Below are 487,677 nucleotides of genomic sequence, written 5' to 3'. Positions count from 1 at the left end.
CAGTTCTTCCCAAAGTTCAAAAACCTGACTCAGTAATATTTCCTGTTTTATTCTCCCTCCACTGCTTTCCTTTTAAATACCTCCTATAAGACAGATTCTTCAGGAACCTCTTCTGGTCAGAGCTTCTTCTTCTTCTCTCATGTTTTTATGTGTTTCATGTTCTGTAAAGGTTAGTAAAACTAGTCACACCTGACACAGTTGTTCAACTAAGAACTGTGATGGATTCCCTGTATGATCCAAAGCAGAATAAACGTCTTATGCAAGATATTCTTGTGTATCAGTGTATGTGTGTGTAATGACTCAGGGGCTGCACCGTGAGGTGAGACGTGTCAGTATGGAGGATGACTGATTACAGTAGACAGTAATCCTGCAGATGGATTAACAGGTGGAATTAGGAGAAGTGGGGGTGTAGCACACTGCCACCTTTGAACTGTAACAATATGGAGCAGCAGCTCACAGGGCCTGGCCTCCGTCTGCATCACCCACAGCCACACATGTACAGAGCGGGGTAACCAACAGCGACAGAGGGGCCCCCAAAGATGGTATGCGGGTTCTGATGATGACATCACCCCAGGCCTCTACTGCTAGAAGGTGAGGTCGGACGAGTCAGCCTAACAAGTTCCCGAGCAGAGATGAGACAAAACGTGTCCAAAGGGGAGAACTGTCCTAAAGTTTCTGTTTCTTTGGTGTTTCTTTATTTAAATAAACTGCTTTTTCACTTCCTCGTGCGTTTAGAATTCAGTTCAATTCGAAAATACTTTACTGATCAGCCTGTGAAAACGTCAACTCATCTTTCATTGAGCCTGAGAAAAACATCTGTTCTTAAAGCAACCCCAGAGCAAGGAGCTGCCACCCAGAACAGCTGTCAGGATCTGGAAACATTGAGACCTTAGTCCAGAAAAGAAATAACTCCACTTTCAAATTGTAATTTTTTTTTTTAACTGGGCAGTTTGTGTTGTAAGGAACCTGGGTACAGGATGAAAAACTAACTACTGTTTGTTTGTTGTATACTGGCTTTAAACATTCTCTCTGATGAAATCTTATGTTCAGTCAAAGTTCTTCACTCCTGAGCTTTTATGTTTGCCTCATGAAAAATATTAATACATTTTTTTAACAGTCATTTGCATCTACCTATATTTCTATATGCTACATATAAATAAATAAGATGGTGATCATGACAAGGCTTGTATTAGGTTGATAAATACAGTATAATAAACGATATTTCATGTTGTAGTGGTGCTTCCATTAACAAATAAATATAGGTGAAAAGTTTAGACACTTTGTTCACTCTAAACATGTAAATATGTCCCCCCCCTCCCCCATCAGCGAAATAAACATGTTTTTAATCCGACCTTGTTTTCTTTCTTAATTCTGAAGGTGAACAGCGACATTCACCTTCTTCTCTGGTAAATTAAACTTTATTAGGTCACTGATGACCTCTAGTGGACAAGCGTCAAATGACAGGATTCTAAGCAATAAAATGTGATTTAATCAGGAAACCCATTTATATTATTTCATATATTAGGAACAGCTTTGACAGATAATCAGTTTCTAATAAAATTAAAAAATAATAAATGCTCATAATAGCGTTTATCAACCAAATGGTTTCTGTCTCCCTGAAACTAACTAAGTTTCATTCTTGCATAACAAAAGCCATGTTGGTCTTTAGCAATTAAAATTTAGCAATGGATCATTTGAGATTTTTTGACAGCAAGATTTTCTTGAGATAATTTTTAAAATATTGTTGAAATGTAATCCATTCAACTATCTGGTGATGTGCTTGCTGATTTACAAATCTCAGTATTCAGCATAACATGCATTGCAAAATAAGTGGACTATTTTTAAATAAAAATTTAAGTTAAGAAGCATTTTAGTATAACCTGTGAGTCAGTATTTGAGGTAGTGGCGATCCACCCACAAACAAAAAATAAACAAATAAATGAAACAATTAAAGGTGATACTTTAATGATGGATTCAGAGGATAGACTCAAAGATCAATGAAAATGAGAGCTTAAATGCAAAGGAGATGTGATTATTGATATGGAAGCCATGGTAAGTCAAATCAGGAGAATGTTGAGCAGATGAGAGACAAAGGAAGCCGAACCAAAGCACAGATTTAAAATAAGAGAAAAACTAAAACGCACAACAGAACCCAAGAAATAAGAAAAAATCTAAATATAAAGTAATTCATTAATGATAAGACATAAACAACAATGATGAATACAGAGAATAGCACTATATGTGGAATGGCATAAACAACAACTTAAACCCCAAAATGATTAGGACACAAATGCAAACCAAAAACCCAGACACTGAATGGACCATGACAATATGTAAATATACTGTGCAGGAGCTGGTCTCATATTAGTTATTATTGGAAAATGTATCCATACTTCAACTGACCTTTTACACCTTAATTTCTGTAATGATAAAAAAGGAGATGGCACAAAAACAATGTTGGTGTGTCTGCTATCTAAAAAATATCCGTACCACCGATATGACAAGATGGTAAGAAATCATAATTCCATTAGATTTTCACTTTTATGTGACCATATGCATGTTTCTTCTTACATCTATACACACTGCTGTCAAAGCATTAGGATGCTTTGACAGCAGCGTGTATAGATGCAACGGCGCCCTCTAGAGTAAGAATTTGGTGTAACATCTGCAGCAAATGATGCGTTTAAGGAACGAGTTAGACATAATGTCACTTCTGAATATTTCTAAAAGTCATCACTTGAATGCATCCAACATATCGTAGCACATGGAAAATGATCACATATCGACACTTGACGCTAATTTTCCGTGACTAACATCAGTTAAGCCATTCAGAAAAAAAGCTTCTTTTCAGTTACATATTTTATCATAATAAAACAAAAACATTTGGTTGAAAAGTTAACAAAACAATTTCCTCGATAGATGATTCCTGCACCTAAACTACAGCAAAATAACTCACGTAAAAAATAGCTAGGGGCAAAATATAAAGGTGCAAAAATAATACTGAAATAAAACTACGCGTTTTCTGTTCAACTATCTGTTGATAGTTTTCTCACCGACAACATGTGAATTCAGCTTTGAAAAAAAAGAAAAAAAAAGTTATTTAAATGCGCTTCACTCGGCGTTATACATAAAAGTTCTTCAAAATAAAAAACAGTTTCTCAGAAAAAAAACAGCGAGACCCAAACAGGAAGTGCAGCATGTCACAAAACACACGAATAAGAAACTTTAATTCAAAATAAAAGCATACCTTGACCACTAAGTGTCACTATTGGACCAACGAAAAAGCAGGAAAATTCTAACCACCATTCAACTCTTAGCCATTTACAGTATCACGTTCCCTAATGTCAATTTGGTAACATAATTTGTTTGATCACTCAATTTAAAACAGCTACAGTAGCCTAGGCTAGCTACGCTGACAACATGCTAACCAACGCCAAAACAACGAGTTAATGGTGGGTAACTATGGCAACCAGTGACGATTTAAAAGCCCACTGACTCTTTCTTCAGTCAGGTTGCGCGCGCATCCGTCGTGTTAATAACAAATCCATCAGACAAGCCCGCTCTGAAAATCAAACGAAACTGTGGCATCACAACATAACTCCAAAAGCATTATTCTGACATCACCAGCAGTATATAAGCTCGTCACATCGATCTACTTTCATCACAGCCTTTAGCAGCCGTTGTTAGTACATTTCTCTTGAGAACATATTGAGCAGTTTTCAGTAGGATTTTCAACTGTGTTTGGTGAAACACAACTCACTGAGCATCAGGAAAGGCAGACCCAGCTAATGAAGAGATCTACAGGTAAGAACAGGAGAGAGTCAACAATGAAAGCTGCCTCCGAACTGGAGGCCCTCAGTAATGAAAAGGTATCTGGAGCAAACAGTGAACAAGTAGACATTTCAGTACCAGAAGTAATTGGGGATGAGACAGCGACCATCAAAAATGAGAATCACGCTAATGAAACCGTCATCAGTAAACCAGAGCAGGCGATTGAAGAAGAAACAGTCTCCACAACACAACAAAATGGAGAACATAAAGATGAGAAAAAGCCATCAAAGAAATTTAAACGTAGGATGAAGAGAAAGGCAGCAATGAGAGCTGCCTCTGAGCTGGAGACACTCAAAAATGATAAAGTATCTGAAGAAAGAAGTGAACAACTAGAAGTTTCTAGAGAAAGCAGTGATCAACTAGACGTTTCTGTACCAGAAATAGTTCGGGACCAGACAGCTATCATCAAACATGAGATTTACACAAATGCAACAATTGTCGGCAAACGTCAGCAGAAGATCGAAGACGAAACAGTCTACACAACACAACAAAATCATCACGTAAAAAGACCATCAAAGAAATCTAAACGAAAGAACAAGAGAAAAGGAGCAATGAGAGCTGACTCTGATCTGGAGACCCTCAACAAAGAAAACATTTCTGGAGAAAACATTGAAGAAAAAGTAGTTGCTGTACCACAAACAGTTGGGAATCAGATAGCTAACATCAACAATGACATTCATATGATTAAAACAGTCCTGGGTGTACTTCAGCAGAAGATCAAAGAAGAAACGGTCTCCTCAACACAACATCATGGAGACCATAAAGATGGAAAAAAGCCTTCAAAGAAATCTAAACGGAAGAACAAGAGAAAGGCAGCAATGAGAGCTGATTCTGAGCTGAAGACCCTCAATAAAGAAAACATTTCTGGAGAAAACCTTGAAGAAAAAGTAGTTGCTGTACCACAAACAATTGGGGATCAGATAGCTAACATCAACAATGACATTCATATGATTGAAACAGTCCTGGGTGTACTTCAGCAGAAGATCGAAGGAGAAACGGTCTCCTCAACAGAACAACATGGAGACCATAAAGATTAAAAAAAAAACATCAAAGAAATCTAAACGGAAGAACAAGAGAAAGGCAGCAATGAGAGCTGATTCTGAGCTGAAGACCCTCAATAAAGAAAACATTTCTGGAGAAAACATTGAACTAGAAGAAGTTTCTTTACCAGAAACAGTCAGGGATCAGACAGCCTCCATTATAACTGATATTCATAAAAATGAAACAGTGACTGGTAAACCACAGCAGGCGACTGAAGACGAAACAGTCACTGAAACACAACATAATGGGGATAAGCCAGATGAAAAAAGGCCAAAGACTAAATCTAAATGGATGAAAAAGAAAAAGAAGGCAAGGAAAGCTGAACTGGTTGTAAACCCAATAGAGATTGATCAAAATTTGATCCAAATCACTGAGACACCAAGAGCAGATTTTGAGAAAGTACCAGAGATCCACCAGTCAGCTTTTGAGCAAACAAAGACAAAACCTTCCAAAGTTTCAGTAGAGGTAACAGCTAAGGTTCCAGTAGTTTCCATAGAAGGGGAGAGTGCTCTAATGGAAAAACAGAGAACATCCCATCCACTGATAAACGTTACATCAAACGATGATGTAGTCGAAACAACAGCTCAGGAATCAGAGACTCAAGCAGCTGAAGAGTCGGATGAGCAGAACGATATCTCTGAGCAAGAACAGAGCCCCAAGAAAAAGATGTCACTGTGGAAGCGTATCAAAAAGGCTTTGACTCCAACATGTCTGCGCAAGTTAAAAAACACGTAAAGTCCATCCAGCGTAGACATCAATTTTGTCTCCAGTATATTAGATTTAAAAGGGGGTGGGGCCACTTGTTGGTTGGGTGATTGGCGGTCATTGGAAAAAGAGCTGCTGTTGTTGTTAATTGGACACTTTAATATTAAAAAGCCAGGACTGCACGGTGGGAAACGTCTCCCCGTGTAGGTGTGGGTTCAGTCCGGGTGCTCCGGCTTCCCCCACGTTCAACAACATCAGTACTCATGTTCATCCATTGAAAGATTTTTATTTTGTAATTCTAAACAGAAAATAAGACAACCAAATTTATTAATTAAAGGGAGATTTGGAAAAAGAAAATGTAAACAACATGGAACAAAAAGAACATTTTAGAACTCTAAACCTATGCAAATTGGGAAACATTTTGAAAACTATTTATCTTTCTGGATAATATATAAATTTCTATATCTAAATTTATCTAAATAAAGACATAGATAGACATTAAGCTATGTCTAAATCTATCTATCTATAAATATACATATATAAATCTATATATATCTACATATCAGTATCAATTTATATATACATCTATATGTATATATAGAGATATAGATAGACAGATGTAGATGTATATAGATCTCTCTCTATATATAGAGATCTATATCTCTCTCTCTATATATATATATAGATATATCCATCTATATATATATAGATAGATCTATCTATATATATATAGATATATATATATCTATATAGATCTATATATCTCATATATAGATATATATGAGATATATATGTATATCTCATATATATCTATATATAGAGAGAGGGAGAGATATAGATATGTCTATATATCTATATAGATATGTAGATATGTATACATATAAATAGACATAGTGACATAGACGTATACATATAAGTAGACATATAAATAAAAATTCCCTTCTCACCCTTCTTCTCTCTCTCTTCCTCTGAGCTCGGGTCCTCTACCAGAGGCCTGGGAGCTTGAGGGTTCTGCGCAGTATCTTGGCTGTGCTTAGGACTGCACATTTCTGGCATGAGATGTCTTATGTTGTTCCTGGGATCTGTTGTAGCCACTACCCCAGTTTGGGGGTGACTGCCCCGAGGACCCCGATGACCACAGGCACCACTGTGGTCTTCACCTTCCTGGCCTTCTCCAGTTCCTCCCTTAGGCCCTGGTATTTTTCCAGTTTCTCATGCTTCTTTTTTCTGATGTTGCAGATATGTATATCTTAGCCGCTATGATGCCTGACATGAGCTTCCAGGTTGTGGAGAGACAGGTTATTGGTCGGTAGTTGGATGGGACTGAACCCTTTGATGGATCCTTTTGGATCAGGATTGTGCGGCCTTTAGTTAACCATTCAGGGTGAGTCCCATTCTGTAGCAGCTGGTTCATTTGGGCTGCCAGTCGCTTGTGAAGGGCAGTGAGTTTCTTTAGCCAGTAGACATGGCTCATGTCAGGCCCTGGTGCTGTCCAGTTTTTCATACCTGAGAGTCTTTCTTGGACATCCGCCAAAGTGATGGTTACCGGAGCTTGATCGGGGAGGTTGCTATGGTCATCTCATAGAGAGATTAGCCACTGTGCATTGCTGTTGTGTGACGCCTCCCTTTCCCATATGCCTTTCCAGTATTGTTCAGCCTCCAGCCTTGGTGGGTCTTCAGCCTTGTTATTACCCTGTCATTGAGAGTACACTTTAGCTGGTTGGGTGGAGAAGAGCCTGTTAATCCTTCTGGCTTCATTCTCCCTTGTGTATCTCTTTAGGCGGCTGGCCAAGGCTTGGATCCTCTGTTTGGCAGTTTCGAGTGCTTCAGGTATGGGCATCTGGCTGTACTTCTTGGGTACTGGTCTTCTCATTGCAACCCTATGGAGCTCGGATAGTTGGCTCACTTCCCTCCTTGTTGCCTTGATTTTGGTCTCTAACCGTCTTTTCCATGGTGGGTATTAGATCTCATGGTTACTCTTATAGCCAAGCAGCTCAAGGATCACTGATGCTGAGTTGTAAATCAGCTCATTGGTTTCTGTAACCCATGTTAAAGTCTGACATAAATAGGAATAAATAGTTGGTTAAAAGTCTGTAGACAGAAAATAACGTCGCTGTTCCTTTAAGGAACCAGCGTTACAGGCGCGGCGCCTGGGTGACGCTCCAGTACACAGACCTGAGGGAGAGAGCAGTGATTAATTAACAGGAAAAGTTAATATTATAGTAAAACAAAAACATAATTTACCTGGACGGGAACTGACAGGGATTTTATGAGAACTAAGTTACATCGGTTTTGGTGAATTTTGTGTTTATTTTTCTGCATTTTTATCGTGTTGTACTTTTTCTTTTGGCGGAGAGCTAACGCTAAAAACGTAGCTGGTTACGAAGAAATGCTCCGTCATAAACTGTTATCCGGTTAATATATTGGGTTTATGAAGAAGAATTTATTTGTATAATTTGAGGATTTAAAAAGAGTTTTATTGTGTTTGTGGCCTGTTACACAGGTCAGGTTTTTTTGTTCGGTTGGAAGCTCGGTCGGAGCGAGGATTGGTCTGCCTTGAGCGGTGTGCATATTCACAGACGGGATTCAAGATGGCGAGCCAGACCTAGACCTTCAATTTCTCTTCTCCATTGCATCAGGGAGGGACTCTCCCGCGTGTGGTAGGAATATCAGAAACTAGTTCGAACTGAATTGAACAGAACTGAGAACTGATTGAGTTATTATCTTTTTGGACTGAATCACACTGAGACTTTTCATTGAACTGAGTACCTGGATTTATATTTGGACCTGAACTTGAATTTAAAGTGCCATGCTTTGATTTTCATATGTTTATGTCTCTGAATGTGATTTGAGTAATTGTGGTCCACTTTGATTTTATTGTGTTTGAAGGTGTTTCCCTATCTGTAAAAGAAAGGAAAATGAGTTAAGTCAAGAAAAAATATAAATCTTTAAATAGGTACAACCTAGGAAAAAGAGACTGGTCTAATTAACTCAAATTAATCTAATTAAAATAACCTAGGTGAACTAAAGAGCAAAAAGAAAGAGTGATATATTCTCTTTTTTTCCTTCCCCTTTCCCTCCCCATTTATATTTACCTCATTATTAAGAATCTGCAGAGTATTTTTGGTTTCATGTCTTGTATTTTATTTGTGTGTTTTGCATTCAGTAAATTGCCGGCCTTTTTCACTTAAAGCAGCGGTCTCTGGTGTTATTATTCTTGCTCCCCACTCCTTAGAGCCTAGAACTGGTCCAGTGGCGCAGTTAGTGGTGCTACATTTCCGTTATGATGTTGGTAGGGATCGTTCTTAATGCTGCATTCACATTTTCAATTAGGCTATCTGATGGTATTTCACTCTTTGCCGTAGCATTTGTGTTGTACCTCGTCAATCTCAAGCTGTGACAGCAGTTGCCGTTTGCGGATGTTGGAACACTGAGCTACTAGTTGTTTAGCTGGGGATGTCGAAGTAACCATTTCTTCCACATATATATATATATATATATATATATATATATATATATATATATATATATATATATATATATATATATATATATATATATATATATATATATATATATATATAACAGCTTCCTTTATACCGGTCCCGTCATACAGACTCGCGTGGACAGTGGGTTGGATTGTAAGTGGTTTAATTTACAACCTGTAATGAGTGGTTGACATAAACATCCTGTTAGCCTCCCTTACTGGTCCACCTGTCCTCACATAAGAGCGCAAAACAGTCTGTGTCACAAATAATTATTACAATGAAGTTTAACAATATATTTTTTCTCTAACATGTGATCATATAGTGGTTATAATTAATAATACATCTTTAATATAATTTTTATACAATTTCATCTTTCTTTTATAAATAAAACAATCTAGAAAAATAAATACAGATAGCAATCAAAATTAATTATTAAATTACTAAATAGCACCCTCTAGTGCTTCACAGAAAACAACGGCCATGTTGTCATGGAAACAGCTAATAAACAAACTAACGAATTGGCAAACATAACTGACAAACAGGCTAATATAACAGACAAACTGACAAACATAACTGACAAACTGACAAACATAACTGACACATTAAATTATTGACACTTTTACCTGTAATGAGTGGTTGATAAAAACATCCTGTTAGCCTCCCTTACTGGTCCACCTGTCCTCTGTGTATCGCAACAACACTCCAATTTAGTCCCCGAACAAAACCAGACCTGTGTGGAATTTCCGGTTTCCCCTCTTATTTATAGGCAACCAGTAGGGGGCACCAAACACCACTCATCACAAGGCAGTTATGAAATATATACAAAGATGTTTACCAAACATATTTTAGCAAGAATTTCACCTGTATATCTAATATCCGTTACATATATATATGCGTGTGTGGGTGCGCCCGCCTGTGTGTATATATTTATTTGCCACTAGATGGCAGCAAAGTAAAGCTTAATTCCGGCGTACTGAAGGTTTTCTGTACTGATTGAACACCTGGACATGTTTAGAAAATAGCGAGTATGACAATTTATGAAAGTATAACTCTCCAAGATAGAACAAAAATTAGGCAACGCCTTGGTGTACTTTGGTGTGGTCCATTACTTTTAGCTGTAAGTATGACGATTACTGATTATAAAATCAATATTCAGGATGCGCAAGAAAAAGACTCATCTCCATAATATTATTTGTGCAAACCACCACTCTTAGAACTGCTAAACAGTATTTGGTGGGATATTTAAAAAATAACTTTTTTAAATGCTAGGTATTTAACAATTCTCTTATTACATCAACTAATATTATGCCTTTGTGGTTTTCTGTTGAGATATTTTCTGGTATCTCTGTTTGGTAAGCAAACATCCGTGATACATTTCATTTTTACAGCTTAACTGCAGGAGCAAACTACCGGAAGCCCAAGTTTTCACATAGCCTTTGTTAATCCATGCCAAAAAAAATGCTAGTTCAAGAAATGTAAACCTAATTTATAGACAGTGAATTGTTTTGATGCACTGATATGTCATACATATTTTATATCACTAATGCCTGCAGTGCGGTGCTCATACAAATTTTATAAACTTATGAAATGAAGCACTTACGGTACATCTGAATCATTTGTCGCTTCTAGATTTGATTCTCTGGATGGAAGCAAACCAAACTCACACTGTGACGTTAAAAATTAAGCAGATTCTGAACTGTAATTTCTTTTTTTTTTTTTTGCCCTGAAACCTCTAATCACTCCACAATTATTGGCTTTACACTATATTAATCTCACTCTTCACCACACCCCGAAGGAGCTCTATTGGAATGAGATGACCATGGAGACCATTGGAGCATAAAGCGTACCACGAAAATATCCCACATCATTATACCACCACTACCAGCAGCAGCAGCAGCGAAGTGGCTGGTGATTTTGCATCAAGAATCAAACCTTTTTTATTGTCATTCTGCTGGTCAGGAAGTAGTTTAATACAGCATTTATGCCACAACCTTGGAAGACACCAGTATTGTTGTAGAAATAGGAGGCCTTTCTTATTTATTTCCATATTTTCTCCTTTTGTTTGACTTGAATCAACCGGCTAAAGAAGCTAATAATGTTTTTCTCTCTTGTGGATGGTTTATTTTTAAAGGAAAAGTGTGTCAGGTGGGCGCAGAACCTTCTGTGCATTGACGTCACATGTTCAGTGAATCAGTGGGAAACACCTTTTTTTTAAATTCAAATTGGCCAGTTTCTAAAATTACCTCTCTGTTTCAAAACATTTTGAAGTCCAGGAAATCATTGCAGCTATAAACATAGCAGGAAGGATTAGACATCTCATAAACTCAGTCAGACTGGCTGTTATGTGATCCTGAGTGAGCCAAACTCTCTGCACGAAGCAGACATCGTTATATTTTTTCCGCATGAAACATTGCAAGAGGAGCTTAGGGATTTTATCCACAGCATAAAGAACTTTAAATAAGGCAGCAGTGTTTTTATTTTTTAGTATCAGTGTGTGCTGCAGCCTTGGATTAAGGTGTGTGATGCTGCACATTTTGGATGTCAAGTAAAAACAGGACCAGTATTCCAGTCAATACTAATACCAATTATTTAAGAATGATATAATCAAACCTCTGACTTTTAAGCATTTTTGTGGGTTTTCCTTTGAAATATTTGATAAATATTTGAAAAATTTAAATAAAGTTTGTAGGTGTCAACAAAATACCTTCGAAACATAATAACACAATAATATAAGCACAGAATGAATTTGTGTACTAATTAAAAAAAAACAAACAAAACCAAACAGGTGCAAAAATATTAGCATTTGAGAGCAAATCAAAACAAAATCTTCTCTTGCGTTAGAGTTGACAAAGGAAGAAAATGAAATAAAATGTCAAGAGGGAATTTGAAATTTGAAACGTAAACGTCAGTCTTACCACACTGGTATCTTATGCTAATGTTGACTTTGTATTAATATTATGAACATTATGAATCGATCCACCCACCTTCAGTGTTGGAAACTTTCAACCCCAAATATCTTACTAGTCTGCATTTTGGTGTACAGATGTGCATGCATTCACAGATCAGAGGGGTCAGTCTGACTAGAGTAGCACAATAAAAATACAGTCCATTTACCAGTGACGTTTGTGTGGTGCAAAATGTTCATTAGTGCACTGTCTAATGGTGGGGGGGGGGGTGAAGGAGGCTTGAGCCCCTGCCCTTTTTATCCTTGTTGCCCATAGGGCCCTTTTTGAGTTATTTATTTATTTTTAATCTGTATGTCAGAAGGCCTGTTTGTGCCCCTCAGCAATAATATTTCTCTGTCGTCTATCAAATTATGGGCAACAATATTTTTTTATACACTGGTTTGTGAATAAAAATGCAGGGCTGATGTTGACATTAGAAAAACTTTCTATTTATATTTTCATAATCATCATTGCAATAGTGGGGCAAAACCCACCTCACCCCTAAACACAGAAATGCTTCAACTGTAGAGAAAACTACTGATTTTAACTTAATCATTCTGCCCGGTTCGCTACAGGCAGTCTGAGTCGGTCCCACCGACAGATATAAAGAATGTTTGTCTTTATATCAGACATCCTGATATAAGACACAGTACCGACTGTCACCGCGAGTCGCAATGCAGCACAAATACCTGGTGGTGGTCCCACCCACCTGGTGGTGGTCCCACCCACCTGGTGGTGGTCCCACCCACCTGGTGGTGGTCCCACCCACCTGGTGGTGGTCCCACCCACCTGGTGGTGGTCCCACCCACCTGGTGGTGGTCCCACCTGCCTTTCTTTGCCTTGATATTCCAATCTTATAATTCTAGGTCTCAGAGGTTTAACATCAAACTATAAGGAAAACATAAGATTTCCTCTGCTCTTTTGAAACACTACATATCTTATATTACTTAAAAATCGTCACTTTGGTAAATTTTGGAGAAAAGTGAAAATGTTTTTTTGCCATTAATGGTACACAGACATTGAACACAAAAGTAAAAATCTGATTTAAACTTCATGGCAGTTTAAAAAGAAAAAAAACCCACTCATCTCAACACCAAATTAATACTGTATTAATCTTATGTTTTTTGAACAATAACAATATTTGTTGTTAAGCAGTTGCTAAGAGATGACAGCATTTTCTGGTAACCAAGGGCCACAATGTAAACATTAGATATTTTAGTTTTTCAAAGTTGGAGAAAAGTGAAAATGTTTTTTTTTTGCCATTAATGCCATGAAGTTTACTGAGGAGCAGTATTTCAAAAGAACTTATATTTTATAAACAATGATATACCTCATTAATTTGGTGTTAAAAGATGAGCGTTTTTTTCTTTTTTTGGTAACAAACTGCCACGAAGTATAAATCAAGTTTTTACTTTTGTGTTCAATGTCTGTGTACCATTAATGGCAAAATTTTTTTCGCTTTTCTCCAAAATTCACCAACTTGGCAATTCCTAAGTAGAATAAGATGAGTAGTGTTTTAAAAGAGCAGAGAAAATATTATGTTTTTTGAACAATAACAATATTTGTTAAGCTGTTGCTAAGAGATGACAGCGTTTTCTGGTAACCAAGGGCCACAATGTAAACATTACATAATTTAGTTTTTCAAAGGTTACCAACTCTAAATTTGTTGTGTCCAAACTGAGGAGCAGTATTTCAAAAGAACTTATATTTTATAAACAATAATATACCTCATTAATTTGGTGTTAAAAGATGAGAGTTTTTAATTTTTTTTTGGTAACAAACTGCCACGAAGTATAAATCAGATTTTTACTTTTGTGTTCAATGTCTGTGTACCATTAATGGCAAACAAACCCCCAACATTTACACTTCTCTCCAAAATTCACCAACTTGACAATTCTTAAGTAGAATAATATGAGTAGTGTTTTAAAAGAGCAGAGAAAATCTTATGTTTTTTGAACAATAACAATATTTGTTGTTAAGTCGTTGCTAAGAGATGACAGCGTTTTTCTGGTAACCAAGGCCACAATGTAAACGTTACATATTTTAGTTTTTCAAAGTTTACCAACTCTAGATTTGTTGTCTAAGCATATAAGCAGTATTTCAAATGAACTTATATTTTATGTACAATAATATTACTTATCAATTTGGTGCTAAGAAATGAGCGTTTTTTTTTCTTTTTCTGGTAATAAACTGTCACGAAGCATAAGTCAGATTTTTTCTTTTGTGTTGAATGTCTGTTTTATAGTATATCTACTATCCATGATAAATAAAAAACAAAATAACTTTTCTGTAAAATTCACCAAAGTGACGATTTTTAAGTATTATAAGATGAGTAGTGTTTTAAAAGAGCAGAGGAAATCTTATGTTCTTTGAACAATAACAATTCTTGTTAAGTCGTTGCTAAGAGATGACAGCGTTTTCTGGTAACCAAGGCCACAATGTAAACATTACATATTGTAGTTTTTCAAAGTTTACCAACTCTAGATTTGTTGTCTAAGCATATAAGCAGTATTTCAAATGAACTTATGTTTTATAAACAATAATATTACTTATTAATCTGGTGTTAAGAGATGAGCGTTTTTTCTTTTTCTGGTAACAAACTGCCACGAAGTATAAAAAATATTTTTACTTTTGTGTTCAATGTCTGTGTACCATTAATGGCAATAAAAACACTTTTTACTTTTCTCCAAACTTCACCAACTTCCTAAGTAGAACAAAATGAGTAGTGTTTTAAAAGAGCAGAGGAAATCTTATGTTTTTTGAACAATAACAATTCTTGTTGTTAAGCAGTTGCTAAGAGATGACAGCATTTTCTGGTAACCAAGGCCACAATGTAAACATTACATACTTTAGTTTTTCAAAGTTTACCAACTCTAGATTTGTTGTCTAAGCATATAAGTAGTATTTCAACAGAACTTATGTTTTATAAACAATAATACACCTCATTAATTTGGTGTTAAAAGATGAGCGTTTTTTCTTTTTCTGGTAATAACCTGACACGAAGCATAAATCAGATTTATACTTTTATGTTAAATTTCTATTTTATAGTATATCTACCATCAATGATTAAAAAAAACAAACGAACGTTTCTGTAAAATTCACCAAAGTGACGATTTTTAAGTATTATAAGATGAGTAGTGTTTTAAAAGAGCAGAGGAAATCTTATGTTCTTTGAACAATAACAATATTTGTTGTTAAGCCGTTGCTAAGAGATGACAGCATTTTCTGGTAACCAAGGGCCACAATGGAAACATTTCATATTTTAGTTTTGCAAAGTTTACCAACTCTAAATTTGTTGTGTAAGCATATAAGGAGTATTTCAAAAGAACTTATGTTTTATAAACAATATTACTCATTAATTTGGTGCTAAGAGATGAGCGTTTTTTCTTTTTCTGGTAACAAACTGCCACGAAGTATAAAAAATATTTTTACTTTTGTGTTCAATGTCTGTGTACCATTAATGGCAATAAAAACACTTTTTACTTTTTTCCAAACTTCACCAACTTCCTAAGTAGAACAAAATGAGTAGTGTTTTAAAAGAGCAGAGGAAATCTTATGTTTTTTGAACAATAACAATTCTTGTTGTTAAGCAGTTGCTAAGAGATGACAGCATTTTCTGGTAACCAAGGGCCACAATGTAAACATTTCATATTTTAGTTTTGCAAAGTTTACCAACTCTAGATTTGTTGTCTAAGCATATAAGGAGTATTTCAAAAGAACTTATGTTTTATAAACAATAATATTACTCATTAATTTGTTGCTAAGAGATGAGCGTTTTTTCTTTTTCTGGTAACAAACTGTCACGAAGTATAAATCAGATTTTTACTTTTGTGTTCAATGTCTGTGTACCATTGTTACATGCAGTGGTGGCTGCATGTGGGAGTTCCCCCCCAATTAGGTTGCTGCTGAGCTCCAGCGGGTTAAGCAGGCCCAGCTGGTTTCACTCTGCCTCTTGATTAGCAGAGTATAAGGCTAGCTGGGGAACTGAGGTTCAGGGCTAGCAGTAATGGGGTATCTTTCATTGTTCCAGAATTCAGAGTTAAAAAATGTAAAAGAATTACTGATGGATTATCAGTTTATACCGGAGAGATGATGGGAATTATTTTAGCTTTAGGATGGATTGAGGAAGTTCGTCCATTAAGAAGCATAGTATGCTTCTTCATTATATTCATTGAAAAATAATCACGCTATTAGTAGACCGGATCTTTTATTAGAAATTCAGTTAATAACTTATAGAATTCAACCAATGTGTTTATTAGTTATATTTACATGGATACCGTCACATATAGGAATAAGAGGGAATGTTTTGGCTGATAAATATGCAAAACAAGCTTCAAAATATAGTGATATTGATATATTAGCTCCATTTAGTAAAGAAGAAATCAAATCTATTATTAAACAAAAGGTTAAGGAAAGATGGCAGAGACAGTGGGAGGAAGATAGAACTGGTAGATGGCTGTACAGTATTCAAAGAAAAGTTGGTGAAATGAGGAGAACGGGACGAAATAGAAAAGAGGAAACAGTTATATCTAGGTTGCGTTTTGGACATACAAGGTTAAACAGTAATTTATTTAAAATAGGAAAACATTGAACTGGAAGTTGGGATTTTTGTGGTCAAGAAGAGACGGTAAAACATGTTTTGTTGTTCTGCACAAAATATTCTGTTGAGAGAAGGAAATTAGTTAGTCGGTTACAAGAAAATAAATTACAAGATATTTTGGGAAAAATTTCTACTTCTGAAGATATAAGTTATTTAATTAATTACCTTAAGAAAACAAAATTGATAGAAAAGATATAAGTTGTTTTTTTTTGTTTTGAGGGGGGTGTATATAGTTAGCGTTCCGATCCACACTCCATTCCAGTAGATGGCGGTAATGCACATCTAAAAATTGCTTGCCAACCGCCATAAAAAAAAAAAGAAGAAGAAGGTTCAGGGCCTCTTCGCCAATTGGGAAGCATGTGTGCTGCAGCTTCGTGATGCCTGTGTTGGAGGATTTTTCTGCTGGAAACCCTGGTTTTGTTGTTATTCTCCCTCTTCTTTCCTTTTAGGGTCTCATTTTTTCACCTTTGAGATGTCTTCCCATCCCACTTAAACAATAAACCTTTAACCTTACCCTCCTGGTTTTGTCTCCTCATTTTTTTTTCCTGGGTTTATCTATTGTTACAACTCCCCTCCCAAGACCCCTAGACTGCCCTGGGGATGTAACAACCATTAATGGCAATAAAAACACTTTTTACTTTTCTCCAAACTTCACCAACTTGACAATTCCTAAGTAGAACAAGATGAGTAGTGTTTTAAAAGAACAGAGGAAATCTTATGTTTTTTGAACAATAACAATTCTTGTTGTTAAGCTGTTGCTAAGAAATGGCAGCGTTTTCTGGTAACCAAGGACACAATGTAAACATTACATATTTTAGTTTTTCAAAGTTTACCAACTCTAGATTTGTTGTCTAAGCATATAAGCAGTATTTCAAAAGAACTTATCTTTTATAAACAAGAATACACCTCATTAATTTGGTGCTAAGAGATGAGCGTTTTTTCTTTTTCTGGTAACAAACTGTCACGAAGCATTTGTTGTTAAGTCGTTGCTAAGAGATGACAGCGTTTTCTGGTAACCAAAGCCACAATGTAAACATTACATATTTTAGTTTTTCAAAGTTTACCAACTCTAGATTTGTTGTCTAAGCATATAAGCAGTATTTCAAAAGAACTTATATTTTATGAACAATAATATTAATTATCAATTTGGTGCTAAGAGATGAGCGTTTTTTTCTTTTTCTGGTAACAAACTGTCACGAAGCATAAATCAGATTTTTACTTTTGTGTTCAATGTTTGTGTACCATTAGTGGCAAAAAAAAAAAAAACATCTTCACTTCTCTCCAAAATTCACCAACTTGACAATTCTTAAGTAGAATAATATGAGTAGTGTTTTAAAAGAGCAGAGGAAATCTTATGTTTTTTGAACAATAACAATATTTGTTGTTAAGCAGTTGCTAAGAGATGACAGCATTTTCTGGTAACCAAGGGCCACAATGTAAACATTACATATTTTAGTTTTTCAAAGTTTACCAACTCTAGATTTGTTGTCTAAGCATATAAGCAGTATTTCAAAAGAACTTATATTTTATGAACAATAATATTAATTATCAATTTGGTGCTAAGAAATGAGCGTTTTTTTCTTTTTCTGGTAAACTGTCATGAAGCATAAATCAGATTTTTTCTTTTGTGTTGAATTTTTGTTTCATAGTATATCTACTATCCATGATAAAAAAATAAACGAACTTTTCTGTAAAATTCAACAAAGTGGGGCCAAAAAATTAGCCGTAACAAAATACTATAACAAAAGTGTCAATAAAGTCATAGCAATCCCCGTGCATAAGCGCAAAAATTTGTCTTGGAAATGTCTGCCATAGGGCAAACATTCAAACACAGTCAGGGATCACCGCATTTTTCAGCTTTTTCTCAACAAAGTCCATGGCGAGCGACGGATCTTCAAACCCCTGGACTTGGCCATTTGGAAGAGTAATCCGCAATATTGCCGGGTAGAAAAGACCAAATTTGACACCTGGACAGCAGTGCAGCTCCTTCTTAACTTTAGTAAAGGCAGTCCGTTTTTTGGCCACAGCAGCAGTGAAATCCGGGAAAACAGAAATCCTCCTCCCATTATAAATCAGAGGAGATGCTTCACTAGCCTTACGCAGTATTTCGTTACGTTGTTGAAACATATTCACTCTGGCGACGAAGGGACGTGGGGGTTCCCCGTCCTTAGGTTTAGCACGGAGGGTCCGGTGAGCCCTGTCCAGCGCGGGTTTGTAGGATAAACCGAGTAAATCCTGAAGTAAAGTAGCCACAAAATCCGTTGAGCGGCTTCCCTCAGATCCTTCAGGCACACCGACCACCCGTACATTATTCAGTCTCGACCGTCCTTCCAAGTCCTCGCATTTCTTTGATATGGATTCCACCATATCCTTTAGCGAAGCAACAGTTGCTCCAAGGGTTGTTAGCTTGTCATCGTGGTCAGTAGCCGAGCGCTCAAGGTCTGCAATAGCTTGTTCGTGTGAAGTAACTTTAGCTTCCAGCGGAGCAAGAGCAGTCGTAATCTCCCTTCTCACAGCCCCGGACACAATTTCGTCAAATTTACTCACAAGATCTGAGCGCACACCCTCCAGCATCTCCTCCATACGCTTTAGCAGATGCTCGTTAGCATCGAGTACTGGAGCAGCCTCGGGCTCAGGCGACAGGCGTGGTTTGCTACGGCCTACCTTCTAGGTGTCGGATTTACCCCGGTTTGCCATGGTTTAATAAAATTACCAAAACAGGTTGAGCATAAATGTCGTGTAGATTACGCAATGAACTAAAGCTGTAAAAGAAACTTCAATATATCGTGCTAAAAAAGGTTTAAATAGTCACATTCCTGCGGAGCTCCGGCAGACACGTCCTACATGCTTGACGCTCCCCCGGAAGTCCCAACAAAGTGACAATTCTTAAGTAGAATAATATGAGTAGTGTTTCAAAAGAGCAGAGGAAATCTTATGTTTTTTGAACAATAACAATATTTGTTGTTAAGCAGTTGCTAAGAGATGACAGCATTTTCTGGTAACCAAGGGCCACAATGTAAACATTAGATATTTTAGTTTTTCAAAGTTTTCCAACTCTAAATTTGCTGTGTCCAAACTGAGGAGTAGTATTTCAAAAGAACTTATATTTTATGAACATTAATACACCTCATTAATTTGGTGTTAAAAGATGAGAGTTTTTTCTTTTTCCGGTAACAAACTGCCACGAAGTTTAAATAAAATTTTTACTTTTGTGTTCAATGTCTGTGTACCATTAATGGCAAAAAAAACATTTCCACTTTTCTCCAAAATTCACCAACTTGACAATTCTTAAGTAGAATCAGATGAGTAGTGTTTTAAAAGAGCAGAGAAAATCTTATGTTTTTTGAACAATAACAATATTTGTTGTTAAGCTGTTGCTAAGAGATGACAGCATTTTCTGGTAACCAAGGCCACAATGTAAACATTAGATATTTTAGTTTTTCAAAGTTTACCAACTCTAGATTTGTTGTGTAAGCATATAAGCAGTATTTCTAAAGAACTTATATTTTATAAACAATAATATAACTCATTAATTTGGTGCTAAGAAATGAGCGTTTTTTTCTTTTTCTGGTAATAAACTGCCATGAAGCATAAATCAGATTTTTACTTTTATGTTCAATTTCTATTTTATAGTATATCTGCCATCAATGATAAAAAAACAAACTAACTTTTCTGTAAAATTCACCAAAGTGATGATTCTTAAGTATTATAAGATACGTAGTGTTTCAAAAGAGCAGAGGAAATCTTATGTTTTTTGAACAATAACAATATTTGTTGTTAAGCTGTTGCTAAGAGATGACAGCATTTTCTGGTAACCAAGGGCCACAATGTAAACATTAGATATTTTAGTTTTGTAAAGTTTACCAACTCTAAATTTATTGTGTCCAAACTGAGGAGTAGCATTTAAAAGAAGTTATGTTTTATAAACAACAATATTACTTATTAATCTTGTGTTAAGAGATGAGTGTTTTTTTCTTTTTCTGGTAAGAAACTGCCACGAAGTATAAATCAGATTTTTACTTTTGTGTTCAATGTCTGTGTACCATTAATGGCAATAAAAACATTTTTACTTTTCTCCAATCTTCACCAACTTGACAATTCTTAAGTAGAATAATATGAGTAGTGTTTTAAAAGAGCAGAGGAAATCTTATGTTTTTTGAACAATAACAATATTTGTTGTTAAGCAGTTGCTAAGAGATGACAGCATTTTCTGGTAACCAAGGGCCACAATGTAAACATTACATATTTTAGTTTTTCAAAGTTTTCCAACTCTAAATTTGCTGTGTAAGCATATAAGCAGTATTTCTAAAGAACTTATATTTTATAAACAATAATATAACTCATTAATTTGGTGCTAAGAAATGAGCGTTTTTTTCTTTTTCTGGTAATAAACTGCCATGAAGCATAAATCAGATTTTTACTTTTATGTTCAATTTCTATTTTATAGTATATCTGCCATCAATGATAAAAAAACAAACTAACTTTTCTGTAAAATTCACCAAAGTGATGATTCTTAAGTATTATAAGATACGTAGTGTTTCAAAAGAGCAGAGGAAATCTTATGTTTTTTGAACAATAACAATATTTGTTGTTAAGCTGTTGCTAAGAGATGACAGCATTTTCTGGTAACCAAGGGCCACAATGTAAACATTAGATATTTTAGTTTTGCAAAGTTTACCAACTGTAAATTTGTTGTGTAAGCATATAAGTAGCATTTAAAAGAAGTTATGTTTTATAAACAACAATATTACTTATTAATCTTGTGTTAAGAGATGAGTGTTTTTTTCTTTTTCTGGTAAGAAACTGCCACGAAGTATAAATCAGATTTTTACTTTTGTGTTCAATGTCTGTGTACCATTAATGGCAATAAAAACATTTTTACTTTTCTCCAATCTTCACCAACTTGACAATTCTTAAGTAGAATAATATGAGTAGTGTTTTAAAAGAGCAGAGGAAATCTTATGTTTTTTGAACAATAACAATATTTGTTGTTAAGCAGTTGCTAAGAGATGACAGCATTTTCTGGTAACCAAGGGCCACAATGTAAACATTACATATTTTAGTTTTTCAAAGTTTTCCAACTCTAAATTTGCTGTGTCCAAACTGAGGAGTAGTATTTCAAAAGAACTTATATTTTATGAACATTAATACACCTCATTAATTTGGTGTTAAAAGATGAGAGTTTTTTCTTTTTCCGGTAATAAACTGCCACGAAGTTTAAATAAAATTTTTACTTTTGTGTTCAATGTCTGTGTACCATTAATGGCAAAAAAAAAAACATTTCCACTTTTCTCCAAAATTCACCAACTTGACAATTCTTAAGTAGAATCAGATGAGTAGTGTTTTAAAAGAGCAGAGAAAATCTTATGTTTTTTGAACAATAACAATATTTGTTGTTAAGCTGTTGCTAAGAGATGACAGCATTTTCTGGTAACCAAGGGCCACAATGTAAACATTACATATTTTAGTTTTTCAAAGTTTACCAACTCTAAATTTTTTATCTAAGCATATAAGCAGTATCTCAAAAAAACTTATATTTTATAAACAATAATATAACTTATTAATTTGGTGCTAAGAAATGAGCGTTTTTTTCTATTTCTGGTAACAAACTGCCACGAAGTTTAAATCAGATTTTTACTTTTGTGTTCAATGTTTGTGTACCATTAATGGCAAAAAAAACATTTTCACTTTTCTCCAAAATTCACCTGTGACGATTTTTAAGTATTATAAAATACGTAGTGTTTCAAAAGAGCAGAGGAAATCTTATGTTTTTTGAACAATAACAATATTTGTTGTTAAGCTGTTGCTAAGAGATGACAGCGTTTTCTGGTAACCAAGGCCACAATGTAAACATTAGATATTTTAATTTTTTTAAGTTTACCAACTCTAAATTTGTTTTGTAAGCATAGAAGCAGTATTTAAAAAGAACTTATGTTTTATAAACAATAATATAACTTACTGTATCTATAAATCTTTTTATAAATATATATATATATATATATATATATATATATATATATATATATATATATATATATATATATATATATATATCTGCATATAATATCAATCTATCTCTATATATACATCTATATATATAGAGATGTAGATATGCAGATGTAGACATATGTAGGTATCTATATATATATAAATCTCTCTCTGTATATATAATATATATATATATATATATATATATATATATATATATATAGATAGATAGATAGATAGATAGATAGATAGATAGATAGATAGATAGATAGATAGATAGATAGATAGATAGATAGAGAGAGAGAGGATGTAGGTTGTTGTATGGTGTGTTTGTTCGTTGTGCCCCTTTTTTAAATTTGAGCCCCTGCCCCTCCAATGGTCTATGCACGGCCCTGAGTCCTTTTATTGTCAACTCAGTCCCAACACATTGTCCATTTCAAAGTCAATTCATCCTAATTTAATCCTTGCTATTGAGCAATTAGTAAAACACTTTCAAAAGCAACTCGACTGATTGCATCAGGTCACTGTCGTGGATACCATCAGCAGCGGCCAGCTGACTGCACTTGAGTTAGTGTGGGAGGCCATCTGCTGCCAGACATAGCAGAAACAAAAAACAGTGATCTAGTTGAATTTATAAGCTTTAAGCCAGAAGTACAATCTCAAGGATTTTAATCAGCACACAAAGTTAGTTCAACTGTTACACCTGAGCTGGGAGAGAGACAGAAACGAGTGTTTCATCAATAGGACGAGAACATGAGTTCAGTGGTAGCTGTGAGACAGAAATGAGTCACAAAACTTTGTTGATAACCTTTTAATGTAGAAAAAACCTCACACTTTTGCAATTGTGATGTTTCCATTAAATAAGGAATGAAATTAAAATCACACACGAATAAATTTGTTCACCCGATAAGTCACTAAAACACATGCAGCTCCGATGACCTCCCACCACTTTCTGTAGTTGTCGTCGTCTTTTCCGCCAGGAGTAACAGCTGGTTGTTGGTCACATGACTCGTGTGATGATAAAGAAGCATTTCCGTTGATATTTTGCTAAATATCCAAATTTTGACATGACTTTAAAAATCACCTCGTCCAAGCACAAAAACCTTTTATCATAAAAATGTATGCTTTTTTTTGAAGTAGTTGTGTTTCCATTAAACAGATTTATTTTGTAATTCCAATTTGTGCACATTTATGCTTAATGGAAACGCAGCTGCTGTTTAACAGAAAGACCAGAACAGATATAGCTTCTGGGTAAAGAAACAAAACAAAAACAAAAACAGAAGATAAACTTAACAGCTTAATTCTCCAACTGCAAATCGTGCCAGTTGGAGAGCAGTAGGAGAATGTAGTAAACTGATGGAAAGTGGTCATTATGTCCTCCAGCATCAAAACTATCAAGACGCCTCAGGATAACCTAAGTCATTAACTATAAGCTTCATCAAAAATGAAAATGTTAAGCCTTAAAAGCAGACAGGGTGTCTGCCTCCTGGACTCAAACTGGGAGCTGATAACTAACGAACCAGCACTGAACCTGCAGTCTGGTGCTGAAGTACTGTCAGGTACATATGGACCAATCAGATCTCTGATGTGTGATGGAGCTTTACTGTAAAGTGTTTTATGGGAGAAAGAATCTTCTTTCATTATTCCTTTTATAATTCTCCAGTGTATTTGAATAATGACTCCTGCTATCGTATTTAGTTGTTTATTAATAAGAGACTTGCATATAAAAAAGGTCTTCACAACCCTGGGAAATTAAAGGTATTAAAGTCATCTTGAGCGCAGGAGATTTCTCAGTTTGCAATTTCTTCATCGTCGCCGTCTCATCGCGTGCTTTTCAGAATACACAACAAAGGAAGAGCCGGTCCCTCTAAATGCCAGGTGATGGAAAAACAATATGCTGCTAACGTTGTTTCCCTCAAGTGCGTCGCTCCCCCCACCCCACCCCACCTTTTCTCCGTTCATGAAAATGAGGGATAGACTGAAGCAGGGAGGAGGCAGGAACAAAGAGAGGAGGAGAGAAAGCATGGAAGCAGGGAGGGAGGGAGAGATGGTTGGGTTGGGTTTGGGGTGGGGGGAGCTGATGTCATCAGAGGCCCAGCAGTGCGCAGGCTCTGTTGGAGCGGTGCTGGCTGCCTATTGATTGGAAAACAGCGCGCAGTGGGAGGACGGATCAAGGCGGCTGTGGGCTAACGGGTGAGGGAAGGAGCACAGATCCAGCCTCTCCACGCCGCTGTCGTTTGTCTCTGAGGGGTGTTTTTTGTTTTTCCCACACTGGAATGAATGTAACTGCTGCTTCTCATCATCGGGTTTTCGTTTTGTCAGAACAACAGATCTTCCTGGCCTCAGAGGATCTCACACACACACAAAGCCAGAAGAATCGCCGGCTCATCTGACTGCAGGTAATCAGTGTTTTCACTCTATTACGTCCCACCACCCTGCCGTCCGTCCGTCCAGCCCTGACCTCTGTGTGCATCCTTTCTGCCGTCATCATTATCTTGTAACCATGGTTTCCTCCATCTCCCCCTCCTCTCCTCTCCTCACTGTTCCTCTTTCCCTCCCCCACTGCCTCATCTTCTCCTGCCTCCGATTAGCTAAACCCATGCTTCTCTGTAATTTCTGCCTCCGTCCTGAGAATGATAACCTCAACAGAAATAACAGCGTTTAGACCAATAAGAGAGACAACTCGCTGGTATTAAATATGAACGGGAAGTTCATATTATGCTCTTTTAAAAGGTCAGTTCTGTCATTCTCTCTGCTCTTCATTGAAATCACAGCGTTTAGATTAAATCTCATGTCCAGATAAAACTGTGAAGTGAAACCAGACGCCCTGGTCTCCACACCTGCAGGCTTGTGAGGCAGGAAGACACACCTGAGAGCTTCACACACTCCAAAAGGCTCCTTCCAAGAAAAGGGTGACACGAAAACCTCTGGAACTGCTCCCTTTAAAAAAATACAATGGTGGTGATGTAATGTTGGTGGGTTTTAATGTCTGACCGAGCAAGGCCTGAAAAGGCTTTTGACAAGTGATTTTTATTTTATTTTATCCATACGACATTTTGAAAAGGCCTTTGTATCTCCTATAATGGGTCTCTCGGACATAAAAAGAACCAACTACCAATTTTCAAGTTTGTTTTCCTTATTTAGCTAAACACAGTTTCCTAATTGGTTCTACTGACAGGCAGTAAACAAATCAGGCCTGATTTAATTCAATTCCAGTCGGTTTATTTATATAGTGCCAATTCATAAAACATCATCTCAAGACACTTTACAAACAAGAGTCATTTCAGTCCAATGATAGACACATTCCAACTGATCCTAGCTATCAGTGTGTTAAGCTCAGTTTGTTAATCAAATTGGTTTGAAAAGTTTTCATCAAGGCAAACCCAGTAGACTGCATCGAGAAAACCTAAGAGTTGAAATAACAACAAATAACGTAAACCGGAGAATAGTAGAAGAAGAAATGAGCAAAAGTGTTCAGTTTGTCCTCCAGCAGCGTAGGCCCACAGTAGCATAACTACGGAGACATCTCAGGGCAACCTCACAGCTGAACTGTCTGAGCTGAAATTTTTGAAACACCAGATGTGAAAGACATTTTTTAAACAAACACGAACAAGCCAGCCGGACGGCATGGAGACAGAGACAGACAGACAGTGAAAGACGATCTCCGGCTGCAGACGGAGCAGCACTTTGCTGAGTGGGATGATGAGGAAGAAGAGGCTTGCACAAGCTTGTTTTTAAATGGACTGGCCTGTGTTCACACATTTAGACCAGGCCACGGTCCAGCAAAGCACAAAAGACGAAATTTAGGCCTGTGCACTGTAATGGCGCTGCGTCAAAGAGCCGGACCGATGCACAAAGTTCGACTGCACTTCAGATGGACTGAAAAGGTTTAAAATGTTCTTGTTTTTTGAGGGCCTCAGCTGTCACTCCCTAATCGTTTTATTTATTTAGGATTGGATGCTCACTTATAAAAATAATGTTTTCCTCCAGTAAAGCTAGAAAAAAAAAGTCTAAATCTTGTTTTAAAACTACCTAATAATCACTGTATTATCGATAACAATTAGGGCAGCACAATGAGAGCCTGGCTGTAATTTATGGTGAACTTCTCCATTTAATTTCACGCCCCAGAATCTTTGACACCTCATCAGCTCAGTCCCAGTAGGGGTTCGTAATTAGCTGTTCACCAGTAAAGCCAACTGGTTGGGTTCCCTGTGGGACCTGGTCCCCTTCTGGCACACCTACCTTCATCCATCCTTTGTCTAGACATCATGGTGCCAGTCCAGATGAGGTGGAGCAGACATGATTTAGAAGACGGTATAGGGCCAACAAATATCCCGAGAGACTGCTAAGCTCTGATTGATCTTCTCTTTGTGCTAAAGACTCCTTAAAGGCACAGTACTATGTAAAGTTGACTTTTTTGAGCTATACATCATGTTCTTATTGTGATTCTCAAACGCATGCCTGGAGTGTTGCCTTTATTCGTTCATGCTTGTGTGAGAAACCCTTTTCTCTAACAATCTCCCATGGCAACCATTCAGCCTGGCTGGACCCAAGCGCTGCCTTCAGACACAGTTCCTCCTTGGCGCTGCTCTTTCCCAGCTTCCAAGTGGGATGGGTGCAGCCATCTTACCCCCACCCAGCTCCTTCAGACTAGCTATCAGTAAATAGCAAACACCTGGTGGAGCTGCTCCTCTGCTGAGCTCTTTCTACGAGCTACTTCTCAGTGCAACACAGATAAAAAAACATTATTAAAGGGTCAATAAAGGAGTCATGTTGTGATGACTTCCTGTAGGTGGAGTTTCAGAAAGAACAGGAGTTTTTAAAGAGACAGAGACCCAATTGCAAGTCGTTAAATTAGGTAGTTAAATTTCTCATAAGTCATATATGATAGATACATGATTTTTGTAACAACTGAATGCAGTTAGTTGATTATGCTATAAAGGGACCCTATATATTATGTGCAAGGCATAACATTTCCCCTTTAATGATTGAAACTCAAAATTCAGGTGTCTGTTTTTTCAAACCAAAATGGACCGAGTCAAACTCAGTCCATTAAATTTGATTTTACTTCTGTTTGTTGTAAGGACAAGACCTCAACCTGCCAGGGGACACCATGGAAGCCCCTCTTGTGTGCTTGGATGAGGAGTTCGAGGACCTGCGGCCCTGCCGCATGGACGAGCAGGACCACTCTTCCTACTCCAGCATCACCACAACCACCACCGTCCCTCTGGCCTCCATCACCCGCGAGGACTTCTCTGAGCTGGAGAACTTCTCTGAGATGATGAGCTTCAAGTCGATGGAGGACCTGGTCAACGAGTTTGATGAGAAACTCAACGTCTGCTTCCACAACTACAACACCAAAACCGAAGGCCTGGCACCGATTCGGAACCAGACCCACAGCCAGGAGGATGAGGAACGGCTGCAGGATGAAGAGTGAGTTACCGCCATGAAACCTCTGGCTGATGGAGCACTTTCTGGCATTTCTCCAGGGCTTTTAGTGTTGGTCTGTTATTGCATAATAAGGGATTACCAGTGTTCACACAGCAATTACAGAAAGTCTTACCAAATGTTTCGTGTCCAATTACCAGTGCAAACAACTTAGTACACGTGAAATTTGACAAAACTAACTCCTAAGTAACTTTTTAGCAAAATATATGTTTAAGTCACTATTTTTCGTTTGAAGATAGATAAAAACTAGTAGTTCCTCGAAGACATTTTGCACAGTAATGAGTGAAAAAAATCTGCCAGTGGAACAAATATTTTTTCTAATCAATATTCAAGAATTATTGACCTAATTTAAACGTTCATATCTTGCTGTAAAAGCTGTCAAACCCGGTGGAGAAGGGTGTCGTCAGTGTTTCCGAGTTCAGACTTTGGTTTCAAACAATAAGGACAGTTTGGAATCTCTGGTTTGTTTTTGTTCACTTCCTTTCAGATTCAGATCACCTGTGAACCTGGTAAGCACCAAATCATTTATAGTGTCTCCAGAGACACTGCCTTCAACTGTAAATGGTCCTTCTCAAGTCCAGAATCAAACTGTCTATGGGACATATGTCTATGTCTACTGGGCACTCCAGATCTTCCACCTTGTTGTCTTGAGAGCATCTCTGTGTAGCTTCAACTGCGGACACTTGGGGTCGTTGTCCTGATGGAAAGTAAATGTTTTCTGAAGCTGAATTGTTCTCTGCCAGATGGAAACAAATTGTCCTCCAGCATGTCTATATATTTTGCTGCATTTATTTTTACCTTCTACCATATTTATCCGTCAAACATGGTGGTAAAACAAAAACAAAAAAATCTCCATTTTGGTCTCACCAGACCAAAGAACTTCCTTCCTCTTAGCCACGTGTCTCCCACATGCCTTTTGACAAACTCCAGTAGAGACTTCATATGGATTTTCTCCATATGAAGAGAAAATCCAGACTCCGGTCTTCTTCTTTCTCGGTCTCAGGTTGTGAGGGCGGTCACGTTCCTTCTTGATGACGATTTAACTGAACTCCAAATGATGTTCAGTACATTAGAGGTTTTTGTGTCCATCTCCTGACCTATACTTTTCATTAACATCCCCTCTGATTTACTTGGAGTCTTCATGCTGGTACAGGAGCCAGGAATCCTGGTTAACCAGTGAACGGTCCCAGCAAATGCAGGTGTCTTTATAGTACAATCACTGGAGACACACTCACAGCACTCAGGTGATTTACATCTTTGTGCGAGCACCAAACGGCCGGATCTCTGTTGAATTAAAGGGGTTGAACTTTAAACTTTAAAGGGGTTGGATATTTATACAATAACTTATTTTATGTTTCATATTTTTGTTTGTCATTATTTTGTAGAACTCAGTTTTCCCTTTAACACAAAGTTGTTGTTTGTTTTTTTTTTTTTAATTTTTTTGTCACTTCTGTTTGGCCAAATCAACACAATTTTATTGATAACTGATTTGTAAAAGCAATAAAAATCATAAAACATCCAACGGGGTGAATTAGCAAACATTTTGTAACAGGGATCCGTTTGGATCCCTGTAGCCATCTGACTTTTGAAAACAGCTCACCACCACAGTGCAGATAGAGCAGATCAAGCTTCCTGAAGGCAACAGCTTAGCTGGAGATTAACAGTACATTTGGAAATGTTTCATTTGGAAACAGATTATAAGATGTAGAGTCAGAGTAAAGCAGAAATAAATATCAAATCAGACAGAATGTATGAAACATTGAGTAACTGTATGGCAAAATGTTTCCATGGAGATTCAAAGTCACACAAAGATGACCAGTGTTCTCTGTTGAAGTTCAAATTTGAGTATGATAAGAAACTCCCTGCTTCAAAACACGTCACCTAATATATACCCACATCGACTGTATTGTTAGTTTATGCTTTGTACGGAAGAACAAAAATGGTAGAAATGTTCTCTGTTGACTGATAAATCTATTTAGATTTTTGATATAACATTTGGGTAAAACTCTAACAATAATATACAATTTGGTTCTCTGCTGTTCCAAAATAACAGATTTTATGTGATGTTGAAAAATGCTTGAAATACACTGATGGCTAGTCTGACTGAACATACTCAAGTATGTGAAAACATTACTGACTTCATGTATTTGATATACTTTTATCAGTTTTCTTTATCATTAAAGGGGAAAAGGCTTCAATCTACACATTCTTATAGTTGTCAGTGTAATTGGTTTTAAATGAAGACATATTTGCTATTTTTATAATTAACAGTATTATAATTAATATGTATAGATTGCAACACATCTAATCTCACAATACAGGGAAATCTGTAAGGGGCCAAATTGGAACCAACTATTACTAACTAACAACTAACAAGTGCACCCCAAAAAAACACAAAATCTTACCAAGTATTCTGGTTCTACTTTCTAGTGAAAATATCTTAGTGCATTTCAAATAAGGCAAAGCGAACTTGAAACATTTAAGCAAAATATAGGGACTTGTATGTTAATAATTCCTTAATATTTATGAAGAAGCACTAGATCCACTGACAGATGTAGATCTGTCAGTGGATCTGGTTCTTATCTTGGTTTTACGTAACTTATAAGACATTTTTCCCACATTTGTTTAATCTTATTGTTTTTGCAGCATATCAGAATTTGTTCTACAGCCAAATACACTCATTTACTAAAAAAATGAGCTTTAAGCAAATACTGAAAAACATACTGATATACTAAAACATTACAAAAAAAACCTCCTTGAGGTGACAGCACTCATACAGAGGACGTCCATTCATTTCCTTTTCTGCTTAGCAACACAAGCATTTTGTAACCATTCACTTCGGACCACTCAGTGGTACTGAGACCAAAATAGTGTCTCTGCACCAAAACCGGAACAAAAGATCAAAGGATTCCTCGCGAAGGCCACAATGTACCAAAACAGTCCGTCAGTCAGAACCCGATTCTCTCCGCCACCTTGTTGAGCTGCATGTATTATTCAGTGTGAATTTGCCTGCGCCTCAGTTAACTTTGGCTCTGCTTCAGTTGTGGCCTCTCCACCAGCTGACTGCCAGACCCTCCTGCTTTGAGTGAGCGAGCTCTGAGGCGTGGACGCAGACGCCGCTGCTCTTCGTGGAGCCTGATTGTTCTAAATATAACCCGATTTTGATGTGAGAAGTGTTACGACTGGCTCAAAGTCGCAACAAAACGGAAGACCATGCAGTGGTTAAGGTGCATAAAAAGGAATGTTTATTAACAAAAACAACAATGGATTGCGGATGTCAGTATCTGTGGTATAATGCAAATGCTTGGACGTGTTTTGAGAGTGCATATGGAAGTACTGAAGTGCAAAAACAAAGACAAACTCAAATGTGCAAAACGAGGGGAGCTGAGGCCTGGCATCAGAGCACCACAAGCGTCAAGAGCAGAGAGGACGCCGAAGGCGACCCAGAAGGTGGAGACAGCCAGGTTCAAATACTCTGTGCTCCAAATCAATGGATCAGAAGCACCTGCCAATGGGGAGGAGCACACAGAAAGACAAAAGCAACACCTGCAGTCCAGCCCCGAAGGCCCAGGGCTGTAATAGGAGAGTTTAAAGAAAGAAAAGCACGATTCCAAGCAATGTTCAACTAAAGAGGTCCGTGTGTGAAAACCTGGCATATACCGCATCAGATGTGGTGGCCAGACAAATGAACAAACTCCTGATTTTATGCTTTTCATGGCATCTAGAGTAAATCATGGCATCAAGTATTCCCCATCACCTGTTATTTAGTCCCATCAGTGCTACTTATACACAACCTACAAGCATTTATTAATAGAAAGTGAGGCAGTATTGATGTTCCGAACGCTGACAGGATCGTATGACATAGGAGAAACATTTCCACTTCGTCTGATTCAACAGAAACCCGGCAAGTACACAAACCAGCAGAGGTCCTGTACATTAATCTGCAGTTTGGCTCAGGACCCATTCTGGTATTTTCTGACTTAATTCCCGTAGTCGCTACCTGGTACGAGTTATAGCAAACCAACAAGCTGATGGAGAGCGGAGGGTTAAACCAAATGGTTGCTGTTGAGTGGCAACTAGCCCACAAACACAGCAGCACAGCTTTGTAACATGGAGCTATAATCCTGCCGTCATCCAACCTCTCACAGCAGCATTTAGGACAAACTGGAGGCTTTCTGTCTGACATTTAAGGTCCCAACAAGATCTGTCTGTCTGTAAACCACTGAATGCCTAAGCACCAAAATATATCGTTGCATTAACCTTCCACGCCACTCATGCCTTCTGGTTCAAGAGCCTCCCCAAGATTGCTCCTCTAATCTGGAACAAACCTCCAGAAAAGTGCAGAAGTGAAGTCAAAGTTTGACTATGCAGCATATTTACAACCTCAGCTGACCAAAATGGCCCACGACAACCACAACATCACAGGTACATGAATAATAAAAAAAACAAAAAACAAACAGAGAATGTTGTTGAATGTTGAACGTTTGAGTTGCAGCCTGCAGCCTCGGCAGGAGGGCATGAGCGGTGAGGTAATGTGCCGAGCTGAAAGGACTCCTCTGTGCTCCGTGTGCCAGTGGGAGCAGGGCAGCAGGGCCGCACCACCGTCTGTAAGCAGAGCAGGAAAAAAACAAAAAAACACTGAAAAGTCCAAGACTCTCTCAGTGCTATTGTTCGCCTCCTCTGTCAGTCGCCGCGCCGCACAATGATGTGAGAAACTTTATTTCAATCTCAGCTAAGGACACATCTCAACCAAATAATAATCGAGTGTTTGTGTGTCTCTCATCGCAGTGTGTGGGACGCTCTAACCGACAACTACATCTCCACCTGGGACGGCCCCAACGCCGAGGGACTCAACGGCAACCTGTCTGACCACGAGGTACAGCGTTCTCTGAAAAACTCTGCCTTTTACTTGAGTCTTTATTCATGTTTCTTTCTTTCATTTCTTGACTTTAGGTCGATTTAACTTACAGTATAGATCTGGTCAGATATTGCAAAAGTTCTGGGGGAAAAAAAGCACCAGTATTTTAATCAATTTCCTAAAGAGTCGATACGAGCCCAAAATAAACAAATTTATTTCCATCTATACATATATATACAAAACAAGACAACATATGTCTTGTTTTGTCCTGTCAGTATGCAGCATTCCAACCTCTTCTTGAGTTTTACTTGTGAACGTGTTTTTAATTTTACTGGTCAGTGGCAGTACAGTGGGAATGCATTGAGCCCATGTTATGTGTTAACATCTCTCATAGTCTCATTCTGTTTTGCAGACATTAAGACACATTTTGGACTCAACCGTTATCCTTATTGGTGAACAATAAATGCATAAATTAATGAATGCAAGGATTTCCATGACACATCACTATTCTGCCCGGTCTTAAAAGTCTTAAAGACGGGTTGACTACCTGACTGATATTAGGATCATGAAGTCATGAAGCCATTTAATATTTTTGAAAAGATTTTTTCTCCTGATCTTCAGATCCATGAAAAAGAGGAGGAGGAAATGAATGAGAAGAACGAGAACGCCAACTGCCTGAACGAAGAGCCTCTGATTACAGCAGATCAGGTTTGTGTATGACATGAAGAAAACGAGGAGGCTGCCACTTTAAAATGTGATGTAGCCATTCCTCCTAAGAACTTGTTTTATTTGAGCTTTTTCCTGAATTTGCTTGTTGTTTATGCAAACTAATGCGGTCAGAGCGAAGATGCAGAAATGACGTTAGGTTAAAATGAGCAAAAATCCTGTGAATTTATCAGATGTTCTCAACTGCAGCGGCGTTCCGGGCTCGTGAACTCGCATAGACTGTTTTGATTCTCTTGGAGCCTGAACTGTGAAACCATCGGTTTGCTGAAGGAGCTGCTGTGTCAAGCAGAAATCCAGCACTGATCAAAAGCACACTGCACCTCCGATCAGCTACTTCTGTAGGAAAATGGAAAAGTTATTAGTGCACGGACAGAGAGGAAGCCAGGGTGGGTGTTAGAAATCTACTGAAAGTAGATTAAATCACGATAAAATCGATTCACAAATAAATATTGTCATATATCTTATCCAGGAAGCAAGAGTGCAAATTGGTTGACCAATAAACTCCTCTGCGACAAACTCTTCATCATCTCCAGTGAAAATAGCGTTGAGTGTTTTGGCGAATCTCTCTCTCTCTCTCTCTCTCTGTCTCAGGTCATTGAGGAGATCGTGGAGATGATGGAGAACTCTCCAGACCCTGGTGAAACCGAGGAGGAGGATGAGGAAGAGAGCAGCCTGTGCTCCTCCAGGACCAACCCCTCCCTGCTGGAGGAGATCAGGCAGCTGTCCCAGGCCTCCAACAACAACTGCTCCTATGAAGGTAGAGGAGAAAAAGAGTTCCTGATTGTGAATTTGGGCGACGTCGATTTAAAGATTTATTAGGTTTTCTTACACTTTGGGCTTCCTCATGTTGTCAGAGTGACGGACTTCCCTCATGGTGAAAGGTTTTAGTCTGTAGGCAATATGGTCTTTATCACATTATATAAAATCAAATGTACAAAGTCACCCATTATATATTTGTTATTTATTTAATAAAGATGAGACAAAAATGGAAAAGTCTAAAACCCAACATGTACGCATAACACATGTTTAACCCTATCCCTAACTAACAGATTACATAAAATTATAAACACGGTTATTCTTGTAGCTGCACAAATAAGAAAATGGATCTTTGTATTAAAAGAAGTTTCTTTTTTAGGACTGTTTATATTCTAATAGCATTATCTGTTGCCTTAAAGTGAAGCATTTTAACTCATAGCCATGTTTATAGTCATATAACACAGTAATACATTGTTCCATCTAAAGTGGACATTTCTCAGATCCAAGTCAGATAGAAAATATTTAAAATACTCAAAGTGTAGCTCTTTTATTGAAGACAACAAAACCCCAATATGGCTGCCATGAATTTGCAATGGTCATAAATAAATGGAAATAAACAGTTTATTGCTCCAGACTTTCATTAAGCCCGTGTTCAACATCTACACTGTTACACATTCTGTTTATTTGCTAAGTTTATTTGATGGCGTTGAAGTACGAGACTGGGAAACCCAGGTTGTGTAGATGCTTTGCAGCAGGAGAGACTGGTGTGTTTTGCAGAAGTGGAGACCTGTGCTGTCTTCAGTTTGGATTACAGGAGGATTTTTGTAACTTGTTTTGAAGACTAAGCATGGTGAAGATGTTGTGTTTTTTTCAATTCTTGTAAAATCTAGCTCTGACTTTTTTCCTCTTGGTGTTTCATCTACTGGATTACTTTATGCAAATAATAACCCCTCCCAGCAAATTTAGGACAGTTTTTTTTTTTTTTTAACAGCTTCAGCATTTTCTGTGTTGCCCGAAGAGTTTGGTTGTGGTCGTGTTATTGCTTTTCTCCTGGCACGCTCTCACCGCCTCGTTTCCCGTCCTGCAGGCCTCAGCTGCATGCCCAGCTCAGCGCTGATCGAGCTGCTGCACAGGGTGGAGGCCGCCATCCGGGAGTACTCAGAGGAACTGGTCAACCAGCTGGCCCGGCGGGACGAGCTGGAGTTCGAGAAGGAGGTGAAGAACACGTTCATCACAGCTCTGATGGAGGTGCAGAACAGGCAGAAGGAGCAGCGGGACAGCAGCAAGCGCAAACGGCGGGACAAGGCGCTCAGCCTGCAGGGGGGCGGGGCGGTGCCCTCCAATGGGGGCAACACCGCCTCATCTGGCCAGAAGACCGGCACCATGCCGGTCAAGGTGAGTACACGGAATTATTTCCACTAGTCTGTTAGGATCTATATGTTCCAGACCCATTAAAAAAACAAAAAAACAAATGGGTCCGTACTTGTTCATGTTCATTTATGAGTGAAACTCATTATATAGATTCATTTCATACAAACTGATGTTGTCAAGCCTTTGCTTCTGCTAATTAGGATGATTTTCAGGTCACTGTGAATGAAAACAAATGAGATGTGGACTTAGAGGTACAGTATGCAACTTTTATAAAAGAAAATATGATTTTAACATTTTTGCTAAAGCTGTCACCATGTCATGACAGTATGAGACAGAGAGTTTGTGGAAGATCCACCTTCTTTCTGAGCTACTATGGTAGCCTGAAGAAATGCACCACTCCGCCCAAAATCAACCAATCAGAGCCAGGAGGAAAGTCTTAGCAATCGTCAATCAGTCTCATGTACTCGCTGCTAAATGTGCTAATGGCGGACAAACAACTTACAGTTTATCCGTAGTCATCTGTTGCTATGCTAACTAACCGGAGCCTTCATGTCAAGGGATGGGAGAGGATGAGCTGTGCCACATGAAAGGTGATTGACAGCACTAAGACCCTCCTCCTGGCTCTGATTGGTTCCTGCCATGCTTTCAAACCACAGTAACAGTTTAAAAAATATGTTAAAAATATATAGGGCGTGCTGTGGTGGCGTAGGGGATAGCACGATCCACATTTGGAGGCCTTGAGTCCTCGACGCGGCCGTCGCAGGTTCGATTCCCGGACCCGGCAGACATTTTCCGCATGTCTTCCCCCCTGTCCTTGCCCCTTTCCTGTCAGCCCACTGTCATATAAGGGACACTAGAGCCCACAAAAAGACCCCCTGGAGGGGGAAAAAAAAAAATATATATATATATATATATATATATATATATATATATATATATATATATATATATATTTTATTTATTTATTTATTTTTATTTTTTTATAAATGTTATTAAAACTGTTATGATTATGCCTTTAAGGTAATTACAGAAAATGACATCTTGGAATCTGGTTGATCTTCCTCTTTCTTTCTCCGGCTCTTCCACTAATGGATGTCAGATCCATTACACACTATAAATGATCTTACAGGAACATCTATGTCAGGAAGAACCCCGTTCAGCTCGCTCTGCTCCTGCTCAATAACACGGGCCTAATGGATTTTCCCTACATGCAAAGCACAAATGGTGGTTTTATCTGAGAGAGCAGATACCTGAATCTGTGCTAATGTTGAGCAAATAAATGAAAACTGTGTCCGTAGTTCCACTTTGAGCTACTTAATACTGTATATGTGCTGTTTATAAGAAATAAAGAGAACTTATAGTAATGATATACAGATATCAGCAGTTTGGCAAAGAAAACATACTTTTGACAGTCCCTCATTGTGTGTGTGTGTGTGTGTGTGTGTGGTTGGTTGTGACCCGTAGCGCTTCAGCATGGAGGGCCTCTCCAACATCCTGCAGACGGGCATCAGGCAGACATTTGGAAGCACAGGAAATGAGAAGCAGGTAATGTGCTGACTCATCGTGTTAGCTCTCTTAACTAATGATAATTGAATTTTTTACATTGTTTAGCTGAATAGAAAGTTTAGCTGAAAGTTTAGCCGGCACCAGTTGTCTATGTGGAAAACTTGTGCCGTGCAACATTCTTCGTTTGGTTTTCTGGTGATACTTTTTTTTTTCTACTTGTATTTTTTTGTGATAGATGTAATAGAAGTTAACCGCCCGAGGCTTAAAAGGTACCTAAATAAGTTCTGCTACTGTTGTAGATCTGCTACAGTGTTTTGCAAGACTGACTGCTACTGGAGATCCTTCCTGTCCACAACATCATCATCCACCAACACTCTATCTGAATCCTCCTCAGTTTTTCACAAGCTTTGAGTGTATCAGTTCTGTTCCTCCTCATTACTGTGAAAACACAATGTAATAGTTGTTAATATTTTATCTTGGCTAAATTCAGAGCACAGTTTGAACTTAAAATACGACACGGTGAAATGTGATATTTTGACTGTAGCTGTTTTAAGGTGGCAGACTTTAAGGGGTGGTGGCTTTTGCAGCTATTAAAGTGGTTCCAAATGGCTGACGCCTAACAAACAGCTGTTAAGTTCATCCTCCACGAAAATCAACTCTGTATTCATCAGAAATGATACACTAAAGCTTCGTCACGCAGCAAACAAATGCAATATGAAGAATCTCTTGTTCTGCGTGTTTGAATTCAGAGGTACACGTCGGTGACAGCAAGCTACTTTCGTCACTTCTCTTTCTTGGTAAACACTCTGTAGCTTTTCTTTGTTTCAGTATCTGAACACTGTGATTCCATACGAGAAGAGAACCACCCCTCCATCTGTTGACGACCTGCAGATGCTCACAAAAAGTAAGAATCCGCATGAGACCCAACGTGAGGATTCAGTCGCAAGGTTCGACATGTGAAATTAGTGTGAACCTTTTCTCCAAACAGTCCTCTATGCCATGAAGGAAGACAGTGAGAAGGTGCCTACACTGCTGACTGACTACATATTAAAAGGTAAAATAATTATAAAAGTATCAATAAATTGAATTAAAAGTTATTTGTATATATTTTCCAGCTCAATTGAAATTTGTCCCAAGTTTTTGTCAACACTGTCAGATTTAAAAGGAATGTAAAAAAATAAAAAAATAAAAAATTCAGGCATTATTGGAGGGCATCAGAACTTCTGAGGACCCCATGACCTCTTCCTTCCTCTTCCTTTGCTTAGAAAGCTAAGCAACTCTGGTTAGCTTATGTTATTCTTTAGTTTTTTCTTCTGTTTTATTCCTAAGCTGTTCGTCACAACCATGATGTGTCAACACCATAACTGACAATTTACAAAACTTTGATGACATTTTGCGAGATCAAAGCTTAATTTCAGTAAACTGTAAAGATTTCATGGACCTGATGAGCTACAACATGACCTCCTTCAGAATAACACCATAGAAATTGAGGTAGCTTGAGTTTTTAACTGACAGTTACTCTTTCTGTGATAGTGTTGACAAATCTCACTTAAATGTGCAGTTAATTCACTTTTATGTATTTTACATAAATGGTAATACTTCACATGTATCAAGTATTTCTTTTCACTCACTAGTTTGTCACCTTCAGTTCTGTGTCAACTCGTTCAGATGGACTTTATGTTGTTTTTTGTTTTAAATAATATTTCCTTTTGTTTCTTGAGAAGCATTTTTCTGTAAAACTGAGTAGAAATATCACTAATAGGGTCATTAAAAAATAATTTCACATTTATTTTTGTCAGATGGTGTTGAGAGAGTTCTGGGTCAGGTCCATTAAAAATTTAATTTTCAAAAAAAATGTTGCACCTGGGAGCCTGCACCTTAGCATCTTTACATTTCCAAAACATTATTTGTCATATTTGTATATATTAACTTGAGGAATAATTTAAAAAAAAATGTGAAAAATTTAAGCCCATTTTGTCCCACTTCTCAAGATCACTGAGCGTTTTAATTCGATTTATCTTCCCTTTCAGTTCTCTGTCCCACCTAAAGAACCGTCATGGCAGGAGTGAAGTGTGACAGAAACCAACCCTCCTCCCCCAGGACTTTCCTAACCTTCCTTACCTCTGGCCTGTCTGCATGAGCTCCCCTCGTTTTCCATTACCAACCATGGATCGACACCATCCACATTATCTCATCCATCTAATTGACGACTACTGCCTCCTGCTGAGCTCACCCCGTCCTTTCCTGCACACCCATCTCAGGCCAGACACCAAAATGGCCGCCGCCTGAAAAAGCGACCGGGACGGTCCAGTCCCACTTTTACAGGACTTCACTAATGGAGCATGATAAGCTGGTTAACGATCACAAGAGATCACTTCGGTACAGGGATCCAGTTTCAGATATCACTTCTCTCTTGTCTTGTTTCGTTGTCATGCTTTTGCTCTGACAGACACGGTTTTGTTAAGTTTCGACTGAATTTATTTACAAAGGCGTTAATCACGGAATGATTGCTCTTGTCAACACATATATACAGTCATCCATAAAAAGTGGATTGTATGGGGAAACGTGATTCATAAGAATACAAAAGCCATGCACCTTTTTCTGCCAACTCAGTACTGTAGTTCCTTTAGAGAGAGAAGAAACACACTACTATTACGGGTGCAGTGCGTTACTAAGCTTCTTTCACAATGAATATCAAGTTCTCTTTAAAAACCTTTTTTTTGTATTATTTATTTTGAAATATTAATTAATATATATATATTATGTTGTACATTATTTTTTACATTTATTTACTGTAACTGTTATTCCACTCTGCGCAGCCACCTAGAGGTGTAAATCAGTTTTTTTTTTATTTCAGTGACTGAAAAAATAATAATTTCAATAACTGTGTATGTATTTGCATATTAGCATATTTTCTTTCTTTTGCCCCATGTAGATGAATGTTACATTGCTTAATTGCTCATTCAAATAAACTTCTACCCTCAGTGTTGTTGCTTCCTTTTATGCATCCACTGCATCAGTGTTCAAAAATCCACCAACTCACAGCCTAGAGCCTCTAGTCCACAGAGCCTCTAGGCCAGGGGTGTCAAAGTCAAATGGACGGAGGGCCAAATAAAAAATGTAGCTACAAGCCGAGGGCCGGACTTGACGCATATAGTCTAGTGCAGTGGTCTACAATACGGTGCCAGTGGTTCTGACAACGGATCGAGAAGTGCGTGCGAGGAGGATCGAACAAGGATGATTTTTCAGTTCAGTTTTTTTTTTTAATAAATCATCATGCCGGTTCAGGGTTCTAATAAAAATCATCATCCCAGGGCCTTGACTCTGGGCTCTGACTTGACATATGTGCTCTAGGCTCTGTGGACTAGAGGCTCTGTCCACAGAGCCTCTAGATTCATAGACGTGAATCTATGAGGACCGTGTATAAGAGATGCTTAACCATCTGTGAAAGTATTTCATTGCTTTTACAAATCAATCATGACCAACGAAATCTGACGAAAAGGAAAAAAAAATACATTTAATGTCAAACTGAAAAGTGATTTCTAACAAAGCAATGACTATTAAATACATGCATTTAACATGGAATAAGTGATCACGTAAATTACAGTATTTAGTAGTATTCTATGTGGATCGGTCTGAGTCAGGCTGGACTTCTGGCCGCTGCAGATTTACAGCAAACTTTATACCCATGTTATTGCAGCTAAGCAAAAAAAAAAAAAAAAAAGAACCCCTAAAGAATAAAAAAAATCTGATTTTATATGGAAATTGAGGATTTCTCACTCTTCTTCACTTCAGCAACAGAGCTGATTTGCTGCCACCTGGTGGTTCAACACCGGAAATGACTTACACTTACACGAAAGTTTAGAAGAGAGAAAGCGTTTCAAGTGTTTTTTATTTTTTTTTTCAGCTGATTTTGTCGTCTTTCTGAATCAATATCCTGAACGAATAAATGCAACAGCTGTAGCATTATGACATTTAAACCATTTTTAAAGAAAAGAAAAAAAACAACAAAACAAACGCAAGAGTTTGTCTATATTTATTTGAAAATATCAGGCATTTTCTTTTCCATGAACATAAATATGGAGTATACAAGTGGACAATGCACACCGATGTCTGGACTTTAAGCCTTCTGTATAAATAAGATGCTTCACGGCCTGTTTGTCCACAGAGCCTCTAGAATGCTTCCTGCTGGGATGGAGAGCATTTATTTAGTTCATAAAGTTACATAGTAAAAAGGAACGCTGTTCTCATGTTTGCTGTAGAAAAATAAAGGCTTGACTTTAACTATACATTATAATCATCAACATACACATTGAAATGACTCAGTCACACTCTAAAACATGGAGTCTGATAACCGTAAGACATGAAACATTTTCCAGTTTGCTTAAGCGTCGTCGACATTCAACAGAAATGCTCCACAGCTAAGAAACATTTCAGATAATTCGTTTCAGGATAGGTGGTTCTGGAATGTTTTCACTTTCTGTGTTCGTGTTGAAAGCCAGACAGCTCGTAAAAGTCTCCACAGTACAACAGGAGAAAGTATGACAAACATTTTTTAAAAAGCGGACAAGAAATCCAAATCTAAAAAAAAAAAAAAAAAAAAAAAAAAAGTCTTTAATAAGGAAACTTATATATGTGAAGAAGAGAATTTATTTGTTCATAGTCAGCATGAGATCTCTGTTGAAATTCTTGCAAGTGGAGAAGCTTCTCTCTGTAAACCAACAAACAGTTGATACATTTTTACTCCTCATTGGATTCCTCCGACCATTTCTGACACAATTTTTAGTTTGTAACTCTTCCTACGAAATATTTCAGAATGTGCCAATTTATCAGGAATAGTTTAGTGGCTATAAACTAATAATGAAAAAAATAAAAATAAAAAATGCCAAAAAAGAAAAGTCACCGGTTCACAGTTAATCCCTACAGCAGAAACACGATTCATAGAAAAAGCCAAACTTTATCTGATTGGGTTTTTTGATACCGTTGTCACGGTTCAGCTTAAAGTTTTCTGTTTGTTTGTTTTAAACATGGGGTCGTTTTGGCAGCGCTTCATAGTTCAACACAGTTTTTACCCTGTAAAATATTCAGGAAGTTTTAAGCTCTGTGTGAAAGTGACCTGAAGTAAAACTGCTGCTATAAAAAGGTGTAACATGTCAGGAACAAAGACGATTTTGTCTCTGGTTCAGCATCCAGTGTTTCAGATAAATATTCCATCTAAGTTTGATATCATCCTCCATACAGATTAGACATTAAAAAAAAAAAAAACAGGAAACAAATGTCTGGAACACATATAAAACTAATAAATATATTTAGATATTTCTTCGTCTTACTGGAAACTTGACATATTATAATGCAAGGATGAAAATATGCAGAGTTACAACAAGCCAGTTCTGATTCAGAATCATAAGCAGTTTTCAAGACTAGAGACTAGAGGATGTTTCAGGCAGAACTCCGTCCACCAAACCAACCCCTCGTTTCTTCAAGCTGGATCTAATTCAGGATCTCCAAGATCCTTCTAACATTAAATGGATCACAGCAAATCTAAACTACTTGGTTTTCATAGACCCATCTCTATCACAACACCTCAGGCTGCCTCCTCACAATGTGCAGAATCTCCCTCTGAAGCAGTGCTTCTCAGTTCCAGTCCTCAGGCCCCCCTGCTCTGCATGTTTTAGATGTACCTTTACTCCAGAGCAGCTGATTCTAATGATTGCATGACCATCAAGTGCTGCAGAAGCCTGTTCATCACCCACATATTCAATCCAGGTGTGTGGCAGAAGGGAAACACCTAAAACATGCAGGGCAGAGGGGCCTGAGGAGAGGAATTGAGAAACACTGCTCTAAGGGAAGTTTCTGCACCTTCACCATCAAGTCATCACTGCGGAGGAGAAAACCAAAACTGTATTTTCATCAGCTATTAGCAGGTTTCTGTGCGGATGCATCCCCCAGCTCAAAGACTGACGTTTAGTTTGAGCAGACTGAATGAATTATGCACTCCAAATGCTTTTTTCCTCTCGTCGCTTAGCTGATCAAAGTGAGACTTTCAACCCTTGGAGTTGCTTTTTAAGAATCGAGCTGCGGGGAAATGTGAAATTGGGATTCAAGCCTCGTAGTTTTTCCCTCCTCGTCCGTCTCCCTTCTCTGTGCCGAAGACGATGCTGGAGCATCATGACTAAAAAAACCTGCGACTGAAGAGCTCACTGAGGTTTGAGTGCTTTGCTGGGAGCCTTGCTTCCATGTGCTGCAAAGTGTTTGCAGAGATCAAACATATTCTGGCCTTTTCTTTAAACGTTGCAGTGGGAAACAACGACTTATCCTTCAGGTAGTTGTTGTAAGAAAGGGTGGCTGAGAGATTTACGTCCCGCCTATTTTCTGTAACATCTTTGCTAAAACTTGGGAATAATAAACCCTCTAAAAAACCCCCAAAACAATCCGGTTGCCGGGTGAACAAAAGGAGAACAGCATGGCAATAAAAAAGTAGAAAAGAGAATTTTATCTATACGTCATTTGTGAGAACAGTTTATAAAGAGTGAATACAAAGCAAGTAAAAAGCATGTCTTGAATGGTTGCCATGGCAGCTTGCTGATTTGAAAGCGTGCAACAGTAAATGACTTCTTGCTCTCGTCCTGTTTGCTAAAAAAAAAAAAAGTAAAAATATGGAATGTTTCCTGCAGAGACCCGGCTGAGCCTCCGGTCAGTCTAACCGCGTGGCACGGCACATCCGTTAGACCAGAGAACCTGCTTGGTTTTGCGCAGGCACCATGATGGGCACCCCTCCCATGCGGTGGATGTTGGAGGCAGTGATGGTGGAGGTGGGCAGCGGTGGCGGGGACGGGGCGGGCTGGAACTGCCCCTGCAGCTGGGTGTAGGTCTGAGGCAGCTGCTGGGCCTGGGGCAGGTGGCCATAGCGCTCCTGGACCGCCTGCGAACTGCCGTTGGCGGCCTGGTTTGAGGCGGGCTGTCCGTGGGGCAGCGTGCTGTTGTTGTTGTAGCTGTAATGAGTGGGAGTGGAGGCCCCCTGGTGGCGGGGCGGTCTGTAGCCGGCGGCGCTGCCTGTGGCTGTGATGATGGAAGCGGTGTCCGAGGCAGGATGCTGGGGATACTGCTGCAGGTGGTGGTGGTGGTGGTGGTGGTTGTCTTTGTGGCGCGGGCTGGAGGCGATGGAGGACAGCGTGCCGTTCTTCGAGATGACATCAGAGCCCATCCCGCTCTTCGCCCAGGAGACGCGCTTCGGAGCCTGAGCGTCTTCCCTGCGGGTCAGAGGGGTTAACGAAACCATCCACTTTTTTCACTGCTGAGACCGATTCAAATATGGCAGATTAAAAAGTCCTGACATCATAAAACGCAAATTTTTTTTGTTTTTATAAATTCAACACATTTTCAGGCCTTAATTTGAGATGCATGCATTTCGAGGATGCATGGACACCTGGTGAAGGTGAAGAGCAGTGCATGCTCAGGGAAACTGAAATACATTCGCCTTTGCGAGTTTCCCGTTTCACCCCCTAATTCTGGTAAACGCCCAATTCACTCTTACAGATCTGATAAAGAAAATGCACATCCTCTTTCAGTTTCACTGCTTTGTATAGCAAAAGCTAACAAAAATAACCTGGTCTTTACAAGGTTAAATTGATTTAGATTCCACGCAGTATTGTACACATTTTTGATTTCATCCTGTCATCGTATTAGAAATGAAGCCAATATGGAAAAGACGTGAGTAACTAAGTATATCTGATGATTCAGTAGCTTGTACAGTAATAACTTGAAGAAGTTTTATCAATTATAGCTCGTAACAGAGACTTTTACTTCCTGGAGGTTTGTGGCCATTTGTCAGACTGTGAGGAATTTTTTTCCTTGTACTTTTATGCAAAGTGTGTGATATACGGATGATGTATGTAACACAATTGCTTTACCCCATCAGCATTGAAATATTGGTAAAATGAGCTTTTCTGCCATCAGTTTTGATTCGGATAAATGTTACCAGATGTACTCACTTGATTTCATTGGCCATGTCGTCCTCGTTGTCTCTTCTTCTCTTGAAAATAAACAGAAACCCGACGCAGACACAGAGGAGGAAGATGAAGCCGAGGACCGATCCAACTGTTGCGCCAACAATCATTCCAACCTTGTTGGCTGAAATTGTGAAAAAGCAAAAAAAACGAAAACGGAGTTTGCTTCACAGTTTCAGAAGTTTAAGTACAGTTTGTGATATGTCTGGTGTCACGTACTGTTGATGATGTCCAGGGTGATGGAGCAGGTTTCACTTCCTGCTGAGTTGCTGGCTGTGCACACGTACATCCCGGACATGTTGCTGCTCATGTTGCTCAACTTCAGATCCCCAGTGTTCTCATCTGCAGCAGCAGGGTGACCACAGACACGCGTCCAACCATTAGAAACGACCTTCTGTGCATTTAGGAGGTGTGAACTCTGCACAAACTTTATGTGGCAGGGAGTCATGGCGACACATTCCAACAAACCACTTCATGCATTTGGCTCAGTACAAGTTTTTTTGCTTCATCAATAAACAGAAAAACAAAAACAATCAAAGGAACAAGAATAACACATTTTCTGAACTGTACTGAACTGTCGAACCACCAAGTCATATGTTATTAATTTTATTAACCTTTACATTAATAAAGGTTGATGGGTAGAGTAGTTGTCTTGTGATTGGAAGGTTGTAGGTTTGATTCCAGTTTCCTCCTGCCACATGTCGATGTGCCCCTGGGCAAGGCACTTAACCCTGCCTTTGGTATAAATGTGTGAGTGTTTGTGATAGCAAATGGGTGAATGTGACTGTAGTGTAAAGCACTTTGAGTGGTCAAAATGACTGGAAAAGCGCTGTATCAGTCCAGTCCATTTGTTCCAGTCTTGTTTGCAGTATGCCTATAATCAGACTGGACACACAAGTAGTTCACAAAGATACGTGAAATGATCCCAGCTATGTTTTCATCCAATTGTCAAATTTTGAGCAAATTTTTTAAATGTTCCAAAAAAGCAAAACAAACAAACAAACACCAAAAAAAAACAAAAAAACAAAACAGCCTATGTAATTCTGCCATTTTCATCAACTTTTTGAAATGCAATACTTCAGAAAGCGCATAAAAAAATGACGGAAACACAGATAATGTCTGACTTTCAGGAAGAATAACAGGAAGGGTGAATGGAGTAGCTACAGCAGATTTACTCTTTTCATGTTTTGCTCTGTTTTATCCTTTAAACTTTCAAATTCTATCTCCGGTATCTAAACTTTACACATGGAGACCACTGGCTATGCTAACTAACTGCTAACATAAGATGCCAAAGAAAGTACTCTGTAATATTTTTGCCTTAATAAAACAGTAACACTCTGACACCTTGTCTCTCCTTATATAAATAACAGTACCAAGTCGTCAGGTTTACCTTCAAGGTATTCACAGAAGTTGTCCCAAAAAAATAATCATGATACTACACAGTTCTTTGACAACAATAAAGTAAAAAAAAGGTTGTTCAGAGTTTTCTGCCTGTCATACAGTATTAGGTAAAGAATAAGCTAATCATAAATTCTGGTTTGCCTATTGAGGGGATATTCTGCTTCCTCATCTGAACACATTTAGCCCTTAACTGACTAACAATGGTCAACCGTAATTTTACTGTCTGCACTGGGGACTAAAAGATGCAAATGAGTGAATGTTATGGTCCATTCATTAGAACCACTGCAGCTGATGGCAGGCGGAAACTCAAGAACACTGAATGCTGGAGTTTAATGGAAGTCATTTGAGGGTGTCCACACTTATACAACAAGGGTTTTACAGTTTGGATTTCTATTACATTGTCCACTTGTTAACAAATACAAGATAAATGTGACCTTAGAGGTGGAAAAAGTAATACATGTATTTCTCTCTCATTAGTTTGCATGACAAAAACTTTCCTTTTGACCTCATCGTGCCTACAGACTTTGATGAAATCAAAGCTGCAGTTTTACTCACTGAGCATCGGTGAAAAAAAGACCTCAGAGGCGGGACTGGTTCTCCTCCACCTGTACAGCGGGACAGGCTTCCCAGCACTAGACTTGCACGTCAGAGTCACGTTTCCTTTCAGCACTGGCTTCCCGGACACAGAGCACTTGGGAACAGCAGGAGGGACTGAGGAGAAACACGGAAGTTGTCAGAGGTTTTGGGTGTGCTGCCATTTCTTCATTCAGACTTTGAAATTCAGACGTTTAGAACTTTTTCTCACCCTTCACATCAAGAACGACCTCAACGGGATCACCAGTAACATTAGGAATGATGATCTGACACACATAACGGCCGGAGTCAGACTCCCTGGTGTTGTTGATGTACAGAGAAACATCTCTCGAAGGCATGGCCTTCAGGAACCCCACGCGGCCCCTGAACTGGGGGCTGCCCTCGTTGATGGTGCCTTTGATGTAGCTGATGACCTGTACAGGAGGACACAGGGACGCACAACAACAACTTCTTATTCTCTTTAGCACAAGAGCTGCACATACAGGTAAAAACAGGTCTGAGTACATCTGTCCAAGACAGAGAGAGCAGTTTGACTAACATGCTTACTCATTTAGGGTCAGAGGTCTCAGGGATGTTCATAATCCCGACATCTCTGGCTCGGAAAATTGGAAATGCTTGTCATTTTTCAAAAATCGTGTTACAGTTACAAAAACTTAATTTGGACTCAAAAGCCTTCCTTCATCATCAGGCATGGAGTCATTTCTATTATCAATAGTATGACAAGCTTTTGACTCTTGGGTGAGGTTGAATTTTTACACACACCCACGCCCACAAAAACAAGACAAAGAAACAAAAAAAACTAAAAAAACAACAATATTTTTCAAATTAGTTCAAAGATTTCAGTTCTAGTGGTATGTCCTATGAACATCAGTATCTTAACGAGTTCAGGTCTGGAAGAACAGAGAAATAGACATTCTCTGTATCAGGGTTGCAAAAAACGTTTTTCTTATGGTCCCAGTTTCAAAGTTCTTACAGATTGTTCTTTATCATCGTCTGAGCAGAACCTTTTTCTTGTATGGGTTCTGAATTCAAGAAAACTGCTGCCACACTGATGAAGGCAGCAGTGGGAAGGCCCTATAAAGACTTCTGATCAATAAGTGCTTGTTTGTTGTTAAGTTCATTCAGAGAACATTGCTCTTTTCAGGCGGTTTACAGCGTACACCAAACAGTCACAGCCTCAAGACAACAGACAGCTGTAGAAGAGCTGCGATGTTTCCCTAACAAAGATGGAGTCCTGATGTTCATGTCTGAGTAACTTGGGCTTTTTCCACCCACAGGAACATTGGAGCAGATCAAACAAACCAGTCAGCAAAACGTCCTGACTGCCATCTTTCCTACCAGGAGGATAGCAGTCTTCCTACTGCCAGGAATAACAGTAGGATAACAGACTTATTGAAGTCTGTTATTGAACAGACTTCAATAACCCACAGGACCCCAACAAACTGATGCCAAGGTTTCGGTATCAGACGCCACACACTCCCTCAGAGGCACTGAGTTGTTTGCTCAACAGACTAAAGCCGTTCCTCTGGTTGTTCCCTGTATTCAGATTTACCAACTTATTCACATCTCTTTAACAAAAAATCTGTAAGCTGTAACAAGTTTGCTATACCCGACTTTGGGGGAACAGCTGCTCCACTTTCTCAGTGGTTCATGAGTCGTATGACCCTCTTTATGAAGGACGCCATGCAAACTTGCCTCACTTTCCAGAAAGTTCCACTTTCTGTTCACAAAAATTACTTTCCAAAAGTCTTGGGGTTCACAATGGTGTTTTTTGGGAAATGTGAAAAGATTCTTTGTGTTGTTCTATTGGTGTAGTGGTGACTATAAAACACTTCTATGGAGGTTTTTTTTTTTTTTTTTTTTGTCCAGTCTGTGAAGACCTGCATTAACCACAAAGGAGCAGAGGCAGAACCAGGAAATGCTCACAGGTGTGTCCAGGACAGTTGTTCACTCAGGGGTGGCCAACAACAGATCACCAGATGCCCCTTTGGAGCACAACACCCATATTTTCAAAATAATTCAATGACAGACATTCAGAGCTGGACCAAATCCATTTCCAAGTCACCAGATACGTATAAAAATCAGCTGAGATTTATGGAGGTTTATGGTTAGAATCATGCGCCTGCCTGACCCAGGCAAAAAGTGTTTTTGGCTCTGATGCAGTTCAAGTCTGGATCATCCATCCATCCATTTTCTAACACTCTTGTCCCTAGTGGGGTCGGGAGGTGCTGGTGCTTTTCTCCAGCGAACGTTTTGGGCGAGAGGCGGAGTTCACCCTGGACACGTCGCCAGGCTGTCGCAAAAGTCTGAATCAAATCAGCCAGAAATATTAAGTAAGAACTCCACAAATGTCACATGTGGGCTGAAAACAGTACTTCTACAGCACACGTGGCCCAGATCACCTCTGGCCCAGATCCATTCCAGATAGTGGTGCGCTGAGCTTTGTGTGCAAAGGTTTTTTGTTTTCCCACATGAGCCCCAGGTTTGTGTATCTGATGCACCTACTCTAACCAAAGCTCTCTCTGCCAACAAAATGACACAATTTTCATCAACCGATTTTGGCACTTCAGCTGAATTGTCGGGGCCTTCACACAAAGCAAGAATTAGCCAGCATGATGATAGTCTACTTCATATTTATTGGGTAACAGTTTCTTCTAAGGGACTAAAGTGCCTGTTGTATTTCTGTATTAAAAGTCCCATGTGCCTGGTTGTGCTGCTGACTTATGGCTGCTTTTTACTACGGCATTCTTGAAAGTGTCTCAGCTCAGGTGAAGCTTCAGAGCTGTCGCACTTCATTCTTATCATCTGTGTTTTTGGCTCCAAATAAGAGCAGATCAGGACTCTGGATGACTGTTCAAAAACACTGAAAACACTTTGAATAAATCTGCCCAGATCCCACTCCTCCATCTGCACAGCTCATTAATCCACGCTCAGCAGACCCCAAAAACCCAGACACTGTTCTAAACTGGACCGGGATGAAGCAGCCCTTTTTGGAGGGCAGGTTCTCCCAGGTTTAGAGCCACGGGAACAGAAACACATTCTTTCTGAAGTAAAGTTTTACAGCTGGGCAGAAATGAGACGTTATCAGACTGCTTCCTCACCTGCTGGGTGCTGTCCGTCACAAAGTTCCAGATGATGGTGCTGGTGGTCATGTCAGTGTCTGGTTTTCCGACGAACGAGGCTATTAGCTGCACCAGATTACCTTTGACCACTTCCATGCTGGTTTGAGGCATTTGGATGTTGGCCCATACGCCTAGGCAAAGGAAACAAAGATTTTCCTCATTAGGTCTTATGATATTTATGTCATAAACAGCTGATAAACGCAGTGGAAACACATGTTAATTTGACCATTTCTAGATCTAATGATACATCGGTTAAAGTTAAACAAAACATGAAGAAAAGGTTCCTGATGGGCTGAACTGTAGTGTACATTTATAGCCAGACAGGGGCAGCAGAGAGCCAAGACTCACCAAAACATTAAAGTCCATGTCTACACAGAAGCTCTCTCCATGTCCATAACCATTTAAAAACCACAGATTCAGAAAGAGAATAACTGATGGAGCTGCAGACAGAAACTGCTGCTGACTCTGGTGTCTGTTTACTGTAATTAAAAGTTTTCTCTTCATTTAGTATGAGAAATAATGGAGTTCAAACTGTGTTATTTGGTCTCTTTCACTTCACTGCCTCTTCCTGCAGCCATGACTGAGACAAGACACAAGAGAGCAAACAGGAGGAGTATTTAAATACACTGGAGTACTTTATTATTATTATTATTATTCTTTTTTTTTAGCATCACATTTTTCAGCGTTCCCACCTCCAGAGGTGAAAGTCTCTGCCCTCCTGAACCTGAGCTATTCTGGCATATTCAAGCCGCTGACATTTCTCCGAGTGTGGAAACGTGACAGCTGGACACTCATAAAAACTAACGATAGGGTCCCAGCATAATGGTAAAACGGCCAAAACCATCAGCTGTCATTAACAAAACTTCCTCTATGTGGAAGAAGTGATGAAATCAAATGTAACTATAACGTTCAGTTCAAAAGTGTTTCCCTGTGAGAGCCTGAGCTGAAGCTTTTTACTACGTCTCCACAGACTAGACACTACAAAGGACATGAGGGGTCCACTAATGTCGCGGCATATGATTTGTGGGTGTTGCAGATTCCAGTATTAGGACGGTTGCCTTCTGGAGGTCACAGACTTACATTATTATCAAGAGGGTTTGTTAAAAAATTAGACCCAGAAGATGTCAAACCTTTGTCTCTTCAACCAAATAAAACTGGGTCGACGTTTGAGTTTTAAATCATACAATAGATAAACCGATCTATTGAATGTTGGTCTCCGTCATCCTGGATATTTGGTGCAAGGAATAAAAGATCTGACAAAAAATCCAAATACACCAAACATGGTGCTTGATGGCGCTCTTAAAATAATCTTTCACCAGAACTGTGGTAGCGGCATGTGAACTTATTTACTTACTCTGTACCTAAGTTTAAATCATATAAAGTTTATTCATAGAGCATAATTAAAAACAATTTGCCATCCAGCAACGTGTGATGCAAGGAGAAATGTCTAAAACTATAATAATATAGAAGCAATGAAAGTAGATCAGTACAAATTAAAAAAGCTAGAATTAATAGATGCGCTGCTTAACCTCAGATCAACTGGAACATATATATTTTTTTAGTGTGCTACAAAACTACATATTTATCTGCATTCCTAAACAACCGTTATCAATATCACAAAGCAAGATGGAAATGTTGTTTTTTTTCTAGCTTGAATATCGAAGCAGTTATTTTGTTTTATCAAAGTTTTTATTCCAATGTTTGGAATAAAAACTTTTTTGGACACAGATGTTCCAAGTTAGAGCCTCTTGAACGTCCAATGTGACCAGATCTGTTCTCAGAGGAGTATAGGTATCAATTTCTTTGTTGCTGTAGCAACACGAGATAAGTGACACTGATGAAAGGGAAAGTGTGTAGGCATCTCTTCCTCTGGAGTATAGGATCAATTGCATATAATTAAGCCACAGAAGACAAAGTAAAACAGGAAGTTGACTCTTAGAAGAGGACAACGAGTGATGGAACAGGTGGGAGGAGAAATGGAGGAGGAAGGTAGCAAAAACATAAATAAGGAGAAATCTTTCTGTCCAAAACTATTCAGGGCCTGAGGAGATATGCAGAAGCAACAGGAGACTCCGTTCCTGCAGGGATGGACAGTAATATCTGAGATGATGCAATAATTCTTATTGTAATATGAAGGGACCCTGAAATAGAAGCCTGATGATTGGTTGAAGCAAGACCTTTATAGTCAAGGATAAATATTTGATGATCTGGGTCATGTTAAAAGGACACGTTTGCTCAAAGTTGGACTCTGAGCTTTGCTTTCTCTGAACCACACCCCAACGCAACAGTTGCGTTGCTCATGATGCATCAGCATTAACAACATACAGCAAACTTTAACAGGAACACCTTTCTTGTATAACATTCAGCCCCCTACATCCTGCAGAACTGCCTTAATACTTCCTGACATAGAGTCAAAAAGACTTTTGTCCATATTGACGTGCACCATCACGCTGCTGCCGCAAATCCACCATGCAAATCCCACGCTCCACCACATCCCAAATGTGTTCCAAGAGATTGAGATTTGGCAGCTGGAGTTCGAGACGGTTTGGGATGAGTGACATGGAGCATTACATCGCTGGAAGACTTTCAGAAGACGGACATGCTGTTGTCATGAGGGACAGAGTGGGTCAGCAATAATACTCAGGCAGCCTCCGGGGCTTCAGCAAACTGGTTCCACAGGGCACATTAAGGTGTGCCAAGAAAATACTGCTCACACCATAACTTCAGCACCACTAGCCTGAACCAAACAGGTTAGTTTGGTTCAGGTTAGTCTACTACCCATGAACAGACCCATGGGACCAGGCAATATTTTTATAATCTGTTATTGTCCAGTTTGTAGCCTTGGTTTTCTTCTCTTAGCTGATAAAAGTAGGTCTTTGTGTCTGCTTCAAAGTTTCACCTGTAATGTATTCAGAAATGGTTGGTTGTAGCAAAGGGCCACTCCGGACTGTCATCTGTCTTCTGACTCAGAATTTTAAATGTTGTTAATGGTCTAAAAGGCATAAAATGGTTGGTAAATAAAGTTGCTTATCAGACGTAAACCATGTTGACTCCTCTGGTCCCAGAACCAGAACTAAAGTCCAGTTAACACAAAGCTGGTTTTCTGTTAAACCGTAACAATTTTGTTGCGATCCACTTGCTTGTTCCCACCAGAAATCCCAGTTTCTGAAACAGGCACTTTTTGAAACCAGGTCTCACAGTTTAAGTTTTTGGGAACATCATCACCCACAGTGGTTTGAATTACTCCGCAGGTGTGAAAACACACATGTGTACAATTCATGGACTAAGGGTCAACGTTTTGACGACATACTAAAACCACAGCACCACACAGTGGCCCGGCATGACAACTACAACTCGTCTAAACAGTGACACAGTGACGTCTAAAGTGGAACTTTACCTGAATCAACATCTGTCTCCAGACAACAGTGTTGTGTGAACAAAGCTTAAATGAAGGAAGGCTCCTCAAATTCCTTTGAAGAACTAAAAACATCATTCATAATATAGCTTTATATTTTCTAACACTATACTATACACATTTTTATGTGTATAGTATTTGTTTCTCTTAGTTGGAACAACAAAAATGTGTAAGAATGCTGATTTACAAATAAACTTTCTAGAGCTACATTTTACACCCCCTGCTCACACTGAGAAATATAAACTGAAGCACTGAGGACTTCCCCAGAGTCAGCACACAGGCAGCAACATTTAATCGGGGGTTAAGAGCTCCACAGCCTCAGCGTCTCATCAGGGTGGATGACTCTGTGATTTAGACTGATCGTCTTGTCGTATGTTTCCTACAAAGATCTTGCCAAGTTCTGCTTTAAGAAGATTTCTTGTCAGAAATCCTCTCTGATGCCAGTGGAAGCGTGCAGCACCCCCCACCCCGTCAAGCCGCCCTCCAGAGGAAAAAACGGTGAATGAATAAACGGTGAGATGATAAACGGAGGGAGAAGTAGAGAAATCAACAAGGCCACCAAGATCACGTTCATAACATTCACACTCGGTTCTTAATTTGGCGAGTGGAGCTTAATCTTGTCCACTGTGGCAGGTCTGAGATCTGCTGGGCAGCCTGTGCAGTGATTGGCCTTAAATATTCCAGGATGATTGATGGCAGGACAGATGGGAGCACGCTCAGTGTGGACAGTAATGAGGTCAGGAGGAGTCTCGTCTGAGATAATGGGGAAAGTTTTTAAATTAGATCTAACAAAATGTGTCATGGACAGCTGGACAAGGTTTCTTTGGACAAACTGTGGCCCCGAGGAACATCTGGCAAGAGGCAATTTCAGATGTGGGAGAGATGTATGTGTGCCTCTTTAAAATGTGCATGTGTGCTGCTGTTTAGACACCTTTTTGATTCACACCATGTAGAACGTTAATCAAACAAAGTTTGATAAAGCAGACTAAACAGGTGTGAATGCTCCCTTAGTACTTTTCATAGCATGCAGGCTGAGATTGTAGGGAAATGCAATCTCTTATGTTTTTGCTAAGTATTGTACACGTGGCTAAAATCTTTAAAACTACTACAAAAAAAATCTAAAACAATCATTTTTGACTGTAAAATATTTTCTACTGTAAAATATGGACAATGGGTAGATGATCCGATTACTTAGATGTCACCATGTTGCATCGGTCAGGTCATCTTGGGTGACGACAAGGTCAAAGGTCAAAGGTCATGCTTGTTTTAATGCAGACAGTTCGGTATTTGTGACTTTCTTCATGCGGTTATCTCATAATAACAGGAAACACTCAATTTGGCAGATTTTCATTTGCTGTCGGTTACTGTTGTCTTTCATGCTGCAGTGAAGGGTGGAGTCGGTCTGCTGCTTCCTGTGGCTTATCAGCAGGTTGGAGTAAACTACCGCATCAAAGGAGCAACTAAAAAACAAAACAAAAAAAAAAGAAACATGGGATAGGAGACATGCTTTACTTGTCAAGAGGTACGATTCTTTTTAAGCTGGACTGTGAGATGGTCTACTTTCGACATATAGATATATTTAACAAAAATAACAATCCAACACCTTGGAGCACAAGCAAAAAGAGCAAGGAGATGAGAAGGTGGGGATACGATGGGAACAGAAAGAGGACAGATGATAGAATCTGGATGATGAGTGCAGAGGGACTGGGTGGGAAACCAGTGCTGTGCTCTTCTGCAGATAACCTACTGCAACGCCTCCTGGGACAATTTATGTCTGTTAAACCAGTGTCAGGGCGTAGATTGCTGGGAACAAAATAAAATAAGAAATCCGCACCAGTCCTGAGAATCACAAACGACTCGTTACTGTGTTTTTCCCGTTTACAGGTTGAAGGGCTAATGTTGAAGCTTTTTATGCTTTTCGAGCTATGAGACCTGCCTCGGCTTGTACAACAGCATCCAGTTCTGTGGAACATCAGGGGAATTTTTTTGCGTTGGACGGGAAGAAGGAAGCAGAACTGTCAGTACGGTGTAACAGCCATAATTGTGTAGTGTCTCTTTTAGTTTGTTTAGCATCAGTAATGATGTCACCACTATGCGCCACTGCTTCTCTGTAGAGAGCGTGGGAGAAGCGTGCTAGACGGACATGTTAGCTCCCTAACTTCTTTAGTAACGTTACGGGTTGTTTGGACTCTGCTCATTTCCACGTCTGATAATGTAGCAGCCGTTCAACCGGGCTTTGCAAGGTCAGTGAAGAGTGTGTTTATTAGAAGACAACACTGTGGAATTCCCAGCACCAGTGTGGTTGTGAGTTTTTTTGATCGTCCTGACGAGTCTGCCGCCTCCTCTCCTCCCTTGAACACAACCCAAGCGTTACAACGGTCATGCATGTCAGCTCTCAGGGTCTCTGGCTTGTTGCTATGCACTGGTATCACCGGGGACGACGTGCCGCTCAGACTCTGTTTTCGTTTTAAAATCTCTGTCTGTTTGTACAGAGATTGCATTCGGAATATTTTTTGGGTGGACTAGGATTATGTTTTTATTTTATTAGAGAACACAGAATATTAAAGTTTGAGAGGAGATGCTTTAGTGAGCAAAATGAAACAGTGAAGGACACAAAAGGTAACAAAAATGGAAAACCTCTGACAGTCACATAACACTCATTAGATTTCACACACCATTTGTGATTTGCCTCTTGTCTCCAACCGTGATCGCATGTCCCCCTGTGGAATATAATGGCTCAGGAAACCTCATGTTTAATCTCTGTGATATACTTTGATTTCACCTTTTGACATTTAAATGTAACTACATGGGCTGCACAGTGGCCCAGTTGGTAGAGCTGTTGCCTTGCAGCAAGAAGGTCCTGGGTTCGATTCCCGGCCGGGGATCTTTCTGCATGGAGTTTGCATGTTCTCCCTGTGCATGGTGGGTTCTCTCCGGGTTCTCTGGCTTCCTCCCACAGTCCAAAAACACGGTCTCTAATTGGTCTCTCTAAATTCTCCCTAGGTGTGAGTGTGTGTGTGAATGGTTGTGTGTCCTGTATGTCTCTGTGTTGCCCTGCGACAGACTGGTGACCTGTCCAGGGTGAACCCGCCTCTCGCCCAGAATGTAGCTGGAGATAGAAACCAGCAACCCTCCTGACCCCATTAGGGACAAGGGGTGAATAGATTGATGGCTGTAACTACATTCTAGAATTAATTAAATCTGAATTCACATCTACAAAAACACAAGGGTTCTGAGACAGAGATGAAGTCAAAATGGAAGAGTTGTGTGTGAAACTGATTCCTCTTTGGGGCTTTTACCGGATTTAAAAGGGGGAAATAGCAGCCAGGAGTTTATTGAACTGATCATCAGGCAGTCTGACCGTCAGACGTTTAGGTAGCTGCTCTGAAGTGTGTGTTTTGCGTGTGTCGCTGCCCGTCAATCTCTGAAGATTTACGAGTAGAGTTTTAAATTCGTTGAAGTTCATCATTTTGTAGTGAGACAGATTACTCACAAGAGGAAGAGATTTACATCTTGCTAGAAGGAGATATAACAGCAATTTCAGCCTAATGTCAGTCAAAAGAGAGAAACACTTCCCAGTCTCTACAGGCTCCACGAAGCAATTTAAATGTTTGATTCAGGAACAGCATCTGTTGGACGGATGAGATCTGAGTAGGGATGTCTGGTCGTTATGGCTGCAAAGAATGACGCTATTAATTCAAAGTGCAAATTGTGACACTTTAAATGCAAAATTAACACTTTAAATTCATTTAAAGAGTCAATATTAATGGAATGACACTTCATAGCAACAGTCATAAGCATTCATAAAGACTCCTTTCTGTTCATAGCAGTTGTTGTGTCATGTCAGCCTTATGTACATCACTTAAAAGAAAATAAAGTGTTACCAGAGAAACAATGTCTTTCAATGGTCTAATCAAAGTCTTGAGCTTAGCCTTACAGAAATGTTGTGACCCTAAGAGAGCTGTGCAAAAAAAAAAAAAGCATTAATAAATGGAAGCTGTGCTATTGAGAGTTGAACCTCAATAACAAAATGACAGCCTGATATAAAGTAAGCCAACATAAACTGTTGTCGTTATACTGTGAGAATGTGAGATTTAACAATTAGCATTTAATAATTAAAGGACAAAGTGACTTATAAATTATTAAAAGCTTGAATGGCTACCATTCATAATATCAACGGTACATAATATCTCCTTTCATTTCTGTCACATGCAGTTCTGAATTATTTAGTCCCACAACTTTACAGCTCTTACACGAGTAAAGGTTTTCATATATGAATATTTGATAGCTTACATTTAGAACAAATAGCTACAGAAAGCAGGCTGCCGTCACACATTACCATAAGATGAGATGAGAAATGAGTGACATGCATGGCCGTGTTTATGATCCCAGTTTGGGAAAATAAGGGTCTACAATGCACCTCATAAAGTTAGTAAAGTTTTGTTTTGCTCAGATCTGCAGCTATTAGTAAGGCCCAACATTAGCAGCACATTTACACACACAACAAACCAAAGAGCGTCATGAATAATAAATGAGAGAAAAGTGGGAGGAGAGGAAGAAAAGGCAGGCACAGCGGCTCAGGTTGGTAATCTGCTTTAAAGTTGCTCAACACTGTATGGAAATTAAAAGACACATACAGTCAGACCTGGCTCAAGAGAAAATGTTCCAAATTATAATTTCCAAGTATTACTAGATACTCACACTAGGAGCCTATAAGGAAAAATAAAACTATCTTCCCCATCATTCTGCAACTTGACATCCATCCTTCTCCTTTTGTTCCACCCAAACAAATCAACCGGTTTAGGAGTTATTGAGGGCGTTTTTCTGAATCCAACATTAAATACATCTGGTCCTTACAAAGGCAGAGGAAACGCATGTCCATGGTTTCCTATACACGTAGAGCAGTCAGGGCCAGGGACCGAGGCAGAGCTTGATTTCTGACAGGTGTGTGTGTGTGCCGTCCTGTGCAGGATGATTAAAGCAGAGGCACAGCAGTGGGGCTGCAGACGAGCGAACGTGTCATGCATGTCCTGGAGCTGCTAAACTACCAGCCGCTCATCAGATGGATACACCGAGCCAGATAGGCAGAGAGGAAGAGGGAAGCAGCTGCTTAATTGGCAAAGCAGCGATAGTATGAAGCTAGGAGGGTCACAGGTTTGCGTGTGTGTGTGTATGTGTGTCTTCACATATTTGAATATGCCTTCAAACCTACCTACGATACGCATCTTTAATACCGGACTCTTACCATCTCCCTTGACAGCAAATGTGTTTTTGGATGCATCCTGAATACTTAATCCCGTTCTGTACTCTGACTGCTTGTTGTACAGTGAACTGTAGCTACGCAGACTTCAGTTGTGTGACACTACAGCGCGTTTCCATTAAAAAATGTGCGTACATTTTTGTCCGTAGTCCTCTGATGTCAAAAATACACAATTTTGCTATTGCTGTGTGTGATTAAGTTTAAATAAGGAATTTGCTTAAAATCCAGTGGATCAAGTTTGTTAACATCAAAACTCATGGCAGCAACAGTTGCATGAAATTCATCCATGGCGCTCATCATCTATCAGCCATCAGGCGTCAGACTCCTGAGCAACAAGACCCTCATACTGGGTAAACTGGTTTGAAGTTTATTTCTTAAAAACTGGTTTTCACTTTCAAAAGGGAATTTAGTCTATCACAAATTTAATTTAGACCGCAACAGATAGCTTTGAATTTGTTTTATTTATATATATTGTGTGCTGTGCATAAACTGCAACATGAGGTCATAAATCAAAAATAAAAGTGAAGCATCTAAGGTGTGGGCATGAATATAATTGAGTTTGAGTTGAGCCATTTAACCATTATTTCTAAGTTTGTCGGCGTAGCACCGATTCTTACGATGGAAGAAAACCAATTTATATTCAGTCATAATAAAATGTATCTTCAAATCAACCTGGTTCACATCAATACAACTGATTCATGTAGACAATGAATCAATGTCACGAGTAATTGAGTTCCTCCTCAGCAAGCATGTGGACACAGCCGAAATAAATAACTAATGTTTAACAGGAAGGAACTTCCTGCAGAGCCAGAACCAGGCTCACTATGAACCAATTCAGCATGATCCAATATGACAACGGTGTTCAGGTTCAGATCCCATTCCCAACAGGGAGCTCCTACTAAATTTGAGTTTTAACACAGACCACAGATGTAACATTTTTAGATTCTTTTAAAGTAAAAATGAAAACAGCAGGAAGTTTGATTTGACAGCCGAGATAAACTAAAAGATGTTGTTTAAAAATTACACCATGTGTTTAAGTAATATGTTTAAAAACATATTTAGATGTATTAAAATGTAAAAAACATTGTAAATTTTTTGTAAAATGTTAAGTTTGAGATAAAAAGGGATGGGCAGGTTCACTTTGAAAACATGCAGAGAAGAATCTTCAAAGTGTTTGTTACAGACTGATGCTACAGGGTGAATATTTTCTTTGTGTTGGCGCTCAGTTTGATACATCCCAGCAAATAATGACCAATTAATATTGAATGCTTTGAATGTCAGCCACGCCAAATCTGTACCAAAACACTGTAATTGGTGACAGAATGAGGGGCCTCAGGTCAAACAAAGCAGGATGCTGGCCCTCGAGTCCTGGCTTTACACACCCCTGCTATAGGACAAAATGTCATTCCTTCTTCTAATTCTTAGAGCAGCAAAAGCTTCATTCTTAGTTGCAGAAAGGACAAGTTTTTGAAGACACGATCATAATCATCATCCTTTTTCCTCACGGTCTCATACAGCCACTGTGATTCAGTCGGTTCTGATAGCGGCAGAACCTTCAGCGCGAACAGAGGCAGATTACGTTAATTGGTGCTGCCGCCTATCTAACAGTGACCTGATGGGAACAGTAGCGAAGCAGAAACGAGTGAAAATCTGCCACTTGGATGAGCTTGAAGTTCCTATTAAGTGCACAGAGCAGCTCAAACTCTGGCCTTATCGATGCCATGCGATCGCTCTTCCAGGATAATTACAGCAACGTCACCATTAGCTCTTCTGCTCCCACTGCCTCAAAGTAGAAATAGTACATGCAATCCCATAAAGCCTCCAGACGCTGTTAGTTAGTTAGTATATTGTAATGTGTGACGGAAGATGCTGAATATTTGGCTTTTCAATGTTGCATCTACCTTCTGAATCAAAGAGAAATATTTTCATGAAAGCCACAAAAATGTTCATCCATCTTTCATTCTTGAAAAACTTACTCACCTTCTTTTGTACCAATAATTCTCAAAGAGATTGATTTAAAATCATACAAGGAATTTAGGGGGATGCAGAGTGGTTTTTGAAAACATTGTTCTCTTTGGTATCAGTAGTACTTACAGTTATATGCATGATTTTTATCACTCAAGCAACATGTTAGCTGGTATCGGCACATCTCTGCTGTTGTTGCACAATTTTTATTGTTACGTGCTGTAAATGTTGTTGTTTTTTAAAACATCAGCATCTAATTTTAATAAAACTTATCTTTCTTCATATTTGTTGAAGTTGTCACTATGTCATGACAGCAACAAATAATCTGTGAGAAAAAAAGAGCACCTCTGCCTTCTCCCGGTGCTATTTAGAAGCAACCAATCAGAACCAGGAGGCGGGTCTTTGCGCTGTCAATCACTACTCCATGTGGCATTGCTCTTCTGATATTTTAAGTTTTTAACTGGTAGGTTTTTTTCCCCGTACAGTCCAGCACTACCGGTCGTTTGAGGATATTCGTGATCTTGATTTGGCCCAAGATGAAAACGAGTTTGACGCCTCTGGCTTGGACTGATGAACCAACTAGATTCTCTTCTTACATCTCGCAGGAGAAACATTGTTGTGTGTTTTCTTCCCTTGAGACCTTGTTGCTGCTTTGAAGCAAACGTAGGGAACAAGCTGACAGCTACAAAGTCTACTGGTTGATACACATTCTGCTGCTTGCGTGGGATATCACGTCGCTACTGATTGTGATAATTCATGCATTTCTAGTTTTGAGAAAAAGAAAGAAGCATCCCCGAACATTTTCAAAAATGCATACAGCATTGGTTTAGTTCTACGAAATCATCCAAGTAGACAATCACAGATGTGTGTTACTATGGATATCATCTTCTTGTCCATTGGTTTTCACACAGCCCACATGAAAACACACAAATATATACAACCTCCCCCCCACTCATTTCCTCTGCATTGTGTGGATGATGACAGGCAGGAAAAAGCTGGGCGTCCTGATAGCGCTTTATTCCAAGATTAGCCTGTTTGTGCTGGGAGACAGCGCTACAGTAAAGCCCAGCAGTCCGGCTCAGACAGGAAGTGACATCTGACACACACTCAGCCGGCTGACTGCTCCCACATTTAACTGCTGCCTTTAGTAAGGGGTCATAGCGCTTTGAGCTACGACTTCACAAAGAATAGAAATCCCTAAGAGCTTCATTGTAGCTACAATTAGTTCATTCTTTTCTGACACACACACAAAAAAAAAAGTGCATGGAACTGAACTGAAACTAATTCAACATTGATTATACAACATTATTATGCAAGGTCATTGCAGTGGTTAGCTAATCCTGTTCTGCTGCTGATTAGAGTGGAGTTGAATAAAAGTTTGACTACATTCTATTGTTACCGGTAGAAAAGTTCACATTCTCAGAAAGACGGTCAAATTCTCTAGGGATCGCTTTGTTTGAGTGCTGGCAGAATCTGAGCTAATGTGTCACACACAGTTAGCAGACAAAGACTGACTAATAGATATATATATAGTTACCAAAATAACACAAGGAAACTCCCAATCGTAGATTATATAGACGGAAACAAGCAGCCAGCAGTTCTCTGCCTCAGCTGCAGACTTGCTCGTTCAAAGTAACAAGTCCTGCCTGGACTATCCTTCGTTAATTTAAGAAGGGTAGTCCTCAACATGGAGAGGTAAACTGCAAACGTTTTATGTACGTCTTTAAAAGAAATACTCTTCTTCTTGCTACTCTTCCATAACAGATTTGAGGAGTCCACCACTAAGGCTACATTCACACAGCAGATCTTCATGCTCAAGTCCAATATTTTGCAAAAATCTGATTTTTGTTTTTTGTTTTTTTTTGTGGTCCTTCGTACTACTACTTAAATGTGATCGGAATCGCACTTTTTTATGAATGGTTTCCGACCTTGAAGTGACCACCACATGCACAGGAGACCAACGTAGGAGTCATACAGCAGCACACAAGTAAAAACGGATCAATTTTAAAGTTATTCGTCAATGGCAGCCGACAGCGTCGCCACCGGATCAAAAGGTGATAAAGAGAAGTCTGTTTGGGTGTGGAGTTGGAACCAGGAGCAGAGGGATTCTGTCATAATTTCATAATTGCAATTTTCAGCCATTTTTTTTTTGTGGCTGCATTCAACAAGTCTTGCTTCTTATGTTGCAAAATATGGACGTACACCTCACATCAACAACGTAAAATTCGGACAAAATACAACAGTCTGCAAAAGCCGTGAAAACAATCGGATGCATATTTGTTTTGGTTCCACGTACGGAAGTGGCAGAACTTGGAGTTATTTTTTTGTGTGTGAAAAGATTGGAATAGGGCCGTTCAGACTGCTGAAAAGTTGGATATCGGTTGCATATTTACACAATAGGAAGAGGGCACAGAATTGAAGTGAAAACTGATATTTTGTGATTAGCTATATTAACAGTAGAAAAATAAAAAATAGAGGAACAACTAGTACTTGTGATAAAGACCCGAAATCTGTCTGTGTTAGCCGACAAGATGGATCTGAAGCATTCAGAGACGACAGATGAGAGCCGCTCTGGACACTACTGGGTCAGAGTGAAATAAGCCCAGGGTTACTGCACACTTATTACAGAAAACAACCCGGCATGAATGAATGTGAGTGCGTGAAACAGACAGAGAAAACGAGCACGATGTCATTTGGACCCACAAATCCAATCAATCCAGGAAACGCTCATCGTCCCCGGCAGAATTCTGGCTGTTTAACCAAACGCCAAATGAAAAACATCCCACTAGCCTATGAGCACAAAAGATGCTTTGTCACTGGTATCTGACGGTATGCCTGTCTCAAAGGCTGCTGTTGAAGGACGTGGCTGTCCACCGGCAGGGCTGAACCTCACACTCTACCGTGTCAGATGCTAACGGTTGTGACAGCGCAAATGGATGAATAGGTATGGCTCTTCTGTCTGAAAACAACATGGCAGCACAGCACACAGGACTCTGGTGAAAACTAAACCTAAGACTTACTGTGAGGCACAGGAGTGGAGGGCTCATGATTTGTAACGGTCAAAAGCCAGAAGTACAGCGCCAAAACGATACAGGATGTGAGGAATTTGATGGAACAAACAGCAGTGATAAACGTCATCATAGTGGGGCATCTGCTTTTACTATTTAGAAAGACTGCATAACTTTCTTATCTTATATGTCTGTGTTGGAGGAATAATGTATCAATTAATTCTTATACAACTTCCTAAATACTTTGGATATATGTCATTCTAAGCTTTCTAACATACCTATAACCTCATGTGGATTATAGGTTAATTATATAGAGTTAGTTTTGCCTTCCCCATGTTGTGAGAGCTGCTATTTTAACAGCTTTCTTTAATTATCTAAATAATCTGTCTGATCACTGCTTATTGGTGTTTTAGTCAGCACTTCCAACCTTTCTGATGCCTGTTGTTGAACTTAGATTCAGGTTTTTGGGAAATCGCCACATCTGAAATTAAGCATGCCCTGGTTTTTATTCATGTAGTAATTTTGGGATATCTCCTGCCAGTATTATAATTGTCTTACTCTTTTTTTTTTTTTTTACCAAACTTAACTTCCAATCTACCTGAGACGTTGTGAAGCACATTGGTCAGCTGAGGTTGTTGTAAATGTGCTTTATAAACTTGCTCTGCAAATTAACTTTGACTTTTATATTTGTGCAAATAGTTTAGCTGGAAATTTGTTCCATTTGGCATACTGGACATAGTTAACAGTTCTACCATCAAAATCACTTCTAGTAATTGTGAAACTTGCTAGTTTATATATATATATATATATATATATATATATATATATATATATATATATATATATATATATATATATATATATATATATATAAATATAAAAAAAGAAAAAGTCAGCAAAGCTTCTTTCCCAAGCTAAGGTCAAATGATTTAGCTACATTCATCATTTCGATTTTAACCCCGAGATACTTGTTAGGATTGAAACAAGCCTTTGGGTAACAGTGGGTAGAGGAGCAGCATCTCTGAACCGACATGCGGAAGAGGGATTTTATTTGGGAGATGAAAGCAGCGTCTCTGGCTCTGCAGCAGCAGACCCGGTCCATAATGATGCCGTTTGGTGCAACGCTCACCACGTCCACAGACCGCCTCCTCTCTCAGAACCAGCCGCAAGCAGATGTTAATGTTTGCATACTTAGCTGAACAGTATCCGTATATATACATTCACACACCTGTTTTATTAAACACCCAGCAGCCAGGAACAGGAACACTTTCATTCCTATGACCTTGATTGCGCTGAGTTTCTGACAGTTGCCTCTTATTGGGATTTATGGCCTCCGTCTTATGTTGAGAGCTTTATTATGTCTGACACTTCTTTCGAGAACCAACTCTCTGGTGTTGAACATGGTATTGTGTGTAATTAAAAGCCCGGTCTTGTACACCCTTGGAAAGGTGAAGGAGGACAGCGTGATGCTTCTCAGAATCAAAGATAAGGGCTGGGTGTTGAGTTAGGTGGAGGAGGCATTCATCTTGGTTTGACACAAAGGCTGATAATGCGGAGAGTTGTACGGAGACGTCGTACAGGGACTGGAATGAGGCTGTATGCTGTGCCAGGATGCTAACCGGAGATGTCAGACAACTCAACATGGTAATCTGATCTGAAACGCCAACAAGGAGATAAACAAGTGTGAACTTCTTGCCATTTCTGTGTTTTCTCCCCCTCCCTGCAACAGTTGAAACAATAAATGAGGGTATGTTCTGCAATACATCATAATCGCCGAACTATAAAAAAGACGCCAGAGAGCTGATGATGACAAGCTGTAAACTGAGATCTGCCCACACGCAGAGGACTGAGAAAGGCCCACATGAGGATTACATGACATTCTCTGAAAGTGAAGTGGCTTTCCCTGAACACAACTATCACTGCCACACTAAGCTCAGAAAGCTAAGTCCAGCCCCATACGGGCTGGGAAACGTCATCTTTTTTTAATACCACAAACAAAGTGGATAATTTAAAACACAATCCAACTGACAAAACCTGTGCTTAGTTGCAAGTTAAATTATGTTGTTATCTAATTTGTGAACACTCCCCAAAAAAGGAAAAGACATTAATCTGACAGTTGTGACCCGAATTAACTTTTTATTGCCTATCGCCGTCTCCTGTCTGATAGAGAGTGTACACCTAGTTGTGAGTAAGTATGATGAGAAACAATGACTGTGAAACTACTAACACTGAAGTTGGTATCTGATTGGAGAAATCTCACACTAATTATTATTATAAAATCTTTACTCAAGTCCTGAAAACACAAAATGGGCATTTTCCATCCCTTTTTGGCATCCGGCAAGGCATAGAGTCTGACCTGTTAGCTGCTGAAGTCCGGTCTGGTCTGACCCAGCTGGTTGTGTTTCTCTAAACTACTAATCCCACATATTCCTCCTCTCTTAAACTGACACTTGGAAAAGTACCCATACTCTTCTATAGGTAACTCGGCCCCCACTTCTGAAAGATACATTTCCTAACTTGACAAGCATAAACAGTTGCCTTTAGACAAGACCAGAGCCCTTAAGTATACACACAATGCAGAATTGGGTTAATGGTCATTTTCATGCTTGTTTTAGAAAGGACCAATTTGTGTAAAAGTTGATCTATCTAACCATGATGGCACACAAAGATGCCCCAGGCGTCCTTTGATAATGTTCTGCCTGTCCATTTTACAGATTACTGCACGTCCTAATTAGCACGTTTAAAATCTCTGAGAAAACATCAGGGGTTGGGGCCATTAAAGTAAACAGAAGAGCAGGAAGTGACAGGAAAAGTTCAGTGTCCCCAGAGGAAGTGCGTTTCTACTGTTTGCTCTTTGATACACCCTCAGTTTATAGTTCTCTAAACTAGCAGAACAACTAAATACAGAGTTATTACATGAGTGGTTTGGATATTTTCAAAGCACAGATTTAAAACAGAGAAAGAAGCCATAGACAGGTCAGACAGTCCCTTGCGGATTCATGACAAGCTGTTCAGATGCACATCACAATGACACATCTAAATACCGGATCTGAAACAAGAAGGAATGCTTACAGGAAAAGACCAGTTTGGTCTAGAGTGTCAACTCTCTTTTGGCAGAAGCCCAGACATAATTAACAAAGAGAAAAATGGAGAAAAGGCTGAGGATGGAGAAAGCTACTCTAAGGAGCCAATATTGGATGGAGGTTGACGGGTTTATAAAGTAGTCCGTTAAGGTTAAGTTCATTTCTGAGAAACTGAACGTCTCATGCTCTGCTCAAATTTTATTGTGATTGTGACTTTGTGTGCGACAGTTTGGAGGTAGGAAGGAGCCCTTTCTCAAAATTTTATGCAATTCTCCTTTCACTATACAGTCATATGTATTAAATTAGAATATATGTTTACACGAGGCTTAGTCGTGCCATTTGAAGATAAGATTTAAACAATATTAAACATGCATTTCATCAAGCCCACATGTATGTATTACGATAATCTTTCACTGGTCCAAAAAAAAAAAAGAAACCAATATGGAACTTGGTCTTTGGTGTATACAAGTAAAAACAAATATTCTAATATGACTAGAGTGTCATATTTAGCATATTCTAATCTAAAGATTAGCAGAAAATCAGCATAATTAACAGAAATAAAAGCTTGAAAGCATCAGTCTGTGTGTAATTAATCTATAATGTGTCTTACTAAGTGATTTGAGTAACAGAAAGGTAAAGACTTCTCAATAATATGCTAATTTATTAAACATGATTGTATTCTGAGCTTGTGTAAGACATGACATGTAGCTACATAAATCACTGAAATCCTCACACACAACCACACAACTGCTGTCTAAAGTTGTCTTGACATGAGTGAGCTGGGAATTTCAATAAATGTCGCACTTTCATTTAGCTTGGTTCACCTCAACACTGCATCTCTGAAAGTGAACAGAACCTCTAGGACAACAAAAGCTGCTTATTTACCTGAAATACCTCACTTCCTTTCTACTGCGCCAGATGGTGCATTTGCTTTCCACTATAAGGAAACCGCAGCAGGGCTCCCTTGCAAGCAGACAGGTTTTCAGGGGGAGTGGCGTTTGCTTGTTTAGTTCACACCAGAATTCACGTGCCAGTCTGAGTGAGACGCTGCACAAATCCAGCGGATGCTTCCCAAGCCACCAAGCTGCCGCCACAACATCTCCCAGATCCCTCTGAAATCTACCCGTTCATAAAAACAGTTCAAGTAAGGGGCACAGAAAATTAGTTTACTATAAAACAATTTGAATGTTGTTCTTCTGACTGTGTTTTGCGTGGCTTGATGCTTAAACGTCTTGAGGGCTCTCTCAATTTTCCTGAATCACTTTCTTTCCTTTCCTGTCTACTAACTTTTGCTTAGTTAGTTCATACTTCTACTATAAGTAAAGTATTAGTTTAACATTTAACCTAAAATACTTATACTTTGCTTAAGGTGTTCTAACTGCAGCATTTTCATAAATTTCTATATTTTGGGCAGCAAAGTTGTTGTCCAACAGTCAGACACACAAATATATATGGGGGGGAATATTAATATAAATGTTTTCATGCTCAAAAAGTCAAAGAAACACAAACTAGCAGTTTTCTTCTATCCAAGCAGTTGCTTTTATCACTGTGGCCAGTTGATTTAGTCACAAACAATTATTGTTATTAGGTATAAAATAACTGTCTGGTCTGAATGGTGTTTTAAGTCAAAGACTGAAAATGACGTTTGTCCTAAGTTCAGGAATGTAGCATAGAAATATTGCAGGAATATTATAGAGTAATAATAGCAGTTGTGACATATAATTATGTGGTGTCATAGAACTGGTCTGGTCTTTACAGGGCTGGCTTTGGTTTGGCTACAGTTAGCATTTTTGAATACATTGCAGAAAGAAATCCCAGGAGAGAAGAGCCTATATTTATCTTGTAATTATTGTTGTTGCAGGAAAGATTGCAATTATCTCTCGACGGGTGCCACAATACGGCTCATGTAAAGTCTGACAGCTCCAAGCCAGTTCCGCAACAACAGTGACACTAACGGCACGGTAAAATCTCGTCTTTTAACTTTGGGACAGGGTGGCAGGCGCAGCAGATGACATCATATTCCTCTCTGTAACCTGCTTCAGCTGGGTATTCGCTGCCCAGCGAATCTTCAGTTTGCCCGCGTTTTACGTGTGTGAATGGGCCGAAGTAGCTTCTCTCACTTCTCCCGTCCTCTGTGATAGACAGCGAGGCAGCAAAGATTCTGCAAAAACCTCAACGCTCCTGATCATCGCAGTGTTCAAAGGCGTAGTTAAAGATAAGGCTCCCTACAGAGACGTGCACATCTGGTGCCGGGGTGGAGGTCTGGAAGAAACAGACGGACTGGGAGTTTCTGCACATACAGCCACGCACATCTGCACACTGACATCCACCTGCTAAAACATGCGAGACGGGGAACTGTTACATTGATAGGTAGCAGTAAATGATGGCAAAAATGGCGTCGGTGTAAATCAAACAGTGTGAAAGATATTTGGAGCATACTTCCTGCAAAAGTCTGTCATCCAAAAAAAAGGAGAAAAAAGTGGCAGGAAAATGTGAATTAAATAAGCAGAACAAGAATGTTTTCGTGATTAGTATAAAATCTTTACTGCGAGTGAGAAGATTTTGTCACTTTTTCTTCACTCGCAAAGTAAATTAAGATTTTCTTCACAATTTTCTGACATGTCACTCATAAAACGTTTTGCAAACAGAAAATAAAATCAGATCTTTTAGGTGTAGATTCTCAGCCACCGAACACATGAGAAGTGAAGGGGTTTAAGAAGAAAGCATGCACTGTCCTGCGTGTTTTTAGGGGTTTTCCTGCTTATAATGACCGGGTGATAAACAGGCTTCTGCAGCAGTGGATGCCATGCTGAGGAGCAAATGCAATCTTTTGGATCAGGTGTGCTGGAGCTGAGACACACCCAAAACATGCAGGCCTGTGGGCCCTGAGGACCAGGGTGGAGGAAATCGGATTGTGAACACAGAATCTCAAGCCCTGCAGGGCCGCCGTCCTGCAACTTTAGATGCGTCTTTGTGTCTGTGCCAGTGAGGTCAGTAGTAGGACTCTGCAGAACCTGAGAAGACGAGGAAGTAATTCAGTCAGGCGAGCCAGGTGTGTTGTACTTTGGACATCCTACTTTGCAGGATACAACTTGGGGATGTGCTCATCAGTACTGGAGGTTGACACCTCTGACCTAGAACAATCTCAGTGATGGAGATATATATCTCTCCATATATATATATATATATATATATATATATATATATATATATATATATATATGGAGATATATATCTCTCCATATATATATATATATATATATATATATATATATATATATATATATATATATATATATATATATATATATATATATATCTCTCCATATATATATATATATATATCCACAAGTGATTCACTATGATCATATCATATCACTATGATTGTATTGAATCACTTATAAACAAAAAAAAAAAGTTTACTCATACGCACAAAGTTGAGTTATGATCAATTTGGTAGTCAGACTATTGAGAACTGCACCACCCCCTCACCCCCATTGACTCGTTCCGTTTGATAACTTCAGTCGTCTAAATTGGAAACTGCTGTCCCTTCTTTCTTATGCATGGAATCTCTTAAGGAAATAACAATTATAGAAACGTTTGTGCCGCTGCTGTATTCTGTGCTGAAATGCATATTTCTCTTGTGTAATAATGGGACACTTCTAACAATGTTATTTTTTCCCCCCAATATGGCCGCGTTTAGCTATTCTGTATGACAGAGGAAGCTCGTGACACTGAAACAGCCACAGAGCGACATGGGGAATGCACTTCACCAGTGACGTTCAAACATCCTGATGGTTACTTTGAGAGCTCACTGGCAGAAGTTTGAACTTGTCTGTTGTCAGATTAATGCCTAATAATTATGCTATCCTAATATTCCTATCACACTGCTGGATATCTGACTTGTGTTTCAATGACCTAGGGAGATGTGAAGCTTAAGTAAAAAATGCTCCAACATCGCCTTCCTACACATCTTATATGACAGCATGTACAATTAGATCTCCAGCTAAACCAGGCAACCCAAGACTTATTACAGATGCTGAAAGGTTGTGTGGCACGAACCCTGAGACAACACATGAGCTCTTTGAGATTTCAACTGGAGAAAGGGCTTTCTAAATAAAATGGGTTATTATTATTAAAGTTACGATTATTTTAATTATTATTTTGTGTAACCTATGGGCCACTGCTCCAGAATAAAAGCAACCATCACTCAACAGTAACAGCAACCACCTGGCATAATGTTGTTCACATTACACAGACGCTCAGGATGCTCTGAAAAAGTTTCACTCACCTCTGTATGCTGAATGCTTGAAGTAGCTCATCTATATTCAATCTGGCCTACTGTCTAATTAATCCACTTCTGACCACCTGGAGGTATTTAGACTGTGTATGTTGCCCTGAACCATCATCTACGGATCATACAGTACAGAGCCTATGAAAACTATTCATACGTTTGAATGTTTTCTCTTTTTGTTACTCTTACAAATCAGTCATGATCAACAAAATTAGGCTTTTTTTCACAAAAAGTTCTCTTAGAAGCCCTTTAATATCAAAGTGTAAACTGACTTTCTTTTGACAAATTAATGAACATACAAAACAAAAAATAAGTTCTTCCCTTCAAGTTCGCCCCCCATTGATCCTTTTAGTAGACGCACCTGAAGCTGTGAGACAAGCACCAATTGCTGAGTTAGGTCAGTCACAGTTTTTAAGTAGTTACTCATTTTATGACAGATATTTGTATTTCATTATGTAGAAACATGTTTTTTAGGGGAAAAAAATGTTCATGATTGATTTGGAAAAGCAAAAGGGTGAGACATCCAATAGAGTGAATGCTTTTTTTATAGGAAGGGTATGCAGAAAAAGCCAAAAACAAGCTGGGCAGCCTTGAAGCAGTAGAGCACTGAGAATATTACGACCTCCAACACAATAAAACAGAAGTAATACAAAAAACGGAATATGATAAAAGCTCAGAATATGGCTGATTTCTTCACATTTAGCCCAAGACAGTTGGTGTTGCGTATACCAGCATTCATGGAAAGCTGAGAAATCGTGTGACAGCAGCTTCGAGAGTCACAGAACAAAGTCAGCGCAGAGATCTCCACATTTTCACACTCTGGGCCAACAAGCATTCACCCTCTGCCCTCATCAGGGATCTCATAGCAATAAGGATGGGCGTGGTTCCAGCTTCATGCTGGATACATGAACAATCACTGCTCCGTTGACTCAGGTTTCATATACAAGCTTCACCACATCCATCATCACAAAAGTTATACTGATCTGTGTCTGCTGAGAAGCTGAGCTCTCTTCAGTGTCACGCTCACTTATCTGCATGCCCTTCATCAACAAAACCCAAAGGATTTGGTGTTTCTTTTCTCCACAAAAAGAAAAAAAAAACCTGAAATAGAAGCTGTTTCCATCACAAAGTGTTGCGTCTCTGTATTGAGATGTTAGGGAAGAGGGAACTTATTTATTTTGGTTGCTAACGGTTATCAGTTTATTGATCGCAGTGGGCTGGAATTGGTGCCGGATGGAGTAGGGAGCGTCAACAGGAAGGTGAAATGTACTGGAAGGCCTTATCTAGGAGCGCCAGGCTGCTGTGACGGGAAGTGGAATGTCAGGGGGGGAAAAGAGGAAGTAGGACAGGAAGCGATGTGCAAACACACACATGGAGAAATACACACAACTGCAGACAAACACAATGCATTTCCTGACTAATCTGTAATGCAAGTGTAACATCTTTCCCTGCGCTGTGATTTTTCAGTCCTAACTTCATCAATCTTACAATTCTCTCTGTTTCCTCCTACTCTTCCAGAGGTCTATCCGTTTTACTTGGAAGGTTTTAAGCTGGTAGAAAGAACAGGAAGACAGCACCGCAATGGTGCTTAGAGCGCCAGAGGAGTTATTCATGGACAGAACTGGATAAATCTGTGAGCACAGTGCATGCATGCATTATGGCATTTATTACACCACCAGGGTGAAGACAGTAAACATTTTAATAAGCTTAACAACTAATGGCCTTTACCTCCTAATTCATTTTGTGGGTTTGCAAAATTCTACTTGCTTTCAGTAAAGTTGAAAACATCAAAATCTACATGAAGCCAGAAACAAGAAGGGCGGAAAAAGGGTTTAATCAATAGGAACATTCAGTCGGGGTTTCTCGCCCAATCAAGGAGGCTCCCCACATCTTCAGGATTTTCTTTTGCATCCCTTCATACTTTCAAGAGAAACCCTGCGACTGTAAGCCAGACAAGGGTTGAATGAGGAGAGCAGCAGAGTTCGCAAGAAGAAGTGCTGTATTTGGATGGCATGTGTGCTAAATGTTTGAAACACCTTTGATTTCAACCATCCCACAGAAGAGCTTAGCAATACCCAAACATTATGGCTTATACAGTACAGACCAAAAGTTTGGACACACCTTCTCAATGAATTCAATTAGAAAGTGCGTCCAAACTTTTGGTCTGTACTGTATATTACATTGATTATAGAATCACATGGATGTTCACCCTCCGTTTGGGTCCAGACATGATGCTTATCTGACCTTTAACAGCAATTAATGAATAGCAAAAGCAGAAGAACTTTTCAGTCCATCTGTTGTGAGTCTATCTCTCTTTATCAAGTGAGAGAACAAATATAAATGATGTCCACCACTGATACTTCCAAGAGACCAAGAAACAGATCTATGTAGTTTAATGCTTATAATCTCTAAATGTTCTTGGAGTTCTAAAGTACCTGGTGTCTTACTTTTTCCTCCTTCAAAGGAAACTATTTGTAGCTTGTACGTGCATCAGATGTTTAAGGCGGAAAGAGAGAAAGTATTCCAAAAAGTGTAACCTAAAAATTATCTGGACTAAAATAAGTAAATGCACTTTATACATTGAGAGAGTAGTGGAAATTTTAGGGGAGCTCATTTGATAAAAAAAACAACAATATTTGAAGGACTGAGTGCCATAAGCTGGATGCAAGCATGTCCCATAATTTGATTTATACAGTACTTTGCCTGCACATTACCAAACAAAGGTGAGCAAACAGAGGGAGGGTGAGGTCAATCATCCCCCGCAGTAGAAGATTATTTGAATAATCAACATGTTGAAATACAATGTTAATGTTGTTCAGTTCCCAAAACTGCAGTCTAAACAACTGCAACATGATACAGGCGACTGCTATCTGCCCACAGCCTGGGAAGTACCTTTATTTATTATTTACTCTCTGAGATGTGACATTGGGGTTTTATGCAGCCTCATTAACTTAAATGTTTTCTACAAACAAACTGTTGTTCACAGATTTGCTGCCCTTCCAGTGAGATGGCTGGTTACAGTAGAGAGAGTCCTCTTTATCCCATCATACTGTATGTCATTCTGCTGGGGAATGAGGTAGATAGATTTTCACCTTTGCTCTCAAATGCAGAAATATTTGCTCTAGTGCTATTGCAATAAGTCTGAATCTGAGAATCACTGAGAATTTAGAAATGGGACAGATGACCTAATTATAAAATCTTTCATAATAACCAACTACTAGCCAGCTATGCACGTACGTACATACATACATACATACACACATACATACACACATACATACGTACATACACACATACATACATACATACAAACAATGTGTCTGTCAAGAAAAGAAGTCATTCTCATTTCTAGTTTCCAGCTTTCTGTTAACTAAGAAGCTTATACTTCGACTGTCTGTCTTTCACGTGACCATGACCTCTGTGGACAAAGACATCCTTTTTAAATCCATTATTTTTTGAAAGCATGTTTCGTGTGTGTGTGCGTGTGTGTGCGTATGTCTCCACAGGCTTAAACAACACACATATACACAGCAGTCGGCTATGAACTCGCACTGCACAGATTAAATGTGAAGACGAGGATACCCTAAGCTCAACCCTGCTTCTAAGTAACTGGTCTTGAGTTTTCTGTTGATTTAAAGCCGATGAAATAAGATGTTTCAAAATGTGCCGAAAACCACGAACTTACTCCAAATCTAACTCAAGAGATTTTTTTTAAAAGTGAAATTTACAGCAGAAATGTACTAAAAGATCAACTGGTGACTGGATATATATACTGACAATATAAAAAGATGTGAGTGATTGAGGAAAATATGGAACAACAATGATATTACTGAAACTGGATGCTTCTCTCATATTGATAAAAAAAATAGACACTTGGTCCTTTACATTTCCTCTCTATGCCAGTTTACTGTACTGTCTGATCAACAAACTTAAACTGCTATGAACCAAGTCAGCTACACTGCAAAAATACAAAATCTCACCAAGTATTTTTGATCGAGTGTCTAGTGCAAATATCTTAGTACACTTGAAATAAGACAAAACTAACGCACAAGTAACTTTGTGAGTCAGTGAGCAAGATACAGCGGCTTGTTTTAAGCATATTATTTCTTAATAGCAATAAAAGTGTAATAGTCCCACTGGGGGATTATTTCACTTATGACGCGGGAAACATATCTTGGTATGGACAGTATTCTTTTATCAATATTAAGGAATTATTGACTTAAAACAAGATCCTATATCTTGCTGAAAAGTTACGTGGAAGCTAGTTTTGTCTTATGTCAAGTGTGTACTACCATATTTGCATTAGAACATAGACCAAAAACACTTTGTGAGATGTTGTGTTTTTGCAGTGTAGAATTAATTTCATTGTTTAAGTTTCAATTTGTTCATCCATCTGCAGTCAGGGATCTGTTATTGTTTATTTGTGCAGGTGAAAAGGGTTCCACGATGTTCAGCCACCTCTACTGTACAGAAAGATGTAGGATCAGTATTAAGTTGAAAAGGCCTAATTTTTGTATAGTACAGACACACACACACGCACACACACACACACGCACACACACGCACACACACACACACACACACACACACACACACACACACACACACACACACACACACACACGCACACACACACACACACACACACACACACACACACTCCACACACTCGCCTCTCGCTGACAATCTGCTGCTTGTGCCCGTCTGATCGGCTGTCACTTGCAGCGTGAAATAATGCATGTGTTCAAGCGCTTCACCCACTCACTGCCTCTTACTCTCCGGAGTGGCCCGACAGTGAGGCCCACCTTAGTGACAAACATAAAAGAAAACACGCGTCCACACCACTCAGGAGACAGGGCCGGTTAATGGAACCCGCTGGGACCACCGAATCCATTTCCATGTCCCGGCAGCATCGAAGCACGGCGAGGACAAAACAGGAAGCGTGGAAGTGGGAGCGGGTTAAAGCGGACGACGCGGCAGCAGTCTGTGAACAGGCGCGGATTTCTGCAGACCAAGCACAAACGACAATGACGCCTGGCAGCAGCATGTGATGAAAATAACAACCACCATGCATAATGCAGGACACTCTACCTTCCACTGAACCAGCCGCTCTGGACTCTCCAGGACAGCATTGTACACCCCACCAACTCAATCCACTCCACCTCACACACACCTCCAGGAGCATTCATCTGTGAGGAAGACCTGGAACCTGGCCTCTGCAGTCAGGAGAAAATCTTTGGTCTCGAAGCACGCGCTGATTAACGCTCTTCCATTCATGATACTAACGTGACATAAAGGCACATTAGTATGAGTTTTCTTCATGTGACTGGTAAAATACCAGGTTTCTCTGATGTAAAGAATAATCACCAAAATAAAACATTTCAGAACTATTTACCTATTTATTAAAAAAAGGAGTAAATTTCCACCACAGACAGAAATTTGCAACTGACCTTGCTGTAAGTAGGTTGCCTACACTTTAAGTCACATACATTGTGTTTCCATCAGGTAGGAGAATGTTACAGTAGACTGTGCTGGTCTTTCACTCATGTACTGCTGAGGTTTGGAGCCCAAAGCAAAAACAAACAAACAAACAAACAAACAAACACCTGACTTGACATTGTTCTGGTGGTTTCCTCAGTTTGCTGCTCACTGTGAGGAGCAATAAAATATGTCTGACAGTAAACTAGTGGCAGTTGTTGTGCAAACGCAGCCAAAAACAAGTCCTCTGATTTAGAGTATGAGACATAAAGCTTGCCTATGAAGCCACAACACGTCGCAGCCTGTAAATAAGCTCCCATCAGGAGCTTCGGTGCTGTTTCTAAAGAGTGTGGACAGCTTTTGCTGAGGTTAGTGCGGTGACTTTTTCCCCGGTAACACAGTCCGATTAAAGCCGCTGTGGTCATGCATGTGAATCAAGTCAAAGCTGGTTGCAGCCTGTTTAAAGGACTCCTTCACTGGGCTGGTTCTGCCGTCATGAGTGGCTGACCTACCTGCTCTGATCAGGTTTCATCAGGGCTGCGCTGCTCATGGAACTGAAAGCGTTTGCTGCAGTTCAGGGCCTGCATGCCTGCCTGCATGGTCACTTCAACACCCAGCACGCATTTACAGCTCAGAGGTACAAAGAAAAGTCCGCAAAATTGAATCAAAGCGGGTACAGCACAGACTTTACCTTCTTTCAAATGTTTTATGCAATTTGTCGACATTTCAGTGCCACCACAACACTTCAGATAGTATTTTTAGTCCATTATTCTGTCTGCAAATACTTTAATAATTTTTTTGAAAGCCTGTTTGAGACTTCTATAAAAATACATAAACTTTGTGTCCCTGTTTTTCACCTAACTGTATATTTTCATCATGAATGCAATGACCTCAATACTTGAACATTACATACACACATCCTGCTTTCTGGCCAAGTATTTTGGCTTCGGCTCCCTCACAGATTAAAGCTACCAGGCTAATTTGCTGCTGTGTCACAATTCCTACATAATCCAGTTCTAATCCTCACCGACTTGATTAAACAGCCAAATCTCCAGCAGAGTATCTGCCCTATCTCTCAGAGTCACTGTTTGTACCCTCCCTTGGCCTCTGCCCCCCTTCCCTCCACCTCTGGGTTCAACAAAGCCTTCTGTTATCTTGCTCAGCCTGAGTTTTGGCCTCGTCCATCTAACTCATCCCTTTTCATCAAATAAGAAACATTGTAAGGTTTTCTGTGTATAAAACTGGGACACATTTACACCTATCTGGGCCTGCATTGGTGAGCCAGCGATAACTGGGACTGTATTAGCTGGCACATCCCCTTCACTGTCCTCTACTGTCAGCTGATTTTAGCCTAAAACCACAGCACTGGCTCCGTTGGACCTCAGCACAGCATTTAACACTGTTGACCATGACATATTATTTAAGTGAGAGGAGAGCCTGGTTTGAATCTTACCTAAGGAGCCCCGACTTCTTGGATCAAAACTTCTTGTCAGAGTGGACAGAAGTCGCATGTGGGGTACCCCAAGATTCCCTCCATATTCATTATCTACATGCTAGCTGCAGATAACAAAATTAGTCACCATTACTATGCAGATGATACACATCTGAATGTTACAATGTACCATAACTTTCTTCAGCTCACCAGAATCAAAACTGGAGTTAGGATTTTTGGATCCAAACAGAAACGATCAAGAGTCGGCACAGAGGTTCACCTGCTACTGCTAGAAACTAGAGCCTGTGTTTTGCTGATGACCCACAAATCCAAACTACAAGGTATGGATTTTTTATTTTTTTTTGGGACTTGATGAACCAACAGAGATTTACAAACATAGATGGTGATAACTGGATTTCCATCCACTGGTTTGTGCCTTCATAGAGGCACAAAACCCAGAAAAATGTCAAGGTCCAAACATCCAGCATGGAGTGGAGGACTGTGAGCCCGGAGTGGCTGGCAAGAGGCCCACTGTGCTGGGATGGGAGTGGTGGAGCGCCATTTTATCCACAGTTTTCACTCCACAACCACTGTTTATTTTTAAGGAATCATGAGGCACAGTGGCAAAACCTTAAACTGTTTGCTGCGCAAGTTGTTCAACAAGTTCTTGCTAGGCAACCAAAGAGGAAATTAGTTAGTTGATGCCACCATTCTCTCTTAGCTCGCCTTGACTAGAGCCTTTCCTATGTCTACATCACCCAGAATGCTTTGTGGTTCTGGGTCAGAGTTCAGTGAAATTCTATCATAAATATCATCCATTTATATTGATCACGTCTCTACTGCAATGGTATTTTTTTTTAAAAGGGGCCGATGATCAAAATTACTGTAACTTTGTGAATAATAAAATTAAGGTATAGATGATTTCAGCTAAAATTATTTAACTGCAGTCAAATGGGTCAAATCTACCGATATCATCTTGTTCTGCTTTCCTTCCATATCAGCTTGACTGACATAAAAAGAAACGGAAAAGCTGTTCTATATTGACAAGCCATGCCTCGTTCTGTTGAGTGGTCCATAATGATGAGGGAAATTGGTGTAGCCAGAGAATTATGAAAAGCTGAGCAGAACCAGTGAGAGAGAGGGAAGTACTAGGGAAACTAGACAGCCTGAGTCTATTTTTACCGCGGTGCTGAGGTAAAAGACAGATGAGCGACAAGTTTCTGTGGTTAAGGGGAGTTCTGATCGCTTCTCCCGCGCCTCGCCGTGTGATGTCTTGCTCACTGACAGGTTGTGTCAGGAGGCGGGAGATGAGACAGAAAGCAGCATTCCTGAGTGGATTCCTCATGCGCGCCAGTGCCGTTATTAAACAGAACCTGTAGAGATATTTTCACGATGATTGAGGTAGCAGAGGTGGTGTGTGGCTAGGGGGAAGAGTCGAGAAGGAGTGGAAGACTGAAGAGAGCGATTACAGATCAGACGTGGCTTGCCTTTCTTTTCGTCCTCCCCAAGGATGCGCGCCAAGGCGGGGGTGGGGGCAGCGGTGGGGAGCAAGAGGGGATGTGTGTATAAGTGTGAGTGTGTATATATGGATCTGCCATCACGATGAAAGTGTTTCCATCCAGAGAAGTGGCGGGAGTGCTGCGGAAAGCCGTGTGGGGATGTGCAACATCACTAAGGGGGAATGCTGTGTGCAGAACAGGGTCAAAAAAGCACGTTGCCTCTAAATGAGGATTTTCATTTACTATGACAGTATGATGAAGACAACTAATAAGGCCTTTGTGTGTACACATGGCGTATACAGTGTGGTCTACATCTTGTGACAGAATGGCTCCGATCAAAAGCACAGATAATGTGATTTATTTTCATGACTCAACGCTCCATATGAGAATTTAACTTTCTTGGAGAAGAAGAAATTGAGCACCAAGAGGTCAACTGGCCCCTTAATGATCATGAAAATTACAAACTGCTAGTGGGGTGTCGCACGTATATCTGCATAAACAGCTCTCTGTGTGAAAATATCAGCACATAAAGTGAGCGCTTTGCCTAATTACTCCTAATGCTGCTGGTTAATGGGCTCTCACGGCTGGCTGGCCTCAGGAAATCGGTGAACATAATGACCAGTCACTAATGAAGGCTACAAACATCAATGATGATACTCGGCTGAAAAGCTTTCTGTCTGTTTGCGCTCCGTAAAACACGGGAAAAAAAGAAAAGAAATCACCGCGGCCTCGGCACTTTGTGACGTTGGAGGAATGTGTCGCCTTGTGTGACTCACGTGGCGAGCATTTTTTTAAATCCCAGTTGTGAAACACAGTCAGCAATAAGCTAGACTGCCTCAAACTCAGAACTAATCCTGATAGATCCTGTTTAGCATTCCGCCGAGAGATTTCCACCTCTTCAAACACATAAGCAGGGGAGATTACGAGGACTCTCTGCACCGCTGCTGTTCTGTACTTCACAGCCCATGTACAGTACATAGCTGCAACCGACGGATACAAGAGAAGAAACATGAGTTACTGAGAAGCAGAGACGGTTTTCTATGTTCTCTAACTCAAGGGAACTCAGCAGCAACAATGAAATTCAACCATGCCGCACAATGTATGGCATACCTTCACAGTTTGCATTTCCTGTGCACTTTCCTGTTTGCTGGTAACACAGCAGCTAGGATGCTATTGTTCCTGACTGGACAGTCAGAAATTGGACCTTACGTCAGACATTCACAGCAAGGGAGCCAAAGGTCCTCAGTGGTTCTGATGATTAACAATGCTTGTATTGAGACAGTTGGACATATGCAGCTTGTATCAGTGACTTCACTGAGGGGATTTATTATGAACACAAAGCATTGTGATGAAAGATATTTGTGCCAAAAAAAAACAAAAAAAAACCCAGCTCTCATCACAGTTCCAGCAGTAACTCCTCAACATGTGTGAAACAATAATTTGTGAAATTTTCAACATGATGCCTGGGTGTGTAACCAGTCCTTGTTCCAACCAAACCTATGAGTTTTCTCTCAACCTAAATGTTCACAACATCTCATCAAATCCTGTATGCCTGCTTAGATTGGAGAACTTGTTACCCTCATAGGTACCTGTCAGAGAGAAGGTGATCAATTATTTAACTAGTCCAGCTGTCTCACGTTTCCCTCACAGTGTGCGCAGAAGCCTGATGGACTTCAGACCATAAATCTCTGAGTTTGTGCTGTAGAGACAACAATGTACACTAAGGCTTATGCAGCTTCTCTGACACGGTCTGACAGGTCTCAGTTCATCCATGACTTTATAGCTATGTTTACAGCTGTCCTTTTCGAAGACTTCACTCCACTTTCTCCTTAAGAGAAGGACGTCCGGTGCAATGATTGGCACATCAACATTTCACTACTCTTTACAGCTATGTCTTCTAAAGGCAAAGCTTCGGCCAAACTCGCTGAATTCAGCGATATCCAAATCTAGATATGACAAGTACAGACTTGTAAGTTGTAGAGTTTTTGAGGACCTTTCAAAAATCTGGCTCCTCTCAATACAAGCTCCAAATTTATTCATGAGGCACCTTTTATACTTTTTGTGACACTTTAAAGTGATCAGACAGGAAACTGGCAGAAAGCTCACACTCAAACTATTAGGATTTAAGGGCTCGACACATAAAAGCCTAAGTCTCCATCACGTCGAATGACGATGAGGTGACAATCGTTTGCGCTCCTCCAGCTAAGCGACTGGCAAAATTGCTTGTGAAATTTTGAGCTCATACATGCAGACGTGGACATGCAGGCCAGCATCGCGACACAAGAAAGTTGAAAAATGTTCTACTTTTGTCAGCGTTGTGTCCTATGTGTTGGGTTCATCCAGAGTGGTGGAACACTTTCACCTTTCACTGTTAAATTTCACAATCAAATTTCGTTTTAGTCATATTTAATCTATGTATCATTTTTATAACCACTGAAGGAAAGATACTTTCTTGATTGTGCTGTAAAATGCCTGGAAAATACATAACACTTCGCCTTTAACACTTTCTTTCACCTGACATTCAAGTCAAGGTCAGGGGAATATAAACCTGTCTCCAATCATGTACTCTGAGAAACATATTTCTGTTTGAAATAACAGGAAAATAGTCTAAAATTGGCTTTGTTTAGCATCTTCCCCTTAGCACAGTACTAAACTCGAGATGATTTTTTTTAAGCTGACATCATGGCGTTTATGTCAGAAAAGCAAACTTCTTGCAGTCACAGATTGTGTAACAGAGTGCTAAAAGCACATTTACACTTAATTTTAATGACAGGAAACATGTTGACTCTAAGGGTTGCTGTCACAAATCTAATTATAACAGCATTAGCAGGGATTTTTCCATACTAGCAGAATATTAAAACATTATGGTTATCTGTAAGAGGAGCTGCAGTGCAGGGGAGAGGAGCGATGCAGGAGATGCTTTCAATAAATGCCAATTAGACGTTAGAATGTGGCGAGGGATGAGGAGACAGTGTGGTGTGGCTTCACATCTGAGCCATTAGATAATGACACCAAGACAGTATTCTCCGGGGTGTAGAATTGTGTGACAGGAAAATAAATAAGAGCTTATAATTACATATATGTCAACCAGGGAGGGGAGGAGCTGGGAAGGTAGGAGGGAGTTAGACAAAGAGAAGGAGGAAGATGAACTGAGAGGAAGAAGAGCAAATATGAAAAAGAAAAACCCAACAGATACATAAGCTAGCATGACAAAGCCCCCATCCCCGGCATGCCTCTGGCTGACCCCAGACGCTGATGCTGATGAGATGTTAGAGCTGAAAGCCTCAGGAGACGAAGAAGATGAAGGAGACGGGGAGAACTGGGCAATAAGATGAAAAAGGGGAAAGGGCGAGGAGGAAGAGGAGGGTGCAGGGGGTGGGATTCGAGGGGAGATGTAGATGTAATCCCACTGATAAAAGGGTGCTTTAATGTCACCAGAGGCCTGTGTGCCGATGAAAAGCCAAAGAATGTTTGCAGAAGTAAAAGGTGAGATGACACAAGGTCGTGCCCTATGGGACATCGCTGAGATAATAAAGCCCACAGAGTAGATTCTGGTTTCCTGAGGCACTGCTGGCCTCCAGACTGAGAGGGCTGAGGACACCAGCAGCTTTCTTTACACACAATTCAGCTGTTTTTTTGGAATCAAAGGAACAACACTGGGTTGGATTAAGTCATATTTATTGGACAAAATTTACATTGTTCAAGTTGCTAATTACTTGTTCTTCTAAACCAGAGGCAGCCATTGACTGAACACGTTGCTGGTTTACATGTTTACAAAGATGTTTCAGGTATCAGACACCCACTTTTCACCCAGTCTGTTTTTTAAACAGGCTTTCCACTTTCCTTTGTTGTATAGTTAGCTGTTATTGAAGTTGGCTCAGATTCCCTGAGGTCTATATACATATTACAACATGACGTCACATGCACAACATCCTGCCTTCGAGCTCCCTGCTGAAGGGCAAAAAACTAGCAACATAACACGCTAAATCTTAATTGTACATGTGATGTATAAAAGAGAAATGGACACAGTGCTTTGCTACTAATCGTCAGTACTACAACAACTAGATAACAACACCAGGAAAAGGTTTTAATTAAAACCATAGCACTTAAGTAGGCCACTTATGCTAGCTTGACTTTGACAAACTAAGTTATAGATGTGCTGAGGAATTTGATGCGTGTCGGATCAGTTTAAAAAAAGAGAGAAAAAGAAGCTAACCCACATGCCAACTCTGACAGACCGTCAGAAGAGCAAGTGTTTAACCGCCTTGCCAATCACCGCTGTGAATTGTTTTGAGTTATTCTTCAATGGTTTTTCTCTTTGCTGTGGGAGACCGCACTTTATTAATAATACCTCCGGGTTTCAATTTGCTAAAGAAACTGTTCTATCGCCGCAGCACAGCTATGGATGGGGCCCTGAAAAGCTGGAAATGGCCGTGTTTTTCAACCCACATTTGGGTTTATAATGGTACATGACAAGGCCTGAGGTTGACAGATGGCTGTCAGGGACATAAAAAGATAAAAAAGGGAGATAAAAAGATCTGAAAGTCAGGTAAGAATTTATTTTAGCAAAAAAATAAATAAATCTTCAGCAGAGGACAGAACATCCTGCTGCGACTGAATGATGCTTAGTAGTTCAACATATGTAAAACAGAATTAGTTTCCTGCTCATTGTCGATCACCCCTCTGTCTCCTACAGTATTTCTCACAGCGCCTCTTCACCCGTTCTGCCTCGGTGAGGACAACAGAACAGCTTCTGATGCCCCGAAGGCCTCGGCTTAATGCTCCACTGTAATGACTTTTTCCACACAGCTGCCTACTGCCACAGTCATCTCTTACTCCATTACTCTGGCTGGCTTCTACACACCCACAGGAGTTCTGCTTCTGATAATACCGGATACCAAAATGCCACACAGGTGTCAGCGGCCCATTAGTGTCAATAGAAAAGTTCTTCTGTGAGTTTGTGAAGCGGCTGCGTCGTGGAGACGTTCTGTTTGTGCCAACGATGAGGGAGCTTTTTTTTTTTTTTTGGGTCTATGAAGACCGAACAACATTTTTAGGAAATCAGTTCCTTCCGGATTTTGAGATTATTTTTCTGATTCTTTTTGTTGTCAAAATAACTGATTTGTGGTGCTGCTTTTTTTGAAATACTAGCAAGGAAGTTAGCAATATTTTTTTCCTTATTAAACCGCTTTGAAAATGTACATATAGACGAAAACATGAGGGGAAGAAAAAATAACAATAATTCACATTTAATGCACCATAAAAGTCACACACTGACAGAAAGTGGAGATAGGAACTATCAGGACTTTTTAACATTTATTGTAATGTAATTATTGTATTGTAAATTTTGATATCGTGTGATGATGCGCTTCAGCGGAACAGTTCTCCTTCATAACTACATTATTATGAGTTTTTTTCACGTCTGGTTTACGTCTGGTCCGGCTTCTTCTGGTACAGGATTATGACACAGGTTTCAAGTCTTAAATGCAACATGACCTTTCAGATGCAGAAACTTTATCTGATTTAGTTCCACATATTCCAGTGACTCATATCGGATATTTTCGGGGTGAAAAGATCAGAATTAGGTCGTTCAGAATGTCTGTGTTTCTGAGTGAAACTATTGTAAAACAGCCTGACATTTTCATTTTTCTTCTGGAAAAAAACTTACTTACAGCGTAACATGTTGATGAGGATGAGCACTACTACTTGCTACACATGGACAGAGGTCAGAGGTCACTCAGACCGTCTCTTTGGCATTGCAGGCAGTGGAATTAAACTCACAGGAATGCTACGATAACCAAGTTTCAAACTGCTTAAACCGGCCAAAGTCCAGAGGGGTTTCAAGCCAAGGCAACAAACAAAAGCAAAATTTTGACCTACACCTGAACTACACATGAAACAAGACCGTGTAAAAAATGAACGTCACAGAAATGAGAATGAATCGTGTCTACGACTGAAGATAGTATGAGCCTGTGGACATCCAGGAAAGAGAAGAAGGTCTCAGAGAAACAAAAAAGTTTCTCCTATTTGCAAAACAAACATACTCAGAGTGCAAAACAGGGAGAGGATGGCTTGAGGAATAAAGTGAAGATTATGTCAGTGTCCTGAAGTTGCATTTGCATCACGCACCAGCCCCTCCCCCACCGCCACAGTCCTTTCTCCTCATAAGAATAATTTAACACTGCCTATCTTGTCTAAATCCATGCCCTTAATTCCCATCTGTCTAAAGCTTTATTAACCTCTCTTATCATTTTTTTTTCCTTTTTGAAGGATAGGTCTGAAGGATATGTGGCTGCTGACTTCTGGCAGCAACATCTGTCAGTGGCACAGCAAGCAGGCTCACGGGAGACGAGGCTTCTGGCCAATCGGAGCTCTCAGAAACTTGTGTCTTTGGTGACTGTGCTCCCCGTGTGGGTTAAGGGAAATTTGACAAACTTTGGCCTCAGGAAATCCTTTGAAGACCCATTAGATAACTGTTGTGACAACATACAGCATAAGAAGCCAGAGCTGTTTTCCTTTTTCCTTTCTTTTGTTCGGGAAACAGAAAATATTCTGCCTTCTTCCTGCTCTCCAGAGGCTCGGGGAGGTTAGCTTTGAAATCAAGCACGCAGAGCCTCAGCTTCAGCGGCATAATGAAGACAATTTACACTGAGACATCTGTGAAATAAAAATGAGCCCACAATGAGTCATAACAGCGTCTCAATGAGTCTGATGGTCTTTTTGTTCAAAGGCAAACTGTAGCCTTTTTCAGAATCTTATGAAACAAGAAAAATACATCAACGGTGAAAGGTTACAAGTTACACCAAGAACTATTTTATTTATCAGCCCTCAGTTTCTCAGGCTCTCTGCGTTTGTCATACTGGTCACGGTTAATAACAGTCACACTAAAACCATAACGGTTTGATAGCGCAGCCATTCGTTCATGCATATAAAATGTCAAAGATAGTTTGTTTACAGCTGACACATGATGACGGCTTTAGGGAAATGTTTGTCAGTACACAGACGGTTGTGGGGCATTAATATTGCTCGATACTTTACAGAATCACTACTATTATTAAACCAAAAGTAAAATCCAAACTGCCTAACATACAGTGTGCAGTGAATTCAGATCTTCAGAATGCTGCATGTTAAATATAAGCGTACCGCAGCAGCAGGTTGCAGGGCGGAAATGAAACGAGGCTTGAATTGGGACTAAAAAGTGCCCCACTAGAAGTACGCACATTTGAATTCTGACTCCAATTCATTGTGTTAGTTAGGAAAACAATACTCAATTTAATGAAAAGCAACATCTGAGTTTTCATTTTGTACATACAATGTTCTAAGAGAAAGATTAGAGGTGACAGCATGCTCCATTGCCTATCTATAGTGAGCCTGTATTACCAGGCCTGAACTCATTCAGGAGCTCCCTGAATGGAAACAACAAAAATAGCAGAGAAATAACTTGGCATAATTAATAAGTTTTGATGTTTAGGGCATGGAACGTTAGTTAAGCTTAAAGTAACGAAGAAGACACAATAAAACTGCTTAAAGCAAAGAAAGAGGCAAAAAAGGTTCCACAGACAAAGACAGGTATGTAATAGTCTGAAGTTAATGCCAATATGACAACTACTGCACCAAAATACTAAAAGAAATTCAACATACAAGAACAAAAAGGCTAATGTCTCTTTCTTTATGGATTACAATAGAGTCTTCAACTCTATAGTTTAACACAAAGTCTGCTAAATCAGTCAAACTGGTCTCTAGAAGCACCTGACAGGCTCCCCGTAGGTGGTTTTGCTGTAAACAGTCATTAGCCAGTGTGCAGCCACAGTCTGATTACCGTAGTGAAGCCCGAATTAGGAGGAGGCTGACTCTGCAGTCTGCATTGTTTATGCTTCAGCAGCACGTCACTATTACAACTTGATACAAGCCCAACAGAAACCAAGAGAGGATCTCTATAAATAAACTATACCGCTTCTGTTTATTTATGTACATAGTCGCTCGGTGACGCTCGGTGTCTGGAAAGTGCCAAAAGCAAATATTAGCTTTGAATAACTTTGTTTAACCCATATACAGAACAATATTTAGAAAGACTTTTGTTCACAGAAGATCTGAATCATGATTTACAGGCAACCTGAAAAATGTCAACACCTACAAACAGTCTTTCCGTACTTCTTCTCCTTGAGGCAGGATGAAGGAGAAGGAGGCAGATAAAAGAAATGAAGAAAAAAAATAAATAAAAATAAAACAAAGATGAAGCAACTAAGTTTGTGTGTCTGTCCCTTTAAGAGTCTTGAGGCCAGAGATGGAAGTTGGGAAAGTCGCCCAGTGCTTTTCTCATGACCCCTGAGAGGATGCCTTCTCCTTTCTGAGGATGGAAACCAGAGGTCACAGAAGACCACAAAATGGACATCTCCCATTCGGTACACACCGCTGTGGCCACCACACCGCTCTGTGTGGTCACCTGCATAAAATTATCAGAATGCTGTTTTTGCTCTTCATGGCCAAGTTCAATCTTCCGTGCAAGTGTCAGCTTTGCATCAGTGCAAAAAGCTTGTCAAATGTCAAACAGAACTTTCCCACAGTTTATCCCATCCCCTGCTGGGCCTAAAAATATCAATGTTTGTATACTTAAATATAGAAGCAAGTCAGAGAATGTGGGGCAACGCGTCAAACCTCAGATGAAGGGCCTGAACTTTAGAAGTCAAAACAGTCTTTAAAGAGAGCACTTAACAGGGCTCTACATCATTTAATCACTGCATTAATCATCTAATGGGACTTTAATTAAGGTGATTTAATTAGATCAAGATGCTGTTATGGACCTCAGGTTTAACTATTGTAGCTATAGAAAATAAATAAGTTTTAGAAATCCATGAATCAATAACTATTGTGGTTAACAAACACCCAAAAGAGCAATACATAAACATAAGAGATGCACCAAGAAACTGACTGGTGACTAGAATCGACTGATTTTTAGTTTGATCAGCTCTGATCTGCTGGTTGGAAATTTAAAAAATCGGAACATTTGCGAATCAGTGAACATGTCATGCTGAGACTCTTCTGTGTGGATGCTGCTGCAGAGTGAGGAAGAACTTAAAATTTGCGATCTTCAGTAAGATTGAGGCGTTTATCGGATTCAAAAAGACGCTTAGTACCTGAAGGGCAATCACTCTGTAGCTTACCCAGACTCAGGCTTTGAATACTAAGACACTTTAAAAAAGGATGGCAAAGCATGAGGTCAACAAGGCGCACAGTTCTTGAGAGCACAACCATCATAAGGGAATATTAAACAAAGAGCAAATAACAGAGCGAAGGTGACAAATGTGGAGCTAAAATCAACTTCAGCATTTGATGAGTCTAGTTTTCTTCCAAAGGAAAGCAGCAACCAAAGGGCAAAAACTTAAGATGCCAGGATGTGATTGCGATTTCTTGAAACAACTAATAAACATAATATGACTTTCAAAAAAGGAGTTCAACCTTCTTAGCAAGTGGATTCTGCGTTGTCCCTATTTTACAGTGGACTCTGTATTGGTATTAATCGCAGCCGAAGATTAAGGATTGTCCAGATATATGTATAAGGCGGCTCTATTGTTAAGACATCATGTCTGAGGTTCGCTGCTGCTGCGAGACAGTGAGGCAGGGTGAGAATTTAGTAGATAAGGCTGAACAGAGTCCAGCACAGCTGCTCTATTTTACCCTTCTGAGCTTTCAACCTATCTGTTCCCAAATCTGCTGAGTTTGGAAATGTTGGTAGACTTCTGGTAACTTCACAGTTATGGCAAGAGTCAATATTCTCTAAGAAGGATTGGGGGTTGGTTTTATAATCCCCACCAACTACTACTAATACAAGACTGTCTAAAATATCAAATCCAGTCTGATCACCACATCCTGATTAGGGTACTTTCTTACTTCATATTCCAGTAGTCGCGGTTCGTTTGGGGACCAAAAATCCAACATTTGTTACATTTTCAGCTGTGGTTCACTTTCAGATTGCACCGTGTCAAGCGAACCAACCCTTTGAGCAACTTGTTTACCCCCTCAACTGAGGGGGTGCTGCACCAAGAACTACTGAAGGAAAGGACACATAAACCTCTTAAGAAGATATGAGTGCAAATTCCTTTCTCATGAAATACAAACTGAAATGGAGTGGCATCAGATTTTAGGGGTTGTGGGATTTCTCTTCGGCAAAATACCACGAGGCATTTCTCCCACTAGCAGTAGAGTGGCACGTTTGTTCTGGGTGTATTTATTTACCCAGAATGCCCTGAACTATCATCCGCTTCCTACTTTTTGGAGCAGTCATATGCACATATGCATACGAACTGCACCAGAGTTCACTTCAACCAAACAAAGACCTAGATTGTTAGGCAGATTTGAGTTCTCTTTATTGGTCCGGATTAGACTTTGATGCCCATCCATGCCTCCCCAAACAAACTGGACTTTCTAGGCAACCAAACTAGAGTTTGAATAAAACCAACTAAACAGTTGGTTTTATTTATAATGCACCCTAAGGCAAAGACCTCAAGAACGCCATAAAATGTAAAGAAAAGATGGCAGGAGTAGAGAGGGGATTTATGAACGGGACACAACTCTCTGTTTTTACCATCAGATTGAAACTGAGCTGGAAATAATCTTCCTTCAAATTCTCAATAGGTTTAAATATACACGGCTATAAGAGAGGAATTGACAAAAATGCACAGAGTGGGTGGCAAACAGCCTGTCTGAATAGGAAAAGTGCATGCTTGTATGTTTTTGGTATTCTGCACTGATAAGTCTCTGAATCGTGCTACTGAAGTCAGAATTGTAACATTAGCTAGTGACACAAACTGCACTGCCCTCAAAGAGCTGTAATCCAAGCTCAAAGTGGAGAGGGGCTTTGCTGCACATCCAGTTGGTATTATTCTATGGGAAAGGCAATTAAAGATAAGGCCAATACTATTGGTCCAAACTGTCTCCTAAAAGGAGGAGATTGAAGATACATGCGTTCTGGTATCAAGGGATATAACTGTAACAATAGTTAGTGAAAAAAGGAAACACGCCGCTGCACTTAGTTGCCATACACAAAGATACAGAGTCCAAAGCTTCATTATTATGTTATCTAACTGTGGGGAGAGGGATAACTGTCCAAAGTGGCTCTCGGAAAATAATATGCTACTAAAAATAAGTCTAGCAAAACTCTCACTCTCGACGATAAATCTCTGACAGTCACCACAGACAGTGCAACCAGCTGACCTCACAGTGGAGCCTTTTGAAGCCTGTACAGATTGACCTCGTTAAATAATTAAAGCTCATCGTGAGACCCACCTGGAAAACAAATGAAGACGTCCGTTTACCAGATGGCGTGTCCCAAATGCAAGACTAACTGTGCAGCGGTCAGTGGGGGGATGGACCATGGCTGCCATGAACAACTGGACTGAGATAAGGGAAGGCTAACTTCCAGATTAGCTTTTAGGCTCATTTAAAAGTCCCTCGAAGACACAGTACCAATCTTCCAGCTTCTGTTTGTAAAGGGGTTTATCTCACTGAAGGTTGCACTGAAGAATTATATGGAGTGTATTAAAAAAGGGCGTGTAGTTTTACTGACCCTCTGAAGCGCTCCCTCACTCATACACCCATAATCAGAACAGCTGGTAATATGGGATAGATGATCTAAGTTCCCCTTTCCTTTCTTTTTCACCTGTGCTTCCATCACCCTATGACCTTTAGCAACTTAGGCAATGACATTTGTGTGCAGTGTGATCATCTGCACTGCTCCTGCACACACTAATATTGCGATGACGTTTATACAGTCCTAATTTGTGATTAATTGCCTTACCCAAGGCACATCGACACATGGTGGAGAGAGCTGGGAGCAAACTCACAACCTTCCGATTGCCAGATTACTCTTCCCACTTTGCCAAAGCTATCCAGTATAGTGCGACAGATAAGGTTATCTGTCGGGTTCTTTATCCGACAGATAAGGTAAAGAACGAAGGAACATGCCCTCAAATAAGTCCAACATATTCACATTCTAAGGAGGAACATCACACTGTAAAGCCAATGAATCTGACATGCAGGAGCAATGTAGTCATGTCTCCACCTTCACAAAGACAATCGTTTTTTTTTTTGTTGTTGATGTTAAAGCGTTTCACTGCTGAGAGCCTAGAAAACACAGTTACTGTAAACTCAGCAAAAGCCCCTGTAATCTCACTGCTTAGACAATAGCCTCTTTCACCGAACATACAACAAAGTTCTGAGATGGAGTTTTTTCTACATCCCAATCAGCTGCACAGACATTTGTAGTCGCCCTACTGCTGTTGAACGTCTACGTATAATGTTTATGAATGTGCTTAATTTTGTGAACCGGATCTTTGTTATGCGGTTTCAACATCCAATCCGAACTGCTCTGGGAGGACAGCAAGGAAGAAAGAGAAACAAACTGTCAAACTGTGTAACAGCTGTCAGATCACGGATTTCTTGCAGAGAACTGCATAGACTGATGTCACCCTCCATCACCTAACAAGATGACAGTAGCTCTGTTTCCACTGACCATAAAATTCCCCAAAGTGGGATTACAAAACTTAATTTGCTTAATGGAAATGTGCCAAAAAGGTTTTTGCGCTAGGATGAGGTGGTTTCTCCACTTGATCAGAATTAGTGTGTTTCGCAAAACTGCAACAGAAATGCTTTTTTCACATCATAAAAATCATGTGAACAACAGCCTGATGTTACTACTGGTGAAAAGAACGGAGACAACAAGAAATAGTTGGATGATGATGGCCTGTTATGCTGCCTTATAGTGTGAACGCAGTTAATCACACGTGATTTCAATTCACACAGATATAACCTTAATGGAACAGTGCTTCGAATCAAACCATTTCCTGGAGAAAAAAAACAAACAGAAGTTCTGTGTGTCAGAGACCAACATGTGAAAAGAGATGCTCAGCTCAGATGAGACCAATATTGAATTTGTGGCTTAAAAACAAAACACTGTGCGACAGAAAAATTGTGCATCAATCTGGACAAATCATCAACAGAGTGAAACCTGGTGGTGGCAGCATTATGCTGTAGAAATGCATTTCTTCATTTAGATGAGAGGTTAAAGTTGATGAGGAGATTGATGAAGCTAAACACAGGGCAATCACAACAGAGAAGCTGTTAGAGGTCTGATTGTTGATGAATCTATTTGGAGTAAAAAGTGGTTGAATGTCTGTGGATTATCTTAAGTGACTGAATAAAAAGAGTAAAGAAAGATAAACACTGTGCGCTGTTTTCCATCTTTACTGGATCCATTTGTTAGAGGACCAAATTTGTACCATTCTTCAATGACGGTAAAGGGCCACACAGATTATTTCATGGACTACAAAGATGCAGCCAAAACTACAATGGAAGAGTTAGAATTAAAGCATATTCATGAGTCAAAATCCATATCTAAATTTAATTGAGAATCTGTGATAAAAAAAATATTAACAAAGGATTTCTATCTGCTCTGAAGCTTGATAGTTATGAAAGAACATCAGCCTGTAGATATGTGACGCTGCTAGAGACAAGCCTGGAGGAGCTGACCTGAGGCCAGCGTATTTAAGCAGTTAGAATAAGGAGTATAATTAGGCCCAGTGCTTGTTGAACCAATGATATTGTAATCAAATTAGCTGACCCTGAACATAACTTCACAGAGATAATCCTAATGGGTTTGTGAGACTGAGAATCTTGTGTTCAGCTTTCGACTGAAAACATTCATTTGAAAAGGTGAACCCACTGAGAGTTAATGACAGAGTTAATCATGGAAAAGAACAATGACTTTATCAAAAGGCTGTAGTGAAGCTCAGAGCTGGACCACAGCAGTTAACCTGATATGATCAAATACGTTCACAAGTGTCACCTCCTCATACTTGGCCATCTGAATGTGGGGTGATATTAGCTGTGTTTCCATCATTCGAATTTTAAGGGAACTTTTAAAATGTTCCAAAAAAATAAACAGATGAGGTGAATTAGGAATGTTACCCTCAGCTGGTTTGAAGCTACGCAAAGCGTAATATCATCAGAGGTCGACTCTGCACATCGCTGAAATAAACAGGAAGTAGACGTTGCTAGCATGAAGCGCACAAGTTTGCCACTGTACTTTTGCAACTATGCAATTTTTTCTTGCTAATTTTAGCACCTCAAAATAAAACAAATAGATCAGACTGAGGGATGTAGACAGCTGTAGAGTCAGCGAAAAACTTTTGCAGCTGAATGCGCTAAATTTCCTGCTCAGTATAAATATTTGTTTGCTTTTTTTCTCCCAACATAATGGGACAGGTCTGTTAATAAACCACTTTCTCTGTTAGTACAGCTGAAGTTCTAAAGTCGTACTATTCAATTTGAGCAAACAGAGAGCAATGCTATGTTAGATCAGTGTACATTACAAAAGAATTCACACCCTTTATTTGAAACTGCAAATAAAACATGACATAGGAATCCTGTTCTGTGTGAAGACTTGAAATGTTCTATTCCCAGATCTTCTCCATCCCAATCGGACTGAGCCTCAGCTATTTTAGAAAGAGAAGTAGACAAAAAAAATAAAAATAAAAATAAAAAATCAATTTCAAAAGTATTGCTTCAGGGGTATGAGCATAAGTGCACACCACACTTATCAGATTTTTCGTTTTCTAAATGCAAAACGTTTAGAAAACTACTTCTAATTGTTCTTTGGCTTAATAGTTTTGCACAGATATGTTTTTCTAGATAGATTTTCTTTTTTACTGTAAAAGAGTCAAAATGTGACAGAAGAGTGTGAAAACTTTGCCACTTTCTCCTCACATCCAGTAGAATCAGCTTAAATCAGGAATGTATATTTGTCTGAAAAGAAACGGACAGCAGGTTTACTGTTGCATTCAAGTGCAATCTGTAAACTTGGGAATAGATACACACAAACACAAAAATAAAAAAAAAATGTAAAAAAGTTGGTTATCACTTTTTCTTTTTCCTTCAAGTTTCTACTGAACCTGGCTTCTTCTCAAACTGAACCCCTAACCAGGACCACTTCTTGCTAGCGGGAGGATATTCGTTCACGTCCTGCTCCAGGTTCGGCCCCATCAGGGACTCGAGGAGCCTGGTGTTTTCCCCTCACCACTGCCTTCTATTCATGACGGTTTCCTGCCTCCATTCAGACTGCCCAGTATTTTTCAGGACACACCTGCAGGCCCTCCGATGGCGAGCGCCGAACTTTTATTGTCCCATTGTCTGCCGGCACTGAATCACGGCCTGGAATTAAAACAGCAGAACCAGAGAACTGCCCTAAACCACAGACTCGCACTGGGTCTGGGTGCGCAAATGGAACTGTTTGTCATGTTTTAATCCCCTGCGCCCCAACCAGGGAGGAACAAGCGGGCCTGAGGTTGCCCCTGTCAGCTCTTGGGATTGTTTTGGCAACACCGCTGAGAATCAAACTCCGGCTCCGAGCAGGAGAGAGCCTGCGTACATGCATCACACACACAGGGTGTGTGAAAATCACCAGCCTGCCTCTTGGCACACACATATACTCACCTGAAGAGACTCTGGCTGAAGGAGATACACCACACAGGTAGCCGGACACCTTGGATAGAAAGTTTCAAATATCCCTGCTGTCTCTGTTGGAGACAAATCTAAAACATTTATTTATTCGCTTCCCAGGTTCCTTTTTGGAAAACCATCTGAGTGATTCACACTAATCTCCTGCAGAAAAACAGAAACTGCTAAATTTTCTCCACTAGAACCTTTCTTAAGGTGGGGTCAGAGCCTCCATTACAAATGTGCACAAATTTTTGTCACAATTCATGTTCTGCTGGTTGATGTTTAAAATTTTTTTAATAAAAAACACAGTTTCAAAACTGCATTGTTTCCATTAAATAAGAAATTAAATTAAAATTGCACTGGGAATAAACTTGTTCAGGCAACAAGTCATTAAACAATCATGGCAGCAAAGGATGTGAACAGTTACATGAGATATATTCATATTTTAGCCATGGCGCTAGCGCTCATCATCGATCAGCCAGCAGAGAAAACATGGGCATCTTAATATGGCGTTGGAGCAGGGTATGCAGCGATTTTGGAAAATTGTAGTTGGTGATTTTACAGAAGAGCTCTGGATTGTACACTTTCGAAAGACGCACAACTTTTTTTGAACCGTTAGATACTGTGAGAGTTCTGGTAGAACCAACTACACATTTCCCCCCTGCACCCTCAAAAAACAAAAAAACAAACAAAAAAACAACAAAACATCACTTTCCTACTACTTCCTGTCGTGGTCTTCTTCACCGTTTTTCGCCAGTAGTAACGTCCGGCTCCTGATCACGTGACTCGTGTCGTGTGACACGAAAGAAGTGTTTCCGTTAAATTTATTGTCGTAATTTGAATTTGCGCAATTTTATGGTTAGTGGAAAGCAGCTAGTGAATGGTTTTCCTCCGATTTGTCCCGATTTCTGCTCTCAAGGACTAAAAGCAGGACGCATGTTCGGCACAGCCATCAGGGAAAGTATAGGAGTTGAATGCAACGCTGGAGCGAGAGGGACGGTGAGCCAAAGTTGGAGCAGATATAAGGGGATTATTCTCCCCTGGGAGACATAATCATGTGTAACACACTTGTTTTAAATCCAGTGGAAAACAAACAGGTGTTTGAGCCTTAAATCCCAGCCCGCTCCTGGCTCACACAGAGCTCCAGAAACACCGAGCTGCTTGCTTGTTCACATCTGCTCACACCAGAACCGCAGCCTGTGTGTGAGCGGAAGGGGAGCTCAGAGCAAACTGAGCTTTCTGCTCAGAAACACACTAACTGCTCATTCATCGGATAGAAACAAAATCTGATTTAGTTGTCAAAACTCACTCTGAGCGCTCTACGAAAGTCACCTTAGAAGAAATCAACACAACATTCCCGCTCTTGATCCATAATTTGAATTATTTTAAGGAATGTTCCACTTTTTTTATTTGAGAAATATAATAATAATAATAATAATAATAATAATAATAATAATAATAATAATAATAATAATAATAGCATGAAGCAAACAAACAACAACAAAAAAAAAACACTTACCTGAGAGCCCCAGGAGAAAGGAGAGCAAAGTAAGTTTCCTTGACGTAGAGTAGATCTCCATGATTCTCTGTCCTGGTGTCCCTCAGCTGGTCTTAGAGGATCTCTGTTTCAACTCAGGCTCCGCGGCTCTGCCAGTCCTCGCGCAGACACGTAAGGGACACTTGGGAAGCCGTCGGATGGCTCCACAGAGGGGATTCTAAAGGAGGGATGGACCGGAGAAAGTCAAGTCAATCCTGGACCCACACCTCGAACACTGACTGTCCTTCGCGACTCTTGTTCTCCCTCCTCTTTACGCACTCTTCCCGGTGAATCCCTCCTTCCGGCTGCTCGAGCAAGAGCAACTCTGCAAGTTGTCGTTCAGTCCCTTCCTGAGAGGGAGGGCAGGGGGTGAGGTCGGGGTGGGGAGCGGGAGAGACCCGGTCCGGAGGAAAAGAGCCACTATACCTTTGCGAGTCAGTCGTACTGCTAGCCTGAGTGTCCAAAACACCTTCCAGAATAGCCCTTCAAAAATAAAACTGCTCTATTATAGAGCGTCACTACAAACCCATGATTAAATCAGAGGCTTTTATTTTGTCAGCAAAAATGACCAACATCCGTCCTTCGGGTCCAAACACAGCTAAAATTGACGAGTCGCACCTGTTCTGTGGTTCAGCGCCAAGAACAGGTGTAACAGATACCGTTTAGCGTCAGCCACAGGCGGACAGAGCAGCCAAAGGACGCGCTCAAGTAAGCAGGGCCGTGCAGAGACTTTTGGAGGGGCAGAGGCTCAAAGATTAAAGAAAAGGGCACATTGAACAAGATCTTTAAACACCATACAACAACATAGCAACAACCCATATTAATCAAGAATTTAATTGGATCCTACTGTATCATTGCCATCATGTGGGGACAATGAAAAGCAAATATAGTTTATACTTTCTCCAACAAGTATAAAGTTTTTGTTTCTGCTGCTGACAGTCCTGGAGGTCTGAGTTGATCTGAGACTGTAGCTGTTAAACAGACCAGAGGAGAGAAGGTCTCTGGTTATGAAGCTATGAAATAAGCAAAATTGCTGCAATTTTACTAATTTAGCCCTAATAGTATCTATTTAACTTCTACAACCACTTGGCTGCAGACTGATTTATACATCAAAAAGCTCAAAGGGGTTACCGTAAATCTATATAGTGCTTTGATGTTAGTACCTCTGAGATCTAGAATTATAAGACTGGAATATCAAGGCAAAGAAAACTTAGTAGCTGCTAGTAAGGCCTCCAGACATTCAGGGGCCTCCAGACATTCAAGGGCCTCCAGATATTCAGGGGCCTCCAGATATTCAGGGGCCCCTAGAAATGGTTTAATTGTAACACAGACCATATATCTAAACCTGTAGCATTATTTATAGAGAATGGCAACGTCATTAAATTGTATTTAATGCATTTAGCTGAGAAAAAAAATTTACATTTAGTATTTAATTAGACAGTTTAACCCGCCTAGTAGAAACCGACTCAGACTGCCTGTAGCGAACCGGGCATTTAGCAGAATGATTGAGTTAAAATCAGTAGTTTTGTCTGCAGCTGAAGCATTTCTGTGTTTAGGGGTGAGGCGGGTTTTGTCTCACTATTGCAAGGATGATTATGAAAATATAAATAGAAACAGTTTTTCTAATGTCAACATCAGACATACATTTTTATTCACAAACCAGAGTATGAAAAAATATTCTTGCCCATACTTTGATAGTCAGACGACACAGATCCGCTCCCCTCCTCCTCACCATGGACCCGGTGTTTGAACAACATGGAGGCTCTGAGAGTCATTATTAGACTTTACTAAATTATTATATTTAGCTAAATATTATTGCTGAGGGGCATAAACAGGCCTTCTGACATACAGATTAAAAATAAATAAATAAATCAAAAAGTGGACTAGGGCTCAAGCCCCCTTTGCTCCCTCCTCCCCTCTGCATGTGCCTGCATGTAAGAGTAGTACTTTTTTATTCAAGTAAAAGGAAGGTGGAGCCATAAAAAAGGTATTTGTTAAGTAAACTTAAGTTCTGAAAAACTGATTTAATTAGCCATGGGACTTGAATACAATTTTTAATTGAGTTAATTATATGGTCCTTGATTAAATGCAATAAATCACCATATGTCGACAAAACAGGCAACATTTTCATTCAAAAACCCTGATTGCTGCTAAATTGTTGAATCAATATGAGCTCAACAACAAAGATAGTTATTGTTTTCAATCTATTATTGGGGTTATTCAACAGTCTGAGTAGTGCAAAGTGTTCCCTACATATTTTTAGATACAAAGGCTCCAACAAAAGTGTTTGTATGTGAACAAAAACAAAGGAATGCAGTTAAATTGGGTTAATTTTTTGAGACGGTAAAATTTACGTAATTTGCTAATTGAATTTACTGCGTTTAAGTGCTGACTGCAGATTTAATATTTTAAAATATCGCCAGACAAAAACGTAAAGATATGTGCAAATTCAGGCATCTGAAAGACTTCATTTTTAAGAATAATGAGAATTTCAAACAAATAATTACATAATAATTTCAGGCAAAAAAAAAACACACCTTTCCAAATCACATGTTTTCAACATGAAACTTATTGAACTAAAACTTACAGTTAAGTGAGAAAATGTCAGAATAAACCGAATACACAGTGTTTGATTTTGATGGATCCTCAGACAGAAGATAATCTCAGAACAACAAAGCTTGTCTTCTTTGTTGTAAACAAAGTAAACAAGTGTGAATTTAACAAATTTAAGTTAAAGTCAGACTTTAACTTAAATTGTAGGCTTATGTTTGAGTTTGATTCATTTTTGGTTAAAACGTGTTTGTTTTAACCAAAATTCGGTGAAGTGACTCGCAGGTCGTTGGGTAGCCAGATAGTTTACTCAAGAGTATCGGTGTAAAAAACAGTGTATAAAACTACTCCTAAAAGTGCGTTTTCAAGTTACTGAAATAATTGTAACTGAATAAAGCAGTTACCCAGCTCTGGTGATAAGTGGGCTGGTTTAAACAAAAACCATCAAATCCTACTTTAATAGATTCTACATTGTAAACTATTTCATTTCAGTCTATTTTTTTTTCTTTTGTTTTAAAGTGCATAGTGATTAAAAAATATATAGAAAAATATCAAGTTTAATTGATTTACATTACATTACATTTATTTGTGATGAAGTAAATTGAATGTTTGCTCAACTTTATTGACACTGAAGAAAATTTAGGTACAAAGTAAATAACACAGGAATATAAACACTGGCAGAGCTAGATATAGCTACCCGTACTTCTGTTGACTTGCAACTTGTTAAATCAGTTACTATGCTGCAGAGAATTCCAGCACTCACATATATTTTTACAGTGAAGAAAATATATTTTAAAATAAATGCTAAAAGGTCACATTATCATGAGAAAATGTTTGTGCCATGTCAACCAAAAAAGCTAAATCTACTACAGATATGACATTTTATTTCCCTGCTGACATGCTTCAACCCAAACTGGTGACTGAAAAGAAGAAGAACTTGCTCGTACTGAAATTCTAGACAGGCATACTTACATGCTACTCATCTAGTTTAAATACCATGTCACAAGCCTTTTAAACTCCAAGCCTGTTTTCCAAAACCTCACAACTAAATCCTGACCCTCTCCTCTCATCTCTCCTTGAAAATCTTCAGTTCCTTTTTCCGCCATGTGTGAAGAGGTTCAGGCTTAAAAGCAAAGCAAACAGACTGGACTCAGCTTGACGTGAATTCCCAAGGTGAGCTCACCATCCTGATAGAAAAATATGGACTGACCTGTGCTCGGCCAAGTGGTCAGTCTTCCCTATTTCATTTTCTGGGGTTACTCTGTTGCCTCAGCAGCAATGCTGAGGCTAACACAGGTGGACTGCTCATTTATGTGAGGTCAGCAAGGGTTATACTGTGATTAAATCCAAAGTAGCAGAGTGCGGTTCATGTGGGAATGAGATTCGGTTGTATTGTTGCCAACAGCCTCTGTGCTTCTTTCTAAATTGGAAGTTTTCAAGCAGAAGCCGGAAGAACGTGCCTGTTGATTCGAGGAGGCATTTTTCAACTAGAGATGCAACATTAATATATATAACAGGCCAGATATTGAAAAAAATTCTAGATCGGGTATTGGTGACGATGTGTCCGATTTATAAGGGAAGATCCATCCAGTCTAGTTCTATGCTTTGTGCTCTGAGCATCGTCAGGCTTTATTATGTGTTTTGCATCATATTTAGAATTTCTAGTTGCACTTTCTCAACCATCTGGAAGAAGATTTGTTGAAGTTTATTTTTCTTGTTTGACCAAGGTAGTCAACCTGTTGTTTTTGTCAGCTTCAATTCTTTTATTATTTGCTTTACATTGGCCGTTGTTCTCCAATTGCACGGACTGAACAAATTAAAGACAGTTTTGTTTTTACATGTTTTATCAAGCTTGTGACGCTATTGGTGTAATTAAGAGCCAAAAGATGCAGAGTTATCAAATAAATTTGTTATTCAGTACATTTAAGTCTGTTTTTTTTTTTTAAAAAGAAACATTTTGGATCGGCATAAGCCTATACGAAACTTCAGATATCTGTATCGGTATCGGAAGTAAAAAAGAATGGTTCTGTGCATCCCTGGTTTCAACAGGACCTGATAATGGAATAAACATACAAATGGAATAACAAATTTTTGACTCAGAACCCCTCTAGGCCTCAGAAAGGTGGTCTGCATAAGAAATAGAGGAACAACGCCATGGAGTTCCAATTTTTTGACTAAACTACTACAATCTACATAGCTTGGAATGAGGGCCAGCACTTTATGGGGCTCCAAGCAGGATTTTATTTGGGTACTTCCAGCTAAGCTCACTAAATGTGAATAACATTTTGTGAGTTGGAATAACATAACTTTCAAAATATGCTTGTACTTTTATTCTAAGGGCAGCAGGTGGGTTTTAACTACTGCAAAGTTTCTTCTTACTTTGATTCTAAAAGCACTGGATCGGTAAATGGCTGAGCAGCTGAGAAAGGCGGCTGAGATTTTCAAGGTTCCAGGATTTTACTTTTGTTCTTCAATCCTTTAAAATAGAATAGAATAGAATAGAATAGACTTTATTGACCCCAAAGGGAAATTGCTTATTTGTTGAAAGCTACTTCATCTTAGGCGATAAATATATATATATATATATATATATATATATATATATATATATATATATATATATATATATATATATATATCAGAAGGTGCTCCTGTATACGGCCAGTAAGTTACGGAGTGGATGAAACTCATTGTAAGTTATTTAGTTTAGTTACTTACTTTAGTTATTTTCTTTTCTTTAGTTATTCTCTAAGTGTTTAATGGCAAACACAAAAGGTATCATCAGTTAAATGAGTAGGCACACCTAATACTGTCCCATAAAGTTTTCTATTCTGGGCAGTAGAGGGAAACCTTTTGGACTGGATTCACCATTAGTCTTGATGCCTCTTAATGGATCAGTCTTGATGTTAATACGTGCAGTTGTGCGCTCCTCTTTCACTTCTTGATGTTAATGCATGCTTTTGGTCTCACCAGTTCCTACAACATAAGTATCAGACTACTGTAGGGAACCATTTGCACGTTCTGTTGGGCTTTTATATTGCTATTAAACAGTCTGGACCAAACAACTTCTGCAACAGCTACACAGGGCCATCTCCTGGCCAAAAGGAGGAATGACATCTTGAGTTTTACCTTTCCATCAATGTGAATTTAACAATTGTGAAAACCGTAAGTCATTTTCCTTCACATAAATAGTTATACACTACTTTGTATCACACAAAGTCTCAATGAATCACAGTTAAGCATTTAGTAGTGTTTTAACTAACATGGGAGCCTCCTCTCGTGTTGTCACAATGTAGTGCTGGAGACAGGGAGCCCTGTGTATTCGCAGCCTTTTGTTGAGAAGTCAACTGATTCCAGTTCAGATTGTTGAATGTGCTGGTTCACATTTTAGGTCACACATCAGATTCATTTGGATCCTTGTTAAATACCTGAGGCTGCGGCAATTAATCACATGATAAAATGAACTTGATCATTTCCATTCTGATGAATGTAATTTTGTCTAGATTGATTTCATCATTAATTTTCTTTACGGTTTTGGTTGTGTCTGTCTCTGTGTTCCTCCCCCGTTGTATTTGTTGTTTTAGATTGTTGTTTCATTTTGAATATTTAAAACACCTTCCAGTTCCAGTGTCAAACTTTAATTTTGTGAAGAACATTTATTGTACTATGAGAAGGTGAACTTGAACAATTATGCCACTATCAGTACATTTTTTTGCAAATAATCCCCAAAACAAAATTTCTGTTAATCACAATAACTTATTGTCCAGCCAATAAATAACACACCGGTTACTTTTAGTATGTGGCTAACCACAGAGCGTTCCCCATTTATTGTTCTTCAAACATGTAAACAGACAACATGGTGACTTAGAAACAAGCACATACAGTACATGGCATTAAATCAATGAGGTAAAAATATCATTTTTTTAAATATGTTTGATGTCCCAAACAAATACATTTCACAAAAGCTGGAATGCTCAAGAACACCGATGTTCTCAAATATATATTATATAAGCTATATGGTATTTCACATTACATAGATTCATATGGACACGCCACGTTTTGTTGTGTGCCGCAGTCGCTTCCTGGCACATTCATTGCACGTAACCTGCAGATCCTCTTCAAGGGTTCAGCTTTATTATGGGCCCTGAATGAGCCGCAGCGATGTCGGGTCGGCTTCTGAACAACGCAAACGTTTCCTGTTGAAATATTACATCGTTACATCACCAACCAGCCAGCGGCTGCAGCAGCAAGGGATGCTCCAAACGACTGGCAGGTATTTCCAAACCAGAACCAGAACCGGGATTTTTTTTTTTTTTTTTTTTTTTCTGATGGGTCTGAGTTGCTGCAAACTAATCTGTGAACAAATCCCAGCAGGTTCATGTGCATCAGAGCAACAAGAAACGATGCAGGAGAGGATTTTACTGTTTCCGAACAGATGTGACCCACCAGCGCCTCCACGTGGGCAGGCTTTGTTTTGGATTTAAATGTTCTTTTAATTTTTGCCCACTTCTTCAAGAGATCAATCTGAACTATTTGAACAAGTTTAACCATTTAGTGTCTGTATTATATGGTTCCAGTGATCACTATTATGTTAATCTACTATAAAGTAAATACAATCCCAGGATTTTGCAATTTAATCGATCAAAATAGATAAAACAATTTCAATATATATATTTTTTTCCTGGTGAATGTGCTCATGTTTAATTGGTTTATTAGGAATGTTGGAAACATCTCAACCAGCTTCATCCACACTTTCAAATCGCTGCTGCACAGTTTTGGTCTTTTTGTGTTTTAATATACGGTGTGCACCGATTGCATTTTCTGGCCGAGCTCTGATATTTAAAATGCCTGACCGCCAATTCGGGCAATTTTTTTGCATGAACTCACTAAATGCAGGTCATTTTTCTTGGTGCACCTCTATTTAATACTCCCTTTGACAACTTATATTAATTGTTAATGATTGATTTGGGCTCTAATGTACAAAAGCTGTGGGGAGGGATTCAAAACTCAATCAATAGATCTACGGGTGCACCGATAGATCCTCCCTGATTTCCTTCATTTTGGGAGATCACTGATTGGCTGATACTTATACGTGAAGCTGATTTTGTCTAAAAGTCTAAAACTCAACTACTGTCCTCTGTTGCTCTGGCGTGTACGTTCGCAGTTAACAACAGTGACCCCATTGTTGCCAACTCAGGTACCTTCTTGCTATAATTTAGACAAAAAATATTGGCTTTGGCCTAAAGACCAATAAAAAGTCTTTTCGAACAGGTAAGACTTTTTAAAAGATTGGTGATCGGCCAGAAAACCGTGGAGTACATTCCTAAATGGAACGATTGTGAAACACAAAACATCAAATAAAAAAATTTAAATGTGACATTTAACTGTTTAAACTGGTCATTTTGTGATTCAGATGTTTGCAGAAGACGATTCTAGGCTGCATAACTATCCGCCAGAGACACTTCATTAGGAAGTTGTTTCTGGTCGGTTTTCTTCTTATTGTTTTTTTATTATTATTAATATTATTATTTATTCTCTCTCAGGGAACAGATTGGTCATTGGAATCCTGGCCTGTAACAAGGTATCAGTTATCGTCGTAAACATTGACGATCTTAATCTGAGCTTGGTGTTATCTCGAAAAGCAATGAATCCTGCTTCCTCGTCCGGACCTACACTCGTTTCCGTTGACGCCGGCTTACGCCATCTGGCCGTGGAGTAAAAGGTTCTGTAGTTTGTGTGGAAGCATCTCTTGCTGCTAAACCCGCCACATGTGCAAAACATAAGGCATGACTCCGCCTCTACCCATAGATGCTCTGTGGACTCAAACCAACAGTCCAAGTGAAGGCAGTTTCTGAATACATCCAGCTGTGGTCCCTCACTGCTTGGTTTGCTGCGTCCTACTGAGGTAGTCAGATGCATACTGCAGCGTAACGCCCACCCACACATGCACACACACACGCAGCCACACACATACCCACCTCCAGCCCTGCTCTCCCTGATCAGACATGTCACATAAAACCTAACAAGCAGCTGGAGAATCCTAGTGCACAATATTCAATAATAAGCGCCGTTGTCAGTGCTGCAGATCATACTGAGGCAGAAACTGTTGTTCATTTAGAAACTCCGTCAGATTGAACACTTGAACTCCGATGAAACTCTGCATCGAAACTGAAGGATTTAGTATTCTGAATAACTTCATGAGCTTATTATGGAGGGCAGCTTTTAACTGGCGACGCGTACATAAATACACCTCTCAGCGACAAATGAACGTTACACGTCAACGCTTGTTTCCATGACAGCCAGAGACAAAAAAAAAAAAAATAATAATAATTTCTTTACTTTTTTTTTTAAGCTGCTTAACCAGAAGAGCATCCCGCAGCATGACGCTGCCTCCACCAGAGCTGTAGAGTCGTCTGTAAACCGACGGGGTGGTGGTTACGATGTGTCCTTGTTGTTGAACCTTAAGGAATAACCGACGGCCGTTTCCAGGCATTCCACCAGGGAGCCCGCCGAGAGGAAGTCCAGCTCCACCTCAATGAATTTCACGTAAACGGCGCAGCGCTGCAGCGAGTCTCCGCCATGCTGATCCGTCCTGGAGCCGCCGCCGTTCTCCTGCAGGAAGCGCGTCACGCCGGACGGCTCCCCATAGACGCAGTGCTTCCCGGGTCCCTGAAAGTGCTGGGAGAGGCACTGCTGGATGGTCCTGTCCTCGGCGACGCCCAGGTAGCAGTAAGTGATGGCGGGCCCAGTCCTGATGCCGTGCTCCGACCCGTTCTCTGCCTCCCGCCGGGGCGAGCTACTGTCGTCCTCCTCCTCGTCGTTGGCCGGAGGAGGCGGCGTGCAAGCGGCGTCGCAGGCTGGCGGTGCCTCGCAGCCGATGGCGTACAGGCCGTGCGTCTTGGGGACGAAACAGGGCAGGAGGTAGTGGGACGAGCCTTTGCTGCTCGCCAGCGGCGGCCGTGACACAGGGATCCAGTCCACCTCCATGTGGAGCTCCAGGCAGCGCGCCTCGCTGATGGTGATGTCCAGGAACTTGTAGTAGACGTTCTTCCAGTTCATCTTCTGGACCTTGGTCATGATGACCCGGCCCTCCGGCTTCTCCGGGTTGAAGTACTCCCTGAGCCGCTTGCCCAGCGGCACCTGCGAGCTGATCTCAGCGTAGTGGTAGCGTACGTCGTCGCGCCAGCGCGTGTTGTAGCCCACGCCAAAGATGGCCAGCTTGTTGGACAGGTGCAGCCGGGAGAACTCGGTCCACGTCTGGAAATGCTCCCAGTTCAGCTGCACCGACTCCAGGATGCGGACCACGGTCTGCATCGCCTCCCTTTTCCTGCACACAGTCACAGAACCAGTAGTAACTGCCTGATGTAGAAATATGTGATTATAATGAGAGGAAATTCCCCACGGCTAAACTTTATTACCCAATTAGGGTAATAAAGGCTTTGTTAAAAAAAAAAACAAAAAAAAAAAACTTACTGGGTTAATTCAGACAATTCTGCTTGAATCTGTAGAGCTCTGCTTTTAGGCACCTGTAGTTCTTCTACAGCAAAGGAAAAACATGGGATACAAAAACAATGGATTAATTTTTAATGTCATCCATCCAATTTTGTCACAATTACTTTTTCATAAACGGATCTCACCGGTGTCCATGTCTCCCTCCTGGAAGGCCGAGTCCAGCACCTGGTTGCACCAGTCCTCCTGCGAGAAGTCCTCCAGCGTGCTGCTGTCAGACTCCATCTCCTGGTACAACCCGCTGCTGTTGATCAGCACCGGGGCACAGCTCTGAGAGTCCCAGCCTCCCTGACCGAACACCTTCTCCAGCTGCTCCAAGGTGTAGCTGCTCTTCCTCTTCCCGATCCCATGCTCCTTCACACGGCTGTAGCAGCGCCTAAGTGTCTGTTTGGGACGGAGGAACAGCGAGGACTTTAGTTTTCAAAGGACACATCACTCACCCAGCTGACTGGGGATCGATCTATGCAGCTGTAGCATCTTATTTCTACTACCTAAATGAACAGGTGAATGAAGGCATAAAATAGTAAGAATCTTCTTAGTAACAAAGCTTGGACCAAACTATAGAAAAACTCACTATTTAGCAAACATTATGTGTCTGACGATGCTCTGATGGCTCATCTGGGCCTAAATACCTAAAGATTTATTTATATATCTTAGATAAAGCAACACTTTATATTTCCCAGTTCATGATACATTACCAGAAATAAGAACAGATTTTAAGGAGGTGTTCTGTGATGAAAGATGTCTCCAGTGTGACACGGCTCTAAGCAGTCAGCCGACTCAGTTTGGAGGTAACAGGTTGGAGTCGTGACAGTGACATCTTGCTGTCATGGTTCCTTACCTTCATCCTCTCCCTGCACTGGGAAGGTGTTCTCTCATACCCCAGGTCCGACAGCGCTCTGGACACTCGCTCGTACATGGCAGGACCGGGCGGCTTCCCGGAGAACACGGTGCCCGCGACCTCCAGCTGCTGCATCCGCGCCTCCGTGAGCCTCTCGTTGCCCCACACCGCGATGAGGGCGTTTGTCTCGGACGGCGTCCATGACATCCCCCGGCAGGCGGTGAAGCTGTTAGAGGAGGATGAGGCCGCCGTCCGGCCCGCGGTTCCAGAACCCACGTTCAGAGGCGAGAAGCGGTTCGGTGTCGAAGGATTGGAGTGGTATTGGATGCTGTCGCTCAAATCCTCGGACTCGGGAGATGGCACCTCGGTTTTCGGAATCTTTAATGGTGTCGTTATCTCCGGAGAGGGCTCCGCGTTACTGGACGCCGCCATGTTGCTTCTGTTGCTAAGGGGAGGGGGCGGGAAGAAGATGCTACGTTAGAGGGGCTCGGAGAAAATGATGAGGATGTGAACAAGGACACATTGTCGGTCAAAATCTTCATATTTTCAAAATTATTAATTTAAAACATAAATTCAATAGGGGATCTAAAAAGCTCAATAAAACACCCAGTTGAAAGCAGATATTTAAAGAGCATAAAAAGACACAAATAATGCTTCTTGTGATCTGACATTTAAATCATACAAACAGGGCCGGCCCAAGGCGTAAGCAAACTAAGCAGCCGCTTAGGGCCCCAAGGTCACTACGGCTCCCCTCAGTGAAGCTGATTATTTGTTTTTTTTTTTTGTAATAATTTCTAGGTCATTATAATATCAAAAACATACAAATTTATTATGAAGTGGTTTGGTTTTACTATAATATATATTTGATAATGTATGTATGTTTATTAAAAATAAATAAATAAATAAATAAATAAATAAATAAATAAATAAATAAATAAATAAATAAATAAAATTGCTCTCGGAGCCCCCTGGTGGCCGCGGTAGGTACTGCACACTTCGCCGGTAACGAGCTGCATCCATACAAAGCTCCGGTCAGGAGTTAAGTAAGCAAAACAATGTCTCAAAAAAGGACTTATCCTTCAGAGAAGAAGAAAAAAAAGAGGAAGAATATAGAAAAAAAAATTGCCAAGATAAAGGTTTGTTTTAATGCGTCTTGGTAATGTAATGTAAAAGATTTGTAAAGCTGCCAGCTTGATTGTGACCTGGACCGGTCCACTTCAACAGCCAAACATTTATGCTAGGGTCTTTGTGTGAAGCTGAGTTTAAACTTTAAATTAGTTGATTCTCATCTCTGTATATTTCTGATGTATTTTTGGCTTCAAAATGTTGTGTTTGATTATGTTTGTTAACAATAATTAAAGTTTCTCAGTGTTTGACATTATCTAGTAAAATGTTTTTACGTCGGGCTACATACCTGCTACATCGGTGAACTACTCTATGCTGTAGTTGTGGATATGTTGTTTGCTGCTGAGCATAATCATTTTGTGGCTAAAACAAACATTATTTTTTTTACATAAACTTCTACGTTATGTGAAACTTTTGTTAAAATCATTTGAAGGCTCAGAATCAGTCCAGTACCGATCCATATTCTCAGGGGAGAAAGACTCACCTGGTATAAATTATATTTTTAGCTATTGGAGAACTAGAGGGCCCCAAGACCAAATTTTGCATAGGGCCCCATGGAGGCTTGGGCCGGCTCTGCATACAAACTTCTATTTGATTTTTGTCAGTTAGGATGATAAGATTATTAATGTATATCTAAGGACATTTATTTGCCAAATACATTTCCGGAATAATGACAGAGTAAATGCAATAATATTACTATGCCTTTAAGACTCATGGGAAAGAATATTGTCTTATGGCTTTTTAAGGGCATTCATTTATAATATTTGAGTTCATTGCTGGCATTCCTATCTGTTTAATACAACTGCTGTTTTGTTCCACTTCGATAAATGTATCAAGATATCAGAAACAGCAGGGTACTGTATAATTTTCAGATGCATGCAGGTGCTACATTTATCTGTTTTGTTATTATTCACCATGGAAATGCCCACCCATAACAAATGCTTCCTTGTGATTATCCTGCAAGCTGGTGAGACAGTGTCCATATCAGCAGTGAAATGAGTCCTGTACCAACAATGAGCTTAAATGCTTCTCCTCTATAGAGGAGAAATAAAAGCAAAATAAAAAGCCAGATTACAGTTTGCAAATGCACTCAGAGACAAAGGGCTAATTATTTACAGACCTGTGGTCTGATGACACATGTATCTTCCAAATGTAGTAAATGTTATGGACACATGAATGACATTCAGTGCTCTGTCACTCGAACAGCTTGAAGTCTTTCAGTCATGAACTTCAGTCAGTGACAAAAATACATTATGATCGCCAAAACAATTTCATCCTTTGCAAACCTAGCCTGGTAAAAACCAAACTAATATTTCTTACTCTTTTCTTTGTTCAGAGGGTCTGGGCCCTCGGCTACTGAGAGACAATTTCTTGCTGGAGGTGAGGACTCTGTTGACATTTTAAATTTAAGTCAGGCACTAACATTTGGTTGTTTTATGCTATGAGGTTTATGGGAAATTCCATGAGCTGCAAACAACCATCTCCCATAAAAAGCGAGAAGTGCTGGGCCAAACTAGGTGGCTGTTACTGTTGATTCAATATTTGGATGCACAGCCAACACCAACTGAGTGGATTCTCTCATTTCCACCGCTACCTTTGATAAAACTACAACCATGGGAGACTACTATTCTACAACAGCGCAGAAAAATTATATCATCTTTCACAACTTCTCCTTCTGTTCGCTGATTGATCCGGAGGCTATTCAATCGGTGAAATCTAGCTCAATGGGAGAAATCCCAGATGGAGCACTGAAGGGAGATGAGAATTTAGTGGAATTGCATAGGAAGACATTGGCCAGGTTACTGTAAACCTACAATGGCTTGATGAAATAAGAGAAGAGTAAAAATGTTCAATGTCCAGCTGTATATTTTTGAACATGTTTCCTCATCCAGAGGTTATGTGCATGTTGGTGTGTGTGTGTGTTTCTGCAGTGTTTCCATTACTTTCTCCTTTGCAGGGTGTGACTGGCAGGTTTGATATCCAGCTGTTCCTCATCAGAAGCAATCAGGAGGAATTTAAAGGAGGTGTGGGTTTCTGAGGCAGCAGCCTCAGCCTGGCTGCGCTGCCCATCCACTCCCTACCAACCACTTCCACTGAGGCCGAACTCCCCATTCCCTGGATCGGTATCTTGGTCAGCAACAGAAGCCATCCTCTCCACCTAAACAACTAACTGTTAACCAACATCAACCCCCCAAAAACAAAACCAAACTTATATTGTCTCTTAGTGTGCACCTGAACCTGAACACTGGCTATTTCCATCACCTTGTTTCAGTAAATCTTCTCTTTGTTCTTAATCTCTGCCTGCTTAAAAGTCTCAAACCTGTCATTATGACAGAATTTATATTGTACTACACTGAAAAACAACTAGAAGACACTGAAGACAACTGAACACCTACTTCTACTATTACCTACCATGTTACATGAGGTGACCCGGTTAGAAGTAGAGTAAGTTTGGTGGTTATTTATGGGTCTTTGTGTCTTTTTGTGTCTGTGAGCATATTCCTGCTGCAAAAAAAGATTGCAATTAGATTTCAGTTCAGTATGTCTAAACAAGTGACCTTTTGTCATCTTTCAATTTATTCAGAGGTTAAGTTATGAATACGGGCCCAGTGTTGTGAATTTATTTGACATTTAAAAATACTGATTCAGAAATGATCAAAATACAATCAGTATGCATAGAGCATTTGTCTTCATGCAATACTGCATTCATCACTTATTGCACCATTTAATATTACGTTTTACAAAAACACACACACACATACACCCCTGCACACACATAGGTGTGAATTATTCTTCTGCTTCTTGGGAAGAACTTTTTAAAGTATTTTTTTTTTTAGAATTTCAATATGGAAAAAAATGTTATAACTTGAATAGTTCTCCAAAGCATTATAACTGTGTATGTCAACTACCTAAAAGACACATTTTAGCTTAAACCAGCGGATGTAAAAAAATCCATATTGTTGGGAGGTTCACTCTCCACTTTCTCAGATGAGTGAAGCCCTTTGTCAGCACTGTGCAGGGATGTGCAGGGAGCAAGACCTTTCATTGGATTTTGGTGTATAATTGGTCATTTGATGGTCCGATCAATAAACTTTGCCATTGTTTTCTTCAACTGACTGTATTTGATAAGCTTCCATCAGGGAGTGTGAGTCATTCAGGCCTGCACTGCCATCTGCTCCTCGTTTGACTCGGTGTGTGTCTCTGGGCAGTAAGGTCCTGACCTGGCCAGAGGAACAGTAAGATTCACTCTTATGCACTTGCTGTCCAATAAAGGTCAGAGACAGGAGGCAGTGGACGATCTAACCTCTTCATGTCAAAACTGCAGCTGACAGATGACACATCCTTCATATGTTTTCTATCTGGAAGGGATGAAATGAACCAGAAACATGGTGTCCCAAAGGCAGCTGGATGTTTGTGTGGACTTAATCAACTTTTAACCAAAGGATCCCAAAAATTCTTTGTTTCCTTTCTATCTCATGTCTAATGTTGCAAATTGACATAGTGGAACAAAATGTTTCAAGTACTGGATGGCAGACTGAATTGGGTGCATCAAACTAGATCCGACAACAGTTAATCTAAGGACCTCAAGGAGCAGGCAGTCATGGAAGCTGCAACTATGTCTGAGGAAAATGTGCTTTGAAACGTTTATATCAAACCAATATAATCTGGATAATGCAATCATGACCAAATGCTTTTACTGTGAAGCAAATGGTGTGTTTTGTAGCGTCAGCTTATTCTTTTCTACATGGTTCTATTGTACACTAAAGCTATAGTTACACTGATTCCCATCTATTCATAAAATGAAAAATAACTTATTGTCAAACATCAACTCCTCTCATTTATAATGCTCCCCTGTTTTGTATTGTTCTTGCACATAAGCAAGCCGCTTTTCTCTTTGTGTCAACGTATTGTTTTTATTTCATAATTGCCTCATCATCTCAAAATGAAGGTTCTACGCTCACCATATAATCAGTTGGTCGTATCCATATTAGCTGACACAATCAAAAAATGAGCTGGACTGTGAACACTCAGCGCAAAAACTGGTTTCAAAGTTTACAAATCAGTGCCAAAACATACAGTTATGACCATTAGAAAGTAGGACATCAGCGCTGCAAAATGTTCTGACAACACAACAAAACAGTGAGAACATCAGGAAGTGCATTATGCTGCTGGCTGCGGACAACTATTGTGTCATGATGACTTTATTGGCTATTGTTGTGTTATGTTAACAGAAATGAAGCAGCGCATCCAGAAAGTGTTCACATCACTTCACCGTTTCCACATTTTGCCTTGTTGCAGGTATTTTCTGAATAACTTCATTTCTAAATTCTCCTCAAATTTCAAAATTACAAAGTAAAAAAAATTTTTTTTGAAAATCTTTGCAATTATCTGAGAAAAAAGTCTGTGTATTGGTATTTACAGCCTTTGGCAATCATAGCGTGATGACGTTTTGTTGACCTTGTGCTTTATGTTCGATCATTCCTGAATTTAGTCATTCTTGGGTTGAGTTATGCTTAGTTGTAAGTTTCAACTGGCCCCAGTAGAAGCCTGTGAATTTCCTCAACTTAACATCTATGGAAAGACCTAAAAATATCTCCCCTCCCAACCTGACTGAAGACCTGCAGAGAAAAATGAGAGCAAATTCCCCAAAGCAGTTGTGCTAAGCTTATGAGAGATTCCAAAGAAGACCTTCACGTTCTTCAACAAAGTTATTAGCAGAGGCTGTGGATAATTGTTCACACGTGATTTATTTTGTTTTGTTTAGCATTTTTAATACATTTTTAAAAATGTTAGCCCTTGCCACTTTGTCATTATAGAGGCATTGAGTTTAAAGTCTTGAGGGGCAAAAAAGGGAGAAATGATTCCACTTTAGATTAAGACTGTCATGTAACAAAACATGGTAAAAAGTGAATTGTTGTGAATACTTTGTGGATGCACTGTACACCAGCGACACATTCAGCAGGGAGAAAGGTCAAATCCTCCATGGCCTCCTTTGTACTCACATTCCTTAGAGCACATTGAGAGAGAATAGCAAGGGTCCTTGTTGATCTATGTACCATCAAGGAAAGGCCATTATATTCTGTGGACATGTGCAGACATAACTTAAAGTTAATGAGATGGTATTTGCACACGTTCAGGACACAGACGTCACCTTTCGGAGCCGCTTTGCTGATGCCTCATGAATTTGAAGGTTGACTTTAGGTTTTGTGCCAATTAGAGAATGACTGTGAACATAATCCCAGGCTTATTATTGGAGGGATGATTGTTTTTGCTGGCTGTAAGCAATAGCTACCATTTCACTTTTGGCATAGAAGAAGGGAGGGGACTGGTGGGAAGGTTTGTGTTGGCTGCTGATATTTGCTACTGGTTAGGTAGACAAGGAGTGTATGCTCTTAGTGCTGTTCAAAGAGTTTGAAAAGGTTTGTTTCAAATCTTCTCCAATTGGGAATTTGGAAACTTTCTTAATCACTGCAGTGCCATTGATCTGAGAAAAACTAAACAATGACTAAATAGTAATGTAAAACAAACAAAAACACAATCTTTCTTTGTCGGAGAGGTCTACCAATCAGCTTTTTTATTGCTCCAGGCTAATAGGCAAATCCGCCCTGTCACCCAGGTGATGGATTTATTTTTGTCTTTGTGCTCATCTTTGATCGAGACACATCTGTTCCCCATGATCCTCAGTATTAATGACAGTGCCAGGAATTGCCTCAAGTGCTTTCGGTTATGCGTGTCTGAATGCAGTCTGGGTCTCAGACCCATTACGCTACACGTGTGATGTGGCATGATGATGATAAAGTCCAAGTGCGGCCTGTCGACTTTTATTTGATGTTTTCAGCCATTAGAGGCCTGCGTATGCATCCGCCTGCAGGTCTCCTCCAATGAAGTTTAAAGTTATTTGACTGGCATATAAAAACAGCCCATCCTCCGTGCTCTGCACTCCTAACTAGAAGGATTTTCACACTCCAAATTACCAAAGGAAAATCCTACCATGAGCTCAAACTCATTTTAACCCATTGCAAAGAACATTTGGAGCTAAGCTATCTGTAAGGTGGTGTATGTAGCTGAAATAGATATGCCCAGCAATGACATCCTCTCTAGAGGATGTTGTAGTAAGTCAATCAATCAAAAAAGATCTTTCTTTCTGATATGCTGCTTTATCACTTCCTCTTATCAGACAGTTTAATGGATACCATGGGCAGGTCAATCAGCAGCTGGTGTAGGGATCAGACCTGGCCTCCTAAACTAAATAAATTCCAGTGTTCCTTGTTAGTCCTTCAACATGAAAGTCTGTCCTTGATGTTGATCCGATTGTTCTTTCACACGTTCTGTCAAGTTTCTGTTGACATGTCTTTTTACAGTGATTCTTCAATTCATGCTGGTCTGTGCCCAGTTTGCCAACAATATGTCCCCTCCCACCACAGAAGAGCTGAGCCGTCCGTGCGCTGGCTGTGTTTGAGATTGAGTGCAGCCTTTACATAAATAAATCTTAAGTTCCTCCAGGATTTTGCAAATGTTTTTTGTAACTGTTTTTTGTTTTATTTTGCAATCATAATTGTTAATTTTGGGGTTCTACTTTTTAAATATTTGCAATCAATTCAGCCAATTTCTCATTATTACCCCTTCAAAAATCTAAATACAGAAGAAAAAAGACTTTACGACAGGAACTTGAATGGCAAAATGTTTTGTTAAATTGTGGGAAATGGGCTATACTACTGGCAGCCAGTAAGAAAGCCATCACCAGGAAATGGCTAAAACCAGACCCACCCACTATCGATGAATGGATTGAAATTGTTTACCAGATTTATGTTATGGAAAAGATTTATTTTTCCCTCCAAGTTGAAAAAGGAAAGTTTTATAAGATCTGGACCAAATGGACTGGGTATGTAAAACCAATTAGATCTGAATTCATTTGATTGTTCTTGAGAACTATGTGCCCTGCCCTTGTGTGTTCTTGTGTTGTTGTTTTTTTTTAATTGCTCGAGATGGTGCAATCCCCATTATTGTTTAATTCTGTTCATTTTTGTTATTGTTTACAACAAAAATTAGTAATGGTCTGTAAAAAATTCTAGAAAGGCAGTATGGACAAATTCACTTGGACTTTCCGGTAATATAGTCATGTACAATCTTAAATGGGTAAAGCTGTAATCATCGAATGTGATGGAAATCTGTCTTTCTAAATAAAAAAATAATTCATAAAAATAAATAAATAAATAAATAAATTGTGGGAAATGAAGTTATTTGTCAGGAGAAATGTGTTCCATCGATACACTCGACTATGAAATCTCAACCGTCCATGGACAACTTGCACGGCTCACAAAATGAGCACAGCAGACCTGAGGATGGAGCCTTAATGGATGGCAGTGGATCCAGTGGTTGAGCTGGGACCATGGTGATCTACAGAGTCTGGTCTGGTGAAGAAGCCTGAGTTAAGTGAGAACAAGGATGCCTCAGTGCACAGTGCTTTTTATATAACCTGATGGGCTTATGGTTTGGCTCACCCCCTCACAGTCAAGACCCCTTTTTTTTTTGTTACATTTCAGTAGTAGTTGTTGGCAATGAGATAAATTTCTTCATTGTATTGGTCACACCCTTTTTGCTCTTAGTCACTCTCTACTAACATTTGGTTAGGAATGCCCTCTGGTGTTGCATTTTGATCCTCAGGAAGTCGATGTACTGCTGCATCCTGCCAGTTACACCCAATCTAAAAACACATGACCTCACCTCTCATGTTGAACTGAGGAGAGGTTTTCTTAGGTCACACATAGGTTACACTGAGAGATTTAGAACGCTGATGAAGTGTCTGACCTCACGAGTTCACATGACACACTGCTCATCCAGTGACAAGCTTCAAATCACTGCACTGATACAGTCCTCTCTTCACATTCCACTACAGACCGTCTGCAGTGACTGGCTGTATCACTTCTCATAAGTCTGCTGCATGTAAGAATGAAGTGAATACTCCCACTGTGGTGTTTCTGTTTTGCATTTCTATCAGCGGGTTGACTCCTGATCAAGAGATGACGAGAGACCTTGACGGACACCACTTTGAAGCATTGTGTTAGAAATGGCTCATTAAAAAGTCACTTACTCTTAAAAATCTCTCTTGCATTTTTGCATTCTGGATTCCAGCAAGGATTCGGTCACTTCCGCTTTTCCCAACAAACTAAAGCAGTATGAAATATTGAGCAGGGTTGATTCATTGGTTGAAGGTCCCCAGTTGACAGGAAGATACTGAATTTACTCATTCAGAATCATCATTTTATTCTTCTACATTTCCTTAAATGACGAGCACTTTGAATTCATTATTAGAAGTAAAAGCTATTCAATTATGAGTAAAGGGAATAAATTGTGCAGGTTAAATTATTGATGAGCCAATCAACTCAAACACTCAACTAAAGTAACACGAGTTTCATCTGTTCAGCGTCCCAGCTTTGAAGCCCACTGTGTGTTTGTACCACCGCATTAAAAATGTAGTCCACCTCAAAATGGTGGACTACAAATCCACTCTGACTATTTTAAATTATATCACTTCTTTCCACATATCTGATTCCAATTGTATGAGTTTTTCGGCTTATTCATTTCAAGTTAAAAAAAAGCAGTGATTCTGGAAATCCTGTCTCAGCTGTAAGGTAACACTTGAGTAAAATCACAATGCGAATGAGGCTGTGCTGTCATGCAAAAAATGATAGCAGTCAATACATGTGTAGAGACATTCCCAATTGAACCGATATCCTATTGAAAGTATAAATGTTTTGCTTGTAATGTGACAAAATACAAAGAAGAAAATACAATGTGCCTGAACACAATACTTTGTTTGTTTGAGTCCCAATTTTTTATTTTTTTTTCAATCAGATTATCAAAATGACAATACGGACACCAAACTTAATCGTGTAGCATGTAGAAGTTTATTTTTTTTCTACATTTGTTTAATTTTAAATTTATTCCAGTCAGGTGTTGAAAGCAGTCCTGACCAGTACAGAAGTTTGAGTTTTACCGCTAAACCTTTATGGATAATTTACTTTGGTTCTGGTATTCTCCACAGCACTGCTATGTTGGATTCTCACACATGTCCTCAAACAAAAGAACCCTCATGAGTCCCCCACTGACTCTCCCGATGCCAAAATTCAAACGCCTCTCTCATCCCAGCCACGCCAATCAGGGTGTAGCTCTTTGACTTCATCCAGCTGGGCACAGCTTCACCCTCCTCCCCCGCCTCCCACCTCAACAATCCCAATGGATTCCCCTTCCCTCAGCTAACCTCCTCCAAGCTACTAGGGGGCCCAGGTGCCGTCAGCGAACGAGACGTCAAGGTAATTTGGCTTGACGAGCTTTAACACACACAGACCAGGGGTGGGGAGGGTCTCTGGACATTAAACACTGTCTCATTATGTTTGCTTGGATGAGACAGCAGACGTAATGAGAGGTGCTGTATGACCAAAAACATCTGATCTCCACCCGCTCCAAACTAAACAACCAGGTAGAGCCTTGGGCCACGGCCAAAGCCATGTCAAGCTTGGCTGCCTCTGGAAAAAGTGTGTGTACGGGTGTGTGTGTGGGGGGTGGGATGTGGGGGTCAGGGGGCTGGAAGTCAGGGAATCCAAGTTCTGAACAAATCTTAAATACAATAGTAAAGCACAATGAGGCACGAGTGAAGGATTGTTCTTTGTTCGCTTGATGTTTTAAGGCTCACTCTTAAAATGTGGTGCTGTTCCATTTGGTTTAGATTAGAAACTAATTTTAACAAATATAATAAACCTCCCTGCAACACATTCTGAAAAATAGTTTTTGCTCTGCTTTTTTTTATATTGTGTTCCCATGAAGTAAGACAAATAAAAGACAAACTAAAGTTGTACTGAGATCCAGATTAAGCAGCAGCTGGTACCAATACCTAATTAAACCTAAATATCACGGGCAGCTTTGGAAATGATGGGCCTTCTTCGACGCATTAACATCTCATGAATGTTGAATCAAGATGCAAATAATCATTTGGTGATGATATAATTTGCAAAGTCATCACAAAGGAGAACCATGAATCATAATTTGAGCAATGAGCTGCTTTGTTTCTGCTGGTGAAGGTTGACTTGGATTATAGGACAGTCTGGGATATTTATGTGGTATGAAATCTCTTTTCCAAAACATTTTTTGCTAGCTTGTCATGTTGGGTGAGGGAGGGGAGACTCCAGCAGTTTTATTTACAATATGAAAAGTAATGAGTTGTTTTGCATCTTCCAGAAGGCTAAATATTAAAATAATCACAAAGAAAATGGGTAAATATCAATAACTGAAGGACTGCAGATTGTAACTTCTGATCCAAAGGCCTGCCGTTTAAATTAGTCTCCATGGTTAGAAGTAATTGAGGACTCAATAGATGAGTTAATGATGAATGAATGTACTTCTTGGTGGTAAAGTGAAGCTCCCCCTCCCAGCCCTCACCGCCTCATCTCTAGAAGACCTCAGGTGCAAAGCAGCTGAAGCAGCCAGGCCTCTTGACCCTTGGCCCGTCCACAACTCAATACAGCATTAGCCTCTGTGGCTGACCTGATCACTGCGCTCTGGTCTGTTCACTCTGGGCAACATTGGAGATAACACCTTATCAGTGGCAAACATGGTGATGAGTTAACAGCAAACTTAATTTCTTAAGCCTGTAACCCCTCTCCCCTCACCTCACCCCCTGCTAAAAAAAAAATAAATAAAATTTACACAAACAGAATGCCACAACAGTTCTGTGAAATTTTTAAGTGTTTAAAACTCGGCAGAATTCATTACCACAGGGTGGTTAAAAGGCATAGTCCTCCTTTTTTCAGTTTTTGCTCAAATTGTACTTTTCAAATGCACACATTTACTAAGCGAAGAATGTGGCATATAGATATGTTGGCACTGTGGAGTCTAGATTATTTGGAGACTGAAACACAAACTTTAACTTCTTTGCGTCACTCAGTCAAGTTACCTTTCTGTGCGATGTTTGGTGTCAGAAGTGGGATTTATTGCACCCGTGAAGATGGAAGATGACAGACCAAATGAGAATGTGGACATATATGATGAATGAACAGTTGATCCTGATCCATCATCTGAAGGAGCCATGGCTGCCTGAAGATGATCATGAATAGAGCCAAACCGGCTAAAGCTGGTTTGGCGAAGAACTTTCCGAATCTTATATCTTTGATGACATGAGAAAGTTTATGTGATGCATATACTTACTGAACATATTAAACAGATGAGCAGTAATATGCCAAAGGGGATATAAGAAGCATCGTGAACTTCATAAGTCTCCTGTAAACAGTGACCTTCTTCCTGCAACTTCCCAAAGTCAGAATATGTCATCAGTGGAAGCGCCAAACTGGGCCTATTTATTGCACTCAACATTTGCCAGTTCTGCATCAAAACTGTGTTGCAAATGATGCTTCATTGACATAAATTGAAATGACCCATGCACGTGAATATTTGACTTCACGGAAGAAGCTAACGGTTTAACTCTAGTAACCTAATGAACCAATAAAACTGCAGTAGCATCCAACTTTAATGTGACAGAGAACAACAGACAAGAAGAAGAGAGTAAGATCAGACTATATTATCAGCATGCCATCTTTAAAATCCACCTTGCTTTTCTTCAAGTTAACCTCAACCTGTCCCACCACCTTGTACCTGCAAGTTTTGGTTTGACTGACAAAACGATACTAGAACAGAAAACAGAAAAGCTAAATCCTTTTTATATAAAAGACTTAGTGATAATCATTTTTTATGTTCCAGATTCTATGCCAACCTTGAATAATACTAATGTCATTCCTATGATTACACAGATTACTGAATAACCAGGTATTTTCAACCTTCCAATTTTCAGCTGATTTGTCAAATCCTCCCTTAATGTGACTGGAATCTAAAGAGTCCATCATTATAACCTTCATGGAGTAAAGACCTCACACACACAAACACACGCGCACGCACACACACAGCCTTCAGAGTGAAATGAAGGAAGAGCATTTGGAATGTAAAATCACAGCCCTGACATTAACCCAACAGAAGAATACTCACTCAAACTTGCTTTCATTCACTTTTGTAAGGATTTGTTTTTGTGGTTTGTTTTGGTTTCTGTGTTCTGTAGTCTCTGTGTTGTCCCGTTTACCCCTTGATGAGTTACACCTGTTCCTTGTTTCCCCTGATTGTCTTCCCTGTGTATTTAAACCCTCCTGTGTTCCTTGTTCTTTGTCGGGTCGTCTTGTCGCGTCAAGTCTATTGCCAGCTGTCCATTAAGCGTCTGCATGGAGTTTTCATGTTCTCCCCATGCATGAACTGGTTCTCTCCAAGTGCTCCTCTCCTTCCACAGCTCAAAGAAAGACTGGAAGAATAATTGCTCTCTCTTAACAGTTATTAGGTCTGACTGTGCTGATACATAGTTGTTTGCACTCTGTGTCTCTGTTATGGACAGATGACCTTTAACCTTTTACAACCTATCCGCAATCATACATATGATACATAATAATCACATGTATGATAATGATTGTTATAAAATTGCATAATGAAGAACCCATAGTGATTTATTCCTCACTGAAAGAGGCAGTATTATGTGAAATGACTTTTGAGCTTCAGATTGTGTTATAATGTTTTCATCACATCAAAAAAAAAAATAATAAAAAAAAAAATGCCCGGAGTGTTGTCTGAATTATTTCACTGATGTTTGAGAAGTACTTAAATCTCCCATGGCAACCATTCAGCTGTGCAAACCACTTGGGGGGACCGAGTACCGCCTACAATGAAGCTCCTCCTCTGAGCTGCAGTTTCCAAGCTTCCACCCCACAGAGCACCCTACTCAGTTCCTCTAGACTAGCCAGTAGCAATTGGCAAACAACTAGTGGAACTATATGTCTGCCGAGCTCATTATACAAGCTACTTCTGAGTAACCCTGGTAAAAAAAAAAGATTGTTAAAGGTTTAATAGAGGAGCGATGTTGTGATGACTTCCTGAAGGTGGAGTGTTGGGAAGAGAGAGATCATTTTATATGTGTGAAATTTCTTTAAGTGACATTTGATTTATACAGCATTTTTATAACAACTGAAAGCAACATAGTTGTGCTATTAATTGACTTATGTGGCTTGAATTCATATCATACTGCCTGTTTGACAGAAACTTCTCCTTTGTGTACTCGGTGGAAATGGTAGATCAGCAGTGAGGTTGAGTACATAATAACAAATCATAACTTAATTTTCTGTCAAGAGAAAGATGCTTTTTAGTTTGGCTGTTTTGATTTTGTTGGTGAGTTAAAATATCTGAAAAGTTTATGAAAATAGTTGTTTATACTTATTAAAATGTCAGCTGCTTTATTTCAAGTTTCAAGCACAAAGATTCAGAGGTAAATGTAAAACCCGCAGATTTGTTTCAGTCTCTGAATGATCACAGGAACTCTGATGGTTTTTACCACACAGCATCTTATTGGTGAGTGATTCGCCCCTAATTTATTCACGAGACAGTTTCAATAAAATCTATTTTCTTTCCATCTTTACATTTAAAAAAAACCTTACACAGAGACAATATTTAAAGTTCTGGGTATACCGCAGCACCTCTGTTGTCTTCTCCAAATCAGTGGGACAAAGTACTTTTATTGGCACAAACTAAATGACTTATTTAGAGAAACTAATGAAGCAGAAGAAAGATATGCAACTGTCAAGCTCATGTGTGTGTATTCATGCACCTCTGGGTGAGTGATGAGTGTTGTGTGTGTGTGCTGGTGCCGTGCTCCTGCTGTGAGGCTAATTAAAAGGCACTGGGTGCAGAGGGGACTGCTTTGGCACCCAACCGAGTCCCTTTATACCCCTGCTTTCCTCACACTATATCCTGTGCCTTTGATGACCATGGAGCACTAATGCCCCTCAAACTGAGCTGCACATGTGGCCCCTTTGTGGTTGGAAAAAAAAAAAAAGGAAGTGAAAGAAAAAGCCTTTCTTTGGCTTTATGGAGTCAGCTTAGAACAGGGCTGGCTAATATCAAGAGGAATCAAGAGGTGACAACCAACCAACGCTACGTTCATGCTAGCTTTTGAGTTAGGAGGCGAAGCAAGTTCCTACTGAGTTGTCACTAAAGGATATTGCTGATGAAAACAATGACAGAACTTTGAACTGTATATTTGAATTTGGATTTTATCAACAAATATGTAGAAATTCGGATTTAGTTAGGAATTTCTTTAAATTTTCAATTCCTCCTTTATTAGCAATTTAGACATTGATTAGTTTTAATAGAAAATAATAGTTTCTATAAATTTATTTATTTATTTTTTTAACAAGATTTTAATTTAACTTTTTGCTGCACTGTGATGCGTACGAAAGGCTGCTTTGATTGCGTTTACCTTTTAGCGTAGTGCATCCTTCTACTCCTTCCTGTATTTTCCTTTTGCCGTTTTTGCCAGTCGTAAAATGCGATTGTTGCTCGCGTGACTCACGTAATGCAAAAGAAGTGCTTCCATTGCAGTTTAATGGAATACATGTATTTCGATGTGGCCGTAAAGGTCACCTCATCCTGCAGCAAAAGCTTTTTATCGAAAAACGGGAGCCTTTTTGAGATTGCTGCGTTTCCGTTGAGCAAATGTCTTTTCCTAATTTTAATTTTCACAATTCTATCATTAATGGAAACGCAGCAAGTGAATGCACTTCCATAGCCGTAATGATGTACCTTTCTGTGGACATCCTCAGAAAGGTACATTTGAGAATCATCTGCAGAGTGAAGGATGACAGAGTATGTGGGGGCCGTAAGGGTGAGTTTGTTCAAACTATCACAAATTACACACATGTGCAGGTGCTTTGTCGATAAATCTGTAGGGTGTAAATAAGTAAACAGGCTTGTCTTAAGAAAATATACACACATCCTGAAAAGCAAAGGTAATTACTCAAGGGAGAGTGGTGTTTTTAATCAGTGAACCAAAGGTTAAATGTAACAACGTGTTGTTTAATTGAATTGAATAATTGAATCTCTGACCTCTGCGTAAAATAAAATAGGCTAAGCTTCGATGGCAAGATTCAGCAAGTCTAACTAGTCTTACATATTGACTTTAATACACAGAACTAAATTTTTTGACATGAAACCACACCAGTTTTGATCAATTCTTTCATGTCTCCCACTGAGACCATCTAAAATGAGATATTGCTGTTGTTTGTAGTGTCGCATTTGCTCTTCTTGCGGTTTTAACAACGATAGTAGATGTGACTGAAGGATGAGGCTAATATCTTCAGGGGGATCAGCTGCCAGATAGAATCCCTTCCTCTTCTACATGCCTGAAAAACCGACACTTAAACACACACTGTGGCCAATTAGAGTTGAAATAAGGGATGCAACACCCCGCTGTAATTGCATTCAGGAGTCTCAATACCTCAGTGAATCCACTTCAGAGGCAAAAGTTGCTTCTCGTGTATTTTCAAGGTCGACACTTGACAACATATGTCTCATCATTCCTTAATCTCTGTTCCTGAAACGGGGATAAAGAAAGCACAAGCTTGGAGGTTTGTAATTACCCAGACTTTCTGATGCTTCGCTTTGTTTGATATCGCTTCAAATGAGCAGCTGAGTCAAAGAAAAGAAAAGAAGCCGTTGAAAACTGACAACCACAAGTAGATGTTGAGTGAAATGTGTTCTTTTCTTGCTATTCATTTGAATGAAAACAGCTTTTAAAAACTCTTTGGGTGTGATTGGGTCTGTCCTTGGTTGGAATTAGAGTCAGTGATTTGATGGATTTTACCATCTATAGTTTAAAAAAGAGGTGACTTTGCCATGACAATACGACGTTCAGTCTGTCAACACGTCTTGTTAGTAGTTTTACCTTTAAACAGGTCATTGTGGATTTTTGCCTCATGGGCTTAAAGCTGACAACTCACCAAAATTCACCCTTAATGGTTTTCTTTAATCATTTCTCATAGAAATAAAAAAAACCTAATGTTCTTCTCGCTCGCTACTTTATTTCCTCACCTCCCTGTTTCTGTTTATGCTTTCACCATGTTCTCTCAACTCCTATGGATGCCCTTTTGTTAAAGGTATGTAGAGGGATGGGGGGGGGGGGGGTTCGGGGGCTGCAGATGAGCCCAAGCCCAGCTCGTCCATCACCTCTGGCGCTTGTCCACCATATTCCCTCAACTGCTTCACATGCCACATACATATTCACAGGAGCGGGTGTCCCATCTGAAAACCCCAAATTACCCCACCTTCTGTATCTCTTTTTTAGTAAATATTAAAATGGGCTAATAAAGAGGGGCGAGATTCCCCTGTGGTAATGACACCCCAGGGAGCCCCGACTAATTAAAGGCCTGCCCCTTCCAATGAACAGTAATCACTCACAGCTTTGGGTAGACAAACACAAGAGCTTTGTAAAGATGAACAAACGGGAGACGGAGCTTCACTTTGTTCCGACTTTAAAGAGATATCGCCTGGGATGTAAAATGCACCGACGGAGTCCAAGTTGGAAAACATGAAGTGATTTTTACATATTCAGAGCACTGTGATCAAAGGAAATAACATGTGAATAAAGAGAGAGAAGAGCCTCGTTTGGTTTGGTACCCAGAGGGTGATTGAATGCGCTGCAATTTTCTAGATGGAGAGAGGATGATTTAAAGGAAATCTGGTTTTGTTTTTAAGGAACTTGAAACTGAAATGTACAAATTTCATTAGCATGTCACTGTCAATAATTGATTTTCTTTTCTTGTAATATAAATGCTAATCCTACTCCCTCGCCCCCCACATATATTAAAGATAAAAATACACCTCTCTCATTGAAAGCAAATTAAGACAGTCCTCTAATAGTTCAGCAAGCAGGAAAAAAAAGTTTTACAGCAGTAAACTGACCAAAGGTTACACTGAAACATCAAGTTATTAGTAATTGGAAAAAATAGAATGAATAAAAAACAACAAAAGCAAGTCATAAAAAAAATACCTCAAGTTGTTGAGTAGAAGGTCTCTGATGGCTGCACTGATGGAGCAGCAAATTTTAACAAGATCCTCCTAATGACCTCGGTGAAACGCTCGTTGACTTAATTAAATGATGCACTGTACAATCTGCTTACCAGAATTGGGAGGTGAAGCCTATATGTTCCTACATAAATGTTATGAGTTGCAGTGAGTTGTTGGAGTCCCTTCAACATGAGATAACATAAATCTCAGCTCATTTTCTGTTCACTCTTGTCCCTAATGGGAGGGTTGCTGATTTCTATCTCCAGCTACGTTTCGGGCGAGAGGCGGGTTCACCCTGGACAGGTCGCCAGTCTGTCGCAGGGCAACACAGAAACATACAAGACAAACAACCATGCACACACACACTCACACCTAGGGAGAATTTAGAGAGACCAATTAACCTGACAGTCATGTTTTTGGACTGTGGGAGGAAGCCGGAGAACCCGGAGAGAACCCACCATGCACAGGGAGAACATGCAAACTCCATGCTGAAAGACCCCGGGCCGGGAATCGAACCCAGGACCTTCTTGCTGCAACTCCGCCACTCTGCAGCCCATGTTTAATCCATTGACAGATAATATAAGACCAAAGCAAAAAGTATGGTATTTTGGTTTTAAAAAACTATTTTAAAATCAAGTAGATCTGAGGGAGCTGGAGAGAGTAAACCAGAACATGTATGAAGGTTCAGCTGCTGTCAGCTGTTTTTGCTGAGGGGTTGGAGTCGAAGACGCCACCATAAACCTTCTTCAACGAACTCACTGTCATCTGGACGAAGCAGGCAGCACTGCGAGGATCAAATTCTTTGAAATCTCCAGTACATTTAACACAGTTCAACCTAATTTACTTTGTCAGAAACTCCAGAAGACACAAGCGGAGGTCATCATGCAATCATCATGCAATCATCATTAGCTCATAGTAAGACGACTGGTGGTTTGAATCTTGGCTCTTGCTGTCTTTGCATAGAATATTCTATGCAGATCATTACTACATTGAAAGTACTACATTGTTTAATTTTTTGTAAAATTCAGAATGTATTGGTTGGGTAATAATTTGGCTTGTGCTATTTCAATTTTAAATCCAGGGTAGTATTTAAATGTGCATTGTTCTCATGACTATAGGAGGAAATCTGTGCAGCTCTTGTTCTCCATGAAGATATATGAGACGATTCTTTGATATTTTCAGTTAAGTTCTTTTGCTCAGCCTTTCCTTCCAGAAAACAAATGCTACACTGGCTCACCACATCCTTCATCTTCTGCGCTGCTGTCACTAGCACATGGTTACAATAGCAGATAGTGGAAAATCTCTGTCCTTTTCATTGTGACGTAGGTCCACTGAAAACCTGACAGAAACATTTCCACTCAAAATTGAGTTATTTCAATTGTTTAGGCCGGCATTAAATATGTTTAAGAACCTCAAACATTTTCTTACGCCATCTGAAACTTTTTCAGCTAAGAAGTATGTGTAGTCTGAACACCTCAGGCCAATGTAAAAGCAACTTTCTCAGATCTCTCTCTTACTCCGGGTTACCATCAGAGACACTGTCATTTCCTGAGAGGCCACCTATAAGTCCTTGCCAGCGGGCCACCTTTGCTAATGGCTTCTGTGTGAAGGATATGAGAGCTTTGGTACTTGTGAAACTGGAAGATCAGTGGGTGCCTGGAAAGGAGCCCCTCTGCTCCCTAATTGCCATGAAAGCTCTGACCAGTTTGGTTTATGGAGTGGCAGGAGGGACCGGTACCCTCTGAGAGATTTTGCGAGGCTGGATCGGGCCTTTCTTGTTCCCGATCATCCCCAAGGGCTTGTGGAGTCGGGATGCAAATAGACACCAGATGCAAGTAGAGTAACGGTGTTTCAGGAAAGAAAGGGGGGGCAAGACAGGGATGAGTAATTTGACTCATTTTTATTGTCGTTTTGGAAATTACAAAATTTTACGTTCCCATGACCACATAAAAGGTTCCAACATTTTGTTCCCATTCAAACATAAAGGAAAAAAATTATTACAGCCCATAATTGTCAGGAATATTCAATCTATATATAACTTATAAATGAAATAAAATTTAAGAGAAAACATAACTTAACATTTTGGCTCATAACATGCATCAGTTCTGTTACCATAAAACTATCCAAAGAGTCCACAGTTAACCAAGCAAGGCCTGTGCCTTTACATCCCAGACAGCCGTGAAAAATAAATGGATGGAGACTAAATTAAGAGGGAAAGGTTGACAATGAGTCGGCCTTGTTGTGCTGTTTGTTAATCATTCTCCACCCCCTCTGGCCTCAATAAAGCAGAATAAAAGAACAATTTAGATAGCCCCAGCTGTGAATAACCGACCCATCACGCAACACAATAGACCTGCACTCACTATAATTCAGCTTGTGATCGCAGACACGCCCCTCTCTCTTGCCACGTCTTTGTTAAAGTCATCCGTCAGGCGTATCATCTCCTCTCCTCTCCCCTCTCTGCGCAGCCAGATGGTTAAAATCCATACTCCACTGCCAGAACGGGACGAAGATCGGCAAAGCCCAATTCCACATGCCTTCATTGCTCATTACTGACCAGAAGTCGCCCACCACCCATTAAGCTCAGCTTTGACGAGATGGGGTGCAATAGTTTAGCAATCCATGAGGATGTTCTTGCACCTGGGGAACCTACCTGTTACAGACCCTGACCCATCGGTCTCACATAGAGGTGGGAGCCCAGCTGGGGTGGTATTCATTGGGCCACGGTACAGTTATTTTAGCTGCCTTCAGGGATCTATTGCAAGATCCACCTCATTGGGTATAAATGCCAAATGTATAGACTTTCTTTTTTACTTTAGGGCACATTTATTTAAAGTATATTCTTCCTGAAAAAAAAGCACTGAAAACCAAAGCAAGGTCACTTTATTCATCCCTGATTGACAATCTGCTGCAATTATGGCTTGAGAGAGTTGGATTTCTGTTCGTTGACGATTAACAAGCTCCTTAAACATGCAGTATTCCAGGTTTTGTCAGCTGTGCACAGAGTATAACTTAAATTTAAGTTAGATTATGTGCTCATGATTGTATTTTTATTAGAGCTGTGCGATACTGCACATTGGCAACAATCTGATGCCAAGTAAATGCAGGGCCAGAATCACAGATGGTGATAAGGATACTGGTCATTTTTATTTTTTTAACCTAAATATATTATAAAAACTTTTGATCTTCAGATGTTTCTTGGTTTTTATTTTGTTAATACAGAATTTGGACAAAACTTATAGATGCCCATGTACTTCACCTACCATATTAACACGATAAACAGAAACAAAGAGGAAAAAATAATACTAAACATTCAAGAGCAAATCAAAGCAAAATCTTTTTGGAGATACAGTTGAGAGTGCGATGCTAAAAATAAAATTTCAAGAGGGAATCTGAAATTAAATTATTGATCTAGACGCACTAGTATGAATCCGATTCTGGTGCCAAATTTGTATCAATCAATTTTCCCACCTCTAACTAGCAGCATGACAAATCAGATTTAAAAAGACTAAGTTTGACTCTTTATTCTTTTTTTTTTAAAAGTAATAATCGAGGTTCTCCAACAATCTGAGTAGTGAATGTTATGTAGGGAGGTTCTGGATGAGCGCTTATTAAACTAACCATTGATTTTCCCTGTGAATGCTTACCCTCTTTGAAGTTGGCTGTCTGCTGGGCTTGGCACTGTGGGAAAGCAATCAAGCTAAAAAATAAAAAATAAAATGTTCCCTCCTACCTTAAATTCTGAGGCTCACAAATAATCGCAAATCTCTTTTCTTCTCTCCAATCAATATGACAGAGGCCTCTCAGCCTAGGTGTGGTAAAGATTCTCTCTGAGTCTGTGATTGGAGTGAGCTCCAATGTCCAATCTCACTTGATTGTGAGAATTTCAGTCAACCTCATGAAATTCTGAAAGATCTTTACCAGGCAGGTCTCATCAGCCTGGTGAAGGAGTTTCCAGGAAGCTCTTGTAAATGGCAGCAGCTAGTAGAAGCACTAGTAAGGAGCTTTGAGGGAGCAGCCAGGTCCTGGACATACCAAAATTACCACCCTCAGTGTGGAGAGCTAGGGCCCACTTATAATACTAATGCATATTTAAATGAGTATTTTGCATTGATCTGCATTAATCTGAGAATAAAAAGAATATGAAAATTGGGCAGAATGAAAATGTGTATATGAAGGTGTTGATGGAAATTCATGAGATGCAAATACAGGCTAAATGACGGGTCCCTCTTTTCATTCTAAATATCCACGAGGTTGTGGCTAATTGGGCTTTTGTTGTGCAATTATCCAGAGTTTGTTGAGGGTTTAGCTCTTCCTAGTGTGAGGTGCAGCCAGTGCTTTGTTTAACTTCCTCCTCTCGTGGCCCTGCATGTAACTTCAAACCTCTGGAGATCAGATAATCCCCAGGCTGAAGCATATTGCTTCTGTCAGTCCCAGTTATGCAGTTTGCTATCTGACTGTTGATGAGCTGAACCAGGTTCAGATGGAGACAAAAAGATTTCACTTGGTGTTAAAGGCTTGTCTGGATATAAGCTATTGTGGCTGATACCTTGCAGGCAGTCCAAATGCTTTGAAGTTGACTTTGAAGTTATGAGGCAATTGGAGGAAATAAGGAAATAATCAGCAGGGCTCCTGGACAGCCTGCTTTAGAGAGACATGATTGGACACAGCTCCCTACAGGGAAATGATGGCCATTTCACTCTGGGGGCCTCTCCTTATGGCCAACCAGCTAAATGTATGGTACAGAGACACCAATTATGGCACTTTGGCACATGGGCAGCTGTGTGCTCCCAGCTCTAATGATGGACTCTGCCAGTCCGGGTCAGCAGCTCTTTGCTGCCAACAAAGAATCTGCTATTACTCCCTTTCAGATGTCAGTTGAGAACAAGGGGGTGGGGCCAATGCACACCTGCAGCCGGTTGGGACTTGGGATCTGGTTCCCTGCCTACCTTTCAGGATCCAGTGGGGAGAGAGGGGCTTGGGAGGCATCCAGCTGTCTCGGCCCGAGCCCAGAGTTTCCCAAAGGGGACAAACTGCAGCAGATGACCCCAAAGGGCACAACGCCAGACCTGGGCACAGATGTTCAGCCTTGGTAGCATGGGGTGTGGTGACACATTGCTACCTTTCTGATGTCTCTCTGACTGTAAGTGTTGGCAGCGATTATGCATCACTGCTCAGGATATGTCAGATAATAATCCAACTTCATCTCACACACAGAGATAATAGAAGCAGTAAAAATATGACAGGAAAGTACGCATGAGGATAAACATTTATGTGAGTTATGTAAAATTATTATTGAATGCATAATGCTCAAAGACTTTTCTGGGTTACATCATTATTCACTACTCTTATCTGTATCTTGATTTACATTCCAAGAAAAAAGGTCAAATGGTGAAGTCTTGTGGGAACCAATAACCATCCTCCAGTTTCAGTAAACTGAGGCTTGATACTTTTAGTACAGCTCTGTTATGTTTACCATCCATTGTGGCCAAAGTTGTCAGTTGTCAATGTCAAAAGGTAAGTTTTGTTCTGTATTTGCATAACCCTAAGTTTACAAAAATCCATAATATTTTTGTAAGTTGTTTAGTAGACGTTTAGTCCTACTAAACTCAACATTTAGTAGGACACTCTACTCGTCATGATAAACAACTATTAATAAGCGACACTGACACATTTGCGCTTGTGCATTTCATGGTATGATGGAATCTTTTAAGGTTTGCCATAGGCATAGTGCTACAACAGGAAGACATTAACTTGACATTAATGACCCATCTGCATCCATCTCAGCATTCACATGCAGATGTAAAGCAGAACACTGAGTGTGCCACCACTCGCCACTCTGTGTGATGGATTTGCATTAAATTTGGTTTCACACTTCTGACAGATGTCGTCTTGATAAAGCAAAAGGTCACTGCATGAATGCCTTTGAAATCGAATACAACCCTTCCTGCTTGTTAAAAGAAGTAGTATTTCACAAACCTTTTCTTATTTTTTTCTCTTTTGTTTTTTCAGAAACATTGCATCCTTACAGAGAAAGTGTAAAATTGTTGGTTGTGTATGTTGAATTAGGTCAATACGGAAGAGGATTAGGGCAACCGAAAAAAAAAATAATAATAATTCTGACTTTGAAGTCAGGATTTATTTTTTTTCAGCAAGGCTTTCTATTTCTATTATTTCCCAAATACAGAAAAAAAGTGGCTATGAAGAAACTGATTTAAAATAACAGAGACAAAATTAGCTAAAGTACTCCGTTCAAATAAACTGAAAACATTTCAGTTCAGTTTAATTTAATTTTGATTCAATGTATCTCAGTTGAATCAAAATTCAACTGCCCAGTTTAGTTCTCTTACAGTAAGTTCATTTATTTTCAGCTAAATTCAGTACAATTCTCATATATACATTCTGGTCAAGTTGCCCTTTTATCACGGGTCAAAGTGAAAATGACTTAATTCGGCAACAGTGCTGATCTGTCTACTGGGGAAAAGTGGAACAGGTAACTCCATAGTTTTTGTTTCCTGAACTTGATCGGAAGATAAAGATTTTCCATTGGCTGGAATAATTGTCATTACATCCAGAATGTTCTTTACCTTCTTTGTTTTGTTTCTGGATGGCCTGGCGAGGCTAACTGACAGATCCAACTTCAGCAGATTTTAAGGATTCTTGAATACATTAAAACATGTTTATGTGACAACACAAACCCGCTGGCCAGATGACTTCACTCTCACCAAACTATGATCACAATCCAACTTGTCAGGGGCTATCGATCTCCGGTTCGGCACACCCTCCTCCATGTTATTCCCATGTTGTATCCCCATTAGCGCCATATGTGTTTGTGTAGCTGGCACGGATACCCCATGAATGGAAAACCCCTCCAAAATGAGAAAGGGGAAGGAAAAGATTCCAGAAAGAGGCTACGGGACAGGGGTCGTCACGGCAGCTTTGTCGTCGGGGAAACTCCCATTGACACAGTGATGGAGCTGGAGGACAAGGCCCTGATGGGGGACGGGTATGGTTAATAGGAGTCACACTGAAGCTGTCAGCGGGACGTCTCAGTGCCACATGCGACCGTACTTCCATGTTCATACGTGCATGTCAATGATGATATGTGGGCAATGCATTAAGGCTTTATGAGCTTGAGCATGATTGAAGGCACATGATGGAGGCATGCAATCTGTTTACTACAAGACTGCCAAAAACGCTGAAGTATATTTCACTGCAGGAGGTTTTCTAATGTGATGTATGCTCTCAGTTTTTCATTTCAAAACTGAACTAAGACAAAAAAAAAAAAGATTGAGCCAGTCTTATAGAAAATTCACAGTATGTGAAAATATTAGTGCTGGCAAATATTCACGTCATTTAAACTTCCCCACATTTGGTGGGATTCTATATGGCAGAGTAAAACAAGGCAGAGAAAATAACTGAAAAGTGGATGAGAAACATAAAAAAATATTTTAATAATTTTAAATCAGTAAAAATCTGATATGTGTGATTTGAATGTATGTGCATTCAGCTCCCCTGAGGCAGTGCCTTATAGAACCGCCTGGTGTACTCTACCAGGTTTGCACATCTACTGACTTCAAGCTTAGTCAGACTAGGTGGAGAGTGTCTGTTGGCATCAGTTTTCAAGTTTCAATTGAATGTCGCTTCACCCGAACAGAGACCTAAGTTTTTAGGCAGACCTTTTCTGGTACACCTCAGAGTTTATTTGCACAATCACACCTCCCCAAACAAACCAGACTTTGAAGACCAAACGCACTACAGTTTGATTGAAGTGGACTAAAAATGACTGGTATTAATGTGCCCTGATGCTGCTAATCTGTGCAGCTCCTCCAGAGGTACCATGGATCTCTTGGCTGCTTATGTGATGGAAACTCAGTCTGTTGGTTTATGTTTACGGTGACATCTTGGTACCTTTGTGGTTCCGTCATCCTCTCTCTATGTTCAGATGGTGAGTTGGAACAGACAATCTGTGAGGTGGCATATTGCATACATCCTAGAGAAGTAGGACAAGCTTGGGATATTGTTCGTCTTCTTCTTCTTCTTCTTCTTCTTCTTCACAACTTTCTCCCTAACTGGTCTGCTGTATTTCTTGGTCTTCATGATGCTGTTTGTTCTCTAACAAACCTCTGAGGCCTACATAAAAGACCTGGATTTATATTGAGATTACATTATGCACTCAGAAATGTCGAAATCTTACATCAAATGTACTATTTTTCCATCCACTTCATAGTAATGTGTTACATCTTGCTGGACTATTAAGTTTATGGTTGCAATGTGACAAAATATGGAAAGTCAACATAAAAGCATATGAAATGCTTTAATTGAATGCTTTCTTTTGTCTCTTTGTAACCTCACATCATATTTAGCTACTAATAGCCATTGGTTCACCATTTAGTATTTCAGATAGACTTTCTAAAAGAACATACTTTGAATAAATTATTTTAGACTTCTAACATAGCAGCTTCCTTTTTTGGACTGAGAAAAAAATTACAAAGTTTATTTATATTCACAACCACAAACAACAAGAAAGAAAAGACATCCAGAGAAAAGAAAGACATCCAATAAATATACTGAATTATATAACCAATTCAATCTAGTCATGAGAATTCTTTCACAGTTAATTCCAATTGGGTTATTGCAGTGAAGTTTGGTTTGTTATGTCACCTGGTAAAAAGTTTTGTCACTGAGGAAACCCAGCTGACTGCGTCAAATTTATCCAGTGGAACTTGGATCCATGTTTAGCTCCTGTCAGGAGGTGCGTTTGTTTTGGGAAATATGATAGATTCGACGCACACAGCAGGAGTCTGGCTCGTCCCATATTTGCCTTCCCTTGAAACATCGTGTAAGTGAGCGCTTCTGCGTGTCGTATGACATTTCTGAATGCACATCGTTTATGGCTGAGACAGTGACTGTAAGCCTTTTCAAGCCCCTTTACTCAGCCACCCTGATTCACAGCCTCCTGGGATGATTATGAATCTAATAATTAAACATTTATTGCCAACAACACCTGCTCTCTATCTCCCCTCTGGAGCCCCCTCCAGTCCTATACGTCCCCCCAGGGACCCCATCGCTGAGAGAGGGAGGAGAGGAAGGAGACAGGGAGAGAGGGAGGGACACAGGAGGAGCTAGAGGGAGGGGTTGTGGAGTGGAGAACAATCCGAAGGGGTCATCATCACATCGCTGGATTCTTTTACAGCGGCAAGAGGCTGTTGTTCAGTGTGACGGCAGACAGCATGTGAAGTTATTTTATAGCAGAACAATAGAAACAAAGAGGACAGCCCCGATCCGAGGCTCAGAGGGACCCCCAGCTGGACCACCCATTCCCCCACTTCCGACTGACAACTAATTACGACCAACTTGATTTCTCTTTTTTGACACACTTTTACACTTTTCTGTTGTATCTTCTCCAGCGCATGGAAACATCTTAGCAGAGAGCTGGGAGAGGAGAGTCAGCTGGAGAGACATTCACTTTCAGGACAAGCTGAGAGGGAGCAGCACAAGCAAGAGGGGGCTGCGGGTCCCTCTGGGGGGCACGATGCTGCGCTACCTGATCAAGACCCTGCTGCAGATGAATTTGTTCACCGACACCATCCGAAACCCATCCAACGGCACCGACGTGTTCTTCAATGAGTCTCTGGCTTCCTTTAACAGCTCGCTGCTTGACTGGGGAAACTTCACAGGCTCCAACGGTGAGTCCATTCAGATGCTTTTCACATCTTCACCTGCTGTGACAGCAGCGCTTGTTTAAAGCAAACCTTGTTGTGTTCGGACTGGGGAACTGTGCTGGAGATTCTGTCAAGAGAAAAAAAGTTAATGAGAGTTTGTTCACATGAGGTGAATGGATATAACTGGATTTTGATACAGAATTCAATATCAATATGCCCACAGAGAATCAGTAATAATTATGTCTCTTCACTTCACATTGATAATGAGAATAAACCTCAACATTTCCTTCCTGATTCCCCTGTTCACTGGGCTGGTGGCATTCTCACTGAGAAATTTGACATTTGACAAAGCTCCACTCCATGTCTTTTACTTCTCTTACCTCTTTGTCCTGTTGAAAATTTCTGTTAGCAGAGGAAACAAATTCCAACCTCAAGAGATCTGGGCTGTGAGTGAAACGTGATGGGGAGATCGCTGTACCTAGTAACAAAGTGTAGACTGCAGAAGGATGAACGGCAGCCAGTTTGCTCTGTTAAATGAAGCTGTCTGCTTTCAGGTCAGCTGTCGCTTCTTCTTAAGTTTTGCCATTGGGCTTTTCCTTCCCTCAGTCTCAGTGGCTCAGTGGGTTCCTGTTCTGGTGGAACTCCCAAGTGCTTGTTTTTTATTGGTATCAAGGTGTGCATACCTTGGAGGGCTAATGACCTCATGTGGTGTATCCATGCTGTGTGCTACTGTGCTATTTTTGACTGCAGATATGCATTGGGACAATGGTGGTAGGAGTTCATCCCGTAATCGGCGAGTTGCTGGATTGGCCGCCTCTCCATCTGCCTCTGCTGTCTCAAGCAGTACACACTGGTGGTGGTCAGAGGGCATGGCAGTGTGTCACACTGTGGCGGCCATCCATATTGCCACTGCTTTGGAGTCTCTGGAATTGATAACACACTATACATGGCTATTTACCATTCACATTTGTATGAAGGGTTGAGTTAAGTCAACAGATCACCTTGACATGCTAGCTGTAATGAACACACTGGCTTAGATTCCATGTCAATGAATACCAATGAAGCGCACACACACCCACACATATGTGTTTCTTCATCTTTGGAGGGACTTTGCTCTGACTACCATTCATTTCTATATTCTAGCTCTCACCCTTACTCTACACCTAACTATTACCAGTACATACCTAGCCCGAAAGTCCATTCACACCTTGGTCCTAAACATAACCCCTTGCAGGAAACAGGCTTTGGTCCCCAAGGAGCTGTTGGTCCCCACAACATGGTGATAGACAAATGGTCCTTACAATGTTTCAAATACAAGAACACACACACACACACACACACACACGCACACACACGCATGCACACCTACACCCACACATGCACACACACACCCACACCATTGCCAGGTGAGTATAATATGTATTGGACATACTATTTGCCATAAAGGTAACAATTTCATTCAACCTTTTTTTTCCCTGTGGGTTGGTTTTAGAAACTGCTGGTTCCTAGTTTGTGTCCTTTAACTGAACCAGTAGCATTGCTTTTTGCGCACCACTTTTGTGGCTGTGTTTTGTTACAGATGGGAGTAACGTTTGCCCTTTGACAGGTGCCCCAGCTACTCGTCTTTGTAACCAACTTCAAGAAGTGCTGATCTTGCCTCATCGTACAGCTTCTCTTGTAATGCCCTCACATCTTTTTTTATTTTTTGTCCTTTCCATCCTCACGCTATAATGGAGTACAGATTGGGCATGGGGCTGGTTCCCTTAGATCTATAGAGAAAGAAAGCACAAGAGACTATGAGGGACAATGAATCCATTGAGGGAAATCTATCTGAGGCAGATCAGCTCCGACTGGCGGGCTGATAGGCAGCCGTGCTCCGTGTGGATCCCGACTCATATTGCTCAGAGCTCAGAGAGGCAGAGTCCTCCTCTAGTGATGGCATCAATAAATCCGAGCAGTTGAAATGAGGAGTGAGGCAGGAGAAGTAGTTCTGCTAATCAGTGAGATGAAGAATAAAAGGCTTTTCTATTACAAGAAAGGACGCAGACTGGCCACATGAAAACACCCAGACTGACAGGCAAACATTTAAATCAAAATTTCTGCAAACAAAAACCAAAAAATATGGATATAGCAGCTGTTTTTGTTATTTCACATCTTTGTCTTGATTCTCCACATGGGTGTTTAAAAGAATAATAATAAACCCTAATTGAGATGTATCTCCCTGCCCATTATGTGCCGATTCATCTGAGGGAGGAGGGGCTCTGGCGGCCGGTGGTCAAACCGTGGGTATTCAAGCGAAGAGCTCGATAGCAGGACAGTCGGCAGACAGCATGAGTCGGTTGACCTGCAGCTCAGAGGGAGGCTCGATGAGAAAATCAATGAGGCCCAATAACCAATTTGGGAAATAATAGACAATGCACTCAAACATGGAATCACAACACTACAGCAGTCTGCGGGGTCTGGCTCTTCTATCTATCACTTCTTTTAACACTCTTCCTTACTGCAGGGTCTCTGGTTTTTTTTTTTCTCTGTTTTTTTTTTTTCAACCACTAAACAGGAATATTCCTGATGAGATCTGACAGCCGCTAAATGGCCTTCACTTTCTTTGTAGGGTTGCTGAGGTGGTGACATTGATAAAGAGGAAGAGAGTTTCCCATTTAAAGAACTGCATTTATACAAATTAAAGATAAGCACTTTTTCATTTTCTTATTACAGTCATGTATTCAGCCACGTTTTATACCTACACTATAAAATAAGTGTTGAAAGATGAATAAATATATTAGGTTTTAAAGTTATAGAATGTTCTCAAGTATTATATTTTTTCCTAATGTAATGTTTAATTAATGTTTACATTTCAACATTATTAATTTTGTGACATTGGTAACAAAGCTGACCTTAATATCTAAAGAGTCAAAGTGAAGTTTCTGGTCCAGGTTTTTTTAAATTCAATTTTTATTTCCTTTATTTAACCAGGTAAACTCCTGATGTGTCTGTATGCCTATTACAAGTTGATATATTAACTAATTTCTGTGTTGGATCAAGAGTTGACGTTTCCATCCAGGTCTTCTTAGTTCAGTCACAGTTCAAATGCTTCAGACAAGCTTCCTAGATTAGACTAATTTTGCTCTATTTTAAAGTTTTAGGCATTATGCTTGAATTAATACTGATTTAGTTTTCTTTTAAGTACAAAGAAAAATCAGTTGACCTAAAATACCTTTATAACTAGTTGAATAGTATTTATTTAGCGGAGCACATTTCAGAAATAGTTTGAAATGAAACAGGTACATTTAAGTTTGCTGTTGCTGCTCTCTTCACAAATATTGATTCAAATCTAAAAAAAAATAAAAAAAACAACCTCACAAATTAACACACAATTTTGTTTTTGTTCAATTTTAACAGCATAGAACTTGCAAACAATGAATGCTTCAGCAGTGGAGGAGCAGCTGTTTACTTTTGGGTGGTGTTTCAGAGATTATCTGTGTGTAGTCAGTGTCTTAGCCGCAGTAGATCATGATCACAATAGATTATAAAAGCACTGACAGACAGAATCCCTGAAAATGTAAACTGCATTTTAGCAGCTCAGTCACATATTTTAATGGTTTTATCGACAGACAAGAAAAAATGAAGTTTTGACCAAAACAACCAATTTCGACTACGTTTGAACCTGTGGTCACTCGAGTCTAAACCAACTTGTTACCATGAAGTTGCTTTAAAATTCAGCTCAGTTCAGTTTATTTATAGCACCAATTCACAACATATGTTTCCTAGAGGCATTTGAGAAAAAGTAAATTCAGTAATACATACATTTCAATCAATCCTAGTTACCAAACAGTGCATTAGGCTCTGTTTATGAGGGAAATTACTTGAAAAGGTTTTCTTTCTAAGGAACCCCAGCAGATTGCATTGAGCTATTGACTTGCCGCATCCACTGCTGTGATATTTAACTGTCATTGCTCATTGAAACAACCCACAGTAACTCTGAATATCTGCCAAATACTGAAAGACAAGGGTTGAGTTCTGGAGCAAACAGTGCACTTGTCGTCTGTCTTGTCCTTGCATTCATTTGTGTCCTAAATTAATCTTATTTTTTTATGTGGACCCATTGATACACTTTTCAGTGTGTAGTTATGTGTGTATGTATTAGAGATGGTGACTGTGTGACCTTTGAACTTTCTTCTGCTGTTTAAATGGTTTTATAATTCACGGGTCAGAAATGACCCATAAGGCAATCCTTGTACCCTAGTGGTGTACAGCCCACATGGAAACATCAACAAAAACAAAGCATCGCTTTTTCTAATGATGAGGTCAATTTAGGAAAAGTCATAAAATTTCAAGTTGGAAAAAGATAGTTTAAGGTATTTTTTCTAAGGCTAAACATACTAGTGGGTCACTTTTGACCCGCAAGACAACACAAAGGTTAACAAACAATCGTTTGCATTCAGAATCAATAAGGGAAAGGAGTAAAGGTGTTCAGACAGGCGTTCTCCAAGGAGCAGGCGTCAGAAAGAAATCTCCGGGGAGGATATTTGTGCTTGTGAATCAATATGCAAAACACAATGAACTCACAGAAGAAAAAGTGACTTGCCTCTTTTAACTTCAAACTGTTAAAGTTTAATCAATGAAACTCAGCCTGGGCCTTTAATACTACTTCCTGTCGGTGGGACGTATGAAAGCAGAAGCAGTGAGGAGCCGATCTTTGCGGCTGCGTGGAACAGGGACATCTGGGAACGCTGAGCTACATCGTTTAGTGACAAACCAGTGGTTAACAAGAGTCGCCACATGAGCAGGGGTTTCTGGGCAGCTGGGGAAGGCGCCGCCTGCTGCTCTGCTGTGTAATTATATGTTTGTGTGCATATGTAGAGTAATTCACAGACACTAATGTGGCCATTTGTCCTTTCCTGGAGGTCAAGTAGATTCACCTCTGCTCTTCTCTCTTTAGAACTGTCAGGGGCTAGGCAGCTCTTTGCATGCATATATTCAAGGCAATTATGCTATTTCCATATGCAAATCCCTCAAAAAGTACTTCACGACCGACTTTTATTTGTGCAAAAACCAAAGTGCCAGCAGGGTGTTTTTCGGTGCAAATCAGAGCTTCACGTCGTCAAGCCTGTTCACTTTGTGAGAAAACATATTTTCTGGGAGAACAAAACTGAGGGACGACTAGCAGCTCGGTGCCCACCGGGATAAGGTTAAGCTTCCTTTTGCAGGAAGCCCTCAGGTGAATGTAAAACTGAGGGATGTTTGGTGCTAATGCTGATGTCAGTGCATGCACTGCAGTCGGCTCCAGCAGAGGAACGGGAGCACAAAACAAACAGCTCAAGAAACGGAAAAGATAGCTTGCATCACTCCCCGCTGTAGTTGTGGTTCCCTTGAATTTTCTTGGAACGGCTGACTGGTAGAGATACATTATTAATAGATTTCTGGGGAGCTATTTGTGAGGACAAACATCTTTATTCATGGTGTGAGCCAACCTCCAGGAACCAGCAGTTGTCCCCCTGTAATACCTTCCTCTGCTCAACTCTGCCATTCTAGATACCCAGCCATTACCGTCGCTCTCGGTCACCCTCCTCACATGAACCTCAGATGCAGATACACAAATGCACAGAGATGCATGTTAATTCAAAGTCAGCGGGAGGCGCAGACCACAGACACCGTTTCCCCCCGCGGACGCCACACTTCCTGTGAAAGCGGCTTCCAGCGCCAGCACGATGCCGGGATCATTAAATGTGACCTTTCTCGCTGAGCTTGTGTTGACGCTTTGTAGACGGGTAGAAAGAGAATGCCTGATGACCAGGGAGGTTTCCATGGTGGAGGGCCAGACTAACCGGAGGAGAACAGTAGGTGGAGGGATTTGGACCTCACATTCAGATGGCACGAAGCCTAGCTGACCCATCACTCACCGTAGGGTCAGGCTTCTCACAAACAGCCAGTGCACTCTCTGATCCGTCTCAGCAGACCACATTACTGTTGCAACCTGGTCATAAATCAGATTTGATGAGCATAATTTTTGCTGCCCATGTAGGAGTCGTATAATGTTGTGAAACATTTGGAATAAATGTCTTGAACTGTATTTATATAAAAAAATTACATAATTCAGTGATTTTGGATGCAAAAAATTACAAAACAAACATGAAATCCTGGAGGAACTCACCTTGTAGCATTGTGTCTTGTCACTTCTGTGAGTAATATAGACTGTGTTCCGGGATGAACAGAATAAAATCTGCGCTCCTGACCATGACGTCAAAATCTTGTTGTCAATGAAAGCTAAATGTTCTAAACACCAAGTGGCCCCACGAGGTCGGATGAGGTCAGATTTACTAAATTAATTGGAAAGTAATAAAAATGAAAAGGAAAGCAGGCCAGGCTGGTGTTAGTTGGAGCTGCTCCAGGAATTTTGAATGGCAGGGTGATTAAGTGCATAACAGAATCTAAGCAATTTAACAAGGTACTCTATACCTTTACATTTGGAAAGTACTATTAATCTTACCACTTTTAAAAACACAAGAATTCAGCCAAGACACCAGGGAGAAAATATTGGACTTCCACATTTCTGGTTCATCATTAGATACATATTTTTGATTCCCAAACAATTCTGTATGTACAGTGATGTACATACTGTATTTGCCGGAGCATTATCACAGGGAGCATGTCTTCCTACAACATTAATAACTAAGGCATTGTGATGGGGATAGAAGCTCCTCGTCTTCATTACAGACAGGAGCTTTTACAAGCAAATGTAAAAGCTCCTGTCTGGAGTTTATATAAGTTTATTCTGTCTTACTACATGGAAAATCTACAAAGATATTTAAAAATGTTCATTTATTCGCCACCAGATTTACCTGATCATACAGACACTGTAGCAGAGCATTCTGAGCTTCCCTGCTGGATTTGATATGATATGCAGAAATATTTACATAGCTGAGCACGGAATGGAAATTAGGCAGCGTCTGAAGGAAAGATGAACGGAGATGTAGAAAGTGAAGAGAGAGAAGGATAAAACAGGAGACTACGCTGCATGTCCTAATAATGACTGAGGCAGCTAGGTTGGTAACAGTTAGGGTTTTTCCTGGTGATTTCGTGGTGATGTCAATAGATTATGTGATATGAGGTTCATCGGATTAGCAGACAAAGAGAAAGGACAAGGAAAATGTGGAGATGATTGGAATTCCAAATGTCAGTGTGGCTCAATTCTTTTCCTGGAGTGTTTTAGGAGGAAGGCTGCCTTAAGCCACAGTGATGAGTATGATAATGCAGTTTGGCTCCTGTGGTTGACTGAGTTATAGGAATGAATGGAAATGATGTCCTCTCCAATACAGAGAATGGCACCACTCAGTTTCAGATGGAAGCAGGCTGGATGCCATTTGCAATTCTCTTTCCTTTTATCCCATTCAAAAAAAAGAAAAAGAAAACGACAAAAAAGCACCTTCTTCACCCCATCATCTAGAGCTAAAGTCACCACTGCTGTGCTGTATTACTCTGCCTTTATATTTGGTCATTGTTATTCTTCTCATCGCTTTGCAAATCAGGAGGGTGAGTTTGAGTTTCACTCTGCTACGCAACAGAAATTTCTAATTGGCATAACGAAATATAATGAGTCATTTCCTTAAAGACACCTTTTTTCTCTATGTTTGGCGTATTGTTTTTACACTCAGACTCACTGAAAAGTCTCAGCTGCCTATTCAGAAGGTGTGTTTGTGGCATTTCATTGAGGATAGAAACTAACAGCATTAAGCTCACTTTGTAAGAGCATCATTTTGATCTCGTTCATTCTGATGGAGGTAGCACGCAGCCACAAGCCTACAGTGGTGCAGTCCTGACCTCAATCTTGAGAGACAGTTGAGATGTTCAATAGTAGTTAACTGCAAACAAATCAATTCTAATGAAGAAATTCGGTAGCTTAGCAATCCTCATTTTTTTTCTAAGAGTGGGCTAAGACAAAAAGAGAGTCACTATTTGTTGCACAAAGTAACAAAATAGATAATAAAATTTCCAGTAATGCTGTATATAGCAAACATAACTTAAAAAAAATTAGCAATTTGACACCTTGAAATTGACCTCTGCCTCCTGATCTTTCTGACACTCTGCCTTCAGCACATGATTACAACAATGCTCCTCCATTATGCTGTTTTTAGCGGTTTGTACTAGCTTTGGCCTGATAAGTTGTTCGCATGATGAGTTCAGCTACAGTTCCACCAGGGGTTTGTTTATTGCTGCTGCTGCTGCTAGTCTGAAGGAGCCGAGCAGGGGAGGGAGAGAGCGGGGTTCTCTGAGGCAGAAACTCAGCTGATGACTGCAGCTCCGAGGACGAGCTTTGAGGAAATGGGCAGCATCCTTGAAAGGAAGCGGTTCGCTGCCTCCAAATGGTTGCCATGGGAGATTAAAGGATTTCTCAAACATGCAACGCTCCAGGTACGTTTTTGATGATTAATAACATCATAAGTTCAAAAGAGTTCAAAGTTCAAAACAAAAAAAAAAGGCAGTGTGTGAAGTTGTGCTATTTCGTACTACAAGATAAGCCATTCTTCTCCTGAAAAGGGAGCAATACCAGCCAGCAGTAGAAAAAGGGTTGGAGGTAAAGAAACCCTGACTGTTCTATTTGAACCTCCAACATTCCTAATCATGTTGTTGATTTCAAAGGTAAATCTGGAGAAGATTTTTAAGTATAAGCAATGCATCTTACCTATGCTTCCGGAAATGAAAAAGATTTTCCAAACTCTCTTACTAATGCCTGAATCAATTAAATCAATAAATCATACAGCCCTACTTCAGTTTGCATTGCAAAAGAGCCAAAAAGTCATTTTCCCCAGTGGAGGAGTACATCAATTATTCCCACACTCCCCTCCTCTCAACAACTTCCACTGCAGTGTGTTAACAGCGATGGCATCGTCAGTCATCTGGGAGCTCCGGGATGAGAAGTCGATCACAATGAAGGGGTTAAGTGTGTTGATTACTCAGGGGTCGGCAGGAAAATAGTGACCTTTAACCCGTCTACAAACACCCCCAACCCTCACAACAGCAGAACTGACCCAGCTTCGGCGCTCATAAAGTGTGACGGAGGATCTTTTGTCGTTCCATCTGCCCCACAACCAAACTTATGCCTCTCAGTGGGATTAGTTCGGAGTGCTTTAACACTTTCCTTTCCGTTTCATGTTGCTTTTGTTACATTTATGTACCTCAGTCAAAGATTCGGCGTGAAATGATAATGAATACTAAAATAAAATCCATATCACGGCTCAAATATTACTTGACTAAAGTCAGATGTTGCATCATGACAAATTGAAAATCTGTATGCGTTGCATTTTCCTCTCTCACGTCATTGCATGTTGGACAAGTAGAGTTCATGAAACAGCAGAGTAAAGTGAGCTGTGAGAAGATTTGAGGTGTGTCACTTCATTTCACCTCATCTATATTTTTCACTTCATCTTTTTGTATTACTCTATATTCTCCCCCCAAAAAATACAAAAATGTAGCCAAGAACACAGCAACCATCCCAAAAAAAGCTACCGAGAAACACGTCCATTCGACATCACATCCTGCTTGTAAATGATCCAGTGAATCCGTCGGATGGAAAAGAACGGTGCAGTGACACGACTGGTCACGCATGCTTCTGAATACCAACTCATAGAAACCGGGCTGAGAGGATTCAGATTGTGTTAGGGCTGTGTAGCATACCGTGATCTGTTTCCCTGCTCAGGTAAACATAGTCATAAGAACACCGGCTCTGGTGTGAAGTTATTTTTTTTTTAAGTTATGGTGAGGAGATTCAATTTATATAGCACTTTTCTTGTCATACCAAGCACTCAAAATGCTTTGCACTAGAGCCACATTCGCCCAATTTCACTCAATATAGACGATTCTGTTTCTATTTTGGGGTTGAGGTGTCTTTTTCCGTCAACCCAATCAACTCTACCCTATTGGCTGCCATTCCCCAAGCTTCTTTCTACAAATAATCAACTTTTTCACACTCACAACCAATATTTTTCTCATATATAAGTTGAACTTTGGGGTCTCTTTACATTTTACACATTTAGTTTCAATAAATTAAACTTTGTTGTTGGTTGATGTCACTTGATGAAGCATAGAGTCTGTTTTGTGAATGCTGGTATAACCCAAGTTTGACAACTGAACTCCGTAGAATTGAGCCCTGTATGTAACAACCAGTTTTAGCGGAGCACTGAGCAGCCCCCTGCCCCTGCAGCCCCCTGCCATGTGCAGCAGTAAGACCCTAATTAGTGCTAATGAAGAGCTGCAGGAAGTGTTGGTGCACTAGGGGGTTAACATGGATTAGGGTTGTAGTTGTATGTTAAGCTGTTACAGTCACACTAACTGAATGTTAAATATGTGTAGCATTAGCAAACGGGGACTGTGGAGTTTAGTGAATCACTTCCTAGTTAACTATCATAAACCTACGTGACACATTCAACTAAATATTACTGTGATAATTCCCAACAGTGCACACAGAAGACGTGACACTCCTGTCTGACCTTTGGCCCAATGTACGATACACTATCCTCCACCTGTAAAAGGATGTCCACTATTCCAAATCACTCCTCAATATCCCACTTTGTTTCCATGGTGACATGCCCTTAACCTCCTACCAGCTTTCCCCCACGGAGCCGACCCCCTCTGCTTCTTTCTGCTGTGTCTACTTTTCCCAGGCTGGAAAATCAGCCTAATAAATAGCTTTATGGTAATAAGGTCTGTGAACGCAAAGTCAAGCTGTCAATCTTAATTCACTTCTGGAAGTGACTGAAAATATCTTTCTCTTGATGGCCTGAAGCACTAATCCAGACCCTTCAGTTCTCGCTGCGTCCCAGTGTCTGCCCCCTTCTTGCCTTCTCACATTAATTTCAGCGCTTTATTAAAACAATGTGACTTAATCTAAAATAACAGATACCTTATCTTTCTCTTGATGCATAGAAACATTACATAGAGAGTTCTGTCATGGCTCTGGAACACGCAACACATCCTGGCACAGCTTGTGTCTTGGATTTAAGGTGCTTGAATGTGTGTTTTGGGGTGAATTCACTGAGTTGCATTAGCTAATGCAACGCTGTGCCATCCCTGTCTCTTTTCATATTGTATTTTTCCATATTTAAGTATTAATGTACCTTCCAGGATATAAAGATCAAACCTCTACGAGTGTCCCAAAGATTTTTTTTTTACTGAGGTGGGTGAATCTCCATCTAAACAGACAGAGTGTCTGCATAGCATAAGGTGTGATCAGTAATAATATCAACTGTCAGGAACTTGGGTTTTTGTCCCCGTTTTCTGTGGGCTCTGTTTTTTGTTCCACTTTTTTGTGACTCACCTTCCGTCCACTAGATGGCGCCTGACCCACCTTTTCCCGGAAAGGTGTGTCACCGCCTTCCACACCGGCAGTCTATCAGCTCATCTGTGTTGGAGTACAAGAGGGCCGCACCACCTATACTTCAACGCTGGAGTGTTAGCCTTCCATGCGTCTCCAGTTTTTCCTCCGGCAGGCAGTCGTTCTTCTGGTCTGTCCTCCTGCACGTCCGAACCTACCTGTCCGCTCTCCACCGATCCTCCATATCGTCTCCCGGATTATCCTCTGTCTAAACACCGGACCATCTGGAACCACAAAGAAGATCCCAGACTATTTTTCCCACCCCACAATGTGCTGCTTGTTTCCTGAGCCTATACCCCCCGGAACAGGACCGTTCCATCCATCCTTTGTTTACAAATAAACTGCCTTCACTGATTTTTCGTCTCCTCTGTTTAGTGTTCTGCATGTGGGCAAAACAAATTGAACCAAACATGACAGAACACTCCAGCCAACAAAGCAGCCCAGCGGACGCTATCAGGAGATCGCTATCCGAGCAGCACACTATCCTTCAATCCCACGAAGCCGCCTTGCGAGAGCTAAGTACCCGCCAAACCGAAACCAATCGACGGCTAGCGGAGCTCACTAATTTCCTGCAAAACTCTGTTCCTCCCTCCCCGTCTCCGGAGCCTGTATCAGCCCCAGATCCGGTCCAGTCAGCTCAGCCGGTGTTTGGTGAGATCCGACCCCCAGACTAATGGTCAGGTCGAAAGAATGAACCAGGAGCTTGAATCCACCCTCCGCTGTTTTACCTCAGCCAATCCATCTGACTGGTGTCAGTTCCTCACTTGGGTTGAGTATGCCCACAATAGTCATGTTTCTGCCGCTACTGGTTTGTCCCCGTTCGAAACCTCTCTTGGTTATCAACCACCTCTACTCCCTTCCGAGGAAGACAATATTGCCGTAACCTCTGTCCGTCATCACGTCCGCCGCTGCCAAAGGGTCTGGAGAATGACCATCCACAATCTCGGTAACACAGCCAATCAAAACAAACGCCTCGCTGATCGTAAACGGGTTCCAGCTCCCACCTACGCCCCGGGTCAGAAAGTATGGTTGTCGTCCCGGGACATCCCACTTAAGGCTATGTCAAGAAAACTCTCCCCGAGATTTATTGGCCCCTTTGAAGTCGAATCCATCATAAGCCCGTCTGCAGTTCGTCTCCGCCTCCCTGCTTCTTTTCGCATTCACTCCACTTTTCATGTTTCCCAGATAAAGCCTGTCCACACTAGTACTCTTTGCCCTCCTGCCGAACCCCCTCCTCCCGCCCGGGAGATCGATGGTCACCCTGCATACACTGTCCGCCGGATCGTGGACTCCCGTCGGCGAGGTCGGGGCTGGCAATACCTGGTTGATTGGGAGGGCTACGGTCCGGAGGATCGCTCCTGGGTTCCCGGCTCTTTTATTTTAGATCCTTCCCTTGTTAGGGACTATCGTTCCTCACTTACCTCTTCTTCTTTCCGGCCGCCAGGTGGCGACCATTGAGGGGGGGGTACTGTCAGGAACTTGGGTTTTTGTCCCCGTTTTCTGTGGGCTCTGTTTTTTGTTCCACTTTTTTGTGACTCACCTTCCGTCCACTAGATGGCGCCTGACCCACCTTTTCCCGGAAAGGTGTGTCACCGCCTTCCACACCGGCAGTCTATCAGCTCATCTGTGTTGGAGTACAAGAGGGCCGCACCACCTATACTTCAACGCTGGAGTGTTAGCCTTCCATGCGTCTCCAGTTTTTCCTCCGGCAGGCAGTCGTTCTTCTGGTCTGTCCTCCTGCACGTCCGAACCTACCTGTCCGCTCTCCACCGATCCTCCATATCGTCTCCCGGATTATCCTCTGTCTAAACACCGGACCATCTGGAACCACAAAGAAGATCCCAGACTATTTTTCCCACCCCACAATGTGCTGCTTGTTTCCTGAGCCTATACCCCCCGGAACAGGACCGTTCCATCCATCCTTTGTTTACAAATAAACTGCCTTCACTGATTTTTCGTCTCCTCTGTTTAGTGTTCTGCATGTGGGCAAAACAAATTGAACCAAACATGACATCAACAGGTCATTAATGCTGGATTTGACTAGGATTTTTTGGGTCCATTGTGTACATTAGGCCTGTATATGGTGTCTCTGACTTGTAATGGTCATGTTGTAGATATTTATGAATAATGCATAAATATCTACATCTTTATGTATTGTTATGTATTAAACAGCCCAGGGTTTAGGTTGTTCCATAGGTACTGGAAAGTGAAAATATATATATATATATATTTTTTTATCCTTATCACATATGAGGCAAGTATAAGACATTGTCTTGAGGTACAGAAAAAAAGCACAAGAATCATCCTGCTATCAACAGGAAATTAATTACTGAACTAACAGTCATAGTAACAAAAGCACATTGTGTCGAAGTCAACATTAGAGGCCTAAATATGAAAGTATGAATTTTGGACACACGGGAGATGTGGGAACATCACAGATTTTGGTCACTGGCTTTGTACAGGAGAGATTGCAGTTTGCCCTTCTTGACAGAACTGGTTAAGTGGCTTTAATGCACAATCTAATATCAGATCGCTGTGGCTCCCCTTATCTGCCCTCACATGGTGTGTTTCACAGCATGCGTGTGTATTTACTGACCTTCTCTAAAAATCAAACCAGACATGGATGGGCAGCAGAATTCAAAACAGTTGTTTTCCTCATAGTTTGTCTTTCATCTTTCTTTTCTTTGCCTTCTGGCTTCTCACCTTCGACACTCTAAAGTTCTCACACTCAGAAGCAATTTCTTTGACATTTCTTCCACCTTTAACTATTGATCCTTTGAAATAGTTTTCAACACATTGATGCGTCTCATCAGGTACCCTGTCTGTCACCTAGCCTTTTCACCCTTATAGGTTTCCTCTGGTCTGGTCTATAATTATAATAGTTTTTTATAGATTTAAATGATTTTCCAGGTTTGTGTTGTAATGATCTGTCCCCTCGACTGTCACTCCCATAACACCTAATCTTTAGTTAATGGGTCCATGAGAACACTAGTGTCCTCCTGACAGTTAAATTACTTATTGTCTCTATTGTTTTAATAAAAAAGACGATGAGGAACCTGTTAGTTTTCATGCATTGTATAATCAACTACTGTTCTCCAGAGTCAATAAAAACAAAAAAAAAAATCAATTTCCAAAACCAGCTCTGAAGTTATTACAGATAAATTCCTTTATTATGTTTTAATTTGAGTCTTTTGATCAACTTTTCCAAATGTTCAACAGGTTTTGTTAAAGACGTATCAATATTTTAACCCCTTAAAAGCCAGATTAAATCCATGATGGTGATACTTTTTTCAAACTGATTTATCTCATCAATATAAAACTCTTATAAAGGTCCAGGATTAGACAGAACTTTGACTTTAATGCATTATTGGTTTTTGTTTAGGATTCAATTAAAAAACCACATCACCACCTTAATTTAAAGACAAAAGTGTCCCACCAAGTCCCCTCCAAAAACAAAAAAGCTATTTGTTTTTCAAAATATAGTGATGCATTATAAGATATTGGGTTTTAATATTTGAGAAAAATAATAATAAAAAAAGTTTTTTCTTCAGTTCACCACTAAAAGCAGTCTTTTCCCATCATTTTAGGCTTTTTTTCCATTAAATTGCTCATTGTTTCATTGATATTATATTTATGATAATGTGCCTTCCTGTTGAAAGTACCGGTAAATGAAGTCATTAAGAGGAGCTCATGCCTGGGAATTAAAACTGTTACAGAAGAAACTCCTGTTGCATACTGAACATCAGACTTCCTGTCTTGGCAGCAGATGAACGACCTCTGACCCCTAAGCTAATTTTAAACTCTGCGAGTAGTAAACTTCATCCAACATCCTGCATAAGAATGAGTTTGTTCTGCTATATGCTGACTGATAGGAATATGAATAGCTTTTGTCTAATTAAGGGCTTCTTTTAGACTAAAATACTAAATGTGACTGCATCCTATTCTAGCAGCATTTTAATAAATGTCAAAATTTGAATATTCTGCATTCCACTTAAATGTGGGTAATTAAAATTAATCCCTGCATCCAATATTACAAGAGAGAGACAGAACAATTCTACTTGTCTGTCTGTTTATGCAGGGATTTCCATGTGGCCATATATCCTGGCTGAATCTATTGATTAATTGGTAATTAAGCACTAATTGCTGAGTGTCATAGAGAACCACCATGCACCCACATGAATGTTCACCTTTTTCATCCTGAGCTGATGAATCTGTGTGCAGCATGACAGACACACTGAGCTATAAATTAAATCATGCATCAAATATTAATGAACAAATCGTGGCACGGAGGAGTTATTTCTCTGGCATACTGAATATCATTTCTGTATTCATCTAGAGCCAACAGTCTATTTATAGATTCATTTAATAATGAAACAACCATTCTTCTTCTGGTTTCAAATTTGATGTATTCTGGGTATTCACTTTGAAAGGACTGGTCTCATTTCCATGCAAGAACACGCAAACTCTGTACTAAACGAGACCAGGTTGCAATGTTAACCCCAGAGCTTCTTGACGCAACTTAACAATGCAACTAGCCTGGAAATTATGCAGCCCAATGTATAAACACTTCTTTATATAAGGTAAGTTGTATTGCGTTTAGTTCTTGCAAATGCAGTTTCTGATGCCAACAAGCGTTTCTCCATCTCTCACCTGTTTGGCTCTGCAAATGGGAATGAAACACTCCTTTAAACACCAGCTGGTGATATTAAATGACCAAACTGTTTAGGCAACAGTTAAACTGATTAAGCAACAGTTGAAGGGTCAGTTTAATATACAGTTAACTTTACCGGATGTTATAATGTTATCCCCTCTTGAAAAACATACATGGAGTGACAAGAAATCCTTTCATCTCCCACCGTAACACTGTGCTGCTGTGCAAAACGTCTGGGTGGACTTATAGCCGCCCTAAAGGATGAAGCTCCTCCTCTGAGCTGCAAATTCCAATCTTTTGACCTTCCACCTTACAGAGAAACCCTCCCCCACGACTTCCCCTCTCTGCTCCTTCAGCCTAGCCAGACTAGTAACTGCGCATCTACTGAGCTCATTATACGAGCTACTTTTTAGCGCAATGCTTGCAAAAGCATCATTAAAGGGTTAATAGAGGAGTGATGTTGTGACGACTTCCTGAAGGTGGAGCTTCAGGAAGAGCAGGACCAATTTCAAGGCATTAAATTACAATGTAAAATGTATTTTAGGCCATATTTGATATATGTAGCATGTTTTAACAAGTTACTCAATTGTGCTATAAACGTTAGGCACAGCATTAGAGTGTGATTATGTTTTTTAATTGATTGACAGCACTATTTTAAACCGCTCCTTGTGCTCTCCAATTTGCTTACATGCAAGTATGTCAGTTGTGATTCATGCAAAGCATCATGGGTCATAGGAATAAGGTGGACATTCAAAAACATAAATAAATAAATAAATAAGACTCGGGCAGTCTAGTCCAGCAGCTTTTTAATGTTAAGTTGACCTCATTGGTGTTGGATGTATATGTTTAAGTCCTGATGGGTGATGTCACATCCTGATGATGTCACCTAACCTTGTAGTGCAAGTTGTGTTCACCTTCTGACAAGGGACATCAAGACCGAGGTTGGAACAGCAAACTGATTTGAGTCAGAGCTGTGATGTCACCTCCTGTTGACCTATAAATCACCTTTATGAAGAACTAAATGTGTTGTTGTGTATTCTTCCAGGGAATGTTGCAAACAGAGTGTAAAAGATTCCCACTTTGACTCAACAAGCAGTCTGGAACTAAAGTTTCTGACATCAGGATATATTTACTTTTATTGAGTAATAATGTATATCACTGGGGATTTCTTTAAATGCTGTAAATCAAAGTGTGATTGGCCTCCCTGAAAACAGTTCCACCCAGGGATAAAGCTGCTCTTTGTTACTGTCAGCTGTAATCCAGTCAGTGGGCAGAGGATTAAGCTGCATGATATTATAATATGCAGAAATGAGTGGCTGAATAACCAACATGAAACAGAATTGTAAATGAACAAAACACAAAAAGCGAAGCAAGTGCTTTGATCCTGGAGAGAGGAGTTAATCCACTTTATGATAAAAAGTTGCTTCAATAACTTGAATAAATAAATCATGGCTTTTTAATTGTTGCTTTTTGAATTCCTTTGATCATCTACTGTATATGGGAAAACAAGTAAAGGGACCAAATAAGCATCAGGGTTTGCATATAATCGATCATCATCGTCATCATCAAACTGACTTGTGAAGACGTTGTTTCTACGGAAACCCACCGGCAACTTCTTTGTTACCTTAAAGCCTGATGACTTGAAACAGACGTTTTATTACACAAAGTTTGAATGAATTATTTTTTTTTTTCAGCTGTTTGTCCTGAATCGAAATGATGAGCTAAGTTCATCGGCATATCATCAACACTGGAAGAGTGTGGCTAAATTACCCAAACTGGTTTCTGTGAAAGAACCTTTTTATGTTCATTTGCAGTGAAAAATATTTACAGAAAGCCAATATGGTTGAACAATCACCTCCTGAACAGCACACCACCAGTGCAGAGCTTGCTCGACAATGGCAGCACCAATGCCTAAAGGTGGTGAAGACTTACACAACAGTAATGTGACAAGACGACTCCTGAACCTAAAATCAATCAATCAATCAATCAATCAATCAATCAATCAATCAATCAATCAATCAATCAATCAATCAATCAATCAATCAATCAATCAATCAATCAATCAATCAATCAATTGTTGTGATTGATTGATTGTGGAAAAAAACAGAATATAAAGTCAGTCTGAGATAACCTCCTACCACATGTAAATGAGACAGAAAGAAAAGTCAGACAATTAAGAAAGATTAAAAAAGAAAAAAGATCCGTCGGTGTTGACTGAGGCAACTGGAATTCATTATTAAGAGCGTAATATTTATATAATATTTCCTGGTGCTCTGAGTCCAAAACCTGACACGAATTTTATCTTTATTTGTCTGCAAGCAACAAATGTGACGCAAACAACAACAACAGCAAAAAAGATCTCCAGTTGACTCTGTAGCAAATCTGATCCAACATGAATGAAGCTGAACAGCTGCATCAATATCAACCAGTCGCTTGACAAAATATCCTAGTTATATCATACATGTAGAAGACTATACATGTATTTAAACGTTTTCCTGTGCATCAACTTCCTCTGAAGTCTAATGAAAGCAGATTCAGTGCTGTGCGGAACCACAGCAGATGAGAATAAAGGAGAGGAGCGGGTCACGCTGCTGCGTCTCCGGAGCGCCTCGGCCAGACGACACATCTTAAGAACATGTGGCCCGGCATTGTTTCTTTCAATTAGCATCTACCGTCCAGCTGCGTAGGCTTTCAGGAGGAAGAGCGCCTCGTCCTCCGTCCTCTTGACTTTTTAAAAGGTTCCTGAAAGATGAAAAAAAAATGAATAAAATAAATATATGATAGATGAAAGGAAATGTCGGAGGCAACGTGCACCTCTGACGGCTTTCCATGACAGGCAAGAAGCCCTTAAATCGGCTGAGAGGCATCACTTCAGTTGTAAAGCTGGATTGTTGTTTACTGATCAGTTTGATCTGGGAACGCCATGGACCACAGCAAGGGAGTCCTCTAGTGGAGAGGTCTCCCTTATTTCTCACTGTATTTCTTTATACTGTTCAGTATAAAGTCGAATTTACTTCATAAACCAGTGGCTCCCACAGATTTTCTGGGCCCGTCTGTGGATTACAATAAAATCTCCCTGGGCACACATCGTTCAACCAGAGATAAACCTGTACACTTATTCAAACTCCACTGAAGTTGCAACAAAACACACCACAAACCATCTTTACAGTGAAACACTTTTTTTTCTCAATCGTCCATACCGCTGCATTAGCACTGCGCCCCCCCCCCCCCCCCCAACCCCCCCTTAGAGGAGGGAGGAGGGGCGAGGTGGTTCCCACACTTTGGGAACCACAGTCATAAACAGTGGAGCACAATAAATAGAACTGATGTAAATACTAAAAAATATATGGTGCATAATCTCGTTTATTGCAGCAAGAGAAATTGAGCACATCTTTGGTTCCATCTAGTGGCCCAAACTGTGAAGTTCATTCTGTTCAGAATGAACTTCACACTCAAGGTGTTTTTATTTTTCTTATTTATTTTTTGGCTTAGATTTATTTTTATTGGACACTTTTTGACTAACTGTTTCTGATGTCTGCCCTTAAACCTTTGACTTCTTCCACATCTTTAACAGCGGCTGACTTCATCTATCATCCGAGAGAGAAGACGAGTTCATTAGTAATTCCCATGGGAATTTCATTCCTTCAGGCAAAGCAGTCCCAGTGATACCAGAACCGACCACAAGATGTCAGCAAGACAAAACAGGATTTCAATGCAAATCAATGCTACGCTTCCATTTCTAAACCCGTAGACAACTTATTATTAGTACATTAATTAATAAAGTATAATTAGAGAACATCAACATTCAACTTGATTCAGTGCATATCAAAAGCTCAGAAATGTAATTTATGACTTGTAAATTGAATATAACAGAGGTATGAGGTAGTATTTTCTTTAAGCCACCAGGTGGCAGCAGAGGTCCGTGAAGAGATGAGTTTTGTTGGTCATCAGCTCGAGCACATAATTTTCTACAGCGGTCTAATCGAAAAAAAAAAAAAAAAAAACTCTGACTTCGGAATAAAAACCCCTCTGACTTGTGAGACGTTGTTGTTCAAGAACACGTCCGAGTCACGGCAGCTCCAGGGTTCCGAATACCAACAGAAAGCCTCGTCTGTCCCACTTCAGACCACAGCTTCCTCCTGACATTTGCTGAGGATCCGACGGCTTTCGTTGGCAGAAGTGGCAGGTGACGGGGCGTTGCCTTTATCACACTCGTTCGCCTTTTGACCTGCTCCGCCTTCAGACATACCTTCATCCATCACTCTCCATGGCACCACAAACACGCCTCCCACTCCTGTAGATGTGTGTGTTTGTGTGGGTGGGCCCTCTCTCCTGTCCGTATGGAGATGAGAAAGCAGAAATGTTTATGGATGTGCTCCTAATGCTGCCTCCATTAATGTTCCCTGCAAAGTCTACATTAAGTGAAGGACAAGGCACAATAGCCGAAATTTGAATGGGGAAACTAATTACCACTCAGCCTTGAGCCTTATTTTCACACTTTATTCTGAACATCTTTCATCACGCCCAGCGCTTGAAGGTGCAGCTGAAGTGCATTCTTTGTAAATATTCATTGTGGAGAAGTAATTTAAAAAGGTCAGCTTAATATTTCACCCAAAAAAAGGAATCTGAAAAAATGCATTGAGCTTTTGAACTCAGGTCAGCCTTTTTCTGATCATAGAGAGGAGAAAAATGTTTTACTTGTCATTGCTTGTGGAGCTCGGTACTGAGAATAGTCTTTTTAATTAACCGTTTGCAGGTAGATGCACTAAGCATAACATTATGACCACTGGCGAGTGAATCGGAAACAACTGGATGTTGAAGGGAACAAGTGTGCATTGTGCCATCGATGACCAAGTTTTGTCAATGTATACAACAGAGTGGAGAGTGGTCCATGTAGTTTAATCCAAAATCAAGTAATTCAAGCTCAAATTGCAGAAGTTTGTTGCAGCAGACCAAACAGGGTGGCTGGAAGAATGGGACCAAAAATGGCTTGAGGAGCACCACAAGTTTGGGCCTTCAAACTTCCCAGATCTCAGTCCAAATAAGTCTGTGGGATGTGTTAGACAGAGAAATCTGAACAATGGAGGTCTCACATTGCAATGTTCATGGATTAAAAGATGTGTTGCTTCCAGATACCTTAGCACCCATGTGGGAATCCTCTTGTCAAGGCTTCTTTTGACAGCAAACGATGGAGTAACTCACTACCAGGCAGCACTCATAATGTTATGTCTGACCAGTGTAGAATATTTTGGTAAGTAAGGGGTATTATATTCGAAAGAACATCCATCCATCCATCCATCCATCCATCCATCCATCCATCCATCCATCCATCCATCCATCCATCCATCCATCCATTTTCTAACACCCTAGTCCGAAAGAACAACTGAAATCAAAATTCTGAGTGAAAACGGAGAGATCACATATCCACATGCCAGAGGTTACACCTTCAAAAAGCTCCAGAATTTGGATTCACATGAACTTTCTCAGTGGATTTCAGTTGATTTACAGTCTCTCTCTCATCGCTTCACACCAACATTTTCTGTCTCTGCAAAGCTGTTTTCCTGCAGCCCTTTCAGATTGACAGCACATGCAGGAGGCAGACATGGCAGTGAGGTGAAGTAGCTCCATTCAGATTCAGCATTCTTTCTCTTTTCTCGACAATTCTTACAGGAGCGTTGCCCTACGAAAACAAGACTTTTTTCACCCTGGTCGGATGTTGGTCATCAGTTGCTGTGGGCGCTTCTACCTGTAAATCCCCTAACATCTGACATGGTGAGCAGCAATCACATCTGGAGACTTGTTGCCATGAGAGACAATCTTCTGGTCCTGAGACTCCTTCACCATTTAAGTAAGGGACAAAGTGGGTGGAAGAGTTGGCGAAGGATCCTTAGCTGACTGAGCAAAGCCAAAATTTCTGCCAAAAAAGAAAGCTCAATTCTCTGATATGGTGCTGAGCAGACTTCTCACATGTAAGGGAGGAGTGGAACACAGAAAAAGGGGGAGGAGAAAATGAATCAGACTGGAGCGCTGACAGGACCACAGCGGGAGTTTTGGGCCTGCAGAATTCACCAAGACAGAGTTACAGGAATATTTCAGACTGCAACACATCTCTATTCAGCGTTCAGACTAAACTGTCAGGCAAAGACAGACAGCTCTGCCTCTTAGGAACTGAAGCATTACGTCTTTTACAGTAGAAATGACTTCACTACATGTTCTCGCGTTTATTCTAAAACCTTCTATTCTGAGAAAATTTTTTTGTTGGATGATTTCTTAGGGCTGCATGGGGATGAAGATTGTTGCACTGTTGCCTTGCAGAAAATAAATCCTCAGTTCAAATCACAGCCAGGGGTGTTTCCGTGTGGACTTTGCATGTTCCCTCTAGGTAGTCTGTCTTCCTCCCACGCATCCAACATCAATGTTAGCTTAATTAATTGTAATTTGCCCTTAGGTGTGTGTTTCTATGATGGACAGACAACTTGTCCAGGTTGTGCAAGTCTTGCAGGAATGTCCAGCTCAGCTTAACAAAAACGGTTGAGCTTGTTGGCTTGGAGTAGACCATGTAAACAGTCTGATCATATGTGCAGGTGTCTGAGTGAGGTAAGCCTCCAGGAACTGGAACCCTGGGGAGGTTGGATGTTATCTACTTGCTCCCCCCAGCCCCCTTATCAATTAGCTGAACAGAACTGCTCCTGTAGCCTTTCTGCCTTCTCATTTTCTTACCGCTGTCTTCTCCACAGCCGTCCCACTTGCAAGTCTTTTACCTTTCTAAATATATCTTCGCCCTGAGCATTTTGGCTTTGCCCACCCCCACCATCCATTGATTCTCCTCCAGCATTGATCTAAAATCCGCTATCTGTGTGTGATTGCGGGCATAAGCACAGGAGTGTACGTGTGCCTCCTCGGTTGTGTGGAGGCGCGTATGTACACACTCGGCGCATATGTGTGCTTTTCTTGCTAAGTAAATAGATTTTTCTGCTGAACCCTGAGAGACTCTGACAGTGCTCTCTCTCAATGGTTCGTTTTAGAAGGACTCGTCTTAAAATCAATGTCTGAGCTTTAAATGTGAGACCTCAAAAATCCCAACGGCTGCCGTGCTTGGTACATGAAAAGACCCAGTGGAGCCAAACAGCCTTTTTTTATCTGACAGTCATATCTCCTCTTTTAATGAGAATATTTGTCGTTTGAAGCATATGCACAGTCTATATCCTCCTAAGCTTGTCAGGGCATGAAATTATTCCACACTGTTGTTCATATGGGCAAACAAAAATGATGTGTGATGTGTATATATATATATATATATCTATATATATATATATATATATATATATATATATATATATATATATCTATATATATATATATATATCTGCTGGTTTGCTTTTTTTTTGCCACACTTAAAATTTACTTGATGATCTGAAAGATTTAACAAAGACAGTCTGAGTTGAAATTTCCAAATGATGATTTCATTTGGAAAGAAAAAAATAAATATACAAAATAACCCAGCCCAATGTAAAATACTCCCTGAACCTAACGGTTCCATCGTTGGAAGCACCAGCTGCCATCAAATGATAACTTTATCTTTTTGAGCTGTGGACATCCCTGTTCTTCTCCCAAGAAACATTTTTGAGCTTTTGAGCACAATGTCAAGTTGTCCTCATCCTGAAACATCAAATTAGCCACAGACCATCAAACCACCTCCACCATCTTTGTGTGTCTGGATGATATTCTTTTTTTTCTAACACACACCTTCTAAAACAAATGTCCACTTTTATCTTATCAGCCCACAGAATCTGTTCCCAAAAATATTTTGCATCCTCTTTGGTCAGCAGCAGTTCTGACATCTGAACTCTCCCTTGGAGGGCATTTTTGTGCACTCACTCTTTTATAATTAAGTCATGAACACTGGCCTTAAATGAGGCAGTTATCTGGCTGTTGCTATGGGCTTTTTTGTGACATCCTAGATGACAGCTGCCACTAACCACTGTTCCATGATTTGTTTGCTTGTGAATAATTGCTCTCATTGTAGTTCACTAGAGTCCCAAAGCCTTAGGAATGACTTATAGTAGTCTTTTTATAGACCAATATATGTGAGTGATTTAGTTTATGTTCTTTTTGGACCCGGATGTGATATGTTGCTCTACAAAAGCTACAAAATATGAAGATTCTGTAGCTTCATATTCTCAGAAAGTTTTTTCTGTCATTATTTCTTGGTGTAGATAATAAATTGTATGCTGGGACTCTAATTAACTCGATTAATATGTTTAGTTGAGTTAATTGGAGTTTGTGTATGAATCACAATTAATTGCATTTTAATCAAAAACCGCATCTTGACAAAATAAGCAACATCTTTATTTCAATTGGGGTTTGCTTTTCGAAGGTGAACTAAGTTTGATTATCTAAATTATTTACCTGCGGGGAAAGAAGCTAAGCAATAGAAGTTTGTAAGGGGGGAATTCGTTTTCACTGGACTGTAATGTTACGTGGATCAAGTCTGCCTCTAGTAAAGGCTTCAGTAATGAAAAAGTAAGACAGCTTGTGACTCAGACCACCTTTCATTACCACAGCCACTTGAACCACAACTTGCACCAGAGTATTATTGTTCTTTAGTGCAAAAAAGAAAAAGGGGGAAAAAAAAAAAAAAGCATCTCGTCCTTGAGGGTTTACAGCCAGTCGGCTTCTGATGGATTAAGGAAGACATAAGTCGAGAACAGAAGGTATTTCTCTCCTCGCCGCTTGGCTAGTTAGTTATATCGAAACAAAACGCCAAAGGCAGAATTTCATTTTTCCCCTTACCACAGTCCCCATCACTGGCCTGTCTGAGGCCCGATCGATGTCCAGGTAATAAAGTTCTGATATATGTTGCTGCCAATGGGGTATGATTAATGTCTGCTGTACTTGGACGTGCTGTGTGCACTTCTGCCAAATTCCCTCACAAGGGGACGGCTGTTTAGGGAAATCAGAGGAAATATGCAGGGTTTCCTCTGGTGTTGCTTTATTTAACAAAAAAATTCCAGACCAGAGTCAGAACTTAGCTTCAGGGTTGTAGATCACCAGAGCGGTGCATAGTAAACACACTGCAGATGTTGATCAATGGCTGAACTCCCTGCTTTCGAATCTGTTTTTAAATGTTTCTGTGAAACCAACAACTTTTCACTTTTAGCTGAAACGCAGCAGAATAGTTGCAACGTTTATGTTGATCCTGGGCCAGTTCAAATAAAAGTATCACTTGTTGCATAGGACATGTAATTTACGTCCAGTGGTACTGTACAGGACTATTGCCTCGTAGTAAGAAGCCCTTTTTTGAAGACTCTGCATGTTCTCCCAATGCATGTGGAAATTTCTCCTGCAGTTCAGTAACACTGAAATTAGATGGACTGCCTGGTTGTCGGTCTTGTGTGTCTCTGTGTTGCCCTGTGATAGACTGGACCAGTCCACAACGCCCTTTAACCCCGATGCTTTACTCAAAGATTAAGTAGGCATTGAAAATGGATGATAGATGGAAATACATTCTCTACACAGGACTCAGTAACAGGGTGATCGTTTTGTAATTGAAGGCTCAAGGCCTTTGGATCACATTCATGTAATGAGTCCTTGAGAAAACCTATATCGGAGTATGTCAACCCTTTTTGACGGTATTGTATGACCTGCATAAGGTCAGCCACTTGATATACACATGCTGACCCTTTATCATTGACCACTTAACCCCGTCCACCCTCCAAATATTACAAAACTTCAAACCAGAAAACTTTCCTAACTAGTTGCTCTGTGCAAGACCTATTGTACCAATACACACAGTGTACATGCATGGAAATCTTGTTCATGTCTAATTCAGGTCAGAACATCTCTGACATTATTTAGCCGACAGAAGGAGTTTGAAAGGAAACAGCTAGTCACCAATGGTCTTCTGAACAAAAACCTTGAGTTGGTTAGCCTGTCACGTCCAGATTCCACCCTAACAATCCTGACAACGTCTCATCAGGACTGAGATTTCAGAAGGCTTCTTCGTGGAGGAGTTCCCACCTTTCCAGTCAAAATCATCTTTTTGTGTCTGTCAATAACATTTAGTTTGGACAATAATGTGAAACAAGCTGGGTAGAAATAGAAATCCAGAGCTGCTCAAGTCATTTAGATTACATTACCATCAACAGCTGAGGCCTGAATGTTAGCCATACATCAGCACCATGTCTCTCAAACTATAGATTACAGAGAAATGATTGAGCTCTAATAAATAACAGCTCATATGTTCTACCGTCTCAAACCAGCAGGTCAGTAGGTGGGATTATTTGTAATCACATAACCAAATGTTTATCAGTCCTCCCTTTGAGGGTTCTGGATGAGAGTGGATGCAGTTGGGTCCGGCAGTGGCTCAGGGGATAAAGCATGCATGGCCGTCACGGGTTCAAGTCCCAACCTGTTGACCTTTGTATCTCCGCTCTCTCTCTTGCACAACCCACTTTCCTATCAATTCACTATCAAATAAAAGCCACCAGAGGAAATTAAAAAATACTTAGATATGGACAAGAAAGTGGACATTTTGGTGTTCTGTGAGGAACATTTGGTGGGGTTTGAATTGGGCCAATAAATGTAAGATGTGTTTTTTTCCCCTGCTTTTGTGTTTCTTTGCTCCCTTCTGCATACGCTGTTAAATTAAAGAGTACATCTGAAATGTTTTCTGGTTCCAACTTGGGTCTAAGTGAAAGCAAAAAGTTGAGTTAAAAACAGATTAAACTCATTATAAAGGGCTGATAATAACCAGAAAAAAATAACTTTTTAAAAGCCTTTTTTAGATATTCATGTGATTATGTAAAATTAACTATAAGTATACATATTTTAACTTCTGCCTGTTAATTATATGCATCAAAACTTTAAATGAATGACATTTATTTAACACAGAGGGTGTTAAATAAACACAGAAATGTCTAGGTCTTTCTGTGTTTGCATTCTAGTCTATAATTTTTTCACTTTTTTTTCTGGCCTCTTGACCTTTAAAAAAAAAAGAAAAGAAAAATGAAAAGTCTACCACTGTGTGTAATTGCCCGTCTGATCATTGAAAGGCCTTTGTGATAAAACACTCTCACACTGGCCTGCAGTTAGGAATGACTCAGGAACGGCTGCCAGTTAAATAAAGCGACTCAGTCAGAGTCTGAAGCTTTCTCTCTGCGCAGCGGGTCGGAGAACGTGCCGAAAAATGTTCCGCGGAATGATCACCTTGATTTCTTATTCCATTAACAAGACGGCGCTGGAGTCCTTCCAATCAACGTCCATGTGCAGTCGCTTTCACATGGTCCGTGTTCTCATTGTGAATTTCTTATTTGCTGAAATTTGCCCACAAAAGGTACAGTTGGTTGACTAGAGTATTTAACTGCAGCACTCAGTTGCAGGATCTATTGTAATCCAGTTTACAGGGACTGTAATTTACTGTGTAATTATCATGTTCAGCCGCTGTGTTTGCAGCCGACGAGAGGAAAGCAGAACTGTGTACAGTACTTTCACAGCTGAATTGTCCTAATTGCAAAGCGGTTTATAGGGCTCTTCAGACTGCTGTTCAAGCGACCTCACGTCTCTGAAAGTTTAATTATTGTTTTTGGAAATAATTGTGCTTTTCTTTGGCATCATAAATCCACTCCAGCTGAGCTGAAATGTGCCTGTTACTGGATTAAAAGTATGGAAAGATTTTTTTTTATTATTATTATTATTTTTTCTTATGTGGCCCTCTTTAGAACAGTGCGACTAAGTTTGTAGATTGTAAATCCTCAAAGAGTGTCAGGTCGGGAGGCACTCTGCAGCTCCGTCTCCACTCGGTGTTATTGAAGAGCTCTGCATTTACTGCAAACGTGGAGATATAAATTAGCACCCAAAGGGTGTGGACACAGTGATCTGCGCACTCGGCTCGAGTCCCTCTCAGGCTCCCTTACAAAGCATTTAACTAAATCAAGGGCGGGTGGGAGGGAGTCCAGAGGACAAAGGTCTTTACTTTGAAGTGTCAAATCAGCGTTTATGCTGATAAATAGGCTATTTAGGGTTCTACCTTTGTGTTTTTGTAATTTTAACATTTTCTTGTAAATGTATTTAGCTCTCCAATGTTGTTCTTAAGTCATTCGATGCCGAAGCTGTTGAATTTTCCTGTTGGTTTACAGCTGTACGGCTCGGTAAAACTTCATCACAGCCACGCGTTCGTGCATAAAACCGCCTCACTCAGACTCACCGTCAGGAGTTACTGACAGCATCACTCAGGTCCTGAGTGACGCACATTGATTTATTTGCAATGTGGATACCGAGCAGAAGGAGTTTCTTCTGCCCTCACTATTTGCGACGATTTGTTTTTAGAAAAAGTTGCTAGTTTTATCGCAAATGATGTTTTTGATAAAAGCAAGTTGCTATGAGGATAAAAACTGGTGCATAAGTTGACACCAGTGTTTCCTCTGTCCTGATCACAACCCTGCTTACCCCGACCTTTGTATGAGTGTGTGCATGCATGGTTATTCGTTCTGTGATGGATTGGTGACCTGACCAGGGTACATCTTTCCTGGAGAAAGAAGCTAATCCATCCCACTAGGAGGCGTAGAGTATGAGCTAAAAGTGTTAATTAATTTTCAGTTCATGTCCAGTTATATATATATTTAAAAAATGGTGTTCAATTTTAATTATCCCAATAAAATTCAGATTCAGGACAGTCGGTTTAAGATTTCCCAGAAGTGCAGTTAAACTCACGACTCCTGCTGGATTTTAAGGTCGAGGTATGTCAGATCCCTTTTCCTGATCCCATGGAAGTGATTATTTTTTCTGTCTTGGAGTTAGGCAGTCGATTTGAAACACACACACTGCGTCCGTGTCTGGTGTTGAGACCCTGACACTCCTATTCCTTACACCGCTAACGCTCTGCAGCAGCTCCCTGCTCTCTATCTAACCCAACTATCTGGTTTCCTTATTTTATTTTATTTTTTTAAGTTGATTGAACCACAACGTCCAGGCTTAGAATGCAGTTAGGTTTAGTCTTTTTAAAAATGGGACTGCCTCTCCTGTTTACTAGACATTTCTTGTTCTTTTGTTGCAATTCTCTGTTTTAGTCAGCCTAATCATTCCTGAGGTATAGACAGCAGAAGAGCTCATTTTACGTCACCTGTTAAGCAGGTTTTCCCCCAAACAACCGGTGCACATTATTTTTGGAGCTAGATGTTAATATAAAATTAATATTCAAGCTTCCACTCTGAAACCTTCTGTCTGAATTGTTCTGCTGAGCTTTTTCCTTCTCGCACAGACTTTTTGTGATTGCGAGGAAGATCGCGGTAGCCCTCATAACCTGAGCAGGTGTGAAGGATAGGATGCAGGATGCAGGATGCAGGAAGGACAGCAGGCTTCCTCCTTCCCAGCAGGGCATTCATACATCCCACATCCGGATTCGGTCTCTGTCCTCCTCTCTCACCAAACCAGGAAGTCCCTTGTTCCAGACGCCGTGTGTCCGCAGCACTTCTATATATAGCCAGAAACGAGGCAGTGTTCACCATCGGGGCCTCCTGCCTGATGAGACACTTCCTGTTTGCTGAATTTAACTCCGGATAATTGACACCACTGTTTCTGACTCTTGCTCAGATTGGGAGCACAACAAGCGCCAACCAATGTTTTCTGGAAATGAAAAGAAGAAGAAGAAAAGAACAGATAAAATGAGCTACAAGAGAGGTATTAAACTCCATAATAGATTGTCTTCCCACAGCAGAGGTGGGTAGAGGGAATGCTCAAATAAATCAATACAACAAAGTGGGCTGTGCGAGGAGGACGGACACTTGGCTGAAATATTAACCAAGCACCAGAGTAACACAAGCCCAGCTCTATGAAATAGGGAATCCATTATGGACAAGGCTGGGGTTGTCTCTGGAATTGGATTCAGAAGCAGGCGGGTGTGTGTGTGGGGGGGCGTAATGCCCCTTCACCGGTTTTATTGAGAACTCATTGCACAGCAAAATTGAGAAGCCATTGGTATTGATCAGGAGTGCAGGCTTCCAAATGGGGCTCTGAGCCCTCAAGGTATTTTTCTCAGCTCCTCTAAGGCTCTGGATGGAAAATGTTTCTCCTCGCCGACTTTATTGTATTTGTTACTATTTTTCTGTTTTTAGTCCAACATGTTTATTTAGCCACATGTTGAATTGGTCATCTTTTATTCAACTCAGCCTGCATGTCAACTTGACTGTGTGTACGTTTCATTAGGTTGGATGAAAATCTCAGCTGAAGTATGGCTGAAAATGTCCTCTAACAATCAAATTTACGTGAAATGCTAGCACCTCCGGCCAGTGCACGGCTATGACAAACGTCGATGGAAAGCCACAACAAAGTCACTTCGGAACCGCTTCGGTTGTTCCCACTGGGATCGCATAAAAAAATGGATTGATTCATCAAAGTTTCTGACTGAAAAATAAAAATCTGAAGTGGGCCAGATCTGAGCGCTCACACTTATTCTAAAAAGTCTGACCTGGTAACTTGACCTCCCTGAAAAAATCTGATTTGTGCCACTTTTGCCTGCAGTGAACAGGGTCTTAGATTTACTGTCTTTCTGGTTTGCTGTATAGTTTAGGTGAACCGGGCGAGCGTGTGGAGTGATATCCTTTCACATCAGCGCAAAGGAGCCGGACTATCTGAAGAAACAAGCAAGAAAGTGGAGCCTCCACTCAGGTGTGGAAGTCGCAGACACCTTGGTGTCAGCTTGCCTCAACCAGAGAGTTTCTGATGGGGGATTGAAGAAGCTTGTGGTTTGAAGCCGGGGTAGCGGAAGATTAAATTATCATTATTTAAACCATCTCCAACCTAAAATGTACTGAAAGCTGCGTTTACTCACAGCTTCAGGGTTGGTTTGTATTTTCTTGCCACGTTTTGCGTTCTACAGCACAAACCAGTCAACGTAAACCTCCAACATTTTCGATTTAAACGGCCTAAACAGATTTTGAATCTTGCAAATCCTTTACGACACATGAATAAACAGCGCATCGCATTAGGATATTCCTTTTAATGCTTGAATATACATGTCAGATAACTAATGCAAGCTGTTCTGCCTACATATCCACCACACCAGTTCTCATTTCTCCTGCTGTGTGACTTCCATCGTCATATCTCTCCACCCCCTCCACCTCGTCTCGTCTCGTCTCTCTCCCACTCTGTTCCTCCTCAGCTACTTAGACCCTGCCTTGATAATAACTTTGGAAATCCCCATCCAGCAGCGGTGCCGACACAGGCCTCATGAGAACAGGAGATAGTCTAGTAACGTTAGATTGAATGCAGAGATGGAGGGAAAGCAGAATGAGTCAGAGATGAAACAAGAAGGCGGCTGCCTGTACTGCAGAGCAGGATCTATAAAACTCCTCCTGTCTGTGCTTTAAAGACAACTACTGACAGCTTTCATCCTAGTAGTAACCGACCATTAATTCTCATTTTCCCTCATCCAAAAGAATCACTCAGTTACAAGTAAATAATTGATTACTTTTAGATCTTAATAACTTTTCCTACAGACATCATTTACAGTTTTTTGCTGCCTGATAACTAATTCCTACATTTTCGTTTCCTTGCATACATTAAAGGCTGACATCTTGAAACTGGCACAGCCAGTCGACTGGTCCAGCTAAAGTCAAGTTTGGAAAGTCTCTCGTCTTTTTTTTTCCGTCTTGCCATCCATGATGGATAATTAAAATATATTTTTCATGGGTCTAAATATAAAGAAATGAAGGCGAAATTGAGCCAGGCCTGGCCTCTCTAATAGATATGTGTAGCTTTTGAGGTGCTCTCGTTATGAATGATACGCTTTCCAAGTTTTTTTTTATATATTTAAACATTGACCAATTTTTTAGTAATTCAGTCACAATTCTCCATAAGTTCTCATAAGTGTTCAGATCATTCTTATTCAAAAGTATGGCAAGTGGTCAGTTTCATTTTCAGTTATCTAGCTACAATTTTTAGTATTTTGTTCTAGTAAATAGTGAGCTAAGAATTTTATCTTATTACATGCATATATAATTTATGTGTGTGTTTAAAAAAAATTGTACTTGTAAAAAACAATCACAAAAGTTACAATTTGTTTTTTTAGGGTATTTTTACATACAAAGCACAAAACCTACATCTAAAACTAAACACTTTGCTTGCTTACATGTGAGTTTCAATCATGTATGAATTTAGATCAGGGCTTTCTCCCTTTTAGATGATTAGTCAATATCATGCCAATCACAAATCTAACAATCCAATCAGATTACCCAGGAGTCTGGCTGTCGATTGGTTGAACGTCTGACTCCCTCAAACCGTTTTGATTGGATAATCCTTCTGCTTGGTTTTATTCCTACAGTGGAGTTAGTTTTAAGTTAGAAACGTGACAGACATTTTCTCCGTGATTCACAAACATGCAGTGGTTGTTTTTTCCCCTGCTGAGTCTGCATGTGTGCATGTACAAGTAGCACCAATCACTGGAGGAATGTTTCAGAATGTCAGCCTGGCTTAGCTGGTGTTTACATTATTTACAGCCTGATTAGATAGGCGAGAGCAGTCATATTGAAAAAATGAGAATATGTGTCCACTGAAGCCCATTGATCATGTCAAAAGTAAGTTTTTAAAATAACCTTTAAGAAGGTAATAAACATACTTTTTATTAAGCGTATTTGTAATTGGCTTGATACAATATTTTAATCTCGTACATGTTTTCTTCAGCCATAAACAGAAATTGTCTTAATGATCTGGAAAACAAGACTTGAAAACATCCGGCTCTGTATATATATATACAGTATAACACTAACACTAACACTTTTTACTTTTCTCCAAACTTCACCGACTTGACAATTCTTAAGTAGAATAAGATGAACAATAGATGAACAATAATATAACTTATTAATTTGGTGGTAAGAAATGAGCGTTTTCTTTCTTTTTCTGGTAATAAACTGCCACGAAGCATAAATCAGATTTTAACTTTTATGTTCAATTTCTATTTTATAGTATATCTACCATCAATAATAAAAAAACAAACTTTTCTGTAAAATTCACCAAAGTGACAATTCTTAAGTAGAATCAGATGACTAGTGTTTTAAAAGAGCAGAGGAAATCTTATGTTTTTTGAACAATAACAATATTTGTTGTTAAGCAGTTGCTAAGAGATGACAGCGTTTTCTGGTAACTAAGGGCCACAATGTAAACATTAGATATTTTAATTTTGCAAAGGTTACCAACTCTATATTTGTTGTCTAAGCATATAAGCAGTATTTAAAAAGAACTTATATTGTATAAACAATAACATTACTTGTTAATTTGGTGCTAAGAAATTAGAGTTTTTTTTCTTTTTCTGGTAATAAAATGTCACGAAGCATAAATCAGATTTTTACTTTTACGTTCAATTTCTATTTTATAGTATATCTACCATCTATGATAAAAAAAACAAACTAACTTTTCTGTAAAATACATCAAAGTGACGATTTTTAAGTATTATAAGATACGTAGTATTTCAAAAGAACAGAGGAAATCTTATGTTTTTTGAACAATAACAATATTTGTTAAGCTGTTGCTAAGAGATCACAGCGTTTTCTGGTAACCAAGGCCACAATGTAAACATTAGATATTTTAGTTTTTCAAAGCTTATCAACTCTAAATTTTTTGTCTAAGCATATAGACAAAAAATTGTCTATATGCTTAGACAAGCAGTATTTAAAAGAACTTATATTGTATAAACAATAAAATTACTTGTTAATATAGTGCTAAGAAATGAGCGTTTTTTTTTCTTTTTCTGGTAATAAACTGCCACGAAGCATAAATTTACTTTGATGTTCAATTTCTGTTTTATAGTATATCTACCATCAATGATAAAAAACAAACAAAATAACTTTTCTGTAAAATTCACCAAAGTGACAATTCTTAAGTAGAATCAGATGACTAGTATTTTAAAAGAGCAGAGGAAATCTTATGTTTTTTGAATAATAACTATATTTGTTGTTAAGCTGTTGCTAAGAGATGACAGCGTTTTCTGGTAACCAAAGCCACAATGTAAACATTAGATATTTTAGTTTTTCAAAGTTTACCAACTCTATATTTGTTGTCTAAGCATATAAGCAGTATCTCAAAAGAACTTATGTTTTGGAAACAATAATATTACTTATTAATTTGGCGTTAAAAGATGAGCATTTTTTCTTTTTCTGGTAACAAACTGCCACGAAGTATAAATCAGATTTTTACTTTTGTGTTCAATGTCTGTGTACCATTAATGACAATAAAAACATTTTTACTTTTCTCCAAAATTCACCAACTTGACAATTCTTAAGCAGAATCAGATGAGTAGTATTTTAAAAGAGCAGAGGAAATTTTATATTTTTTGAACAATAACAATATTTGTTGCTAAGCTGTTGCTAAGAGATGACAGCATTTTCTGGTAACCAAGGGCCACAATGTATACATTAGATATTTTAATTTTGCAAAGTTTACCAACTCTAGATTTGTTGTCTAAGCATATAAGCAGTATTTAAAAAGAACTTATATTGTATAAACAATAACATTACTTATTAATATAGTGCTAAGAAATGAGCGTTTTTTTTTTCTTTTTCTGGTAATAAACTGCCACGAAGCATAAATCAGATTTTTACTTTTATGTTCAATTTCTGTTGTATAGTATATCGACCATCAATGATAAAAAAACAAACTAACTTTTCTGTAAAATTCACCAAAGTGACGATTTTTAAGTATTATAAGATACGTAGTGTTTCAAAAGAGCAGAGGAAATCTTATGTTTTTTGAACAATAACAATATTTGTTGTTAAGCTGTTAAGTTGTTAAGTTTATCCACTCTAAATCTGTTGTCTGAGCATATAAGCAGTATTTCAAAAGAACCTATGTTTTATAAACAATAATATAACTTATTAATTTGGCGTTAAAAGATGAGCATTTTTTTCTGGTAACAAACTGCCATGAAGTTTAAATCAGATTTTTACTTTTGTGTTCAATGTCTGTGTACCATTAATGGCAATAAAAACATTTTTACTTTTATGCAAAATTCACCAACTTGACAATTCTTAAATAAAATCAGATGAGTAGTGTTTTAAAAGAGCAGAGGAAATCTTATGTTTTTTGAACAATAACAATATTTGTTGCTAAGCTGTTGCTAAGAGATCACAGCGTTTCTGGTAACCAAGGGCCACAATGTAAACATTAGATATTTTAATTTTGCAAAGTTTACCAACTCAAGATTTGTTGTGTAAGCATATAAGCAGTATTTCAAAAGACCTTATATTTTATAAACAATAATATAACTTACAGTATATATATATATATAGTAATGTGATTCACTTAGTGAATTGAATTACTGAAATAAAATTCAGTAATTTTACTGAATTACTGAATTTCCTCTTATTGATAATATTCAAGTTTATTGAATATGACTCTGTACTACAGTGTCCTATCCACAGTAAAGGGATTGTTTTTCTATTGCATAAATTCTTTTTATCAAATAAAGTTAAAAGCAATACTATCCTGCCGTTTGGCAATCACATGTAATAGTAACAAAATGTTGTAATTTTCAGGAAAAAAACCAAAAAACCCAATTCAAACAAACCAAACAGAACTACTAGTATTCAATTTAAATGCTACCAATCTGAACAAAGAATTACTGTAGCCTTTTCAGGTCAACCAAATCTACAATTTCAAAGATAAAAACATTGATGTGGTTATTCATCCACCCATTGTCCATTAATCCATCTTAACACCGTCTTCCTGTCATGTGAAACTGAATTTTCCCCAGAGGAAAACCCAGACTGTCGCTCTCTAAACTGACCCTCTCCATCTTCCAACGTGAGATCTCAAGGTGTGTGCAGACCAGACGGGATCTCTATTCCCCCTGGTGAGTTCAGGGTCTCCCTGGGATCTCCTCCAATGGCTGCATATAAACAATTAGTTACTGATAAATGCGACGGCCACAAACGAACGTCATTAACATGCCACGCCCCCGTTCATCCACGGTTTTTGTGGCCCCAGCCAGAGAATTTGTGACAAGAAGGGAAGATGGAGAAGAAAATCAATTCTCAGAATTCTGAAGTTTAGATCCTAAAACATGATTCCTCACACACACAAAATAAAGTCTCTATCCTGCTTGAAGTCTTCTTATTTTGATAGCATATCCAACAAAGCAAATTGACAGTCTCCCAGATCTCCATCAATTCACCATGCTGCAAAGCAGCAAACTAAAGCCGACTGTCAAGCACAACATTGTGTGAAATAAAATATCCCAATTTTTCAGACATGTAAACGAGTTGTTTCATCTGATTCGAGGCAGACCGTAGTATCCCTCTAGTGGCGCCCCAGCACAATCTGTATCTGACAGAACGTCATTAATAGCGCAAAAAGGACCGGTTTTAAAATGAGAAAGTCTTTCTCATTTATTTCAAGTTAGAATTTCAGATCCATTAAAGACAAAAATGTATCTAGAAGGTCCAGAGAAAACAAAGCCTAGTGTCTGCACAAGCCGTGCATCCGCATCAGGGTTCAATTAGAAAAATAAAAATAACATGAGCAAAATCAAATGCAAGCCACAGGCTCCCAAAATCCTGGGACGGATCACAAAGCAGACATCGCAGACGGAGACATCACAAACACAGTGAGAGTGTGAAACACTCTGTCCAGTCGACAGATTAGACGGTATTTCTCCCTGCAGCTTCACATTGATTCATGTCAGGGCCACTTGAGTGAAGCACTTGCCGTTCTTCCGAACTAAAACAAAGCCAGATCTAAATTAAAGTCGTAAAAAGAAAGATCCCACTGTTTCATTGCAGGATTTTAAAGTCGCAGAACACTATAAAAGCAGTGAGCTTTTCCCAGGTTCCACAAATATTCATAAAAGCAGGCGTTCTTGTTGTTTGCCTGTTTGAGTCAAATTCCCCCCTGCCCCAAGGTCAGACCCTTTAATGCTCTGAGAAAAAAAAAAAAAAAGAACAAATCCCCTTTCACAGTACAGTTCAAGCAGGTACCCACCGGGGGCCTCTGGGCATTCATAAATCACCCATCAAACTGACCATGGCCTTGTCAGACTTTATTAATAAAACTAGCTTCACAGAAACACAAAAGGTGCCTGGTGGAACTGAAATGGGTCATCATTGAGCAGAGATGCTCTGATCCAGGGTTCTTCTGTTCCGAACCAGTTCCGATTAAGGAATGTCACATATAAATCAGAAAACCTCCACCTAAATATTTAGTGCTAATTGTTATTGCTGTTGGTTGCATCAGTTGCCGCCAACACGTCCTAATTTGGTAAATCTGTAGCTTCAGAGGCTGATACAGTCAACGCTGTAGCATTGCTGATGTGGAAATGTTGATTATTGGATGAAAACACAATAAAAACACATCCAGCAGCAAAGTCCCTTCATTGCTAGATTTCTACTTATTTTTTTTATTTTTTGTGTGTACTATTATTAATTATTTATGAACAGAACCATAACCATGTCTGCCTCGAGAGACTCAAAAATCATACCAAATAGCTTGTGGCTTTCTGTTTAATTCAAGGGACGAGGAGGAGCAAACTCTTCGCTCATGCTGGTGAAATTATAGCCACCACGCAGGTTGATAGTGGTAAAGAGTTACAATAAAGAATAATAATTCACTCTTTGCATTTTAGTTGGATTTCTTGTTGTCTGCTGAAGCTTCTTGTTGCTCAAAACCATTTGTTTTGTGTGGAAACTTCTCCCAAGAAGGGATGCATGTATGTGTTTCCAACAGCTGGCTGGTCTCATTACTACATCCGACCCGAGAGCTCCAGAGCTGCCATACCGCTAAACACGGCACTGTCCTTTTGCTAAAGTCAAAGGTGTTATCGTCAAACTTTGACTTCAACCTCCTCAGCACCTTGATTCCTTAGGAAATCACACAGAGACAGCAGGAGGATCTCTAAGTCCTGGGTCAAATTTCTTTAGGATAAAGGATTCATCGGTCATTGGAAGAGTTGCCAGGACTGCAGGAAGGACATTTGTCTTTCAAAAGAAAATAGCTGCACAAATTTGGTTTGGAAAACCGTAGAACCTCAGGAACAGTGTCGTTTGGACAGACAAGACCTAAGGAAGGAGCTTTTGTAGTAATGTGCAGCAGAGTAATTTTCTGTGAGCGATTGAACGACCGAGTGGACCATGAACTGTAGATATGTATTCTAGAGCCAAATGAGAGGGCATCTGTCCAGAAACTGAAGGTGGGATAAAACTGGCACATTAACAGGACAATGACCCCAATCAGCAAATCCATTAGAAAATGGATGAAAAAGTAAAAACGTTGCAATGGCCAAGCCAAGGTCTGGACCTCCTGATTGAAATGCATCAGCAAGACTTTAAGAAAGATGTGCATTAATGAACATCCAAAAACCCTCAGTGCACTGAAAGAGTGTGGGGCTAAATTCTTCACTAAGTGAGACACTGATGAAGTCGTGACCAGATCATCTGCTACTATGTCCTGATTCATAAAATGACGGAACTGAGAGAGAGTATTCATCCTTTTGCCACGGCTACGGGAATTTGTAGAAATAACCATAAAATCATCACCGCATTCTATGGGTCTTACAATAATTTGTCACTTTTAATTGCGTACCGTCATGGAAGTAAAGTACACCGACATCAAATTCCAGCTCTTTACACATTTCTACATATCTGCAGTTGTTGTCCCAGCTCCTGTTGGAGTGTGTTGCGGCGGACAGTGGCAGCATGAGCTCTCCCTGCTAATGGCAGACATCATTAGCTCGGTGAGAGCATCATCAGCTCCTGTCTTTTTTTTTTGTCATCGTTTGAACTGACCCCATAGCATTGTGGTACTCAGCTCATTAATGCTCAGAATCTCAAACCGGAGAAAACATCCCAGCTATGAAACGGGCCAATTATCCGCCAGTGTTTCCTATCTGGACAGATGAAGCAACGCCGACCTGCCAACAGCTCATTAGGAAATGACTGGCTTAGTCTCTCAAGCTGTCCTCTGTTTTGATATCCAAAACAAGGCTGCGTCAGCAAACTCAAAAGTAGCGCGGGACATCTCAAGACGGCAAAGATTTAATTTCTCTATCCGGTGACAACTGATGAGGGCACTAGAAATTAGAACTGAGGAGAGGAACAAGTACTGGAGACCCTGTCAATACCAGCGGCAGAGAGACAGGTCAATGTGAAGATCATTCCCTAAATTCTAGAGCACAAAATGATTTCAGGGAGCAGAAAACACTAAAGCTCACGGACTTCCTTTACCATAACTGGATTTATAGCTGACAGCAGCTCGATTTTCCAAACAGGCTGTCAACACTGTTTGTGCGACTGTAGATAATATTGAAGAAAAAAAACAACAACAACTTGCAGATATTTGCTTGCCAAATGATGATACTCCATCCCATAATGACACATACAATTTATTTCACGAACAAAGCAATAGAGTGTCATCGTTATCTGGCTCTGTGTTTATTGGCTCTCAGAGCTGAGTGGAGCGGAGCCTGTACTGGTGCTTAAGCCGCATCAGCCGTGTTTCCTGCAAGGACACCTCACACATTTAACCGCAAGCCAAGAAATCTTCTTCAATCTAATTCTGAGAGCAGAGGAGTGCCGATGATGCATGGAGATAAAAATTTCTGACGTCTTTAGGGAGGGAAGGAGCAGCACCGAGGGAGTGTGAAGGGAGTTAGGGACTGTGATCGTACTGCGGAGGAAAAAAGAAGCTGTTCTACAACATCGATCGAGCTTCAGAGGGAATTAAGGAGGGATGGAAAGGGATGTAGATATGTGTTTATGTTTGGGAGGAAGTTCAGACAGCTAACATCGGCATGAGAACTGGTTTCAGAGTCTAAATCATCAATCAGACTCGTTGATGATAATACCGGGTTAGGCAGCCTGAGGGAAAGGTCTGAATGGAACAGAATCACGCTGACATGCAGATGAGTGTTGGGTTTAATGACATGCAGCAATGGGGCTTAGTGATGTAGAATACATAGATGTCGCAGCGGTCTGGGGCCAGGATGGATCTCCTTGTTGTTGTCATTAATATGCAGAAGTTTCTTTTTTGATAATCAGGATGGTTAATAATTTCCTTCAGTTTTATGAAGACTCTGTCTTTTTCCAGTCATCTACAGAGGTTACAGAGCAGAACCAGGCTTCTTTATCAGCTTGTTGCGCATTTTGTAAGTCCCTGACCTGACTCTGCTGCTGATACCCCAACAGATGATGGCAGAAGGGATTACACTCTCCACAGCAGACTTATAGAAGATATGAGACAGTTTGATGCAGACATTGAGGGACCTAACCGTCCTTAAGACGTAAAGTCTGCTCTTTTCATTACTGTTGCTTCTCCAACCTGTTACGAAGGTGAACACCAAGGCTTTTCTACTTCTCCATGTTGGGTGGCTCTATTTGTCAGTCACCTTCGTCTCTGTTGACTCTACAAGTTCTACCATTGAAAATGTCCTTTTTTTTTGCTTTCTTTTTAGTCTCCAGCTTTTTGATGCGCCCTCTCAAAGCTGATTAAGAATCTCAAAAATCATTTTGTCATTTCCTTTTGAAACCATTTCCACTTTACTACTTTACTCTTTTTTATTAGTTGAGTGCTTTCACTGCACAACCTAAGCACAATCCATAATTAAAAAGAATAGTTCTGGAGTGTCTGACCCATTGACAGAAGCACCAGGAAAGAAGCTGAGCAAACCAACTACTTTTAAGGTTGCAGTATGTAACTTTTATGTTTTTTTAAAAAACGTGTTCTTTTTTTACATGTTTGTTAAAAGTCGTGACAGTATGTTATGAGACAGATCATAATGTGAAAAGATTAAGTTCCTTTACCTTCTCTCAGTGCTACTAAGGCTTGATTTTTCCACCTCATACTGTAATGTCACAACAGTTGACATTTTCAGCAAATGTGTAAAAAAATCTATTTTATTAAAGTTACATACTGAAGCTTTAACTGGTCACAAGGCAGAGAACGATGCATATCATCAATACTCTGCCTGAACTTATTACTACCAACCAAATTTAATTACAGCATAAAGCAATTATGCTATTAAACTATTGCTGGCCTCAACTATTGTGATCCATGAGGCCTACTGGTTCCGTTTTCACCCAGCAGCCTTAAATTTAACAGCTTTGTAAAAATGTCTAAATTTAAATGAGTGAATACAAGTTGTTAAGAAATCCCACCCTGAAATGTAGTTTACAATGCCATTACTGCGCATAAACATCCTGTTGCTGGCAGGGTATTTATACACACTGGAAAAATGGGTTATGTGATTAAAAAGTCAGAAATTGCTTCTGTTTGGTCAATGAGAAGAATATTTGATTTAAAAGGAGGACATGCACTGTGAACTCAAATAAAAAAAAACAGAGAGAGAGAGAGAGAGAGAGAGAGAGAGAGAGAGAGAGAGAGAGAGAGAGAGAAAAGGAAAACATGAAAGTCAAAGGAAGGAAAAAAGGACAAGAAATGGAGAAAAGACATGCACTGACTGTGTTCTACACGGACCATAAAGAGGGACGGACAATGATGGAAAAATCAGAAGCGGAAATGGAAGGCGACACCAACAAGACGGATCAGAGATCTGCTCGCCTGTGCAGAGTTGGATACATCCATAAAGAAACAGAGAGGCAGCCGGTAAGGCAGAGACTGTTTTAAGTGAAATGTTGAAGCATCTCGTCAGGTCAACTAGGTTTGGGCTTAACAGCATCTTCCAAATGAAAAGTGACCCTAAAAACACCCCAACTTTATGGACAACTAGTTAATGTTCTGGAGTTAGTATTATGAAGGTCTGATCTCAGTTCAATATCATGGATCGTCAACCAAGCCATGCTGTGATTTGGTTGACCTCTGACCTGGACAGTGTAGAAAAACATATTTTGCATACTGAGTAAATCTGTTGATGAATTACATAAAGCCTGAAATGCTAAGAGTTTTCTAATAAAAAAAAAAAAAAATCTGGTTATTTTGGTATTTTTTTCTTCTTGATGCGTCCCGGATGAATCACCTTTGTAGAATGTTTTTAATTTTTTTTATAAAATCCAAAAATAAAGAGAGAAAACAAGCAGTCCTCTCACTGACCAAACTTCCCTTCTAAGCGCCTCAGACAAATGGAAACTTTAACTGATTAACTATAAATAACCAAACAGTTCACAGTGAGTGTAAAAGCATTACAGGCCTAATTTCCCCAGTGTTCCCAGAACTGGTTCGAACACGAATTGGATCTAATAAAATGTCTAAATTAAATGCGTTGCCGTATTCATTCATTGCTATTGATTGAGGGCACATAGCCAATGGTAAGGCCTTGTGCCGGATTCAATACAGACATCAGCACATGCGACCATCAAGCCAATGAAACGGGCACACGATTTACACCCCGCCACGCAAATAAACAAAGATGCAAAGCTGACGGACGGACGGGATCCATTGCAGTCTTCGTGACCCGTCACGCTGTGCATCTAATCCACCTTCAACTCATCCAGATCAATTCTGCTACCTGCTGCCCCCCCCCACCATCCGCTTCACCTTCTCTACCCCTCCGTCGTCTGCAGTGCTGTGCTTAACTGGGAAGGAGCGGGCTGCCGGGCCTCGCTGCTCTCAGCCCAATTAAATGAGGCTCATAAATAACATGAACAATGGTGTATTCCCCTCTGGCGCTGTTGTAATCAGCCTAAAGACACCGGGGCGCAGAGGTAACAGTACACACACACACGCACACACACGTAGGCGGAGTACACCAGTGGCTCCGGGTAAATACTGATTATACTTGCTATTATTTTAGCTACCATGGGTGTTCAAATGCTGAGATAATCACTGGATTACATGATAAGGAAACATGTCTTAATGTTTTATTAATTGCTGTGCCGCATGTGGTCTGAGGAGGCAAGCTCACCTAGCACGACAGGATACACACAGGTCTCCTCTGAAGATTCGGTGTTTGGAAACTAAATATACGTCCCAGCCTCTTCACTAATTGAGGAGGCTAAATTTATTCCTACCCCTGGAGTAGCTAATGAGTCGTTTGGGACTGCAGCACTCTGGAGTCTGTGGCTAGTCTCTCTGCATCCTTGTTTATCTGCTACCCGGCTCTGGCGGGTCGCGTCCCGAGTACCTTCAGCAGACTTCCAGGATAAATTGGAGACTGCTTGTGTTTACCGACATGTTGTTGCTTTAATTGGTTGTTTTTTATTGTTTTGTTTTGGGGGGTTTTTTCCCCCCGCCGCATCATGAAGACTTTCTATGAAAACAGGCAGCGGGAGCCTCACGCGACGCACCGCATTCTTTGAGGAGCACCAGAGGGACGAGGTCTGTTGCCACGGCACCGACTGTAACTGTCAAACGTAGGATCCCAGACGGCCCTGCGTGGCCCCGGGCTCCCTGCTTTCACATCAGTGAAATGCATTGGCATCATTCTCTCCTCACTCATTAGAACAGAGGTTCCCTTTTATGGGTTTTCCTTTTTATTTTCCCATGTCGGTTTAATTCCTCACGCTGCTCCCTTTAAAATTTGTGCATGACCATGATTAAATTTTAATGTTGTGCCTCTGCTGTGACCTGGGGGGCAGAATCTGTCCCTCATCAGCTGTAAACCGGGAAATTCGCAAAAGTGTATTGTTAATTATGGATACAGAGAGAGTGGGAAGCTTTGTTTATGGAAACGAGATTATTTAAAGCAACGTGAAACCCAGAGGTATGGAAACTGTTAAACTGGCTGTATTTGTAGAAATCCTGCAACTTTGAATCCTCACATTTTGACTTTATGGCTGCATGCTGTCATCTCTCAGCCTGTAGTGCACTCATAACATCATCATTACTAAACAATAACAGATAAAATGGCAACCAAACTACTAGATTGTGAAAAGATTTCATGAAATAAGTAAATAAATACAAAAACTACAATCCGTTATCGCTGCTGTCCTGCATCTTTTGGATGCATCCCTGCTCCAACGCGTCTGAATCAAATAAATGGATCGTGACCAGGCTTATGCAAAACTTGCTGACATGCCAAGGAGGTAATTCAACTTCCTGTTTGAGCAGCGGGCAGCCAGAATGGACTGTTGCACTGTGGAGATGGACATCCTTGCTTTTAAAAAGAAACTGTGTCCAGTAGAACACAATGCTTTTATTTTATATTGATTTTATGCAGGCACAAAAAAGACAGAGTGCATAATTTTAACATTAAGAAACCCAATTTGATCTTTTTGGCCGGGAGGAGAAGTAACATTTCACATTAGTCTGTGAACATGCCATCTCCATGGTGACCCTGTGATAACGGCGGCGTCATGCTCTTCAGCAGGCACAGGGAGTTGATTCCTGTGAAGCTTAAACGTGGCTAATCCTTAGAAAACAAAAATGGAGGTGTGAAAGATTTGAGACAGAGACCAATTTTCACAACAACAACCCAAAACACGGGAGCCAAATCTAAGATGGAATGGTTTCATCAAAGCATAGAACGGTTTGTGCTTGTTGTACAAAGCTGGTATGTACCACAAAAGACTTGCAGCTACACCTGCAGAGAAATGGACTTCTGCAAAGCACTGTCAACTTACAGTGGCTGAATACAAATCCCTTCAAAGTGTTTCAGAATTTTATCTGTGAAAGCACATTGAGAAAATATGTCATTTTGATTGCATTTTCAGCTGCCAGCTGCTTTTATTTTTTTATTTCCCCTATCCTACAAAACAAAACTTACTCAAAACAGTCAAGATTTACATATGGAGCTTAAAGAGGCTTTGAGCAAGTAAGAGGGGAACATTAGAAGACGACAATGTCAGTTGAAGAGAAAGTGGCAATTTGGCTTGTCCTCTTAAAGACTCGCATGCCGATTAAACAACACGTGTAAGGAGAACGGAGAGAGACGGCCATGAAAAACACGAGCAGGAAAACAGAGAACTCGTGGAAATGGTAGAAAACAAACGCGGAAACTAATTGCAGTTGCTCGAGTTGGACAGATATGAGAGGAAACTAAGGCTGAGGGTGATTTGATTCCAATCATCCCTTGAGCGTTTCACCACTCCAGGGATTTCATTAAAATGTGCCATTATTGTTTTCTCAGCACCTCCACTTAACTTTTGTTTCCCCCTTGAAAGGCTATTTCCACCAGTTATTTCCAAAAGCAACTTTCAGCTGCAGATTGCTGCTCCCCCCCGACATCTGTCATTCACAAAGTAGGACAAATGCATCCCCTGTAGACGGATGCACAGACGCACTATGTCCTGCACTCGCATGATGCATGATGGTCTTCTCCTGTTGCGTTGTTCAGTTCTACTAAAATGCATGTTAAAGTAGGGTTGCCAAAGTAGACACTGCAAAGCTTCAGGTCTAAAACCAGATGACAGCAGTCATTAGACACATTTGGTTTCTAATTTAAACTACATCACCTGAATAATGCAGCAAACACTATAGAGGAGAAATAGAAAGGACATGGATGGTTCTACCACGTTCTTTCTTAATTGGAAAAAGAGACAGAATTGACCGACTCATTTGGTGTTTAATGATGATTTTGGTGACTCGTCAAAACGTAACGTTTGTATTTTTGTTTTTATGACGTAACACAGTTTGAACTGCTTTGTTGCTGAAATGTGGTATGTAAATAAACTTGATTGATTGATTGATTGATTGATTGATTGAGCAGGTTGCACAAATCAACCATGCCAAAGACATTTTCTGCTCATCAAAATGAAGTGCAAAATTCAAAAAGGCACCTGGACTCTTAACATGATGAAACACATTCTGGGAGAGACTTGGAGCAAATTGGAATTTGTTTGGAATTTATTAATGTGACAAGTTTGAGCAATCCCGGCCAAAAGCTAGAGGAGCAATTCTAGGATTTGTAAAGCTAGGAGAAAAACTGAAGAGATACATTATGACCAGAAGAGGCCCCCAGATTAAACTTTGTGGAGCACCAGTGGTTTCAAAAAGAAAGAAAAAAAGCAATCTGTACAAACTGCTTGCAATAAGAGGGGTTTAACTGAGTGTTGTTACAGATCTGTGACATGCAATGTGTCTGAGCCAATCAGAGACGAGTCTGTATCCTTCATTTAACCAGGAAACATGACTCATTGAAATCTTCTTGTCCGAAACTGACCTGGCCAAGACAGCAGCAGCGTAAAACATACAAGAAATCAAAAATACCAGACCAAATATACAAAACAAAGAGAAATCACATAATTACATGTGAGGGTGGTTACAGCAGCCGAGTGATCAGATCTGTCTGTACTTCAGAATCGATTTAAAATGTCCCAAGGCAAGAAGAGATGATAACTTTAAATCCTTCTGCAAATTCTTCCAGGTGGCAGAGGAGGTCATTTTGAAGCTGTTTTTACCCGGTTCAGTTCTGACCTTTGGGACCTGCATCGAAATGACATCCTGAGAGCGCAGACTATATCGGCGGAAAGTTCTGGACAAAAGTGAGCATAAATATGTAGAGAGGCAGCCAAGGATGCGTTGATAGATAAAACCAGCAATGAGAAAGTCCTGTCAGTCAAAGAGGGACATTGTTCTGTAGCATAAAAAGTGTGGTGATTGTAAGCGTTACACAGCACAAGCTGAGCAATCAGTGGCAAAAAGATAGATCTGTGACAGAGACTTTACATATGGGTATAGATATCGACGTATATTTTTTTTAATATTCAATTTATTTTGCTTGTTGCGAGGACTTTTAAACACGCTTTGTCCCACAGCACCTCCTTAGCTTTTGGAAAACTGGTTTCTCTACATGTGAGAAGTTGGTCAACTTTGCAGCTGCGTAAAGCTTTAATTTAGTTGGATTAGCATTTCGGGAGGGCAACAGTTGCAATTTTCCTCACTTTAACTGAGCCTTGGAACCATATCATTGAAATTCTGTTCAAATTGGCAGGGCTGTCTTTTTGCTCTTCGTCCAGTGATTCCCCCGGAGGCTTCAAATCGAATGTGAAGCACGACGTTTTTCTAACCGAGGTCTATATGTCCCCACTGTGCATACACTCAAATTTTAGAAGCATACAGAAAAGTCAGATGCCCTCAGGCACAGTCAGTCAGTTTACAGTGAAATAGATTCTGTTACCACGAAGAACAAGCAGCAAAAGATAAATAAATAAATAAAAAATTCATTTCAATTTGTGTCACAAACCAGACATACTCAGGTTTCCAACAAAACTACTCAAAACGTAAGCAGGGACAGAATTCCCGTAATTTGGAGGATGTAATATAATAAACGTTCAACAAAAGCTGGTTTTGGACATTCCAGGACATGCTGGTGCGGAGCTTGTTCAGGGAGATGGCAGCGGCTCAGAGCTCATCAAATGGCCCATTTTCACATAGTCTGTACACGCCAGCAAAATCTAATATAGCCCCGCTAAACGCCGCGCTTCGGCATCAGAGCGCTGTCTGAAAAAGCTCTTTCCCTCACCGCCTCCGCTCATGTCTGCCTAAAATTGCTCGGGCACATTGCCTGAAATGGTTCTCGGTTCTTGAAGGCTGGTGCAGTGAAAATGTGTTAATTACGTGGGAGTCAAAGTGAGTTTCTCGGTATCATTTCGTCAGGACATATGATGGCATTAAGAGCATAAAGGAGGCAGGAGGAGAACAGTCCTGATTGGGAGCTTGAAATAGCCTCCTGTCCTTGTTGTCATCTTATCTGATGTTCGGAGTTCGTTTTGCTCGAGTGTTTGTCTTTAAACGATTCAATTTGCCGCAGCTAACTCAAATGTGCTGTTCCATTTCTGCATGCACAGACAGGACGGCTGAAGGCCAGACGACTGTGTGAGTGAAAAAAAAAAAGACACTTGAAGCATGATTGATTTTTTCTTTATTATTATTATTCTGATTTATTTAGCAGTACACAGTTTTTTTACACTGATAAAATTCTTTTTTATCTGTTGATCTGAAGAAATGTTCCAGTAAACATTGGCAGTTGAAGGCAACTGGTGAATAATACTGATGAACAAAGGTGCATGCATACACTCTATGAGGATTATCTGCATATTTCCTCAATGTTGTTCATAACCATTTTAAATGCAGACAAATGATCCAACCTCTATATGTGTTGATGATATGCATATGGTCAGAAAAAATAAAATAGATCAGTTTAGTTACCCAATGGGGCAAAACAAATCTCATTCATTAAATACTGTAAATTATGGAGTTTCTGAAAACTATCATTTACAGTGAGTACCATAAGGTGATTAACTTTAATGTTTGGGAACTAAGCCCACTTTCTTCAGACTTAAGATGCAAAGGCATTTGGCTGCATTGAGACCAAGAGTCAAAACATTTCATAGCAATGATAGTTGACCAGCATGCAGCAACATGCATTCAGTTAATTGAAATTATTCAAGTATCCAGGTTGGATACTTGATGAAGGTGGCAGCGTGTTTGAATGCAGCTGGGACACAACCAGACATCTGGGAGATGTTCATGGGATTAACAATAAAGGGCCTGACCGGGTTAAAAGCGTCCTCCAAAAGACCTGATGGAAAATCATCAACGGGGCCAAAAGGAGGGTTGCAAGTGCTATCGCGCTGCTGAAAACAAAAGAAACTTTATATTGTATAACAGAAGACTGCTGACAAGAATCCTTCAGAGTGTAGAGTACTACAGAAAAGGAAGACTGTATTTGCAAAAAATAATTATTTGGGTGAAGACCAGGGAATCAGTGGATAGCATTCTGTGCTTGTGTCAGACGTTATTTTGCTGTTATGGTTCTATAGTTGTGTGGGAGAAAGATGAAGAAGAACTGTTTGTGGTACGATGCCAGACTGCGTCTCGAGGCATTCTCCTGGAAATGTGCTGCTGCTGCTGCTGCTGTGAATCCTGGGATATGCAGTCCGTTTTATGTGGTTTCTGGGTTTGTTTACTGCAGCTGGTAAGGAAGAAAAAAAGAAAAGAGGGGGGGGGGCAACCTCAGCAACTGTCTACCATCCAGCCTTCATGCAACATTGATTGCTTCTATTGATCGCGCCTGTCCTTCAACAAGATGGAGACTGCTCACATAAAACACTCAGATCGCCACAAACACTCCCAAAGACTGACACGCGTTCCTCACTGCGGCTGTGCTGGAAGCATTAAGAGCTAAATAAATGAAGAAAAAGCTCTCCTCAGCCTCCCTCCTTGTGCTCCCCCCACCTCTTTCTCCATCCTCGCAGGTAACAATGTGAACCGAGGTCACGCAACAAAGAGTCATGGCTTCCCGGGTTTAATTTGAGTGAGGACAAGCTGGAAATCTCCTCAGTTTCAATTGCCTCTGCTGTCAGGCTGCTTTCCAACAATGAAACAGGAACAGATGACCTTGTAAGGCCAGTGACCAACAGAGAAAGCATTAATATTTCACTCTGCTGTGGCCTGTTGTTCTCTGTGTCTCGGGTGAATGTTTCTCTGAGGTCCACAGCGTACCTCCGGCTGGCGAAGCCGCCCTTTCTACGGAGAATAATTTTACATTTTAATAGCTTCAGACGGAAGAGAAAGGACACCCGTGTCTACAGCTGTTGTTTGCATCATGAAACGTGCTGTATTTACATCTGAAGAAGAATATTTGTGTTCTATTTGAAAAATTAGGTCAACACCATACAGTAGCTTCCAAAGGTATTTGCATTCCTTGAACGTATTACATTTTTTAGTTTACAGCCACAAAGTTCCATATATTTCATTAGAATTTCAAGTGATTGTTTATTTATTTATTTATTTTTATATATATTTTTTTTTGGGGGGGATAAGTACAAAAATACAGCATAATGTCAAAACTTTTGTTTTGCATACTCAAGGGAGCAAGTGAAAGTGTAAACATACCAACACTCCCACTCCTTATCCACTTATTTCACATTTATTATGAAATAATGTGTGTAGTCTAGTTACATGCATAAAACATACATTTTGCAAATAAACTTGCATTTCAAAGTCAACCCAGGAACATGTTTACTTTTAATTCCACTGAATGAACTACTGTTGTTTCTTTAAATTTCACCAAAAACAAAACTAACATAAGAAAAATGGCAACGTATACCAACTCCGTTTATCGCCATTTTTGAATGTTCAAACACTTCACTTTAGTGAAATCCAAGATGTTGTTATTGTTGAAACTTTCATTGTGACAAAGTCTATCGACGTTTGATTGCCTCCATTCTGCCAGATGTCACTGGGTTTTTTTTTCATACCCGTACTGCTTATCCTTTTTTAAAGAAACATATTAGACCGTTTAAAAATATCAAAAGCAGTTTCCTCTAAAGTGCTGCACGAGCCGAGAAATCTGTCAGTCTCTTCACAAATGGCACTTCGACAAAGAGAACCCTGAAGAGGAAAAGAAAATTATATAAAATTCCCAAAACATTTTATAGAAGTGAAAATCTGAAAAGTGTACGTTGCAAATGTATTCAGTCCCTTTTTAAAGGCACAGTAACATGAAAACACAACTCTTTGGAGCTTTACTTCATGCTATATTTGTCCTCATCGATAACATACCTGAAGTGTTGCTTTGACTCTTTTATGCATGTTTGAGAAATCCTCGCATCTCCCATGTCAACCTTTCAGCTGTGCAAAACAAAAACGAGTGCCATCTTCGAGAACGACGCTCCTCCTAAGAGCTACTACTTCACAGTGCAACAGTGATAAAAAGGTTGTTAAAGGGTTAACAGAGGAGTAGGTTTGCGATGACATCCTGAAGGTGGAGTTGAAGTTTTTAAAGAGACAGATGCCCAATTTCAAAATATTAAATTAGGAGGTGAAATTTCTTTAAAGATATATTTGATATATATAGCGTTTTCAGGTAATCAATAATTACTTGATTGTGCTATGAAATGGCACTATATGCTTGTAAAATACATAATACTCACCCTTTAATCTAGGTCCTTCCACTTCGATCCTAACAACTGGGCTACGAAGTCGCCGCCCGCATGCAAATTAGCTCATGAAAATGTTCCCTCCCAGACGCATATAAACTGCCACACGTCAGGCCAAGCTCAGATTTACACAGAGCTGCAATTCCTGTCCTTCAATTATCAAAAACAGGTTACACTTGTATTTAATTGAAATTTGGCCAATAAAAATGAAACGCTCCGCCAAATTGCACATCCGCAAGGGGCTGCCGCCGAAGTCCATCGTCACACGCAGCACACTTGTCAAAAAATTACCCTTGGGAGGGAATTAGATTGAGCAGCATGCCAGTCAGGAATTAGCATATCCAGATGCAGCTAGCTTAATTTGATTCCTCCACTTTAATTGGATTTTATCTGCTGCACGGCCATAAAACTAGAGGCCTGCGCGCGGATCGCCGTCACCGTTCTTGGCTGGTACCAAACCAATATGAGTTAGGTGTGCTAATGAAGACAACAGTGTCACACAAAGCCCATCTGTCCGCCTGCCAATTATAAAGCTACATGACAAGTGTGCTGATGCTAGAATTGCAATCCCTTTATTTAGACACTGGATTGCTATGAGACCTAAAGTGTTCACTCGCTTTGTTTTGTTCTTTCTCTCGGTTTTGTGTTTCTACATCCCATGGGCTTTTTTTCTTTTTACAGGTTTTTAGGTATTGGAAGTAAACAAATGAAATAGAAAGTACATGCATACCCTTCCTTGCTTATTGCTGTCAGTTAACCTCTGCCATGTGGGGAGTGTTTGTTTGAGGAAGAAAATTAGGTGCAGCATAACCGTGCATGAGTAAGAAACTGCTGCCTCTCATCTCCAAGGATTTGTGAAAAATGTTGAACTTAGAGCAGATACACAGTTCAAGCCACGTATTTACATACATTGTTTTCATTTCTTAAATGCCAGAGAAATTAAAACATCTATTTTCTTCTAGAAGTCTTGAATGAATAACACAGCAACATTGCCTCACAGCTAAAGTTGGCCATCTTTTTGCAGTATCAAAGGTTTTTTGTTTTTTTTCTTTTTTGTAAAACTAAATGTTCTGCTGTGTGCACTAACCCACTGAGGTGGGACTATGTTCTTTTAGCTGGAGCCAAAGAGCTCACCACGGAGTCAGACATGCACCGCTCTTCGCTTCCAGGCACAGCAGGTGGCGTTCCATTTATTTCCCTCTGACAGGTAGCTAAAGACCAACGGTCAGCTACCTGTGGAGCTTCTCGCCAGTCATTTTCATGCCCAGAATAGCAAAATATGTCTTTATGGAAAGAAGAAGAAGAAGAAAGAGAAGATGGGGTATTGCCCTCAAGCAGGGACATGCCGTCGTTTTTCATTCCAGATGATTGTCTCGAAGTTTTGCCATGCACTGATAGAGATAGCAACCCCTGCTAGCCTCATTAGCCCTCTCCAGCTGCTTTGGTGACATTTTGCACTTCATCCCTACCTCCAGCTACTTTCCAAACTGCGGCCCCTGGCAGGACACTTCAAACACACAAACAGTAATTTAGTCCAATCCAAGCGCTGTCTGAAGCTATAATGGAGGCTTCCAACCCCTCCGACACACACATCAATAAAACTGTAACACGCGCTTCTGTGTGTATATGTGAAATTGTTGTCCGGACTGTTTTATTCCTCCCACGCATTGCCATCACCGTCACCTACTCCAACCAAAATGGTCGCTGCGAACAAAGAGATGGTCTTCCATTTGCGTAAATGGCCAATTTATCTGCTGCTGAGGGGGCCTTTGTATAAGTGGCTTTCATGAATAACAAATTAGCCGTTACCTGGTGACTGCGGGTCCAACAAGTGGGTCCATCTAATGTGGAAAACACCGGCTCCCAGAACATTCATTTAAGCATAAACTTATGCTTAAATGTAAGCAAGCTCGGCCACTAACTTCATCTAAAAGCCCCAAAATAAGTGGCAGTTTTTTCAGTGGGCGTCAAGTATTTATTACAACCATTCCATAATCGTGGTAGACTTTGACATCCATGTTAGCTACCTCCAAGATGGAGGCGCAAAATCATGCAGTTGTCTCCATTGGTTTGACTCAACGTGTTAAAGTCACAGACAAATGCTGGAATTGATTCTGGTGGAGATTGAATTGTGTGCTCTGATACCAGAAGCATGGAAGAGTATACAAGACTAGTGTTTATTTCCTTACACAATGATATCTTAGATACACCTTAGTGTAAAAGCAAGCCGCTGTTTTTAATTTTTACTTCTTCGTATTGCTTAACCTGTTTTTGCTACTGGTCAAGGCGCAGAGCTTGTAGGATATGAGTGTTTCACTCTGAACATAATAGCCAGTGCTCATTCACAAAATGACAATAGTCTGAGAAAGTCCTAATAGTCCATAATTGAAAGGGGAAGCAGCATGAACACATGGTAGTGTGCTTAGTGAGCTCTTTGAATTCTTTATTAGTGTGTGCACAAAGAACCTGCTGACGAGTTGCTATCAACAGCAAATTACCTTTCCTCGCCTCTTTTTTTGGTCAACACGTGTGAATGGTGTTAACCCCCTCAGACCAGTTTAACAAGCCAACAATCAGAGGATGCAGACGGTCCTCGGTCACTGTTTCTAAGGGAAGTGGTTCCTTTCGATTCAGTGCAGCACCGATAAGTTGCCTGTGATTGCTTCACAGCTGCCATTTGCCACCAATTTTCTCCAAACCGCCTTTCAGACAGGTAGATTAAAATGTCTCACTGCATTGATTCCATAGCCTGATTTGGACAAAAGAACTTTGAAAAATAGAATTGAATATGTCAAATCCTTCTTAAAAAAAAAAAAATAATAATAATAATCTCTGAACCACAGATTTAGTGGGCTGTTCAGGCTGAATTGCAGCCGTTTCCAACCAGCCTGCTTTTGGTTCTTATGTTAGCCATTGTAGTTGTCTTTCTGTTATGTTTATGTTATTTTGAAGCTTATTTTCTGTGTTGTATTTGTCTTCTTGGCCAGGAGTCTCTTGAAAAAGAGATTTTTAATCTCAACTTTTTCTTTTATGCCTGGTAAAATGAAGGTGAAATAAAAACTACATAAAAAATGGTTATTTCTTCAGTCTGAAGCAAATGTCTTGGGATTTGACTTAGAAAATTATTTAACACAGATTTCTTTGCAGACACAAATGCTCATATGCACCCTCATGTGATATTAGATATTTTATTTGCCACCATATTTGCTACTTATATGTTAGAATTCAAGAAATGCCACTGGTGAGACAAATGTTGAGTGTTTAATAATCTACTGAGTTTGAATATTTTTCAGCTACACGTGCTTCTAGTAGGCAGTATTTCTTTTGTATTATGGTGCCAGCAGAAACTTAGGACTCATTCAGACCACAGACTCTTCGATCCCTCTTGAATGAGCAGAACCTGCCCAGAATTCACTTTAATGTGACTCGATTACGGTTTCTCTCAAGCCACCTTCAGAGGTGCTTTTGTTCTTCAGTTAGCCATCTGCATTAATAGAGCAATCTGATTGGAATCAGTTCTGAGGCATATTTCTATGCACCTTCACTTCACTCATATGCATTCTGTTTCATAATGTTTGTAGACGAAATGATTTCAGGAAGTTCAAAGCAGGTCAATCTGAACAGTACGGTGGCCCCGAAGTGCAAAACACTTCAACAAATCACTGAAACAACTACAAATACACCAATGACCGATCTGTTGTTGTGTTTACATAATTTGTAGTTGTGCTCAGTTAATGTGATTGTGCTTTTAAATGTGTTGTGTTTTTCAAGTTCAGGGATTTATTGACGTGGTTTGCGCTTCAGGGCCACAGCAGAACAGCGTCAATACATGAACACCAGGGTGGTGATTGAATCGCTTGGTGATTTTCATAAAAAACAAAAAACAAATCAGCAGTACTGCTGATGGTGTCAATGCCCGCCCACATGGCTGCATGAAAAGCAAAACACTGGGATATGATCTCAGAGGCCTACTTTCAGTCGCAGGTGTGAACCACTTGTATGTGTAATACACATGCTGCATGTTAATGCCTGGTCCTAAAAGGCCCTTGGGTATTTAACTAGTATCTATCTTCACCTGAAGGTGAGGAGGAGGGTTGTGTCTCCGATGTGTCTGCAGAGATAATCTCAGCAACTGAGTATAAACTATGTATGAGTGCTGTATTTTCCCGACTACAGGTCACACTTCCTTTCATAGTTTGGCTGATCGTGCCACTTATATATGTTTTTTGTTTTCTCTTCATGACACTTTTTTTTTGACTGATGAGTTAAATATTATTTCATGCTGGCGGACATGAACCCAGGAGTAAATATTACCGCCAGTACCCACAGTTGGGTACACAAAGAAATTCTGTCAATCGGCGCTACCTTGAAAGATTTTCCTACTGCAGCGCGTCTAGATAGCTATGTCTATCTGTTGGTTCTACCTTTCAATTTAATTCAATTCAGCTCAAGTCAAGGCAATAATACTTTTTGATCTCAAAGGGAACTTAAATGTTGTAACTCAGGTTCTTCAAATATGTATTGTGGAAAGTGATGGATGTTGGCAGGAAAGGTTTTTCCAAACTGTTAGAACAGAGGCTGAGGCTGTTCTAGCAGGTACATCTCAACACACTGGTAGTTGCCAAGGAAATGAATATGAATGACTTTTCTTGGTGCTGCCGCTTCATGTAACGCAACCGCCTCTCTCTCCGCCCAGATTTACACTGCATGCGTCTCTGCCTCGGAGCGCGCTTCGCCAGCAGAGCCAGGTCGTTTCTGACCACCCTGATTCAGAGAACAGAAACTCCAGCAGGCTTCCACACCAAAAACAACAGTTTCCATAAGTTTACTGAAGATCAACTGGAAAACAAAGTGTCACCAGAACATAAGGTCTTCCTTTTGTAAATAAATGTGACTCATACTCCTTTGTTTTTTTTTTTCCCTCTTCGTGTCATATTTTTTCACATGAAGTGTAAAGCACCAACTATACGCAGTAGGTCCTCAGGAGGTTTGCGAGAGAATATAATCAAGTGAACAAAAGTTATATAAACCACATTTTCGATGGTAGAAAATATTATGCTGGTTGTTAGTATTAAAGGAAATATTACTGTTCTTTGTCCTATCCACATGCCCATCAGAAGGTCCTTAGCAGCACTATTTCCAGAGTAAACAATCTGCAGTTTGTGAAAATTATGGCCAAATGCAAACCATGAGAATGGTTCAAATATCCTCAAAATTATATTTTGAGGATATTGTATGTATGCGTTATTGCATACATACAATATGTATGTATTGTATGTATGTTTTTGAGGTTATCTGTTTTAAGATTGTATAAATCTACTTTGGTATGGACCCTTAACAAACTCGCCATTCAACCAACTAATCTGGATTAATACTGGATGTTATAAGAGTTATCCTCTATGAGTAACATCCACGAGATCCCAAAAGAACCAAACTTTAAAAATCCTAAATAATTCACTGTGCAATGTATAGAACTTAGCTGGATTGTTCCCAATTGAGTTTAACTTTTCCAGTCAATGCATCGAAAGCTGTCGCTTCTTGCTGTCTTATTTCACAGCCTCTCTTTATGAGAGGTCTCTGGGAGCGCTTTTCCAAATGTAGCTTCATCATTGTTGTGTTTTTTGTTGTTGTTGTTTTCTGTTCTCACATTGGTCACACCTGACAGGCCTAACTCAAGGCTGAGATCTCTGATGTCACACACGTTGCCTCTACTAGCTCGGTTGTTTACGCTACGAGTGCATTTTGCAGTGTCACATGTGTAGACTACACCATCGATATAGAATCACTTCTGTGGAGTTGTTTTTGTGAAACAACCTGATAAAACATCTTTTCACGCGATCTGCACGCTGACGATTTGCATACTTGTTTAGTCCAAGTGAAATGGCATCATTGTTTTGTCTGTGTCCAATCATGCTTGATTTCTGAACTGAATGATTTTGTACCAAGCATAAATGAATGTGATTTCACACCCGTGGCCAATTTTTCAGCTGATTTGTGGAAAACACAGAGCTGGTCAGACATGAATTGACTTGTTAAGATGGATATGTGTTGCAGTGCGGCCCTGTGGAATTACAATTCATTTCCTGACATGAATAGAAATGAAAGTGAAGTGACCTCTGTCCAGCCATAACTGGGGCCCAGACAGCAATGAAGAAAAGAGATGTCTGACAAAAAGAGTGCTTCAGAGTGGGGAGGGGTCCGGAGGGTATCCCCTATTGGCCCCTGTGAGACGAGGCCTATGATTTTATTTATAGAAGTCAAAGCGAGGTGCTGTTTGGCTGTGGGTCCTTGGCAGATGGACCAACACATGGCCTTAGTATTGTTATTCAGATACAGCGTGTGCCTCTTCATAACGTACAAATGCATTAATTTCAGAAACCTGAAACAGCAGCTTGGAAATTCGTTTTATTCGTCACCTAAGAGACCTGATATTAGAAGAACGTATCTTTGAACTGAATCTGTTTGACAAGCAGATATTGTTTCTACGATGTAAAAGTTATTGAGGGGAATTGAAAACAAATCAAACTTACATTGTTTAAACAAATGTTGGATGAATCACAGATCACATGTGTCTTAACAGCGTCTGCAAGCAGTGAAGAATAATAACGTCTAAGTTTGACTTGTCCATTTATTACATTTTCTATCCATCCATCCAACCATATGTTGGAATCTCCAAGGCAGATTTCAACACCAGCCTCATTAGCAGCTAACAGTTAATATGAATCAATACAGGAAGGGGTTTTCTCCACGTTTCTTCGTTGTCTTAAAAACACCATGATCTTGTCTAGAGTTTGTACAAATATTTAAGTGGATATTTATTCTGAAACAGCAGTGACTGGATGCGATATTTAGGATCTGAACTGATTAGAGGGAAAAACAGTGTTAGCAAAAAGTCTCAATATCTTCTCCAGATAAGCATGTGCAAAACATGAAACATCAACAAGTCATTTTAAATTGTTTTCTACATTTTCTTTGACATATACCTTGTATATTTCAATGGGAAAAAAAACATATTCAGTTGAAATATATATTGCCCTGGTGCAATCATCTGCATCAGGGCAAATTGCTATGAATGGTGAGTTAGAGGGTAGACCGTAGTTCTGAAAAGATCTAAGAAGGATCATGTTGAAAAAAAATCTCTTTACTGTATTTACAATGATGTAAGGAACACACCGAGAGCCAGGGCACAAGAGCAGAAGAACAAAACTGAAACAGGGAACCATGGAGTAAATGGAAGAGTCCAACAAGCGTAAAAGGAGAGAGAAAAGCTTAAATACTGAGGGTACAGTGGAAATGACAAAAGGAACCAGAAGAGCTAATTACCGGAAGAGTGGAGGCAGCTGGGAAAGGGAGCAGGTAGAGGCAAACAAGGAAATAATCCCATCTGAAAAGGGGATTAGAATGGCAGGCTGAGGGTAAAATAAAGACAAAATGGAAACTGATATGAGCTGTAAACAAGAAGAAAAACAACCAAAGGATAGCCGGTGATAATAAAATGGCAAAGTACATGAAAATAAACAATAATTAATTTATCTAAATAGCTAAATCAAATAGCTCCAAGCTAATACAAACTTTAATTTATTTTCAGCATTCAGTGTTTTTTGAATCGCCACCTGCCATCAAAATATTGAGTCAGATTAATGTAAACTAAAGTTAAGCTCTTGTAGCAGGAAATTCTGGACTTTTGCATCCTTTAGCTGAAGCCACAGTTTTTGTATTTTTACCTCCCTTTCGAAAGATTAATTTGATATTTCAGTTGAGTACTGCAAGATATTTATCACATTTTCAGTGGAAAAAAAATGTTGTAATGATTTATTGTGGTCCTCTTTGTTCTCCTCAGACTTAGTCAATACAGTTGCAGAAAACACATCCATGAATTACAGAATAAAACCCTTCTTTTAGTTTAGGTTACGTTACAGTCACTCTTGAAATCCAGCTTTAACATCCATTAAAACTTTAACACATTATTAGGCCTTTCCTTATTGAAAGAGAACATTTTGGTTTTCACTGTCCTGATTAGGCTTCAGTTCAAAACACAGCTCAGTCTCTACAGATCAGCTCTGCTTTCATAATCTTTATGATGTCTTCAAAAAGAAGGAGCAATTAATAATATTTCATATGCAAGAATATAAATAAATGCTGTGAAATCTGTTGACTAATATTATATTATATTTAATTGCACTTCCACCCAAATGCGTAGTCTAGATGTCTTATCACTTCTAAAAATAAATAGGAAAAATAGTCACAATGTCTTTGTTGACATGAACACAATTGCAAAGAAACCAATGGTTTGTTTGTATTTACCTGAAAGACCTTCCCGTGTTATTCTTGTCTGAGGTCTTTCAGAAATCCACTTTTCGTTTAAGTTGCAACTATTGCTGCAACATTTAGCTGAATAAATCTGTGTTTCTATGTGGTACCACTGATCCCTGTGGCTGTATTTTGAGCACTCAATCCTTCTGATCTACTGAAGCTCTATATCTGTTTCAGACATGAAGAAGGCAGGCAGGGAAAAGGGCGCATATTGCAGATATAATGAATTTGAGATGAGAGCTTTGCTATTCTTGGCACATGCGTAAAGGCTTTTTTCTCTTGGTTGGTATGGAAGCTGTGAAAACACACGAGGAAAACAAAAAAAATAAAAAAGTCTTGGCAATCATTTCCACTCAGTCTGCATTAAGTACAGGGGCTTGCAATCAGCAAATGTAATAATTTTAATGAGATTTTTTAGGTGAAAATATTCATCAAAACAAATCCAAAGCCTTAATAGACAGGCAGCTACTGAACCAGATCAGGAACCAGAATAACCATGAAATGGCTTCATTCTATTGTTCTGACTGGCCACGCAAACTTTAAAACCGTATTTTTCTTTATTTAGACGTCCGTCAATTCTACATCCTAAATGTCAAAACGCCAAAGAATTGTCATCATTCTAATGGCAGTTGGAGATAACAGACAAGAAAAAACATGGAGAAAATTAAGTGTATGATCATGATATGCAGTTTGTGATGCTTAACTTAAGAAGATTGTTCAAATCAAAAGATCTCTACCAATACAGTCACGAGTCCTTTTCAAGTCAATTTCATCTTTTAAGGCATATCATGATAGTGTTATACCAAATCTACAACCTTGTTTTCCTTTAAATCTACAATGATTGCCTTTGCTTTGTTCACATTCAAGATGAGATAACTGTTTCCACACCGTGCTCCAAAGCTCTCTGTACTCTGCTTTTTAACTATCATTGAAAGACTCGATGACTGCAGAATCATCCGAGTATTTCTGTAGATAACAGGAGTCTGACATGTGCTGGAAGTCTGAGGTGTGCAGAGTGAAAAGTAATGGTGAGAGTACAGTTCCCTGTGGTACTCCCGTGCTGCTCACACACAAGTCCTTCAGTCTCGCAAACTGCAGTCTGTTTGTCAGGTAGTCATGGATCCAGGCAATTGCTGAGGCCTCCACCTGCATCTTTTCTGACTAAGCTGAAATGTGTTGGAGAAATCAAAGAACATGACCCTCTTAGTGCTGCCTGGTTTGTGGGTTTGTGGGTTTGATTTTAGCTCTAATTCCATGACAATAAGCAAACAACAAAGTGTTTGCTTACTCAAGTGGGCCAACGGGAGTCTCTATCCAGGACCGTTGTGATGTGGGTTGTTAGGGCAACCGCACATTGATGATTGATGAGTGAGTTTTCTTTCAGACCGAAACCAGGCAGGAGGACTTCCACAACAATATGACCTTCTCTTGTGTCAGGCTACAGTATGTGATATTTTTGCCCAGGTTTTTCACTGATAAATGATTCAGCGTAGTCCCAGCTGCCAGAAGGAGTACAAATCTCACATCTTGTTCATGTCCACAGATAAACACATCTACAGACAAAAATGATTTGCTAATCAATATCAGCAATATCTCGAACTGTAGGTTTCTCCAGGACTCTGAGCTACTAGTGATACACTTACTCTTAATGCATAAACAACACTGACTACACTCTTCTGCCTGCTAAAAATACATGAAGCAATAGTCATAAACTGTCTCATCTGTCCTAGTTTTATGTGCGAGGGTCAGTTTTTTATAGTAACCTTCCACTGTTAGATTCGTATTTAATGCTAGAGAGAAAACAAGATCTATTAGGATTTGTCCTATTCAGGAGGAGATCATCAGAAGAAGCTAAAATACACTGGAGAGATATTTGTGTTTCTCTGCACCCACACAGCTTGGCCTCTGTGCAGCTGACGCTTTCATGACTCGTTTGTTGTTCAGCTTACCATTTATTCTCCCTCTTGTTACAGCGTGAAGTGAGAACGTTAAACACATGAGCTACAGCTGACACACACGTTCAGCATCCAAAAACCTCTCGGTACTTATCTACATTTATCCCCTTGTTGGTCACTCCACTGACTTACACTGACCTCACCCAGAGTGGAGGCACGTCAGAGGCCTCTTTCCCTCCCATTAATGTCTAACAAATAGCGCTCACTTGTCCAGTTATGTTTTTGGGTTTGGTGTGTAAAATTGGCTCACTGTGAAAAGAAATAACATTCAAAGCCCCTTTATGAAATAGAAACTGGCATAAATGGCATGTATAGTATAGATAAGGCTTTCCAATGAGCATTAAAAGTACCCTTTGAAATGGTTCTTAAAGGTAGTTAATACTACCCTAACAGCCTTAAAGTAGGTGTTAAATATATTTTTTTAATTATGTGCACATTTCTGTAATAGAAATTTACTTTATTGTTCTGGTTTTAAATATAGTGTTTTCATTAGCTATGAGCAGGAAATCATTATGATTACCTAAAGTCAAGTCTATGGATTAGTAATCTACATAATGTGTTTCACTTTGTCAGTTGAGTTACTGAAATAAAAAAATAAATCAACTTTTAAAAAATGCATTTGTCTGAATATGACTGTAAATATGAATGCCATTATCAGCTTGAGTCCACGTCAAATCATGATGAATGTTCCAAGTTTTTAAACACATAAAGAACTTTTTTTTCTACAAATGAAAGTTTCATTCCCTATATTTTCATCAACACCATAAATGTTTATTGGAAGGGCAAAACACAATCATTCTCATCAACTTTTCCTTTTTTTTTAACCATTGACTGAATGCAGTTTTATATCAAATAATCATCAAAAGTTGAATGCAACAAAGGTTACAAAAAGGATTTCAGCATGGGGTAATGATAAAAGTTAGCAAAAAAAACAAAACAAAACAATCAAATCCTGGTAATGGTTTAGTCAAAACTGCATTTGTGAATGCTAGTTAATGGCACAAAGCTTGCCAAAGGGACACAGGTAGTTTAGTTTTCTTTAAAAGACATGTAAAGGAGAAAAACTACCAAATTAAACTTCATCACAGAACACACAATCTAATCACATAATCTACAATGTACATCAGCATAAAGTCATGAAAACATGTCATTTAAAACACACACTAAAAATCAACGATCCCAGGAACCCTACCAGGGAAAACATTCCATGCATTCATTGTTATGTAAGAGTTCAAGTCGAGTTCTGAAGTCACGGTAAACCTTTATATCTCACGTGATCTAATTGTTTCCATAAAAAACATTCCTTATCAGGCCACGGTTTTCAGGATGTGCACCTGAATGAAGCAAGTTTTAGTTGGACGATTTTCAACAAAATGCTCATCTGACCACGCGTCCATCTTTCTTTTCATTCTTTTGCAACATTTCTCTTTTCCTCTGGTCTATGCAAAAATGTTGCAGAGTCTCTTTTCTCTTATAGAAAATCTTTGATGGGAATGGACCCTAACTGAAGTCTGCAGCAGTGGTAAATCCTGCCTAAGCTGGACATGCTGGGCGAGGATTCTCTGATATATGCTGTAGTTCCTCATGTCCACAGGACTGAGGAAGAGGTAATGGAGTGCATATAACATGCAAAAACAGTTGTTTGAACAGCTGTACGCTTGATTGATATCAGTTGCTGTATTTAACTTCCGACCCTCCAGCCAACAGCCCCGGTGAAGCTCTTCCTCCAGGCTCTGGGTGGCCTTCGCTCTTTGGCCCGTCCACCTGCTCTAAAGCTCGGTCAAACAGGTGTTCAAGCCGCTTTCTGCTTCAACAGCTCTGTTTACGCAGGCCATTTACCACTACAAACCGGTCATTGCCTGTGTTTTCTGGCACCAGTCTCTGTGCTGTTGTTCAATGCGAGTCTTCCCATATGAGGACAGTTTCTCAGAGGAAGAGGAATCCACCAGAGATTAAAAATCTATACCCGGTGTGAAAATAGATGATGTCACTGACTAGCTGCTTACAGGGCCGTGGGGCCCAGAAAATCTATTGAAATGCATTAATATTTCAATAGATTTTGAACCAGAACCAGAATGCATGCTGTGAGTCGGCCACCAGCTAGATTTGGAAGAATTCCTATAGTGATGCAACTAATTCTGGGAAACCTTGGAGAAAACGTGCCTTTTACTGGAAAACTGACCAGCTTCTCCAATTTCATAAAGATTTTCCACACAGACTTTATTGTGTCCAGGACTGCAGGGGGTCCGGGAAGCAACCACCTTGTTCACACAGAAATCAACACGGTGGGTCCATTGACGTGGACTCATTTAAAACTAAAATGGATATTTTTCATTATCAGGGGAAACTGGAGGACCCAGAAAAAAAAAAAAACATCCATCCATAATGAGAACTCCACAAAGAAACCCACCACCCCTAAGTTGAATTTACTTAGCTATACGTTAATATGCATTAACACATACAATAGAAACTGTCTTAGCAACACCCAGGAGCGAGTATTCTCTGCCTTCCTTATTTCCACTCTTGGGGGTAAAGCTAATTACCAAGGCTAAAGTTACTTACACTTACTTGAGCTTACTGAATGGATTAGTTGGTTCTGTCAGGTGTTTCCACGTTTGTGGGCGACTGTCTGAATCTGCTACTGATCTCCTAACACAGGCAGAACCATCTAATTTCACTAGTGACCAAAGCAGATGTCTCAAGTACTCAGAATAATGCTGAATCAGCTTACAGCTGACCAAGGCACACTTACTATGGAACTGCATCTACTTGTCGTAATTCAGAGGGAAATCAGGACTTCCGTAACTCACAATCCATCGTCAGTGGCTGCTGTCAGTAACGCATTACCTGCTAGCAGAGGGGAGCATTGATGTTTTCATTTCTCTGCCCTTCAAATTGTCTGCTTCAACAACAAAACCAAACATGTGACATTGCTCCCTGAGGGACGCTGTCAGATGATACTGGCAACACTCAACTGTCACGCTTAAAGCGTTAGACCTCCTACTCTCCCCTTTACTCTCCATCATAACCATCATTCACCCCATGTGCTCCATGGTGGCGCGCAGTGCTGCGATAGCTCTTATTCACCCAAGCTTCACCCCATCTGACTCCCTCACAGCGATGAGCAGAGCAGCTATTGTCTTGTGATCCATCAGAGACCCACAAAAACACGAAAGGTCTGGCTTTGGAAGAGGTTGTCAGTGGGGTATTGTGGGTTAGCTTTGCCCCCGGGGTCATGGCGTGTTCCTGGTCATGCTGGAGGTGTCATAAATAAAGACAGACAGTGGGAGAGAAAGGGAACAATGAATCCCCCGAGTTCCCTGCCTCAAGCTACATCTCGCCTCGCCATTGGTCAGCAGGGACGTTGTAAATCAGAAGACGGGAACGGGGGAGAAACCAGAGCCGTGAGCAAGACAGTAGGCAAGCAGACATTAAAGTGAAAACCTTGTTCTCTGAAAACCTGGACACTCCTGTCATCATTAGGGCGTGTGGGAGACAAAAGCAAGGAAAGATGATGATGAAAAACCAGATGAGGGACAGCAGCCTTCACCCTCTCACAGAGACATACTGCAAATGTGCTACGTGCTTACTGCGTCACTTGTGCAAGTCATAAATCTAGCTCGGGGAGATTTTCTTCTGACAGTGCTGTTGTACAGGGACAAAAGTAATCCAGCTATAATTTTAACTGAACAAGGGATTTTGATTCTTTCTCCGTCAAGGAGGAAGAAAGCCACAGCCGTCTCCAAAGGGTCTTCTTTTGATGCAGCTCTCCTAAGCCTACAGTCAAGCAACGTCCTTGCATTTGCAGGAATAAAGCCGTCTCTTACAATGACAGAAGAAAGAACTGCTGTTGACGAGACAGACAGGAGGCTGAAATGAGGCGGGACTGAAAGACTGTGATTATGAGTGTGTGTATGGGAGTGTGTATGCGTTCATAGGTGGCTAAATAGTTGCACCTTTGTGGTTTTTGTCAGCACTGGCTCCAATCATCATTCTACAAAGAATGAAGAAGAAATTTCTCAAACTCTATCACGCTGACCTTTATTTTTATTTTTATTTATTTATTTATTTTTTTTTAAAAAAAGGTCAAAATCCAAATATCCCATTGAAAGTCACAGTTACACATCTGTCTGACACAGACGGCTTCTCGTGTCGCCTCTGTGTTGATGCAAGCTGTCACGGCAGGTTTACTCTGTCCTCCTTCCCTCGTTCTGACATTGATCACCGTCCCTGTGGGCACAGGTTTCTCTCAGTCCCTCAGAGGTAACCAAACCATGTGGAATATTTCACGGCCCGTTCCCTGACCTCAGCATCTCATATTTTCCCCTTGAGGTAGTGAGGCTTAACCCTGTCAGTCGCTGAAGAGAGTTGTGAGGGAGGAGCAAAGCCACTTCTCACTGAAGTCTTTGCTTCTGCACAACAGACAGGCTAAGGGCGTTGTGAAGGAAAGAGCAGAGAGGCTTGGAATCTTGAGCTGTGTGAAAAGAGAAAGCTCCTGAAGGGGCCTTTGGGCTTATTCAAACTGGAGCCAGAGGAGATTCCCTGTGGCTTATTGGAACACACTGAGCAAAGCTCAGATTTTCATCAGTGGAGGTTTATTTTGAAATGTATGCATTTACTGTATTATAAGGCTTGAGGTTTTACAGGTTTGAGATTATCCAGTAATGTGTTGTCACGCAACTTCCAACTGTGTGCTTGATTCAGCTGAAGCAGAATAAAATGCATTTAAGAAAGATAATTCATTTTATTAACAAAAACCCCCAACAACTTTACATTCTTGTAGGTGTTTGCAGATCTTGCCTGATTTTTATTTTATTTTTTTCCTGCAGAGATTCTATATCTCATCCTGGACATCATGTTGTAGCTTGAGGAATATTATTTCTCATCTTTCCACCTAAAGAAATTGCACATTGTAAATTGCCAGAAGGGAAAAATGAATAATCGATGACCCGACTAAAGCCCATGACTGAATGCCAGGAGTTTTTCCTTTAAAGAGTTGTGACAGAACAAGAAATAGGTCTGATAAAAAAAATTTCCCTTGAGAACTTTTCTTAACACTATTCTGTACATGTCATGTTTTTAAGTACTAATTTAAGAATACACTGTAAACCATAGTGCGCTCTTTGGGTCGGTGAATGAGGTCTTGTAGGGTGTGTTCACACCAGTCCTATTTAGTTCGCTGTAATCAAGTTCAAGTCCGTTTGCCTAAAAGTCCAGTTCATTTGGGGAGGGCTTCAATGCATCATTAAACTCTGACGCAGACCAAAAGAGCAAACTCTGGTCCACCTAAATACTTGTCTCTGTTTGTTGACCTCTTGTGCTGTTTGAGTGCATTTGTGAATATAAAAGGAACCGGAAACTGCTCCAAAAGTAGGAAGTGCACGAGAGTACACACACACACACACACACACACAAAACGCAACATCAGAAACTAACACCTACATACCTTCTCCACTACAACTTCCTCCATGAATTTGTCTGGTAGTTTATCCAAATAAAATTTACATCAAGTTCTGAGGTGGTTATGATGGCTGTAAGACTGTTTTTTGTTTTTTTTTGTTTTTTGACATGACATTTTTTTCTGCTTCATTTCCCGGTGTGGTTCCCGAGTTTTTGGCTTTTACCCATAAAGGAATTCAGTTAGGAGAAAAAAGAACATTCTTGTTAAGGAAGGCTCACAAAATATTGTTACAGGTGTCACGTTTTACTGAAAGTAAGTCTCTGTACTGTAACGACCTCCGTACAACATGACAGCCTGCCGACACATGGTCCGTCTGCGAGGCTGTTTTGTCAGAAGACTGTTTAGGAAATGAGGACAGGCGTGCCTAATTAACTTTCTTTCGAAAGCAAATTAAGGTCTTCTCCAAAACCTTTTGCTCACCCAGCACAAGCAGTTGTAAGTCTCCGAAAAGTATCTGATTCCAACGTAGCCTAGACACCATGACCTTCCTTCCAGACTGTGACTTTGCTCTCATTACCTTCACTCCTACTGTCACATTTAATCTCTGCTTGAAAGCTTTATTGTTTTTGCCACTGGAGCATTTCAGCAAGCAGCTGCTGCATCGCATGTGGTCAGTGTCGGACCATTTTCTGCTGCCTCTCCCATTAAAACCAGAACGTCTCTGCTGCGTTATTTTTTGCTTTATTAGATCAATTTTCAGTCCAGACAAACGAGCTAGCTGTATACATTCATTGTGTAATTACTTTCCTTTTCCAATTTGCCAGAGCCAATAGCTCTGTCCTGGAAATATAATGGGCTATTTTGCATCAAACACAGCTAAAGTAATAACAGAATATTGGCTTACCTCTCAGCTGGAGGCCGGTGAGATGGGGGTCAAACTCAATGCAGGAGACAAAGCTCCGAGCGTTTTCCCGACTGCAGTCGGTGTGTTTGTGAAACGACATAGTCTGAGACGTGAATGTGTGTGATGATTGTCTCCAGATGATTCTGATTTGTTAAATCAGAATCATTCATAAGAAATTGGATAAGATCTGCAGATTTCATTTCCAATGTCTGACAAAAGTACTATCGCTATAAGAAAACTAAAAAATTCAAGATTCCTTTTTCTTTTTGGGGCAGCATGGAACAGATATATATATATATATATATATATATATATATATATATATATATATATATATATATATATATATATATATATATATATATATATATATATATATATATATATATATATATATATATATATATATATATATATATATATATATATCAAATTCAGCCCAGTGTAGAGAATATCTGAATCTGAATTCTATTTTCCACATGTAACAAGAGCCGAAGCTTCACTGTTCTGCTCTAAGAAACAGAATAGTTTTTGGAGCAGCTTGGGGATCGTCGGGTGACACCTGCAGCGGTTGCGATGTTGTCCTGCATTCTTCTGTGACCTCATCAGTGCAGGTCGGCCTCTCTCCTGAAAAGGTTTACTGCTGTTCCATGCGCGTTAGAAATAGCTTAGTAAAGCACCTCTTTTACTTGAAATGTTTAACTACTCACTGGAGCGGGGAACCTTGCCACAGACTCTTACAGAAGCTAACATCATACTCTTACTAAAACATGGTAAAAATCCAACAGACTGCGCTTCATACAGGCCCATATCACTTCTAAATGGTGACGTTAAAATCTTAGCTAAACTTTTGGCTATGAGACTGGACGCAGCCATGGCTGACATAATCTCCTCAGATCAAACTGGGTTTATGAGGGGTCGTCACTCTTTCTCTAATATACGTAGGCTTATTGGTGTTATCCATTCTCCTGAAGCGGGGGAGTCTCCTGAGGTTGTGGTCTCCCTCGATGCGGAGAAGGCATTCGACCGGGTTGAGTGGCCTTACCTATTTGCAGTACTAGCTAGGTTTGGGTTTGGGCCCAAATTTACATCATGGGTACAACTGTTGTATACTTCACCCAAAGCGAGTATAATCACTAACAAAACAAGGTCTGGGCCCTTTTCTTTATCCAGGGGTACCCGGCAGGGTTGTCCCCTCAGCCCACTCCTCTTCGTTTTAGCTATTGAGCCACTCTCAATTATGCTCAAGACTTCACAGAGTTTTAAGGGAATTTGTAGAAAACAGCTGGAACATCGGCTGTCCCTGTATGCGGACGACTTATTACTCTACATCTCGGACCCAGTATCATCTATCTCCAACATTGTGAGTTTGCTAAACCGTTTTGGTAAATTCTCAGGATACAAGTTGAACTTCTCAAAGAGTGAATGTTTTCCAATTAATAATTCTGCGCTCCAAATTACAGAAACTGATCTGCCCTTCCCTCTTGCTAGAGCAGGATTCAAATATTTGGGAATTAACGTGACACGTTCTTTTTCTGATCTGTTTGAAAAAAATCTCTCCCCTCTGCTTAATAATCTCAAACGTGACCTCCAGAAATGGAGTGTCCTAAATTTATCTTTAGCGGGTAAAGTAGCATGTATTAAAATGAACGTCTTGCCAAGATTTATGTATTTGTTTCAGAGTATCCCAGTTTTTCTCCCAAAATCATTCTTCAGACTTATCGATAAACAGCTATCCTCATTCATGTGGGGTAATAAACATCCTAGAATCAGCAGGCGCTTCCTTCAGAGACATAAGGATGAGGGGGGTATGGCTCTACCTAACCTGTTGTATTATTACTGGGCAGCAAACCTACAAAAAATAGTCTGTTTACTCCATCAACCAGATGTTGACTGGTGTCAATTAGAACTGAATGCATGTAAGCCATCATCATTCCCTGCATTAGTTACCTCAAAGCTTCCTCTGTCTCCGAGGCAGCATTCGTCATGCCCAGTTGTAATCTCAACCCTAAAAATATGGTCACAATTTAGACAACACTTCAATATGATAAACTTCTCTATCTACAGTCCCATATGTGAAAACCATGCTTTCCCGCCATCCTTATTAGATCCTGTCTTTGCCCATTGGCGGAGAGCAGGCTTAAATAAATTTAGTGATTTATATATAGATGGAATTTTCGCTACCTTTGATGCTATTTCCTCTAAATTTAGCTTACAGCGTTCCTCCCTATTTCGATACCTCCAGATCCGTGACTTTGTTCGTAACAATAGTCCCTGCTTTCCTAATTTACCCCCAAAGGGAGGTATAGACATAATCTTGCAAACTCCAACACAAGATAGGGGCTTAATCTCCAAAATTTATAATAGCATCTCATCATTCAATACTGTGAAGCTCAATGAGATCAGAGCAGAATGGTCAGAGGAAATTGGAATACACATCTCTGATGAAACTTGGAACCAAGCATTATGTAGAGTAAATGGGTCAACATCATGCGCTCGACTTGGACTAATTCAGTTCAAGGTCCTTCATAGGATCCATTACAGTAGAGCCAGACTCTCAAGGATTTATTCTACAGTGAGTGAAACCTGTGCTCGGTGCCACATAGCTAAAGCAAATCTAACTCACATGTTCTGGACCTGTAACAAACTATGTAACTTCTGGTCCACAATTTTTCAGATCCTTTCTGAAGCTTTCGAAATAGGTATCCAACCCACTGCTGAATTGGCAATATTTGGAACTCCAGGGGAGGGGATATCATTAACACATGATTTTAAAAATGTACTAGCTTTTTCAACTCTCCTCGCCCGAAGAAGAATATTATTAGCGTGGAAATCAGAACACCCACCCAAGGCTTCTCTTTGGTTGAAAGATCTGTCCATGTTCCTTAAGTTAGAGAAGATCAAATTTTGTCTTAGAGGTTCGATCCAAAAATTTTATAAAACTTGGGCCCCTCTATTATCTTATTTTGAAAGACTGGATACCCTCCCTCGAGCCTGAAAATCGCATAGGAGCCAGCTCTGCTGTAGTTGCCTGTCCTCCCGGCCCGGCGGCTCCTTGTGAATCTGGCTATCGATAGTGATTGTCAACCTGTGCGGTTTTAAATATCCATGTTCTGTCTTGATCTGTGTACCTACGCTTGCGCGGACGCCTGTTTTACATCCTGTCCATGTTTCTGTACTCTGTCTTAGTCTCCTGGGTTTTTCATGATTGTGATTCCTCAGCTGTATAATTATTATTATTATTATTTTTTTTTATTTATTTATTTTTTTATTATTATTATTATTTTTTTTATTACTTTATTTTGCTGTTTCTTTTGTTTGCAGCCGGGTACGGATGGATGGGGAGGGGTAGGGGACAGAATAAACAGAAGGTAAAGGAAGAGACCACAGGATGGGGAGTGGGAAGGAGGGGAGAAGGGGAAAAAAAAAAATGTCATGTTTACTTTGTCCCTGTGTTCAATGTACTGTTGTGGATAGTTGACTAAATAAAATAAAAAAAAAAAAAAAAAAAAAAAAAAGAAATAGCTTAGTAAGCCTCTTCAGACTGATAGATCTCTCATCTGCTATTGAGGTTTTGTTTTTTTCAGAGTACAGAATCGTGTTGCTTTTTTAAATCTTTAGCTCTTTACCTCTCTGGCAACAGAAAATAATTTCTTGAGTCAAAGTTCTGGCAGTAATTAGACTGTGGCCATTGAAACGTGTTTTCTTACAGCTACAATTGTTGATATTTTCAAGTTTAGATGTTTAGGTATGACAAAAAAAAAAAAAAAAGAGTAAAGCAAAACAATTCTTTCCATGACACTGTATATAAAATTAAAATATTTATAGTTTCTTCATGGAAAAATCTAAATCCAATGCAAATTGGTGAATCAGTGCAATTTCACCCCATTTGCTGCCGCATTCCACTTCGTCTGCCTAAAACGAAGGCACCTCCAGTGAGGCCGCTAACTGCTGGGCTTGAATGGCTCCCGTCACACAGCATAATGACATACAGAAAAGGCAAAGGCTGCCTGTTAACACCAGGTGAGGAGCAAGCAGAGTGGAGCCGAAGGAGCTTTTCTGTGGAGCAGTAAAAAAAATAAAAAATTGTTCAGGCTCTCTTGTAGCTTTGTAAGAGTGTGTGTTGGAAAGAGGAGAAAGACTAGGGGTGGAGGTGTGTGTGTGGGGGTGGGGGTGGGGGGTGGGGGTGGGGGGGTTCTCCATAATTGCTGCCGCTACTTCATCTCCCCCACTCCCTCCCGTTCTGCTGCAGACAGGGAGAATTGGAAGAGTCATTTCATCTCGCAGGAAACGAACGGATGGGAGCTCTGTGGGGCGGGGAAGCAGAGGAGGCTAAATTACAGGGCAGCGCAGTGTGGCAGCCGGCTGCACGCTCTGACCCTCTGTCCTGACACCACTTGGAGCCTGCCAGGAAGATTATTTTGAGCAAGCAGGACTTCTTCTGCCAAAAACTGCTGGGAGAGAAAGAGAGAGAGAGAGAAAAAAAATGACATGACATGCTACTCCATCTAACACAGCAGAACCTCAATAGTGAATTTGTGAAAGTATTTTGTCCCGGAAGCAACACAGAATAGTTTTTTTTTTCCTAATCCAAGTGTATTATTTAAGTAACTAACATTTTAGTTTGAAAATAAGGTTCCTTTGTAATTTTACATAAAAATATTTCCTTATTCGCTCTGTCAGATGAATACCTGCTGATGCCTGATGAAACAAGGCCAGTGACGCTCTAATTACCTTGTTATCACGTCTTGCATAGTGAGTTATGGTCAGGAAATAACGTTGCTACATTCAGACAAATGAGACGATCCAAATGAGCAAAGCAGAATGAACAGCGTCTGGTTGATGGAGCAAAAGAAAGAGGTTACACGATGAAGGCTGACGCATTTCTTGGTGACTTTAGTTGATTTCGTGGCAACAAAACATTTTCTGACAATTTTGCAGATCTATTCACTCTATTCTGTGTTTTTCATCTTCTTTTAGGTCCGTTAGAACCACCAAAGTTTTTTGCTGTTTGATAAATACCACAATAATGATAGAAAGACAGTGTCAGAAATGTATTTATTAATATCTTCAAAATCACAAGTTTGCACACAGGACGAACACTGTTTCTTTAAATTGTAAGGAAAAGTCCAGATTGTGATGGAAACTCTGACACATTTGAGTGAATCGGAGGCACATCTGTGGATGTACAGTACCTGAAGGCCACACCTGAACACACTGCTTTCTTGTTTGACACAAAGGGAAAGCTAAAAGAAATCAGCCCAGATATCAGGAAGAGACGTACACAGCTGCACAAGTCTGGTTCATCCTTGGGAACAATTTACCAGCTCGTCAAGGTCCCACATTCATCTTTCAACCAATTATATGGACGTGTAGACATGATGGAAATGTCCAGCCATCACACCACTTAGACAGGAATGGGTTCTGTGTGTCCTAGAGATGGATGTGTTTTGGTGTGAAATGTGCAGGACGACCCCAGAACAAAAACCCTATGGAGAAGATGCTGAAGCTGCTGAGGCAGAGTCATTATCCAAAGTGAAACGTGTCCTGTACTGATGTACGATAATCATAAGCATCCAGCTAAAGTGGCTACAAAGGACAACAAAGTCAGGGTTTTGGAGACGCTCTGACCTGAATCTTGTAGAAAGGTTGTGGGCAGATCTGGAAAGGTGTGTGAAAGTGGGGCGGCCTCCAAACCCGACTCTGTTCCACCATGTTTTATCAGCAGGAATGGGCCGAATTAAAACTATGGTGAAAGGTTTGTGGAAGGAAGGAAACCCAGAATGTTTGACCCAAGTCATACAGTTCCAAGGCAACACTGCTAAATACGGAGGAAATGTGTGCAAACCTTTGATTTCCAAGACATCAGTAAATAAATCTCTTGACATATTCGTTCTCTCACTGTTGTGACAATTCGCAGATTTTGCTTTTACTGACCTAAAACAAAAGAAATCTGGTCTGATGCAACTGCAAAGAAGTGTTTTGTTTTTTGTTTGTTTTGTTTTTTCAACTCCAACTTTGCTATTCTGAATATGTTGAATTGCATTACTGTAACTTCTTCTACAACAGGGATTTCACAATTTCTGCACTTTCTGCTGTGTGTAAACATTTAGAACATTTGTAAAAGCAATCTCACAGTCTCTGGTGAGAGTGGGCTGTAAGCGAATGGAAACCACCGTTAGAACTTTGTCAGCTTGCGTGCAATCTGCTGCTTTTGTGAAACGAAAAAGAAAGCTGTGGCTCTGCCATCGATTCTTACAGTCGCAAATAGCCAAGAATAAAACCTCTTCTGACAGAACCTTCTTGAATTACATTTCTCAAATGGCTTCCCCTTTCGTATCAGTTGTCAGTTCCTGTAAAAATAAAAAAAAAACATGGCTAACAGTATCTTTCTTTCAGTCAGTTCAGTCTCAGGGTAAAGCTTTTTTATTTCTTCCCCTAAATCTTTCCAAAAGGAAAATACAAAGAAAAGTTAAAAGTACAATCTTGAGGAAAAACTAGATGAAGTCAATTTTTTGTGACGTATCGTACCTTCTGGTGATCTTGGATTTTCATGCAATTATAGTCACAAAAAATAGAAATGCAGAAGCTTCAAATTATGGAAATTGTATAGAGACTTTGAAGTAGCTTCTTCCTAGATTAAACTTGCACCTGGGCTCCTCACACGTCTGCTTTCATTCTGACGCTGAATGCACACCACAGTGTGACTAGACATTCCTCATTTCACCGATATCAAGAGCACAGACACATTACTGCAATTTTCTCAAGCATTTCTTTTTTTTTTTCTTTCTCCTTCATTATAGGTCCATACTGGTAGCTCTTGGCTTATGTGAAAGAATTAAAACATCTCATAAAAATGCAGGCTTTTTCTTCTCTTGCTTAAAAATAGACTTCCGTGAGTTTTTTTCCCTTCTTTTTTCTTTCCTTTTTTTTGCTTATAGTTTCCATTCTGCATTCATCAGCTTGCTTTAATCGCCCCCGCCCCACATTTTCTACAGTTTTCACTTGTTTATGATTCATAATGGAGCTTGGAGTTCAAATCCAGTTTTCTCACATATTGCTGTCAGTTGTGTGTTAGGGATGGACTGGTACATCTGCATAGTGGTTTCGTACGCTCCTCGGTTTTATGGTTCGGCGGGTTAACTTTTGACTTTTGTACAATATGTCAAACAAAATGTTTGATCGGGTTAAAATGAGGCATAACTCCTGTTTGTTTTTATTATACTGACTTCTCTATTCATGGCGGGGATGATTCTTGTCTCCATCAGTCTTCGGGCCAGAGGCAGCGTACACTCCGGACAGATCACTGGTCCGTGGATTGACTTCTCGTACAAAGTAAATAAAATATTAAACATTCACCCACTCACTCAGTGTCACACTGTGAGGTGACGTTCATTTACTGCCTGTTAATTGCAGTGATTTGATACCAAAAAGCAAAAAACTTGAAATACTTACTTGCTCGGTTGTTCATAATCTCTCTTCTCTGCTCCTGTGATGTTTCCACTAATGGTTGAAAAAAACTAAAAAAGTAAGCTCACTAATTTCTAGCTATCCTTTCCAGCAATTATTTACATATTATTGTAATTTCTGTACCTCTTCTATAGCAATTAAACATGCAAGCACTTACAGGAAGGACATCTTATGGAGCTGTGACTGATCATAAGTCCTAAAACTGGCACCACGATGGTTTTGGTATTCTACTTCAGAGTAAGTGCTTTCAAGGTAAATGCAACTGTGGTGTCTAGTCTGGGTAATGACTCACTGGCTGAACCTGCTTCCTTCGCAAATCGGAAATCCATCAGGATTTTCACACCAAACAAGCAAGCTCAAATCGGCAATATATGTAAATTGATGTCATTGCAATATGCAATTATTTTCACATACATTAAAGGAACATGATCTGTAGTTGGACTTTATGAAAAGGAACTTAATGGAATGAGACAAAGAGTGTCAAATATACAGCCGAATGGGGCCAGTGTTATACGCAACCTCATTCACTGAACTGGGAACTTCGCCGTTGGAGGTTTAAAGAAAATGTTTCACCTCAGTGTGTCAAGAGCAAAAGAGATTCCTCCCTCTGAGCAAAGACATCTAAACGACATGTAGAGGTTTTTGAAAACCAAATGGTGACTCGTGTCTAAATAGAGATAAAGAGTTCTCCAAGTTGATGGGCTGCCCAAGCCTGATTCTCAGCAACTTTAAATATGCACAGGATATGGTGGCCAACCAGACCTTTTGAATATATCTTTAAGTAAGGATTAGGGTTATGTACGTAGTCTGTCGAATTGAAATGATGAATTTATTTTAACATTCAACCAAGAGAAAAAACTAAAGTACATGTAAATGCAGCGCTGTCTTACCTACCACACATACATTACATGACATGCAAATACACCACTTATTTGTTGACCGTCTGAAAAGGTTTGAAGAAGTTGAACTTATTTAATTTCACCTCTTTTTCATCCTGCAGACAGTGGCATAAATAATCTCCCCATTTCCTGTTTCACTTCTGAATTAAGAAAAGCTTCTAAGCCAAATGGAAACAATACATACACACCTACAAAATACGTACAATAAACATGGACACATTAATATAAATACACGCACACACACAGAAACCTATACACACACATGCACAGTCCGTCCACATCCACAGTGCTTCCAGTCCAAATGCATCACCAGTGGTGATTAAAAAAAGAAAAATCGCCATTTTGAGGCTTTTCTTAAATTTAATAAAGTGTTTTCATTTAACCAGGAAGTTTGTTTATTGTAGGAAGTGAGATTGGTTCCTTTCAACAACCGATAATAATGTAAAATTGTTTTAAAGAGAAAAAAGTCAGCACTATTCATATTTTCATTTTAAAATTGCATTTCAGTATTATTTATACATTTCTCAATGACCAATCAGACCCTTGTTCTAAGTGCTGCTCAGCTTTCTGTTGATCCCTGTCGGTATTTTGATGAATTATTGTTGGTGATGAATTTCAAGTCCTCCGTGTAATCACCCTAATCTTCAGATCCGTCTATTAGTTCTCTCTCAAATTCAAGCCAGGACTCTGGTTGGGTCTTCTCTAAAACATGAAAATGAAATTCAGTCAAAAGAAACGCATTGGTGAAATAATAATAATGGAAAAAAAATAATAATAATCACTCAGTAAGGAATGGGTGAGTATTGTTGAAAACTCCTGTGATCATAAATTAACTTCATAAACAGAAGTCATGAATGGTTTGTTTTTTTCTTATTACACACTCTACAGATTCCAAATCTGCCCCCTTCCATTCATAACCAAATCCAATCATTTTATGAAACCAGTTGAATGGCTGAGCCCCACCAGATAGACCTGATGTCGCCTTTGACACTCCAATCTGCCCTGCTCATTATGATGTGTGGTGGCAAACAGACGGGGACACCCCTGCCCACTCTATCTTCATCCACCCATATCACTTCGTTTTGGATGCGAGGGGGATGCAGAAGGGTGTTGGGGGAAACCGGTCGACAGAGGGCACGTTTCGCTTCACAGCCCCAAAATTAATAGGGGGGCCTCTCATTATGTGGAAATGGGAAAGACAAAGAGGTCTTGAGACATAAAAGAGAGGCTGGATAGGTGGATCTGAGTATAATGAGACGAGAGAAAGCCTACAGAGGAAAACGGTGAGGAGTGAGATAATAAATGTGAAAAATCACTTCAGTCGGCATATGTGCATTAGTCCACTGCTCATAATTTTCACTCGCACTGAGGAACTGAATCCAGGCAACAAAGGAAACAGGAAATTAGTTGCTCCTGTAATGGAGGCGACGCTTTACCGTCTCCTCCTCTTCTTACTTTCCATCTCTTTTTTTTGTTCTCCCTCTCCCACAGGGAGGTTGGGTAACAGCCAATCTCATTGAAAGGCAGATCAATAAAGAGATATATTGTCATCTCGCAGCTCCACCCTCTTAATCAATTAATCTATAATAGAATGTATTTGCTGGAGCTTCTTAGAGGGTCGGTGCTCCTATTAGCGGTGATGGGTCACCAAAGGTGGAGACATATGGGGTTCCCATTGAGAGTAATGGAGGAGAGAGATGGGACGGTTTCATATGAATGGCTGTAGATACAGGTGATATGAATTTAATAGTAATATATGGAAACCTGCTTCTCCGCCTCGCTGATTCCCAACAATCAACAATAAGGAATTATCATCCACGGCGCAATGCACCATCAGATCAATCAACACCTGCTTTCGCCTACATGTGAGTGACTGTATGGTGTGCTGCTGTTTCTGTCTTAACACACTGTTGCTTTCTGCCTTAAGCGCTGGCAGCAGCACAGCTGCATTCCAGCCTCACATTCCTATTAAATATTCCACCGCGGTTGGCCATGCGGGGAGTGTTTGGCTGCTGCGGGAACGTTCACAGGTGAAAAATCAGTGATTGAAGCCCGAATCCCAACCCAAGGTTAGAGCAAATATGAAAAAAAAAAAAAAAAAAAGCTCTTTCAACGATGTTTAGTGTTTGACAATGTGTTAAGCAATGGCATTTAAAAAATGCTAATGTTTGACTTTAACAGACATCAGTCCACAAATCTGCGTGGGATGCTTTCTGTCCTTTACCAGCTCTAAATGTAAGCACAAAAAAATAAATTTACCTCTTGAAATTTCTCAACAACATCAGACCTTCCATCACTGCTGTCCATAAAACGGATTCATAGCCAGGAAAGAATGTTCTGGAAAAGGTAACAGAGTCTCCGGGCTTCCGCCGGTCAAAAGAAATGTCTGCTGCTTTGTTTTAGAGCAATAATAATACATGAACAAGCAATGCATATTTATGAGAACACTGTTATAGTCTGAAAGACACCAGTTTCGATTTACCGTTAACATAGATGATAAATCAACGACTAACTAAGCAGCAATTCAGTGAATTTAGAAACGGTGAAGACAATAGAAACTGTCCTTCAATCATTCTTTTCAAAATTAAATCTTCAAGGCCAAACCTCTTGCCTCCTGTGGGGTAGTTTAGTGAAAATGCCAAGGAAGATGATTAACAGACATCATCAGCAGTCGGTTCAAGTTTCTTCTTGGTGGAGTGTATATAGTTTTCCCTGCCCTTTTAAGTTCTCAATTTATAAAATCGTACTGGTTTTATACAGATTTGAAACACAACTGCACCTCACTAGTCTCCACCATTAGAAAATCGGGCAAACCAAACAACAAAGTCTCTGCAAAACTTTGTTGAGATTCAATTATGAATCCAATTTGCAACTCAGAGGGTTGCTTTAAAGAGAATAAACAATTCCATACAAAAAAGAAAACTCTCCATTTGGTTGGACCCCAGCGGTGCAATCAGTGACATCATGGACAAAATTAAACAGGAAGTGTTGGGCCAACCCCTCCCACATGACTGCTGTGGCTGCAGGATCTGAACAAACAAACCAACTAACAGAAGTAATTTGCCAGAAATTTGCCTTTCGAGAAAAGAGAAACTCAGAAGTCCCTTTTGGATTATGTGGTGGTAGCTTTACAAACCTTTGCATGGAATAAACTGCAGCATAATGTGTAGCAAAGTTGTAACAGCAATGTTTAAACTATATCCAACAGTCATTGTTGCAAACTGTTATCTAATATAGTAGAACACAATGCTTCACAACAATGTTTAAAATGAAATCATGGACCATAAAAATGATCAAATTTGAAGCAATCTTCCTGACAGAGCATCTTACACAACGCTGCAAACTGATACAAATTTTTACCAGTTAGCACAATCACTGAGTGGTCTGGAAAACAGCCGGCTGGGATTTGCATCATGTGAGCAGGAATGGCTCCACTGAAGGCGGTGGGGAATGGGAGTAATCGGTTGAAAAAAGTACACACATTTGACTAATCAAGGAATTATTCGGGAGAGTGCTAAAGTACTAAAACTTAAACTGCAAAAGGAAAGTTAAATGTGGAAGCTGTGTTTCAGAAGCAGGTGATCTACTGGGATTTTCACACTCAGTCGTTTCTCTGGTTTACAGAGTGGTTTGATGGAAAGAAAATATCCAGTGAGAATCGGTTCTCTGGGAAACAAAAAAAAAAAAAAAAAAGCCATCCTGTTGATGACACCCGTCAGAGGCAATGGGCAGACTGACAGAGGATAACAGAAAGGCACCAGGAGCTCAAACAACTACTTGTTACAGCCAATGTACGAGGATACATCATCTAGAAAGACGCAGGACACTAAACCTTGAGGAAGCAGCAGATTCCACGACAAGTATCCCGCCTGTCAGCTAAGATTTGCTGCTTATTATAATATTTATAATGCTATGGAGATGTATTTAGGTCATTTTCAATCTTTCCATACACAATTAAAAAAAAAAATTTAAAAAACACAATGCTGAAAAAAGAAAATTAAATAGCTTACTACACCATCATGTTTTTGTACATCAAAACAAAAACATAAATCAAACCAGCAGAATTTTTCTTGTGTATTTTTCTAAAACTTATCTCCAAGAAATTCCAAATCTGTAGACAAACTCGTCAAATTAAGATAAAAATTAAACAAACATAATCGGGCCTTATTTAAGTCACACAGCCTTACCAATCTGAAAAATAAAAAAGTAAAATAAAAATTCTTTCACCGCTCTTAAATCCAGACACAACATTCAGGTTACGGAGAAACAATTTGGCTTAAACAGCATAAAAGTATGAAGATGGTGGTGGGACAGTGTTGTCACGCCATGTGCCATTTAGTACCAAGTGAGCTTTGTTTAACAACCACAGCCTACCTACTTATTGCTGCTTGCCGAGTCAGTTCCTCTGTCACAACAGAGTGGCCATCTTCTGACGGCTACATGCAGCAGGATAATGCACCATGTCACAAAACTCAAATGACCAGAAAATGGTTTCTTGAATCTGACAATGAGTTCACTGTACTTGAATGGTTTCCACTGTCACTGGATCTCAATTCAATAATACTAAAGAAAATTTAAAAAAAATTACCACCAAATCCCTTAGGAAAGGGTTTGGTGGCCCTCAAATCCATCCTTTTAGATGTGGTGGAAAGAAAGATTCATATTATGGATGTGTAGCTGACAAATCTACAGCACTATCAGCCAAAATCTCTGGAGAATATTCTGTCACCTTGTTGAATCTGTCCCACGATCAATTAAGACGTACATTTATGACTGTTGTTGTGATTTATTTTTTTTGCCAATCAAGATTATTATTTTTGTTGAGCTAATTCAGAAATATTAGCAAATGTTCTTTACAACGTTTCCACTTATGATGAAAAATTTGACTTTTGTCACTCGACAAATCGACTACAACTTGACTTCGGGTCAGGCAGTGTAGTAGGAGTAGAAAACAGTGCCACCTACAGGCGGGAGTTGGCAGTCAAGTAAACCCAATGGTTTTGACAACGTTTGAGGGCAATCTGCAATAATCTCACTATTTTATTAGCACAAAGAAATGTGAGGACGTGTTGATTTTGTGTGAATTTCCAAAATCGCAAAAAAATGGAGGGACTGACTAATAAGGTGTACCCAATAAATTGGCTAGGGAATTCAAGATGCCATCTGCTTTGTACTTCAGAGTAAGTGTGAGAACTCAGATCAGATTTTTTGAGTCAAATTTTATCATATATGATCCTGAATCCAACTCGTATCCAATCCTACTGAATCCAGAGGGAAAAACCAATGTTGTGACTTTGACATCACTTTTCAAAGCCATTTGTCATAGCTGTGTATTGGCAGCAAGTATTAGTATTTAGGAAGATGGATGACAGCAGCAACAGTAATCTGCCCCCTTTGCAATCCGACACAACCCACCACTCATACGGCTTCTTCGCGGAGATTACTCCTGTTTTAGGCGTCGAGAGCAGAGTTCCTGTCACCCTAAAAGTACTGATTGTTGTTCACATCCATGTTCCATCATTCCTGGCTCCAAAACTTCACAAAATACCAGAATGCAGGATTTTTCTTTTGTTATTTCTGCATTTCCTCCTCAGCGTTTGCTGACACAGAAACTAAATACACCTATTTATGTCATGTTTCCTGGAACAAAGCATCCTGTGTGTGTGTGTGTGTGTGTGCGTGTGTGTGTGTGTGTGATGTCATTGTTATTGTTCTTTTGTACACTTGGGTCAGCTTTGGAACCGCAAACAGCTCACACTGGAGTCAGACGTAGGTAATATTCTAAAGAGTAATGTGAACAACCACGCAAAGAAAAATAAAAAAACAAGCCTAAGTTTGTTTTTTTAGTTCGGTGTACTTCAATTTCACAAGATCCATGCCGAATTGTTTTTCTTAGTCTATATTGGAGAATATCGTCTGCTGTGTTGGGGTTTTCTGAGGGGGTATTATCACCCCAACAACAGGATCAATAAAGTCAATCACAAAGCTGGAATCCTCATTAGACACAGCCTTAGAGATTTTTAGCCTCGCAGAGACAGCAGGTCACTGACTGAATCATGGGCAGTCGATCCCTTCGTAACCTGCAGCAAGTCTAATTTTTAACAGATTCTTTGAATGTTACGAGAAATCCTCGCTACATTTCACCAGTACTCTGTGCTGCTCCCTGCCTTTGTCCGGCACGTTGAATGATCCGTGGAGCTTTACATGGGTTGCAGGATTTTCTATGAGGATGTTATTTTTCTTTTCACCTCCAGAAGATGGTAAAAAGTCAAAGCAACCATATGTAACTATAAAAATGAAAATATAAAGGGAGTTCTGCTGGGAAGTGCTTGACTCAGTCATCCACCCATCCATCTGATGACTTGTGCCCATGGAAAAATGTGCAACAGAACTCGAACCCTCCAACAACCTGCAGGTGTATGTGAAGAGGACTCTCACTTGCTGCTTGATTACCTTGGAGCTCAAAACGATGTGTGTAATATACCCGAGTGGCATTTTGATTTCCTCATTAGACTTCATTCACCACCAATGCTGGATTTTCCCAGGAAATAAAAGTGGGTGCTTGATATTTCTGCTTATTAATTACTCATTCAATCAGGCCTACAGTCCTGAATAACCACACTGCCTATAGTAGCTGCTCAGCCATAGGAGGGAGAATTAGCAATCAGACACAGGGGTTGAAATTTGAAGCAGCTTTTTAATCTTTATTTTATTTTTGGGAGAAAAAAAAAACTCCACAGAACTAAAACCTGGGTCAAAATCAAGTATAAAACAAAAACCTTAAATAATACAAATTTAATTGATTAAATGATATGAACTGTGGAGCTTTTTATGGTTCTGATCCTGAAGTTTTCTGGATGGATGAATACCTTTTGGTGCTTTCTGTAAAAATCTTTACTATAGATTTAAAGAGGCAGTATCTATGTAAATTTGACCTTTTGGAGCTGTATATTTTGTTATAATGTTACTCCGTTACTTAAAACACACCAGGTTGATTCTTTCATGCATGTTTGAGAAATCCCTGAATCGCCCATGGCAACCATTCAGCTGTGCAAAACGCCTGGTTGGACCTAGCGCCGCCTTTGAGGCACAGCTCCTCCTCAGCCCTGCAGGTTCCAATCTTACGAGCTTCCGCCTCACAGAGCAGCCCGTCCCTGCAACTCCCCTAATCAACTCCTTCAGACTAGCCAGCAGCAATTAGCAAATACCTGGTGGAGCCGAGAGTCTGCTGAGAGAAACTTCTTAGTGCAATGCTGGTAAAAACTTTGCTAAAAGCTTGTGATGACTTCTTGAAGGCAGAGTTTCAGAAAGAGCAGGAGTTTTTAAAGAGACAGAGGCCCAATTTCAAGGAATTACATTACAAAGTAAAATTGCTTTTAAGTCGTATAACATCTTTTAACAAGTGAAATTAAAATAGTCACTGGCTGTAAAATGATACGATGTGCCTGGAAAACACGATGCTGCCCCTTTAACTGAATGGCAATATTCTAAAACGCCCTCTTTGTTTATGCAGAGTGGGAGTGATTGTATGATGTATGGCTCAGCTGTGAGTATGCTGCATAGCACCAATTCATGCTGATGGGCTGTCATTGTAATTCAGCACCTAATGTGGATAATTAGTCTAAATTCATGGAGTACTTGATTCCGCTGACAGCCACGGCAAATGTTTGACGAAGGCAGCAAAGTGGGAGCATCAGTCACAGACGAGCGGAAACGCGTTTAGCGGAGGGCCTCATCATGTTTTATTCAATCACAGAGCGATGCTCAATTAATCAGTTTCTGCAATTAAATTAAACATGTACATGCATAAAACATGAAAGAAATATCAGGGGCGTTTAAAATGTTGTTAACCCATGAGGAGAGAATCTATTCTCAGTCCCCCTGACCTCGGTGAAGGGGAGCTGTTTCTGTTGCACACAATGCACTGAAGCAGTCTGAGGCAGAATGTGCTGAAGCGCATCTTAGTATGCAGCGCCAGATGCATACCACCATCCAAAGCATTTCTGTAAATGTCAAGAGCCGTGTGTTTACTACGTCTGCCTGACCCCTAATATTTATTCAGCTCAACAGCCCTCCACCCAATCATTGCTTATTGCTCCATTGCAGAGCTGAGGCTCTTGCGGTGTCAAGTTTCATTGGCTGCAGCTTGCCCTATCTTCAAGCGCATGTGATATTACTTTTCGCTTTCCATCAACTTCTAGGGGAGCCGGTGTGCAGATAAATAGTGACATTCTGAAGTGAAGTTTGGGTTTGTTTGTACAGGCTCGTGCCTGTTTATGTTAATGCCTGATTTGTAAATGCAGCCCAGTTGGAAAGATTGAATGTATTTTACATGTGAGGCAAATTTGCATTTGGATTCACACTTTTGTCTGCATCCCTTCTGTGTTTCCAGTCGGATACCAGCTTTGAGAGCCTGCTGTCATCGGCCACATATTTGATATTGTGACTTCAAAAAGAAAAGGCTAGTTCTAGATATATTGAGGTAGAGTCTTAACTGCACTGTTATCAATATTAATGAAGGAAAACGTACGGAGTGGAGCAAGAGCCTTTGAAGAATCAATCAGCCGCAGCTGACATGAAAAAAGATTAACATGGAAGCGAGTAAAGCTTGCTTTCCTTTGACACATGTACATTCTGCGCCGAACCCGGCCAGCATCCATGAATGGTGTGGTGGTGGTAGTATTATCTTTACGGGACCAAATCAGTGGCACGTCTGTCTTCATGGACCTCCGCAGGACGAGCTCTTGGTTGTCCGTCATGGGTTTTCTTGGGGACTTGTCTGAGTAGTTATTAGATTAGTTTTAATTTTATTGTATCTTTGTTTAATTTTTAGCCTGTCTAATCTATTTTATGTATATTTTATGTTTAGCTCTATTTTTAAACTTTTAATGCCACGTTGTTTGCGTTGAAAAATTCTTTCCCCGGCCACATGGCATGAGGGAGCATGTGTTGCTTTCAAAAGGGCGTGTTTTGTACTGTTACTGTTCGCACGCGCAGCTGGATATCATTGGATAATTTCTTGCGCACAACCCGGAGGGCATGGCTGCTGAGACGACGTGATTTGACCGTGTGGTGGCGCCATGTCAAGTAGATATATACCTAAACATCTTTACACCGGAACTACTTGCTTATTGACGCCAGAAATAACTGAAACATGATGTGTGAGTGTTTACTCTTATTGTTATTATTTTCACTTGTGATGGGTAAATGAGGTGTCATGAAGAGTTTCGACCCATAGCAAAACTTTGCCAATACTGTGTCACTGAATACTGACACCTGCTGGACATTAAAATTTCTACAGGCAACGTAGTAGACAGACTGATTTGATAACCTAGTCCAGTGTTTCCCAACCCTGGTCCTCCAGGCACACTGTTGTTTTAGGTATTTCCTCTCTTCTGTCCAGCTGATTTCAATTGATGACTGATTAACAAACGTTTGTTGAACTGCAATCATTTGAATCAGGCACATTAAAGCAGGGAAACCTTGAACATGCAGGGCAGTTTGCCGTGAGGACTAGAATTGGGAAACACTGTCCTAGACTACACAATAAGATTTAAGTCATTGTATTTTATTGTTTATTATATCTTGTATTATGTCATATCTTCAGTTAAATTCAAACTATATTTGATATTCTTAGATACAGTCAATAAATACTGTGAACATGTACCATAAAGTGAAAATTTAAGTGAATGTGTTTGGAATGAGGGGTTCACAAATTTTCCTTCAAAAAAATAAGCTTTTCCAACATTTTGAAATTTAGTCTGTTACGCTTTTTTGACACAATGTCTCCTGCTGTAGAAAAAAATTAAGTAAACAATACATTTATATGAAATAATTTATAAAAAGCAACTGAGTAATTTGTAGAATGGCTGTATACCTGAGTTTATCCTAGGTGTATCTGGGACTTCATTCTGATGCCTGGCCTCTGATGCCTCAGCACTGAGGAGGTGGATTTATTTAAATAAGACAGTTCTGTCAAACATATGCAACGCTTAACCTGCAGAATATAATATGAAAGTAAACTTAGAGTCAGTTTCAGCTGGATTTGGATTCAGATAGAGTAGAAACTGAAAAGAATCGGATGAAACAACAAGGAAGTGATAACCAATACCTTATTTTCTGATGTAAGATCAAAATGGTCCCAAACTACGAAACCTTTCATTTGCCTGGAGGCCGCTCCATAGTTGACGCTGTACCGTAACAGATCAAGAATTCTCTTGGCAAATGTATCCCATTCACAGATTTGCTTCCTTATAAACACAGTTTGGCGCACCAGTGTCATTTCGAAACCATTCCTGTATTGGTCACATGACTTGCTGAAAGCAATACGTGCACCGACACGGGGTTTTGTCTTTGGGCTTGACGCATGCGCTGACGCATCGGTGTTGCCGGACCCATTACTCATTTTCACAAGCGGTGACTATGATATTTATTACACGTACAATTCCAACTTGCAACTAAAAGCTTTATCTTGATAACTGGATGAAAAAAACAACAACAAATAAACATCTAGAAACGGTGGAAGGCATTTTAAAACTGACATTCATAAACACTATCCATCAAATGTAACTGAGCTACTGTCAGGAAGACAGCTGACAGGCATGTTTCTCTGCCTTTGCTTTTTTTCTGTGCAAAAATAAAAACATTGGATAACTTTAAACTTTTAATGAGCACAAAACCAACGTAGATATTTTTGAACTCAGTTCCACCAGCGGCGCCTTTCATGTGATGTGGTGTAGCCTTAAACCTTACCGGGTGACAATTTGAAATTACAGAAACGGATAAACGCAGAGGTGCCTCTGTTGAAAGTCTGTTGTCCAAGGTAGCTTATTTTTTATTCTTTTTATCCCTTTGAAGGGTGAACACACACTTTGATCATATGTCTGTTGGATAGATGTAAGGCTGTGTGTGTTGGAGTTAGCCAGGTTGCCCTCTAATGGCTGCAGTTGGTCCTGAATGCCACATGAAGTCACTAAAATGGCTCCCTGTCTTTCTTTCAGTTCAGTTTAGGTCTCACTTTAGGACTGATCCCTTAGATTTCAGAACTGACCTAATGTATCATTGTGACCTTGGTCATTCAGATCTCATAATTGCTTGCTGATGCTGTATTTGGAGTGATTTTCATTTCACACTTTTGCTTCTAATTCTAAGACCACAGAACTGTTTCTAAGAGGTTGGGTGTACAAAGTATTCCTGTGGGGGATGACCGGAATAGACCATAGACATGGTTAATCAGAATGAACCGCAGCATATAGCTATTTATCAGTTTCATTTCTTTTAAATCTATTTTACCTTCACAGCAATGCTAGAACATGGGGGAGGATCTGATATCTACCCATGTAGATTTTGGTATCATTTGTCCTTTTGTATGTCAAAAAACAAGCAAACAAAAAGTAGCAGGAAGTCAAAATAATTCAGTTGGAATATGTTAAAAACACAAAAATGATTCTAATTTGATATATTGCGATGTTTGATTCTTGTGGGAAGAAAAACATACATTTTGGCATACTTACTTCACTTGCAGTCTAACTGCAAGTGTTTGAAGATTTCTGTGACTAAAGTCTGGGATTTCACCCATTTTGTAAGCACATTAGCAATACAGTTGCCCTTTTAAACACATTTTAAAAGGGCAAAGTATACATTGTTTTCACTGCATTTGATATATTCTTTTCTTCCATAGCAAGCAAACAAAACAAAAAAAAGATGATTTTGCTGCAGGATATATGCAGGCATATAAAGTAGGAGTCAGTGAGAATAATCATGTGTCCGCTTTCTGAGGATGGTCCCATTTCTCAGGAGGATGAGTACCGTAAAAGAAGGGGTGACCCTAGAAAATGAGATCCGGTCTGGTCCAGAGAGTGGGATTCATAGCACTGCAGGTGAACTACCATTCCCTCACGTCATCATGCAAGGCTTGAGAAGTAACTTTTATTCCACTGAAGTCTAATTTTGAGTGTGCTGGCCCTATAACGAGGCTCTGGGTTGTAAAGCTAAACATTATGAGGCGGCAGTAAACAAAGGAAAGAGTAGCAGGAGGTAAAACTGTCCAACTGTTCGCGCACACGATAAAAAATATGACTCACAACTTAAACATAAACTTTATGATATATTTGCAGTATCATAAATATCGAATATTTATTTTCATCAATAAACAAAAGCAAACTAATTAATCAATAGGCCATGTTGTCCAAACGCACAATAGAACATGTTAGTTTGGACATTATTATGAACACGGTTGTAGCTGCTGCTCTGTGCGTCACCAAAACATGTACTTTATGTTTGTAATGTATGTAGTGACTGATGAAAGCTCTGTGATTCTTTCTGTAGGCCGACCGTCATGTTAATTCCGTTTTCTTGCTGTATAGTTTTATTTTTGAAAGTCCCACCGGAAGTTGTCTGAGTATCAGCGGCAGCTTAGTGACTGTGCGCTCTGCTCCGGGACCGCGCGACGCTTTGTGATGAGGCTGTAGTTCAGTCAGTCCTTGCAGCGGAGCTGAGCACAGAGGAGCGGGATGGAGCTGTGTGTCTAACCGGGGCTCTCTTTCTTCTCTCCGCCATGACTTTATCTCCCCTCCGAGCTGTTTGTCTCACAGCGGAGGAATTTCCCTCTCAATATTTCTCCTAAATAACGGGTCGCGGAGGCTAGTTGCCGCTTCTCCTCTCACCACCTGCGCGTTGCTTTTTTAGTGCGGACCGAATCGGAGACTTTAGTCCGGGAGAAAAGTTACCCGTGTGGGATGTTTGAACTTTGGCTTTCGCCCTGCAGCGTCTAGGATGCTGCCTGGGGAGTTTGATGCTGCTGGTTGCGCAGATTTCTCCCCATAGATTGGAGATCGTTCGGACTCCTTTTGGATATAGGGTCGCTGCTGCTGAACAGCCACACTGTACATCCCACAGTGTGCATGCTCTGAGGACTGTCGGCAGCCTGGTCTACCTATGAAGAATCTCAGCACATGATGGAGAGCAGCCTGCTTTTGGTTCCTGTGCTGATTTTTTTTGCTCTGGAAACTTTGGCGTCTGGTAAGCTGGAGCTGAGCCTCTATTCTGTGTTGAACTTTAAACTTTTTATTTTATGGCACTGTCACGTTGAAAAATACAGGCTTGAATAGATTTTGTCGGAGTTTTATGACATCACAAAGTGCTTTGATTGTCAAATGTGTCACCCTGTTCAGTGGTCCTGCAGCTTTGGGTAACAGTTGCACTTGATTTTTATTTTTTATTTTTTTGAGGTATGGGATGAAAGGGAGTTGAATATAAATATGTGCCACACTTTTCAGATCTCTATTTGTAAAAAGTTAAAAAGCAGACAAATGTCAGTCAGTGGGTCAGTCACTTGGTTTATGTCAGCAGATATAATCCTTCTTGGTGATGTCATTTAAAGACCACTTAAACCGGCAGACATTAGAGCGGCCCAAATGCAGCTTTACCCCGCGTCCTGCCCAGGGGACGCCGGCTTCACACCAACATCTGCTCCCCACAGAAATACACATTTATCACTATTATCAGGCCCATTAGGTGAAGAGATTGGCCTATCATAGCTACAATGGAGCATTGAGACAAAAACGTTACATCCAGCCCTGCTGGCCAGTGTGGCAACATTAGGATTGTCGTTGATGGTTTAAAGGTTTGATTTGACTGTGGAGCAAGTTTGGATATTTGGATCCTGACTGCCTGGCCTGGGCCTGAGTGAATCCCTTGTGGCATGACTTCAATAGAAAGTATTGATTCATGTTGGTTAATGGGTCTTTTTTTTATTGACCATCATTAAAAACAGGCATACATTAATTTTAATTTGAGCTTTTAGGAGTACAAGCTTCTGTTGTCTGTTTACTAGAGTGTGAAAGCCTTATGATGATGGTGATGCTTTCATCCCTCACCGGCCTACATGATGGGTTTTATGGCCTAAACCAATTGTCCCTGTCATTGTCCTTATTTTGTTATACATACATACATATATATATAAACATTAGAACTAAAATTAGATTAGTTTTGTTTAGCTAATCTGACATGTTCAGTATATTTAACATGGATTAGATCTGAATGTAAAAATATTTAGGGAAAGATTACGTGGCAGTTTTCATCCAATCCATCAACAATGAATGAAAGTTTCTTCCCCAGTTCATAATGTTTCATGGCAACATTCAACCAACTGAACTTGGCCCCTGATCAGTATTTATAAAACATTTTTCTAAAACAAAAAGTGATTCACACAAGAATAAAATATACAGTCTTGCAGGCAGCAAAAAGCTTCCATAATAATTATTTTTTATATATTTGACCTCTCAATGGCTAATTTAAACTGGTTTCTGCCTAAATTAGAATATTACTGAAATATTCATTTATTTCAGGAACTTTGCATGTAAGACACATTATACAGTTTAATTTCTCACAGATTGATATTTAAGAGCATTTATTTATGTTAATTCTGAGAATTTTCCACTTACAGGTAATAAAAACAAGACATTTAAGTTAAAATATTACATCAGACCAATAAAAAAATAAATAAAATTAAAACAGAAATGTGGGGTTAATGACAACTCCTTATTACCTGCACAAAAGGTCGTTATTTTCTGAAGGTACTTTTAATCTGACAAACAAGACTCATTGGGACGTATATTCTAAAATACAGTTTTCTGACTTATCGCCAAAACTCGCAATAAGCAATTAATTAGTTTATCGCATGATAAATTAAAACAAACTCAATAATTTCCATATCCATGACTTATTGTTTTTCCTCTTTTTTTCATTCTTCTCTACCAAAAACCGGATGACAAAAGTCTTCAGTCTGGTGCATTGGTCTCAACTAGGACATTTTTTTATTTTATTTTTTTACACAAACTACATGATTCATTTTGTTTATTTAATTTGTTTATTTAAAATGTCTTCCACTTCCAGTGTTAAATGTTCATTAAGATCTAAAAGTTTATTAACCGTCGAGAATGTATCCCTGCATTATTATGCCATTACTATTATATTACTTGAAAATGGTCTGAAAAAAAAATCCACATTATTCTTTATCACAATAACTTCTGGGAAAATTTTATAATCCTGCAAAAATTTGTTATTGTGACAGGCCTACTGATCACCGACCTTTAAAAATCCTGACCTGCTGATTGTGCACCTCTTTGAGGTTTGACTGAAACATGTGGCAGCAATACTACTTCTTCATTATTCCATCTACATTGCATAACCAGAGAGCATGAGTCTACCACACCATGTTTAACAGTTGGGAGATTATCCTTCAGACCACCTCTAGCGTAGTTGAACTCTTCCAAACACATGACTTCTAACAAACAATTTGATGTTTCTTTTGATTTATGCTAAATGATCTCTGCAGAAGGTAAGTGGCTTGTCCATGTGGGCAGCTGCAAATGTCCGTTGGGCTTAGAGGTAGTTTTTGAAGCCGGAGCATCATTATTGGTTGGCAGGAATGTAAAACTCTCTTTGCTATTCCAGCAGCTTCCAGTTTCTAATTGCCCTGAGCCTCGGTGGTTTCTGGGAGGTTCTTGAGTGTTTTTACTAGGGTCCTTTAATCTGATGCTGATCGTGTGAGGGGACACTTCTGATTGGCCTGTGCTTATGTGCAGCTGTTTGGGCTGATCCCTAAATTTCCCTCAGGTATGAGTTTGTGGATCATTGTTTGTCCTGTGTGCGCCCTTCCCCCGCCACCCTGCATGGATCAGTGGGTATAGATAGTGGCTATAGATGAATGGATGGGCTTTAAAAGACATTGCGATTATAGGTAAATCCCGTGAGTGCTGCCATACAAGAGGTGAGAATTTGCTATACAAATCTTCATCAAGCCAATTGGCAAGACAACAGAAGTGTCATGATGGAAGTATTTCATATCAGTTGATATTGATAATTATTTGCTAGTGTTTTTGTTTTAAATATCCAAAATACTTCAGAGCTAGTGACTAGAACTTTCCTCTCTTACCCACAATTCTTTGAACGTGTCCCGCGGATGTTCGCTTTGAGTCTGCACTGAGTATGCGCAAACCTCCAAGGTGTGAAGTACACTCAAGTACGTTAAAGGCAACATAAAACTGCTACTGTGTATATTACTCAACAAGTTGTTACTAGGTAACCAAGAAGTTGGTACCACCTACCTTTCTTATCTTGCCTGGAGGAAGTTGAGCGGCTAAAGGCGTCGTACGGTGCTTGCCTGAAATGATCGACACAGCAACAGAGGCAGAGTCGAATTGGCAACCCACTGATTTAGTGACGTACTCCTACTACTGTTGCCAACATTGTCCCTCATTGACCATGAGTCTGTTGCGATAAATACCGTTATAATTCTTATTACACAGCCCTAATTCATGCCTATAAACCGTGTATATAAACTTCGGACAGGACTGAACGTGTTCATCAGATCGTGGTCGACTATGATGCTGCATAGAAGAGACGTGACAGAGCCAGTGACGATGCATTTTCATCTGGTGGCGCTCCACTGCTGAGGCTTCCTTTTACAAGGCTGTAAACACAGGCAGTGAAACCAGTGCAGATGAACTCAGCACCTGTGGAAAAAGCTCCTCCAGTGACTTCACATGCTCCTCGGGGACTACATAGACAGGAATAAAGCTCCTCAGGTTCACCTTCACAACGCTCACACTGCCTTTAAAAACAAGTGCATACTCCTTTTACCGACAAGCTTTCTTAAGATGCTAACATCTGTACTTTTTAAAGCGTCTTATTCACATGTGCTTTAACAGGCTTCTGGAATGAACAGAATTTCCCTGGGATAAACCTTAAGAGTCAGCCTTCCTGCTCATCTTCTGCTTCCTGTTGATATCTGATGGAGCTGTTCCTGTGGGGGCAGAGTCACATTTCAGTCTTCTGCTCATTAGACTGTTTGGTCAGTAAGGTGACACTGCTGTCTGCCTGTCATCTCTGTCTCCATCAGTCAACACAGCACTCTCCGTCCCCGCTGACCATCAAGGGACCATGTGTTTGCCAGGCACTTCAGCGAAGGGACTTCCTGGCTGGGGTTTGCAACGACCCCCTTGCTGCCTCATGTGCGTCCGCAAACACAGCAGCAACCAGATCAAACAGGGTGCACCAAACCATGGCACCCGCGCTGTAATTACGGTTTTGATTCTGCAACCCCCTTTCCATTAGGGACGGAAGTGCTGTGGGGCGGAATGTGCCTGAAACCGCACAGTTACCGAGTTCACTTACAGACTTCTTTCTTCATTATTGGTGGTCAGGAATTTGGACATGAGTCAGTTCAGTCAGAAAGTGAAAACTTAGCTGGCATGATGTTGTTCCCTGGTAGCTGGTAAGAGTTGTTCAGTTGTTATTCATTTAAATGGTTACAGTAACTTTAAGCATACCATTTATTTTATTTTTTATTTTAGCACTTCAACGCTGCAGCAGGTAACTTTTATAAAAAATCTATTTCTTTATACATTTGTTGAAATTGTAACTATGTCATGTATGTCAGTATGGTACGACAGATAATCAGTGAAAAAAATTGAGCACCCATACTTTCTCCCAGTCCTCCCAGTGCTAACTAGGATCAACCAATCAGAGCGAAGAGGCGGGTCTTAGTGCTCTCTATCACAATCTTGTGTGGCTCTGCTCATCCTTCCTCCCACTTTCCTGCTTTCTCTTTGCTACACTGTAGCTAGCAGAGCCTGTTGTGAATGCTGGTTAGTCTGGCCACCAATGACAGCAGATAAACGTTTTTTCTGGAATGGTAAGTTGCTTCTTTCTCACTTGGAGTGAGCAAGTACATGATGTTGATTGACATCGCTAAGACCCTCCTACTGGCTGTGATTGGTTGTTTTTACTATGGAGTGGTGCACTTTTCAGATGGCAACAGAATCAATCAATCAATCAATCAAACTTTATTTGTATAGCACATTTCAGCAGCAAGGCATTTCAAAGTGCTTTACATCAAATCAAACACAAAAACACAATGCAACATAGAATCAACAATCAAAACACAACATTAAGTCAGATTCCGTCAATAAATTTGCAATTGATTACGTTTTGAATACAACTCTAAACAAGTGGGTTTTTAGTTGAGATTTAAAGGAAGTCAGTGTTTCAGCTGTTTTACAGTTTTCTGGAAGTTTGTTCCAGATTTTTGGTGCATAGATGCTAAATGCCGCTTCTCCTCGTTTGGTTCTGGTTCTGGGGATGCAGAGCAGAACCAGAACCAGAAGACCTGAGAGTTCTGGAAGGTTGATACAACAGCAGCAGATCTTTAATGTATTGTGGTGCTAAACCATTCAGTGATTTATAAACTAACAACAGTATTTTAAAGTCTATTCTTTAAGCTACAGGGAGGAGTGGAGAGACTTTTAAACTGGTGTTATGTGCTCTATCTTCCTGGTTTTAGTGAGAACACGAGCAGAAGCTCATGGAGGAGGTGGAGCAGCTCCATCTTTTCACTGATTGTCTGACTCATATTGTACTGTCATTACACAGTGACAGTTTTAACAAATATGTAAAAAACATATTGTTTATAAAAGTTACATACTGTGGCTTTAATAGTAGTTTTGAGGTGCTTGTTTTGCGGAATACTACATGTTTGAAAAAATTATCTAGGTTAATTTACAAGGTTCAATTTAGGTTCACTAAAATAGACTCAACACTACACATTTTTTCAGTTTTTCTTTTTCATAAAAAAAGCAGATAAAATAATCAGGTATCTAGCCTGGAGTTAGCTGTTTAACAGATGTGCTGCTTGGAGTTTGCCCAGTGTAACTTTAACAGAGCAATACTTATTTTCCACTTCATTTTGGGATTGGAATATCTTCGAAAGAGGAGCATGTCTTTCTGATAAGCAAGGGAAAACTGTAGTCACTTTACAGGATAAACATCTACTGAATAGAAGAAGCAAGGATCCTGATGATCCCTAAGGCTCATTATATAGTGGCTGCTGTCTATCTGGCAGAAATCAGTTGAAAGTCAAATGAAAGGGATGAACACAGTGTGTATGTAAAAGGGAATATATCTGATTTAAATGGAGCAGCCATAAGCTAAAAAGAACTGCTAGCATAACATAACAGCATGTAGGCTATCATTAGCAGTTAGATCTAAGGTAGCATTTCTTATGCAAAACCCCATGTAAAAGTTTAAATTAGCTAAAAAGCTAAAGCTAGCTAAAATACTACCCTACATTCACAACCCAGGTCACCTTGAGACCTTTTAAAAGACAACCAGAACCAATAGATTCCAAATGGCTACATTTGAATTCAGTCACATACTCTTCAGTTTGGACCTGTCCAGGGTGTTCCCCGCCTCTCGCCCGGCACGTAGCTGGAGAGGAACCAGCAACCCTCCCGACCACACTAAGGGACAAGGGTGAACAAAAAATGGATGGATGGATACTCTTCAGTTTGATTCTGTTTACAACACGACAATGTAGGAACTGCTGCTTTTCGATTGGCACATTAAGGATTTCTGTTTGTAGGAGAGAAAATAGAGACATAGGAGAAACCGCTGTAGTGGTTCTGGAGAACAAACGCTGAGCGTAACGTCCGCCTCCCCCACCTGCCAGCCCATCTGTTCTTCACAGATCAATTAGTCTGTCAATAGCTGCGCTATATCCACAGGAGTAACTGCAGAGTATTCAAGGAAAAAAAATTTAATTAGTGCTTTCTGACAAGTCCAAGCTAAGACATAAACATCCATTTCCTGTCATCACAGCATCAACTTTTGATGCTTAGCTTTATGTTTCCAGTCACAGTACTAAATTTGGAAATCTGAAATAAGGTAAAAACACTGGGGTTAGATATGCTGAGACATGTCGCTGGGATGCCTGTCACTGAACAGTCCACTGGTTAGGTAGACCTCTAAAAATAGCACTTCCAGGTTCCAACGTTCCAAATATCCATTACGCAACGGTCTGACAATCTTTATGATGCAACCAGGACACATTTTTGGAGTTTTCGATTGTGAAAGAATAAAACAAGAAACAATGTCGGCTACGATCTGTCACTTTCTGTAAGCCTATAGATGCTCGTCTCCTCTGATATTAATGCTCTCTGCAACGCAGAGGCGCACATTAAAGACACGATGGGGTGCTAGAGTCTGCACGGCTGGGCACTGATCAAAAGTCACCATAATGAGCTGGACCTCCTTTTAACAGTCGCTGCTGACAGCACAAGTCAGCTCTCTCTTCTCCTCAAAGGTCTAAAGGGCAAACGCCTGAGGGGGGTAGTGGAGGCTGACACAGTCCCTCCTGAGCCTCCCTCCTCAGGCTACAGACAGATGGATGGCCCCCACCATTATCTTTCTATTGCGGCTCATTTTGTGAAATAGACATGGAGTACAGCAAACCACCAGTGACTGTCATCCCACTGCAGCAGGAGGCAGCTTAGTCCTATGCTTGTCTGTCCTTCATTGTAGCGAGAAATGAACATTCTGAGGAGTCACATTGTATAACTGCTCACCTGTGTCAGAACAGGACTTATTTTCACCCCAGCAGTTTAATTTAATTAAATTAAACTCAAAAATAAATACACAGACTTATACCCTCTTTAGTCTCGTATCACAAAAAAAGAAACATTATCTAGTACATGGCAAATATTATCTACTCGTAAAATCAGATTTATTTTCACAGTTGTGTAAATGAATGAATATTCTCACTGCATTTTTAATCTTTCAGTAGAGGTTTTTTTTTTTTTTTTCACACCTCCCCTAATTTGCGTCACCTGCGCCTACAATAAAAAAACCTCTGACATTTAAACAACACTTACAGTATACGGTTTAACTAATTTATATAATTCTCATTTCAAAATAAAGCCTTCGTTTAAATTTTTTTCCCCCTATTAGTTTTGTGCTAATTAACCAAACATAATATGTAATTATAAACATTTTGGCATAATAAGCAGTTATAGTGGAGCTGAAGAGATTCTGTGTTTAAACACACACTGTAGTGCATTATCTGGCTTGAGCTTTCTACAGGGACACTGAATTTACCTTTGATCACTTTCTATTCAATTAATTCAAAAATACTTTATTTTATTTGCTGCATTCATGACTTGTTAACAACTTAATATCCAGGCAAGTTGGCTAGCACTCCCAACCCATCTGATTTGATGTTGACGCTCTTCTAAACTAGGCAGAGATGTTGGAGTAGGGGATTTGATCCTTGCCAATAATGATGGATGGAAGAGATGGTTTGAACTTCCTCCTTCTCTCTCTGCTCTTTCTGTCCTGCTCTGCATAAAATCTCATGTCAACTCCTCTTGGTTTTGGGTCCAAAGTTCAGGTAGTGCGCAATAGATATGCTAATCAGCAGCTCCTACTAGTGAAAACATCCCCACCTTGTTGCCGTAGTTACACATCATGAAGCTGTTTGGAAGTAAAAGAGCAAGAGAAAAATCATTCCAACTTCTCAGCATCCAAAACCAGAGGGAATAGTTGTCGGAGAAAGCTACGCGTTGACCAAAAAAATATGAAGAGAAGACTGCAAATGAAACACATTTGAATTAACGCAGCAGAGCTACTCCAATAGGCTGCCACCGTGAACGGCGCAATTCTAGAGTTTATTACTTTACGTTACTTTCTACTAGTTCTGCTTCTTGACAGCACATTAAATGTTTTATGTTTTACAATTTTATCCCTTTTTCAAATGTCAGAGGTGATGTTGCATCGTGTGGGAGAGCAGTCAGTAGTACACACCTGTGCAGTTATAATGGATTTTTACTAGCCTTTTTGAATAACAATATAATTAGTACAGAGTTGGTATTTCACATTTTTATAATCACGGTAGGTGGAATTGGCAATAATAATAATAGCAGTCTTTGTGTGTAGCCTCTAGAGTTTGTACTCACTTAACTTAACAGAGATTTAAAATTGACTACTTCCTGATCCAGCATGTTTAATGAGACTCTTCCAAAGGATAAAACAGAACAATTTCACTGTAATACTTCAGCTTTTGTTTTCTTTATTGCAGCCTTCTGAATAAAAAGCCAACATGTCTAAATACCTTTGTAGAGACGCCATACAGCTTCTGTTCTTCCTCCTGACATTTTAAAAATGACTAGGTTTAGAGTCTTCTTCACCACGGCAACAACTTCCACACCAAACACCATTGTTGTCAGTGTTATGTGGTTGTGCTTCGTTAGGGGTGTTTACTGATCAGGATTTTTTTCTTTCTTCGAATTAACAGCTCAGTTCTCATTGCATCTCTAGCACAGAGTTTGCCCAGGTATTGATTTGTTTGTCAAAACCTTGTCTGTCCTGGTAAGGTTAAAATGGGATTGTCTGAACTATGACTGAACAAAAGCAGCTCCTCCCTGGGCATGTCTCCTTTATCTAACTGAGACCTAAAGCATGCTGCTCTTTGTAAAACTTTAAATGTCACCCTTAAAATGCTTACAAGTAAGTCAATGGGGCCATGAGGACACCATGACATAACATCATGACAGCTAAAGGATTTTTAATACGCCTTTAGAAAGTTTTAGAAGAACTTTTTGTCAAACTCACTCAACAGTGTGAGGCAATGAATGAGGCAACGTGGGAAATCATTTCAACTCTGTTGGAAACGACATGAAAACAGCTCTATAGAACTATGTAATTCATGACAGTGGAGAGGTAATAATATACCTCGATGTGGCAGGTGCCATACGTTTTACCAGATGGGTTCTCACACAGCTGTTATTGTACAGTATAAACACAATTAAAAGTCATTACCATCTTTCAAATAGTTAGAAAAAGACTTCACGGCTTCTGCAGCTATTTATGTTTCATATGTTTTCTGAATGCTGCGTCTTTATGCAAATCGGATCAAGTAGCAAGATACTTGATACGTGACAAAAGAAACATTCTGTTTTATATTCTTTTACAGTTGTGTTCAGAAATTATTCATCAGTACTTAGTATTTATCCTAGGGCCTAACTGTGAACACTTTCAATTACTATAAGCTGTGATCTTATTGGGGGCCGGTGGCGTTGGCGGGGCGGGTCTCTGCCACAGAAACCTATTTCACATTAAGTAAATTAAAATCTTGCTACATTTAGTGCTCTTCACAATTCCAAGACTTTCACTGTCGTTTAAATCTGGATAACACTTTGGGGTTTATCACATGGTGTGTAGTTTTGTTTGTGTATAAGTCATTAGCAATATTCCTAGTAGGGGTGCATTGATAAATTAATCAGTTGATTAATGAACTACTACTTCCTGTTTAGGAGTATGTACATACGCTAAAGATGAGTATGTAACATTTAAAGGCCCAGACTTTCGTAATGTTAACCAAAAGCTCCTTCCAGTCAGGCAAATCTTCAAGCCTCCCAGGTTTCCTGCACTGCCAGCCCCAGAGGAGTCCACTGTGAAGCTGTGAGAAAACTGCAAACTCGTGGGTCGAGCTGCTGCTGTTTCCATGACTGTGTCAGTAGGTGGGGAATATTTGTGTTAGTCTGACACTTAGAAGCTCGGTGTGAGATCAAGTCAGCTGATAATGGAGCGCTCTCAGGCGCGGCACATCAGGGTGATTCTGTAGCTGACGGGTTTTGACAGCAGCTGTCTATGACTGACTCCAGAGCTGACAGGGACAGCTCCTTATGTGAAAAGGGATTGTTACTGGTACCGCTGTTATTGTGTTATGTTGTTGATGTACAAGCAGTGACTGGAGGGTTAGCAGGCACTTGAGATGCTTTCCTGTGTTCTTTGTGGCGTCTCAGCTTGATGATTGATTGTTGATTAGATAATTACAGCAGCCCTACTCATTCATATTGCGTTAATTGTATTTGCTGATGTAAAAAAGACGTCCTTTTCACATCAGATCATCCACTTTATCAATAGCGTACATGTTTGAATTGCAACTCCTGGAGTTGTCTTGAACAATTTTTGGTAATTCAATACATGTAATTTAAAATCTAAGTGGCAAATTAGCGTTTTTAAATATTTCTTCATACTTGATTCAAGCTCATTGGCATCTTCCAAAGCAGTTCTACGTGAAATGATATGATTTAGGCTCCCTCATTTATTATGCCACATTGTCAGATGGCTGAAATGTTTTCAGTCAAAAATGAAGCTGGCATTGATCGATGTGCAGCCTTTTGCTGGAAATAAATGCCAGAACACAATATTTTGTTGACTTCAAATACAAATACTGTCTCTGTCCTGTGAGAAAACTCACTGATGGTGAAAAGCTACCTATTTTCTGTGTTTTATGAAAGAGGAATAGTTGTTTTAGTTCTTAATTGACTGCATGGTGCCTTTCATGACTTTGTATTTTGTGTTTTTATGATGCAAAGCACTTTGAACTACCTTGTTGCTGAAATGTGGTATGCAAATAAACTTGATTGATTGAGAAATAGAGGAAAGAAAATATGGCATACATGCTTTAAAGGGATCCATGATTAGTTATGTCAATATACTCTATTTGAGAAGCACGTGCTTATGACGTAAAAACAACAGTACAAGAAAACTGTTGGCTGTTTAGTTTTCTAAATGAAAATAAAATATTGTCGCACCGACCTCACCACGTTGTTTATGCTGCAGTTCCTTCCGGGTGGACGACGTGTGCGAGGTGCTAAGGTCCCAGCTCTCTTGAACAAGAACAGTATTTTCTGCGCAATAAGAAATGTTCAGCTTTCTCAGTTTGAACTGGAACACGTTGAAATAGATGACGAAATGACAAGAGGAAGTAAAATTGAGGATAAGAAGGACAGAGACAGCTAAAAAAGCTGGTGTTTGTGCAGTTGCTGCTTAGAAATGCCAACCAGAAAGGAGTTGTAAGAGCTCCAGTTTCTAACTTGATCAAAACATTTTCTGAAATATGCTAGCATGGTGTGTTACAAGGAGTTAAAGATGCATCGATGTCAGTGTAAACATCCATCCATTATCTTTCAAATTGTTTCCTACTAATTGTATTAGCTCCTGCTAAGGGTGTTAGTTGTGAGCTCTTTCTAATGTAGAACAGATTCGATCACAAGCCAATCACAACATCTTGTTTCAACATATATCTCCTGTATAATGGTATATAAAAACAGTTTGGCCCAATCCAGACATTTAGTGGGCTGAACCTTGTCAGCCTCCATAACCTTGACTTTATGTGTTTTGCTCATAGACTCAAGTCCACTATTATCAATCCTCACCATCAGCCCACATTGCACACATAAAAATATGGTAACCTCTGTAGGTGAAAAATCTACAATTTCAATAAAATATTTGAATTATTTCTGAGTTTTTATGCATCACAAACATTAACTTTTGCTTTAATAGATGGTTACCAACATTCAGGCCAACATGTTCAACTCTCGGATCACTTTTAGCCTTTGTTTAGACATTGCTTTACCTTCTGGCCTTGGTGTGTTTAATCATCCTATCAGTCCATCAGAATACCACAACATAGTAAAGCTTCTGATTGGTTCTGGATGGAGGATAACCAGACACTTACCAGGACCTCTAATGATCCGACATTTGTTGGAGGAGTTTAAAATTTCCTGATCACCAAAAAGTTTTTGATTGTTCAAGTATAAAAATAGTTGACATAATCACCTACAAAGTCTATACTCACCCCTCCTAAAAAAAAACCCCAAAAAACAAACAAACAGAACAGCAGACTTATCAGCTCCCTGATGACCTTGTTTTACATCAGAATGCACTGTATTAGATAAGCAAAGCAATCTGCTTTTGCCTGGTCAGCTTGACACAGCATTCAGCTAAACTTTGCTTCAGTTGCCCTGGCAGTCGGGTCGGCCATTTTGGAAGGTGCAGGAAGCGGAGGTGTTTTGAACTCGCATTTGGATTCCCACTTCTTTAAGGAACGAATTAAATAATAGGCTCCTAGAGAGACGTGGTAAATACCCTTAGCTTTCTTTTCCACCGCAAGACTCAACTCATTTAGATGCTTCGTATCAACTCAATTAAAGAAGCGCTGGGGGTGCCTCGATGGGAATCCAACGTATTGTCATGCAAGTTACTGTTGTGCCCGGTTGGTTGCAGAGTGGGAGGGAGTGTAGAAGGAAGCTCTGTAGCCCACCTCACACGACTGTTGCACATTCAACTGTAAATGCAGATTTTGCAAATGCATTCCTGTGGATTCTGTGAAAATCGATAGGAGGAGTAGGAGGAGGCGAGAGAGCAGTAAAACAACACACTCTGTAAAAGGGAAGCCATGGTGAAAAGAATGAGCATGGAATAGGAAGATTGTTGCAATGTCTTTGATTTTCCTCCTTCCTCCTCCTCCGTTCCTCTTCACCAAGAGCAGCTCTTACTTTTACCCTATTGCAGGAATTCAGTTTAAAGTGAATACTTAACGGCTGTGTCTGTAGAGTAAAGGACTGGATATGTTAGGTACACCATGTGCGTGAGCTCAGCTTAGTCCTGGTTTTATTTGCTTAGAGAAATGGGGAGTAGACATCAAAATGGAAGGCGTGTTTTACCCCATCTGGACTGGAAGGATAAGAGCTTGAAAAGCCTCCATTTTAGATTTGTTCTAGAGCTAAGCGCTGATATTCTGACACCTATCCTGGATTATTCTTATTAGACTACTTTAAGGATGGATGGATGGATGGATGGATGATGACAAACGATCCTTCCTGGTGTAATTTGGAGTCAGAACAGCGTCTCAGTTGGTAAGCGGCTGTAATGGAAAGATACGGTGTTGGAAACATTTCAGAGCTGCAGATGTGCAGAAAAAGCATTTAACAGCCTGTCACCCCAAACAAATAGCTTGTCAAGTGAAATTATGTTGAAGTGAACTTTCCACAGAGCTCTTTTCTCCGCTTTGTGTCTGTGCCACTTGATTTCCTCCTTCCTTTCCCTAACAGCCTGGATTTATGTGGCTTTCTTTTTGTTCAAGTCTTGTTTTGAGGATTCCTGTCAAGATCTGTATCGTCTGTCAGCGACACGACGAGCGTGTCTCCAATCGCAAGCTGACCCCCCACTCATCTGACCTGTCACTTGATAGCAGAGGATTTTTTTCTGAATAAAGTATTTTTGTGCCATAGTATGTGCCACGCGTTTTGTCAGTGTGATGTTTGGCTATTTTGGGACATTTTAAGGTTCATATTCCTTGGCGTCAGCTGGATCCAGTGACGGATAGCAACGCATAAATACTTTAAGCATCATTTGTTCGTCAGTGCTGTGACTTAATGAGCTTGTGGATTAAATCCGTTCGAAGATGAAAGGCCGCTGCTGTAAATGGTGAAATAAGTTGGCTGGCTGAGGACTGCATCTCAGCTGCACACGCCAGGACCGGTCCTCTTGCTGAAACATTTGTATCTCCGCTGAAAGAGAAAAATTCATGCCAACTCCTGCGACTGAAAGGACACTGCGGCGGGAGTCTGTCCTGCTCTCGGCTGTTTTGTTTTGAATTCTTCTCGTTCGTTTCTGAGCTACATAAAGGTTCCCTGTCACCTTTTTAGATTTCTTTCTCTCCTTCACCTTATCTCAGCGGCTGCAGAAGACTTTGAAGTTGTTTGACAGTAATTTATTCTGTTTATGCATTCCTCCTGATGGTTCAATATAGTATAAATACAGAGTGCTGCTCTTTGTGATGAAGTCTTTTTGATGTTCAGTCTGCCAGTTCAGCCTCAGTGGGTAGGAGGGGCAAGTTGAGGCCGCAGAGCTGCTGAAGTGGAATTAACTGAAATAAACTGGACGCTTCTTTACCTTGATGGAAACATGGCTTTGTGAGTGCTGGCTTTTATTCTTTGCACCTTTAAGGGTTTTAAAGTGAATAAGCCAACAGTGTGGGGCTCAAGCGTTTAAACTTTTCTATATTTGGTCGGTTGAAAATAAAGTCGAAAACCCAGATGAAAATTTCAGCTGGAGAATGTTTGAAATTATTGTGAAACTGCAGCTCTGTCACTTTATTGCAAACATCACAGTGAAATAGAGATTCAATAACAATATACATCGTGATAGACATGTGATCAATATCAATAGATAATAGATCTGTCAAAATATTCAATATTTTTTATATTCGCTGAAGGTTGGCGGCATCACTAAGTCACTTACTGTACTGTTAAAGAAGCAGATGTCGGCTTATATCAGTGTAAGTTTATAAAGCTTCACACATGTAACATTTGTCTCTTCTCAGTGAGCAAATGCTAATTACTTTCATAAACAAAACGGAGTAGAGGTGGGCTGTACTTTGTGGTGCTATTGTGATAATGATAAAAGTGGCAATAAGACCAATTTATTATTATTATTTTATTCTGGTAACTTTATGGCTCTGACTGCATGGCGCAAACACACAAATACTGCTCTTTAAAAACCTACCGATTTATAATACGCTTATTTAGGACACCAGTCACCTAAAGAAGTGTGACTTGCATCACTTAACTGCACATATTTTCAGATTTTCAAGTTTATTGGTACTTTCATTGAAGAGACAGTGGAGAAAATAGTAGGACTAAACATCCCAACAGGACAGACAGTTTTGGGGGAATTTTGAACATCATTAATTGGAATTTATTTTGATAACAATAAATCAAAGTTCTTATCACAATAAAGAATTTATCACAATAAATTATAATTGATGCAATAAATGCCCACCCATAAAATAGAGCTTTGTCGATGGGAAGCACAAGTCCCTGCGTGCCCACTTCTGCATTGGACACATATTTGTCTGGAAATGAATCAGAGATTAACCAGAAAGTTGCTACATGACGAAGACTGATATTGGACAGCTGGTTCCTGATCTGCAGCCAGATCTCTCTGAAATCAGACGTTTTCTCCTTTTTGGCTATTTTGGCAGTAATTCATCTCTCCTTCTCACAGCTCTCTCGTCAAACTACCAGGCTTTCTGCCTGGGTTCCTGCTGCATCCCTGTGGCTTCATTAGCTCATGTATTTCTAAAAGTTGCTGCCATCCTGCTGTAGAGCACCGTGCACAGCAGCTAATAGGTCCTTAGAGGGATCACGGTGTTCATACCAGAAACTCTTCTCAACATCAGCAGGCAGACTCCAGCTGTCTCCTTAACCAGATCTGAGTTCCTCTTTTCCAGCCCTGTCCCTATCCGTTGTGCATGTTTTCACTCACTTTGAGCTGGGGAGCTGGGGAATACTGCTCATCTTAGAAATTCAAATATCCTTGAGATGTGTGTCAGCGCAGTCAGTCTCTATCATGCAGATCAGTAGCGTTTTACAGTCAGTTTAATCTGCAGCCTGCAGCAGCACAAAGGGATCCTATGGAGAGGTCCGGGGTCAAAGAACGTCTTTTGGAGTTGTAATGGAAGCAATGACAATTTCCTCCACTTCCCGGACTGATCCGGACATGTGTGTGACAGCCCATGTACAGATGGCAGAGCATTTCAGTTTGGGATTGAGTGATCTTTTCATGAAGCCTCCGTTTCCTCTTATGCCATGCGTGTCATCCATAAGTTCAGTGGTTTCCTCTTGGATCTTTGTTGATACTTAGCTCTGCCTCCCACAGTCGTCTGGTCCTCTTTAAAAAACGCTTCTTTCGATTTCCACGCATTGTGCTTTACCGCTGCTCACGCTGTAAAATTTATGAGTTCGCTCTTAAATGGGCTCTTCTGCTGAGTTCTTAACCACTGTGGTTTATTTCTACCCTGATAAATAAACAATACACTACATCTTGGTGAACAGCCCAGATAAAACTCACAAAAATGTCGGCGGAGAAGCACAGGGAAAAAAAAAAACATGATTTATACACAGAAAGCAATACTTATAGTGAGTATCTATATGTATTGTTATCTAATCTATAAGTGTTTGATGTGTATCATGATCAGTAGTGCCGCATGTTACATTTACATGTTGAGATGGATAACTCAGTTTTCTATTACTTAGCTGTACAGTTTTATCCTTTGTATTTATAACACTTATTTAGAGTCCGTGTTTTAAAGAAAGACTATATAAAAAGTGTTTAAATAATTGTACATTTAAAGATCAGAATGTGAGATTTAAATATTATGTAAGGTGGAAATAATTTGTGTCTTTCTGGTGTTTCGACATTTAATTGATTAGAAGTTCATGAGTATGAAAGGAGCAGGACATTATAAGATTATGTAACTTCTACCCGCTCCTTCTCGAACAGATAATATAAAATTGCATGTCACTTGGCATGATAATTTGTTTTAACTTTTTTATTTTTTCCTCTTTCTTGATTTTACTTTCATCTGTTCGAAATAAAATAAATAAATAAGAATAAAAATGATTCAGTTCAGTTTCAGTGTTATCAAGTTTTTGTATTTTTTACTAATCAGAAAAACTATTAATTTTTTTTAAATCTCATTACTAAGTTTAAAAAGTCATTTAGTGTCATTGGGAAGCTTCAAAGCAGATGACTTCTGTAACCTTGCTAGCGGCTAATGGCAGTTGGCTAACAGCTAATATCTATCCAATCTATTTTTTCTCCCACTTCTAGCAAAGTTCCACTTTTATCAAGTACCTAAAATGCTACAAAAAATGGGGAAGCTTATTAAATGTCTAGATAACCCCCATTGCAGCCTATTCTGGCTCTTTTCCACTAGCGCCCGCTCAGTGCGACTCGACTCGGCCGTTATAAGAGTTCCCCACTAGTAACTGTGACGTGGTACCAGCCCCTTTGTCAGAACCTACTTTGCTGTCAGGTTGAAAGCAGGGAAGGGCAGCAGGGCTACAGCTGCTGGCACAAATTTGTTTTTGGCGCTCAATACGAACACACGTGTGTTTGATTTTATGTTCACCATAGACAAAGTACAACTTCCATGTTTTGCTTAAGGATATTTATTAACACACGTCACTACTTTTACTCTGAATAAAGCCTGGTGTATGTCATGATCAGACTAATTAATGTTATGCTAATATAAAGAATACATTCTGATTAATCTGAATACATTTAAATCCCATCAGGGAATTTTGCGCATATAAACATAGCTAGCATGACGTTATGTTGTGTTGTGTTCAGGGCACATTGTGCTACTTTTCAGACTGTGGGAACTCATAACTTATATAATGATGTACACACCTACTATGGTTCTTTTCCATTACAATTGAGTAAAAGCCTTAACCTTGTAGAGTTGAGCCACACTGTTAGGTACTTGGAAAAAAATTATTTTTGTGGCCAGACTGTCAACACCACAGAGCAACTCATGAACTACTTCCTTTCCTACTTAAAAATAAAAGTGGCAACCATAGACTGAACAGCATGTTGAGCTTAAACCACTAAAAAACAGTTTCTGTAAAACATGTGGGACTGATAATTGTGACTTGAATTTAGTTCATGAGACAAAGTGCCATTCTGACAGCAACTGAATAGTGCTGAGTCAGACTTTACTTTGGTGAGAAATATTGTGCCATTTTAATATAGTGATATCTGATGGACTGAGATCTTGTCACAGTGAATGCAGCAGGATTTTTTAAAATAAATATGTATGGAAGTGAAGCTGGAATGATGGGATACATGTAAGCTTAGATATGGTGTGTGTGCGTGTGTGTGTGTGTGTGTGGGCGTGCTCATGCGTGTGTTTGTGGGCGTGAACAGCTTACTGAATGACATTTTTCTAGATCAGGACAGAGCTGTGATTCCCTCAATTTCTTTGTTGGTATTTTCAAAAAGATGACATTTTTTCCCATTATATAATCCTTTTAACAAGCCAGAGAAGATCTGGCTTATAAATGAAATCTTGTTCATTTCTGGCAAATTACAGTTCAGCTGTTTCTTATGTTTTCAGTTAACTAAAACACTTGCTAATACTACAACCCATTTGTAGAGTATGAAAACCAATCAGCATTCTTCCTCTCAGTCAGTTTGGTTAGCAACATACTGATCACAATCAAAACCTATTGGTGATCTGATCTATTGAAATAGTTTTCATAGGTATGTGGCAGAAAAGTAAAAATAATTCCAACTCTTCTGTTTTCTAGCTCAACAAATTATACAGTGAAATTTTAAGGTAAGAAAAAAATAGATGCTTTGTAGTGCATGATGTAAATGTGGAAATACAGTGCATTTCAGACAATTCCAGACTGGAGCCCAGCTGTTCTCTTTATTTGATCTCTAAGCAAGTGCAGTTCCTCTGGACCATTTCCTTTTGTTACAACATCCCATTTCCCCATCTTTGTGAGGGTAATTGGATTGAAAAAAAGCATCATCACATTATTCTCTATATCCCCATCTCCAAGAAGCATGTTAGAGGACTTCTTAATCCTCCTAAACCTTAGAAAAGATTTGCTGGTTGGAGGAATTCTGACTGCTTTTCTTATCAGATAGTGTCAGCATAGTGTCATCTGGTCCTTGAACGCATCGCCAAACGGGCAAGAGATTTATCCAAAGTCAAAAGTAAGAGTAATTCTCTTACAATTTATAATTTCATATGTTGACTAAGGCATAAATGTACACAGTTTGTAGTTATGGGAGAAAAAGTATTTTTCCTCCTACAGATATGTCACACTTAAAAATCAAATATCTGAAAATGATAACCCGAGCAAACATCGTTTGATAAGAGTTATCAAACGATGATTTAATTTATAAAGGGAGGATGACAATTCAAATCATGGCCCTGGGAGAAGTAAATGCCTCATCTAGGAAGTCACAAAAGAAGCCAGAACAGCATCTAAAGCTGTACAGGCTTCACTCGCCTTAGTTAAGGTTAGCGTTTCAACAACACCACCCAAGGGCAGAGATGGTCTCCATTACGGAAACTTTCTAGGAAACACTAACTCAACCTTAAAGAAAACAGAGATCATCTGTGGAGTCATCAAACAACTGTGTGCATTACTTCAGGGAGCAGTGAAGCATTGGAGCCAAGTGCTGGTCAAAATAAGCAAAGCAAAATGTCATTTGTATTGGTGTACTTTTTTTTTTTCCCCACTAATGTTACACAGCAGGCCACTTGGGTGTGGTTCATAATAGACCAAAACTGTTATTGGCCAGAACAGGATTCAGCAGCTCGGGCTTTATATAAATACAATTGTTGACAGGCCGAAAATCAAATCAAAAGCTGATTATCACTGTAGCTACCATCAGTATAACAATAGGAACAATGTTGGATTTTCAACCTAAAGGTCACCAAACAGCAAAGGGTCATTTCCGCTCTTCACCATCACCTTCTTTTGCAGAATCTTCTTTTGAAGTCTAAGCTCTGTAATAAATACTCCAAAAACATGAAGATTTGTAACAATTTACAGCAGTGCAAGACATTGATATGGTGACAAAGAAATAGAATGGTGTGTTAGAAAAAAGAGGAAACATCCAATTTGCACTCAAGCATCCAGTATCCAAAAAAAACAAAGATAAAAGTGACACAGTCTTCTGTTGGTATTCCTTCATTTACCCGGCATTTCTTACACCTCAGGATGCTTAAGTTGCTGTTATTGCTTTCCACATAGCTGTGCTTTTTTCATCTGAGTTAAAAAAGTAAAGGGAACGTGGAACAATTAACCTAAATTACACCAGCTCCACCTGCATCTACCTTCCAATCTGTTGAGAAAATAAGATTCATAACTGGTGATTTGCAGCTTGCAAGATTTCAGCCTCACAAAGCTGTACAAAGTTTTAATCTGCCTTCGTTTTTTGCCTTGATGTGGGAGCATAAACGGATCTGTCTGAACTAGTTATGTGTGTAAATTTAGATGTTTTTGAAGCAAGACATATGAGCGTGCCATTTATGCTCATTGATAGATGCCACATTATGCATCAATTTTTATAATGATCTACAGGGTTCCATATTATTCATAAAAATGCAAAAGCCTTTATTTACAAGTAATTTTTCCACTAGGTTTTCTAGATGTCTGTACTATATCAGTCACTAATTATTTTCACACTTTCTAAAATAATAATCCATGATTATCCATAGTAAGAATAAGGCCAACTTTAACTCTGTGTTCCTTTCTGCTCCTTCAGGATCTCGCCCCAGGTTGGAGGATGCTGCGCCGCGGATCATCGAGCATCCGTCCGATTTGATTGTGTCCAAGGGAGAACCGGCGACCCTCAACTGCAAGGCCGAGGGGCGGCCCACACCCACCGTGGAGTGGTACAAAGATGGCGAGCGGGTGGAGACGGATCGAGAGGACCCTCGCTCCCACCGCATGCTGCTGCCCAGCGGCTCGCTCTTCTTCCTGCGAATCGTCCACGGGCGGCGAAGCAAACCGGACGAAGGTGTCTACGTCTGCGTGGCGCGCAACTACCTGGGCGAGGCCGTCAGCCGGAACGCGTCGCTGGAGGTGGCGAGTGAGTGATGTCAGAGCTCAACTGCTATGTAGGGGAAAGAAAGAAAGTCACAAAACTGGCGTGAAGGATGATTATCAAGTATTGCAACTGAAAATCAAACATATGGAGGCGTGTCACGCTTTAACGGCTTCCCTGAAATGCAGAACTGTAGAGAGAATCAGTCAGAGTAAGGATGGAGAGTGAAGTGTGAAAGGAGGCTTGTGTGAAGGTGAGATAAGGTGTTGGAGGCCTTAAAGTGCCTGTTTGTATAACAGGTGTCAAATATCCGGAGGCTCCTGTTATGAGACAGGATTTAAATCCCAGATAGAGTTCACTGGTAATAATATTAGCCACGCTGGGAGAGTCAGGAAGAGCAGACGTCGCTTCAAAGGACTCCACGCTTTCTTATCATGAGCCTCACTCGGCTCAGTTAACTTGAAACACAGACGTCGACCTTGATGTCAGATCTCCTGGCAGCTTCCACCCTGAACCCCCCGCACTCCCTTCTGACACTGCGTCCTATCTTTACCCGCTCCACAGAGCCCAGCCTGCTGTCACGCCGGGCCGGGCCTCTGCGCCCGGTCCTGTTAATGTGGACGGATGACAGCCAGTTCAAGAGACAGAGATAGTGGTTGTCGCCGCTGGACAGGAAGGCTGGGAAACTGTCTTGCAGGGAGAGGATGAGGGGCAGCTGGCAGCTTCCCACCACCAGATCCCATTTTCTTAAAATACAACAAACTCCTGTCAGATTGGACTCTGTGTGACTCCTCGGCTTTCTTTCTCCAGAGCCAGGCTGCTCGTGAACATTTCTAATTAAAAGGGGGTATTATGTATTTTCAGTTGTAGTCACGTAACTACAGCGTTTTTTGCTGAAGTCAGATTTTGTTTGGGAGCTGACAGGATTGATCATAACAAGACGGTGAAGCTGAGGAAAAGAAAGCACAAGTAATAGAAAGGATCTTTTTTGGAGCACTGACTCCAACTTCTGTAGAGACGTCTGTTTGGATAGGTAGTCGGATCCAGGAGTGGTGGGATTGTGATTTGAGGTATTTTAGAGTTTACACCAGAATTATGGGCCAAAATGATTTGCTTGATGGGCGTGTTGGGTTTCTGTGGCGCGTTTAATGACCCTACTGTTCATACAGCACTGAGAAAATCAAACCAGAATGCACAGCATACAGTTGTGTTAGAGGAGGAGGAAATAGAGAAGGAGCAAGTTTACCTTGTTGAAGAAGGGAAGAAAGTAAGATGCAGAGATTAATTAGACTCTGACAAGTACAGTGCATTGTGCAATAAATGTGCAAACGTGGCCCCACCCTGCTCTGCTCCTATCAATCACACAACTCAGATGATTTACACCTGACCAATCCTGCAGTTACAACAAGCGGCGAAACAGAGCTGGAGGCTGCTAAACAAAAGCTAAAACAAGAGAAGTTACACTTCTAACTCAAATTATGGTCGAGAAACGAAAGCAGTAAAATCTCAATTACACTAATATTAATATGTTAATATGATATGCAATATATTGTGAGGCACACTTCTTTTTCAATTTTTCATAAGTCCATATTTATAATTTACAAACTTGCAACCTGTCCAGGGTGACCCCACCTCTCGCCCGAAACTTTTGCTGGAGATAGACACCAGCACCCCTCCTGACCCCATTAGGGACAAGGATGTACAGAAAATGGATGGATTTTTGGATGGACGTTTGGGTGGGGGTGAAAAGATCAGAATTGGGCAGTTAAGACCACAAAAAGCCAGATTTTGGGTTGTATTTCCCTGCTGTGTGAACCCAGCTTATGTTACCTTCAGTAGGTAAAATTTTTCTATATATCAAAAGTAACTTAGCAAAAATTTGACTGCACTTCATAGTCATATCTAAGGCCTTGAAATTGTCCTCTGTCTCTTTAGGATCCTCCTTCCCTTTCCTACACCAGCAAGTCAACACAACAATGCTTCTTCTCCTTTAAGCCGGTTAAAAATGATCTTAGGAGCATTGAACTGAGAAGTAGTTTGAATGATGAGCCCTCAGGCCCGCTCTGGTTTACCGCTCTCCTCCATGTATTGGCAGTAAAATCAGAGAAACCTCAAACTGCTGCCAATGATTTTATGACAAGGCATCCATTTTCCTGAAAGGATTCAACCCTGCTGTTGTACTACCCAAACCCAACTCTACCTGCCTTCGAAGAAAAACAGTCGATGAATCATTCCTCATCTTCCAAAAATATCGTGGATGTGTGAAGCGTGTCCATCACCTACACCTCCCCTTCTAACTGCACGAAGACGTACTTTTCACTTCACGCTTCCTCTGTTTCTGTAGAAGCATCACCTGTGGTGGAGTAGGTGGAGGTGTTGAGAGTCACTTTTCATAATGAGTGACAGATATCTCTCATTCTGTGGAAACTCCTGAAAAGATGAAAAAATCTTTTGGGTTCCAGATTTTTGACAATGTAGCATACATATGATTTCTTTGAGTACACGTTCTGTTTTTCCTTCAGTGGCAAATATTGTGCGTTGTTGCCTCACAGCCTTTCACCGACATTCACAGAATCTCTAAAGGTTTCTGAGTGTCAAACGTTTGTTCTTAATGATCCAGCTACGGCATTCTGTTACACAGGTTGACACACAAAACAGTTTCTCCCACAGATGTGTGTGTAGCATTTATGGTACAGCGTACAAGTACACAGTCTGCACAAACCTAAAATTGGATATCAGGCGGCGAAACGCCTGATATGCTGCTCAGATCCAGCAAGGCAACTGCTATGCTCAGCCAGAGGACTGATGAAAGTCTATCAGGGTTGTTTTAATGACTAAAAGTAATAAATAAAGTCAGCAAATCTATGTATTATGAGAAAGTCATTAATAATGTTTTTACTTAGTCGTGTTCTACATTTATCTGAGCAATATTTGCTGGCTTAGTAAACCTTGGTTGTACTGACAGATTCTCTTTTACCTCCTAAAAAGTGAATCCCCACATTTAGAAAGTTTATTCTATCTTTCAATTCAGCTGAGAAGTTGGAATGTCAATATTTTTGGTCAAAAGATCGACTGGGATAGCCCCAAAAGTTTGAGTAAGTGTGTAGTTATACTGGTAGAAACAAATCAAACAAATTAGTAAGAAGTACTCCACCTCATTTGCTTTTGCTACTCCTCTTTAAGCAAATTTCTTTCTAGCCATATGGTTAAAGAGACGCTGGAGTTGGGGTAATGACCCTTTGCCCATTATAATCAATGGAAAAGATGGTTTGAACCTATTTTCTCTTTTGTTCTGTCGTCTTGATCTGCATCCATAAAGCCTCATTTTCAACTCCTCTGGGATTTGAGGTTGAAGGTCAGGTATTATCTGAGCCTTTCAGATGCTAATCAGCTGCTCCCTGTTGTTAAAAAGATACCTGGTTGCTAGGCATCATAACAACATTGCGAAATTTAGAAAGTAAGAGGACAATTTCTTCTAGCTGCGCAGCATCCAAAGGAAATAATTATCCAAACATGCAATGCCTCAGCCAAAAAAAAAAAAGGTGAACAAAGAAATCAGAGCTAACATAACAGAGCTACTCCAATATGCTGCCATCATGACGGTGCAATTCTAATCCTAAAACCTTACAGTAGTCTTTGTCTTTTGGCTAATATCTTTGTCATCATCTTTAAGCTTGAATATGTGTTCCATAAAGTCTGTCTATAGTAGAGGCCAACTTGTTTCACACTCACAAAGAGAGTACAGTACGGTAGATGTAATAGCCTGCAGTGCCCTGCCTGCACCAGGATGTGACATTTAGAGTGGCATGCCTCACTTCCTGCTAGCTTGTTTTTTAACGTCTTCTTTCTCCGACGGTTTCATGTCATAGGCTACTCGAGCTCCAGACTTTATGGCTCATAAATATTCATCCAGATATGTGAGGAGAAAAGGAGATTTCACTGTGCGAGTGCCGGGGGGGATTCAAGCATTTTCAATTTAACTGAGTGGAATAACCTTTAAGGGCTGGTCACCCAGAAATCCAGCACACCTCCAGGGTTCTTTACAGGGTTTTTGCGGGGAGGAGGTGAGAAACAGGAGCAATCAGGCCCTGAGGGTCAGAATCGCAGCTGTTTGCAAGAATTTCAGACATTAACAGGTGAAGGTGGGTGCATGCCGAGTCCAGTCCAACTTTCTCTCCCACAGTAATCCTGAAGACCAGAGTGAAGGAAGCAGCTGAACATCACTGTCACCAGCTAGAGCCTCCTGTCTCATCACGCTGCCCTCTCTCTCTCAAATACTTACATGTACACACACATACAAACACACCACACGATGGCTGAAATCCTCGCAGTAAAAACTGATTTCAGGGTTGATGGATTTGAGTTTGAGTGAAGGACTTAGGGAGTTGGAAAGAATTTATGGTGGAAGGAGAGCAGGTTGGGTGCATCTGATCAAATGGATAAGGTGACCACAGACACACTCATACACTCACATTTACGTGAGTCCTCCCCCCTCCATACTCCTCTCTGTGTGCTGTCCTGGAGCTGCCCTCTGTCCCTGTTATTAAGCGTAGCGTTGTGTAGACATATGGGCTGTGATGGGAACTCTGTGGGGCATGCTGTCCTACACAGCCAGATGCAGCTGCACTGCTCTGTGCCCTTCCAGCTAAATAGCTACTCACCTGCAATCAGTCTCTGTTTACACCGACATCGTCGCAGTACAAGTAAGGTCAGCGTGGCTGTATAACTAGCAGACAGAAAATGACTTCAAGTTGTCACAATGAATGGGTGTCTTAATGCCCTGCCGTGGAATAAACATTTACTGTAAGGGCAGTAACAGCTCTGCTTGTGAGAAGAGGGCCATAAACTGAGAGAAACATTTGCATAAAGGAATTAGCTCTTAAGTCAGAGTCTCTAGGGTTCCTCTTGGTTGGGCAGAATTGTTGAAATCCGTTGTCATTGTCATAGTTTTGTGACGAAAATTGCGTCACCTTGTTCTCAATACATAGAAATAGTTATTGGACTCTACCATGATTGCTGTGTTCACTGCGCTGTCGTAAATCTTACATATGAAAAAACACAATGAAGTATACTGCAGCAGGAGGGATTTCACAGGACCTCTGCTCCGTGTGTCTTGTGGACCTTGGAGGTTGTGTGCAGAAGTACACAATGTCTCTCCACAACAACTTGACTTCGACAGTTCAACTTTGTTCTGACCATGTTGGGCCCTTAACGCCGTTAAAACTGTTACGAGGCTTTTCATCAGTTGGGCTATTGTCAGACATCCAGTTGGTATCGCTTTGCTCTATAACTCATTGGAGATGTTTTTTTAAAGTTTGATTATATAAAGCCTCATTTCCTCTGAGCGATAGTGCAGTCAGTGCAGTTTGTGACTCAATTTTGTCTGTTACCATTGTAAAAACATCCCATATAACCAACCCGTACCACACCATTCCTGGGCCCCCTTCAGTGTAGCTCCATAGGACTATACAGTTAGGGTGGAGCTCCTGGTGTCACACAACATAGTCCATTAACTGGAGGGACAGAAAAACATCACTGAGACACACCAAACGTCATACTATTTGTTGTAGTACGATGCCATGTTAGGCTTTTGAGTTTTAAAATAACGTGACCTACCGCTCAGTGGAAACGAAGCATTCCTACCTGCGAGACGTCATCATCCACGGTAGACAGTTTGGAGACTGGTGAGGGATTTATAACAGACCAGACATTTCAACCCAGTGGGTGTCCAGCTTTCCTGGTCTTGACCTCTTTTTTTGGTAGCAAAGTTTTGCTGGCACAAGACCTGACTCAGTCTCTGCTCTAATTTATCCCTACTGGGTTCTGTTGCGCTGTGGCTCAGGGCACTCTGGTTCCTCCATATTAAACTTGCTTCTTCCCGTTTTAATGGCCCTTAGCTTGTGTGCTGGTGTGCAGTCATGTAGAAACGGGGTCATCCACAAACTGTTCCTCACAGGACTCCCCAAAGCATAACGCCTCCACTGCCATGTATCAGTGGGGTGACACTTTTGTCAGGGTCCTGTACAGTGTTAATTTTTCTCCACATGTAGCATATTACATGAGACCCACAAAATTCAATATTTGTTCTGAGTGAGCAGAGAATCATCTTCCACCTTTACAATGTCACCTTCAGGGCTTGTGGCCAACTAGACAGATCATTTTAGGACTTTCTGTTTTTAAACACTCTCCTATAAAAGCCAGATTTATGGAAATGTCTGACAAAATTCAACAGATTTTGTCTGCTTTTCTTATTCGTGATATTCCTCTCTCGCCCGTTGGTTTAGGTGGATCTCCACATTTTTGTAGGTCTGCATTGCAGTGATATAGTAGGTCATGCTCTTTCCATTTTGGGATGATGGATTGTATAGGTTTGAACATAACCCTGCTCCAAATTTCTCCACAACTTCCTCCCTGACTTCTGCTGTGCTCCTTTATCTTCCAAAAGCTGTTTGGTCTTTAAGTTCTTTATCAACTCTCGGAGGCTTTCACCAAACAGCTGAAAGTCAGAATGTCATACTTCATTATTCTTCCACTTCACTATTACTGACCCTTTTCAACTATGCCACCTAATCATTTTGATATAAAGAGAGAGACAAGAATATTGAACAGAGCAACTGTCATTGTTTTTCCAAGTTATTTTTGCCAGTATAGCCATGGCTTTACTTGTTCAAGTAGAGCTAATTTATCTATGGAAGTAGAAGGCCTAGTTGGGGTTCATAGACAGCAGTATTTACAAAAGTTGGAGACAGCTAGCTTAGAAAACAACCTATACATTCTCCCTCATGACGTGTTTGTTGATTTGATCAAATCGCTGACTTTGTTTGAATTCACTCCACATTATTTATATCACTATGTTGTAATTGGCTTTTCCCTTAAATTGGAGCAGATTTAAATGCTTAAAAAAATCTAAATGCTTGCCAGTTTTTTTCTACGTTAGGCTACATGATGGTGGGGCATTTTCTTCATGGATGCTAATGATTAGATGATTAGCTTTTCCATAATGCAATATTTGATCGAATGTTACTAAGCTTACTTATCTGTAAAATACATGAACGTTAGTCTTACCTTGTAGAAAGTGAAAATTCACAAATACACCCTATGACCGTTGTTACAGTGAAATCCACTAAATAAAAGCGAGATTAGGTGAGATTAGGTTTGTTTTTAATCAAGATTTATAGGAGTTAACACATACATGAGTTGTTTTGATGTTTGTTATGCCGGTGTGGGCTACTTTCTGAAGAACGTGACGTCACATGACGATGCTGTGTGTTGGTCTATCACTCAATGTAGCTGAATGAGAGAAACAGCGCACCAATTCTTAAGACAATATTTCTCTCCACTGTTGAATACAGTGTCGGGACTGTTGTAGCAAATATTTTAAAATAACTTAGAAAGGATCTGATGCGTGTTCATGCTTCACTAATGGGATTGCAGGTCCAGGCAAAGAGCGAACTGGTGGTCATTTGGAAAGGGGGGGATCAGATGGCCGGATGGCTTATTCCCCTCTGTATGATCCGGCTGTCTGCTGGTCATCAAGCCAGATACACTGGCCAACCTTCCTCCAGAGGATATCCATGAATTAATTAGACCATACAAAAGGCAAGTGTTACTGGTAACCACCATGTGTTTGTGTGCGAGCATGGATGTGTGTGTTGATCTCATAAAGAGTTTTGTGAGACAAAAGCTGTGGGATGGTTGGGCGAAGGGGTTACAGTTTTGGAAGGGAGAGAGGTTAACAACAGGTGGTGTGAGGAATAGCATGAATGTTCTCCCCCCTTTAATGACAGTGTAGAACAGGGGCCACGGGGCCATCGAGAGAACAATGAAGGGCCCTTGGTCCAACTGTCGTGTCCAATCAGGCTCCATTATCGCCCTGTGTGGTTGATCGCAGCACGGCCATGCACACAACACCCTCTAATATTTAGCTCTGAGCTGTATTGGGATTTGCTTAGACTTATGTTCACAGTCGGTTTTGTTTAAAGAATTTAAAGAATAAAAACAATGAATGTCCAATCTACATTAGACTCATGTTAAATAAAGAGTATTATTATTGAAAAGTTCATTTATTCTAGTAATTCAGTTCACTGAATTAAACACACAGATTCAATCTCACACAGACTGATGTTTTCACTCCTTTATTTCTGTTTATTTATTATGCTTTTCTGCTTATAGTTAATTTAAACATTTAGATAAGAAAATTACATTAGACCAATAAAAAAATGACAGGAATGTGGGTTTAATGAAAAATATGCTTAAAGGTTGTTATTTTCAAAAGTATTTGAAATGTGCAGAGAAACACAGATTGAAATTTACTGAACATAGCCGTAGTTACCAATGGATACTTAAAGATGTAGTATAGTATATAGTATGAAGTATACTATAGTTAACCCAATACTTTAGTTTTCAGGTACAGATGGATAAAGTAAAAAAAATTAAATTTTGATATTTAATCTAGACAGACGTGTCCAAAGGAAACATGGACCACACACAGAGCAACAGGAGCAATACTTTGTCCCATTCTGTTAATGGTTCACAGAGCCTGTGTTTGGGTCTCCGTTACCCCCTCGACCCACACAGACGGCCTGTTGCAAACATTTTTAGAGGAAGAGTTGATGTGGAAGAGATTAAATCTATGAGTTAAGTTTAACAGAAAGTAGGAGCTACAAGACTATTTTAAACTGATCAGAGGTTTCTCTTAAACATTGAGAGTGGTGGTACACCAGGCGATTCTCAGTTCAGTATTCACAGATTTTGATGTGGAGCATAAGTATTTCACTTCAGTTATTAATGGAAAATTCACTCATTCACTGATTTTTTTTCCCTTAAATTTATTTGAAGTAAAATTCAGCTTGGGAGGCTGACATGCCATTGGCTGGCATCAGTCAGCACAAAGTCATGTTTTTTCATCCTGATTGACTCCCAAATAGCGGAGATAAGGAAGAGTGTGGATTTTAGGTTGTGCTGTAGTGCCAAGAAGGTTTCTGCTGTGCATAAATGCATTTTTACCCTTCCATAGTCTTAGCTCGATGCTCAGGAGGAGCGCAGCAGATGTCACAGTCAGAAGTGAGAGTTCATCCTGTCAGAATGTCAGTACCCAAAACCACACAAAACAAAAACCTTGTTTAAGCGTCCAATAGACCCCATCTCTTAAGAGGGTTATGGTATATTGGTATGTGAACTATTAAAGTAGACATTAACTAGCATTTTTAGTGGAAGTTTCAAGTATCCATGGATTTTAGCTATTCATGGGGATCTGTGGTCTCTAACCCATACAGGTATGATGGGTCCGCTGGTCATAACATGATGAATTATTGAACACTCACAGCAGGAAGGCGAAAAAGTAATATTCTGAAAGCTATTCTTATATCTTCCTATATTAATTGGAGGGTCCACTGTAATCTGTTTCAATGAGTTTTGGATGTCACTGGGCCTGGCCGATAAAACAATAACAATATATATCGTGATTCAGATGTGATCGATGTCAGTAGAAAATACGTTCAATAGAGTTTTGACAATTTTACTGAACTCCTATTCAGAACTGCATAGCATTCTGGGAGATGTAGATGCACAGCAGCATTTTCGCGTTGCCCCAACGTACTTGGACATATTCCACTCCTCAGAGATCTGCGTGTACTCGAGGCGGAATCAGTGTGAGCTCAAATCGAATGTCCGCCAGACACTTCTGAATTAGGGTTGATTTTTTTACAACTGTGCACACATGTGTACACTCTTGTATGCAAAACCGAGCAGGTAGTGTTGAGAGTCAGTGACGTTGGTCATAAGGATGCACAACTTGTCTGCTGCTCTCGGTGCAGCCCGGACAGGCAGGTTGGGCGCTTAGCCACGTTACTTTTCCACCCTGTTGAAAAAGAACCGCAGCTCAGCGTCCAACATCAAGCTTGCTAGTATCCTTTTGGATTGTGGAAGCTGAAGGAATTTATCAGAAGAAATGTAGGCAATTGGACTATGAAATCTCAATTGCCTGCCTTCAGTGTGCTGAATACACACAGTAAGCTTGAGTAGTTTCACATTTTGTCACCGTGCCCCATAACTGCTGAAAAATAGTAAAAAAAGATTAGGGGGAAAATAACTATAAAAGGATAAAGTGAGTACAACAGCTCAGGAGTCAATTTTGGATAAAAGAGTAAAGGTCATGTCAGTAGTTTGGCAGTATTCTGGATATTTAAAACAAAAAAACTAATCAATAATTATCTTTGTTGACTGATATACAATGCTTATACCATGATACGCTTTCTAGCCCTAGATCTGGCACAGCAGAATTGAGAGTAGATTGAAAGAAATATGGCTGTACTGAGATGAGAAGGCACCACATGTACCTCTTCGGTACGGAGGTTACAGTAATAAACCAATCCATTATTTCATCACCTATAACACGAACCAGGATCCATCTGGGGAGTTTCATGTCATCCATGACAGACAGCAAGCCTAAGAGGCCAGCGCAATCAATAACTGGCTCATGGAAATCAATTGGAGGCAATCTGAGTATTATTACAACACGGGGGAAAACCGAAGGTGTGGGTTTCCGGGGGGAGCAACTGGTTCCAGTATGTTGTTAAAATGCAGGAAGGTCAGTGTACAAATGAATGTCAAGTCTTAACAATCAGAATCAGTGTGTCAAGCTGTTTGGGCTGCATATTGAATTGTAATTGGAGCAAATTATTCTTCCCAATAAGCTGCCTATGGTGATTATTATTTAAATGTCAGCTGTGTGTGGAATAGCTGTAGGCTTTTATTTCTCCAAACCTTTTATTTTATTTCTGGTTTTATCCAAACCAGACGGCTTTGTTTTTACCACTGCTGGCTAAATGCAGGGCATCCATGCTACTAGCTTCAGTTCTAATTTAAAATCCTTCACCAGGTGATGGGAAGGCATTACTAGATCCATTTTAAATCTTATTTATATCACTGGACAGTTTCCACTTCCTGTCTGGATGAGTCATAAAGTGGTGGGACTCTGGACGCGACAGTCTGTTTTTTTTTTAACTGCTTATGAATCTTACATACGAGGAAAATTTCAATAAAGGATAATAAAAATGAAACTAAATTTGCATTTCAATGCCATTTCAGCTCTTGCATAATGGACTTGTTTTTTTTTATTTAAAAAAGGGTTCAATATATTGTTTTTTTCTTTTATTAAATCATAAAATGTTTGTTTCGTTGACGTCCCAGCGGCCGAGGGGCAAATTAGCATTGACTTGACGGACACAGTGTGTCTCCGCTCCGCATATCAATAAGGAGCTTATGTTCATCCTTTCTATACTGAGAGGTGTTTGCTGTTGGCTTGTGAGCGGCGTCTTTCCAAACAGCGAGATTCACTGAGCCCGGCGTCAGCCTTGTCTTTAAAATCTACACAGAAGAGCATCTTTCATGGCGCCACGGATCTTCCCTCCTTGGAGCATTGTTAGGAGGAACTAATTACTTCTGACAGAAAACACCCCATCATACAGCCAGCAGCAGTTCTTTTTTTAGAGAGTCTTTGCTCAGCAATCCACCACCACTATTGACATGCTGTCTAAAATACCCAGCGTTGTGTTTGGAGTTCTTGTTCCATGATCATTCAAATTGATTTTCTTTATCTGTACATGCATTAGAAATACACCAGCTAGAATTTTGTCTTTGTAGAGCTTTAAGTGCAAATACTGATTGATAGCCCATTCTGTGTTCTGCAAAATAGGAAGATATAAGAATAGCTTTCGGAATATTACTTCTTTTAGTCTTCCTGCTGAGAGTGTTCGGTACCGCGTTATGTTATGAGCAGAGGAGAAATTGTACCTGTGTGAAGGAGCAAAACAACAAAACAGATGCAAAATTATTACAAAGTTGATGTTTTCAGCTGTCTTTAGCATCTCATGTTAGTGATTAGCACATTATTACAGCTAGCGTGACTAAAATAGGAGTCTTAGTGTGTATTCCTTAGAGAACTTAGATTCTTACATGAACTCAGAAATGTCCGAATGATCATCAACATTTTTAAATCCAGAATGGTTCATAATGGACAAACTTTAAAGCTAGTGGTGCGACTTGATGTTTCATCCATTTAATTAAATTAATTAATCGCAAAATGAGCAACATTTTGAATTCAAAAACACTTTTTTTCAGATAGATTATTGATTTAATAGACATATGAGTTCCACATCAAACACATTTATTGTTTTGAATCTGTTAGTTTATTCAACCATCAGATTGGTGTCATTATACACATTTAGCTTTCAAGTGTTTCATCGAATGTCTTTGAACAAATTCGTCTTTAGAAATGTGAACTGTGGATGCTGACATTAGGATTGGGGATATCAGTGCTGCTGCAACATGTTTAGCATCGAGATGCTATTTTAGAATTGAATAGCTTCACTGATAGGCCAACGATAAAAGTCTTTCCCAGTTTCCCCTTCTGATTGTTTTTTTGAAACAAAGTCACCACAGTGGGCCAAGAGAAGCAGTTTTTTCACCCTCTGCTGTTATTTCCGGTTGTTGCTTTTTCATCACATTCACAGGCGTAGAAGAAGCAAAGTACAAAGTTTCTGGCTCATTATACTTCGGACGCAGAATAGCTTGTGTCCGAAAGAATCTGACTGGCTGATTGATAAACAGGCAGCTCTAGGTCAGGCTCTGAACATGTTTGTTCACTTTTCTCTGAGTTTGTCAGCTCTCAGCTTCCCCCAAATGCCTGAATGGTAACAGCTGCAAGACTTTTCCAAAGGCAGTTTCTGACTATATATTATGTAAAGCATTCACCTGTGAGTATTTGGTGTGGTTCAGTTGTATTATCCAGCTATTTTTTGTGTGCTAAAAGAGGCATTTCAGGAGGATTTTGCCACATTTGACCTGCCTCCAAATTGTAGTTAGGAGGGTGAACAACTGTGTGAAATCATTATTGATTTCTGCTCCCATGTATTTGCACAAGATTCATTTCTTGTAAAGATGTGCTCCCACTTTTGAATTAGAAAACGTCCGCAACGGGGGCTTAAGTCATTCGTGTGGAGCTAAATGGATTTCTGCTCCAGGATCCATCTGTTTTTGAAGTTTGTTGATCGGGGTGGAAAATTGGAAATGTTGCTCTTCTCTCTCTCTCTCTCTCTCTCTAGCTTCACTGTTTCTCTCCTTCACCGAATGCAGCTGTTTCACCCTTTAACGTGATTCTTAAATTTCACTATTTAACACAGTCATTGATTTAATTTTTTTTTGCCTCTTTCCCTCTCCCCCCACTCCCTAAGCAAAAGCACTCCCATGTTTTCATTTTACCTTCGGCTTATCTGCAGTTTTCTGATCAGGCATCTCACACTTGACCAAAACAAAGTGAAAAGTGTTTTGGCTCCTCGCTTCACCGTCTGCCTCCAATATGATAACAAATTTGGAGTCTTTTTTTGCACATGACCACCTGCCTTGTCGGTCATAACTTGTTGTAGCGGACAGAGACAGCTGACAGGAGGTCAGCTGACGCAGAGAAACTGGCTTGTCTCCACACAAAAGACGCTGATGTCGGAGGGACGCTTCACCTTCTTCACCTCCGCCAGCAGTGCCACACTGCAGGAAAAGTGGACAAGGTCAGAAAGTGAGCAGTGAAAGTGCTGCTAATGCATAAAAATAACAGGACTCCATGTGAGTGGGAACTTCACGGAGCCGGTGGAGGCGATTCTGTGGCATTCATCGGTGCAGGTCAAAAGGACGGCGGTGTAATTCAGAGAGAATGGTTTGGAATGGAGGCAGGGGTCTCGCTGGTTTCAGACTTGATCCGTCACAAGCCAAACCTACAACTGTTACAAGTTTTGAAAAAGGAAAAGAAGCAACACTCCTCTGACCATTTCTCTTCAATAGATACAGCAGATTCAGACTTGGACTGCATGACGTCCAATAGAACTGACTACAAATTGGTCTATACATATACATATACATATATGTATAGTTTTAAATTTACAAAGTCATACGCACATTCAGCATCATACTACATGACATGCACAAGTAATGTGGGTTTTCCCACCTCCTTTAGTAGCCTATACCAGAGATGTTCTCAAGTCAGTTTTTCCAAGTCAAGTCTCAGACTTCAAACAACTAAAACAAACATTTCTTTATAAACAAAAAATCATGCCATCTAGTCTGCCTGCAGTTCTGCATTGCTGGAATCTTGTGCCAGTTGTCCTCCAGCCCGGCTCACCAAACAATCAACTTGTGTCTTTCGAAACTCTTAAGAGCTGAAAAGTAGAGCTTAGTTTCTGTTTCAAAGAATGTCGCATTTATAACACCTGTTAGTCTCTCTACTCATTTTTTTCCTGGTTTGGAAGCTTTTTTTGTCCTAACTGTAAAACATTCAGAGACTCCTTCTGACTGAGTGTGAGATGCTTTGTAGAGAAAAATGCAAAACAGCAGAAACACTGAGTTCCCTTAAATCAAGGATTAAAACCTTGATTAAGTCTTTAATCAAGGTTTTAAGCCCTTGATTTAGAGTTGCTCTTGATTAGTAGTAAGTGAAACATCGATCAACATATTTGATGTTTATTTGCTTGATAATCTTGATGATAGTTGGCAAAATATAATATTCATTGCTTCAGTGTTGACTGTGTGACGTTTTTATGACGTAAAGCACTGTGAACTGCCTCGTTCCTGAAATTTGCTGTCCAAATAAACTTGACTTGACTTGACAAAGTGTCGCAGGAGGTGGACAGTTTAAAGACCAGAACCTGTAGAAGTGTAAACCTTTTTGTAAACCAGATATAGTTTGCAGTATGGAACTGAAAACCAGGTTACAACAACAGCAATAGGTCTTTTGTTCATAGTTGATTTCTATTGAACACTAGAGTTTCTTATCCAGGCCTTATTTTTTGTGCAATGACAGCAATTTAGCTTGCTTTCCTTTTGGCTTCTGTGATGATGTTGTTCCCAAGCCAACAGAAATCCCCCTGGTAGTATTTCACTTGAATTGCCTTATTGTTAAAGTGGAATTCTTGGAGGTGGTCGCTGCCACCGTCCTAGTATAGCGGTCAATCATTAAAGCCCACTCTGTGGGGGGCAGGCGCCCATTGTTAAGAGACACCGCCGTCCATCCCGTCCGTTCCCCCTGAGGTCGAGTTTAAAAAGTCTTCTTGCTTTTCCAGTTGGGTGAACTACAGTAGGCCCGATTTGGGTGGAGGGTCGGCTGAGGGCAACAAGGGGCCAGCGAGTAGGGGGTGATAGGCCAGGGTGCTGGGGGTGAGGGCTTTATTTGTCTTACAATGGGCTTCTCAGCAATGCTAAGTGACCCTGTTACCATGCTGCTAAAGGCTGCATGACATCAGCCATTACTAGATTAAAGTAATCCTCTTTTCGGGGGCCAGACAATTGCTTTATTAGCTGACCACACACAGAAGCTTCGGCCATCTCTGTAATGGTATTGTTGTGGGGGACCCTCGGGGTCTCATGGTGGTGCAGAGGACGGTGAAAGGCTGTTGCATGACTTACCTTTACTTCCTCGCCATGTGCTTGTCTGCCTATGTCCCTTATAGGGGTCGGCATTCATCGTATCGTTCACATTTATCATTTGTCGTGATAAAATTCTTACCGCGGGAAGAATTTGGATTTGATTTCATAATAAAATAAATATTGTCAGAATTGCTTTTTTTTATGTTTAGTCCACAATTTGTTTTCCCAATAGGAATATCAATATATTTGAAAATATGATTAAATGCAGTTAATATGTGCAGTTTAGTGTTGGAAATCACACTGGTGCTCTAAAAGTTTGCTAATTCCCAAAGAGGTGTGTTTTTCAAGAGCAATATCTCTGTTTGTGGGCCTAGGATGACTGTGCCCATGTTAAAGGAATAATAAAAAGCTTTTTAACGTCACTTTTATTATTATCACAACCGTACCACAGGATATTGTGATGAAGCTTTAAGTTCACATCGCCCACCCCTAGTTCCTTATCACATGTAAGTTAACATGTTGCTTTCTTTTCTGTCAAATTACGTGTTAAAATCCCGCCCTTTTTTGTTTGAGCTTTTGTTCTTTTCCAGCTCGTTTTTACAAATAACTGTCATTATAACACAGCTCCCCTGTTCTTTGTTTCTTAAAGCATCATTTATGTACATCTAAAATTCAAAAATACACCCTACATTACTTACTGGAGCCTTTTTGCTGACATGTCTCTATTGTTCAAAAGGACATGAGCTGTTTTCCTTTGCCGCCTTGTCGATCAAGCCTAAGTAGCGTCAGCTTATCATTTATTCATCTTTTTGAGAAATGGGAACCCACTCGAGCAGAATGAAATACTGTCAAATATGTTTAAACTTTCATGAGGAGCTTGGGTAATATGAGATTACGAGGCACGTTTTTTAGTTTTGCTGTTTGCGACATATAGTCCGCTTGAAAGAAAGTCGTGTTTTTGGGAAGAGCTTCAAGAGATGCAGCGCCACATTCTCAAGAGATAAATGCTTGTTTACGTTTCAGAAGGAGGGCAAAAATAAAATATACGACAGGAGACAAAACAGGCGATGTAGAATCATCTCTTCCCTCCTCTTTCATCATCAAAGAAACGTGTTTGGACCAAATCCATGAAGAAATAGAGAGGTACCATCATTAAGCTGATAGATCTGACAGAATTCACCTTGGCTGGCGCGCTTTCTAACATATCATTCTTCCTTGGCGGTCACAGGCCTGCACTCTGTATCATCTATTCAGATTAAGAAACCGAGGGCAAAGAAATAAATCACATCTAGCGCTTTTTGATAATGCGATTTTATTGATCTATGTTCAGAAAATGTTTTTTTTCTTCTTTTTATTGTTTCTCTTCACTGGTTCCAGGGGTTTAGATGTCAAGGTCAGCCAGTGGTACACTTGCATCAGAAACAAATCATAATTTCGCTCAAGAACGTCTTAACAGTCTGGACGTTTTGTGGCTCTAATCCTGCTGCTGTTTTGAAGGACATGTCTCCCTTTACTCCAGTCTGTCCCACGGGTTCTTTAAACTTCCGTCAAGCTGAGAGTCGCACTGTCGTCCCTCTTGCAGACCAGCGAATAGCAAAACCCTGCAGAGTTTGATATGCAAGTTATGGAGAGTTGGGTGGCTTATGCATGCCCCACTAGGAATTACAGTATTAAAACATGTTCATAAACGCTTTGCAGCAATTGGCCCCAAATCGGAAATTGGACTCTGGACTAAGTCACAAAGCGGCCCAAGAGCTGGATTTTTTAATCTCCTTTTCTTTATCACTGCAGGTCAGTGATGTTAAACTCTTCTTCTGCAACTTTGAGATGTTTCGCTACTTCAGCACACCTGGCTAAAATATTAGCTTATTAGCAGAACACCGTAGAGCTCGACTGCATGATACACTGTGTTTCCATTGACCATATAACTGCATCTCAAAAATAAATTTCTTGAATGGAAACAGGATAATTTCAAAGCAACTAAAACAATGAACTAGGTTTTTTTTTTTTTTTTTAGCCGTTATCGAAATTGGTTTATTTCGCAGAACTGCAATGGAAACACCTATTTCTTGTCACACCAGTCACATGATCAACAACCAGATGTCGCCACTGGTACAAACCACGAAGAAGACATCAGGAAGTAGTTGGAGGATCATTGCGCAGCATGTTTTTAAATGACTTGTTGCATGAACAAACTTATTCACATGTGTAATTTCTTTTGCATTTCCTTTTCAATGAAAAGCACCACATTTGCAAAATTCTGTTTTCTCACAGACTTTTTTTAGACAATTATAATGGAAATGCAGAAGTAGAGAGGCAGTTTCACAATTTAATTCAAGTATGTAGGACAAGGGACACGTCTAAAAGTTGCAGGACCATGGCCCTCAAGGAATGCAGTTTGAGACCCCTGCTGTAGGGTGATTGCATGTCAGTGATTTCATGATGCACACCCCATAGAAACTGTAGAAGCTCTTTCAGAAATCTTACCTGATTTCTCAGTCAGACATGGCAGAAGCGCTGTCCAATCCGAAAAATGAGGAAAGTTTTGTTTACATGCTGCTTCATTTACTTTTAATGACTTAGAGCTGACTGTCTTGGCCTTCTGTAGATGTCTGTGAGGGTCAGACCCCTCACGTTTTGACAGTGTGCAAAACAGCGCAGAAAATCAACACCATGGTTCACAACTCCTTCGTCTGTTCACTGATTGACCAGGATGAAACCGAGCTCAATGAAAGAAAGCACTGAACGAAGATGAGAAGAGCAGACTTGTGTAAGAAGGCGATGACCCGGATATAGAGACAAGTTTACAGTTCACCGTCTTTAAAACTTTAATCTGAGCAGCTTCAGAGTTGCAGTTTTGTATAGTGGCTACAAAAGACTGTATAACCTTGATTAACAGCGTGGTTGCCAACAGGATCATGTTTGGAGGACTGCAGAACACCGGCCATTTGTCTCATGGAGACAGTAGCTTACCACCCAGGTAGTCCGATCATCCTCACTGTTTCTGCTTTAGCATGCTTATTGTCTGCGGGCTTCATTATAACTGGTATGGATGCTCAGGCACGCATGAAGCACAGAGGATACCTCCTCAGGAAAACAGGCTTACCTCTCTGCTGTTGGTGAGCCTCATGTGATGTCCCACTGAAACATGTGGAGCAAACCCACAGTTAGACTCCAGTTTTCATCTCTACCAAGTGTTACCCCCACCCACCACCGCCCTGTGCTCACTGCACCTCATTAATCCTAACCATGCTGCTCGTTCTACCTCGCTGTGTGACAGGACGGTGTGCAGAGGTCAGACCTTATTAATGAGTGTTTAGGAACGCTTGGAAACCTTCACCTTCACAGACATGATTTCTTTCAGCTTGGTAGTTTCTCGCTCTTTTGAAGGGGACAGTATTATGTGTCTTCCAGGCACATGATGCCATTTTACAGCCCAATTAAGTAACTATGTTCATTTCAGTTATTAGAAAAATGTCACACATGTGTTTCCTCTCAGAATGTTGAATATGACTGGTAACGTAGCTGGTAACGCTGGCAACGTTTTTACCAGCATTGCACTGAGAGGTAGCTCGTATAACAAGCTCAGCAGATGCCCAGTTCAACCTGGTGTTTGCTAATCCCTACTGGCTAGTCTGTAGGAGCTGAGTGGGGGCGCCGCGGGGCAGGGCTGCTCAGTCAGGAGGAAGCTAGGAAACTGCTGCTCAGAGGAGGAGCTGTGACTCAGAGGCGGGGCTAGGTCCACCCAGGCGTTTTTCACTGCTGAATGAAAAATCCTTTAATCTCCCATGGCAACCAAATATGCATGAAAGAATCAGAGCAACACTCCATGTATGTTTTTGATTAAGGATTAATATTACAATATGATGTATAGCTCAAAAATGTTGATTTTACATAACACTGCCTCTTTAGCTTAATTTAAATTTTGTGCGATTGTTTACGGAAAGTGGAAACGCCAAGATTTTATCGGGTTACTGGAAACAAATGTTTTGGTTAAAAATTAGTTTGCTGGTTGTCCCAGTCAAGCCAGAAGCTTCTGGAAGAAACTTCCTTGTGGCGATTTAAGGCCTGATTCCATTAAATTTGACTCAGTAAAAATTGGACCTGGTGTTTGTCTAAGGTATTGAATTTTAATCTGAAATTGACTGCCTGATTTGATCACCCTGGTATTTGTTAGATTGGTTTGAATAGATTTGAATTGGATTTAGATATGCATATTAATTTATACGACCTCTTTGTCCTGTTGAGATTGTATTTGTTGTGTTTTTGTGTTCTTGCCCTCATGCTCAACAATTCTGGAGTGAAATAGCTCATCGGTTTAATATAATCTGCATCTGAGAAGAAGGACTCGCTTGTTGGGCCTGAGTGAGGAGCTTCCTGTCGACCTTCAGAACAGCAGCCTTTTACATAATCCACTTCCCTCTGCTCAGAAATGCATCCTGGTCATATTGGATCTCTGATAAAGCTCCCAGCCAGTAAAAGCAGACTGTGTCTGGTATCATTCCATTTGAGGCTTTCTCTACAGCTTTTTGAAAAGCCCTTTTTATGTTACGGAACTTGAGAGCCATTCTTTACCTACAAAGATGCCTCTGCATCCCACAGGATGAGGTCAAGGCTCATGGATCTGGTCTGAGAAAACATGCAAAGTTATAGATTGATTTTAAGATGATCTCAAACTTCAGTATGTATGATGTTGTCATTTCTGAGTATCATTTCTTAAATAACTATTAGTGGTGGGACTCATTTTTAACCAAGTTGATTGCTAGTTCTGTAATTCATATTCACCAAAATAGACAGGCTTTATTCAAAAACCTGTTTTGCTGCTAAATTATTGAATAAATAGACCATTGAGTTAAACAACAAAAAACATTTATTGTTTTTAATCTTATTTAGTAATCTTATTTGTTGTGAGCTGGTGCTATATAAATAAACTGAGCTGTTAATTTATAAACTTTTTATGAAGCACTATTTTGACTTTGAACATCTTTGCATGTCTTAAAAACCCAAACAATGTTAATTTGCATCGAGTATCTTCTCATTGGAAACTTATAACACACTTTGATACATTTGTTGGGGTATATTTACACCACCGCCATGCTGTTTGCAGATACTGCAATCTGTGGATATGTTCTTTAATGACTTACCGTGTGAACAAAACTATTTTGTGTGATTTTAATTGCTTTTCTCATTTAATGGAAAGACAATTGCGAAATTGTGTTTGAAAAGTGACAGCATTCTGTGCAAATTCGCAACATACGATTCAGTCATTTCAAAGATCAGACTAGTTAAAGCCAAACATTTCCACTGTTTTAGTTCTAGCTGAGCAACACTGGCAGGAGTTACGCAACTTCATATTTCTTTTCAAGTCAAGGTCGACACTCAGAAAGTCGAGTCGACGTCGACTAGTCATAGAAATGCAGGAAAGAAGAATATTGGTGATATTCACAGCAAACACTGACAAACGACAGTTTAGACAGAAGTCCATTATGCACGGTGAAAAGAACAACAACAAAAAAAAGAACATTCTCCTGGACGTCAGCAGCAGCAGTGCTGAGCTGCAGTCTTTTGTCACTGTGGACTGCAAAAAGACAGTTGAGTCTTTTTACAGAACACCGGCTGGTGCTGATGATCTGGGCTATGCTCACCTTGCACAGTTGGACCTAGGAGTCAAATTATTACGTTGACCACTTTTTGTGCATCTTGGAACATTATAAACTCAACTCATCACCTCTGATTACAGTTAAATCGGTCGCACCCCTTCCAGTGCTGCAGGCGGCTCCTCCTCGATGCGCAGCAGGCGTCTCCGGTGATGAACCGACATGCTGCAGACGACGGCACAGACACACTGTCTCAGGTCCTCACAATGCAACCTGAACTATGCTTTCAGATTTTGGAAGCCAGCAGTGTTTTTATGTGAACGTAAAGTTGCCAGGTTGGAAGGGGTGATGCTGATCACGTGGGTGGATGAAGAAGGGCCCGTCATCATGTCAAGTGGCGTTTGCAGAACCCGTTTGGTAAATTACTGACACATTGTTTATGCAATTCAAATCATCTGCCATTCCCCCACCCAGTTCCCCATCTTTCACCTTCTTGGAACAATCAGTTTTGCCACGTGTTTACGACTTGCCGACATGAAACGCAACAAAGATATTGCAGAGAATCGACTAAAAGTCAACAAGCTGCTTCATCCCTTACTGATTTTTCTGCTTTTATAGCCAGTAAACCCAGACAGGGAGAAAGAAAACAGCATGTTCTTCCCAAACTCCTGGGACTCTTTTTTTTTTTTCTCTGGGTTGTATGGAAATCATTTCTTACGTTGTTGTCTGCATCGTTAATGGGACCAGCTGCTTTCGGATTGTGAGCCAGGTTTGGTGTTGGCGGGAAGGTGGGGGTCCGAAGACTTGCCGAGCGGGAACGGGGCGATACGGGCTGCTAAATGGACTCAGCTGACAAGACTAAGCACAGCAGCAGCGGTGGCCTAAATGGCCCTGCCAGGGGACTAGCTAAGGGACAAAAGAAGATGGAGGGGACAGATTTGGTTGGGGGGGAGAGGAGGGCGAGCTCCGGACGTTGATGAACAGGTTATGTGGGTGTGTGTGCGTGTGTGTGTGTGTGCAGTTGTAAGGAAGTGAGCAGTGCTTGGACAGAGAAGGTCACCCTACTGGGCTTGTGAATGGGGTAATTAAAATGTCCTCTCACTGTGATTTACTTTCATTTACTGTTATCTTTGATTCACTTTTATGATTGGTCATATAATCATTTCCAGAGAGCCAGACCATCTCCTGACATTTAGCATGGCTGTAAAATACTTTGTGGGGGAATCAATAGGCCAAAATAAATATGGAAGAAAGGCTTTCTCCTGAGTGTGTGTGTGCTGATGCACTGCGGGGGGATTGCAGTCAGCCTGTATGTTGCACAGAGAGGCTCATATTGAATGCAGACTCTGTTTTGCTGTATTTGCCACCACAGCTGCCACACAGCACATCCACCAGAGTGTCTGTGTTTGCATTGGTGGGGGGGCTAGTGCTTAGCGGCGGCACGGACATCTGTCTCCAACTGTGAACCCCCCCGCCTCCCCTCCACACGCCGCACACACTTCCACAAAGCCTCCCATCACCGCCGAGAACACACACACACTCACTCCCGCTGCACACGCCAATATCCTGTGTGGGCTGTTGTTGGGGTGTAAGGGCTGATAGGGATCAGAGGGGGGTCCTCTCTGGATAATGAGAGTGGCTGATGGAAGGTGGCTTCTGATGAGGGCCCCTGTAGGGTCCAGTGGGCCTGGGCAGATATTGCTGTGGGGAGCCCGCTCCACTTTTAGAGGGAACACAGTAGATGGGGCTGGTTGTGTCTCTGCAGGCTGAGAAAGATGTTTGGACTTGGGGAAAAAGAACAAAAAAAACATCAGAGTGCTTCTGGGTGTGCGTTCACACCAAAGCAGATTGCTTCATGTCAGGACAAGATGTCTGATGACAGAATGACAGATGCCCAGTTCAATCCCCCTCAGCGACGCCTGAACCGCTTTACATCCGTCTCCCCCTCCTCTTACCTCCATAATCTCTGCAGACCAAGGGACCATCGCTCCCTCTCTGCAGTCACTTTTTATTCTTGGCAGAATCCACAGATACTTGCAGTGCTTTGGTTCATTTAATTTATAAAAGCATTCACTAATCAAGATGTCTTTGGAGAGTTTCACTTAATAGGGTCTCTGCAAATTTCAACAGTATTTCCAACTGTGGAGCAGCTAAAATCCTGATCTTCTTCCATTAGTCAATGCCCTCTTAGGCCCAAAACACACTGCATGCGTCCAACTTTTCACCCTCTGAGCAGATTTTTTTACCTGACACAGGCTTTGACGGACTCAGTGGTCCATCAATGTACCACCAGACTCCAGAGAACTCTTAAACTGCACTGTGCTTTTGCAATTCAAATAATTCACTTTGCCACCATGGCTCACTTCCTGTCTTACGTGTGATAGTTTTGTCAAATTACTTTGTAGCTCCAAACAAAATAAAACCCCACGTCTATCATGGTCCGACATTCAGAACGTGCTCTAACTGCTGTATACACTAACCGACCTGATCTTAGGACTTCCCGTCGGATCAGATGCCAAAGCGGATGTGTTTTGGGTTTTATGGCTAATAGTCATCAGTGTGGAAGCCGTCGCTGAGTAAAACGGACTCTGTTATTTTGAGTATCACAGAGGTGTTTAAAGTTGGAGTCAGAAGAAGCACAGAGGGTGTGAAGGAGATCCTGAAAAGAACACAGCGTTTCCTACAGAGGCTGTCAAGCTTGTACATTTTCAGTTTGAGATATGCACAAAAAGAATATGAAAAAAGATACAAAGTTAATATCTGTGTGGCAGAGGAGATATATAGTTGAGTCTAATTCCTGTTAGTTGGGTTTCGTTTACAGACGCCTCTGTCTCATAACCAGGATGACATTTTTTTAAACTCTGGGTTGTGTTTAAGAACATCATAGTTTTCTTTCGAATAGATTTGTGGAAGCAGTTACATTTTTATTGGATGACAAAAGTATTGTGTTGCTCTTTATATTTCTTAAAGAGAAATCAGACGTCAGCAACTCTCTGCTGGTCCTCCTTATCTTATACCTTGTGGGTCCTACTTGGAGCCTGCGCTTTGATTAAAGAACACAGTTCAGCCCCAGTGGTGCAGATTACTCTGGCTTTGTTGAAGGGGTTTAAAGAAAAGGTCAAAGTGCACCCACTTAATATGGGCCCCAAAGGGCCTCATGGGTAATTGTGAGTATCTAATAAACTTTTCGAGTCCTTTTTCTTGCTCAGATCTGGGGAACGCTGGGGGCCTGAGTGAAAACGATCAGACTCCCCCGGAGCCACGATTTCAGAATATTGTGTGACAGGTCATGACAGCAGTCCTTTAACCTCACCGCATGCTAATTTAAGCCTGGGGGGGTGGTTTCCCTCAGCTGTCCCATTTCCACCCTCACGCCGCGTGATGGGACACAATCCTGGACAATTTAGTTCGATTCTGCTTAATCTATGTGAATTGTGACTGAGCAAAATGTCAGTAATAGGTATGAAAAAGGTCAGGGGTGTGGTTCTGCATATCATTCTGAGATTGTGGGGGGCCAGTGGGATTCAGTGTGCACCAAATGCTCTGTGCAAAGTAATTGGCCGTCACTGTATGGGTCTGACTAAAGCCACAATCAGCCATTTTGTTCCTCATAGACACAAAGGTACAAAATGCACAATGGCAGAGTGGTTCAGGGGCCAACAGAGACTTGGAAGGACAGACATTTTAACAGGGCAGCGCAAGCAGTCTATTTGATTATGGGAGCTTTATTTTCTCTTTCATGCATTAATATGTCCTTCTTTGATTCCAAACAGAATATGTTGTTTTACCCCATCACACACACACACACACACACGCACGCACGCGCGCACACACACGCAAACACACAATACCTCCAACAAAGCGGTGTAATCTTGAATACAGAAAAAATAGTTCTTCTAGCTTTTTAAGGAATGTATGTACCTTAAATAGCTAGATGTGTCAAAGAGCAATATATCCTCACATGGATGGATGGATGGATGGATGATGGATGGATGGATGGATGGATGGATGGATGGATGATCCTCTACAACATCGTTACATTACAGCAACATGTTTGCATCCTGAAGCCTACACATTGTTCACATTTTATGACCCATCAGCTTTCATAGCAGTTTGGATCCTGTTAGCATTTACGCCCTGTAAAATAAATCACACAAATACTCAGACTAATGACCAGACTCTGATTAGCGCTATAAATAAACTATGTTATGTGTTTATGTGACTTGAATCTAGGATGTTACTTTAACATTAATTTCAGTGAAGTTATGATATGTGGCTGATTTCAGATCTTCAGCTTTGTGAAACGTTGACCTGCCGATGTTGATGGAGTCCAGATGTGTTTTCTAGACTCCTCATCGATTAATGGTCATTTTTATTTATATTTGCACCACTTCCTGAGAGAGCAGCTGCTGTAAAAGAAGGCTGTACCACTTGAAGACAAAATTATTGTGAAGGTTACATTTCAGATGCACGGTTTCATCACCTAAACCACAATTTCTCCATGGAGAATGTTCTTAACTTAACTTTGAAATTTCCAAAAAAGCCACCAACCATAAAATCTGAAACAATAACATTTACATTAGTTGTGTTCTGTTGAGCCTTTCTATTATCTCTGAAAAAAATCTTGCTCTTTGTTACTTTCTCACTCCAACAAAAGAATGTTAGTAGCAAGGCCTGGTATTGGTTATTTCTGTGTATAAATGTGTGCTGAAAAATATCAGATCTAAAGTTTCTGACAGACCCAACACCCGTCAGAGCTGAAAATGTTCCGGCTGCCACACGATTTCTCTGTTTACCTTCCATGTAAAGCAAATCACTCACCTTTCCTCTTTCTTTATGTATTTGTCAGTAAATAAAATTGCTGAACTTCAACTTAAGCAGCAAGACAAACTCAGAAAATAATCTTTCCAGCTACTTTTGTAGTGTAATTCCAAGTTGCAAATGAAATACTGCACATAAGCCATGCATTTCTTTTTCAGGAGTTAAGGAATCTTTTTTTTTTTGTTGTTGTTGTCCTTGAATCAGTTTGAAAAGAGAAAAAGTAAGCAAGAACTGCTGGCCACATTTATACTAGATAAAGGAGTTTTTCCTTTGATACGCACACTTGCGAGTTTCTTTTCATAAAACTTTCAACAGGCTTCTGCCAGACAGACAACAGGTGCTGTTACACAGGAAGTCAGAGAGCCTTGTGGCTGATCGGGATCCTTGTTTCTTATAAAGCAGATTTCAGGAAATAGAATCAAAATTATTGCCCACAACAAAACATGAGATAATTATTTATTTTCCAGAATCTGCTAATAATGTCTGATTAGGGAAACCTTTCCCTTTGTCAGTCTTCAACAGCCTAATCAAACTCTTGGCAGCATCGATGGCAGTAGGTATGAAACATAATTTCTACAGATCAGATAATAAAGATTTCACTCATGTGCCACTTTCTGGCACCAAAGTATGCCAAGATTTAAAAAAATATATTTTCCATTGTTCAAATTAAAGTTCTTTAATAATATCCTTGGGAGAAAGCAAGAAGTAATCTAGTTGGATGCACTTTTGGACACTTTTATTAATGATGGGACCATGTTGTTCTTACTGCTGAATTTGTTTTTATATATTCATTTGTGGAATTTCAGCTCCACAACTTTAAACACAGTAAGAATAGACATTAAGCATTAGGCAGGCTTCGTACTAATCTTTCATGGCATTGAATGCGCAAAGGACATTGCAAAGAACATGTTGTCTGAGCCTAAAAGACAAGAAATAATTCAACTACAAAATGAGCAGTTACTGGAAACTTTAACTTATGAAGTTCTTCTTCTGCAAAGCAAATCTATCAGGTTTTACAGCCAGACCTTTTATGTAACAGGAATAAATTGCTTTAATTCTGTTACTTTTAGCTGTCAGACTTGCATGCAGTGCTTTAAAGAGTACTTTCCCAGAGATCTGATGCACTTGACAGCTTATTTAGCTGGAATATGGAGAAGACTGTGAGCAGCTGTCGGTAAAAATAAAGCTGCTAATTTATGATGTAGCTTAAAGCTTTTAAGGTAAACAAGCCGGTAATATGTAGGTCAGCCTCAAGATTCATCAACAATGAGGACGTCCACGGGTAAAACTCATTATTTGTCACTTTATTTTCAAAATTAAAAGAATTTTATAATAATCATCATGACGTAGCTGGGTGACGTTCTTTAAAGGAGAGACTGTGACTGCATATGAACACATCGTTACTGAAAAGCTGGTTATGACGAGAAAAAATACATTGATGGATTTTGGTTAAAATGCAAACTAATGCTGCATATATTAGTTGAGATGAAATGATGGATGCCTTCTGCAATGTCAGAAAAGTCCAAATAAAGAGGAGACCTACGGTGTCCAAACATTCTCAACAATGTTTAGTCTAGAATTGAACTTACCAACCCCAATTAATGAGGCTTTTGTGTTGCATGAAAACTAGTGGTGCAGTAACATCTTGTGCTACAATCTCTTACAAACAAAAATACTTTAAAAGTCTCATGAAGAGTAAGCTATGTAGTGTTGCCGTGTAGCTTTGTTTAATCAATCATTTAATCATGCTTCCTTAATAGCTGCTGGATCTGTGTTTGTTACTCTTATTTTGAAGTAAGGATCGTCTGCAATCTGCAATCCCCTTAAAATATGAAGAGCAAGACTCACATTGTTGACTAAAGAGTTATTTAAAAAAGCAACTCTGTGGTCTAAAAAAATGTTCACATTATATAAACATGCACCCTGAAAGCATACAAGCTGAAATTCTGCATTCTAAGTAAATTACAGTGGCTGATGAAATTGATTTACTCAATTTGCTTGTTTAGATTATGACTGTGTGCGTGTGTGTGTGAGGGCGTGGGCATGTCTGTGCGAGTGTGTTTGGGTCAGACTGAATAATTCAGGGCATTGTGTGCCTCTGCTACTGGAGCCTTCATTATTGATGTACTGGGATCCCACACACTCATGATATGAAGGCAATGAAGACCTCAGGGATACATGCACACCATGTTTCAATTCAGTCCTGTCAAGTACTGTCTGAACAACAATGGCTCATCATGATTTGTGCTTTTCAGCTTCTTGACAGGAGTGCTAGTGAGCGAAGACGTAACAGACTCCTGTATATATTGAGTATGTTGAAAAGCCATACTTTTCATACATAAATATGCAGGATTTTAGTGAGACCCCCACGTCACAAGGGACAAAAGACTGGTGGTGTCATCGACATAGAAGCTCCTTCTAACTGTGCATCTGGACCTCTTTTTCTGCCTCCAGTTCTGAGAGATGACTTCCGTCAGACACCCAGTGATGTGGTGGTTGCTGCAGGCGAGCCCGCTGTCATGGAGTGCATCCCACCCAGAGGCCATCCTGAACCCACCATCTCCTGGAAGAGAAACAACATCCGAGTCAACGATCGCGATGAAAGGATCACTGTAAGCAGACTTCAGCTATACTCCAACAAAACCAAAAACACTTAATAATGTTATTTTATGAGGCTGATAAACACATCTTACATATCATGACCTAATTAAAAAGTTCTCAAGTCTTGCCCAGGTCCAATAACGGAGTGAATACAAACTAATGCCTAACTTATTCAGCAAGACTTTTATGCCGATTTTCCTCTTCCGACAATTTTATGGACTCCATTAAGATAATCTTAAGAGATCCTTCCTTTTGTGATGTGTTCAGAGTGACCCGGTCCGCTTGGAAGGACGTCAGGACTGCTCCGATCCAAAATCGGGTCTATTCAACTCGTTTTATTGTTTTGGACCAACATCGCAACATTGTGTGGTGTTCCCCAAGGACAAAGAAGAACCCAGCCTGTTGATTGTGAGGAATAGCCGATCAGACAGGGAGCGGAGTTTTAAATAAAGAAGACAGAACAAATGCCATGGTGCTCCAGAAAGTCTGGTGGACGTTGTAGATGTCTTTGTATTTAATCTTATTTTATCTTTGTGTGTGTTTTGAATATAGTCCACAAAACATCGGCCATGTTTATTTACTCTGAACTCCCGTTTGGCATCAAGAGATTTTGCGAGATTTCTTAGCTGACATCTGCATGTTGGGGAGTGAAATCAGGTTGCGTGTGTTGTGTTGCTCCCAACGCCTGGAGTGACACCACACACTGTACAGCCAAACCAGTTATAGCAATAATATTTTGTTGAGATGTGTAGGGTCTCTCAGGTTTTGAAAAGCAGCTGACAATTATAAAATCCTACCGTGTGAACCAGGCATTAGTCACAATGTAATTATTCTTATGTATGGCTGTGTTGAAACCAAGACTAGCTCATCATTCAACAGCAAGAGGAGCGTTAGCCTCTTCAAACTGATATTTGCAGGCAGAAATTTCTTTAGGTCTTATTGTGATGAGGCCTTTGGAAAGACTTTTGACCTCCAGTCAAAGTCCAGATTCAATTTTGGACTTTTGGCAACACTTGGAGATGTTTTTACCTCCTGCTGTAAACGTACACCTGGGCTCAAGTTAACCCTCATGTTGCGTGGGCCGGCTGTTTGACGACATCTTTCACTGTAGAATATTTTATTATACAGAGAAGTTCATAGATGACCAGTTGACTGCAAAACAATCCCAAGTCATAAGTCTTCTACCACCACGGTTGAAAGTTGTAATTTGGCCCATATCTGTTGGATGCAAAAAACCCTAAAGGGGTCAAACACTTGAGCTCTCAGGGTCAGTACTGGAACAATTTTAGATGCCCATCAACCATCAATACACCAGACATTGATTTGGAATCTTGTGCATAAGTACAGCCCACCATAAAAACAAAGTATTTCCATGGTGATCAGCTTAGAGGTAGAATCATTGTCGAATCATGGGAGCCATCTGTCACACATCACACACTGAACGTGACTGAGTGGCTTCGCTCTTGACCAACACGTCTTAATATCCCGTTTCCATGTTTTCTCCATTCGTCTTCTCTTCCACCCTTCCTCCCAAAACTTCTCCCTTCATCCTCTTGTTACCTCCTCATGTATTATCTTCCATTCTTCTCTTCCACCACCTCCCTCCTTCACTTCCGTCGCTTTCAGATCCGTGGTGGAAAGCTGATGATTTCAAACACCAGAAAGAGTGACGCTGGCATGTACGTGTGCGTGGGAACAAACATGGTTGGTGAGAAAGACAGCGATCCAGCTGAACTCGTCGTATTTGGTGAGTTATTTTCAAATTGATCGTATCACAGCACTCTGAATTCAGTTCTTTTTTTTTTTGTCACATTAGTTTGTTGAGGATCTTCTCTTGGAGTCCCTGTGGAGGTTTTGTTTTATACCTCCTTCCTTTCCTTGCCAGCTGTTGGAGTAGAACATCGATCTTTCCCTCCCAGTTGCCCTTTTGACCCCTCTTCTTTTCCCCCTGTCTGACTTTCGGCTCAGTGGGACTGTAGCATTCTTACAATGTGTATCGATTGTGGAGAACACATAACCAGCCATTGTTCTTCTTTGTCACTTTATTGCAGCAGTAGCACTTCAGTGTTTTCCAGGCTGTCACAATTTTTTTCACAGCAGTCATAATCTTTATGAGAGCTTGCAGGGAGTACATGTCTCATTAGGTGTATTTAATATGAACCTAATGGATTCAAGAGTCTAACGCAGATCATAGAATCTTGACTTGTCATTGTTTATGTCTGTTGCTGTACAATACATTGAACACATTATGATAATCCGTGTGTTCATTGATATCATAATGGTGAAAAAACATACATTATTTGGTAAACTATTATATTTAGAGCAACATAGAAACTCCTCCACTCAGGAATTCTACAAGTCTAGCATCGCTGGCATCAGGAATAGGGGCAGCTAACATGTGTGCAGACCCCACACATTCTGGACACAAACTTTTTAAACTGCTCCCTTCATGTCAGTCCTACCGAGCGCTTTTGCATGAACCAGCAGCCACAAATTCAACCTTATCTTCCACTTGTATAAGGAAAAAAACCCCAGAAAAACACTGGATGTTTACAAGATAGAAAAAAAAGATATAATTTTTTTTGTTTGTTTGTTTTATATGCATGTTTATTTTAAATGTCATCATTGACAGTAAAGCTGAACTGAGGTCAAATTAATTCTCGGTGTTCATAAACCTGAAGAGTAAAACTGATTAAAACCTGATCAGGTTGTATTTTGACTTCCCAGACTCTTCTTCTACTGAGCTGTACTCACACAGCATAGGTTATTATGGGCTGTGCAGTGGATTGTGATAAATAATTCCATCTGTGTACAAAATGTCAGCAGGGAACTGTTTGTATGAACCTGCTTGCTTCCCACCACAATTCCCACTTTAGTTCTTATCCCCTGAAATGCTCTTACACGTCCCACGTCTGAGTCCAACCAGGCATTCAGGGGTTTAAATGCCTGCTGGCTTCACTTCTCGTCTCTACAAATACTCAGATGAGGGTTTTTTTTTTTCAGATATTAAACTTCGTTTTCCATATAAAATCTTTGGTTAATTGCATGAATCTTTTTTCTTTACATGTGTAGTCACTGCAGGGTCACAGGGGAGCTGTTGCTTCTCCTCACCAGTCAGTACGCCCTGGACAGGAAGAAACCTATTACAGTCTGCTGAGAACAACAACCTTTAATTTATAATGACATTCACAAGTTTTGCTCTGGAGCCAATGACTAAGCACAGGAGCCATTTTAGATGTTTTGTTACCTCGAGTGTTATTGAGTATTTGAGATTCTCTCATCCAGATGACTCAATAAAAAAACATACTAACTTACCACCTGGTCAGCAGAGACTATATTCCTGCTAAAACCGAACACTAACCCTGCAGAATAAGTTTTCATTGAAGCGTTTGGGTTTATTACCACCAAATCCAGGTGCAGCAGATCTAAGTAGCTGTGTGATTTCAGAGAGGCCCGTCTTCACCAAACAACCGGTGAACCAGGTGGTGTTGGCTGACGATACGGTGGAGTTCTTCTGCGAGGTACATGGAGATCCCACTCCGACTGTCCGCTGGCGGAGGGAAGAGGGAGAGTTGCCCCGGGGCAGGTACAAAGAAAAACAACACTAGTACTTCAAAAATTCATCTCACATTCAGATATTCTGTATGAATGCATGAAGGGAAGCTCCCGCTTGCAAACAACTTCTGCGGGTTCCCACTTCTTCTCAGATTTCTTGGGCAGAGTCATCCCGGTGTTGATGTGTTTGCAGGTTTGAGATCCGCAGCGACAACAGTCTCCGTCTGAGCCAGGTGCGAGCTGAGGACGAGGGCACCTACACCTGTGTGTCAGAGAACAGCGTGGGCAAAGCGGAGGCCTCTGGAACCCTCCACGTACACGGTAAAGGCGCATGTTCACACTGCTGGATTTCTTTGAAATATACAAAAAAGATACCAGCTTATAAGATAACAGAAAGTTCTAAATGAAAGTTTATATTCAGTCCTTATGGGCTTGAATGTCCGCATAATGTGGGGCTTTTAAAAAAAACCTATGTGCATGGCTCTTTTTCCCAGGTAAGAAATTTACCATCATGCAGCTTCAATGGTTTCTATAATATAGAGCTGAGAGCACAAGTTTGAGCATTAATGTGGATTTTAGCCAGTACAATCTACTCCAAAATCAGTCAAAATTCTTCTTTCAGGCTCCAATATATAGATATGCTACAGTTACACACATTTTTTGTAAATGTCCCTTAGCAAGTTGCACCACAAACGCATTTTTTTTTCAGACATCAGCAAAAAACACTCTGAATATTTGAGTGTTCTTCTTGGCAGAATTTGAAAAGTTGAAAGACATGACTGGTCTCTTTAAGTTGTTATTAAGTGTGTGTGTGTGCGTGTGTGTGTGTAAATGATTGTTTGCTATGTGTCTCTGTGTTGCCCCATGCTTGGCAGATTGGCTTCTGTTCATTTGGAGGTCACATCTTTACACACACTCTTTGTTATTGTGACCAAATAGCTCAATCTGTTGGAAGCGATCGCTCCTTCTTCATTATTCTACTGACTTTGTATAATGAGTGTACACATGCACATTTCCATTTAGCTTGAATGGACTTCATGGCAATAACAAAACCAGCTTTACTTTTGAAAGTGAGATGGGTATTCCACCAGTTTCTAGTTCATGGTACTTATCTTTCATAAAAAAAAAAAAAAATTAATTATTGCAGTTGTTAGTTGGAAAATCTTCTCAAGCAGCTGGCCAATCGGATATTGGATTGGAATTAAACTCTGATTGTTTCTTCAACTGTTTTGATCATTGTGTGTTTCAGTCTGTTAAGTTAAAAACATGTTCAAAGTTAAGTTAATAGCAAGTTGCCAGTCAAAACATTCTACATTATTTCACTGGTTACGCACTGTTAAGTTCAACTGAAAGAGAGATAAAGAGAAAGAAAAAAAAAGGATTTTAAGGTTCTTTCAAGCCTCGACTCGACATCCCTGTGGAGAAACAACTAAGATCAAAAAGCAGCGAAATTGCCTGAGAATAAAGGCGGTCCCTTGAAGAGAAGCGAGCGGATGAGGAATCTGTCATTTGCTATGATAAAAGGGAATATTTAGTGTTTTTTTACTTGGTACAGACACCAGCCTCTACCCACAGAACGGACTGATAGACATGTCAATAGACTCCATTATGATAACTTCAAGAAGGCTTTGACAATCAGAGCAGTGCAGAAACACACACTGGTGCAGAAGTGAACATTTAACTAGCAGAAGTTTGTCTCTGAGTGACGGAGGGATTCCCAGCAGCTGCTTTTAGGCAAATGGAAATTGATTGTGGGTTGATTGTTATAGCTGGGAGCATTGGGTATAATAGGAAACTCTCTCACACACACCCCCCCCCACACACACACACATACAGAATGTAAATGAACACACACAGAGTGAAACCACCGATCAGAATGTCTCCTCTTATTTTCACCTGTGTCTTGATTTGGATCATTGTGATTATGATGCAGCATATAGATCCACATCTAGAAGATGTAAGATGTAATGACAGGTAGCAGCTGACATGTCATACAAATGACGGGACACAGAAACGTTGCTGTGCTATGTTTAGCCTTCCTGGTATCTGCTGTAATTCTCACTCTCTTGCAAAAACAAATCAAATCTATCATAGAAACCTATTTGTTCTACTTTTGTAGAAAAGTTTCTTTCAAACTGCTTGAATTATGTCTCCATTTACTTATGCTAAAAATAACTAACTTTCAATCTTCTTCCCTCTGTAGCAACTTCCTCACTGAAGAGGGTTGCAGTTAATGGAATCTGGTAGCACTTAGATATTGGTGTGTTCACTGATTAGAAAACATATTGAATTTTTGAGTTTCGGACGAGCTGGGCTCGAGTCAGGAGCGATCAGTGTGAAAGTTCTCGACGCGTCTCTCATTTCATTCAATGTTTCGAGTCATTACCAGCTCATCATCTCATTTGTCTCATTTTCTTCTCTCCCTCCCCGCCTCCACCCCATCGCCTCCTCTAACATCACTCCATCGCAGTTGGCCACTCATGTAAGTATTCCATTTCATTCCATCGCTTGTATATTTGCGTGTGTTTGTGCGTGAGCGATCCTCTCAGGTTGCCATGTTTCAGACAGCAGATGCTCGTCTGTCTAAAAGCGTAAAAGGGTAATCAATTAGCAGTGAAGCACTTCTATCATCAGGAAGGAAGGCTTTTTATTTCCACCACTCTCGTGCTGCGTCATCTAACGATTGAACCTTGGGAAGGAAGAAGCAGGGCTTCCATTAATACCAGGGATCTTTAATTTAGAATCCAAACCTTCAGCCTTTGTCAAATGAATTAAAAGGAGGCGATGCGGCTGCAGTTTAATTCCGATTAATCCAACGTACCCGAAGAATTCAATTTGCTCTCTGGACTGAAATGCATCTACATGGAAGAGATCAATGTGTGCTATTGCCAGTCGTGTCTGTGAACGAGATGTCCGTCGGGGACACAGAAGCGGGATTCTGTACCGTAGCCTCTAGTTTTAACTCTCAAATGTTCTGGTGTGTGGAGCTTCCTGTTTGCACTCCTTGAAGACAAACATGTAATTGAGGTCAAGAGCTTAAACTGAGGCAGAGGCTTTCAGTCGGCTGCTGTTCAGACTATATAAACAGTGGAGTCGTGCTGTTTTTCAGGAAAGGTTTATATAGCCATTCTTATAGCGGTTATGCTTTCTACCCAACATTAATGTTCCTTTAAAGGGGGAAAAAAATAACATTTCATCTAAAACCCATTTTGCCTGTCAGAAGAGATCAGGTGAAATAAAGATTTTCCACTATTAACACATTTAAAGACTTGAGTAAGTAATGCTGGAGTGATGCAATTTAGTGTGAACCTTGTGTAGAAAATCTCATTGAACTGAACTAGAAGTCACTGCAGAAGGTTGAAAGTAACAGTTTGTGGGCATGATGTTCGATGGTCGAGTCTCGTTGTCATCTGTCAAACATATCTTTTTAGATTGTGGCCAAACAGTTCAAGATTGGTTTGATCGGAACATAACATGTTCTCCTGTAAGCCTACTACTGATATTACTGTTTTTTGTTTGTTTGTTTTATTTTTGAGACAAGCGGAGGTTAATGTTTGAAAGGTTTTGGGAGATTTTCGGCAGGCCAGATGTATGGAGAATACAGGAGAATGGTGTAACAACCACAGCAGCCATGTTTTACCGTTTTATCTTCTCTCAGCTTTTGAAAGGTCACTTTTGTCCCATATTGCCACCACTTGTTGATTTGTAATCTTCACTGCACCATAACTAATATTAATTATAGTATGCTGTCTGATATCTGACTGAGAAGATTCCCTCCAACTTCTCTGCCAATTTGGCTTCAAGGAGCAGATTGCAGGAAAATGCTAGAATAACAGCCAAATGCTAAAATTTTAGGATTTAGTTTTCCCCACCCCTCATCTTCTATCTGACAGATAGATTTTCAAGTTAAACTCTACAACATATACGTTGCATTAGAGGTGGAAAACCTTTTCAACTTTATGGTGCAGAAGAAGCTGCTCCTTCAGGATCGTAAACAACACGTGAAACAATGCACTGACTGTGAACACACGCATGTCCAGACAACACAGAAGCGTCGGTTTATCCGTGATCCACATGAATCCGCCGATTCTACACTTGATTGAAACCGTGTGCTTCCAGAGAGGTCCTAATGCTCACAGAGCGAGAAAGAAAACTAGACGGACTCCATTGTAACCTTAGGTTTGAACTTGCATATGTTTGTATTTGATCGGTACATCTTTCAGAGTTCTTACTCATTTAAAGCTGAAAATGAAATTTTATGGGCAAACGAGATCGCATAGCAAACAAAATATATCTTTGCACTAAATTTGAAGACCAGCGAGGTTTTGAAATGTTCTCTTTTTCCCCTGCAGTATTACCCCAAGGTGCTGCGACTACAGAAAATAATCAAAGTCCTGCTTCTGTAGCTTTTTCTTGGGCTATTTAAAGCATCATCATTCTCCAAGTTCCTTTATTGATGTTGGAAAAAGAAGTTGGAGCTCAGGGCAAAAAAAAAAAGAAAAAAAAGGCTAACTTCCAATTAAATGTAAGCTCTGATGAATTATAGCCTGACTGCAATGCATAACTCCATGGAAATAATCAAGTACTCAGTCTTCATTTGGGAGTGAAAACAGTCTGAGGGAAGAAATAATGTTTAAATGTAAGAGCAGGGGTGTGTTATGAGGAAGTAGGAGTGTTTGTTGGAGGCAACATGTGTGAAACAGCGTCTGGGACTCTGACAGCTGCCTGTCGCATCTTAGCCCCCAAAGGAGCTCCTACTGGAAGTGTGTGTGTGTGCGGGTGTGTGCGTGTGTGTTAAGCCATGTGTCTCGTGTGTCTGCAAATGATATGTGAGACATGCATGCAAAGGAGAAAGGGGGGCCGGGAGAGATGGAGCTAACATCCTTTGCTTGTGATCACTTTGTGTGTCTTTGCTGTGTGATTGAACAACACGGCGAGTTCATGCAGCAGCGGTGGAACAAACTCCCACTCTGATCTCTGAGTGGCGCTCAGTAGGTGGCGAACAGCTGAGCCCAAGCGCTTCCCTGCCTCAGTTTGTTTACAACGGGCTTGTGTTGATCAAACCGGTAGCTGAGCTGAAGGTTCAGCTGGTCCCGACATCTACTTCGTTCTGCAAAAGCTTACAAAAGTATTGTGATATTTCAGAATCTGTTGCGTGGCTCAGATTAGGGAAGATTACACTCCCAATGATTGTAGATTTTAGGATTAATAATGTCTAACCAGTTAACAACTTACAGTGAACAGTCTGCAGACAGGACCATCTGGTGAGTCTTTATTCTTGCTTCGCTCTGTGTTTCCAGACGGTACAGGACAGTCCTTCAGTTCACTGGTAACTGTATTCTTATTTTAGTCTCAAAAAGTAAAAATAATATGAAAACCTTTTGACTTCCAGAGTTTTTTAAAACGTTGCTTATAATATTTTTCATTTAAGTAGGATTCTATGAAGTTAACCCCGTAAAGCTACAGTATGTAACATTTATGAAAAGTTTTTACATGTTTGTCAAAACTAACGTGATGTTGTGACAGTGTAATATTAGATATATGATCTGTGAAAAAAATTGATCTCCTCTGCCTTCTCCGTATGGATCTGCAGTCATATAGAAATAAACCAATAGGTCAGAAACAACCAGTCAGGAGTCAGGATTAGATTCTTAGTGCTGCAGTCATTCTTGTGTATGTGCTGCTCACACCCTCTCTCTTGCTCTATGTGGTTCCCCACAACAGAGACTGCCACAAATACCAAAGCTAGTTACCGTGGTCACTGATGACTTAGATAAACAGTTTTCCTGGAGAAGTAAGTTGCTTCTTTGCCATTAGCACATTGATCACAGCAATGCGAGGATTAGTGTCTTAATAGACGCACTTTGGCCTTCCACTGACACAGCTAAAACTGGTTGTGCATTTCTGCATAACTTTCACCAAAAAGGTGAAACTTATGCAGGTGAACACACATAAGCACCTACAGGGTACCTACATAGCGTATTTCTGCTGTTGCTGGATCCTCCAAGGTGCGTTCAGACCAGGCCTCTTTAGTCCAGCTCTAGTTAATTTTTCTAGAAAGTCAGGTTCGTTTGGGTAGGTGTGAATGTGTAATCAAACAAAAAAGCGAACTCTGGTCCAGCCTCTCTGTTCAGCTAAAGCGAACTTTGGTGCAGTTCCAAAGCACGTGTGAACACCAAGCGGACCGCCCCAAAACAAGGAAGTGAACTATAGTGCAGGGCGTTTTGGGTAAATATAATCTAAACAAATGCTTGGGACCTGCGCTAGCAGGAGAAATGGCTCGTTGTATTTTGCCAAAGATAAAAGAGAAATCTTACAACCACTAAAATATGATACCATTCCACTTTTCTTAACATTTTGTGAAGGACAAAGTTGCACTTCAGAGGTTTTCATGTCGTTTCCTTCAGTGGTTCTTGGTGCAGACCAACACACTCGAGGAGGGGAACAGGTTTTTGAATAAGGTTTGACTCATTTGACATCTTGCAGTGTGAAAGCGAGCTACACCAGCTGAAAATATAATAAATGTTCCAGTTTTGGTCACCACTCAAACCAAGTCTACACCCTAAGTCTGCTTCTGCTCTAAGGACTAGGTTACCTTCGGATAGAACATGTAGACTTTCTTTTTTTTGCAGAAACAGCAGCTCCAACATCATGATCAGTCAACTCACCCTGTAGCTGTTTAGTATTGAAAAAGCTTCTCAGATAAACATGAAGCTGATGTCTCTTGTTCCTCAAATCTAGTCCTAACCAAGTATTTAAACTTGAGCATTTGATAACAGGTTGTTCTTTTGTTTTTGTTTTTTGAAAGAAAAAACAACATAATTACAGCAGCTATTTTCGGAATTGTTCTCAATTTAGACTGAAATTTGGTGCCTATCTGACTGAAACACAGACATTTCAAAGTAACCAAGAGATTCCCGCTCCAACCAGATTTCCGTCCTTTAATCTGACAGTTCTTGTCTGGAATGCTGTGGAAATCCAACATGCAACCCATGTCTATTTTTGCCTCACTCTTGGCGTGTCAGCCCCTCCATATGTTCGACAAGTCTGGCAGCGGGGCTTTTCTTAAACATGCCTCCCGACTCAATCAGACGCTTTTCTTTGTCTTTCCTTTGGCATTTAACACTCGGCAATTGACATCCCCAACTTGCCGTTGCTTGGCTCACACGGGGCTGATATTTCATGTGTTATTTTGCATAACAGTAATTTGCCGTTCCTGATAGGAGCCTGTTAAAGAGGAGACACTGGTGCACCAAAGAGCCTGCAGGCCTGACTCTTAAATAACTCCACAAGTGACACGCAGACATTGTTTGCTGATTCCTGTCATGTATATTTCAGCGACTCTGTTGCGATCTATATTCTCCCCCCTTTTCAGTCCCAAGTGCTGATGCTAATGTTCCTCGCTGCCCTAAATCTGAGGCTCAGTGTCGTGCCGAGTGCACCCATTATTGCTAATTATTTATTGCAGCCTCAGGCGACGCACCAGCTTGCCTCCTCCAATCAAACATTGTCATTCTGCAGACAGGCACTATGTGGTGCAACCAATGCAGCGTGTTAGTTCTGCACGTTCTGTAAATGTTTGAAAAAGTTTTGTTTTGTAAGAAGGAGAAGGAAATGCTTATTTTTATTTTATTTTATTTATTTGTTTATTTTTTTGTAGGTTGTCTTTCCCTAAAATGGCCTTCAAAGCCCAGTGCTTTAATGTTGGGCATGTTCTTCTGTTGCTTCTTCATACACATGTACGTATATGCGTGTGTGTGTGTGTGTGTGCGCGTGTGAAGTTGCCTGGAGATGATTTACATAAGGAATGGGTATTACTCTGCATTTCTTTAATATTTCAGGGCTTTGCATCAGGCTGTACAGGAAGCTGGTCGCTGAATTAGCGAGGGAGCGAAGGCGAGATCACTTTCTCATGCCCACATGAAGCACACGGGGGGGTGAATGCGTGGACGTTGACCTTAAGGGCCAACAGGGAGCCGCCCTTTTGACCCCAGGACATGACCCTCACCAGCTCAGCCAAGCAACGCCCCCCCTGCTGAGCTGGGATTTATGCCCCTGTTGACACATAGGTCCCCTCCTGTAGCCTCCAGGTTGGGTCCTAAAATTTGTGTCTGGGGTGTGCCTGAGAGTAATCTAGGAGAATAAGCAATTCGGGGATAGAAAATCTTATTTTTTTACATCACTTGCCGATTTCCTGGCTCCCCCCCCCCCCCCCCCATTTATTGTTCTTATGAAAAGCTAGATTTTGACTATTTTGGTGGTCCAAACTGTGACCCCCCTCCATCTCTCTGAAAAGTGCAGATGGGAAATGAAAGACCGGCCATATTGGACTTACCTCTCATCAGTCCGATTTTGCACATAGTTTGAACACACTGAAGGAGCAATCAAAGGCAAAAGCCCAACTTTTGTGAGTCAGTGATGTGTTCTGCTCATGTTTTTGGTTTTCTCCTCTTTGAACATCAATCGTTGGACTGGAGCGTTTGAAGAAAACAGCGTTTCATGTTTGCTTTATCTGCAACGTTTGGGATGCGAGTTTCGGTTCCACAATTAAGAGTTTTTCTGTTTTTCCCAAATTAGGCGTCCAAATAAGAAACTAGCAGAAGGATCGTGTTTGTTCTCTCCCCTGACTGTGACTGCTGAATGGCTCTCCTCCTTCCAATTGCCCCGTCTTTCTGTGCGCTTCTATGCTAATCGGGGGTGCGAATGAAAGAGAAGCAGGAGATCAGGTGGGAAGATGAGAAATCAATTAGGACTGTTGGAGGGCATCATTATGCATTCACACCCCCTCTGCGGAGGAAGGCCTGTCACTTTGCTACAGAATCAATACAAATCAAAGAGCTGTGTGTGTGTGTCTTTGTCCATATGAGCGCACACACCTTTACATGCAGCGGCAGAAAGAAAGCGAGAAAGCCTGCCGTTTATCTGCAGCCCCCTTTCTCCTCCTGCCTGACACCAGTTCAAAGACATCTGATTAGCCTCATCACAGAGGTGACCCACAAACCTGGATTCAGACGCAAGGATGTCTCAGCTCGTCTTTTCCCTTTTCCGCAACAGAGGCTAAATCGTGGCTCGTAGCCGGACACCGTGAGTATGTACAGCGGTGTGCCACGCCGCTGACCGGAGCCGAACCAGCCAAGGTTAAGTGGGGGCCTTCGTATCGTTCCCTGTTGGTGGACAGTATCCAGTTAGTCATTTCAGCATTTCATTTCATGCTTAGCATCGAATAGACTTTACAGCACAAACGGATCCAATTCAGATTGAAATACATAGCAATATGTGAGTTAACGAGTTTGGTTCATCACAATACAATCTTGTCTTTAAATCTGTCTGTGTGATTAAACCGTACAGACAGATTCAATCACATTCGGTCTGATTTAATCATATCCGTAATGCGGCGCAGTCAACACTGTACCAAACAATAGGCTTAGGGGTAAACTTTTAACCAGACTCGGTTAAAAGTTTTCCAAAGATCCCGGCTGATTGCGTTCAGGGTTTGTCCTTGCTGAAGTTCTCTTCAATTGAAGACAAAAACAGTCGGTCTCTGAAATAACCTGCTAATCACTTTTCAAGAAAACTGTAATGGATTTAGTTGCAATAAGACAGAATAACCGTGGCAGAGGCTCGTGTGCGTTTCAACCGAATGCAAAAATATATAAAGTTAATGTATGAGCTTTTTAAAATTTTGATTTCACTTAACTTAACTGCATCATCCAGGATGACTTGAATCAGTCAGTTAATTTTTTTATTTTTTTTATTTCGAAGTGTTTCATGAACTGTAGCAGAAGAACGACTGTCAAGAAAGCTTGACAGTCCAGCTTTTGAATGCAGCCTCCTGAAAGTGGAAACCAAGCACGGTTTTGGGTTCTGGGTGGCAGTTTTGTTCCACTTGTGTTGACTCTGACAGTCTGTCCTCCTCCTGTGTCTAACTCTATATTTGTGTTTTAAAGACAAGAAGAAGTCTGACAGACTTGTCAGTTAGTTGTCAGCAGCTCATTCACTCAGCCTCACTACTGGGATATAATATGACCTGCAGATTGTTGATATGACACCATGGGAAGATTTCCACTTAGAAATTTGCCCTTTTGTCTGTGTTTCTTTCATGCAGTTCCTCCTCAGATCGTCGTCCGGCCACGGGACCAGATCACAGCTCCGGGTCGGACCGTAACCTTCCTCTGTGGCACCAAGGGAAACCCTCCGCCTGCAGTCTTCTGGCAGAAAGAAGGCAGCCAGGTGAGAACGTGCCTGTCAGATGCGTGGCGGTAAACACTAAAACACCTTCTGTTCTGAATAAATCTGCCCTCTGAGGCATTTGGCAGGATCTCTCTGGCACAATGAGTCTGACTGGAGCTGCATGGAGGCTGAGTCTGAGCAGCAGAGAGGCGGGCGGCCGTTAACGGAGCTCAGATCGTTGATTGTAGACACGGTCCACATTGCAGGAAAGTAGCTTCTGTGTTAAATGGATTTCATGCTGATTGCCGTCCTTGCACAGGCTGACCTGTAAATGCAGTTAGTCAACCTTCAGAGGTCAAGCAACAGGTATTCAGAGACGCTCGGGATAAAAATGAAACTGTTGTGAATGCAGATGATCTGGATCATGAAACATGTCGCAGCAGAAGCCGTGTCCCATCAATTCTGCCTCGTCGTTTTCCTTCTTTCATTGGAGGTAATAATGAGACATGTTTTGTCTGGTTGTCTTTGGTTTTACTTCCTGATGTTCTCCAGACATATTTTCTGCATTTCAGAACTGTGTCAGAATTGTAAAACCAACTGGTTTGTAATGTTACCCTGTGTTGTCAACTTTCTGGCATTAGAAAAACTTACGTCCAGGGTACTTTTACACCAAAGCGGTCTTAGTGCTAGATCAGGGCTCTATGAAAACACAACACAGAACCAGTAGTGAATTGAGGAACAACTCTGGAGATGGCTTGTATTTACGCTGTTTTAAGAACGACTTTCATTCGGGGCGTGACAATCCTCAGCGGAAGACTAAAGCTAGAAAAAAACTGAACTTTTAATCCATCAACGGCTGCATTGCAGCAGCAACGACCTGTTTTCAAACCCCAGTCAAGACATCTTGGATGAATATTAATATTACATGTACACAGTTTTAACAGATTAAAAACAGTGATTGAGCTCATATGTCTACTTTTGTCAGTGATCTGGCATTAATGAGGACATTTGAACTGAAAATGTTGCTTGTTTTGTTGATATACACCTTTTAGTGCTCTTCATGCTGCCAAACAGGTTCTATTTAAGTGAGTTCTTGGTTCTGAAGGTCTGGCAGCGTAGACTTTTTCCACATAGAACCAGAGTTGTTTTTGGGCACCTAAGTAGATATTACCGTCATTTGAAAGCTGCGATTTTCTTATCCTGAACTTACATTTGTCTGACATTAAAATTATTTGATGATTTCAAACATTGAAGTGACTAAAACAAAGAAAAACGGATAAAACAAACAAAAAAAAAAGTCATTGAGGTGGACGTGCATTTAGCGACACTCCTTTTGTAGGAAGTTTTTTTCAGAAACCCACACCTCTTGACACACTTCGGCTCTTCGCTGCCTCTCGTCGTCTGGAGCTACCTGCTGCAGATTAGAGCCACTCTAACTCACACACAGCATACACACTTCACCTTCTCATCATCCGCCCGGTGCATTATTCCCCAAAGCGGGAGTCTGCACAGGCCTGCATGTCTTCAGAAGGCATGCGTGTGTGTTTGAATGGGTGAGAGCGTGATAAGCATTACAGCCTGTTGGAGTGCTCAGAGACGATGAGAGCGAGAGTGCGTGGGAGCCTGCAGCGTGGCTTCCAGGTATAGATTATAGGGGAGGGCGGACGAGATTGGAGGAGGCCTGAAAAAATGTGTGTGGGAGAGAAGGTGTGGAGGACAGAGATAAAGAGGAGAAAGCATAAGGAGGAAAGAACGAGGAGGAGAGAGAGAGTCTGTGGGAAGCATGTTGGGAACGAGATTGGAGAGGGTTTCGGAGTCTGGAGTGGCGTTGACACGTCGTGTTGGAGCGACCTGCGGCGGCTCAGCCTGCTCACCTCAGACGCTACGGACCAGGAAACATAATGTTTTACTGTGATCTACACGGAGCGCAGCACATCTGAAAAACATCTGGTTGGATAGGAAATTATACTTAACTATATGAATTGCTTTAACAATGTGCATTGTTAAAGCAATTCAATTTTCAGTTTCGTTTTAGTCTTCTGGAGCTTCCACTTGCAATCGATTAAACTGAATTTAATTCAAGAAAAGTTTGGTTGTTCTAGAAAAACTTTTTTATCTGATATATATATATATATATATATATATATATATATATATATATTTTTTTTTTTTTTTTTTTTTTTTTTTTTTTTACTTTCCAGCCTTTAGCTTACGTCATATTTTGCAGAAATGTTGAAAATGTGTCTGTCAGGGGTAGAGTACCAAAAACATCCTCACTGTTTTATCATGGCACAGTAAAGATACCCAGGAATAACTGCTGTGAATACATGACATGCTTTTCCATAAAAAATGAAATATTCCAACGGTGTTGAAAAAGCACAATTTGACTCTTATGATGTCTCTATTAAATAAGAAACACAATTGAAATCACACGTGGACATGCTTGTTCATGCGATAAGTCATTAAAAAAAACATTCTGCCGCAGCGTCCTCCTACCACTTCCTGTTGTTTTCTTTGTCTTTTTCGCCAGTAGTAACATCCGGTTGTTGATCACATGACCTGTATGCTGCAAAAAACATGTTTCCACTGCAGTTTTGCTTGCAAAAACTTTTAATCATAAAATGAGTTTTATGATGTGGCGACTTTAATTTCTTATTTCCAATTTGCCAATTTTTAGGTCAACGGTAATGTAGCTGGTGACATTTCTAAAACTGGATATTTCCTCGGTTGTCTGACAGAAACTGGAATTTCACTCTGGTCCAAAGGGTCTTTTAGTCATAAAGACGGTACGAGGAAAAATAGTTGTGGTTTCCAAAGCATAGGTTTGCAGAATTTTGCTGTACTTGTTAACCAGTAGCCGGCCTCATGTGCAGCGTAGTGTGTGTGTGCGTGTGTGTGTGTGTGTGTGTGTGTGTTGTGCATTGGGATAAATCTAAACTGTACAGACAGCTGAAAGGTGGCCAGATTGATATTTTCCTGTGTAAATATGATTTTAAGATGAGGCTTTCTAATAGAACGAGAGGAGAAACACTGTTGTTATTTGAATGCCAGACCAGAATTCATAGTCTGACATCATTCTGTTAGTCCACAGGCACCAATCACAGATTCTATTTGTAAATGGCGACCGTTTGACACGAGGACGACAGCGCTTGTTTTTCTGCTCTAGATCCTGCTGTTCCCCATCCAGGAACCTTCTCAGTCAAGTCGTTTCTCTGTGTCTCTGAGCGGCGAGCTCACCATCGCTGACGTGCAAGTGGAAGACTCTGGCTACTACATCTGCCAGGCCATCAGTGTGGCTGGCAGCATCCTGACTAAAGCCCTGCTGGAGGTGGAAAGTGGTGAGTCTAAGCACAGAGTGACTTGTGTTGACCAGGAGCGATGTTAAGATTTGGAAGTTTGCTACATTTTTATGAAGTTTGGCTCTTATGTTTGGACTTGTGCCTTTTCTGCTCATGTTTTTTTCTGCACTTTCACAGCAGGCTTGTGCTCTGCTTTTTAAAAAAATTCACAGCTTACACACGCTACGACATTAAAATTAGCTTCCTGTGTACTACACAAGAATCCTGAAAAACACTCTCATATCCATCTCCACTGAAAATATCCTCCTTCTCCAATCTCTTCTCTAATCTGATGTAATCAGAGGGGACAACCGCTGATAGTTTTATGCAAATAACTCGAATGCAACATATGCTTCCTTCTCTGCGTCGCTCCCAATCAGCTGGGATTTTGTTCAGCTCCATCTGCATTAACCCCCCCTCCTCCATCCCCCATCAACCCCTCTGTTGACTTTTCACATTTTCAGTTTAACTCCAGTTAGCTGATGATATCGGATCTCAAATCAGCATAGAATGCTAATGATGTTATGGCCCATGTCTTTAAGCAAATGTTAAATGCAGTGTGAAGTAGGTGCTCTAATTCTGCACAGTGACTGCGTGTCAATGGCTATGAAAGCATGACTTACCTCCATGCAAAACACATTAGACACAGTCTTTAACTCGCCCTGCAACATTTGGGGAATTTATGCTACTGAGTTAGTCTAGTGTGGCTCTGCTTTTTCATTCCACTTCTGCTTCAGTTTTCATGTTTGACAAAAAGGATTTTAGGTGGAAACTGCAGTCAGTCAGGTGAATGAGTCCCGCTTTTTATCCCAGAACTTATTCAAGCGTCCAACCAGCTTCCTCTTTAGCAAATCTATTTATAATCTTCATATGTAGTAGCTGCAGTTTTACATTAGAAAGACATGTGCATCACCTACAGTACAACTGTCCAAAAAAAAGAAAAAAAAATTCGATTATATTCTTAAGCAATAGGTGGGACTCTGGAAGACAAATATATAGAAAGAACTATGAACTGTTTTTTGTTGTTTGTTGTTTATTTTGCAGGTACAGTTTTTTAAAATCCTCTGGCATCCCTCTGAAATGCAAAATGACTGCAAAATGTTTTGCTCTATGCCTCAACTTTGTATCGTATCATTGAAAACACAATCTAGTTTTCTTTGATGTCAAGCAGAACTGTTCATCGATGACAAAATTAAACATATTGTGCCAAACAGTAGGAGGCATATTTTTTTAAAGACTGATCATAATTTAGAGATTGAAGAAATCGATTTTTACATGCATTCAGCACAGGTTAAATGCAGTAGGGATTGCGCATCCTGACTTCTGTTTGTTCACCCACTGAAATCCGAATTTCAAAGTTCCACAGATGAACTCATAACATTAATTGTTCTGTATTGCGCAGAGGGGTCTGTTGCTCTCATAGGAGGTAAAGTAACATCGTCCTGCCTGATTTAAAAAAAACAAAAACAAAACAAAACTATTTCATAGATTTGCATTTTAAAAATGGACCAAAACACCTGAGAGGTTGGACCTGAGAGCCTTCGAGAGTAGTAGTTTTTCAGTTTGAACATTTTACGTGTCACTTGGCAGAACACACATGCACATGTGGAAGCCAAAGAGGAAAGGTTTAATTTTAGTTTTTGGACAGTAATGAGTGGAGAGTCACTGATAAAAACTGATTTCAGATCTCTTTTTCTGTAGGGCTTTCAGCAAAACCAGATACAAATTTCAGCTGACTCTAATTTCTGTTTCAGGACTTCATTTTAATAATTCTTGAGTATAGCACCGAAAATTTGTTTTGCCACCCTTCAAGCTGTGAGTCATCATGACTTATTTGTAGTAGAAGACCACTGCAGTCTGTTAAACAGGATTTGCTATTTTAAAATAAGGACGAAATGATGGTGGAGTTGGTGGTTTTACCTGGCTCACCTTGTATTATTGTGAGCAGCATTACAAAAGTAGCAGTTTGTGTTAATAATTTTAAGTTATTATACTCTTATAAGAATATAAGAGAAAGCCTGACAACAATTTCCAAATTCAACATGTTGCTTGATAGACAGAGACTAAAAGAATCTAAAAGGATAGAAAAAGGAAACTTGACTGTTTTCAATTCAGCCATCTTTCTTTCTGTTGAAGGTTTTGCTTTCTCTCACTCTCCTGCAGCCCAATTGAGAAATAAAAGGTACATCCTCCTTATAAATAGCTTCTTACTGCTCTTTAAAGGCATTAAAAAAATGTAATGCAAAGTTAAATATTAATACAAAAGTTCGGGCCGGAACCTTTGTATTTGTTCGTTTCTTGTACGCCAGTTAATCTGACGCACAAGTGACATCGACAAACAATCTGGATGGACGACAAAGCTGCTTCTCTTGGCTGGCGTTGAGTTATTAATTTATGCTTCAGAAGACAATCTGATTGGAAGCTGGAATAGACTTCTGTTGTGTTCAAGTTACGCTAAAAGAAGCTAGCTCATCGGCAATTATTCAAGTCTAAAATAGCATCTTGATGCTAAACATGCTACAACAGCACAGACATCCCTAATGCTAATGTCAGCGTCCACAGTCGACGTTTCCGAAGACAAATTTTTTTCAATTAAGTTCCATGATTGATCAGGGATTCCTGAAACTCTTGAAAATTGAATGGGTATAATAGCACTATGCACCACTCTGATGGTTGAACAACATAAGTAACATTTAAATAACAATAAATATTTGTTGTTCAGCTCTTATGTCTAATTGTTCAAATATTTACCAATAATAGGGTTCCTGATTTGAAATATTGCTTATGTTTGCCGTTAACTCAAAGTTCCACAGTTGTTCTTCTAACATATTCATTGTTCTGTGTTGCGCAGTCCAGTCCCACCTAATATCTCACTGATACTGAAAATAGCTAACTTTGAGTCTAACTCTGCCTTTTCTAAAAGTAATGTGATCTGTGTAACTTTGTCTATCAGAACCTCGCATTCGCTCATCAGAAAAAGTTTGACTTTCATTTTTTGTTATTTTTGACCAACCAGTTGCCGATCAGGGCAGGTCAAGCTTAAAATCGATCGATTCTGAGCACCAGCAGATTTTTCGGTGCATTCAAAGAACTGGCAAAGGGAGTTGAGAGATATTGTCCAATCAAACTCTAGACTTTGTGATAACCAAACTGGAAAAGATGCTAGCGAGGGAGGGATACGATGCCAACCTATAATTTAAACAGATGCTAATAATCCAGTAAGAAAAACAAGATATTAGCATTTTATCTCTAACTCTTAAATCGTTTTGCTGTTTCCTGTCCCTTCAGCACCCTCAGACAGGGTCCCTCCCATCATCCGACAGGGGCCAGGCAATCACACTCTTGCTCCCGGTTCAACCGCTCAGCTGCACTGCCACGTCATGGGCAACCCCATCCCCAGCATTCAATGGGAGAAGGATGGCCAGAGGATTCTGGGAAACGACGGACGAGTCAGCCTGATGGAAAATGGCACCTTTCAAATCACCCGCCTCCAGGTGAGACAGTAACACTCCCACTTAGCCGCCCAGTTCCAACTTTTATCTTATCCTGTTACGCCCCAAACCTAATAACCCGTGTCCACAGTCTGTATTATGTACTTAATGCACTTTATACAACATGAACATAATTTATCTGGTGGAGTCAGAGACTGTGACCTATATGGCGTTATGGTTGGTTTACGTGGTGTGTGTTTAAAAGTAGAACGGAGGTGGAGAACGGCGGCGTGCGATCACCATGATAATGAGCGTGCAAGGCCATTAACGGTCGTTAACACCATCTGACTCCCTGCTAATTAAATCCATTCTGACCAGAATTCCCTCCTGGGTGCAACGCAGCACCTGAGGTCACTGCAGCCTTGACGAGCTTGGAAGAGGCTCGTGCATTAATTGATTGTGGGTTCTCAATGAGTAACGATCTCTGAGACTTGTAATTAAATCCTCAATGCATCAGTGCAAGTGAGGAGTGACTGAGTGAGCTGGGGAGAGACGGAGGTACAGGAGCAGGCAGGAGGCCGACTGAAAAGGAGAGGACCGAAGCAGAAATAGCTGGGAGTTTGAAGCTTTTTTTTTTAGCCTCACTCGTCATGTAGAGAGAAGAGGTACTGGAAGTGCTCCATTTCCAGAATCCTTTCGGAATGACGCTCAGCTGTCGAATTTGATTCAATGTGATCAGGAAGATAAAAAAAGAAAAGCTTTAGTCTCAGATAAAAGAACAAAATGCCTACTTTTGAGTCCACTCCAGACACTGATCCTGTTATTTGAGTCCAAACAGAAAGTCATGTCCTGCAGTCATACTGACTGTGTCCAGTGTAGGTCAGCTGGATTTCTCATTAATCATGTTGACCTAGAGGATACACAACCTACACAAGCAAACATGAAATATGTCAAAGGAGGAACGATCGAGCAAAGTTTGTCTAGAACCAAGTATTTACTCTAGAGGGCCAAACAGGCAGACAACATTCATTCTTTTATATTTTTCACCCCAGTGAATTTCATATTTCGATGCTCAACTATTGCAGAGTCCTTTGATAAACTATTCCTTCCTCCTGAACTTTTTCTGTTTTTCTCACATTTTAACAACATGCACCAATGTGTTTTATTGAGATTTGGTATGATAGACACACAAAGCATAATTATGATGTGGAAAATTACAAAGGGCTTACAATAGCTGGAAACAATAATAATTCTAAAAAACTAAAACATGTTCTGTGCATTTTTCATTGGCACTTTGTAGAATCTCAGTTCCAGCTGAGAGTCTTCGGGACTTTACAGAACAAGTCTTCCCCTGATCCGTTATTAGCTGATTTAAAAACACTACAGGTGTCCAATATGAAAGTTTGAGCTGAGATCATTGTCTGATATTACTATTGCTTTGACGAGGCAATATTTACTGATATTACACTACATATCATCATATTCGGAAGGAAGCTCTAGCGAGGAGATTTTAGATCTTCAAACCAACCAGAGTTTGACTAAAGCGGACTAAACAGGGCTGGTGTGAACACACTCCAAGTCTGATGGCTGATGACAACAAACAAATTTAAGCACGCCTGTTTTTTGTACATATTAGATATCTGCGCATTAGCTGGAATTCAATATGAACGTACCTTATTTGGACCAAATATGCCTATGATGCCTGTAGGAACAGTCAGAAGAGAGCGACAGAAGCATATGATACAAACCTAAAGACAGCCATGAAATCAACCGAACATTTACCCCTTCAATAGTGGGTATAAATAAGTTGATTGAATCGTGGCCCCTGCAGTGGGACAGATGGTGCGTTTGCTCCTTGTACCCTGGCAAAGACTAGATGCCATTACCCTGGGACTTCTGCCAGACACACACTTCTGCTCTCCCTCACACTGGTGCCAAGGTAGACTGGGAGTGTTTGTGTGCAGACGTGTGTGCGTGTGTGTGTGTGTGTGTGTGTGTGTGTGTTTGTTGTTGTTAAATGGTTAATGCTGGCATGGGGTACAGGATGGGGATAGATAATGCAAGGTGTGGAAGACAAACAAAGCCTGGGGAGAACCAGAAGCTCTACATGGGGGACGAGTAAACAGATTAAGATGGGGAGTGATTGGGTTACAGTAGGAAATCGTGTTCACAAGTTGTCTTTAAATCCCACTTCACGTATGTTACTGACCGTAATCAGGTTTTCCTTCTGCACCCAACAAAAGATGAGCTGACATCATGACCAGCCCTCTGTGAGCCGCAGAACAGAGGGTTAGCAGCCGGACAGTGAAGGTAGAAGACCTAAAAGACCACCCCAAAAAATGTGAATAAAGTCATAAATACAAACCTTTTCGCATGCTCACTTCTCAAGTGTGGGGCTGTTCAGCTCTCCTCCCTCCTTTTCTGTCTTCCTGTTGCTCCTTCCCATTTTCCTACAATCTGTTTCATTCAGCTCCAGTGGCTGCCAGCCTTCATTCACAGTCAGGTGTCTTGGCAGCTTACCGCACCAACCCACCACCGATCAAACGCTACCATCTGGGGATCTGCTTTTTCCCCTTTCGGGGAACCGAGCACCATCAGCTGCCTCCCAGGTCAACTCAAGATCAGCTCCTCCAGAGGAGGAAAAGGGCGAGGGATCTTGCCATGTAGATGGGGTGTGGGAGTGGGAATAACCTGTCCCCCGTTCTGCAGGACAGCCTGACAAGCCACTTAGGCCTGAGTAATTCCTCTGTCACTGTTAGTGATGAGCTGGCCCACAGATCCAGGAGAAGATAGGGCTGTGATCACTGACTCATTAGTCATGATGGGCTGTGCTGGGCACATATTCTGCATAATGTATAAGGTTTGCAGTGGGAGGAAAATGGCCTGCGAGTCCGTTAGTGAAAGCTGATGGTGTTTGTGGGTCTGCTTTGTAGAATGATGAACAAACAGGACTGTAACAGCTAATAGCAAAACCCAAGGAGACCCATTTAAACACAAAGCACTCTGGACAGCTGCAGGGCCAACAAACCACTACTTAATAATACATCCAAAACACCTCCTCCCTCCACATGAGCTGGTGTGTTATGGTGGGAGATCTCAATATCAAGGACATGCTTTAACTCCGATGTCTCACTGAACCATGTCAGAAATGTGGTCCATAACTAGAAAATACACTAATTGCTCGTTGTTGCTTATCGAATGGAACGTCCTGCTTGAAAATCCAGGCCAGACTCTTTCCGAGTCAAGTGTTTGTTTTCTCCTTGTGCATGTGTGGTTTTCCCCTTGGTCCTCCAGTGTCCTCCATCAGCCCAAAAACATTCACATTAAGTTTATTACCCCTATGACGTTGGTGCATCTTCTAAGTCCTGCTTGTCTGGTTTATTGACATCCTGACCTGTTTCACCTCCAGCTGTTTCTGGTTTACCGCTGGGTTAGGCCCCAATCCCTACAGTTTTGAAAGGGACTGCAGGAAATGGATGGATTTTCTTCCTAAAGCAACAACAGTGCCTATCTATAGTTTGTTGTATGCACTGTTTTCCATTCACATTCATTTGCCCAATTTGTTAAATTCAACCTGTAACACTTCTTCCTATATTGCCATACATGTCAGTGTACCAAAAAAAGTGTTACATCTATCTCTGTACCTGTTTGTTTAGCTATTTGTCTGTCTATCCATCATGCCTTTCCAGGCACCTTGCAGTCATACTGACTACTCAATGTTTTGTTTTTACACTAAAGCCACATTCAGAATTTTTAATCTAAATCAGTTCATTTGCGCTGGAAACTGATTAGCTGGAAATACTCCAACCATTTAGCATGCTGAGGTGGATGAATCTTCATCGGTACAGACAAAGTGTCTGCACACTATAGTACAAAATGTCTGCACACTATAGTACAAAACTAGTCTGCGAGTTTTGTGGTATCAGAATAATCCAATACTGTTGAAAAAGCCCCTGTGGAAAGTCCATGTCACTAGTGCACATGAGTGCTGTTTTAGAGTTGTGACACATCTTTAGTCTCCCGGCTTAGTTGGTCGACAAATTCTGTAGGGTAACACACGAATAGCAATTTATTAGTGTGAGGGATATTACTTGCTTCTTTATTCACATCCTGTTGACACTCCAGTAAATTTAGTTTACCTTACCTTATTCCTTATGTGCTTTTTCATCCAAATGATTGTGAAAGTCATTCAAAAATCTCTTCAGTGACGCCACATTGGATTGGATTGTGTTGAGTTTAGGTTTCTGTTATCTCCTCTCTCTGTTATTTCTTCAGAACATTCGCCAGTTTGCCGTTATTTGGCTGGATTTTAAATTCCAAGCTGCAGATGAATAGTTGATATGGGGGGATAAATGAACAAGACCCCTGAAGCAACACAATGAAACTTCAGAAAGCCGGTCAGAGGTGCTGCACATTGTGAGTCATTGCTTACCTCTCTGTCCCACTAAGAGTTTTCCTCCAACATTCCCTGCGTTGCAAGTAATTTCACAGACCGTCTAGCTTTTGGCTCGCCCCCCAAAAATTTAATAGCCAGCATTCACACATACACACACACACACGTAGACCCAGCACATTTATCACACACCTCTTAATTACGTCTGCCCTGTCCAGAATACTAAGTAGCTGTTGAGCAGAAAAAGACTGGAGCCTCAGAAATCTCAAGACCTCTCCCTGGTCATTAAAATTCAGTCCTTTGATCCTTCCTGCAGCTCTCCGCCTCTGGTGTGAAGGAATCAGACGAGGAACATAAAAGCCACAAGCTTGACTTCAGCTTTGACTTCAAATAGGGCCGCTGAGAATATTTCAATTACGGCAACATTGAAATAACTACAATTGACAAAATCTCCAAATTTGAATCAATTAATTGAAACAGCTTGTTTATTTAGGTGTGCCCAGTGGGAAATCTTCAAATGTGGTTAGGAGTAATTGATTATAAGGAGAAGTGTTTGTTTTATTTGTTTGTTTAAAAAAAATGTGCAAAAAAAACCCTCTCAAGTCTTTCTCCAAATATACAAATAAAATATTTAAAGAACATTTGAGCATTCCAATCTTTTTTTCCCCCCCACAGAGATAATATAACAGTTTGTAAGTTTTACTCGCAAGATGTCTTCACTTCAATCATCTACTGTCTAAACAGTAATAATACCTGTTTGGTTTTTGTTTTAGGTGTAGTTTATTGGGATTTTATGTGAAAGGGTCCGATTACAAATCTACTTCTCACTGAATCCACTTCTCTCTTTTCAGATTTAAAAAATAAGGGCGTTTTGGTGTGTCAGTGATGTTGTATTGGTTATTGTCATATATGCATATGTTGTTTGTTGCTGTGGTTTCTCAGTTTTGTTTTTTTTCTCTCTTACTGAAGCTGTAGAAGCAGATTTCCAGGGTGTTTTCTCGTATTCTTTTTCTTTCTCTCCTCTGTTCTTATTATTCTTTCTCTTTAAACCTTTCCCCCTCTTTTCTTTTCTCCTTTCTGTTCCGTCTCCATGTTAATTACATTTGAAATAAATCCATTTTTTTTCTTTTTTTTTTATAAAGTCTCATATCATCGCTATGTGTTTTTGTGCTTATTTTTGATTCAAAATGGGTGACCCAACCTTTGTGTCTCACACCTGCACAACTGAGCTAATTCTATCAAATAAAACCAGAACTGAAACATGGGAATGACTCTTGAAGTCCAATTTCAGGTGTACTTATGAAACGTGTTGGGATTAATGGGAGCCAGACAGCTTTGGAAAATAATATTAAAAAGGTTTTTTTTTTTTTTTATTTTAACTGAGCTGTGAAAGGGATCCAGAGGTGAAGTTATTATCAGCTCTTTGTTGTGTTGGCTTTTCATCCCAGCCAACTTCCTGCTGCTCAGTATTCTGAGCACAAACATTCTGGTTTGAGAGATATGACATTTAGTCCCAATCACTTGTAATGGATGCATTAACACACCATCACTCTCTCTCTCACACACACACAAGCGCACTAAACTAATGATGCACAATTTGGTGGTTGCCAGGAAACGGATTCTGGAGTTTACACCTGCCTGGCTTCCAGCTCCAGTGGAGAGACGAGTTGGAGTGGCGTGCTCACAGTCAAAGGTAAATTGTCTCTGTGTGATTTAATTACATGCAAATGACAGCTTCCCCCGAAGCAGTATCCAAACACAGAAATATTGTACCACCGTAAATGGAACAAAAAAAAAAAAAAAAAGAAAGTTGGAATGATAATAAAAAAAATGCACACAAAATGAGTTTTTTTTTCACATGGACTTTGAATTTCGGTTTAATGAAACATCGTTCCAAGTCATTTAAAGACTTTCTTTTCCTAATATTTTCCGACAAACAGGACATCCATTGCCCATTTTTTTTTTCTTTTCGGAGATGCAGGCCCAGATCACCTCACATGTTCCGTTACATATTGCATCTTATATCGTTGCTGTCCCAGCATCTCATTAACAAAGTGAGCAATACTAAAGGAAAAAATTGCATAAACACAACCATCATCGTTACAATTTGAACCTTTACAATCTACTTATGAGCTTCTGCTACAAACGTACTACAAGATATTTTCATAGAACAGTTTCATGAGATGAACTGTGACGCTACTGACCTAAGTTTTTACAGGCAACGCTGCAAGCAGTTTTTTTTTCTTCTATTCCTTATCTTGCATTGAAATTGCAACTGAATTTCATGTAACAATAACTGTTCAATGCCAAATACGTGGCCCAAACTGCACGGTTCTTTGAGAATTACACCCTTCTGTCTGGCTTTTAACTTCAACAGCTTTTCAAAAACACTCATTCATGGTTCTGTTTAAATGACACTAGAGTGCATAGAAAAGCGTTTGCCTGAAAACACCAGTTTGGCACAAATTTTCCTTTACAAAGACTATGTGAAACAGACAGATGTGCAAACTTTTTCACAGATCTTTGAGATCTGATTCCTCCAGTGGAATTTCAAACAGGCCAATCAGCGAACAGAAGGAGAAGTTGTGAATAGTGTAGATTTTCTGCGCTGTTGTAGAAATGTGGTCCGCCTGTAGTTTTAGTAATGGCAGCAGAGGAAGTGAGCGAAGCGGTTCGGCCTGTGTTGCCCACCTCCAAATACTGAATGAATATAAACTGCTGCCTCCTTCAGCTTCTCTATCCACAGAGGAGGATTGTTGTTTAGAGTGCAGGTCACTTCTGGTCAGCTTCATAACGTCACACTGCTACGTTGCATATGTCATGGCCAAACTTTAATGACTGGGTAAAATTTCAATCAATAACCGAGGGCCCAGATGCTGTGGACGAAACGAAGCGTACAACCAAAAGCCTGTTTTTACCAGTGTAATATTCCAATTTTAAATGTCATGTTTTCATTAGCTGTACATGGAAAAATCATCATAATTAACAAGAATGGGGACTTTGAACCACTCATCTGAGCGTAGTTATTCTGTCTAATGTTTTCCCTAATGGTAAAGTTCCTAAAATAAATGAGCTGTTAAGTAATATTCTAATTTATGGAATGGATTTTTATATGTAAAATTAACAATGTATTCTACTGAATCTTCCACTGTCTCTGGTCCTGGATTGTCTGAATTTAAAAGAAAAAAATTCTCCATAATGACAACTCCTTCTGAAGAGGTGAACGTTCAGTGATTTGGTCGGCTGTAGCATGTGTGCTGTTGGTTTAAGAAAAAGAAATGTTGAATTGAGCAAATGTCTGTTTAAGTAAATCATTAACCTATGCAGCCTTGGGGACATTTTCCAGCAGTCTGTGTGTAAATGTGCTGCAATGTGAAGAATAACGCTGATAGGATTCTAATGCAACCAGGCTGGAAACATGCTAATGGCTACGCTGGTGAGGCAGTTAGCAGCTATGGTTTCAGCTAAGTGAACATAGTCAGCTGGCTTTCTATGTAGCCCTTTAGGACATGCAATATTTCTGGTTGATAAAACTTCACAACTGGCGCAGGAAGAGAGAGAAACAACATAGTAATATCCTGCAACGCTTAAGGTTAAGCTGAAGTTTCTTGTTAGGCAATTGCTTCTGAGTCTTAGACTAATGGTAAAAACTGTAAGAGCGAAGCTCTTCTTCCTGGAGCCACATAACGTAAATGTCCCAAAGCCGGTCGCTCTGACGGCAAACACCGTAACCTCTTCCTTCGCCGCGCAGAGAGCGCCGACACGTCGGCCGCTCAGGCCACCGAGCCCTTCCAGCTGCCGGGCCCGCCCCACAAGCCCATCGTCACAGATGTGTCCAAGAACAGCGTCTCTCTGACCTGGCAACCCAACGCTCACGAGGGCGGAGCTGCTGTCACCTCCTACATCATTGAGGCATTCAGGTGAGTTTTTTTTTTCTTTTTTTGTGCATTTCCTGTTCAATTCAGGAAGCTGCTTTGGGTCTTTGGGTTCCAGTACTTTGAGAGACATTGCTCAAGTCGAAATTGAAAGGGTGTTTTTTTTTTTCTGACGGATCCTTAAACTCCTTTACATCAACAGTTAATGGTAAGGGAATAAGTGAATGTCATCTTTTTCTATCTAGTCCAAGGAACTCGATACCAGAGGAGTGATTCTTTGATTTAAGGAAAGGCTGTATTAAAAACTTTAGCTCACTCACATGAGAATATGTACACTAATCATCTTCAGCCACAAAGCAATGACTAAGCCAATCAGACAAAAAAACAGTTTCCCCAATTAAAAATGTTGATGTCAGGTTATCCTGTTACACCAGTCGATGGGTTAATTTGTTTTTTTTTTGGAGTGCTGAGCACTCAGGATCACCTGAGATGTTGTCCACCCTGGAAACTCAGTGAGGTGGGGGGCGACTACCACACAGGGAGGCGCTTCAAGAGAAAATAAATCCTTTCAACTCGATGCAGAGGGAACTCTGGCTGAGATTAATCGGATGCAGATGTCCTCCGTGGCAGGGAATGATGCAAGCTGATTCTTTAGAAAACCTATTGAGGGAAGCAATGAGGGGGGTTGCAGTAAATTTTCATTCCCTCAGGTGCCGAGGTGAGCTGCTTAAATTTTGATCTTCGAGATTATATTTTATGCTTTTTTTTTTTTTTTCCTCCTGTTGAGACTCTATTTCTTCTCCGACCTCGTGTGAGTTTTACAAAATCTAGTTGAAAGGGCCTCCTGCGGGTGTAACGTGTTCTCATGACTCATTTTCCTGCTTGGTGTTCAGTAGTTGTTAGACTTCACCTCAAAGCCTAGTTGGAATAAATTCACAGGATACAGGAGAAAGGAAGCTTGGTGTGTAATCCATTGGGGGAGGGGCCATATAATCCAGCACAAGTCCTCATTTCCCATTGACATCCTTACATTACTACAAGCAAAGGTCCAGTACTCACTGACACAGGAAGTTGCATCAGGTCAAATTTGGGTCACACGTATTGTTTATCTGAGAAGGAAGATCCAAAAAGGCCCCTTAACCGCCCTGAAATATTTTGATTAGTTATTATTACTGTAAAGAGAACACCACTCCTGAACGCAATATGAAGGGCTGCGCATTTTGTACTTCTAATTCACAACTACAAACGTCAGTCAGAAGCAGATGGGCGTTGAAAATGAGCCTAGAAGCTCCGTTTGGAGACACAACGGAAGAATTTTAAAACAAAAGAACTTGGTTTGTCTTATTAAAAACGCTACATTTTTCAACAATAAACATAAACTGCTATGCGTGTAGTTCTGACTGGCCTCTTAAGGAGGGGGGTGTGGGTGGGATTTGAAGACATTTAAAGCAGGGTTAGGTTTCCAAGTTATGAACATCAGGAGAGGATGGCCCAACCTCAACCCTACATGGCAGTCGTCCACCTATCCTGATTGGCCGGACAAATAGAGCATTAATCAGAGCAGCAACATAAAGGACCATGGTTATTCTGGGGAGCAGCAGAAATCCACAGCTCAGGCGGTTTAATCTGTTGGCAAGAAAAGATTCATTGCTGAAGAGAAGCCATGAAATGTTGAGGCTCGTAGAGGAATCAGCAAACACGTGGAAGAAGCTTAAGTTGTGATCAGATTAGCAAAGATGGTTGGAGTTGATGGGAAAAGATGGAGCTAGATACAGACCTGGGCAAGACCTGGAAGAACCCTCGATGGTACATGAACAACAATAGCATGGATCAAATCATATTGATGACTGACAATGGCCCAGTTAAAGTCCAGACTTAAACTTCTTTAAGGATGTGTGGCAAGACTTGAGAACTCCTGTTCACACACTCCCTCCATCCTGAAGTGAAAATAATACTTTTCAGTTTTATTTTCCCAACGTGGTACTGCTTTGTTTTGCTCCATCACATAAAACCCCCTTTGTTTTTATGTATATTACATTTAGTACTTAAATGCCAGTGGGCGTTACTCTGTAATTCATGGATTTTATTGCCCCAGGGAATCTAAGTGATGCTTCCCTCATAAAGTAAGCCTTTCTAACTTCCCTTTAATCCCCACACAGTCAATCAGCAGGCAGCACATGGCAGACTGTAGCAGACATGGTGAAGATGGAAACACACACCATCACAGGCCTTCTTCCCAACACCGTCTACCTGTTCATCGTCCGAGCGGTCAACGCCTACGGCCTGAGCGACCCCAGCCCCATCTCTGAGCCGGTCAGGACGCAGGACGTGAGTCCCACGGGTCAAGGGGTGGACCACCGGCAGGTGCAGAGGGAGCTGGGAGAGGTGGCTGTCCAGCTGCAGGACCCCGCCATGCTCACTACGACCTCCATCCGAGTGTCCTGGATGGTGAGTGACTCCACGCCGTTCCCTTCTTCTTCACTTCCATTCTTTGTTTCCTTTGGCTGACCCAGCTGTGGTTGGTGTTTAGGTGGACCGCCAGTCTCCATACGTCCAGGGCTACCGCCTGTTCTACCGCCCCAGCGGGGGAACTTGGCTCCTCCAGGACATCAACTCACCCTCAGAGCGCAGCACCGTCCTCACCGGCATGCTCAAAGGAACTGAGTACGAGATAAAGATCCGTCCGTACTTCGACGAATTCCAGGGCAAGGACAGCCGAACGCTGCTGATCCGAACTCGAGAAGAAGGTAATTGTTGCTTTCACCAATCAGTTCAGTGGACTCTGTGAGGCTGTGTTTCAGATCTCTACGTTATCTTATTCTGCAGTTTAAGTTTGTTTATATTGATCCGTAGTTTCATTAAATTCTTCCCCCATTCACTGATCTATGCAGCCCGGGGCTTTTTATTGGTTGGTGCCAAATTCAGCAGACTCTGGATTGACCTGCCTGAGTCCTAAGTCTGCCAAAACAAACTTGGAGCTTGATGTATTTTTCTACATGACTTTACATTTTGTAAAGTCATGTTGGACAAAGTCCATTCTTTTTGACTAAACGATAAAACATCAGCCTCCTCTCACAGTCCCCAGTGCGCCGCCCAGAGGAGTTACAGTGGCAACAGTGAAGCTCAGCAACAGTTCCAGCATCAGCGTCACCTGGGAGCCTCCACCCAGCGACATGCAGAACGGCATCATCCAGGAGTACCGGGTAAACACGTCCCACCCGGGTCCAGTCCGAACAAGTTCCAGAGTAAAATCTCCTCCATTTTGGAAAAAAAACAGCGAAAAAAGCTTCTCTAAATCAGTCAGCAGTTGTTTCAGTATGAGCATATAAAGCAGTGTGTCCCAACAGGTTTGGTGCGTGGGCAGCGGCGGTGAAAACCAGACGCGCTACTACGTCAACCGGACAGTGGACGGGACCGTGCAGTCCACAGTGCTGAAGGGCCTCATTCCCGGCGTGCTCTACCAGGTGGAGGTGGCGGCGGTGACGGGCGCTGGCGTTGGCACTCGCAGTCATCCGGTGTCTGTTCTCATCAGTGAGTTTCTTCAACACTTTCCGCAGGAGGAAAGTTAGCTTGAGGAGGGACTGCAAAGGAAGACAATTTTGTGTTTTGTGGCTTGCCCCTAGTTCACATGGCAAGATTGTTATTTCGTTTTTTTATCCCGATTTCCCGCTTCCGACAATCGTAAGGACTCCATGATTATCGGGACGGCTCTTAAGAGTGTTCAGAGTGATCTGGTCCACTCGGAAGGAAATCGGGACCGCTCCAATCTAAATTCGGGGATAGTCAACATGTTGGATCCTCCTGACAAACAAGAACATGGCCTCTTGACTGAGGCATGTAACCAATCAGAAATCCAGGTGACGAAAACCTGGTGAGAAATCCAAGATACATGGCAACTGCCCTTGTGGACCAGAAAGTCCGGTGGACATTGTAAACGTCTTTGTATTGATTGACTCTGTTGGACATTGTCCAAACCATGCCACTGCATTGCCGCTGCTTCTTTCCAGTCGGCCACGTTTGTTTACTCTGAACTCTCCTCTGGTTTGAAGAGGTGTTGCAATACCATTTTATTTTAAGCACATCTGTTGCTTTTTTTTTGTCACAGACAGTGCTTGAATCAGATGAATGAGTGATTTTAGCTGGTTATGTGATCATACGTTAGTGATGTACCAAAAGCTTGGCCTGTCCCTTGAAGTGAGACCATAAGGAATGTAAGGTAAAACTATTTCAGCCCGTTTAAATCTTCCTGCCTGGTTCATAAGGCTTTTATTGACCTGCTATTTAAAGCTGCAGTTCATACAATATGTTATTCAGCCATTGTCACATTTGTGTTTGTTCCCACAGAGCTGCCAGCTGAAGAGCCGACTGCGTCAGGCGGCGGCAGCGGTGGGAGCGGCGAAGAGGGCAGCGTGAGCCTGGCCGAGCAGATCACTGACGTGGTCAAGCAGCCGGCGTTCATCGCGGGCATCGGCGGCGCCTGCTGGGTCATCCTCATGGGCTTCAGCCTGTGGATCTACTGCCGCCGCAAGAAGAGGAAGGAGCTGAGCCACTACACGGCGTCCTTCGCCTACACACCGGCAGGTCAGGATGGTCGGGGACGTGTGGGAGTCTGCTGCCTGACTGTCTGATGTCTGAGCGGGCGCTTTATGAAAGAAGCCACAGGAAGTACCTGTGGAAGAGGATTTCATATTGCTGCCAGAGGCGTAAGGAAATGGAATTAGGTTTTGAGGAGTCAGAGTGATATTTATCTGAGGTAAAAAGTGGACTTTGTGATAATCTGGGTGAATTTTACAGATAGGTTATGGAAAATAAAAGAAAACAATGGATCAATAATACTTCTGTTTCTAGATTTTATATTGTTCATTCCTTCCTTTCAGTCATTCCTTCCTTCCTTCCTTCCTTTTTTTCCTTCTTTCCATTCTTCCTCTCTGCCTCCCTTCCTTCCTTCAATTCTTCCTTCCTAGTCAACATGGAGGAGAATGTGTGGAATATTCTATGTTGTGTTCAGAGGAGAGTGTGTGGTGCATCGGTCACCCCTCTCCCCCTAAACCTTATTTTCTCTCTGTCTTGTTGCAGTGGGGTTCCCTCATGCTGAGGCATCAGGACTCACCGGAAGGTAACTCAAACTGTTTCTTTTTAAAGAATCTCATTTGATCAGCTCTCCTCATGTCTGAGAACTTTCTTTCAGAATAGTTGTGTCTCTGTTAGCCTGTTCATCCTGTTGCTAGTGAACCCATAATGTCTCTGCAGGCCTGGCGTGTTGGGGGGCAACATGGGCAACTACCCGTGGCTGGCAGACTCCTGGCCCACCACCAACCTGGTCCACAGCAGCAAGGAGGCCGTGAACTGCTGCACGGCCAATCACGACCCGGCTGAGAGATACTACAACGGTAGGGGAGCCGTCGCCTAGCGCTTAAAGGGAAGCAACCAACCTCTGCTGAGAACAAACTCCGCCCTCATACAGAAGCCGGGATCTCCAACTATCTGAATCAGACGGAAAAGTACAGCGTGGGGGGTTCCACGGAGGGTCCCATCTACAGCACCATCGACGCCACCAGCGAGGACCTGCACAGCTTCACCTACGGCCAGAACGTCTCCACCACCCCTTACGCCACCACCTCCATCATGCCCTTCTCCAGTCAGCCACAGGGGGCAGCGTTTAGCGGGGAGCAGCAGGACGAAGGGCACTGGCTCGCCCAGCCTGGCCCGTCCCAACCTGCTCAGTACGCACAGCCGGATCGCTGCCCTGGTAAGACGAGAGCAGGCTTACGTTTGCTTTTGTCTTAGTGTTCTGGAGGAAATAGAAATGTAAAAGGAAAAACCCAAATAAAATGCATTTCTGCTACGAAAGGAAGATATAATTACAGATGTACTACTGGAAATATCCTGTTGTATGTTCTAACATATTACTTTTCCAAAACGTTTGAAATATATTACATGGTGTAAATACACTGAATACATGTAAATACATTTATGATGAATCGATTATTGAAATAATTGTTAACCAGTTGAGGAATCTGTTATTTGTTAGAACAGCCCCAGAGCAGCATTTAAGCCAAAGCTATAGAAATATATGTACAAAAAAATATATAAAATATGTACATTTTGCATTTATATTCTATTCATTTTATTGCATTTTCAGCAATAAAATGTTTATTTTCTTATCGAAAAAAAAAAGGAATTAAATTACTTGTTTATTTGTATATCTTTGTATATTATTTTATTTAAAAAGTCTTTAGGGGTGAAATGAAAAATCTGCAGAATGTGGCAAATTTTATTTTACCCAGAATAATTGTTTGAGTAATCGATTACTAAAGTAATCATCAGTTGTGGCCCTGATGTGAACTAAAATGACTACCTATATTTATATCCTGGAGGTGGGTTGCTATAGGAATATCTGCCCATGGTGGGCTGACTCATTTTCTCAGAGCTTTGTTTTAGAAAGGTTTTCTTTTCTGTCTTTGACGTGAAGGTAAGCCCAAGCAGAAGGCGATGGGGAAGGCGGTGAAGACCCCGTCTCTGACGTGGATGGAGGCTTTGCCCCCGCCTCCACCAGTTGGAGAGCTGGACCAATGTGAGCAAGACGGCCAACTCCAGCATGACGACTTGGACATGGGGTGAGGCAAGACTTCTGATTTTCTCAGACAAACAGGTTACCAATTACCCAGCTGGACCATCGCTTAGATTCAGCCTCAGCTCTGCCAGGCACACAGAGTATTGAACCCAGCATTGTTTTTTTGCCTCTGGCCTCAACAACCCGATTATCTCAGCCTCGGCCAATTGCCTAAGTCATTTAGCTGTTTTTCTCCTTAGCACAGGCTCTCTTGAACCTCAAAGCAAAGCATCTTTCTTATCATTCGCTGAGCAGCAGTGCCACCCTAGACGAAGCTTAGCCCCCTGCAGTTTTGCCAATGGCTAACTCGAGTCGAGCCCGAAAGAACATCATTAATCTTTAAGTAGCCTCATGGCTCGCTGAATTTTGAAGGAACCAAAGAGCAAACAAGCGGCTCTGTATCAATGTATTCCAACAACATATGAGCCGAGCTGCAACATGCTGTACGAAGCGTTTGTTTTACCCGTAGGTCGGACGAGGAGTGGTGTCCGCCCCTTCCTGAGAGGACGTACCTGATGGAAGGCTGTGAGGACGGCCCCGCTCCCCCTCAGAGGAACATCACATCCTCGCCAGCCACCTCCTACAGCCACCAGTCCACCGCTACTCTGACTCCTTCACCCCACGAGGAAGCCAGAACCCCCGCTGACCAGCAGCTGGCGCGGTACGCGAACCAGACTTAATATTTCAGAGAAAAGTCGTAATGTGTTTTTGAATGGGAACACCCCCCACACATAGCTCAATTCTTTTTCTTTTGTTTTACCTTTATATCACGTTGTAAGACTATTCCACCATCAAAAACACAACATGGAGAGTTGCTTCGACTCATGCATGTTTGAAGAATATTTGAATCTCCCATGGCAACCCTTCAGAGGTGCCTAAGCACTAACCCATCCACTATTTACCTTAAACTCCACCTTGGAGCTGAAGTCCCCAGATGATTTTGATAGCTACAGCATTTTCATAACAACTGAAGGTAATGAGGTCACTTGACTGTGCTATAAAATGTCACCATGTGCCTGGAAGATACACAATATATCCCATTTAATAAAGTACAGCAACGCATCATAGCAAGACGTTAATTGCATTTAGATTCCCACTCGTCTCAAAGTTCCTGAGTAGTGTAAATTTAGTTTTTATTTATTGTCTTAAATTTTGGTAACTTTTGATTACTTGAGTGTTAAAACTCAACATCAATAGAGAGAATCAAAATCGCCCAAGCACTGCGCGATAGATGTTCCACAATGTTGAGCTGTATGCTAACTTGATGTTAGATCAATTTGCAGCAATGCATTACGTGCATCACTGAGATATGAAACTCATCTCAATGTCTGACTCACAAAGTAAATATCAATAATTCTAAGCCAGAGCAAACATGCTGCTTAGCTGCAACAGCTGTGAGCAGTTGGATTTTTTATTTTTTATTTACTTTTTATTTTTTGCTTGAAGTTTGTCACAGTTTTCCTCAGCTCAAAACGTAAACCATGACTTTCTACCACAAATCCAATGGGTGCCTAGAGGACAGAAAAGGAACATTTTTACCTCACAGCAAGATACATATTTGAAAACTGCAAATTCCAGCGTTGTGCAAAAAGAGCCAATTTTTTAAGAGGCATTTTATTGCATCTGGTGCATAGACAGTTTTGTCTGAATATTCTACATTTTTGATTGAAATATTTTAGGGGGTTACAGAAACTACTTTCGACAATATTTTGGTACTTGTTATAACTGATGGCATCCAGGCCCTTTTTAGGTCAATTCAGCAGGTCAAGTGAAGGTAAATACATGTTTGATGCTTTCTCTGCCTTGAATGAGGACGACTTTGAACAAACTAAAAGAAATGACAGTTTTATTTCTCATAGCGACGCTGTTACTGGATGCACTACAAGATTATGTTGTTTGTGTGTGTCTGCTTGGATTTCAGTGAGAATTTTCTGAACAAAATCTATCTCAGTTTATACCAGGGGGATTTTCATGTAGTGTTGACTATTCTGCTCAGGGGAAAGTTGCCAAATTCATGACGAAACAGTGGAAGCGCTGATAAGGAAGTGGATTTATCTTGGGAAAATAGAAACGAATGTTAAGTCTTCAGCTTTGGTGTTTTCACATTACCTCGGGTCTTTGAAGTAAAACATAAACAAAGTGAAGAAAAAAACCAAAGCAGAAAGCCATTCTGTAAAGAGTTGGGGAAAGTTGGAACAGTGTGAGAAATTGTAAACAAAAATTTAAGTGTACTTTAAGAAAGACAAATATTTAATCGTAGATGGTGTAAAGCCCGTAAAGTTATTTCAAGTTTGATGTATGCAGTATTTGTCAACATCAGGGTACTCAAAATAATCAACATTTCAATGCAGTCGATACATGAAAATTGCTAAATTGATCTGCCTTATTTGGGACATTTCTTCCAGAAGCTGAAATCTTGAGACCTTGAGAATCTCAGTAGTTTTAACATCAAATATACCTTAATATGCATTGATACGCAGTGACGACTACTTCAGTGCTGACACAAAAGCTAACGTCCATGGTGCTCCTTATTTTTGCACGGGGGGAACAGCCAATCAGTGCCAAGGAAAGTGAATATTGCTGAGCTGCTTTGCCAGCCAATAGCAGGTCAAGCGTCTATATTGTTTTTCCAAGCAGGGAAGTGACACTTTTAAGATACATTATTACATTTCTTAAACTATTGTGTATGTAGGGCAGCGCTTCTCAATTCAAGTCCTCGGGGGGCCCCCCATCCTCTGCATGTTTTAGATGTGCCTCTACACCAGAACAGCTGATTCAAATGATTGCATGACGTCTTCTGCAGCCACCAAGTACTGCAGGAGCCTGTTAATCGCCCAAAGATTCAATCCAGGTGTGTGGCAGAAGGGAAAGACCTAAAACATGCAGGGCAGGGGGGCCCCGATGACTGGAATTGAGAAACACTGATGTAGGACAAGGTTATAGTCATTATGGGAGAAATCAGACAATGCTACAGATTTTAAACTATGCACATTCTTTTATTACAAACCCCACTTCCTCACAGCTCAGCCTCAGTCAGTGACATGTTGCCCTTCTTTCCCATAGCAGAAGGTTACCCTGCGGTCCAGTTCCAGTTCCCCAGGCACCAAGCCCGCCGCTCACCCAGTCCAACCCCAGCCTCTGCGGCCAACAGCTTCTCGGCTCAACAGAGGCTGGCACGCTGCAGTTCCAAAGTCCCGCCCACTGCTGCCTTCACGGCCAGGCGCCGGCAGCGAATGAAGACGGCGCAACTACGCCTGGTAAAGCCGCCGCCGTGTTCACGTACTGCAGGCCCATAACTCTGCTGTCTATGCGCAAACATTCAGCAGTTTCTGTTTGCGACTTCCGTAAAACACGTGGATTGTCTGAACGTCGTCTTTCTGCCACAGTGCACAGCCGCTCCTCTCCAGCAGAAACCTGCACTCCTCCCAACCAAAGGTCCAGAGTGAAGAAAAAGGCGTCCAAGACCTCAGCGTACAGAAGAGATATTCAAGGAGGTGAAACACCTTCAGAAACCCGTCGTTCTGTATTCACATGTTCTCACATTCAGGAAGTGTTTGTAAAGGAAACACTTCCTTTTTTATTTTTATTTTTACTGAAAACCACAGTAGACTGCAGAGCGGGAGGTCGGAGCTCCTACTTATACATTTCACACGTCTGGAGTCTATGTGTTGATCTCTGTGTAATACGCAAACATCTCTGGCGTTTGCGTATTTCAGAGCTCAGAAATGATGCGAGAACTGGCAGAGGACTGAGTGGCCATATTCTGAACCGTAAACATGCGCTTGGCTCCCTGTGAGTCACAATCAGAACTCTTTGTTTTAACAAGCAGAATGTTTTTGCCCCTTTAAATTCACTCATTTTCTAAATGAGAACCGAGCCGTAAGCGGTCTGCCTTGTTCTTGCTCTCTAAATGTGAGGCAATTAAATGAACTGTAGCCAAGTATTCTTCTGAACGCAAATACAGCTGTTACATAACAGACACTATAATTAGCCTAGCAGCCTTTGTAAACTAGAAGGAAATTATTTATTACCGCTTAAGTGTTTTTTATTTTATATTCATCATTTTGTGTCGTACAGACCTACCCCCACCTCCGGAGCCCCCCCCAGAGGACGACAGGCTTCAGGGCCCCCAGGGGTGTGTGGAGACCAGCAGCTTGGCAAACAGCGCCCTGTCCTCCCTGGAGAGGAGCGAATACAGCGGCAACAGCCACCAGCGGAAAGGCTCGGGACAGAAACATGCAGACAGTAAGAAGAAGTGTTTGCTGCTCCTCACGTCACGTACGGTTAGAACCGGTCAGAACCAGTCTCCAGTTGGTAAACAAGGTCCATAGCAGGTAGCGCTGCGTCATGCTCTGCTACTGCACTGCAGTGTTTCTCCTCCACGTGGGAGTAAAGTGAGAGCAACTTTGTTGTGTCATTCTTTCTGAATGACTCTTCAGCGGTTATATTGCAAGATGTTGGCTGTAAATAATGACGTTAAAAACTTGTTCAGTGATCCATAAATTGCTGCTGCAGTATTAGCATTGAGTATCTGAAATAGGTAGGTGTTCAGTCATTGGCTAGGTTGAGCTAGCTGGTAAAGTAGGAGCTAGTCGGATATCATTATGCTTAAAATGTGTTACTGAAACACAGAAGTGGGTACCACTAGCTAAAAAGTTAGCTGTGCTAATCATTAAACTCTAATCATAAACATTAGCTATGCTAGCTCTAAAGAGCTACACCTATAAACTATTTAGTGGACGCTAAAGCACCAACTTCAACCATATTGATACTCCACATGTGTCAATGACACAAAATGTGTTCCAACATAATAAGTTCCCCTCAGCAGGAGGAAATGTGTTGCTGTGTGGTTTTGTTGTATGACTGTGTTCTTTTGAACACACCTTTCACGTCACAGGTGAAGAACACAAAGGAAGGAAACGGAGCTGCTGCATAAACCGTCTTCACCCATTTCAAAATAACTGCCTAAATATAAATATCAAACTACTTGACAAATTCATAGCAGTCAATATCCAAAACTTTAACACAGATGTCAAACTTTATTCATCTGAAGGCTTACGAAACAGCAAAGAATTTTTCCGGAAAAATGAACTGAGGGGAAGCTAAGCATGCTAACATGTTAGCAAAAGACACGAGATGAAAAACTAGCTCTGCTGTTAGCGCTTTAGCGGAACTGTGCTCACCACTGCTGAAACAGTTAAACGACGTCAAAATAAATTACATTTTCTGCTTTTTTTTTTTTTAATAAGCATCTTTCACTAGAAGCCTTCATTCTGTTTCTGTGTCTTCTCTTTGTTTTGCCCCACCAGATGAGGAAGTGGTGGTGTACAGCGGTAGGAGCGGCTACCTCTCCAGGAGTCAGTTGTCGGGTAACTGCTCGACCACGGGGAGCTCCTCTTCCAGAGGCTCCACCGGCTCTCGGGGGCTCAGCTCAGCCAGGAAACACAACGAGGTAGAAAACAGTTTGGTCTTTGAGCTTCGCCGCATCAGATCTCTGCTCGACCTGTAAACAACACGCTCAGAAATAAAAACTGTTCCCGCCACAGTTCACTCGTCTTACACTCGCGCGCACACGGTTCGCGGATCTAGCATTACTTTCTACTCACTAAGCTTTACAGTAGGAAACGATTAAGTGTACACGCCCACCACTCCATTTGGAGTGCTCTTCAGAGGGCACACTTCTCCGTGGGAGCGCTCCTTCAAATGCACCCCCTGCAGGCTCTCCGGTGACGAGACGGTGTCTTTTATGGCAGAGGAAGCTGCGCCAGTGGAATGGAAAGCTCCGCAGGGACTCTGAGCTGCACAGACAACACTTACAATGTCTGACATGACAAGCTGGTCTGACTACAGCTTAATCCACAATATTACAACGCTGAATCATCTCTGAAATCCAATTTCTGCGTCTTCGGTTAAGAATAGGAACAAACAGAAAAAAATACTCCTTTGTTATTCATTATTATTTTCTAATGTGTTAGGCAGAAATGCAAATAAAAACAAATTAACAGTTACTATTTTTTGCTGCCATTTTAAATATAAAAATGGTGTGTCCTAGAATTTGTAACATAGCTATAGTTTCATTTTTCTGGCAGTCCCTTTTCCTCGCTGCGTCATTGTACTTTATTTGTTCTTTTTAAAGCTGTGACCCGGGGTGTCACAGTACGGTTTCGTGTGGGAGGAAAGACCTGACCCCTGACCCCTGACCGTGTAGTCTGTCAGGGGTCAGGTGAACAGACTAAACTGACCTGTAAAAGTGGCAACCATGGCCACACATACAGAGCTATCCTGTATCTTATTCTACCCATCTATAGAGCAGCAGGGACCACCCCCACCAAACCCCCCAGATGCTCCGGGATGACCCTCTCTGGGCTTGAAAGCATGTCCCTGCCCCGCTGCAAAGTTTGAGATGTTTGTGCAGGAAGTCTGGGCTAGGCTCCTTCTTCCTTGTGAGGAGGTCTCTGACTGCTTTCTTATGCCCTTTGACCCCTAAGGTCGGTTTAGGACCGACATACCCGGGGTAGATGGAACATCCATCCATCCATCCATTTTCTAATCACCCCTTGTCCCTAATGGGGTCAGGAGGGTTGCTGGTTTCTATACCCAGCTAACGTTCCGGGTGAGAGGCGGGGTTCACCCTGGACAGGTCGCCAGTCTGTCGCAGGGCAACACAGAAAACAGACAGGACACACAACCATTCACACACACACTCACACCTAGGGAGAATTTAGAGAGCCCAATTAACCTGACAGTCATGTTTTTGGACTGTGGGAGGAAGCCGGAGAACCCAGAGAGAACCCACCATGCACAGGGAGAACATGCAAACTCCATGTAGAAAGACCCCGGGCCGGGAATCGAACCCAGGACCTTCTTGCTGCAAGGCAACAGCTCCGCCTACTGCGCCACTGTGCAGCCCGTAGATGGAACATTTTCCAGTAAAATGTTCAAAGAAATAATGTGGTATTTTCACCAGTTCCTGACTTCCCGTTTCACAGAACCCATTTTTTAACATCATAAATGCCGATAATTATTTCAAAGCACACGTTACGAAGAAAATTCACGGAAAGAGACAATCTTAAAAAAATTCAAAAAAACACATATTTTCCACTAGAATATGCTTGAGAGTGCAGCGATGGAAACCCTTTGTTTCAAAATAATTGATTTTAGAATTTTTGACAGATTACTTTAGGAAATATACTAACATTAGCATGCTAACTAAAATTAGCTGACCATAAGAGGTGAATAAACGCTAACTTCTAGACAGCAAAATTAATCACGACAGGCTTTTTCAAAGTTTTTAAAATAGGAATTTTGACGTTTCTGATACAGACCTTGTTGTGTGACATGTAACACAACAGAGCTCAACAAACTATATTGTTGTAGATCTCTGTAACAGAAAACAAAGAAAGGAACATATTTAGGATACCGCATCAGCATTTAGACGACCGGTGGGTTCAGATTGGGATGGTGCCGGTCTGTTAGGTCTCCAAGAGTCACAAGTCTGAAATCTGGTTCTAATCATCCATTAGACGCCCTTCTGATAACTGTTTATGTTAATTTGGTGAAGTACTAAGATGTATCCAATTTTAAGATACTTTTTTTTATATATATATAAAAATAAAACCACAAAAAAAAACATTCTTAGCAATACATATAATGTATATTTATTTAAAGCGAATGACCTTTTAAGATAGACAGGAAGAAACCACCAAGACCTCAAATTTTACTTGAAACATAGATTTTTTTAAATTTATTATATATTTTTTTTCTTCATTTAAATGTTAGGGAGCATTTTTAAAATATCCCCACCAAATCTTTGCACGAAGTGAAAGCAAACAGAAATGAAGAGCCCGTTCCCTGGCTCTTAAGTGCCTCTGTGGAGCGCTCAGCAGCGTACCTGGTAACTGCCGCCTTTCAGAGTCCGAGTCAGATTGGTTCACCTGCTGTGAGAGCCTACCCTGGCTAAAAACCCTGTCAATGCTAATGCATTCTAAAGAAAAATGGATTTACATACTGGATTATGAGCAATTTGGTGACGACTCAACACTTCATGGGCTGAATTGAATGAGTCTGCAATCCAAATAAAGCTTTGGGGTTTTCCAGGTTGTGAGCCTCCTTTATAAGTAACAAAAAGTCCAAAGTTGTGACTCCCTGTTAAATATTCCATTTTACACGCCAGTAATTCTGCTTTTAAATTTAAATTAGCTTTTCTTTGTTTTTTCGTAAACTCTTTTTTTTAAATGTATTTTGAAGTTTTAATTCAAACACTTTAAAAGTCATTTCACTGTCAATGGGGCCTGATTACAAAAATAGTAAAAAAAAATAATAATAAATAAATAAATTAAGTAGGAGTAGATTTCAGTTACTTTTTGCAGAGAATATCATACATTTTTGCTACTCAAAAGTGGCAAGTGGGCTGAAAATAATTTTCAAACTGTGAAATTTTTCTTTATCATTATCAATCAAAGCCTTCTTGTAGCCAACTGATTGGCAGTATGAGTCAAAACAATGCTGGGACATAAAGTTATTGTTTTTAATAATTATGCCATCAGATGTTGACCTGCCGTTTTAGGTATTTTCTGGCTAATCAAGATGAAGTGATGTAGCTTTACATTGCCCGTAAAAATAATAATAATAATAAAAAAACATTTTATTTTTGATTACTTCTAGGAAATGAGATAAGGAGCTCAGTGAAGCTGTCAGGATACCTGCGATGCCTCCATCAGCCCTCCCCATCTTTTCAACACCGACACACCGGACTAAAGACGAGGAGAAGCTACCAGTTCTCATCAAGCTACACTTATTGCTGTGAAATAAGTAAAAATCGGACTTTTGGTATTACTATAATTATTTATGAGTTTGAGTTCACTCATTTTCCTTACTTTGTAAATACTTGTCTGTAATGTTCTTTTGTGAGCTCCGGATACAGGAAGAGATACGTATATTGTATTTATGATGATCAAACAAAACAAAACAAAATCAAAGAATTAAAAAAAAAAAAGTCTGTTATTATGGAAAACGTCTTCTTGAATGTGCCAACTTTTTTTTGTCAATATGTAAACCTTTAGGGAAAAGCATTAACTACTGTTGCACTCTTGTTGTCATGGCAAAACAACAGAAAATAAGAAGCACAAAGTGTGTTTGCTGGTCGAGGAGAGAAGTTGGAGAAGCCAAAAACAACCCGGAGGGACGCCTGTTGCCCCGAGCGCCTCCCTGTCGGGATCCCTGCATCCTAGGTGTCCGTTACGAATGTCATACTTCTCTATGATTCCTTTGGTTTTTCTGCAGCACTGTGCTGGCTGACTGACAGGCTTTATGAAAGTTTGATTGTACTCCCTCTTGTACGCCCGCCAACTCAACCCTTCCCCTTTTTACATCCGAGAGACCGTTTGCTGCAGTTCTGAAATTAAATTTTCTTATTCTCCTTCTGAAACAAAAAAATGTCTGTGGGCTGACTTTTTGTACTCTTGTTGTTTTGTAAATGTACAATAAAAATACATTTGCTGATCAAGATTTGGACCCACGTTCTTCTTTTTTGCTGCACATACCTTGAATCCGGGAAAGAGTTCAGCTAAATATCATCAAGAAGAGACGTTCAGCAGCGACAAAAAAGACTTAAGAGGTCTAGAAGGTCCAACAATCCCAGGACTGTCTCCTACTGAGGACAGACCGCTGGGTGGGTGTGAGGACATTTGCACTGTGAAGTGAAGACATCTGGACAACACTTGGAGAACCAGATGGTGTCACCTCTGTCTAAGAACATCCATCAAAGAAGGAATGAAATTCAGCAGGAACCATGGACGGACAGTACAAGCAATGCTATTCTCTCAGATGCATCCTCCATCGAGCTGTCTGATTGTTTTCCTACCCAATTCTCATCAGTTCCCCATCTAGGATTTCTCCCATTGAGCTCAATTTCTCTGGTTGAATTTCCTCCAGACCAGAGAACAGACGGAGGAGTTATGAATGATAACGTCAATTTTCCGTGCCGTTTTACAATTGCAGTCGTAGAGTTTGGAAGTGAACGAAGCCATTCAGTCTGCCACCAAATCTCAATGTCTAAGACGGTTTATTGCTGACAAAGATGTGGCCGCACTCGTTATCAGTCATCCCCACATCTGTTCACAGTGGGAGTCAGTTGACATCAGTGCAAGCAATTTTTGTTAAGCTTCATAGAGTCAAACTGGCTCATTGCATACATCTCAGCCAAACATTAGCAATTGGGTAAAATCATATCCATCCCGTCATTTAAGACTTCAACAGAATCCATGCCACCAGTAAGCAATCAGTTCTCAATAGCCGAGGGTCCGCACCCTCTGGACGAAGCAAAGCGTAGAACGACGGGGTGGTTTTTACCAGGCTAGCTATTTGAGACAGCTAGAAAAGCATTGTAGTATAGCAGAAAAAACATAAACTACTATATGTGCCAACAATGAAGCATTCTCGCTTGCTTCTTATCTATGGCAGTGGGCTTCCTCTCAAAACACAGTGGGACCAAAATGTACACCAAATCCTTAACCAAAACAGGCCGTTTAGTGTGAATACACAAAATCTTAAAGAAAGATGAAACATTTATGTTAGTGAGAAAACATGGCCATAACTGTATGTTCACGTTTTCTGACCCCTTTTTTGTCTTTGGACTTCCTCTAGATACCCTGGCAACTGTGTTGTAGAGGACTAAAATATCTGAGTCAGTGGTGACAGTCAGGTGGGAAACCAAAGATATTTTATAAATAAACAGCTATTGTTCATGGTCTTGGGACGATTCAGTGTTTGTTTTTTTTCTTTTTCTCTTCTCCCCCTCACTTCCTGAGCTGCTTATTCGCCACAACAGCAGGGATGCTGCTCACTCGACTTCCTCATCAAATCACAGTTAAAATGATCAAGCCGGACCCTTGAGTGCTGCCAGATTGTTAATCTTGTTTGTGGTAATTTAGTCCTCTGAGATTAATGTTCCAACTAATTTCCTAACTTCATTGTCTCTTTGTGTCCTTGGACAACCAACCAGTCGTACTCACAATTTGAGTTTACAGGTTTAAAAGCCATCCAACTGCTGAAATTGGGCTGCATTCAGCATTCAGTTTGTTGAATTGAAGTTGAGCTTGGTGGAAAGTCTTGTTCCTTTAGCTAGCAACCAAACCCTGGTAAGCCTCAAAACATCTGTCTCATCCTTCAGGTGAACTGGTGGACCGCAACACAGGACCAGAGGGACGGGCTGTGACCGGATTAGTAACGGGCAAAGAGCTTCTCTTATTCAGGTGAGAGAGCAGGAAGATGGACGAGGGTAACTGGTGTGGGCTAGCGTTTTTAAAAGTTAGCTAGTTATGCTGCTGCAGGCTAAAGATAAACTCAAACCAAGCTCTCAGTTTCTAGATTTACATTAAATTCATTAAGAAAAATCAAATCAGCGATCTAAAAGACTTACAATTTTGACACAGTTAATCAATTTATTTATGTATTTTCCATACAAAGGTAGAAAATCTTAGTTTTGCATGCTTCGGGAATAAATCCAACGCACAAGCAACATGTGTAAACAGCGACGGACGACAAAAGCTGCTTCTCTCGGCCAACTGGGGGTTAAATTTCGCTTCGAACAAAATCATGTAGTGGGACGCTGGAAAAGACTGTTCAAGTTGTCCTAAAAGGAGTTAGTTTATCTGCGAAGCTATTCAAGCCTAAAAATTATGGAGCTAAAACTGTCTCATAATTCAACAAATGCACAGATTAAGATTCACAAATGCAAAAGATTCACAAATGTACAGGACAAGAGATTAAAGGATTCCTCACACATGATTGAAAGACTCAAGGCAACGCTCCGGGTATGTTTTTGACGAGGCAATATCATTATAACATAATCTCAAGCTCAAAAAAGTAAATTTTACATAATAGCCTACTGCCACTTTAGATGATCTCAATCCAGCAGAACTACAGAAAGTAATCCAACCTGATCAGTGAGGGAGGAAGGCCGAATGCTTCTGCCTGTTCTTCTGCTCACTGCTAAGCAGCAGCTTAACGCTGCTTCATCAGCTCCATTTACAAACTAAGTGCTAACAGCTTCCAGCAGCAGCAAGATTTATGGGACGAATCTAAAAAAGACAACCAAACTGTCCCTATGTTGTGTTACTGCTTGCTCATTACACGCTCACACACTGCCTCAATCTGACTCTGCGCTGCATTGCATGAGGATGAGAGCTGCACACACTGAGGAGCATGAAATTGGTGGAACGTTCTGCTCTGAGGGGATACCGCGTACTCCCTTCACCTCCAACGAGGCATGGAGTTCCCCCATGGGTAGTCTGTGATGCTCAACATGCTCACGATCAATAGCGAACGCACACACTCAGCTACACACACACACAAACAACCACTGGTCTGGCTGTTTGGTTAGAGCTCTGTGATCGAGCGATCAACAGTGTCTTGTAAAACCCCTGCACAGTGTGAAGGCTGAAGCTGAGCCGATGAGGGATAAATGTCTGAAAAGTGCGGCGCGCATTTGCTTCGTCAGTCCCTCTGAGTCTGTGTTTTGTGGATACATTAACCAGTGTGTATAATAATTACAGAGCGCTGCTGTAATTTGACAAAATTAAGAACTTTAACAATGCATTACAAGAATGTTATTGTAATTTTATGTGATAGACCTGTATAGATTAGCACATAATTGTAAAAAATCTAAAAAGTGTGGCATGCATTTGTATTCAGCCCACCTGAGTCAGTGCTTCATAGAATCACCTTTTACTGGCAGCTTCTCCTACCATCTTCTATAGACTTACATTCCTGCCCAAAATAGTTAAACTCAGTCACATTGGATGGGGGGATTCTGTGAAAATAAATTAAAATTGTTTTTCACAGATTCTCAGTTGGATTAAGGTCTGAACGTTGACTATTTTATTCTAACCAAGTACATGCTTTGATCTAACCAATTGTAGTGTATTTCTAGTTAAATTCTGCCCAAAGTGAAGTGTACCAAACCCCTCAAGTTTATTTTTGTATTTAAAATATAAAGTTGCATTTCTTGCATGCTGTAACTGGGATTTCTTATGGTTTTCTTTTATTGATGGTTTTCTTCTTGATATCCCTGTTTGAAGACCAGACCTGTGATGTCTATGACTAATTGTTGTCATGCCAGCACACTCAAAACAACTTGTTAAATATTTATTTCTGTGTATTTTCTCTCTGTACGTGACTCGTATTCACTCTTCTTGAACTTTTACATATTTTGTCACATTACAACCACAGACAAAAATACAGTATCCTCAACCTTAGCTACTATTATTGTAATCATTTTAAAACTTATTACAATGATTTTATCATGATCTTATTGCACTTATTACACTACTACACCAGAAAATGCATTATTTATAACCATTTCTCAGCTGAAACGTTTTACAGTGTTAAGAGTGTCGATGGTGGACACTGTGGATGTGGTTAACCACGGAAGAAGGATCACTGGGTGGTGAAAAGCATCTGACTGACCTCAATGGGATAAATTCCATCCAGCAAACACTCATTGTGGAGCCCTCACTAGGGCCGCTGTGGGTTTTCTGTTGGAAGTTGAGTCTGGAATGGGAAACCCACAACAAACCCACAGAATTTCTCACAGACAAAATTCAGAGAGTAAGACAAGCAGCATGACGCTCGTGTCCGCCAGATGTATCAACAATAATCTGCTGCAGAACCATATCCGGTCTACCATTTCTATCATGTCAAGGCTCAAATGTTATTGAAAAAAAAAGAAGCATTTTCTGAACACATTTACCTTGTTTATGATTTTAAAAAAATGTATATATTCTCTGCTTTTTAGTTCAATTGTAGACCTCCTAACAATATTGAGACAATATTGGTAGAAGTTCTGAACAACATACATCATATTTCTGATGGGTCTAGAACTTCTGTCTTGGCATTACCAAAATGTCAGAGCTGCGTTTCATACAACTGATCATAACATACAGATTACTGGGTGGGGGGAAAAATGGCTGTATTGTCTGGTACTGGGACTACATATAACAAACAAAACAAAATAAATGAATTGTGGAGTTCATCAAGGGTCCATTCTCGAGCCACGGTTGTTCAATTTTGATAAGATCCCCATAGCTCAGATCGCAGGGTACTACAACATCCTCCATCATATTGGCACACAATTCTACTGGCTGTGGTCATGTGGTGACAAACCTTGTTGTCAACCTCTTAAAGGTAAAGGGTTTCCTGTCAAAAGAGGGGATTTTATTTCCTGTTGCTTAGACCACTGTAGTTGGGTCTTTACAGTTTCTGTGAAAGATCAATCTGGTTGCTGCATCCAAAGTCTTGATAGGATCTTGACCAACACCAGCAAAATGGATCATATCAGAACCGGTTCTTAAGTCACTGAACTTGTTTTCTGTTTGTCAAGTAATCCATCCATCCAACGTTCATACCATCTCTGTAGGGTCATGGGTGAGCTGGTGCCCATCTCCAGTTGTTAGTTAGGGTACACCCAGGACAGGTTTGTCACTGGGCAGGAGTCCAATATCCTGGTATTGGTCAACGAATAACTAGATGTGGCTGAAATACTTTTCTGAGTTGCTGGACAACCAGCCACATCCTCTCAGGTCATCAGAAAATTGGTGACTCGGTGTCCAACGGACACTTGGAAGGCTTGAGGTATGAAGAAACTGTTGTTTCCTTTGTCCAGGTTTCAATCAACGATGGACTGTTCACTAATGTGTGAATGAAGAGTGAGACTGAAGACCAACATGACCTTTTTTTGCACAAATTTCTTTTCATACAGTGCTTTCCAAAGCTTAGCATGGGCAACACTGTTTGACCTGCAGGGAGCCCACAGTCACAATCTTTTCCCCCAGCTACGTTCAACTCTTTCACTAAGATGATGGGGTTCAGAAGTCAAAAATGTTGTTTTAGTAAAAAATGCATTTGCATGCGGCAAGTAAAATGCTTCACACAAAAGAGCAAATGTGTTAAAATCATACCAGTTCACACAATCAGTAGCATCACTACTAACGTGAAAATCTACTTTAGGTCTTTCACACAGTTTGGCGATGACAAGATTTACGTTGCTGACCTTCAGCAGCCAGGACGTTTTATCCTTCCCATGTCCCTCTATCCTCCGGTCCTCTCTTCATTCCTCCCTTAAGCCATTAATCACCTCACTCATTCACTGGGCAGGTGTCATGGCTGGAACGCCCACCGGGTTGGGAGGAAAAGGGGCCCCAGGCCCCCGAGAGCGAGCAGAGTAAGGGGTGAAAAGAAGGTGTTTAAATCTCTGCTTCCCTTATCCCAGAATGCAAAGCAGCAATTTCCATGTTAATTTGGAGGGTGACAGGAGAGATGGATGTTTGGGAGGTTTTTTGGCTGATGTCACGCATCCATTGAGGAGCTAAAACAGCGTGGAGGCGAGGTCGCTGAACGTAGGAAGCAAGATTACCGCGTGGGCTGGCGCGACACATTTAGCATTTAGGTCACGATCCTGTCCAACATGAACGAGTTGGTAAAACTTAAACTCGTCTCGCAGACAAACTTCGGCTGGGATGTTTCGTCTGCGGTCGTGGCGGGAGTTTGACAGCAAACGTTCAGTCAGCAGAGAGTGTGTAGTCAGAGAGGTGTGGGAGCGACAGAGCAATCCTGAAACTCCTCATCCATAAGGCTGTTATTGATTTGCAGTTAATTGAATGATTACAATGTTAGCAGCTCAGCTGAGCGCTGCTGTCAGTCAGCATGGCAGTGTATGTGTGTGTATGTGTGTGTGTGTGTGTGTGTGTGTGTGTGAGCCACCTGATGGGCTGTTGTCCTGCCTGACAGAGGGAGTACGTCCCCACTATTAGCAGCTCCAGCTTTAGATGCAGACCTACTCGGTTTGTTGCTTGTGTTCCACGTTCTACTTTAGATTGTGTTGCTCTTGCTTGACTCTGGACTGACATGGAAGATGTATTCATAAGCAAACTGCTTCACCAATATCACCACTGCAGCTATTTTCCTCATTAGGTTTCTGTTCCCGGTGTTCTGTTTCCCCCTCACAGCCTCTAATATCCTTTACCGACGGCAGCTCGCGAAACCAGCCTAATTTCCTTCACGGATCAATGGAGCTCTGCCGTGTTTTCTAAATACAGATGCGAGCGTAATGACTGGATCAAAACGAACGCCCGGAGCTGTTGGTATGACAAACTGAGGATGTAAATCCAACCTGTGTGACTGATGTATTCCTGTTCTCACCTCCCTCTGAGCACAAACCTGAATCGGAAAGATCCAAAAAGAGTTAAAACTGTCCAGTTAACCTCCAACAGGCAGTGGAAGGATCCTGCACAGATAAATGTGTGAATCGAGGAGGACTGGAGCAGAAGGAAAGGCAAAACAGAGTCTAGAACCCTGGAACTGATGCTACACATCCTTTGTTCACTGATGTTGCAATGTCCAAGTTCAAAGTTGGAGTAATTTACCTGAACTCTAAATTACTGCTGAAAGGTTAGGGATGTGTCCTCGACCTAAAAACCCAATATGGCTGCCACAAGAATGCGATGTAGTTAATGTTAACGTAGACAAAGCTGGACTAGGCTGTTTTAAAATACAGAAAGCCATAACGCTCTGCCTGTGAAAGCAAATCTGTTGAGCCTCATCATGTCAGTCCGACAACAATTCTGAGAGCCACATTGAAGGACAGGACATGTTAAAAAAAAAGAAAAAGAACCGTCCAACCAAAGTCCAGAGCTACATCCAAATGAGATTACGTGGCAAGACTTAACAATGAATCTTAGCAGATCCTCCTCATCCAGTTTGACTGAGCTTGAGCTCTTTTGCAAAGATTGTCCAAGAAATTCCATCTCTTCTTGTGAAGCATTAAAATAAAAACATAAATCTGAGTAAAATACTCCCACGTTTGTGGTTACAACGTGACAAAAAATGTAAGGAAGTTCAAATGGTCTTTTGCAAACCGATGTAAATATCAAGTAGCTGTCAGGCCGAGAATCATTGATTTGCTAAGACAAGCTGACTGCTAGAAAGCCTCGCTGTAAAGCTACATATCAGTGTGTGTAAAGTGTGCAGATGGTTTCAGGCTGCATCTGACACGCCTCACTGCTCTGTAGACATGCTATATATATATATAAAGCTGGTACTTTGGCATAGACCGAAATCTGTGATGCAAAAATCCCAACGGCGATGTTCCTTGTTCATGTGTGTGTGTGAGCACTAATAAGACAAGCAGACACACAGTTTTTCACTGCGGGGTTGTGTGTGCTGTGCAGAAGAGCTCAGGGCTTCATGTACAAACATATGGTCTTCACTGAAGAAGGGCTGATCCCTGTGGCAGGATGCTGCACAAATAAAACACACACACACACGCACGCCAACAATCCGCTCAGATGCGGGTTCAGGGGCAGAGCTGTGTGTGTTCGCATGTCCTTTTTCATGTTCTCGGGATGTTTTGACCAGCAGGTCAGCTTCGCTTAATCTGACCACAACAGCAGCCGCGCGGCCTGGTTAAGACGTGAAGAAGTTTATCTCTGCTTTTCAGCTCTGTTATTTCCAAACTGGTTTTTGGTTTTTTACATATAAATCACGAGCCCTGAGCAGGAGCTGCCCTGCAGTTCCTAAATGAAACAGATGGTAAAGCTCTCCCTCCTCTCCACATTCTTGGTCTTGTCTGACTCAAGCAACCCAATCGGGCACGGATTAGGGGGGAGAAAAAGGAAAAAAAAAGAAGAAAAAAAAAGAGTGTTGTGCTTTGCTGGGGCACGACAGGCTGCTGTCGAGGAAATCATTAATCAGACTTAGTGGAGGAGTCGTGGCTGACCTCCCGCCTCCTCTACTGGAACGACATCCAGACGACTCTGCAAGAGCTCTCACCGATTCATCAGCGCGCAATCTGCTCGGAACAGGAAGCATCAGGTAAGAGCGTGAGAAAGTCACAAATAACGCGCTTCCTGTTTAGCTGCGAATGCAAACAGATGAAAGTGTAATTATTCCCCTCAGCGCGTTTGCAATTAGAAGCCTTTTGTCAGGTGCAGCAGCATTGTTTGCCTCGGTTAATCGAGTCAGACGGACGAGCTCCAACCGGCACCTTCCCGCTCTGCGCAGGCCGTAAAGAGCTGCCGGGGATGGGGGTCAATTAAATCAGGTCTCACAGGGATCATCTGGAATGATAAGATATTATACATCCGTTAATATGGCTGGCCTAGCATGTCGGTGTGGAAAAACCGGACTGCTCTGCTTCATCTGCTCCTGTGGCTCCCACGTCTCCCAGCAGGAGAAAACAGCACAGGGAGCCAGTGGGTATCCTCTCTCTCTCTGCCTTGATTTGAACAAGACGTCCCAGAAGATGTGCTAGAAGACTACAAGACTTCCCTTAGGGGGAAAAACCCCCAAAGCTGAGCTGAAAGTTTTAAGGCAGACTCCCTGATGTTTCGTGCATTAATAGTGGCTCCCTCAGTGCCCCTGATGAGCTTTTTCCTGCTTTTGCTTAAAGGTTTCACAAATCAAAATGGTATGGAGCCCCCTGCTGGATTGGCACCCTGGGCGGTGAGCCACATTAATCATTTCCAAGAGCTGTTTATGAGAACATACTGGACTACTGGAGAAGCTTTCATTCTTTAGTATGTAAAGTCTTCTGCTCTGAAAGTTCAAAGTTCTATTCAGCTCTTCGCTGGAGTAACTATGGCTAAAGTTACAGGAAGACTTGCTGATCTGGTTCTCATTAAAGAAGACTGATGCTTAAACTGCCCAACAAAATGGATTTCACGGCACGCTCTGCCTCCAAGCGACCGGCCAAAAGGGTTTGGTGATTCTATTGTGTAACTGTGAACAGTTAGTATCTGACCTGCAGTAAAATATTCTGGCTTTTACAGTTTGTGACGTCTGGCTCAGTGAGGTTAAGTTTCTAACTCATAAAGCAACTCAGTAGTATGACAGCTCCAGCAAATGATGACTATGTAGATAACTTAGAGGCTGATGGTTATTTACACTTTAGACTTTCAGGTTATGTAGCACCAGTTGTCTCGAGTTATTTTACAAACATGTCATTGTTTCAATTCAGTGACTGTGGTTCCGATGCCTATTTGTGACAATTGTTCTCAAAAAGAAAAATGAGCTTAACCCAAAATATCTTACATGATGCAATCAAGATGTCTATGTAATGTGTTGAAAAGTCTTCTATTTAACTTTTCAAGAACAGTACAGATTGGCATAAGATCAAGAGACCAAAACTTATTATGTAAGTACTTAATACTTATGTATTAAGTACTTACTTATTACATAAGTATTAAGTACTTGCTTATTAAGTAAGTACTTAATACATAATCAGTATTAAGTAAGTACTTACTTAATACTGTTACTTAATACATAAGTACTTAATACTTATGTATTAAGTACTTACTTAATACATAAGTACTTAATACTTATGTATTAAGTACTTACTTAATACATAAGTATTAATACTTATGTATTAAGTACTTACTTAATACATAAGTATTAATACTTATGTATTAAGTTGTTACTTAATACATAAGTACTTAATACTTATGTATTAAGTAGTTACTTAATACATAAGTACTTAATACTTATGTATTAAGTAGTTACTTAATACATAAGTACTTAATACTTATGTATTAAGTAGTTACTTAATACATAAGTACTTAATACTTATGTATTAAGTAGTTACTTAATACATAAGTAGTTAATACTTATGTATTAAGTAGTTACTTAATACATAAGTACTTAATTAAGTACATAATTAAGTATGTACTTAATTACATACTGTATTAAGTATGTAAATAAAGAGGCCAAATGAAAAAAATATTAGTTAATACTTTCTTTCAGTCCTTTGTTTCGTTACAGAACAACGTAAGTGTAATCAAGTGAACAAACTTCATCTCAGAATAAAATATGCTTTTTCTTTTTATTTCATATTATAAATCACATTTTATTTGAAGGTGTACAAAATACAAAGCAGATTTTCTTTCTTAAATGCTAACGTTTGCTACTATTAGTAAAGACACATCTGTCTGGGTGCAAAGACTGAGCTTCACATAGATCTGCTTCTAAATACACAAAACACTCCCAATTGCAGTTATTTAAAGTTAAATTCTTTATTACACTTTAAATGCTTATATCTCTAATAAGGCAAATGTGCACTTTAGAATAATGTAAACTTTATAAAATCTTTTTTCTTCTTTTTTTTAAATGTGTATTTACCAGAAGAGACTTCACAATTCACTCCTGGCATCTAGATCACAGCTTTTTGTTTGTGGAGTGTTTGACAAAAACCTTGGCTCCTGATACCTGCTGTTGGTCTACAGTGTGTGAACATGTCAGACACAACTCCAGACAGACCCTGGACTCCATTTATGTTTTACAATCACAGCTTATTTTCTTTTAGAGGGCTTGCAAAACTGTAAGACAGTTTCCACCTCATTCTTTTGTTGAATAAATCAGAATGTTCTACTTAGAATCTAAGCCCTTTCCACTTTTTACTCTGACATTCAGAGGGTGTGTAATAGAGAGGCTGAAGTGGCCTGTTGGAGGCTTCCTATATGTGTGTGTGTGTGTGTGTGTCATGTGATTTAACTCTGCTCGCTGTGCTCAGACTCAGGTTGTAGCACAGGGAGCTGCTCTTACCGCATCTTAAATATGTGTCACTGGATTTTATGGAGCAGAACGGCTTTTTCTGTACATTCTTTCGACACACACAATGAGCTGGACCAGCAATCCAAGTTATCAATGAGTTGTATCAAAACAAAGAGTACGCCCGCTAACGTTAGCCTAGCATTGCAGAAAAAGTGGTCCTGGCTGGATGGGTCGAAACAAAAAAAGAAGTTCAGGAACAAATGTCAGAACTGCATGTTTTAAGCTACACAGTCTGATTAAAATAGTAGCTTTATTACCAGTTAGCCTGTGTTGGAGCAGTACGCTGTTGGGATCAGACAGAGTAAATGACTGAGGAGAAACAAAGAGGTGAGTGACAGCCTCCAGATTGTCAATAGGTATTAAATATCAGGGATTCTGATCACATTTATGTTGTTTTTTTTTTCTTTCTGATCAAACTTTCAAACATATACATAGCATTTATTTTGATAACTTTAATGAGGCTGTTCAGTATGACTGGGTGTCTGTGCAATCAGGACATTCCAAGTTATCAGCATACAGAGAAGTGCCAAAGACAATAGAAAGGACAACGGTTAGGAACACGTTCAAAATTCTTTAAATAACCTTTTCATGAATACGTTGCATTTCATTTAACCACAACAAAACCATGATGCTATAATGGATTCGAACCACAGTCTTAATGAAATCCTGCAAAGAGCAACATGAAAACAAGAAGCACATTTTTCTAAGACTGTCTCTCTCCACTGTCTCCGCTGCATCTCTCTGGACGTTTGAGAACACACGGGGTGAGAACCCCCCCAGGGAAATGTCTCATTATGCTCCTTTTCAGGAAAACAATTCGAATAAAAAAAAAACTAAAAAAAACTTCCACAGCGCCATGAAAGTCATTTCAGAGATTCAAAGTAGTAGCTAAAGTGCCCTGAGGTAAAAAAAAAAAAAAAAAAAAGACAGAAAGAAAAAAAGGAAAACAATTACAAACAGCATGAGGCTTGCATCTCCAGTGGAAGTGTCAGCGAAATGCTTCTAATGAAGCTTCAGAGCCCGGTTGGTGAAACGCTCCACCTGCAGCATCGGGTCAATCTGCTCTGCGTTGTTGTGGAGGAAAGAGAGTTTCCCTCTGTCCTCACTGACACGGTCACAGCAGAACTTCTAGGTGTTGAAGGGTTTCGTGTTTCTGCTGGGATAGCGAGCTCCGTACTGCGCGTCCATCTCCTCCACCCAGGCCATGCTCCAGTCCCACGCGGGGGTGGGCTCCAGCTCCCTGAAGGCATCGCCGTCTGAACAGAACGACGGGTACAAGGCGCTGAGGGGGGAGGCCGGCGGCGAGAAGTCTGGACGCAGAACAAGACAACAATCGTTGCTGAGGACGTTCATCCGATTCAAAGATTCATGACGACAAAATGAAAGAGAGCAGTGGCTGTTGAGCCACGTGTCAGCAGAAGTTAAGGTGGTTTTAGTCACAGCAGAAAAGAGGCGAAAGTGAGAGTTTGACAGGTGGAATGAATCCTGTGGGGAACGGGCAGAGTGATGGATGAGGTGACAAAGAGGGGCAGAAATCTGAGACTTCAGTTTGATGAAAGATTTTAAATAAGTGGTACCAGGAATCGGAATGAATTCATCTCTCTTCAAGCAGCAGGCATGTGCACAACTAAATATATACAAACTAGTTACGGTTGTTTAAATAATCAGCTGCGTCAACTATTGTTCTTCCTTATGCTGATTCTAGAGTGGAAAGGAGAAATTGCATAGAAACGTGAAAACCTCTTCAGGCAGGTGGACTGAAGTGCTGCTGTGTGCTACAAGTAAGGAATCACGGCTGAATGGCGCCATCTAGAGGAGAAACGTATAAATCACATCTTGGACTGCAAACTGATATCTTTGGTTTTATCTTCTTCAGTCAGGTAAAGAAGAAGAAGAACCATGCAGCATACATATAGCTGCACATGCTGCATTCGGGTACAGCTGGGACACTCGGTTGTTGAAATGTCGAGAGGTTTTTAAGTAGTTTTAGTAGTTGTGTAATATAAAGTAGAAATGTCTGCTTCTGCTTTACTTATGGGAAAAAAATTCCAGCCGAACTTCCAGTCAGTTCTTACTTTCTACTTTTTTTTTTAGGTTTGAGAACCAAATAAAATCAAATAGATTTCAAAAGATTTGTTGTTTGCTGCTGATTAAAGCTCACAGAATAAACACTGAAATCGTGTACCGTTATACGTCTGATATGCATTTATGTGTGTGTGTGGGTGTGTGTGTATAGCGCTCCACTAACTGCTGCCATATAAGACCCTCCCCTTCCCCTCCTACCCGTCAGCGAGGCTGCACTCATGGTCTCTGCGGCCGCGGCCAGCAGGCGAGCGAACGTAGCGCTGTCGTTGGTGTAGCAGCTGTCCACCGAGCTGATGAGGCTGGTCCGGTTGCTGTCCATGTTGCTGTCCATGGCCGAGCTCCAGGTGTTCCACAGGGAGCTGTCCCAGTCACTGTAGCAGGAGGACGGCGAGCTGTGAAGGCCGGAACGACGCAGCGCCGCCGGCAACGGCTGGGCTCCGGCGGCCGCGCCATCCTCCGACTCGGCCGAGCCGACCGGCCCACAGATGCTCCCCAGGGTGGAGGTGAAGCTGTGGGGCAGGGAGGGACGCTGCTCTGGCAGGACGCTGCTGAAGCAGAGGCAGACCATCAGGACACGCATCTGGAACATCTGGAGAGAATGAGGTGTAAGCCATCCCTACCTGTATCTCTCAGGGTTTGGACTGAGCTCCAGGTACTCAGTAGCTTCCTGCGCCGTCAGGGAAGGACTTTGATCAGCCTCCATTAACGTGGAGTAGGATGAAGCAGACAGATGGCTGTAGGGGGCGCCGCTGTGCTTGTTGGGTCCTGCTTGTCCATGGTAACCTGATGGAGGACTAATTGATGGGATGGAGCCCAGGTCCTCTGTCAGCTTTGTGGAATGACTGGAACTGAACACAGTTAAAATAAACAAAAACAAACAAACTCAGTTCTCATAAAGGAGGAAGAAATCTTTAAGAGTGAATAGTTTACATGTCTTTCAGCTAAGCACTCTATTAATTAAGTTCTGTCAGGTAATTTTAGTTCGTTTTGTGAACTCTCATTACAGTCGGCTCCCCATATTTTTGAAAAGCCTTTTTTTTTTTACTTTTATTTCAGTTAAAGCTGCAATATGTAACTTATTCAACAACATATTTTCTTCATATTTGTTCAAACTGTCACAAGATGACAGCATACATGTATGAGATAATCTGTAGAAAGATGGAGTTCCTTCATTTCCTCCCGGTGCTGCTGATCCCATTCAAAAAGAACAAATCAGAGTTAGGAGGAGGGTATTGGCGCTGTCAATCAAACACGTGTACACCCTGCTAAATGTGCGATTGGTGGAGAAACAACTTATCATCAGTGGCCATGCTTAGAATTTGTCACAGACTATGTTGTGGTAAACCAGGTGTAGTGCAGCAGGGAGCACTAAGACCCTCCTCCTGGCTGCAGCTTTACTGCAATATATTTTTCCTTCTAGTTTTCATTATTACGTTAATGTTAATAAAATAACGCGTCTGTTTATGCTAAGGTTTTGTAAGCAATGTAAATGAAAACAGGTCATAATTTTTTTTAAAGAAAAAAAACAAACCAGAAGTTGTATTTTGGAGAAATTTTATGACTATTCATCCATAAAGACAGTGTTGTGTCATTTTTATCTGAAGCATGCTGACGTCTCTTACCCCTCGTCTGAGGACAGGGTGTTTCTGTCTGCGGCCATCAGCGGTGGGGGGGGCAGCAGGTCCACTAAGTGCAGAGAGGCAGAGTAATGCAGCAAGCGAGAACCAGCAGCTCCTTCGCCGCCCTGCGAAGCTCCACCTGAACACAGATCAGGAAGTCATGATGATGCTCCAACACTCCAACACTGTCCTGTTGGAGTGTTGGAGTGTGTGACAGAAGCACAACATCTACGTACCGTGGCGTCCTGCTGGTACATGGCTGAGTCTCTGCTTGCAGGCTCTGGAGGGACCGGCCTGGGTTCTGGATGACAGGACTGGTACGCTGTTCACTGCATGCAGCTCTGCAGAGAGACGGGTCAGAATGAACTGGCACAAAAAATCACATTATAAACCCCAGAAACAAAATGCTAGCTCTATACACCACCTGATTTCCCGTGGGGTTTCTTCTCCCATGATTCCCTCAGCACGCCCATCTTTGGCTGAGGACGTATGGCCTGTTTCCAGGGCAGAGCCTCCTGGCTGCTGAGGGACGACGACTTGGAGTCAGGCTGGGTGAAGATCTGGATCGTCTCCGCCCCCTGCTGGTGAGGCAAGGCGTGAGCCGCTTTAGGGCGGCGTTGGGGACTGCTGAAGGTCTTCAGGCTGCTGCCCTTCAGGTCCACATAAAACGTTCCGTAGACTCCACAGCTGTCGGTCACCATGGGAACAGCTGAGTCCACCATCCTGCCGTCCTGCTTGGACGAGACTGGAAGACCTGGACGAACAGAAATTATATTATACTATATATTTTTAATTATATAATATTATACTCTATTAGAATATTTTAGATTATATTGCTTTACATTATATCATATTACAGTTTATTTTCTGTTCTTTTTGTTTTGTATTTTCTCTGCACGCTGCGACAGGTGCAGGAAACTTGAGTTTAGTCATTTAAAACAATCCTAATGCTAGATTGATGAGAAATGTTATCCATGAGACAACCCAAAGGCTAAACAACAAAGAATCCCATCTCTTGTTTAATTTAAGCTTCAGTAACATTAGGAAGAAAATTCAATTCAATATCAAAGTTAAATATTGTTATGACAACATTAGTGGTGATAAAAAAAACAAAAAAAAATTTCTCACTCTTCTCAATTTTTATGTAATCATTCTGTCTGAATGCAATGACGATCACATTGTAAAGTACTGAACCCCTTTAAATATCAGCTACAGGGACAGTTCAAATGAAACAGACACACACACACCACAGCTGTGTGCGTGTGTGTGTGTGTGGGTGCGTGTGTGCGCGTGTGTGTGTGTGTGTGTGTGTGTGTGTGTGTGTGTGTCGCTTACTGGTGCTCCTGATCCCAGGATGTCTGTGACCTTGGGCCCACAAGTCCTGGTATTTCTGGTTGAAGGGCGGTCTCCAGCCACCGGACATCCACGGAGAATCTGGAGCGGCCATCCTGCACAACAGAAAGGAAGAGTCGGTCGAAGAAAAAAATACATCAATAGGGACTTTAAAACAAGTCTTTGATGTGACTTTTATGTATAGTTATAATAGTTAGAAGTATTTTCTCATAACATCACATCAGAAGAAGCAATAAGGACTTCATGCAAATGAAGGAAAATAGAAACTATGTTAGCAAGAGTTAGACTTGCTTTATTGTCACTGCACAAAGACATTGAATTTGGCAAAAAACGTTGTTGGATGGCTATAGAGAAAAAATACTGAAAAACTGTAAGTGTTTATAAATACATATAGATATGTGCAAGTGTAACTGTGTAATTTATTGCTAAATACATAAAACAGGCACCAATACAAACAATACCAGTAAAGACATTGGACTTAGCATTTTCAGGCAGGCTCCTTAAAGGTGATGCCAACAAATGATTATTGTAACTGGTTAAAAAAATAAGTATAATGTAAGAACCTGACGGCCGTGGAACAAAGGTTGTGACGATATATTGTGGACCCTGCAGCTGAATCAGCATCTTACATGGTTACCAAAGTTTTTAAAAAGTACAACTTCTATTCACAGGAAACAGCCTTTGGCAACTCTTAAGCATATGGATCCTTCACGAGAATTTTATTAAGTTATAGATGGGTTTTTTTATGAGAACCGTTCAGCTGCAAGTGCCATTTCAGGTTTATGTATGTGTGTAATGTATTTAGCATCACAGTACCCACCTGAACCTGAGACATCAATAGTAATGGTATATTCTGCAAGCCTTCATATTTTATCTAGTGTAAGTGTAAAATGGAAGAAATGTGGAAATTTGATTAATTTCTGCCAATTCATAAAGCAAACAGTGGTTTCAAGGTTTTGCCTGATTTAGTTAAAATGTTTTATTTTAAACATATTCTGTTGAAAGTCCAAGTGGGAGGCTGATTTTTGCTCATGTCTTATTACACGTGTAATCTACATGATGCTGTTGAACTTTTACCTGTGTTTGATGATGAGATCTTCACTGGCCAATCTGCGCAGACCTGTGGGGGAAAAAAAACAACAACAAAAAAACCCCAGCAAATAAATAAATACACAATTTATTTTGTTTTAGAAAGATTGACCTCCAGCAGGGATCACACAGTCAATATTTTTTGAAAAGTCACCTTTAGCCTTGCTGTGCTGAGGTGACAGTTGACCCGCGCTGTTGTGGCGTCTGAACAGGAAAACAGCTGCAATCATCAGAAGACACCACAAGAGGGCGCCAACGCTGCCAATCAGCACTGGGTCCTGTAGGAGGGCCAGCAGGGGAAACGCATCCTGTTTGTGGCTGTCTGGGTCTGAGGCGCCCCCTGGCTGTGGCTCTGAGTAAAAACAGACATTCTGGACGGTCAGACACTGAGAGAACATGACGGAGAAATCAGTTGGAAAAGCTGTTGGTCTCACTGATGACAAATCCATGAGGATCGCTGAGCGTTCCCACTCCAGCACCGTTCACCGCTGCCATGGTTACCCAGTACTGCTTCCCTGGTTCCAGTGTGGAGATATCCAGGCTGTGTTGGCCGCTGTCCACTGTCCAGTTCTGGTACTGTTGCTCGTCAGACTCCACACACCAAACCTAAAGGAGCAGTTCACACATTTATGAGAGGAAGCTCATGGTCTCGAAAACACTGCTGATATCATCATGACACTCAGGTAAAACAGCAGAGTAGAATGTTTTCTAACAAACCCGTTTGGATTGGGATCAGCAGTAAACTCTGGAAAAAGCTCACTCCTGGAAAAAGAAGGGGGAAAAAAGAAAAGAAGAAAGCAAGGAGGGTAAAAGGACAGAAGGAAACGAAGAAGAAAGTAACTACAGAGAGAAGAATGAAAGGAAGGAAGGATAATTCAAAGGAACTAATGAAGAAAAGAAGAAAGGAATATTAAGAGGAAGTAGGTAGGGCAGTGAGGAAGAAAGAAATGACGAGTAATGGTAAAAAAGAAGAACAGTCCTCAGCTGATAACCCGATCGTTGATGGATGAAGAGGAGCCAGACAGGGAGCGGTCACCTGGTAGCCCTGGACGACGCCGTTGTGGCTGTCGGGAGGAGGAGGCTCCCAACTCAGATGGACGGTGTTGTTCTGCTCGTGGCTCACCGTTATGGACACGGCCAGAGGGGGCGAACTGGGTGCTGCATGAAAAGCGGCGATATATTCCCCCTGAGTTAGTTTGATTGGTGGCTTACAGCAGAGGAGAAGATGCAGGTCAGGGCTTCTGAAGCCAGCCTTCCCTCACCTCTCTCAGGGACTCGGAGATGCCGCGTGTTGCTCTCCCTTCCATATAGGCTGCTCCCATAAGGACGAACCTTGAACTCATACTTGAAGCCCCTCTTCAGGGGGCCGACCTGAGCCTGGAAGCCCGGCAGCGAGACCCTCAGTGCTGCCCAGTCTGAGCTGACAGGCAGCAGGGGGCGATAGAGAACCTCAAAGCCGTCGAGGTAGTGCGGCTGAGCTGGAAGGGACTGAAGCTGGTCACAGGAAACACCAAACACAGATCAAACACTCAAGCACTCCACCCACAAAGCTCGAAAACAGGATTCTCATACCTTCCACTGGACGAGGGAAACGTTGGACTCCGAGGCGATGATGGTGACATTCTCCAGGGTCACTCGTAAGGCTGAAAGCTCTCTGTGGAAGTCTTTCTGTTCAGTGCTGGGAGCCTCTGCAACAGCAAATGTTTCATATTAACATTTATTAGAAAGCATCAAGTCGTCTACAGTGGAAACACGACAGTTAGCTTTAACGGACGAAGCAGAAGTCGCAACGTAGCCCATCGTTTGGGCTGTAGAAGGTCATTTCTACCAAGCCATGAGGCTTGGCTTAAAAGTGGACTAAATCCGATAGATCTCACTGAAACTTTTGTTCCAGGGAAGCCATTTTTCATGAGCTAGATGGAAATAAATAACTAATCATGTCGAAAGATTAGTCTTACTATAGCAAAAGAAAATGTACTGCTGCGTAGTCAAACAGCAGCTGCCTGCCTCTCGCCTTATGACTGCAGCCAGTGCACTTACAGCCTGTAAAATAAACAAGTAAATGGATTATAGTGTATGATTACATGCCAGGTTGTTAAATATGTTTTATCGCAGTGAAATTAAAACAAGAAATAATTGAAATGGTAAATAATAAATAAAAAGCCTCATAAATACTGTAAATCTATAGATTTTATGTGTACTATGTCTCCCTTCCTCACGATCACATTAGTTTTTGTACTGCAGTTTGTTAAGAAAATGGGACGGGTGTTTGTGTGTTTGTGAGTGTGTGTATTAGTTGTTGAGTTTTTATGTGGCTTGACAGAACATCAACCGTTAGCTTGAAGAAACAGACATAGAGCTGGAATGGCGCCGTGTCAGCTTGAAAGGATCACGTTCCGAAATGTGCAGTATGCAGATTGGTCTACAGGAGGCGCTGTTCTGCGCAAATGAACTGTGAACTTGTGAACAGATAATTTAACTATGCTGATCCTAGATATTCACTCAAATGAACAGTTGTTCCCATCACTATTATATGATAATCTGGTTTATTGTGTTGCGTTGTATGTCCTGCAGGGTAATTCATCTTTATCTGCACTGCAGAATACAAGTTAGCTTTCAAAGCGCCAGCTCTCTGTTAGCATGCACCATGTCTGCTGTGAATTTATTATTATGAAGTAATAACAACCGCTTCTGGGAAGTTTGTCTGTTTTTGCGGATATTTTCCGACATAGAGCAGTTGCAAAATAAACGTAAAAAGAGAATGAAAACTCACCTTCAACTTGAAGTTGTGCAACCGCAGTGACGACGCCGACAGGATTCGCAGCGGTGCAGGTGTAGCTCCCAGCATCCTGCACCGTCACATAATGGAGCTGCAGTGTCTGGTCCGGGTTTATGAGATACCTGGAAACAAACAAACCCAGCAGCGGGAAGAATCGACGGTCTCATGATACTAGCAAAGCTTGGTTCAAAACCTAAACAAGGCACATCAAGCTGAAATGTTCCTCAGAAACAATTCACAGTTCACCTATCTGAGGATGTCTCTGTTCCAAACGTACAAAGCATCAGCTGATAGTTTTCATTTCTGTGGAAACTGCAAAAATCATAAAGTAATTGAAGAACTCTGAACCAGTTGTGATTCATACTTTTCACCTTCAGACCATCAAGTCTGAGGAGACTTGTGACCCCAGCTATCAGCAGACTATTCAGTGGACCCCACCCTGTTCAGAGCTTAGTATTCAAACTAAATATGTCTTTGCTCTCCGAAAAAATCAAAAATATTTGAAGGAAATTGCACCTTGGGAAGCCGAGATACCAAGGCGGACAAGCATTTTTAGAGGGGTCTCAATTATTTGCAGATGTTAGCTATTCATCCCTGTGAATACCACAGGGCCCAGGGTACAAGATTTAAAGCCAATTTAACAGCAGAAGAACGACAACATAAACTGCAAATATATATTTTAACTGTTTTCTATCCCTCCTAAAAAACTTTTTGCCATAAATATACCTTTGTGATTACTTTTTTGGTTTATTTCTTAGTAGCATCCCTAATTGATTTGAGACCCTAAGGCACATATGTCAGAGTCAAGGCCCGCGAGAAGATTTTCTACGGCCCCTGGGATGATCTTGATTTATTATTAGAACCGGCCCGCAGCAAGCCGGCACCCCGTCTGAAAAAATGCGAGATGCACTTCCCCGTTCGATCCTCCTCACAACGCTCGCACACCCCGTTCGATCCTCACAACGCGCGCACCCCGTTCGATCCTCAACGCACGATCAGTCCGGCCCTCGGCTTGTAGCTAAATTTTTTATTTGGCCCTCCGTCCATTTGACTTTGACACCCCTGCCCTAAGGGGTTCCTGGGTTTAGGATCTGTTGCTCTCTAAACTGAAAAAGTTTGGAACATAATAAAACTCCATGTAAGGATCTGCACATTTTATATTCCCCAAATGATAACTTGGAAGCAATGAATGTCACAAATATAGCAAGTCATCTATTATTAAGGTAAATTATTCAAATTTATCCAACTTATAAGAAAGGTAAATAAACTGGACCGCAACATTACGGAGCGTAGATGCTCTCTTCCTTCATTCCTTCATTTCCTACAAACTGGGTTAAAGGTCACATGTGGATCTGGCTGTATCCCAACAGTCAACAGGTGAGACGAAGGGCAGACACTGGACAGAGTCCAACACCGGACCAGCACACAGTGTTCTGGCCATGTCATTGATGAACGAAGGGAGATGGGGGGGGGCGGTCTACCTGCCGTTGGGAAGCGGCCCCCGCTCTCGGCTCCAGGCCACCGTAGGAGGAGGGTCCCCTCTAGCCTGGCAGTAGAAATGGGCAGACTCTCCCGTCCTTACCGACACGTTTTCTGGCTTCAGCACCAACACAGGCTTACCTGCGGTAGATAAAAGAAGAAACTCAGTGAATTGCTTTAAGTGCTACAGCAAAAACCCCAGTCAGTGTAAATATGTCACAAGTTTGTTTGGAAAGAGAGAGGTATTGTTCTTCCCCATTGGTGGGTTAAAAAGAAAAGGTAGTGCTTAACAACATACTTCATCCAAAGTGCCGAAATCATCTCTCATTTCACACGGATGAAAACTGTGTCATTTGGTTTGCAGAGAGGCAGCCGCCTGCCGAACGCGACACGAGGCTTCAACAGAGCTCTATGCAAAGTGTTGTGTGATCGGTCAGAAGTTTGTTCCAGTGTTTTAATGCGGAAATGCGCTCAGACGGCAGTGTTGGTATAAAAGGTCCTATGAAAATAAGACTGGGAAATAGTGAATAACCCCTGGATGGATCAGTGTCATGGCTCACTGCGGAAACCTGTGGCGTGAGCTCCATGACCGTTTGGTAAAAGCAAAACGCGGGACGTGGGGTGACGCATACCGAAGCGGGGAGGTGTCCCCCAGTGGTCTGCCCTGTTGTATGAAAAGGTGTGCGCCAATACGTGAGCCGTTCCGCTTCAGATGAAGCATGTCGGGGCCTTCAGTCTACTTGTTCTCGTCTGGTCTCACCCAGCACAGAGAGCCGAGCCGCCCTGCTCTGCCTCTCTCCCATGATGTTCCGGGCCACACACACGTAGGAGCCGGAGTGGCTCTTCTCTGCAGGCGCGACGATCAGCTTCCCGCTCAGCTTCTGCAGAGCAAAGCAAGCAGCACAGATCGACTAGCCGCAGCATCTGTGGAATATTTTATTTCAACCATCAAGCATGGAGTACACGGATGCAGGGACTGCTTTCACAGTTTCTAATCGATTTGCTTTTTCTGTGCGACGATTAGTCAAATCATCGATTACGACTCTGCCCTGGAATCATGAACCTCAGGATGAAAACATATCCACGTTTCCATAATCAAAGCAGCTGCTTACAGTGTAGTGGTGGTCCGTGTTGCTGATGGGAACACCGTCCTTCTTCCAGATGATGTTAGGTTCCGGATGTCCCAGCGGCGGACCACAGTTTAAGACAGCCACCTCCCCCTCTGCCACCTCGGCGTCGCTGGGCTGGACGCTGAACTCCTCCTTCAGAACTGCAGGCACACAGAGACCCATTTACACTGAGCTGGATCAGAACAACGGGCTTCGCTCTGATCCTGAAACTCTGTCGGGGAACTAACAGTTTGATGGACATCACATGGTTTGGGGAAAAATAACATTTGCGGTAGACTTCCAGTGGAAAAGTCGGTGATTAATGAGATGAAGATTCTGGTGTGTATAAGTATCATGAATGACTGAAAGTTGATTATTGTCATTTTCACACTCTCCGGGAGTTGGTGAGTGACGAACTGACTGGGTTTAGTTTAGTAAAGTTAGGCTGAATCATTTATTTGACTGGTTTATCCACAGCACAGTTGCACATTGAATTAGTGTGGCCATTTAAGATGAAGCTTACTGAAAATGTCTAAATAAAAGCCTCAATATCACCCTCAAGTTAGTGCACTGCTGCAGGTGGTGCAATGATAGTATTCTGCATTATTTTAGCTCGTGCGCTAATTCTGACAGGCTGGATGGCGCGAGTCGTTCTCGCGATTCTCCTCATGTCGTCAATCGCGCTGCGGCTTTCTGTGGTGTCGACGTTGACTTTCGGCGTCGGAACGCCGGGTCCAGAACGCCGGGTCCCGTTTAAATTTCTTCAGAAATTGTCCAGTTGTTATAAAAGCCCAGTAAAAAACATAAACATGTCATGATTTACTTAAATCCAAAGATGTCTCATACCTTTTTGTTCTGTACACTAGTGCATTCCAGTTAATACACCATTTAGTTGTGACTTATGTGAAGCTTTGGACTCACAGTAACTGCGTTCCATCTGCGAATGCCTTCATTATACCCACCTGCCCTAAAAAACTATCTTTAAAGCACTGAGTTGATTCTGAAACACACATACCTGATAAATGTAATCTTCTAAAAATTGTCCTTTTCAAAATGTTAGATTTTAAGGCCCATTTTAGACACATACGGGAAAATATTTAACGTAATTTGGGTTGATTGTCACATTATTTCAATGTCGATGTACCACACTGAGACAGTAAAATCCTGAGCTCAATCGGTATTTCAACATAAGGAGTCAAACTCATTTGGTAAACGATCGATATTCTTGTTATCTAAAGAGATGATTAAACATTTTCATTAAACATTTATAGATTACAGTTTTATTATCTCAGGCTAGATATTGCTGCACTGACATCCTTGTTATCGCATTAGATTAATTTGTAAGATCTTGAACTCATTATGTTGCCAAAACTTTGTTATATCATCATAACATCACAAAAAAACAACATGTAGCTTGTTTTTCTATTAAGACAGTTTATTGTTATATTGTCTTGAGATGATAAGACTTTGAGATTCTGTTGTGATGTTTAACCATTTCCTTTTGTCAGAAACTTCAGAGCTCAAATTCTAGAGTTGTTTACGATGTTTGTCACTACAGGCTGAAAGTCGTGATGGGAGCAGCCAACCATGAAACCATTGTCAAGTGGAGTTATTTTTTCTAGCTAACAAAATATTTAATTAACGCAGAAAATGAAAACAGCATTTTTTTTTTCTAATCCAAAACATAAATTCCATCCCACAAATGATTTTAAATAGATAAAATAACAGCCAACTGTGGATGGTATATATATAAAAAAGAAAAACGGAATAAAAAAGCTTAAAAAAATATATCATGCCATATGATGTAACACATAACTGTTTTGAAATATTATTGGGTAAAACTTCTTTCAGTTTATTGGCGGTCTACCGCTGCAGCTAAGGCCCCTCTAAATCCCCTCGCCATCTCACCTGCAATATACAGCGAGGCATTGCGGCTGGTTGCCTTGCCGGCGCTGTTAGTGGCGACGCAGGCGTAGACGCCCTCGTGGGTCTGGCCACGTCTGCCCCCTCCCACATTTAGAAAGAACAGGCTCCCCTCTGACAGAACCATGGGGACGGCCCGGACGTCCCCCTTGTCGGTCCCCAGGGGCTGACCGTTCCGCAGCCACTCGATGGTCGGCTTGGGGCTGCCGTCCACGCGGCAGGACAGAGTGGCAGGGCTGCCCAGCTTCGCCACCACATCAGAGGGGTGGTGGACTATTCGTGGTGCTGTCTCCTCGGTCCGGACTCTGCTACCTGCAGGGGGACACAGAGGTGATGCAGAGGTGGGACCAGACGATTGTGAAAGTCTTATTCATTTCAACAAGTAAAAATATACTTTATTTATATGTGAAACCTGCATGAGAAGCAACTTGAGCACAAAGAGATCTGTAAAACGGAAACACTTTGTTGCTTTAATCAGCATTCATTCACTTGGAAAAGTATTTTCCTTGAGTTGTTGATATTTAATACAGACATGAAAGGTTATATAAGTAGGTTTTATATATGTTTACATTAAAAATGCGTTTACTTTATGAAAATTTGAATATCAAATAAAATAAAATAAAAATCCAACAAAATCTACAAGCCCACAGGTGCCAGCATCATGCTGTGCGTTTACTGCTGCCTGTGGTACAGATGAAAACAAACATACCCTAAAACTAGCTTGGGGAGAAATAAAATATTATATGAAGCTCACCAAAAGCCCCAACACAAATGTACGTATTACCGTAATTAAATCAGAGCTGTCCAAAGTCCATTTGTGGCTGATGGAGTGGGTTTGTGCAGCCCCCCGATTGAAATTCGAGAAAGTTACTAATTTGGCACGCCGGCTACAGGAGGGTGATGGAGATGGGGGGGCTTTTTATTTTTAATTATATTTAAATTATTACTGACTAATTACATCTCCTTAGGTGCATCACAAAGCATTCATCTTTTGAATCTGCAAACTGGACGCCAATTCAATTTACAATGACTGCTTTATTCACATAATTAACATTATGCATGTTTAGTTTGTTGTTAAGCAGGTAAAAAGCAAACCAAAAGAAAAGGTGGATTTAAAAAAAAAAATAATAATAATAATAATAAGTTATGACCTGCGAGGACTTTCTGCTTGATGATTTTGGTTCACCTGACAAAAAGTTTGGACAGCATTGAGTCAAAAGCTGAATCCATGCCAAGGAACCTTGAAATGAGCTCCACCAGGTCTGCATCATATATTAACCAGAGTTAGTTTGTCACGCCCAGTCATCAAAACTGCCCATCTCTGAGCTCATGGTTCACAATAAGAAAATATCTCCGGCTAACACATTCAAACCCCCGCTACTCCCAAACAATGGCTATTTGCAGCCAGCGCCGGTGGAATGCCATTGTCGGGACTTCCCATGAAGTCGGATGACCACACTGGAGGAAACAGGAAGATTGTGATAGGCTTCCTGACATGAGAGGAAACCGGGAACCAGCAGGTCTCAGGAACATCGAGTCAAACAAAACGCACCGCAGAACTCTGAAGAAAACAAAGAATATTTCGGATCCGTTTTCACGAGACTCGTACAGTTTTTTCATCTCTATGCATCCGATACAGTAGAAGGATTTCCACTTCCTTTACGATATACAACATGAACGAGAAATGAGTGTAAATTCCAGAACAGCTGCATATTTGATAAGTAGAACTCTGAAGATAGAGTGAATTTAATCTACCCTAAAGAGTCTTTAAACGGGAAGCGACTGTGTCAACCAAATGGACAGCTCTCATTATTTTAGCATAGCGCAAAAATAAATTAAAATATGAATATTTCATCATTTGTCAGTGGAAGAAAATTGGAACCAGCAGGATACATCTTATTTTAAAAAATAATTTCACAACACTACAATATCTATCTACTACAAACAGGGGAATTATCACTGACTTTAAACTTAAAAAAATAAATAAAAACAGACCATTCTTTCAACAGATGGTTCCTTAACCTAGTGCTGATTAGGGCCCCATAAAATTTAGGAACAGCTCTGGAAAACCTGAGAGAATCTGAGGGAAGCAAATTGAGTCAATGAAGTATGATGCTGAGTTACCGTTTCATCAAAAATACATCTGAATAATTCACCCAACTGGTGGAATCATTGTTCATATATATGAAATATTGTTGTGAACTTACCGGAGAGCAGGGACCCAAACAGCGCAACTACTAGACATGTTCTAACACTCTGACTCATCTTTAGGGGAGTTAACAGTAGTAATATAATCGCTGAGGTCTGACTGGAATTTAACTTGTCGGTCTGTCAATTGTCTTTTTTAAAATTTACGGACAAACTCTCCCTCTAGCTTGCTGCTCCTTGAGAGAAATGACGGTCAAAGTAAACAGTCTGTTAGACACGCTGACAACACGCAGTTAACAACTTCCTGTTTGTCTCCGTTTCAAAATAAAAGAAACCGGTCACCGTAGTTTACAGCAAGAAATAGTAAATTGCTTTAAACGTATAACTTTTGTGTGGTTATATCACACGGAACTGTCAACAAGTTGAGATAATTAAGCCCGTTTGTCTTTTTATTGTCCCAAATACATTACATTTATTTTGAAAACAGCTAAATAAACGTACAAGTTCCGGTAGGATGAATGTTAGATTTACAGCCCATAATGTATTTCTTTCTGCTTTGATCGTGTATATAGTTTTATAACTTCCCAAGATTGAAATTAAATTGTCAAAATATTCAAACTAGCCAGGACAAATTCTCGGAGATGTTACAGAGATCATTCTGAAGGGACAAGCATTAAGTTAAACAAGCTGAGTTTGAGCTCCTTCGTATTGCTCTTACAGTAACAGTTTGTTTTCTTGTCTGATATTATATTTACTGGATCACAGCAGAAATAATAAATTCATCAAAGTCCACAAAGGCTTTTGGTTTTTGGTCTGATTTTTAACTGTAAAATCACAACAGAACGCTGTGAACGCTCTGCTGAAGTTTGGTTTGTTTTTGTAGGAGCAGCTCTGTCACCATCACTGTATGAGGCAGGACGTTCTTGGCCTGTTTGTTTTCCAACAATAGAAGGAAACGGTACATCTCTCAGCCGGCTGTCTGTCAGCCACGAGGCACTTTATGTCGGAGTTCATTTGAACTGTTTGCATTTCACGTTTTTACTTCCACATACCACAATGTGTTTTAAGGCTTTTAAGTTTTAAACCAGCTTTTCTGAAACTATTATGTGCAAATGTGTGTGTTTTAATGATTTTGTGTGCTGTTTGAATTTGAAGAGCTGCAGAGTAAGGACATGACATGAAAAATGGGACAAACATCTAAAAGAAAACAATAGAAATAACAATATGACTTGGTTTACATACAGTTACATATACCTTAGTGTATTTTATTTGGATTTAATCCAACACAGTAGTGCCTTGCTTTGGAGTCGCCCTGGCTCTGCCTCTACTGCCTCATTATGTGGGTTAGGTTATCCTAACCCACACTGTAGTAACGCTGCTATAGATTTAGGCTGCTGGAGGACAAACTGAACACTTTTCCTCACTTTCTTCTTCTGCTATTTTCCAATTGACATTATTTGTTGTTATTTCAACTGTTAACATCATGTTTTCTCTCAGTTGTTTTTCTCTCCACCTGGTCTATTTTTTTCTGTGTAGCTGCGGCTCCTTCCTCAAAGAGAGCATCGGCTGAGACGACGCTGCCGACAATTAAACCTTCTCCATCTCCTGCTACGAACATTTTATTTTTCATTAGCATAGAAATGAATCTTGAATCAGTTCCACATTTTCTTTTTTGTGCCTCTGCTCTGCCTTCTCAAACCCCTAGTCGGTCGTGGCAGACGGCCGCTCGTACCGAGCCGGGTTCTGGTTCTGCTGGACGTTTCTTCCTGTAAATGGGGAGTTTTCCCTCTCCTCTGTCACTACTGCTTAGATGTAAACCTTTTAAGCTAAGTTTTATAATGAACAGAGCTTAGTGCATTGTTTGATAATTAGCAACAATTGGAGTGCATCTGTGATTGGACTGAAATGACTTTTTTTGTAAGGTGCCATGAGACTACATTGGTTGTGAGGTGGAGCTATCTAACTAAGCTGAATTGAATTGAGGAGAAGGAAAATAATACAATGGAGGATGAGCATATAAAAACTTGAAAGGTTTGATGTGCATGTTATAGACCTGAATGTTAGAACTTTGTAGGACCACTGTTTGTTGACGCTGCAGGTATTCTGAGATATGTCTCTGTGTAATATGTCAGTTTTGATCTGAGCCAATCCAAAAATGGAAATTCTTGTTGCTTTCTTTCAACAATGGTAGTTGATTGACCAATTATTTATCGTTTTTTTTTTTTTTGTCATGGTAGCAGAATATATATACACATAAAAGCAACGCTTCTTGACTTTTTCATATGAAACATTTAAAGCTGTATCAATTCCCTTTCACTTCACAATTATGTCCAACTTTACGTTGGTTTGCCACCTACCTCTAATAAAACTCAAATTACAAACACAAGATAATGGTAATGCTAACAATGCAAAAAAAAGGATTGAGGAGTCTAGATACAATTGTAGCGCATGAGGCACAAAAGTAAGACTCCCCCCGATAAATAAAATCTTCTAGGATGACCCAGGAATAAGTGAACTACCACTAGTTCATTCCCTCGAATGGCTCACACAAACAAAGCATTGTGTAGTGAACTGTTCATTGTGAGGCTCAGAAAGGACCAAGGCTAAGTGATGGATGTTTATATTGATCCAACAACGTGGGCTTGATGGTCTCGGCATCAGCCAGCTTTCAGTCGACAACAAAAGCTTTAGAGAGGATGAGGGATGGATCCCGCCTTCCAAAACACAACCCATGGGAATGTTGTGAGGCCGAGATTTGCTGAAGGAAGGGCTCTTTTCTAAGCTGTTGACCAAGAGGTCAGGGGAAGTATAGCAAATGAGCGAAAGACGGGGAATTGGGGTACGAAAAAGAAAGAATGTGTCAGCTGTAGTGAAGAGTGTGATAAACAGTGACTTCACAGTGAATTCTTAATGGAAGTCCATTGAGATCGGTAAAGAATTCAACAAAACGAATGCTGTTTTAAGCAAGTCAACACAAACATGTGCAGTGCTTTAACTTTTGTGAATTGAAGAAGATAAAACCTGAGCATGAAAACAAAAAAGAGGCTCCTAAAAGACATTGAATGTCTTTCTGGGATAGTTCTAGTGGATATTTCAACAACCTTCACTGTAAAATACATACTGCAATATGTTGTTTTAACGCCACGCTTAATTACTGCCTGACCTAGAATGAAGAAATTACTTTAATAGCATCTGTCTGACATCATGGCAAAAGATCTACAGAGAAAGGGCATTCGTTGTGACCTTAAATCTAAAATCTAAAGAAGTTTAAGGAAGTCGTGGGCATTTATCAGCCTAAAAAGGGCAACAAAGACACTTCCTTTGGACTCCAGCTAATCGCAGTGAGACCCATTATCCACAAATGGAGGAATCATGGAACTGGGTGAACCTTCCCTACAGTGGCTGGCCAACAAAGAGTACTCCAAGAGTGCATTAACAACTCATCCAGGAGGCAACAAAAGATCCCAAAGCAACATATAAAGCACTGTAGGCCTCACTTGCCTCAATCCTGGGCTGCTTTGCGCCTTTAGGATCTTGATGACATCCATGAATTTTGCCTCTTACTGAAATTCTGAAGGAAAATGTCCGACCATAACTTTGTAACCTTAAGCCCGAATATACTGTGGTTACAAAGTCTGGATTTGAGTCCAATTGAGATGCTGTGGCATGACCTTAAACAGACCATTTATGATGAAAAACCCTCCAATGGGGCTAAATAAAGACAATTCTGCATAAAAGAATAAGACTAAATCCTCTGCAGCGATGGGAGGATTCTTTGCCAAAATTTCATTGCCTCTTGGTGGCAGATGTTACTGGAACAGGATGGCCCAACCAGTTCTCAGGTTCAGGCAGTAGTTACTTTTTCACACATGGTCGTGTAATTTACTTCCCTTAATAAGTTAGATCTTGTTTAAATCTAGTAATTTCCCAAGTTATTGTTGTCTGTAATGAAAATTTGTTTGATGACATTTGAAAAATTTCAATGCGATAAAAAACGAAAGAAAGTGGAGGAAGACTGTTGAAGACTAATGCCTTTTACAATTCTGTTCATATTACGATTACTAAAGATAACTTTTCATAAAAATTGAGATTCCAGAGGAAACCGAACTGTAACTGATGAAGAAACTGTTTTTTTTGTAAATATGACAATGTCAGAAATATTCCCCAATGAATTCTCAGTCTTATCTAGTGACACATTTGTTCTTTGATCCCTTTACTTCTTGATTAATAGAAACATTCAAAATATTATGTATCTCAGAACAAATCAAACCAGAGTCAAATCACTGTTAATCTCCTGCTGACTAATTCACCAGGCGTATTTCCTGAGCCTTACCTTTTCTTCGGTGTGCCCTGTTTCTGTGAGGTGTGTCCCGTTCTCCCATGCTGTGACGAATATGCTCTTTGATCTGGTTCTTTAAGCTCCCGTCCAGCAGTTCTGGTTCCAGTGGACATACGCTGTGGAACTTGCACTGCTGTGAGTACCCGGCACAGGTGTGAAAGCAGAATACGCAAAGAAGCCACCCACGGACGAGCATCTTCACCGCAAAAGTCAACCTCACACTGATCGTTTAACCCTCAACCTCTCCCTGAAAGCTGAACGTGCAGACGGCAGATCCCGCTCCTCATTTCCCTCAGCTCCTCTTCCTCCTCATGTTAGTCTAGATGTTCCATTCATCCCAGTCTCACTCCTCTGTGGGATTTTTTTTTTCTCAAGGGAAGAGCAAAGTTAAAGGGAGGAGGGCAGAATAGTGATCAAACACAAGTTTCAGACCTCATGCTGAGAGAGAGGCGAGGGGGAGCACCATTCATCTGGTCAGATGAGACTTCTAGTTTGATTGATTTAAGGGAAAGAGAGAGGAGGATATATCTCTGAAAACCAGATCAGCAGGAGAAATGCTTTGAAGCAAAATAGATGTTTAGATTAGCTCATTTTAAAAATAGTAATAAAAAAAATTATCTCGAAAGCCCAACGAAAATGCAGAATTTTTGGATGCACATTTTTGAACATCTTTGAGAAATGAGCCTTGAAAAAGACAAAATGTGTACAACAGTTTCTTTGCTTTCTTTTGACTGCTAACCCCACCATCACCCCCCACCAGCCCAGCCTCCCACCAGTCAACTAGCCAGGCAAATTTGTAGCTGCCTGTCTGCACAGTATGAGTCTCATACATCATCTTGGCTCGCCTGCAACAATCAAACAAAAGTACCAAGTCAGCCATGTCTGGATGGTCTTTCTTCAATTCAAATGCGATCAGTTTGCGTGCTTTGAGCGGCCGCCTGGGAGGAAGCAGATTCCGCTTCCGATTGGTTGTACATCGCATCCACCTGCAAACAATAATAGATGGATGTAAAATGAAGGTGGTGTAGAAAAGTCGAAGCTGCGGTGAATTTTCTCTGCACATAAATCAACTTGCAAATATCTGTCTCCTGTCAGACTGTGGATCGAAGAAAGTTGCTCTGTGCCTAACATACTGAATTGTTTTTCTCAATGACTGAATTTGACAAAGACTTAAAAAATAAAAGCTGTCTTTACAACATTGAAATTAAAATGTAAGGACATTTTTTAATAAGATGTTGCTGAAAACCAATTCCAAGCAGACTAGACAGCTGCACCTAAAGTAACACCAGTGCTTTAATAATAAACCTAAACCTGAGCCGCAGTAATCTCTGTCTGAGAGTGACATAGGACTGCATCGGCAGTCTTGGATTATTTTCTGCCATTGAATTATGTAATTTTTTTTTTTGACTGAAACAATAAAAGACCTGAATTTTCAGAGATTACTTTACCACTTAAAGCATGCCCTGTCTTCACTGGTTATTTTGCTCAAATTTGTAATCTTACCCTTTATTTTCTTCATATGATGTTTAATTTGTTTTTATTTGCTCTTTCCACGTATTTCTTGTTTTAACGTGAGTCTTTGTTCCTTCATTTTCACATGAAGCACTTTGGCGTCACGTGTTGCTCAGAGTGGCGATTCGTGATCATCTGACTATCCAAGTGGTAAAGGGCGGATGATTCGCCATCTTCGTCCATTACTCTGGTCCAGTTTTACTCGTTGTTGGTCATGTGGTCAACAGATAAAGGTCAGCATGAGAACCCTGACTGGTCTGGTGCCAGGCAGCTTCATACTCAGCAAAATGTGATGAACTGCCTTTTCTGACACATTACGTCACCTCAACAACTGTCGCTCTTTTGTCAGCCCCTACGATTCAGTGAGGGTTTGGGTTAACACAGTATGCTGTTCGTTTAAAACATAAATTATTTTCAAAGTTAATGGAATTTAAAATAATTCATTCTAAATGCCATTCTGCTTATGGACAATTAAACTAATTTCCAATTAACAAGGAAACCATTAATTTACCAATCACGTCTCATTCATCAAAACGCACAGCGAATCGAGACAGCATTTTCTATTGTAATCCTTAATTAGAACGTTAATCTCTAATGCCATGGCCTTTGAGGTGTGTATCTATTGCCTTTCTAATCCTGGTGTATATTGAGTCATACACTGTCTCAGCACTGTCATATAAAAACCCTTAGAGGGTCATTCTTTGGCCCTCAATGGGAGATGTGTCTGAGCAGCAGTGGGGCCATTAGAGGGCAACCTCACCCCCCTCTGAGCCTTCATCTTGTCCCACAGAGACCCGTTAGAGTTTTTTTTTTTTTTTCTCCTGAGAGAAAACAACACCAAGAGCTCAAGCGCTCTAAAAATAGCTTCCTTCATTGCACATAAAAACCCTGAGAAAAACAAAGAAATCCGTTGCCACGGCATAAAGCTTTAGTTCATCATGATGTTCTCTTTCTCACTCTGCCTCTCAGTGTGGAGGGACTAAGGTAGCTGATCCTTAGTAGATTCATGAAATCATAAAATCATATTTCATGTTACGTTCCTATTTTTACAGCGACCGCACGGAGCGCCAATCAGATTTTATTTACCAAACTCTGTGAAAGGATTGCAAACATTGCCGTCTGCTTGATTTAGCACCAACGGAATGACATTCTCCAGGGATACGAGTGAACATTTTGTCTGAAATTCACTAATGGATTTTCTGGGGTTTGGAATCTCGTGGGGCGGTGACAGTAGCCACATCCCAAACAGAGGGCAAGAGGCCTGAAGATGTGAACCGCGAGCCAGGAGTTCTGCTTGAGTGCGTCTGAATGGCGGCTCTGGCCCGGTGGGAATGCAACCCGTCCCCTCTGTGGTCCCAACATTAAGCACCCGGAGCTTGTTGCTCACACCTCTTTGGCTTTGCGTCGTTTTCTCTTTCACCATCACCCCCACAGCCACCACCACCCTCCCCCGTCTCTTTCTATGTCCAGCTGGCTGCGCCACAAAGACTGCATCTTCCAGTTCCAAATGATTCTCGAACCCCCACATGCTTTGTTCTGCTCATTTTCCCACTCCTGGGAGACACTTATTCTCGCTAAGATTAAAATAAAGGAATGACAGAGGGAGAGAGGAAAGGATCGGAAAAATGAGGCCGAGATCGGGTTTGGGAAGAAGGGAGGGAGTGGAGAAATACTCCGAGACATGGCTTGAAAAAGATAAAAGTTGCAAATGCTGTTTTTGATTGTTGTTTTTTTGGGGGGGAAATTGGATAGTTTTCAATTAGAGACGAGTTTTTACGTTAAGAGTTTTAACTCCAAATTGCATTTGGGATTGAACTATCCTGACAAAATCTCCAGCAGCAGCTACAGGTGGAACTCGTTGTTTTATAAAACGGCAAAAAGCTGTGATGGGATGAGTCAAAAGCCAGTCGGCTTCCTTCAGAGCTGAAGCAAGAAGATTGGCCGCCTGCGTTGAGCCTCTTCCGGTGTCTCTCGCTGTGACTGCTTAGATTGTGTTTAGTGATACTCATGTGGTCAATTAGAGATAACAAATCCCTCCATCGCTGAATAGTTTCAGATCCACTATCCCACCTTGGTGGAGTCCAACCCCGCCGACCCCTCCAGTTCCCAAGCTTGTGTGAAATCAGTCAGTCGGATTCTTCCACAAAAAAAAAAAAAAAAAGAAAAGAAAAAAAGAAGAGGAACACAGTATGGAGTTGTGGGCCGGAACTAACAGGATTGGTTTTGATTCATTAGATTCTCTTTCATCATCGTGGTTGGAATTCTGCTCCACCATCTCCTCCAGCTTCGCGCTACAAAATTTAATTTGGGAAGGGAAGGAGGGACTTGTATAATTGGGGCCGCTTACTGAAAAAACCGTGTTACTCACTGGAGTCACCTGTTTAGTCGAACCGCCAGGCTGAAACAGAAGTCGTTAGCAGGTCAAACGCGGCGCCAACATGTAGAACAGCTGCGCGAATCAGCAAAACACAATAACGCCCCAAGAGGTTCTTAAATCCACTTTTGCTTGAGTCGCCTCACTTTGTGAAGACGTATAAGGGTAAGGAAACGTTTTGATGCAAACCTGCTCAGTCCTCACATCAATGACTGGGGGCGTCGCTCGACTCAAGGAGTTTATCTTTGACGTCCAGAAATTTTCCATCTGGGACGGAATCGAAGTGATCTTTCTGGACTGAACATGCGCCGCTTATGCACAACAAAACGGCGCACACCGTTTTACCTTAAAGGTTCCAGATGTGTTTTCAGCAACAAGTGTGCTACATTAATACTGAAGAAAGAGTTGAAAATGTCTGAAGGTTACTCCAGGTACTAAGAAAACTAAGGCTGATGTGATTTATCTATTCTATTCAACAGTTTGCATAAAAAACTTTTAAATAACTCGGTAAATACATCTCAAAGCAAAAGTTAGATTATTTTTTATCCATGTTAAATGAGTTCATTTTTATCATAACACATCGGATATCAACACTGAACTGAAATGTGTCGTTTTCCAATTTGAAACACAATACACTGCCTGCACTGGATTTTATTCAGAGGTAGATAAGTAACTATTTATTTTCCTTCCACTTCACAAGGATTCACTTCTTTTTGCTGGTCTATCAAAAAAATCCTAATAAAATTACATAGTAACTGTGGAAAGCTTCAATACTTTTACAAGGCTCTGAAACACTTTCTGCTTAGCAGCTGTTTCAGATGGCTGATCATTGTCGTGAAGCGTGAAGTACCGACCTCTAAAATGTCAGTACCCATAGATATAGATTTCAATGTGTCAAACTGAAATGCTCATGAAATAGCTTTCAGATCAAACTGATGTGATCTGGGAGATGTAATTATTGCAACATGCCAGACAGATGTTAAGCCTGGGCCCAGCATTGACAAGTCACTCCCTGGAAAACTAATCTGTTTCATCAAAGCACAGAAACTCTGAGCATTCAGGCCGCAGTACTCAACTAGCCCTTAGCATGCGCAACAAGAAAATTAAAATCACTTGTCCTCTTCTGTGAAACTAGCCTGATAAAAAAACAGCAGCCCTTTGTTCTACGCTTTTCTTCGTACAGAGTTTGGACCCTCGGCTATTGAGAATCGATTGCTGGAGGTGTGGGCTCTGTTGGTCAACACATGACGAAGTGGCTTCATTCACTGCCTCCACTGCTGTTGCTACAAACGACAACCTTCTGTAGGCAGGCTACAATTCTAATGCAGCACAGAACATTTACCTCATTGTTCACAACTCCTTCTTGTTCCCTGATTGGTCCAGCTGGAATTCAACCAGAGAGTTCTAGCTCAATGGGAGAAATCCCAGACAGAGCACAGAGGGGAGATGAGAATCGAGCAGAATTGCACAGGAACACAATGGCCAGGCTACTTTGAAACTTTGTGAAATTTTATGACATATTTTTACTTAGCTGTCATTAATTTGTGGAAATCAGGTTTTACTTTGACACTGGAGATGTTTTTGTAAACTTTCTTGTCAGAAAGGTCACATTTTATTTATCATTGTAAAAGAAATAAAAGGCTAAATATTAAAGAGGGTGAATACTTTTAAACAGGCGCTGTACTTCAAGACCTAATGTTCCACAAAATGCGATTCACATCTTTCTGTTACTATTTTGTTTGTTTGATAAAACAACAGTCATGGCAAAAAAAGAACCAGTGTGACAGGGAAGGACTTCACCCATCTACACCGAGAAGAAACAGGACATAAACACTCAGCACCTCTTAGTTTATCTAGAGATGAAAACTGACTCTAGAAGTTAAGAGAAAGAAAAACGATTCAAAAGTTACATTTGTGACAAGCACTGCTACTTACAAGCTTAAAAAAACAAAAAAAAACAAGAGATGTAAGAAGTTTCAGAAGTTCATTGAGAGACTGCTGGCTCTCCTCATTCATTTTCAGAGCAGTCTCAGTCTCTAGTTCTGTCCTTCACAACAGGGAGAGATTCTTTTTCTTGCCCCTCAGCCCTGTTTTCCCTGGGTTTTGTATCTTGGGGGATGTGACCCTGCTGCCACCAATGACGCTGGCCTCCTAGTATGTCCTTAAAGCCTTAGCATGCACCGGCTCCAGGAAGTGCAAGGGCAGTAGCATGAAGAACGCCACCAGGAAGACTGTCCCCACCACAGCCAGGAGAACGTAGCGGCCAATGAAGAAGGTGTCGACTATCTGCAGTGAAAAGAAAGAATGAATGGATTTGGAGTCATACAGGATTGCTACACATTTTTCAAGACATTCTTGAACCAGGAACATGACAGTTCTTTTTTTTTTTCCCACCCCAGTATTTCCTCAATTAACCACTAGGTGTCATGAAAGGACTTTGGACAGATGGATGCCGAGGCTTTGTGCCTGGATGTTTTCCTTATTGTCTCTTTGTTGTGGGGAACCTGCAGCAATTAAAGCGTTGACTGCTGAAGGGGGCGGGGCTTCGTACGGGCCAACCTCCAACAGGACTGTGGCTCACTGTAGTGAGGTCTGCTGCTATAAGAGATACAGGCTGAGTCAGTATTTAGCCATGTTTGAGAAGAAAGAGACACCTTGGCTGCAGAGACTAATTAAGATTAAATTCGATAGAAATGATCTACTTCGATGTACAGTATCTGTTATCCAACCCCACCTTAGAAAAATTATGAATTTCTTCAGAGAGAAGAAATTCCTGGTTCGCTTAAAACTCGAATGCTATTCTATTCGAGGGCAACATAGGTCCGTGCAGCAGCTACTGCAAAGGAAGAACAGGGGACATATACCGGGATAGGCATGATTGCACTCTGGATCTGGAGAATGTGCTGAGAATACTGAACCAATAAGTCACCGTGATGTGTGTGTGCACAGGAAGAACCAGACAAAAGCCCTCATGAAACCATCTGGTGTTTGATGTCCTAAATGTCAGTGTCTTTAAAGTATCCAGGGAAGGAAAGACATCATTCCAGAACAGAACATATCCTACTTTTCCTGCTTCCTTCTGCAATTAAACAGCAAAAATCCAGGTTTGACTTTCTTTTTTTTTCTTTTTATATTAACCAAAGCAAACGGTCAACAAGCCTTTTCTCCTCAGTGGGCTGTAAAGTTAGACTAAAGGATTCATGCAATAATGTATGTAACAATTTGACTAATTCTGTTTTCACCAGTTCTCTTTTGACCAGGTGAAAAGGTCATGAAAGAGACCAAATGTGTTCTGCATTTAATACTCTGAGGTTGTCTGCAAACCGGATGCCCATATCTAACACGCTGCAGCCAGATAATGCATACTGTTCCACAGAGTAACATTGCTGAATGGGGCGAGGCTTCAGCAGTGTCCTAATGTCTCCAAGAGAATACTGGAGACATTAGGACATCAAAACAGACTGAAGAAATGTGCAGCGCTGTCTGCTTCCCCTGTATTGATAGCAGAGGTGACTTGAAGTCTTGCCTTAAGGTTCACCATCCCATAATAACAGGAGAAACTGGTCAACCTCTCCTCAACATTGACTAAATTGTTGACTTTTTACCAACTGGGATTATTCGACCAACTGATTCGGATTTCATTTTAAACATAGTTAGAATCAAACTGCACTCCATGTACTGTAACTGGATGTGAATGTGAGTACGTGACTGTGCCGTATTGTTGTGAACTGAGGTAAACTGAATTTGGACCAAATTTTATGCAACTCTCACATGAAGTTAGAGCCGTTTGTAAAGTGCTGTGAGGTGACATATCTGTGAATCTAGCTTATCTCCGTATTTTTGATGTTTAGCAAAACATCCTAGTTCAATAGTAGTAGAAGCATTGTAAAAGTGAGCCGTACAACGAGGAAGAAGGTAAAATCTGGCATCTTAAAGCGCAAAGTGCCTCTTTATGTTTATCTCCTGCTGTTTGTAGCGTCGCTCCTAAATGAACTCAATGAAGAGAATGCAGAGCAAATCAGTGGCACTTTGCAAAAACTAACGACCTTCAGGTCCAACGTCGCAGCTCCCCAGGATGGAAAGGTTGCCATGGAGTGACTGGATCTATGCTTCACTGATAACTCTGGGTCTGTGTTAATATTTCAGTCATGAGCCACCCATGATGATGAGAATGCAAACTGAGAAAACACCCTTAAGCCAGTATGATTGAAGACGAGCAGGAGCCCAACTGCTGCCGAAAGAGAGATTTCATAAGGACTGCTGTGGAATGTGAGTAACGCGCGCATGTGTGTGTGTGTGTGTATGTGCGTGTCTGGGAGAGCTGCTGATGATGTATTCCGTCTCTTATGAATGCATTTAACACATCTCACTTTTTAATTTGCCAATTACGCAGCAAGCAGGAGCCCAAAGTGTGTGGGCCATGTTTTATTAATGCGCCACTGGGTAGGAGCAGGTGGGGGGTGGGGTGGTGTATGAGCCACCCCCACCTCCAGTCTAACACTGGCCTAATTGGTACTGTGATATTTCACTGTTGTTTAACAGCAAGAGGTTAAACATGTCTCTCTCTGCTGCCTGGTCCTGTTCAGCCCATCCTTGCTGAATATTAATCCACACAGAAACACGAGGCACAAACAGGAAATGACAAGTTTAGGTACCGATTCTGACAAAAGGCGACGAGTTCACTGAGCACAGGCTACGCTAAAACATTTAGACTCGTTCTAGTTTATTACTCGTATTTCGGCGAGAAGCAACATTTGTGCTGAAGGATTCTGGGAACTCAATTCCAACCAGGTCCTAAAGTGAGTTTGGTCTGAATTTACTTGGAATAGTCAGCGGAAATTCCCATTTTGCAGTTGTTCTCTCGGCATCGCTGTTCTCCTATCAGCACTGTACAGAGAATACAAAGCACGAGCTGGCCGGGACAGGGCTCTGCTTTGCTATTTTGATGGGGTGGCAGCTTGCTTGGCAAATCCGGACAGCTTACTGGCACGACCCGAAGGCAACATGGGGAGTGTTTGTTCTGTGTTGCTGTTGGATTCAGATAAAGCAGAACAGGCCTTTACAACGAGCACATGCACAGAGACGCACACGCTGGCTTTATTTACAGGCCTGCAGTTCTGAGGAAGCAGGCTTACAGAAGAGCTGAATTAAGGTTTCTTTTGGGGTAGGTGTTTATCTTGAGCAGCCTTACTCTTAACCAGAGCTCATATCCTCAGTCAGTGGAAATAACAACAACAACAAAAAGGGAACAGGACTCACAATCCATCAATCATTTGTGGAGAAATACTCCTCATCTCAACTTGTTCGTTTTAATAAAATCTCTTCACCATCGCGGACAAGACCCAAGAGCTTTCAGAGGACATAAGGGACAAAATAGTACGTCTGTCAAAACCTGGAATTGGCAACCAGATCATCACCTTATTTTTATTCCGATATGGAGTAAATATGAAATGACCATCAAATGCTCTAGAGCTGCAGCTCCAGCCAAGATCGCACCTCGTGTTTTTCAGCCAGAGAACAGCACGGTAAGTTTTGAGGAGAAATTGTCCAAAGCCGCGAGGAAGTATGTACTGTTGGACCAAAACAATGAACTCCTGCTGCTCGCTTCTGGTCCGATGCAATGGGCAAACGTCTCACCGACGGCCTCTGCCTTTTTTTTTGTTTTACTTCTGTTAACACGAAAAATAAAATGAGCTGTTATGGCTTAACAATCATTATTTTCTCCTCCACCGAACTTGTAATAGTTGCTGTTCTATGCCGAGGTCGTTGTGTTTACTACGTTGCTGTAAGCCACACATTTTTCAAAACACTATGGCGCATAATACAGCAGGAGGGGTTTCACAGGAAGTTGGCTCGCTGTGTCTTGAGGATCTTGAAGGACGTTTATGTAAAAACAAACGCACTGAAATTATGTGGCCGCTCGTCGACATTTTAACTTCAGTCCCACCACAACAACCTCCTAAGCCCCAACACCACTGTTAGGTCTCAGTGTGAAACTTTCGTACTGCTTCCTGAATGGTTTCATTTGTTATCTGTTGTGGTCCACCGCCGTAATATGAATGAAGTTGCATTTGTAGTTCTGCGAAAGTTATGTACTGGAAAAAGGCCTGCAGCCATGTACTTGTCTGGCCATATCTTGAGCCACAACTTTTCTACTTTTTCCAAACCACTGAGGGTGAGTCACAGATGGGTCATCCAGCATGTATAACAATAACCTCATAAGCTCTACCAAGGGAACAAAGGAGGAAAGAAGAAGCCCATTGAAGTGATGTTCTGAACCAGAGTGTGAGTCCTCATGAGCCATTATCCTACAACTTTTAGATGCATCCACGCTGAAACGCACCATTTCCTGACAGCATAAAAGAAAATGTGCTCACTTTTTATCCCGCTCTGGTTGACTTTTTAATATGAATTTTTCCAGGCTTTGGGGAGCCCTGGCTGACAACTGGGACCATTGTTTAGGATTAGCAGGTGTGACTTTCTGGATATTGTAGTTTTGCTCAAGTTGTTTGACTCTCTGTGCTTCCATCAAACTTAAAACATGAACAACTGCTTTGCTTTGCCACTTCCAGGATAACTAATATTAACCCGTTCACATTCTTATGGTGACATCCATGTACTGTGTGCTTGAGTTCACTGCCATTTTGTTTGCATGAATCTGATATTTTTGGGGGGTTATTTTGTTCATGGCCTTTAATCTTTATTTCTCAGTGAAGATTCTCAAATACATATTAATAACACATTGCAAATACTTCCAAAGATCACTGGAGACAGTTGCTTTAGCTTTCTAATGAGCTACATTTTGTAAATGCTTCTTGCTGCAAATCTGGCTGTATTTGAACAGTCTCTAATCCTAATTTGAGAAGTCTCTGTTTACCTTGCTGACAGTGGAGACATTTATAAAGAGAGAACCTAGTAGTACTTGTGAGTATTTCCACCACAGTGTTTGATCAGCTGGTGCTTTACCTCTATCTCTTTGAAAGGAAAAGGCATCTCTGGGCTCCGAGGGAAGAACACCAGCACCAGAGTGATGGTGAGAGCCAGGAGAGTAGTGGGGATGACTCCTAACCTGCGGGACACACGCATTAAAAAACAGTTTGTGTTTCTTAATAACTGTAAATGACAGTGTCCTGAGCATTATGCCATAATAAAACTATTCCCCAAAGACAGTGTTTGAGTGTTTGTCATCATGCTTGGTTTTCTGTCAAATAGCACTATGCCAGCCTACAGCGTAACACCATTATTCCTCTGAATCCCTATTCGTTTAAAGCAGTGGTGCCCAAAGTTGCAGGATGCTGGAGGTCCAGCATCCTGCAAGTTCAACTTCTCTCCCTGGTGGTAGCAACTACCTTCTCAGCATGTCAGTGTTCTTCTTAGGCCTTCTAATGACCTGTCATTGGATCCAGGCGTGTTACACCAGGGAGAGAACTAAAACATGCAGGACCGACTGATTTAAAGAAATCGAGCTAAAACAGTTTGTTTATGTCAGTGCAAATTCATTTCTGTAGATGTAATAGTTGGAAGGACGGACAGACTGACAGTTTTATGCGTCTCCGTAGAAAATTGGTTCCCAGGATTGTCTGCAGGCAGTACACAACACAGTACACGGTCCACGTCTTTGCTGACGTTAACAGCAAAGAAGTTTGAATTTCCCAGTAACTGATTTGACCTTTTTAACTGTTTGCTTCCAATATGAAAGAAGTTGTTGTTCTGTTTCTGCACAATAAAGGAATTGAGTACTCTTGTCTTGAAGGAAGCAGTTTAAATAAAGATCTTAGGGTTTGTGTGTTGTCTGCTGTAACCTTGTTTTCCTTCCTCATTACTGTGTCCATGTATTTTCCAGGTCATCATGCAACTTCAAGATTTCTTCTGCTCCTCTGCAGAATTTCCAAACCAACATGTGTTGTAAAAGGTTGAAATTAGGGCTGTTGTAAACGAATATTTTAGTAATCAAGTAATCTATCAATTATTCTTACGATTAATCGAGTAATCGGATAAAAAAAAATTACAAAATAAAATATTGCTAAATCTGGCATTGGATATCAATATCAGTCCAATTTTTTATTTTTGAGCAGTTACTTTTTTTGTAGTTTAGAAAACTAACCTGTAACAATAATAGCTCACTTTCTAGGTTAACCTGAAGTAATACACAAATCTGAAATTAAATTCAATTTAATAATAAAGAGGCAGGTTCACAAATACGTTAAAAAAAATGTCTATGCTCCAGCTATAGTTCATGTGTTCATCTCCAGTCTGTCAAGCTTTGGGTTTGAGAATAAAACCCAAAGCTTTGGAGTGGGAGGGGGAAAGGTGAGGAGTTGGGGGCAGAACGAACGTAAGATGGGGGTGGAGGGCAGGAAATAGACCAGGGGACGAAAGTAAGAACGGGGGGGCACTTTTGTTCGTCACATTCAGAAACTCATATACCAGCCATGTACCACCACCCGTTTGTTCAGACCGGGATGATATAAAATTTGTTGTGTGGTTCGTCCGTAAAACTACACTTACACTATAAGAATCAGCTACTCAGCTGCCTGCCGTGTTTCAATCTATCCGCTCACCTGCATAAATATTCCCGCAGCGCTCTTCCCGTTGTTCGCTTTCAACCAGCAGCTCCTGGAGGAGAAAGGCTGCCGTCCTACAGGCATCGCGCCAGTCATTTTAAGGATTCTTACTGATCCCCAAAATTCAATGAAAACCCAGGCATTATAATCCATCCATAAAATCCTCGCGGCCGAACTTGAAAATTGGACATTATGCCACTAATGCTTAGCTTTCGTGAACAACTCAGAGGCGGAAGTCAGAGCTCCGCGCAACGCAAATAATGTTTCTGCCGGAACACGGTGCGCTAAAGCACAAAACGTAAGCTTCAAGGCAGGTAAATTTTCCTCTAGGAATTTTAATAATAGAGGTACTCGAATCATTCGAGGAATCGTTTCAGCCCTAGTTAAAATACTTTCAATAAAATGACAATAAGCCTTAGAATAGGCACATTCCTTCATAGCCTTCCAATCAGACCAGATGCTGTCTGTTTTTAATTGTTCTAATGTTGGTAATAATTCCACACAAAAAATATGGCTGCATAGGTTTAGATATGAGCTACAAATGACCAAAACTTCTCCCTTTAGACAGTGATGAAAAACATATATTAAACTAATTTGACTAGTATCACCTATGGGCTATTTACCAGTTTAGATTTGGTGTTTTCTTATAGTAAATAAATAGGAATGCAGTGTAATGAGTCAGGTCTTGATGTTCATTTTAAGAGCCTATGAATTTCACAGTAAATCTTTATGTTACAGGAGTCATTTGCTCATTCTGTTGCTACGGTTCTTCCCATCACCCAGTTTGTGTCCTCGCTAGCAAGGACGCTGATGAATCCAGAAGAAATCATCAAGATCTCTCTCTCTTTTTTTTTTTTTGCTTAACATTAAAATGAAATGAATTAAACTTCAAGTCAGTATTTTACTACTGACTTGTTTTATTTAAAACAACATTTCTACTGCTGCTAAAACAACACAGAATATTGATTATTATGGATGTCCTGCTGCAAAGCGTTTACAGGTAAATGTAAAGCTGTAGTATTTTAGCCAGCTCACCTTGTAGCAAAAGGTTAGGCAGGAGAAATGTATTGGTTTATTATCTAAGCTCAACTCAAGATGCCACCTTCATTAAAATCGGAATCTTCCATCCCTATCGCATGTTGATAGAACAGCATACCCATGATGCCCCTCCTTTTGGACTTGGTGTTCTACTTTCTTTTGTCATTCAGTTTATTTTATAGATGTAAAATTCTAAAACTCTAGGACTTTGGCTTCCTTTGGACTTCTTCTACACAATGAAACTTTCCTCCAACTACAACAAACTGCAATCATAAACTGCTAACATGTGAGGAGGTTATTTTACTTCGTGCCACGGTTATTTTGTAGCCCGTCAGTATACCACAGATTAAAATTTTTAAATGTCGTAAGTCATATGTTCCAACATTGTGGCTGCAGAACCGTTACAGAAACAGCATAAATCCTAATAAACTAATGTTTATACTTCATTTCACGGCGTGTGAGCGGAGTGTGTGAAGCTGCTTCTTCAACTCACTTTGCCGATCCATCAGCTCTCAGCAGAATGGTCCCTGCCACAAGAGCTGCGATCCAAACGATCACAATAACAACAACACCGGTACCGACTTGCAACACATTGTTAGTCATATCGATCATCTGCGAAAAGTCGTTCTGTCCGTGGGACGACAAAGTTAATAACCAGAAGGCATCGTCGCTGTTCTTGTTTAACTTGCGTTAGCAGCACAAGCTAGCTGGGCAAATCCTGCCGTCACATTTAAACGTGCTGGTTGTTGTGGACTGTGCTGAGAACGCCGTTGTTCTGGCAGCAGGAGCAACTTGTGTGAGCGCGATAACAGAATCCTGTTTCTGTAAAGGTTACGATAGAAAAATTGCAATTTACGGTTAGAAAGAGTTGGGAAGAGTCTCTTTCTGGCGTCATGCACTTCCTGGTAACCACAAGCTCGAGTGTAATTGGATGGTCACATATGAGAGAGCTGTCCAATTAAATGCGTCGTTCCTAGAACACGACGAAGTTGGAAAGTGTGGGTACGCCCCATTTTTCACCCGCGGGGACAGGACAGTGCGCCGGTAGGCGGGGTTTGCATATCTGTCCCTCACGTCTGTCGGAGCTTACCTCCGAGAGCGACGGACACCCAGTTCGAACCGTTTGACTTAAAAAATAAATGCATAAAAATTGTGTTGTATATTAACAATAAAATGTCGTTTTTTATCAAATTGATTAATCCGAATATACTAAATTCCAAGCAGCAAATCGATTTTGTAGCTTATATTTCATGATTTCGCATTTACATCGTCGTCAGTGGTTAATAACGCAATAAACTCAAATCATCCATACAGGTTGTGTCTGATCTACTCCACTCAGCGCTTTGATCTCTGTTTAAGATAAGCTTCTCCGCAGCGCCTCATCATCACTTCTGGCTGGGATTTTCCCGGCTGACTGCTAAGGAATGAACCCTTTAAAACGCGCTAATGGCTTTATTTAGTATGTACATGGATTTCAGCGTGAATCATCGTTGCAAAGTAAAAAACTAAAGTAAAGTAGCAAATGAGAAAACAGGGAGAATCCACGGCACACGTTTAGAGGAGAAAAATAAATATTTGAGACAACTAACAGCAAGATCCAAAGCAATATTTAATTACATTTGGTTTTACTAGTATATCTCTGACGGCCAGCCGGGTACCTCGCGCTGGCAAACCGGATGGTCACATCCACGAATCAAATGTGTAGGTTGCCGCGTGCGTGTGCGCACACGCGCCAGTAAACAGCGCTTCCTGGAAGACAACGTGCTGCCTTTAGGTGACACTCGTAACATCCATGCATCAGTGTTTATATAGGGGAGACAGGCTAGAACCCCGTGGCCATTGAATGCTGCAAGCATATTAGCTAAATAGTCTCCAAGATTGAAAATGGAGAAAGATGCCTTTTTCTTTGTAGATTATCTCGATTTAACTGGACAATATTTCTATTTCAGTGCTGAAATAGAAATATTTCAGTGCTGAAATATTTCTATTTACTTTTATCAGTAAAAGTAAAGTTATCTGTTTGCGAAAATAGAAAAGCTGAATAGATTTAAGGAGTAGAAGCAGGATAATGGTTATTTGCTTTCATTGAAAGGCAGCATTATTTTAAGGCTACACGCTACATATCGGACATTTTTCACTTTGGTTTTGCAATGTTGCAATTCAATTTAATTTAATCTACTTCAGTTCAATCCACTCCCATTCAGATAATTTTAGATATGCAGGAAGTGCATTTATCACACTAACATTTAGATTAAAATAAGTCAAAATACAGTGCAATTTAATTCCAGCACAGTCACATTAAATAGATTATAAAGGTAAGTAAACAACAAAACTGATAGCACAGGGTGACAGTGGAGAGGAGCCACAGGAAGAAACCACTAGCAGAATCAAGCAAATTGTTGCTCTACTCAACCCAACTGATAATTTACTGAGACTTTCATTGGAAAATGTTGAATATTTGCTAAAAAAGGAAAGAGCCTGAGATCTCTCCTTAATAACTTGCCTTAGCTCTGCTGCAATGCAACATAATCATATTATTCAAACTATATAGAATAAAGCTCACTTATCACCTTTTAACCTCATCTAAGCTCTGAAGAATTTATACATTTCTCATTCACTCTTATTAAACAGTCTTTCTAATATACATACGCATTCTCTGCAATTGTATTTAAAAATGTGGAGCATTATTGAAAAGTTCATTTATTTCTGTAATTCGGTTCACTAAGGGAAACACATTATGTTTTCGAGCCTTTATCTGTGTAAGTTTTGACGAATTTCAAATTACAGCAAATGGAAACACTTTTCAGAGAAGAATGTTACATCAGACCAAAAGAAAAATAAAATTTTAATAGAGAAATATGGGCCTACTACAAGTCCAGTAAGCCCATAGATAACGCAAACATTTCTTTTCAAAAGGTACTTTCTTCTGAGAAATGAGTCTCATTCATTCATTTCATATGACTGCATATCCCAAACTGTTTATTATGAGTACAATAATGCTATGTGCTTTGCTTAGTGCTTTACATTATGAGCCCTATTGCAGTGCAGCTGTGCCACACGTTCTGCTCCTTCCTTTGCTTTGAGTAAAGCCGGATTTACAAAATTCTCTAAGGGAAGAAGATTTAACACTGTTTTGGAAAAAAAATAAAATGCAATTACAAAAACAGATGCACAAGGGCATGTATATAGACACACACACACGCACACACACGCACCCAAACACATGGGGTACCACCCATGGCATCTTGTAGATCTTTCCCTCTCAAATCATCACCTATTTCGTCCTGTGGCCTCTGGGAGGCGCTAACGGCCCCTAAAATCAAATATAGAAGTACAGTTGATTTTTGGGCCATCGTAGTATTTAACTATAAATGATAAAGAAGGCATGGATAAACCATCTAAAATTATTGTGTGCAATTATGCTTCAATACTTTAGTTTTATATATATATAATTTGAAATGCTTTCTCCCTATTATATTGCAAATTTTCTTGGTTTTTAATGCTTCCCTTTGAGACATTGAATTTGCTGACGGTATGTTGTTAAAGTGTGTTGAAGACCTTGCAATATGGGGGCCTACATACAAGTTTCAGTTGTACCGAATATTGTGTTTGACTTGCCCTGGAAATCAAAGCTTTGATCTGAGAATAGCATCACGCCCCACAGAGAGACTGCAACCAGTTTTGCCCAGAAGATGGAACTCAGATACAGGAATCACAGTAAACTGACTATTGTTCCAGTCACAAGTGGGGAAAAGCTGTTTGATTTCCTAGCTGCTATGGTCTGTCGCCACGTTAATTATAGCTACAACTAGAAATTTAAGCCAGCATCCACAAATTTTACATTTTATGCAATCCAACAATAAAGGAGTGTGTTCGTAGACTGGTGTACAATGGAACTAATTTAATGGGATCTGAAGTGCAAATAAACAGTTAATTGCTGCTATTTATGCTCTAGTTTATATGTGCGGCAGCCATATTGGATTTAGAAATCGGGTTCACCGAGGAAGATTCGTCCTAGATGAGGCTAAGACAGAGACAGAGTTCACTGTTCTGGCTTTAAATGTAGAAATTCCATCTTCAATGTAAATGAACCGCAGAACTTGGTGTCCAGTTCACATTGATAAACTGCAATGCCCCCTGAAATAAGTCAGAAGTCTGAGGTTTTGCATCAACCATCAAAATCCAGCATTTGGCATCACAGTTTTCAAAATTTTACAAATAAAATTCATAATCACGCTTCATACAGTTTCTGTTCTAATCAGTCACTCACTGATGTATTTTGTGAACATGCATTAGTGTCTGAGTAAATGTAGCAAATTACGTAATTAACTACATGTATTGCTAATTGTCACCCTGATTCCACAAGTAGGACTTTTATTTTTCCGGCTCAGTGATTTATTGAGGCAACTTTTTAGATTCCAAACACCTGAATTCTGAGGTAAGTTGAACACATATTAAATATGTTTTAAAAAATTTACAATAAAAAGGTAGCAGCGTTTGCATGTGGAAGTGTTATTCCTGTCATTCGTCTGTTAGCATTTTGTGTATGCTAGCAACATTTTGTGTATCCTCTCCACCAGAAAAACCAATAAACACTTTAGAACTTCATCTCCAGACAGCATTGATGTTGGCAAACAGCAGAGACATGCTGTTCTGATCAGAAACGATTCATATCAGAATTCAGAAGCAGAAGACCTTTTTGTCTTTTTCTTCTTCTTTTGTGGTTCTGTCCTGCAAGCAGTGACGCACGCGCAGCCTTTTCCCCTCGGAAACCTTTTCCCGTGATCGCCGTTTTTCCCACGAACCCTGGAAGGCAGCAGCAGCAGCAACGAGAGAGGGTAGGGGGGTGTTGGTGGTGTTAGGGGGGCGGGGGGGACGTAGATGCAGACGGAGGGGGAGGTGGGAGGGGCCTGCTGCGGCTGACGTCAGCGGCTGTGTGGAGGAGTATAGGCTGTGCTGTCAGCCCAGTGTCAGTCTGATGAAGATTGGCATGCAGGTAAGCTGTCATTCATTTTCAGTGTCAGTGTATGGGAGCAGAGCTGCTGCACTTCAGCGTCCTTCTTTCTCCTCCTCCCCCCCTCCCCCCCTTTTCTCCCCCTCACCCACCCCTCCCCCTTCAAACCACCACCCCTCCACCCCACCCCACCCCACTCCATCACGGGAGCCAGGACATTATTCACCCAGTCAGACAGCCAGGCCAGAGTGGGGGGCTGGCATGGGGGTTGGGGAGAGAGAGGGGGGTAGGAGGGGAGAGAAACAGAAAGTGAGAGAGGGAGAGAGCGCGAAACAGAGAGAGAGAGAGAGAGAGAGGGAGGAACGGAGGGAGGGGGGAGAGAGAGCGACAGAGAGAGAGAAGGAGAAGAGGAGATGCGGTCTGTGTTGGACTGAATGAGCTATTTTCCTGCGCTTCTGCGTCCGGATGTTTTGTTGTTATCATTATTTTTTAATAATAATAGTAATATTATTGTGAATGTAAAGGCAGATCTGATCGGGGTTTGGTGTCTGTGAGGCAGATGGGGAGGATGCGTGCTGAAGCTTCAGCTAGAAACCAGAGTAAAGTGAGCGTCTTTCCGCGGGAAGTGGCCCCGTCTCTCCGGGTTCTGCTCTGTAAACATTTTTTTTTTTTGGAAAAGAAGGACGGTTTTAGTTCCGCAGCGGCTCTTGTCTTGTCTTCTCTTCTGTTGTCTGACTGTCTGAGCGGATGCTTTCAGTCTGACCGGGACGCGTTTTACCGTTGAGAGAGCGCGTGAAGAAGACCCGCGAGCCTCAGACTAAACAGAGCTTAAATTGATTTCCATTTCTTATCTTTGAAAGAGTAAATACATCTGCCTGAATGTGTGTATAAAAAATAGTCGATATATTTATTTTTTTGTTATACCTGCTTCTTCCTTTCTTGTGATTTTCTGTAATTGCGTAACCTGAATAAGACTTTTCTCTTTAAGTAGAAATTGTTTTCAATTGTTTTTTTTTTTTTAATTCTTATTATTATTTGTTCTGTTGAGTGTAATTTCTCAATATTAAACATTAGGGATTAGGATTCTGTCTGATGTTGTTTCTGAATTCTTCATTGAGCTCTCATGTTTGCTCTCAGGCCTGAGGGGGAAAAAAAAAAACCTCTCTAAACTGAACACTGACCTTCTTTGTGCGCCACCCAGCAGCAGATTTCCTTCCCCTCCATACGTTCAGTCCCAAACTTCTTGGGTTTGGCTGCCCTGTTAATGTTTTTGACAGAGCGAACTGTCAGGGAACGGGCCTCTTTCTGATTTGATTTGATTTGAAGAAAAAAAAAAAAGGGCAGAGTGGCGTTTTTGGAGTGCCTCAGGGTTCCTGTGAGTCGACTCGGCTTTGATCTGTGGCCCTCCGGTCCGGCGTCACCAGCGGGTTCAGCATTTCTTTGGTCATTTTACTGAGCAGATTTACCTTCGCCTGTGGCGATGGCATGAAAAATACCACAACCGTGTTCGGCTAGAAGCATATCTGAGTTTAAAGGAGGAGTCTGGCTTAGTTAATGTAAACCTGAAGTATTTGGTGTCCAAACACCTGGTTGCCCGAGACTCAGACGACTTCAGCTGCCCTCACTGTCGCCAGGTAGAAACCCTCAGAGGAACTAACTCCTGAGTTTTAACTGAAGCTTTGTTGAGACTCTTGTAGCAGTCGAAACAGTCCCTCTTCCTCACACACACGCACACACACACATGGTTGCCCTCGGAGATGTTTGTTCTTTGTTGTCATGTACCCCATGCAGATGTACGTATCTTCAGAAGAGGGATCATGTCAATTTAGCAGATCTAGCAAACCCTGCTGGGATCTTAATTGATGATTTGTGTCATTGGACAAGCAGCCCGGGGGGCTGCAGAAAGCTCCATCCCCATTTGCATTTTCACATCTCTGCTATACGGGATAAAACGGCACGATGAGGCGGAGATGCTGTGCATTCCTGCAGCTTCTTTAGGGAAGGGGGCTGGAGATAGAGGGGCAATGGGGTAATCACTAATAAAGTGATTCAGGCGTATTAAATGAAGAAGTAAAAAGTGAAGGAGATCAGACGTCCCAAACCAACTGTTTTGGTTCTGTACGACCAAAACAGTTGGGGAAACTAAACTATGGAGGGAAAAGTTCTGATTTCTCTCAGCCTTTCTACTGACGCATAACAGACATGGTCCCGTTTAAGGTTCTCACCGCTAAAAAATAAAATAACACGGTTCCACTACATTTACCACGCAGCTTCTCAATCAATGCATTTATAATAATTCTATCAGTCTTGTTATTTCTAATTTTCATGTTTACAATAAAGATCCAAACATGAATGAAAGTTAGTTGTAGGTTTTCAGCACACTTGAACCAATCTGGTTTTTGCTAAACCAATAAGTTGGAAAAATTGATATTGGCTGGTTAAACAGGGCTGGTCATTGTGTCCAAGCAGAAGAAAATGTCTTGATTGTTTCCTGCGCTGAAGCCAGCTGACCAGCAGTACACAGCATTGCGTGGGGAAGGAGGAGACCTGAGAAAACTGATCACTCAGGCACTTTCTGCTCCTCTTCCTTTGGATAAACAGAATTTATATAACTAGGTTACACCATTTCTGCATTTCAGCTGGCACCATATATTGACATGAAGTAAATGTTTGGAAGTCTGTCACAATAAGCAACATGTGGATTAATCGCATGATGAATTAACGAGAGCTTGATCATTTCCATCCACATGATTGATTAATTTCCTCAAGTCTTTCTTAAAAAAAAAAAAAAAAACAGACAGGGTGACAAAAGGTTTCACTCCAGCACGTCAGTCTTGACACTTCTTCTGCTTTGAACTCTGAAGTCAGTAACTCGCCAGAGAAACGCTAGCTGAGTTATTTAGAGGAGTGTTTTTGTTGCCAGCTTGCACCTTTTTGTTTCCAAAAGTTTGAGTTTTGCCTGCTTTCATTGACTTTTGATGATCGGTAGTTTTACGAACAGCAATTTTGTTTAAAGACACTTCATAATCTGTTTTATTTACGCCTCTGGTTGTTTTGTTTCTTTATTTTTTGGGATGTTTAATTGCTATCCGGTTTCAGCGTTCCATGTTTTCAAGAAATGACCCGTGCTTGCATTATTTTGCCGTCATCATTTTATCACTTGAAAATAGGTCCCAAAACGACAATATTATCATTTATCGCCATAATTTCTTAGACAACTTACCGGAACGTTATCGTCTCAGGCTCACGTGTTTGTGAGAAAACGATCGCCAAAGACTTTTTGGATACCATGTTAATGAATATTTCAACTTCCATGCCCTGCATGCCAATAATAGACTTGCCCAGCTGGATGGTCTCCAATGTCTCTTTGAAGTACACTTTACTTGTGTGTGTATATTTTTAGTAGCTGGCATGCCAATGGATATTTTAATGATTATAAAACAACAGCAAACTAAAATCATAGCCTTCAGTACAAGGCCAGCGCTTAATCCAGCAGTGACCAGTGGAGGAACATCGTGTTTGGATGTTCTAAAACTTGCTGTCGTCACTTTGCATGTTTTCTCCCCTGCCCTCCAGCGATCAGATTGTGTTTCTGTTCAAATCTAACCAGTCTAAATCCGGTTGGAGAAAGCAAGAGTGGCCTGTTTAGAATTATTCATAAGGATTTAGCACACGGGCCGGGGCATATCCTCAGCGGACTACATCCAGGTCCTGCTCCGGCCCGTCAGCAGCGTGATGCCGGCTCGTTTCGCCTCGTTCAATAGTGCAGCAACCATCCTCCCAGCCCCTGAAGACAGTTGTGTAGCGTTGCATGTTTTCCACGCTGTCTGCGGCCTCGCAGGTCATGCCCGCTAAGCCCGCTTGATCCCTATTGCTCTCCAGAGGAGGAGCACTGCGGGCCCGTTTCTGGCTTAAGGACAGCCGGTGCATGCCTGGCCGATGCTGCGTTGGCACAGCTCTAACTGAGCCACCGGGGAGCGCGGGTCGGAGAGAGATGGATCGGCTTGATTTATGCTTCAAGAACAACAGCAGGGAGATTCAATGATTTTCAATACACTGTCAACATCAGGGAGCTCTGTTTCTGAAAGGACATGAGGTGGAAACACAGATACACCAAATACATGGTTAATCAAGCTCTGGTTTCGTCTAAAAACTCCCAACCAGGATCTCATGTTGTTGTTGTTGTTGTTACGAATTTCTTCATGGCTGAAGCCGGTTTAGAACTTGCACAGCGAAGTACTTTATCTGTTGGGTTGGCTTTATTTACATCATGATCATCATCTGTAAAAAAAAAAGAAAAGGAGTTTTACATCATGCTCATGTGTAGGAGCCAATGCTGGCAAAAAAATTGCAACAAAGTCGAAAAGATAAAAAAAACCCAACCAAACAGTAAATGTTGAATATTTTAATATCATAAAAGTAAAACAGAAAAAGCATCACAAAGACAAATCTATGCCTAGTAAGTAGACATAGATTGATATAAAATTCTCACAGCGAAATAACTTTTTGGAGAAAATGCCACAGCTTTTTACAATTTTCAATAAAACTAACCAAAAAACTGATCACAATTTTACAGTATTACTCCACCTATGCAAACTTCACACTTATATATATATATATATATATATATATATATATATATATATATATATATATATATATATATATATATATATATATATATACAATACATGGACTAAAAACAGAACGAATATGGAATCAATTGAATATTTTTTTAAGCACTTTGTCATTCTTATCATGTAGAGACCCCATGCTATCTGTTGAGGTGGCTTTTCTTTCTTTCTTTCTTTCTTTCTATGACATTGTATGCTAAATGCCTGTTTTGTATTTATCTGATAGTATTTGTGGCCCTGTCTTTTTGGTATGTGCTTCTGCGGCGAGACCCCTTGCAGGTCAGAGCTTTCTTGTTACCGCGGCAGCAAAGGCAGCTGTTTAACGGACAGAGGTGTGTGGTACTTCCGCTCTCTCTAATCACAGCAACACTGTTCAGCTTGCAGACGTGTCTGCTCAGTGAAGCATGCTTCTGCAGGGCTGCTGGTCGATATATAAATAAGGGGGAATACTTATTCCCCCTGGTTAATAAGGCTGCCTACCTCTAGTCATTAAAGACTGCGAGAGAGGACTGTGTTTTTCAGTTTTTTTATAAGTCATGGGCTGCTATGAGATTCTCATTATACATTTAGCAAAATACCACATTTCCCAATTTTATAGTTTTCATTTTAACAAAGATATGGTTCAACCACTTTTATTTTGCAACATAAAGCAAATTCTACAGTGCCCAAAAAATTCAAAATTTATTAATAATATTCCAACTTGCTGCTGCAACAACAACAACAAGTTCATATTAGCTGGTTAATTAGGAAGTCAGGGGCCTAACAAACATGCTGACTGTGGCTTACCACCAGTAGTTTTAAAACAGCACACCCCCAAAAAAGAGTGATGGGTGGCACTCTTTTGGTTTCCACAGCAATGCTATTAATATTTTGCAGTTTGAAATCACTCCAAACAACTTAATTTGTACATGCTGTGAGAATATGAATAATGTAGCAGTCTTCTATCAGTCAGCTGACTGGCAGTGTGGGGCAGCAGGTAAGGAAGTGGCAGCTAGCGCATAACTCTGCGCTTGGTGTAACTGGTCAAAACTGGGAAAAGGACTTTAAACCATAGGAAGAGTATGATGGGAAATGCAGTTGGTTTTAAAATTCAAAATATTTGATACCTCTTTCTAGCATACACTCTGTGAATATGGAGACTGCGCTTGAGGCGGCACCAAACTGAAGGCAGAAAAATGATTTCTTGTCAGCATTTTGTGTGTACAATTGATCCCAAGACGGCAGCATCCATTATTACTAAATAACACTGCAGTGTGGCGTCTATGCTCTTCTTCCATGCATGTGACTCACTATGGGTTTGTAAACCATTCAGAAGTGTGATTGAAGTCGCATCATTCAGTAGCATGAACCATTTCGCCAAAAGACAGAAGAAAATGGATCTAGGGGCAAAAAAAATCAGATTTGAGCATGAAGAACTGTTGTGTGAATGTAAAATGTGTCACAGATTTAGAAAAACTACAAACCACAAAAATGCAGAAAAAAATAATTTACTACATCTTTCTCAACTGTTAGCATTACATTACTTTTTTATTCTTTAGACAAAAGAAATCAAAGACTGTTTATAAGTCAGTATCAAAGTGTATGCTATTTTTTTGTGTGTGTTTGTATGCTTTGATACTGGAACTAGCCCGGAAATGACGAACACACCCCATTACTATTAAGTGTTTCTAAATGACTTTTGTGAACTTTCGACAAGACTGCTTCAGATTTACTTCCCTGAGTTAGAAGAGCCCGATATTGACCAAAAGCTCTTAGTACATTTGAGTCAACTGCTCCGCAGACAGACCTCTGACAAAGTTTCAGAGATGCTGTCATCATCAGAGTAATTCCAAATGTGTGCTTGAACAGTGACTGCCACAGCATGAAAGGAGTCCTACAAAGCCTTGAGTCATTAGGTAATGATTTCAGGATCGGTACTCTAATTGTACTCGTCTTTTCAGAGGAAATAAAAACCCAGCAGGACACATTCCCTAACCTGAGAAAAAGTCACACAGCAGAGAGGAAAAAGTCAGTCATAGGTTTTCCTATGAACCTAAAAGGAACACACACAGATCCATTGTGCGCGCATCTTTAAATTATATCAGTTATCCGCAGAGCCCGTGAAAAGGTTTTGTCATATTCTTTACGGTGAACACAAAGAAAAACATTATTGTCAGATATCATTGATCTTTATTCAAACATGGGCCACACAATCAAAAGAAGATCTTCTCAAATATTGCGCCTGCGAAACCCTCGACGTAGACGCGGTTCTGATCTCTGGTGGAATGTGGATAATCCCAATAAATGAGCAGAGCTTCACGCAGAGAAATATGAAGCCTGTAACTAAATCCTGAATTTATTATATATGGGAGTCGTGGAAACAGCTCAGCTGAGCGAGGCTCAAGTTATTTGATTTGAATAGAACAGCAGATGATTGAAGGAAGAAGGGGCAAAAAAACGCCACCAAGCACTTGTGGTGCTCTATGTTTTTACTTTTCATCCAAAAGGAATAAATGCACAGGCCGCAATGTTGTTGCTGCTCTTAAAACTTCCCACAGAGTTATGCTCTGAAAAATCGCTGAAGTGTCATCAGGGGTGCTTTTTTTCTGCTAATAGCACCAACTTTACGCCGCACAGCAAAACATTCGAACAACAAGAAGCTCTGACAGCGGCTTCTCCTCGCAAAATGCACTTTTGTTTTTCATTCCACGACCACTTCAGACTTCCAGGGCATTCAGGTACAACTTTTCATCTCTGCAGTGTTTTTACCGCAGCAGGGAAGTCTTTTTTCTCCTCCTTTATCTGCCTGAAAACATCAGGATTATTTATTGCAGCTTTATTTAAATGCTTTGAAAATGGGTTGATTTTCAGAGGCCAACACCAATCACTCCACTTCCCTGAAGCATATTACTGTCAATATTATTTTATTAGTGGTTATTGTTGTTATTATTATTATTATTATCATTATTATTATTATTATTAGCAGTAGTAGTACTAGTAGCAGTACTTTTATGATCCCAAGAAATTGGTATCGTCATAAATCAGAATCAGCGGGTCAGGCTTTTTAAAAGATTGGTGATTGGCTTGAGAACTGCAGTTGGTGAACTCCTATAAATGACTTCTAGATTTGTAAAATTAGCATTTTTAAGGAAATGGCAGTAATTTCAAAGCAAAATAGAACCATCACCAGAGAGCTCTGTGCAGAAAATGAGCATTTGACTGTCGGTGAAAAGACAAGAAGTCCAACCACTGAACTGATTGTAACAGCCTAATCTTGAGCTCACTTTGTTGATCATGGCGAACTCAGTGTGGGGTTTTTAATGTTTTTTACAAGTAGCCAATAAAGAAGTTGACAAAAAATAAAGTTACATTTCTTAAATCTTTGTTAGGAAATGATTACCAGTTTCAGCTGGGACGTGCAATCATACAGTTGAGTTTGTAGAACCTGACACGTTTAAAAGAGCTCTAAAGCGTGATATTTGAAGTTTGTGTTCCACTTTAAGACTCTTATTTTGAAAGTTTGAAGGTAGGTGCGTCTCATTTCACCTGCTGTGTGAAACAATTATTTTGGCAGTTTCTACAAATGTCAAATTTTCAGCAAGTAAAGCTAGAAAATCTGATTATTCTGAAGGCAAACCTTGAAATATTTTGTATTAGTTGTGAATGTCCCGAACAAAACTGTACTACACCACACTAATAGTTCTGGTGACTAAAACAAATCCCTGCTGTACTTCCACTGTGTGCTGGATGCTGTGTATATTGAACAACCTTGAATTTATTAGTGCCAAAAATGAATACGGTTCAAATGGTAAGTAATTTTAAAACAATAATACTTTCATTAAAACCTGTAATCACATCATTCCTTTATCTATGTTCTATAAGTCGGTGTTCTGAAATGCTGTTGTTACTCCAGCAACTTCCTCCTAAAAGGGAATTTCTAGCAGGAAGGAGCAAAAGTTTCTCTCCTGCAAAACTTCTAGTGAAGGAAAAGACCTTTTGCATTTTGAATAGAAAAAGCCGCATCACAGAAGTTTTTCATATTGCTCTTCCTGCAACCTTTGCCTCCTTGAAGAATGACAGCCGACCTCACTTTAGGAAAGCATTTAAGTGAAGGACAACACTCTCAGTCTGTCTGCAGCCCGCCCTTCTCTCTGACTGGAACAAAAGTGACTCTGTATTCAGATCCATTTGTTTACCTTGCTGTTGATCTTCAAGTGCTCTTTGAGGACGTCTGGTGAAACACTTGCTGGTGAAACAGCGGTTTATATCAAAGCATTGTGCAGAGCATGGGCAAGGACACAAGCATTTACTCTGATGGTTTTTTTTTATTTTTTACTGAAACCACTTATAATAAGAGCAAATGGTTTGTGTGCAGCGATTTTATGAGAGCGAAGGCCTCAGTCAAACCCTGTTCCTTGGTAAGGTTATAAGTGCCACTGTCTCCTGTCTTGTCAGTCTTAAAATATTCAAAGAGAAATACTGTTCTATTCCCGAATCACATTCCATGAAGGCCTCTGGTATGTCCTTGATGCCTCGGTGCCGCAGGTTTTCGATTCTAATAAAAGTTTCATCTTGTAGTTAGCGTGGCTCTTAACTGTGTAGCCAGTGTATTTTACCTTGAGCTTACAGAAATCCTGCTTTCCACTTTACCCCGACCATTTACTGACACAGTCTAGTGTTAAAAGAAGTATTCTGGAAATAGGAGTGTGATGGTAAAAGATTCAAACATTAAAATAAACCTGACCAAAGCAGGCTAATGGACCGCTAATGTTTTAACTATAATCTTGAAATGAAAAAGCGAATTAAGTTGCTGCTTTAATTTGAAAACCAAACTGCAACTGTGACAGATGATTCTAAGATAAAGTAATATTTTGCATTCATTTATTATATTTATTAGTATCACAGCTCTACGATAGTTCTAGTTATGTTGATTTTGACATGCAAACACAAACTTATGGGTGGAAAAACTAAACTCTCATATTAAAATAAGAACTGCCTTTTTCATTTGCCCCAGAATCTGATTATTTAATTGCTTTTCAAATATTTCTGTGAATCAGTGTTGAACGTTTTGTGCTTCATTTTAGTAAATGTGAATCAATATCATTTGAAACGCCAGAGTGCTATCATATGTTCAGGGTGAATGAGAAGAATCACCCTCTTTAGGTTCTGATGTTAGCTAGGTAACTTTATTTGCCAAAGCAGTGAACCTGCAGTGGACTGTTTAATTAACCAACAGACACTGTAACTCCTGTAGTTCACCACATACAAGAATATACTTACTGTTAGCAGAAATGATAACTTTTTCAGTGAATTGTGGGGGAGAGACACATGACTGGAGAAAACCCTTAATCCTACCAGCCTATTACATTTACGGCATTAGGCGGAACAGTAGAGTGTAGGGATTGGCATTGATATTGTTTATCAATTATTGTGAAAAATCACTCATCATGATGAGAATTTTGATCAATTGTCGCCTTGATAAATTCCATTTAATAATGTTTACAAAAAAGAACTTAAGATTATAAATAAAAGTGCTAGACTTCCTGTTCACTACTATTTACATTGTTTGTTCCATGTGGTCACCAGCAAATGTCATAAAACTCAATAGTACGATTAAATGCAGTTTGTGCGTGTGGTTTCTTGATTAAATAACTGGCAGAAGAAGCCTGTTTTAAGTTGGAATGTTTTTCAGGAGCATCATTTGTTTTTGTGGCACTGTACAGTGACAGCCGTCCAGTTGCTTAAAAAAAATTTAATAAATAGTTCATCATCATTTGTATCATCATTATCACAAAATATTGTGATTAAGTCCATATTGCCCACCCCCATTGTGATATAAGACATTTAAATATGGAGTAAAAAATAAACATGAAATAAGATTATCTTTTACATACATGATGATTGATCTGTTATGTTTTGCTAAAGGAGCATCCACTGACTCAGCACATTGTCTCACCAGAATGTTCAGCTACATACATATATCCCATGCTTTTGCATTGTTATTCAGCCCAGATGATTTTCATCTGCAGCTGATGGAGCAGTAAAAGCGTTTGCAGCAGACGTTTTAATGTAGTTCTGGGTTTTGGTCGGTTTTATTGAAAATAGATTTTATTTACATTGCATTACTAGGTTCCCGACCCCACTAGGGACAAGGGTGTACAGAAAATGGATGGATGGAATATTTCCTCTGAGAATTGTGAATGATCAAACTTTAAGTTAACCTTTATAATCATTTAAGTCAGTTTAGCAAAACTGAAACACTTTTTCTTGTTCCATCAAACGAGAAAATAAAGTAACGGTCTTGACACAGCTTAACATCCAAAAAGCATCCCTGTGTGTGTGTGTACCAGGTTTTCATATCCTTATGGGAACCTATCTACAATGTGGGGTTATGGGGACCACTGCTCCTTGTGGGGACATTTTCTTGGTCCCTATGAGTGAAATTGTTGTTTTTGGGTTAGTAGTTAGGTCTGTAATGGTTAGGTTTAGGCAGGGGCACCACATAGAGGGAAAAAGTAATGACAATTTTACGGGCCCCGGACCGACAGGGGGCGCTCCACAATTTATTTATTCATTCTTTGTTCATAGAAATAAAAATAAAAAATGGGGCCCTGTCAATTGCAAAATTAATCATATTGTGTTTTCAAATATTGATTTTAGCAGTAAAAATTTAATGTTACCCCTGCCAGACCAAAAAGCAGACATCTATATTTGCCCTGAACAATCCCCCTGGATCTGCATGAAATGGTTCGTTCCTGCTTGCAGTGTTTCACAGTGACAGTGTTCAGCAGCACTCAGTGCCTGTTTAGCAAGAATGACTGTGGCAGATACTATGCTGCTAAGAAAATGTATAAAATCAGGTTTTCAAAAAAAAGAGGGAGAGAAAAAGGTTAGGGTGTCAATTTGTAACCCAGTTTTTCTCAGAGAGGTGTGTAGACCGTGTGAGATTATCAACCATTTAGCATAATTTGCTTAGCTACAGACTACTGTTTGCCTCCTTTTCACTAGTGTTTCATGAATTAAGGAAAACAAATTACCAACATATTTATATATTTAACCTGTCTCTTGTACCTTTTACCACACTTAACAACAGATGAGTCAGTCAGCAGCAGCTCCAACCCAAGTTCCTCCTGACCCGTCCTGTCCTAAGTAAAATTAAAGCTGCAGTATGTCACTTTTATAAAAATATTTTTTTACACATATTTGCTAAAACTGTCATTATGTTGTGACAGTATGGTATGAGAAATAATCTGTGAAAAATCTATTTTCTCTGCTTTCTCCCAGTGCTATCTAGAAACAACCAGTCAGTGGCAGGAGAGTGCTGTCAATCACAATCTCATGTGGTGCTGCTCATCCTCCCTCCCTCTCGCTCTGTGCTATGCTGCAGCTAGCATAGCCTGTTATGAATGCTCAGTTTAGTTAGCATAGCTACCAATGACGCAGATAAAAGGTTTCCTGTAATGATAAGTTGTTTCTCCACCATTAGCACATTTAGCAGTGAGTGAATGAGGTTGATTGACAGCACTAAGACCCTCCTCCTGGTTCTGATTGGTTGTTTTGGCCAGAATGTTGCATTACTTTAACCAGTAAGAGTTCAGGGAGGAGAGGAAGGAGATTGATTGTTTTCACAGATTATCTGTCTCGTAACAAACTGTCACGACATGGTGACAGCTTATTTAACAAATATGGAGAAAACATATTTTTTATTAAAGTTATGTACTGCAGCTTGAATAAAATGTAACTACATAGCATGTTTTGAGAATTTTGGGTTGCTTTATGTGTATTTTGCATGTTGCTTTTGACTGTTGCTCGTGGGGAGAGACATTTCAGTAAACTAAAACTAATCGAAAAAATTTAAGCAACCCACTTGCATATTTTATGCGAACTGTTGGATGTAAAATTCACGAGCAGTAAATATTGTACTAGTATCAGTATTGAACCAAAGAAAGCAAGTTGCAAACCTTTAAAATTGTGACGCTTTTCAAGGGTCAATTACTCCAAATATTGTAACAGCAGCTGCGCAGGGGGGGCCAATCTAATTTTTGTCAGGGGGCCCAAGATTTCTGGCAGCGCCCCTGGGTTTAGGGTAAAGATTAAGGTAAGGGTTAGGTATATGATGGTTAGGATTAGGATTATTAGCCTGTAGAAATTAATGGAAGTCAATGTGAAGTTCCCACAAGTGATGAAAACACGACTGTGTGTGTATGTGTGAATGTGAAGAAGTAATTTCTGTGGAAATCTGCAGTGGCTCAATTATTCCCAGCATCAACTGTCCATATGAAACGCATGGTGTGCTATCATCGCTGCCTCGGCTGTCTGTATCCGTCGCCCTTGCTTTCTCCTCTCTTCACTTCATTAGATTTACAACATTATGCCTTCGCTGGGAGTGTCAGGAAACATGAGCCGTGCTGACGTTAACCTGCAGAGAACAGAGAGAGCTGATTGTCAGTCCCTTTGTTAGCTCCCATGTTTTGTTTTCTTTTATTTCCTCTTCTCCGGTGAGAGCGGATCAACACCTAGGTGGAAACATTTCATCTGGGAAATGTCATTTCCACGTCTTTGAGGATCCGAAAGGCAGAAAAGTCTGTTAAGATTTGTGTTGCAGTTTGTGGTGACGTGTGTTTTCTGAACCCTTCTGGTGCTCGGTTAACTGCTATCATGCTGGAGTAAAAGATTTGGCCTGAGGCTCGGACTGTGCAAATAGTCGAGCTAACATAAGCCGAACAAGGGGGACTTTGAGTGGAAGCGAATAAAAGGATATTTTCGGATGAGTGTGACGCATGTTCTCATAAGCCACCTGAATGTGGTGTCTGTCCAACTCACAGACGACTCACAACAATGTCTGGTTATGTGTACAAAGAAGAGATTTTTTTTCTTTTCTTGCTTATTTCGGAAAGCTCTGACCTGCCAATAACAATTTTGGCTGATTCCTCTGAATAGGATTATTTACACATAGGTGTAAACGATTCTTAGTCTAAGTAAAAAAAAAATAAAGAAAATGTAATGTCTTCAAAAATGTATATTAAATAATAATGAGAGAGAGGGACACAATACAGAGCTATCTCTCTGATGCAGATCAGTGATGGTACTGATATTTAAATCAACTCCGTTGCTACTTTACAAGACAGAGTAATCCTCACTATCATTTTTCTTTTTTTTTTGTATTTTAACACAATTGACATGTTTAAGACCAATCCAAATGATAATTTAACCATTCATTGTAACTTTGTTAAAAAGCCCTTTATGTGTTTGATTATGAATTATTTGTTAAGGCCAGAGACAAATTGTGCGACAGAGAGCAGTCAATATAACACAGGTCTGCAGTTAATGTAGATTTCACTGGCATTTTAAACAAAAACTATTAACATGTTTTCTATGATGATTGGACTGAACTTATAAAGTTCGTTACTAGTCATTCTGATCAAAACCGTATTGGAAGCACATTCACAAATGTGCACACATACGCTGATATTTAAGTGCCTTGCCCAGGGGCACATTGATAAGTGGCAGGAGGGAGGTGGAATCAAACCATTTTCAAATTGCAAGATCACTATTCCCCAATAGATGTGAGCACAGTTAGCATCTGTTTATTCTCTACATCTTAAGCAGTACATATAATTTTTTATTTATTTTTTTCATTTTAAGCAGTTTTGGTACGAAAACATGAAACTGCTCCCACACACTGAGGCCTGTGTGAACCGCGTACCATCCAGGTTGAGATTTCATAGTCGAGCGTACCGACTGCCTACTTTCCTTAATTTTTCACAATCCAACTGGATACTAGCAAGTTTGAGGAACTAATTTCCCACAATCCAAATGGGGGAATTCAAATGAAAATCCAAAAAGTTTGATAAGCTAGTTAAGTGGCTAGGTTATCAAACGTCTTTTCCACATTTGAGTCCACCTAGCGCATGTGTGGACCTGAGAGGAGTTAAGGACTGCTGAGCGTGTTGGGGCAACGTGAAACGGCATGTCACACGGCAGGTTGTTGCTAGCTAACTAAAAAGTGAGTGAATTTGTTGATGCCACCGACCTTTCTTGGCCAGGACAGGTTGAGCAACTAAAGCTTTTCCTCTGCTTTCATTCCCCAGAATGCAGAACTATTCTGGGTCTGAGTTCAAAATTCTATCAAATGTATATTGATCAGAGGTCTATTGTGATGGATATCCTTAATGCTCTTTATTGCCCTGCACTAGATTGAACAACCATCTTCCTACAGAAGAGTGTCCGTCTCTGTTAGAGGTTAGTAGCAACCTGAACCTTTCAGTAGAAAATACAGCGTCCGTTTTAACACATTCTAAGCATCTCATTGAGACTGACCACACCAAAGGGGGCTTTTGTTATAACGACCTGTTAAGAGTTTAGGTATGGGATATTCACTAACCAGAATAAAGACTGGATTTTACATTCAATTCTAGAAGCTAATTTCTCAAAAATTTCTTAAAAAAGATATTAAATGTGAATATTCAACCTCCATCTTAGGTCCGTATTATTATTTTGTCTTTGCATTTGACTGTGCTGTCTGTAGCAGCAAACTCAAACCAGTTTAGTTCCTACATAACACCCAGAATCCCTCTAAGACATTTCTTCCCTGAGACATGAGCAAAAATATTTGCCAGCACATTAAGCCTTGTTAAGCTCTGTTTCCAGGATGCTGCACTCCATCAGACAAAAGTTTATTTTACACAGAAAATTCCAGCCAAAGCACTGACTGAGAAACTCTGTCAGTGCTCTGCTTCCCGTGATTTGTGGCGGCAGACTCGCAATTTGTCAAAGAAATCTGCTCTGTATTAAATCAGTTTGTACAGCGGTGCAGGCTAACCGCACGCCAGCTCCGATTTTTTTTTCTTTTTTTCTAGAAGTGGTGATATTTAACAACTCGACTCTGAGCACCACTCCTTCCTCTCCGTGTCCTTTCTGATTTGCCGCCGCCGTCGAGATCCGAGGCTTCCGAGTCGTGTTGCCTTTCAAGCTGAAATGTAAACATGTCAGATTTTCTGAAGCGTATGAAGAGACTCGGGGAGCGAGAGCGCTTTAATTATCATAACAGACGCATGGCTGTAAATCAGCGCGTGCAGAAAGAGGTTTCTCGCTGACTTTCCTCTTCTTTAAATGCCGAAAACAACAATCTGAGTGTGCTCAATCAAGAAAATATTGCTCAAATACTATCAGGGAGCGCAGACGCGAGGCCTAGCGCTAATTGCAACACAGAACTGGAAGGGAAGAGGAAAACAGGCTGAGCCCCCTTCCTTCTGAACCCCGACTTCACCGCACTGCAAAGAATAATTACTTTTCCCCCAACTCCCTCTCCATAATTAGTTACCACTCTTTTATCTTATCTAAGTGCGCATAATTATCACAGTCATCATATTATATTATTTCATGCATAATAAATGAACTCAAACTGTGTGTGGGGTAATTAGCATGTTCGGATATGAGCCCCCGATAAGACGTCTCTCAGAGATTATTCTGCTGAAGACATTCCTTGAAAAAAAAAAAGAAGAAAAAGAGAGATGGATCTAAAATATACAACCAGGATCCATCAGAGTCACTGCATCAGGAAGTCATCCTCTTTCATTTTCTACCTGCCTGAAGTCGTCTGTCTCCTTGAAGGTGTTTGCATTGGATTCATGGCCAACACAGCAGAGCGGACCAGACTGAGTCTCTGTGTGGATTCACATTCTGAAAGGCGATTTGTGGGTCATTTTCAACGTTTTTCAATGCTGATTTTCAATGGGGTTTTTTTTCAACGCTGATGGTTCTATTTCTTGTCAATCAACCAGCTAGGATTATGTGCAGGCATTTATTTTAGAAATTAAGCACACAGGCTGCATTTTTCATTCGAAATAAAAAGTTCAATTTGAACAATTGGGTGATTTATAAAATGTTTCCCTTGCTGGATTTGGATAAAAACGTTCAACACAAACTGCAGCTACGTCATCAGCTTCCTTTGATTATTTAAAAAAAAAAAAATTAAGCCAAAATGTTAAACTGAAAATAACAATAATAATACAAAAAATATCTTGAATCTTTTCAGCAACAAAGTTAAACAATAAAACTTGAATCTTTGAAAGACGGCGATTGAAGATTGGAAGGACGTGTTTTGTACTTTTAATATTCTTGAAGCATTTAAAGTTTGGGTCGAAATGAACAAAAACATTAATTATTTTGTTTTTGACGAGAACTAACAACAGGCAATATTAAGATTAGTTTAAAAAGTTGACATTTAGGACCAGTACAAGTAGCAGCAGCTTTTCAATTCACATAACCTTTTTCAGCTTAAGGCTGCACCGTTTGGTGGGTTTTATTGTCGGAGACCAATGATCACTATCACCCCTCGTGTTGCCTTGCCCAGAGTAACCTCCTAGCATAATGTGAAACAGGAAAATCTGCTAATTTTATCAGTTACAGCCATTTTAGAGCATTTTATTTAAACAGCATGTAGATAAATGGCATGCCTTTAAAAATGATTTATCGCTCTCAGCATGCGGCGTGAACGCAATGTTATTTCAGCAAACATTCTGCCATTCAGTCTGGTATACACATTACCCATTTAGAGGCACAAAAAGCGTGTTAAAAAAAAGTACAGCCTTGCTCATTTGAGAGGAATCTCTCCTCAATTTGGAGAGTCTGAAGTTGCAAGTTCTCCACAACAGGAACGTCTTTCACACCAAATGTTTCACTTCCTTTTTTAAAAAAATTTTTTTTCTCCTATTTGGCCATGGAGCAGTTCTGGCAAGTCACACCTTTCACTAACCTGAGCCAAAAGTCTGCAAAACACAAATATAATGAGCTTCTTCATCGGGGAACTATTTCCAGATCCAGATAGCCATTAATGAAAAAATAAATAAATAAATAAAAAAGACAAAGGGAGGGGCGTCAGAGCTTATACAATTAAATGTGATTCCTGCTATTATCAGGAAATCACACCTTTCATAGCGGTTCCGTATAAGTGATTTAGGATTGTGTGTGTGCGTGTGTGTGTTCTTGACAGCTGCTGAGTTGGCGGGAAAGTAAATACAGCAGTCGATCAGTACAGCTCTGGTGTCAGCATGGCAAATACGATATTGCGATAGTGCTGATCAGATTTGTTTGTTTGGCTTAAAAAGAGAAGGAAGTTTGCGTGCGTGCATGTGGCGGAGGCTGGGGGTTTGGGTTGGGGTGGTTAGTTGGCCAGGTTTTATGTAAAATCACCAGCTCCCTACGCGTGATTAGATCCCCAGATGTGACCTCTCACCCTTTCTGTGCAGTGGCCTGTACTAAGAAGGCCAGGTGCTCTCCCAAAACTCCAGTGACAGAGATTGATAGCTACTGATAGTTTTTCAATCCGCTTAAACACATTTCCTGTTTCTTTGGTCACAACTTTAATAAAACAAACATATATATAAAACACACATATTTTGCATGTATTCGTCCCAAATTCCAGCTTGTACAGGCAATCTCGGAGACCTATTAGCTGAATTTGTTTAGTCGTAAGTATTTTTTCTATGTTACAAAGCGTACAGCTAAGGGTATGATATACATTGCTTTTAAAAAAATGGAAATTCTCATGTTACTAAACAGGGGGTCTGCGTTCTTGAGTTAACCTGGCAGTGTTCACTGTAAACTACGGCACGGTGTTCAGTCGGTAGTTAATTTGCTGTTGATTTTTGTCCAAAAAAAGACAGACGAATTTGCTACCAAGCCAACAGTATAGTTTCTAGTTTTCTAAAGGATATTTGTAGGCCTGTCACGATAACAAATATTGCTGGACGACAAATTGTGCCAATATTTGTTGTTTTGAGAGCCTTTTCAGTAGTAATAGTATAATAGCAACAATGGCATAAAAATGCAAGAACACATCCTCAACGAGCAATAAAATTTAAATTCTAATGAACATTTAAACACTGGAACCGGAAGACATTTGGTATACCCAAAGTAAAGAAAGAAAGCAACAAACAAAATAAATTGCAACGTCTCTGTAAACAAAATTATTTTTTCAAAAAAGCGGCAGTTGAGACCAAAACACCAGACTGAAGACTTTTATCATTCAGTTTCTGGTAAAAAAAAAAAAAAAAGAGAGAAAAAAAGAGGAAAACGATAAATCAATACATCGTCTGATTAATTGATTTATAGTCTTTTGTGACAGGGCTAGATATTTACTATATAATTTCTGTAAAACAAAAAAAACAACAACTAAAAAACATTCGGTGAACTAGCATAGACCCTCTTTAAATGCCCACAGTTGGTGGGATTTGTTAGCTGCTCGACAAATTTAATACAGATGGTGAGGCATCTAAAAGTTTAAAGACACAATTCTCTGTCTTGGGAAATGGACAGAAGGTACTTTACTTTTAACTACCTGGATATTGAGCTGAGGGGACTGTTAAATAAGTGGAGCATCTCTAATGTGAGGAAATGCATTATAAAGAACACCTGACTGTCAGGATATTCTGCAGGCTTAGTCCAGGTGGATGCAATGCTTTGTTGGAAGGAGCTGCACACCATAAACAAACAAACAAACAAAAAAAGCAACATTTAGCACAATCAGAAAGATTTGGAAAGAGTTAACCTTCTTTTCTTGGACTCTCACCAGGAGGGATGAGTCAGGAAGGAAAAAAAAAGCCCAGCAAGGTTAGTTTACTTGTGACGCTTGCGGGGAATTCCTCGCTGTGTTTTCTGCCTCGGCCGTGTCTGCCAAGTCCACAGTGCTTCTGCTTTCCATTCCTGCCCTAACTGTTTCATGCTCTGACTATAAAACTGGTCTAAATCCGCTTGAGAAACATCGGCTTTTTAAAAATAATGGGGCCTGCTGGGAATGATGAAGAGACGCGGACTGTTTCAAACAAAGTCAGATGAAGAGTTCTTTATGTTTCCTGAAGAAGACATTGTGTCTGAGCTTTACTGGCGCTCTGCCGCATCAGGAAGCAACAGCAACACCGATGGCGTCATGAATCATTTTAAGGCGTCATGTAGCATTGCTACCCAAATTGTTTTGGGTATCAATGCTAAGTTGGTTTAATTTTTGCTGTTTCTCGCAGTAAAAGCGAGGACTACTTTATCTTACACCAACTTTTAGTCAGCCCCAGCTGGAGAATGTGCTGAAAAATTGAAAGACTCCAATTGCTACTGTATTCATCTATTCCCATTCTGTCATGGTAAAGAACAGAGCTAAAAGAGCTGATTAGGTTTTTTCTCTCTCTTTCTCACAGAACATCAAAAAGGAAGTTGAGCAAAATTCAAGGTTTTTGTGCATTTATTGAAGATTCTCCTCGTTGACAGGATAATTAATGCCCAGTGGACGTTATATGTAAATAACAGAGCTGAGTGGATAATACGAGCTTAGATGTCTTCTTTTAAACAAACCTCATTTAGACCTGGAATGTTTCAGAGAATCAGAACAAGACGACTCTGGGGATTTTTAAGGCAGTTTCTTTTAAAGTGCAGTGCGGAGAATCTGGACGCCTTGTCTTTTTCAGATTCTAATCTTCGTACTCGCGTATTGTTCGTCAGCTGTAGTTGGTTTTCTCTGTCATTTGTTTAAAGTTAGTTTTTTTTTCTTCAAAACGTGTTGTTAGACAGTTTGGTCATTCGACAATATCAGATTGTCAAAAGTCCTTTGCAGAATGTTCATTATTGATTAAAACACAGACAGTTACACGAATAAACAGATAAATTGGAATTCAAGTCAAATGCAGACTGATATAATTTCGGTTATTTGGTGGATGTCACCTGTAGAAACTTGGGCTCTAAGAGGGTTTGCGTCTCCTCTTTAGACGACCAACGCAGTGCAAAACACTATTAATAAATGCAGTGCTCAAACCAAAGCTTGTTATGAAACAGGAGAATAACTCTTTTTTTTAAGTTTCTGTTCACAAATAATTAACTAGAACCACAAGAAAATCAGTTATGAGCCAAACTATCAGTCATCTCAAAGCAGAGAGGAAAAGCAAGCTAGCTCTAGCTTTTCCACTGAGGACTTTATGACTGCAGGCAGTGGGATCTTCTTTTGCAAGTAAATAAGAAAATATCCATTTTCAGTGAATGTTTGTCACAACATTGTACCAATTAGGTTTCTATCTGAAGGGCTTGCATTTCACTAAAGAGACTTCTTCCTCACTTTATTCTAAAACATTTGCTACTTATTCATGAATAACTGACAGACTTTTACAAGCTTTGCAAACAGTGATGAATTGTTAAGGGCGCGAGGGACATTGTGTAACGTCATGGATCTTTTGACGCATGTTTGAGGAATCCTCCAATCTCCCGTGGCAACCATTCACGGTCGCCTAAATGTTCACCCTGAATGGTTTCTAGAAAGCTCTTCCTCTGACCGGCAGTCTCGAGTCAGACTTCCCTCCCCTGTGCCTCTGCCATTCAGCTCCTCCAGAATAGCCAGGCGGCAATTAGCAAACTGGAAGTGTGACTCTGCTGAGCTTACAATAAGAACTACTTCTCTAAACGCTTCTGAAAACGGCTGCAAACAGCATAATGAGAAGCACTGCTGTGACGATGTGCTGATGGCGGCGTGTCAGAAAGAGCAGAAGCTTCTTAAAGAAACAGAGGCCCAAATTTCAAAGCATCAAATTACAAACTCAGATTCCTTCAAAGGTATATTTGATGTAAACAACATAAGAAAAAAAAAAGATGGTAACATAAGGGGCTAATGCGCTAGAGGAGCTTTAACCGTTTCTGTTCTAGTCCGGTCCAGCCAGATTTATCTGGGACAGACTTTTCTCCGTCTTGCATTCTCACTTCAGAGGTGGCACAAGTTGCATGAAGCTGCATCTTGAGCAGGTGCGATGTGATTGACAGCAGACTGCATTCGTTGATTGGCTCCTGATTTATGTCACTGTAAATATTCTTCACATAGACCAGCAGTGGACCAGTGGACGTGCTGGCTGCTATCAGAAAGAGCTGCAAAGTGTGGAGGAGCATAATTACAAAATGAAACACGGGCAGCGCTAGGATTACAGGAGTCAGATTTATTGAAATAGAAAATTGCAACCTTCCAAAAATAATGACCTAAATAATTTTTTTGCCAAAAGTGATTATGACCGAAAAAATTAATAAATCACCCCCTTTTTTGCCAAACATTGATTTAGGCACAAAACAAAAACGGCTTTTGGCAGAAAAGGACTTGACCATTATTTTAGGAAGGTGACAAAATATGAATTTTGGGAAAATTGCTAACAAAATCTTCCTTGTTTTCATTTTTGCTTTAAAATAACTTATGTAACAAGAATGTACTTCCCTGTTGGTTTTTAAGTTTGCAGTTTTTTTAACCTTAGCTAAATAAGTCTCAATTATTTGTGCTTGACACTTCTATATTCAAGATACTTTTCTCAAAGTAAAAGAAAAAAAAAATGTGACGAAATGATTTTTGTGGTGTGGACGAGAGTAATTGTAACACATTGCACAGAGGGAATGTGCCTCACCTGTTAGAGTTAGGTAGTTAAAATATTCTATCAGACATGAGACGACTGTTCAAGAAACGCAATCACAACGAATAGCCACTCTACTCATTTATATCAAAAGGCTTTTCCCACAAAGAAAACTGGCTAGACTCCTACATGCTGTTTCTTTTCTCCTATTTTTGGAGAAAGAAAGGGTTATTTACCTCCAGACTAAAAAGAGTTGCTCAGAATTATTAACAGATTGTTATTATTACATTAACAGAAAGAACATAAAATAAGAGCCCAGATTAGCAGTTCCAACATAGCCCTAGCATACTGCACACTTTCTGCCCAGGCGCGTGCTTATAACAGTACTAAGGGTCTTTTCTGATTGAGAAAGTGCTAAAACGTTTTTGACTGCACTGATTTATTTCATGTCAAAAATGGGAAGAACAAGAAATGCTCAAATTATTCTTCTGGTGGATTTCACTTAAATTCAGCTGGAGAACCTCTTGCCTAACTTTGTAAGAATTGTTCTAGAGAACGAGAGAGCAATAGTGTTGAAGTGCATGTTCACATAATTATTTCTCCACATAAAATCTTATGACTTACATTTCTTTTATTACATTGGGGAAGTTGGGTTGAAATCCAATAACACCGGCAGACATTGATAAATGTGTAATTCTGAAAATCCCTGCTGAGGTTTTTTTGCGCTGCGGAAAGAAATGGATGTTGGGGTGAGCAAACAGGATTACACTGACCTTAATATCTGTCATATAAGGAAAGCCTTAAGCTTGTGTTTTTTTTAGACAAACTTTCAGTTCAAACTGACTAAATAAACTAATAAATAGTACTGTGGGCGAAATAACAACTATAGAACAAATACAAGAACATGTTTGTTGCAGCGGACCTCGTGTTTCAGTAGCTCGTGGTAGTTTCATCAGTTTGTACTCTCAGAAAGTCTGTTTAAACTGGCAAACTTACAACCATAAGGCTTACAGCCCAACATTCTTTGTAGTGAGTTATGGTTGTAACTTTTCAGCTTCATTGGTCGATTACAAGGACAACTTGAAGTTTTTCACTTGAGTATACCGGCATGTTTAGCTGCTTTGTCTACTTCACTGTTATGGATGATGAAGGAAAGTTTAATCTAACTTTGATCTGGCTTATTTTTACTATGATTGTAAGTCTCTACGCTTCCAGAGATGTAAAGACCAGACCTGCGATATTTAATTATTACAATGATAATGCAAGAGTACGTTAGTAAATCAATCTACTTTTGATAATCAGTCTTTGTATTATTTTTAGCTCGGTACGGTGTAGGGTGTTTTTTCCTTCGTCTTCAATGAAAAATCCTACTTCTAAAACTAAATCCTTTCAGAATCACATAGTAGCTTTCTCTGGATGTTGGTCACAGCCAAACTACAAATTGTAGTTTTTGTTTTACCAATTGAAAGGAGCAATCATGCAATGTACTCAATCGTTGCCACACATTTTGATGCTGCTGATCACAAGACTCATCCCATTTCACTTTGGGTCCATGTTTAACACCAATTGAAGCCAGAAATGTAGTAGCTTCGTTATGTAGCGATGAAGCAGCAGGGCAACAATGAAGTGTCAAAGTTTTGCGGGGACGAGGCAATAGGAGTGTAACTATCGGGAAAAAGCAAAAAGCAAAACAATGCCTTTCACAAAACTGCAAATAAGTTATTTAAAAAAAGACAGCTTCCTGCGTACAATTAGCTCGCACCGCTTTACTGTAGCTCTCACTGAAGCGTGTCACAATAAGCAATCAATCAGTTAATTGGTTATCATAATTGCATGTTCAATTAAAATGAGCTCGATAACTTTCGTTGTGGTGATTCATATTTTTCGAGGGGCAGTTTTGTTTACAGGAACATCATAAACCATTTTATTTATGGTTTCCATTGTGTGTGTTTTTCATTTCCATTTTATGTAATGGTTTTGGTTGTTGTGGGTGTATTTTTTTGTTGTTTTTATATCGGGATATTTAAAATATCTTCCAGTTCCAGTGTAAAATGTTCTTCACAAAATTAAAGCTTATTGGTCTTTGAGAGGAAAAACTTGTATTATTGTGCCATTTTCAAGATATTATTTAAAAATCGTCTCTAAACAGCGATATTATTGTTTATCGCAGTAATTACCGGGGCATTTTATCATCCAGTAGAATTTATTATCATGGAAGGCTCACAGTTTTACCAAAAGCTGAAAATATAATCAGTTCTTTAGTAACTGATTATAGCCTAATAGCCTTCTATTGTTAGGAAGAAGGCTAACAAAAAGAAAACTGAAGTGGCCTCGAACTTGTAGATGTTGTCTACACTCCACAGATGACTGTGATAATCGCCAGAAAGCAAACCATGCCGACCACCACCTAACATGTCCTTACAAAGCACTTCAAGAGTTCTTGTAGCCTATAAATCTTCTTTACATCATTACCCTCCGTTTGGGTAATCTGTTTTGGAACCCAGTGCCCCGTATGTTGTTTTTGTTCTTTCCCCCCCCCCCTAATGCAGTCAGATTCATTAAGGAATCCATCTGTGCCAACGAGGACTGGAAGTTCCTTTCCGAAGCCGTCACCCAAAGCCCAGACAGGAGGAAATTAACAGGTCTCTTTGTGTTTGCTCAGTCTGTATTGAGTCATCACGGTGGGGGTATTTTTAGCTGTAGATTCCTGCCTGCCCCCCTTCCATCCTACAGACAGCCCCCTTCATTGTTCATTAGAGAATATCATGTTCTGTGAGAACGGGAGAAATAATCAATGTCAAGTATCAGGCAAGGATCAGAGGCACGAAGTTCGGGAACCTCCTGTGCTGCTGGTCGCTGTGTGTGGCAGCGGTGCAGCATGCTTCCTTTGGATGGGGAGGTTTTCATGGTGTTTTGTCTGCCACAGCTGCCTGGATCAACCATGTGCTCATTAAATGTTGAGCTTACACCCACACTGATACTGTGGCGGCTCAGGTTACTCCTGTGGGAGTACCTGCATTCCCATCCCAGGTCCCAAATAATTGCCCGGAATTAGCTGGAAACCGGTCAACCAGACAAAAACAGCAACAAACTAATAATTTTTAGAATGGAAATGTGCCTGGATCGTAACCTGTGCATCTAAAGCAGTCAGTTTGGGTCCTGCGTCCCTCCCACGAAGCCGCTCTGGAACTGCTACAGTGGCCAAGTGACCCAGTATCCTGTTTGCGAGGCGAGCAGAAATATTTCTGATTGTTGTACATCCTGTCGGCCAGTGATCTGTAGCACATGCAGCTGCCGGGCATTAAGACCCATTTAGCATGTATTGTTTGAACCTAGAAAGGATTTCTGTCACCACTGAGGTCATTTTCAATGCATGTTTGGAGTTGTTTGGTGGAATGAGTGTTAGAATGAGTGCGAGATTATTGCGATTTGCAGTTCACGGTTTACGTTCTCCGTGTGTCTCTTTATTTGCACCATTACTCACTTCCATTGTTTAACTGGAATGAAGTTGTCGCTTAATGTCACTTTTCCTATTAGCACGAAGAGTCTGTGCATGCCAATTGATCCTGCAGTTGTCATAGCAACATGAGCCACTAAACCTCTGCGCAGCTGTTGTTATGGAAGCCCTTAAACAGCTGGGGGGCTATTGAAGCGGAGAAATTGTGGGGGAACAGGTCCTTTGGTCCTCCCTTGACACCTTGACCCCAAATCTCCTCCAACCGAACCAAGATGGATTGAAGGCGTCTGTCTGGAGGTTACCTGTTCCCTTACCAAACCTACATGTAACATTTAGGCAGGAGGTTGTGAATATTCCGGTATTCCTGTTGGTTTTGGGTGTGCAGAGAAACTGAACTGATCAAGTGAGCTTGCCTTACTCTCCTGAGCTTTTCATACAAATGACACGAGCAACTGCATTCCAACCTGCAGCAGGAAGAGGAACATTCAGCAAGACACACATTTCATCTATAAAGCAGCTCCCGTCTTGTGGTTTCTTTAGATTTATTTAACTTCACCTGAAAATATGCAATTAGAATTTCAACTGCAAGTGAAGACAAAATGCCTCACATTTTGTCTTCTTGGAGCCAAGGATTTCAAAGCATTTTATATGGAGTTTATGTGACGGACCAAGATCAAGTGGCTTTCCTAATTTTTTTACTAATTAAATTCAGAAAATTGGATTCGGTCGCCCTGGATCCGATACCCCTAAATAATATGTGGAACAATCAGCTCCGTTCACAAGTCGCCTAATTAAAAAATTCAGTCTGGTTCAGCTGTTTTTAGAGCATATTGGTGGACAAACAGACAGGTTTGTGGCCGTCCACCTGAGCCAGAAATCTGCAATCTTTGCAATTCAAAGAGCTGTTTTTCTTTATCTCCGCTAAATAAAACTAACAAAAAAGTAACAAAAAAGACAACTTGTGTTTTATTTTAAATTTCTACTATAGGGATTTTGTTGTCGTTCCTGATGAACCACCATTTTGTTTGTATTTATGGATTTTAAAATGAAGGAAAACACAAAGCATTTGCAATAATAGGAGGTATATATATATATATATATATATATATATATATATATATATATATATATATATATATATATATATATATAAGAGCACTAATAGTTCTAAAAAACAGTCGTGGTACTTTTAGTTATATTCGGTTATGGATATTCTTTTCAGCTCTGTCATAAAAAATGGAAAAGCTTCTAAAACTTGCATTTGTTATTATATCTATGTTTAAAAGTTCTTTATCATTTCAGTCAAAGCTGGTAAGAGTCCAAAGAGTCTCTGTGGGAATAAATACAAAATACTCCTCACCAGTTCTCAGATTTTAAAATAAGGAGAAATTATTTTTAAAAGATCCAAATATCTTGTATCATCTACCTTCCACTTCACTTTTCGAGACTACTTTCTGTTGGTTGGTCACTTTTATGTACAATGAAGTTTGGGGTTGTAATGTGACGAAATGTGGAAAAAAAAGAAGTCACTGTAGCATAAGTAACCCTAAATAACTCAACAGGGACAAAACAATCCTGGTTGTGACATCTCTAATTGCAAGCAATTAGCATCCAGGCTGCTTATTGGATTGATAGCGATTTCAGTTGGACTTTCACGCCTTCACCTGCTGATGATTTTAATGGATTTAAGCCAACGTGTCGTTTTGTGCCAGAGTGGAAAAAGCAGGACAAAAAAAAAAAAGTACATCCAAATGTCTTTACAATAAACTAACATGCATCTGATTGCTGGCAACAAAAAATTCAGTTGCTCATTTCTGTGAGTTTATGTTGGAGCAGAAAAATGATTCATATAAATAGATATTTAACCCTCGGTGTATGCAGAAGCAACGTTATCCACCCATTTCTAGGCTAAACAACCCCTGAAGGAGAAAAGAAGCAACTTCAGCATCACTCTCCAGACCTTGATCACTTATTTTCACTTGAGAGAGAGAGAGAAAAAAAAACACACATTAATGTTTATTCATCTTGAGTTGCTTTCTCTAGCCCAAATATTCAGCTTGTTTTTCCCCCACACTTTTCCTTCTTTTATATGTTTGATTCATATGCTGCTGAACTCATAGAGACAGCATATCACACACGTTCACGCTGAAAGAATTTTCAGCTCAACTGACATGAATGTGTGTGAGAGGAAGCTGAGCAGCCCACGAGGCCGAGGGAGAACGCACACACACACACACACGCACACGCACGCACACCCATACACACAAACTGAAAGCTGAGCAATTGAGCTTTCCCACAATGTGACCCAGAAATAAACAAACAGAAAAAAAAATCAATATAATCTTAATCAATATAATGTTTAATACATATCCTTTTATCATAAAGTCTTCCAGCAGACAGCTGTCTCCTCCTTGGTAAATGAAATATTAGGCAATTAGGCAAAAGCAGAATGTATTCTAGTATTTTGTTTGTCGCCAAGATATTTTCCTTGATATATGTTTTGCCAAAATAAAAAGATTAAACAAACAACAGTAGTATTATCCCACAAGCCAAATGGCAAAAACCTGATGAATTAGGTTAATGATGAGGTTTGAGAGATTTTTTTTATATATTTTTACTATTTTTATTTGTATTTTTGCTTAGCAAAAATGGAGATGATTCTAGTGACGGCGAACCCTTACATGACCTCGCTGTCGCCATGTGTGTTACATTTATCTGGGTTGCTGAATTGTTCTGGGTTTTGGTGTGTTTGGGATCTTTCATTTGTTAAAAACCCTGGGTTATCCAAGTTGGGATTATGTAGTTGCTTTTGTGAGAGAAATTTAAAAACTCTGAATGTGTCCTTCTTCATTTTACATCCACTTTGTGCTATTTTCCAGAAAAACAAAGCCTCAGCATAATGCTACTTCCATCATGTTTGACAATTAGTGGTGTTCTTCGGTTGAAAGGCTCACTTTGAATCTTTCAGACATTCTTGATCTCATTGGACCATAAACCTTTTTTTCCCCAGGGCATTTGACTTGTCCACATGGGTGTTCCAACAGGAAAACAAACACCAAACTGCTTTTGCGGTGGATGAAGTGGGCAAGCATAAAGTTTCTGTAAAGCTCTGACCTGAGCCTGATTGTAAATTTATGGATAATGCCTAAAGGCAAGTCTGTATCAAGAAAGCTGCTCATCTAAATGAAGCATTTATGTGAAGAAAATATAAAATATCCAGACAGCGAGAGTTTCCCCAAAACTTTTCCCGTGGCTTCAAAAAGTGGTTTCACTACAACTGTAGAACATTTAGCCACGCATTTGTTGGGGTATGTTAGCCAGCATGTATACTTTTGTGCCTGCGTGGATTAAAGAACATACATCATAAACTCAAACATGTTTCTACAAACTCAGTGTGGCATTCATCCCCCACAATGCGTGGATGAAAACCTCAGACCAGCACTGTGTGTCCCCAGGTCCACTTGTGCGGAGGCAGTGCGAGCGACGCAAAGCAGATTCAGGAATGCAAATGTTTCCTCTGCGACTTCTGTTAGGAACACGATGATTAGACCTCCAGCCCCCTGGGGGGAGCCCCTCGGTGCCCTGGCTCCTGCTCTGATTTATTCTGATGTGGACAGGAAGGTCGGCTCTGTCCCTAAAGGGTCATGGATAAGGACAGTTGAAGATTTTGGTGTGCGTGTGTGTATGTGGTAGGTTTCAATAGACGGAGGCGCTTCAGTAGGATCTCAGGCAGGGGTCGGAGGGATGACAGAGGGAGGAAGGGGCTTAGGGAGGACTATGGAAAGGATTATGGAGAGACTAAAATGTTTTCTTTGTGGCTGAAAGAAACCTTAGAAATTCTTCTGCACAGCCCTGCTCACATTTGAGTGTCCTTTTTCCAAAGAAACCACATTGGGGACTTTTCTTTTCCCCTAAACTTTGACTACTGAATCTTAAACCCTAGAAAAATTAGGAATGAGACAAATAGAAATCCCAAAGTTTCTATTTGTATATACACAGTTCTCCTTGATAGTAACTATTCAACTTAAGGAGGTATGTCGTCCCTTACAAAAAATCCCAATTTCCCAAAAATTTTTTACAAAAAAAAAAAAAGTTATTTTCTTCATGTTTTGTAATAAACATGAGCATGTCCAGTTTCTGACATATTTTATTTAAATTTGAGGCAGTTCCACTTACTTTCTCACATTATTTTAGTTAAAAATCCATAAGAATGTCCTAGTTTGAAAACCAATATGAAAATTACCTAAAAATATGTATTTTTACCCCCCAAACTCCCCTCCACAACTTCCCAATACCCTCTTGAGATAATCCAAACTCAAAAATGTTGGAACTGTTTTCTTATAATCTCCACCGCCTCTATTTTAGTCTCCCCTCCTCATCAGCGTGGGGCCTCTGGTAATACCCAGCCACTGCACACACAGAGCAGTCCCCACTGAGATGTGCAGGAACTGGTTAAATACCAACCCTTCAGCGGCTCCGTGCTAGCAGATTGCAGGAGGTGGCAGCGTGCTGTGAGGCCCGACCACACTCCCACTGTTCAAGTGGAGCTCTAAGCGAAAGATCAGGTGTCCGGCCCTGAATGCTCAATTGAACTTAAATCTTTTACATGTGCGCCACGACTTGCTCACCATGTGGCTCAAACGTGGCCAGCCTGGCAACCGCTCAGCCGAGCCTAAGTCTGACTGACCTTCATGTTTCCACAAATTTCATGTGAAAGTTATGGAAATATTTTGGCTTTGATCATTTGATTTACTTTGTTTAAATAAAAATCCACAAACATTTTGAGAACTAAGTCACATGATCCTTTGTTTTATGGGGATAAAGTTCTATCTGTCCGAAGGAATTTTTTTTTTTCTCCTTAAGCCAGAGATGGAAAAATTAAAATTCTGTGGCTTATTTTCGATCTGTGGAAAGCGTTGAATTGCCGTCATTGATCATCACTGTTTTAGATTTCTATACATAATCCATATTAGAAGAAGATAAAAGAAGAGTATTGAAAGCATTTTTCCTGATCTTTCTGCCATAAGTGATCAATTATTTAGTTTATGAGCTGAGGCGATGTAACATGTTGTGTGTGTGGATATGTGATTATGTGTAAGAGAGAAGTTGCTTTAAAACTGGCTGGATTGTGTTTGTAGAACAAAGACAAAATGATTTGGCAGCTGACATTTGAAACTGCGTCTAATATTAGCTATTAGCATAGCTAGCATTACAAAAACATCAGCCTCTGTATCGAAAAAGACTCTCGTGAAGATTTAATTAGGACTGTTGAATATATCGATACCTTTCACAATTACTTGCTCTCTGTGAACCCAATAGCAGTATGTTTAATTGCATTGTTACGTACTTGTACAGATCTGCAAGCCTTGATTCTCGCAGTAAGTCAAAATAAAAGATGTAATTATAACTTATAAACAGGTGAACCTTTGCATCTTTTCACAGGCTGTGACTGGAGATTCGGATGTTTGATGCGGGCCAGCTAAATGTAAGTTATCTGTTACCTTTTTCTTGAGCAATCTTTGATTCTACACTTTACTAACAACATTGTAGTTCGTTCAGTGGCCATTAAATTTACTTTGGACCGCCACTTTTTTTGAAAAGAGCCATTATCTGTAAAAGCTCAATGGCTTACATATGTACAGAATTAAAGATTGTCCTGCTGGAACTCAGTTAAATCAAATTATCATCTCAATCGACGCTGCTGATTTCGTGGTTAATTGGCTCCCTTTGGACTGGCACTTCAGTTTTTTTTTTGTTTTAGCTTTTTTTTTTTATATGATTCAGTCAGCAGCAAACAACACAATATCTACTTTAGCATGAGGGCGGGTGTGATCTCTTTCTCTTAAAGCTGCTACCACTGTTTATTGTCACGTCTTCAAAGTACCTGTGTCATATTTGACGAGCTTAATAGCTGGTGAGTGTCGGTATCGGAATCAAGGGCTTGGACTTTTGCTCTGTCCGGACTGCAGGTATTTCACCTGGTGTTACTTCATGGTCTTGTTTTATTTTTCCTGTCTCTACTGACCATGTGTGAATAAGATGTTAATGCTTTATGAGTAAAGTAATATATACCAACGGAGAACTCCTTCTGTCGCTAAAATCTGATTCGGCTACATTTTTGTTTACATTTTGTGAAGCAGGAAGTTGCGCTGGTCTTCTTCAGAGGTTTAGTGGCGATTCCTTTGGTAGTTCTTGGTGCAGCGCCACCACAGGAGAGGTGAGGAACAGGTTTTTCAGTTGGAGTGGCTCCTTTAACACAGTGCAGTGTGAATGCGAACGGGACGAGCTGAAAATATAACAAATGTTGCAATGTTGGTCCCCAACCGAATCGAGTCGACTATCGGGTGTGAAAAGTTTTTGAGAATATCTATAATATTGCACACCACATTTTAGTCAAAGAAAAATAAAATACTTTTTCTTCTTTTCCTGTTCTGTGACTCAAATAAATAAATAAATAAATAAATAAATAATATCAAAGAAACAATATTTCTTTGATTCAGAAAGGGGGCAAACTTTTAGAATTTTTACTCCCTTATTTTCAGCATATCAATACACCAATGCTTCAACGATTTGGTCTGTTTTAACCAAATCACAAACAGATTTGGTTAAATCAAATCTGTTTGTGATTATTTCTCAGGCAGTAATTGAGTGATTCCTATTTCATTTTTCTAAAGCTATCGTATCATGTAGTTTTCAAATATGTTTGTACATAATAGCTTTAATCAGCATATCCTTCAAGAGAATGTCTCCTCCTTTAGTATTTTATTGTGAGCTGTTTTCCACCTCTGCTCTATTCGGCCAATAAGCAGTCTGTTGAAAAAGTGGTAAATTGTTTTCTTGGAGGATTTGAATATTAATGGCCGTCCCTGTGGTTCAGACTGAATTAAGCCTTCAAATTTAAATGTCTTCTGGTCCCTCATGTTGGCACCTAATTGCAAATTGAAGGACTGAAAGCACACAATTTAAGCTCTGGCTAAATGAGAAGTCATCTCAAAAGAAAATCAGGGATGGGCTTTTTGAGATCCCACAACCTTGTGAGCAAAAATAAAATCAGAAAGCATTTTCATTTTTATTTTTTTTATAATTGTGTACCCCATAAACTTTTGTAGAAAATAAAAAGTGAAAGTAATAATTTTTTTTAACAATGGGGAAGTGTTTATTTGTAATTATTTATAACTGTATGTTTCAGTCATGAGCAAGCTGGATTGATCTATCTGCTTGCCTAAGCATTCATGGTGGTGATGCGGTTGTTGTGCAGGGACTGCTAACATATATACATTTGGTACTTGGAAATAAAAGCTGTCTACCTATATAAAGTCTGGTGATTGTCTTGAATCTGGAAACCCTCCAGTGCTCTCAACACATGGCTCTTTTTTCAACAGAACACAAGTAAACCTCAGAACAAGTGAACCCAGGAGTCCATTCTGTAATCTTAAGTGTCCAACATACTCAGGCGTACTTCCCTTCGCGGAGGTCCACACGTGCTCGATGAGGACTCAAAGTGGACGTCCGCCGAACACGTCTGAACATAGGTCAATTTTTACGGCCGCATACCCAGTGTCCCACAATGAACTGCTTGGCGGGAGAAAGTGTTCGCTTTGGCTGTTTTGTATGTGACACTGAGCTGATAAGGTTGAGAGTCGAGCTCAAGGACGTGCTGCGTGACTGCCACCCTCTGTGCCACACTGACAGGTGCGTGGTGGCCAAGCCTGCAAATACCCCTTTTGGATTGTGGAAAAAGAAGGAATTTGTCACTAGAAATGTAGGCAATGGGTACGCTCAACTAAAACAATCTCTACTGACAATGGACTGTGTTTGCACGGAGTCCATGCGACTCACAGAATACTCACAGTACATGTGTGGGAGTCGTAGCACCTATGAGGACAACCTGGAATCATGCGCTCTGAATGCTAAAGTTGTTTTTGTTCACGTTAACTTTCATCCAGTTAAGTTGCAATTTACAACAAACAACAAAAGCAAATTGAAAAACAGATTGCAAAGTCTTGTTGTCTACAGCCTGAACTATGTATTGTGTGAATTTGGACAAACATAGAGTGTTACAGGCATATTTTCAGAACCACTCCTTTAGATTCTTTCCTGGAAACAACGTCCTACTTTACAGTATATGACATATCTTTACTAAAGTCAAGCTATCTCTGCTGTTCTTATGCAACGTAGTCTTTTAACTCAAATGTAATTCAGTCCTTAATGCTAATGACTCTTTAAATTGTATTTTTTGACTTCAAACTTATAAGACCACGTAGACAACGTACGGCTGTCTTTGGTTGATAGTCAGAGGAGGCCTTGTAAACTAAGGCATTTGTGTTTTCCTCCACACATTCCCAAATAATCACACAGCTTGTCTCCTTGTCCTCTCAGCCCCCAAGTGTTCCCCACTCTTTCCCTGCGTCTCCTCTCAGAATCTCCACCATGATTCTCTGCCAAGGATTGTTTTACGCTTAATTTTGTTAGACTTAATGAGATTTTACTAATTAAATCTCCTCCTGGTTGGAGACCTTCACTTCCTCATTTCCTAACATAGCCCTTCCCCGCCCCCCTTTCCAGTTAAAATCACTCCAGCTTTCTGAGAGATTGCTCAGCAAGCTATTTTGCACAACTAAGCGTCCTGCTTTTCCTTTAATGAGTAACAGCAACAGTGAGTTGTAAAAGGCGAGGCCAGTTCCATGGTGGGATTCCTCTTTTTGTGCCAAGATGCTCTGGTGATCTTGTGATTGTGGCTGCACTTTCAGATCTGATTTGGTTAGGAGAGATAAGAAAACATTATGAGCACAGTAGGCTGACCAAAACTAAAATCTACATCAGGTCTGGTCACTACACTGTGTTTGACACTGCATGATTCAGTTTATGTGCCTTAAATGTACTTTTATTGAAGCTTGTAGCACACAGGTGAGATATTGTAAAGCTACAATGTTCTACATCCACGTCTCTTTTAATAATCCCTGCATTAGCCGAAGGCCAGTGCTAAAAGGGAAGTGCTGAAGGGTGGGATCAAATCACTTCAAGCAGTAAGGTCTCGGAGATCGCCGCTGACAACAGCCGCTTGCTCTGCTATTGTGGACACCCCTGTGGGACTCTCACACCGACTATTGTGGGAGCTAGCCTCCTGCTTCCCCCCTTTCAGTCCTGGATATCCAGTGCCAGGGCTCAGCGCCTCGGCCAAAATGTCCATTATGCACCTCCTCACGTACCCTTTTATTTTTGTGCATACTCATACACGCCGCTCAGTACAAGAAGCATCTATGCCGTGGCCCTCTTGTTTGCGTGAGCAGGCAGAGTGGACTCCTTTCTTCTTGAAGGCTCATGCCGATCAGGTTTCTGTCACCTGTCATTCAGCTTAGCAGGCAGGGAAAGGATGGTGGGCAGTAGGAGGGAGGGGCTGGGGGTGCCATGGCAATATGGCACCGTGCCAGCACCCTGCCTGTTGTTTCAGCTTACTCAGAGCCTCTAAGATTGTGCAATGGTTCCTGAACTGATGCGGTCGAAATGTTCCCCATCCATCCTTACGCACCAGGGTTCTTGACCCCTCCAGATTTCTTCTTCTTCTTCAGGTTTTTTTTTTACACTATTTCTGATCATCAAATTGTTCTTAAATACAAATGAAATAGCAGTTTCCAAACTGTCATTTCATCAAGCTATCCAGCTATGTGAGAAATTACATTGTTCTCCTAAAGTCAATAACTGGAACACATGATATATCGGTATTGACATCGGTCCGATAAAGTAAAAATGTGCCGATATTAATAGCCGATGTGTATTTCTACCTTATGTGTTTTGTGAGGGAGGGAGGGTTGGGCATGTGGTATTTGTTTGTTCATAGTTGATATACATATATATATAGACACATACACACACACACACATATATATTGGCTGTTATAGCAATATCAATTTCGGATATTGATATCGCCCCAAATTTTCATATTGGTGCCTCCCTGGTTTTGATTATTTTCTGTGTCAATAGTTTGACGGCAAACTATGCGATAGACCTTCTAGGGGACATGTCCTGAGAAACTTTTCCTGACCTTTTTGTGACACGGCTTCCCTTGAACACTTGACGTTGTTCATTATGAGCCTCACTGTGTGATCTCTCCATCAGCCTCGCTACCTCCGTGCCTAACTGTTGTCTCCTAGTCCACTCATATCAATTTCTGCCTCAGAAATAGTGTCTACCCCACCAGCCCTAATTGTAATTATGTTGATTTAACTTAAACACATGCAGCTCCCTCCATGCTATCTGAATGGGAGCTTATTAGTTGGAATATATTTTTTATTTATTTATTCCCATTTCTCAGGGTCCCTGTCGGCATTTCCAATTACTCTTGTCGTGCGGCTGTAATTGCCTCCATGCTAATGGCCGCCAGACAATCGTGCTAAATGAGGTGAGGCCGAGAGGCTAGGAGCCTGACTTCATTAAGAGCTAATGGGATTTTATAAAGGGGGCTGCAGACCCATCTCATCAAAAACAGCAAGATGGAGGGAAAACAAAACAGATGGAGGGGGAGAGCCAAATCACAACCAAAGTAACTTAGCCAAATCTCTTCCTGTCACTCAAACAAAAAAGAAAATCGTGCTCTTCTATTAAAGAACGATACACAACTGTAAACACAAAGCCACTTAAAACCTCTACCGTGGCCTAAAGTGGAAAAATTGACGCAATGCTTTAACAGATCTGGACCGTTCAGCTGAACGTAAACAAGTTATTATAATTTGCCTCACGACTGGGCAGCAACCCCTTGCAAAGTTGCTGCTACTTTGCTGGTAGCAAAGTAGCAGCAAAAGACAGAAGAACTGTAAAGTTGTTTTTTTTTTTTCTGCAGAGTGGACAGTCCTGGCCAAGTACTCCCACATTATTCACACATTATTTAGACAGAGGCAGAGATGAGCAGCACAGAAATAGATGTGAATGTGGGTTCTTTTACACAACAGCCTGTTCCGAAATCAAAGGCAGTGATCCAAAGTATAAATCTGTGGAGGTTAAATAAGAAGTGCAAGCAGAAACCGCTCAGGTCAAGACTAACAAAGTGGCTAAGATGTGTTTGTTGCATATGCATAATGCATTGTTGAATATGACACAAAACCAGAACACTTTCAAAACCAGACTTTAATGCTTTGCCACACATTTTTGTCTTATCTTGATGGTTTGTCTGATATTTTATCAGCAAAAAAAACCTCCTTGTGTGAGATGTAAGGGATATCATAGCTCTTTTGGAGATTTTGCAGATATTCCTTATTAATATCTATGTAATAGTTCTGTTAGAGCCTTGGAAAAAAAAAAATCTCTCAACTCACACTATACGTTTTGAGATTTTTATGAACTATATTGTTGCTGAAGATTTCTTTTACAGACGAGGAAATGTTTCAGAATTCGTTTCTTGTTTGTTCATAAATACATTATTCTCCATTGTAGCTAAATCCCTGTATGATTGTTTGCAACATAAGGTAGCTTTATTGCTATTATATTTTAGGGAATAACAGCATAAGGACCTTCAGTCTTTCTTTAGGAATGATGGATGAACCTTTCTGTTTTCACATAATGTCCCAACAAGTATAATATGGAAGATTTCTAGAAAGAAAACCCCAACAACGCTTAAGCAAATAGTAAAATAATTAGTAAAAATAATTACGATTATCATGGATCTTTTTAAGAAGAATTATGTTTGTGACAGCTCGAAAAGTATATTTACTTAGGTTACATCCCTGTTTATGTTATTGCTCAACTTGTCCCTTGAAGAAACTGCACCTTCGTTTTGTCCATGCCTACTTCTCTTTCATATTCATAGACAATTCAATTTATTTTGAAAACTATTTCTATTTACTACTGTTCTAATCCCTGTTTGAGCCTGTTGTCTTTAATTCAATTTAAAGAACTATGAGTCCCAAACAAACAAAAATACTTTATGCTTTATTTGGAGTTATATAAATACATTTCACTGTTAGCCTCTGAGTGCACAATAGGAAATGACTTTAACTGACTCGTTGTAAAAACTGGGTACAAACTGAAAAGAAACGACCAAGAATTCAAATGCATAAAAAAAAGAAACAACCAGCAAGGGTTAAATAGGAAGAGGATGGTTTAAAATGGAGGTTTGATGGAGAGTTCTTCTTTTAAAGGTGAGTCCGTATTATCTCATGTTTGTTGGTTCCTAAAGCATTCTTTTTAAGCCAGATTGTCTTTGACAGAATTTGCGTTGGACGTTATTGGACTCATCTGATAAAACATTCACCTCACTGTGAGGAATAAAATTAATAAACCAGAATTTTGTTGCGTATGGAGTATCTTGAAATGACTTGCTGCTTTTGTATCATATAAACAAAGGATAAAATGCGATTTGTTGTGTCTGTCGAAATAGCAAAACTTCTTCCCTGAGTCACTTTTTTCCACCAGACTCTTCCTGAAGAAGTGTGAGACAGATGTGGGTAATCATCAGGGCTGCGGGGTGTTTTTGTCCCCTAATTTACTGTCCATCTGAGCTGCCGGGATGGTGGGACGACGTTTGCAGTTTAAGGCTCGGCCGTGGCAGAAACAGCTGTCCCACAGCTGCTATCTCTCCGGCTTCAGAACGGGAGGGGGAGTGGGATCTGGGGTTGAAAAACAGTCCCAAACCTCCTGGGTCAGAGCCCTGGTATGGCGGTCTCCCTGGCAACTGGAGCTGAGACTGTGTTGATGTGCGTGCGTGTTTACTGTATGCGTTAGCGGGGAGCAGAGTTTAGTCAGAGAGTCGAAAAAACTGAAGGTTAAGGTTGCAGAGCCCTGCCTCGCTTTATCTGTGTTTCACTTTTGCAAACGTTCCCACTGAATGTTTCCTTGAGATAACCTGGAGCTAGACCGAATCCTTCCCAAACCCACTAACAAACAGCCGCAGTCCAAACCACACCGGGGTGCGCTCGGTGCGCTATCGCTCCCTGTTTTTCTCAGACGACTCCCTGAGCTCAACACGAGGGAATGTGAATCTCCCTGAGACGGCGAGGGGAAGAGAGAGGCTTTGGGTTGGATGAGGAGAATGTGCCTGTGTGATCTGTGGCGATGAATGTGGAAGCGGGGAGAACGGGAAGATAAATGGGAGGAGAAAATGGATATGGAATGATACTTGGCTTTGGACCAAAAAAAACTCCAACAAAATAACAGCTGCCATCTTTACTCCGTCAGCCTTCCAGAGCACCTCTCGATCCTGCCGGCATGATTTCTTTTCTTACTACTGCGTGTGGCATGCTATGGTGATTTAACTAGAAATTTACTATTTAACACATCAAAATTTCTCCCTTTTTTAGCATTTACATTGACTTTTAACTAATTAGTCTATAACATTTACTCAAAAAAAAAAAAAAAAAAACGCCTATTTGTCTATTTATTTTACCAGTTTGAGTTAGATATACCCTACCTTCCCAGTGATACGGCGTTTAGTTGGTCGTGTAAATGATCCCGTTCTGTGAATTCTCACACTTGAGATAATATTGCCCACCAACCTTCTGTGCAAACACGTTCAATGAAGCAAGTTGGTGGGGAACACAGCGGAGGCCATCACAATGGGCCTGCGAAACAAAGGGACAGTAACAGGTGTTAGCTGTGACACATGAGGAGCGAGTGTGCTTTGGATGATCAAGGTGTGAGAAGCCTGAAGCTTTTTCTATTGACATCAGCAGCACATGGGGTGGTTGGCACCGAGCGCGTCTCAGTTCAAGTTGCATGGTGTTTTGTAAAAGTGTAAGTTCTTCAGCCCTCTGGGATTGTTGGCACTTTCCTAAAGGGAAGTCTCATTGGAGGAAGACGTGGGAAGGTATGTCTACCAAAGTCAGATGACTTAAAAAGTGAATCGAGAGTCAAACATGGATTGTCCCATGATTAAACTCGCCATTTTATTTCATCTACGTCTTCAGAACAAAGTTTTTTTTAAAATTAATCCTAAGTTTTCCCTGGCATGTTTGAATATTTCCGTAAATAGTTGTTGAGAATAAATAATTCAGTGTTCTCCTTTTATCTGTTTTAGCTAGTTGCTAAGCTAAAGTTAAAATAAATGACATATTAGGAAACGCCCTCAAAGCTAAGATTACAGGATACTAGGAGCTACAGTAGGTAACAACCTCTTTGGGGCGTAGCTCAGAGAGAGGGTAACAAAGGGAATGGGAAACTCTTGTGGGATGCCATTTTGACTCGCTACTTCTTAAAGGTGGCATGTGAAATGGACCAGCTGTGTTTTGGTTTTAATAAGTGGGTCATGAATTCAACTCACTGACTCTCATCAAGAACTCACATCAAGAACTCACATCAAGAACTCAGCATGGAGAACGGATAATTCTCCACATAGTCAAACATCTAGTTGATATAAACATGTCGTTTTCTCCCACTAAAGTGACCTCAGAAAGTTAATATTAGGTTTCTGAAAAATATGAACCAGCTGATGCTCAGTAACTGAGAGCATCCAATATGGATTTGTCTTTAAGAACTATGATATAGGAGGACTTAAGGAAATGCTGAAAATACTTTTACCTAGCTGAAAGTTAGCACACAGAACATTTAATTTACAAAAAAAACGACTATTGTCTACGTAGAAGCAACACCATAAAACTGTGTGGATTTTCTGTTTAGGAATACTGTCATTCTTTCTTTTAAGTTTTATTTTTAAGTAGAAACATTTTTATCAACGTCAGACAGAAGTGAAGACAATAAAGTAAATACAATATGGAGGATAACACGAAGCTTTTGTGTTTCTGGATACAGACTTGGAGCAAATAAGAGAATGTTGGTTCATGTTGGGAACGTTGAGCTGACTGATCAGCCGACGACTGCTACCCCAACTCTGTATGTCGTCACATGTCGTAGTTTTTTTTTTTTTTTTACGATTGTTCACCAGAGAATTCTGTTTCTGCATTATTGCTATATTTACAGATTTGATTATTTGAAATGATGGTGTTAATCTTTAATTTGCCAACGTAAGCAACCATTGTGCTTGAGCTTCTCATAGCGTAGCGTGAATGAAGATGTAAAGGAATTTAGAAACCAGCTGATCACCAATCCACTCAGATCAGAACCATCAGAAGAAAACAATTTAATATTTCATAAAAGTAATTAATTGTGTTTATATTGCACCAGTTTTTTATATTTTTTTCTTTAGTATTTATTGTTGGGAGAATTAGCCTCATTGTTAATGCACATGCAAAACTGGAGATCTGAGTATTTGTTAGAAGTGGGCCTTGTAGTTTTTATAGGACAGTGATAGTTTTCCGTTGCCATAGGAACACCCCTGAAAAGGTCAATGCTAGAGGGTTTTCTTAATTAAAAATAAATAAATGAATAAATATATATGTTTATATATATTTATTAAATTATAGGGAGGCCCAGAAACAACAAAAAGCATTATTCTTGCCCATTCTTCTACATTTACCCACCAGCACAGTCACACACACACACACACACACACACACACAATCCGGCTGCCACCAATTTTTTCACATTGATAAAAAAAAAAAAAAAAAAAAAATGCAGGATTTAAATAGTGCAATTACATGGCTGCAAATGGTGAGAGCCCCCTCACTGTATTATTATTATTTCTTTATTCTCTTTTGAAGTCGGGAATTGAAAAGGGAGAATGGTGGACAGCCTGTGCAATGCTTGAGCTTTGTGTTTCGGTGTAGATACGTCGCCCGCCTGCACCCTCAATCATTGGCAGCTCCTTCCTCTCTCCCCTCCCTCTCAAGTCATTTTAATTAAGTCAGTCTCACTGGCATGGAAGGCAAAGATAATTGGAGAGGGTTTTTGGATGCCATTTACTCTAAATGACGCCTGTTTCTTCCCATTCTCTCAGTTTTTCTCCACTCCCACAGCTTCTCCCACCTCCCCCCCCTCCCTCCCCGCCCGCTTCTCGTCTCCTGGCAAAGAGTTACCTATCTTCCTCCTCCTTTTTCTCTTCTTCTATCTTATATTCAAATGTGAAATATGGATTAACCTCTTCTGTGTGGCTCAGGGGACATCTTCCTGTGAATTGCAAATTTTGGCCAACATTGCAATTTATTTGAAATGGCAAATCAGGCAAAGCAATTTACTGGAAATGAGGAGCTTCTTTGAACTCTCCCCCTTTGAAAAAAGTTTGTGGATTTTCATTGCATGAAGAGCAAAAAAAAAAAAAAAAAAAAAAAAGAGGAAATCCTATAGAACTATTCCCTTTGTGCTTTTAATGAAAAACAATTCTGAGAAACAAGACGGGCTTTGATTTGCTCCTTATTTTTGTGAGTAAATGCCTTTCCATAGCTTCTGAATCTGAAGTTGATCACACAGAAAGATATGAACACAGAGATTACCTGGAAGAAACACTTGGGTTCATCAATTTTAACTACTTTTTAAAAACTATCTGTAACTCTGCCCTTTGTTCAGACGGATTTCCGTCATAGAGCTCATGCTTACGTTGCCAGGGATACAAAACAGGGACAAAAAACCCCAAAAAACATTAAACCTTCTCCATTACTGTTGGGATTTCCAGTGGGCATACTCATAATGGACGTGCACAAGCAGGACCTCTATGTCATTGTTTCTAATGATATCTGACCAGCATAAAAGAATGCAGCACAAAGAGTTAAAAATGTTCATGTGGACCATCTTAATTTCTTTGTCTATTTCTTAGTATTGTGCCCCATTTTCAGATGGATTCTAACCTCCGGTCAATAAAAAACAACAGAGCTTTCCCTGCTGGTAGACATGAGTGCTGGTTATGTTTTTAAAATGGGAGATACATTTGGAAAAAATGCAGAGCATCACTGACCACCCACCACGTTTCCAGCCACCTTGTTGTTTGCCTCCCAACAGTGTGGATGGGGTAAAACAACAGCGTATCCATGCCTAGCAGTGGGAAGCATGCAGTCATTATTTATAGCTGGAGACCTCAAGTTTGAGTCCGGGCAACTTCTTTTCTTCTTTTTCTGGTGTCCGTCATGCTCTGAGACAGACTGGTGACTGGTCCAGGGCGTCGCCTCACCTGTTTCCTAATGACGGATGGAGACCCTCTGAATGGATGCGGACCCTCCCATTCAGATAGAGTTTGTTTGAGAATATGCTCTGGGTTGCTGTTTTTACCAGCGTGTGGAGCAACACACAACTTCAGGGAGCAATATATGTATGCAGCAAGAGGTGAAGGAGGATGGGACTAAAAGTTTTTAATTATTTACAATCTAACGTTTTATAGATAATTGACAGATATTCTGTAAATATGTTGGATAGTGATCAGATTTCTGCAACCCTAATTTTCAGATCTTTTCCGATCTGGTAAACATTATTTATCTTGTCCCAATGCTGCATTTCTTTTACAATATGTAAAGCTACTTTACATATTGTCTTTTGTAGTGCTTTGAATTGTAAACTTTAATTGATGTAAAAAATAAAATGGTTTAGTTGGGTGCAATTTCTTAGCAGAGAAAGGAGACCTCTATGCCGCTACAGCCTGCATGGTTAAGGTCTTAATATTTACATATTACATCTCTGTGAGACCTTGGAAACAAAAGGTTGCTCACTTTGGAGATCTGCTGCTGATTCCATTGTTCACCCAAATGTCAAGAGTTGTTCCTTCCACCTCCGCTGGAGATGTACTTCATCCGAATTTTGCTGGAACCTTCTGACTTCTGTGCTTCGTAGAGTTTCGACCTGCCGATTTCTAAAACAAGAGCAGGGTTTTGTTCAGTCTACCTGAAATCAGAACGCTGTAAACACCACCGAGTATCCACTCAAAAGTACCGCCACAGTATGGCGGAACATTGCAGGGGTTTTAAAAGTCTAACTTACTAAAACCCTGGTGTTGCTTTAAGTCAGCAACAGGTTTATGCCGCGTTCAGCCACTTATTATTTTTGTTTGGAAAAGAGGCAAATTCATGCCTCCCTGTTAAATTTCAGTGCGTCCTGCTCTGCACAAATGGAAATTTCACATCGAAGATACAAATGTGAAAGTTCAAAAAGGCTGACAACATTTCCAGGATCAGTATGTTTCATCACTGAAGAAGATACGAAGCTCCAAATGATAAAAGGGGACAAGTTTTTATCATCAAAAAGTTGAACATGGGAGAGTCTCTCCCACTCTGTTGCTCACTTTGAGTGGAAAAAAAAGTGTAAGAATGGCCAAAGAAAAGTTTATATAAACCAAGCAAAATATTTATGTTGGATATTTATTTAATTATTTTATGTATTTAATTACAATAAAGTAAATGTTACTTTTATTAGAAGATTAGGAAGAGGTGAATCTAAATTATAATAATTTTAAAAATTTTGTTGCTTTTAGTCATGAGCTGCACAATTTTGGCTTTTTAAAAAAGACAAACAAAACCCCACTTAATGTCAGAGCGAAAACATATTCCTACAAAATGATGACAATTAAACAAAAACATTCATTATTGTTTTCACTTTAAAGAGACTGACCTAAGAGGTCCAGACAACCAGTGCTAGAAGTCTCACAATGAATGGAATGGAGGTGACCTGATTGCAGTGACTGTAGTATAAAGACACCTGTGTCTGGAAGGTGCATTCACTGATTCATCGGGATTTCCGACTCCCATTACAGTAAGAAGAATAAAGAACACTCCAACCAAATCAGAGAAAAGATTATTGAAAAGTATGTCAATGGATGGACAAAAAGAAATTATCTAAAGCTCTGCACATCCCCTGGAATTAAGTTAAATCATCTTGAAGAAGTGGGAGGAATGTGGCTCAAGTGTAAATCTGTCTAGATCAATCCGTCCTCACAACCTGAGTGACCGTGAAGAAGGACAGCGAGGGAAAGAGTGAGAACACCACACAAAGAAATGATTTCAAGATAACAAGGTGGACGTTCTGGAGTGGCCTAGCCAAAGACCAGACCTCAGTCCCATAGAGAATTTGTGGCAGGACCTGAAAAGCGCTTTTCACAGTCGACCCCCACGCAGCCTGACAGAGCTGGAATAGTTTAGCAGGAAGAATGGAGTAAAACTGCAGCGTCCAGATGTGCAGCCCGACTGAGACCGATCCGCTCACTTCTGCTAAATATTGATCTGAAGGGGGCGAATATTTATGCAGTGATCTAACTGCATAACTTCTGTTTCATATTTGTATTTAATTGTCATTATTTTTGAAAAAATTAATTTTCAGTTTAAAATTAAAAGTAAAAAAGTTAAAAGGTAAAACTTAAAGCAACGAAAAGCGTAAAACATCAAAAGGCACCGCATGATGCCTTCACTGATAAGAAAAAGATCCGGTCTCTGAGTTTCTGAGCAAGCTGGACAGGAGTCAGCTCAAAACCATCCAGTTTAAGTTACCAACCGATTTCTTTGCTCATCTATAATCTAAATCAAAATTCTGTTCACTGTCAGCAGATTAAATCGTATTCATTCTCAGTCATACTCAGTGCAGAGCATCAATTCAAGTTTATTCTGAAACAAGGGTACAAAACCCTAAATGGTAATCGAAGTCTGTTAGCAGCACCGCCATTATTTCAATAGTTGGTGATTCATGTCAGCTGCATAGAATTTATCAGTGTGTGTGTGGGCGTGCGCGTGTGTGTGTGTCATTTTTAAGTGTGTGTGGCGCTCCCACTATCAATCAGGAAGGGTCGGGTCCTGCTGCTGAAAGGGGGCTACAGTGGGCCACCCATCCAGCCAAGCGCTCTGGGGAGATCCAATGTCCTTACTGCTTTAATGCGCTCCAGATGTCCTTTCAGCCAAGAAGGAAAGAAAGAGAGGCGAGAGGGGAGCAAAGAAGGATAACTGGAGGCTTTCGTACCTCAAAGCAGACCTTGGCTTCGCCCACAGACTCCAGCTCTGGCTCGTCAAACATTCTCCTCAGAGGAATTGTTGTCGGTGCACCTGCAGCTTGTGCTCTTAGAGAAAGCTGAAGAGAGTTGCACTGGCATTTACACAAAAGGCAAACAGCACTTCTCTCTGTGGCCGTTTCGCAGGACGCTTGTGTTCTGTTTTCTTTATAACTCAGTGGAGATTTGTCTCCCTCTCATGTCATCCGAAAAAAAAAAAGACACGACCTGTTGGCGACTCAGGACTGTGTTCTGGCCAAAATCTTCAAACAGGATTTCAAGTTTCTTTCAACAACTTTTAAGTATGTACATTTATGCATATATATTAGAGCAAAGTAAAATCAAGGAGACATTGAACATCATGCTCAATAAAGACTAAACACGCAGTCATACGGTTTAAAAAAAATAAATCGATTTATTTACATACAGCAACAGGTACTCAAATTACTTCTGGCACAACTTAGCTTGTGGCTCTGGTGATATTTATGATTTGTGGTCGCCACCCACACAGAATGTACAACGCTTTTTATTGACTTGTTGTGTAAGAGACCAGAGGTCATGACTTTGATACCCAAAACTAAGTGGAGATTTAATGCTAGACTTTGGGGACATGTCGTGGCTGCCCATTTATTAGCTGGGCTCATGTGAATGTTATGCAAGTAGAAAAAAAAAATAAATAAATAAACACACACACACACACATATATAAATATATATATATATATATATATATATATATATATATATATATATATATATATATATATATATATATATATATATATATATATATCTATCTATATATAGACGTGTTTTTAAAAATATGAAGTTATTTTGAGTTTGATTGTGGAAGTGTCTCGATAGCTTATATAGGATGAGTGTTGCTCAATGCTCTGCATGAAATAAGGTTTGGTTTAAGTGTCTTAAATTGAACCTGCATGTCTATAGCATGCATTATAGCACAGGTACATGCTATAGACAGCATACATCAATAGTGCTTTGCGATAGTAATAACTCTTCCACCAGAGTTTGCATTCGCACCTCCCCAAGCTAACCCCAAGCTAACATAGCAAGCTAACCTCAACCTAACCAGACTTTCTATGTAAACAAACTAGAGTTCAACTAAAGATGAGTAAACAGGGCTGGGGTGAACGCACCTGTAAATCCAGTTGAGGTCCTTTTGCATGACTCTAGATAGGCCGTTCATGCTTGGGACCTTCTTCTGTGTTTGAAATCACAGTAGAAAGTGTCACAGGCAGTCATTAGCTTGAGGTGAGGATTCCTTTTTCCTCCATAGTTCCAGGCTGGTACGGGAACCCCCTGGTTGAGTTATTGTTGCACTCCGGGAGTCATTTCGGTTACTCACCACTGCTTCAGGTTCTCTCCATATGTAAATAAAGACTCCCAGACTGGCTTTCAGGCTTTTGTAAGCCTTTCCAGACTGACAGATGTCAGTGTCTTTATTTCTCATCTTTGCTTTATATATTTACCTCACAGTTATTTGTAGCATATTGATACTTGATGCTTGAGTTGCTCTCTATTTTATTTTAGGTGGCAGTGATATTAACTCCCAGGTCAATATATCTGGTGTATGTTTAGCCCTGTTTGTTATTCCGATCTATAGAACAGGAGTATCATCTCTATACGAACAGGACTAGAACAATGTGCTTGCCCTCCCAAACAAAGCCGGATTACTTCAGGGATATATTTTGCTCGTTCTGTGGACCTCTCGCTTGTTCTGCATGTCCTCCTCTTTTCACTACTCTTTTGTTTCTCTTCCTGTCTCCCAGCTTCTCTTTCTTTATCCACCATGACCTTCCCCTCTCCTCTTCCCACCAGACACCCCCTGCCCCCATGGCTTCCTTTTTAGGCCGCAGAATCGCTCTCACCTTAATGTCTCTTTTATTCGAAGCTGTCCACATACCCCTTATCACAGAGTGCCTTCTTTCCTCTCACCCTCTGCAGTGTGTGTGCCTCCGCCGTCCACCTCTCTGTCTGTTCTTCCCCCCGCCAGGCGTACTCCACGTCTCTCCCCCATGACATTTCAGAAGAAATTTAATATGGGTTTGTTTGGCGTTTCCACTCAGCTGCCGGCTCTCTTTGCCCCCCCCCCCGACACTAAGACAAACAGAGTCCATCCAGCCAAGAGCAGCAAACACACGCTGCTGTTGGCCTCATTATTTGCTCCTCACATTTCAGGTGACTCCTGCCTCACTTCATTCTCTTTTTTCCCCTCCCGTCTTAAATGGAAAACTCGTTCTGGATCTATTGGAAAAGGTTTTCGGTGTCTTCTGTGGATGTATCGCATTGTTTTGAATTGCAGTTGAAGATCATTCTTTGGACAAAACAACTTTACAAAACTGAGTTGCGAGTTGTAATGGGTGGTTTGTCTTTACTTTTTGAAATACAGTGGACTGTAATGTTTTTATAACTTTCTCCTGGCTCCGTCTGACTGGCTGACATTTTAAGAAGTTTGGCAGAGGTGGAAAATATTAAATAAAGCCACATAATACTTAAAATATTGGTGATTTCCACTGTTAAACCCCTCTTTAATATTCAACTTAAATACGTTCCATGCTGTATGCTACAGGATCTTAATATAATCAAATACTTGAATAATTATTCTAAATATCAATTTTTATGCACATTTGAAAGTTGTTCACAGAAACATCTTTGTAGCAAATTAGACAGTTGAATCCTGACTGATTGAAAATAGGTTCTGTTGCAACAACCGTGACGTTGCTGTTCCTCCATGTGAGGATAGGAGAAATAGGAGGTGAAAACATAACATCAGTGCAAAATCTGAGGACAAAACAAAAACAAGCAGAGCCTTAACTAGAATTATTTTCTCTTTTTTGTTACCAAAGAATCACATTAGGAACCACACAGAAAAAATTGAAGTCCATCCATCCATCTGTATTCGTGGGTTAGGGTTAGTCCTTGTTAAGAGATTGGTGGAAATATATATACTTTTTTTTTTATTTCTAGTGCTCTTTGTCATGTTTGGTCCTGAAATGTTGATTTGGAGTGTAAAATTGCTTTAAGTCGTTGGCTAAGATGAGAACAGTGCTGTCTAATCCCAGTCTGTTTGCTGTTTAACTAAGATGTTGGAATTTTAAGTGGGCTACATTAGTGGTGAACTAAAGATGTACGTCACATTCTTTAAGCATAGAAGAGTCAACAACACCAATCTTTTTCCTCTAGGTGAGAGCTAGCTGACTTGCCGGTGTGTGGACGTGTGTGTGTGTGGACGTGTGCGCAAGTCCAGCAAGCTTCTGGACACCATCTTTTTCATGATCAGACATCTGTAAAACCTGAGTTGTCCTTTTTTTAATCCTTTTCACAAACAGAATAAAGGGTGTTTAACTTGAAGCACTTATCTTTATACTCAGGTGTCACAATGACAGGTTACACTTTTTTCATCACACAAGGTCATGCTGACACTACCTGGGCAGAGCTTCGCAAGACTAACTTCACCTTGTTGAAAAATACTTTGGCCTTTTAATAACCGAAGGTGGTTTAGTTTTGTTAATCCATCCTGGGAAATATTTTAATATTTGTGACTCAAACCTAAAAATTGCACAGGTTAGGGCTGTGCAGTAAATCAAATTCATTGTTCGGTTTTGATTTTGCCTCTAAACAATCACAGAGAATTATAATTATCAGCTATATTTTTCCTCCCTCTGTTGGTCTGACTCCAGGCTCTGGGTGGGAAGCTGCCACCGGCTGATTGCCTTACAATCAGGGCAGAAAGTGAATATGGAATCATCTTTGACTGAAATAAATCACTGCATTTCTACTGCACATTTTGGTTTGTTGAGATTCATGTGTGCTGTAGACTTGAAGATGTATTTTCCTGAGTGGACCATAGGGTTATAGTTCCATCTCCTTCAATGTTTTAACCTTTTAATTGCTTTTACAAATCAATCGTTATTAAGACAGTAAAAAAAAAAAAAAAAAAGCAAAAATATGTAAAATAAAATGTGACTGCATAGACATTGACCTTCTTCAAGTCGGTATTAAGTAGATGCACCTTGTGTGGACAGAACTCAGTTAGGCTTCCACATCTGGATGCTGAATTTTACTCCATTTTTCCTTGCGAAATTCTTCAATTGAGGTCTGGGCTTTGACTGGACCTCTCTGGAATATCCTCTCTGTTGTGTTCAAAGCATCTCTGTGCAGCTAAAACCACACAAAGAAGGCATCAAAATTTCAAAACAATTCTTTATATTCTGATTTGAAACAGTGTTAAGCTTGTAAACGTTTAATACGTAACATGTCAGTGCCAAACTTTTATCAGGGAAACACAACACAATGGTTGAATGCCATCTTAAATAGGAAGTGTCTGACCAATCACATTTAACTGATTAAAAAGGTGTACAACAATTATATACAGCATAGTTATCCAGAAAATCCCTTCACGTTATCTCATCAGCAGAAATGTTTAAATCAATACAAACAAAGTCCAATCACTTTAGTGAAACAAATCATTGATCCTCAAAAAGACATTCATGGTTTAGTCTGGTTGGAGCCAAAGCTTGACGGATATAAACCCAGAAAGCCTCACTTATCAAACCACTTGAGTTATTTGAGTAAATCATCAAGGTCACCAGACCGAGGTGGAAAAGTGACCCGTTCAGTAGAAAATCACAATAATGACGTCATATAATGATCCTCATTAAACTGTACTGTAATGGCACAAACTCGATGTTTCCTGTGGACTGTGCTGTTGTCCTCACTGTTCCTTTGGTTAAGTTTTCTTGATGTTACCCAAACAAATGCAAGCCACAAGGACATCAAATCACATCAGATGTGTCGATGCACATGTGGAGAAATGTCCCCATGTACCACTTGCTAAGTGAAGCTTGTTCCCACCATCTTCACATGTTGAGACCATGCAGACTGTGACCAGCCTTGTGGAGTTCCTCAGTGCCAGCTCAGTCATCGTCTGCTTCTGTCTGCTCTGTGACTGCTCTCTTAGGCAGACGCGTTTTGCCAAGACAAACTCACAATCCCCTCCCCACCCCTTTGCCCCCCAGCCCGAAAGCCGCAGAGACCCAAGTGGCCAATATTAAAGACACAGACAGGCACAAGCATACAGACACACAAATGCACAGAGACAGACTCCCCCACCTGCTAATCCCCCTCTCATTAATCCGCCTTCCACTCTCCTCAAATATTCCCTTCTGCTGATCTCATTGTGAGGAAGTGTGCAATTTAGAGCCTCTTGCAGGGCAGAGGGGGATTGTGCAACAGGACCATCTCTGGACGCCAACATTCATATTGAGTAAAAGTTGAAATTTCTAGCCCATGCCTGAGCTGTAGGTCTGAGTCAGGCTAGCAGGTTAGCATACCTGTCTTTCCTAATTACCGTGCCACAAGTAAATCAGAGAGCAATTAAGCAGTGAAGACAAAAAGTCTCACTTTGAAAAAGAAATGTTCTATGTGAGTTTGTTTGCAGTTAGTTTTCCCACAACAGCTTGGCATTTTGATCTTTAAAGGAGAAGGACCGCTGCAGCAACAGAAAGGGGCGGGGACGGACCACTGTCAGTGACCTGTCACTGGAAGGGAAGTCAAAATACTTTCCTGATATCCAGTCTGCCATTCATTTGGCTCAGGCACTGAGAAAGATTAGCTGCTTAACAGTCTGGCTCCTGACTGTCCTGGAACTATCTGTAGTTCTTGTGGCACAGAGTTCTCTTTATCATTTTTTTTTTTATTTATCAATGATGGGTTGTTGCCTCCCTGTGTTTTGGTTGGTGAGTAGATTAAAAACAATCTTTTTATGTTCAGTCTGCTGTTCCATATGCTATGTCTATATGCAGTAGTTCATTTCTGCTTTTCAGAGGCGTGACTCCAAAATCCCTTATTTCAGAACATTGTGTTCTAATGGTTTGTCTGCTTTTGAAATATGAAAAACTGAGCTTTATTCATTTTACACTCTGGCTCACTTGCTTACAGTCTGTCAGGTCCCACTTCTCCTGGACTAATTTAAATTTTGTTTCAGAAATTATGACTCAGAAGGAGCGGAACCATGAAAATTTTTCTGTATCTTGTTTACCGGAGATGTAAAAAAAACATTTTCTACAATTCTGCTTTCATAATATAAGAATGACTTCTTTATGTTACCTTTCTGTTTTAAATATAATTCTTCCTCTGAGCACATGTCCAAATTGTTCACATCGACTCAATACGTTTGCTCACACTGACATTTGAGATTTCTAATAGGAAAAAATATCCACTCAGTCTTAAATCTACTTTAAATGCTTCCCTGTTTAGAGTCACCAGCTTTTTAATATGAGGCTAGCACCAGTTTCTTGTGTTAAATGCTTGAGGAATTATGCTAGCAAGCCTTCCTGCTTTCATTTACTTCTCAGTCACGACACTCCAGCAGCAACCAAAGCGGTTCCAGAGTGACATGGGTGGCACTCTCTTTTTCTGATAAGAAAGTGTTCATTTACAAAAAAAAAAAAAAAGAAACTTCGCTGATGAAGCTTCAGATAAGCGGCGCGACGTGTGTGCCAACAAATAAACCGGCAGAGAAAGCGAGGAGCGAAGAGGCAGTGGTGGTGGGAGAAGTGACGGAAAGGGAGGCAGAGCAGAGGAACTGGAAAGGATTCAGCGGGGGAACTCGTGTGAATTATGTTTCCCTCCTCAAGCTCCTCATTTCGTTCCCGTTTGGACGTGTGCTTTTTTTTAATGCCCTCGGTGTTCTGATGGATATCAGCCTAGAAGGAGAAATCCTCCTCCTGCCTGTGTTTGTGTGTCAACCACAGAATTCAAACACTCGGCTCAATGCCACACTTTAACATCAGGATGTTAAAGCTGCTGTTGCAGGATTTCACGACCTCAGAGGATCCTTAAAGACACCTTGAGTTCATCACTTGTGAATTTGTACTTGTAAGAACAAGTATTGCTCTATAGAAAATTCAGATTTTGCCTTCATTGTGACCTTAGATTTCTACTATCATGATGTTCCCATCACTCTGTGGGTGTTATTATCTTGATCACTATAATCTGTATTAATATCCCCAAATACTCCAGCGAACTTCACTCCAAAGAGATAAATGTACTCAAACCGAATGTCCTCGCAAAGATACATTTTTACAACCGTGTATGCACACTCTGTGGAAATGGCTCGGTAGGAAACAAGTGTTAAAACCGAATGGTTTTGTATGTGACAAACAGGGCAACGTGCCCAAGTAGCTCATCAAACTTGCTAGTAACAGTTCGGATTGTAGCAAATGTAGGAATTCGTCACAGGAAATGGACGCAATCGGTAGGCTCAACTATCATATCTCAACCGTGTGCGTGGCTTACAGGATGCACGGTGAACCTTTACGTGTGAGCATAAAGTTGTTTCTTTTTATTGCAAAAACAGCACAGAATTTTTGTCACATCAGGTGTCGAAAAAGTTTTGAAATAATATACCATTGCCTCATTTTTTTTGTCCGACAAAACTCTTGCATTTTAACAGGGGTTTGGAAACTTATATTTGTTTTGGAGCGTTCATTGGTGCTAACTGGTCAAGAAAAATTCAGAAATGATTAGCATATACATTTGTTCTGTATGTAATTCTCTTTAACATAAATAAGGGCAACAATATAATTAACTCCTGTGAGTGATTAGAAATGACCCTCAGGCTAAAGATTCTTTTAAAGTTTAACTTCTCAGAAAACTGCTTAAGAGAGAAATGATTAAGTTCGTTCAGATGCGGTAGCAATGTCGTTTGCAAGCAGACCACCTATCCCACAGGTATTCTCCAGCCGTTCTAACCGTAGTGTTGTTTTTACACGATCCATATTGTTTAGTGTTCTTTTTGAAAACCCGAGGCAACACAATCAAACTTGGAATGTGCAACATCCAAACAGTCATTTGCATAAATACAAAGAAAACAAGAATTGCAGTCAGATCGGAGCGCCGCTCTGCCTTTGTCAGCAGTCAAGAAGAGAGCCTCGCAAACTGCCGCACCCGAGGGAAATCCTTGTGTCTTCATTAAGGCTGTGGGGCCTATTTGAATACTTGAAGGGCGCTCATTAAGAAGTTCAAGATGAAACAATAAACTCGAAAGGTTATAGAAATTCAAGGATAAAATGTCATTGTGAATTGATAAGGACGAGTGAAAGGGATCTTTTGAAGGGAAGTAATTGAGAAGAACGGATGATAGCTCGGCGCCACCCTTGAAGAAAAGTGTTCAGTTTCCTTGAGATGAAGCTCCGAGGTTTTGTTAAATATACACCGTCTTCTTCTGATCTACTTGAAACTGAAACGGCTATGTGAGCGAATAAGCAATCTTGTCACACTGTAACAAATTCAAACTATAACTTAGCTGTTCTTGGTAGACATCTTTAATGGCTGCCTACACATGAGCTCTTCCTCTTTGCTACCGAAAACACGGTGCAGAGGTCTCTCCTTTGAATATTTCATTCAGAACAGAGCGCCTCAACCTTAACCTTCACCGGTATGTTTGCGGTGAGGCAAGATGGAGCAACGTACAAATGCCAAGATAAAAAGCGAGGTGTATATCGTTTTGACCCAAGAGGCCCAAAGCTTTCAAACTGTGGTCAACACCAGCCACGCTGTGCCTGACCGCGTTCGTTATGACCAGTGTTGTCTGCAGCCATGCTGAAGCTCACCTTCAGATTCATGCCTTATCTTTTATTGTGGACAAGACTGAGTCCAATCAACTCAAGAGTGGATGATGAATAAATTATGTTAGCAGGAATTGGAAGCATTGGCGAGAATGGAGCAAAGCCTGGCTGGACGGAGGGAAGAAGGGTGGCTGGGGTTAATGAGGTGGCCTGGGAGTGTGGACTGGATTCTGACTGCAGCGTCCATGCAGCTTGCTTTCGCCTGGGGGATATTTGTAGCCCTAAAACCACGAGTTAGACTCTCCTTGCCTCCGGCTATGTATGTGCTTCTACTTTAATGTGTGTGCGCATCTGTACTTGTACTTGTACTTCAGGCTGAGGTTGTGAAAGATTTATTGCCCCAAGGATGACACCGGTTGAAGCTTTAAGATCTCTTCACGCAATGTGCACATCATTATGAATCCCTGCGTTTGCATGTGTGTCCATTCCTGCATGCGGAGGCCGCCCGCCCTGATCTGTGTGTTTTTCGATTTTTTTCCTCTGTTGAGTACAGGCACAATTATGTACACAGACTCCTCCCTCGCAGGTCCAGATCTCATTACCATTCCATCCTTCCCTCTGTGGCTTTGCTCAACACCATCAAGGCTTTGCCTCCTGGTGTTTGCATTGTAAATCAGGCCTGACAATAAGGCAATGATTAGATCCCACTCATATTCAAAAACACCTGATTTATTTATTCAGCAACCCTCAAGATGCATAATGTCTGACCAAGGTGACATGCCTACTTTCAAATGTTATTCATTGCTTTTGCAGGTCAACTTCCTGACAACAATATTCAAACGGGATAGATCAAATGAGGTTTTGATCGGAGACCGTTCTCACATATGTAGCTGGGATTTTTAGACTGGCTGCCAAAAATGTTGCCCAGTTAAATACTTGCATAGTATTTTTAAAATCTATTTAAATTTGCATCCATGAATGAGGACGGGGTCCGTAATGGGAATTTTATTACACGTAGTGTTTCATAATATCTGACTGGTTTAAATATTAGCCTTGACAAATGAAGGTGTTTATTATTAAGGGAGGAAAAAAAAAAAATCCAAACCTGTATGATGCTGTGTGAAAAGGGGATTGGATTGAAGGAGAATGTTCGGCCATTTGTGTGTGACCTCAAGCTGAAACCAACTTGGTTTCTGCTGCAGGACAACGATCCAGAACGCACCCGCAAGTCTACCACTGAATAACTGAAGAAAAGTAAAATGAACTTTGGGGTGTCCTTGACAAAGTTCTGACCTGGATCCTATTGAGATGCTGTGGCATGACCTTGAAAATGCAGTTCATGCTCAAAATCCATCCAGTGTGACTCAGTTACAACGATTCTGCAAAAATGCTTGACTGCAGTTGTTACTGCTAAGGCTGGCCCAACCAGTTATTAGGTTTGGGGAGCAATCACTTTTTTACACAATTTTTTTTCTCTCCCCTTAATAATAAAAACCTTGACTTAAAATTTGCATTTTGTGTTTACTTGTGTGTTCTTTGACTAATTGTTGAAGTTGAAGAATAGGACATTAGGAAGGGGGCAAAAACTAACTCTTCCTCAGGGCTCTGAACCCATGCTGTTATGTTTATAAAATCCTGTTTGGGACTATTTAAAATATATATATAAATAGCTTCCATTGCATCCAGCACAATGCAGTTGCAGGTTTGTTCTGAAAGCATTGGGGTGAATTTTGATTAAAGGTTATCTACGTTCATTGACCAGTTCTGCCCTCTTGCACTAGTTTGAAAAACCCTTAATTAAAACTTGAATAGGTATTGCTACATCCTTAATTTAATATTTTAACTGCTGCAATAATAATTACAAAGCTAAGAAAGACATTTGTGGCTGTTTTTATTTAATGTATTTTTAAATATAATCAATCTTTTTTCCACTGTCACGTCATAACAAATGAAGATTGGTTATATCCACTAAAGAGACCATGGTGCTTAAATACGAGTGTAATTGTGGTGAAATAATAAAGGGATAACATTTAATTTGTGTAAAATATCATTCTGCAAGTCAGACTATGTTGTGTTTGGATCTCCCCTGTGACAAAGGCAAATGAAAGCTCAGGTTTTTGAGAGTTTGCAGACAAAAGGGACTGTTCCAGTACTAGAACAAATCTACAAGCTATGGATTTCTTACTTTTAAACTCCGTTCCAAAAGAGTGACGCTCCAAGGACACGCTAAGAGCGACATGGGGACTTGACTTTCCTAATCTAAGAGCATCCTCGGATCTCTGTGGAAACACAGTCAAGCAGGGATGAGATGAGTTTTAAAAGTTCTTGAGAAAAAGGTTCTGGATACAAAAAGGAAATGTTGCTTTGTTTTTTGTGGAATCTTTGCCAAACTTTGTTTTTTTCCAAGGGAGGTTCAGTAAAAGTCACACAACTTTACGTCCATCATAAGCTAACTTGGTATTTTATTTCACTGCTTTGTACTGATGTTTACAAAGCTAAATGCTTCTTTCTTCCTAGAAGCTATAATAAACCTAATTAGTTTACAATCCAGGATACATCTTTTTGTTTAGCAATGGTTTAAACCTGTATATTTATTCCAGGTGTAGACTAATTCCTGGTTTTAAAGCAATCTAAACTTTGAATGAAAATTACATAAAGTCACCAAGAAAAATATAAACCCAAACCTAAAGGAGCTTTCATAAACTACCTTTGTTCATTCTTATATTCTTATATTGTTAGCAGTAGCATCATTTTGAGGAAAAGATTTTTATTTGTGTGCATAAAATTAAGAGAAAACTTTCAAATGCAATGAAATATTCCCTCTGTATGGATTGATATTAAAAACTATAAAGCTACCCAGAATACGATCTCGAATAGTAATGGTGTAGTCTCAAGTTAAACACTGGTTGATGCTGCTCTTTTTTTATTTTTTTTGTCCAGCTCGGACTCGGCTAAAACATATTTAAGTTTATGTTTCAGTGCTGGGTGTTGATGTGTTTATAACTATAAAACACTCGCTGGAGTTTAGTTCATTTGGAAGCAGGAAGCAACCCCAGCAGCTCATTTATTTGAATTTCAGCCATGTGTGACAAATTTCCCTTCAAGCTGACAAGAAAAATGACTTCAGACATATTTAGGCTTTAGTAGTGGCGGTCAGTAATCAAATTACATGCGATCTGATATGATTTTTCGTCTCAGTGCTGCAGGTAAAAGAGGGTGAGAGGGAGGCTACCTAACCTTCTGTTCGATGCAGAAGGAGGACATTGTATGCCTGAGATTGTTAGAAAATTGAATTGTGAACAGAAGTGTTTCTTACTGCACAGAATCCACTGAAAGGGAAATTGCCTCCCATCTAAACTCGGGAAAGCCTTTGATGTTGGTTGGAATAATTTTATGCCTACTTCTCTCTCATTTTCCACTTTATGCTTGCTTTTGAATTTTGATTGCGACTACAGGCGCTCTCCCGTTGATATGCATTATGAACTGTGTCATAATTCCAAGGCCTTTGTTGAGAAACAAACATGTCATTTGTCCTCACAATGAATTCGACAGCCTATTGTGTAACTGAACACCTTTGGTGAGTTCAAAGAGAGGTTTGTACTTTCACACTGAGGAGGACATGTGTGTTAAAATTAGTCTCTTTTTTTTTTCCCTCCCTCCTTCTTGTCTTTCTTGTATGTGTTTTCACGCCTGGGCAGCCAGCGTGCGGCATGTGTTTGTGCACACATTTTGTGCCTCTTTGTGCATATTTATGGATGCCCAATTGCCTGCTCAAACTTGGCATTTGGCGGCTTGTTCCTTCGAGGAACAGCGAAAACTTGAGAGGCCCAAAATACCATGTGGTAATTGGACTGGCTTTATCTTCAGTCTCATCAATTAATGTGCAATTTTCCATTTAATCACTAACACGCTCCCTGCATTTGCAATTAAAATGAGGGCTGATAACAGAGAAGATGTCTTTCAGCTGATACCAGCTGGAATGGGAACAGAAACCAGAAGACGCAATCAGAACACGGAATGACTCGCGGAGGCAACGCGCGTGGCACACAAACAAGTGCGAAGGCGACGCTCAGTCCGCACGCGGCAACGGCGAGGCATGTTAAAAATGCTGATTTTTCAGCTAAAACCTTAAATTAGAAACCAAACCACCATTTATTATCAGGATGTTGGCAGCGACACTTGGTTTGGATGCCAATCAGACAAAGAAGCATCTCAGTTCTATTGTTCTCCAGGCAGAGGCAGTGCCAAGACCCGACTCTCTTAGTCATGCTGGACTGTTGTGCAGATTCAGAGAATGAAGAAGAGATTATGGCACAGAGCAAATGCAAAAAGGGTCTAAAAGACTTTTAAGACATATTTATGTCTAGTTGTTGTTTGGACATAACATACAGATTAAACAGAGAACTATGGAACAGAGTGGTGTGAATCTCTTAATCTCTTTCTGTTTAACAATCTATATTCTGTTTTATCACAATGCCAACTGACTTCATCTCTGTGTCATGCATGATCTTTTTAAGCAACGTGGGTTTTTTGTACATCATAATATTTTCAGTCGAAAATGAGGACAGAAAACATCAATGTTTTTCCTGGTAAACATAACGAAAATAATTTTAGGCATGTCCTCTTTACTGAATGTCATTTTGTTATAATTAGTTATAAATATTAATTTTAGTCAGGCTGTAGTCGACCAAGTTCTTCTATTCAGACGGATAAAACATCCAGACAGACAAGGACCCAGTTTTAGGGCTTCTTGCATGTATATAAAGACACTTCTTTACGTCTGAATGACATATTTATGGAAGAGGAATTAAAGATTAGCTTTCATTTATCAAGTCCCAACATCTTCATCTTTCATTTATGTTCAGATTCTTGGCATTCTTTCGCAGCTCTGAAGGAACCAGAACTGGGACTGTGCTCAGATGTTCCGGTTCCGTTTGACTAACGTGCAAAGAAACGATTCTTCCAGGTCAATACCAGTCGACCCAAGTCCGCTAGTCCGCTAGTCCACAGACACACATGGCTTTATATGTGGCCATTTTAGAAATAATTTTAAGAGCTTCTGTTAAAATTGAAAAAAAAAAATGACATAAGGTTACATATTCAGGTGGGTTTTCAAGCGGTGCGAACGCACAGGTTATGCGGAGCTCCAGGCTGGATGACCTGCTGTGTGTGTTTGTGCTGTTGTGGGGGCGGGCAGGGGGTCTATTGGTGTGTGTAATGTTCCCCCCGAGCCAATTAGCTCCATCAGTGGGGGTGGGGCCAGTGGTTACAGCAGAGTTCCACAGGGTACTGTCCTCGACCCTGTGGGGTCCCGAAGAGCCCTAATTAGCCTTCATGACTTGCTTGGTTAAAGTGCAACAACAACACCGGCAGCCAACTAACAGAGACGACTGTCCTACTGTGGCTCCATCGTGGAGCGTGGCGTTAGAGCCAGCTCTAATTAGTAAACAGGCCCGCTTCTCTGTAATTGGGAGACAAATACTTGGGTTTGTCTGTGGCGCCATTAGAGGCCCGCTGCCTCTGCTCAGTATTTGCTGAATATTTGTGGAACGGGCTTGGTGACTGAGGATGTTCTCATTTGTTTCCTTTCTGCTTGGTTGCGTTGTTTGATCACTCCGCATTAATACATCATTCTGACTTGTCTGCTAGTTCTGTGCAGCACCATGCAGAGCCAGACCCAGGAGAAAAGAGAAAGAAATGAGCTAGTCTGTCGAGATCAGGAGAAGAAGACTGAGATGATGTGTGTGTGTGTTTGTGTTTCATTTTTGATTATTCAGTCACAGCAGCACCTGGTGGCTGTCGGTATAATAGATTTTAAAAGCACCTTTCAAACCCGATTTATGTTAGGCGATATTTCTTTCCTTGTGTGTGTCTTCCAGTCTCGATGTGAAGCTGTCCCATGATGCAACATGATTCCCCACCGCCTGCATTGACAATGATGGCCACCCAGAGCGTTCCTCCTCCAACATACCAGGAAAGTCAACAGGTGAGAGCGACATCTTTAACAGCAGCCCGTCCCCAAAGGAAAGGGGGAACTGTCCGATTGTAGATCATTTCATGCTACATTCCAAAATGTATTTGCAAAATCTGAAAAAAATCTTCTTAAAAATATCAATGAGAGTGAGAAGTTAGAGAGGGATTAACAAGAGTTAGGTTACACAACAATAAAAGTTTTCTGAAATCCCACTTCATAATTCCCATTAGATTATAGTTTAGCAGTCGCTTTGAGAAAACTAAGATTCCCAGTTTTTCTATTTTCAATTCAATAATAATATAAAAACTCCACAGGAGTACAAATGAAATAATCTTTAATCAGCGTATCATATTCCGGGTCATGCAGTTTTACTTCTGAAAAACACGTTTCATTACGCAGAATGAGTTTGACATGAGAAAGTAATGATTACAGTTACATTGCAATAAGACATTATGTCTACATTAGATTGAAATAAAACTGAAATTGTTTGAAATGACCGATATTTGTTTGGATCATTCTAATTAACCGTGGGGTTAAGGGAACATTCAAAAATTCTTTCTATGTAACCAAGCTGAGGTCAGTAACTACTCATAACCTCTCAACAGAACCATTTCTCAGAAAAGCATATAGCCAGACACCTGCTAAGTGGTTTGCATGAACTAGATAAAAAATATAACAACGCCTCCTTGATTGATTTCTTTTATCGTCTTTATCTTTACTTAAACACTGTTAATTTAATTAAAAGTTGAAAGACAGGAACAACTGATCAAAAACTAAAACAAAAGATTCAAAGAAGCGTTAGCAATCTAATGCGGACATTTACACACGGATGTTTGTCAGTAGAAAATCTTAAGGATTGTGGTTGCTTTGAAATCTGCTTTGGTCTGGGCCTGTTTCTTATTGACCATGAGGTTAAGGGGAATGTCGAAGTTTCAAAAACTCGTTCTGAGCAGGGCGAAGTGAGTCCATTGATTCCTGTCTGGACTTTTAGTAGAAGCATCGGATCTACCAGGTGTGACAACATCCTTAGTGTCTGTTTGCTACTGCTGACGGTATTCCATACTGTAAACAGAATAATAAAAGCATATGTCTACCTACAGGTTCTCCAGTTTCCCCTCACAGACCCCTCCAGATGTTTAAAAACTGGACTGAGATGGGTCTTCCAACAGGACAACAATTTCAAACACACATGAAACTGGTTCTTAAGTAGACAACAAAGGACAATCTTTAGCTTCTAGAACTTCAATCTTAATTATTATTATTTTTTTCTTAAAAATTTGGTGACTGTTATGATAATTACAGTCATAACAGCAGAGGGCATCATGTTATGACGGGGTCCGTAGCAGAATGCCCATTCATTTCAGTGTGTTCTGCCATTTCTGATTAAAACTGTCAAATATGTAGCCAGAGACATGATAGAAACGTGTTAACGGTTTCAAAAAGCACACAAGTTACCCAAATGTTTATGTAATTCCAATATTGTGAGGATTTGAGTAATCTGTGCCCCAAAGGTAAAGTTGTACATTGTATACACCTTCCAATTAAGGAAAAAAGAGATCAGTCCCCCCCCAAAAAAATAATAATAATATTTTGACTTTTATGCCAATCATGAGTGAATGGAAATATCTGAAAAGACAGGTAGAAATCCTGTGGAAATTATGGAGGCTGCAGGATAATGCAGGAAGGCCTAATTTTAAAACAAATCACCACCATAAAATAAATGCGCACCCTGAAGCGCCGTGCTAAAGGTCCGGCGGCCGCACCGCCTGGCATCTTCTTCTGATCACCTATTATTCCTTCTCCGCATTCCGGTGTCGCCCGGAGGATTAGTGCCAGGGGGAAGAGGTCCAGAGCAGCAGCACAGGCACTCCACAAATGCAAATGAGAACTAGTTAAGTGTGAAGAAGGTAATTTATTTCCCATTTGTTGTTGGGATTAAGACTTGAAGCTTCCTGCTACCTCAGTCTGACTCAAAAAAGCAGGGGGGATGGGAGACGTTAGGCCCATTTCCATGGAGTGATTGATTGAGAGAGAGGAAAGCGGGGCATGCAACAACGACGACCAGGGCCTCGGTTTGGAGAACGTGGTCGCTGACTTATCAAGCTCTCAGAAAAAAAGTGACATGAAACTCAGGAAGCAGTTTGTTACATTATTTGTTCCCACACCAAAAGTTCGAACCACGTTTATTGTCCTTCCTTCCTCTAGAAACTTTACGTAACTTGATTATGTTTTCAAAATAACATTAAAACTGACAATAAAGCTGAAAGGACTGAAGTGTACTGGAACCTTGATGGGACTATCCATGGTCCCCCAGGATGAATCGGAATCTTTTGACAAAATAAACAGTTTTATTCTGAATTAGTCTCTTTTCTTTTTCAAAATGGAATCAAATCAAATGATAGAACATTGAATTTGAATGAATATCACTGAAATAATTATCTGATTAATTGACAGTGAAGAGGAGACAGACTGAAGGAAATGCTTTTTCATAGTGAGATGGCGCAGTAACGTACTATGGTATATTAAAGTACTATTGTACAATAATGTTATTTTTCTCTTTATTTTCCTAAAGTGACTTTTTTTTGCTTTTGGATCCAAACTCATTGATTTCTCTCAACACATAAAAGGCCTCTTTAGTTTCCCACTGCCCTTTGCACCAATCTGTGGTGCTGTACCAGTCCGTCGTGGTGAAGAGAGAGCTGAGCCGAAAAGCGAAGCTCTCGATTTACCTGTCGATCTACGTTCCCACCCTCATCTATGGTCATGAGCTTTGGGTCATGAGCGAAAGAACGAGATCGCGGATACCAGCGGCTGAAATGGGTTTTCTCTGTAGGGTGGCTGGGCTCTCCCTTAGAGCTAGGGTGAGAAGCTCAGTCATCCAGGAGGGACTCAGAGTAGAGCCACTGCTCCTTCACATTGAGAGGGGCCAGTTGAGGTGGCTCTGGCATCTGGTCAGGATGCCTCCTGGACGCCTCCCTGGTGAGGTGTTCCGGGCACGTCCCACTGGGAGGAGACCCCGGGGAAGACCCAGGACACGCTGGAGGGACTATGTCTCTCAGCTGGCCTGGGAACGCCTTGGGATTCCTCCGGAGGAGCTGGTGGAAGTGGCTGGGGAGAGGGAAGTCTGGACCTCCCTTCTGAAGCTGCTACCCCCGCGACCCGACCCCGGATAAGCGGAAGAAGATGGATGGATGGATGGATGGATGGATGGATGGGTGGATGAAGCTGTTGTGTTCTGTCATTTCCTAAATGGTAGCAGAATATTGTTTCCTAGCTTTGACTCTGACTGATAACCACCCTAACCCTTTGTGAGAGTTTAAAGTTAAAATCATCTTTAACTATGTGCTTTTTTAATTTTTAATTTTTTTTTGTCACTTGTTGTCAGATGACGGGCACAACTCAGCAGAACTCCAAGACCCCACAGGTCCATATCCCAGCAGCCTCTGCAGCAGGAAATAACTCTGTCAGTGTGACCCTTGACCCCCAGGCCCAGCTTGAGTCTGACAAGAGAGCTGTTTACAGGTAAGTAGGAGGGGGAAAAATACTCTAAGGCCATTCATCATTGTTGCATAAGAACTTCTCCTTGTGTTTTCCTTCTTAACTTAAAGTATGACCCGTCAAATTCCTGTAATGTTCTGTGATGTTAAACAGTTTGAGGAGCTTCTTGTTAGTAAATGTCACAGGACATGTTTGAGCAGGCTTTGTTGTAAAAACGTTTAAAGCCGCACCAAAAAGGTTTCTTTTAATTACCTCTTGGTGTGAGCCATAAACAAAATAGTACTTTCAGAGACTGAAGGAGGCCCAGTCCCTCATGAGTTTATAACTTCAAGAGGAAAGTATTCTGCACTGGGAGAAGTAGCTCTGGTTATTTGACTGGACCAGTATTTCCAGCGAAAGCTAAAAGGAGCTAAACATTTTTAAACTGGCATGGTGAAAAAGAAAACAAAAAACAAGTCAAATCTGATGTGAGACTTTTCAGTGGTCAAACAGAATTTGTCTGCGGTTTTTTACAAATATTTGAGATCAACATTGTGAAATTAATTTATTTCTCTTTCACGCCAACAGTCATTTTCAAAGGTAAGGATTACTCTCCAGATCACAGAGGTCTTATGAAATATTCTGGCTTTGGAAAAATATCAGGAATGAAATAATAAAGACATTTTAGCTTTAGTAGATTTCACCATTGTTACCATTTTAATTTAAAGATCTAACGTGTGCCAATGGATAAGCAGTGAAAATGTACCTGATATTTCTCTGTGAATTACAAAACACATAACGATGAGGTTTTGATTAAACTGTGATCTTTTTAGCAGCCATTGTGTCATGCTGCACATCCGTTTAATCCATGTTTGTCATTTAATCTTGATGGTAACAAAACTTACCTTAGTCAGCAGTGGTAGTCTTACTACGCCATCTGCCACCCTTTTTATGGCGCACGGATTTAAACATAGCTGTTCAAATGTTGAATTGGTAGAATCTGGAGATTGGTATTAATTAAATTACAAAATGTTTCCAAAGGCTCTTCTTCAGTCACAGTAGGTCTAAAAACTTTCATTACTGTCCAAAAAGCTAGAATTACTGTGAAAATAGAAACTATTCCTCTGCAGGATGCAGTTTGTTGTTTCTGGAGTACCGGAGGATTCACTTTATGTCTTTGGATGTAAACCGCTCACACTCTGTAACAGTTGCCGTTTCCTGATGATAGGTGGTCGAAACATGTGCAGCATTTCTGCAAAAACGATTATCTGCAAATGCGTCTACATGGGGGAGGCGTTGTGTTGCTCTTTTCTGGTGTCAGTCTTATAAAATACCATCATGAAACAAATGTTTGATTTGAAAACGTTATTTTTACTGGAATCTGAATGAGGCGACATATGTGAGATATAATCGTCATAACATATGACAGCTTTGCATTTATTTATTTGCTACATTAATTATAACCAGGAAATTGAAAGCTGCAGGGAATAACAGAAAAATTATAACTCTCGTATTTGTCTATTTTAACTATTTGTTTACTAGGGTCTGATTTCAGATTTGTTGCTTGGAAACGTCCAATTAACATCTACATACTGACTTATTTCTAAGGCACGATTATTGAAATAAAGCTTTGACAGTCAGTAATAATAATAATAATCAATCATTCTTGAAAGTTTGCAATTTTTCGAGTTTCTAGTTGAAATAAATCTGAGAGAGCTGCATGCTGCCAGCCTCCGTGGCTTCGCAAACAGAAGCTTTCATGTTGTCCTGCATCCATGTGTGTGTCTGTGTGTGGGCGTGCGCATGTGTGTGTGTGAGAGAGAGAGAGGAGTGGGAGTCTTTTAGCAGTTCAAACACATACACAAGTACCTTGTTTAAGTATTCAGACCCTTCAGGGAGAATCTGTCAACATCAGTTTTCAAGTCTTGCCACAGATTGTGAGGTGGATTGAAGACTGTAACTTTGACTGGGCCGTTCTAGCACGGGTTTATGCTTTGATCTGGTTGGAGGGTTCGGCTCATTGTCCTGCTAGAAGGTGAATCTGCACCTCCATATTCTGGAACCTGTGTTCAGCTCCATCTCTCTTCCCCACAGCATGATGCTGCCGCCAGTTAGTTTTCCTGCACAAAAAAAGTAATATTTTTGTCTCATTTACCCAAATCACACATTTTTACACATTTGCTATGACTTGTTGCAAACGGAACTTGTTGTTGATGCAAATCTTCTTGTCTCTGCTCTATAAAGACTAGTTGTGGAGAGGACAGTGATTAGGTGTCCTCTTAACAGAGCTGTGGACATCTGCAGCTCCTTCAGAGATACCACGGCCTCTTGGTCTCTCCGTAGCATTCCCCTTGCCTGTCCGCTGTGTTCCTTCATCTCCACAACACCGATTTTTTTCCTCTGACCTTCTCAAATAACCAGCCAAGGCCTTCATATTGGATTCGTACTGAGATCACACCACTCACAGATAGACACTAACTACTGGCGATTTGTGGGGGCTGCATACAAATGCACAGCAGACTTTTAAGCTTTGAATTTGAAAAAGTAGAAAATGTTGAGTCTTTCTACTTCCGCTTCCAAATAGAACAGAATCGAGTTCATAGACAGCAGCAGTGAAACAAAATGTGACAAATGTTCAAGAGTCGTGATTATTGCGCAAAATACTGTATGTTAGGATAGTTAGCAGCTCCAAGCCGCTCTCAGTTGGTTGTAGCTCTTATAAGTTTTTCTGTTGATAGATTTTTCATCTTCCCTGCTGCTTCACGTTTTCCTCAGTTATCTCTGGGTTGGAGTGAATTCAAGCCTTTGATTCTGAACCAGATCAGACAGGTGGAGACATGATGGAAACACACTGAATAAATTAACAGTTAGAGCTTCCTCTGATCTTGTAAATCATATCACATAAAGTTAATTTCTTGATAGACATCTCTTTTCGCCACACCTAAAAGCACCAAATATTGTTCAGATGTTACCCCAGCTCGAGGTTTCAACTTGCATGTATGAATTCAGACGGCAGAAGCTTACTAGTGTGAAGTTTAAGCTTGCACGCACATAAAAAGCCGCAGACCTGAAGCACTAGAGGCCGAACCCAAATCGTATCTGCTACAGCAAGAAAGAGAGAAATTTGAGGTTAAAATTATTTTACCTTTACTTCAAAAAAGCCCCAAAGTTCCCTTTTTTTTTTGGCGGAAAAAGAAAAAAAAAAAAAGGCTGCTAGGCGAGTCTCAAAACACAACCGCCTCCTTCTGCTTTCAGCTTATCACTACAATATTGATGTACCTTCATAACGAGATCGCATTACCTATTCATGAAGTGAAATATTCAAATGTCTAAAAGCCCAGCCGACCCCCCCTGATGGAGTCAGCAAACTAGCAGCTGACTGGATCTGTTGCGCTCCCTGCCGTCCTGGAACTTGCAGCCAGCAGTTTGCCATCTGCCTCAGCTCCTTGGGTGCAGCCCGCAGGTATCCGCCATCGCCTTCTGAGGAGGTGAGAGCTTCCACGCTTCGACCTGAGGCGAGCCACCGCGAAGTCCTGAGCCGCTCCCCCGGGAGACGAGGCGGGCTTTGATGTGAGCAGCCATGTTTGAAGCAGCTCCTGGTGGTGCCGGTGGAGTCAGCTCCTCTTGTACTCGTTCTTGCTGGCTGCCGTTCTCCTTCTCCACCGGTTCAGTAAACCGCATCGCAAAGGAAGCCTTATGATGGCGACAAGAACAACATGGATGTAAAGGAGGTCTTTGGATGTTTTGTTTTTTTTTCCTTTACTCGTCTGAGATACGTGTTGTTCTGCTGGTTTGCAGAGGAAAAAGCAGGAAAATGGTAAAGTAAACAAGCAGGTAAATAATAAAACAATAGTGAATAAACAGCTAAGCCCAAGTAGCTTTGAAGTTATCCATGTTAAAGTCATGATTTATATCCAGATGTAAACAATTATACCATTTAAATATTTTAATCCTTGGGATTTTTTTATACCGATTAAATATTTTTATTTTTCTATTCTGTCTTAATCATTATTACTGACTGAAAACACAAGTCAGTTTCAGTTCAAATTTAGCACGCATTAAGATCTGTTGAGCACATTTGAGAGAAAAGATAAACGTTACACTTGTAGGATGTTGACCCATTTACACAGCCCAGATCCAATCATTATCTTCATGTACTCACACAGCAGGGAGACGCCTGCCGCACTCTTTGTGACCTGCACACCTAGACAACGTCCTGATTGCTGCAACTCATTTGGCGTGAAGGAAGTTGTGAAGTCGCTACATTCAGCACTCGTGCATTTTTCTTCACTGTCTTGAGCCAAAACACGCTCCGATGATGATCCAACCTCTTCACTGTGATAAATGCATCAAAATCCGATGAAGAGTCCTGGTACCGCTCTACCAGGATGCAGTTCTGGGACGCTGCCCCTCGAGGTCATTGTGGTATTATCGCGGCCTGCAGAAAATACGGGAGGTTTCCGCGCCTCCACCATTAGTGTCTGTTTGGTTAAATATGAGCAAACATTTCTAGCGCTTCTACTCCACATCATGGGCTACGAGCATGCTGCTCCTAGAACCCCAGTAAGCTGCCACAGTTCCAACAGAGAGTTGTTCATGCCTAAAAGCCCTCTCATGTTCTCTTATGAGTAATTAAGAGCATGCTTAGCATGTCTCGGAATGGCATGCTAAACCTCGCTAAAACCCTGCAAAGACCACTCAGGTAAGATTTTGTTTTTTGTTTTTAACACCGTAACGACGTCTTCATCCGGTCCCGTAGAGCTCATGATAAACCTGGGCTGAGAGCAAATGTTGGAAGAATGAGTGAAACCAAAATAATAAAAGTAAAAAACAGAGGGAAACCTCCTAGAGATAATGAAGTGATAAAAACACTTTAATGATGTACGAAATAATTAAACTAATAAAAAGGGAAATGAAATTAGCGATGAATAATTTGTACATATTTTGTTGTGTGTTGCCATACTCCAGCATTTTTATGTGTTATGTTTACGTATTTGTTTTGTTTCTTTTGCTTATTCCCTCTCTCTTTTCTCCGCCATACTTTAGATATTAGTTCTTTTTGTGGAGTTTCTTATTATTTCATGGTCCTCATCAGAGATCATTTTTATGTTAATTATGCGTGTGCACACCATGAGCGCTGGGATTTGTGGATCTATTCTTGGCTGTGGAAATTACTTGAAAACACTTGATAGGACTCAATAAGAAGAGGAAAATATGCTGACTTTTTATTTTACTAACATCATATCCACCCTATACGTACTTTAGGATTTTAATATTTTCACTATAATTAATTAGGGCACAACCCTTGTTTTTTTTGTGTTTTCTTTTTTTTGAAAGGGTAGGACAATCTTACTTCAATTGAAGTCTTAATTCCTTTCAGACTTTTCTCACCGATTCTAATATGTGTTGCTTTTTCCCTTCATGTAATGTTGACTTTTTGTCCCTGCTGTCCAAAACAATGATTCTTTCCAAAGAACCCCTCTGGGGATTAAATGGTTGATCATTCTTCATGCTACCTGTGCTGCTGTGGCTCATGATGAAACCTTACAGAGCATCCAAGCATCACCCAGCTTGAAATACTCCCAGGAGCAAAATGAAAAAAAAATATCACCATACTTTACAACACTTTGGATTCTGGATAACTTTGAAACCCTTTTACAACCTGCGTGACAGTGAAGAAGATGCTTTGTCCACTAAAGTGTGGTCCGAACCAGAGACAAACATGATTGTTCGCCACAGTTTTTAAATTTTTTAATAAAAGCTTTAGGAGAATAAAAAAAAAAAAAAATTAGTTTAGGAAAATTATGTGCCGACTGTAAATATTGATGTTAATTGAGTATATTGGTCACTGTCTTCGATTTTGTTGCAGACTGTGCAAAATGGACAACTGGTGATAATTATTGATGGTTTTTGCATTCTTGTTGGGGTGATACAAGTAGAGTCACTTTCTATGTTTCTATAATGTTGGACTGGTGATGTCGACATAAACTTGAAGCGAGCACATTTGTGTTTTGTTGATTATTTTATTGTTATAACACAGTCTCATGTCCTAAATTTCATGCCATTAAAAAGCCACGTTATTTTTCTCAAAACACACATTTGTAGGAAAAAATGCATTTGTGTGTAGATCAGCAGTTTATCATGTATATGTCACTTTGCCTTCAATTTGAAGAAACTAAATAATGTGTCCACTTGGTTTAAAGGAACCCAGATTGCTCCAGATAACAGTTAAACATGAAGCAGACAGTGACTGACTGCTGCAGCAGGTTTCAACCTCAAGGGTTTGATGCCTGATTGATGCTTGAAACTCAAAACCAAAGTCCATAGCACAATAAGCTGTTTAGTTTTGGCATTTGGAAACCAGATTTTCCCTACAAATGTGGCACCATTTAAAGGGAAATAAACACAGTTTCTGATGGTTTATGTTTCTTGCCAAGAAGCATTGCCGCAATAAAGAAAATATCAACCGAACACAAATCCACTTTCGTCACGCAGGTGATTTTGATCCGATACGACTGAGATAAGAACTGAGACTGAGAAATCCTCTGGCGTTAAAATAATAATATCAGGAAATCGTCTGAACTGCAGTAACGTACCAGCATTGCTGAGCCTTCAGCTGCCTGACTGTGGTGGAGATAAGACATGGATCTACGTTTGTCACATGACGTGTTGGAACAGTTCCCTGTCAGGCACAATTCAAACCAAGAGTGCAAATGAGAGCAAACAGCAGGATACAGTGTGTTAGAGCTCGCAAGAAAAGGTGAAGTCAGATGACAGCCAATGAGTGCGCGCCAGCTCTTGCTGCCTTCGGGCCCTTTTGTCACAGAAAGCACAGCTGTTGCTGCAGAGTGACTAATCCTAAAGCTGCTCTGATTTTTATCTCAGGTGGTTCTGTGAAAGAAAACGATCCGTGCTCTGATTCCTGACTACAATTATGGCAGTAATCTCCCCTTTGCCGGAGAAAGCAAACCCTTTGGCTCTTATCTACATGCAGCGACGCCGATTTACGTTTCGGCTGGTGGATGCTCACCACTGATAGGCCTGTTACCGGATCTGACTTTACGTGACGATCGTGTGTCACGTGTGTGTCATCGGATTGCGTTGAGTCAATCCATGTGATTGTGAAATAACACAACCACACGAAGAATCTGAAAAAGGGACGCGGTGTTTTACTTTCAGTTGTCAATGCAGTGACGCTCGTTGAGGTCCGAGGGGATATTCTTTCACCACCCAGTAAAAAAAGTTTTAATTAAAGACAAAAATGGTGTCGGCTGCCATGGTGACGGCTGTGCATGTTGAATACAGCTGACACAGAGCGAGAGAAAAGAAGAATAAATATGGCTTTGAGTTGCCCTTCACCTGTTTATCAGCATTGTTTTCTCTTTGCTGTGGCAAAACTTTTGCTCAAATAAACGACAAAAACTAGTCTGTGTGACACAGTCGCCAAATAGGACAAAATATATCTTAAAGCAGCTAGCAAACTGTGTATCCTGCAGTGGCAATTAATAGTATGAAAAATTTAATTAGTTGTCCAATATATAAAAAAAAGACGTCTCTTTAGTCCTCTCTTGCAGCTTGACAGAACTGACAGAAACCAAACAGTTTCTAGATTTATATCCAAGGAGGGAGGAGACATATTTTATGTATCAAAACATCAACAAATTCCTCCATGAGGGCACTACTAACACTTTTGTGATTCCTGCTCTTCCGGCATCGGAACAACCTGACTGACACAAATCAATGCAGTTGAAGATGCACATCACTAGCTGTAGCGGCTAATAGGCACTGACCTCTCCAACAATGTATGTCGATGATGGTCGTAGGACTTGTGGCTGTGGCACGGGCCAGGATGAGTCCTGTGTTTACTAGCAACTCTGGAGAAACTGAGATGAAAATGAGCTTAGGAATTATCACCAATGGGAAATCTGCCAATCGCATGACAGCAACTCAATGCATTGAGGTATCTAGTTTAAGGGAAAATTACTCCGTGAAGTTCAGTCAAAGCGTCCGAATGCTGAACAAGGTGATCTCAATGAAACTACAGGCGTTTTCCACTAGACCACCTCTGACCCGTACGGTCTTGCTCCGCTCCGGCCAGATTAGTTTTTCCACTAGCACTCGATTTTCACACCTACTTCAGGGGTAGTACTAGCAGGACCGAGCAGGGTATGGCACCGATGCCATTTGATCTACAGCTGACCGCATTCATTGATTGGCTCGTAATTTACGATATCACTGAAAACTGCAAACAACATTAGTATTTAATGTTTAATGAAATATCTGGATTCACTTTAGTCCATCAGAAACTCGGAGGCTCTCCATCACTTAGTCTTGCAGCAAACATCAGTGGAGAGTTGACTACAGCTGCAGCACGATCACATCCCACCCACAGTAGCGAGGAACAGAGTGTATAATGGAAACGCTCACTACTTGCTGTAGAACCGAACCGCACATTAACCGATCAGAGCGCGTCTTGCCGGTGGAAAAGATGGTTGATGGTGCCGGGCAGGCAGACTGGTTGGAGTGTTTCACAAACTGCTGCTCTTAATGGGATTTATTCTTTCATTTTGAACACCAGATCCAGTTTACACCCTAAATTCCTCTACGGACCCTGCATGGAGGTCTTATTCGTGACCGGCTAAATATGTTTTCTAGCTTCAGTTACTTATCACTACGTTTTTGGCAGGAAAATACGCAGCAGTTACATAGTTAAGGATTTTATATTGTCACACGTCCACACCTGTTACAATCTGATCCCCACGTCGGTCGTCTGGCATGGAAATGAAGAGTAAAGAATAAACGCTGCGCACGTAGGGAGCAAATGGCTAAACGCGCCTCGTCTTGCTGTTACAGTTACATGTAAACTGGACTTAATCTCCCACTCCCACAGTAGGTAGGATGATGTAAGGAGGCACAAATAGCTGTGTCGTTTCTATAGACGCTTGGATCTGTCAGCCTTCCTGCATCAGCACCGTGCCTATATCGAGGCTGAAGGCTTTTCGCATGAAGGAAAACAACATCCCTGACATTTTTCTAAGAATCATTTTTCCTCAGGAAGTCGTCTCAGGCTTTAATGTTTCTTTTCACTAATTGCTGGAATGCCAGCTTTATGATGAGATGTGTGGTTTCCTCTCTCTCTGGCTGCTTTGTTATTAACAGCTGAGTGTTTGTGTGATAGGGTGATTAGCCTAATGAGTTGTGGCATTTACTGTAAAGATCCTTCTGGATTCTCTGCATCTCATTAAATAGGCGGAGAGGGCTCTTGGTTTTATTTTTATTTTTTTGCAGGTTGCGGATGTATCGCTCTCCGCAGCTCGGAGATGGAAATATGCGTTTAATTGAAAGAGACGTGAGCGTCCGCTCCGTTTCAAACAGAAATGTCCTTGTGACTTCACAAGCTTGACTTGGAAGAACTTTCTTTACCGGAAACCCCCCCCCAAAAAAAACAGGACAACTTTGCCGTTTGTCTCCCTCAGATGAAGATCAACAATAAACAGCGCCGTGAGAGTGCTTTTCATGTCGTTTTCTCGTAAGAAGTCTAATGTAGCATGTTGTACTAAATCAGCAGGAAAAACAGATTTAGGATTTTGGGGTTTCATTCTGCCACATACACATTTTTAGTTCTTTGTAAAAGCCAAAGAAATACACAGAAATTTGAAGTTCTATTACCCAACACAAGTAAACACATTTAATTCCATGGATCCAAGGATGTCGTCCAGAAGGTTTTCGGGCCTGGCAGTGTGTTCATGGGACTCTGCAGCGCACCATAAAGTCTGTTTATCCTCTGTGCCAAAATGCATGAATGCATCCTCCTACAGCGAGCTGCTCAGGCCGTCTGACGGGCTTTTAAAAAAAAAGGCCGTGCCTCTTTCCATTTCACAGGTCAGCATGTGTTGGTGCTCAGCGGCTCCTGGATGCAGGAAACTGTGTCAGAGCTCAAGTGGTTTTATTGGCTGTTTCTGTTGGATACTTATTTTTATGAGTTTCTTTAATGGTTGACTTTAGATGAGAACAAAGTTCAAGATATATTTTTTCTTTTACTAGTTGGTGCTTTTCCTCCCTCCTCCAACTTAGACAAACAACTAATTGTTCCTGCACTGAATTGGTTTTTCATTAGACCGGAAAAATAAAACAAAAACAACAAACTTTCTTTTTTTCTTTAGTTGTTGCCAACAAATTTCCAAATGTGTGCAATTATTTTCACCCTTAACTGACAGACAGGTTAGGGGGCCATTAAAGAAAAAAAAAAAAAAGGTTAAAGAAACTGCATTGTTAAAAATAAACCCATCAGATTAGGACAGTGCATTAGAATAAGTCTAAAATAAAAAAGTAGTCAAATGGAAATAGGAATTATTCAGTGCTCAGGGTTATTTAAATGTGTGCGTGTGTTTCTTTGTGCACTCTAACCCCGCACCTTTCCTCGAACACAGGGGTGTGTTTCAGACATGTAGCCCGGGGAAACAGGGGCCTCGTTGGGAGCAAACGCAGCTTGACTCCTGCAAATCTGGTTTCTAATATGCAGGCATACAGACGGCCTGATTAGACTGCTACACGGTGGGGAGCGCAGACCCAGAGACCTCCGGCTCGCACGCGTTCAAATAAACACATATTTTTTAAAGCGCTGCCCTCCATCTGTGCCCTCTTGGTGGTTTGCTAGATTTTTATAAACACTGGCAAATGCAATTTGTTCTGAAGATGACTACGGTGATTTTTATTCAAGCTTGTCCGCAGCAGCGACTCGAATGAACAGGTTTATTATTCTTCACCGTGTTCGGAAAAGCCCTTAAATTAAATCCTACGTTAAAGGAGGATCCAGTTTGATCCCCGTCTTCTCAGGATGCAGAAGGTTTAGCCATGCAGAGCTCTTCTCTGAATGCATACAGCAGGCATGCAGTTATATGAAAGAAATAGCCTATGAAAGCCTGCCTGCTTTCTATTAGTACCTAGTATCAATTTTAGCAGAACTGAACAGTTCAAGTAATAAAAGCAAGCAACATACTTTGACATTTTCCATAAATGTAATAAAAAAATAAATTTATATGGTGAAGAGATTTGGCTACCCGCACTTTTATCTCCAGCTGAAACGGTAGATTTACATCAGCCGCATTTGACGAGAGTGTCATTAGTTGTTTCTCAGGGGCTAATATTAAAAACAACACGTCAAAGCAAGTTCACCCTCACAGCAGACCGCATGATACAAACACAAGTTTTCAAAGAGCTGAAACTACACCAGACTATAACCGGCCCTTGAGACGGCTAATTGCGCGACCACTGCTAATCAGTGCGCTTCTGTGTGACTTCTGCGTTCTTCTTCTGCACATGTGGGCCTCTTTGGGTTTGTAAACCGTTCACACAAAAGTGCGACTGCGGTCATTCAGTAGCGTGAACGACAAAGCCAAAAACTAACTAAACAAATGAAAAATATCTGATCTCTATGGAAAATTGGAATTGAGAGTCAAAACCCGTCGTGTTAATGTAACCAAAGATAATAATAAAGCGTGCCAGACAGTCCTAGAGAATGTAGATAAGGACTTCTGGGAGGAAGTTTTCTGGAGAAATCTAAAATCGACATGTTTGGACAACATAGATTTGGTACAGAACAGCAAGAATTCACCATGTATTCGTGTACATGGTGAAACCCTAAGAAAATCTGTGAAAAAAAAAAGAAAAAAAAAAAAAGGAATAAGCTGGTGCAGAACTGGATGCTGCAAAATGACAAGGACTCAAAAGAAAAGGGGAAATTCACCAAGGAAGAACTACTAAATAATGGAAAGCTGTGGAATGATTCAAAGCCTTTTCTCAGTGAGATGCTGTGATGTGACCTGAAACGGGCTGAAGACACGAGAAACTGGAGAAATCTGTTTCAGCTGAACGTGAGGGAAACCTTCCTTTTGCATGGACTAGATGGCTGCTACAGTATGCTGTCCGAACCTTTCCACAGTTAGAATACAGACTTTTGTTGATTCCCTTTATTAAATAAGATAGAAAGATGAGGTTTTGGTGTTTACTTGCAATCAAATAACTTTCTTTACTTGGGACCAAGCATGAGATAAGCTGATGGAACCAAATACTAATCTATGTCACTCTTTTTAGTCGTGTGTTTGTACATTTCTTTCTCCTTTCACGTCACATTTATGTATTTTGTGTTGGTCTTCCACATTAAAATGAACAATTTTGGGGTTTGAATACATTTCCGCACTACTTCATGCATCCCCTTCGAGAAACTCAGATTCAGGTCCACCAGCTGTTTCCTATAATCCAGAGAACTCCCAGTTGTAGCGTCGTTGGACATCTTGCCACTCAGCTGAACCTCAGCAATAAACCGGACGCCTGTTTCCGTCCTCTGACTCACTGACCATAAACCCGATGCTGCAAGCTCATCCAATAGTTCTCAGCTTGGTGCGTAAGCCACCGCGTTCCGTACTGGCCTCTGATTCTGGGCTTTTTGCTGGTGACCCAGCGCGGAGCGGTGCTGCAGGGTGGGAGGACCTGCCGTGCTGACTCCACTCACTGGGCGATCTGTAAATCGCTCTTTTATGGCCCTTGTAATGATCCCCCAGCCGGCAATATCCCCACCGTCGCACTGCAGATAGGACATGCTGTGCTCGCTTGTGAACATGGGGCTGCTTGAGGGGTGGAGGGGGTTTAGAAGATAGTGCAAGAGAGAGAATAAAAAGCACACATAATGTGACCACACCGTCACGCACACATGCAGGCCCATGTACATAAAAAAGACCTGCATTTTCACACCCCATCTGTCTTAATCCTGACTGTGTAAAGGTCATAAGGGAGCACAGAGCAGTGGAGTTTTTACCCCATCCCCGGGTGGGTGAAATGAAAATGTGAGCGATTTTATTTCATTCCCGCCAGACAGCGCTGGAATTGTTTAATTTTGGCGTTTTCAAAATGTAAAATCGTGCACAGTTCCCAATCAGTTTTGCTGCAGCTTCTTTTGGTTTTCTGACAACTTAAATTTTTGAACCTTGGAAATGTTCCGGTCTCGTTCCACACTAAGTTCCCGTATTTGCGCTTAAGATGGAGACCGCAATGAACCGTAGTTTTAAATTTGTCAACCTAAGCCTTTAGCTGTAGTGAGACTTTGCCCAGTGGTTACCACAGAACATGATCAAACCCCCTGGCAGATGGAGGCTTTAAAAACATTTTATTTTTGCAACATTTTTCTTCCAACTTGAAAGCATTATTGATGTTTCCAAGCAGATCAACTTGAATCCTACAGCCAATGTTAGCAAAAACAGTGCAAAAATGTAGACATCTGTTATTAAAAGGATCAGATTGCTGTTAACCAATAAAGGTTTTATTGATTTAGAAGTGAGTGTCTGTGTTTATTTATTTATTTCAATGTAAATACTAAGATAAATATTTCCTTTGTTATTGCTGGATTTGGAATTTAATATCTTTTGGGAGGTATTTGTCTCATCTCTTTGTAGATGCAAACATTTTGACTGGACCAAAGTTTTTGAACATAAATCTATCAGGAGTATGAATAACTTTGGTCTTCACTACCAAGGCGAACTATGTCCTGAAGAAAACTACAGCCTACCTTTTTCACACCTCTTTCTGTCTCCTCAAATACGTTTGTGGTAAATATTCCTTAAGAGCATCACGCATATTACACAACCCACCTACAGCAAGTGCGCCACATTTCTTTTTTATCTCTGCTATAAGGAGCCTGAAGCCTCCTGTCCAGTCTGACAGCCTGCCTCATGTTACTGTTGGCTAGGTGGATTTGCTTTGCCAAGTTTTGTCAGGCTGCACATATAGTTCTCGTCATCAAAACATTATCACTGAGTTCCAGACTTCAACGGGACGCCACGATATTGTCCAGAGAAATAGCCGTAACGCTGCTTCTCTGGAGGTGAAGAGAAGTTGAAGGTTTGGGTAAACCCCCCGAATTAAAGCCGTCCACCAAAAGTACCCTGAGACCTTGACGTCAGAACTCTGATTGGCTAGTCAACTCTCGCCTGTACTTTTCTTTTTCTGACTTTCATTTCTTTTAATCAAACCAGAAGTCTGATTAAAAGACTGAGCCGTCTGTCAAGCATAGCTTCTTTGTACCCATAGTTATGTTGCAAGACTTGACCACAACGTTCAACGTCGTACTTTCTACTGTGCGGTCAGGTCTTTCTAACTTACAGTCTCAGCAGTGCTGACGTTTTTTAGGACTAACCTCGACTACCCATTATTAATAATTATTCGTTGTCAACATTTCTTTTATTTCCTCTGTTTGCAGCAGCTCGACACGCCTGTTTAATTGTTTATGCTTTAGACATTTTATTAGATTCAGATTGTTTGGCATGCTAACACTTAAAGAATTGGTTAGCCTATTGCTGGGATTGATGGCGCAAATCTTCAACAGAAAAGTATCTATATGTTGCACACCATCCTACTATCAGTTTTGGCCTCGTTTTAGCTTCGCTCCCAACTGAGTACCGCTCTCTGCTGCACAACGAGCACAAACCCTAACAAGCAGAAGGTAGAGGCCTTCCTTTCTGCGCGTGGTCCCCCTGTTTAGTATTCCTGCCATGCCTGTTTGGTGGAGCAGCATTAAATTGGGATCAGGGAGATTAGAGTATAATGTAGCCGACTATTAAAGGCTGCAAATGGAAGCCAGGGGTTAGAGTCTGAGCAGTGGCCTTGCCTAGCCATATGCTAAGCTGTGCAATTAGTACTTCCACACACGTCTTCATACAAATGATGCAAATTAAAATAAAAAAAATAAAAAAAACAATACCAATGATGTTCAGAATAGGATCCTTTAAAAAAAATAAAATAAAAAATAAAAACCCTGCTGTCACTAAGTTAAAAGGGTAAATTACAACAGAGGTCATTGTTACATAATTGGATCCACAGTTAGTTCTTTTTCAGCAGGTCTCTTAGCTCACCACATTATATATTCAGATCAACTCCATTTATTCCAAATACAATACAATCCCAATGAGATCTAGTGATGGACAGTAGAAGGAAGTCAGTTAATCATGTAATGCTAAGGCTAATTGTTGAAATCACTTTTAAGCTAACGGCAGGAAAAAGAAACAGCCAAACAGAGAAGTACTGAGCTAGACGGACTAACAAGGAAATGAAGAACAATGAGGTTCGCATTTATTGGCACCAATATCTCCATTGGAAGGTGGTGCTGTAAATTCAAGTTCTTCTGCTGGATGTATTTTTGTCATTTTATCTTTTTGAGTTGACACAAATCATAAGCTTTATATGCCCTGGTCAACAAAATTTTGTAGAAAATAACTATAGTTGATCAATTTTGATGTAAAGGTTTCTGCCGTGCAATCCTATACGTCACTCTATTAGTCACAATCTCTCTCACGAAGCGCTGCAGAACATTTTCTGGACAATGATGCCACGACTCTGTCCTAAAAACCTTAAATATTATGCGCTGCCATATAGCAGATGGCATTTGCAGATTGCAAATACAAATATTTTTAGAGGTAATTGCAACAAAATACAGTTACTCATACATTCCAATTAAATCACATAATACTATTAAATGCGTTTATGCGTCAATCCTAACTCTGGCTGGTGTGGCATTAACCTGAGGCAGTGTGTTTCTGTCCAATGGAAACACAAAGCAGATGCAATCAGGTTCTCCTGGTTCTGCTTTTATTGTGTTAAAATATACAGGCAGTTTGGATCGCTTAGCAGCATGACATACCCTAAGGAAAATCCTGAACATGTTAAGCAAGGTTCTGCTGGAGATCTTTGAGAAGATCTTGAAATGAATTGGATATGGTCGAATGACAGCACCTTCACAGTGTCTCCTACATTCCCACCTTTAGCTTCTCGCAGGAACGTCACTCACATAGGATCGCTCAGACATGCTGTCTAATTGCCCATATCGTTTGGATATATGTAGAGCATTTCCTTTGAGCAGAAAACAACTGATATCCAAGAACACCATCAACATTTGACATTTTCAACTTTCTTTACTGAAAAAGTTATTATAAAATGTGAAAATCTTCGTCAGAGGAAAATGAACTGACGAATCGTTTGTTTTGTCTTGCTGTATTTGGTTTGCACTAAGTTCTTTTTTCTCCCGCTCGTCTCCTTCAGACATCCGTTGTTCCCCCTGCTGGCTCTGCTGTTTGAGAAATGTGAACAGGCCACGCAGGGATCCGAATGCATCACGTCGGCCAGCTTCGATGTAGACATTGAAAACTTTGTCCACCAGCAAGAACGAGAACACAAGCCCTTCTTCAGTGAGGATCCGGAGCTTGACAACTTGGTGGGTCAATGACCGAGGCAGGAAACACAGAGTGCATAAAAGGTTGGGACGTCTCTTGTCCACGTCCCTCCTCAGGTGTCCCCACAGATTTGCTGCTCGGCGAGGCGTCAGGCTACGTTCCTATCCAATTGTCAGGAGATAATTTAAAAAATTTCACACACACACACACACACACAAAGAAAGTTCAGAATAGACCTGTTGTCTGGTTCTAAGAGTGAATGAAAAGAGTGATTTCACTCATATGAGATAAAGAGAAAAATGTTTGATATGTCAGTTGACAGTTGAAGAGTTAAAGAAGAAATGTCTTTCAATTTCTCTTTTAACTCTTTTTCAGAATAGCCACATGCTCAAGCGAGCATATAAACTTTAAATGGTTCACCTGCATTGAACTCTTCCAAACCAGAAAGCATGAAGCTAAAAATGTAAAGCTTATTGGCTATGGTTGAGCTCATTTGCAAGCAGCACCTATAGAAAGAAAGAGCTAAATAGCCTTATGGATAGGATTTTCTGTGTTGGGTCTTCATGTAGCCATATATTCCAATGGCTACATGTAACTACACGTAGCCATTAACTACATGTAACTGTAGCAAGGAGCAACTACATGCTCCTTATTTTATGGCAGCCAGCAGCTTTTCAGTTCCCACTAAATTTGAAAATATACAGATTGACGTGAAAAAGAATTAGAAATGAACAAGTAGATCTCATTTTTTGCCTTACTAAAACGTTTTGTATCCAAACATCACTATTAATAATAATTCACTCCAAAGTTTTTTTCCCCTGTCATTTCTGGCATCCCCCCCCCCCCCCCCCCCCACACACACACACACACACGCACACGCCCACACACACTCTGCTTGCAATAGCCATGAAGAATTACAAATAAAAAGAGGATGCCTGCTGATCAAGAGGAATTGGATTTTAAATGGTCAGCGGTGTCTTCAGAGTACAGGAGGGCATGCTGACAAGTGCTGAACAGTCAATTAAACCTGCATCTGTGTGTTTTATGAGCCACTGGGTGTCAGCACCCTTCCCAGAGGGCACTAACTCTTCCTCAGGGCAGTGATGTTACTCTGTGCCCTGCTAGCTGCCATGGGTACAGGAATTACCGGTCCCTTGATTAAGGGAGGGCAGTTTCATTAGCTCATTTATCTTCTCCTTGGCAAAGCACTTTTCTGACCTTTCTGTTGACCTTCTTTAGAGCAGAGTTTTACAGCATGCCACAAGCAGCCAAAGATGCCAAAATGCAAAGGTACTGGCAGTATGTATCCTTTCATTTAAATACAATCTAATGTGTGTCTGTTTTGATATTTTTTTCTGATACTTTTATAACTCTCTTATGTCCAAATTGTATTTAATTTAAGTGCACTACCAGTAGCACAGTTGTAGTAGTAATCTGGATTAAAAAGCTGTATTTAATTCTGAAAAGGTCAGATTAATATGCAGTTAACTTGTCCCAAATCATTTCCCTCAATCTAAGAAATACAGATTCAAATTCAGTTACGACTTAAAACAGCCAACTTCACTGTAAATCCGGATGTATTTAGCTTAAAATAATGTTAGAAGTCACCCGTTTAAGGAAACCAGTACCAAACCTGCAAACTTATTTGGCCAATATTTAGGCATCACTCAGGCTGGACTGCGACAGACTGGCGACCTGTCCAGGGTGACCCCGCCTCTCTGTCGGGTTGGCTCAGACTCACATGCCCAAACCTATTTGGGCACACTATGGAGGTCTTAGCCAGTAGGTACATGAGAGTTTAAAAGCTCCTCTTTTTCTCCAATGTGGTGGGCACTGCACTCCAGAACGTGGTGCAAAGAACTTGAGTCGACTGCAGAGTTGACATGCACCAAAGTGACGTGGTTTGGCTTGTGCCTGTGTGTGCTCTTAGATGGTGAAGGCTATCCAGGTATTACGGATCCACTTACTGGAGCTAGAGAAGGTCAATGAGCTCTGTAAGGACTTCTGCAATCGCTACATCACCTGCCTCAAGACCAAAATGCACAGCGACAACCTTTTGCGCAACGACCTCGGAGGGCCCTACTCTCCGTCCCACACCAGTCTCAGCGTGCAGCAGGTTAGTCTCAGCCAAACCTCGGAGTAGGACTGTTTCCTCTGGGCATTCCTTGTCGCATACCACCAGGTATGCTTTGCTCTGTGCTTTGCCCCGCACCAAAATTGCTCACCATTATCTCCTTCTGCGATCCCCCCCAGGAACTAATTCAGACCTCCTCTCCATCCATGACCTCTGTCTCCAGTTCTGTTAACTCTTCAGGGATTGTGGTGCCCACCGGAGGTCTGCAGCAAAGCAACGTCGCCATGACCACCATCAACTCACAAGTGGTATCAGGTTAGGATGAGATTGCACACCTGTGGCACAAACTTGACAAAGTTGAGTTCAGATCAAGAACTGGAAGTAGCCGAACCGCAGGTTAAAATGCGGAGGCCGGTTTTCATTCATACCAGTGTTTGAAACGGTTTCTATTTCAAAACTACAAAAACATTTCCCCTTAGTATTGTCTGACTGTGTGAACCACAGATTACTTCACTATTCCCATGTTAACTAAGAAACTAATTTGACTGTTTGGAAATATTTCCATCTGCAAAAAATCTGCCTTCTGGTGGAAGCTACTGCCACCGTCAATCTTATTAAGATAACACTGTTTGAAAACTACAAGAATAGCACTCAGATACAGTATTGTGCAAAATACTGTTTTAAAAAAAAAATTATGCCGTACCACAACAAATTTGTTTCTGTTTTTTGCTTTGTTGTCACAATAGAACGTCTCAGTTTGTCCCCTAGAAACATTCTGGTGGCTGATATGGCCACTGGGATATTTATTTACCCTGGTAAATAAAAGCGACAATTATAGGATGACAATTTCTTTTAAAAATGCATACTGGCCAGTGGCCCTGGTACATGTTAAATGATCTCGAATTAATCCTATTTTTATTCTTTTACATTCAAGAGCAGATAATAAACAAACCATGATGGGGTGCTCTCTTCCTGAAAGATGAGATTTGCCCATCGGTTTGTGAGCTCCATGCCAAGCACACGTGGAGATTTAAATCCAAACAAGACGCTAAGTGATCACCTTAAAGAGGGTCATTCATGGTTAAAGCCCCTTCTGCGTAGTAGAATTAAAATAAACAGTGGCTTAAAATTTTTGCAGATGCGGCTGAAATGCAGGGAAACAGCTAGTGTGCAGGTTTAAAAGGCAGCTACTTTTTCCACAATTGAGCACATTGGTTTGAATTGCTTTTCATCATTCATTCATCATTAACTGATAAAAGAACGGCATACTCTGAGACAAAACTGTGCAAAAAATACATACACTTTGCATTTAAGAAAAAATAAATAAATAAAAACCCATCAGGTTGCAGCTTTGGTTTCATCTGATTCAAATTCTGTAAAACAAAAACAAACAAACAAAAAAAATCCCATTTTAAGAACCTTTTGCTATCCAGTTAATAATCAGTTAAAATCAGTTAATCCAAAAAGAATCACCAGACCAGTGTTGATGTTAAGTCAGGTGGAAAGGGTTGAGCTTTTCACATCTTGATTTTAGAAGGATTTCTTTCAAATTTTTATTTATTTATTTATTGCTGCAGACGAATCCTTTGCTACAAATGATCAAAGGTTCACTAAAAAATGATGTTATATGCTGTAATATGAGAATAATAACAACAACAACAATAATAATAATAATAATAATGATTGAGTTGTTGGTCTCTTTCCAGGTTTTGTTGTTCAAAAAAGGTGTCAGTGGTTAAATCTGCAGAACTGTTTACCTGGTCAATCATCACAGTAATTGATAGAATAATTATTTACTAAAATAATCAGTAGCTGCAGCCCTATTATCACAACAAAGAATTTTCACTTTGCTCTTTTCCCGGTGCAAAGGAGAATCCTGTTGAAAGGTGATGCATTTTTGACCTCCGCAGTATATGGACTCCCATAGATTTTTCAGGAAGTAGTCCACATGTCCCTCCCTCTAGTTGGGATTGTCGATGTGCCATAAGAGCAAAATCTATCCAAAGCGATGCTTCATTGCCACATGTGCGCGAAGCCGTGCTGAACGATCTGAAGATGACTTGTTTGGAATAAATTAAGTTTGACACACAAACGGCTGCCGTAACCACGCATACAAATCGATACGATCAAGTACATACCGTCTTCTAATGAGAAGCAATCAGTGGAACTGGCATGCCTTTTATTGCAGCCATAACTTTTATGTCTGTGTATGCTTGAGCGAGAGCTTGGCTTGCTGCTTGGCTCTTATAATGTCAGGCTTGTACAGTGAAATGTTAATCTTGCCCTCTGGAAATCCCTTTTAACCCAAAATAAATCAATGTGTTCGCCTTTGATCACTGCACACTGTAGAGCTCAAACAGACTGTGATAAGAGTCTCTTGATCAAGGCTAATTAAGCCAGGAGCAAAAAAAAAAAAAAGAAAGAAAAAGACACTCCACCTCCTTCTTCATGTTTTGTCAGGGTTAAAGGACATTATACCACCTTGGATTTAATCACTTGCTTTCTTTATTTGCTGTGTTTTTTTTTTGTTTTTTTTTTTTTTTGTTTTATTGCGAGACCGACAAGCAGTTAATAAGCCTCCGGTGGTGGTGCGTGATGGGGCTTCCAGTTGCTGTTGAGGCCACTTGATACTCACGGTGGCAAATTATCCCCTCAGGTGGAACCTTGTACCAGCCGGTTGCCATGGTGACATCGCAAGGGCAAGTGTTAACGCAGGCACTACCTCCAGGAACCATCCAGATTCAGAACTCGCAGGTAATGCCATGTGCACTGGCGGTGCTTTCGTCAAAACCTCCCACTGTTTTACAGTTTGACTTTTCAACGCGTCTCTTTATGTTTCACCGAACCCTCCCTCCTCCCGCCTCCCCCCCTCCTCACCCTTTCGCTTTGTTCCTTTTCATTGTCTCTACCTGAATGTGCCCCCTGCTGCCAAACAAATGGAAATTGTTTGTTCTTCCTGATGTTTATCAGGCAGGGGCATAAAAGACATTATGATCCTGTCAGGACTCATGGCTGAAAAGACTAAGTGTGGACACTATGGAGGGTATAGATGTTGCAAAGGTAACACTTTAGTAGCTACTGTAGAAGTACAGAAGAGTTTATTACACAACATGTAGGGCTGACATGTCCTTACATATAAAACCTTTAGCACCACAGACTACATAATAAATGGAGTTCACTTGTGAAGCACCTTTCCGGTGATACCGACCCCTCGGAGTGTGTTTACACTAGAGCCACATCCACTCATTTGCACTCACATACGGGCGCAGGTTTATACACCGAAGTGCAGATTGGTTGGTACCCAGGGGCAACACCAACAAAAGGCAGGAGGAAGCTGGAGTCAAACCTTCAACTTTCCAGCTGCACGTCGACTACATCCGACAAGATTATTGGATTTATTTAAATAAAAAAACGACATGAGTAATTATTTCTTTCAAATAATTCTGCTTTTAAATGTGACCAACTTTAAAAAAACTTTAGTTTTTTTTCACCAGACTTGGGCTCCTGGGTGAATCTTTCCTGAGTGCGTTCAGAGGTCGTGGGTCTCAATCAGCATGCCCAATTAAGCTTTTTCACATGATGTCTTCTTGCTTTTGGGGGTGAAAAGAGGGGCTTTCATGTGACAGCACAACACAAAGTAGTTCATACATGAGAAGTGGGAGGAAAGTAATTGGTGGAGGTAAATTCAGGTTCTGTAATTAGTGGCAATTGATTGCAATTAAATGGAAAAACTTACATTGTGTCGGGGATACAGCAAACATTTGGAAAAGGTTCTGGTCATATTATTCATTTCTTGGCTGACATTCAGAGAGGTAAGAAAAACATTGGACGTCACCGTGGAGCTACCATGCAGTCACTGAAACGTGGGTGGCAGCATCATGCTGTGGTGAAAGCTTTTTCTCAGGATGGACGGGGAAGCTGCGTGAAACTGATGAAAAGATGGGTAATTCTACAAAGTATTGACTCAGGGAGGCTACAGAGGCCTGCTACACTTTTCTGAGTTTTATTTATTTATTTATTTATTTATTTATTTATTTATTTATTTATTTATTTATTTATTTATTTATTTATTTATATTCTGCTTCTCAAATAGAAGCTAGTTTGCTGTTCTGTGATCTAAAATCCCAGCAGAATCCATAAAACGTGGAAAGCATCAAGACGTAGGCAAGGAGGAGTGTTCCACGGCGTTTCTGAAACAAGTTTAATTGCATATTCACTTCCTAAAATGCTTGCGTGATCACAAAAGACACTTCTGACTATAGAATTAGCAACGTCAAATTCTATCACAGAGTTGCCTACGTCGACTTATAAAAGCCTGGAGCAGCGGTGTTGTATCTGCCGCAGTTGCTGACTTAGATTTTCACACAGGTAATTCTGTGCTTGACAGTTATAGAGGAGCCCACTGGGTAACATCAACCCTGGCAAAGCAGAGTGCTACATTTGTGCTGGGAATTGATCACCGCCCCATAGCTACTTTGCAGACAAGCCCCGGGTAATCACACTCTGAAGCTCAGTGCCGCCAATTAACTCAGCCCCCCTTTGCCCTGGAACGCATACATACCCTGGGCTAGGGAGGTTATCCAAGTGAAGCCCATCTGCAACTGTAATGAGTTCTGTCTTGTGTCACGACTATAAATGCGACGTGAAGTTGTAGTCATTAGTAATAAGCGAAATTCCCATATAATGCGCTGTACTGCCAGAGCACATAAATGATTGTTTAAGTTTGGATATCAGTCCAGTTCAGCTTTTATTTATCGTGGATTTTATCCTGGTTGACAGTAAATGTGAAGTATTCATAATGCCTAGAATTTACAATATTCTGAAGCATTGCTGGGTTTTATTACTAATTCAATGCAGTTCAGTGTAGTTTGTCAACATGACATAAAATTCCAATAGCCTTAAGGTTCAACATGGCATTTTATAAACAGGGAGAATCCAGTTTGATCCAAATCCAGTACAACTCAGTTCAGATACGACCCAGTTACATACCCTGCAATTTGATTATAATGAAAATAAATCGGTTGATCCCATGAAGCTTTTAGTCTAAAGTTGTGCTCAGTCATACTGACCACCAAATTGTGCTGAGTCATTTTTAGGAGGAAAAAGCTTGAATCAGGCTTGTTGTGGCGTAAATCTGATGGAAAAGAGACGGGTTAATAAAGTTTCAAGCAGCAACAGCTTCAATAACTCTGTGTGGAACGGAGGCATATTTCAACCCACAATGGAACGGGCATTCCTTCTGGGGAGACAAAAAATAAAAAATAAAGACATAAAGAACAAATAAACAAACACATATGGCAAGGTAATAGCGGCACAAATTTGAGAATGGAAGAAAAAAATAGCAGAGGGAAAGTATTAAGGAGTCTGAAAATTGAAAGAACAACCTCCAATTCTACCTTAGCAGACAAATAAGCAGTAGAATCTGGCTGAATCTGGTAAGGGTGTCATGTGCTACGGTCAAATGAGTTCTGCACCGAGGTGGGCTGAGAGGTCACTCAGAGCGGAAGAGTCAACATAAAAAAAACTAGATTACAGTTTTCAGAAGTACTAAAAGACAAGGACATCACTTTTTGTAGACATGTCCTGTGGTTTCATGACACTAAAGTGAGAACACTTTCCCACTCGTGAAGTATGAGTGTGGCAGCAGCGTGTGGTATGGATGCTTACCTGCAGGAGGAACTGATGTACTTCACCAAATAAATGGCATAATGAGGACAGAACAGTATGTAGAAATAACTTTGGTAACCCTTGTTATGTCAAACTTTGTTTTATTTCAATCAAGCAATCACTGTTAGCTCTAAAGCACCCTTCATGTTGGAGGCAGCTCGCTGGAGACGCATATTAAACGGTATTTTTGAACTAGGTTTGAACCATCCAGGGTCACAGTCTGCAGGTGCAAATACCAGAGTTGTGAAGTAAACTGAAACTGGTTGGATACTCCCTTTTGCTCCCATCTTTGTAAGAGGGCTGATGGATATTAACAGCGATGTACCTTCATTTTTTATTCAGGTCCCTGTACTAGCCAGGGGAGTCATTGCTATATTTGTTGCTTAATTTCTTAATAAAATAATAATCAAAATGCATTTTGATATGTTCTTGATTTACTCTGCGTTTCACCTTAGGTAAGACTTATTCATTTCCTTAACACCCTAATCAAACTAAATGAGACAAACTTAACGTTAAAGTCAGAAACTGAGCAGAAGGTTATGTTTTTTTTTTTTTAAACATGTGGTTTCAACTGTAAATCATGGTATCAACACTTAAGACATTTAAATGCATGAAGTCATTTTGCTTCATCCACAATAAGCTCAGTTTCACAGAAACACACACCATCCATATTTACGCTATATTTACGTCTTTGCCAGCAAAGACAGCAAAGACCGTTTCTTTGTCTCGCATTCACACTCCAGATGAAACCTTCTGAATAATCATTTTCTCTCCAACAGGCTTTAGTCAACAACTGAGTAAAGCAAGTCAAACACATTCTGCTTCCCTACCAGTAGTGAACTGAATCAGCACCGTGCTGTGAAATTCATACTTGGGGCCTGACCCTGGGCTCTCTTAACTCTTAATGTAAGACACCGAGCAGACTACAGACTCCTCTGCATTTTTATATTTTAAGTATCATTACTCAAATTCAGTTACCATGGTGACACTTTAGAAGGTGTTTCTGCCCTTGCTGCTGAAAAAAGGAAAGGTAATTGGTAGTCTCCCTTTGTTTCCGTGGCAACAATAACTAAGCCTAACCAATTTTTTTTTTTTTTTGTGCCTCCCCCCCCCTTCATGCTTCCTCCTCCCTTCTTGCCGTTTGCAAAGGTAAATGTGGACTTGTCATCTCTTTTGGACAGTGAAGACAAGAAGTCAAAGAACAAGAGAGGGGTCCTGCCCAAACACGCCACTAACATCATGCGTTCCTGGCTCTTCCAGCATCTCATGGTGAGCTTTCACATCAGCATCCATCAGCTGTTTTTTTTTAAAGGAACTGTTTTGAAGTGGCCGCTGTGGAGTCAGAAGAGCCGAGGATCGTGTAAAGTACTTTGAACTGCCTCATTGCAGAAATGTGCTGTACAAAGAAACTTGACAGTGAATAGTCAAGCATGAAACATGGACAGGGAAGTAGAATTATTTGTTTTAACAGAAGTCGACCTTCAATAAGAACTGAAGCACTAGCATGAACCTGGACAAAAACTGAGATTGTGCATCCTCCCTCCTTTTTCCAGCATCCATACCCAACAGAAGATGAGAAGAGGCAGATTGCTGCACAAACAAGTCTCACCCTCTTGCAAGTGAACAACTGGTAAGCTGCTGCAACCCTAACAGCTCCTAATTAAATCTGCATTGAAGGGTGAAAGTCTTCATACAGAGAGGCAGCACTGGGCACAACTCCTGAAAGTATTTAGACTCAAGACTCTCGAGCTACAGATTATTTCTGCTATAGCTTTGCTGCCATCTGCTGGTCATATATGTCATGTGCACCAGGAATTAAATACTTCCCTAAATGTCAAATATAAACAGTTTTACCTTCTGCAGAATACCTTTTAGATATTAGCTATTAGTAATTTTACCACATAAGAAATAATTTTGGAGAATTTAGGATCGAAAAGAATTGTTCCTTTTTTCCCCCCTTTCTTTTTATGTTGCTATTTCCTCATTCTTTCCTATAGCATCTTGTCAATGGACTCACCTGTTATAAAGCAGTTAATCAACACCATAGTATCTAAGCCACTGGGTTTTTATTCACTCTTTGTCAGTTCCTGCTACTGTCCTTCTTGATAGTTTTCCAATTTTTGGGTGTATTTTACCACTAAACATATCTTTGCAAAACACAAACAAAAATAAAACATAGCTAACTCAAGAGCACAATAAAACACCTTGTAAATACTGGTGGTGTTGGTCACCACCAGTTTATTAATAAACTTGTTTAATAACAAGTTCATTAAACTTGTTTATTAAACAAGTTTAATAACTTGTTTAATAAACAAGTTATTAAACTTGTTTAATAACAAGTTTAATAACTTGTTATTAAACAAGTTACAATATGATAACTTGTTTAATAAGAAAAACTCAGGTCCCCCTCTTTAAGAATTATTAAAGAATTTAGCAATTGTTACCTTTTACTTAGATTCTGATTATAAGATGTAACTGTGAGGAACCATGCAACAACAGGAGTTTGCAAGGTTTACTGCTTTGGAGCATCCAGGAACACAATGCGATGGGGCAGATAGATCAGCAATAACCATAGAGAAGGAAGTTTTATTATGTATGATCTCTCTGAGAAGGTTTGCTGCAAATTCATTGTCCTGTGAGGTTGGAGCATTACTGACCATTACTCTTTGCAGTTTGATGCCATGCACTCTCACAAGATTCTCAGTGAGCTTTCATGGACAGACTCCTAGCACCTGTGGTTCTCTGACAACCTCAACTTTCGACATAGGATGCTTTTCAGTGTGTATACAATGTTTTACATTAGACAAACATGGAGTGTTTGTTGCTGAAAAGCCCAGTTTTGTCTCCCCTGACAAAACACATTTTTCTCCAATGACATCCATCCATCCATTTTCTATTCACCCTTTGTCCCTAATGGGGTCGGGAGGGTTGCTGGTGCCTATCCCCAGCTAACGTTCTGGGCAAGAGGCGGGTTCACCCTGGACAGGTCGCCAGTCTATCGCAGGGCAACACAGAAAACATACAGGACACACAACCATTCACACACACACTCACACCTAGGGAGAATTTAGAGAGACCAATTAACCTGACAGTCATGTATTTGGACTGTGGGAGGAAGCCGGAGAACCCGGAGAGAACCCACACATGCACAGGGAGAACATGCAACTTCCATGCAGAAAGACCCCGGGCCGGGAATCAAACCCAAGACCTTCTTGCTGCAAGGCAACAGTGCTACCAACTGCACCACTGTGCAGCCTCAATGACATACAGAAGATAGATATTGTTGGAGGCAAAGCCCCGACATGGGCTATACCACTGGCAGACAGCTGTAGTGGTTGGTATGATCACATTCTACCAATGGCCAAAGAGAGTAGGTCTGAAGGACAGCAACGAAGCACTGATCAAGGCAGCACATGTCCATGCCTTGAGCTCAATAAATTACTCAGCATCTCTCACCAGGGTGTAAGATGGTAGCAGGAAAAATATCATGGTGAGCCATGATGTTTACAACAGTAGTTGTAAAGAGAACTGTTCTGCAAACCTCAATGTTCTCAAAAATTCAAATTAGAATGCATTCACTTATTGCATTCTACTACCGTACATGAAGAAGACTTGTGTCCACTAAAATCTCAGAGACCGATTATTGTCACCAGAAGTGGTTCATATGCTTGAATGATTGAATAGTTTTTACAATAGTTTTTTGTTTGCTGATCATTACAATCCACGCTGTTAGGTTTTCCGACATCCTTTTGCCATTTTTCGGTTTTTTAGGTTCATCAATGCCCGGCGCCGTATTCTTCAGCCCATGTTGGATGCCAGTAATCCAGACCCAGCTCCTAAGGCGAAGAAAATGAAGTCCCAGCACCGCCCCACACAGCGCTTCTGGCCAGACTCCATCGTGGCTGGAGTACTACAGACGCACAGATCTCAGACAGTGAACAACTCAGAAAGTAGGCCAGCAGTCACACAAAACATCTTATCCACAAGTCACAGCCAGATATGTTTGCATGGATACACATTTTGTTTCATGTCTTTAACATTATTTTATACGCTGTTGTGATAAAATTTGAAATTGTCAAATCCTGACTGAGGCTGCGTCTTCCTCAGAGGTTTTCGTGCCGGTTACTTCAGTGGTTCTTGGTAAACACCTGGTAAGCAGGTTGCTCAAAGAGTTTGTTTTGTTTGACACAGTGCAATGTGAAAGCAAGACACACAGCTGAAGATGTAACACATGTTTCATCATCAACACGACTGGGGTCAGACTGTCTGGGAGACAAACCAAAGCCTTCCAGACTGTCAAATGTGAAAACAGCTGAGGTTGCTGTTGATCACAGTTTCTCCACTGCAAAATGACATTGATTTCAGCTCAACTCATTAAAAGCTCTGCAGAACAAACAAGCAAAAAAAGCAACAAGTGTTCAACACACTCCATTTGTGTCCACATTTTTGTCACGAGTAGAAGTGAACTTAAATTGCGTGCATATTCTAGCCACTAGATGGCGGTGTTGGCTGGTTTTTGCACCTGCGTGAGAGTTTATTTCAAGGGCAAAGCTTGTCATCCTTTTTAAAAAAAAAATGTAAAAAGAGAGAGAACTTTTCCCTCAGGAATCAGATGAGCATGTTTTTAAAACTAGCTGGAAGTCTCCAGAGAGCAACTCGACAAAGACAAAGGAACTGTCCCCAGAGTGCAATATGGATTTAAGCTGCCTGTAATTTGTTCCCTGTTATCTCGACACCTGAGGTGACGCAGGTAGAGACCGAACAATGCAAGAAAGGACGCAAAACAACTCCCCATTAGTCCCATTCCTGACCTGATCTAGTCTTGCACCTCATTAGAGTGTCTTCTTCATGTGTTTCACATGTTTGGATATTAGATGTGGGCTGGTTTTAGAATCTCACATCATGATGACCCAGATTTAAAAATACAACAGTTCTGTGGTGTTTACTGAAACAAACAAACAAAAAAGAAGTACTCATTTATCTTTTTTTATTTGCTAAAAATATTTCTACTGCTACTACTTAAAAAATAACATTGATCACTTCAGCTGTGATAATCTTATGTACAATAAAATAGAATAACAACAATGATAACGCTCATTATCACTGTTAATATTTCTTTTTGTTGTTCTCACTATGACTTACATTTTTATGCTGTTAACATTTTAGAATTGTATTATTATTAATATATTATTACAGCATTAGTTATTTTTATAGAATTATACAGTCACAATTAAAATTATTATAAAAATTATCATTCTTTTTTTATACTTCACATATTCTTTTATTTTAATACTTATTGCTCGACGCTCTTGTAGCCCAAAAAAGGAAAACCTTTTTTCGGCCCAGCATGTTTGTGCACATCTCATTATAAGAAATTGCAGGAAACTGCAGGCACAGCATAATAAGATATGTGAGCGTTTTTTTCTTTTTACAGTAACTGTGTGGCTAGCTGTTCCATGCCCAGACTAACTCCGCTGCCCTGTGCCACAGACCCGCTCAGCATGGACGGCCTCCAGTCGCTGTCCTCAGACTCCGCCACCCTGGCCATGCAGCAGGCCATGCTGGGGGCCGACGACTCCATGGACGGCACGGAGGACGACGAGGACGAGGAGGAGGAGGAAGAAGAGGAAGGCATGGACGAAGAAGAAGAGGAGGAGGAGGAGGAAGACGGAGAGGAGGAACATGACAGAGGAAGGCAACTGTCCGGCAGGGGAGGAGGACGAAGAGAGCTCAGCATGGAGGCAGGAGATGAGCTGGAGTAGTTGGACAGGAAGAGGGAGAGGGCAGCGTGAACTTTGACCCCCAGATGTCAGCTTAACGTGAGCCCCTTTCACACCACGCCGGCCTGGCTCTAATGGCGAACAACTCCTGCTTCTTTAAGGCCACATTGCATCCTCACCGCAGACTAAACGTCCTGATTGTAGACAACAAAGTTTAGCTCACTGACAGGCAAATTTGTGTTGTTGCGTCTTCTTCATTGTACGTCGTCATTCAGTGAGCCGCTGGGATATTTGGATGGCAGCACATTTTTGGACTTCACATCTTGGGTTAGTTATGGAAAAGAAATAATCTCTGTTCAATACAGTCTGGGATCTTTTGAAAAATAAAAATAGAAAAATGGAGAGAAAGTTGCACAGAACAGCGAGGAGTGCGAGGAGTTTCCATGCATCAAAAATCTTAAACTCTGCACAGGAAGAATTTTTTGATGATTTGTGGGAACAGATATTAAACTGAATGTAATATTTTGGCACCTGAAGTTCCTAAAAAAAGAAGAAAAAAAAGGGCTGTAGAATGTGGGTTTTTTTTTTCTTAATCTTGATTTTACCAGCAGGAAGTTGTGGTCTGATTTAGCAGCAAGATGTGTCATCTTATTTTCTAAAACAGGGGTTGGGTTGGGGAGGAAAACGTTGACAGGAAAGAGGAAGGCTTTGTGTTTTACGTTCCAAAACACCCGCAGAAGTTGAGCTCGAAGGGAGCTTCCACCTCCGGGACACGGCTCACGCGTTTAACAATGACTCCGAGGTTCTCAGGTTGAACAGAGTCTCTTCCTCACAGGCACGACCCCTGAATCCACGCTGCAGCAAATCCGCATTTTCAGCATGACGTTTTAAAACTCGCTCAGTTTATAGTTTCTTCTTCTGTAAGCCAAAAAAAGACAAAAAAAATAAATAAAGCACAGACACAGGGGGGAAAAAAAACAAAAAAACAGTTGTTGTACACCAGTGTATACCGACTGCTCATACAGTATGTAAATTGGATTTTTCTCTCTGTTTGCATCCTGATGTTGGGAGGTTTGCATATTTATTCAGTTCTATTTGTGTGTCTGCCTGCGTGTGTGCCCTCAAAGAGTAACTTGAGCAAAGGTGACAGTTTCTGACTCAAAAGAAGAGGCCGCCGTGTACATATGTACTTGAATCCAGCCGTGGACTCTCAGAAATAACGGCCTGTGTATTTTTTATTACCTCGCTGGATTCATCGCGACACTACGGACTTATTGTAACAGCAGAAATCCCACGGTGACAGCTGGAAACTTCAGAGCTGGGAGACATTTTTAGCAAAAACAAAAACAAAAAAAAACAAACAAGCAAAACAGAGAAGGCGTTTTGAGAAAACTGGGAATCACATTAAATTCTTTTGTCCAGAACACAAACGAAATCAGTCATTTCTAATGTGAAAATGTTTAACACAGGAAAAAAAAAAAACACAAAAAAAACTCATGCTGTATTGAATGTTCTGATAGTTCATTGTGAAGTACTTTGCTCATTAATATTCTTTTCTTGATCGCCTTTTTTAATGGATCTTCCAGAGCAACTAGGGGAATATTTCTATTTCCTTTGTACACTTTGTTGTCAAAATCTATTGTGTTTCAATAGATCAGTTTTAATAATTAAAACACGTAAATCTGACGCACTCATTTGCATTTCCTGGTGTTTTCTATTTTCGGCCGAAGAAATACACACACGTGTCGAACACGGCGACGACATGAGACGGCGACGCTTGAACTGGTTGAAAAGAGCTTCTTTACGTTACAGGAAAAAGGAAAAACAAAAGGCAAGAAGTTTTAGATGGCATGTTAAATTTAAAACATTGTGACGAGACACGACTGAAAAACCTAGCTTGTTTGGTGAGGTTGCACAATGAAAGCCTGTTCACTCTCCAGAAAACATTATTTAGTTTTTTTTTTTTTTTTATAATCTTGGATCTGAATGACCTAGAGAACACAGTTTGGAGAAAACCAAATAAAGTTCATAAACAATATCACCTTGTACAACATTACCTGTTGGTGGTGGAAGCCTGAAGCATTTTTGCTGAATGAAAAACCATGTATTTTCATTCAGCAGTTGAATGAAAATACATGGTTTGTTTGTTTTTTTAGCCCTTGCCGTGTCAATTGCTACGTTTCCTGGCGTCCACATCATAAAAAAGGTTCCTATCTCCAGCGGTCACTGAGTAAGAGGTGAGGTACAGCCTGGATAAGACCTGAGTCCATCGACGGGTCTAACCTGGAATGACAGATTTCTTACATCATGGCAGCTGTGCCAAAAGAAGGAAAACAGCAGCCAGAGATTTCACTGGAACGGGTGGAAAATGTTGGCTTTTCTTGAATAAGTAATTTTTCTGTTCTTAGGTTAATTTTACAAACCTGTTATAAAGAAAAGAACCAACAAAAACAACATAATAATAAAAAAAAAAAAAGCAACATAACATATAGAGGAAAGTATCAACAAAAAAAAACAACAACATAATTTTGGGGGTTTACTTGCCTTTTCCTATGTCTGAATTTCCCACAGTGCATTGCCTTACCTCACTTACTTACCTCAGCTCTTTGTCACATGCTTTATATAGCTTCCCACCTACTGGCTCTTCCTCAAACCTGTAATCTAACACACAGGAACACACCCACTCATCCAGTCAGCTGGCGCCGCTTTAAAAATGCAGCTTTCTCAAATTTAGCTTCTGCATTCTTTGCTCATGTTTAACATCACATGCTTTCTACAACCGTACTTTAAACCAAAAGGTATTTTTGGTAGCTGCCAGAGTTTCCCTTTATCAACGCCTCGAGAGTAATTAGTGGGCAATCAATGAGAGTTTTAAAATCAGCTTTTGTAACATAAAAGCATAAAAGCAGGTCACAGTGTTAATGTTACTGATGCATCTGAAGTGTATTTCGGTAATAATCCCCTTGAAGAAAAGCATGAATGTATTTATTTTTGGTTTAATTGTGTTCACTTTGGGATGCCAGGCTTTGATAGAGTTCCTTAGTAGTCCGTAGATATGAAGTAGGAAGAATGAGTATAAATATACGACATATGTCGTGCCACAAAAGGAGTCTAGATTTGGCTATGAATAATTATAAATAATTGCTTAGGACGATTATTAGTAGAACTAATAATTTAGACCAAAATTATCAAGTCGGCGCACCAGAAAAACAATACGAATAGTTCAGTCTCATTTATTCTCTTTAAATACAACTCTGAAAAAGCTTATGTTTATGACTTTACATGTATTCCAAATATTATTTCACAATTAAAAAGACAGAACTTTCTTTTGAGGAAGTAATGCTTTATTAGGATTTGACTGAATTAGGAAGGGCCCTAAACAATCTAAATTATTTATTAGCATCGCTGTTTTGGGATGAAGGCACTTTAGCATCTAGACTACCTGCAGCTTAATAAGTCGGGAAACTCCTGTAATTAAAAGTTACTCTATCCACAAATTAAACATTATTACACAATAGGCTCCATGGCTTGTTTCTGCCAAAGAATAGACAGACTATCCAAAGGTGGAACTGGAATGAAGTTTGAACACTTGAGCCTTAACTGAGCTGAGTTAAAACCAGATTCACATTCTCTCTGAATCGCAATTTACAGATACTAATCATGCTGACATGCGTTTTGTTTGACTGTGGGAAGAAGCTAGACTACCAGGGAGAATGTATATACACACTGCCTATACAAATTATGTTCAAAACAGTTTCATGAAATTTAGTAAGCAGTGTTAACAGGAAACAACTTGTAGCAACTTCACCTGTCCAACCGAATGAACCGGTTAGAAACCACTGTGTGCCAACACAGAATCGCTTTCATTTTTGTACTATTTCGCAACCGTTCCTGCAGCCTGTTGAAAATATATCTCCTAAATTCAAAGAAGCTAGGAATCGGGAGTTAACTGCCGACTCCAGTTGAACATTTTCTCCAGTCTGAGAGAGAACATGATCAGAAGAGCTGCCATGAAATGATGATCTTAAATCTTTTTTTTTTTCTTTTTTGTCTAGAGTTTTGGAAAGAAACTGCTCCAGCCCTTCAGCAGCACTGACATGTTAGCATAAAGTATCTTTTCGGTCACCAGTGTTCCCTGTACGTCAGATCCCCTCGAACAGGATGCGCGCTCCATGTTTGATTCTCTCTTAATGCATGCAGTCAGAAACATGCCTGCCTGTTCGCCGCAGCGTCTCAGCAGCGGCTCAGAGGCTGAAGTGCAGGGAAAAAATAGAATCAGAATGACAGAGGCTGGAAAAGCCACTGGCGAAGGTTCACTTGTTTGAAGTGGGCCACAGCCAGCATGCTTCACAGCCCAACTACAGCAGAGCCACAAACACACACACACACACACACACACACGCCCACACACACAGGCTGCTTCAAGCCCCACTGTTGAGTGCTGGAGGTCTGCTGCTGTCAGTGCCATCTGGGCACATGTACGCTCCCAGATGTCCACTCTGTAATTAGAGCCAGGCCCGGCTCGGCCCGGTCCAGCCCAGATCCAACCCCTCATTTACCAAGGCACTCCCTGAATACTTAAGGAGCTTTCCAACTCCACATGGGCCTTAAGAGGGACTTTTTGGCTCCGCAAACGACAGATATCAGGGGGGAAAAGACTGGAAAGCTAAAAGTAAGGAACTTAAAGGTTTCATTACTTGTTGAAGCTTTTTTTGTTGTTTTTCTTTATTTTATTTTATTTTTTAAAAAGCCTAAGAGACCCAATGACATTTCCGTGTTATTGTATCCCATTTTGTCAATAACTAACGATGCAGTGGGAGTGACGTGTTGAAGGTCACGAGCAGGATTTCAAAAAAAATTTTTATTTTTTTTTATGCACAGCTGAACGCTTCAACCGTCTCCCTCTCCTCCTGCACTGTCCTGAAAAATAAGCGGCCCTGTTATCACTGTGCAGGTGTCCAGAATGTCAATCGCCCAGGCAGCGGCCAAGGCCATGTTATCAGATGCCCTGCTGCAGGACAGCTCTGGGATATACAGGATCAACCACCTGGAACTGGAGCTTCCTCTGGACAAGGTCATCAAGTATGTGTCTGTGGGCCTCCCACTAATGCTGGTTTGCATGGCCTTCGCCCGCGAGATCTCCCTGGGTGAGCAGTTCTGCCTCTAAGCTGTTTATTTTTCTTTTTTTCTTTTTGGTTGTTGTTTTTTTTTTTTTTTTTAAACAAACATGGTGGCAGGTCATTTGCTTTGTTTTCCATCTGCTTTTGCCCTTTATCAAACCCTGCAATAAGAGCTTGGCTTTGTGTTCCGCAGTGGTGTTTTTTTGTTTGTTTTTATGCTCTTTTTAAGCAATATTAGAATTTTCTACATATTAATTATGTTGTGCTTGTCCTGACCAGCGTTGTGCCAGTTCACCCTCACTGAGAACTACTTCTAAATCCATTCAGCCCAGATTAAAATAATAAATTCATAATCACAGTTCAGCGTAGCTCCCACACAAATTTGTCCTTTTTCAGTTATTATATTTTATATATAAAAAAATATATATTTACACATCAATTGTACAGAACTTTCACCCTGGCCTTTAACAGCTTATTAATTAGTTGAATTATTTTCTGTTCTTTGTCTTACAGAAATGGCTAAATTTTATATATATATATTTATATATATATATATAAACAGCTTTGTTTTACAGCTAATATGAAGGGAGAGTTAATTTGAATGTGTCCATGCATGAAGTTGCTTATTTCTTACTTGCTAATTAAATTTTGTTAAACGTTTCAGGAATATTAGAATAAAGATGCAAATGATTGATGTGTTCCAATTAGCTCGGCTCGAAATTGTTTCGAATCAACAGCGTTAAAGTCCATGAAACTGAACGTGAACACGAGCTGCAAGCGGAATTTGAATGCACGGCGTCTCATTTGTATGAGCTTTCCAAATGTGGCAGCATTGCTACTCTTGCTACTGGGCTTTGGCACAATCTAAAACCGCAATAATCTCTGCTGCAGCAGTTAACCCGAATGCGTTGTTTTTTTGTTTGTTTTTTTTTGTTTTAGAAGTAAGTTAAATGACTATTTTTCTCCTGCACATGGCAGCAGCAGCGACGCAGCAGCCAAACAAAGTTGCTGAAAGAGAAAACTCCACTGGGGAGTTGATTGATTTTTCTGCCGTTTCATTTGTCATGTAAAAGGTTTTCAGCCAATCTGTAAAATATATATATATATGTAGAAACAGAATGGAAAATCTCATGACCAGGGTGTCTAGAGTCCTTCTTAAAGGAGGGAAAGAGTGAGGAGACTGACTCTCATGACTTTGAACAGAATGTCTTCCCTTCAGAGCTGGCCTGCAATCAGCACTGATGCTCCTGATGCTAATTACCACAGGGGATGATTGAGAGCCGCGTTTACTGAGACGGGCAAACTGTAATTACAAGGCAAAGTTCTTGTGTGGCGGCTCCTCTCTATTTGAGTCAAATCAGGGGATATGTTGATCAGCCAGCAGCGGGTGGGGGCGGGGGGCTCGAGTGCAGGACTGATCTCATGGATCCTGGCTGCCTGGTTTGCTAGACTGACAATCTCACAACAGTGCTTGATTGCTCTGCCGCAGAGAAGTCGGGTTTACTTGCACCTGCACTCTCAGCCAAGAAATCTTGTTCAAGGCACAAATGTGGCGGGGATCTGCCAACGTTAATTGGGGATTGGGAGACGGAGGAGCAGCAACAGCACAAGCCAAATAGGCAGAGGTTGAAGGATTTTCCAAGATTTCCACTAAAAAGTGGTTATTTGTGTATCGATTTTTTTTGCCAAGGCTGATCTGGTAACTCACGTCTGCCCATGCAGTCGCAAGCAGGAAAAAGAAAAGAAAAGAAAAATGATTCCCTTCAAGGCGGCATTGTTGGTTCACTTCCTTGAGGGTTAATAACGTTAACTCCTGCCTTTCGTTTTTGGAGAGTTTCACACATGAATCACCTAGCAACTGTGCACGGAGAGTGTCGTCGGGGTAACACAGGGGTTATGCCATCCGTGTGGCAGCATTATGGTATTTAATTAATGGTAAAAGCCGAGCACGTGAAAACAGATGCTCCTGCATGTATTACGAGTGCACAGAACCGTGTCTGCAAGCGCAGAACGTCTGCTCTACAAAGACAAACAACGCGCAGCAAAGCTGAGGACGGGTGCAAGGACCTGCTCAGCGTTCCTCCTCGTGTTCGTCGTGGTTTCGCTAAGGCTCGATAGCCAGGTTGGCATTTGAGACAATGGCTGACGTCTCCTCTCACAACCGCATAGCCCACATGGGGTTCAGCAGGTTCAGATGATAGATGTCGCTGCAGAAATGAGATTAATTTGAACCGAGCCGATCCAATGGCGCTCTGAGTGAACGGCGACACACTTTCACGAGATTTGCCTCGGTTTGCACCTTGGACACGGAAGTGACACAAAAAAAAAAGGTGACAGACAAGTGACAACTGCTGCAATTCCACCTTTGCACATCGATCGGCCATGCAAACTCCAGACTTTATTGCAAAATTAATTGCTCTGTTTACTTGTTTTAGTAATTCAAAATCCATTCTATGTAGTTATATGTACATCTTTATATTTAAATCTTCCATGTTTGGGGTTTTTATACACTTTTTTTGTTGTTGTCACACATGTACTCCAGCAGTCCACAGCCATGTTTCACTGAACTTTTTGTCATTCGTATTTTGAAGTACTGCATTATAAAAGGTTGATGTAAACAGCAAAACTTGAGAGAAAGTGCGTTAGCACTTTTCTAAAAAAAAATAGCTAACGCACTAAAAGAGAGATGGAAGCATCGTTGCCAAATCAGTGATGACTGATCAGCTCTTTCCACCATTTTAGTGCGTTCTAGTTGTATTTCTTCCTAATAACTTCACAAACAGTTGATAAGACAGGACAGCTGCAACTGGTCCAACAGTAACACAGTCCTGAAAACACCTCTCCATTTCCCTGAGATGTGTACCCCATGCTATTTTGCAACCTCTGCTTCCTGTTTGTCGCAGCCATGCATAACGTCAACACCTGATGAAATTACGCTTTGCCTCGTTGATTTGCTCCAAATCAGTAGATTCAAACACGTCCGATTTGCATTCCCTTTTCATGTCTTGCAACCTTCTGAAAGTTCGCTCAAAATTTCTCTTCACAATCAGAAGGCAATGTAGCTGTTACGCATCATCTGCCTTGATGTAGATTGAGATGCTGAATCTAGCAGCTAGTCGAGTAGAGGCAAAGATCAAAGCTGTCAGCCACCTTAAAACAACTCCAGAACATTGAAAAAAGCCATAGGAGTAGTAGATGTAAAACCTTTTGTAGGAAGGGGAAGCAAAGAAAAATCAAAAACAAAGCACTCATTAAATGTCTAACTTTTATTTATTTTTTGGGGGCTTTGCCTTACTTTTATTTCACAGATACTATTACAACAAATTCTTTACTTGATGTGTTTTCTGAGCGGGTTTCACAAACAAGGATCCCTCATGAGATGAGGCGACACCAGAGGAGTGTCTGATCCCACGTCGACACAGAGACTTCTGGGTGAAACCCTGCAAACCGATTCAGCATTCTCCCGCACGCTGGATCTGTGCCTCAGGGCAGTGCTTCTGAATCCTGGCCCTTGGGGGCCCGCAGTCCTTTGTGTTTCGGAGCTTTTTCCTGTTACAGCGAAACTGATGCAAATGATTGCATAACCCCCATCAGCGCGCCACCGAATGCTGCAGAAGCACGCAAAAATTCTCCATTCGTTTAAGTCAGGTATGTGGCACAGGTGAAGCACCTAATGCAGGACAGGAGCCCTGAGGAACAGGGTTGACTTGGGAAACCCTGAAATATTACCTTGAACAAGATTTTACTGAAATATAAGGCTCAAATAGAGCCTTTAAATACCCCGCTCAGATAAATCTGAACAGATTTTGAGATGTTTGGTTTATATATAAAATATTTGAAATTAATTGTAATGAAATCATAGTGGCAACAGAAATATTGATTCTCTTGTGGCCTTAATTCACAGCAAAGAGACATTAAAGGTTAAGGCAAGGACTGGGGAAGATATGCAGGCAAGGTCCCGAGACTGGGAATCGTAGTCAGCCATGCTGAGAACTAAAAGCCGTCTCTGTATGCGAGGTGGCCACACCACCCACAAAAGAGTTTTTCTTTCCAACCATTTGTGGATGACATTTACAAGCCTTTGCCTCACAGAAACGACAACTTTCATAAAAGTTTGTAAAAAGCCATAAAAGGTCCTGAATTAAGCTTGCATGGACCAGTCAAATGATGAATATACCGTACATCAACAAGCTGCTTTCCAGAAAAAAAAAAAAATCTTAACACGTTCTACCATAATTGTTATTGTCCGTTTCACTTTTGTGTTGAGCTAAAAAAAAAAAAGAAAAAAGGTTTGAATCAGGTTTCAAGTTTAAAAATAATGAAACAACATCTTAACTACAGACATCCCCATAAGTAAAGTGGATTTAGTTTTAGCTGACTAAGAACGCACACAAATGATATAGAAACATGTAGCTGTGATCTATAATAAGGTTGGCTTGTAGCACGAATCACACCCTCTCAGTAAATTAGTGGCTGTGTGTTTTTACTTCCAGAACTGGGCAACGGAAGGCTAAAAAAAAACAAACTCTGAAACTGGTGGGACACACCAAGGGTGTGCCCCACCTCAGCCTACTGTTAGAGGGTGGAGCAGCCATGGTAAATGACAGATTTGTGTGGAATGGATTCAAGTGGTGGAACCACACATGGTAATATCTAGGTGAACTAAATATAAGGCTGCAGAAGCAACAAACTTAGAACGAAGTCATCCAGGGTTTTTAAATGTCAGGTTGCCATTTGGAAACATGTGATTTCTCTGCTGAAAATCTGTATCACTGAAGGGAAAAGGGCAGAACACAAGCTCAGATCTCTGCGTTTGGTAATGAACCTCCAGCGCAGTTATCTGTCAGGTCTTATGTGGAGATTTGGAGTGCAGGGAGACGGCTCACGGGCGCTCCGATACGGCATGATCAAGTGAAAGTTGTGGAGCTGTTCTTCACGTTTGCAGCTCAAATTACAGCTCTGATTTGTTTATTTCGCAGGGCCTCAAATCAGCTGCTTCCCTCCCAGCAATTTCACAGTTAAGCAGGCCGACTATGTCGACACGTACTGCTGGGATTCTCTCATGCATCACGAGTTTGACGGCGACGGGAACTTTGAGGAGCGCTCGCTCTGGGTGCACAAAGTGAGTGGAAAGCGTTTGACTGGGTATCCCTTGACTTGCTTCACCCATTTACCTTGACTGATAGACTGCGAACAGTCATACGCTGAAGCCTTTTTCTTTTCGTCTTGCAAAAAACTTCAGCTGAAAATGTCACCATACATTTTTAATGAGGACCTCATTTGCAAACGCAACAGAAAGTTCAAGTTCTAGTTTGTTTGAACTTGTTCCTGCCTCTTTATTGTTTCCTTGGCCCATTTCTGTCATCTTCCTCTCGTCGTCGTTTCAGATGTTTCCTTACTCTCTTTTGGCCATGGCCATCCTGATGTACCTGCCGGCTCTCATCTGGCGCCAGCTTGTCACACCCACACTGGGCTCAGACCTCCTCTTCATAATAGATGAACTTGACAAGTCTTACAACCGATCCGTCCGACTGGCCCAAAGCATCCTGGATATGCGGCAGAGTACAAAAAACCCGCTCACATTTCAGGCTGAGCTTCAAAGGTAAGACTTCTCTGGCTCTGCTCATGGCACAAACATTTGTTATTTTATATTGGCCTGTCAAATTCTATATAGCTCTGTAGTGTTGCTCATAGTGACTAGTCCAACCTCATGGGTATTCATTCAGCCCTCTGGAATCCTAATGATTCCAGAAAATTTTATTTTTATTGGCGAGGTAGAAAAACAATGAAAAAGAAAAAAAAAATACTGCAGAGAAGCTGTTGATGTCAGATATAATATTGTCAAATGGAATATCTTGATATTCTTGGTACAACCAAGTACATCTTTATGTACTTTGATACATAAAATATGTTTTCTCCCATTATGTAAATCTATAAATAGTCTGGTTTCCATCGGTTCTGCCAAGATGCAAGAGAGGACTAAACACATTTCTCTTTTATATTGGACAATTAATTTAATTTGACATAATTGCCGCTGTAGGAGACATAGTTTGTATGTTAAATATTTAGTATCAGCATGTACATGTTAAGGTTGTCCCAGTTAAGCTGGCATGACTCACCTAATTGCAACGTCCTTGCTAATTTTTTCTTCAGTTTCATTTTTTTACTCGACTTTGAAATGTGATACACTTGGACCTTGTTATCTGGTAGTCGTAGTGTTTACAACTAATACGAAAACATCCCTTTCTCAGACTCTTTGCTTTATTTTGTCTTTTTATCGACCATCGATTTTCCTGACTCATGATGTGTCACACGATAGTGATGTGATGTCCAATCCAGTAGCATGTAGCCTATCAAAAGAGCAGCATCTTGAGGACTATGACCGTGATTGAGAAAACATGTTGCTGTGTGAAAAGCAACGTCTTCCTGACTTTCTTCTTCTTGTCTATTTCCAGAGCCAAGCGGAAGAGATACTTTGAGTACCCCCTTCTGGAGAGATACATGCAGTGCAAGCAAAATTCTTACTTCCTCGTCAGCATGCTGTTTTTGCGGGGCTTCCTCCTCCTGACCTTTATGACCTCTGCCTGCCTGTATCTTGCCTACTTCCACCTTTCGGCCTTGCTACAGGATGAGTTTAACTGCTTTGTTCGTACAGGCATGCTGCGGGATCAGAACTGGATTCCTGAACTGGTTCAGTGCAAGATGATTGGGCAGCTGGTCTTTCAGGTGATAAGCGTGGTCAACGGAGCAATCTACATCCTGCTGGGACCCATCGTCCTTTTTAGCATTATTCGACTCTTTGTTTGGGACACTAGCTTCATCTCTGTGTATGAGGTCCTCCCAGCACTGGATCTCATCAACCGCCAACGACTGAGCTGCCCACTGAACGACCTCAACGTTCTCTTGCTGTTTTTGCGTGCCAATGTAGCTCACCTGAAATCCTACGGGCAGGTAAGAGCTTTGTGCTCTCTTGCACCGCCACAAGTGGGCAACGCAACAGCCGGGCAGGGCTTGAACGCAATGCTGACACAAGAAGAAATGGAGGAACGTGAAGAAGCGGCGATGGAGCTCGCGGAAGAAATAGGGGAGGCCAAGGAGGAAGGAAAGCTCAACTTGGTGGACATCATGACCATTCTGGGAGCGGCTCAGGGACGAGTGGTGAACTGCAGTGAGAAGAAGCCCCTAATGGAAGAAAATATGAGCCTGGGTACCACAACACTTATCTATACACTCAAACGTATACTTTTAGCGTCTATTTTCGTTTTCATCATCTGGGACGCACAGAAAATCATGTAGTAATCTCCAGAATGCTACTGCTGCTTACATGCTGCTTTTCATATCGTTGTGTAAGGAGATTAGACGTAGGTGAGAGTGGCTCAAACTGTAAACAATTTACTCAGAATGAATGGTTTCTTTATTATTATGATCATTTTAATTCTGTTGCCTTTTTGTGTGAAACAGAAAGACCTGTAGTATTTCTTTAACATTTCTGGCACATGCAGAAGAGATGGATTTGTGGTACTTCTTTGCCCTAACTGACCTCTCTGTTTCTTTACAGAGCCAAACCACCAGGGGTACCATGAGTTGAAGGAGACTGCACCATTTAGTCAGTACTAGACCTTCAATGGACTCAATCAATGTGATAGCAGTGGGGGGCTGGGAGTTTTAAGACGTTTGGGAGAACAGAGGGTTGGACACCAGTTGGGGCTCAGCACTTTAGGAGAAAAAAAAAAAGCCTCCTTTAGAATTTCAGGTCAAATTGTTCTGACTAGAAATGTCAATGGGATATGGATTTGTCAGGTTTTAGCTTCTGGGCATGTGTAGCTGCCACAGATCTTTCTTCTGTCTTTCAGCAGAGACCTTAATGTATTTTTAAAAAAAGTGTCAAAGGAAAGTTTGTGGGGAAAAAAAAGTGCTTCTTGTAATTATGTTGCCAACATGTCACTTGTCAGGAGAAAACACTTGTGAAAAGCTCCAGCTTTCTGCTTAGTCAGTATTTATTTGATGTCAGGAGACAAAAGCGCATGTTAAATGGAAACTGCTGTATGATTTTATTTCTCTGTCAGTTAATTTTCTGTGACATCCACTGTAACATTTAATAAGTATTACTTATCCACCGTGTTATGCACTTGCTTTTCTATGACAGCTTGCTTTTATAATCTTTCTGTTATTTTCCTTTCACTTCAACATCAAATAAAGTTCTTGGTATCAGTAATTCTTTTAAATATATAAACATACATAAATTAGTGTCATTTTTTTTGACTAATGTTGTTAATCAACCAATATAAAATGTCACACTACCTAAATCTAACAATGTGGAAAAATATGTCCAAGGGATGAGTAGTGAGTGACAAAGACATGTAGGAAAGAAGTGATCAGAAACAATGTTAGAAGATCAGGGCTGCACGTCGGAACAAGAAGAGCAACAAAACCGTTCTGGGAATGAATCCTTGTCTGAGGTCTCTCTACATGTGTATGTGTGGAGTATCTTTGGCGTAATCACACAGACTGTTCAGTTTGGTCATATAATGTCAACTCACACCACATCCTCTTGAGCCACTTTACCAAAACACTCATTCATACATTTCGTTTGCTCCTACTTATCTAACAGTGCATTATGTTTGGTTCATTATTCAAATTAGTAAAAAAAAAAAAAAAAGAAGTTCTGTTTAAGGAAACTCAGCAAATTGCATCAAGTCGTTGACTTGCAGCATTCACTCCTCCTGGACTGTCCGAAAATATGGCTGTTCAGCTAATTGGTCTCTAAATTGTCCTTAAGTATGAGAGTGGGTGTGCACGGTTGTTTGTCTTGTGTCTTAATGTTGCTCTGTAATGGACTGGTGGCCTGTCAAGGGTGTCACTCTGCCACTCTTCCAATGACTGCTGGAGAAAAGTACTGGCATCACTATGACCCTACAAGAATAACCAGGTGTAGAAAATGGATGGGTAGCGGATGAAAAAATAAATCCTGTTCCTCCTGTTATGCGTCTCACCTCTTTCTGATACTTGGATCTTTTTTTTTTAAAGGTTTTATTGGCTCTAGTGGCCTTTATTTTATAGTTAATTGACAGGAAAGTGGGTAATGAGAGAAGGGGGAAGACACGCGGCAAAGGTCGCCAGGTTGGGAATCGAACCCGCAACGGCCGCGTCGAGGACTAAGGCCTCCTTATGTGGGTTGTGCTCAACCCCTGCGCCACCACAGCACATCCCACTTGGATCTTTTCCAATTTGTTTATATTTAGGAATAACTCCATCAGGATTTTTTGTTGTTACAATTGACTGAGATCCTGATCCAGTTACATTCAGAATTCTCCGTTTGATTTGACAGCAGCTGGTATCCAACAGAACCTTTTCTTTCTACAGATATAGCCATCTTGATGAGTACAGCTACTGGAATGTCACCTCATTCCAGTAGCTGACAGAGACTTTTAAATGTTTTGATTTTTTTTTTCTGTCATAAAAGTTAATTAAACTAGCGGAATTTATGAGTGCAGGAAACTCTTCATATTACAAACCGACGATAAAGCATCCCCTCTTCCCTGCCGGAAAGACAATGGAGTTGTGTTCTTGTCCCATCCGTGACAACAATTGTGGTGAAGATTTGATGGCAGTGATATATGGCTATCACATCTGAGCTTGCAGGTTGATGGGACTCTCTCTCTGAGAGTTTCACACACAAGCAGTGCCCATTTTTCTCTGTGCTCTGTTTTGTTGTTTTTCTCCAATCAGCCAATATCCTGTGTTGTATTCTGGCTCACACAGATATCCTCTTATCTCCCCAGAAACAGACAAGTCATCTTCACTGTCCTGATCACTCACTCTTACAGTCTCTTCAGTTCTGGGGATTTATTTTGTGAAATGACAGTGTTCGGTGAACACACGCTGTTCAGTGAAAATGAACAAACTAAATGTTGCAGTTTCTCACTTTTTACTTCACTGTAACCTTAGTCTGGTGTATATAAAGTACAAACTGCTGATGACTTCTTCACACAACCTTATTTCCAACAGTCCAGGTTGGTTTTTAAATGTCTTAGGGTTCATATAGTGTATCACAAGTTCTGCGCTTGGCTTCCACTTGGTAGTTCAGTGATTTAGGCCCTGCTTCACCTCATCCAACCTTTTATTTCATTAATTTGTGTAAGATGGAAAAAAGCTGTGTGGAAGCTACAAAGTGCAGTCAGAATGTGTGAATGTGCCTCATTGTGAAAGACTCTTAAAGTGGTGAGTGGAAAAAAAACACATAAATGTAGCTGAGCACCTGTCAAGGTAATTGATGTTCAGCATGTAGCTTTACCATTGTACCATGTTCTTTTGAGATGTATCGATAACCAACTCAGGGGTTAAAGCAGTTACTTTGTACCACAGACACACAAGCAGCCATGTTACCAGATAATTAAGCAAGGAACCTTTACATATGAGACACATTAGTGAAATATGCTAAAGCCATGAAATACATATTGCAGAGTTGCGCTCAATAGCCACTTTGTTAGTTACCCTACCTCTACCAGTTTTGACTCACGTTTGGTTTGAGAGCCGCTCTTGGTGGCGTAGATCAACACGGTGACAGAAACGTTCCCCAGATATTCTGCTCTGTACTGTCACGATAGAAACACACAGCTGCTTATCTGTGATCATTTCTCATTTGATACCTCTGGAAGGTGCTCTGTTGCATTGTTGAGGTCATTGGAGTAACCTGACGATTAATCACGTCCAACCCTATTGACGTGTTCAAGAAACCAGATTTAAGTTATTTTATAGTTATGGTGTTCTATCCTCAAGATGAACACGCAATGGTCATAAAGGAATGGACATGGTTAGCAAAGATACTGATGTAGACGGAGCATTTACCTGATGTTCATTTGGTACTATGGGACCTAATGTGTGTCAATATACAGTACACCAAAGGCAGCCCCCTGAAACGATATAGATATAAACTTTCATTCATGTTTTTCATATCAAATTCTGACTCTATAATTAAAACTTGTCAGACCAGGCAATGCTTGTGCTGGTACAACACTTTGTCTTTTTAGAGATGGTATTCAGGAAACCTTCAGTTTGAGCTACTATTGGCTTTGGATCATCTGAAAACAAAATGTCCCTTTTCAAACCATTCCTGGATGAAAACCTCAGTAGATTATACCAGCCTGTCTGGCACTAGCAAACATGCCGCCTTCAAAGTCACATTCTTGCCCTTTCTGAGGTTTAGTTAGTTGTCTTCATCACATCTAGTTACCTAAATACATTTAGGAGTTATCTTGAGTTTGGATTATTTGCCATTGCAGTGAAGTATCAATTGAACAGGTGTCCGGCATATTCTAGTGGCCTTTATTCACGCCACATCGTCTCTTGACTTTAACAATAGCTAAACTTTTTTTTCTCCCCTCCAGGGTTTTTTTTGTGGGCTCTAGTGCCCCTTATTTGAAAGTAGGCTGGCAGGAAAGGGGAAAGGAGAGAAGGGAAGACATGCGACGGGAATCGAACCTGCGACGGCTGCGTCGAGGACTCAAGGCCTCTAAACGTGGGTCGCTCTAACCCCTACGCCACCACAGCACGCCCTGCAATAGCCAAACTTTAAAGATATCTGCTGATATACTTTCTATCAAAAGCAGGGAATGCCACCTCCTGTTCTCCACCCTTCATCTGGCACACAGTAAGATACAGGCAGCAGGTTATGGTAATGAATATTCCCAGCCATGTATTATGAATTGAGGGCAGTGTTAATTCAAAGCTTAACACAAAGGCAATCTCATAGGGCTCCTCTCTCTGCTGTATCTGATGCAGCTGCTGCGCTTGGGCCACTTGAGGGCATCATTGAATCATGCCTAAGTTAGACTGTCGTCATTGTTTGGATGGCCACAACGTATTAATTTAGAGCAGCTTCACAACTGAGCCTGTTGATGATACTTATAATTCCTGTAATCAAAACTGAGGAGACTGCCATCCTGTTTCAAATGAGACTTATCAGACGTTCAGCAGGTCCCGTCTCCATGGCCAGTCTGTTACAGCCTCTCTGCCGTAGCCAGATTCAAACAGTCGTTATGTGTGAGGATGCTGGGCTCGCGTTGGCTGGAGCCTTGCCTTTTTGGAACGGAGAAGTTACTGGCAGTCTTCGCTTTGTCAGCAGGCTAGACATCAATCCCCCCTGTTTTAGCTCTGCACAGCTCAAAATGGCTGGCACAATGCTCACACTTTAAAGAGGTGTTTGACCGAGAGAAATGAGAGACCAAAGGCATCCAAAGCCTCCTGTTCAATCGTCCCCCCCCATGTTTGCAAACATGATAGTAATGTTGTTACAGGGTTAGCACAGATGGCTTCAAGTGACTCAATGCACGCTAGTTCTACAGGCTGCATGAGGCAGAGATGGAGAAACGATGATTGTTGACCAACTACTTATGTTAGGACCAGTCCTGTTGTGATTCTTCTGGTTAAAAAGAAACTGCAATGTGTTAACAGTAAATAAAGATACAATTCTGGCCATTTTATAAGTAATTAAACTAATCACATAATTTTGGAAAATACATTTTACAAGCCAATAGCATACAATTTTTTAATGATGTAGGTTAGAGGACCACTGTTCTCTTCCTATTGCACACTGATCTAGCAACCAAATGCACTTCACAGTAGTTATTTAAATAATAGTTATTCATACCTTAAATTATGAATTTACACATCTAGACAAGTGTGTAATATGCTAACTAAAGATATATTATTATATTAAAATTATTACATAAAGTATTTTTGAATTTGAATAGTACAAGAACCTCAAATTGACCCTTACAACCTTAGTCAAAGAGCGAGTGCTGTAGAGCGCACATCCTTGAATGAATGAAGTTGATGAGTATGCTGTACACTTCATTATATTTACACTTACCAAACTGCACAAAAAGCTGCAATTAAAGTTTTATTTTCAACAAAAGCAATGAATTTTTACAATGTCGCTGAAAGCTACTGCATTTTCAAAGGAGTTTTTTTATGACAATAACATAAAATATTATCATCGACAAAAACAAAATCCAAAAGATTGTAGTGTATTATTGTCATACTGTTGTAATATTGCATTTATAACAAATAAAATGGCCAAAGCAGGTTAATGCAATCTCTGTTACTTTCAGGTATAAGAATGTTGACTGTTGAAACATTTTTGAGTTCCTATAATGACCTTTAAAATTCGCTGCAGTGGAGTCCCGTGTCCACATTTAACTAGTTTCGTCAAATAGGCAAATATGTAATTGTGAATTTGGTTGAACTGATTTGACTGTACTAAAACCAAATTGATTAATTTGAACTTAAATTTGCTTCCTTTGTATTTAAGTGCCACCTATGTAACCTAAACTGAATTCATTTGAACATAAGTAATCAAAATGAAGCGAGAGCGATAAGGACACGCAGTGAAGGTCAAGGAACTAAATCAAGGACATCCACCTCAGCAGTTTGCTGTTTAAATTTATATTGAATGAGTCAAAGAAGTTCTTTGTTGTCATCCTTTTTTTTTCTTCTCTTAACCGACTGAATCTATTGACGGAAACTGATGATGCAGAAGCTGATCACACAACCACATAATTACTTCTCTCTTCCAGAAGCAGAGATCAGACACAGGAGATGTAAAAGAAGAAGCATTTGAATTTTAAAGGTTGGATGCCACAGCATGTAAGGTGAATTTCAAACAACTCATTGTTACACCTTATTTCATTAAATTCAGCATGTGAACTGGTAGCACATTGTAGAAAAATGTGACATTGAAATAACGTCTGGATAAAAATATGTAATTGTATGAAAAATACATAACAAATAAGTCTTTCTTTTAAGTTTTATGCAATTTATGTATATTTTTAGACATGCTATGATTTTAAGACTTTTTTTTTTTTTGGGAAGTGGAAGTATTCTGTAAAAGCTGCACCAGCACACTTGTCTTCTGATCATCTGACATCTCCTCACTGTCCGTTACTCCGCTTAACAAAAACAAGCTCATCAAAAACACCACGGCACTATATCTCCACCTTATCAAAATCACACCAGTCCTCTTGTAGTGATTTTTTTCAACCTACCTGAACTCATCCGTCAACTTCTCTCAACATTCACGCTTTTTCGATTTCCACCGTCGAACCCTTGGCATTTTAGTCTTCTTTATTTCTTCCTGAACTCTAACCTTCTGTGCTGCTTTGTTATGCCCTCTGATGGCTTTGCTTCATAATTCCTCATCTCCTTTTGGACACAATTCTGCGTTTACCTTCCTCCACTTCTGCATGTGATCCTATGTTCCACCGTCTTCTGCTAAAACGATTTCCAGTGAGCAAAAACCCCACGACCATCTGTTCCTCTGCCTTCCTCTCTTTTACCTACCAAGCATCTCCGTGTCACCTCTGTTTCCTTCACCAACATATTTATTGAAATCTGTCTCTATATCTCAACTTTTTACCCTCCTGAGATTCCTCCTCGAAGTTTCCTCCAGAAATCTTCTTTCTCTTCAAAATGACAACAATCCCCCAACTTCCGGCTTCAAGACAATGATCCTGTTCAATTGATAAAGTCACTGCCGTGTCACACATGAGATAATAGCTCCCTGTAAGCAGCTTCCCATTTATCTGTCCGAGACTCACAGGATTCAGGGTGCTGATAGAGGATGTTTGCTTAATCTTCCAACTGGCCTCGGCTATGCTTAGTTTTCTAGAGTAGTGCACCAAATTGACTACACATCGATCTATTCCCTTCTTGTTGAGTACCGTCACGAGGTCCCAGTACATTAATCTGTCACAGAGTCACAGCTGTGGCTGTCAGAAAACAGGCTGCAGCTGAAGATGACGTTTAAAGTAAAAGTTTATTCCTGATTTTTTTTCCTAGTACCCCTACTTTTTGAACTAGTCAGTACCAGAATGAGCCTTGTGTCTGTGTTGCACCTCTTAAAATTCTGTTCAGCCTCAACTTTGTTTTGTGGGCCCTGTGATGGACACATCAATATGAAGCTGACCGTCATTCATGCTGATTCTGACCTCTCCTGTGACCTCTCCTGCCAACCCCTACAGTGGCTGAGCTGCATCGCCTGTCATTCTCCCACTGCCAGTACACATCTGTCTTCTGCCCTGATGTTTTCAGATCGTCCACATCAGCATAGTTCTTCGTCTTTTTTTCCTTAGACGTCCTGCAGCCTCTTTCTCTGCCACTCATAACACTTCTGCAAGCTCTGGAGAAAAAGCTTTAGTCCACTTGAGAAAAAAAAAAAATCTGGGAAAGCAAAGGTTTGGAGTTTGAACTTATATTTTTTTGTTGTTGAAAGAAACCATTGAGCTATGTACACTGATTATATCTTTTAAATGTTGTGTTATGGAGAAATGATTTTTTAAAAAAGTGCATACTTCTGAACCATAAGGGTTGCATTTGGCCAAAAATATTTTATAATAAGTTCAATTTACAGTTTCTGACTGATTGGTGCCACACAGAGAAGTACTGTTAGTAGCTCGGCGTTTATCTTTAGTATCACTGGATGAAAAGTAGGATTTTATGCAGCGTTTGTTACATAAAATTGCTCAAAATTGCTTGAGATTTACAGCTGCCCAGAGGAATATTTTGCTCTTGAACTTGGTAAGTGTTGCCACCATCACTTCCCAACCTTTGAGTTTAAGGGAGACTTTCAAATGTAATGGAAGTGGCTCTGAGCCATAAAAGTGCTAATCAGAATGGTGACCACAAGAGAATGGCCTCACTTTAACAAGGATTTATTGTCCCAAATGACGAGAAAAGGTGTAACCAAAGTTGTATTTTTATTTTGTATCATTAAATAATGAATTGGAGATTCATGTTCTTTGTAATGTTTTAAGTATTTTTCCTTCAGTATATGTGTTTTTAGAAGATGTGAGGAAAGCCTTCATAGACGCAGTAGAAGCACATTTTCTAAGCTTTTTTTTATTTGCTGAAAATATGAAGTTTAGAAAGGCTTCAAGAAGTGTTTAAAGTGAAACACTTTTAAGAGTTAATCTGTAAGAATGAAAGACAATAGATTTTTGACCAACAACATTCTACCTAGACTTTCCGCCTTTAGTCTCTATTTACCCATCTGCAAGTTTATTATTGTATAATTTAATCAAAGATAAAAAAAAGAAGCAAAATACAGAGAAGCTTTTAATACAAAAATATGGCAATGTGTTGAGTTTACTAACACGTTCGTTTATGGCTGTCTTCATGTGTATTGTACAGTCCAGAATAGTCTGGATGTTCGCACAGCAAATATTACCAAATAAATGCGGGATGGATTATGTAGGAAAAGGTACACAACCCTGACTTAAAAACAACCTGGATATCAGACAGATTCTGGGACTTGATCTTTGCTTGATTCCGAGCCCAAATACGCAACTTCACATTTAGAAACAAGCTCCAAAAGACCTGCATTAAAGTGAGGTTGGTAACTGGTGAAACTCTTGATATCTTTGCAAAAATATGTGATGTTTGGCTTCAAGAGGGAAACCAAACATCACAGTTGGGCTTCCTGATCCATGTTGAAATGTCAGGGAGTTGTTGGTACTGTTGAAAAGGTCAAACTGAGACATTGACACATCGTACCAAGGAGCAACATTCAAAAACGTAACTTTTGTTTGCCTCGGTCCTTCATCTCATATTTTTCTATAGATACCTCTACTCTTTAAATGTTCGGTTACATTCTAATTTGTAGTGAATTCAACTAAAACCCCTAAAGCTCCGGATTCATACTTTCGGATTTGAAGCATGAGACAGATAGCATTTTTTATTTATTTTTAAAAAATCTTCTGTGTTGCTTTTCCAACCACCTGAGAAGCTCATCCAGTTTGCACATCTGTTCTCGCACTTTTACTGATACAGTCAGATTACCTCAGACCTGAGGGAGTCAGGAGTCAGCCTGATCCTGCCAGCAAGAAAATCATGTCCTCTGTTTGAGCTGTGTGCTTCAGCTTCATGGCCTGTCTTCCACATAAAGCAGCTCTTAGATTTGTTTAAGTAGGTTAAACTCTGTTTGTGTACGTGAAGACTTTGGCTTTTGCCATGTGGTCCTGAACACATTTTCTTCAGCTGATAACGTGGCTTTGGACTCCATTCAATCCAACAATTTCTCAAGCGATTCTGACTCAAACTCAAAGGTTATTTATATATATATGTGTGTGTGCTCTAGGATTGACATAATGCAGCTCTTTTACCTCTTCCAACTTTGTGAAATGCTGTTCGTTCCAGCTAAACGTGTCCATTCTTCATAAAGCGAAGTGATGGAGGAGGGATGTTTACATCCACGGTATGTTGCTTAAGAAAATTTCCGTAATATAAAGACATAAAAATTATCATTTGAATAAGAAAACCACTCACTCAGTGAGAGGGTTCTTCTTATTTGTGTAGTGCATTTGTGTTACCCGTGTTTTCCACCAACTCCATGACTTGGAGGTTGTTCTACATGACAAGGACCAGAACATCCTTCAGGATGGTTCAGAGGAGGAGTGAAAGAGGACATCAACAGTGTGTCTTTCCTGCGCTTTACAGAATTCTTCTGTTTCTTTAATTAATCGTAACCCATGTAAATAAACAAAAAATGTGGATTTCTTTTTTTAAGGAACAATAGCTAATCTAAACTTGAAAGAAAAAGCAATTCCCCCTTAAAAATCACAGTTTGTTGGCCTATTCTTGTTCAAAACACCAGGCATCGACAATGACTCAGAAGATTTTATAATGCACAGAGGGGGTGTTTAGCCTTTGGGAGGTAAGGGAGTTTCCTGAATGGCTGGTCTGCTGCAGGACAAACTGGCCAATGGTCAGGATGCTTTTTTGGCCCATTAACAAAGTGCATCAGCGCTGCTGCTTGGCCAACTTTGCAGTTGATCTGTTGCTTTTTAAGCAGTGAAAAAAAAAATAGGATCTTGCATATCCTTTTGTTTAAAAGGATCTACAGAGTGGGGTGTTAGATGTCCCTATATATATATATATATATATATATATATATATATATATATATATATATATATATATATATATAAAAGGAATAAAGGTTGTTGTGTAATATTTACCTAGTTCCATTTTTGTAGATATGTTTCAAAACTGCTTGAAATTATTGTTGGTATTGCTGGTTCTCTTGGGTTAGGAAGATCAACTCCATTTTGTACTTCACAGAGAATTCCTCATTTGGACTTCCCACGGTGTTAACCACACTCACTTCGAATTCCAGCCAGCCATGCAATATTTATAGATATTAGTGGACATCAGGCAAAAAAGGGTTTTATTTTATTTTATTTATTTATTTTATTGCACTGTCAAAAACAACCTGCAAGGAGTCATTGCTTTTGCAGAGCATGTACAGACCTTATGGTCCACTTAAATAAGGATTTTCATTGGCCTCCCTTACATGTTGATCAAAGCATTTTGGCTGCTTCTTGATTCTTTCAGACCTTTTAGTTCTGCATGCAGTGAATACATCAATGTTTTTGTGTACAGAAACCTCTGTTGAAAGCTGTACACTGGCTCTCTCCCGCTCTGGTGGTTCTTTTGAAAGTCAGCTTTAATTGAAGCCAAAAATCCAGCCTTTGAACCTTTGAAATGATTTCTTTATCACCGTACAATCTTGGACAACTGCAAGTTTTCTGGTAACATCTTTTCTGATAACATCTCTTGCTTTTTCATCAGTATGCACTGTCTCAACAGCACATTTGAGTTTTAATGACTTCCTTGAGAATAAAAAATTTACAGATGCTTTTTATTATGTTCTAACCTGCCTTGCTTAAAATGCATCTTTAAACGTAGCATATTTCTTTGAAGGTGTGACAGAGGAACTTGAGGTTTTGAGGGACTCAAATAAAGCTAAATATTTATTTCTCTGTACTACTGGTCAAAATATAATGAAGGAAATTCAGATTAGTTTATTAGTTTGCGATGCATACAAACCCACAAGTACAAGTCATTCCACTCCAATAATGGACTCATGTCCTCCTGGCACTTTGCAAAATTAAACTCCTAATTACATCCCTCTACACTATGCGGGTCTCTGGTTAAAGCCGCTTTGGTGCAGAAGCAGCTTACTTATCCAGTTATTCACACCAGCCATGTTTAGTCCACTTTACCTGAACTCTACTTCTTTTGTTAAGAAATTCAGGCATGTCTGGGGAGGCTTGAGTGCACACTCAAAACTCTGATATGAACCAAAATAACGAGCTCTGATCTGCCTAAAAACCAAGGGCTCAGTTCGGTTGAAGTGAACTCTGGCGTGTTTTGAATGCATATGTGAATGCTAAGCGGACCAGAAATCACTCCGAAAGCAGGAAGCGGACTAAAAGATGGGACAGAGGGATTTCTGGGTAAATAAAACTACAATAAACATGCGTGTCTAACGTTAGCAGAAATGGCTTGTGGTCTTTTTCCAAAGATGAAAGGAGAAATTCTACATTTTCTAAGATGTAGGATTTACGTTTTGTGAAGGAAGTCACGATGAGTGTGTCTTCTTCAGAGATTTCTGTGTCGTTTCCTTCAGTAATTCAATAAGTTCAACACAGTACAATATGAAAGCGAACCACAGCGGCTCCAAACGTATTCAATGTTGTCGTTTTGTTCCCAAATCCAACTCAATATACTGTATTTGGACGTGTAACAGCATCTTTGAAGAGCCTGGACATCTTTTCAAAACCCGTCACTTGATATACAAAGCTGGTAGAGACAAACCCCAAAACACCTGCAGCTGTGGAGGCTGAATAAAAATTCCACAAATTTCAGATTCCTAATTGTAAAAGTTTACTACACAATTAAAAACTCCTCTATCACATAAATATCTTAAAAAATACACTGTGATGTGACAAAGGGGAAAACGTTTATGGGGTAGGAATACTTTTGACAATTTTTCAGTATTAATGTTATAAATATGATGCTACATTTGTAAAGAGATGCATTTGTGGATTAGGCACCAGATTTGAACATATGCCTTGTTCATTAACTTTTGAACCAGTTAGTACTGGTTTGAAAATCATAAAAACAGATACAGAGAAAAACACTGGACACATACCTGCATGCCTACACAACATTAAAACGGTTTCCTGTAATTTGCATTGCAAGGTTGATGATTACTGCGATAGTAATTTGGTATATAAAAGGATTTTGCAGAGAATGAGAATGTTAACACTGTTGTCAGGACACAGCATCAGGGCACCGGTGTATATGTGTCTCATCACCCAAACAGGTTGGAGGAACTGAATTTCCCCACTGGTAAACTAGAAGATTGTGATTTATTATTCATATAATTTATATATCACTTTATATTCTCATGTGACAAAACTGGAAAAGTTTGCTGTGAACAAACAGAAGGGCTTGTTGACTTCCTGGGACAAATCAGTGAGATATTTTCCTGCTGTTGGATTTTAATTTGGCTCTCGAAAAGTGGTTGGCATTTTTTCAAACGGTTAATGAATTATTAGGGGCAGACACATTAATTTTAGCCTGAGGATAGGACTGCTATTGATTTTTCAAATGATCAATTAACCAGTGTAATAGGTTATTGTTTTAGACCTCATTCCCAAAGGCCTAGTCATTAATCTCAATCAATAGTCCATAAGCATGACTTATAGAATTCCAGTTCCAACCATCCCACCTTGAGATACACTCAGTAAAATCTGCACTGAAATGATTTGTTTTTTTCTATTGCTAATATCTGTGGGTCAGCAGAGACACGTCTAATTCTAATGGGAATTTTGCTGATGGAAAATTGCTGTTCATTTTAATGCCATTCTTCTTCCTGTCAGACGTTTCTGATGCTTCTGGCACGACAAGAAACTCGGAACAACCAGGAGGCGGGGAGATTGCTGTGTGTTTCCTCCCTTCATCGGAACGTGTGCAGCTTCACAATTATTTTCTTCCGTCATATTTTGTGCATTAAGTTGAATATTTTAGTAAGTACACACACAGGAGGGAGAGATGGTGGCAGACATTCATTTGATATAAAACTAACTGACTCTGTAAAACTTGTAGACTCTGTAAATCCTTAGGATCAGACAGGGAAATGTAAATTATAATGTCTATCAAAAAACAAAACAACTTTACTAACTCTAACCTCAAGTGTACTAATTACACAAATGAAAATATGTACCAACTGTAGGTGAACGAAACTCTATAGATTAAAATTTTCTTAGCTTGACTATAAGTTTTAGGTTCAGGACCAATTCTGAGGTTTCCTCACGTTGTCCTGATTTGGATCAAAAACACTGTGATGCTGAGGATCAGATCAGGACGTCCGTAGTAAATATTTATATTTAGGAAGAAGAATTTTTATTTTTTTTCAATTGCAGGATCGCAAATTTTAACATTTATTGTTTCTACTTTCTTCAACTGTGTAACATTAAATGATGAGGACATTTACAAATGTTTGTAGAAGCATACTTCAACCAAAGAGATTGGATTATTGTTGTTTGGGGGGAAGGGGGGGTTTAATACTTTGGCAACATCACCCAGACGAACTTAGCTCTAGACAAATTCCCAGTTGAAACATGATCACTACCAGAGAGCTACAGTTGCCCCACCCGCCATAGTACATGCAATTACAGGATGCATTATAAAAGCATTTCTGAACAAGCCATTCTTTACCCTGAAATATAAAATAGGACAGTGGCACAGTGATGAGAGCAGTCGCCCTCGTCACTAGACTATAGACCTGTACGCATC

At 40.4% G+C, this 487,677-nt stretch overlaps 7 protein-coding genes and 1 long non-coding RNA gene across 15 annotated transcripts; 4 read left to right on the top strand and 4 right to left on the bottom strand.

Moving 5' to 3' along the window:
- Nucleotides 1-24,677: 24,677 nt before the first annotated feature.
- Nucleotides 24,678-40,248, top strand: fez1 (fasciculation and elongation protein zeta 1 (zygin I)). Of its 2 annotated transcripts, XM_044141032.1 has the most exons (11): nt 24,710-24,791; nt 24,921-24,997; nt 27,683-28,031; nt 32,835-32,922; nt 33,526-33,612; nt 34,222-34,387; nt 35,474-35,781; nt 37,222-37,302; nt 38,092-38,167; nt 38,252-38,317; nt 39,294-40,248. In XM_044141032.1, exons 3-11 carry the CDS (start codon nt 27,712-27,714, stop codon nt 39,308-39,310), a joined length of 1,209 nt encoding a protein of 402 aa, XP_043996967.1. In that variant the 5' UTR covers nt 24,710-24,791; nt 24,921-24,997; nt 27,683-27,711; the 3' UTR covers nt 39,311-40,248. The 2 variants fall into 2 exon arrangements, with proteins under 2 accessions (XP_043996968.1, XP_043996967.1); XM_044141033.1 differs by having other exon boundaries at nt 24,678-24,997.
- A 1,036-nt stretch (nt 40,249-41,284) lies between these two features.
- On the bottom strand, nt 41,285-97,224 carry esama (endothelial cell adhesion molecule a). Its single transcript, XM_044141031.1, has 8 exons — nt 97,129-97,224; nt 96,832-97,027; nt 50,366-50,517; nt 47,476-47,677; nt 47,226-47,381; nt 45,489-45,611; nt 45,255-45,393; nt 41,285-44,513 (listed from the first exon to the last, which is right to left on the bottom strand). The coding sequence occupies exons 2-8, from the start codon at nt 96,890-96,892 to the stop codon at nt 43,988-43,990; spliced, it is 1,359 nt and encodes a 452-aa protein (XP_043996966.1). The 5' UTR covers nt 96,893-97,027; nt 97,129-97,224; the 3' UTR covers nt 41,285-43,987.
- Nucleotides 97,225-103,157: 5,933 nt separating this feature from the next.
- LOC122845047 (myb/SANT-like DNA-binding domain-containing protein 2) lies at nt 103,158-108,215 on the bottom strand. Its single transcript, XM_044141022.1, has 4 exons — nt 107,750-108,215; nt 107,037-107,292; nt 106,873-106,936; nt 103,158-106,726 (listed from the first exon to the last, which is right to left on the bottom strand). Exons 1-4 carry the CDS (start codon nt 108,179-108,181, stop codon nt 105,835-105,837), a joined length of 1,644 nt encoding a protein of 547 aa, XP_043996957.1. The 5' UTR covers nt 108,182-108,215; the 3' UTR covers nt 103,158-105,834.
- Nucleotides 108,216-135,228: 27,013 nt separating this feature from the next.
- robo3 (roundabout, axon guidance receptor, homolog 3 (Drosophila)) lies at nt 135,229-318,528 on the top strand. 6 transcript variants are annotated; one of them, XM_044140104.1, is made up of 27 exons: nt 135,229-135,486; nt 244,937-245,263; nt 273,502-273,659; nt 275,275-275,395; nt 277,096-277,234; nt 277,397-277,524; nt 279,674-279,685; nt 287,309-287,433; nt 290,540-290,711; nt 294,000-294,205; nt 300,147-300,228; nt 302,287-302,455; nt 304,570-304,858; nt 304,941-305,157; nt 305,489-305,613; nt 305,758-305,941; nt 306,755-306,991; nt 307,487-307,526; nt 307,661-307,800; nt 307,875-308,159; nt 308,883-309,027; nt 309,493-309,684; nt 312,087-312,280; nt 312,410-312,517; nt 313,101-313,268; nt 314,333-314,475; nt 317,688-318,528. In XM_044140104.1, the coding sequence occupies exons 1-27, from the start codon at nt 135,333-135,335 to the stop codon at nt 317,697-317,699; spliced, it is 4,272 nt and encodes a 1,423-aa protein (XP_043996039.1). In that variant the 5' UTR covers nt 135,229-135,332; the 3' UTR covers nt 317,700-318,528. The 6 variants fall into 6 exon arrangements, with proteins under 6 accessions (XP_043996039.1, XP_043996042.1, XP_043996040.1 ...); XM_044140105.1 differs by having other exon boundaries at nt 135,230-135,486; nt 312,090-312,280; XM_044140108.1 differs by lacking the exon at nt 135,229-135,486 and adding an exon at nt 223,639-224,197.
- Nucleotides 318,529-319,839: 1,311 nt separating this feature from the next.
- Nucleotides 319,840-357,698, top strand: LOC122844534. Its single transcript, XR_006372892.1, has 3 exons — nt 319,840-319,945; nt 320,194-320,275; nt 357,580-357,698. It is a non-coding gene; the product is annotated as an uncharacterized LOC122844534 (long non-coding RNA).
- robo4 (roundabout, axon guidance receptor, homolog 4 (Drosophila)) lies at nt 330,700-349,773 on the bottom strand. Of its 2 annotated transcripts, none has more exons than XM_044140111.1 (19): nt 349,542-349,773; nt 343,046-343,372; nt 341,141-341,298; nt 340,789-340,909; nt 340,031-340,169; nt 338,544-338,671; nt 337,343-337,458; nt 337,033-337,264; nt 336,807-336,928; nt 336,205-336,376; nt 335,925-336,122; nt 335,759-335,801; nt 334,664-334,776; nt 333,753-334,082; nt 333,565-333,669; nt 333,332-333,467; nt 332,330-332,557; nt 331,908-332,254; nt 330,700-330,934 (listed from the first exon to the last, which is right to left on the bottom strand). In XM_044140111.1, exons 1-19 carry the CDS (start codon nt 349,741-349,743, stop codon nt 330,753-330,755), a joined length of 3,399 nt encoding a protein of 1,132 aa, XP_043996046.1. In that variant the 5' UTR covers nt 349,744-349,773; the 3' UTR covers nt 330,700-330,752. The 2 variants fall into 2 exon arrangements, with proteins under 2 accessions (XP_043996046.1, XP_043996047.1); XM_044140112.1 differs by lacking the exon at nt 349,542-349,773 and adding an exon at nt 345,268-345,470.
- Nucleotides 355,008-363,972, bottom strand: tmem218 (transmembrane protein 218). Its single transcript, XM_044140113.1, has 3 exons — nt 363,529-363,972; nt 360,400-360,502; nt 355,008-355,719 (listed from the first exon to the last, which is right to left on the bottom strand). Exons 1-3 carry the CDS (start codon nt 363,645-363,647, stop codon nt 355,585-355,587), a joined length of 357 nt encoding a protein of 118 aa, XP_043996048.1. The 5' UTR covers nt 363,648-363,972; the 3' UTR covers nt 355,008-355,584.
- A 3,973-nt stretch (nt 363,973-367,945) lies between these two features.
- On the top strand, nt 367,946-474,601 carry LOC122845293. The gene is made up of 18 exons (XM_044141499.1): nt 367,946-368,031; nt 398,865-398,907; nt 427,666-427,772; nt 431,146-431,282; nt 431,826-431,837; nt 447,324-447,495; nt 449,385-449,570; nt 449,708-449,843; nt 452,185-452,282; nt 456,345-456,464; nt 456,749-456,825; nt 458,967-459,145; nt 460,686-460,956; nt 465,848-466,062; nt 471,015-471,157; nt 471,423-471,637; nt 472,491-473,242; nt 473,594-474,601. Exons 3-18 carry the CDS (start codon nt 427,686-427,688, stop codon nt 473,650-473,652), a joined length of 2,859 nt encoding a protein of 952 aa, XP_043997434.1. The 5' UTR covers nt 367,946-368,031; nt 398,865-398,907; nt 427,666-427,685; the 3' UTR covers nt 473,653-474,601.
- The last annotated feature ends 13,076 nt before the right edge of the window (nt 474,602-487,677 follow it).

Source organism: Gambusia affinis, linkage group LG15 (genome assembly GCF_019740435.1).
Source record: "Gambusia affinis linkage group LG15, SWU_Gaff_1.0, whole genome shotgun sequence".
Classification (NCBI taxonomy): domain Eukaryota; kingdom Metazoa; phylum Chordata; class Actinopteri; order Cyprinodontiformes; family Poeciliidae; genus Gambusia; species Gambusia affinis.
This window is presented reverse-complemented; position numbering and strand designations above follow the sequence as displayed.

Bases quoted from the DNA above. Each gene is read 5' to 3' on its own strand.
- fez1 (XM_044141033.1), top strand. From the start codon at position 27,712: ATGGAAGCCCCTCTTGTGTGCTTGGATGAGGAGTTCGAGGACCTGCGG. The intron at 34,388-35,473 runs GTAGAGGAGAAA...CCCGTCCTGCAG, and splicing joins CAACAACTGCTCCTATGAAG to GCCTCAGCTGCATGCCCAGC. The intron at 37,303-38,091 runs GTAATGTGCTGA...TCTTTGTTTCAG, and splicing joins GCACAGGAAATGAGAAGCAG to TATCTGAACACTGTGATTCC.
- LOC122845293 (XM_044141499.1), top strand. From the start codon at position 427,686: ATGATGCAACATGATTCCCCACCGCCTGCATTGACAATGATGGCCACC. The intron at 452,283-456,344 runs GTAATGCCATGT...CCGTTTGCAAAG, and splicing joins TCCAGATTCAGAACTCGCAG to GTAAATGTGGACTTGTCATC. The intron at 459,146-460,685 runs GTAGGCCAGCAG...CCTGTGCCACAG, and splicing joins GACAGTGAACAACTCAGAAA to ACCCGCTCAGCATGGACGGC.
- LOC122845047 (XM_044141022.1), bottom strand. From the start codon at position 108,181: ATGGCGGCGTCCAGTAACGCGGAGCCCTCTCCGGAGATAACGACACCA. The intron at 107,293-107,749 runs GTAAGGAACCAT...CGTCCCAAACAG, and splicing joins AGTGCAGGGAGAGGATGAAG to ACACTTAGGCGCTGCTACAG. The intron at 106,727-106,872 runs GTAAGTTTTTTT...GACTGTGTGCAG, and splicing joins GAATTGTCTGAATTAACCCA to GAAAAGGGAGGCGATGCAGA.
- esama (XM_044141031.1), bottom strand. From the start codon at position 96,892: ATGGAGATCTACTCTACGTCAAGGAAACTTACTTTGCTCTCCTTTCTC. The intron at 45,612-47,225 runs GTGAGTAAAACT...CTGCTGCTGCAG, and splicing joins CTTTTTTTCACCGATGCTCA to ATGAGAACACTGGGGATCTG. The intron at 44,514-45,254 runs GTGAGTACATCT...TCTGACCCGCAG, and splicing joins GACATGGCCAATGAAATCAA to GGAAGACGCTCAGGCTCCGA.
- robo4 (XM_044140111.1), bottom strand. From the start codon at position 349,743: ATGCTCGTCCGTGGGTGGCTTCTTTGCGTATTCTGCTTTCACACCTGT. The intron at 334,083-334,663 runs GTAAGCGACACA...CTGTTCGTCCAG, and splicing joins TCCTGGGATCAGGAGCACCA to GTCTTCCAGTCTCGTCCAAG. The intron at 332,558-333,331 runs GTAAGAGACGTC...AACTGTGTTCAG, and splicing joins ACCCTGTCCTCAGACGAGGG to TTCCAGTCATTCCACAAAGC.
- robo3 (XM_044140104.1), top strand. From the start codon at position 135,333: ATGCTGCGCTACCTGATCAAGACCCTGCTGCAGATGAATTTGTTCACC. The intron at 135,487-244,936 runs GTGAGTCCATTC...CTGCTCCTTCAG, and splicing joins AAACTTCACAGGCTCCAACG to GATCTCGCCCCAGGTTGGAG. The intron at 309,028-309,492 runs GTGAGGCAAGAC...TTTTACCCGTAG, and splicing joins CATGACGACTTGGACATGGG to GTCGGACGAGGAGTGGTGTC.
- tmem218 (XM_044140113.1), bottom strand. From the start codon at position 363,647: ATGATCGATATGACTAACAATGTGTTGCAAGTCGGTACCGGTGTTGTT. The intron at 360,503-363,528 runs GTGAGTTGAAGA...TGTGTCCCGCAG, and splicing joins AGAGCTGATGGATCGGCAAA to GTTAGGAGTCATCCCCACTA. The intron at 355,720-360,399 runs GTAAAGCACCAG...TTTTCACTGCAG, and splicing joins TTCCTTTCAAAGAGATAGAG to ATAGTCGACACCTTCTTCAT.